Source organism: Bos taurus, chromosome 2 (genome assembly GCF_002263795.3).
Source record: "Bos taurus isolate L1 Dominette 01449 registration number 42190680 breed Hereford chromosome 2, ARS-UCD2.0, whole genome shotgun sequence".
NCBI lineage: Eukaryota > Metazoa > Chordata > Mammalia > Artiodactyla > Bovidae > Bos > Bos taurus.
The window spans coordinates 56,346,366-56,814,584 of NC_037329.1; the positions used below are offsets into that span (position 1 = coordinate 56,346,366).

Below are 468,219 nucleotides of genomic sequence, written 5' to 3' on the forward strand. Positions count from 1 at the left end.
ATTAGAAAGCTAGAACTCAAAATTGAGCCTTCAACCTTTATAACGCAAAGTTTTAGATTTACTGAAAAACTAAGAAGATATTATGGGGAGTTCTTTTTTATCTCATACTAGTAATGAGATATATGTTGTAAGTAATGAACCATAGTTGGTTCATCAGTTCAGTTTAGTTCAGTCGCTCAGTCGTGTCTGACTCTTTGCAACCCCATGATTTGCAGCACGCCAGGCCTCCCTGTCCATCACCAACTCCTGGAGTTCACTCAAACTCATATCCATTGAGTCGATGATGCCATCCAGCCATCTCATCCTCTGTCGTCCCCTTCTCCTCCTGCCCCCAATCCCTCCCAGCATCAGAGTCTTTTCCAATGAGTCAACTCTTCGCATGAGGTGGCCAAAGTCCTTCAGAATGGACTGGCTGGATCTCCTTGCAGTCCAAGGGACTCTCAAGAGTCTTCTCCAACACCACAGTTCAAAAGCATCAATTCTTCGGCGCTCAGCCTTCTTCACAGTCCAACTCTCACATCCATACATGACCACAGGAAAAACCATAGCCTTGACTAGACTTGGTTCATACTGATATATTATTATTAACTAAATTCTAGTTTGTTTAGCTTTCTCTCAGTTTATCATACCGTATTTTTTTTTCCATTGTAAAATTTTATTTGAGATGCCACATTACATGTAGTTGTCATATTTCTTTAGGCCCCTCTTTGCTGTGGCAGTTTCCCAGAGTTTCTTTGCTTCTGATGACCTAAAAGATTTTGAGGTATACTGGTCAGGTATTTTGTAGAATGTCCCTCAAATGGGATTTGTCCAATGTCTTTTTTTTCTCATGGGAAAACTGGAGTTATTAACTGGTAGGAAGACCACAGATGTAAAGTGGCATTTTCATTACATCATATCAAGCCAATATGCTATCAACATGATTTATGACTATTAATTTTATTTTTGATTACTTGGCTAGAGCACTATTTGTCTTCTCCACTTTAAAATTACTTAAAATTTATTTTTTCATTACCTACACTATGGATGAAAGTCATATGCACAGTTTACTACTACAAAGTAAAGAGTTATGCTCCCTCTCTTTGAAGGAATATTCATGTATCAGTAAATTATTATTAGTTCTTTTTGTGGAATAGTTATCTCTTTCCCCTAATTATCCATTATTCAGTTAATTATAATAGCTAATTTGTTAAGAACTAAACAAATTATAAACTAAAGAACTAAAGAGCCTCTTAATGAAAGTGAAAGAGGAGAGTGAAAAAGTTGGCTCAACATTCAGAAAACTAAGATCATGGCATCGGGTCCCATCACTACAGTGCAAATAGATGGAGAAACAGTGGAAACAGTGGCCGACTTTATTTTGGGGGGGGCTCCAAAATCACTGCAGATGGTGACTGCAGCCATGAAATAAAAAGTCGTGTACTCCTAGGAAGAAAAGTTATGACCAATCAAGACAGCATATTAAAAAGAAGAGATATTACTTTGCCAACAAAGGTCCATCTAGTCAAGGCTACTGTTTTTCCAGTAGTCATGCATGGATGTGAGAGTTGGACTATAAAGAAAGCTGAGCACCAAAGAATTGATGCTTTTGAACTGCGGTGTTAAAGACTCTTGAGAGTCCCTTGGTCTGCAAGGAGATCCAACCAGTCCATCCTAAAGGGTGTTCATTGGAAGGACTGATGCTGAAGCTGAAACTCCAGTACTTTGGCCACCTGATGCAAAGAACTGACTCAATGGAAAAGACCCTGATGCTGGGAAAGATTGAAGGTGAGAGGAGAAGGGGACAACAGAGGATGAGATGGTTGGATGGCATCACCAACTCAATGTACATGAGTTGGAGTAAACTCCTGGAGTTGGTGATGGACAGGGAGGCCTTGTGTGCTGCAGTCTGGGGTCACAGAGTCAGACACAACTAAGTGACTGAACTGAACTGAACTGAATTTGTTAAGGTTTATTTTTTTATTGTATTGAGAATTTCTCCCTCTATTCCTAATTTGCTGAGAGTTTTTAATCAGGAATGGGTGTTGTATTTTATCAAGTGCTTTTTCTGCCTGAATGGATATGATTATGATTTCTTTTATTAGTCAGTTGATATGGTGGATTACATTATTTTGAAACATTGAACCAGCCTTTCATGCTGGAATAAATCCCTCTCTATTTTTATACATTGTTGGATTTGACTTCCTTGCATTTTTTGAGGATTTTTGCAGTTGTGTTCATGAGAAATATTGGTCTGCACTTTTCCTTTTTTGTAATGTCTTTTTCTGATTTTGGTATTAGGGAAATGCTAGCCTTATAGACTATGTTACCAGTAGACTTTATTCTCCCTGCTTCTGTTTTCTGGAAGAGATTGTAGAGAATTTCTCTCATTTTGCTCTTCAGTGTTTGGTAGAATTCACCAGTGAAAATATCTGGGTCTGGTGCTTTCAATTTTGGAAGATTATTGTTGATTCAATTTCTTTAACAGATTACTGATTTTTCCCTTGTGTGAGTTTTAGTAGTTTGTGGTATTCAAGAAATGCTCCCATGTCATCTACTTTATCAAATTTGAGGGCATAGACATTCATATGTTCATAGTATTTATTGATTATCTCTTGAATATCTCTGGAAACAATAGTAACGGCTCCTCTCTTGATGTTAGGAATTTGTACTAGATCCCTGTATTTAAATAAACATACTAGAGGTTTATAAATTTTATCTATCTTTTCAGAGTTTGTTGATTTTCTCTATTGCTTTCCTATTTTTCAATTTCATTGACTTCTCTAATTTTTATTATTTCTTTTCTTTTGCTTTTCCCAGGTTTAAATTATTCTTTTTCTAGATCCCTAAAATAAGAGCTTATATTATTGATTTTAGATTTTTACTTTCTAACATGCATTTAAAGCAAAAATTTCTCTCTAAACATATGATTTATTGCATCCCATTATTTTGATAAGTTGAATTTTATTTAGTTGCAACTATTTGCAAATTTCTCTTAAATCTTTTTGATCTGTGTGTTATTTAGTGATGTGTTGTGCAATTTCCAAATACTGCATTTGAATATTTGTATTTCTCAATTCCTTTCTATTATTGATTTCTAGTCTAATTCTGTTTTGGTCTAATAACATATGTTGCATGATTTCTATTCTCATAAATGTGTTAGTGCATTTTATGGTCAAGAATGTGGTCAACCTTAATAAATGTTCTGTGTGAGACCTTAAGAAGAATGTGGATTCTGCTGCTGTAGAATGAGGTATCCTATAAACATCAATTAGATCAAATGAATGATGGTATGGTTTCAGGTCAACTACATCCTTATAGATTTTATGCCAACTTGATCACTGAGAGGCTCTGAAATCATCAGCTATATTAGTGGATTTGTGTATTTCTCCTTGCAGTTCTTTCAGTGTTTGCCTCGTGTATTTTGATCTTCTCTGATTATATTGCATATACATTGATATGTCTTCTTGGAGAATTGATCCATTCATCACTCTGTAAGGACCTTCTTTATCCCTGATAATGTTATTTTTTGTTGTTGTTGTTCTAAACTCTGTGTTGTCTGAAATTAATGTAGGTACTTCACCTTTCTTTTGATTAATTCTAACATGGTATATCTTTCTCCATCCCTTTACAATTAATCTGTGTCTTTATATTTGAAGTGAGTTTCTTACTCACTCATATAGTTTTATTTTTTAAATCCACTCTGATAATCTTTATCATTTACTTGGTATATTTAAACCATTCACATTTAAGGTGATTATTGATATAGTTTGTTTAAAATTTATGTTTCTAACTGTCATCTCTTTGTGTACAGTTGTTTATTTTTTTCTCCTGGTTTTCTGCCTTCTCTGGTTTTAATGGAGCATTTTATTTTCTTTTAACTTGCAATGTATATTTAACACCAAGTAAATCCATTTTTTCACTAGAGGTTTTAGCTTATTAATCATTATTATTGTAAATTGCCCATCTAATTATTCTGAAATCTGTCATGTATTATTCTGTTTCTGTTGCATGCATTTTTGCAGATTTTGTTTTTCTTTGCCTTTTAGCATGGCTTGCAAATTTTTGAGACCAAGTAATAGCAAGTGAAGTGAACAGTCCTATAGTCTTTAGGTTTTATATTTAATCTTGCAAAGAGTCAGGCTGTGTTTATTGTTTGCTGTTACTTTAGGTATCTTTAGGCTTCTGTTTCCTCTAGCATCCTTGCTTTCATCTTTTTCCCTTTCAGTTTTCTCTAAAAACTCCTTTTTAAATAGAATCTAAGCCTTGTAGTTTTTACCCATCCTGCAACCTCCAGGTTAGATAAGACAGGACAGTAACTTCCCTTCCCCCATACAGAATAAGGCTCTTGTAAAATTCTTTCTCTTGTGGAGTGGGTATTTGAAAATTCTCTGAGTATACTTTTAAGTGGTTATTTTTCTTCTTCCCCTGCCAGAAACATGAGCTTTTTTTTTTTTTTTTTATTAATGATTCTTCAGTATGAGATGGTGGAGTTCCTAGAAGTAAAACCTGCAGAGGTGTTGAGATCCCTTAAGACTGGATTGGAGAAGCCTCTCATTCCTATTTTAATTTACACTCCAACAATTCATTAAAATTACTTAAGTTCTCCTAAATGTTTATGGCTCCAGTGGCTTGTGTTCTTGGTAAGCTGACCTCAGCTGTGATTATCTGTATTTTCCTTTCTTTCCAGATTTCAGATTGATGGTTTGCCTTGTGACCTCTTTTTTCTGATTGGTGCAAGAAAAGTTGTTGATTTTCAGTTTGTTTAGCTCTTTTCTTACTGTAAAGAAGAAAAGGTTATCTTTCAAGCTCTTTATCTCTTGAAGCTGAAATAGAAGTCTGAGCTTTTACTCTTAATCACTGTGCTCTCCTCCAATGGCTCAAAAACTTTATCATGCATCAGTATCTCCTGGAGGACTTGTTAAAACTGAGATTACTGTGCACAACTCCCAAAGTATCTAATTAAGTAGGTCTATGGTAGTACTTGAGAATTTGCTTTCCTAGAAGTTCCTAGTTAATGCTGATGCTACTGGTCCATGGACTGCACTTTGAGAACTACTCTTTACTATTTTAGTGTCTGACCTTAATTTATTTGTAATCATGAGAGTCGCATAATGAAGAAAGTGAATGGTCTAATCAACCTGCTTCTTGAGTTTGACTATGTTGTCATTACTGTATTGAAATCACCCCTATGTCTCTGTTATCCTTGTCACAGTACTAATTATTGTGATTTTTGCTGAACAAGAAAGGGTTTTAGCACTATCAGTGCTTCTTTCTATATACTTCTTTGATGAATTTTTGTAATGTAAAAATATTCATTGTGAAATAATCAGCATCTCCAGGAAGGTTTTGTAGTAAGTTCGGATCCTATTTCAGAGAAGTAATATGACATGTAAAATTTCTTTTTGGATTCAAATGTACACATCAATATTGATGTGTACATTTTATATATAGTTTGAATTTTTTTTTTAATTTAGGATATGATAGAAGTTTTGTCTTACATCTGCATCTGTGGACAAGTTCATTATTCAGACAATTACATAGTACTCCATTGTGTGAGCAAGCTATATTTAATTAACATTTTTTTAATGTATGGACTTTAATCCATTTAGAATACTTCTTTGTTACCAAAATTATAGCACTTGACCTTTGTATACACAAGTCTTTCTGTTCCTACTGGCTTTGTTGCTGTATACTGCTGCTGCTGCGTCGCTTCAGTTGTATCCGACTCTGTGCGACCCCATAGACGGCAGCCCACCACGCTCCCCTGTCCCTGGGATTCTCCAGGCAAGAACACTGGAGTGGGTTGCCATTTCCTTCTCCAATGCATGAAAGTGAAAAGTGAAAGTGAAGTCGTTCAGTCGTATCCGACTCTTAGCGACCCCATGGATGGCAGCCTACCAGGCTCCTCCATCCATGGGATTTTCCAGGCAAGAGTACTGGAGTGGGGTGCCACTGCCTTCTCCGTTGTTGTTGTATAAATTCCTAAAAGTAGAATTTTTGAGTCAGAAGTCATATGCACTTATCTTTACTAAATAACAATATAAATGATGGTTTGAGAATACCACCTGTTCTCCATTATTAGCCTACGATGTGATAAAGTTTTTTGAACTTTGCAAATCTGGAGATTTATTATAAATGCAGCCTAAGTACTTGGATAAGCCTGAAGATTTATACTTTACTGTTTCCTGTGTTCTACTTTTCTCTCTCTCCTCTCTCTCTCTCTTCCCATCCTTTCCCAGATTTTCTCTCTCCCTCTCATCTAGATGCCATATGAAATGTTAAGCTTTGTTGTGAAGGTCACAATTTTTTGTCTGATCTTTTCTAGCAACCTGTGCCACACTATTTTAGAGAGAACACTTAATGGGAAGTGCTTACAAATGATTTGGTGCCTCTGTCTCCTATGCTAAGGCCAATGCTTTGTTTTCACTGCATAAAACTGTTCAGTTTGGGACCCTCTCCACTTCCTAAAAGACATAAAATGATGTCTCTCAGTTAAATTTCAGGATGCAGGCAGAAAGCCTACTTAATCAAATTTATTTTTCCTTCCCCCTTTTGCCATCTAGCTCCAGTCTGATCTCCTGTCTATCTTATATAACTTTGATGAAAGTGGCAAAAATTGTCTTATACACAAACATTTCATGACACATTTCCCATAATCGAGAGCAAGTTTAGCAGGCGGTTTGCCTTCCATGTGTCTACAATTAATTAAACTGGAAAACGTGTGCCTGTGGTATTTGAGTTCCTGCCCCTCACAGCCTGACTGCCTTTACTAAGCCAGTGTCACATTTTTTTATTGAAGCACCTCTGGTCCAAAACAGCGACTGGATCTGCAGCTTTAACGTCCATACAACTGACTGGCAGTAGGAACTTTTTTTCCTTGGAGTTATGGGATACATTGAACCCCTTGGGGTGCTGTAAGATGATCTAGTTCCACTTTTTCTTGAAGATCTGTGTAGTTGGCTGTTTTTCAGATGCACCATAGCACTTAAAAGTAGAAACCAGATCAAGAATTAAATTCATACCTATGCCCTTTTTAAAATCATGTTTTTCGTAGTTGCCTCATTGATTTGTAGAAAACCCTTTGCATATGATATTAGTCTTTTGTCAAATATTCAAACACACACATATATATTTCCTTAATATGTTATCTTTTCATTATCTTTATTTACTCTTTTCTTCCACGTGCTGTGCTTAGTCGCTCAGGTGTGTCCTACTCTTTGTGACCCATGGACTCTAGCCAGCCAGGCTCCTCTATACATGGGGATTCTCCAGGCAAGAATACTAGAGTAGGTTGCCATGCCCTCCTCCAGCTTTTTTCCATACAGAAGTTTTAAATATTTAGGTCCAAAAATTTGCTAAAATTCTTTCATGGATTCTAGTTTTTTCATCAGATTTAGAAAAAAAAAATTCTAATATCTGCAATTAACTTCAAAATATCTTCCCTGACTTTAAAAAAAATGTATTTATTTACCTTTAATAGGTTTATTTTTAAAGTTGTTTCATGATCACTGAAAAATTAAGCAAAATGTACAGAAATTTCCATAAATATCCTCCCTTCTCTCCATATATACATAAAACTGCCCCTACTCTCAATATCCCACACCAGAATGATATATTTGTTACAATCAATGAACCTACTTTGGTATGTCATTATCATCCAAAGTCTATAGCTTACATTAAGATTCACACTTGGTATTATTCATTCTATTATTTGCAACAAGTGCAGCATCATACAGAATAGTTCACTGCCATAAAAATCTTCTGGGTTTTGTCCATTTATCCCTCCTTCTTCTGTTACCTCCTCTTTCAACAACTGATCTTGTTATTTTTTTTATAGTTTTTTTTTTCTTTCCAGAATATCATATAGTTGGAATCATGGAATACGTAGCCTTTTCTGATTGGTTTCTTTCACTTAGAATATGTAGTTAAGCTTCCTCTATTTTTATTTTCATGGCATGTTACTCCCTTCTTTTTTAACACCAAATGTTATTCCATTGTCTGAATGCCACAGTTGATTTATTCACCTACTGAAGGATATATTGGTTACTTCTAGTTTTGGCAATTATGGCTAAAGCTGCTACAGACCTCCATGCACAGGTTTTTGTGTAGACATATGTTTTGACCTCCTTTGAGTAAATACAAAATACTATAATTACTGGATCATATAGTAAGAGTGTGCATAATTTTGTAAGACACTGCCATCGTGCTGTTTGGAGTGGCTGTACAATATTGCCACCAGCGAGGATCAGGAGTTCTTATTGCTCTACACTGACATCAGCATTTGGTGTTGTCAGTGGTTTAAATAGCTTTTCTAATGGTGTGCATTGTTTTATGGCTTTACTAATAGGTGTGTAGTGTTGTTGTAAATACACATTTCCTTATGGCATATGATGTTGAATACATTTTCCTATGCTATTTGCCATATGTGTATATTCTTTGGTGAGGTGCTTATGCAGGTACTATGCCTATTTTTAAAGTAAACCTACTTTCTTACCATTTAAGAGTTCTGTATGTATTTTGGATAACAATCCAAAGATCAGATGTATCTTTGGCAAATATTTTATCCCAGTGTGTGGCTTGTCTTCTGCTGACGCTGTCTTTTGCAGAGCAGAAGGTTTTAATTTTAATGAAATTTAGTTATATCAACTGTTTCTTTCATGGATTATGCCTTTGGTGTTTTCCACTACTTCTAAAAAGTATTTTAGTTTTCTTGTTGTTTCTATTGTATCTAGTTTAGAAATATATCAAGTAACTGATTTTCCCCCTACTAATTATATTGATTAAAAATTAAAGCATTAGTATCTGACTTGGGTTATTACATAGTCAACTCAGTTGTTTTCACCCTTTTCCAAAGCAGTCAGGTTGTTAAAACATAGACAAAACAGCTGCTAACACTTCAGTTCAAAACCTTCCAAAGATTTTTCATCTTCTACCTACACGGTTCTGCAGGTGTTCCCTTCAGTCTCATATGCTAATACTTTTCCTCAGTTTTCTCTTATTCTGTGAATACCTCAAAAATTCTGATTTCAGGATGTTGCCATTTCAGGGCTGTTTCTTCCTTCTAGAATGTTCTTACCTTGATGTAGTTCAGTCACTCAGTCGTGTTTGATTCCTTGTGACCCCATGTACTGCAGCTCGCCAGACTTCCCTATCCTTCACCATCTCGGGCAGCTTACTCAAACTCAAGTCCATTGAGTCAGATGCCATCAAACCATCACATCCTCTGCCATACCCTTCTCCTGCCTAAATCTTTCCCAGCATTAGGGTCTTTCATGAGTCAGCTCTTTGCATCAGGTGACCAAAGTATTGGAGCTTCAGCTTCAGCATCAGTCCTTCCAATGAATACTCAGCATTGATTTCCTTTCAGATTGACTGGCTTGATCTTTTTGCAGTTCAAAGGACTCTCAAGAGTCTTCTCCAAAACCACAACTCAAAAGCATCAATTCTTCAGCATTCAGTCTTCTTCATGGTCTAACTCTCACATCCATACATGACTACTAGAAAAACCAGTAGCTTTGACCAGAGAGACCTTTCTGGGAAAGTAGTGTTTCTGCTTTTTAATGTGCTATGTAGGTTGTTCATAATTTTTCTTCCAAGGAGCAAGCATCTTCTAATTTCATGGCTGTAGTCACCATCTGCAGTGATTTTAGAGCCCCCAAAATAAAGTCTGCCACTGTTTCCACTGTTTCCCCATCTACTTGCCAAAAAATGATGGGACTGGATGCCATGATCTTAGTTTTATGAACGGTGAGCTTTAAGCCAACTTTTTCACTCTCCTCTTTCACTTTCAAGAGGCTCTTTAGTTCCTCTTCACTTTCTACCATAAGGGTGGTGTCATCTGCATATCTGAAGTTATTGATATTTCTCCTGGCAATCTTGTTTCCAGCTTGTGCTTCCTCCAGCCCGACATTTCACATGATGTATTCGGCATTTACATTAAATAAGCAGGGTGACAATATACAGCCTTGATGTACTCCTTTCCCAATTTGGAACCAGTCTGTTGTTTCATGTTCCATTTTAACTATTCCTTCTTGACTTTCATACAGATTTCTCAGGAGACAGGAATGGTGGTCTTGTATTCCTGTCTCTTTAAAATTTTTCCACAATTTTTGTGATCTACATAGTCAAATGCTTTAGCATAGTCAATAAAGCAGAAGTAGATGTTTTTCTGGAATTCTTTTGCTTCTTCTATGATCCAATGGATGTTGGCAATTTGATCTCTGCTTCCTGTACCTTTTCTAAATCCAGCTTGAACATCTGATATTTCTTGGTTCCCATACTGTTGAAGCCTGGCTTGGAGGATTTTGAGCATTACTTTGCTAGCATGGGAAATGAGTGCAATTGTGTGGTATTTTGAACATTCTTTGGCATTGCCCTTCTTTGGGATTGGAATGAAAACTGACCTTTTCCAGTCCTGTGGCCACCATTAAGTTTCCAAATTTGTCAGCATACTGAATGCAGCACTTTCACAGCATCATCTTTTAGGACTTGAAATAGCTCAGCTGGAATTCCATCACCTCCACTAGCTTTGTTTGTGTTGATGCTTCCTAAGGTGCACTTGACTTTGCATTCCAAATGTCTGTCTGTAGTTGAGTAATCACACCATTGTGGTTATCTGGGTCATGACTATCTTTTTTGCATAGTTCTTCTGTTTATTCTTACATCTTATTCTTAATATCATTTGCTTCTGTTAGCTCCATACCATTTCTGCCCTTTATTGTGCCCATCTTTATATGAATTATCCCTTAGTATCTCTAATTTTCTTGAAGAGGTCTCTAGTATTTCCCATATATTGTTTTCCTCTATTTCTTTGCATTGTTCACTTAGGAATGCTTTCTTATCTCTCCTTGCTATTCTTTGGAACTCTGCATTCAGATGGATATATCTTACCAAGAAATCACAATTTGTTCCATCTCTCTTTTAGATGACTTCCTAAAACATGCCTTCTCTGATCATCCCATCTAAAAGAGTAAACTTTGAAACCAGTATTTCATAGTACTTTTTATCACCAACACAGTACATATTTGTTTGCTTATTGTTCCTCTCCTCCATATGGATTAGAAACCCCTCTTGTTAACTGCTATAGCCCAGTCTATTTAAGGGTTAAGTGTATAACTGGTTAAGTACAAAACTCCTCTGAGGATTTTTTCTACCTCATAACCATCCTAAAGGGTATTATCTGGAGTAGGGATGGGAGTGTGATGAAAGAGGTTTACTAAATAAATCATAGTTGAGGGATGGCATCCTATTTGATGATAAAAAGGTATTTGCTAAATGCCAAGTCCCAATAGTAGGAAGAAGTGGTGTCACTGCAGTTGCAAGTCAATGTTAACTGATAATGTTTAATTTTTAAAATGCAGGGAGTGGGGTGCATCAATAAGTTTCAGAATTCAGAGGAAAAGTGTTAATAACTTGCTTGGTCCATACAGCTTGCTTGCCTTGGGTTAGACCTACAGACTTAAACCTCGTCGACAGTGATCCCTATCAAATTTAGCATATATTTTCCTGAGACTGAGAAAATAAAGTAGCACCTGAGATTTAGTCTTTTTTGAGTAATTATAAATTACATTTGTAATGGGTTCAATTATAACTAAGTTCAATTGGCTGAGTATTGCATTATTGTATTTCCAACATAGTTTTCAGAACCATAGTGCATTGCCAAGCAGTTTGGACATATGCTATTTTCCAAACTTTTTAAAAAATATTTTTAATAACATTTCCTAACACTATACACAAAAGTAAGCTCAAAATAGATTGAAGACCTATATGTAAAGCCAGACACTATAAAAATCTTATAGGAAAACATAGGCAGAATATTCTTTGACATAGTCATAGCAACAGCCTTTTTGACCCACTGCCTAGATTAATGGAAAAATAAGCAAGTGGGACCTAATTAAAAGCTTTTACACAGATATGCAAGACAAAAAGACAACTCTCAGAATGGGAGAAAAAATTTTCAAGCAAAGAAACTGACAAAGGATTAATATCCCAAATATACAAGCAGCTCATGCAGCTCACTGTCAAAAAAACAAACAACCCAACCAAAAAATTGATAGAAATCCTAAATGGATATTTAGCCAAAGAAGACATACAGATTGCCAACAAACACATGAAAAAATCCTCACCATTGCTCACTATTCAGTTCAGTTCAGTTCAGTTGCTCAGTCGTGTCCGACTCTTTGCGACCCCATGAATCGCAGCATGCCAGGCCTCCCTGTCCATCACCAACTCCCAGAGTTCACTCAGACTCACGTCCATTGAGTCGGTGATGCCATCCAGCCATCTCATCCTCTGGCGTCCCCTTCTCCTCCTGCCCCCAACCCCTCCCAGCATCAGAGTCTTTTCCAATGAGTCAACTCTTCGCATAAAGTAGCCAAAGTACTGGAGTTTCAGCTTTAGCATCATTCCTTCCAAAGAAATCCCAGGGCTGATTTCCTTCAGAATGGGCTGGTTGAATCTCTTTGCAGTCCAAGGGACTCTCAAGAGTCTTCTCCAACACCACAGTTCAAAAGCATCAATTCTTTGGCGCTCAGCCTTCTTCACAGTCCAACTCTCACATCCATACATGACCACTGGAAAAACCATAGCCTTGACTAGACGGACCTTTGTTGGCAAAGTAATGTCTCTGCTTTTCAATATGCTATCTAGGTTGGTCACTATTAGAGAAATGCAAATCAAAACTACAGTGAGGTATCATGGCCATCATTGAAAAATCTACAACAATAAATGCTAGAGGGCATGCGGAGAAAGGGGAACACTCTTACACTGTTATGGGAGTGCAAATTGATACAACCACTGTGGAAAACAGTATGGAATTTCCTTAAAAACTAAAAATAAAACTACCATATGACCCAGAAATCCCACTACTGGGCATATACTCTGAGAAAATCATAATTCTAAAACACACATGTCTTTATTTTCTTGGGCTCCAAAATCACTACAGATGGTGACTGCAGCTATGAAATTATAAGACATTTGCTCCTTGGAAGAAAAGGCATGACAAACCTAGACAACATATTAAAAAGCAGAGAAATCACTTTGCTGACAAAGGTCCATATGGTAAAAGCTGTGGTTTTTCCAGTAGTCATGTACAGATGTGAGAGTTGAACCATAAAAAAGTGTGAAAGTGAAAATGAAGTTGCTCAGTTGTTTCTGACTCTCTGTGACCCCATGCACTATAGCCTGCCAGGCCACTACATCCATGGGATTTTTCAGGCAAGAGTACTGGAGTGGGTTGCCATTTCCTTTTCCAGAGGATCTTCCTGACCCAGAGATTGAACCCAGGTCTACTGCATTACAGACAGACTCTTTACCATCTGAGCCTCATTGCTGGTTAGCTCAGTTGGTTAGAGCATGGTGCTAATCATGCCAAGATTGTGGGTTTGATCCCCATATGGGCTGGAGGAATTTTTCTTCCTTACCACTCAAGGTGGTTACACATTTGTACCCTAGACTTATAACTCAGGTTGCTTTAAAAAAAAAAATCTAAAAACTCTGAGGACTGAAGAATTAAAGCTTTCAAACTGTGGTCCTGGAGAAGATTTGTGAGAGTCCCTTAGACAGTCAGGAGATCAAACCAGTCAACCCTAAAGGAAATCAGTCCTGAATGTTCATTGAAAGGACTGATGTTAAGGCTGAAACTCCAATACTTTGGCCACTTGATGCAAAGAGCCAATTCATTGGAAAAGACCCTGATGCTGGGAAAGATTGAGGGCAGGAGGAGAAGTGGGTGACAGAGGATGAGATGGTTAGATGGCATCATTGACTCAGTGGATATGAATTTGAACAAACTCCAGGAGATAGTGAAGGACAGGGTAGCCTGACCTTAAACATTGGTTTAGTAATACCGTGTCTAATTCCCTGTTTCTACCTTTTATGCAACTTGAGCTAAGGCTTTATTTTTCAAATATATAGATTTTCCTAGAGTGAAAGCTTTTCATGTCTCATTTATCCATTTCTGATTTCTGAGGATTTGATTACTGATGCCTTAAAATCAGAAGAGAAGCATTTTGAAATACTTTCAAAGATATAGTTAATAATTGAGGATAGTTATTTTAAATGTATGCAGTGGTTAACATGTTCTCATAGTTAAGGTACTCTTTGAAAAATGATTCCCTTTTAGGGGCATTATCAAATACAGAACTGATTAAGCAATCAAACTCTGTTCTAGTTTCAGAGCAAAATGTTAGCCATTCTGCTATTCATTCTATCTTTTATTACACCTCATTATTGCCTCTTTAGATTCTTTCTTTCTGTTCCGAATGATTTCCTGCCTTATGGCCATCTAAGGAACATAGTGGAAGGGTAAAGAATTAATTAAAGTTCTAATGGTGCAATTAGTAGTAAGTGTGAACTGTTAAAGCATTTTCTCAGATGTTTTATAGCTTGTGAGACATCATCTTCACCTCAGCCGATGAACACTGACCACCTGTTATCTATTACCATAATATTGGACAAGCAGACTGACAGAAAGCAATCTGGTCTCCAGTGATTGGACCACTGAAGCAATTGACAGGCAGTTTCCACAAAGGTAAACTGTGAAAGTTAAATGAGATGGTAAATAGAAACTCAGGCAGGTGTTTAATGGAGAAACCATTAAAACAACCCAGAAGTTGTAAAATGAATGTATTGTTTATGCATGTTTTATAGTATTCAGTTTGTTTCAGTATTTGAAGACAGTGACTTTAAAACCAATATCCTATGTCATACATTCGTAATTACCTATATGAGCTGATAACTCGAGTCAAGAAGCATGCTGTACTCAGTGAAGAAAGTCTGTTGCAAAAGAAGTTTGTTGGCCCTCAACCAGTTTAATTTAAAATGTAAAAGTTGTTGGTTATGCTTTACACAAAATAGAAGTTTTCTCTTAAATTTGATGAAGTAAATACACTTATAGAGAAAATAAGTTAACTCAGAAAGGAAAGCATGAATTAGCAGATTTCTTTGAATTAAGGGCTATTCATTGCTATCACATCTTACAGGATTTCTTCTGGGTGCTGAATAGCACTGAACTTCTAATATGCCTTCTTCAATTATTGATTTGTTGCTTGTCTGTTCTCTTGGAAAGTCAGATGAAGATCAGTGTGACAGTATTTATAGGCTGCATCTCATCTGAGGGATGTAATCTGTCTTCGTTAAGTTCAGTAAAAGTGATAGATGGCATTTGGCAGTGTAATGATGTGATCACTGTACCAGCGCCTCTCTAAATCATAAGCTGTTGCTTTCTGTTGTGTAGATATTTAATCAGTTATACACCCCATTACTGATTTAATTCAGAATGTCAGTAGCAGGTGAATAATGTGCATATTTGTATATTAATATCATATTGTATTAATGCTCCCTTCATTTAAGTGTGCTATTCATTTGAAAATCATAAACTGTTGCTTCATGGGTCGAATAAATTTAATCGAGATGTTAGGCATCTAACACCTTCAGTGTTAATTCGGTGTGTCGGTAAAAGAGTGTGTTCCTTTATATCTCTGTTCATGCTTTCTTGACAGAACGGATTATTTCATGACATCAGTATACTTGCTATGAGTGATAAAAAATTCTATTAATGTATACCCAATAAATGAGCTTTAATTTTAAGATTACAATAGAGGAGTAGAGCTCTAAGAAAATAGTTCTAGAGCACTATTTTAATATAGAAAGTAGAAAACCAGCAACTGTTTAATGGTGATATACTATCAAAACCACACCAGAAGTTCATCAATATTCCTATTACTTTCACTAAATTTTGTGTTAATTTTAGACTGTAGGATGAATTTTATATTAAGAAATCTGGTTAACAATATTGAAATGAATTTAGGGGATGAACCATCTGAATAACTACTATTTATATTTCACATTTCTGCTCTCAAATATATTGTTTATATGTTACAATACAGACTAAATATTTTTAAAAATTGTCTTTTTTAGGAAAACTTCATGGCATCACTATCTTTTGAAGACCTTTATACTAACTTTATAGAATAACATGTTTATTCTAGCACTTAAAAACTTAGAATAAACATCCATAGAAAAACTTGAACACTTTTTCCAATGAAGTTTCATGACTCCACATAATTGAGAGGAAAATAAATTAATTTATAAGCAGACCAATACATATTCTCTCAACATTACTTTCTTCTAGACATATAAGCCAAGTAGATATTTGTGACATTTTTCTAAAGGGAGCTCCAAGTCTTCTGGGAACTTCCTCTAGGAAGTATGTAGTACAGTTAAGCAGTTGTGCATAAATGATACTGACTGATAGACTAAAAACATTTCAGCTTAATCTCATTGAACTTTAGAGCCTTCATTCTCCTGTCTTTCACTCTTAAACAACTCAATAGCTGTCATTTTTTATGTCATCAAGTTCTGATTGACTTAGAGTGGACAAACAGCCTTGTACTAACGTGACAAGCTATATTCCTAAATTAATCAATTCATTATCTTCTCAAAATGTTGACTCTTAACCCTCAGAGTGAATATGATTTACTGTGATGACTCAAATTTCAAAAATCAAAGTGGAAGAAAGAACAAAAGACAAATAAAGAAAAGAAGAAAGAAAATAAGCAAACTTCTGACTGCAACAGCCTGAAGGATTTTAATACATACATGAGGAATACATAATGTTAAAAATGACTATTTTAAAGACATGAAGTTATTTAACCAATCCATCAATCTATCATATGTGTTTATTTGGCACTTTTTTGGTCATAAGAAGCTTCTGCATTTTCATTTATTTCAAAGACTTAAATACCATCTTCATTTTGTCTGTAAATCTGTAATCCTAAAAGTGATAGAAAGATAGAGTGTTATTTTGTTTTACTTATAATGTATTGAAAACCTCTGTATTGCCATAATAATGTCAACATTTATTTCTGTAATACTTCTTTGTAACAAACTGTAAAAGTTACATAGGAATCATCTCATGTATCTTCATTACATGCTTAAAGTTGTTAGGAAACTGCTGATTATTAACTCCATTTTATAAATAAAAAACAACGCTATATGATAGGTCCCTCCTGGTCACTCAGTCAGTCAACAACACCCAAAGAATGGAAAGTTAGTTTTCAGTCTTTGCTCAGGAACCCAGCAGCCCTGAAGTTCACATGGGGTTTTCAGCACTACAGAACTTTGGCCATCCTATTACTTTTTATATCCATCTTTACTATTTCTGTGATTATTTCTTGCAAAGAAAACCCAAATAGGCTTGTATATATGTGTGTACATTACATACCTTCTTGAGTTGTACCTTCTATCTGGTGTCGTTTGCATCAATAGGAGACAGAAGCAAATGAAAACTTTACTCATAGATCAAAGCATGGAGAGGTGTGAGCTTCTGCTCTAGAGTCCAGGCTCTTCCCCAGAAGGCTGCGCTTTCTCGTCATCGGAAAGGGGACAGAATTCTCGCCAGATGGGTACAGCTGTGCTGCTCAGGCTCCAGTTAGCAATGTGGGTTGCAGTTTCTGCACAAAGCCCAATACCACCATCCTGACTTGGGGTGCTGTAAGAGCTGCCATAAGAGGTGTCGCGAAGGACTCCTCTGCACATAGCCCAGACCGCCCACTGTCAGTGCAGCAGTTTCACACGAGGAACTCTGGTCTGCAGTGTCAGGTGTGAGCTTTCTCCACGTGGCACCCTAGGAGCAATGAAGCTAGATGAAGCACAAGAAAAAAAAAAGAGGTTAGACTTTATTTTCTTGTTCGGATTCTATGTTTATCTCCTGGGAATTTTTAATGGGCTTTGCCAGTGACATATTATATGTATATATACACACATGCTTGCCTGTGAGTGCGTGCTCAGTCATGTCCGACTCTTCGCGACCCCATGGACTGTAGCCTCCCAGGCTCCTCTGTCCATGGAATTTTTCCAGGCAAGAATATTGGAGTAGGTTGCCATTTCCTATTCTAAGGGATCTTCTCAACCCAGGGATTGAACCGAGTCTCTTGTGTCTCCTGCATTGGCAAGCAAATTCTTTACCAACTGCGCCACCTGATATAGACACATACATACTATTAGATTCTAAATCTTTGTCAATAAATGATCGTCAAATTACATAAACAATCCACACTCAATTACACTAAAATATTCAATTTTAGTTACTTAAGGTGAGAACTGATTTCTGGGATGTACAGGAATAAGAGGCCACATATGTCCAAGTGACCTTATATGCCCAGTTTCATTGGAATAGTGGTTTACTATTGGATAATCTTATTACAAACAAAAAATAATTACCTCTTCTTCAGCATTTCCATATCATTTTAGATTTTAATTTCATTATGGTCTTTAAGCTCCAGTCCCCAGTACTAACTCAAAATAATAGGATGGTCGTTTCAGCCCAGTTGGAGAGGACTATCTTCTCAACAGCTTCCCATTACCCTACCCATTCCTCTGTACTCCTAACCTCAAGCTCATCAACAAGAAAACAAGCTTTCACAACTTTGTTTTGAAAATCTTCTGCTTTGGCAGTGATTTTTAAGTTATACACCTTAAGTTATTCTGTCCTGAATATTATTAAGGCTCTTCTTCTTATTCTTTCTCTTTTGCTTTTCCACCTTGTTCTGGCATGAAACAAATAAATTTTTCCTTTGATTTCTATAAGTCATACCTTTATTTCCTACTTATTTTCTCAACTCTTACTGTCTAAAAGAGTGGTAAAGGTTTATTAGATTTTTCAGTTGTATATTTTCCATGTCATATTTTTTTTTAAATTTTCATTCAAAAGCTATGAAGTTTGCTGTATTTATTACATCCTGCCTGCAATGCAGGAGATGTGGGAGATTCAGGAGATATGAGTTCCATCCCTGGGACAGGAAGATGCCCTGGAGGAGAAAATGGCAACCCATTCCAGTGGGTTGCCTGGCAGGAAACAGTCCAAAGTGTCACAAAAACTTGGACATGACTGAGTGACTGAGCATGCATGCAGGCTATGTATGCAAAAAAAAAAAAAAAAAGGAGCAAAATATTCATTTTTTACATTACACCATCATTTTTTTTCATTGAGAGATTTGATAATTGTGACACAGTCCCAAATCATTAAATGTCATCCTCATTGCTTTGGAACTGACTTTATTATTTTTTTTAATTTTTATTTTTAAAAATTTTTATTATTATTATTTTTTTAAATTTTATTTCACTTTTAAACTTTACAACATTGCATTGGTTCCGCCATACACCAAAATGAATCCGCCACAGGCACACACGTGCCTCCCCCCCACCACACCATCCCCCTGGGTCGTCCCAGTGCACCAGCCCCAAGCATCCAGCATCGTGCATCGAACCTGGACTGGCAACTCGTTTCATATATGATATTATACATATTTCAATGCCATTCCCCCAAATCATCTCACCCTCTCCCTCTCCCACAGAGTCCAAAAGACTGTTCTATACATCAGTGTCTCTTTTGCTGTCTCGTATATGGGGTTATTGTTACCATCTTTCTAAATTCCACATATATGCGTTAGTATACTGTATTGGTGTTTTTCTTTCTGGCTTACTTCACTGTGTATAATAGGCTCCAGTGGAACTGACTTTAAAAACAAACAGACAAGCAAACTTATTTTCCCTATCTTTATAGGGATTTATATCTTTATAGGTGATTACTTACCCTTTAAAATATTTTTCTTCCTTAAACTCTTTTTCTTAAGCAATATATCCATATGTGCAATAAACATTTGTGCATAAATATTTTTGTATCTCTCTGACTTACCACTGAATAGTAAATAATGGTGATGATAAATGAATGTTAAACAAGAAATTTGTTAAATGCTAAAAATTTGAAAGCTCAAATAAGAAAAAAAATTAACACAGGATATTTTTAAAAGGTTAAAAGGCAATAACTTGATTTTCAGTTCAGTTCAGTTCAGTTAGTTGCTCAGTCATGTCCGACTCTTTGCAACCCCATGGACTGCAGCACGCCTGGCCTCCCTGTCCATCACCAGCTCCAGGAGTTCACCCAAACTCATGTCCATTGAGTTGGTCATGCCATCCAACCCTCTCATCCTCTGTTGTCCCCTTCTCCTCCCGCCTTCAATCTTTCACAACATCAGGGTTTTTCAAATGAGTCAGTTCTTCGCATCCCGTGGTCAAAGTATTAGAGTTTCAGCTTCAGTATCAGTCCCTCCAATGAATATTCAGGACTGATTTCCTTTAGGATGGACTGGTTGGATCTCCTTGAGTGTCCAAGGGACACTCAAGAGTCTTCTCCAAAACCACAGTTCAAAACCATCAATTCATCGGCGCTCAACTTTCTTTATAGTCCAACTCTCACATTCATACATGACTACCGGATAAATAATATCCTTGACTAGACAGACCTTTGTTGGCAATGTAATGTCTCTGCTTTTTACTATGCTGTCTAGTTTGGTCATAACTTTCCTTCCAAGGAGCAAGATTCTTTTAATTCCATAGCTGCAGTCACCATCTGCAGTGATTTTGGAGCCCCAAAATAAAGTCTGCCAGTGTTTCCACTGTTTCCCCATCTATTTGCTATGAAGTGATGAGACCAGATGCCATGATCTTAGTTTTCTGAATGTGGAATTTTAAGCCAACTTTTTCACTCTCCTCTTTCACTTTCATCAAGAGGGTATTTAGTTCTTGATTTCAGCTTGTGCTTCATCCAGCCCAGTGTTTCTCATGATGTACTCTGCATATAAGTTAAATAAGCAGGATGACAATATACAATCTTGACGTACTCGTTTCCTGATTTGGAACCAGTCTGTTGTTCCATGTCCAGTTCTAACTGTTGCTTCCTTATCTACATACAGATTTCTCAAGAGGCAGGTCAGGTGGTCTGGTATTTCCAACTCTTTAAGAATTTTCCAGAGCTTGTTGTGAGATGAATGCAATTGTGTGGTAGTTTGAGCATTCTTTAGCATTCACTTTCTTTGGGATTCGAATGAAAACTGATTTCCAGTCCTGTGGCCACTGCTGAGTTTTCCAAATTTGTTGGCATAATGAGTGCTGCACTTTCACAACATCATCTTATAGGATTTGAAATAGTCAACTCGAATTCCATCACCACCTCTAGCTTGGTTCATAGTGATGCTTCCATGATTTTAGCTCCTGGGATTTCTTAAGCTTGTCATGCACTTATATTCTACACTGCATACCTATGTATGTTTGTGTTTTTTCCTCTATTTGAAAAATTTTAAAAAAAGTCTTCAATAAGTTTAAAAATATTTCTTCTTGGTAAGACTTCGGAGGATCATCTGTTTAGTTAAAGAAAACAGTAAATATCTCAGTAATGGTAGATTTTTTTCCAAGGGAGAACTTATGTTTTAAATTTTTATGAAAAATAATCATAATTATTTTCTTGGCAATATGAATGTTAACTATTATCTTATCTGAGTAGAAAGCAATTTACTTGTTTTGAAAATGTGTTTGCTAAGGCTGAATACTGCTGATTATCTGAACATATAGTCTTACATGCAATTTTAATTTTTCCTGGATCTGTTGAAGTATAAAGAGAAACATGAAGTAGAAAGAGAAATGATCAGAAAGAAGAGACCCTAGTATCAAAGTCACATCTTATGTTCTGTTGTAGAAAACAATTGGTCATTGAGAAATATATACTGACCTCTCTGAATCACATTGACACACTGATTTTTTGTTTCCATAATGGACCTATTTAAAACTAGATTGGTGGTTAATTGTCTTATTTTTATTATAATATAGCAAAGCCCTCCCCAAGTTTCTGTTTTGTTTAATCACCTTTTACTTGAAATGTAGATATCTGTGTGGTATTCTTCAAAGTAATGTGCCACTTAAAATGCCCACCATCTGCATTTTGTTATTTTGAGAGTTTGAGGTAAGAAATATAAAATATCAATATTTGGGCAGTCAGACTGAAAGGACAGGGTGGTCCTTAGATTAAATAATGTAAACTCTTAAAATAGTAACAAGCATATAGTAAGTGTTAAGTAAATGCTATCAATAGCTACTAATTAGGTATTTTATAAGCTTTGGGACTGCTGAGTCCCAAAAGTGTTCTTCTGTGACACAGATTAGCTAGCATGTGAATTCTCAATATGCACTTCATAAATTTGAGCTCTATTTTAATTTGAGTGAAATAAATGGAAGGTAGTGTTGCTACTTCCTTCAGTTTTCACAAAGTAATTTAATAGGGCAGTTGGCTTTCAGGGCTTATAATCATTGAAGAAGAATGAAAGAAATGAAAGTTCAGGATACAGTATACTTAAATTGATAGAGGATAAAGTCATTCGACATATTTCATAAACTATTAAGGATGAAATTTTGGTTTCTGAAAAGTTTAATAAAGCTCGTTAAAATAATGTTGTGCCAGAAAAATTGTTAAAATATAAGTCAGGTAACAAATACATTTTTGTAGCAGTTTATTTCTTAATATTCATAATTCATAACTGATTCATTTATAAATGAAAAATAGCTTTAAAAATTAACATGAAAAATGTGAAACCTCATTAAATCATTCTTTAAATGCTTTGATGGAATTCCAGTTGAGCTATTTCAAATCCTGAAAGATGATGTTGTGAAAGTGCTGCACTCAATATGCCAGAAAATTTGGAAAACTCAGCAGTGGACACAGGACTGGAAAAGGTCAGTTTTCATTCCAATCCCAAAGAAAGGCAATGCCAGAGAATGCCCGAACTACTGCACAATTGCACTTATCTCACACACTAGTAAAGTAATGCTCAAAATTCTCCAAGCCAGGCTTCAGCAATACGTGAACCGTGAACTTCCTGATGTTCAAGCTGGTTTTAGAAAAGGCAGAGGAACCAGAGACCAAATTGCCAACATCCTCTGGATCATCAAAAAAGCAAGAGAGTTCCAGAAAAGCATCTATTTCTGCTTTATTGACTATGCCAAAGCCTTTGACTGTGTGGATCACAAGAAACTGTGGAAAATTCTGAAAGAGATGGGAATACCAGACCACCTGACCTGCCTCTTGAGAAATCTGTATGCAGGTCAGGAAGCAACAGTTAGAACTGGACATGGAACAGCAGACTGGTTCCAAATAGGAAAAGGAGTACATCAAGGCTGTACATTGGCACCCTGCGTATATAACTTCTATGCAGAGTACATCATGAGAAACGCTGAGCTGGAAGAAGCACAAGCTGGAATTAAGATTGCTGGGAGAAATATCAATAACCTCAGATATGCAGATGACACCACTCTTATGGCAGAAAGTGAAGAGGAACTCAAAAGCCTCTTGATGAAAGTGAAAGTGGAGAGTGAAAAAGTTGGCTTCAAGCTCAACATTCAGAAAACGAAGATCATGGCATGTGGTCCCATCACTTCATGGGAAATAGATGGGGAAACAGTGGAAACAGTGTCAGACTTTATTTTTTTGAACTCCAAAAAAACTGCAGATGGTAACTGAAGCCATGAAATTAAAATATACTTACTCCTTGGAAGAAAAGTTATGACCAACCTAGATAGCATATTGAAAAGCAGAGACATTACTTTGCCAACAAAGATCAATCTAGTCAAGGCTATGATTTTTCCTGTGGTCATGTATGGATGTGAGAGTTGGACTGTGAAGAAAGCTGAGTGCTGAAGAATTGATGGTTTTGAACTGTGGTGTTGGAAAAGATTCTTGAGAGTCCCTTGGACTGCAAGGAGTTCCAACCAGTCCATTCTGAAGGAGATTAGCCCTGGGATTTCTTTGGAAGGAATGATGCTAAAGCTGAAACTCCAGTACTTTGGCCACCTCATGCGAAGAGTTGACTCATTGGAAAAGACTCTGATACTGGGAGGGATTGGGGGCAGGAGGAGATGGGGAAGACAGAGGATGAGATGGCTGGATGGCATCACTGACTTGATGGACGTGAGTCTGAGTGAACTCTGGGAGTTGGTGATGGACAGGGAGGCCTGGCGTACTGCGATTTGGGGTCGCAAAGAGTCGGACATGACTGAGCGACTGAACTGAATGATTAATTATTAGGTTTCAGTTTGTGCAGTCCCTGTTGTTTATTCCTTGACTAAATTTACAATTTGGAAATGGAATTTTATCATTAAAGAATAATTTTTGAATAATAAACAGTGTCTGTCTAGCAACTGTAGATTGAACAAGAGATTATTTAAACTGAGAGTAGTGAAACATGAATATCTTTTATGATATAGTTTTTAAATTATGTATGGAATCCATTTTCTTTTTTTAATTAATTTATTTTAATTGAAGGTTAATTATTTCACAGTATTGTAATGGTTTTTGCCATACATTGACATGTATCAGACATGGCTATACATGTGTTCCGCCTCCTGAACCCCCTCCCATCTCCCTCCCCGTTCTATCCCTCTGGGTCATCCCAGTGCACCAGCCCTGAGCACCCTGCCTCACGCATCGAACCTGAACTGGCGATCTATTTCACATATGATAATCTACATGTTTTAGTGCTATTCTCTCACATCAACCCACCCTCACCTTCTCCCACAGAGTCCAAAAGTCTGTTCTTTACATCTGTGTCTCTTTTGCTGTCGCACATATAGGATCAGCATTACCATCTTTCTAAATTCCATATATATGTATTAATATGCTGTATTGGTGTTTTTCTTTCTGGCTTACTTCACTCTGTATAATAGGCTCCAGTTTCATCCACCTCATTAGAACTGATTCAAATATGTTCTTTTTAATGGCTGAGTAATATTCCATTGTGTATATGTACCACAGCTTTCTTATCCATTTGTCTGCTGCGGGCATCTAGGTTGCTACAACTAAGACAATATAGAGCCTATTTCTGTATGCTAAGGGGTCAACCCCAGAAAGACAGTGCTTATACAAGTAAATAAGGTATCACTGAGGTGCTAAAAACATGGTTCGGGAAATAGGAGTAAATGCTATTAGTATTCAGTTTAATAAATATGAAAATAGAAGTATAGGCAAAGTATTATTGTGTATGAAAAAGTAAGAAGAGATGAGAGAAGAGCCTAATATGAGCAAGGCATTTTGAGATGGTATCTTCTTGAGGACACTTTCTCAATTTTGGTGATTGGAGGACTAGGAAAAAGACATTAATGATATATATTTTATTTTACTTTGATTTCCTAGAGAAATATTTCATTCAAAAATGTATATGTAGCATCCTTTTAAAAATATATTTAATGATAAAAAGAACATAATCTAAATCAATAATCATAACCCAGACATGCCATAATTTCCTAGAATAGCTTTAGGTTCTTTCCCAGAACTCTCCTTGAGGCCATATGCCTAGTAAGGTTTCCAGTGAGGAAGTCTACATAAGTGAATATTTTATCAGGGATTTAGTGGGAAGATGCAAAAGAGGAATTTTACCACACAGGAAATTCCCAATTAGATCTTAATGTCTCCTTCCTCAAATTTCTCTCTTTAGCTATCACCTCATAACATTTTCTTCTCTTCTATTACAGCACTGAAAAGTCTACTTTATCTTCTTAACCAATTAAGCAATAAGACCATACACTGATCTTATTATCAACAAAGAAAAACAAAACAAACAATAAAAAAAAACCGATATTCAGACAATCTATTTTAACCTCAAACATTCTCAAGACAGCTCTTTAGAGCTTTCTATAACTGGTTTATCTAGATGTTTAACTATAATAGAAATATTTCTTTTGAGGGACAAATAATACTACTAAAATAAAAAAAAATGTACTCCATAAAGACAGCAAGCACTCTATATCTCCTAAATTTTCTTCTAAATATATAGAAAGAAGTATATAGAAATAGCAATAGAAATATGGAGCAAAGATGACAAAGCTGGGCACTAGTTAAGTGGTAAGGCAGCTTTTAATTAGTATTACACTATCACAATAAGTTGGAGAAGGAAATGATAGCCCACTCCAGTACTCCTCCTGCCTGGACAATTCCATGGATGGAGGAGCCTGGTAGGCTACAGTTCATGGGGTTGCAAAGAATTGGACATGACTGAGTGACTTCACTTTCTTTCTATCTATTGTTCCTTTTGGAGAAGCAAATGGCAACCCACTCCAGTGTTCTTGCCTGAAGAATCCCATGGACAGAGTGGCCTGGTGGGCTACAGTCTATGGGGTTGCAAAGAGTCAGACACGACTAAGCAACTAACACACACACACACACACATTGCAATAAGGAAGAGGGTCCAACATGACCTGAACTCAACTATGGTTTGTACATAGGTGATTGAGTCATTTAAAGGGGCAATAACAGAATAAGGAGTGGTGCAAAGAGGAGAAGGGAAAAGAAAAATTATAAACGATAGGCCAGTGCAAATCTAATGAGGGTCGCTGTGTCTGCTATTTGACAGTTATCAAAGTTAGAATTCTGTTCTCCCATGTAGACTGGGAGACAGAGCTCCTATCATTCCTTAAGATTACATTTCAAAAGAAGAGCTTTCAGATCCTTGAAAATGTAATGTATATACATCTACACTTTTGGATTATAGATGTGTGTACATTAAAAGAGATAGAGGAAAGAACTATGATTGTAAGCTCTTTGTAGTAAATGCTCTAAGGAAGTGATCAGAGACCTATCAGCAAATGTTGGCTGGAACAAACAGCAGATTCTATTGGCAGCTTTGAGTTTTCTCACATGGGGTCTTTATGGGGGCTTAGGGTCATCCTAGGGATGATGCTTTGTGATGTTAGAAAATAGATTTGTTATTATTGTTGTTTAGTCACTAAGTCACGTCCAACTCTCTTGTAACCTCATGGACAGTAGCCTACCAGGATTCTCTGTCCATGGAATTTCTCAGGCAAGAACAATGGAGTGAGTTACTATGTCCTTCTCCAGGGGACCTTCCTGACCCAGAGATTGAACTTACATCTCCTGCATTGGCAGGCAGATTCTTTACCACTGACCCACCAGGGAAGCCCTAAGTAGGTTAGTATTTATTTGATTTTGTAATGTAGAAGGCAAAGGTGTGAATAAACCCATTTGTGCTGAGACTTTGTCATTTCTATAGGCCATGACTGAAGATCAATCCAGAAGACAGCTTAGAAAAATGTGGCTAGGCAAGAATCTTTGTCAGAGGTCATCATGCAGATGGATGTTTATAGTTGAAGTCATGGCCATCTTATATTCACTAAGAGTCTTGGGGAACACTCACAATGGGGAATAAGAGGATGGAATAGTAATTAATATATATATAGAGAGACAAGGGTATATACAGTCATGAAAGTCAAGCAAGGAGAGAATTATGGGAAGAAATATAAAAAGAATGAGACACTGTGAAGAATGGATTTTAAATCACCAGGGCATCCCTAACAAGTGTCAAGAAGAGCAAAAGGCCAAGCTAAAGTTAGACTGGATGAACTTGGCCCATGATTCTGTCCTTTCCTCCAACAGTTGTCCATTTCTTAAAAAGAAGTACAGTGTTGGAGGAATTATGATGAGATGTTCAGAAAGGCATAAAAGTTGAGGCCAGTAATAGAGATATCATTAAAGAGATTGACTGCTTTGTCCAGTTTTAGGTAAAGCCAGCTGTCACAGTCTGTGTACCATAATTAGTTATATAATGAAAGACAGATTTTGTGCTCAAACTTTGAGGTACATATAATTATTAACTTCAGTTTTAATGAACATGCTGAGAAATAAGAAAGTAACAGATGAAAGAGAATGAGAAACAAACTGAAATCCAGAGTTGGTGTTGATATGTGACTTGAGCAGAGAAAGTCCATAACAGTTGAGAAATGCTGAGGATAAAAAAAGTTCTGATAGATAATTTTAGGTTACTAAAAATGGTAAAGATGGAGATGAAAGGGGGAATAGAGTGTTTTAATACTTTGTTCAGTGATAAATATAGAAACTAATGCTGGTGAGAAATAGACATTTTAAAAATAGGTTGCATAGACTCAAATTATTATCTTTAGGGAGTAGGTGGTAAATTGAAGAAATTTTAACATGAATGCCTTTGTAACTGAAGTGAATGTGGTGATGTAAGCTTATTCAAAAAAGCACATGTATCTCTCTGAATTTTTATACTTGAAAATCTATACCACATAATTTAGCAACTAATGAATAACATGTTAGTGGAAAAAAAGGATATTTTCTTCTAGGCACTCTAGAGGGATTTTAGAGTCCCTCTTTTTGTGTATCTCCTTCTTTATAGGACTAGATACATAATAAATACGCAAGAAATAATTGTATGAGTGCTCAGTCATGTCCAACACTTTACGGCCCTTTGGACTACAGCCTGCCAGGCTCCTCTGTCCATGGGACTTTTCAGGCAAGAATACTGGAGTGGGTTGCCATTTCCTACTCCAGGGGATTTTTCCCCACCCACTGGCTGAACCCACATCTCATGTGCCTCCTAGTCCCAATAAGTAATTCCCTTTATTATAATCACTTGCTATTAGGGTATTTCCAGGAAAGTTAACATTTTTTAATTCTGCTTTAAATATTAGTCAAGTGTGCTTATGATTATACACTTTCCACTCCATTTAAATATTTTAAAGACAATTTTAATTACTTAAACCATGTTTCAATGGGGAATATTTTATTATGTGAGCCTTTGTTTTTCTTACTGATTTTTTTTTAGTTGGAAGTTTTATTCTTACATACAGTATTATAATATTGTGTGGACATATAATATACAGTATTTTATGCAATAAATGTATTATATGTTTAGAACAAACATAAAATTCTTAATGTAGCACATGTGCTTTACACAATGGAGTATTACTCAGCCATTAAAAAGAATACATTTGAATCAGTTCTAATGAGGTGGATGAAACTGGAGCCTATTATACAGAGTGAAGTAAGCCAGAAAGAAAAACACCAATACAGTATACTAACGCATATATATGGAATTTAGAAAGATGGTAACAATAACCCTGTGTACGAGACAGCAAAAGAGACACTGATGTATAGAACAGTCTTATGGACTCTGTGGGAGAGGGAGAGGGTGGGAAGATTTGGGAGAATGGCACTGAAACATGTAAAATATCATGTAAGAAACGAGTTGCCAGTCCAGGTTCGATGCCCGATACTGGATGCTTGGGGCTAGTGCACTGGGACGACCCAGAGGGATGGTATGGGGAGGGAGGATGAGGAGGGTTCAGGATGGGGAACACATGTATACCTGTGGCGGATTCATTTTGATATTTGGCAAAACTAATTCAATTTTGTAAAGTTTAAAAATAAAATAAAATTGTAGTTGGAAAAAAAAATTAAAAAATCAGAGAATAGTCTTCATTTACTTCAACAAATTTCCTAATACCTTGTCATTTTAGTTTAATATCAAAATACTTTTGTTATTTCCTACAGAACAAATGTTTTTCTCCTGTCTTAATTTCCTTTCTAATTGTAGTACTAATTTCCATCATTTTCCTTTGCAAAACCTGACCGTAAAGAATCAAGCTTTTTTTTTTATGATCCTCGTCATCGGAAATAGTCTTGCTTTATTTTCCTGCTTCATTAATTGACCATTGGGAAAAAAAATCACCTCTATTTATATCTCTACTTCCTTCCATATTTCTCTCTGTCCTCTCACATTATGTTACCAAAATTTAATATTTTCTAGTATTTAAATTTTCATATCCCCACCACTTTTCCACCTAAAAGTGAAAATCACTCAGTCGTGTCCGAGTCTTTGTGACCCCATGGACTGTACATGGAATTTTCCAAGTCAGAATAATGGAGTGGGTAGCCTTTCCTCTTCTCCAGTGGATCTTCCCACCCAGGGATCAAACCAGGCTCTCCTGCATTGCAGGTAGATTCTTTACTGACTAAGCTATCAGGGAAGCTGTTTCTACCTATAAGGTTATCAAACATTTGCATTATCATCCTACCAGTAATAGTAAGACTCAAAGATACAGTAAGTGGTTTAAATAGCTGAACGTATGCTAAGGGATGAGGAATAAACAAACTAGAGCCACATTTCTTATATATATATATATATATATATATATATATATATATATATAAATGTAGATTGTAGCCTCTTGGAGTTCAAAATCCATTCCTATAATAGCTAATATTTTTAGTATTATCCTTATGGGAAAATGGGATGGTAATTTATCCCACAGAGAATCAGCATTGTTAAGTATAATTGTCTGCAGCCTTGTGAAGAACAATGCAATAATAATAATATTGCCAACATATATTATGTCCTTGTGCTAGACACTGTTTTAAACACTTTACCCATGTTAATTCATATGATTATCCCAAATGTCTTACTAATTTAATACTATTATTATTATCATATTACAGAAGAGGAAAGGAAAATACAGAAAAGATAAATAAATTGTCCATGGTAGAGTCATAGAGCCTATAAAGTGATAGTACAGGAATTCAAAGCCATTATCTGAATACAGGGTTTGTGCTCTTAATTATTACCCTCTATGCTTTTCCAATATTCTAGGCCTTAAAAAATAAATTAAAAATTAAGTATATAAAATTAAAGCATAATTATACAGACACTGACTTCAGTGTATTAATGTGGTAGAAATTCATATCGGTTTATTCCACAAATAATTTTAGTTATTTGTTCTATGCTTGAAATTGCTTATTGTGGGGGATACTACTGAGAACAAGCCAGTCATACTCACTGCCTTCACTCTAGCAAGGTGATAGGCAAAAAGAACACAAATAGCAAACAGTATTCCAGTAGATTATGAAAGAAAGAAAAGGCAAAGAAAGGAAATCTATAAGCATGTAGATGGAATTTAATTCCATGGGAATAGGTCAAATAACAGAGAGTAGAAAAGAAAGACATGAAGACCGTAGATAATATCTACATTTAGAGGTTGGTTGGAGGGGTTGCTAGCAAAGGATACTGGAAAGGAGATGCCAGTGAGATATGAGAAAAGCAGGAGGGAATCTGCCCCTCTCCCTCCACCCTGCCCCCCTCAAAAAAGAAAAAAAAACAATGTTTGAAAAGATATCAAGAGGAAAGAGGAGAGGGAGAAGCTGCTAAGTATCTTGGTAAGATGAAGAGAATGTGCATAGGATTTAACAACCAAGAAATTGTATGCTATATTGAAAAGAGTAATTTCAGTGTAACTCTTAAAATAGAAGCCAGATGATGTAATAAAGTGTAAGCCTTTATGTAGGAGAGAGCAGAGAAAACAAAATGACCAATATTCTTGAGATGAGGAGAGAGAGAAGACAGCATAAGCCAGAGCATAAGTAGTGGATTTCCTCTCTGTAGGGAGACAGGTCGGAAAAGGCAATGGCACCCCACTCCAGTACTCTTGCCTAGAAAATCCCATGCATGGAGGAGCTTTGTAGGCTTTATAGGCTTTGTAGGCTTTATAGGCTCTATGACTCTACCATGGACAATTTATTTATCTTTTCTGTATTTTCCTTTCCTCTTCTGTAATATAATAATAATAGTAGGCTGTAGTCCATGGGGTCGATAAGAGTCAGACACGACTGAGCGACTTCACTTTCACTTTTCACTTTCCTGCATTGGAGAAGGAAATGGCAACCCACTCCAGTGTTCTTGCCTGGAGAATCCCAGGGAGTGGGGAGCCTCGTGGGCTGCTGTCTATGGGGTCTCACAGAGTGGGACACGACTGAAGCGACTTAGCAGCAGCATCAGTAAGACAGATACTTGTCCCAATGGGAGGAGACAAGATACAGTGTAGAGAGATTTGTAGCTTTGATGGAAAGCTAAGGGATATGTTTCTATGAATGTTAACGTTAAAAACTGCTCTAGAAATATTGCAGATAATTTAATTGATTCCAAAGTCTTTTTTTTTCCATCCAACCTTATGTTTTTGTCAAAGAATAGACAGTATACTTAAAATATTAACAATGGAGTGACTCATAAGTAAAAAATATATGTATAAAATAAGAGGATTATTATGAAATTGATCCCTTAAATTTGTTCATTTGATAATACAAATTAATTTACACTCATAAATAGTTAATGTCATCATGCAATCTATAATTATAATGCTTAACATTTCTGAAAGATTAGTCTCTTAATTTGTTAATCTCATTACTTTTTCTTGGATTCCTAATAACAATAGCTCTAAAATATAAAGGTAAATTTAAATTATTCTATAAAGAATTTCATCCTTTAATTAAAATTGAAAAGATATTCCTTCAAAAAGACATGCTGCTTTGTATCTTGCTTAGTTGTTCTATAACCCTCCCCCCAAAAAATAAAGACTACTTCAACTTTTCTAAAGGGGACAAGCTGTTATATATGAAATGCTTTTAAAAGGAAAATATAATAATATATTGTAAAGCATTAATCATTAATTAGTAAATTATCCTCTGAAGAGTATTATTTATGAGATAGTTTAAACCAATAACACCTGGAAAACACCTTAAACCAAGGAAATACATATCTAATAATGGACTTTGAAAAACTTGAAACTATAGCTGGGTCTTAGTTCAGGTAAGAAGATCTTCCTAATTTCTCTGATATTATATGAAGAAATTATTGTCTATCCTAAATGTTTGTAAGTGAATTGTTTAGAAGCTGAGATTGTTTAACAGTGCATGAATTCAATAAGGGAAATGACTGATCTTATCCAGATACCTGAGAGTGAGCAGATACATCTCTTTCTCAAGAAAGTTCTGGTTACTGATTTGGCTCAGTGACTTACCTCATTTTCTCACAAAATAAATGAGGATGAGTTCCTGGTCATTTTGCAATTTGTTGTTGTTCAGTCATTAATTTGAATCTGACTCTTTACCATCCGATGAACTACAGCATGCCAGGCTTCCCTGTCCTTCACTATCTTCCAGAGTATATTCAAACTCATGTCCGTCAAGTCGGTGATGCCATACAACTGTCTCATCCTCTGTCACCCACTTCTCCTTCTGCCCTCAATCTTTCCCAGCATCAGGGTCTTTTCCAATGAGTTGGCTCTTTGCATCAGGTGGCCAAAGATTTAGAGCTGCTTCAGCATCAGTCCTTCCAATGAATATTCAGGGTTGATTTCTTTTAGGATTGACTGGTTTGATCCCCTTGCTGTCCAAGGGACTCTCCAGAGTCCTCTCCAGTACCACAGTTCAAAAGCATCAATTCTTTGGTGCCCAGCCTTCTTTATGGTCCAACTCTTGAATGTGTACATGCCTACTGGAGAAACCATGCATTTGACTATATGGACCTTTTTAAGCAAAGTGTTGTATCTGCTTTCTAAGATGCTGTCTAGGTTTGTCATAGCTTTTCTTCCGAGGAGCAAGTGTCTTTCAATTTCATCACTGCAGTCACCATCCACAGTGATTATGGAGCCCAAGAAAATAAAATCTACCACTGTTTCCATTGTTTCCCCATCTATTTTCCATAAAGTGATGGAATTGGCTACTGTGATCTTAGTTTTTTAAATGTTGAATATTAAGTTGGCTTTTTCACTCTTCTCTTTCACATTCATCAAGAGGCTCTCTAGTTCTTCTTTGTTTTCTGCCATTAGGGTAGTATCATCTGCTATCTGAGGTTGTTGATATTTCTCCCAGAAATCTTGAGTCCATATTGTGATTCATCAAGTCTGTAACTTTACAATTACATTTCTCAAAGAAAGGCCATACAAATCAAATCTCCTAACTTTGCCATGGAGGATGAAGTATGGTATAACAGGATTTTAGAAACCATGGGGTTCATGCCCTTCCCTGGGAGCCCTTGGCATACCAATTTTAGCTTCATTTAGATTGGGGCAGAGCTTATTACCAATTACTCCTGAGGAATTTGTTACAAAATTGGTTGCTTGAACCCATGCCAGGTCCTAGCCCAGGCCAAGACCCTTTGTTTCTGTTGGAAAGATCCTTTTTTTGTTCAAATTTGAACAGCCAGTCACAGAACTAATGCTGAGACTAGAACAGCACGTCTACCCCAATGGTCAGGAATGGAGAATTGGGAACTTTGCAAATCAACTTCTCTATTCAATTTGGGCTGAGACACCATGTGTATAAGGGAATCTAGGTAAAAGAGAGGGAACTAGAAAGAGAAGGAGGAATATTCATGACTCATCTAAGAACAGGGATATGGTTTGTATTAGTACATGCAACTGAGCAAGACTCCTTTTCAATCCTTGTTTGATCTTTTCCTGTTGTCATGGCAAATGTCATGATGCTGGTGGATGTCATTAGCATGCTAATGTATTACAGTGAGCATATAATGAGGCTCAAGGTCTACTAGAAGTCAAATCTTGCCATTTAGGGGTTAACTGGTTATAATCAGTCCTTGTTTTTCTCTTCACACTTCCCTCTGAAACTAAGGTAAGAGCAATTGGTTTCTATTTGAGGGAGGGGCAAGGGGTATATTTCTGGAGCAACAGCCTTGGTGACAGAATGACACAACTATAATTACCCATATGTTCAATTTTTTAATCTCGTATATTGATATTTCTTGGCTTACATTAGTGGTGACACAAGATAGAGGCATTTGTTGAGACCTGTCTGAATCAATACTATTTTCAGCTGAGTCTGGAATTGAGGTTGAAATTCAGACTTTGAATGTTTTTTAATCAGAAAATAAATAAATAAAGAGTAAGATTAAGGGAAAAAATACGCTTTTGCTTAAAAGCTTCAAGTTGTTTCAATTTGCTTCCCAACCCTTTGGGCAAATTGTTTCTTTGTTCTGGGAACACCAAGTAAATAAGCCTATTCTGTTATGCAATGTAAAGCTAAGACTCTCCTTTAAATGTGGAAATATTTGAGGTACTCTGGTTCCAAGGAATTAACCTTTGAGATGATAGTAAAGTGTCTTTGTTAAAGGTAAATTAAAACAAAAAAAAAAGTCTTCCAAACAGTTTGCTATATTTTGGTGGGGGGAGGTATTTTTTTAAGGAGGTAAAGAGAACAAAAGAGATGCGTGTATAGATTTATTCTTCTTTGAAATCCTTGGAATGTGTTGGATATCCCCTTGCTAGATGGGTGAGGACCTGAAGTTAACAGATCCACATTCATGAAAGGTAGCTTTACTGCAATACTTTGGACAAAAGAAGAGTCAAATTCAGATTGTCAGGTGATGTAGTTTTACAGACATGTTTGTTGCAGGAAGGGGCACTCCTTCTAGGGCCTGAGAGTGGGCTCTTGTCTAACAGTTGGAAATGAATTGCCCAAAGAGACACACTTGCTGACAAAGCAAAATCCTTTACTAGGAAGTGGTGCCTGGGTAGAGAGCAGGCAGGTAAGGGGACCCAGGAGGACTGCTCTGCCATGTGGCTCACAGTCTTGGGTTTTATGGTAATAGGTGAGCTTCCAGTTATCCCTGGCCAATCATCTTGCTTGTGCCCATATTTAGTCTGACTCAGTCCTTCCTGGTAGCTTGTATATTTCTCAGCCAAGGTAAGTTGCAGCATGAAGTTTTCTGGGAGGTTGAAAAGTGAAAGTATTAGTCGCTCAACTGTGTCCAACTCTTTAAGACCCCATGGACTGTAGCCCACCAGGCTCCTCTGTCCATGGAATTCTCCAGGCAAGAATATTGGAGTGAGTAGTCATTCCCTTCTCCAGGTTATCTTCCCAACAAAGGGATCAAACCTGGGTCTCTTGTATTGCAGGCAGATTCTTTACTACCTGAGCCACCAGATCTGGAAAGTTGGCAGAAGATATGGACTGGCATCTCCTCCCTCCTTTTGACCCCTACTGAATTCTTCTGAATGACGGTAGCTTGTTAGTTCAGAGTTCTTTATCAGGACCTCTTGGTGTAAGATAACTCATTCAAGCAGTCATTATGTCTGGACAGGGCAGGTGGTTTTGGTCAGTGGTTCTCTGAACATGTTCATTCACTGGGACTCACATCATTAGCGGCTACACAGATTGACATCTTCTTTTTCTATTACGTGTCTAGCTACTCTGTATATAATAGAACTATTGATTTTGGTTTGTTTATTTATTGTCTGTCATCTTACTGAACTCTTAATAACCCTCAGCAGATTCTGTTTTTCAAGTGTTTAATTACCAAAAAAAAAACAAACTTTCCAGTAGAACTATTTGTTTAAATTTTTAGACTATAATATTGTTTAAATTTTTAGACTATAATGTAGATATTTAATTTGCTTAGTTTTTAGTAAATTTGGCTGGTAAAAAAAATTGAGCATTTTAACAGTTAAAAAATTTAAGGACATAAAAATTTATGTCATAGTCTACAGGTAAAAGCTATTTCTGCAATTAAGGTTGATCAGGGTTAACATGCCACATATTTGGCAGCCTGTACTGAGCCAATCTGAATGGATATTGGTTTGTTCAGGTCATGCATTGGCTGGTATCCTTTATTGGTACATGTCAGTCCTGGTGTATAATTTATTAATGGCCTTAAATAACCTGAGGAGATTTTTTTTAAAAACCTATATCTAAAAGATATTTTAGACAATAATTTTATTGCTTTAATAATTAATATAATTTAATTTATACAAATCAATGTAAAATAAAAACTGAAAATGACTGTCTCCAAACTTAGAGGGGTTGCAAATCTAATTTATAATCTGCAGTGTGCATAGAGCTCTATGGCAATCCATTCATCAGTACACTAGTTAGAAAAGGAAAAATAATCCATGTAGTTAAACATTTGTATCCATCAACTGGTTGACATTGGGCTGTTTCTGTCTTTGGCTATTATGAACAAAGCTGCAGTGAATATTTGTGTGTATGTAGATATATGTTTTCATTTCTGTTGGATAGACCAGGCAGTGGAATTGCTAGGTTATGTGATAACTATATGTTTAAAATTTTGAAAACTGCCAAACTTTTCCAAAGCAGCTCTGCTGAATTGTGTTCTCACCTGTAATGCATGAGGGTTCCAACTTATTCTCTCAGGAGTCTTCTCCAACACCACAGTTCAAAAGTATCAATTCTTCAGCACTCAGCTTTCTTTACAGTCCAACTCTCACATCCATGCATGACTACTGGAAAAATCATAGCTTTGACTAGATGACTTTTGTTGGCAAGGTAATATCTCTGCTTTTTAATATGCTGTCTAGGCTGATCATAAATTTTCTTTCAAAGAGTGTCTTTTAATTTCATGGCTGCAGTCACCATCTGCAGTGATTTTGAGCCCAAGAAAATAGTCTGTCACTCTTTCCATTGTTTCTCCATCTATTTGCCATGAAGTGATGGGACCAAATCCCACGATCTTAGTTTTCTGAATGTTGAGTTTTAAGCCAACTTTTTTACTCTCCTCTTTCACTTTCATCAAGAGGCTCCTCTGTTCCTCTTCACTTTCTGCCATAAGGGTGGTGTCATCTGCATACCTGAGGTTATTGAAAAATTTCCTGGCAACCTTCATTCCAGCTTGAGCGTCATCCAGCCTGGCATCTCTCATGATGTATTACACATATAATTAAATAAGCAGGGTGACAGTAGATAGCCTTGATGTACTAATTTCCCAATTTGGAACCAGTCTTTTGTTCCATGTCCCATTCTAACTGTTGCTTCTTGACCTGCATACAGATGTTTCAGGAGGCAGGTAAGGTGGTCTGGTATTCCCAGCTCCTTAAGAATTTCCATTTATTGTTATCCACACAATAAAAGGCTTTGGTGTAGGCAATAAAACAGAAGTAGATGTTTTGGGGGTTGGCTTCTTACTTCTTTTTTTTTTTTTAAGAAGTGACAATTTTATTATAGTGTTCCTAAATGTATCGTTACTTTATTTTTTTATTTTTTATTTTTTTTATTTTTAATTTTTTTCTAATTTTATTTTATTTTTAAACTTTACATAATTGTATTAGTTTTGCCAAATATCAAAATGAATCCGCCACAGGTATACATGTGTTCCCCATCCTGAACCCTCCTCCCTCCTCCCTCCCCATACCATCCCTCTGGGTCGTCCCAGTGCACTAGCCCCAAGCATCCAGTATCGTGCATCGAACCTGGACTGGCAACTCGTTTCTTACATGATATTTTACATGTTTCAATGCCATTCTCCCAAATCTTCCCACCCTCTCCCTCTCCCACAGAGTCCATAAGACTGTTCTATACATCAGTGTCTCTTTTGCTGTCTCGTACACCGGGTTATTGTTACCATCTTTCTAAATTCCATATATATGCGTTAGTATACTGTATTTATGTTTTTCCTTCTGGCTTACTTCACTCTGGAAGTTGTCTTTGGAAGTACCCACGTTTTTAAAGTTGATGAAGTCCATCCAACTCATCGATATTTCTTTTGTCATTTGTGCATTTGGTATCATGTCTGAGAAGGCTTTGCCTAACCCATGTTTATGCAGATGCACTCTTCTATTTTATTCTAAGAATTCTGTAGTTTACTTTCTCTATTTAGGTCTAAGATAAAACATTTTGAATTGGTGTGAGGACATTACTTTTCTGCATGTGGATATATAATCATTGTAAAGCATTTATTGATAATATTTTTTTTTCCTCATTGAGTTTATCTGGTATCTTTTTCAAAATCAGTTAACCAGAAATTAAGGTTTTATTTCTGGGCTATTGATTCTATTTCATTGATGTATATGCCTACACTGTCTTGCTTATTGTAACTTTGTAGCAAATTTAAACTTAGAAATTTGACTCCTCTAACTTTGCTTTTCTTTTTCAAGATTCTTTTGGCTATTTTAGGCCCCTTGGATTTTCACATGCACATTAGGATCAGTTTGTTGATTTCTGGGAAAGATCCACCTGGGATTTTAATAGGAATTAACACTGAGTCTGTAGATTTATTTGGACACTATTGCCGTCTTATCAATATTAAGTCTTCCAATCATTAACATGAGTTGCTTTTCCATCTTTTTTATTTTAATTTCTTTCAATGATGTTTTTTAGTTTTTCATGTACAAGTTTTAAGATTATAAACTTTTGCTAAAATTATTTCTAAGTTAATCTTCCTGTCATAATTTCTATTATTTTAAATGCTATCATAAATGAAATTGCTTCTGAATTTTAGTTTTTGATTATTTTATTGCTATTATATAGAAAATGCAACTGATATTTTAGTTTGTACCCTGCAACCTGGTTGAATGTTTTCTTATAATTCTATTAGTTTTTAGTAAATTTCTCAAGGTTTTGTATATATAAGAATATATCATCTGAAAATTGAGATGGCTTTACTTGTTTTCCAATCTGGATGATCTCCCTCTCTTTCTATATTTTATTTTTTTTTAATTAAAATAATTTTCCTAATTACCCTGAGTGAATTTTCAATACAGTGCTGAATAGAGGGGCAAGAATAGACCATCTTATCTTGCTCCTAGTATTAGAGGGTAAACTTTCATTTTATTTTATTTATTATTTTTAATATAAATTTATGTATTTTAATTGGAGGTTAATTACTTAACAATATTGTATTGGTTCTGCCATACATCAACATGAATCCACCACACGTATACATGTGCTCCCCATCCTGAACCCACCTCCCTCCCCGTACCATCCCTCTGGGTCATCTCAGTGCACCAGCTCAAAGAAGCATCCTGTATCCTGCATTAAACCTGGACTGGCAATTCATTTCATATATGATATTATACATGTTTCAATGCCATTCTCCCAAATCATCCCACCCTCTCCCTCTCCCACATAGTCCAAAAGACTGTTCTATACATCTGTGTCTCTTTTGCTGTCTCACATACAGGGTTATCATTACCATCTTTCTAAATTCCATATATATGTGTTAGTATACTGTATAGGTGTTTTTCTTTCTGGCTTACTTCACTCTGTATAATAGGCTCCAGTTTCATCATGGCTAAGAAAGGTATAGCTTTGTTGTATTCTGTTTTGTTTTTGTTTTGTTTTTTCAATAGAATGATTTTTTTTAATCAGTTTGAGGAAATATCCCTAGTCTGCTGAATATTTTAATGATGAAATTGTTTTGGATTTTTTCAAATAAACCTGTAACAGCCATATCAAATAAATGACTTATTATAATAAGGGAAACAATACAGCTGAAGAGCTATAGGTCCTAAAAGACAAAGAAAGGTAGTTATAAGAGGATTTTTAGGAATGTACAGAGTTTATGCAAAATTTAAGTAATGTTTTGTTAGGCTTAAAGTAAAACACATGTGTACTCTGTTTAGAGTTCAATATCAGATCTGAATTGTGAACTGGACCCAGAATCCTGTTTCTCTGGAAACTACATAGTTAAGGCAGACATGAAATGTTGTGTATAGAAGCTTTTTATCTGAAGCTCTGTACCTAGGTTGGAAATCAAGCCTGCTTTTCTGTATCTGTAGATGCTCCAGACAAGACTGAGAAGTTTCATACTACTAAAGTCATTTCCACCAACAAACTTTCTACTATTCTTTGGCTTTAGAAGATAAGTCAGACAAAAAGAGAATGCTATTCTTTCAACAAGGGAGGCCTTTACAGTACGGCCTTGGGATAAATATTTTCCTGTTACTTTGCGACAGGATTTATCTGTGAACGTTATTCCAGCCAGATGACTAGCAATGTTTTGTCCACATGGCTCCCTCCCGAGACATACATCACTGCCTTTCCCATTTAGACTCTTATCCTGACTTCACAATGCAGTACAGGAGAGAGGAGCTCTTGTCTCTTCTTTAATGGTGATGAGATGGAGGTGTGTTCTCTATGCAGTCCTTGACCAGCTGCCAAAATAGCACTATAATTGTTATTTTCTTAATTACGCATATTCTATATCTTTGAGTCTCAACTCTGTAGTCTACATCCTTAAAGTAACTCTATACTGATTTACTCTGTTCAATATTTCAGGAATGGTTGATTGAATAGATAGACATTTTGCTTTAGGTTTCAAACTACATAATTATCTGCCAATGAATGATGTAAAGTACTTATTTTACCAATTCAACTGATTCAGGAACTTTAGCTTCATACACACACACACACACAACACATACATGTATCAAATGATACCCACATTGTATTCATTTCAGTTCAGTTCAGCTGTCAGTCATGTACGATGTTTGAAACCCCACAGACTGCAGCATGCCAGGTTTCCCTGTCCATCACCAACTTCTGGACCTTACTCAAACTTGTGTCCATTGAGTTGGTGATGCCATCCATCTATCTCATCCTCTGTCGTCCTCTTCTCCTCCTGCCTTCAATATTTCCCAGCATCAGGGTCCTTTCCAATGAGTCAGTTCTTTGCATCAGGTGGCCAAAGGTTTGGAGTTTCAGCTTCAGCATCAGTCCTTCCAATGAATATTCAGGACTGATTACCTTTAGGAAGGACTGGTTGGATCTCCTTCCTGTCCAAGATACTCCCAAGAGTTTTCTCTAACACCACAGTTCAAAATCATCAATCCTTCTGTGCTCAGTTTTCTTTACAGTCCAACACTCACATCCATGCATGACTACTGGAAAACCCATAGCTTTGATTAGATGGACCTTTGTTGGCAAAGTAATGTCTCTGCTTTTTAATGTTTGTCTAGTTTGGTCATAACGTTTTTAAAATTTTAATTTATTTATTTTAATTGGAGGCTAATTACTTTACATTATTGTATTGGTTTTGCCATACATCAGCATGAATCCACCACGGGTATACACGTGTTCCCCATCCTGAACCCCCCTCCCACCGCCCTCCCTGTGCCATTTCTCTGGCTCATCCCAGTGCACCAGTCCCAAGCATCCTGTATTGAACCTGGACTGGCAATTCGTTTCTTATATGATATTATACATGTTTCAGTGTCATTCTCCCAAATCATCCCACCCTCTCCTTCTCCCACAGAGTCCAAAAGACTGTTCTATACATCAGTGTCTCTTTTGCTGTCTTGCATACAGGGTTATCATTACCATCTTTCTAAATTCCATATATATGCGTTAGTATACTGTATTGGTATTTTACTTTCTGGCTTACTTCACTCTGTATAATAGGCTCCAGTTTCATCTGCCTCATTAGAACTGATTCAAATGTATTCTTTTTAATGGCTGAGTAATACTCCATTGTGTATATGTACCACTGCTTTCTTATCCATTCATCTGCTGATGGGCATCTAGGTTGCTTCCATGTCCTGGCTATTATAAACAGTGCTGCGATGAACATTGAGGTACACGTGTCTCTTTCCCTTCTGGTTTCCTCAGTGTGTATGCCCAGCAGTGGGATTGCTGGATCATAAGGCAGTTCTATTTCCAGTTTTTTAAGGAATCTCCACACTGTTCTCCATAGTGGCTGTACTAGTTTGCATTCCCACCAACAGTGTAAGAGGGATCCCTTTTCTCCACACCCTCTCCAGCATTTATTGCTTATAGACTTTTGGATCACAGTCATTCTGACTGGCGTGAAATGGTACATCATTGTGGTTTTGATTTGTATTTCTCTAAAATAATAGCAAATGAAGCAACTGACAAAAATAAAACTAATAACTAAACAAAAATATAGCAACAACTAATCTCAAAAATATACAAGCAACTCCTGCAGCTCAATTCCAGAAAAATAAACGACCCAATCAAAAAATGGGCCAAAGAACTAAATAGACATTTCTCCAAAGAAGACATACAGATGGCTAACAAACACATGAAAAGATGCTCAACATCACTCATTATCAGAGAAATGCAAATCAAAACCACAATGGTCATAACTTTTGTTCCAAGGAGCAAATGTCTTTTAATTTCATGGCTGCTGTCACCATCTCCAGTAGTTTTGGAGCCCAAGAAAATAAAGTCGGTCACTCTTTCCATTGTTTCCCCATCCGTTTGCCATGAAGTGATGGGACCAGATGCCATGATCTTAGTTTTCTGAATGTGAGCTTTAAGCCAACTTTTTCACTCTCCTCTTTCACTTTCATCAAGAGGCTCTTTAGTTCTTCTTCACTTACTGCCATAAGAGTGGTGTCATCTGCATATCTGAGGTTATTGATATTTCTCCCTGCAATCTTGATTCCAGCTTGTGCTTCATCTAGCACAGCATTTCTCATGATGTACTCTGCATATAAGTTAAATAAGCAGGGTGACAATATACAGCCTTAATGTAGTCCTTTCCCTATTTGGAACCAGTATGTTGTTCCGTGTCCAGTTCTAACTGTTGCTTCTTGACCTGCATACAGTTTCTCAGGAGGCAGGTCAGGTGGTCTGGTATTCCCATCTTTTTAAGAATTTCCCACAATTTGTTATGATCTACACAGTCAAAGGCTTTGGCCTAGTCAATAAAGCAGAAGTAAATGCTTTTCTTGAACTCTGTTGCTTCTTTGATGATTCACTGGACGTTGGCAATTTGATCTCTGGTTCCTCTGCCTTTTTTAAATCCAGCTTGAACATCCTGAAGTTCATGGTTCACATACTGTTGAAGCCTAGCTTGGAGAATTTTGAGTATTACTTAGGATGTAAGATGAGAGCAATTGTGCAGTAGATTGAGCATTTTTTGGCATTGCGTTTCTTTGTGACTGGAATGAAAACTGATCTTTTCCAGTCCTGTGGCCATGGAGGAGTTCTCCAAATTTACTGGCATGTTAAGTACAGCACTTTCAAAGCATCATCTTTTAGGATTTGAAATAGCTCAACTGGAAATCCATCACCTCCACTAGCTTTGTTCATAGAGAAGCTTCTTAAGGCCCACTTGACTACACATTCCAGGATGTCTGGCTCTAGCTGAATGATCACACCATTGTAATTATCTGGGTTGTGAAAATCTTTTTTTGTACAGTTCTTCTGTGTATTCTTGCCACCTCTTCTGAATATCTTCTGCTTCTGTTAGGTCCATACCATTTCTGTCCTTTACTGTGCCCATCTTTGCATGAAATTTTCCCTTGGAATATAATTTTCTTGAAGAGGTCTGTAGTCTTTCCCATTCTATTGTTTTCCCCTATTTCTTTACATTGTTCACAGAGGAAGGCTTTCTTATCTATCCTTGCTATTCTTTGGAACTCTGCATTCAAATGTGTATATCTTTCCTTTTCTCCTTTGCCTTTTGCTTCTCTTCTTTTTCACAGCTATTTGTAAGGCATCCTTAGAGAACCATTTTGCCTCTTTGAATTTCTTTTTTTGGGGGTGGTCTTGATCAATGCCTTCATACAATGTCAGGAACCTCCTTCCATAGTTCTTTAGGCACTCTGTCTATCAGATCTAATCGCTTGAATCTATTTGTCACTTCCACTGTATAATCGTAAGGGACTTGATTTAGGTCATACCTGACTGGTCTGATGGTCTTTCCAATAGATGTTAACATCTTTTATGTTATCTCAAGTAAGATATTTTCATGATTTTCAATTTAATATTCTCATGGATAATATACATATATGCTGCTGCTGCTAAGTCTCTTCAGTCGTGTCCAACTCTGTGAGACCCCATAGATGGGAGCCCACCAGGCTCCCCCATCCCTGGGATTCTCCAAGCAAGAACACTGGAGTGGGTTGCCATTCCCTCCTCCAATGCATGAAAGTGAAAAGTGAAAGTGAAGTCACTCAGTCATGTCTGACTCAGCGACCCCATGGACTGCAGCCTACCAGGCTCCTCTGTCCATGGGATTTTCCAGGCAAGAGTACTGGAGTGGGGTGCCATTGCCTTCTCCAATATACATACATATATATATATATATATATATATATATATATAAATATATATATATATATATAAATATACATACTCATGCACACACACGCACATGCACACACACACGCACACACATATAGGGCTTTACCACTGAGTGGTAAAGAATTAGCTTGCAATGTAGGAGACTTGCAGGAGATGTAGGTTTGATCCCTGGGTTGAGAAGATCCCCTGAGGAAGGAAATGGCGACCTACTCCAGTATTCTTGGCTAGAAATTCCCATGGACAGAGAAACCAGGCAGGCTACAGTCCATGGGGTTGCAAAGAGTCAGACATGACGGAGGAACAAACAACAACAATACATTTTCAGATGTTTTCCCTTATGGGTTATTATAAAATATTAAATATAGTTCCCTGTTCTATACAGTAGGTCTTTGTAGGTGTTCTAATTGATATATAGTGGTGTGTGGTTTATGTCTTTATTTGACTACTTACTAATGACAAATATAATTTTTGTAGGGAGTCAAATATTTTTCTAAGTAACAAATATTTTAAAGTGTGGCACCAGATATGATTAAGTGTACTGTCAGGTTGTCATATATTGCAAACAATAAAGCAAAAGATATTGTACCTGGACAGTGAGATATATTACACACTCTAGTAACCCTGGAATTATATCAGCTATAGAAAAGAACATCTGCTTCATCTCAATGGTAATACCAAGTGGTTTCCTCCTAATTTGGCAAGAAAAAGTGTCCATGAAGAAGATCCATCAAAGTCAGTAGAAGGGAAAGATAGAGAATGAGGATGGATTAATGATTCTGATTTGCTTGGATTTTTTTTTCAAAGCTATGCCACTCCTCATTCTATTTGCAGGTGATAGAGTGGAATGTTGTTTGTAATACTAATAGAGTTAGCTTCATTTCTGAAGTGATATGAAAGTACTAAAAATACAGTGGAATAGATGGTTTATTAATTAATAATCAAAATACTGTTAAACATTATCAACCTCCCACCTAGTCACCTCAAATAGGAATACATATCATTCATATAAGCAAAGCTTAACAGATGTTATTATGATTGTGTTTTACAATTTTTCTTCCATCATCTTTGACCTAGGTTTCCATACTAATCATCCACATTAATTTCTTATAAGTGGTTTTGTTGACTGTGTGATAGGTTATTCGTGGTAAATTACTGCTGATACAATTCACCCAGAGTCAGACAAGTTGAAACTAATGAATCATTTGTTTGGTTCCAGCTTGAGGTACACTGAGGATAAGCGATAGCTGCTATAAATCCATCTCTAAATAGTGCCGCTGACAGATACAGGCTTATGGAAGCACACACATCTGTGATAAAAATCTTGCTTCAATACTTTTAGTTCTGTGAACATAGATTTCTGTTTTCTTCTTAGGGGAAGAATAACAATAAAACTAATATCACAGGGTAGATTTACACATAAAGGGATATATGCAAAACAATTACACAATTCCTAACTGGAAGACAGTGCCCCATAAGTGGCAGATATTAATTCTATTATTAGTGGACTTTTTGTTTCATGTAGGAAAAGAATCAAATAACAAAATTTTAATGGCATTATGAAATCTAGTTTGAAAGGCTTTAATATTGTTTTTCTCTCCCTCTAAATCCTTTTGACTATCAAAGTAAACATTTACCCATCTCAAATCTAAAAACAGCCCTTTTCATCCATATATTCTCAGAAAAGCCAAATAATTCTTTTCAGATTCCTTAAGAGAAAAGCTATAAAAAGACTCTGCCTGTTATAATGTTAATTTCTTAGCATGACTACCAAAATTAAATGTATATGTATTCTCTCTTAAATATGCTAAGAATACTAACTCTGAGAAAAACAATAATGAAAAACTTAATAATTTGGTTATATCAGAGAAGGCAATGGCACCCCACTCCAGTACTCTTGCCTGGAAAATCCCGTGGGTGGAGGAGACTGGTAAGCTGCAGTCCTTGGGTCGCAATGAGTCGGACACGACTGAGCGACTTCACTTTCACTTTTAATTTTCATGCATTGGAGAAGGAAATGGCAACCCAGTCCAGTGTTCTTGCCTGGAGAATCCCAGGGATGAGGGAGCCTTGTGGGCTGCCGTCTATGGGGTCGCACAGAGTTGGACACGACTGAAGCGACTTAGCAGCAGCAGCAGCAAAGGTATATTCAAACACTTCTATGAAAAGTAAAACAACCACCCTACATTATCCTGTGATTAGAAAAGCAATTTTAAAAAATAATTACTCTTGTTTCTCATATTGTCACGTATAAGTATTAGACTATGTGTACTATCATTTATCTTTTTCTGCCTATATGAAAGCATGCTTTAGCTGGCAATTAACTTTATTTTCTTTGGTTTTTACATCACATTAGTTGAATAGGATAAAAAAATACATTGCATTAACTTACTAAAACATTCTCTACCACTGCTTGATAATCACAAGTATTGAATTGGATTTTGTTTTTTTGATACTTCATTGTAGCTTTTGATATTGTTTTTCCTTGATGTCTCCAAATATGGTATCAAGAGAAAACTCATTATTATTGCATGTTAATAGTATCTCTGACATATGATTTTCAAGAGCATCATTAAATTGTTGCAAAAAATTGATTATTAAGACATGAAAATAAAAGATTTTCAAAAGCATCATTAAATTGTTGCAAAAAATTGATTATTAAGACATGAAAATAAAAGACATGAAAATAAAAATAAAAAATAAAAGACCAGATTCCTAAATAAAAGACAATTACTTAATTAAGTTTTTTTTTTTTTTTTTTGATGAGGGTATTCAATCTTTAACATCATGTTTTTGTATAAACTTCTCTATGAGCAGTTCATAACTTAGATTTACTGTGTGTAATCAGCTGTCGTTGTAGGCATCATGATTATGATATCTTTATTTTGGAGCATTTGTGAAGAAATGACTGATAAGATAACACAGATATAGTTTATATTTTGCTTCCCAGGTGATGCGAGTGGTAAAGAACCTGCCTGCCATTGCAGGGGACATAAGAGGAGTAGATTCAATCCCCAGGTCGGGAAGATCCCCTGGAGGAGGGCACAGAAACCCGCTCCAGTTTTCTTGCCTGGAGAATCCCATAGACAGAGGAGCCTGGAGGGCTATGGTCCATGGGTTCGCAAAGAGTTAGACACGACTGAAGCCACTTAGCACACACACAGCACACACACACACATACACACACACAGAGACAAGCTCGCGCACGTGCATAGTGTATATTGTACATGCTTTTTTCTGTTCAGAAACCAAAATTTTTGCAGATAAAAGTGTAAATTTATTCTTTTTCTTTTCCCCATCAGATGTGGGTTCTGTTGAGGGCCTTGCCTATCACAGAGCCTGGGACACCCTGTACTGGACCAGCTCGACTACCTCATCCATCACCAGGCACACAGTGGACCAGACTCGGCCAGGAGCATTTGACAGGGAAGCGGTCATTGCCATGTCGGAAGATGACCATCCTCATGTGCTAGCCCTCGATGAATGCCAAAAGTAAGAAATTTCTATTTCTTTAATATAAGTCAAAACCTTATAATTAGCTTTAAAAATAAATATTTCGTCTGAAGTTCTCTTTTCATAATTCATAAAATTATTGTTTATGAGAGCATTGGAAATGTGAATGATTGAAACCTGGACTCTTTAAAGGCTAGGCATCATTTCTATGAGAGGTCAGTAAAAGCAAAATTAAAGGATGAAAGGGAAAATAGAGTCAATACTGTGATAGAATAAGTATATGAAAAAGACATTAATGCATCACTGATTGAAATGATAAATTTGAAAAAGAAAAAAGACTATTAAAAAGCATTAAAACCTAAAAGGTGTTTCTATAATTCAATTAAGTAATTTTAACAACTGGAGATCACTCCAATTGAAATCAGAGGAAGTAAAAATAAACCTTTGTGTGCAGCTTTATTTTCAACATTAGATACCTGACAATAGTCAAGTGATCTACATTGGTATGATACATTGTGTAAGCATTTATAATACTTATGAAGAATTCATAGCAAGAAAAATTGCTCAGGCTATAATATAAAATGTATAAAAAAACAAATTATAAAAAAAGTCATGTTTTGGATGATGCTATTAAGAAAGAATTATATGAAAACTGAAGAACAAAGGTTAGGTTAAGTAGAAGACAAATATGCCTATAGAGTTGCACTCTTTTACAATATGATAGGAATATTTGCTAACTACTAGAAAATCTTTTTATTCTTAAATGAAACAAGGGCACAGACATCAATCTGGTTTCACTGAGCAGAAATAGAAAACTTATTTCAGGTGTGTTGAATAAAAATGGAAGAATAAAAAACACTGGCCCTGATCACCTAAGAGATGAAAAGACTATACGAATTACTATCTTATAGAACTAGAGATGAGAATTGACTTACTTAGTTAAACATACTTAACTTGAAAATTAAAACTCTAAAGGTTGAGAGATGCAGGTGAAAACGAGGTTGCCTGCTTACACAGGTTTGGTTACTTAGCTGAGATGGACACAGGCCTTCAGATATGTAGGCAGAGCTGGTTCTGCTTTTACCACTGCCGTATCACTATACAGTTGGTTGTTGCGTCAGCTACATTGATCCTAAGAGTCCACCCGAAGAATCTTAGGACAATAATAATTACCCTAAAGTTTATCAAAGGAATCTATAAGACAATTTTCAAACAAACATGAGGGAGGTCACTGATGATATTATACATGATTAACTTTAAGTGATAAATGCTTTACCCTATAATTACTTCTTACAGAGGCTAAAATTATACTTTCCTCTTGCATTAGATAAAGTGAAAATTATAATTAAACACACCAAAATATTTTAATTGGAAAATTATATGTAATTAATGTTTAAAGTATAAAAATATTTTATCATTAAGCATATTAATGACATCTATGAGTCACTTTTATATGTCTGTTGATTAACAGAAATCTTCAAATCAATTTCTAGATGAAGGACTACTTGAGTTCAAAACTTGACTCAATAACTATAGTACTCAAGCTCTCTGGCCTCTTTTTTCTCATCTTTGAAATGAAACGTGAAATTAAAGGAGTAATAATTCCTTGGAAATTCTATAATTCTAAAGCTCACAATCTATAAAATTATTGAAAATAAATTGTTTACTATCTCATATTATTTGCATAACTTTTTAACTAATTTTTTTTTTTAAAGTCACAGGATATGGTTAAAACTATTCCATGATTTAAGAAAGTGGAATGTCATGTGTTTTTTATTTTTCATAAATTTACTGATTCATAGTACAAACTACTTTCACATTTAAGAGTCACACGACTGAGCAAATGTACAACAACAGCAACAATCCTTAGAACACTTTAACGTTCCATAGAATAGATTAAAATGCTTTGAAGTATTTTAATAAAGAGCATAGAGGACCCAGTTTTCCTTAATTTGTGGCAGTTATTTTTTAGATTAGATAGAAGAAGTTCAGTTTAGTTCAGTTGCTCAGTTGTGTCCGAATATTTGTGACCCTACGGACTGCAGCATGTCAGGCCTCCCTATCCATCACCAACTCCTGGAGTTTACTCAAACACATGCCCATTGAGTCGGTGATACCATCCAACCATTTCATCCTCTGTCGTCCCCTTCTCCTCCTGCCTTCAATCTTTCCCAGCATCAGGGTCTTTTCTAATGAGTCAGTTCTTCATATCAGATGACCAAAGTATTGGAGTTTCAGCTTCAGCACCAGTCCTTCCCATGAATATTCAGGACTGATTTCCTTTAGGATGGAATGGTTGGATCGCCTTGCAGTCCAAGGGACTCTCAAGAGTTTTCTCCAACACCACAGTTCAAAAGCATAAATTTTTAGGCACTCAGCTTTCTTTAAACTCCAACTCTCACATCCATACATGGCTACTGGAAAAACCATAGCCTTGACTAGATGGACCTTTGTTGGCAAAGTAATGTCTCTGCTTATTAACATGCTATCTAGGTTGATCATAGCTTTTCTTCCAAGAAGTAAGGGTCTTTTAATTTCATGGCTTCAGTCACCATCTGCGGTGATTTTGGAGCCCCCTAAAATAAAGTCTGTCACTGTTTCAACTTTTTCCCCACTGATTTGCCATGAAGTGATGGGACAAGATATCATGATCTTAGTTTTCTGAACTAAGGAATCAGCGAACTAAAATGGACTGGAATAGTGAATTTAACTCAGATGATCATTATAGCTACTACTGTGGGCAGGAATCCCTTAGAAGAAATGGAGTAATGATTATATTCAACAAAAACATCCAAAATGCACTACTTTGATGCAATCTCAAAAATGACAAAATAATCTCTGTTTGTTTCCAAGGCAAACCATTCAATATCACAGTAATCCAAGTCTATGACCCGACCACTAATGCTGAAGAAGCTGAAGTTGAATGGTTCTATGAAGACCTACAAGACCTTCTAGAACTAACAGCCAAAAAGATGTCTTGTTCATTATAGAGGACCGGAATGCAAAAAGTAGAAAGTCAAGTATTACCCGGAGTAACAGGCAAATTTGGCCTTGGGGTAAAGAATGAAGCAGGGGAAAGGCTAATAGAGTTTTGCCTAGAAAACATATTGGTCATAGCAAATACCCTCTTCCAACAACACAAGAGAAGACTCTACATATGATCATTACCAGATAGTCAATACAGAAATCAGATTGATTATATTTGTTGAAGCCAAAGATGCAGAAGCTATATACAGTCAGCAAAAATAAGACCGGGAGCTGACTATGGCTCAAATCATGATCGCTTTTTGCCAAATTCAGACTTAAATTGAAGAAAGTAGTGAAAACCACTAGACCGTTCAGGTATGACCTAAATCAAATCCCTTACCATTATACAGTGGAAGTGACAAATAGATTCAAGGGATTAGATCTGATAGACAGAGTCCCTGAACAGCTGTCGATGGAGGTCCCTGACATTGTACAGAAGGCAGGGATCAATACCATCCCAAGAAGAAGAAATGCAAAAAGGCAAAATGGTTGTCTGAGGAGGCCTTACAAATAGCTGTGAAAATAAGAGAAGTGAAAATAAAAGGAGAAAAAACAAAACATACTCATTTGAATGCAGAGTTCCAAAGAATAGCAAGGATAGATAAGAAAGCCTCCTTCTGTGATCAATGTAAAGAAATAGAGGAAAACAACAGAATGGGAAAGACTAGAGATCTCTTCAAGAAAATTAGAGATACCAAGGGAAAATTTCATGCATGATCGGCACAGTAAAGGACAGAAATGGTATGGACCTAAGAGAAGCAGAAGATATTAAGAAGAGCTTGCAAAAATACACAGAAGAACTATACAAAAAAAGATCTTCATGACCCAGATAATCACAATGGTGTGATCACTCACCTAGAGCTGGACATGCTGGAATGTTAAGTCAGGTGGGCCTTAGGAAGCATCACTAGGAAGAAAGCTAGTGGAGGTGATGGAATTCCAGTTGAGCTATTTCAAATCCTAAAAGATGATGCTGTGAAAGTGCTGCACTCAACATGCTAGCAAATTTGGAGAACTTGGCAGTGGCCACAGGCCTAGAGAAGGTCAGCTTTCATCCCAATGATAAAGAATCGAAATGCCAAAAAATGCTCAAACTATTGCACACTTGCACTCATCTCACATTGTAAAGTAATGCTCAAAATTCTCCATACCAGGCTTCAACAATACATGAACCATGAATTTCCAGATGTTCAAGCTGAATTTAGAAACAGCAGAGGAACCAGAGATCAAATTACCAACATCTGTTGAATTATCAAAAAAGCAAGAGAATTCCAGAAAAGCATCTACTTCTGCTTTATTGACTATGCCAAAGCTTTTGACTGTGTGGATCATAACAAATTATGGGAAATTTTTAAAGAGATGGGAATACCAGATCACCTGACCTGCCTCCTGAGACATCTGTATGCAAGTCAAGAAGCAACAGTTAGAACTGGCATGGAACAACAGGTTGGTTCCAAATAGGGAAAGGAGTACGTCAAGCCTGTATATTGTCACCCTGCTGATTTAAGTTATATGCAGAGTACATCATGAGAAATGCTAGGCTGAATGAAGCACTAGCTGGAATCAAGATTGCTGGGAGAAATATCAGTAACCTCAGATATGCAAATGACACCATCCTTATGGCAGAAAGTGAAGAAGAACTAAAAAGCCTCTTGATGAAAGTGAAAGAGGAGAGTGAAAAAGTTGGCTTAAAACTCAACATTCAGAAAACTAAGAAAGAAGAAAAGTTTTTCTTTTTGTAAAGTTGTGTATTGTCCAATAATACCCAAAATTAAATGTTGAATAATTAGTTTGGCTATTACCTTGTCTTTACAGGATATACATAGGGATGATACATGCTATCTTGTTATAAATATGAAATATTTTCAAATAGCTTCTCTTTGTAAATATTTATTAAACATACTTTCTAAAAATGTTAAGTGGCCTGCCTGTCTCTCTCTTTCCCATCTTCTTTTCTCCCTTCCTCCTTTTCTTCCTGGCTTCTCCCCGACCCTCCCTTCCTTCCTTCCTCCCTTCCTTCCTTCTTTCCTCTCTCTTTCCTTCTCTTCCTGATGCCTTCCATTCTTGCCTGCCTTCCTTCAGTTCAAAAACTGATCTTCAAATAAACTCTTAGGTATAGTCTTAAAGGGAGAGAAAGAAGAGCTGATGAAATAAAATAGGCCTTGGAGACTAGCACCCTACAGCCTCTCTGCTCTTCCGGTAACCTTTAAGTGCCAACAGAATCCTTGGCCTTCCTCAGAGAATAGTTTGACAAATACTGATTTAAAATATTCTGTTAAGACTGTAAGTAACAAATCTTACCTTTAAGGATTGAGAGTAACCCCTGTAATTCTAGTAACAGCATTATAATATACAGAAAAATCACCCTGACAGAGGAGGGAGAAAAAAGCCATTAAAGAAATACAGGAGTTTACTAATTGTGTCTTTCTAAAACATATACAGAGAGGAATCCAGAATTAAAAAAAAACAAAACCTAGGACTACCCTGGTGGCTCAGTGGTAAAGAATCTACCTACCAGTGCAGGAGACACAGGTTCAATCCCTGGTCTTGGATTTCTATAAAGCAACCAAGCCTGTGTGCCACAACTACTGAGCCAGTGCTTCAGAGCCTGAGCCACAACTATTGAGCCCATGTGCTGAACCCCGGAAGCCCAGGTTCTCTAAAGCCAGTGTCCATGACCAGACAAGCCACCAAAGTATGAAGCCCATGCAATACAACTAGAGAGTAGCCCCTACTCACCACAACTAGAGAAAAAGGCTGTGCAGCAACGAAGACCCAGCCCAGCCAGTATACAAATATTAAAAAAAGAAAATCCAGAAAGAGAGAGCGATTTTTACTTTTACCAACTGAAGAAGAGAAATATTGCTGGGTTAAGAATGATATTCAAAATTATAACACAGGATTTCCTGAAACATGATAATAATAAATCAGAGTATATTTGCAGTTCATAAGAAATTTAAGATAACTATTTTTCTTTGATTCAAATAAATCTTTACTGTGTATCAAACTGATTCAATTGAATTAAATTGCTATTTGAGAGATAATTATTTTTCAAAAATAGTTTCCAGGTCATTTAAGAAACTGGAAAAATATGCAAATATAATATACATATCTCTCCTTATTATTAGACTTCCTCAAGGGTCAGAAACTATGAGACAATTTTGCTTTATTTTAAATAGTTTGACATTGCCATGTTTCTTCTAATATTGTTAATGACTGGTAAAAAATTTAACCTATTATCACAATTTTCATTTTAATTAGTTTAATGTTTTGGACCAACTGGAATGAACAGCATCCAAGTATCATGAGATCAACTCTTACTGGGAAAAATGCTCAAGTGGTGGTCAGTACAGACATACTCACTCCAAATGGACTCACAATTGATCACCGTGCAGAGAAGCTGTATTTCTCAGACGGCAGCCTAGGAAAAATTGAAAGATGTGAATATGATGGATCCCAGAGACATGTAAGTAAACTTAGAATTTCCTGATTATAGATTTGAAAAATGATACATTTGAAATATATGTGCTTTATACTTGCTAAAGTATGCATGTTAAGAGGTTTTAAAATGGCTAATTATTCGAACCAACCAAATTGGATAATCTATTCAGTGAAAAGTGAAACTGCTGATAATATTTTGAAAATTTTAAGTGCATTCACTACCACAGAGACAGTCCAAATTGTAAAATTTCTTCTGGAGAAATAATAACTGATTTTCTTATAGTTATTAATTGAACTGGTATTGTTAGAGTGATTTGTATAAACTTCATTGTTATTTATAATTTTTTAATTATGAAATGAAATTGATTAGTTGTCCTAGGATAAAAGAACATTGCAAAATAATGAGATTATCTTCTGTATTTGGGCCCTCAAACCAACCTCAGAAGCTTTGAAGAGAGAAGAATGGAGTTCTCTTCATTGTCAGGCTCATTCTCAGTCACATTTTTCTGAAATCCAAGTAAATATTAATGGGAGAATCTTTATGCTGCCACTGGAGAACATTTACAGAAGATATTTAGAGCGTGTAGGATGGTGAAAGTTCAGCACCATTACCTTATGTTATGAAGACAGTAGCCCTTGGCAACTGAAAAAATGAGTTCAGAAGGGTAGATCTGGGTGTACCTGGAGGAATCTACCACAGCATCTCTGCACCATGCACCAGTGCATGCTTGAATGACAATGATCCTAAGGCTCTTTGCTTTTTCTTGAAGGGCCGGATAGTAAATATTTGGAGCTTCATGGACCATATTGTCTCTTATCACAACTACAGTGCCTTATAGTGAATATGTAATGAATAGCTGTGAGGAATTGATGCTTTTGAACTGTGGTGTTGGAGAAGACTCTTGAGAGTCCCTTGGACTGCAAGGAGATCCAACCAGTCCATTCTGAAGGAGATCAGCCCTGGGATTTCTTTGGAAGAAATGATGCTAAAGCTGAAACTGCAGTACTTTGGCCACCTCACGTGAAGAGTTGACTCATTGGAAAAGACTCTGAGGCTGGGAGGGATTGGAGGCAGGAGGAGAAGGAGACAACAGAGGATGAGATGGCTGGATGGCATCACTGACTCAATGGACGTGAGTCTGAGTGAACTCTGGGAGTTGGTGATGGACAGGGAGGCCTGGCGTGCTGTGATTCATGGGGTCACGAAGAGTTGGACACGACTGAGTGACTGAACTGAACTGAACTGAGCTGGGACAGTATTTCAATAAAACTTTATTTATAAAAACAGGCAACCAAACAACAGGCCATATTTGCTAACACCTAATCTGTACCATTAAGTATGCTGTTTAATTCAATTGAAAATATATCTGTACATATATATCTATATATTCAGATCAGTCACTCAGTAATGTGTGACTTCTCCTCCTGCCCCCAATCCCTCCCAGCATCAGAGTCTTTTCCAATGAGTCAACTCTTTGCATGAGGTGGCCAAAGTACTGGAATTTCAGCTTTAGCATCATTCCTTCCAAAGAAATCCCAGGGCTGATCTCCTTCAGAATGGACTGGTTGGATCTCCTTGCAGTCCAAGGGATTCTCAAGAATCTTCTCCAACACCACAGTTCAAAAGCATCAATTCTTTGGTGCTCAGCCTTCTTCACAGTCCAACTCCCACATCCATACATGACCCCTGGAAAAACCATAGCCTTGACTAGACAAACCTTTGTTGGCAAAGTGATGTCTCTGCTTTTCAATATGCTATCTAGGTTGGTCATAACTTTCCTTCCAAGGAGTAAGCGTCTTTTAATTTCATGGCTGCAGTCACCATCTGTAGTGATTTTGGAGCCCAGAAAAATAAAGTCTGATACTGTTTCCCCATCTATTTCCCATGAAGTGATGGGACCAGATGCCATGATCTTCATTTTCTGAAGGTTGAGCTTTAAGCCAACTTTTTCACTCTCCACTTTCACTTTCATCAAGAGGCTTTTTAGTTCCTCTTCACTTTCTGCCATAAGGGTGGTGTCATCTGCATACCTGAGGTTTTTGATATTTCTCCCAGCAATATTGATTCCAGCTTGTGTTTCTTCCAGTCCAGCATTTCTCATGATGTATTCTGCATATAAGTTAAATAAACAGGGTACAATATACAGCCTTGACTAACTCCTTTTCCTATTTGGAACCAGTCTGTTGTTCCATGTCCAGTTCTAACTGTTGCTTCCTGACCTGCATACAGATTTCTCAAGAGGCAGATCAGGTGGTCTGGTATTCCTGTCTCCTTCAGAATTTTTCACAGTTTATTGTGATCCACACAGCCAAAGGCTTTGCCATAGTCAATAAAGCAAAAATAGATGTTTTTCTGGAACTCTCTTGCTTTTTGTATGATCCAGCGGATGTTGGCAATTTGATCTCTGGCTCCTCTGCCTTTTCTAAAACCAGCTTGAACATCAGGAAGTTCACGGTTCACATATTGCTGAAGCCTGGCTTGGAGAATTTTGAGCATTACTTTACTAGCATGTGAGATGAGTGCAATTGTGCGGTAGTTTGAGCATTCTTTGGCATTGCCATTCTTTGGGATTGGAATGAAAACTGACCTTTTCCAGTCCTGTGTCCACTGCTGAGTTTTCCAAATTTGCTGGCATATTGAGTGCAGTTCTTTCACAGCATCATCTTTCAGGATTTGGAATAGCTCAACTGGAATTCTATCACCTCCACTAGCTTTGTTCGTAGTGATGCTTTCTAAGGCCCACTTGACTTCACATTCCAGGATGTCTGGCTCTAGGTGAGTGATTACACCATTGTGATTATCTGGGTAGTGAAGCTCTTTTTTGTACAGTTCTTCTGTGTATTCTTGCCATCTCTTCTTAATATCTTCTTCTACTGTTAGGTCCATACCATTTCTGTCCTTTATATTATATAATACGTATAGATCTATATCATATACATATATATTAAATATATATGCATTATATTATATAGACAAATATAAATATTTGTCTGAGGACAACTAAATAAATTTATGTATATGTACATATAATAACTTCCCTGGTGGCCCAGACAGTAAAGTGTCTGCCTACAATGCAGAAGACCTGGGGTTTGATCCCTGGGTCGGGAAGATCCCCTGGAGAAGGAAATGGCAACCCACTCCAGTACTCTTGCCTGGAAAATCCCACGGACAGAGGATCCTGGTAGGCTACAGTTCATGGGGTTCAAAGAGTCAGACACGACTGACAGACTTCACTTTACTTCACTTCACATATAACATACATATATTGCCTATGAGTATACAAATAGATGTGTGTGTATGTGCATGTATAGGTGTGTAAGTCTCTTGAAGAAAGAAGTGCATTAAGTTCTAGTATAGGGACTTCGTTAGAGTAGCAGAGACATAGGAAAGTTGAATGCTTAAGGAACACTGAAATTATCAGCTAAAACCTGATGAGTTCAGTTTGTGCTAAAGGCCATCAGTTCAGTTCAGTCACTCTGTCATGTCCAACTTTTTGCAACCCCATGAACTGCAGCATGCCAGGCTTCCTTCACCAACTCCTGCAGTTTGCTCAAACTCATGTCCATAGTGTTGGTTGCCGGGCTCCAGCCCCGGCTGATCCAGGGTATTCGAAGGAGAGACGGCATAGGCGATCTATTTATCTAAATATTTATCAAAGATATAAAGAGTAATAGAATGAGGATAGCTCAGTGAGGAAATTCAGTGGAGAAAAGAGGCTGAGTAACTTGGTTTACGCGGGAGCCCAATAAAACTTCAAGACAAGAAGTTTGCACCACTTACGTAGGCCGCAGGCATCCTTGCGTTCTCCCGAAGGAGAAGAGACACTGAGGCCTCCCCGATCGGATCTTAGAAGCCCAGGCATAATTAGTAAGCATGGTGGGTTCCGCGCTCCAGATGGAGACTCAGCCAGAGTGAGAGAGAGAGCGACATGGGGAGACCAAGTTTCGGTGAACAAGGCCCGCACTTTATTTTCCAAAGTAGTTTTTATACCTTAAGTTATGCATAGAGGATAATGGGGGAAGGGGTAGAGTCATGCAGTAAGCCAGGCTTTCTTTCTGCAAACTTATCATATGCAAAAGTTTCGGTGATTTGCATCATCTTCTGGCCCGGAGGCCTGTTAACATTTTAAGAAACTTATTTTTCTCTAAAGGTGATTATTCTAAAGTCAGGCACCAGCCTCCAAAAAGCATTGGACAAAGCTGCATTCCTATAGGACAAAGGTGAGGTGGGCTCAATCAAGAAAAGAATTAACTCAAGGGTCCAAGGTTACAAACATTGAGGCTACTACTTACATTTCTATACACCCATTATATCAATCAATACACTGCCAAGGACACAGTAGGTAAGGAGTATGGAGACTTAGCAGCAAACGTTGGCCCAATAAGTGAAAAACTCTTCACCAATACAATTTCTAATCAATCTTTTAACTACTCAAAAGAATCTGTGTTTAGACAGTTTAGAACATCTCCTGCCTCTCACAGTTGGGAGGCTCTGAACAATCACATGTGGCCGGAAAAACCTATTCAGGCAGGCTAGAGGATTGCCAAAGGAGTTTGTAGGTTGAAACACTGTCACACCCAGGAATTATTAACTGGAGCTGTAAGCTAACTCTTTTTTCAGAGAGAGGTAGTGGGGGACAGCCCCCCGTAAAGTCAGAGGTGTAGGTGAAAGCACAAAGCAGAAAGTAGGCAGACTCTGGTTTTGGGGATAGATGCTCAAGAATTTCCAGGGGGACTCCTGAGGCTCGATCCCGCCTTTGCGTATGCCGAGCCTCCTTCCTCATGACCTTTGCCACGGACGGAGTGCCTCACGCTGGCTCCTGGCAGTGATAGAATTCTAGTTGAGCTATTCCAGATCCTGAAAGATGATGCTGTGGAAAGTGCTGCACTCAATATGCAATATGCCGGCTCCCGGCAGTTGGTGATGCCAGAAGGCAATAATTCTGAAAAAAAATTGAAGAATTCTATGCTTAAATCCTTGGTCTGACTTTTCCAACTAAAGGTTGTGTGCCTTTAGGCATATTACTTAGTCTTTATAAATTTTCTTTTTCTTTTTTTTTCTGATACATAAATTTTCTTCCTAATTCTCAGGGTTATTATGAGAATGTAATATAAAAGTTTGTCTCAGAATACATCAAAGAAATCCTAAATGAACTTAGTGGGTTAATGCTTTTGAAAAGATAGGTGAATTATTATCCTGAATATGGTATAATTTTCTATTATGGCCCAATACAGAAAATACTTCTATAACACCTCATCATAACTTTTAGTCTCCTTTCACTTATTTTTTATATACCTGGTTTTCTTTTCCCCTCCTCAGTCTCTTATTATGTGTGGCAATTATAGCTACACTAGGTGGTCCAGCAATCCAATAGTTCTAATCTAATTTAAAGAATTTTTTGGCCATTAAAAAATATGCATATGCATAGTTATGATTCCAACTTTCCATTTCTCATCTCTATCCAAACCAGAATAGTTTATGGCTGACTGTAGTAAAAAATAATGTACTGTATATTTATTTGTATTATATAAGTTGCTAAGAAAAGAAGAAAAAGAAAGTGAACTCGCTTAGTCATGTCTGACTCTTTGCAACAGCATGGATTGTAGCCCACCAGGCTCCTTCATCTAGTGGATTCTCAAGGCAAGAATACTGGAGTAGGTTGCCATTGAAGTTGCTGAGAGTATATTTTAAAGCTTTTACCAACAACAACAACAAAAAAAATTTTAACTATGTGAGGTGATAGATATATTAACTAACTTTATTATAGTTGGTTGGGCTTGAAAATTGGAGGAAAAAACTATTTCAAAGTTTATTACCTTCTTACATGCATCTCACTATTTTACTGGTTATCCAGATTCTATCACCAGTGTTCATCATGGTTACATTGAATTTACCACTAATCCATCCTTGTGATATCCACTGTTTCTTATATTTAAATCATGATTTTACAACTAGAGTTTTGTTATTTGTTCCTGAATTTCATTTCTAAATTTACCTAAATCTCTGAATACTTACTACACTTTTGCCTATCTTTGTGACCACTCAGCTGTTTATGTAATTTATTACAAATATAACTATAAAATTTTGAGACTGAGAGTATAACTGAGGATCTGGGTCATCTCCTACTGTCTTTAGAAAAGTATAAATATGTAACTTGCCTTATGTTTCAAGATGTTAAAAAGGGATATTTCCTAAGGAAGAAAAAATTACAACTTATTCTGAAATAAAATTCTACAGATATGCTATAATATTTTAGAAGTCCTGGAAGCTTTAAAAATTCTTCTTTCATCTGATAATTGTTGAACAAGTAGACCAGTTTGTCTAATACACTATCCATTCACTTCTCAGTTTTATATTATTAATTGTATGTACAAAAGTGTGAACAATATCAATTATTAATTTGATTTGTACCTGTCCATTTTAGTTGAAGTCTTAGAAATCAAAGAGTATTTTTTGGTTGCAGATTTCTTTTTAAATCCTCACAGAAGCTAAGAGTTCCTTATTTGAAAAATGTGCATGTGACTAGTTCACTCATTCTAATTTTCAGTTCAGTACATCTCTCTGTGCCAGGCACTTCTATGCATATTTGTGTGTTTTTCCTACTGTGTCTGTTCTTCGTTCCTATATCACTTCCCTCAGGCAACAATACTATTGTAATTGATTATATATATATATATATATATATATATATATATATATCAATTCAAGTGTGTGTGTGTGTGTGTGTATATATATATATATATATATATATATATATATATATATATTCCCTGATGGGTCAGTGATAAAGAATCTGCCAGGAAACCTGGGTTCAATCCCTGCCAGGAGACCTGGGTTCAATCCCTGAGTCAGGAGGATCCCCTGGAGAAGGAAATGGCAACCCACTCCAGTATTCTTGCCTGGAAAATCCCATGGACAGAAGAGCTTGGTGGGCTACAGTCCATGGCATTGCAGAAGCAGTCAGACATGAGTTAGTGATTCAACAATAACAATATACATACACTATATATATTTTAAATGGATCAGATAACTAGCATAATGGGGCTTCCCAGGTGGCGCTGGTGGTAAAGGACCCACCTACCAAAAGAAGGCATAAGAGACTTGGCTTCCATCGATCCCTGTGTCAGGAAGATCCCCTGGAGGAGGACATGACACTCCAATAGTCTTGCCTGGGAAATCCACGGGCAGAGGAGCCTGGTAGGCTACAATCCATCAGGTTGCACAGAGTTGGATACGACTGAAGCATCTTAGCATGCACGCATGCAACCAACATAACGGATTTCGTTTTTACATTTTAGAATGCATTATAGAAAGCACTGCAAAAATGTGTGATAATGTAAAATCATAGAGTCAAAAGTGTAATGTTTAGGAAGCAGAAAATATAGGAGGTTAAAATAGCCTATGAAAGACTATGCCAAGAAACGTAAGAAGAGATATAAAACATTGTTCAATTTATGAAGTCAAATTGTGCTGAGACAATGTAATATAAAGATGACCAGAGAAACAATAATTTCATAAAGAAACATTTCCTCCCATAGTTGTGTATTTCCTAGCTCTGAATAACGCAAAAGTGAGTGGAGAGCAGTTACTGAAACAGAGATCAAATATCCCCAGGGGAATTGACAGAGTGGAATTAACCTGCACATTACAACCTGAAATATTTGAGAGTACATCTTTTTTAATGAAAAGGAAGCAAGCAATCTATTAAGTTAATTGATAAAGTTTGGAAAGATGACTGTATATCTGGGCATTTTGAGTCTACAAACTCAGTACAGTGCCATTGCTGTCGCACAATATATTTAAAGAGCCTGTCTTCTCTTGAATCAACTGTGAGTGAGTGAAGCCACTCAGTCGTGTCCAACTCTTTGCGACCCCATGGATTGTAGCCCATCAGGCTTCTCCGTCCATGGGATTCTCCAGGCAAGAATACTGGAGTGGGTTGCCATTTCCTTCTCCAGAAGCTATGGTTTAAACATAGTCTGATAGGCTTAATTCCTGCATTACAACTTAAAACCTTTAAATGCTCTTCTACATTCTTTAGAATGGAACACTCTGTGTAGCTTTACTCTTATCCAGGATTTTTTTTTTTTTTTTTTTAGCATGGTGTGCCATGGGCTTAAGTGTTTGTAGTCAGTCCTCTCTGACTCTTTGCGATCCCCTGAATTGTGTAGCCTACCAGGCTCCTCCATTCATGAGATTTTCCAGCCAGGAATACTGGAGTGGGTTGACATTTCCTTCTCCAGGGCATCTTTCCAACCCAGGGATCGAACCCAGGTCTCCCCTGTTGCAGGAAGATTCCTTACCATCTGAGCCACCAGAGAATCCAATCCAAGAGTTTGTAGGTATTCGAAAAAATACTGATAAGCTATTTACAGTCACTTAATTTATTATGAACAGTATGAAAAGACAAAATGATAGGATACTGAAAGGGGAATTACTCAGGTTGGTAGGTGCCCAATATGCTACTGGAGATCAGTGGAAAAATAACTCCAGAAAGAATGAAGGGATGGAGCCAAAGCAAAAACAATACCCAGTTGTGGATGTGACTGGTGATAGAAGCAAGGTCCAATGCTGTAAAGAGCAATATTGCATAGGAACCTGGAATGTCAGGTCCATGAATCAAGGCAAATTGGAAGTGGTCAAACAGGAGATGGCAAGAGTGAATGTCGACATTCTAGGAATCAGTGAACTAAAATGAACTGAAATGGGTAAATTTAACTCAGATGACCATTATATCTACCACTGTGGGCAGGAATCCCTTCGAAGAAATGGAGTAGCCACAATGGTCAACAAAAGAGTCCAAAATGCAGTGCTTGGATGCAATCTCAAAAACGACAGAATGATCTCTGTTCATTTCCAAAGCAAACCATTCAATATCATGGTAATCCAAGCCTATGCCCCAACCACTAACACTGAAGAAGCTGAAGTTGAATGGTTCTATGAAGACCTACAAGACCTTTTAGAACTAACACCCAAAAAAGATGTCCTTTTCATTATAGGGGACTGGAATGCAAAAGTAGGAAGTCAAGAAACACCTGGAGTAACAGGCAAATTTAGCCTTGGAGTATGGAATGAAGCAGGGCAGAGGCTAATAGATTTTTGCCAAAAGAATGCACTGGTCATAGCAAATACCCTTTTCCAACAAAACAAGAGAAGACTCTACACATGGACATCACCAGATGCTCAACACCGAAATCAGATTGATTATATTCTTTGCAGCCAAAGACGGAGAAGCTATATACAGGCAGCAGAAACAAGACCGGGAGCTGACTGTGGCTCAGATCATGAACTCCTTATTGCCAAATTCAGACTTAAATTGAAGAAAGTGGGGAAAACCATTAGACCATTCAGGTATGACCTAAATCAAATCCCTTATGATTATACAGTGAAAGTGAGAAATAGATTTAAGGGACTAGATCTGATAGATAGAGTGCCTGATGAACTATGGATGGAGGTTGGTGACATTGTACAGGAGACAGGGATCAAGACCATCCTCAAGAAAAAGAAATGCAGAAAAGCAAATGGCTGTCTGAGGAGGTCTTAAAAATAGCTGTGAAAAGAAGAGAAGCGAAAAGCAAAGGAGAAAAGGAAAGATATAAGCATCTGAATGCAGAGTTCCAAAGAATACCAAGGAGAGATAAGAAAGCCTTCCTCAGCAATCAATGCAAAGAAATAGAGAAAAAAAAACAGAATGGGAAAGACTAGAGATCTCTTCAAGAAAATTAGAGATACCAGGGGAACATTTCATGCAAAGATGGGCTCGATAAAGGACAGAAATGGTATGGACCTCACCAAAGCAGAAGATATTAAGAAGAGGTGGCAAGAATACACAGAAGAACTGTACAAAAAAGAGCTTCACGATCTAGATAATCACGATGGTGTGATCACTCATCTAGAGCCAGACATCTTGGAATGTGAAGTCAAGCGGGCCTTAAGAAGTATCAATAGGAACAAAGCTAGTGGAGGTGATGGAACAGTTGAGCTATTCCAAATCCTGAAAGATGATGCTGTGAAAGTGCTGCACTCAATATGCCAGCAAATTTGGAAAACTCAGCAGTGGCCACAGGACTGGAAAAATTCAGTTTTCATTCCAATAACAAAGACAGGCAATGCCAAAGAATACTCAAACTACTGCACAATTACAGTCATCTCACACGCTAGTAAAGTAACGCTCAAAATTCTCCAAGCAAGTTTTCAGCAGTACGTGAACCATGAACTTCTAGATGTTCAAGCTGGTTTTAAAAAAGGCAGAGGAAGCATAGATCAAATTGCCAACATCAGTTGGATCATCAAAAAAGCAAGAGAGTTCCAGAAAAACATCTATTTCTGCTTTATTGACTATGCCAAAACCTTTGACTGTGTGGATCACAGTAAACTGTGGAAAATTCTTCAAAAGATGGGAATACCAGATCACCTGACCTGCCTCTTGAGAAATTTGTATGCAGGTCAGGAAGCAACAGTTAGAACTGGACATGGAACAACAGATTGGTTCCAAATAGGAAAAGGAGTACATCAAGGCTGTATATTGTCACCCTGGTTATTTAACTTATATGAAGAATACATCATGAGAAATGCTGGACTGGAGGAAACACAAGCTGGAAGCAAGATTGCCGTGAGAAATATCAATAACCTCAGATATGCAGATGACACTACCTTTATGGTAGAAAGTGAAGAGGAACTAAAAAGCCTCTTGATGAAAGTGAAAGAGGAGAGTGAAAAAGTTGGCTTAAAGCTCAACATTCAGAAAACTAAGATCATGGCATCTGGTCTCATCACTTCATGGAAAATAGATGGGGAAACAGTGCAAACAATGTCAGACTTTATTTTTCTGGGCTCCAAAATCACTGCAGATGGTGACTGCGGCCATGAAATTAAAAGATGCTTACTCCTTGGAAGGAACGTTATGACCAACCTAGATAGCATATTCAAAAGCAGAGACATTCCTTTGCCAACAAAGGTCCGTCTAGTCAAGGCTATGGTTTTTCCAGTGGTCATGTGAGGATGTGAGAGTTGGACTGTGAAGAAAGCTGAGCACCAAAGAATTGATGCTTTTGAACTGTGGTGTTGGAGAAGACTCTTGAGAGTCCCTTGGACTACAAGGAGCTCCAACCAGTCCGTCCTAAAAGAGATCAGTCCTGGGTGTTCATTTGAAGGAGTGATGTTAAAGCTGAAACTCCAGTACTTTGGCCTCCTCATGCGAAGAGTTGACTCATTGGAAAAGACTCTGATGTTCGGAGGGATTGGGGACTGGAGGAGAAGGGGACAACAGAGAATGAGATGGCTGGATGGCATCACCGACTTGATGGACATGAGTTTGAGTGAACTCCGGGAGTTGGTGATGAACGGGAGGCCTGGCGTGCTGTGATTTATGGGGTCGCAAAGAGTTGGACATGACTGAGTTACTGAACTGAACTGAACTGAATTTATTATAGGAATATATAGATCTCATTACTAATCAGTAGATTAAGGAAAGAGATCCTTCAAACATCAAAAGAGAAATTGGAAAAACTGTGTTTTTAAAAGTACTTTTTACTTTTTTGTTATATTTATGTGATAATATTTAGCTAAACAAATTCATTTAGCTATACAAATTCAAAATCGAGTTAGATTTTAATTTTCTGTTTTATTTTGGAGTGAGGTCATAAGAAAATACAAGTACACACAGTTTAAGTGTGACCTATATTGATAAAAATATAATGATTGGCTATTTTCTTTGAATTTTAAAAGCATGTTAACATGTATGGTGGTCCTACCTGCAAATTTTGTTGAGGGGAGCATTCTCTATTTAGCAATACACAATTGAATGCTGCTGTTATTAGGGGGAAAACATATCATAATTTCATTCTATTTCACTTTTATTTCTATTCTATATCTGCTGCTCCAGTAGATAAAACAATAACTAATGTTGACAGGGGCTAAGACAGCTTGATTATAACCTTTCTCCCTGGTGTTACCCTGTAAGTGTTAATCATTTCTTGGAAGGCAGCTGTACCTGAGTGACACAAACCCTTCCAGAAGAGATGTTGTTTATGTTCCTAGAAATTGCAATTGCTGATGTTTCTTACTTTTGACATTCTTTTAGAAAGTTTGTCCAGAGTTTTTGTTTGTTTGTTTGTTTAGAGTATATTCCCAGGCAGAAATACTAAGTCCTAAGACCTATCCTTAGAATGAAAAGAATGCAGGATAATCTATCTTCTAGATAAACACACTTTGAAAATGAACTTTTTTGACTGGAAAGGAAAAGAAGTTTTTCCTTCTGACACAGGGAATGCAGGTGTTTGTTTATTTGTTTGTTTGTTTTTAATTAGTCAATTAAAAGTAAGATCAAGCACAAGAATATTTGATGTCCTATTTTTATGGCACCAAATTCTTTATTTCTCCTTATAGAATCAGTTATTTCATACCATAAATGAATCAAGAAATAAATATGTCTACCTATTATCAATCTATTATCTATCTATATCTTCTACCCAGTCTATAAATGCCTATCCTATCCACTTGTTTTGATAATATAGTTTTATGCTGAACTGTGAAACTTAGGCAGTAGGTTTTGATGCCCAGAAAAGTGAGTTTTCTGACAACATGCTAAGTTTAAATTATTTAGCTAAGTCAAAGCCATACTATCACCAAAGAAAAGGCATTGCAATTTCAATATTTTTAAATGTAAAACATTTTAATTTAACAATTTGAATGTTTGACTATACCTGTGGCAGATTCATTTTGATATTTGGCAAAACTAGTACAATTATGTAAAGTTTAAAAATAAAATAAAATTTAAAAAAATCAATGTCAGGATAAACAGTTACTAAAAATTTCAGTAAACTGGAAATTTTTCCACCATTAGCTGGAATAATCCAGTATTATTCCACAGATTAGGAAACTGATGCCCCAAAAGGCTACACTGGTGTTTAACATTCTTCTGTCCAATACTGAATGCCAGTCATAGTTCCGAACTCTTTATTAGAGTCAATGTCCTTTAATTTTATTTTTTTTCATTTTTTAAATTTTTTGGCTGAGCTGTGTGTCATGAGATATCTTAGTTCCCTGACCAGGGGGCCAGGAATGGTACTGCAGTGGAAGTTCAGAGTCTTAACCACAGGACAGCCAGGGAAGTCCCCCAATGTGGTGCTTACCCCCGCGCTGCCTTTTTTTTTTTTTTTCCCGTTAAAAACAAATGTTCTATAGCATTCCCATTCCTATCTATTATGAAGTGAAATTTTGTAATATATATAGGTAGATCACTTTTTAAAAGCCAAATTAAGATCCATGCTGTGCTTAGTCACTCAATTGTGTCTGACGCTTTGCAGCCCCGTGGACTATAGCCAGCCAGGCTCCTCTGTCCACTGGTTTCTCCAGGCAAGAATACTGGAGTGGGTTGCCATGCCCTCCTCCAGAGGATCTTCCTAACCCAGGGATCAAACCCAGGTCTCCCACATTGCAGGCGGATTTTTACAGTCTGAGCCACCAGAGAAACCCAAGAATACTGGAGTGGGTAGCCTATTCCTTCTCCAGCGGATCTTCCAGACCCAGGAATCAAACTGTGGTTTCCTGCATTGCAGGTGGATTCTTTACCAGCTGAGCTACCAGAGAAGCCCAAATTAATATCTAAGTAAATATAAATAAATCTAAAGTAATTCATAATAAAAATAGGACATATTTCAATATTTAAATATGCAAAAGTCAGAGAAAAAATGAGGAAATGATCAAGATCTTTTCACTAGTGAAGAACCACCATGAATGTGACAGCTGTGAAGGCAGACTCATATTAGGGGTGTTGTATTGGATACTCAAACACTTAGGAGCTGCATTGCCTTCGGTGGTATGATTTTCAAAACTGGTAATGCATTTGAAGCCATCCCTCAATTTACATGGATTGTGACTGCCCCCATCCTGCACCACTAAGATGGCAAATTGTTTTAAATGAGACATGAAGAGAAATCTCCTGACAGCAAGCGACCTTTCAACTCTAATGTCTCAAACACATGGGGTGCTGGGCCTATCAACAGCTAAATGAGCCATAGTCAAGAAGGAGAGTGTGTGTTTATTAGTGAAAGCATTCTGTGGAGTTGAATTCTAACAGATGAGCCAATGGAATATAAGGAAATGACTATATCTGTCATCTGCTATTAGTATATAATAAGCATGCAATCAAGTATATTACAAACGAGTCCACTGACTATTGAATCCTGTAGGGATTCTAAAAACTCACTCAGATGTTTATTGCCTGATGTGTCTTTGAATTCAAGAGACACCTTTCAATATGCAGGTTATTACACCCAGTACTATCTTTAATATGTTTCAAGTGTCTCTGAATATTAATAGTTACTCAAATTACAATCTCAACAACTTTTTAATATTTAAATAAGATTACTTTATAATGTTTAAGAATGGTAAGTGGTTAAATAGACATACAAAAATAAAAAATAACACAATAGAATTGTATACATCTACAAAAAATGATAACATAAAATATAGCTATTTCATGGGAGAGTATTATGAAGTGAAAAACAGGTTTTTACAAGTTCACACTAGATGTTTTAATATTTTCCTGATTTGTGCTTTGATGAGTGACTTTTCCATTGAACCTGGAATTTTTATTGTTTTATTGTGTGAAATTCGGCATCTTATTTAAAACTTTTGCCTTAACTGGCTTTCTCTGATGTCATTCTGGTAGAGGAAAGTAAGGGCTCTTGCTCTGTGGAAGTCAAAGGCTAAGTTCCTCATATAGCCTTTTTAGACACTTGGCAGGATGGGCATATGAGCTCCTGCTCCCCATCAGGTCTCCACTGTCACCACTGTGGAGGTGGCCTCATTACCTCTGGATTACTTGAAAATCCTGATTCTCCACTGTGCTTCCTTTGACATCACTATGGAGGGGAGGGAGAGGGGACACCATTACTATGGGTGGGAGTCCAGACTTCCCACTAGGCCTTTGCTGTTGTGGGTAGGATGGGTCACAGTCTGCTTAACTGTTTGTTTCTATGTGGCATTTGCCTAGAGTAGAGCAATTACTGTCTAAAAGTTTTCTGCCTTATGAGTTAAAATCTTTTCCTGGTCTTTTGGCTTTAAAAATCTTTCCAGGTTTTTGTTTTTCCTTTTTGTTCATTTTGGCATTCTTGGGTTGCCATTTATTCAGTTCCAAGTCTGAGGTATATGAAACAAAAATAAGAGCCAGGGAACTCACCGCCATGTTGGCCTTTGGTCCCAAGATCAATAGCTGAGTTACCTTCTCTAATTTCAGTCTTCTTACGTTTTTTTTATATATGCTTTCCAGCTTTTTAGTTGTATTTAGTGAGAGTAATCAAGAAAACGTCTCCTTCATCTTGCCAGAAGCAGAAATCAGTATGCTTATAGATTTTTGGAAATTCAGAATAGAAAAAAGGATATGCTTTATATATATTGTTTTATAAAATATTTTAAAGTATATTAATATAAGCTATGCTTTACAAATCTCAAAAACAGCAAAATGTTTATCTGTGTATTGACAGTGGCTTTAAATGTGATAAGATTTATTTTAGCACACATGGTGTGACATGATTTACTAGAACCCAAAGATACTGAAGGGCTTCACAGGTGGTAAAGGATTCACTTGCCAATTCAGGAGACTCAAGAGACACAGGTTCAATCTCTGTGTCAGGAGTATCCCCTGGAGTAGGAAATGGCAACCCACTCCAGTATTCTTACCTGGAGAATTCCATGGACAGAGGAGACTTGCAGACTATTATCCATGGGGTCACAAAGAGTCAGACATGACTGAGTGACTGAACACACAAAGACATCGAAACCCTGCCCTCCACGTGAGAAACACAAAGTTTGTGAAAATAAAAATGATGGATTGTGTTGTCTAAATTTTATCATCTCTAACTGTACAATGCGTACACATTACCACTGAGTGAATACAATAAAGTGCATATGATGATATGACATTGCCAAATACAGTTGGCCAAGTGAGAATAAGAAGGGAGCGAAAAAAAAAAAATCTGAAATTGATGTTAAATTGTTTCTGATTCCTGACTCTGGTTATAACGAGTTGTGTGATCTCCAGCAACTGAGTGTGTCTTTTTCAATCTCAGCTCATTATGTAAATGAGCTAGGTTCAAAATTTTCTTCCAACTTTAACATTTTACGACCCTACCATTGGGTATGTTTAATAAACTTAGGGTATCTTCTTGTTCTTTTTGTGCCTGAGTTTTTTCTGTAAAATAAGACTAATAGTTTATGCCTCATAGGATGTATTTTTGAAGGGCTACTTTTTATTGTATGCAACCTAGAGAAGGAAATGGCAACCCACTCCAGTATTCTTGCTAGCAGAATTCCATGGACAGAGGAGCCTAACAGGCTACAGTTTTTGGGATTGCAAGAGTCGGACACGACTTAGAGCTATTTTTCTTTCTTTTTATTTTTCTTTCTTGTTACCTGATGATAGTCAACAAATATTAAATCTTATAAAATTCCCCTTGAATAATAAAAATTTAAAAATAAACAAAATCAATAATTGTGTAATGATTGTCACTACACACATATGCATTTATATGAGCATTAATTACAGAAATTGCAATAAATCATAACTGCCTCATTGCCTCTTTTATAGGATTACTAGCATCTGAAGACTAGAATTTGTTTGGAGATCTTTGTATCTCCAAAAGTAAGTAGCCTGAAGTCTGGTACATTGCTGTATTCAGCAAATATTTCCTGATCCATTGAGGAAATGGATAAATAAACTGAAAGAAAAATTATAAAAATGTTTCTCTGAATTAAATGAAAAACAACTTTAAAAAATAGATGAAAATCAAAACTTATCAATTTTGAAAGGCTCAACCATCCAGAGTAATTTTCTGGAATCTGTACAACTGATATGCCTGTTTGGTAAGGTAAGAATGTTATTGCAGTAAGGTTAATGGTGTTCATTTTTTAATATACTCCCTTTGATTTAAATCCACATACATTTCAGTGATGGTTCAGCTTGGTTAATCGTGTAAATGAATGTATTACTGAAGCTGGACTCTCTAAGAAGAGAGGAGAATAATGGTCAGTATCCAGGGCAACTAGTGTATTCACCCAGAAAATAACTGGTGTCCCTTCAGCATGTGATACTGATAATGATGGATTGATTGAGTATTTCTTGGAAGCTTTCAATTTGTTAGGCATTAGAAAGAATTTTGGAAAGCAGCCACCTCTCCTACCTTCCTCATTGTAAAAATTTAAATACAGAGATGAAAAGAACAGATAGCTAAGGAAAGCCACCCTGCATACACACATATGAGTGTGTTTATCTATCCATATCTCTATTTTAAATATCTATGTGTGTGTGTGCCAGGTGCTGAGTATTGTCCAGCTTTTTATGATCCCATGGACTGTATCCCGCCAGACTGCTCTGTCCATGGAATTTTCCTGGCAAAGGAAAAAAAAATTTCCTGGAATGAGTTGCCATTTCCTGTGACTCATGTGTCTCCAGCATCTTAGGATTCTTCACCTGCTAAAGCCATCGGGGAAGCAATCTATACATATAAATGAGCAAAATTCTTCCATATTATCCTTGTTAACTGAACAGAGGGACAAGCATATAAGAAAGTTCCAAACATATTTTATTTGGTGAAATAAATAAGTAGATATGAGAAAAAGTAAGAGATTTAAAACGTTATATTTAAGTTCAGGAAATTCTGAAATAACTTACATATATTTTACTCTTTTCTGAATTCCTGATTAAATTTTCAGAACTCTCTCAGTTCAGTCAGTTCAGTCGGTCAGTTGTGTCCGACTCTTTGCAACTACAGCACACCAGGCCTCCCTGTCCAACACCAACTCCAGGAGTTTACTCAAACTCATGTCCATTGAGTCAGTGATGCCACCCAACCGTCTCATCCTATGTCGTACCCTTCTACTCAGGCCCTCAATCTTTCCCAGCATCAGGGTTTTTCCAAATGAGTCAGTTCTTCACATCAGGTGGCCAGCTTCAGCATCAGTCCTTCCAATGAATATTCAGGAGTGATTTCCTTTAGGATGGACGGATTAGATCTCCTTGAGTCTAGGGACTCTCAACAGTCTTTGCCCATACCACAGTTCAAGAGCATCGATTCTTTGGAGGGCAGCATTTTTATAGTCCAACTCACACACCCATACATGGCTACTGGAAAAACCATAGCTTTGACTAGATGGAATTTTGTTAATAAACTAAGGTCTCTGCTTTTTAATATGATGTCTCAGTTCAGTTCAGTCGCTCAGTAGTGTCTGACTCTTAGCGACCCCATGAAGCGCAGCACACCAGGCCTCCCTGTCCATCACCAACTCCCGGAGTTCACTCAAACTCATGTCCATTGAGTCGGTAATGCTATCCAGCCATTCCATCCTCTGTTGTCCCCTTCTCCTCCTGCCCCTAATCCCTCTGAACATCAGAGTCTTTTCTAATCAGTTAACTCTTGGCATGAGATGGCCAAAGTATTGAAGTTTCAGCTTCAGCATCACTCCTTCAAATGAACACCCAGGACTGATCTCCTTTAAGATGGACTGGTTGGATCTCCTTGCAGTCCAAGGGACTCTCAAGAGTCTTCTCCAACACCACAGTTCAAAAGCATCAATTCTTTGGTGCTCAGCTTTCTTCACAGTCCAACTCTCACACCCATACATGACCACTGGAAAAACCATAGCCTTGACTAGATGGACCTTTGTTGGCAAAGTAATATCTCTGCTTTTCAATATGCTATCTAGGATGGTCATAACTTTCTTTCCAAGGAGTGTCTTTTAATTTCATGGCTGCAGTCACCATCTGTAGTGATTTTGGAGCCCAGAAAAATAAAGTCTGACACTGTTTCTACTGTTTCCCCATCTATTTCCCATGAAGTGATGAGACCAGATGCCATGATCTTAAGTTTTCTGAATGTTGAGCTTTAAGCCAACTTTTTCACTCTCCTCTTTCACTTTCATCAAGAGGCTTTTTAGTTCCTCTTCACTTTCTGCCATAAAGGTAGTGTCATCTGCATATCTGAGGTTATTGATATTTCTCCTGGCAATCTTGCTTCCAGCTTGTGCTTCCTCCAGCCCAGCGTTGCTCATGATGTACTCTGAATAGAAGTTTAATAAGCAGGGAGACAACAGACAGCCCTGAGGTACTCCTTTTCCTATTTGGAACCAGTCTGTTGTTCCATGTCCAGTTCTAACTGTTGCTTCCTGACCTGCATATAGGTTTCTTAAAAGGCAGGTCAGGTGGTCTGGTATTCCCATCTCCTTCAGAATTTTCCACAGTTTACTGTGATCCACACAGTCAAAGGCTTTGGCATAGTCAATAAAGCAGGAATAGATGTTTTTTTATGTAACTCTCTTGCTTTTTTGATGATCCAGAAGATGTCGGCAATTTGATCTCTGGTTCCTCTGCCTTTTCTAAAACCAGCTTGAACATCTGGAAGTTCATGGTTCATGTATTGCTGAAGCCTGGCTTGGAGAATTTTGAGCATTACTTTACTAGTGTGTGAGATGAATGCAATTGTGCTGTAGTTTGACAATTTTTTGGCATTGCCTGTCTTTGTTATTGGAATGAAAACTGACCTTTTCCAGTCCTGTGGCCCCTGCTGAGTTTCCCAAATTTGGTAGCATGTTAAGTGCAGCACTTTCACAGCATCATCTTTCAGGATTTGAAATAGCTCAACTGGAATTCCATCACCTCCACTAGCTTTGTTCTTAGTGATGCTTCCTAAGGTCCACTTGACTTCGCATTCCAGGATTTCTGGCTCTAGGTGTGTGATCACAGTATCGTGATTATCTGGGTCGTGCATATCTTTTTTGTATGGTTCTGTGTTTTCTTGTCACCTTTCTGAATGTCTTCTGCTTCTGCTAGGTCCATACCATTTCTGACCTTTATGTGCTTAGTTTTGCATGAAAAGTTGCCTTGGTATCTCTACTTTTCTTGAAGAGGTCGCTAGTCTTTCCCATTCTATTGTTTTCCTCTATTTCTTTGCACTGATCACTAAGGAAGGCTTTCTTATCTCTCCTTGCTATTTTTTTGGAACTCTGTATTCAAATGGTGTATCTTGCCGTTTTTCCTTTGCCTTTCACTTCTCTTCTATTCTCAGCTATTTGTAAGGCCTCATCAGACAACCATTTTGCTTTTTTGCAATTCTTCTTCTTGGGATGGTCTTGATCCTTGCCTCCTGTACAGTGTCAGTGACCTCCATCCATAGTTCTTCAGGCACTCTGTCTATCAGATCTAATCCCTTGAATCTATTTGTCACTTCCACTGTATAATCATTAGGGATTTGATTTAGGTCATACCTGAATTGTCTAGTGGTTTTCCCTCCATTCTTCAGTTTAAGTCTGAATTTGGCAATAAGGAGTTCCTGATCTTAGCCACAGTCAGCTCCTGGTCTTGTTTTTGCTGACTATATAGAGCTTCTCCATCTTTGGCTGCAAAGAATATAATCAACCTGATTTCGGTATTTACTATCTGGTGATGTCCATATGTAGAATCTTCTCTTGTGTTGTTGGAAGAAGGTGTTGGAAGAGTTGTTCTCTAGCTGATTTTAATGTGTTTCTTATTAAAGTTTCACATGCACAAATACCAACATGAATTTATCTAAGCTTGAGACAATATCTTGAATTTTCTTTCCATGTTTGGCTCTTGAATGCATTTAGAATGCTAACATACTAGTTGAAACTATTTAACTATTTAAAAAATGATTTAAACTAGTTTATAATAAAAGCTCATGTATCAAACTGTAAATAAACAGCAAAAGCATAAATTTATTCCTGAGCTTCCCAGCAGCCAAAATATTAAGGGCAACCTATTAAGTTATGCAGTACTTTGATTTAGTAGAAGGAAACAAAATTGTTTAGCAAAGAAAATAGATGTTTCCCTGTGGCCCTAAGTTTTAAATGGTTATTGTAATGAAATCTTTCATTTATATGAGGAGCTTTGAAAATATATACAAGCTAATGAAAATTAAAATGCTAAATAATTTCTACTGGCATATATGAAAAATCATCAAAATAAATATGGTTGGCCATCAACATATAAAATGCATTTAATAATCTTCAATTAGGTTGTTCAGTTACAAAAAGGGCAAGCTAATATTTAAAACTAAGTGAAGTTAGTAAGATGAATGAGCTGAGTTATTGTGTAATTATTAAAGATCAAGAAATAATAAAGAAAAATAGAGGGGATATGTAAACAATGTTGACTAAAGGTATATCTTGCTGCTGCTGCTGCTAAGTTGCTTCATTCGTGTCCGACTCTGTGCCACCCCAGAGACGGCAGCCCACCAGGCTTCCCCGTCCTTGGGATTCTCCAGGCAAGAACACTGGAGTGGGTTGCCATTTCCTTCTCCAATGCATGAAAGTGAAAAGTGAAAGTGAAGTCATTCAGTCGTGTCCAACCCTTAGCGACCCCATGGACTGCAGCCTACCAGGCTCCTCCGTCCATGGGATTTTCCAGGCAAAAGTACTGGAGTGGGGTGCCATTGCCTTCTCCAAAAGGTATATCTTAGAGAGAAGTAAAACTAAACAGTTATTCATATGAAAGGAGGAACTGTTAAAAACAAGCAGAACTGTAGATTCTTAGGCTTGTTTTTCCACCAGGATTCAAAACAGAATGCTATAGCCACTGATGTAGCTGCTACAAATGTGTATAGTCAATAGTTTATCCTGCCAAACTAATAATTTCTAGACAATTAGGGGAAAAGTGTCCAAGTATTTTTCTCCAGACTCAGGCACTGGAGCTGAGCACAGTGAGGAAAGATGAGTAGATCACTTCATGTGGCTCTGACTACCTTGAAAAGCTGAGCATATTCAGCTGACCTGAACTACAACTTCTGGGGCTGCTGAATGAAAGGAACATTAAAGGGCTTATTAGCTGAATAAAAAATAAACACCCCAGAGTAGCATGACCTGGGGTGAAAGAAAAGAGCATACAAACCTTAATTTGTTAGGGGTGTTCAAAGAAGCAAAACAATTTCTTAATGGGAAAATATATAGCAGAATCTCCTGGGGAGCTTTTGTGTAATACAATACATGAGCTCTGCCCTCCACTCCAGTACAATTAAATTAGAATTCCTAGAAGAGGCATGGATCTTAATGTTAGTTTCCAGTTGATTTTTATGCATAGTCAAAATTGAGACTTATCATAATCAGTCAGCTCAGTTACTCAGTTATGTCCAACTCTTTGCAACCACATGGACTGCAGCAATCCAGGCTTCCCTGTCCATCACCAACTCCAGGAGCTTACTCAAACTCATTTCCACTGAGTTGGTGATACTATCCAACCATCTCACTCTCTGTTGTCCCCTTTTCCTCTTGCCTTCAATCTTTCCCAGCATCAGGGTCTTTTCAAATGGGTCAGTTCTTCACATCAGGTGGCCAAAGTATTGGAACTTCAGCATCAGTCCTTCCAATAAATATTCAGGACTGATTTCCTTTAGGATTGAGTGGTTTGATCTCCTTGGAGTCCAAGGGACTCTCAAGAGTCTTCTCTGACACCACAGTTCAAAAGCATCAATTCTTCCATGCTCAACTTTCTTTATGGACTTTTAGAAATATAAAGGAGAGTTTATTCAAGGTGTAATTGAATATATACTAAATGAGAACATCTATATGTCCATATTTATATCTATATATTTTAAATCCTAGTTTGGGTCTCCTCTCCTGATTCTGAATTTCTGGAAGAGTTACCATAGGAATTATCCCAATTTTTGTCTTCATAGTACCTAGCATATGCATGCGTGCTAAGTCACTTCAGTCATGTCTGACTCTTTGTGACCCTATGGACTGTAGCCCTGGAGAAGGAAATGGCTACCCACTCCAGTGTTCTTGCCTGGAGAATCCCATGGATGGAGAAGCCTGGTAGGCTGCAGTCCATGGGGTCGCACAGAGTCGGACATGACTGAAGCAACTGTAGCCCAACAGGCTCCTCTCTCTGTGGGATTCTCCAGGAAAGAACACTGGAGTGGGTTGTCATGCCCTACTCCAGGGGATCTTCCTGACTCAGGGATCAAACACAAATATCTTACGTCTCCTGCATTGGTAGGTGGGTGCTTTACCACTGGCACCACCTAGGAAGCTCAGTGCCTAGTACATTTTCCTCTAAATACTGGACTCTTATCATTGTTATCAAGTGGTACACAGAAAAAGCATTGATTTAATGACAGAGTGTGAAAAACCATTCCTTTATTAATGTTTTTTTTTCAATCCTCTAACTTTGAAAGAAAGATTAAGCGTATTGTTATACATATTTAATGTCCCTATGATACTGTTACTGAGGAAGATGGAGAGAGAGACAGAAACCGAGAGAAAGGGAAGAGAACGCAAACTAAAATTTGATGGATAATAGTATTTATTTGTGATTTGATAGCATTATTTCTTTGTAAATACTTTTAGATTTGCAGTCTATTATTTCTAACTCATATTTTATTTCCCTTTATGCTGATGAGTCAATTTAGAGAAAAATTCAAAATAAATGATAGTAGAAGTTGTATTCAGGAAAGGAAAAAAAATGTGAAAATATTTTCCTCAGTTCAGATTTGTTAAAAAACAGACCTTGAGGCAAGAGTTTATATTCTGATTCCTTATTAGATATGCAATCCCAATTGCGTAGGAGGAGTAATGAGGCAAGAGGAGAATTGACTAATAAGAAGAGAGAATATGTATGAAGAAATGTGCAACAAAAGTTATGACCAACCTTGATAGCATATTAAAAAGCAGAGACATTACTTTGCCAACAAAGGTCCATCTAGTCAAGGCTATGGTTTATCCAGTGGTCATGTATGGGTGTGAGAGTTGGACTGTGAAGAAAGCTGAGCACCAAAGAATTGATGCTTTTGAACTGTGGTGTTGGAGAAGACTCTTGAGAGTCCTTTGGACTGCAAGGAGATCCAACCAGTCCATCCTAAAGGAGATCAGCCCTGGGATTTCTTTGGAGGGAATGATGCTAAAGCTGAAACTCCAGTACTTTGGCCACCTCTTGCAAAGAGTTGACTCATTGGAAAAGACTCTGATGCTGGGAGGGATTGGGGGCAAGAGGAGAAGGGGATGACAGAGGATGAGATGGCTGGATGGCATCACCGACTTGATGCAAATGAGTTTGGGTAAACTCTGGGAGTTGGTGATGGACAGGGATGCCTGGTGTGCTGAGCTTCATGGGATCGCAAAGAGTCAGACACAACTGAGCAACTGAACTGAACTGAACTGTGCAACAACACTGACTGCTTCTTAGTGTCAGTTACAATGGATTTCTTCTTCTCCTGAGACCATCTTCAGAGAGATCACATAGTCTATTGCAATTTAGGATAGACCATTGGTAAGTAGTGTCAAAGAAACAAGAAAATACATCTCCTGACCCTTTTTTCTTGGTCAAAGATTTGCCCCATGGGTCATTAATTTCCCAGTATATCATAATGTACTCTGCATAGAAGTTAAATAAGCAGGGTGACAATATATAGCATTGACATACTCCTTTTCCTATTTGGAACCAGTCTGTTGTTCCATGTCCAGTTCTAACTGTTGCTTCCTGACCTGCATATAGGTTTTTCAAGAGGCAGGTCAGGTGGTCTGGTATTTCCATCTCTTTCAGAATTTTAGGCTTTGGCATAGTCATTAAGCAGAAATAAATGTTTTTCTGGAGCTCTCTTGCTTTTTCGATGATCCAGTGGATGTTGGCAATTTGATCTCTGCTTCCTCTGCCTTTTCTAAAACCAGCTTGAACATCTGGAAGTTCACAGTTCACATATTGCTGAAGCCTGACTTGGAGAATTTTGAGCATTACTTTACTAGCGTGTGAGATGAGTGCAATTGTGTGGTAGTTTGAACATTCTTTGGGATTGCCTTTCTTTGGCATTGGAATGAAAACTGACCTTTTCCAGTCCTGTGCCCACTGCTGAGAAATGTTGGGCTGGAAAAAGCACAAGCTGGAATCAAGATTGCTGGGAGAAATATCAATCAGATATGCAGATGACACCACCCTTATGGCAGAAAGCGAAGAGGAACTAAAGAGCCTCTTGATGAAAGTGAAAGAGGAGAGTGAAAATGTTGGCTTAAATCTCAACATTCAGAAAACGAAGATCATGGCATCTGGTCCCATCACTTCATGGGCAGTAGATGGAGAAACAGTGGAAACAGTGTCAGACTTTATTTTTTGGGGCTCCAAAATCACTGCAGATGGTGATTTGCAGCCATGAAATTAAAAGATGCTTACTCCTTGGAAGGAAAGTTATGACCAACCTAGATAGCATATTCAAAAGCAGAGACATTACTTTGCCAACAAATGTGCATCTAGTCAAGGCAATGGTTTTTCCAGTGGTCATGTATGGATGTGAGGGTTGGACTGTGAAGAAAGCTGAGCACCAAAGAATTGATGCTTTTGAACTGTGGTGTTGGAGAATACTCTTGAGAGTCCCTTGGACTGCAAGGAGATCCAAACAGTCCATTCTAAAGGAGATCAGTCTTGAGTGTTCATTGGAAGGTCTGATGCTAAAGCTGAAACTCCAATACTTTGACCACCTCATGTGATGATCATTGGAAAAGACTCTGATGCTGGGAGGGATTGGGGGCAAGAGGAGAAGGGGACGACATAGAATGAGATGGCTCGATGGCATCACCAACTCTATGGACATGATTTTCAGTGAACTCCAGGAGTTGGTGATGGACAGGGAGGCCTGGTTTGCTGCAATTCATGGGGTTGCAAAGAGTCGGAAATGACTGAGAGACTGAACTGAACTGACTGATCCTAGGGAGTGGTCATGAAGTGAGGGTGCTCTGCCAGTATGAAGTTGTTTATCACAACAATGTTGCTGTTCAGTCACTAAGTTATATCTGATTCTTTGTGACCTCATGATCTTCAGCACACCAGTCTTCTCTGTCCTTCACTATTTCTTGGAGTTTGCTCAAACTCATGTCCATCTGTCAATGATTTATCACACTAAGTATAGCCAAAAAAAAGGGTCTCCCTTCATAGCTCAGTCAGTAGAAACTTGCCTACAAAACAGGAGACTCAGGTTATATTCCGGGGTCGGAAGATCACCTGGAGAAGGAAATGACAACCCACTCCAGCATTCTTGCCTGGAGAATCCTGTGGACAGAGGAGTCTAGCAGTCCATGGGGTTGCAAGAGCTGGACACAACTTAGTGACTAAACCACCTAGCCAGAAATAAAGAAAAGAAAAGAAAGGAAAAATGAAAAAAAAATCACAAATTCTAGAGCCAGATGAGAATATCTGAGATGTTAAGTAAGACTTGTTGAATACAACAGCATTCAAATGCCTAAAGACTTGGGAATTTTGCCCTGACAAGGAGTGTTCATTCAGGACCAGGGACAGTGTCACGGCGCTTTATTCTGAGCCTTGAAAAACCGAAATTTTATATGAAGATTACTCTTGTGTGTTTGAATTGTTTCATAAAAGGTTTTTAAATAATAGCTGCAATTTAGTGGCTGCCTAATTGTTTTAGTCTTCATTTGACATAATTATCACCAAACCATCTATCGTTATTTGTTTTGACAGTAAAGTAGTTGAGGCACTGAAAAGTTAGCTAATCTGAGGTCAGAAATTAAATCACATTCATAAGACACAAAGGTCCAAATTCTTTCATCTGCAATGTATCATCTTACAATCCATGATCTTTCCAAAAATGAATGTCCTTGTAAATTTGCTACCTTTTTTAAGAACAGTCTTGCCATCAGGGAAGAATTACCACTTTTAAGTGGTTTTAAATGTATTGATCTTATTCTTAAGACTGGAAGATACACAGAACTAGGATTGGGGGAATATGTTACTTAATAGACAAGTGCTTCTCGAATTTTAATATGAATTCAAATCAACTAGTAATCTTATTAAAGTGCAGATTCTGATTTATTTAGGTCTTGTTTGGAACCAGAACTCATATATTCCTTAGATGTTTACAAGTTTTCAGTAGCAAAGGTGTAAACGTTATTATTGACAAAATGTTTTATTGAATTATAGGCTATCTGTACTAGTAATACAAGTAGTGAGGCAATCCACAAATATTATGTGACAGAGTTACTCTAAATATATTTAAAATTTTTAATCCTAAAACTCCTACAAGGGGAAGGAAATAGCAGCATCAGTATCAGACCAGAAGAAGTTAAGGGGTTGCCATGGAGAAATGGTGTACTGAACAAAGCTCCTCTGCTTTAAGCACAGTGAGGCCAAACAAACCAAAACATCAGAGGTTTGAAGCAGAGAAAGGTTTATTGCAGAGCCAAGCAAGGAGATAAGTGGCTCATGCTCAAAACCCCAAAACTGTTTGATGGTTTTGGCGGAGAAGGTTTTATAGGCAAACGTTGGGGTGAGGGCTGCAGAGTATGTGACTTTCTTCTGATTTGTTGATGGTAAAACACGGTGTGCTCTAGGAATCTTGTGCTCAGCCAAAAGTTGTCATTCTCCACTTGGGTGGGGTCTTAGTTATGCAGAAAAGCTCAAAGATATTGTATATTCCTTGAGGAGGCACCAGCACCCTGCCAAGGTTTTGCCATTGTTTCTTGTTCTTTGTTTCTGCATTCTCTCCCTTCCCTGATTTACAACTCAAGAGTTCCCTTTGGAACTCAGGGAAGGTGGTGGAAGCTGAATGAAAATCATTTCCTACAGAGGAAACAGAGGAAAACAAAGGAAACAGGAAGACTTTGTACCCAGGAGCCCCACAAGGTCCTGAGTGGTTTCAAAGGGGAGCAGAAAGTTTGGCTACAAATACCCTTGTGTTGTCAAACAGCCCAACTTTATGATGAGAGATTTAGTGACTGAAATAAATTTTACCTAGATCAATAACTTTATTGAATGAAAGGAAGACATTTAATTATCAATAATTACCATAGAAAAGGGCTTCCCAGGTACCCAGCAGTAAAGAATCCACCTGCCAATGCAGGAGATATAAGAGATGGGTTCAATCCCTGGGTTGGGAAGATCCCTTGGAGTAGGAAGTGGCAGCCCACTCCAGTATGCTTGCCTGGAGAATCCCATGGACAGAGGAGCCTGGTGGGCTACAGTTCATGGGGTTGCAAAGAGTCAGACACTACTGAACAACTGAGCCACATCATGCCACCATTATAAAAAGCAAGTCATAAGAATATTAAGAATATAAGAATGTTACCTTGGTTTACATGTCTGAAGCCATTCAGAAAATTAGGCAAATATTTTTTCAATTCTGACTTCTGGTCCTCCTACTCTGTGTTCTTATATCAAATTTAAATAGGGGAAGTAAATAAAAGCAGCACTGCAAGGTTCATGTCCATAACTCAACTCCTGGAGGCCTTAACCTGCCGATATATTGCTGCAATAAATTACACAAGTGGTGTGTTTCTTTTGATTAATTACTGCAATAGATCATGAGAGTGATGACTGACATAGACCTGTGTCCCATAGATAGCTGGACTTCATGATATTTTCTTTCTTTTTCTTCATTTTTCAAGTGCTTAGTTTGGAAAGTAAGAAAGAAAACCAATGACAAATGCAGGGAGATGTTTCTGAAGCAGCTTTCCCTATAGACTTTTGAAGTAGTAGCTTTTAAGTTAAGAAGTCCCAGTGCTCTTATTTCTAGTTCCCCTCAAAAGGCTGTTTAAACAAAAAGATTTTTAAAAAAATATGAACTCATGTGAGCCAGGTTTTCTGAAATCAAGCTGTAGGATTTTTTTTTTTTTTGATGGTAAATACACAGTGACAAACTTCATCTTCAATTCCTTATTCTTTCTCTAAGCAATTATGAGCTATCATGGAAATTGGAATTACAGACATTAAAATCAAAGTAATTACCTAATAGGCTGCTATACAGCTACTTTGAAAAGGAAAGCATTTATTCTCTTGTGAGTGAGTCCAATTATTTTCTCAAACTTAGAATTTTTGCTGAGGTGTAAATTCTCTCTTTACTTTCATGGTTGAAACTAAGCTTTATCATGGATCCTTGTGGTCATCTGGTTTCTCTGGAATTTGTATCCATCTGGAGAGCTGTGCGAAATGCACGCTATTATTTGATTAGAAGAATTTCTTTGTCCCGACTGAACTGAACTGAACTGAATCAACATTTAAGAATACCAGTCTTTAGTCAAGTACTGTGAAGGTTCTGAGATGTTACTCCACTTGCAGAGTTATATACATTATATGTGTGAATTTTGCAGAAATACAAGACATTGAATCAAGGAAAATAGTTATTTATTGTCACTTACAACCAGATCAATAACCAGACTAAAAATAAAGAATTGGTCCTGTCTGAACTGGCAGCAAAACAATGAGAGCTGATAAAATCTTTCAAAGTGGGTGGCAAGTTACAGCCCATAAATGGGGAATGGAGAACAGTGATTTTTGTTCATTTATAAATGCACAGAGAAAGTCATCACCTTTCCCTCCCAGCAAGAGTGGGGAAAAAACAAAAATTTTACTCCTTTGAGATTGGGTGGAAAGATTCATGGGATGTCATTCTAACCTTTTAAAGTGTAAATACCTATTTTCAAGGACCAGGTAAAACCTGAAAGTCTCCAACCTTTAAGACCCAGAAATGTCACAAAATGTTGGAATGTGTCCCTTTTGGCATTTAGAGATTGTGGTCAAGTCTTTCTCATACCTTGCAGCTTAATACAGGGACATGGTCAAGCTGCTATTTGGCCCTCTTGGGGAGATAAATTGCATTATCCTTTCAGATCACATAAATTAGCTAGAAAACAGCTACTAATCTAATTTTTGTGATATGTGAAAAGTATAGTGTTTCTGGGGAAAGTGAAAGCAAATACTCTATGTTGTTTGCACTTCAGCATCTCAGGAGGCTAGGGCTTTTGGCAGGAACACAGATAAATCCAAGGAGTTCTATTTTCCCACAAAGTCATAGAATGCAATTTTCTCATCTACTTTTAATATTCTCCTTTGCCTTTTCTTCTCCCCTTCTTGTCTCCTTGACACCATCAGACTCTACCCTCCACTTAAAAAAAAAAAATTCTGTTCTCTTGCCAAAGTAAAGCAGTAAACAAAACAGATAAAAATGTTTTCCCTTTTAAGAAATTATATTCTAGTGGAAAGCAGACATTAAGTAAGACAATTACATAAATATTTGATGTTAGGCAGTGATAAATACTTAGCAAAAAATCATCTTGGGAAAAAGAGATTGATAATTTGAGAGCATGATTGGGGAAGATTTCACTTTGAGAATAAATGAAGTAAATTCTTCCAGGAATTTAGACAGCTAGCTAGCCAAAGGATATTTGGTGGAAAGTCATTCTAGGCAGAAAGAACTACAAGTGCAAAGACCTTGAGGAGGGATTATAGCTGGTAAGAGGAGGCCTGGCTAGCTGGAGTAAGAGTGAAAGAGGAGAGCAATAAAAGAATTTATTTCCTATTCAACATTCATATTCCTTGTCAGTTTCACATAGCACTTTGCATGATACCATGTTGAATGACCAATATCAACACATTAGTTGCGTTAGAATTGATTCAACTCATCTGCCCTCACCTGAAGAATTTTTAGTGGTGTAGATGAGAATAGAACTGAAGAAAAACTGTGAGGATCTTGGCTGAGATAGAGTAGACTTCTATGGAGAAAAATTTAAACTACATAATTACGCTCTGTCAACTTGTGTTTTCCTTCATAACAACTTAGTCCCTAAAACTAGTTCTTTTCTTTTTTTTGCTTTACTCACCAAATTATTATGTTCACTGCTAATTTTAAGTGATCAAATAAGAGATTGGGCATATTCTTCATGAACATTTGAGCTGGATGACTCTCCACTTTTTTAAAGTTTAAAGTCATCATTTTTCTTATTGATGAATTTTTATGATTAAATATTTAAGTATCATTTAATTTGAGTAAAATTATATAAGATTAAACCTTCTTTATAAAATGATTAAATCATATTTATTTATCTATTAAGATTTTGTATATTTAAGATTTTTTAAATTGATATAATTATGTTCACTGTATCATTTTTTTCCTAATACAAATATCTAAAAATTTGAAGGGTAAGAATTCATTTAGATCAAAATCTTGAAAATAAGGAATAAAATGCATAAAGTAAATGTGGACTTTTAGCAAATCCTAAAGTTTATATTGGACAAAGTACAACACAAATACAAGATGTCATCATAAGAATGTTACAAAAATATGACATTATAAGGCTCATTACCTTGAGAGACAGCACTGGAAATGTAAACTAATCCAAAAATTTAAGCAAATGGATCAATGCCAAGAGCATCTGATTTCTTAACAGCAGTGTACTCAGCTCAGTTTTCAAAATTGCTATCTCAAGAAATCTCTATTTTTTTCAGCAGCAAATCTCTGTTAATCACAGGCTGAGTAGATTGATACATGGAACTGAACTTGTGTGGTAAGTTCAGTTGTGTGTGACATCATTTGTCCATTCAATACTAATTGCACTGAAATATTATTCAAAACAAAGAATTTTTACATTGAAGAAGAGAACTGCAATAAGTTTAATTAAAAAAAAATTCCTGAGTTAATAAATTAGGGAGAATATGTAGACTAGAAAAAGCAAGTAAACTAATAGAATCCTGTAAGAAAGAAAAGAGAGGCTTCAATGTGCTTAGTTCTGGAAGCAAAAGAATGAGATGAGTAAATAGTATAATTGAGGTTCAACTATTGAAGAAAATACCTGGCTAAAACTGAACTGGGTTAAACCACAGCCAGTCCCCACAGGTATAGACCATGTTTAGGATAATATTTTCCAGGAATGAGAAATTTTCCTCTACCCTTCTAGATTATTCTGACTCATCTAGGAATGAAATTGACATGAAACTGTTTAACAGAAGAAAATTTAAAAAAAAGTTTAAAAACATATATATGAGAGACCCAGGAAAATTAATTCACTAAGCTGGTTTAAACCCTCATCTTAAAATTCATCTTCAGCTAAAGGCAAAAATAAATAAATAAATAAAAGTATGTTACGGATAGTGGTTTGAGAATTTAAAGGGGAGAAAGGTAATTGAGTTGGAGATGGAAAAGCAAATATTTGGTAAACAGATATATGCTGGGCTGGGCAAAGACAATGGGACAAAGAGAGGAATTTTTAACAGACAAACTTTGCTGGGTCCCTCCCTGTCTACATACCTAGTTCAAACTATTTTATCTATGGTGATAACTCTCAGCTCCCTTCCTAGAATAGGTCCTCTATCTACATTCTTTAGGAAGTTAGGGAGAAGGTCAAAGAGTTTTCCTGAATCTTTCACATTTTCAGTTCAAAATAATTCACTTGCCACAGAGATATTTTGGGGTGGCAAATTTTGCTCCCCTGCAACGTTATAATGAAAAATGTCACAAACAGTTGAAATGAACAATAGTTAGAGATGGAATGAGTATTAGCTAATTTTCCTGAGGAATTCGGGTGTAGAAAGTAGGAAGTGTGTATTTAGCAGGAAATGGATCATCTTAGAAGTTGATCTTAGAATATAAATGGTGATAAAATTGTTTTGGAAAAGTGACCTCAAGATTGATTGGAATACAGTCTTGTGTCTTTTAATGGCATGGTTGCCGCTGCTGCTGCTACTGAGTCGCTTCAGTCGTGTCCGACTCTGTGCGACCCCAGAGATGGCAGCCCACCAGGCTCCCCCGTCCCTAGGATTCTCCAGGCGAGAACGCTGGAGTGGGTTGCTATTTCCTTCTCCAATGCATGAAAGTGAAAAGTGAAAGTGAAGTCACTCAGTCATGTCCGACTCTCCGTGACCCATGGACTGCAGCCCACCAGGCTCCTCCATCCATGGGATTTTCCAGGCAAGAGTACTGGAGTGGGGTGCCATCGCCTTCTCCAAATGGCATGGTTACACTTCATGAATTTACACTCATAACAGTCTGAGTCACCACCATCTTAAAATGGAATACCTCCTTCTTATAACACTTTCTGGATTGGCTTGCATTGCTAGCATTTGTGTTAGTCGGCTTCCTTATTTCCTTTCTCTGATTCATATCTTCACAAAGAAAGTCAAAGAGTAGAAAAGAAAGGCTTTGAAGTTTATATCTCAGCTATAACAACACAAATGCTCAAGTGGCCACAAACATGGGCCCAGGGGCTTTTAAATCCCAGAGGCATTTCCCTGGGACATCTGCAGCATCAAAAAATATGGGGACTTAAGAGAAGTTTTCACTTACTATTGGTTTAGCAGAGAGACATCTTTTCAAAGGATCAAGAGCACCAAAATCAAAAGCCTTGTTCGTGCAATCCTTCCCCTCATGTCACCTTGCTTTGCTAAACCTACTCTGATTCTTTTTAGCCTTTTTCTTGGGTTAAAATCCTTTTCCTTTACTATTTCCCTTGCTTTCTTAATGAAATGCACACAGAGTATTGAAAGTAATCAATAATGAAATACTTGGAACTAAAAATAAGATAGCTTAAATATGAGATATCATAGCATGAATAACATACATGAAGTTAATCTCTTGGAAAACAAGCCTTACGTGAATCAATAATACAGCATACACAAAAAATTAATTTACTTAAATTAATTATGTCTATATGGACTGCCCATGTCTGAGAAATTAGGAAGACCTCATAAGGCTCTATAAAGAGAATTTAATTTAGGTAATATAGCTAGCTGTTAGAGCTAGACATGCTCCTAGAGATTATCCAGACAAGTCCTCTCATGTCAGAGATTCAAAATTTGCTCATAGCTGTGGAACTAATTCACACCTTTACTCCTCAGAATCTCTATAGAGTTTAGAACTTTCTTTTACTTCATTACAGAACCAGAAATTTTCTGTGTTATAAAAGCACCCCATGGTCAAATACAGGACTTGTCCATCCATAGTAAACATCAGGACTAAAGTGAAAAGCCAAGTTAGAAAGTGTCAATATGATAATTTGCCAGAAATATTTAGAGAAACTATTTTATGTACAAGTTACCATCTAGACATTTTCTATGAGTACTGAATGTTTCCTTTTTATTATGTACTACATCTAAAACCTCATAAAGTATCCATTGAGAAATATTGCTTATTTCAGTTATACTGAATACTTGCTTATTCAGTTATACTAAAGCCACCAGTTAGTTATCCAAATTCTGTTAAAGGGAGAAGGTTTTATTATCTAGCATGAATGTCAGGAAGTGACTTATATCCTGAATACTTCAGAGTATGTCCTTGAACAATTGTAAATGCTTATTTTTTGTCATCTCTCTGGCAGCTGCCAAATTGTAATGCTTACTTATTCAACATAAATTAACTAAAATGAATCCTTGTGGAAAAACATAATACCTGCCTGGTACAAGGGAGCTGATTATATTGCCTTCATTTACACAGAACTTAATCATAATTCAATGACACCCTCTCATTACTAAGTTATACGTATTTTTTTGAGCAAATGGAAAAACTATAACTTTGTGCAGGTGTTCATACCATTTATACCATATTGAGTACAGTGGTCAAAGTGCTGCTACTAGCTCATAGAAATTACCAAATAAGGTTTCAATAATTAACTGAAGTGCAAAAACACATTGAAGATATATGAAGGCTGCCTCTATGAACAGTGTCTCCAAACCTATCTTTAATATGGATTTACTGAATAGCTTACAATACATGGCAAATGACAGTAAAATAAACAATTACTTGAAGCAATGTTGTTTCAGAACAGAACATGGCATTTCATAGAATATTTACATGTTATGTTTATTTTTAAATCCTTAATTAAATCAATTACAGGGAAATAAATGCAAAGTGTCACAGTTGGAAATGTAGATAAATACATATTAACATGTAGAGAGAGTGAAGCATTGAATTTTAAATTAAGTACAAAAGATGGAAATCATTCCCTTCATCCCCACGTTTTTCTCTGTTTTATTACAAAAGTTCTCATTTTCAGACCATAAGAGGCATTAGTAGTTAAAGCTATTTTAAAATGTGCAGCTTAAGTAATTATTTTTACCCTAATCTGTCTTTAAGCAAAATACTTCCAAGTGTGACAATTTGTTAGCCCGAAACCCTCTTGGTTGAAATGCCTGTTTGAAAAATCACAGGAGTGAGAACTATTCAATTGTGTAATCATTTTAACAGCTGCTGCTGCTAAGTCACTTCAGTCGTGTCCGACTCTGTGCGACCCCATAGACGGCAGCCCACCAGGCTCCCCTGTCCCTGGGATTCTCCAGGCAGTAACACTGGAGTGGGTTGCCATTTCCTTCTCCAATTTTAACAGCAGAAGCTGGTTATTCTGACAGCCTTTCAACCATCAACTGAATACTTGGAAGCAGCTGATGTAGTGATTTCATGTAGATTCTGTTTTGTTTTGTTTTGCAAAAGACAACTTTGCCAGGATTGGGAGATAGGCCTCTTAATCTCTGTCCTTTCTTCTGTGGAGTGACCTTCATTAAATTTAAAAGTATCCAATCTGGAACAGAACAAGAACCTAGCTGTTTTTATAATTTTTGTTTAGAAGTCTCCTCAGTCTTCATTATTTTACTCTCACATAGCCTAAATTATGCTGTGGGTCATAGTATAGTTATTAAAAATTCCAATTCAGAAAAAAATGATATAATTATATCATTTATATTATATACATTTATAAATTTATCATTTAATTTATACATATTTATATATAATTAAAAGTGTAAATAAAAGAGAATTGAATATGCATATACACAACAAATAATTATAAGAAAATGGAGTATGTCTGCCATGATTTTCTGACTACTGTTACTTCACTTAGAATCTGGGGTGAAAAAAAAAAAACTGTTCTCTTCTTGGTGCCTTAGTTTTTCCTCTGAAAACTAAAACACACATAGAATGTGTTTATTATTTATTATTACAATTATGTATTATTATTACTCAAAGAGTAATCATATCATTTTATATTGTATTAAAGTACACCAATGTTTCTTGAAATATGCACTTTTAAAAAATATATAACTAGGTCTTTCAGGATGGCAGTGTTTCTCAAACATTTACAATTACTAGTTGTTAATTTAGACTGATCTTTCTTACACTGCAGTCCAGGTTCCATTTGAAATAATTCTGAACTTGTATGACAGACAATACTCTCAGAATATTTATTTTAGCTTATGATTACTAGAGAGGGAAAGGAGCGGGGATAAATTGGTAGATTGAGATTGACATATACATACTGCTAAATATAAAATAGATAACTAATAAGGACCTACTGTATGCCACTGAGAACTCTTTTCAATATTCTATAATGACCTCTGTGGGAAAATAATGTAAAAAGAAGTGGATATGTGTGTGTGTGTGTGTGTGTATATATATATATATATATATATATATATATATATAAAACATTCAATTTGCTGTAAGTAAAAACTAACACAACATTTTAAATCAATTATAGTTCAATTTTTTAATTAAATTAAATTTAAAAATGTTAAAAATAAACTATGATTTGGTCTGCTTTCTTTTTATTTTTAATTAGAGTATGTTCATGGCAAGAAATACCTATAATTCTGCATGTATTTATATATCCATCATTAAAAATTTTAGTTTAAATGAGGAAGAGCCACTGATTTTATTTGAGCCACTGACTAGAATAAAATTATCTCAGTTTTTATGTTGTAGAAGTTAAGTATTTCATAAGTCAACAAGGTCTTCTTTAATATGAAGCAGTTTTCATTGACTTTTGTTCTCCTAGCATGGAATACAAATCATTATACTGACTAGCTGAATATTCATATTTTTAGTATTTCCACATTGAAGTTTGTACACAGGGCTTCCCCGGTGGTGCTAGTGGTAAAGAAATTAGCATGTCTCCCTGCTAATTCAGGAGACATGAGGCATATCTTCGATTCCTGGATCGGGAAGATCCCCTAGAGAAGGCATGACAACCCACTCCAGTATGCTTGCCTGGTGAATCCCCATGGACAAAGAAGTCTGGCGGGCTATAGTTCATAGGGTCACAAAGAGTCAGACATGACTGAAATGACTTAGCACACATGCACACACAAAGTGGTATAGAAAACAAACGATAACGTGTCTGAAAATTCCTCCTGTAACAGTTGGAAATGGCATATGTATGACTTATTTGATTAAAACAGTATTAAATTCTAAGAGAAATCACAGCAGTCAAGCATGCTTTATGTGTAAAGTGACATATATTGCTGAAGGATTACTAATTTATTCCCAGGTTGCAATAAAAGTTTAGAGAAAACTTTGAATGTTTTAGGCTCATTACAAATTGGTACAATAGAAAATCTTAACTCATAAGAATCAAAAGATATAAGAAGAGTTTTTGTTGCAATGTGATATATGTTCATGTACTCATTTAGGCTCCATTACCTAAATCCAATTGTGCTTTAAATTTGCTTTTTCTTTGAATAAAGAAATTTATTTCTTTATTAATCATTTAATCTTTATTAATTAGTTTACTCTTTAATTAATAATTATTATTAATAATAATAAATTAATTATTTAATCTTTATTAATTAATTAATGCTCTTTAGCAAATACAGAATAAGTTAACTCTTATGTTACTGACTCATTGATACAACATCCAAAACAGCTTTCTCTCTGTTGGTATGTTATCCGCTCCACTTTCCTCCAAAATTTTATACTTCTATTACTAATGAAGAAGCATCAGAGTGTTACTCCTATATCAGAAAACAACAAACCATAGGCTTTGGGCTGTCCAAACCTTTCTTCTTTCTCACTCTTTCTGTTTTTTGATAAATTGTGGATGAAGTATGTACTTTGATTTAAAATAATTTGCCCTGGATTAAGATATAATAAATGGTCACAACAGTTTCCAACTTGGATTGCTTTGTTTTGAATGTAATCCAGATACAACCATCAAAGAAAGCATCACTGTTAACATTAAAACACCACTGAAACTGGTGGCCTCCCATAAAAGTGGCTGCCCATAAAAAGCAGGCCTGATGAATCAATTTTCTCATAAAATCTTTTTGATAAAATTATGCTATTTTCTGAGTAATACCCTTTTCAGCAGGTTTCAATTGACATGGTGACACCAGTAGACAGGAGACTGGTTGCATCACTAAGAAGACGCTACCCTATTCCTCAAAGTGGAGCTGCGCGATTGTGGACTTTCAGAACAGTGTTGCTTTTCAGATTAGTTTTGTCATCTAAAATAATATTTTGTTGGAAAAGTTTAAAAGATGATAATGAGAGATGAAAAGAAAAAGTATTTACATAGCCTGACCTCATTAAGTAATTGCTGAATAAAAAAGGTAAAAGATTACTTCTTGGAATCCTTTACTATTTACAGCCTCTTGGTGACTCCACCTATTCCCCTGGTAATTATCTTTGGAGTCTTTATCTGTCATCTTACATCTGTGTGTGTGTGTATGCATGTGCATATCTGCGCACTCATGTGTATGTGTAGTAATATTTAACGAGTCATGGAATGGATATAGGATGGACTGATTGGATCTCCTTGCAGTCCAAGTCTCAATAGTCTTCTCCAACACCACAGTTCAAAAAGCATCAAATCTTCAGTGCTCAGCTTTCTTTATAGTCCAACTCTCACATCCATGCATGACTACTGGAAAAACCATAGCTTTGACTAGACAGACATTTTTGGCAAAGTAATGTCTCTGCTTTTCAATTGCTATCTAGGTTGGTCATCACATTTTTTTACATGGAACAAGCATCTTTCAATTCCATAGCCACAGTCACTATATGCAGTGATTGGAGCCCAAGAAAATAAAGTCTGTCACTCTTTCCAGAGTTTCCCCATCTATTTTCCATAAAGTGATGGGACCAGATGCCATGATCTTAGTTTTCTGAATGTTGAGTTTTAAGCCAGCTTTTTCACTCTCCATTTTCACTTTCATCAAATTTACGCAGCTTACTTGATGTTTAACCTTTAAGAAATCACTTAGTGTGTTAGTAACTCAGTTGTGTCCGACTCTTTGCGACCCCATGGACTTTAGCCCGCCAGCCTCCTCTGTCCATGGAATTCTCCAGGCAAGAATGCTGGGGTTGCCATTCCTTTCTCCAAGAAATCACTTAAATTCTTTGAAATCTGCTGGCATTAAAAATAGTGTTATTTTATGGGGTAGTTAAAGGATAACACAAATTTAAGTTACTTCTCTTACATTTTTATTTATTTATTTTACTTTTTAAAATAACAATCTCAAAAGGCTATGAAAAATAGACGTAATAGTATAGTGTGTCCTACCTATTGGTTTCTTAGCTTCAACAATTCTCACTTAGGATAAGTTTTATTTCTTAAATACATGCTTCTACTCTATGGATTATTTTGAAACAAATCTTAGCCATTAAAACATTCTATATGTATTTTAGTATATAAATGATAGGAAATTATATTTTGTTTTTATATACAAAATAACATTATTGTACCTTAAAAATAATACTTCTTTTTTATCAAATTACCCAAATTGCAATTTTTTGGAATAATCAATGGAATTGAATTTTAATTTACATTCAGTAAAGTCACTTAATGTAAGTATGCAATTTGATGACTTTTGAAAAATATATAGGGTCATATAATTACCATCACAATCAAGATATATAGCATATCTCTGCACTCCACAAATTTTCCTCATGCATTTTTACTGTCTAGGATGTATGGTAGGTACATATTTAATTTTTAGGAAACAAAGAGCTTTCCAAACTGATTGTACATCATCTTACTGTCCTGCCAGCACTTTATGAAAGTTCTATTCTCACCACCATTGGAGTGAATATTAGTGTCCCTTTGTGGTTTTAATTTGCATTTTCCTATTATAATATTGTTCAGCATCTTTTCATGTTGTTACTAACCACATGTCTATCTTCTTTGTGAAATATTTGTTAAAGTCTTTTACTGATTTTTATGTATTTGTATTTTTTGCCTTCTTATGATGAAGTCCTGGGCTTTAAAATTTACTTTGGGTTCTAGTACTTTCCCTGATAATTATGATGTGTAGATTTTCTCCTAGTCTGTGGTTTGCCTTTTTTTTTTAATTATATATTTGAAGGCAAAATGTGTTAATTGTGAAGAATTTCAATTTATCAATTATTTCTTTTATTGTTCACACTTTTTATATTTATCAAAGAAATTTTTGCCCATCTCAAGGTCAAAATGGTATTGCTTTGTTTTTTCCAGAGGTTTTATAATTTAGGGGAAAACTATTCAGATTTTTGCCACTATGTATTAAGATACCTTGTAAATTGTTCATTGATTCCTTAATCAGTTTAAGGAAATTACCTTCTGTTTCTAATTTGTTGATTGTTTTATCATGAATGGGTGTTGATTTTTGTCAAATTTGATACTAATTGATTTTTTAATATGAAAGCAACATGACATTCATGAGAATAACCAAGCTTGACCATCATTGTCACTGTTTATACATGAAATTACATTTGCATTGCTATTTTATTTTGTTTGTTTAAAATATTTTCATTGATCTGAATAAGAAATACTGACCTGTAGATATTTTTTTTTCTTATAATACTTTTGTTGTATTTAGGTGTAGGTTTACTCTAGTCTCATGAAATGAGATGAAAAGTGTTTCTTCTTCCTTTCTTTTCTGAGAAAGTTTGTGTAGGTGTTCTTTCTTTCTTGCCTCTATGAGAGAATTCACCATTGGAATGAATTATCTGGGTCTGGAGGTCTTCCTCCCTCCCTTTCTTCCTCTTTCTTTCCTTTCTTTCTGTACACACGCACTCCTATATATATGTGTATATATATATATATCCATTACTCCAGTTTCATTTTTTAAATGCCTACCCTTTCCTCATGGATTTAATTTTGTACTTTTGTCAAAAATTATGTATATATCATGAATAGGCTATTTGGGGTTCCGTTCTGTCCATAAAAATTTTAGAATCAGTTTGATATTTCCGACAAACTCCCTTGCTGGAGTTTTGATTTGGATTTCAATATATTTATAGACAAACTATGTGAGAATTGATATCTTAATAGTAATGAATCTTGTGATTAATAAATATGGTATATTTTGACTTATTAAGGTCTTCTTTAATTCTCTCATTAATGTTTGTCAGTTTTCAGTATATAGATCTTATACATATTTTGTTAAATATATTTTAAGTATTTCATATTTATTATTATAGATATAATTTTTAAATTTTGAAGTAATTTTAGACTTACAAAAAAGTTAAAAATAATATAGAGCTCAATTATATCCTTTACCAATAACAAAATTCTTACCAAAATACAATTGTGATTTATATAAAATATTAATTGATATACAGATATTTTTCACATTTTTTACGTTGTACAACTGACATCTATTTTGTAACCAGGTTACAATCCTGGAATATACATTGCAATTGGTTGTTATGTTTCCTTATTTGCCTTTAATCTGAGATCGTGCCCTAACTGTATTTTCTCTTTTTTTACAAATACTTTTAATAAGTATTGTTCCATTTTCTTTAGGATATCCCTCAATTTTGGTTCTGAAGGATACTTCATCATAGTTAAATTCTGGTTAAAATTTTTGGGAGAAAAGCTACAATTGTGATGTTTTCTTCTTTCAACAGTATTATATCAAGGTGAACATCACATTGATATGTCTTATTAATGGTTATATTAACTTGATAATCATTTGGTTTGATCACTCAGATAACTTGACAGACATCTATACTCTTTTTCCCCCTTATGAAATTAATAAGCAGCTGATGGAAATAAGCAGTCTTTGAATTTTAATATTCATTTATGTATCCCTTAGCTATGCATCTCCAGTCCCATTCGCCCATTCCTAGGCAACCATGAATCCACTTACTCTCTTTATAGATTTGTCTATCCTGGATATCTACTATAAATAGCATCATACAATATGTGATCCTCTGTGACTAGCTCCTTTAACTAGCATGTTTTCAGTATTCATTAATATTATATCGTACAACATTTCTTTTCATTGCTGAACAATATTCCATTGTATAGAAGTATCGCATTTTGTTTATCCATTCATCAGTTATCAGTTGATGGATGTTGGGGTTGTTTCCACTCTTTGGCTGTTATGAATAGTGTTGCAATGAATATTCATGTGCAAATTTTAGTGTGGAAATATATTTTCATTTCTCTATACCAATAGTGGACTTGATGTGTCACATAGAAACTGTTTAACAATTTGAAGTATTGTTAGACTGTTTTCTAAAGTGGTTGTACCATTTTACATTCTCACAACTAGTGTATGAGGGTTCATTTCTCTACATCCTTGCCAATAATTGTTATTATTTGTTTTTTGATTATATTCAACTGAATAGGTTTGAGGTAATATCTCATTCTGGTTTTAATCTGCATTTCCCTGTAGGTCAATCAATTCATTCTTTCATTCAACAGATATTATTGATTGTCTAATATGTACAAAATGCTGATCTAACTGGTTAGCATTTATCAGTGAACAAAATAGATAAAGATACCCACTTTCAGAAAGCTTATATTCCAGCAGGAGAAGACAGATAGCAAGTAGTAAACCTAAGTACAAAGTAGAAAAGCATCAGTTCAGTTAAGTTCAGTCACTCAGTCATGTCCGAGTCTTTGCAACACTATGGACTGCAAAACGCCAGACTGCCCTGTCCATCACCAACTCCGGGAACTTGCTCAAACTCATGTCCATCGAGTCAGTGATGCCATCCAACCATCTCGTTCTCTGTTGTCCCCTTCTCCTCCTGCCTTCAATAGAGTAGCATAGGGGAATTGGATGTGACATAGCAGAGGTATACAGGTTATAGTAACAAACTCAAGATAAACCTCTCTCATTGAAAAAGTGATATTTGAGCTAATTCTTGAAGGAATGAGCTTGTTTGCCATGTGGATATTTTGGAAGCAGAGTCTCTCAGGCATAGACAACAGCCACTGTGAAGACTTTGTGAGACTTAATGACTTTGTGAGACACATATGTGAGACGTAATTGAGAGTCTGCTGTAGCTAAAACAGAGAGAATGGGTGAGCATGAAGGTGATTCAGTACAGTTCAGTCGCTCAGTCGTGTCAGACTCTTTGCAACCCCATGAATTGCAGCACTCCAGGCCTCCCTGTCCATCACCAACTCCCGGAGTTCACTCAAACTTACGTCCATCGAGTCAGTGATGCCATCCAGCCATCTCATCCTCTGCTGTCCCCTTTTCCTCCTGCCCCCAATCCCTCCCAGCATCAGAGTCTTTTCCAATGAGTCAACTCTTCGCATGAGGTGGCCAAAGTACTGGAGTTTCAGCTTTAGCATCATTCCTTCCAAACAAATCCCAGGGCTGATCTCCTTTAGAATGGACTGGTTGGATCTCCTTGCAGTACAAGGGACTCTCAAGAGTCTTCTCCAACAACACAGTTCAAAAGCATCAATTCTTTGGTTCAGCTTTCTTCACAGTCCAACTCTCACATCCATACATGACCACTGGAAAAACCATAGTCTTGACTAGATGGACCTTTGTTGGCAAAATAATGTCTTTGCTTTTGAATCTAGGTTGGTCATAACTTTCCTTCCAAGGAGTAAGCATCCGTAGCTGATAATATTAGAGAGGTAAAGGGGCCAGGTCTTATTTCTGCTTTATTGACTATGCCAAAGCCTTTGGCTGTGTGGATCACAATAAACTGTGGAAAAATCTGAAAGACATGGGAATACCAGACCACCTGACCTGCCTCTTGAGAAACCTATATGCAGGTTAGGAAGCAACAGTTAGAACTGGCCACGGAACAATAGACTGGTTTCAAATAAGAAAAGGAGTATGTTAAGGCTGTATATTGTCACCCTGCTTATTTAACTTCTATGCAGAGTACATCATGAGAAATGCTGGGCTGGATGAAGCACAAGCTGGAATCAAGATTGCCGGGAGAAATATCAATAACCTCAGATATGCAGATGACACCACCCTTATGGCAGAAAGTGAAGAGGAACTCAAAAGCCTCTTGATGAAAGTGAAAGAGGAGAGTGAAAAAGTTGGCTTAAAGCTCAGCATTCAGAAAACGAAGATCATGGCATCTGGTCCCATCACTTCATGGGAAATAGATGATGAAACAGCAGAAACAGTGTCAGACTTTATTTTTTTGGGCTCCAAAATCACTGTAGATGATGACTGCAGCCATGAAATTAAAAGATTCTTACTCCTTGGAAGAAAGTTATGACCAAGCACTGGGATGACCCATAGGGATGGTATGGGGAGGGAGGAGGGAGGAGGGTTCAGGATGGGTAACATATGTACACCTGTGGCAGATTCTTTTGATATGGCAAAACCAATACAATACTGTAAAGTTAAATAAAATAAAAATAAATAAAAGCAGAGACATTACTTTGCCAACAAAGGTCCGTCTAGTCAACTCTATGGTTTTTCCTGTGGTCATGTATGGATGTGAGAGTTGGACTGTGAAGAAAGCTGAGTGCTGAAGAATTGATGCTTTTAAACTGTGGTGTTGGAGAAGACTCTTGAGAGTCCCTTGGACTGCAAGGAGATCCAACCAGTCCGTTCTGATGGACATCAGCCTGGAATTTCTTTGGAGGGAATGATGCTGAAGCTGAAACTCCAGTACTTTGGCCATCTCATGCGAAGAGTTGACTCATTGGAAAAGACTCTGATGCTGGGAGGAATTGGGGGAAGGAGAAGAAGGGGATGACAGGATGAGATGGCTGGATGGCATCACTGACTTTATGGACGTGAGTCTGAATGAACTCCGGAAGTTGGTGATGCACAGGGAGGCCTGGCATGCTGCGATTCATGGGGTCATAAAGAGTCTGACAGGATACAGGAAGTGTTAAGTTGTAGTCACATAATCACATACATTGAAAAATATATATTCATGCAAACAAATAATCATCCTTTTATGCAGGATAACTTTTAACTTCTTACAATGTAGCATTTAAAATAATATTTAAATTTTGTTTGATAGTAGGTATTTATTTGAAAAATTAAGACTAGTAATTCAGTATGGACAGTTTTATTTAGACAATGACCTAGAGAGTAATACTGTCAAATGCATGATATAATCCTGAGAAGATGATGTCTATCATTCTTCAGTAAGACATGTTGGTAATACCATTTTATAAAGAAAAGAGTTTATCTTTCTGTACATAACAAAGTACAAAGTTGAATTCAAAGTTCATATAAAGGTATACTAAAAACAGAAAAGGAATAAATAAATACAAATGTGGGAAGAAAAAAACAAAAATATAGAGGGAAATGTCTTTTTAATCACTTATTGATTGATTTGATCAATTTGATCAATGATCAATCATTGAATGTTAAATATGTTCTATTCTACTTATCTATGCATAAAAATCTATTTATATATAGATTTGAAAAAAAAATGTTCTTATGATAGCCCCTGATGAGTGTTGTAATGAATGTGTGTTGAAACTGTCTGAATATGCTGAAGAAGCCATATTGCTTCAGGCAGCTGGGAAGGGATTCCCAAAAGAAATAACTCTTGAATTGGGTCTCACAATGAAAGGATTTGGAAGGAATTCAAAGCAGAAGGAACTAACTAAAAAATATACTATTTTTTTAAAAGTTTATTCTTTATGGATACAAATCAGTTTATGAGTCCCAAACTGTGATGTGAAAGTCGCTTAGTCATGTATGACTCTTTGTGACCCTGTGGACTATACAATTCATGGAATTCTCCAGGACAGAATACTGGAGTGGATAGCCTTTCCCTTCTCCAGGGGATTTTCCTAACCCAGGGATCGAATCCAGGTCTCCAAAATTGCAGGCAGATTCTTTACCAGTTGAGCCACAAGGTAAGCCCAAAAACTGTCTGCTGCTGCTGCTGCTAAGTCGCTTTAGTCGTGTCCGACCCTGTGCGACCCCATAGATGGCTGCCCATCAGGCCCCGCCATCCCTGGGATTCTCCAGGCAAGAACACTGGAGTGGGTTGCCATTTCCTCCTCCAATGCATGAAAGTAAAAAGTGAAAGTGAAGTCGCTCAGTCATGTCCGACTCTTAGCGACCCCATGGACAGCAGCCTACCAGGCTCCTCTGTCCAATGGGATTTTCCAGGCAAGAGTACTGGAGTGGGTTGCCACTGCCTTCTCCAAAAAAACTGTCTAAATATATCTAAATCAGAATTTTGGATAAACTGTAATTTCAGTAACTATAATCATATATGAAGGCAAGATAATCAAGACTTGCTCAAAGTCCATTTAGCATTGGCTGTAACACTTCAGGAACATCACAATTTTTTGTTTTTGTTTTTTCCTCATTAGTCTATTGAGTGATCTAAGAGAATATATTATCCATCCTGTTTCTTTGGGAAGGGAGCTGAGTCATTGCCTTTTACTATCATATTTTACAGAGTAAGAGTCCCAGGAAGCCAAAAGCCTATTCAAGGAAAAATAATGAGTCTCATAATAGGGTTCTTTCTACTACTTCTCTCAAGCATATCTACCAGATCTTTTCTCCATTCTCCTCCATTGTTCTCTTCCCCCTAAAGACTTAGCTATGTAGTCAAATGGCTCCCTGTCCTCTGGGTTTTGGTTGAGTGTGATCAATAGAGAGATCAGAAAGAGAGAGTATAAAATCAAAATAATTCATTCTCTAATCTCTCTCTGAAGAGTCCGCCCCTCTAAAAAAGGCTGGTAATTCTTCTCACACAATAAGTAGCCTTTTAGATGATTGCTGTGAATGCTGTTCTTTTCAAATTTGGTTGGACACTAATGACATTTAAACATTTTATATTTGTCCTGCAAACATACACAGACAAGTTAAATATAGATGTCTATCCGTAAGCTAAATATTTCTCAGTTTCAAGTTGCTCATTTACCTCATCGCCGTTTTTTCCCAGGCTAAAAAACAGCAATTGTTTCTTTGCAATCTGTAACACTTTGTCATGCCTGACTATGGTGGGGGCCAAGTTGTCATATCTCATAATGATCATTTATGATCTTGTCAGTGAGGTAATCGGATGGGATATTTGGAAAGCTTCCTGTTTGCTTGGCTTTTAAATTGTTTGATTTAATATTTATCATCTGGGTATTGGAAATATGTTGTCTGGCTTATAAAACTGAATTTTTTTTATTCCTTGATTAGTTCAAGCACTTCTACCAATAAAATCCCAGTAAAGTTTCAAGATAGGAAAAGGCATATTTTAGTCTCTAAATTCCCAACACATAGCTTTAAGTCAATTGCAGTTGTGGATTACCAATTTACTTGTCCACGTATGAGGACACACATGAGATTAAGTGATAGTGTCAAGAAGTACATTATCTGAATTGATATTATTATTTTGAAACATGAACCTGTTTATAGGTTCAAGGTTAAAGTACCTGAAAATAATGTCATAATGGTGTACTGCCACATAACATGGTAGCATGTGATTTATGATGACAAAGCTTCTATGTTGTAAATAAAAATGCTGATTAAGCTTGCAAGGTACAGTATTTAAGAAATTATAATAAAAATGTTTAACACAGAGATGAGAAAGCATAATTTGTGGATTTCACTTCTCTTTTCCACATGGAACTCTCACCAGTGAAATGTCTAAAGTCAGCTCAATTCTTAGTGGAAACTATTGTACTCTGAAAGTAACATGCATAATTATAGACTAATTGAATGTTTTTTCCCCTTTCTCTGTGTCAGCAGAAGTAAAGAAGTAAACTACTAAGCTCAATCAGTATGAAAACTTACAAAGTTACCATATACCAAATTACTTTTGGTAGCAACCAAAAAAAAACACTTTCATTGTGATAAGAATAACTATTCCTATCCATAAAAAATAACTTTTAATTTATGTTTTCATTCTTAATGATTTAGCAGTGTTTACTATTTTGTTCATGTAAAATATGATGCTGAATAGAAAAAGGGATTGAGGAAATTGCTGCAGTCCCTAACTTAAGGAGCATATACGTAATAATAAGAGCAGTATATATACATATACATCTGATAATATCAAATAGTTTCTCCTATCTCTTTAACCAAGTTAGATTTTATATATACAAGTTAATTCAGATCTTAGTTGCTTTGGGTCTGAAATAGGCTCAAATCATTGAGTAAATATGTGGCTTTGGGCTTATTTCATAAACTTATTAAGCTTCAATCCTCATCAATAAAATATGAACTGAAATAGTAATCACCACATAAGTTAGTTTGAGATTAAATTTGGTATGATGCATACAATACATGCATATCCTATATATCGTAAGCATTCAGGAAGTGTTAACTCTTCATAAGAGTTAACTACCATTGTTTGAAAAAAAATGGTAAAAGGATGAATGAATGGTGAGTGACGAAAACCCTTGTGAGTTCTGATAAAAAGTTTAATAGAGAATCATTAGCTTGCAATTATTTCCCTAATATTTGTATTCTTCATCTTTCTCGCTCAAAATATCAAAAGTATTATGCTTTGTCTGGACAAATGCAGTTGATCTAAGCTCGTCTCCCTGAAACTCTTTTTGCTCTTATCTAATCTACTGTCTCAGAGAAGGCAATGGCACCCCACTCCAGTACTCTTGCCTGGAAAATCCCATGGACGGAGGAGCCTGGTGGGCTGCAGTCCATGGGGTCACTAAGAGTTGGACACGACTGAGCAACTTCACCTTCACTTTTCACTTTCATGCACTGGAGAAGGAAATGGCAACCCACTCCAGTGTTCTTGCCTGGAGAATCCCAGGGACAGAGGAGCCTAGTGGGCTGCCATCTATGGGGTCGCACAGAGTTGGACACGACTGAAGCGACTTAGCAGCAGCAATCTACTGTCTACACCAGAGGCAGAATAATCTTTAAACTACAAAGCAATAATGACATTGGTATGCTTGAAAATTAATAATTTACTACTACTTTCAGAACACACTCACGACCTTGGCCTATAGGAAGGAAGGCCCTACATATTTGCCCTTCTGTCCCTTCTCACCAGGCTCCTCATTGGCTCTTCTTCCCAGATGTCTGAGTGATAATCATGCTCACTTAACCTCTTCTCCTTTTCTCAGCACTTCCTCTTCCCCCTTCCTCTCAGCTTTTGCACCATGCATCCCCACTGTCAAAAGCTTTGCCTTCTCTTTTCATCCCACTACCTATTCATCCTTACTTCTCTCAGGAAAATCTTCCCAGGTAGCGCAATATAGAAGTTATCATTTTCTAGTTATATTTCTATCATAACTTGTAATCTTTCCTTTATTTTGTTGATTTAAAAATATTTATTGAAGTTTAAGTAGATATAAATCTTAAAACCTGACTCTTCAAAAAGGAACAAAGTAAAGCAGTCTTATTTGGCTACTGTTTCTATACCAAGCTTCCCAGGTGGCACTAATGGTAAAGTACCTGCCTGCCAATACAGGAGACAGCCAGGTCAATCTCTGGGTGAGGAAGATCCCCTGGAGGAGAAAATGGCAACCCACTTCAATACTCTTGCCTGGAGAATCCCATTGACAGAGGGGCCTGGTGAGCTACAGTCCATGGGGTTACAAAGAGTTGGACTTGACTGAAGTGACTTAGAACTTGTGCACCTTATAACAAAGTACCATTGACTGGGTGATTTAAACAACAGGTGTTCATTTCTCATGGTTCCGGCTGAGGAATCTGAGCTGAGCATGCCAGCATGTTTGGGTTCAAGTGACAACCTTCCTCCTGGCTTGCAGTGGCTCCTTTCTTGCTGCATGTCCTCCCATGAAGAACAAGAGAGATCTTTCCTTCTTCCAATAAGTGCACGGATCCCATCACAGGGCCCTTGCCCTCATGACTTCATCTAACTTAATTACCTCCCAAAGGTTTCACCTACAAGTATCACATGGTGGGTTACAAGGTTAAGATTTCAACATATGAATTTCAGTACTACACAAACATTCAGTTCATAACATTATTTTAGGTGATCTTTTATACTTCTGAAATATTAACTATGGAGTAACATGTTATTCCCAAAGAAATGCAAATGAGGAATGTTAAATTAAACTTTTACATTTGCTAAGAATCATAAGTCTTTTCAGATTTGCTATAGGGTAAAAACTCTGGAGGAGGGCATGGCAACCCACTCCAGTATTCTTGCCTAGAGAATTCCCATGGACAGAGGAGCCTGGTGGGCTACAGTCCATAGAGTCAGATGTGACTGAATGACTAAGCACAGCACAGCACACAGGGTAAAAAGTCCATTTTAACATTAGTTTTCCATGTTCTGTATTTGTGTGTGTGTGTGTGTGTGTGTGTTTGGAGGGGTGAAACCACTATTATACAGCAGTGTGTCTTTCACTTAGATCACTAAAATTGTTCTGAGCACAGAGCACAGAAGAACATTATAGAATTCTCTTGTCCCTTTGTAAAATAAAGGGTTCTAATATGTGACAGATCAAGAAAGACATCTTTTTATCATCTTTAAAAGAAATAAATTTTGGATATAGTTGCTTTTTTTAAATTAAACTTTTAAAATTGATTTTACTTAATCTCAACAAACTTTAGATAGCTCATGTGTCTGTCAATTTGTAAATATAAATACATATATATATTTAATCCAAAATGATAAATAATTAGATTTGTGTGGTAAGATTATTATTTATTTTATTTTTGTGCTTTTCTCTGTTTTATAATTCTTGCTTTTTAAAGTGAATTCCCAAACAGCAGCCTCAGCAACACTTGGAAGTTTGTTAGAAATGAAGAATCTGAGGTTCCAATCTTAATTTAGTGAATCAGAATATGAGTTTTAACAAATCTCAAAGTGAATTGTATGTACATTTCCACTTGAGAAACATTGTCCTATAGAATAAAAATTACTTGTATAATCAGAATAAAAATGAATTGTTTCTATAAGAGAGTAATTGTCAGTTAAGAATGGATGAGGGAAAATTTTGGAAATTAGGAAGGTGACATTGTTAATTATCTCATACTAATTTAGAGTTTGATATAGGATGGAGTAGTGAAAGAGGACTATTTTTTTAAATTATCACATTCTCAGGATTATCAGTTTTCTTAAAATCACATCAATTTTAGTGGTTAGTAAATGGTTTAACCCTAAGAATGTTTTAATTCCTAAGAAGGCAATATGTGGCACTACGAAGGGTATTTGTTTCTTAAGGATCATTCCCATGTAGTCATCATTCATGTGAAAGTTCCTTTATAATTTATTTATTTTTTCTGATTACTGGAAAAGTAATATATCCAGGTCTCTGTTTAACATATTTAATATCTCAAGGCCAAAGAATCTAATTTATTTGTTTATTTCTACAAAAATATTCCTATTGAGTTTTCTTAGCTTGATTTTTATATAAAAATAACTATTTTATAATAGACCTGGAGGCACAAATTACAAAAGTTACTATTTAAACTTATCTATGACAGGTAAATTAGACAAATATAATATATATAGCAATATAAGATGGAGAAGGCAATGGCACCCCACTCCAGTACTCTTGCCTTGAAACTCCCATGGACGGAGGAGCCTGGTAGGCTGCAGTCCATGGGGTCACAAAGAGTCAGACACGACTGAGCGACTTCACTTTCACTTTTCACTTTCATGCATTGGAGAAGGAAATGGCAACCCACTCCAGCATTCTTGCCTGGAGAATCCCAAGGACGGAGGAGGCTGCCGTCTATGGGGTCACACAGAGTCGGACACGACTGAAGCGACTTAGCAGCAGCAATATAAGATAGTCAAAACATTTCTGCATATATCCTTATAACAGCCCTGTGAAATTGTTGAAACATGTTTTAATCACCTCCATAATAAAGATGAAAAAGCTACATTTTTTTTTTTTTTTAAGTAAAGCATCTTCCCCAAATCCACTCTGCTCAAGAATGATCATGCTTCCATTTGTATGTGGGCCTAATGAGCCCTTCCCATTATAACACAATGATTTCCAAAATAGAGATAATTGAGTAAATTCTGTATCTGTGAATTGGATGTTGATTATCAAGCCCTCCTGATTGTGATGTTGAAAAGCAAAAAGCCAATTCCTTTATTCAAAATATGCTCCAACATCACCATTTATGTATTTTGTCCACAATAAGGAGACAAAAATTTCTTCTAAATGAAACCAAGCAAAATAATCTATATCAATGCCTTGAAAGGTATTCTTTGAACTTTTTGCTGTCTTAGAGGCAAATTATTATAGACTTCACTTCTTTAAGGCTTAGCGTCCTTTCTTTCCTTCTTCTTTTGCATGTTTACTATTCAGTTACTAAAATTATATCTCATCTCCTTGCTAGAAGAGAAAATTCATATTGGTTTCTCTCTTCTAGAAATCTGAGTACTTCATTTACCTAAGAGGTATGCTTAAATTTTAAACCATCCCTTAGATCATTCACTGATTTTCCAGAGTTCAGAGGAGCTATTTGGATAGGTTCCTTATGGATTAGATTAAGAAGCAAAAGTTAAGAAAAAACGACTAGACAACAAATATGTCTATTTTCTGATTTGTCCTTCTAAATGCTGTTGCAGTCATATATACTTAATGTTATTTCTGAAAATACTCTTTAAAAATTTCTGGCCTTTATTTAAAAAAATTCAGATATGATTTACATACATTAAAATTTAAAAATTTAAATTGTAAAAATCTTCACACACATATGCGTGCACATAATCTGTGAGTCATCATCACATCAAGATAATGAACATATTAATAAGTTCTACAGATTTTGTTATTTCCCTTTTTAATCCTTTTGTTCCCACTCTACTCCTTCCCACTCTATCACCAGAAAGTGTTGTTGTTGTTATTGTTTTGTTGTTGTTACTACAGATTATTTCTCATTTTGTAGAAGTTTATATGAATGGCAGCATATACTTTATACTCCCTTTTGTCTCGCTTCTTTCACTCAGCATGATTATTTTGAAATTTATGCACAGTGTGACATACATCAATAATTCATCCTTTTTATTTCTCAGTAGTATTACATTGAATGTGTTAAGGAAAAATAGTATATATGACACTTGTCAAAATGGTAAATGAGACTTTATTCAGAACTATCAGGATAGATATAGAGATTACTACAGTGGGGTTTTGCAGTAGAAGACAGACTGAGCTCAACTATAAATAGAAGGAAAAGTAGACATTTATAGCCAGGAAGCAAACAGGCCATCAGTGGATGGACAATTACTAAGAGGAAATGTCAGAGGTAAGGGAAAATTCTGGCTAAAGTGACCTAACATGATTCTTGGTGAAGAGAGACTTAGGTGATAAGAATTTGATCCCCAATCTGAATGTTTTTTATTTTGTTTTCTTGCCTAATTATACAGGCTATTAACCCTAGGATAATGTTTGGTAGAAATAGTATGAATGATTATTCCTGTCTCATTCCTAGTTTTATTTCCATTCCTAGTTCCAGTCTGAGTTTCTGTCAGGAATGGATGCTAGATCCAACCAATAAATTCTCTGCTTTCATTGAGATATTCCTAGGGGATTTCTTATTTTGCCTGTTAATGTGATAAATTATACTGATAGGCTTTAAAAATGCTAACTAAACCTGTATTCCTTGGAAAACCTCACTGCATCATTCAGTTCAGTTCAGTCGCTCAGTCATGTCCGACTGTTTGCGACCCCATGAATTGCAGCACACCAGGCCTCCCTGTCCATCACCAACTCCCAGAGTTCACTCAAACTCATGTCCATCGAGTCAGTGATGCCATCCAGCCATCTCATCCTCTGTCATCCCCTTCTCCTCCTGCCCCCAATCCCTCCCAGCAACAGAGTCTTTTCCAATGAGTCAACTCTTTGCATGAGGTGGCCAAAGTATTGGAGTTTCAGCTTTAGCATCATTCCTTCCAAAGAACACCCAGGACTGATCTCCTTTAGAAAGGACTGGTTGGATCTCCTTACAGTCCAAGGGTCTCTCAAGAGTCTTCTCCAACACCACAGTTCAAAAGCATCAATTCTTTGGCGCTCAGCTTTCTTCACAGTCCAACTCTCGCATCCATACATGACCACTGGAAAAACCATAGTCTTGACTAGACGGACCTTTGTTGGCAAAGTAATGTCTCTGCTTTTCAATATGCTATCTAGGTTGATCATAACTTTTCTTCCAAGGAGTTAAGCGTCTTTTAATTTCATGGCTGCAGTCACCATCTGCAGTGATTTTGGAGCCCCCCAAAATAAAGTCTGACACTATTTCTAGTGTTTCCCCTTTCCCATGAGGTGATGGGGCCAGATGCCGTGATCTTCGTTTTCTGAATGTTGAGCTTTAAGCCAACTTTTTCACTCTCCTCTTTCACTTTCATCAAGAGGCTTTTGAGTTTCTCTTCACTTTCTGCCATAAGGGTGGTGTCATCTGCATATCTGAGTTTATTGATATTTCTCCTGGCAATCTTGATTCCAACTGTGCTTCTTCCAGCCCAGTGTTTCTCATGATGTACTCTGCATATAAGTTAAATAAGCAGGGTGACAGTATATAGCCTTACATACTCCTTTTTCTATTTGGAACCAGTCTGTTGTTCCATGTCCAGTTCTAACTGTTGCTTCATTATGTATTACTAATATTGTTGATCTCAAAAAGCTATCTTTTAGTTTCATTGATTTTCCCCTAATTTTTTATTTCCTATTTCCTATTTATTGTACTCTCTTCCAACTTTTATTTAATTTAGTAAATGTGATTCTTGGACCCATGTAAATTTTGGAAACTCTTTTCTCTAATCCTTTTGAATGCCTCATGCACATGTGAGGTGTTTATTCATTTCAGTTCAGTTCAGTCACTCAGTTATGTCTGGTTCTTTGCAACCCAATGGACTGCAGTATGCCAGGCTTCCATGAGTTTGAGCAAGCTCCAATTCCTGGAGCTTACTCAAACTCATGTACATCGAGTAGGTGATGTTGTCCAACCATCTGTCATCCCCTACTCCTCCTGCCTTCAATCTTTCTCAGCATCAGGGTCTTTTCCGGTGAGTCAGTTCTTCACATCAAGTTGCCAAAATATTGGAGTTTCAGCTTCAGCATCAAGTCCTTCCAATGAATATTCAGGACTGATTTCCTTTAGGATCAACTGGTTGGATCTCCTTGCAGTCCAAGGGACTCTCAAGGGTCTTCTCCACACCACAGTTCAAAACATCAATTCTTTGGCATTCAGCCTTCTTTATGGTCCAACTCTCCCGTCTATAAATGACTACTGGAAAAACCATAGCATTGACCATATGGACAAAGTAATGTCATTAGCAAAGTAATGTCTGTGCTTTTTAATATGCTATCTAGGTTGGTTATAGCTTTCCTTTCAAGGAGCAAGCATCTTAGTTTCATGACTGCTGTCACCATCTACAGTGATTTTGGAGACCAAGAAAATAAAATCTGTCATGTTTCCAAAGTTTCCCCATCCATTTGCCATGAAGTGATGGGACCAGATGCCATGATCTTAGTTTTCTCAATGTTGAATTTTAAGCCAACTTTTTCATTCTCCTCTTTCACTTTCATCAAAAGGCTCTTTAGTTCTTCTTCACTTTCTTCCATAAAGGTGGTGTTATCTGTATATCTGAGGTTATTGATATTTCTCCCAGCAATCTTGATTCCAGCTTGTGCTTCATCTAGCCCAGTATTTTGCATGATGTACTCTGCATATAAGTTAAATAAACAGGATGACAATATACAGCCTTGATGTACTCATTTTCCAATTTGGAACTAATCTGTTGTTCCATGTCCAGTTCTAACTGTTGCTTCTTGACCTGCATTCAGATGACTTGCCTACTTTCTCAGGAGGAAAGTCATGTGTTCCGATATTTCCATCTCTTTATGAAGTTTCCACACTTTGTTGTGATCCACTCAGTCAAAGGCTTTGACATAGTCAATAAAGCAGAAGCAGATGCTTTTCTGGGACTCTCTTGCTTTTATTATGATCCAGTGGATGTTGGCAATTTGATCTCTGCTTCATCTGCCTTTTCTAAATCCAGCCTGAACATCTGGAATTTCATGGTTCATGTACCATTGAAGTCTGGCTTGGAGAATTTTGAGCATTACTTTTGCTAGCATGTGAGATGAGTGTAATTGTGTGGTAGTTTGAGGATTCTTTGGCATTACCTTTCTTTGTGGTTGGAATGAAAACTGATTTTTTCAAGTCCTGTGGCCACTGCTAAGTTTTTCAAATTTGCTGGCAAATTGAGTGTAACATTTTAACAGCCTCGTCATTTAGGATTTGAAATAGCTCAACTGGAATTCCACCACCTCCACTAGCTGTGTTCCTAGTGATGCTTCCTAATGCCCACTTAACTTCACACTCCCTCTGCACGGTGTCACTGTTGGTCACTATCTCAGGCTATAAACTCTGGAGGTTATGGGACTCACGTGGTTAGTTCCTGTTACACAGGAATCACTGTCATTTCTTACCTGATATCCAATTTGTTGAAAAGCCTTGTTTTATATATTTTGGTTAGTTTTTTAGTTGTTTTATTGGGAAGGGAAATCTAGTCCCTTTTACTTCATCTTCGTCTGAGTGAAACTTGTTGGTCTTTACTTTTAAATTTTTATTTCTAATGCGTGGATAACCTGTTAAATCCATTTGTGTTGTCTAAAGGAATAACCTGGATCAAATTGTATTGTGTATTTTGTATATAGTTCTGAAAGCTTAATGAGTATTTACTACATATCTAATGATTTCTTAATAAAAATATTTGATAGTAATAACAGTTAATCTCATATTTTTGTCTTGATTTTGGTTTATAATACTAAAAGTACACATTTGCTTAAAGTGAATGACTACTAAATAGAAATATACTTCAAAATATTAAGTAAGCACATTACAAAAGGTAAGGATGGTTATGATATTTAAAATAAACCTTAATACAGTTAGTGAAATGTATTTTTATCTGATTATTTCAATTGATTAAAATAAATGAATAATATCTTTTTTGAGCAAAAACATATGCAGAAATTTTCATTTTTAAAAATATGATATTTTACTTTATTTTAGGTGATTGTCAAATCTGGGCCAGGAACTTTTCTCAGTCTGGCTGTATATGACAATTATATCTTCTGGTCAGATTGGGGAAGAAGAGCTATCCTGCGTTCTAACAAGTACACAGGAGGAGATACAAAAATTCTTCGTTCTGATATTCCACATCAACCAATGGGTATCATAGCTGTTGCTAATGACACCAATAGCTGTAAGTTACCATAGAAAGCAAATTTATTCCTTAATGATATAATCTCTCAAAAACATATATATGTGAAAAAAAACATATATATGTGTGTATATATATATATATAAGTATATATATATAAGTAATAGTTGGATTTTGTTTTCTTACTGTTTCTGGGGCTACTATTCATGCTTTGATCATTGAATATATTGAAATTGAACATTTTATGGAAATTTTGTAGTTCTTAATTTATCACCAGAGGAATGATTCACTTTTAATTATTAGTTTCTGGATATCTATTTCACACTTTCTCACTCCTCTTATTTTTGGTGATTCAAATCAAGTTGTTTTCAAGAAAATAATACTTGTTTTACAAGCTTTGCATCTGGCCTAAACTTTTTTTTTTTAATCACTGAAATACCTACAGAATTGCAGTTTGCAGTATTTATGTAGTTTCTGGAGGTACCAGTGTATTGAATGACAAATATGTTAGACAATGTAGAGATTTGTTACATATTTTTCAATGTACTTATTATTTGGAATCTTTAGATTTTCAAAAGCCCTGTATCTTCCTTGTTCATGAGATATTTTGAGAGATTGAGGTTGTCTGACAGTTCACTGCTAATCTATAGTAACACAGTACAGGAATTCATTATAAAATGTCACCAATAAAACCTCTTCATTGCAGGTGAACTTTCTCCATGTGCATTATTGAATGGAGGTTGCCATGACTTGTGCCTTTTAACTCCTAATGGCAGAGTGAATTGTTCCTGCAGAGGGGATCGAATATTGCTGGAAGACAACAGATGTGTGAGTAAGTAAAGAGAATTAAGATGTGATGGGACACATAACTGTTCAAAATGGCACACATGGACTTTGGAATTGTTTTAGCATATGTTTGACGTTGTACTCTTCTCCATTATTAGAGACCCTGTTGGCTTATCTCTCTATTCTAAGAAGAGCTGTTTACCATTCTACCTATAGCACCATGTGATAGGTAATAATAACCCGAAGAGTGATAAATGTTGTATCCTCTGATTATGGCTGGAAGATGTTGGGTAAACTGGAGAAATACCTATACACAATGATATCTGAAAACTTAGGAGTTATGATTTTAAGAATTCAATCAATAGCAAAATTAATTAAAGCCAAAATAAACCAGTGTACAGACAGTAGCTTAGTAGTGAACCCACTCACAGTTGGTCAGAGTATGTAAATGAGAAAGAATGTCTCACACAATTTATTTGTAGTCATTTCTGAACTGTTAATTAAAAATGTAACATTGCAGCCTTGTGTGATGTTTATACCTCCCAAAGGCATTACAATCTTTAATTAGTACCATTACAGTATATACTTATTAACAGCTAAGTTTCCCAAACTGTTTCTACTGTAAATAACGGTTCAAGTTTTCTAATATTGTCATGAAAATTATCCAGCAACATAAAAAGGGTTAATTTCTCTTTAACATCAAGACTAGTTGTGAGTAAGAAAGACAGGAGAGAAGCATTTTGGAAAACTAAAATTGGTAAACTCTTACGATGTGTTCAGTTTTTTTTTCTCCTCATCTGTATATTCATCTCATATCTTTCATCTTAGAAAATCAGTAGAGTTGGATATGTCTACATTATAAAAATAAGAATCATAAGCTGAAAGTATTTTTCAGTTACATCTTTTGTCTTCTTTCAGTCTTTGTATACCAGAAGGATCTTCTCTTTTGCCTGTTCTTATTTTAATACAAACAAGTGTTATTCTTGGATTCATGTACACTTGGAAACTTTTTTCTAATACAAACACTTTGACATAATTTTTTTAACCAGGAGAACTACTACACCTAATGCAAGAACATATACATATTTTCTCACTTTGTGTGTTGGCACATAATCCAAAAGGGCATTTCTTAGCAAAATAGTAAAAGACTTTAAGAATGTGCTGAGGCAAACAAGGGAGTGATGTATTTGGCCAGTAGACAGTTAATTTCAATAATTTGGGCCACAAATTCCAATGTTTTTTCATTACCTAACATTTCCCGGAATTTCTCAAGCAATTGCTTAAACTCTCCATTTCAGTTTGCCTTTGTGGTTTCAGCTGTAATTGTCTGGATCCGACGCCATCTGTAAGCCTGGAGTGTTAGCCATGCATTAGAATCACTCATGTTGCTTTCACAGGTCACTACAGGCCAATAGTAAACCAATGCCTCTAGTCAAAACAGCAAGGCTTATTTGTAGACAGTAGATTCCTGTCCTTGCAGCAAAATAGATTAAATACATCTGTCCCTACTAAGCCACCTGCGTCTCACTATTGATGAGAGGGGATGAATCAGACAGAAAACTGTAGTGTTAAAACAAGCACAGTTGTATTCACGTGGAACTGCAGAGTGATACTGGATTCTTCAGAGCTGACAAATCTTTACAGAAGTATCTTGTATCCATTGTGCATTCATATTGAAATTCTGTGGTCCAGCAGAGAGATTGAAAAGTAACTCTTGGCTTCTTCTTGTCAAATCTATCTTTGGGAAATGATGATGTTTCTGGAATATCGGGGTCCACATCTGAATTAGTTCACCCAGAGCAGTTTATGAATGTTAATGGCAACAAGGGTGAAAGGTTATTTACTAACATCTACTTGAGGGCAAAGGAGAGAAAACCATTTGTTATCATAACTCTTGAGAAAAAAGATTAGGCAATTTCATTTTACATGACATTGCTAACCTTATTAACACCCATAACAGAAATAAGAATAGCAAATATAATTAGATAAAGCAATTACCTTGTAAGAGAATGGAAGACAGCTGAACCACAGTTTTTGTTTCTAGAGAGAGGCAGAAAATACTCACTACTATTTCTTCAAATGAACATACCTAAATAAGAATTGTGCTCATACACTATTTGTTTTTTTGCATAATAAACCATATTTACTATAAATATTATCAACTTTTCCTCAAAGGTATGATGATTATAAAATCAAAATATGACATTTTCTATCATAGCAATTATTTTTCACTGGAAATGAGAAATTAAACAGTATGTGTTTAAAATAGACAAAACAAGTTAGGAATGCCAATGGACTCTCAGTAAATGGATGAATTTTATTCAGTTCATAATCTAAGGTGATTGTGGGCAGTAAGTCAGCACTCTTCTTAAAGATAATAATTCTTTAAACTGAGTGGTATTTTTAGACTCTTATTTTCTTGTTATTTCCTCTAACATGGCATTCTACCTTAGCTACTGACTAGTGAAATTAGACTGCACCAAGAAAAACAAAGTTAACTTTGGAGAAGGCTGCTATCATTTAAAAAGTTAAATTATAAGTCATTAATAGGTAGATAGAGAAAATATAAATATTCTGTAAAAATGGTTACATTCTAGGAATAATAAAGAAACAAAACACTGGGAACTTCAAAGAGTATTAGTGTCTGTTTAATCGAATATTCCTGAAATAAATCCTAAAAACTGATAGCAAATTATAAAGTTAAACTATATTTCCTGCATTAGTAGAGATAAATGAATTCTAATTACCTCCAACATAATTAATATGACTTACTTTCCCTGTATGGTTTTTCTACAAGCAGTAGATTGGGTGCTGTGCTGTGCTAAGTTGCTTCAGTTGTGTCAGACTCTTTGCAACCCTAAGGACTGTGGTAGCCCACCAGGCTCCTCTGTCTATGGGATTCTCCAGGCAAAAATACTGGAATGGGTGGCTGTGCTCTCCTCCAGGGGATCTTCCCGATCCAGGGATCTAACCTGCGTCTCTTACATCTTCTGCATTGGCAGACGGGTTCTTTACCACCAGCACCACCTGGGAAGCCCAATAGACTGAGTATACGCAAGCAGACAGCACAAAATGCAGCAGAAACCTTGTGTTCCAAAAGCTTGCTAGTAAATCAGTTGTTTAAGAATAAAAGTAAAGGAGTGGGATAGTTTGGGAGGTGGGAGGCAGGATCAAGAGGGACAGGACATATGTATGCCTAAGGCTGATTCATGTTGATGTATGGCAGAAACCAACAGAATATCATAAAGCAATTATCCTCAATTAAAAATAAATAAATTTTTGAAAAATGTCTATTTTCCCCAAGAGAGATCATTCTAAAACAGAGGTCACATATTGGCATTCCAGGGATGAAATCTAGCTGTAGAAAAGCTTCTTTGTACTCATGGCTGTTTTGTACTCACAAGTTGGTCAAATCACAAAAAACTCGGACTTTAAATTTCTTACAAGAATCCTGGCACTTAGAAGTGGGACAATAGGGCAGTGGTTAACTGGAGCCCATAAGCATCTGCTGCATGTGCTTTTCAGTTTATCTTGGTCTTCTACCAGCACCCCCTACAGACTTTCAAGGAGTAGGTACTGATCACATGTGGCAGGAAGAGACGGTCTTCTCCCTGGTACCTCTCACAATGTAAATAGCACAAGAGGCTCTGTCTATTCTATAGAGAATAATTTCAGCAACTCTAGTACTTCTGAGTGATAGAAATTGTTAAAGAGATTTTTTTCAGCAGGTAGTTGGAGAGGAAGGACATTTGGAGGTGAGACTTCAGTGAAATGAATCAATTCAAGGCATCCAAGATGAGAATTCTATATGCTGAAAAATTTCAGTGTATGGAAGAATATATGAGATTTGAATAACAAAATACAAAAACACTATCAGTATGTACAGAGCTTATTTAACTGGCTCTTCTTAAACATTTATTTTTAGGATAAAGTGCTAAGCAAGATGCATAAATATAGTCACCCAAATTTAAGCCCCTCCTTCTTTCCACACGTGTACAGTCACCAAATAGTTAACAAAATCCACAAGCATACTTTATTTTTTTTTTAATTGAAATGAATCTGCCACAGGTATACATGTGTTCCCCATCCTGAACCCTCCTCCCTCCTCCCTCCTCCCTCCCCATACCATACTTTAAACACAAAGATAAAGTTAGGCAACTTATGAACATTTGCAAAGCGAGCTTGAAAACAACACAATAAAAGCGTCCCTCTTAATTTTTTTTGTAAAGGAATTCCATAAACAATTGCCCTTTATTAATTTTTATATAAGCAAATTTGTATTTTTATGATTAAGATTAAAGGAAACAATTGTTATGACATCAAAAATGTTTGTTATTATACGAAATATTGACCTTTTTTCCTTTCAGCTAAAAATTCTTCCTGCAATATTTATTCAGAATTTGAGTGTGGAAATGGAGAATGTATTGATTATCAGCTCACCTGTGATGGCATTCCTCATTGTAAGGATAAATCAGATGAAAAACTGCTCTACTGTGGTAAGTTTTCAGTGTGTGATTTTCTCATTTCAGAGATAAGTTTGCAATTATTTTTATAGTTTTTGGTATGAATGTCTCCATTTGGTTTGTATGTATGATTTTCTTACTGCCTCTCATTAACATGTAGATTAACAATTGATTTGGCTTGTTCTTATTCAAATTGGGCACCTTATTTCCTACCCAAATACACATGATATTAATTGAAGAATTTCCTCATAGTTTCCATGCTTGAAGTATAAATTTAAATACACAGGAGCCTGTTTTTGAGCTCCATATTTATTCTTCATTAGCAAAGGTTTTAGGCTTACATTTAAAGATGTCAGAAGTATTAGTTATTGGCTGGATATTGCAGGTTTAACCTGCAGCAAAAGTCCACCATCAGTCAATGGTATATTGTTGTATTGATATCAAGGTCTTATTCATTCTAAATAATTTTGCTTCTCGGATTATCCCAGGGCTATTGCCCTTAGGTACAAATGCTGATTGCTTTAGCCCTGGTGTCCATTAAGTATGGAATTCCACCTGTTGTGCCTCTGTAGGTGACAGCAAATGATAGTCAACCTTTCCCTCTCCCATAGAAATATAAACTGGCTTTTGGACTCTATAGTAAGCAACTGTTACTTGCCTTCATTTCAACAATGTTGTTCCTGAAAGCATGCATCTATGCAATCATTAATAGTTGAGGTAGAATTGATCTAGAATATTTCTAAAGTAGTCTGATTTATTCTTATGCTGTATAGTATTGGTATTATATGCTCTTCAAAATTTAGGTATCTATATCTGGAATTGTATTTGGCTTCTGTATTTCTCTTTTGTTTTATTTCTTGTCAAAGAAAGTTAAAACAAGAGTAAGGTGGATTTGGGGAAATTCACAGGAAGTTTTGTCACTCTTTTATATTGCAGAGTAAACATCCTTGGCTAAAATGATAGTTAAATGTAATTTGTCTGTAATCAACATGTAACTAAATCTTAGGGAATTTACCTCAAATAATGTGTTTACCAAAATCAATAGCTATGTCCTGTACATCATGAAAATAAAGCATATAAAAATGTGATAATAATTACATTTTATGTGATACTAATATATTATGAATTGGCTTGAAAATATATTTCACATTATTTTTATCTTCTTAGAAGGCAGATAATATTTGTCTGAAAAGGGGCTAGCAAGCTTTTTCTGTAAAGGGTATGCTGCTATTTTGTGATTTTGTGGGTCATATATGCTTTTGTCACATATTCTAGTGTTTTAAACAATCTTTTACAAATGTAAAAATCATTATTAGTTCCAGAGCCAGATAAAATCAGGTTCACATGCTGCATTTGGCCTGTGGACTATAGTTTGACAATTTCAGACATAGATTCCAGATTTTAGAATCACATTTGAGTTTAAATGTTTGTTCCCAAATCTTTTAGTTTGTGACTAGTATGAGGAAAGGCCATTACTTTTCTTATATTTTAGTTTCTCACTACAAATCTTCCCTGGTGGCTCAGCTGGTAAAGATTCCGCCTGCAATGTGGGAGACCTGGGTTTGATCCCTGGGTCAGGAAGATCCCCTGGCAGAAGGCTTGGCAACCCACTCCAGTATTCTTATGTGGAGAATCTACATGGACAGAGGAGCGTGGAGGGCTACATTCCATGGGGTTGCAGAGTCAGACATGACTGAGCACCTAAGCACAACACAGCACACTACAAGCACCTAGCTGGAATGGTGGTTGGGAACATTAAATAAACGTATGTGTATTTACATATGCTCAATACAGAGCCTGGCACAAAAGAAGCTTTCAGTAAATGGCAGCTATTATTATTGTGAGTGGTACCTTCTGCCCCAAATCAGAAAATGTCAGGAGATTCTGATTAAGGTAAACAGATTTCAGAAGGCAATTATTCTTCTGCTTTGAAAATTCTAATAGATCCTTTAAGATGATTTTTAAGAGAAATTTATGGATAAATAGGTGACTCTTGAATTCACTGATTCAGGAATAAATGTTTTGTTTGACTCTTCTTTTTCTTGATTTAAAATACTTGTGGGGTGCAAAGGAGATAGGGGATAGGTGTTGGAGTGCCTTTGTTACTTTTGAGGTAGAGATTCATTGAATATGTGATACAAGTTTATTTCTGTCCTACCTGACAGAAATCCTAGAAGCAATAAAGTGGGTATAATTTGGCGAGACCTCCAAGTGTGAATCATTGAAGTTAAAATAGTCAAAGAGAGTTTTTTCATAGATATTCTAATCCAGAACTTGAATGCCACACAGCATCTGTTCTTTAGATCCACAATCCGGTTATTGTGAATGAGATCTTACCTGTAATCTTCTTTTTGTAAAAATATTTCTATAAGCCCTCCAAGTATGTGTTTTCACTTTTCCATGTAAGAAAACAGAAGTTGTCGAAGAGGTTTCAAGCCCTGCTACAATCGCCGTTGTGTTCCTCACAGCAAGTTATGTGATGGTGAAAATGATTGTGGAGACAACTCTGATGAATTAGACTGTAAAGGTAAACACATGTCACATCAGCCTAGGAATATTATCATGCTAAGTGTTCCCCAAACTCTTCTACAGTGTATTCCTGAGAGTTCTGGAGTTTCACCTTTTTGATATATAACCCTGACTAGCATCTACGGACCATGCTTTGGTCAATGCTGTTGAAGAGAGTTATTAGAGTCAATTGAAAATTGATGACTATTTTTCTGTCTCTGGTTTCTATTTCTTTCTTTGCTCACTTCAAGATTCTTTTTCACCTTTTCAGTTCAACCTCCCTATTTGGGACATTTCTACCAGAAAGTATAATATTGAATTTATTGCTCCAAAATGTTCCCCTTCATTCCTTAATCCTACCTCCTACATGTGATCTCTTCATTTTCCTACCTATTGGAAAGGAAACCTTGGTATTCTTCTTTATTCCTCCTTCCACCATGCTTTATTAACCACATGCCCAATCATCAGCAAATCTTCCAATTCTTTGAAATATATTCCCTTTCAGCCTATTTTGAGCCTAGCTTAACAGAGTAAGCTTAACAGCCTTTTATTTGGTCTCCTTTTGGAAGTCAATTGGAACGATTGCTACTCTTTCCAATCAATTGAATGTTTAGTCATGCTAACACAATTTAACATTTTACATGTTAAATTTAAAATTTTACCATGGAACACATCAGCAGCCACACTACCTGGAATAGAACCCCAGCCCTATCACTAACTGTGAAACTTTGGATAAGGTACTTAACCAACTGGTGCCTCAGTTTTCCAAATTATAAGAAAAGAGACAATAGTTAAATAAGTGTATCAGTATTAGAACAGAACTTGGCATATAGTAAATGCTATGTAAAGATTTAGTTTTTTTTTTTAATTACTCCTCAGGTAAAGAATCCCAATGTTTGCAGAATAAGTGACAAGTTTTTAGTCTGACATTTATGGTATCCTAAAATCTGGAATCAACAGATCTTTCCAAACCAATTTCCCATTAAAAATCTTTCCATTTATTGAAAATACTTTATTGGGTGAAATTCTTTAAGAATAGAGACATAAAATTTGTAAGTTCTGTGTGTGCCCTCAATTTAGATCAAACTCTACAATAGTCATTTAAATAGGTAAAGATGCATATGAGGTGCCATGATTGCACTATTAAGAATTTTTTTTTTTTAACTTGGAGGTAACCTGAAAGGCTTCATAGACTAATGTCAAAGTCTAAAACAGTGGAATGGTTTCAAAACAAGAGAATTCCAAGTGGAGGGACCAATATTGAAAAGTGAAAGTAATTTGATGATTAGAGCCAGATTGCATATTGGGGAGTGTCAACAAAAATGAATTGACTTAGAAGGAACTGGGATATGATGGTGTTTTCTGGTGTCATGTTATAGAACATGAACTTTATCTTGTAGTCACCAGAAAGGAAAAAAAAAAGAGGAAAAAAACTGATTTTTAGAATTAAAACTATAATACTGAGAACAGAAGGACAAAATAGAAGGCTGTTACAGCAGTGAAAGCTAGGAATAAAGAGGAAAAAGACAGATATAACAGAATTTTAAGTGGTAGCATAACAGGTATTTTGGGGTAAGAAACATGGTAATAGAAGATAAGCATGTGTTGGTGGGGGCGAGAGGGGATGTTCCCAGGTGGTGCTAGTGGTAAAGAAACCACTTGCCAATGCAGGAGACATAAGAGACTCGAGTTCAATCTCTGGGTTGGGAAAAGCCCTTGGAGGAGGGCATGGCAAACCACTCCCGTATTTTTGTCTGAAGAATCCCATGGACAGAGGAACGTGGTGGGCTATAGTCCATGCAAAGGGTTGGACATGATTGAAGCATATTGGCACGTGTGTGTGTGTGTGTGTGTGTGTGTGTGTGTGTGTGTGTTGCCAGCTTTTAAAATATTATTTGTTTTCATTAATTTTTAAATTTATTTTTGCGTGCCCTTTGTTGTGTGAAACAGGGATAAGATAGTAAGAATGGTCCACATTCTGACGTTGGGGTACCTATAGACATTCAAATGGAACTGTTCAAAGGTTATATATATAAGCAGAGATATGGAGCTCAGTAGGTTTAGATCAGAAAAACTGATCTTGGATTTCTTAAAGAGAGAGAACTCAAAGGAGGTATGAAATAGAAGTTGTTTTATGAGAATGCATCAAAATGACCTATTGAAATTAAAATTGAAGATACTAATAAAGAAATGAAACATATACCACAAGAGTAATAAAATGAGCTTCATAAGAAATTTTTTTTTTTAAAGAAAGGAGGATAAGTTAGTGTTACAGAGAAGGCAAGAGGGCAGGCATAGACTGGAAAGTCCACTATACTTGGCAAATAGATAATAATTTCTTGGTTACCTTCAAGAGTCAGTTCAGTGGAATGGGAAGGAAATACCAGATCGCACTGGATTGAGACAAATATGAATGGTGAAAGAGTAAAGACAGTGAATTCAGATTATTTTTTAAAAAGGTTGGTGGTAGAGAAAAGATGTATGAAGTACAGTTGTAATGAGAAAACTATAAAATGTTAAGGAAGAAGATAGAATGTGTACAAATTATTTTGTAGCTGATAAAGGATTGAGAAGTTACTCTGTTGTCTTAGAGTATATGATCTTGGCCAAACGCTTGAGAAGCTTACCATCTAAGTTGATGTAGTTTAGAAAGAGCCAAGAACATTTGAAAGTTAACTGTGGTTTTGTATTATCTATAAAAGACTAAAATTGATAAATTGTAATAAGACATTGGTAGTTAGTGGAGAGAAACAGAAAAGCATTTGGAAGAAAGAACAGGAAAGTAGAAAGAAACCCCCAAAACAGATATGTTCTATTAGTTATTATGCAAGGTGGAAAGACTATCATGAAAATAGTAAGCTGGGATAAAAATTAAAAGATAAATCTAGAATATGAAGGAACTGAATAATAGATACAGAGAGTAGATTTCAATATAAATTTCCATGGCAAAAGAAGTCATGTAAATTTAATAAGTTACTGTGGATTTTCTTGGAAAATAGTTTCTTTTAAAAAACAGTAAGCAAATTAGTGCATTTGGGTTTATGAAATATAATACCCAGTACATGGTGGGTGTTTATTAAACTCTTATGTGGCTGGTTGAAACCATAAGTCTTCTAAAAGTATAGATAGGTTTCATTTTGCTTAATGATATCAGTATCAGCTGAATAACAATATAAATAATTCAAAATTTTATTTCCCCCTTTTTAATCTAAACTCTTAGTTTCTGTGTTATAACTATCTCCGCCATATACTTGTAGACAGAACTACCATATTTGAGATTCAAGTTTTTGTCAAAACTTTTATTTTGTGATAATAATAGTGTAGTGATCATGACAATTGGATATCTTGTGAAGCAATAACAACAAAATTGTATGCCTTGAACTTCTTCCTATATAATGTAGCACATTTGAAACTACACATGCTCAAGGAGATGCTGTGTTACATACTATAAGTTAACAAATTTAAGTAAATGGTCTAGCTTCTGTAGGATAAACAAATGGGTAGCTTTTTAGATGAAAGCTTACTTATTATATTTTCATCTTTTAGATTTGATTTTCCTCTCATATTAAGATTGTTCTCACGGTATTCTTTCATGCCATAGGGAAAATACTAACTTGGGTACTTATTCTATAAGCCAGTTTCTTATAAAGCATTAATTCAGATGTATGTCCATCAAACACATGGACACTTAGAGCATGTAAAAGGTCATGAAGGAAAAGGAACATAAATAGTCTTAGAAAGAATGAAAAAAGAATTATTTCTCTAGTCACTCCCTTTTTCTATAATCATTGCCACTTGGGGACACAGTGGTTTGTTGTATGTATATATGAACACACACACAAATCTTGTTACTGTTTAATGTAAATAAAGTAAAAAATAACAAAATTTAAGTGGTACAATAAAATATCAATAAATATAGAGAGATTTTAATAGGCTTTGGAGAAAAGTTATGGTAGAATCATCTGAAGTACTATTACAGTTCTGTTTGTTTAATTTAGATGTTAATAGCAAATAACATGTTTTTAATGGCATATAGTCAAAGAATCTATTTGTGGAAATATTGTAAGGAATTATTTTTTATTTCTTGTCTTTGGAAGCAAAGTGAAAACCCAAATCCTCATCAATCTTTTATTACTGCCTCTTTGTAAAATTCCTTTCATAACTGAGAGCTTTAGACATCAAGCTGTCTGGTGGGGATCTGAGGAGTTGTTCAGAAAGTTTGTTATTCTTCATTCTTCTTCTGTTTGAGTGAATAGATTTGTGGAGATTGCATTATATCCCTCCTTCGCTTCCTGTTAAGATGAATATATTCCCTCTGAAAAGAACTTCCTTGGGCCACCTGAACACCTTTAGGTGGACTGGAGAAATAAGCACTTCTAAGGCAACCTAGAGGAGAGGAAGCTGGTGTTTTTTTTCTGTTTTCCCCAAATTCATAGTAAAACTTTGAAGATTCCACAAACAACAAGCTAAGGAAAAGGATAAGCCTACCTGGAGGAGAAATCATTCTTTCTGGGTTCACATACCCTTGGAACCTAAGCAGTATAAGAAATAAAAGATGTGGTTCGAAAGTAAACAGAAGAGATGTGGCAGTGCATTTAATATATTTTTTCCTTGTCAGTTTCCCTTTGCTACAGGTTGGGTAAGGGAGTTGGAAAAACAGTGAGTTAGCTTAGTTATAAGAATCATCCTAAGAACCAGGGAAAGACTGATCAATTTTATATCTTTGCTATCAAATTAAAGATTTTAACTAACATGGAGCGAAGGAAGTGGATTAATTAGGAGAATTAAGAAAGTGTATGAAGGAAAGAAAGTGTATTCTTCTACTTTCTCTCTTGCTACTACTTTTGATCCAGTGTTCGTCAGATCTTCCTTCATAGTGTCTCATTGCTATTCCTGGTGTCACTCACAATTTGTAGGCTTTATTATTATTTTTTTTTTTGGCACATCTAGAGGAAAAATTATAGTATTTCTCACTCAGTTTACCTTTATTTGGACTACATTATTTTCTCTTCTCTTTTTCTCCAGGACTTTTAGCCTGGAAAAAAGTTGTCAGAAACTTGTCATATTCACTTGACAAATTAAAGATCCCATTATCTTTTTCCCTCAAACTCACCCTAGGATGAAACAAATTTCAGTATTTGATTGACCAAAACAACATAGAAGGGAATATGACAGAGGGAATAGAAAGGAAGAGGTTTTGGCACAAGAAGATTTTGCTTACTAATTAAGTGATGTTTTCTCTATTACCATGGATTTCTCCTGTTTTACAACTCTCCTTTCTTGTCTACAAGTGCTGGAGATGTTGATCCCCACAACCACCTTGCTCCTGCTGTTTATGGAATTGTGTAACTACTTAATATTCCCGATTCCAATACCACTTATCACCCTACATAATCCTCTGGCTGTTCCCAAACTCTAAATCAAGTCATGGAATCTATGGAGATAAGATGAGGAGTGAAGACACAACTGGTTCCTATTTGCACATCTCACACACTCAAATATGCTCTCCTAGCCCTCCCCACCAAGATTCATTAGCCCTAGTTTTCATTGCAAAAATGGGAGAAAAAGTATTTCATCCTTTCTCCAGTTCTCCTGACACCCCCCCCAACACTTCATTTTTCCCCTACCTTTCTCTTAAATACCATTTTCTAACCACTCTTCTCAACTTTAAAGATATGGTTTCTTTTCATCTAGTTAGATCAGAGTCCCTCTGTTTATTTTTTCCTCTTCCCAGAATTCTATCCAAGACCCATGTTCTAATTGCTCCATGTTTCCACTCATTTCATTAGCCATTTTTTACACTCACTTCCACCTGAGAGCACCCAACACTACTTTTGAAACTCCATTACCGTGAAATCCCTGAAACTCCAATCCTCTTAACTGTCTGAAATGCCATCGCCCTATTCATGGAGTCATGACTTGCCCTCTTCTCTCTATCTGCCACCAATATCCCACTCAGGTGGATTCCATGAAATGTACACAGATTATCTGTGGAAGTTTGGAGGGAGATGGAGATGGTGGAATGGACTGTGATTGTCCCAGTACATCAGCATTAGGATTTCTAGCATCCCAAACTCTAACTGCAAGTATAGATAAAATTTAAAGTGCATTGTGCAATAAATCTTTGTAAACTTGATTAGGAATATTACCACTATCCAGAATATTGTTTCACAGAGAAATAAATTCTGAAATATAGTGTTTATAAGGAATTTTTTGGAACACAACCTCTTAATAGGAGACTGCTGAAAGACAGCAAAGTCAGAAGCAAAATGTATATACTCATCATGATTATTTTCTAAATTATGTATTTCATTAACTATTTCCATAGAAAAATATTGTACTGAAAAGCAATAGAAAAGAATATGGTTTATTTAGCATAAAAGAAAAATATCTATTTTTCCTCTTTGAAACAGTGTGTTTATCTCAACTTATAATGGCATTATCTTTTCACATGATAAGATGTTATTTTTAATGAAGAAAACAGTGAAGCAATTATAATTGCAAATTGTAAATAAAACATTTATTCTAATCATCATTTAAACGTAAATAAGGATACAATTGCAAGATACAATTAAATATAAGAGCAGTGCATTTTGAAATACAAATGACATACATACCCTTGAGTAAAATTTGCATATTTTAAGATAGCATTTTAACCATTTACAATTGATATAATTTATATTTATAATTAAATAGGCTCTTTAGAGTATCAACACTAGTAAAAATGGCATAATCAAAGAGCCCTTCAGGTTGTTCATTAACATAATCAACCTGTGGAAATTTGAATTTGGAATAAAATTCTCACCTAAGTTAATCTAACACATAAAGCAAGCCATGCACCTGTTCACAACATATTGCTGGAAAACATTATATGGTAATGAATGTGTAAGCAAAGTAGAAAGGAATATATGATTAAGAATAAGCAATTCTGTACAAAGGATATATAATGATGGTAGCATATCAAAACTGGTTTTCATCTAAGCATAGCAGGGAATTGGAAAGCCTTACTTTCCAATAACAGAAACAAGTCATACCACATTTATATGTTCCTTGGCGTGAGGCATCCGTGTTTCCTATACCAAATGTTAGTGATGTGGCATATAAAGGAAGATAACATAGTACGATGACTTTCTAGCAGTGCTAAACTATTTCATCTTTGAGTAATAAAGAAAACACTCAGTGATTTCCTCCTCAGTCTCTCTCTCTGTCCATCTCTTTTTATCATAGTAGGAAACATTCCATTTCTTAGCAAACAAGTTAGGATTTCTCTGTATACACTCAGGCATTTGCTTAGAGTCATAACCTTGTACTTTTGAAGCTGAAAAGAAAGAGCATTTCATCAGCATTTATTTATTTATTTTTTGTTGGTTTGTTAGCTTAGTTTTGAAATGGAATAATCAGGTAGAATAAGGCACAGGCCTCTGCTTTCATGGAGCTTACAATTTAATTGGGGGAAAGATATCCAAGCAGGCAATTGCAATGCAGTATCATAAGTATCACAACATAGGGAAGAACTGTGTGACAGGGGAGAATATCTGAGGCATCTAACCCAAGCTTGGGATTGGGAATCACGGGTCAAGTTCAACTGCCCAGAGTTTGAAAAGCAAAACCAAACAAAATATAAGAATTAAAGCACTCAAAACGTTAAAAGCAAGAAATCATTATCTAGTTTACCTATCCATTTACTTATTTATCTATTTTTCTAGTTTCAACCTGTGCTGCTGTTGAGTTCCGCTGTACAGATGGGATGTGCATCCCGAGATCAGCACGATGCAACCAGAACATAGACTGCGCAGATGCTTCAGATGAAAAGAACTGCAGTAAGATATTCCATTACCTTTTGTTTGTGCATGCCTGTGCACCTTTGACATTTCACTGAACAGTGTCCAACTCCTCACTGAACCTTGTCCAGAATTGATATGCAATTAACCCCTGTGGTGTAGGATAATTGCATATTTACTTCTTCAAATGAGGTTAGCATTTCTTGTTTCTGTGACCTACATAAAAGGCTCATAATCTTTGCAGATGAGGTGTTTCTCATTTTTCTGTTTACCTCCTTATAGATAATACAGACTGTACATATTTCTATAAACTTGGAGTGAAAACCACAGGGTTCATAAGATGCAATTCTACCTCACTGTGTGTTCTGCCAGCCTGGATATGCGATGGGTCTAATGACTGTGGAGACTACTCAGATGAATTAAAATGCCCAGGTAATTCTAGAAAGAACAACAGTCTTTGCCTTGAAGATATATGTTGTATAGCACAAACTTACTAAATTTCATTCTTGATATTCAGTGGTTAAGATGAAAACAAATGTTGTAGACTAAATTAAAAATGATTATCCAGTTCTAAACATACCACTTTATACTTTTATGGAATGATACTCAAGAAATCTGTTCTATATTTGGATCAGTTTCCTTTTTCAAGTTCATTTCTTTGTTAATCCTTTTAACATTGGTGATAACATTTTAAAACGTGTAATTTATAAAGCTTTCATAGAAGCAGTATATACTGAGAGAAGCTATCAATAGACTAAAAGAGGGAGACTGTTTCTCACTACCTGCTTTACTTGTATTATGCTTGTATTGTCATACTAGGCTATTGGTGCAGCTGTATAATCTTTCAGCATAGTAATATGGGTAACAGTTATCATTACTGCATAAAGGTCAGGATGGTATACTGGTATCTATTAGCCATCTTTACCTATACAAGCAGTGTCATATGCAGTCTTAGGAAATTGCCTTCCATGAGAAGCTTATGAACTTGTTTCTTTCCAACTATTTGAGGAAACAAATTTTTAAAATGTATAATAGTATCAGAAAGACAGATGGTAAATTACTAACTGAAAGTAGATATGCTTGCAGGATTCTACTACATGTCTTCTCATCCTGCTATTTCCTTCTCCTACCCCTGCTGCTACACTCACTTTTCCCACATTTTGTTGATGTGTAATATTTTTTGAAATATTTTAAGATATGATATTCATAGGTATTCCACACACATATTTGTTTGTTATCCACAAGTGCACACACACAGTCTACTATAAAGAATTGATATTCTTAATAGTACATAATCTATCAATTAATTGGGCAATGACAGATCCCTTTCTCCTCCCATGGTCATCAGTGTGTAACACTCTGTGATGTTCCTTCTGGGTTTGAAGACTTGCTATGTCCTAGGAGGAACTAGAGAACTTCACGGGAGGCACTGAACTGCAGCTCACTGCAAATCCTCTACAATTTTAAATAAAATTTTATTCTTCATTATGTATGTGTGTGTGTGTTAGTTGCTAAGTCGTGCCCGACTGTTTGCAACCCCATAGACTGTAGCCACCAGGCTCCTCTGTTCATGGGATTCTCCAGGCAAGAATACTGCAGTGGGTAGCCTTCCCTTCTCCAGGGGATCTTGCCAACCCAGGGATCGAACTTGGGTCTCCCACATTGCAGGCAGATTCTTTATCTAATCTGAGCCATCAGGGGACTCTCTCAAAAGTGATTTTTCATCTTTAATTAGATCTACAAAGTTGGTGTTAAAAAAATAAAATGGAGATAATTTTTGTATCTTAAAATAGTCATGCATTACTGTACTGATATTAACAAGTATACTCTAATAGTGAGTCAGTCACTCTAAAATTATGTAAACCTGAAGGTGCAAGGAGACCAATGATATCCAGTAAAGAGAAAAATCTAGTATTTTGTATGTGCTTTTGGAGGTCATAATAATACAATACCCCATAGTCTGAAAAATATATAATATACAGAATAATTTTATATACAAATACTTTTTAGTCTCATGATAATTTTTAAGGTAGAACAATTTCAGAGATTCTATTGCAACTTGTTTTTCTTCCTTAAAATAGAAAGTGAAAGTGTTAGTCTCTTGGTCTTGTCTAACTCTTTGCAATCCCATGGACTGTAGCCCACCAGACTCCTCTGTCCATGGAATTCTCCAGGCAAGAATACTAGAATGGGTTGCCATTCCCTTTTCCAGGGTAACTTTTCAACCCAGGGATTGAACCCAGGTCTCCTGCATTGCAAGTAGATTCTTTGGTATTTGAACCATCAGGGAAGCCCCAAAAGGTGATATGGTCAGTCCTGGGAAGTTGGTAGGGAGCAGAGGCACAAGAAGAGGAAAGACTTCCCTGACCAGAATCAAATCAGGGCCCTGATGGTGAGAGCACCAAATCCTAACCACTAGACCACCAGGGAGAAGCTAAAATAGAGTACGCTTATATAAATCTTGTCAAAGTATATGTCCTCTTCAACTGTTGAACATAAAGTTTATACTTGCTCAGCAAAAACCTACTAATAATTTTGTAATTATTTTTTTCTGAGTATGGAATTAAAATATTTTCCACATAAAATGATACTTTGGCCTTAGGTTTACTTATTTTATAGTCATCTCAATTGTTTTATTTTACTTTTGTTAACTCTACATTATTTGTATTTAAACACTTGCTCCATTAATATCCTTCTTCTGATCCAGGATCCAATTCTAGATGGGATTTGTTATCATGTCTCCCTGATTTCCTCTATTCCATATTCTTAATTTCTCCTTGGTTTTCATGATCTGGACATTCTTAATGACATTGAAACATGTAAAATATCATGTAATAAATGAGTTGCCAGTCCAGGTTCGATGCACGATACTGGATGCTTGGGGCTAGTGCACTGGGACGATCCAGAGGGATGGTATGGGGAGGGAGGAGGGAGGAGGGTTCAGGATGGGGAACACATGTATACCTGTGGCGGATTCATTTTGATATTTGGCAAAACTAATACAATTATGTAAAGTTTAAAAATAAAATTAAAAATTAATTAAAAAAATAAAATAAAATGTTTTATCTGGAAAAATAAATAAATAAATAAATAAATATTCTCCTGATATGAAAATGTCAATATAAAATTTATTGTCAACTAAAAGTTATTCCTATTAAACACTTAAGAAAGCAAAAAAAAAAAAAAAAAGAACATCTCAGCTCTTTTTTATTTAAGTTTTCTTGTTATTTATCTCTTCCAGTTCAAGGAATATTACTGTTTTGATATCTATCTGCATTGCAGAAGTCTAAGATTTATTTATTTGACATTTAATTTATTTACTTGTCTGTAATTTATTTGACACTGCATTCTATATTTTATCACAGTTCAAAACAAACACAAATGTGAAGAAAATTATTTTGGTTGTCCTAGTGGAAGATGCATTTTGAATACCTGGGTATGTGATGGTCAGAAAGATTGTGAGGATGGACTTGATGAATTCCACTGTGGTGAGACATTATATCTTCCTTTACTTTTATAAACCATATTATCATTTATATACTGATGTTACCTTACATAGGGATTTTACACAAAATATTGCTAAACAGTTTTAACATCAATTTTTATTTTTATGAAATAACATAAATGGTAAAAATTAAAACAGAACAGAAAAAATTTATAATGGAGAATAATAATCTCCCATCAAACCTTCTCTTTTAACCTTTCTGTTTTTGCTAGTGGATACCTCCATCAATCTAAATGATATATTTATACCTTAATTTCCTGACTTATTTGCTTTAGATGCTAATATATTTACTTTCTGCTGTGAAAAATAAGGATTTAATTCACACAACCCATTATATTCTTCCTACCTGTTATTGACTATTATTATCCTAAATGTTTCCATTCATTACATGTATAGGTTTAAATAGTATACTAAAACTTGCATTTCTTCAAAAAATCTCTCCCCATCCACCTCCTAATTTCTGTTTGTGTACATTTCATTTCACTTGGCAAGGTAAGAAAATATTTAAATTTTTTTGTTAATTTATGAGATTTATGATATCCAGGCCAATTTTTTTAAAAGCATATAATTCTCTATTTTCATTTAGCTCAAATAACATACACCAGGGTGAACAGACAAGGATTAAAAATGGTTGTCTAAGAAAAGTCAAATTCCCATAAAAGTAAATATCATCACAAAATGTGAAAGTGCATTTTGTTTGATTATATTAGAGCCAGATTTTGAACAAGATTAATGGAGAACTTTAAATAGTTTATATAGATTCATGATTTCTGGAACAGAAGCTATTATACATTTGTATCTTCTTTAATATTTTTTCTGGTTTCGGCTTTTCTGAATGTCTCTCTTTTCACAGCTCATGTATGTAAATATTTTAAATAAAAATGCAAAGTTTTAAATAAGTTTATAAGATAAACATCAAATTTTATTTTATAGTCATTTATATTTTAATGTACTAATTCAGTAGAATTTTATTCTTGGGTGTTTGCTGGTGATAAATGAACTGAGGATAAAGGAAGGAGAGCAGTCACAAACTTTGTAAATAAATTAAGTATATTATCATAAATGTATAATTTCATAATAAAATACCAGCCACCATGCCAATGAATCTGTATGTTATTAGTCAGACTTAAGTGTTCCCAAGGGAGAGAAACAAAAACATCAAAGTTTTAAGTATGTATAGTATGTTAAGTATGTACAGATAGAAAACTGACAGCTTATCATAGAGCTAAAACCCCCTGAGTCACATGACTTTTAAAAACAAATGTGTATGGTGGTGAGTTCACCATATTTGTGACATTGCCTAGGATGTAATTTTTTTTTTCTCCAACTGTTCAATAACAGACTAAAAGTTAGAAGAATACCACACCTGGACTCTTTTTCTTTTTTTGTACCCTACATGTTAGAAAACAACAGGAATACATTTAGGAAGAGTGACTAGCATATTGACTAACTTGGAGTCATATCCTATGAGATTATGTTGAAGAAACAATGTTGTATGACCTGAATAACTCAGAGGGAATATGCAAGCCATTGTCAAAATTTTATTGTACTGTCATGGAGAAGGCAATAGCACCCCATTCCAGTACTCTTGCCTGGAAAATCCCATGGACAGAGGAGCCTGGAAGGCTGCAGTCCACAGGGTCGCTAAGAGTCAGACAGGACTGAGCAGCTTCACTTTCACTTTTCACTTTCATGCACTGGAGAAGGAAATGGCAACCCACTCCAGTGTTCTTGCCTGGAGAATCCCAGGGATGGGGGAGCCTGGTGGGCTGCCGTCTATGGGGTCGCACAGAGTCGGACACAACTGAAGTGATTTAGCAGCAGCAGCAGCAGCATAGAAAAGAGGAAAGTGGCTTCTTTTATTTGGGATGACTGGTTTTAGTGAAGTCTAAAGAAGACTTTCCTCACTATCAGATCTTTCCTAAGATCGTCTCTAAAGATTCATTTTTTCTTTTGCACCTGAAACAAACCTTCTTGTGTATTTTTTAGATGCCTCTTGTTCTTGGAACCAATTTGCATGTTCCACAGAAAAATGTATATCTAAACACTGGATTTGTGATGGAGAGGATGATTGTGAAGATGGATTAGATGAAAGTGATAGCATTTGTGGTGAGTTGTCTCCTTTGTGTTCTTATCCAATTCTTAGGAGTATAATACATATGCTCTGTCATTTTAGAATATGCAGAGAACTTTCTTTTCTACTCTGTTAAACTTAATATGAAGTTTATATGTATATACATTTCAATGTAACTGTTTTCATTATTTTTATAACAACTTATTAATCTATATTTCATATATATATATATATATATACACACAATTACTATTATGGTTTTAGGATTTTTTCCTGAATATCGACACATGATTGTATTTCTAGTCTTCAGTGACTTCTTCCAAATAAATCACTATGATTGGGATTACTCGGATAAAATGACTGAAAACTTTTTCATTGTTTTTGATAGGTATTGCTAAGTTCCCCTCCAAGTTTATTATACTTGCTTATATTGTCATAAGCCACACAGGCTGTGTGTATGTGTATTATAGTAATCACTATTGCTGAATTGTTTTAAATGGAAAGTAAGGAAACAGGCTATTGTATGTGATTTTAAAATGTACTTTAAAATTCAGCTATATATGATCAAAGTTATACTGTCAAATGTCTATGTTTACTATCCATCAACTATATTTTCTACAAAGTCGTGTGATTTCTTTTGACTAATCACAGATATTTAACAAATAATTTAAAATAAATGAATAAATGAATTTCTTAAGAAGTAGAAAAAGGAAGCAACCTAACCTTTATAAATTTATTATAATTGACCAGGCCTTCTACTAAATTATTCATATGTCTGTTTTTCTATCTTTCTGATCTGTTTCCACATGTGTGTTTGTACCTATAGCTTTATATTATTTGCCTATTATATCCTATTTCATAACTATTACCACCCTCATTTTACAGTGATAAGGACCTGAGTCAGAATAAGGCTTAATTATGAAGTAAAGTGTACTTAACACGTTTTTAAAATTTTCGGGATTTGTGGCCTCTATTTAGGTCACCATCATGGAAACATGAATATAAGATTAATAATGTTCACACTAAAATCAAGTTCTTTATATGTAACATAAAATTGGAGATATCCTTGGAAAGTAGACAATTTATTTTCCTATATTAACCCACCTAAAATCTACTTTTTATTTACAAAACTAAAACAATTTAGTTATGGAACAGATAAAGATAAATGTAGAAAGATTACTATCAAAGACCTCTAAAAGCAAAAAGAAATCAGTAATCTGATGACTGACCAATCTATTTTATGTACTTTGTTTCTCTTTGCTATTAAATATTTCTATTAAAACATTAATTGAAGTATAGTTGATTTAAAACATTGTGTTAGTTTCAGGTTTATAGCAAAGTGAATCGGTTATACATATGCTTATATCCACTCTTTTTTTTTTTTTTTTAGATTCTTTCCCACATAGGACATTGCAGAGTATTGAGTAGAGTTCTTTGTTTAATTTTAACTACCAACTTCCAACAGGTTAAGCGTATTTTCAGTATCTAAAATTATCTCGCTTTTGACCCTTTGTATAATTCTACATTAAATGGCTCCCTTGATATTGCTATGCTTTCTAAGTGGACACAGCATACTAGAACTGGTAAAGATTCTAAAGTGACACAGAGTTGAATTCTCCTGCATCTGCATTTTCCAGCAGTGTAATCATGGACTGGTCCATTTTATTCCTTATTCCTCCAATTTCTTTCTTATTAAATGGTTACAAGACATTTACTTTATACAATTATCATGATCATCTGACATGGCCAATGGTTAATATCTAATGAATTTATTCCCATTCTCTTTTGTTCTTAATTTATTCCCATTCTCTTTCATTTCTGCTCCCTCCCTTATTTTTCAGAATAGTGTTGTTGTGTCAGTGTTTATCAATGTCCTGATAAGTTTTTTTGGTTTTTTTTTAAAGGATTTAATGATAATGGACATGTTTACCTGTCACCAAAACACCCAGGCTATTAAATATATACACAGGCTGCATTTTATATACTACCAAGCTGTTGTAGCATAAAAATTACTGCTTTAAACCAAGCATTAGTCAATGAATAAACTTAATATTTTAGAATTGGAAAGGAACTTTATAAATAACTTATCTGAGTGGTTTTCAACCTTTAGTGTACAAAAACACCTATTCAGAGGTTGTTAAAATAAATAGATTCTTAATCCTCACTTCAAAATATTCTAATGTAGACATATTCTTTCTTCATAAGCATATAGTGGTTCTGACTTGGGATTTGAGGATTCAGTTTGAAAATCATAGTCTAGTTAACCTCTGTCATATAATAGATGAAGAAAGAAAAACTCACCGAGGTTGATAAATTTGCCAAGGTCACTCAGTGAATCAGTGATTGCAGAACTAGAACCAGAATTCATATTTCTAAAATATGTACAAAATTGGATAGTTTCTAAAATACTTACTAAAACAGATATAAAAACAATCAAATATTATATCTGAGTAAGTACATAGGGGCTTCCCTGGTGGCACTAGTTGTAAAGAATCCATCTGCCAGTACAGGACACATCAGAGATGCAAGTATAATTCCTGGGTCAGGAAGATCCCCTGGAGAAGGAAATGGCAACCCACTCCAGTATTCTAGCCTGGAGAATCCCATGATCAGAGGAACATAATGGGCTATAGTCCATGGGGTCACAAAAGGGTCAAACACGACTGAAGCATCTTAGCATAGCACAGCACAGGTACACAAAGTGGATCTGGTAGAATTCCTTCTACTGTCTTCCTTCCCCCTCGGGATTCATTTCCCTGTGAATGGCAATGTGTCTCCAGATGAAAATGTAACTATGGAAGGAAGCCATGAGTTTTTTCTTTGGCTCATTTTCTTTCTAATTGACCATGATATTTTGGAATGCTCTTAACACAGAATCTGTTGAACCACTTTCAAGGGAGCCAGAAAATTAGCTGCAAATAGCTTTGTGCCATTTTATAGTTTTAGATATCTTAGTAATTATCTAGTCATACCCCTCAATTTAGAGTGAAACTCAGACACTAGTCTTCAAGGTCATACAGAATTAAAGTTCTCAACACTTAAATCAATGCTATATTTATTATACGTACATTGAAAATAAATTGAAGTGATAATAAGAAAGCAGAAAAGGAGTTTTAAATGCATCAAAACTTCCTTAGCAGAAAGAATGAATTTTTTTTTACATCTCTAGCTAAATAATAAAAATATTATGGAAATTAAAGCACTAATTGAGAATCTAATACTGAAAGTGACACTGTATTTATGACTAGCTTAAAAAATAGATAAAAAGGAGGAATGATGTGAAAATAACTTTGTAAGGAAAGAATTTTATTATAGAAAGCACTAAAGATATAATAGGTAGCAGGTAAATTCATTTTTAAATTGAAGCTACATTTGTTTAATAGATTTTCTTTATAATTTCTTCCAGTAATAGATATCATACTAAATCTCACTCTGTTAGCACTGATCCTCAATCAGATAAGCAAATCTGAATTACCTGGGGGACTTTTCAACATTCACTTGCCATCCTGTCTTCCTAATTTAAATGTATATCAGGAATGGGCATGTTTATGTTGCAAAGATCAGCAGGGGGTTTCAATTTGTCACCCTGCTGTCTTCCCATATTGAAAACATTGCATTGAAAGCAGTTTCTTCTCATAACAACTCTATGACTGAGAAATAAGATGGTAATTGATAATCCAAATGAAGTAGCTTTAAATGTTTAGAAACAACTGTCTTTCAGCAATCTAGGCAGTCATATTTTCTTCCTGGAGATACTAGTAGTTTTTAAAATAATTCTTACAACTTATTTTTTTGAACCTTTTCGATTTGGTCACATGAAAGTGAAATTAAAGAGAAGTTAGATTTGGGAGACATGTTACTGATTCACTCAATATATATTTTATATACATAACAAATAAACCATTCAATATGTACAACTGTACTTGGGGTTAGGTAAATATCAAGAGAATGAATCATTTCCTAATTTTATTTGATTATTCTATACCCATAGAAGGAAAAGCAAAGAGCCAACCCCTGAGGCCTTTTGAACGTAGAGTAAACAGCATTTTTTTGTGTGGAAACTGATTAAAAAAAATACATTTGAAAACATCATGCAATTAAAAGGATGTTGAATCAACAGAGTGAAGAAAAGATAGATTCTGTTTATTAAGTGTGTAAAACAAAGGGTACATGCGGACATTCATCCTTTTCAATGACACAGGTGGGGAGTAACAATAATTACCTTACTGGTTAAGAGAAGGTGCTTAGGAATCAAAAAGGTTTTGGCCTCCCAGCTCACCACAGGACCCTTTATGCAACTTGAGACTTCCTGCAAGCTGTCAGCTTCTCGGAGCCTCCGTTTCCTTTTACATGAAGTGAAACTAATAATAGTTCTACCATTGTAGGTGATTGTGAGGACTAAATAAGTTAATATGCTAAGTGCTTAGCATATATTAAGTGATAAAAATGCTATTATTATTATTATCCTTATCGGTTCAGTCCTTCTGAAACTTTATCTCAATTTATTGAAAATTCTATGACACTTTTAGGCTTTTTACATTTTACATGGAGAAAATACTATTATTATTTTCTGCCATATAGCTTTTATTTTATTTTATTTTTCTACCATATACCTTTAAGAAATAAAATTCTTGCTATTGGGAAGGAATGGTCTTCTCAGGTAACATAGTGGTAAAGAATCCACCTACCAATGCAGAAGACCCAGGAGAAGCAGGTTTGACTCCTGGGTCAGGAAGATTCCCTGAAAGAGGAAATGGCATCCCATTCCAGTATTCTTGCTGGGAGAATTCCATGGACAGAGGAGCCTGGTGAGCTACAGTCCATGGTGTAGCAATGGGTTGGACACAACTTAGCAACTAAACCACCACTGCCATTGAGAAGGAATGCATTCTGAGTGGAAACTATCCATAGGGGAAGGATAATACGTGGTGATTCCCAAAACTACAGTTTCTTCCTTGTCAGTGACATTCTTCTTCTTCTCTTCTCATCTTTTGGAAATATAAATGATATATTTTTTTCAGTGGACCTGCTATGATCCTAATGGCATTTTTTTTGGTGGTTTTCAGGTACCATCACCTGTGCAGCTGACATGTTCAGCTGCCAGGGCTCCCGTGCCTGTGTGCCCCGACACTGGCTGTGTGATGGTGAAAGGGACTGTCCAAATGGAAGTGATGAACTCTCCACAGCAGGCTGTGGTATGAACATGCACGGGGCTGTCTATGAAAGAATGCTGTTGCAGCATCCTCAGATACTTACTTCTGTAGTACTCACCATATCACCCTTTCTCTCACTTTCCCAACCCCTGGACTCATAGGTAGTATCGGATTTAATCAGGTGGGATGTTGTCAATCATAGTAGTTCAGCAACCCCTCACACCGCTGTTCAGAGTGTTTCCAACATGCACAGTGGGATTACACATTTTAAAATCATTTTGATGAGTGAAAAATTTTCACTTCATTTCTGCGATACTGTAACCACCCTACGTATATTTGTGTGGTGGGGTTGTTACTTTCTTTTTAGTATCTTCCGCGACCCTGTACTCCCCTTGAAGGCTTTTAGATTGCCCATTACAGATACTCTGTAAATGGCTGCTGTGATCCTAAATAACTACTGACCAGAAGGTCAGTAAACACCTATTAGTCCTACAGATAGGATATTAACCCTTAGGTCAGGTAAAAATAGTATGGATATAGCTGAATGAAGCTAGGGGATCAGAGGAACAGCTTTGGAGGCCAGACAATTTACTAAGTTTCTGACTCTAGGTCACTTCAAGAAATTTTCAGGGAATTACTCAGTAGTAAAAATTTAGATAAATTCCTTTGCGTGATCAAGAGAATGAAGGGCCTGGATGTTTGAATGCAGATCCCAAGGTCACCACATAGGGGATATGTTGAGCAGAGCAACGTATTAGGAAGAGTGCTATGGACTCTGCTTATTAAAATGAAGTCTGCTGGTCATCTCTCAGATGACCTACCTTCAGGTCTTTAAAACTGTATTTGAAGCTGTAATGTAATAATATGTATAAATGGGTGCATGCATATGGGGTATAGTTAAAGCTGAAAAGGAAAAGGAAGACTTTGAGGCAGGCTTAAATGTGCACAGAACTCATACTATTGTAGAATAAATCACTTTGATCTTCAAATTGATATGTGTCTGTAAAGGTCAATGGGGCCATTGAGGGCTACATAATAAAGGATTAGGCATCAATTCAAGGATCCATATAGTCCTTGTATACTGTTGCTATTGTAGCAAGTTAATACTCTGGGAGGCATATTAACACTTTTGGGCCACATGGGTGTTATTAACTAAATTATGTTAAAATATAACAAATTGTACTCAAGTGACCTGAAAGCATTAATGCCAAATAAGTCTCTGTTGCTTAGCATTTTAAAGAATAATTCATATATTAGAATTGGCATAATTCACTTGAGTTATATAAGCTGTCACACAGTTCAAAGTTACAATAGTGGTTAGTAAATGAGTTTTACTTTGATTATAATGAGCAGTTTTTAACTCTGCTTTTATGTGGCTTCTGTACCATTTTTGAAAATACATTTGTTGAAAATGTCATACTTGATTAAATTCAAATAATTCTTTTTATTTCACCTGCTAATATCTCTTTTCAGTCATTACTGAGTTTTGAAAGCAGAGAGGTTTTCCTTTTTTCATGTAGTCTGGGCCAGATTTGGGATCGGGAGTTGATAAGCATATAAAAGAATAATTATAATACCTTAAGTGTCAGAATGACACATACAAAAGATACTAGATCATCACAAATAAATATTGTGTAAAAAAGCCTAGAAGTCTTGTAGAAGGATTTCAAAGAAAAGCAATAACATTATCTGAATTGTGAAGAACATAGAGAAGAACGAGGAGTGTTGAAGGTAGAGGAAAGTGCCAGTTAAGACATGAAGGGGACAGATTGGAAGGCCTCTACATTTTTTCAAGTGCCCATTATACTTCAATTATTTTGGTAGGTGTTTTTATTTACATTATTGAATTTCCATAGTATTTTAGTAAAGTGCCTTTGGAGATCTGCCAAAAATAATTGTGTAGATTGAGAATTGTAAGAGCATCTATTGAATATCTAAAATGAACTGATCTGCTTCATATACCTTATCTAGTTCTTACAAGAAATTTATCAGGTAAATTTTATTATCCTCATTAAGCAGATAAAGAAACATATGTAGCAAGAAGGTAAATATTAATAGCTTTACTTAGGATAAAAATTTAAGGTGCTAAACACTTTTTTGCAAAGTCTTATTTTTTCCAGTGTACCATAATTAAAAAGATTGTTTTTTCACTTAAAACATAAAATATAATTGGCCTACATATTGTGTTAATTTTAGGTGTGCAACATATTGATTTAATGTATTTATATCTTATTGCAAAATGGTTACCACAATGAACTTAGTTAACATCCATCATATATCAGAGTCTTAACATTTGAAATACTGCAAACCTTGAGTCAGATCCTAGCATTTACCCTTTACATGTAAGAAAGGTAACTAAAAATAGTTAAATGATCAAACCTCTATGATGCTATGCGTCTACTGTTAAAGCTCATTTTCTCTCTACAAGCCAGTATCTTTTGGACTTCTACTCAAGTTTTATTGCACATTTTAAGTAATCATTTTCCTCACTGGTTAGGGCCCTTGATAGAGAATACTTTTTTGGATCAGTATTCCAAAAGGATCAATGTTCCATTTCATGGATCAATATTCCTTATTTGGTGTGGTACTTATGGTTGGGCTCATCTCGCTATAGATCTTAACCTATTTCAACATCTACTCTAGAAGTCACCCCAAAGTTGTATTTTCCTCTTAAAAAGTAACTTCCTTAGCCTCTTTGATTTTCTTTTCACTTCCATCATGAGCATTAGCACTTGGTGGTCTTTTCATGTCCATTTTTCACAAAGAAGCAAGGTTTTTATCACCTTGCTAACATTACTGCAGCCATGAGGAGAGGAAAAAAAAATATCCAACAACATTGTTAGAGTTGAGTGATTTTTTTTTTTATCACATATGAACCTTTAAATTCATCCTTCAGCAAACTCACAAATTGCTAAATGTTCTGAAATTTCAAGGTCAATCTAGAATTGTTGAGCATTTTAACACTGAAATTTAGAATTATATATATTTATATTCATACATTAGAATACTACTTATATCAAAATATGCATGTTAATATATTTTATTAATTTATCTGATACACTGAATGTTTAGCTAACATTCCTTTTTAAAAAGACCAGGAATTACTGAGTGTACTGAGTATGACAACATACATTCCCCAAACTCTTAATGTAGGAAAAGATGAAGTAAGTGCTCATTTAAATTATTTTTCTCTGATGTCTTCCTTAGCTCCCAATAATACATGTGATGAAAATGCTTTCATGTGCCATAATAAAGTGTGCATTCCCAAGCAATTTGTTTGTGACCACGATGATGACTGTGGAGATGGTTCTGATGAGTCATTGCAGTGTGGTAAGTATATATGAACTCTTCATGGACAAGATTCTCAGGCTGAATACCAGTCTTTAACAAAAACAAATAAATGCATTTCTTAATGTCACTAAGGACATGCAAATTTGGTAATATAGACCTACTGCATATAGCCTCTTTAAACTCTACCAAAATTACACATGTATTTGAAAATTTTACCTATGGTTGTAGTGTTCTTACAAGAACCATACTGGAAAATGTTTATAAAAACATCTTTCAATTTCAGAACTTTGTGAAGTATCTTGTACTTTAAAAACAATATATGGCTGGCTAGTTCAGTCTTATAGCCAAATAAAATATTTTAGTGAGAAAAAAAGAATACAATTCACATAGCTACCAGAAAATATACATATTTAACATTTTTCTTTTATCTGTTTGCATATGTTTATATTTGTTAAAAATTAATATTGTTATTTTGAAATTTATCTTGTCACATATATTTATCTAATTATCATGTGTTTATAATGTGTATATGAACACATATATAACTTCTGTGATAAAATTAGTATATTAAAAATTTCCAGGTGAAATTGAAATGTTATGTAAACCTAGTACTTTTGTAAAATATTTAAATGTATGCATGAATAAATACAAAATGAAAATCCATGGAATAAATCCACATATACCTATGAAAGGCAATAATTTAGTTTCCTTCCTATGTCCTGCTTATCCAATAGCTATAACCTTGGCTTTTGATATAAACTTCCTTGAGATCAGTGGATATCAGTTTTTATATCAATTCACCATTAAGTCATGGATTCAATGTGATATTTTAAAAGCTAACTCGTAACTCAAGATGTAAATCTGATGCTAGAGTTATATCTGATTGAATATATTTCTCAGCTAGACATTATGCTTGGTTCATATGGAAATGAATGAGACAGAAATCTCACTAGAAAAAAAAAATTATAGATGAACAGGAAAATCAAGAGTACAATATAGAACAATAACATTCATAGTCATATGGGAATAATAACAATCACAATACATAAAGTCAGAGATGAAAAAATAATTTTGGGGGCAGTAAAGAACAGAGACAGGGAGTGTTAGTCAGTGGAAATCATATTTAGATGCTACAGAACATGACATAGTGGTTAAAAATATGGACCCTAGAGCCAAATGGCCTGGGTCCAATCCTGATTCTGCCAGTTACTAACTGTGTGACCTTGGAAAAATGACTTTTATCTCCCTGCACTTCAATTTCTTTATCTGCAGAAATATATATAGTAACATTATTTAGTTCTTAGGACCATTAAGAGAATTAAATCATTAATATTTGTAAAGTACATAAAACAGTTCCAAACACAGTAAATCCTATATATGTTTACAAAAACTATAAATTGACATGGTTGTGGAATAGCAATTAGTCTTTGGTGAGGTCAGTTGGCGTTAGAAGTTTTAGATTCTAAAAAGTCTCAAATACAATGTTAAAGAATTTGTATTTAATTATTTTGCCTCACTTGGCAAGCACACATTTTAAAAACAGGGGAATGTCACAGTTAAATTTGAACTTTAGAACCATCCTTTTCAGCAGAGTGGATGAAACAGTGCTATGAGGGAGAGGTACCATAAAGAGTTATGATAATTAGCACTGTGATTTTGAACTAAGGCAGAAATGATGGAATGGAAAATGGAGAATTGGGTCAGAATTCATTTACAGTTACAGATGGAGGGTAAAGTACAATTTCTATCTTGGATGACTAGGAGGATGGCATTGATATTAATGAGTTTTAGAATGAAGTTAGGAGGCAGTTTTGCTGATGCAGGAGAAGAAGGATGTATCAAATAATTAATTTTGGACATTTTGAATATGCAGTGTTACTCAGATAATCACATGAAGCTATACAGTGAGTACTTGAAATTTTACTTCTAGATTATGATCAGGACAAATAATATTACCCTAGTGACCATCAACATAAGGGTGATATTCAAAAATACGACAAAGAATGAGAATACCCATCATTGTAGAAATGAAAAGGGGAAAACCCTAGACTGAAGGTTGAAATAAGGGCTTCTTCTCTAACAATTTAGGGTATAACAGGAGAAAACTTCATACAGAAAGAGGGGGGAAAGGAAATAGCAAAAGCAAAATTAGAAGTCTGAGAGAGTGTATTATGAATATTAAGTCAGAAAACTATTTCCAAGGTAGAACAGACAATACCTTTAAGCACTGCAGAAAGATGAAGCAGATAGGAGCCAGAGACACATAAATTTACCAACTATCACTTGAAATCTATTAGCTCTAAGAGGAATTTCAGAGTGTAGAAGTTGCAGAAATGAGACATTAATAATGAAAGTTGAACTGGAGATAAGTAAGTGAAAGTAAGATTGAGTAGGGACTGGACTGAGCAGGGAAGAAGGGTCATTGTTGTTGAGAGTTGTATAAATAGATTTTTATTATTATTGGACTGGAAGACACTTGAACATAGGTATTGCATAAAGAAGAGGAGCAAGTGAAGGAGAAGGAGGAAAGAAATACTAGAGAATCAGAGGGTTTTTTAGAACTATCTAGTTTTGCCATGCAGTATAATAAACATTTTAAGTAAATAATTATTATTGAATCATTTTTTTTCTGTTGAAATTTTATTTTTAAGCCATAAAAATCTTATTTTCTCACTTCAGAAGTAAAATGTTTGCCCACATTTACCAGAAAGTTTGCAAAAGAAATGACTTTTTTTTAATTGCTTACAAACTCAGGAAGAAATCAAATCTGAAGCTTCATAATATTTAAAATCAAATGAGTTTTACTTATAAACAGACATAGATATGAACATTAACAACTGATGGATTGATACTATGATTTGAGTAAAGCCTTTTAATGCCTCTAACAATCAATATGTAGGATAATTACAATAGTTTTCTGCTTATTACTATATGAATTGGCTTTTAATTTTCTCATTTTAACAATTTCTTTACACTTTCAGGGCTTCTTCCCAAACATAAACATGACATTATAGCTTCTGAAAATTATCATTATAATCCAGAGTCAGTTCATCCATATGTTCTAGTATTCTACCTAACCAAGTTCAGTCTTGAAAATAATTTATAATAGCTTTGATTTTGTTTTCCATTCTAAGGAAAATCTTTAGGGTATAGACAATAAGTAAACAGAGATTATATACTCATTATAAATTTTGTTATGTGTGTGTATATATGTGTATATATGTGTGTATATATATATATATATACACACCCATGTTGCATATGTATTTTGTTATGTGTGTGTGTGTATATATATATATATATATATATATATATACATTTTGTTAGCAATATGTATTTTTTTCCCTTAGGTCAAAACAAAATAGGAGTGCCTTGTTTCCAGCTCTTTTTCTGGTCTTTAATCCTATTTTTCCAACCACAAATATCTCTTGCAATTATTACAACTGCCCTATAAAGAAAAAGGAAATATCTCCCATAAGATGCCTGGGTAACACATGGTTAATTTGGTTCAGTGCACATTATGAATGAAGTTTTAATAAATATCTGTTATGTGAAGTAAAATGTTTCTTTGCCTGCAGGGTACCGACAATGCAATGCAGAAGAGTTTAGCTGTGCTGATGGGCGATGTCTCTTAAATACTCAGTGGCAGTGTGATGGAGATTTTGACTGTACAGACCATTCTGATGAGGCACCTATAAACCCAAAGTGTAAAAGTGCAGGTACAGAATGTGTACAATACTATGCTTATTCCAAAATTGATTTTTTAAGGCAATACTGTGACTCATTTTTAGGTTCATGAGGTATTCACTGAGAGAAAATGCAATTAATTATGTGATACTTCTACTGACACCATGCAATAGAAGCATCCTGGTAATCCACCTTGTTTTGGAGTTAGTTTTAGAAATGTGAGTCTGTGCCACAGATATGCATCCATCATCCTGTTGCTTTAAAAAAGTCATTTTTCTTAATACATTATTTAATGTGAAGATAATTTCCATGTATGGACCTATTTGGTTACTTTCCATGTATGGACCTTTTAAATAGAACATTTAATCAAAAAGGTTGAGATTTACTGAGATAAAGTCAGTATTATTCAAACTTAGGCAAAATGAAATAAATTGCATATCATTTGAACAGAAAATAGATATGTAGCCAAACTTGGTCTATTTTTCACTTTACCATTCCAAAGATTGAATACCTAGTTATAAATTTTAGAATAAACCCAATTACTTTTTTTTCTCACATAGTTTACATGTTAATAGGCATTCTTGTATCATGTATTATAATGAGTAATGTTTAAATCATCAGGTTTTGAATAGCTGCAAAACCTGAACTCCTTTCCATAGCTATATTTGAAACAACTATTATTCACCACAAGCGTCTTTTTATGCCCAGATTTTAAAATGTCAATGTTATATTTCCAGGAAAAAAAAAGGAATTTAGGAATATCTACCTATTCCAGACTCTTAATTTTCAGTGAAATGCAATTTCTCAGAGACCTATGACTTGAGGAAAATGTCAAGCTATCATTACACTTTTGAACTCATTCTTCACAATATAAATTAAGACAGAAATACTCCATTAATTTTGCTATTGATGCTTATTTTGATTGCTAATTTTCAATATAAAGCTATATTTGCAGTGTTTTGAACATGAAACTGTTTGCCCTTGATTTTCTTTGTATATACAATATTACACTGAATATAAAGCACTTTATATATACCTATATTTACTATAATTTTTGTCTAACAAGTTATCATATTTGTGAATGTTTTCAGCAATTGCAGTATAAAACAATGGCATGCCCTTTATGTTCCATTTGTTTTATTTTCTTTTTCCAGAACAGTCATGCAACAGTTCATTTTTTATGTGCAAAAATGGCAGGTGCATTCCCAGTGGAGCTCTTTGTGACAATAAGGATGACTGTGGTGATGGCTCAGATGAGAGGAATTGCCATATAAATGAGTGTTTGAGTAAGAAGGTCAGTGGATGTTCTCAAGATTGTCAGGACCTTCCTGTCAGTTATAAGGTAGGTACTCATCAAAAATAGAAAATCATGTGATAGGTTAGAATTTGAGATAATAAAAATTATTTAATTCAATATAGCTGTAAGACTGCAAGTGATTAGATTATTGTGAGTTAAAAGTATTTAAATGGAGAGTTTCTATACAAGTGAACCATAATAATAGTGTGGTATATAAATAGAATATAATCATGAAGACAAAAAATTCAAAGTGTTCAGCTTTCTAAATAAATGGTAATCATAAAGAAAAAAATGTAAGTATAGAAAGGTCAGTGTTTGAGAAAGATACTGCTGTTAATAGCTGGGTAAATATGCATACTGCTCTCTGAAATTCCTATTTCTTCCCTCATTTTCCCTCTCATACATCTTTGAAGTAGAATGGGCTGATCATTTATATTTTATCACAACACAGGAGAATGCAATATTTTTTTCAAATAAACAGGAAGAAAAAAACAGAGTACATGAATTATTAGGACTGAGTGCAGGTACACTAAAAGATAAATCATGTCTAATATCCTAATTGCTTTTTGTTGGTACCACTTTCCTGAAGAAGGTGATTCACTGACAAATTGACTGACAGAAATAGCTTTAGAAAACATCTCTATTTTAGTATGTTGAAATGGAGGATGCATACAAACTAAATCTTTAAGTGGTATTTTAGGTTAAAATCAATTATGTAAATATGGGAAAACCTCAGTAAAAGCAATTCAGTTGGAAATTAGTGATTTTAACTGGACAATAGCTCTGTATGAATCAGCAAAAGAACATGGCTTCAGTGAAACACAGAGGCCACCTAATCTAGTTAGGAGTAGTACAGATATCAGTAGAATTTTGTTCTACTGAATTCTGTGATGATCAGGACATACCTGGGGTACTATGCACATCTAGGGACATGACACTTTAAGAGGAATTTTGACAAATTTTACTGTATCCACATTTGTGCATCCAGTGGCATCAGGGGTCTGGAAAACACACCTTTGGAAGAAATTGCACCAAGAGCAAAATGGCTATTCAGCTGTATTTAAATATATGAAATTCTACCCTGCTGTATTCAAAACGGATATCCAACAAGAACCTATTATATAGCACCTAGAACTCTGCTCAATGTCACCTGCCAGCCTGGATGGGAGGAGAGGTTTGAAGGAGAAGGGATACATGTATATGTATGGCTGAGTCCCTTTGCCATTCACCTGAAAGTATCACAACATTGTTAATTGGCTATACTCTTACACAAAATAAAAATTTTAAAGTTTGAAAAATAATTTTGAAAGAGTCAAATAAATAAAAATGGCATTAATAAATACATAAATATATGAAGTACTAGAATAGGGAGCATATCTTGTCTGAGTTGTTTCAAAGGTTGGAATTAGGAGTTGGGAAACAGAGTCTGTTCAATATAAGGAAGATGTTTTGAACATCAAAACTCTTTATATTGGAAGGAGTTGTCACCTTTCTTATGTCTAAGTGTTTCATCTGGGCCTAAGTGACTTTCTTTAAAAGATGCGAGAAAAAAAAAAAAGTATATTACAAAGATGCTTGGGCTTTTAACTGCCAGCCTTGACATTCTATGACAGTCAGTTCTATCTAATGGTAAATTCAGCCAAACAACCATTCTGTCATTTATAATATCTGAATTTCTGTTATTATGACTAACTTAATTAACTACTTTGGTCACTGTATATGGATATAACCTAAAAAGTATAATAATCATTTCCCCTGTGTTAAAATAGAGATGAAAAGTAAAATACTAAGAAAGTTATGTTTATTTTTAAAGTTTTTAGACCCAATACTGTATTAAGAAGAATTATTTCAAATTGTAAGACTTACACAACTGAAGCAACTAACCACCCATGCATGTAAGACTTAAAACACAAATGCACAGACTCATCACACTATACTGTAGGTAGAAGGAAGCAAGACAGATGAGCCAGGACAGCTCCTAATGAGCTGAGTAGGTACCAGATAATTAATTTTGGTAGTACATATTTTGAAACCTGATGAAGCAGAAAAAATATTATTGGTGATTTATGTTTCAATGCAGAAATATTTCCCCCCAAATCAGGAAATGTGTTATAAAATTATAAGAGGCAATGGCTATAATTTTGTCATGTTATAAATAATAATCCATTTCTATCATATATTATGTATATCCATTCACTCATCTATTTAAATGCCTAAACTTAAATTTCAAAGTAGATTTATTTGTTTTTAATCTATCATAACAATATTGTGATAAAATTAAAAAAATATAGAATATGAAATGGTCACCCTTTGACATAACATTAAAAGTAAGGATTAGTATTTTTTAATGGCTACATGTAAAGAGTGCTGACTTCTTAAAGATTCCATATGTGGAAAACTACTTTTGGTAGAAATAGTTCTTACCCAGAAAATCATGTTAAATTACACTATTTTAATTACTTTATAAGATTCCTCACACTGAAATAATTGTTTATTGATACCTTTAAAATATCAGTATTTTCTGTTTGACTTCTCTGGAGTCATAGAATGAAGTGAGAATCTGAGTTAAAATAGACATACTAATTATTTTAAAAGTCAGTATATATAATACCTGATAAAATTGCTATGTATATGCTCTCTAATATAAACACATGTCAAAACTAATGTAATGGATAAAATAAAACATCTACTGAGGGAAGCAAAACCAGTTAAAAAATGAGAGGTAGGAGGGAGGTTCAAGAGGGAGGGCCATATATATGGTTATGATTCATCCATGTTGATGTATGGCAGAAACCAACACAATATCATAATTATCTTTCAATTTAAAATAAATAGATTAATAAAAAACGAAAATAACTGAGAATAATGAATAAGAAACTTAAATATTCAAAGAAAATATTTTATATATTGTGTTATATATATGTATATACATGCATATATATATATAATATTTATGGTATATCCTGGAAAAGGGAATGGCTACCCACTCCAGTATTCTTGCCTAAAGAATCCCATGAGCAAAAAGGTATGGTGGGCTAAAGTCCATGAGTCACAAAGAGTCAGACACAACTGAGCAACTAAGAATAATCACACTTTTATGTTATATATGAAAATTTAATATGTATCTGTTATATGTTATATTTCTGAATATTAATTTATAGGAGATTGAACAAAAATCTTAATTACAAAATAATTCTCTATTTTGGAGAAAAAATGTTAGCTGATGGATTTCTCTTTTTTCAGAGAATGGGGAAAACTCTACAGTAAACTATTTCTCTTTACAGTATCAGCAAAACAAGACAAATCCTACTGCAAATTATCCAATAAAATGAAAATTGCTTATAAAAGCAAAATTTATACCTTCTGGACTGTGAATAACTTGCACATTTGCTGTAAAACAAATAACAATCGATCCAACTATTCAAAAGGGAATAATAACACTTAACTAAAAAAGCAAGAATCTTATTTTGATGGAAGGGTAACTTACCATGAGAAAATAAATGTACTTTAGGGAGATAAATGAATTTTAATGTATACAAGATAATCAATATTTTCAAATATCACTTAAAAATCTGCAAAGAAATTTTTCTGAATGTTATAGGAAAACTTTGGACAGCTATATTTGTTTCTAGTAATATGTTTCTCTAAAAAATTAATATAAATAAAACAATCAGAAATAGTTCTTAATTATGAGGAATATTAACTTGACATTGAATATATGTCTCACTTTCATAAAGACTATATTTTTAAATGAAAGTGAAACATTTTGAAACCATTCTTTTTTAACTAAATATAGATGAATCTTTCATCTTTTATCTTTGTGGACAAAAATGATTATTATTAATTTTTCATTCAATTTATGAAAGTTATGTTAGTAGGATTTCTCTTAAATGCCTTTTAATTATTTGGGGGTAAAAATGATTTTGGTAAAACAAGGTTAATGGACCTTTAGAGAAAAGCACTGAAACACGTATATTATCATATGTGAAACAGATCACCAGTCCAGTTTCCGATGCATGAGACAGGGTTCTCAGGGTTGGTGCACTGGGATGACCCTGAAGGATGGGATGGGGAGGGAGTTGGGAGAGGGGTTCAGGATGGGGAACACATGTACACCCATGGCTGATTCATGTCAGTGTATGGCAAAAACCACAACAATGTTGTAAAGTAATTAGCCTCCAATTAAAATAAATAATTTAAAAAAATCTCTTTCACACTTAAAAAAACTTGCTGTTAAATATAGTTTAACTTGTTTATAGAAATGCCCACCCATTACACTTGATAACTTTTACAAATTTTACCTTCAAGAAATTAATTTTCCATAAATATGTTTTTATCAAACCAGCTAGTTAGTGTGGTAGTTCTATAACCTGACATTAGCCATTCAAAGTAGTTTCCCCAAACCCTGTTAGAATCGGGACACTTATTTGTTTCTTTATACAATACTCTTTTGAGAGGAATGTAATGCATTCTATAACACGTCCTTTCACTTTTCCTTAAGTGCCCCTTGAATTCAGCTCTATCCTGTGTCTGCCTATGTGTCTTCTGGCTTCCATATGATCACATGATCTAATTTTCAATTGTTTCAGTGATATCTTTTTGCAGCCTGTCAATTGCCTTTTGAAAATTTTGTTGTTGTTGTTGTTTTTTAATTTTATTTTATTTTTAAACTTTACAATATTGTGTTAGTTCTGCCAAATATCGAAATGAATCCGCCACAGGTATACATGTGTTCCCCATACTGAACCCTCCTCCCTCCTCCCTCCCCATACTCTCCCTCTGGGTCGTCCCAGTGCACCAGCCCCAAGCATCCAGTATCATGCTTCGAACCTGGACTGGCGACTCGTTTCATACATGATATTATACATGCTTCAATGCCATTCTCCCAAATCTTCCCACCCTCTCCCTCTCCCATAGAGTCCATAAGACATTGTGTAAAATATACAACTTAGAATTTACCATTTTAACTATTTGTAATTATATTTCAGTGACATTTAGCATCTCTCTCTCACACACACAGTCTCTTTTGTATTTTGGACATAGCATAAGCACCAATTCCCCTGACTTCCTTATCTGGTGGTAGGATGAGTCTTCTCAAGGAAAGTAATACTGTCAAAAGCTATGATCTGATGAGGAGAATTTGGGAAATTATGTTGTGGCTTTTGCTTTGATTTGCTGGCTTGCTAATGGATTCTGGAGATTACAAAATAAATCCTCTGTAATGGTTTAGAATTATTAGATAAATATTGGTATAAATATTGAAGATAAAAGTGCCAAGGAAGTAAAGAGATTCATTTTTATGTAAAAGGACTTGGAAACATTATTCATTTATCTTTTGAGCACTTTCAGGTGAAGCTAATGGTCCTTCTCCACACAATGAACACCATTTTTTGTACTTCGAAATTCTACCCTTCAATTATTTGTTTGATGATTATTTAATAATAAGCACACATGTCTCTCTCTAATATTTTGCAAATAGATACATAGGTTCAAATGTTTGTAATGAATACTAGCTTTTCTTAACAATTTAGAGTTCCGACTTCATGTTCCTATTCGGTACTCACAGGTTCCTTTATTCAAAGGCTATATAGGATAGTCTTAAGGTTAATATGATCATAATCGTATGACCAATTATAAGTTAATTTTGTGTAATTATAATTCCCATATGCTACCTGGCAGGTGCTGAATATACAACTGAAAGACCAATCATAACCCCTCATTATTTTCAGGAATGCAAAGACGTACATTGCATGACATTGTACTGAGAACTGATATGCCAGTTAGTAAGTATCACATAAGAGGGTTGTATAGAACATGATAGAGATACCAAGAAAAAATATCTGATGATGCACATTGATTTAATTTTAGTGGAGAGACTGTTAATTTTATTATTTCTCCAGGCAACAACATGTTTGATAAAGGAATCAGACCCTGCCAATAGATAGTAAATAAGCCTTAATATTTGTTAAAAATTACAGCAAGAGCAAGCTCTCCAACTGGCTTTATCTACACAATTTCATCCTTGTGCATCTAGGTTTCTCATGGGTTAACTGATAATAGTGTCTACATCATAGATTTCTGTAAGACTCTAATGAAATTAAACATATGTGACAGTATTAGTAACCTTTAGAGCTCCATATAATGCTTAATCCTTATGGTTGTTAAAACAGCCTTCTAAAAATTCAATATAATGCAAAAAAAGAAAAAGAAACAGGAATTTGATGATTTAGTTTTTCCTTGCCATTCTCTAGCCACCATGGCTTGCTGATTAACGCCAGTTAACTTTTGTAATCTTGTCAACCTCAGAAGGTCAAATGAAGATATTAGGGAGAATGCTTTTTAAACATAAGCTGTACACCATATATGTAATTCTGATTAATGTTTAATTGCTGCAGGATAGAAAAACTTGGCATTGTCTATTCTTCAATGATTTTCTTGCTTGAATCATGCTAAATGGACATCCAATAGGAAGAGACAATGACAATGGTATAAATTGATTATGCTCATTTTTCATTCTCCAGTGCAAATGCTGGCCTGGATTTCAACTGAAGGATGATGGTAAAACATGTGTAGACATTGACGAATGCTCTTTGGGCTTTCCGTGTAGCCAGCAATGCATCAATACATATGGAACCTACAAGTGCCTCTGTACAGATGGATATGAAATACAACCTGCTAATCCAAATGGCTGCAAGTCACTCTCAGGTATTGAATTGAACTTGTCCACTGATCCAGCCCCAGTTATACGTATGAATCCTCGATTGCATAGCTATTCTTATGGAATTCATTCCTCCTTGATGTTGCTAATAAGTCAAAATTCTCCTCTACTTACCTTGATTGAGAATCCATCGCTCTGATTTTGTGTGTTGTCCACACACTGCTCGGTTTGTAATACCATTACAGTTTGGTCTTGTGAATTATTAAGTGTTTTGTAGATTGTGAGAACAAGTAAAAAACTAGCACTGCTTTCTGCTGTATAACAAGCTCTTGGGAGCAGGTTTGGCCAAAACTATTAAAGAACCTGTTGTGACAGTGTCCTAATAATTTTTTTTCTTCTCCCTATACCACACACCTTCATATATGTGTGCCAAGGAGAAAACACGTAAATAAGAATAATAATAACAGTTATAATGATGAAAACAGTAGAAATAAGTCATCCATGTAAGACTATGTGAATTCTTCCCATGATTAGACAAGTATTATTAAACTTATGTTTATTTCCAGTAGTGTGTTAAACTTAGTAAGGCTGAAAATTCAATAAAACATGTCCTATAACTTAAAACAAATTATGATTCATCAGGGGATAAAACCATGCTCATTAAAATGATGCAAAATAGTATATAATAATAACCTAAAAAGGGCAAAAAATGGTGTTAACTTGTCTCTATTCCTCTTGCTTTGATAATGAGTATAATGAATCAAATAGCATTGCCAGTTTCTCATATACATTTATGTTGATGACATTTAAAGCAATAGATGTTTTCTCATCCACTTTTATCAAATAAATAACAGGATAGAAATTAAAATGTTAAGTTTTTAACTGATTACAATTTTGCACACATGGAGAAAACAATAACTCCTTTAAATTTTTCATTCCACTCTTACTTATTCTTGGAGTATTCACCTCTGAAGCAATTTGCATATTATTTGAAGCCCATTGTTTTATTTGCCAGGATACCATTTTTTAATTTTTTTTTTGCCAGCTCACTGCTTACTATATTATCATTTACTGTATTATTACTACAGTAGTATTATTAATAGTTAACATTTCCATCACTTCACATAATTACCATTTCTTTTTTGTGGTTAAAACATTTGGGATCTTAGCAAATTTCAAGTCTTCAGTTCAGTTCAATCGCTCAGTCATGTCTGACTCTTTGCGACCCCATGAATCGCAGCACGCCAGGCCTCCCTGTCCATCACTAACTCCCAGAGTTTACTCAAACTCATGTCCATCGAGTCAGTGATGCCGTCCAGCCATCTCATCCTCTGTCGTCCCCTTCTCCTCCTGCCTCCAATCTCTCCCAGCATCAGTCTTTTCCAATGAGTCAACTTCGCATGAGGTGGCCAAAGTATTGGAGTTTCAGTTCAGCATCAGTCCTTCCAGTGAACACCCAGGACTGATCTCCTTTAGGATGGACTGGTTGGATCTCCTTGCAGTCCAAGGGACTCTTAAGACTCTTCTCCAACACCACAGTTCAAAAGCATCAATTCTTCGGCACTCAGCTTTCTTCACAGTCCAACTCTCACATCCATACATGACCACTGGAAAAACCATAGCCTTGACTAGACGGACCTTTGTTGGCAAAGTAATGTCTCTGCTTTTGAATATACTATCTAGGTTGGTCATAACTTTTCTTCCAAGGAGTAAGCATCAATTTCATGGCTGCAATCACCATCTGCAGTGATTTTGGAGCCCAAAAAAATAAAGTCTGACACTGTTTCCACTGTTTCCCCATCTATTTCCCATGAAGTGATGGGACCAGATGCCATGATCTTCGTTTTCTGAGTGTTGAGCTTTAAGCCAACTTTTTCACTCTCCTCTTTCACTTTCATCAAGAGGCTTTTTAGTTCCTCTTCACTTTCTGCCATAAAGTCCTCATAAAATTAAAGTGGTTACCTTTTTCATTGTTTTTTCTAATATATGCTGATATTAAATTTGCTCACCAGGGACTAAGTATATAAAGCATTTTAGAAACAAAGATGTTTAAAATGAGTTTTATCTTTATATAAACGAATCATGGTTAGATTATTCTTATTGTATTTCCTAGATTCTAGAACAAATAAGATATTAAAGCATGTTGAACAAATAAGAAGGATATAGACTCCTACTTAAAAGAAGCCCCCAGGCACATGGAAAAAGTTCATATAGGCAGTGAAACTCTTGGAAGTTATTCTGAGAGCATAAGCCAGTTATATGGTTATCAGGAAGGAATTTTCAGATTTATTCTGACCTAGAGAATTCCATTTGGACTATGTAATCCATGGGGTCTCAAAGAGTCGGATGCGACTGAGTGACTTTCACTTTTCAGTAGTAGGAATGTTTAGCTGTACTACAGATTTCTAAGGTGAAGATTATACTTCTCAGAATTTCATTTAAAAATAAGATTTTGTCCCCCTCCATCACCCCTTTCCCCCAGTAACCATAGGTTTGTTTTCTACATTTGTGCCTCTACTTCTGTTTTGTCACTAAGTTCATTTGTATCATATGAGAAATTAGGTTTGACATATACACTACTATGTGCTACTACAAGAAAAAAACAGATAACTAATAAGGACCTACTGTACAGCACAGGAAGCTCTACTCAATATTCTGTATTGACCTATATAGGAAAAGAATCTTTTAAAGAATGGATATATGTATATGTATGTGTGTGTGTATATGTATATATATATATATATATATATATATATATAACTGATTCACTTTGCTGTATACCTGAAACTAAGACAACATTGTAAATCAACTGTATTCCAATTTAAAAAGAATGACAAAAAGCAAGATTTTAGCAGTATTTTCCACTAATTTCAAATAAATTAGATAATTTAATATTCAAGAAACTTGAGGGAAAGAGAGGGATTTGGAATTGTCTAGATTTTCTGTACTGCACAGGTATCTGCTTTCTTTTCATAGTATTATCAACAGAGGTGCTCAGTATGAATTTTTTAACCATTAATTTACAGAGGGCACTGCATTTGAAGTTGCACTGCTAGAGTAACTAAACTGAAACTAAGCCAAGTTGAAAACCAAAACTACTAAAAGTCTAACATGTTTTTTGTCTTGGTATTTAGATGAAGAGCCTTTTCTAATTCTTGCTGATCATCATGAGATAAGGAAAATTAGCACCGATGGCTCCAACTACACACTTTTAAAACAGGTATGACATTTCCATGATAATCTGCTAATATTTAATATGGTCACTCCAGATATAGTTAGAGCTGTAGCAATACCTCATAATCAGAACTTTTGAAGCATGTATGCCTATAAGATTACCATAAACTTTGTTTTGTTTGAATTGTCCGAGTCTTCCAACTTGTAATATCACACCATATCAAGGAAAGTATAAGATGCAAAATATAATTAATGCAAGGAAAAAACTATCTTAAAATATCTAAAATACTGTCTTAAGAATAGCTAGAGAAGGTGTAAAATTCTTTTTTAAGATATTTTGTGCATTAACCAAGTTGCCCCCCACCCCATCCATGAGATTTAAAAATAAACATCTTTTCCAGAACTTTAAGTTTCTGTTCATAGAACTAAGGACTAACATGGGACTGATGATTCCTAGCCTTTAAAATTTGGAATTAGCAAAGGAGTAAAAGTATGACTGTAATCCAGTTGTGGTTTAAAGGTTATGAGAAGCATATATTTAGCCTTACCGTGGTCATCCCTCAACCCATCTACTTCGAGAATCTGAACTGCTAATCTGTTGTGATGCTTAAGTTCCATTGTCAGTGTTTATACGTACTATTTGGGATGAAAAGGAATGATTTTCACTTATGACAGAATAGAAATGTTAATTGCTTACCTCAACCTTTTTGTTTTTCCCTCTCAATCTACAGTGAAAATAACATAAAATCAAATCACTGAACTAGACTGGTTATTACATGGGCTAGAGAAATCATAGTTAATTTTAGCCTATCTTTAATTGTCAGGAAAAGTAGCTTCTTTGGAATGATTGGGCTTGTATCTGTCCTGCTGCAAGCTTGTCTTTGCCCCAAAATGTGCAGTAGTGACACGATTATGTGATAGCACTGTCTAGAACAAGTGTGCCCAAAATAAGGATGTTTCATGTTCTCATAGTATGTTTATGCCTGCATGAGGCATTAGATGATAAAGGTCATCCATGTATGGATTTTTCAACAACATAAAGAATGCTTAACTAAATATATTTTTTTCACTCTCTCATGGGTACCTCCATTCCTATTGTTAGAGTTTCATCCATACTGCTTAGGAATTTAGTCTTACTTTAAGTGCAAATATTTGTTAGCAAGTGTGATGTTGGCTATTCCAAAAAGAGTTTGATTTGCCAGCTTCTCTCTAAGTCACAGATTGAAAATGAAATTTTCACATGAAAATCCAGATTTCTGGCTATTCATGAAAAAATAGGACAGTGTAGCATTGCTGGGCTCACATCCCTGAACAGGCACAATCCCAGGTGGGTGGCAGCTGCCACTTTGATATAAAACCCATGCTCTCAATTCACCAGTGTCCTCAAACTTTCTGTGTGCTTACATGTATACTTGTCTTATTCAGGAATGTATTTGAGGTTTAGACTCTTGCTCTTGAGTTTGGAGGATGCCACCAATATCCACAGTATTGCACTGCCTCTTGTCTCTAATTCTGCACCTTAAGAGATTGAGTAAAATATACAATATTTTTGTGTTTTTTATAAAAACTAAAATATATTTAAAATATAAGCATTAGATAACCATTTCTTTAAGAGACGAGTAATATCCATAGGTATTAAGTTTACATAACTGCTTTAAACTGGCATTGTTTTTATTTCCCCAATGTTTTCTACATTATTTAACTTACTTCTTCTGCACGCTCAATTGCTTCAGTTATGTCCCACTCTCTGTGACTCTATGAACTGGAGCCTGCCAGGCCCTCTGTCCATGGGACTCTCTAGGCAAGAATACTGGAGTGGGTGGCCATACCCTCCTCCAGGCGATCTTTCGAACCCAGGGATCAAACCCTCATCTCCTGCATTGTAGTTGGATTTTTTACCACTGAGCCACCATAACATTTTAAGCTTATATCAAGCTTAAAAAATATTGAAAATTATCTTTTTATCTTAAGAGTATATCCCCACACCCTCTGTAAGCATGTCTATACCTTAGAAGTTAGGTGTACAAACTATTGAATTTCTTGTGTTGTCTCTGGAATTGACATGTATCTTGTATTGACATGTTTATATTTTCTGTTTACAGTATTTTTGCTTGTTTTCAGCATTTCCTCTTTTTAGACTCTCTCTCAAAGGGAGAAAAGTTCTCTTTTTAGAATATTCTATTTATAAGCTTAGATGAAAACCACAAATTTAACTAATACAGTAAAAGTATTTATTGTCATCATGAAAGAACTGTAAAAGAGCTTCAGTGGCAGCTCCTTACTTTATTATCCAACCCTGTTACTTGAGACATTTCTGCTGCTATCTTTTTTTATATATATATTTTTTATCTTTTTCATATTTTGGCTAATATATTATCAGAGATTGTTCTTAATGGATCAAAATGATTTTTTCTCTGTGCATTATCTATATCCATCTTGTACAACCAAACCATTTTAATGCACACATTCTTTTAGTGTTTAACTTACTGGTGATAAAATATTAGACTGTTGCCAACCAGAGATCAAATTCCCAACATCCGCTGGATCATCGAAAATGCAAGAGATTTCCAGAAAAATATCTATTTCTGCTTTATTGGCTATGCTAAAGTTTTGACTGCGTGGATCACAATAAACTGTGGAAAATTCTGAAAGAGATGGGAATACCAGACCACCTGACCTGCCTCTTGAGAAACCTGCATGCAGGTCAGGAAGCAACAGTTCGAACCGGACATGGAACAACAGACTGGTTCCAAATAGGAAAAGGAGTACATCAAGGCTGTATATTGTCACCCTGCTTATTTAACTTATATGCAGAGTACATCATGAGAAATGCTGGGCTGGAAGAAGCACAAGCTGGAATCAAGATTGCTGGAAGAAATATCAATAACCTCAGATATGCAGATGATACCACCCTTATGGCAGAAAATGAAGAACTAGAGCCTCTTGATGAAAGTGAAAGAGGAGAGTGAAAAAGTTGGCTTAAAGCTCAACATTCAGAAAACTAAGATCATGGCATCTGGTCCCATCACTTCATGGCAAATAGATGGGGAAACAGTGAAAACAGTGGCTGACTTTATTTTTGGGGGTGCCAAAATCACTGCAGATGGTGATTGTAGCCATGAAATTAAAAGACGCTTACTTCTTGGAAGGAAAGTTTGACCAACCCAGACAGTATATTAAAAAGCAGAGACATTGCTTTGTCAACAAACGTCCGTCGAGTCAAGGCTATGGTTTTTCCAGTAGTCATGTATGGGTGTTAGAGTTGGACTATAAAGAAAGCTGAGTGCTGAAGAATTGATGTTTTAGAACTTTGGCATTGGAGAAGACTCTTGAGAGTCCCTTGGATGGCAAGCAGATCCAACCAGTCCACCCTAAAGGAGATCAGTCCTGGGTGTTCACTGGAAGGACTAATGTTGAAGTTGAAGCTCCAATACTTAGGCCACCTTATCCAAAGAGCTGACTCTTTTGAAAAGACCCTGATGCTGGGGAAGATTGAGGGCAGGAGGAGAAGGGGACAAGAGAGGACGAGATGGTTCGATGGCATCACCGACTCAATGGACATGAGTTTTGGTAGACTCAGGAGCTGGTGATGGACAGGGAGGCCTGGCGTGTTGCAGTTCATGGGATAGCAAAGAGTCGGACATGACTGAGTGACTGAACTGAACTGAACTGAATCACTAGTACTTAAGGCGGTATGAATTTCAGACAATTAGTGTAGTTTATGGAAATGAAGAGGGTATGAGGAAGATAAAGAAATCCATGCGGACCCTGGACACCTGTGTCTTTGCAGAGCATTTGTTAGTGGTGACCACTGAGGAAGGATGTAATGACCCAAGAAATTAAAAACAAGCTTTAAAGTTTTGACTGTGGGTTGCTTGAAATATACCATTTTTGTTAGGAAATTTGTTTTTAACCACAATTTCATCATAGCATTATAGAAAGTTTCAAGGAGTTCTAGAGAGTAAAACCATTTTTTTTTCCTCAAAGATTTTTCTACATATGTAGACTGAAGTAGAAAATATCAGTAATTGGCTCTCTTCACTTGTTCCCAGTCAAAATAAATCAAAGGACAACATCCTTGCCTTAATTATTTGGAAATTTTGTGCATAGTTAATTAGGAAGAATAATTTACTATAATACCTTAAATTTTACTCTAATACCTTAATTTTATTGAATATAATAAAGAGAACAAGTTCTCTTTATTGTATTAGTAGCAATCTCATGAAGCTTTATAGCATAAAATTATAACAACTGGTAGAACATTTTTACCCTATATATTTTAAAATGCAGTTGTAGCTAAGATAGCTATAACTTAAATTCATACAACACATTTAAAAAATGTACATGGATTTTAGAAATGAAAATTAATCAAGTAGCTTTCCAATATGTTATCCAATTCAATTCTAGCAGTGCCTTTAATTCCAGTAAAATTGTATAAAGAAACAAAACATAATTTTCTAAATTAATCATCTTGAATCAAAGGGTACAAATCTTCAACCACAGAAATAAAAGAAGCAAGTAGGATTTTGATGAAACCAATTTTCAGCTCTGAAACCACGGGATGACTGTAGCTTTTTGACATTATTTTGACCATGCCCTTGACTGTTTTAATGTTCCTTGCATATGATTCTGCAAAAAGAGTTTTGCACTGTTTTCTGTAGAGATTAAGAATAAAGCTGTAGGAAAATAACTAGTTTGTCTTGATAGATATATCAGAATTCTAAGCTTCAATACCTCTGCATCCAAGGATTTAATTTATTATAGTTGACTTGCTAAATTTGGAACTGGATTTTCATTATCTAAATTGATTATTGTAAAGAATGGAATAGGGTAATTCTGCCAAGATTGGAGATTGTGGGTAAATCTTTGCTAAAGTGAGAAACAAGTTTCTGTCCATATCTTTCTTAAAGAGCTCTAATTTACCTATCTGCATTGCCAGTCCATCACAAAACCCTAACCCATACCTTATTCTTTTAATGAAAAGTGCTTTTGAACAGAAAGAAGATCATAGATTACTATTGAATTTATTAAGTGCTCTACAGAACTTGGAATATATTCAATTTATGATTTAGAATCTTGATTGATTTTGCATAGATAACTTCTTAGATTGAAGGCTTATGTGTATTTAGTTAGGGAGTCCTCCAAATTTTAGTGTGCAAATGAATATTTAATGAATCTTTTGAATCTGAGACTGAATGTTAGTTGCATTTTTTTAGCATTTATAATCATTATTCTTGATTAGTGATGCCATCTGAAAGAAGTATATATTTGTATTTATTCATCTGGGCATAGTGGGTTTAGGCTATTTAGGGTTAACTTTATAATCTGGAACTGAAAAAAAGATTGCTTCTTTTAGGACAAATGAAAGCATAAGATATGAGCCTATGATTTTCAACACCATCATGCTGAGAATTTAGCCTGACTATGAGAAGAAAAAAATCAGTTTTTGCCAGAACCTGCTCTGAGTTCCATACATAGGTGATTTTTAGTCTTGGAGGTCACTGGAAAGAAGTAAAATCTGAATAGCAAAAATTTAGCCTTTGCCAGAGTTTTATTAATGGAGAAGGCAATGGCACCCCACTCAGGTACTCTTGCCTGGAAAATCCCATGAGCGGAGGAGCCTGGTAGGCTGCAGTCCATGGGGTTGCAAAGAGCCGGACATGACTGAGCGACTTCATTTTCACTTTTCACTTTCATGTACTGGAGAAGGAAATGGCAACCCACTCCAGTATTCTTGCCTGGAGAATCCCAGGGACGGGGAAGCCTAGTGGGCTGCCATCTATGGGGGTCGCACAGAGTCGGACATGACTGAAGCGACTTAGCAGAAACAACAGCAGCAGAGTTTTATTAAAAAGTGTGTATCTCTGATGCAGTGTTGTTATAAAATTATGAATTTTGAGAATAAATGTGGAAACTGAACTCAGATTTAGGAATTAACCACCCTTCCCCAAGGACTTCCCAAGCGGCTCAAGTGGGAATCCACCTGCCAATTCAAGAGTCACAGGAGATGCAGGTTCAATCGCTGGTCAGGCAGATCTCCTGGAGGAGGAAATGGCAACTGACTCCAGTACTCTAACCAGAATAATTCTGTGAACAGAGAAGCCCGATGGGCTACCGTCCATGGGGTCGAAAAGAGTTGGACACACTGAGCAACTGAGCACACATCCTTTCCCAAATTAATCAAAGCAAACCACAGGAAAACAAAACAAAACAGCAGCAACAAAAAACAATTGCCTTGGAGATGCTAATCCTTACCTACAGGATTATAAATACTCATAAGCGACCCCTAAACCAATTTGTGACTTTAATGACAACTTCAGAGTAAATATTTATGTAAAAATCTTACATCAGATATAAAGATAAGGCAAATATCTCTGGGGCTTTCCCAAATGTCTGTGATGTCAACTCATTTTAATATATAAGAGTTTATATATTAATAAATTAATATTCAACCCTCAAAGTGAGTTAACACAATTGCAATCTTGATTCAAGTTTTGTTAGCTCATTGGGATGCTAAATCTATGAGCCTTAACAATAGGTCAGAATTAAACCAACCCCTGGGCAATCATTTGTACGCCTCAACAGCTGAGAAGATTCTCAGATCCTAGTGAACAATCCTCAAATCAAATCAGTGAAACAGTGAAACTGCCAAAGGAGCTGTGTTATCCAAAATCCATCAGCTGAATTCACATTCAATTTTGTTATCTGCTAAAAAATGCACTAACTGTGAGTCTGAAAGGAAGGATTTCCTCACATTTCTACCATGTGGAATAAAAAGATGTTAACCAAGTTCCTCTTTGGTTAAATATTCACTAAAGTTTTAACTTTTAAATTCGAATATGGCACTGTATTGCCTAACAGGCTGCTTGAAGCATGAGAAAAACAGAGACTGTTAGTATGTTGTTGAACCAAAGGCTGTTAGGGAAAGTAAACTTTGAAAATCTTTTCTGACTTTCATCAGATATCTATCAAAATCTTATCTTAAATTATTGGGGATTGTCTACCTTTTCAATTTAGATGTATACTCATAATAGCATCAAATTAATATTAACCTAAAATGAAAATCTTTTCCTTTTTCTCTCTAAAAGAAATTTTTCCCATATTATTGACTATTTACTTAAACTGTTTTCTTTAAACACTCCAATATTTTTCCTATTTGGAAATATGCTCACATAAACTATGGAACATCTTATGTGTATGATATAGAGAAAATGTAAACATATGATGCTTTTACAAAGAATTGGTCACAGACTTTTTTTTATTGTAAAACTGTAACTATTTAGATTCAAAGGGAAATATTGATTCTTATGAATTCCTAAAATATTGTAAGAAGATTTCTCTTAACTATTATTCAAATATATTCTTTTTTATTTTTAGGGATTAAACAATGTTATTGGTATAGACTTTGATTACAGAGAAGAATTTATCTATTGGATTGATTCCAGTCGACCGAATGGCAGTCGCATAAATAGAATGTGTTTAAATGGAAGTGATATTAAGGTATCTAGATATTACAATGATGAGATAATTCAATATTGTATTGGTATGGTTAAATTGAATAGAAAATGTTATTTGATGGTAATGACATGACTCATAGAATGTATTAGGTTGGTTTGAATTTCACATTTGTACAGTGTGTTAACATATACTTTAAATATGAAATTGGAGATTCTTATCCATGTTTCATTATAACATGATTGCTATAAGATAAAAATCAAATTGAGTAAATGAATCTGAAAACTTATATTCACAACCATATATAATGTGAGGAATACTTTCAGCTTGAATGATTAGTGCCTGAGATTTAATTGTGTTGATTTATATGAAAGAAAATGTTGAGTTAGAGAATTTGTAATTGAAAAAAATAATTATTAGAATGTAGATTGAAATTATAGCACTATTATTTTGCTATAGAAGGGAATAGTTGAATACATTTGTGTAAAATCATGAATGCTTTGAGTGGAGAACATCAAAATTAAACACGTCACATTCTAGATGTGAACTACTCTACTTGACACCATTTCTATGCTAATTTGGGTTTTAAAATAAAATCATTTGCACTGTATATATGTAGTAAAATATATTAAAAGAAGTTCAAATTCAAGTAGATTGAACCCTTCTATTACTTAAAAATATTTGAAGCCATTTATAATATTGTATATAGAGCTTTGGTGGAAGCAATTAATTTTTAAAATATTAATGAAATCTTGAAATTATATATATACTTATATATATGTACACACACATATATATAATACCAAAATAATCAGTAGGTTGCATAATTCAGAATAAATGTTATTGGTTTTTTTAATACAGCATATTTGTGCATACATAGCCTATATCCTTATTATATTTGACATAGGTTGCAACTGAACACAACTGTTGAATGAATACATTTCTACTTCCCTTTCGTTAGGTTAAATACTTAATGTATATTTTTGCTTATATTCTTTCTTTCTTTGTAATAGGTAGTTTAAGTAGGGCAAAGACAGTTGGGGGAGTGTTGAATTAATTGATATCTCCCCAAGAACCTGTTATTAATAGATGATATCAATTATTTTTCGTGCTAGTATAGGTGTGCCTCTACCTGTAATAGAATTTTTGCTCCAAATTTTGAGAGAATAAGTAAACTGTAATGAAAATATAATAAACAACTGTGTAGCCATCCAACAACTTTCTATTTTGGTGTTTCTTTCATTAAACCTTTATGGAATTTCTAGGGGCCTGATTACATATTGAGTAATCTCACAAACAAGTAATTTTATTAGGTAAATTGTTCTATATGTTGTGCTTATCTAAATTCCTTTTCAGTGTTTAAATACAATTATGTATCTCTAAAAAAATCAAGAAGTAATTGCTTTGTTCTTATTCTAGGCATTTAAAATGTTAACTTTTTAAATTCTTATTTTGTTAGGTAGTGCATAACACAGCCGTCCCCAATGCACTTGCTGTCGATTGGATTGGAAAAAACCTCTATTGGTCTGACACAGAAAAAAGGATCATTGAAGTATCCAAACTTAATGGCTTATACCCTACTATACTTGTTAGCAAAAGGCTGAAGTTTCCCAGGGACCTGTCTTTAGATCCTCGTGCTGGGTTTGTAACAAACATTGAAAATCTTAAAGCTTAAGACTGTGGATTATGTTCAATATGGTAAATCCTGGTCTGTAGACTTTAACCTGGGAACCAATGAAAAGTGTAAATGTGTAGAAGTTTTAACTGGGAAATCAAAAATACAAATCTGACTATCACAGAGAAAGAGAAAATTAAGATGATGGAATTTTAGAGCAAGTATTTTTTAAGGTTTTAAACACAGCTTTTCTAACAAACCAATAAGTGTATGAAATGAATAAAACACAGTTTTATCCAATTATAATGCCTTTAAATCTTGGAGGAAAGAGAAGCAAAGATAAACTCTTAGATACTGTTTTACAGCATTTGTAGTAGTCAAGAATGGAGGTATTGCAATTCCTGAACAACTTTACAGCAGGAGACATAAGTAGTATCTATGAATAATAAATAGCAGGGCATTATCCACGCATTCATAGGGGAAAAGCGTAGTGGGAATATCAGGGAAGAATGATATTAGTGTTGGATTTTATTTGCATTTCTTTGTGAGAATGAAGAACAAGTCATCATAAGGATCAAGGACAGCTGGCTGGAGAATTTAGATAAGGGATGAACACACATTGAAGTGTCAAAGCTGCTTGCTAAAGTTCTATATTTTATGACCATTATCATTTACTTTCAATTATGTTATTTTGGTAGGTAGAGAACGCATATCATTCTCTTTTTTTAACACTATAATTTGAGTGATTACATACTCCAAAATGATCTCTGTAGAAGTTCAACCTATTGAACATGTTTTTAAAGTAACAAATTTAGAGAAAATTTGCTTTTTAAAAATATCACACATTTGCAATAAACAAGTATTATACTAACTCTAGTGCTCTGAATTTTCTGCTGTCTTAATTAATTTCCCATTAAATAGTTCACCAAATCACTGCTTTTACCATATGCAATAATTAAATTTTACTTCTTGCTAATATAATGTATCTCTATTTTACTGTCTCATGTTTATAATTAACAAAGTGATCATATTATAATGTGCATGGAACTTAATTTTAAATATTAATTTGGGTAAAAGCAATACTTAATGGGGAAGACTTGTACTGTAAATACTACAAATTGTTTCCAAGGTAGTGGTGCAAGTTTTAACTTTTCACTATATAATTATGTGGACTATTTTGTTACCTTTTAAAATATTTTCTTAAAAAAAATAAATAAAATAAAATATTTTCTTTACCATAGTAACAAAAGAGTATCAATTCTATTTTAAATGAAACAGAGTCACAATGGAGTCTGATTCTATAGATAGTACAAGAAATAATGGTCAGATACTGTTTGGCTATCATCATCATTCATTCAAAAGAATATGTATATTTGAGTCATTTGGTATTTTATCAGAAGATATTTTAGTTTGTCCATTGTCCTTTTCTTCAAATCAGTATGTCTGTCTTAGCTCTCATCTCATAATTTTCAAGATGCTTTATTTTCCAAATAAAAGAAGCATTATTTGTTAATAACAGTAAAAGAAGCATTATTTGTTAATAACAGTATTTTGAAATTTCCTATTTATAAAGCAAAATGTATCCTACCCTAGTGAACACATCTGAATCTAGCATTAAGGTTTATTTCTCCCAGGTGGGAGTTATTAACCCATAAACTGATGCAGTCTGAACTTATCATCAATATAAACCTGCCAAAAGTGTCAATTAAGATGATAAAATATTAAACTATTGCAGATATTATGAAAGACTCCTTTGATTCCATTTTAAATAATATTTGAGGTATGATATGGAATCCGATTATAACCCAAGAAACAGAAAAATCAGGTATTTTTATGAAATGATTAAAGCCGTATAACAACAGATAAACAGATTCTAACAAATAAAATTTAATGACACCTTTTTATTCATACTGTTTTCCTGGTTCCCCAGAGTGAGACAATAGGGCAACTTGGATTTTAGTTTATATGAGATGAGCTTCAGGATGGAAATGCCATAGCTGTATAAATTATTATACAATCTTGCTCCAAAAATGACAGCTTAAATTCTGAGTATTCAGTAAAGGTGGAATTTAACTTTTCTATGTCTGATTGCTATCATAATTTGCATATGTTTTGAATATACCAATACTACTACTACCCCTGTTTTCTTGAGAAGTGTAATCTCTGTTCCAATATTTAGTGAAGAATAGAGCAAGGATTGTTTAGGGAAGATAAAGATCATTGGAATGTCTAATCTAATAAAGCATCTATAAACATTTAAAAGGTAGCTTGGGGATACTTTCTTATAATGGTAGCACGTCAATGGTATCATTTTGGATATGTTGGTTAGTAAGAATGGAAAAGAAAATAGATCATCTTTCTGGTTATTATGTTAAAATTCAGCTGAAATCCAATTATCCCAGTTATTCTATTATTGATTGGGAATCAGTGTACTAATTTAATCATAAATTTGGGGTGATTAATATCATATATATTTAGTATTTATAAACAATAATTTATACAGAAGAGATATAGATGCATTTTAAAGTAGAATATAAAATATAAAACTGTAATATAAAATATAAAACAATAACTATGCTTGTTATTGTTATTGTTCAGTCACTCAGTAATGTCCAACTCTTTGCAACTCCATGGACTGCAGCACTTCAGGCTTCCCTCTCCTTCACCATCTCCCAGAGCTTATTAAAACTCATGTCCATTGAATCAGTGATGCCATCCAACCATCTCATCCTCTGTTGTCCCCTTCTCCTGCTGCCTTCAATCTTTCCCAGCATCAGGGTCTTTTCTAATGAGTCAGTTCTTCCCATCAAGTGGCCAAAGTATTGGAGTTTCAGCTTCAGCATCAGTCCTTCCAATGAATATTCAGGACTGATCTACTTTAGGATGGACTGGTTTGATTTCCTTGCAGTCCAAGGGACTCTCAAGCCTCTTCTTCAACACCACAGTTCAAAAGCATCAATTCTTCAATGCTCAGCCTTCTTCATGATCCAACTCTCACATCCATGCATGACTACTGGAAAAGCCATAGCTTTGACTAGACAGACCTTGGCTATGACGGCATAGTAATGTCTCTGCTTTTTAATATACTGTTAAATTTGTCATAGTTTTTCTTCCAAGGAGCAAGTGTCTTAAAAATTTCGTGGCTGTAGTAACCATCTGCAGTGATTTTGGAGCCCAGGAAAATAAAGTCTGTCATTGTTTCCCCATCTATTTGCCATGAAATAATGGGACCAAATGCCATGATCTTTTTTTTTTTTTTTTTTTGAATGCTGAGTTTTAAGCCAGCTTTTTCACTCTCCTCTTTCACTTTCATCAAGAGGCTCTTTAGTTCCTCTTCACTTTTTGCCATAATGGTGGTGTCATCTTCATATCTGAAGTTATTGATATTTCTTCCCACAATCTTGATTCCAGCTGTGCTTCATCCAGCCCAGTATTACTTATGTTGTATACTGTATATAAATTAAATAAGCAGGGTGACAATACAGCCTTGACGTACTCCTTTCTCAGTTTGCAACCAGTCCGTTATTCCATGCCTGCTTCTAACTGTTGCTTCTTGACCTGCATACAGGTTTCTCAGGAAGCAGGTAAGGTGGTCTGGTATTCCCATCTCTTTAAGAATTTTCCACAGTTTGTTGAGATCCACACAGTCAAAGGCTTTGGCACAGTCAATAAAACAGAAGTAGATTTTTTTTTCTGCAATTTTCTTGCTTTTTCTATGATTCAATGAATTTTGGCAATTTGATCTCTGGTTCTTCTGCTTCCTCTGCCTTTTCTAAATTTGGGCTTGAACATCTGGAAGTTTCGGTTTACTTACTGTTGAAATCTGGCTTGGAGAATTTTAATCGTTACCTTTCTAGCACGTGAAATGAGTGCAATTGTGTGGTAGTTTTAACATTCTTTGGCATTGCCTTTCTTTGGGATTAGAATGAGCATACTTTTATCTTTAAAATGTCACTTCAACATAACAAAAATTCATTGTCATAGACATTAAATTGAAGTATGTTATGACTGGTTAACAGAAAATAAATCCATCTGCTCATTCATTTATTCAACTCATATTTCTCCAGAGTACATCTGTCACTCTTCTAGGTTTTGTATAAAAATAAAAGATACAACCCCTGTTTCAAAGTACTGGTTCAGTTAGTAGGCAGATGAGCAAATAATTATCATACAATGCAGTACCTCTAAAGTCAAGAAAACAGAACATGTGTCTGTCTCAACTGGAATCAGTGAGATTTTCCTGGACAAGACTAGTGAAGTATGAATTAGCCAGATTATGTGATCCACTTCAGAGCAGGACGCAATTCAGGCAAAAAGAAGTTTTATGGAAAAGTAAAGACATATAGGACAGCATGGCATATCCAAAGAGTTGAAAAAAACTCATACAAAGGGAGAAAATTAACTATATATAATTGTGGAACTTTGATACCAGTTTATAGAGTAAAAAGGAGCTAGGGATAAATCAAAATGTAATGCAACACAACGACAGCAATGAAACAAACCTTACAAGACTTGTGGCTTGGGCAAGGCAGGTAAACAGAAAAATGACTTCCTCAGAATAGGAGGAACATAGGAAAAGGGGCGGATATAAGAAAGTGCGGTGACCTATTGGGAGTTGGAGTTCCAAATAATAATAATGATAATGATAATGATGATCACTACCACTTCTATAGTATTTTACAAATTAGAAAAATCTGTCTTTGTTATATCACTTTAGATGCTTATATTGCTTTCTCAGAATCTCTGAAAAAGACATGATTGTCTTTATTATTATATTTTTAGTACAAATAAGAACAGATTTCCCTGGTGGCTCAGAGAGTAAAGTATCTGTCCGCAATGTGAGAGACCTGAGTTTGATTCCTGGGTTGGTAATTTCCCCGAGAGAAGGAAATGGTTTACCCCCTCCAGTATTCTTGCCTGGAGAATTCCATAGACAGAGGAACCTTGTGGGCTACAGTCCATAGGGTCACAAAGAGTTGGACATAACTGAGCAACGAACACACACACTCACAAAGAATATTCAGCCAAAATGACTAAGTGATTTTCTCAGGATCATCTAGGTAGTATGATATTAAACTAGGAATTTAATTCAGTTTCCAAGATTTGGTCAGCTCTTTTCTCTATTGCATCACATTAGAGTTTACAGTAACAAAATTACCTTGAGCCATGAACAGCTTTTCCAAGAGTCATCCAAACAAGGCATAGAGAACAAAAATTTTTCCTATTTTGACAATTTGCCTTCTTACAGAATTTAAATTACTATAGATAGTATGAGTTATTTGAGAAATTAAAGAAACTGCATAATAATTACAAGCATGCCTAATTTTTAAATTGGACTTCCCAGGTGGTTCAGTGGTAGAGAATCTGCCTGCCAATACAGGAGATGTCAGAGACCCGGGTTAAACCCCAGGATAGGGAAGATCCCCTGGAGGAGAAAATGGCAACCCACTCCAGTTTTTCTGCATGGAGAATCCCATGGACAGAGGAGCCTGGCAGGCAATAGAACATGCAGTGGCAAACAGTCAGACATGATGAGCACAAATGAGCTTTCACAAGCACAGGATTTACTGTGCATCTCTCTTTATGGGTGGTCAACTTCTGATGGCTTAATTTCATTACCTTTTCCATACTTAAGCCTCATTACTATACATTTAAGCTTCTCAGTAAGTCTGTACTAGACATTCTTGTCATTTTACATCTAAAATGCAACCTATTAAATATTATCCAAGTATAAAATTTATTGTAAATAATTAGAGTTGAAAAACAAAATATGCTTCAAAATGCTTTTCTCTGTGAGGAGAAATTATTGTTATTATCCCTTTTGAATATATAAGTAAATCCAGGCTTGGGGTAGTTAACTAGAGTGCTCAATTCACATGGGTATACCTGATATTTGAACTCAATAATCTGTTTCTAGGATTTTTATTTTTTGGTTTTGTTTTAAGACTCTACATAATGTTGATTAGAAAAAAAAATGACAAAACAACATTATTCATGGAATAAGAATTTTATCTGAAATATGAAAATGCTTTTTATTTTTTAATAGTGTCTTAATAGAACTTTTATTTATTTTATTTTATTTTTTAACTTTACAATATTGTATTGGTTTTGCCATATATCAAAATGAATCCGCCACAGGTATACATGTGTTTCCCATTCTGAACCCTCCTCCCTCCTCCCTCCCCATACCATCCCTCTAGGTCGACCTAAAAATGCTTTTTTAAAAAAGTTAGTCTGTAAATCTTGAGACCTGAGCCCTTGTTCTGGCTATCACTATTGTAACAGACTAGGACAAAGCTCATAATATTTTACAGTTTCAATTTATAATGAAGTGAATAATGAAGTGAAGGCCTGAAGCTATGTGATCTTCAAGACCTGTTGTAGCATTAAAATCTTTAAATTATACTTTATTCTAAATTCTGAAAGAGGAGAAAGATCATTGCTATCAAGAAATTTGTAAAGTCGTTTTGAAGATAAGATTTATGCTCAAAGAGCTACTAGTGGGAATAAGATTTTCCATGTCATTTTCCATTTAGGTAAAATTGTTGTTCCTTCATTGGCACCTCCATGATAAAAATCTTTCATCATAATATTCTTTAAATCTTTGATTTAATATTCACCTCTATTGTATTCATTGAGAGATCTTTGATAGCAAAATTATATGTTTACCTCTGTGTTCTCAGTGCTAAGTTATGTTTGATATATTATGACCTCAGTGAATCACTTTTTCAAGACACATTTTTCAATCCACTTAAGAATGGCTTGGGGATTTATCAGAGATGCCCCACCAACTGATTTATTGAGTTAGATTCTCTGATCTGAAGCACAAGAACCTGTGTCATTACTGCTTTGTGGGTTCCTATGTGCATGATATATGTGTTGTTCAATTATACAGATGATAAAGAAATTCTGTAGACCAGAAAGAGCTAAAGCAGAGTTTCATAAAGTTTGTTTCCTGCAACCTGCTCTAGGAAAATAAATGGTATTACCCAAAACTATGTGCTAAAAAAGGATATCATAGCTCTATCTTAGACAATCATTATATGTATACCATATTAACAGCTATGAGAAGTCCTATAATTAAAAAGAGGATGCTTACTTTGCTTAACAAAACCATTTTTCAAATATATAATTTTATAACATACCCTGAAAAATGTGAACTGACACAAATCAGAGAAAAATTTGTGGAGAACAGAGGAGACAATATAAGTTATGTCTGAATGAAAATATCTATATAATTGAAGAGACAGGAGCAAGGCAGATGATATGATGAAAGCACAGAAGTGAAAATTATAGGACTATAAATTCTCCAAGTAGAGCTCAGTTCACACATTTCAAAGTGGAAAGTCATCTGTAGAAGTCTGTTTGTGTCTCATAATGAAAAATTTGAATATCAAGGAGAGAATTTCAAGCCTCAAACTCTTACTGAACTTTCTGAGGGTAATGTAAGAGCTGTTGGACTCCATAAAATATGTTCTTCCTCTTCTTTCCGATATCTTGGTTCAAGATGGTGATATTATTAGCCAAATTAAAAGTTCAGAATACAAACAAAAATTTAGATTTGCTATTACACAGAGGTCAGATTATTTGAAATTCATAATTTACTATGTTGTTGCTGTTATTTGGTTGCTAAATCATGTCCAACTCTTTTTGACCCCCTGGACTATAGCCCACAGTACTTCTCAGTCCATGGAATTTCCCAAGCAAGAATGCTGGAGTGATTTACCATTTCCTTCACCAGGGGACTTTCCCAACCAAGGGATCAAACCTGTGTCTCCTGACAGGTGGATTCTTTACCACTGCTTCACCAGGGAAACCCCATAATTTAATGACCTCAAAAACTTTATATTCATCTCCAAAAATTTGTAATACTTTTTTGACAGCATTTAATGGAGAAAATTATTTTTCACTTTTGTAATTCCCTTAATTTTATATGATTTTAATTAATTTAAAGAATCACAATTATCTTGTGGCTACCACATTGAACAATGAACATCTAAGAAAGTACAATCTACTCCTCCATAATTCATTTTGAATTTTTCATAGGTAAAACAAAAGAAAAAAATACATCTAGGTTGTTTTATTCCTCTAACATTATAGATGCATTTTGAAAGTTTACATCTTTCATTTTGGGCATCTGTAATTTGTTAACAGTTCCTGAAATGTTATATACATGACATGCTTAAAATTGCTAAAGGAAACATGCTTAAAATTATCTGGATATTTCAAAGTATACTACATATTTTTTACAAAATCATAGCAAAAGTTTGCACTAGAGTATGCTTTTGCAAACTGCAATTTAGAGAGATACAAGAATTAATTTGGGAATAGCTGAGTAAATAAGAGAAATACTGTATGGTGTTTTATTCCCTGAGTGATTGTGAATAATATGCCTGCTGATTTTCTTTTCTAGGTATTTGTATTGGATTGACTGCTGTGAGTACCCTCACATTGGCCGTGTTGGAATGGATGGAACCAATCAGAGTGTTGTCATAGAAACCAAGATTTCTAGACCTATGGCACTAACAATAGATTATGTCAACCATAGACTCTATTGGGCTGATGAAAATCATATCGAGTTTAGCAACATGGATGGATCTCACAGACACAAAGGTTAGTCCAGTAGCACAAATGACTCAGTATTTCACCAGTTCATAAAATACTCATTTAGGAAAAAAAAAAAAAAATATATATATATATATATAGTTTTTATATACTTTTATATATATATATATATACTTTTTTATATACTTTCATTTCTTAATTTAATATTACATTATTATATTCCTTTGTGACAATGTTGGTAAATAAGAACTAGATCTGTTTATTCAGAACTTGTATAATCATGCATAAAAATCATTAACATCGTCAATGTTTTCTCTAATTGCATTTTTCTAAATAGTTTTTATAGCAAGTAGATGATACTTTTATAAGTTAATATATACATATATCCCAATGGAATTGAAGCAGAAGAATAGTTGTTTGTAAAAATAAGGTTATTATTACAATCTGGTAGGTTTTTTTTTAAAAAAATACTAAGTTAAAATAAAACTTTTTAAAGACAGTGAAACAGTATTATTTACTTTATGAAACAGATTACATACATGACTAAATTTATTGTTATTTAATGAACAACAGCAACAAAAAGTAATATTAAAAATAGCTTTCAAGTTAGAATAACATTTAAGAAATTATTAGAATACGAAAAAATATGAAATAACACATATACTTTATTTTTCCACTTTTTATAACTCTGAGTAGATTATAAGACTCTAAACATAAAACAAATGAAGGAAGCAATTTGATATGAGGGGAATTAGGGATGGGCAAAAGGTCTTAGAGGAAAAAATATCTGAGGATAAAGGAATTAAGAGCAGAGGAGAAGGACATAATACAAAAGAACAGTATCAGATGAGGATGACACAAATTCAACAGAAACCACAAACAATTCAAATGAACAACTCAAAATATTTTAGATGCAGATGGCTCTTTATAGATTAAATTTTCCCCACAATGAAGAGTAATCTCTTTAATATCTAGTGACGTAATGTCACCTTTGTTATTAGATGTTTTCATCTTAAGATATCTTGTAAAGTAAGTACAAGTGCAACCCCATAGACTGCAGCCCACCAGACTCCTCTGTCCATGGGGATTCTCCAAACAAGACCACTGGAGTGGATAGCTATGCCCTCTTCCAGGGCATCTTCCCAACCCAGGGATCAAACCCAGGTCTCCTGCATTGCAGGTGATTTCTTTACCAGCTGAACCACCAGGGAAGCTAATTTTCAGTGGGAGATTCCAAGCAAAGCCTATACATTTGTATGGCTTCTCTTAAGAGACTGATTTCTTCTCTGGCAGTAAGCTTAGATCAAAGCATCTGGAAGAAGAAAAGAGATGAGCTGTTAAGAAAGAGAGGATTTTTTATAATTTAATACTGTCAGATGAGGCTCTGCAAATTTATGCCTGTGTGGAGAAGGATGAAGCAACCAAGTTTTAAAAAAGAAAACTTTTTAAGTTGGAAGAGGCAAGTGGAATTAGGGGATTAAGAAGTACAAACTCCTATGTATAAAATAAAATATCTACAAAGATATAGTTTATAGCACAGGGAATATAGCCAATATTTTATAACAACTTTAAAAGCATAATCTATAAAATATTGAATCACTCTGTTGTATACCTGAACCAAATATAATATTGTGAATCAATTATACCATATAAAAAACAAATTTATAAAATAAATAGTAAAGGAGATTTACATCACTGAAATCACATCACTTCATAATTCTGCCCAAGTTATTTTTCAGTTGTTGTTTAAGCAAATATGTTCTTCTAACTAAACGTACTAACAGAAAGTGCTTAGAGGTGCTTTTTTAAGTGTGGAACATTGAAGTATGACAAGTGTAGTTGGATGAGTCACTTATTGAGGTGTTGGCATTCCAATTACAGAGATAAAGAAACTCATCAAGATGCAATTGGAATGAAGAGTTATTTAAAGATCACTTTAGGGTTTTAATTACAGCAAAAATAATGTTGACAAATCAAAATTACATTTAGCATTCAGCAGTTATATCTCCTCTGAAGAATCAATAATGAAATGTTCTGCAACATTCATAGATGATATAATTGAAAGTTTTATTGCAGCAATCAGTGATTTCCCCACATAACCATTTTTGGCATGTATATAAAGCACTAAGTTGTTATAAATGTAGTTCTCTGTGCTAAAATTTCAATGTACAATAAAATTTAAACACTTTTTGTTTAGATAGGTGAGTATTTAAAATATATTCTAGCATCAAATATTTGCCTATTTTTATTTGAGACTTTTATTTGAATAACAAAAACTGTAGTTAAATTATCTATTAGAAACTGTTGATTCTATCCCTGTCCCATTATTTTAAAATTATGTCAGATATGTTTATAATTAATGCTTTGAAAACTCGAAACAAATGTGTGTAAATGAAGTATCTTTCAGTCATAGTCTTGTGATGGCTTTGGTAGATGGACATATATAGTAAGAAGTGAAACTAAATTTACTAAAGAGTGAAATATTTGACTGAAAGATATTCAGATATGATTATATTAACATTTAAAAATTTGACTTTTGAAAATCCCTTGAGGCTCTAGGTGGGGAGAAAAGGAAAGTAAAAGTAGTTGCTGTCTTCAGAAATATTTCCTCCTGAAGGCTTTCTCAGAAAAACTAATGAAAAATTCATTAAGTGTCTTATTAGGCATCTGCCAATATCTAAATGCAAGCCAATAGTTATGTGGTAGTTACTAACAAGCTACTAATTGTAGACAGCCTTAATTATGCCATCTCCACAGCCAATGAAAAAACGTCAATCATTTACAGTGTTTGTAAAGAGGAATAGGATTTTTCAACTCCTTGAATTTGTCCCCTAAAGACATCAGAAACACTGTGATTTTCTATTTGTATATTTAGAGTTGGAAAATGAGACTTTTATAACAAGAATAACTTTTGTGTTAGGCTGGTCACTGACCTCTCTTCTCTCTTAACCAGACTAGTATTATCGCTCCCATTTATTCTTTTTATTAAAAGTACAGCCGGAGCTCATCAAAGAATGGGATACATCAGTTATATCAAAGTAATCTTAGCATAAAAAGGGTGTATACAAATTTCATAATTATTATTTTTTATAAGTCAAATTTGAATAATGGAGAAAAACTAAACCATGAATGTCACTTTAGAGTTTAGAAGGTTTTCCCTCCAAAACATATCCTGGTTTAAACCATACAGTATTTTCATAAATAAAGCATCATTGTATTATTATTTATCCAGCCTAAGAATTTCTGAAAGTTCTGCATTCTGTGCCCTAATTGATAGATCAGATTACCTCCAGGAGACATGTGACTTGCAGTTTGCTTAAGAATCTACATCCAGTTTTCTCTGCCACCTCTTCTAACCCAACCCACCTTCTTAACAAGTCCAAACACTAAGTAATAATTTATTTTTTTAAGGAGAGAATTTGCTATCCTGGGAACATTTAAGTGCAGTCTTAGTCCCATGAATCTTTCCCTAATTTTGTGTGGATTATTCTATTGGTTTTTACTTCAATAATTACATAATAAAATGATATAATAATACTGTAGAATAGTATGCATACTACTGGATAATTGAGACAGTTTATTTTAAATCAAATTTTCATTGTTCGTTTTTTAAATTTCTCTGATTTTTTTTGTTGTTGTTGTTAGATCTGCCCATTCATTCATTCAACAAACATTTACAATTGTCTCTTTCCATGCCATGTATTATTTCAGACCCTGGAGTTACAAAGATGAATAAGTCCCTGTCTTCAAAGTACCCGTTTAGTTGTTGGGGGTGGGGAGACTGATATGCAGATAATAACATATATCAGGTTGGGATTAGAGGTATATGTATAATATTGCCAAAATTCAGGCTGGAGTAAGGAAGTGTTTGGTGAAGTGATGGGATCTTTGAAAAGTCTCAAAGATGGAGGACAAGCTCTCCATATGGGGAAATGTAGGGAGGATTAATCACACAGAGGGAACAGCATGTGCAAAGATATAATAGAGTTTTGAAGCAGCATGGGGTTTACATAATTTGTAAACTAGAAGTCATATAAGAAAAAAATAATGACACTAGATGAATAAGGGCAAATTGCTGCCAGATTGTGACAGGCCTTGTATGCTAGGTAATTTGGAATTTATCCTTTAGGTCATAGTGAGCCATTGATGGCATTTAGTTGATAGAATGCCATTATTAGATTTGACAACCACATGGAAAATGAAAGACCCTGGAAGGGCAACCAATTTAGAGGCTGTTAAAATATTTTAGAGAACATATTTGAAGTGATTAGAGCTGTGGGAATGGGGATAAAGTGTTGCATTCAGTAGTTATTTAGCAGAATAAGGAGGACAGATCTGAGAAATTAAAATAGCAAAAATATTGGTGGTTGAGTTGCAAACATAAAATGATGATTTGTATTTTTATATACTTAACCAGGGTGAAATAACTTACAGTTTGAAAACTTATTAATTTCACATATATTTCTACATTTTTTAAAGAAATAAAAGGCACCAAACTAAGCATACTTAGAGATTCTTCTTAAAAAGCCCTGACTTAATGAGAGGTACATTTAGTTAACAGAAGGGTCAACATCAAAGAAATTCTGACAATTTACCTAGAAGAAATAGTGCAAAAGAATGAATCTCTCTCCTCCTACTATCCCTTGATATATAAAATATGTCCAGTGAGAAACTTGCCAATTTCAGTGTTTTCCAGATTGAAATGCTGTTTTTAAGTTTAAATCTGTCTTTATACAAAAATAGAGTGATTCTAAATATATTCTAATCACAGTGATTCTAAATAATAATATCATTCTTATAGTCTATTCTTACATTCTTATCATTCTTACATTCTATATTTTGGGGACTGATTTCTCACCACTCCCAAACCATAATCCTCCCCTGAGAATTTTAGGCTTTGACACTTGATAAGAAGTTCTAAACCTTTATTGGAGCACAAATCTTTGGGTTTGAGTCTCAAACTGGAGTTTGAGTTTCAAACTGGAGAAGAAAAACCCTTAGTAACCTTTAAATGTTGGAGAACCTAAGGATGTGGGTGGGTTGGGGTGGTATCCACTGCTAGAAAACTTTTTCATCCTAAAATGTGTGTGTTGCTTCACTGGGTCTCAGTTGCCTCATGCATAGAAATAAGGGTATTGGGGGAAATGGCATCAAAGGAGAATTCCAGAACTAAAGTTCTAAGCCTCGAGTTAGGTGGATCACTTTAGAATTTTTGCCAAATTCTAAAGTTTTAATTTCAGGTTAGTCTTCAATTTAACCCAGACAGGGGTTGAAAATCTTAAAAATCATATGTATTTCCTTAATTAAAATATCAAATTGCCTATCCAATACTTAGTTTTCTCTGAGTGTTACTGCAAAAGTTATTAACATCTTTTAAAGTTGTTATTTATGACCTTATGAAATTGATAAGAGAGGAGAATACTTATGTTCTTGATAATGATGTTGTGTTAGATGTTTTGCATGTACTATTATTACTATCATTGTTGATTTTCCGTGGAAATTTTCTTGACTTACTACTGTTGTTCCAAGACCTGGAACCAACCCCTTATAAACTCATACTTTACCAGAAGCCTACCGTGTTCAAGAAACTGCTTGATGTAACAACACATGCTTTTTTAGTCATTCCATCAAGTGAGCACTGTGTCATTAAAGTCATTTTGCAGCAAAGAAATAGGTTTACAGAGATTAAGTAATTTGTCCAAAGTCAAAGAGCTTGTCCCTAGAATTTGAACCCAGATCTAACTGGTTCCAAAACCTCTCACACAGGTCCCCCTTGTCTTTGAAAAGTTGGCTGATGGATTTGTTGTCTGCTTGCTATAGTTTCTAATAGCAACAGTTACAGCATAAATGCACTGTTACACAAATAAAAGTATATCCATACTTGAATTTTTTCAGATTGATGTACAAAGTAGACATAGATAGTTACAAAACATTTGAGCAATTAGTAAACAAAAACTTAAGCCATCAGAACATTATTATTCTAAATGAAATTATATATCTTATTAAATCTAATTTTTGTATATTTATTTAGAGAGGTGAAGAAAGCAGTCATATTGTTAATAAGGTACACCTTGCTTTACATAGGGACATTTTGATTTTACTGTTTGCTCTTTCCAAACTAACTGGGAAAACTTCTAAATCTTATTTGAAAATTTATGTTATACAATTCTGAAATTTGAACACAGCAAAGATCTTTTGTCATTAATATTATGTGTTGAAAGAATAGCTTTCTCTGAATAAAATGTCTATAAAATAGGTTACAAATATCTTCTGAGAAAAATGTCAGTCTTCACTCTGCTCATCTTCGTGTTAGAGATTCTGTTTCTCATTTAATAAAAAGAAAATGAAATACCAGAAAATTACATTTAGATAACAATTTCATTCTGCCTGCTTTTATCAAAGAACATAGATTCAGAGTTAGTTTTCCTCATTTTGTGTGAGTTGCCATTGAACTTGAGATAGAGAGGTATTTTCTTGACAAAAAGATTGAAAATACTGTGTAAACAGTAATAACAAAAGGGTGAGCTAAAAGAAACATTGTTGACCTTGAGTTTAAAAATTATTTGTTCTAGTAATTTTTTTCAGAATATTCTTCTTTGGGTCACTAAATGATTTAACCTTGTGTTAAATCAGTTGGCCATGTACATTTTTAATCCAGCATACTGAAAGAAACGTACAGTCATAACTACTAATTTCTCAGAAGAGTAATCATTGGTTATGATTCTAAACTACAGTTTATCACTGAATTGTCTTTTATTTTGTGGAAAAATTGTTTAAAATTCATGTGATTATGTTGACAATAATAGTTTCTGTACTCCTAGACCTGAATCCTCATGTTGTAGGGTCAGTATTGTAGTCCAACTCTTTTGCTTGGTTATTGTTCTGGGAATCTAGTTTGTGTTTTGAGGGGGCAGTTCTATGTTTGGACTTAAAAATCTGAATCCTAACCCATGCAGCGATCATCTAATCAATGTTGGGAAAATAATCCAGATCTCAGCATGCTACTGGTGAAATAGTGAAAGTCTATTTAAAAGGTTTTTTTCTGAGGGGGGAAAAACACTGAAAAAGACAAAGGGAGTATTTTGTGCTTATATATCCTGCAACTCTGTAGCTGTTGCACTTAGGTTTTCAGAAAATGTAAATATTCATTGAAGCCAACTGAAAAAAGGCAGAGAATCTAATAAACATCATCATCCAATTTTACAATATTCTAGAATGTTTCTTTCTCGGTAAGATATTGCATAGTACTTTTGAAAAAAAGTTCCCTATCATTCACAGTCCATTACAAACAGTTGACTTCACAGGCTATTTTATGCCAACGGTGTTGATGTGCTGCTGTTTACAATACAATAAAAGTTAATGGAAGGGAGCAAAATGCAATTCAGTTACTATAGAAATGTTCCTGAACCAGTAAAATAAATTGAAATTAACTGCCATTTCTAAAAAGTCTTAGAGTTTCAGTGTCAATCATGTCTTTTACTTTTGTTTCTTAAATAGAACATGTTACATTAAATTGTGTATATGTTTAAATAGATTATTAGTTTGCAAATGTCACATATATTCCATATACTATTTTAAAATATGTCAAGTATTACCATAATATGACTTTTTCAGCCACTTCCAACAGCGTTATCTATCCCAACTGTGACATGGTACAGCCTTGGGGATTAGTAAATTTAGTTTTGGTTAGGTTACTCTCTAATCTAGGCAAGTTGCTTTGCCAAACTAGGTTCAAAGTTCTTATCCATAAAACACAACCAGTCAGTGATCTTCTAATATTTCTTAAAGGAATTGACTGAGGTTGGAACTGGGACAGAGGAGGTCTGTTCTACCAATTAGTTCACTTATCCCTAGTTATTCCTAGAACTACTAGATCACACTTGAAAATGCTTGTAATACATTACATTCTCCTCTGTTTTTATTCTAGAAGCATATTCATAATTGTAGGAATGTGTGAAGACCAGATACTACATTCACGCAAATGACTTTACCTGATAATCTGTCCCAAAGGCAAAGTGCTTTTCAAAGACTTCAGCTTTTATTAGGACTCTCAAACAAAAACATTCCTAACGCATACATATGTGGAATGTCATAACTTATATTTGCTCTGAAAATACATTTCCAAGTATCTATAAAGTTTTGTATCACCAGTAGAAAAGTCCAGAGAGTTTCAAAGTGACTGGAATATATCTTTATGAAGTGCATATAGCAGTGTTTACATCAGAGATTGGAAAGCAGTGTCATCATCAAGAGAAAGTATTTATAGGCACAGTCCAGTTTTCAAAATAAATGAGCTATAATTTATGTTGCATGCTGATACATTCTCACATTTATTAACAAAATGCCCTTTTTATAAATTAAATATTAAAGTGGCCATCTGAAAGGTGAAAGGTGCAAGTTGCTCAGTCGTGTCCAACTCTTTGCAGCCCCATGAACTGTAGCCCTCCAGGCTTCTCAGCCCATGGAATTTTCCAGGCAGAAATACTGGAGGGGTTGCCATTTCCTCTTCCAAAACATCTTCCTGACCCAGAGATCAAAGCCATGTCTCTTGTGTCTCCTAAATTGACAGGCAGACTCTTTATCACTAGCATCCCCTGGGAAGCACATATATAAGCTTATATCATGAATAATTTAAAAACATATAAGTAAGAGACAAGTGAGGCCAGTACTGTGCCCACCTGATGCAAAAAGCTGACTCATTGGAAAAGACATTGATGCTGGGAAAAATTGGAGGCAAAATAAGAAGAGGGTGTCAGAGGATGAGATGGTTAGACAGCATCACCGACTCAATGGATATGTACTTGAGCAAACTCCAGGAGACGGAGGACAAGGAAGACTGGCTGGCTACAATCCATGGGGTCACAAAGAGTTGGACACAATTTAGTAACTGAACAACAAGTGAGGAAGGGAAAAGGATTAAATTATATTAAGCTAAATATTCCTAATCTATGTAGAAAGTATATATTATTTGAGGCGATGAGTAGACAAAAGGAGGCAAGGAATTCTGGAAAAGGATAGGCAAACAATGCCTTCTGCCTTTTAATAATGGCTTTAATTTAAGGAAGGGCTCTAAGTAATTTCTATAATTTACCACCATATATTACATTTATTTAAAAAGTTTATAGATGTAAGGGTCCCACTGTAAACTACTGCATTAAAGAGGAACACATAACTTTTATTTGGACATTTAATCAGTATTCAAAATCAGCCACATATAATAGACACCCTGGTAGAATTAGCTCATATCTGCTATGTTATGACATATGCTGAATGGAAGAACTTTAGTTTTACTCCTCTTCAGGGCCTCAGTGATGGATGAACTTATTGAAAGATGCTATTTTTGTTGGAAAAAAGAAATTTTGAACATTTTGTCATCATATTTGTTAATGTTGATTATTCTTAGTGTTTCTACCATTTTTTAATGCATTTCTTCATTTTTAACAATGGATTATGGATGCATTTGCCTGAATTTTTTTTTTTTAAGTATTGTTTCCATTATGTATGGTTGTATTAAAGAGTAGCCAAATGTTCAAATGTTCATGGAGCAAATGTTAACTGGAACATTTTGTAGCCTGTTGTAGATGGTTCTGAGGAAATAATTATTTTTAAAAAATCTTCTGCAAGATAATAACACTGAAGTGGATGCATAATTACTAAAAAAGAACGAATGTCCTAGACCCAAAGGGTGCATAAAGCATACTGTTTTTGATGGGACATTTGTAACTAAAGCTACTGATTCAGCAGCAGTCATTGTCTGGAAATTAGTATACGGTGGCCATTTTGCACTCCACCCACTCCCCTCCATTACTCTTCATAAACTAAAAACTATTATTCACCCATATACTCACCACAGTCATGAATCTTCCACTTTCTTTGACATGTTAAACCAGTTTCTTCCATCTTCTAATTTCATCATCTGTTTATCAGCCTACACTCCTTCTGTAGCCCTTGATTCATCTCACCTCATTTTTTGAATGGTAATTGTTTTTTTGTTTGTTTGTTTGTTTAATTTCTTCCTTTTTGGTTTTCATGTTCTACTTTTTAAATTCATGCTCTGACTTCTCTACATCCTGTATTGCACATTATCCTTTTAGAAAGAAGTTGGGGAAATTGTTAGTGTCAAGGTCTCAGAAAAGAGGATTGGTGAAGATCCTGATCTTCACTTCTGAGTCAGCCTATTTCAGTCAAGCTAAATTCTGAAGGAGATCAGCCCTGGGATTTCTTTGGAGGGAATGATGCTGAAGCTGAAACTCCAGTACTTTGGCCACCTCATGCAAAGAGTTGACTCATTGGAGAAGACTCTGATGCTGGGAGGGATTGAGGGCAGGAGGAGAAGGGGATGACAGAGGATGAGATGGCTGGATGGCATCACTGACTCGATGGACGTGAGTCTGAGTGAACTCTGGGAGTTGGTGATGGGCAGGGAGGCCTGACATGCTGCGAATCATGGGGTCGCAAAGAGTCGGACATGACTGAGCGACTGAACTGAACTGAACTGAAATAGCTTGTATAGTACTGCATGGAAAATGGCTATCACTGAGGGTTTTCATTCAGGAAGAGATATGCAAGATGGAAAAAAAAAAAAAAACTATTGGAAGCATTACCTGGAGGGAGTTCTAGTCTCTCTACCTTTGTATCTTTTCCATGCTCCGTGTGCTAGAAAGATGACTTCTGTGGAGTGCATCACCCCGGCTCTTTTACCATTCAGCCTCATTGGATTTAAACCATGGGAAGAATTGACAGGAGATTAAAGAGTGGAAGAAGAAAGAAGCCAGAGTATTCATTAATCCCCTTTCCCTCCATGCCCAACCACAGTGGTTTAGCAGGGGCTGAGCTCCTCCACCACTTGTCCTCTGCCATTGGTGCACATGTGCCTAGATGCTTTAGTTATGTCTGACTTTTTGTAGGCCCATTGCCTGCCAGTCTATGGACTGTAGTCCACTAGGCTGCTCTGCCCGTGAGGTTCTCCAGGCAAGATTACTGGAGTGGGTTGCCATGCCCTCTCCCAGGTCTTCTCTGGGTAGGTGGCTCTTTTACCCTCACTACAGTTTTAACCAGCTTCTGGTAACAGATTTAGGAAAGGTCTTAATCTATCATCAGTTCCTTAGCCACACTTCTGTAAATTGTATTGAGAAAATAATATAATCCCTTGTACAAAGACGGACTTCATTCAATTAAAGTCTTCTCAATTATCATTAAAAAATGTGTTCCCTGTTTACTATAGGAAACTTGGCTGACACAAAAAGACTGGAAGAGTTTAAATGTAATGAGAGGAGTTAGACTAATTTTGTTATGTTTCAAGTGTGAAGAAATGTGCAATGGCACCAAAGTTAAGAAAAATGGAAAGTCTTAAAATATATTAAAAATCAAAACATGATATAATTTAACATAAATATTTTATTTGATATGTTTATTGATTTTAAAGTTTTATGACATTAGGCTTCCAAACTGTAAGTATAGCATGAGGGTCAGGTTGACTTTATCAGATCATTGAGGTTTTCCAAACAATACATAAATTCTTATAACCAAAAGAAAAAATCATCATTCAAGTTACTCTGTAATTTTAATTCTTTCATAAAAATAACTATATAATTTGGTGGTTACATTCTATGAATTTTTTTCTTCTTTTAAAAATATTTATAATAGTTTTTAAATTAAAAAAGTAAAATTTGCTCTGTATAATATTTTAAAATATCACTTATATCCTTGAAGTAAATCTTAGAGAAAAAATAAGAAAAAACATACAGCAGTAGTAAAATTTCTATTTAAGTACTAACTATAATTTCTATTTAAGATCAAAACTTGTTGTTGTTATTCAGTCACTAAGTCATGTCCAACTCTTTGTGACCCCATGGACTGCAGCATGCCTGGTTTCCCTGTCCTTCACTATCTCCCAGAGTCTACTCAAGTCCATTGAGTTGTTGATGCCATCCAACCATCTCCCCTGTCTCGTCCCCTTCTCTTGTCCTCAATTTTTCCCAGCATCGGGGTCTTTTCCAGTGAGCTGGCTTTTCGCATCAAGTGGTCAAAGTGTTGGAGCTTCAGCTTCAGCATAAGTCCTTCCAATGAATATTCAAGGTTGATCTGAGTCTGCCGTTATTCCAATGCAATATCTTACCCCAAACACCAACTATGAGATTTTAAACCAACCAAAGATGAGTTTTGTATTATTGGTTCATTTTGTTCTTAAGTATTTAAACTAGGTTAGTCCAAAATATAAAATTAGATTGGTATTATCCAGGAATGCGATTATTTAGCATGATAAATAATATTCAAAAAAATGAATAATAATAATCAAGAGTATTGTAATAGCGTACCTCTAACTGTGAGGCAACAGATAAGCTGAAAGCATATTCTGTACTTTCAATTTTTCTGTTTATTGTAATCACTAGGAACCTAATCAGGATTGCATCCAGCTAGACTAACAGGGAAAAACTCCACAAAAGAATATTTCCTTATTTTTTGCCAAATATCAAATTCTTTCTTCTGATACATGTAGTATATGAAATAAAAATTAGGAGCCTAGTGCTTGAGTGGAATGCTGGAACAGTACAATAAATAATGCTGTTACACAGAACAGAGGTCTCACTACAGAAAGCAGCTTTAAAATAGTTTTCAAATATATAATAAGTACCTGTTAAACTGCAGCCCACACAACACTTCTGTTTTTTCTGTCTTTTGTATGTCTGCTGAATACCTGTAAAATGAAAGTTTCTTTGCATTTATTTTTTGCATCTTTCTTTTAATTAAACAAAGGCAGTCTTATGTTTGAAAGGGGGGCATATTATTTTTCTCTTGAAAAGGATAACCATTATCATTTTGAGAAAACATTGACTACTTTTTTCATAAAATCAATGATATCTTAGTAAGAATTTGTTTGTTAAATGTTTCCCTCACAACATCATATTTCATAAATATATATATATAATTTTGTCAGCTCTGCTAACTACCAAATTACATTGCAAGACATCTTTTTGTTGCTCTGTATTATGTATATGTATATAAAATACATATATGTATATACTATGCAAATATATTGTGGGCTTCCCTGGTGGTTCAGATGGTAAAGAGCTTGCCTGCAATGCATGAGACCTGGGTTCAATCACTGGGTCAGGAGATTCCCTGGAGAAGGGAATCACTACCCACTACAGTATTCTTTTGTGCAGAATTCCATGGACAGAGGAGCCTGGTGGGCTGCAGTCCCGGGGTACGCAAAGAGTGAGACACAACTGAGCGACTAACACACACTTGCATATATATTACAGATATGTTATAGACTTACACACATATATATGTATACATGTACATACGTATCTATAAGGTAAAAATAAGTAAATAGAGATACAACCCAAAATAAGCAATTTTACTTTTCTCATTCTAAATCAGGAATGTTTCTCATAACAAAATATATAAAGCTCAGAATACCTTATTAACTCCCAGTGTAGTCTGAACTCTTCATGAATTGATGGAAAAATAAGCATAGCATTCATTCATTTATGCTTATCATTTATCAGTTAATAGGAATTTTTTCACAGAAACTTTGTCAAATAACTCTTGTGAAGAAATTTTAGGTTCTAAATAAGAAATGAAGGCATACTGCCAAGTTATGAGCCAAACCCTGGAAAACGCAATATGTAAAGGGTTTTGTTTGTTTTGCTCTCTTTTGTTTTTCTTAATTTTTATTGGCATTGTTTGTGGTATTAGGGAACACATCACTGTGTCTTAGTGGCTTGGTGGAGCCACTATATTGCTACAGAGGTGTGAGACTAGATTTCATTGTTGATGTTTTTACTTCATTTATTTTCTCTAGAAGAGAGACTCTGATGGCTGTGTTTGATGCTTGTGGTTTGGGAAATAAGCATGTATACCCAATGAATTGGAGAAGGCAATGGCAGCCCACTCCAGTACTCTTGCCTGGAAAATCCCATGGACGGAGGAGCCTGGTAGGCTTCAGTCCACGGAGTCGCAAAGAGTCAGACACAACTGAACGAATTCACTTTTACTTTTCACTTTCATGCATTGGAGAAGAAAATGGTAACCTACTCCAGTGTTGTTTCCTGGAGAATCCCAGGGACGGCAGAGTCTGGTGGGTTGCCGTCTATGGGGTCGCACAGAGTCAGACACGGCTGAAGTGACTTAGCAGGAGCAACCCAATGAATAGGCCTGAAGTGAGCTTTTAAAGCCACTAGTGACAGTCCTATTCTTTGTCAATATCACACAAGGAATTGAATCAAACAGATGGTCACTGGTCAAATGGACTACTTTTCTTCACTGTCACCTGACTTTTCTATGTGCTTTGCACATTCAGCTATATGCCATTCTTCTCTGAAATAAGAGTTCATCTTTCTGTTCTCTATTTACTTATATGACTATCTGATAACAGGGTTTCTGGTGGGCAGTCACTGCATACTTAGAGGTAGCAAACTTGCCCTTACCTTAAATTGTCCCATGTCTGAAAATGATAGTAATGGAACTGATTTCAAGTAATTAAATAAAAATGATTTTCACATGGAGCTTAAGAAATTAGTCCCATTGTTTTAAATGCTTGTGTTGGTTTTCTAAGGCTGCCATAGCCTTGGAGGATTAAACCATAAACGTGTATTTTCTCATAGTTCTGGAGATTGGAAGTCCCAGATCAAGATGTTGTGGCAGGCTCAGTTTCTCCTGAGGCCTCTGCCTTTGGCTTGTGTGAGTTAACTGTCTTCTTGCTGGGCCTTCACGTGGCCTTTTCTCAGTATGTGCACATCCGGTGTTGCTCTCTTCTTATAAAGACACTGTTATATTGAATTAAGGTCCCACTCATAGGATCTTCATTTAGCCTCACTTACTTCTTTAAAGGCCCTATCTTTAAATACAGGGATATTGAGGTCTAGGGTTTCAACATATGAATTTTGAGAGGACACAATCCAGTTCATAACCATATTTACCTCACTCAGATGGCTTTCTCTAAGTCATGGCTAGTAACTAAAGTGGCAAAGAACTCAGAAGCCTGCAAATCTGAATTAGATTCAAATACCAACATCTTCATTTACTAGTTTCCGCCCCCCCCCCCCATCCTTTCTGGTCAAATTACTTGTTTTCCAGATTTTATCTTAGCTTTTTTTAATCTTAAAGTGAGGTCAACTATTTCATGATGGAGCTGTTTTGAGTATTAAATGAATAGGTGTACAAAGTTGGTATCTTTCTACAAGGTTTCTCAGTCTCAGAACTATCGATGCTTGGGCCTGATCTTCCTTCTGGGACTAGAATTGCCTCCTCTACTCATTGAGAACCAGAGGCCTATTTTCTGGCACCCATGGGCTGAATAAATGTGAGCTTTAGTTACTTATTGAATACTTCAACAGACTATGCTACTTTTGAGATGCTAAAAGACAAGTTCCTACAATAAGTTCACTTTTGTATAGAAATTAATCAAATCTCTGGTGGACTGAGATTGCTATAAAGTGGTGATTAACTTTTGTATCCCTAATTAATGATGTAATTACTTTCTTGTCATCTAAGGAAATCTGAGTTGAATATTTCTGAGACTTTCATTTTTTCTGAAAATGTTTATATTTTGGAAAATTTCAAGCAAACACATTTATTGAAAGATTGTTTTGATGATCACATATCACCAAGAGTCATCCAATTATTAACATTTTTCCATATTTGTTTATCTTTCTGAAATGAACTTATATAACTGAAGGGGGAGAATGGGCATAGCTTATATAAATGACTCAGACATAATTCATTTTGGTAAAATGTCCTACTGTTCATCTTTCTTTATCCAATTTTACTTATCACTGTGGCAATGGGTTCCATGTCTGGGAGTTACATGGATAATTCACTTTGAGTTTCTGATCAAAGTGTGCACATCTGAATTTTTCTTAATTTTTTTACATCCTTCATATGCACAGTCTGTTCTGAGATGGATTTCTGACTAGACACTGCATTATTTATAGTAGTCAGTGAGTCTTATTTCTTTTGTTTCTACATTTTCTTAGTCATAGTGAATTCTCCGATCATATTTGGTCCACCTGAGTAAAAATAGCAAATTATTAGATCAAAATGGCTGCTTCTAGTTAATAATATAAATTTACCCAGCATTTAAAAAGTATTACTATAAACCTCCCTGGAAAAAGTGAATTATATTTTAAGTTCTTTAGTTTTTCAGTGACTTGAATATCAAACATTAATTCTATCATTAAAATCTAATCTAAACATATTACCTAGATAGTACCCTTTTTCATTAATGAACACTTTGCAGGATTTCTAAAAGTAGATCTGAAAATTTATCTTGAGAAATATTTTGGAATGTTTGTGCAAATTAGGCAATTTCCATTTTCTTTATTTATTGTTTTTTAAAAAAAGAATTGAAGAAACCTCTATCACATTTTAAAACGATTTAACTCCAAACCACCAAACAAATTTATTGCATCTTATTTACCTGATAGGACCCTGGAATCTTCTGAGTGAAAAATTTACTTTTGTGATGCTCAATCTACTATTGACATTTAAACCCAGTTGTGTCATGAACATATAACTATAAAACAATTTTAATCTGCAACTATACAGGTTTATGATAGTTAAATCTGCATGATACATTGTCATTTGTCGCATTTATATTTCTCCATCCTGATCCTGGCTTATTTTGCAAGTAAAAATAGTCATAAAACCTCAGTGACTAAAATGGTTAATAGTAGTCTCGTAGTCACTCTGTCTCCAGGTAGATAGATGTTTCATCCTGGATATATACTTTAGTCCATTTAAAAGTGTCAGAAGCAGTACAGTGACCTGTGGATTTAAGGAGGATTTTAGTTAAAAACAACTGGATGGAGATATACATATATATAGTTTTTAAATGTTGGATGTTATTTGTTTCTGGTGAAGCAGTCTTTACCTTTAAGCGAGACTGAACTCATTTTTCTTCCCAGTGGTTGGACCAATCTAAACCTGAGCAAAGCAACTTCCTGCACTAGATCCTGCATTCTCTTAACTGGTAATAAAGAACCTTGCTGGCCTGACAGGTTGTCACAGCAATTATTCACATGAAGTTCTGTCGCAGTTGTATCTGTCAGCCCATGTAGTATTGAATATTTTAACTGGCAGTCTTCCAAGACTGAACATTAATCTTACCATCTCCTATTACAGTCCCTAATCAAGATATTCCAGGGGTGATTGCACTAACATTGTTTGAAGACTACATCTACTGGACTGATGGGAAAACCAAGTCACTCAGCCGTGCCCATAAAACCTCGGGAGCAGACAGACTCTCACTGATTAACTCATGGCATGCCATCACAGATATCCAGGTGTATCATTCTTATAGACAACCTGATGGTAATTATTCTTTCCATGATTTCCATAAATGCATCAACATCTTTTAGTAACATTCCATTTTTGTTTCCTTTAGGGTTAAGAGTAAATTTATTTTTGAGAAAGATTATTAGATTTCATTGCGTAGAATAATTGTATAGAATGAATTCATCTGATATCAAAAGCTGCTGTTAAGGGATATGGTTTCAAGATCAATAAAACTGCAAGGAATGTTGATTTGTTGAAATCATATTAAGCTAAATGACATGAGTACATATAGCTGGAGAAATGAATACTGCATTATTGAAATCATATATTTATAAAATGGTTATAGGATTCCAGTTTCTTGAGTGCTAGGTGAAAGAAACTATATTTAAGTAGTTCTGGGGATCCAAAAATGAGAAATGTATCAAGCATATGTCTAGTAGGAATTTTATCAGGCCATATGGAATAAAGTTTTGATTATTTTGCTGAAAACATAAATTTGGCTTGGAAAAGAGAGCTACTGTACTCTCAGATATAGATCATCATTTCATTATTTTATTTTACATTTATATTTCTAATCCTATGTATACAATCATCCAAAATACTTCCAGTCTCTGTTTATTTTTCTGATGGACACTTTTTTCCTACTAAGATACTCACTATAGTAGAAATGCATTTTTAAAATTATTTAATGGTAAAATAATGTCATAGGATAATGAGTAGAATTTGTAGCAAAATAAAATTATATTTATAATATTGATGAGTTCTTGATTATGACATTCTATTCAAATACATGTTATGAAGCTCAAATGTCTTATTTCTAATTGCATATTATGTTATTAATCTTGATTATCATGTTTTTTTTTTTTGTTTCTTTCTTACTTGTAGTCTTCAAACACCTCTGTACGATAAATAATGGAGGTTGCAGTCATCTGTGCCTTTTAGCCCCTGGAAAGAGTCACACCTGCGCATGTCCCACCAACTTCTATCTTGCAGCTGATAACAGGACTTGCTTATCCAACTGCACAGCCAGTCAGGTGAGTGGACTTCTAGAAATTAGTTCATGGCCTGTATGAGCAAATTGTTATAAAGTTTCTGCCTGAGTTTTGTTTACTTAAACCATTTTTGAAACATCATTTTTTTTGGTTTGGTATAACATCAGATAAATATTTCATACATTATAGAGAGGGCCACAGAGTAAGGGAAAAACAATTTGATGCATATTGTTAAAATGGGACTTTAGGAAATACAAATAGGGTTCAATTGGAAGACAAAACAAACATGGAGACCATTCTTACACTGACCTACATAGAATAACTATGCAAATCATGAGTGAATATAGGAGAATGTCCACTCACAGCAGAATCATCAGAAGAGATTTGACCTATTCCAAGATGCCAGGGTGATTGAGACATACGGTTAAGGATAAGAAAACAAAATTCCTAGGTAACCTGTTCTCTATCACCATCTCTACCCCTGTCTCATTCCACAGAGTTAAGTGGTATGGAAAAGATAGTTTTTATAGTATTTTCTAGATATTTTTATTTAAAAATTATATGATCTAAATAATTTCCTTCTGAAATCTTTCTCTTCAAAATGTAATAATTTTCAGTATATTTCAGAAGTTATGTTTTCTACTTAATGGCAGTTACATAGACTTAGCTGTTTTACTTCCAAAATTTGAAGAAAAGTCGTATGACATTATAACATTTGATTTTAATATTTGAGTAACTATCTTGTTTAAGATAAAATTGTCAAAAAAAATCATGTGATTTCCTTTTAAGAGTGACTAAATTTATTCTTAGGATTCTGTCTTTTGCATGTGTTTGTTTTCCAATTCTAGCAGTGGCAGTGACATTATGGCAAAAGACTGAATTTCTCTTAGGGTGTGTCTATTTTCAAAGAGAGAAGCTAATCCTAGCTCAACCTGCCTCTTAAGTTATGACTATGAGGATCACCCATTAAAGAACTACACAAGAGAAAAGATCGAACCTCTCAGCAATATGTAGAGTGGTTAAGGGGGCAGACTCTGAAGCCAGACTCAATATGATGATAACCCTGACTGCTTTAAGTAAGCTGAATTATTTAATACCTTGGCTTTGATACTTAACTTCTTGAAGACTCAGGTTTTTCATCTTCTAAATGGGAATGATGATATTTCCAGGCATGTGTTATAAAGATTACATGGGAAAAGTAAGTGTTGTTGTTCTTACCTTAGCCCTACAGTGCAACTGGATTATACTTGAGTATGTGTGCAGTTAGTGTGAGCTGCCATCAGGAGGGTCTGATGTCTAGTTGAAAACATATGTCACAGTCTCTGTTTTATTTGCAAAAAGGGTCACTTTAATTATAATCTTATATAAGCAAAGTTCAATACTTTTATAAAACTAGAAATTTGTCACAATGAGAGATAAAATAAGCAACCTAGAGGTAAAATATGAGAGAAGTCATATCTTTAAAGAAAAAAATTATAAGTTTTGTTAATTTTGCTTAATTTAGACACATTTTCAGTTTAACGTCTGGATTCTTCTGAAATAACCTCTATTCTCTTGATTTGGAGCTGATCAGAGTCCCTCTATTGAGGCCCAACACTGAGGTTGTAGGTGACTTAGGAATGACGCCTGTCTAAGCCACTTACAATGTAGTGAGCCTTCTTACCCAGCTGAAAATAAAGCCAAAGGATGCTTGACACACAGATGAAAATCTTCAACAGCAAAACATATGTAGTAAAACCTGAGCTTTGCTATAGTCAGAAAAGGAGTAAGATGTTTCAAATTCAGTTCAGTTCAGTCGCTCAACCGTGTCCGACTCTTTGTGACTCCATGGACTGCAGCACCCCAGGCTTCCCTGTCCATCACAAACTCCTGGAGCTTGATCAAACTCGTGTCCATTGAGGTGGTGACATTCAAATTACTAAGATAGTAAAGCCTAGAATTATATATACTCAATGGCAAAAAGTCTGATTAGTCAGTTCAATGAAAACATAAATGAACCTAGAAAAGTATTATTCATATAACTAAATTACTTCTCAATTTGGCATCAGTCGTTATATGACTGAAATATTTATAATTTTTCAAATACTCCCAATAGAGTTTTCCATGAATTAAAAAAAAAAAAAAAAAACTATAGCAAGGCAGAACAGTGACAACAGAACATCATGGATCTGATATCTTTGTTTTCAGTACTTCCTGAATAAAACAGTTATCACTTTGCTTCATTTTTAAGAAAAAAGTTAATGAAGAGTAACATTTCAGCTGCACTGTCAATGAGTGGCTGTCCCTATAAGTCTTGTGGTTTACACAGTCATTTTATCATTGATTCTTTTCTGATATAAAGGGAGGAAAACAAGATATACTGTATACTTCTTGCATAAAAATCAATTCATAAAAACACCATATTTAGTGAGGTAGATTTTCAAATGAAGCAGATAATTTGTGTACTTCAGAATCATATCTTTAAGCATTTTGATATGTATCTTACTAAGGGATTTTTATTTGTCATCATTGAGTGGCTGCAGCCAATTACACATGCCCAAGTATCATTGATTTAAAAAAATAAAATAGGTAAATCACACCATTAAGAATTCTGTTAGGATTGAAAATGAACATATGAAAATCTGATAAAAAAATCAAAATTAGGTCCCATTCTTCTAGTATAAATCACTTTAAATATTATATTTAAATCTTTTTAATTAGAACATTTTTAATAAATTTAAATGAATTTACTTATTTTTAGTGGAGACAGTTCCTATTTTGAGTAAATTTCACTACATGCAGTAATTACATTTTATCCATGTATCCATTTTAGTAGGAACATTTAGATTTTTTATAGCTTATTCTTGTGCATAATTGGTATTCTGCAATTTATTTTATGAAGATATTAGTCTTGAAGAGCATTTGCCATGAAGAATGTTTTGTATTTATATTTATCATTTATCTTTTTAAAGTAACTATATTTAAATATGAAAAAAAAACACCCAGACACAAAATAGAAGAAATCTTCCTCTGAGACTAATGAATAAAATGATGTAGTTTAGCATAAGAAATAATAAAATATATTTTAGCCTAGCCTTCCCTTAACTCAAAACCTTTTTATGTCCTTATTAAAAATGAAGTGGCGAGCATAATCATCATGTTGTACATCATTCCAACAGTGGATGTTTATTTAAACCAGAAATATTTAGTAAAATTAAAAAATGCATTTAAGTATTTTTTAAATCTTGATTAGAGGGGCTTGAAATATACTCAGGAGACTTGAAATCATCTTACTAATGTACTTTGATATACTGCAATGACTGGAAATGTTTACTGTTCACGGCAATTGGTTTTGGAGTTAGCCTTATATCTCCAGCAGTCATTATGTATAATAGTAACATTCTTCCTCTGGTAGTTTATGAAAACCACAAGAAACATGACCACAGGCTAAGTAAATATGGGAAACTCAGTTGAACTGGGAGATTTTCGCTTGAATTCAGTGCTCTGTTCTCTCTTATATTGCCACTGGGTGGGGGCGACTTACTCTTTTATTAATATATATTAATAATATATGTATGTGTGTGGTAATCACTCAGTTGTGTCTAACTCTTTGCCATCCCATGGACTATAGCCAATCAGGCTCCTCTGTCCACAGGATTCTCCAGGCAAGAATACAGGAGTGGACTGCCATTCCCCTTTCAAAGGGATCTTCCCAATCTAGGGATTGAACCCAGGTCTCTTGCATTGCAAGTAGATTCTTTACATATATATATATATATATATATATATATATATATATATATATATGCTTCAGCTCCAGAATATCCAGACAGTTTCAGTAAAGGCTTGCATCAAATTCTGCCTTATTTAAAGATAGTAACAGTATTTAAAATGAGCAAACTTTAGCTTGGTAATCCATTTTCATTAGAGAAAATTGAACCTAGCTTATATATTTCTGTGTTACAAATCTGTCTGGCATGCAACATGCTAAGATAAATGCCACCTTACTTTAGTTACTCACATGGGAATTACAATAGAATTTGTTTTCTTTTTGAAAAGGAATAAATTTTAGAAAATATCTTAATGTTTTCAAATTTCAGAAGAAGGAAAAATCTGAAGTGCTAGAATAAATCTACTAAGTGTATTGACTTTTTTCATGGCAACTATTTATGATGCATGTACTTTCTATATGGAAAATGTGATTTTCTTTAGTTCCCTCTATCTTATGAGTATATACTGTAACTGAATATTGCTGACAAAAGGACAAGGTTACGGTCTGAGATCACTAAGGAATAAATTGGCTGAGTTTTCTTGGTCACTGTGTATAGTTGGCCAGTGAGAAGTTAATAGGAACAACGTTTCAAATTAATTAAATTTGCTAAATTAAATTAGTTAAATTAATTCAAATTAGCAAAATGAATTCAACTCAATACCTCTTCCTGACATCTCTGATGATTTTTAGCCATATTCAGTGTTCAGTAAACTTTTTCTGTAGAGGGTCAGAAAATAGCTATTTTAGGCTTTGTGAATCACATGGTCACTGTAGGAGCTACTAAACTGTTGTAGTGGTGAAAAGGATCCATAGACAATATGTAAATTCATGAACATGTCTGTGTTCAGGAAATCTCAGGAGGTTTTCTTGAACAGAGTGCTGTCCTCACTGGTCATTTTGCTCTTGGTGTACGATTACTCCTATGGTGGAATGCTCTAAGACTACTACATTCATGTTTGCAGCAGGAAGGTAGGCTAGGCTGCTGTGTCCTGGTGAGTTTTTAAAATATCCATTATATATGAGTTGAGTTCTATAATCTTTATTTTTTCTTTTTCTCAAAGTTTCGCTGCAAAACTGATAAATGTATTCCGTTCTGGTGGAAATGTGACACCGTGGATGACTGTGGTGATGGATCTGATGAACCAGACGACTGCCGTGAGTACACTGGCCGATGTAGGAATTTAGAATTTAGAGCTTAAATTCCCCCACCTGGAAAACAGAAGCAAGATCATAAGTTTTGGCTTCTGATAGTTTTGCAAACTTGGAATAGAAAGGTTTTATATGTTGCCAGTTAAAAATACAGCAAAAATTCTGGCATTATCTTGTGTATGTCTCTGATCACTATTACATTTACAGTGACACCTCAGCAATTTGTGTTGGTGTTCACTTTCTTGATTTTTTTTTACTTGTGGAATAACTAAACTCTTCATGTAATGATCAACAAAGGAAAAATCATCATGATTTTGACTTGATATATCATTAAGTTAGAAACAAAAATGGGCAGGTTTTCAGCATGCCACTCAATGACTGAAATCTTGCTTTTAAAGGCTACAGCCCTTCAACTTTCCTGTCAGTATTAAAAATACTGAAAAGTCTGTAAAAGTCAGATTTTTCCAGTATAAGTCATTAGTTGGCTCTTAGGCAATTTATAGTGCTCTCAATAGTTGCCTTAAAGTGGCTATCAATTATATCTTGACATTTGGCTTGGTTAAGTGAAGTGAAGTCGTTCAGTCGTGTCTGACTCTTTGCAACCCCATGGACTGTAGCCTACCAGGCTTCTCTGTCCGTGGGATTTTCCAGGCAAGAGTACTGGAGTGGGTTGCCATTTCCTTATCCAGGGGATCTTCCCGACCCAGGAATGGAACCCAGGTCTCCCTCATTGCAAGCAGATGTTTTACACTCTGAGCCACCAGGGAAGCTCCTGGCTTGGTTAGGTGCTTTTTGTTTATTTATATCTATCTTTGGTAACCATCCAAAGGACAACCTTATTAAGCTTGTCGCTGCCGGTGGGGGCCAGATCCTTATTAGAAAGCCCAAGCCAGACAGTGATGTGACTCAAACCATCAATACAGTCGCGTACCATGCCAAACCTGATTCTGATCAGCACTTCTGCACACAGTGTATCATCTATGAGGACTTGTCTAATCATCACCCAGAAAGGGTTAGGCAGGGCAAAGTCTGGATGACTCCTTCCAGCTGGTTTATAGATTGTGTGATGTCCTTTGAGTTGCTCCCTCTTGACAACTGAACTCTCACAGTGTGATACCTTAGTGATTGCACTGTTTTCATCAGCCACATTTTTACAAATAGGTAGACTCATTCATTGGAGAAGGTGGTGGCACCCCACTCCAGTACTCTTGCCTGGAAAATCCCATGGAAAGAGGGGCCTGGTAGGCTGCAGTCCATGGGGTCGCAAAGAGTCGGACACGACTGAGCGACTTCCCTTTCCCTTGGTAACCTAAGATAGACAATCAAGAGACTTTTTAATAAAGTCTCTTAATAGACTTTTTATTAAAAGACTTTTTAATAAAGTCTTTTAAAAACTTTTATTTTTAAAATAAAACCTTTTAACAGACAATCAGGAGACTTTTCCTTGATAGCCTTTTATAGTTCACTCCACAGGCCACTCTAATACTGACCTGTCAAGTTGAAGATGCTTGCAGTCAATCATGATAATTCGCTCAGCATCTCAGTGGATTGTTGCCATGATTTGGACTTGACAGTTGAATTCAAGATCAACATCCCTGCACTAAAGAAAGACAATGCATTGTCTTAGTGAAAGCTAGATATTTTCTGATATAGAACTCACCAGCAAATAATTTGAAAACTGTTTTGAAGTTCAGACCTCTAGATGTTTACTTAAATGAGCTATATTACATCTCTCTGGTCACTACCAAGTGTATCAAACATTTGAAGATTTTGTCATATATTTCATTTATGTGTGGGCAAGCAGTAATAATATTTTTAGTGAGAAGGAAAAAAGCATAAAATAATATATTCAATGAGAAGGAAAAAAGTCATTGTTTTTCTATTATTATTTTTCTTTTTCTGAAAAGTTAATTACCCTTTGATTTTTTAAAATATAGCTTTTGTTTTCACTATGATGGACAACATATGAAGAGAAGTATCTATGAGGCATAGGTACACAATTATGTATGAATCACTTTCTTAAGTTATTGAATTAAAAAGAATCAAGAATCAAGGAATAAGAAATTATGGTTGAGATTGAGATTTACATATTGAAATGTATTAATGTTCTCACAATAAAGTAAACTCTCCTGTGTTATAGTAAAATAAATACAACTTATTTTTGTAATTTGCAGAAATACACAATTATTAGTTAGTTTAGTTCTCATATTAAGGTGACCTTTCCAGGCCAGTTTTACTGAAGTGTTTTTTAAAGAATTATCCCATAATGACCTGCAGATTAAATCAATAGCACCCCTTCTGAAATATTTACAACTTCTGAACTCTTATTTTAATCCTGACTGAGATTTCATGTTGTAGACATACTGATATGAAAAATAAACTACATATTTAGTATAACAAACTTTTTATATTTATCCACTTTCAGAATATTTGGTGAACAAATATAACTTTAATGTCTTTCAAGAGGAACTGAAGAGACATCTAGTATCTAAGAGTCTCTGTATGATCCTTACCCTGGTTAAATACCAATACTACGTTTTTATTGGTGATATTATCTCTCTGATCTTTTAGTAAATGATCTATTACTTAGAGTTGACAGGTTAACAGCACAGAACATCTGTAGGCATGACACTTTATTTTGAGAGCCATGGTGGGATGGAAAATGATATACATGAGTCTGTGGCATGCTTATTAATAGGATTCATTTCTGAGTAGCTGCATTATCAAAATTTGCAGATATTAAGAACCACTGACAATACTGATAATTTCACCTGAAAAAGCAGAGAAACTTGATTACAGGTTCACATACTTTCAAACTTCAATAATATTATTTATGTAAATGAAGTTGAAGTGAGGCATCAAGAATTCTCTGGCATCATAAGTTTGTAGTTATACATCCTATAGTAGTCCAAAATATCAAGGATCATTCTAAAGACCAATTTAAAGGTCACATAGGCTTCTCAGTTATTTAACAGACAGTGAAACTCCTTTAAGAGTTAAACCCAACTTATGGAAAGGTTTTGGACAGCCTCATTTATAATGGGCAAGATAATTGTGAGACTGAAGAAGATGGAAAGGACTGTCATAAATTACTTCAAAATGTTCTGTCTTGTCTTACTTATGGCTATGAACTGAAATTTGTCTAAAAATTGCTATCATACACCAAAAAGTTATAAAATAAAGAAAAATACAACAGCAATTATGGGCAAATAAATATTTAAGGAATTCATATATGAAGCAACAGGAAATAGAGGAAATGCACGTTTAGAGAAAATTAAGCATCACCCAGTTTAAACATTAGTGTGATTAATTAATAAATGTTGTAAACTGAAGGTAAATGACTTCCCACACTTTAAGAACTTGCTTCTATGGAAGCCATGCATATATTAAGAGATTTTTTTAATGTTAAGAAGAATTTAATTATTTACAATGGCATAATTTATTTTCCAAAGAAAGTTCTAAATATAATTTATGAACATTTGATTGACTGATTTGAACTAATAAACAGCATATTATTAATCTCAAAGTCAGTGATTATTAACATACATAAAGATTATCAGTCAAAAGATAAGTGTTTATTGTAAAGCAACATAGTCTGTGAGAAGACTTCAGAGTCAGATATGGATTTAAACTTCACCTCTGGCACTTGAAACTTGTATATTCTTGGGTGAATTATTAGTATCTTGAGACTTACTTCCCTCATTTATAGAATGAACATGGTGATGTCAGGATGAGAAAGTGTCAGGATGAGAAAGACACTCAGCCATGTCCAACTCTTTGCAACCCATGGACTGTAGCCTGCCAGGGTTCTCTGTCCATGGGATTTCCTAGGCAAGAATACTGGAGTGGGTAGCCATCTGCTTCTCCTGGGGATCTTCCCAAACCAGGGATCAAACCCGGATCTCCAGCATTGCAGGCAGATTCCTTGTCTGAGCTACTAGGGTAATGCCAAGGTGACAAGGTTATGATGAAATTCAATTAGTAACTGTATGTGAGAAAGATCCTAGCCCAGTGCCTCACACAAACTAGATATTCAGTAGTTCCTACTTTGTTGTTGTTCTTGCTTATATAAAACCAAAGAATATAGCAAAAACTGCTTTATCCTTTAGAAGATGTTTATTATAAAAACATATGTATTATATATAAAAATCTTTACTAGTTATATTGTTCTTTACTAGTTATATCTTATAGTTATAAACAATATATTTATAAGTATTAGTAAGATTATAAGAATAAATATCAACCATTCTTATTTAAAATATGTAGTTACAGAAAGCATTTGCTTTAAATAATGCTAGGGAATATGTATTGAGGACAGATGTTCCTCTGTTAACACATTATAGGCAGTAAAGCAATCAAAGAGAAGTAATTTTTTTAAGGGATATTGAAATAACTTTTAAAAATTTTACAGTAAATTATGTTCTGCCACTTAACCTCCTAATACCATGTCTTTGAAATGAAGAGATATTTAAATGTTTTTCAATAACATATATATATTTACATTTATATGTTGTTAATATCTTTGTTCTTACTGTTAGTTTATAAAATGCAATCTGGAGGCCACCTGAGTTGATCAAAGCTTAACTGCCCTTCTGAATCTGATAGCTATTTGGCTATGAGACAGTCATATTGTGCTGTAGGATATGTATAATATAGTAATATAATATATATATATATATGTATGTATATATATTATGGATCGATCTATCTATCTATCTAGATTTTCTGTTGAATGCCAGAAAAGCTCTGTTATAAGACTCATGAGCTAAGGTTGTCATTCCATGATACCTGTTATGTTTCCTCTTGTAGCCGAATTTAAATGTCAGCCTGGCCGATTTCAGTGTGGAACTGGGCTCTGTGCTCTGCCTGCTTTCATCTGTGATGGAGAGAATGACTGTGGGGATAATTCTGATGAACTCAACTGTGGTAGGTGATTATATTCATAGCTACTGAACATAAATTGAAATCTTAACTGATTATGTTTGCACCGGTTTAAATTCAGATACAGACTTTAACGCACATTTTTCATTCTTTTTATCTTCTAGACACACATGTCTGCCTCTCAGGTCAGTTCAAGTGTACCAAGAACCAGAAATGCATCCCAGTAAACCTCAGATGTAATGGGCAAGATGACTGTGGGGATGAGGAAGATGAAAAGGACTGTCGTAAGTCACCTCTAATTGCTCTGTCTTATGTCTTTCAACTGAAATTGCTCTAAAAATTACTATTGTTCATCATAAATATATACTGTGTAGAAAATATAACTGCAATGATGGGAAAATAATTCCACATAGATATCTATAGGGATGGATTATTTAAGAAATGCTATATAAAACCAAATAGAAAGTTTAAATGGGTGGATCTTTACTAAAAAGCTACCTGGAAATTATGACAAACACAAAGAAACATGCATTCATCCACATCATCCTTAAGAGAAGCAACAAAAACAAATTATCAGTGATTATAGTGTTTTTTTAAAAATGATATTTTACCTTATTAAGTAGCTACATGTAATTTTCTTCTGTTGATTTAATTAGTTACTTGAAATCAACACCATTTTTATTAGAGATTGCTTTTTTCCTAGTAATAACATACTGAGTGTATGAAAAGAAACAAAAATCTGGGCAAAATATCTGAACAAAATTACTTATTAGAAACTAAATAATGCTCCTCCTAAAATATCTTAACGTGGTACTTCAAAAAACAATAGTAAAATATTTTTACTTCTGTTCACCTCTTATTTCAATATCTCATGAAAAATAAATAATCATAAAATGGAAGGCAGAACAGTTTACATCATATGCATATGTGCCCATAGGCAGGCAGGCATGGACACATGGACACACAGGATCTGAACCATAGGGCAGCTGTCAAGTTCAAGCTTTCAGCAGAACTGCTGTCAACATTTCTGTCTTGCTGAAGTTTTATTTTATTCCTCTAAAACTTTTATCAGTAAATAATGTTCAGTCATCCAGCAATTTGATTAAGATGGTGCATTCAGAATAAAGTCAGTGCCAGTTCTTTATGGTCAGCCATTCTAGGAGCGGATCTATTAAACTGACGAAGATTTGTGAAGCAGTTTATAGTTTCAGTCAGATGTTCGCCTCATCTCTCAAAACCTCAGCACAACTAGAGGTTTTAATAAATTCTATGCTTTTTATTCTCTCATTCACTAATATCTTCTGATTTATGTCTTCCTATTTATAAAAATGTGTGTAAATTCTTAAATTTATCTGAAAAAACATATTTTGAAAAAACCTGAATTATTTTTTAAATTTAGTTTCAAGGTATTTAATCAAGGGTAGGGTGATTTTGAAAACTCTTATTTTTATCAAATGCATCATTGAAGAAATATGTTTTATTTATTTCTACTGGATTAGATAAAGGAATACATTGCAGATAATTAAAAGTTAAAACTTATCACCGTCAGGGGCTTATTAATTAAGAGAAGATACATTTTCAATTGATTAACTTAAAATTTATTTATTTTTTAAAAAATTAAAACATCTATTCTTGTCAAAGCTGCATTTTAATAGATGCTTTCCTTTTAAGCTGAAAACAGCTGTTCTCCAGACTACTTCCAGTGTAAAACCACAAAACATTGCATTTCCAAGCTGTGGGTTTGTGATGAGGATCCGGACTGTGCAGACGCATCAGATGAGGCTAACTGTGGTGAGTGTTTTGTGACCACGGATCTTACTTACTGTATTTATCTCATCATCTGAAATGACCAGAGTGAGGCAAATTTGAACACAATTCTGGATACAACTATGGTATCAAAGAGTCCCTAAAAGTTTTATCCCTGGGTTCTCAGGGTCAGTAACCTCAGGTTAGCCATTTTCTAAAAAGCATGGAGGGTTAAGGCAGAAGGGTAAGTATTGTTTTAGCATCAATCAAAACTTTCTTAAAAGGTAGATCTAAAAGGTAAGATAGAACTATCATCTTATGTTAGCATGCTGCTGTTGCTGCTGCTAAGTCGCTTCAGTCGTGTTCGACTCTGTGTGACCCCATAGACGGCAGCACACCCCGTCCCCGGGATTCTCCAGGCATATGCACATGCTATTAGCATTTAATGAATAGAAACAATAAAACTATTTTCTTATTGTTCTGTTGCTGCCGCTGCTAAGTCACTTCAGTCGTGTCCAACTCTGTGCAACCCCATAAATGGCAGCCCACCAGGCTCCCCTGTCCCTGGGATTCTCCAGGCAAGAACACTGGAGTGGGTTGCCATTTCCTTCTCCAATGCATGAAAGTGAAAAGTGAAAGTGAAGTCGCTCAGTCGTGTCCGACTCCTAGCGACCCCATGGCCTGCAGCCCACCAGGCTCCTCCGTCCATGGGATTTTCCAGGCAAGAGTACTGGAGTGGGGTGCCATTGCCTTCCTCGTCTTCTTGTTCTAGACTTCACTTTCCTCCTTAAATGTCATATAATTGTCCTTTTATCCAATGATTATTGTTCATTCTTAAACATGGTCGGGTGGGGGGAAGAAAAAAGACAATAAAAGCATTTTCTTGTTTCAGTAGGTGACAGCAATCACTTAAGATAGCATGTTTCTGAAACATTAATATTTTCACTTAAAGTCAGTTGTTTTATTTACAATTTATTATTTCTTATTAACATTGCAGAAATAAATATGTATTCATTTTATTTAAAGCATTTTATTCTATCTTGAAAATGTGAAACAGAAAATGAAAGTTATTGTTATGTGTAACTCATTTTTATCAACATCTAGTAAATATTAATTGAGGCTAATCACTTTAGGTGAATCCAAAAAACTTTGCATTTTGAGGGAGACAAAAAAGCATTTAATATAGTAATTGAATAGAAAAGACAAATTTTGTCTAAACTAAAGAAAGAGCTTCCAGGCTTCTAAGATAAAAGTGTCTTAAATGTATCGTCTAGATCCCACCTTACTCTTTCACTCTTCTGGGAGAAATCAACATAATGAAAAACCTTTAGGTTCTTTGAAGTTTCATTATATTGAAAAAAACTCATGAGCTGCATGGATAATCACAAGCAATATTGTATCTTTAAGAGTTGTTGTTGTTGTTGTTTAATATTGTCTCCTGTGTCTTCAGGACATGCAACCACTGTGGCTTATTCATTTTATAGTATCATAAAACCACCATTCATCACTTATGTGGAATTGGTCTTCCTAATCAATTCACATGGCCTCAAACTACATCCATCACCAGTTTGTCTATAACAGTTATCAATTTTGCAGACTACTGTGCAGACTAGTTTACATTACTGGCTATTTTACTCTGTTGTATTTTGTATTTTTGTTTACCAAACGAACATGAAATAGTGACTTATATTACCTATCTGAATAATTTACTGAGTGAATTTTTTAAAATTTTATTCTTGTTCCTCACTTTGATGTGATTTAACTGTTTTGGAACAGTATAGTATTCAAACTGATAATTATTAATCATCATCATAATGCCTATTATTTATGTGATGTCCATCGTATGGCCCAAGAAATGTGTTCAGAGCTTTGCAGTGATTACTTCATTTAAAGTCTTTATTATCCCTATTTAATGGATGAGAAAAATGAGAGCCAGAGGTAACTTGCTTCAAATTGCAGAGCTAACAAATGGTAGACAGGGAACTTGAATGCAAAGTTATTTTACATGAAAGCATCTGCTCTATGAACATAGCATGAATCCACCTCATTTTTTCTATATAAAGAAAAAGATATTTAAATATTTTCTGTTATAAATTTATATAGAATTCTCCTAGCCACAATTATTGCTTTAAGTTCTAGACCAGTATAAAAATACTTGCATACACACAGGAAGAAGAAGATAGATTGAAGAAGGATTACCATTTAATTTGTCTTAAACCCACTCTAAAATGTTATTGTGGACAGGTGCTATTTTAATTAAAAGAAACTTCATCATATTTTAGCAGGGCATTTGTCAATCCTTATTTTACAAGGAGCTAAAAGACCAAATTTTCCCTTCTTTTGTCTTCAATACATATAGAAAGGCAATGTGTTTTTACTAATTCTGTTAACACCCTGGTGGGATAGTTCATTTTTGATGCTTTATTGAGTCAGAAAGAAATGTATCACTCCTTAAAGATTAACCCTATCATGCCAAGGCCTTTTTATTTGAATTTGAGTTACATGTTTCTTGTGGGAGAGAATGCACCTTGCCTCTAAGTAGGGATGAGCTTCACTATTGCATATCAAGTGGCCTAGCAGAATGAATCATAGGCTTGCAATAAGTGCCATTAAGGAAATGTTGCAACACCTCCATATGCAACCAGTTTTTATTGCAATTGCTTTCTGTATTTTCTTAGCCCTGTGCTTAGTTTAGGGGGAGATTCTATTTCACTCTTGAAGATCACCTAGCCCTTACATCTTATTTTTCAACACCAATATTTGTATTTATCTATAGTTTTATATCTAATTGGCTTCTGTCCGTTCCAAAGTTCCAGTATTATAGTTTGTTCTAACTTGACCTAAATTAAACAGTTTGGATTTTTTTGCTTTTAACTGTAAATAAGAATAGTATAGAAGCACACATACAAGTAAACAATGTATACATGTTAAATAGGGAAATAAATAACCAGTAATGTATAAATATTTTAAAAATTATTTGGCTTTTAGTATATTTACCAAAATACTACATATCTATTGAATTCAACCCAGTGTAATTTTTGAGATCTTGAGTACTTGCAAATTTAACAACTAATATTCAATATGTATAAAAATTATATGGTAATCATTTCTATATTAGCATAAACAGATTTTGAATCGCTTTGAATACATGTAGATTCAATATATTAATAGTTTAAGAGTCTTTTCCAGTACACTAGTCATGGTGAGATTTTAAATTTAAAAATTAAATTAACTATATAGTTTCCCATCTTGTACACCTAGTTTTTGAGATGGTTAAATTTAAATCCATGAAAGCTACATTTGGCACATTTGGATTTAAAATTAAAAATATTTTTTAAGTGTATTTCTGTGTAAAGATAGATTTATATATATATTACCTTCACAGTCATAGCAAACGCAGTGGGTCCATCTTATCCTCAGGTTCCACACTAGCAGATATGGAGGGCTGACTGTCCTAAGCCATTTTGTATGAGGGACAGATACCATGGATTTTGGTATCTGTAGGGTTACTAATCCCTTTTGGGTACCAAGGGAATATTGTAGTGGTAACTTTATTCTGTGAGTTGCTAATAGTTATAAAATTACTTCTTTTTGCCCTAAGTTATTTATTCTTTCCTCACTCTATGCCCAAAGGTAAACAAATCTTTTAAAATAAGTGTGTAGATATACACACTTTTACTAGACTCTTGGAAGGCTATTTCACTGTGTATTACAACATTAGATCAATGCCACATTTGAAACCCTGACCACAACAAGTGGATTATTCCAATTGTGGCAGTGCTGGGGTTTTCATTCGGAATCTTAGTTTCAAACTTCCTCCACCTCCTGCCTGCCATTTTCCCTTTAAGTACAGATTTCGGGATTTGACAGATCTGTACTAGATTCATACTTCTGCTCTGTCATCTGAGTTGAAACGTTTGTACAATTTGACTCTGATAAGATGATATCAAAATATGTCTTTCCATTATGTTCTATCTTCCTGATCTATAGTTTAGAATCTGTGTTTCCTAGAACCCTAGGAAACAGTTTTCTGTGTGAGATTTCCTGGTCAATTCTGTACTCACCACTCCACTCTCTGGAATCAGCTCTTTGTGCTGGCACTTGCCTTTCCTACTTTCTTCTCTTGTCTCCTACATCTTTTTACCTTACTTAAAATTCTGTGTCATCAAAGAGAGTCTTGCTTTCACGTTGGTTCAGAGTCCTTTGCTGCATTTGAGCCATCTTGATATAAAACCAACCTGCTGCTTGGTTAATTATATTTATTAATGAATTTGTTATAATCACACTAGCTGGGGCTTGTGAGAGGAATTTGGCTTTCCCATAGTAGCCTTGTACTTTCCACAGCCTGGATTTCGAACATGACACTGAACACACTCAAACTAAAAGACAGAATTTGTCAGTGCTTGCTTTTATTTTCCCTTTAATGTTTGTTGAGGAAATTTGAATAAGGTCCTCATGCTGTGAGAATAAAGAAAAAAAAAAAGACATTTTAAGTTAAAGAAAGTACATGTTAAATTATAAGCTATTCCAAACATACAGACTTGTACAAAAAGTTATACAGTTATATACCATGTACCATTTTTAATACATTTTAACATTTGGCCTAAGCTGTCTCTTAAAACATCCAAATCCCACAATAACAACTTATGCCCATCTCTATACTTCCCCTTTCCCTTCCTCCCCTTGTCCTGAAGTAGTCATATATCATTTGCATGTATTTTAAAAAATTTACCATGTTAGTATTCATTTATTAATATGTACCTAATAGTTTATAGTATTGAAGGACTGATGTTGAAGCTGAAACTCCAATACTTTGGCCACCTGATGCGGAGAGCTGACTCATTTGAAAAGACCCTGATGCTGGGAATGATTGAGGACCAGAGGAGAAGGGGATGACAGAGGATGAGATGGTTGGATGTCATCACTGACTCAATGGACATGGGTTTGGGTAAACTCCGGGAGTTGGTGATAGACAGGGGGGCCTGGCGTGCTGCAGTTCATGGGGTCGCAAAGAGTTTGACACGACTCAGGGACTGAACTGAACTGAACTGAAAAGTTTATAAAAGAGGGTATTACACTTTCTATATTAATTTGAGGCTTAAGGTATTGTAGTAGTATAGTGTGTTCATGTGAATAATATATTTCCATATAAAGATAATTTCTACATATTTCAATTATTACAGATTTGTTGGCAAATAAAGTACAAAAGTGGAGAAGGAAATGGCAACCCACTCCAGTATTCTTGCCTAGAGAATTCCATGGACAGAGAAGCCTGATGGGCTGCTGCCCAGAGGGTCGTACAGAGTCGGACACGACTGAAGCAACTTAGCATGCATGCATGCATTGGAGAAAGAAATGGCAACCCACTCCAGTATTCTTGCCTGGAGAATCTCAGGGACAGAGGAACCTGGTGGGCTACCGTCTATGGGGTTGCACAGAGTCGACATGACTGAATCAACTTAGCAGCAGCACCAACAGCAGCAAAGTACAAAAAACTTTATTCAAACTGTGCTATAAACCCCTCAAAGTTTCAGTTCTCTTCACAGTTGCTCTAATTGTCACCTTGCATGAAAGTTCATTAAAAGCAGATGTGACAGGGCCTAGAGGCAGGAAGCTGTTAATCCTATAGGCAATATTAGACTAAATGTTATACTTAGGATGGAGGACTGGGAATGAGACTGAAGAGGAAAGCTCTGATACTGATGATTGTAGTAAAAAAAAGTCATGGTATTTGAGTTTAGTGACTTGGGAATTTAGTTATTTTCAAACTTTTTATTAATTCTACTTAGAATAACATTTAGTAAATGTTAGTTCCATGATTTCAAGATCATCTAGGGGGAAATACCTTTGTTCACATATGCAAGAAAGGATGATACACTAAGTTCTGTCTCTTGGGAAACAATCCACACTTATATGTTAATATGTTTGGTTAAGACATCTGTTACTGTTTTAATTCATGTTTCCTGAATTTAAATATAGGTTACAAATTTATGTATTCTGATTAGTAACAAATGATCTGAATATCATCCAGTGCCTCTACCGTGCTAGTGGCTGTGACTTTTGTGCGAGGGGTGGGATGAGGGGGTTGATTGCCAAAGCAGGCTGATGGGAGACTGATTTTAAATTTTCAGATATGTAGCATTATGATATCTCTTAGTTATTTGGAAGGGTGGACTTTGAATGTTTATGTTAGCAGGTCGTGAGGAGAAAGGCCTCTAATCCTCATATTCTCTGGGACCCCTTTTGGTCTCTGCTACCTGATGAGTTCTTCTACTGTAACTAACTCATGCTGTGGAGTGCTGGTCTCTCTACTCTTTGCTTAAGTGTGTGTGTGCTCAGTCACTAAGTTGTGGCCGACTCTTTGCAACCTCATATACTGTAGCCCGCCAGGCTCCTGTCCTTGGCATTGCCTAAGTGTGGGTTCGGCTATTTTTCTCTATGACTCCATTCTTGGGTGAGCTACAACCTCATAAATTTCTGCTGTATATAAAAACTCTTGACCTAAGATCTTCTCAGACACACATGATCCTGCAAATCTCCAGGTCATGTCAGGAGCCAGGGAGACTACCTCATGCTTATCTATTTAGCTATTACCACTTTTTCATTTTATTTTTATTATTTTTAATTGGAGGATAGTTGCTTTACAGTGTCGTATTGGTTTCTGCCATACAGCATCACAAATCACTGTAACTATATACATATATATGTATGTATACCTTCCCTCTTGAGCCTCCCTCCCACCCTGATCCCCATCCCACTGCTCTAGGTCATCACAGAATACCAGGCTGGGGTCCCTGGGTTATACAGAGCTTTCCACTAGCTATCTATTGTACAATCAGCAGTGATGTATATACACCCAATTTTAATGTCATTAAATCAGCCCTTCCTGAGTTTTGTTGACTGTGTTATACACTTGATGCTAGATGTTTCTCCTCAAAGCTTGGCATCTCCCAAAGATAAAAATGGTGCTTCCAATAGAGCCCTTGAGGAAGAGCCTGTCTGCAGGAATGGGGCCAGGAAATTGTCTTCTAGCTTTTGTACAAATAAATGAATGAATTACATGTGAATCATTAAATAGTCTAAGTGGAACACATTTAGTCTTTTTTTTATGAACTATCTGCAGTAATTTTTATGCACTGATTGTCTCTGAAACAAAAGAATGTGAAACTATTTGGTGATGCTTTATTATTTTCCTCTCAATAAGAGGAAGCTGTAAGATTTAATTTTTATTGCAGAAAGCTAGAAAGGAGTCCATACAATAAGTCAGGAGACCTACCAAATATTCCAGACTCTGAATTGATCTGAAATAAAAGCAAGGAGACCTAAAATAGCTTTTTGTTAGTAAGGCTACAGTTGAATTTGTAAAGGAGAGGAACTACAGGTTTATTTTAATATCTGGGTTGAAACAGTCAATTTTTTTTAAAGAAACTGAATCACAAATTTAGCATTCTGTGATATTTTTGCTTGAAAAAGTTCATCTTTATCATACTGCTCCCCTTATCCTTGACCAACTACATTTGACTTAAATAACACACATACACACACACAAACCCTAGTTGCAGATGTACAGCAGTACATAGGAAGTATTAGGTGCTTTCTTAAAAAATAAATATGAAATGCAGAACTTTAAAAATTTGCCTCCTTTTACTACCTTTAAAACAAAAAATATGTACTTCTTTCAGTTTGTAAAGTTCTGTTCTCATATGCTTTGGGCTGGCAATTTCCAAAGAGAATATTCTATTATTTTTATTTTCAGTCAGTATTTAGTTTTGTTTTCTACCATGTGTATTTGTTAAATGCTGTACTCTGCCCTCAGTCGTGTCAGACTCTTTGCAACAGCATGGGCTGTAGCCCACCAGGCTCCTCTGTCCATGAATTTTCTAGGCAAGAATACTGGAGTAGGTTGCTATTTTTCTCCCCTAGAAGATCAAACCTTCCTTGCCAGGTTTGATCCCAGGCAAGGATCAAACCTACTTCTCCTGAATCTCCTGTCTTGGCAGGAAGATTCTTTACAATTAAGCCACTTGGGAAGTCTATATCTGATTACACTATACATAAATGAATGTGTGTGTGTTGTGTTAGTTGCTCAGTCATATCCGATTCTTTGTGACCCCATAGACTGTAGACCCCCACAGGCTCCTCTGTCCATGGAATTCTCCAGGCAACAATACTTGAGTGGGTTGCCATTCCCTTCTTCAGGGGATCTACTGCACAATTGCACTCATCTCACACGTTAGTAAAGTAATACTCAAAATTTTCCAAGCCAGTCCTCAGCAATAAGTGAACCGAGAACTTCCAGATGTTCACGCTGGTTTTAGAAAAGGCAGAGGAACCAGGGACCAAATTGCCAACATAGGATGGATCATCGAAAAAGCAAGAGAGTTCCAGAAAATCATCTATTTCTGCTTTATTGACTATGCCAAAGCCTTTGACTGTGTGGATCACAATAAACTGTGGAAAATTCTGAAAGGTGTGAGAATACCAGACCACCTGACCTGCCTCTTGAGAAATCTTTATGCAGGTCAGGAAGCAGCAGTTAGAACTGGACGTGGAACAATGGACTGGTTTCAAATCAAGAACGGAGTACGTCAAGGCTATATATTGTCACTCTGCTTATGTAACTTATATGCAGAGTACATCATGAGAAATGCTGGGCTGGAAGAAGCACAAGCTAGGATCAAGATTGCCGGGAGAAATACCAATAACCTCAGATATGCAGATAACACCACCCTTATGGCAGAAAATGTAGAAGAACTAAAGGGCCTCTTGAAAGTGAAAGAGGAGAGTGAAAATGTTGACTTAAAGCTCCACATTTAGAAAACTAAGATCATAGCATCTGGTCCCATCAACATCCTACTTATACACTGCTTAAACCATTTGGTGCATGATCCACAGCTTGCCAGCCATGCCATGCATGTCACACATTTGAAAATATTGTCCTCCTCTTGATTAACTGATAATATGAAGTTCAAAATGTTGAGATTAAGCACAGTGTGAAATACCTTTACTTGCATGATGAAAGTTTTGAAAATATTGTAAGAGTATTATTAGCATGAGTTAAATAGATTGTATGATTATTGAGAAGAGAATATTTGCTCATGCTAATGAGCAAATACTCTTAGAATTCTCTCAAAAAATTTTCACTGTGTAGAAGTGAGGGTTATTTAAGTTGTGCTTTGCTTTCAGTTTTTTTTGAAATTCAGTATAAGAAAGTATTTTTTCTTATTTTGTGAAATTTTGTAATTAACCACTGGGCATGAACCATCCAGATTCTTTTTTGGAAGATACTGTTAAGTCTTGGCACAGGATGCTGTATTTGTTGGCACTGAAACAAATGAAAGAAATGAACATACTAAAATCTCTGGGTTGGAATACTTAACACAAAAGTAATTACATGTGACTCTATTGACTAAAGGTATGACTATTATTAAAAAACTATCAGGTGTGGGGGAAGATTGGCAGAGCCAATCTTGAATTCCAGAGCTTTTTTGTGTGCTTTTTAGCTTTCACAGCTGGAATTTACTACTTCCTTATAGTATAAAATTATTCATCCACCAGTTTCTTTTTTTTTTAGCATCTTACTGGCAGATGGAAAGTTTTCACTAACCATGTTGCTGAATTAACATGAAATGCATTTCTAAAACACAGTAAAGGATGGAGCTGAATATGTCAAGTCCACTCTGTTTCATCTAGAGTGCATATATTGTTATGATAATCATAGAATCTTTGAAGGAAAAGGATCATTAGAGGTCATCTGGTTTTCACCTATTTTAATAGGGCCATGTCTATCATCTCTAATGATACAAACAAAAACATTTATTTTTGTCTAGGTAAAATCCTCATACTACAAATTAAGCCTTTTTTTTTTCTTTTAAAAATATTTTCAATGGAAATATTGAGTAACCACATACTATTTAAAGTCCTTTGTTTAAGTGTTTGCAAAGTAATTTTTACATCTTTCTTCTGGTCTATTAGTTTCATTTTCTTTAATCCCTCTGCTTTGTGTTCTATTTTTGCATTCTGATAATCAGCTGTATAGCTCTCTCCTAAAACCTTTAAAAATTCTCTGGTTTGTTTATGATCTATGAAACAGAATGCAGCATTTTTAGTTATATAACTGCTGAGTATCTCCCATTCTCCATTACTGTATGCTCACTTGTGTATTCTAATATAGTGTTTGATTAAAAGCAATTACAACTACAACATTCATATTGTTTATCTGTGACTAACTTACATGATTACCAGCTTTGGAGATTTCACCTTCTACCAGCTTTCACTGTGATGTATTTATGAGCTGCTTCTATGTTGTTGCATTTTTAAAGGTTCTAATGAAGTCGACTATCTATCTTGCCAAATTCTAAATTTTGAGAGTAGGAGCCATATATCATCTATCCCCTAAAATATCCAGTACATAGTACAGAATCTAGCATGGATAAGTATTTGAGAAATGAGTGATGGAAGGAAATTTTTTTTTAAATATAAGTTTTGATTTGGACTTCCCTGGTGGCTCAGATGGTAAAACATCTGCCTACAATGCAGGAGACTCAGGTTCAATCCCTGGGTCGGGAAGATCCCCTGGAGAAGGAAATGGCAACCCACTCCAGTATTCTTCCCTGTAAAATCCCATGGACGGAGAAGCCTGGTAGGCTATAGTCCACAGGGTCACAAAGATTTTATTTGGTTTAGCCAGATATAATACCTTTCTCCATTAAACCTGAGCTTTTGGAGCTTAGTTTTCTTTCTTTGTATATATATATATATTTTTTTTCATTTTGTATTTGTGTAGAAACTGCTTTTCCTCCTGTGCAATCCAATATTTCAGGCTTTACTAGTACACAAAACTGACTAACATTGTAAGGAAATTTCAATATATAGAAAAATTGACATATTCTGTCAAAGTTATACCATGAGATGTCCCTCCCCACCTATAGGAAGGTAAACATGTTACGGCAGTACCACCAGGCAGCTTTGCAAAAAGAGAGCCACAGTTCTGGGATTACTAGAAACAGAGCACCATTCTTGATTTCAGTATTCATGAACTGAGTAGATTTCTTCAGGCCTCTACCATTTCCTCATTATAAACAGATATAATATTTTTTGTCCTTAGAAATCTAATGAGAGTGTTAAAATAAATAAAAATATGAGAGTACCTAATCAATGTATAAGTACATAATAGAACCTCAGCAAATAATTTTTGTCCCTTTTTTCAACACATCATGCTAGATATCTAGTATTGATATAGGCTAAAACAATTACACAGTCTGTAATGGAGACAGAAGGGAACAAATACACTACTATGAAATTTTCTAACACATGAAAAAATGGTTCTGTGAAATCTTGTATTTCTTGTCATGCTGTGTTGCTCTGTCATGTCCAGCTCTTTGCTACCCCATAGACTATGGCCCATCAGACTCCTCTGTCCATGGAATTTTTCAGGCAAGAATACTGGAGTGGGTTGCCATTTCCTCCTCCAGGGGATCTTTCCTACCTAAGGATAGAACCCACGTCTTCGGTGTCTCCTGTATTGCCAGGTGGATTCTTTACCACTGAGCCACCTCTCTGCATTTCTTGTCAGAAAAGAGGAAAACAATAAAATATTGAATTAATAATAGAAAGTTTGTGACTTTAGATAATAATGAAAAGTGAAAGTGTTAGTAACTCAGTCGTGTCTGACTCTGTGATCCCATATACTGTAGCCCACCAGGCTCCACCGTCCAGGCAGTACTAGAGTGGGTAGTCATTCCCTTCTCCAGGAGATCTTTCTAACCTGAGTCTCCTTCATTGTAGGCAGATTCTTTACTGTCTGAGCCTCCAGGGAATGCTCAATGTAATAATAAATGTTAAATAGCACATGGCTAGTATGAAACTTCAGGTATATGTTACAGGGTATCCAGGAAGCCTTAGAATCACAGTTCTGTATATACCTTACACATTCCTGTGAATCTTGTTTGGTTTAAAAGCTTTTTCAAAATGTAATTGGCATACAATAAAGTGTATACATTTAAAATGTACAGTTTGATAGGTTTTACAGTTTTATTTGAATAGGTGATTAAATCGTCACCACATTCAAGATAATGAACATATTTATCACTCCTAGAAATGTATTTCCTTTTGCAATTGTCTCCCTCACATGTCTTTCTGCATCCCTGTCTCCGCAGATAACAGCTTACCTGCTTTCAGTCACTGTAGATTAGTGTGTATTTAGATAAAACGGGAGTCATACAGTCTGTATTCATTTTGTCTGGCTTATTTAACTCAGCTAAATTATTTTGGGGTTATCCTTTTATGTGGCTCATTGTATCAAGTGTTCATTCCTGTATCTTGCTGTGAAGAATTATAATTATGAATATACCCCAATATTTTCAATCTGTTTATCCATTTATGATCACTTGGGTTGATTCAAAGAGATTTTTTTCATTGAAATATTGCTGATATACAATATTATATGCTACAACTATACTCAATAGTAGTTCACAATTTAAAGGTTATATTCTATTTATAGTTATTATAAAATATTTGCTATATCTGTCATGATATAACATATATTTTGTAGCTAATTTAATATCTAATAATTTGTGTAGCTCTTAATTCCTTGAATCAAGTTTTCAGCTCAGTTCAGTTCAATTTAGTCGCTCAGTCGTGTCTGACTCTTTGCGACCCCATGAATTGCAGCGCACCAGGCCTCCCTGTCCATCACCAACTCCCGGAGTTCACTCAGACTCACGTCCATCGAGTCAGTGATGCCATCCAGCCATCTCATCCTCTGTCGTCCCCTTCTCCTCCTGCCCCCAATCCCTCCCAGCATCAGAGTCTTTTCCAATGAGTCAACTCTTCGCATGAGGTGGCCAAAGTACTGGAGTTTCAGCTTCAGCATTATTCCTTCCAAAGAAATCCCAGGGCTGATCTTCAGAATGGACTGGTTGGATCTCCTTGCAGTCCAAGGGACTCTCAAGAGTCTTCTCCAACACCACAGTTCAAAAGCATCAATTCTTCGGCGCTCAGCCTTCTTCACAGTCCAACTCTCACATCCATACTTGACCACTGGAAAAACCATAGCTTGACTAGACGAACCCTTGTTGGCAAAGTAATATCTCTGCTTTTCAATATGCTATCTAGGCTGGTCATAACTTTTCTTCCAAGGAGTAAGCGTCTTTTAATTTCATGGCTGCAGTCATCATCTGCAGTGATTTTGGAGCCCAAAAAAATGAAGTCTCACACTGTTTCCACTGTTTCCCCATCTATTTCTCATGAAGTGATGGGACCAGATGCCATGATCTTCGTTTTCTGAATGTTGAGTTTTAAGCCAACTTTTTCACTCTCCTCTTTCACCTTCATCAAGAGGCTTTTTAGTTCGTCTTCATTTTCTGCCATAAGGATGGTGTCATCTGCATATCTGAGGTTATTGATATTTCTCCTGGCAATCTTGATTCCAGCTTGTGCTTCTTCCAGCCCAGCGTTTCTCATGATGTACTCTGCATAGAAGTTAAATCATCAGGGTGAGAATATACAGCCTTGACGTACTCCTTTTCCTATTTGGAACCAGTCTGTTGTTCCATGTCCAGTTCTAACTGTTGCTTCCTGACCTGCATACATGTTTCTCAAGAGGCAGGTCAGGTGGTATGGTATTCCCACCTCTTAGAATTTTCCACAGTTTATTGTGATCCACACAGTCAAAGGCTTTGGCATACTCAATAAAGCTGAAATAGATGTTTTTCTGAAACTCTCTTTCTTTTTTGATGATCCAGAGGATATTGACAATTTGGTCTCTGGTTCCTCTGCCTTTTCTAAAACCAGCTTGAACATCTGGAAGTTCACGGGTCACATATTGCTGAAGCCTGGCTTGGAGAATTTTGAGAATTTCTTTTCTTTTTTTTTTTTTAATTTTATTTTATTTTTTAACTTTACATAATTGTATTAGTTTTTCTTTACTAGCATGTGAGAGGAGTGTAATTGTGTGGTAGTTTGAGCATTCTTTGGCATTGCCTGTCTTTGGGATTGGAATGAATTAAGTTTTAGACTATTGCAAATTAAGCTGCTATGAACTTTCATGTATTAGTCTTTTCTCTAGATCACATGATAAAGTGTATGCTTAACTTTAAAAAAAAATATCAAACTCTTTTCCAAAATGGTTGTACCATTTTACATTTCCCTTGCAGTACTGGAGAATTCCAGTTCCTCCACATCCTTGCCAATACTTCTAAATTTTAATCATTCTAATATGGCAACCAACTCCAGTATTCTTGCCTAGAAAATCCTATGGACAAAGAAGTCTGGAGGGTTACAGTCCATAGGGTTGTAAAGAATTGGACATGACCAAGCGACTGAGCACAATAGATATGTAATGGAGTCTCACTGTGATTTTAATTTGTATTTCATTAATAATTAATACTATTGAATAGTATTTTGTATGCTTATTTGCTGTCCATATATCCTCCTTGGATATACCTGAAGTATGTATTCAAATAATTTTCCCATTTTTATTGAAATATTTGCTTTTGCATTGTTGAATTTTGCATGTTCTTATACATTCTAGATGCAAGTTGTTTTTTGGATAAATGCTTCGCAAACATTTTCTCACAATCCTTGCCTTGTCTTTTCATTCTGTTCTTCTCACTTTAGGTTCAGTTTGCTCTTTTTGTGCTAGTTAATTATTGTGGAAGCTGAGGTCACTGATTCTAAAACTTTCTTCATTATAATATAGGTGTTTCATTATTTCAAAGTTCACCAAAATACTGTCTTAGTAGCATCTCATACATCTTTTAGTTTTACATCTTTTATTGTTCATGGTTTGGTCAATTTTGGTAGAGATTCCATGTGCCTTTGAAAAGAATGTATATTTTGCTCTTGTTGGATCTCTATTTCCTTGCATGTGTGTGTGTGTGCGCTAAGTCGCTTCAGTCATGTCCAACTCTGTGACCCAACTGACTGTTGACCACCAGACTCCCCTGTCCATGAGATTCTCCAGTCAATAAAAATGGAATGGGTTGTCATTTCCCCCTCCCAGGGATTGTCCCAACCCAGGGATGGAAACTACATCTCCTGTGTCTCCTGCATTGGCAGGAGGAATCTTTAACACTGAGCCACCCAAGAAGCCCATATATTTCCTTAGATCAAGTTGATTAATAATGCTGTTTAGGTCTTCTATCCTTACGCACTTTTTGTGCACAATTCTCTTATTTATTGCAAGAAGCATAATAAAATTTCTGACTTATGGTCCATTTTTCTTTGCCAATCTACCCCATTTTGCTTTATATATTTTGAAATTTTATTACTAGTGCTTTTGAATTGTCATGTTTCTCTTGATGAACTGACCCATTTGTAACAGGAAATAAACTTTATCCCTAGTAAGATTCTGTGAAAACTACTTGGTCTTTTATTTATTATTAACATGGTATATCTTCCTTTATTCTTTTCATTTCAGTCTCTCAGTCATGTCCAACTCTTTGTGACCCCATGAACTGCAGCACGCCAGGCCTCCCTGTCCATCACCAACTCCTGGAGTCCACCCAAACCCATGTCCATTGAGTCAGTGATGCCATCCAACCATGTCATCCTCTGTCGTCCCCTTCTCCTCCTGCCCTCAGTATTTCCCAGCATCAGGGTCTTTTCAAATGAGTCAGCTCTTTGAATCAGATGGACAAAGTATTGGAGTTTTGGCTTCAAAATCAGTCCTACCAATGAATACCCAGGATTGATCTCCTTTAGGATGGACTGGTTGGATCTCCTTGCAGTCCAAGAGACTCTCAAGAGTCTTCTCCAGCACACAATTCTAAAGCATCAATTCTTTGGTGCTCAGCCTTCTTTACGGTCCAACTCTCACATCATCTGACTATATAGACCTTTGTTGACAAAGTGATATCTTTGCTAGGTTTAATGTCTGTGCGTAGGTTTGTCATACCGTTCCTTCCAAGGAATCAGCATCTTTTAATTTCATGGCTACAGTCACCATCTGCAGTGATCTTGGAGCCCAAGAAAATTAAATATGTCACTGCTTCAAGTTTTTCCCCTTCTATTTGCCATGGAGTGATGGGACTACATGCCATGATCTTCTTGTTATTTTTATTGTTATTGTTTTAATGTTGAGTTTAAGACCAGTTTTTTCACTCTCCTCTTTCACCATCACAAGAGGCTCTTTAGTTCCTTTTCACGCTCTGCCATTAAAGTGATAACACCTGCATATCTGAGGTTGTTGATATTTCTCCCAGCAATCTTGATTCCAAATTGTAATTCGTCCAGCCTGGCATTTCACATGATGTATTCTGCAGAGTGTGAGCTGCAGATACTGTCCCTATAATATTTCAGATGGTTCTTTTGCTAACATCTAGCAGTTTCCTTATACGCATATGCTGATTGGTATTCTACTATATACATAAGGAAGACCCTCTGTAAATCTTCAGGGTTCACATTCTGTGTTGTATTTTCTTCCCCATTACTGTCCTGAGAACTGCGTGATCCCTTGGACTCTCTGCTCAGTGCTGTCAACTCATGGAACCCACTGGGTTTTCCCTACATTTCCCTTTCTCATCTTGCAGCCTGAAAATTCTGTCAAGACAATAAGATCTGGCATTGTCAGAGCTTATCTCATTTGCTTCTTTTCACTCAGAGATCACTGTACTTTGTTGCCTGATGTCAAATGTCTTGATAACCATTGTTCGTATATATATATATATATATATATATATATATATATATATACACACACAATTTCTTTGACAAATTTTCAATGCTCTGCTTTATTTGCCCTCCTGTGACATTTCTACTTTAATGTCCCATTAAGTCATAATCTATTCTTTTAATCACAGTTTATTTCTCCAGGTCTTAGTTCTAGTACTAGTTCTAGATGTTTAGTTCTAGTACTACCATATATCCAGAGAAGTTAACATAAGTAATGATTTCTGTTTGAATATAGTTCTAGACAGACAGAATTCTTACCATACAGTTACTTTATTCTAATACAACTTCATTTTGCCTTATACAGTCTATAAGGAGTGCACTTTTGTTTATCAGGTGTATGTAAACAAAGAGAGAGAGGTGGTGAAATTTCTTATAATTTTATTGCAGTTTTAAATAGATAAGTAGGTAGCTAAATAGATAAGCAGTTTTCAGAAGGGTTTGGGGAAATATTTAGAAAGGAAAGTACAGATGAGGAGCTGACTATAGCACACACATTTTAGATTCTCTAGGGTAATAACTTTTATAGAAATATGTCAATCATGACTCTGTACTCAGGATAAATTATAAAGCTTGTAGGTAAGACTGCATCACCAGTGAGTTAGGCATTTTCTCCTTCATTTACATGACTTCTGAGGATGAATACCCTATACTCTGTCTTTTTGCCCTATATTTAGTGCCCAGAAATGTCTCCCTGAGTAACAATGATGTGAAATATCTTTGAGTTGTTAAGCACATCTGCATTGTATGTATTTTGGTCCAGAGACAAGGTCAGATGAGATGAGTTATTTCAAAATCTGAAAATTTATCTATGTGAGGAAGATACTAAGAGTGGTAGTTCTTCACACAAAAGGAGACAAATTCAGCCCTGTGCATGGCCCAACAATCCCATGGGCCATTCAGGGCCAATGAATCAGTGTTTAGGGTGAAATTCAGCCAAACCTGAATCTGCAACTATTATAACTGGACCAAGGCCTACTACCATAATTTATATTCTCAATGCAGCTGCTGCCTCCATCCCTTAAAGACTAGAGGAAAGTTTGGTGAAAAAGTGGGAGCCAGTATCTGGGGAAATGTGAACAGAGGCAGAATTTCAGCTTCTATGAGGGGTCCTAGGCAAGGCTTCAAGAAAGAAGGCAGAGACACTTTAGTAAGTGAGAAATGGAAGCATCCTCCTTCTGTTCTTGGGTGAGAATGCATTCTTTTTCCATGCAGGCATTGCTTCACCCAGGGCACATTTTTATTACACATGTCACTGCTCCATGCAGTTGACATTCTGAAAATGTTGATTATTTATGTTATTTAAACTGGTCAAAATGAATGATAAGGTTAATCTTATTTTCTTTTATTTTACTTTTATTATGTTAGGCTTTGGGCCAGGAATTGAACTGTGGAAATCAAAGAGGAAGCTGAAACTAAATCTATTTGATTCAAATGTCTTTTGGAATTAAAAGCAATATATTCCAAGTCTTGAATACAGAAATGATGTTGATTTCTACAGTTAATATAAAAGAAAGATGGCCTTTGGAGAGTACTTCAGGAAAAGTATTAGCTATCTTTTTAATGGATTGAAAAAAACTAACTAGATTTTAAATCCCATTAGAGATGGGATTCTTTTTTTATCAATAAACAGACAACACCATTGCAAACTTTCTGAAAAGGATCAACTTAATTATGTGCCAAGACTTCCTGCTGAGATGGAGATATTTTGCTTAACGTGGAACAAATAGTTCTACAAATGACACCATAAGGAGCATGGTCCTGGAATATCTGCAAAAGAGAATCCAAATGTCTTTTTCCTTCAGAATTATTTCGTAATGGCATTCACAATTCAATTTTAAAACGACAAATTTTCTTATTTAGAGAATTTTAGTTTAGAGTAAAAATGAGTTCCTTTGGCTTTCTAGCCACATGTCAGAGAAAGGTAAGATTGTTCTAGTACCTTCCTAGGGAAGTGCTACATTTTAGCAGGGAATATCAGAGGTTCACAGTGACAGATTTCGTATTGGAAACCTCAGTTCAGATCTGTCTCTAAGGGGATTTTCTCTTAAGCAAACATTCTAACACTGGCAGAAAAAGGAAAACCAGTGATAATATATCTGGAGTATATCAGGAATTTAAGGCAGAAGATAAAAAATAAGATGACTTTACTTTTTTCTTTGGCTTCAGAATACAATCTTGGGGATATCAACCCAATATTTTAGGTCCAGTATGATAGCATTTGTGTTTCTGTTTGTGTGTTTAAGTGTATTAAATTTTTCTTTCTTTAAAGCTAAAATAATTAAACTATTCTACATTATTGTACTGCCTGCCGATAACATCTCTAGGGCTTCTTTTAAAACTCACTTTTTATTTGTTTTCATTTTTTACTTATTTAAAAATTATTTTTTACAGTATTTACAGAATATATTAAAAAAAAAAAAAAACCTCACAATTCCTAATACTCAATTCTTTGAAAGGAATGATGCTAAAGCTGAAACTCCAGTAGTTTGGCCACCTCATGTGAAGAGTTGACTCATTGGAAAAGACTCTGATGCTGGGAGGGATTGGGGGCAGGAGGAGAAGGGGACAACAGAGGATGAGATGGCTGGATGGCATCACTGACTCGATGAACGTGAGTCTGAGTGAACTCCGGGAGTTGGTGACGGACAGGGAGGCCTGGCGTGCTGCGATTCATGGGGCTGCAAAGAGTCAGACACGACTGAGCGACTGAACTGAACTGAACTGAACTGAAGATGTAAGACAACATATTTTCAGGACTTTAAATATCCTGCCATCACTCTTTAAGGATGCCTTTATAAATGCTTTTGAATATGTAGATATCACTCTAGTAGTATGATAGAATATAAAGATCAGTAAATAATTTGGCCTCATGATTTTCTGACTATTAATAATGTTAAGTGTATTAACCACCATTTGCTTCAGTTTTATGTATAAAATAAGAAATATCTATCATAAAGTTATTAAGAAGATTAAGTAAGTTTACCTTCTCAAAATGATTTATAACATATTTGACACATATATGTTTCTTTAAAATTTCGCTCCTCCTGAAAGCAATACTTTTTTTCTGACATTGAGCCAATAGAGCATTTATGCTAATATAGAAATATGAAGAGGGATACTCTGTTTTTATCTAGCAGATTTAGATTATATTTTATATATTTATTGAGATATATTTGGATATATATTTTCACATATATATATGTTAATTATTTACATATATATTTTTATTTTAATTTGTTCAGATGAGCAAAAGCCCATTTATGAGTGTGAAAGAAAAGGGGGGGTTCTATATAAAGTCATTTTAAGGTCAAACATTGTGAATGACTCAGAAGTTGTCTATAATCAACGTAATTAGACTTGGAAAGTACAGAAATCATTGATAAACTTTGAGAATTAATTTTTCTTTGATGGATTTTGGGAAGGATTTACAGTTAAAATCCTTTCTGGAGAAGAGAAATTTCCCTTTTGATGCATTTGTCCCTTTTGGAGTCTACTGTTTTACTTTAATTTTGTAATAAGATTTAGAGATTAGTGGAAGGGCAATATTGAAGGAAGATCTTTGCTAAGTATTGAGCTAAAAGAGGATGAGGGTTTGGCTACTGAGGATATCCAAAGGTAACCAAAAACTAGCGACAGAGGTTTGTGAGATACTGATACTTAAGTTTTCCTAAATTTATTCTTTTGTACCCCCAGTCTCTTTACCTATATTCAAATTTGTTTATTTATTGAGTTTTGAACAAATAGTCTTGATTGACTAGTGGGATTCGTTTCTGGCCATTATTTATAAAGATAGAAAATTAGAAACTGGGGCAACAGGAAGAAATGATGAGATAATTAAAGTTAACTGAGGCCCTGTGTGTGTATGTGTGTGCATGCACGTGCTCAGTTATGTCCTTCTCTTTGTGACCCCGTGGACTATAGCCCATCAGGGTCTTCTGTCCTTGGAATTTTCCAGCCAAGAATTCTGGATTTGGTTGCCAAATATTTCCTACTCCAGGGTATCTTCCTGACCCAGGCTCGAACCCATGTTTCCTATATCTCCTGTGTTGGAGGTGGATTCTTTGCCTGCTAAGCCATTGGAGAAGACCAACTGAGGTCTAAGATGAGTCAATCATTTTTTTTGTAGTCCTTAGAGAAATCTTTAAATTAGGTAGAATCGATAATATTATTCTAATTGTTATTGTTATTTATCAGATGATGAAACAAAGTCAGAAAGGTAAGGTCAAACAAATGAATTGGTAAGCATGGGTTTGGAGACAATTCTCCCTAGGTCAGGGAAAATCATATTTCCATACCAACTACTAGTGTGACTGTATACTGTCACACTACAAGGCTGTATATTGTCACCCTGCTTATTTAACTTATATGCAGAGCACACCATGAGAAACACTGGGCTGGAGGAAGCACAAGCTGGAATCAAGATTGCCAGGAGAAATATCAGCAACCTCAGATATTCAGATGACAACACCCTTATGGCAGAAAGTGAAGAAGAACTAAGGAGCCTCTTGATGAGAGTGAAAAAGTTGGCTTAAAACTCAACATTCATAAAACTAAGATCATGACATCTGATCCCATCACTTCATGGCAAATAGATGGGGAAACAGTGACAGACTTTATTTTGGGGGGCTCCAAAATCACTGCAAATGGTGACTGTAGCCATGAAGTTAAAAGATGCTTGCTCCTTGAAAGAAAAGTTATGACCAACCTAGACAGCTTATTAAAAAGCAGAGACACTGCATTGCCACCAAAGTTCTGTCTAGTCACGGCTATGGTTTTTCCAGTAGTCATGTATGGATATAAGAGTTGAACTATAAAGAAAGCTGAGCACTGAAGAATTGATGCTTTTGAACTATGGTTTTGGAGAAGACTCTTGAGAGTCCGTTGGACTGCAAGGAGATCCAAACCTGTCAATTCTAAAGGAAATCAGTCCTGAATATACATTGGAAGGACTGATGCTGAAGCTGAAACTCCAATACTTTGGCCACCTGATGCGAAGAACTGACTCATTTGAAAAGACCCTGACACTGGGAAAGATTGAGGGGAGGAGGAGAAGGGGATGACAGAGGATGAGATGGTTGGATGATATCACCGACTCGATGGACATGAGTTTGTGTAAACTCTGGGATTTGGTGATGGACAGGGAGTCCTGGCGTGCTGCGGTCAAAGGGATCACAAAGATTCGGACATGACTGAGTGACTCAGCTGACTGACTGGACTAGTGTGACTTAGGGAAGTGACATAAGTTCTCTGAGGCTGTTCCTACACCCTAAATGTAGAAGTTTAGATATGATTATTTATAATATTCCTTCCCCTCAAATAGCATCTTTAACATGCGTAAATAACAAAAATCCAAATATGTTCCACATAATAATACCAATGGAGTATAATCATATTTTTTAAAATTAGCCACCTAAATTGTTTACATTTTTTTAATGATCAGTTTTTATTAAAGTTCATTTCTATACCTAAAAGGAGAGAAACTATATAACACAAAGAATGCATTCATAACTAAGCAGGATATCAGTTTACTGTTAACTGAAACTGTTTTAAAAGTTTATATTAAAATAATGAATTCAACAAATTTTTTTCTCATATAGATATAGAAACTTTATAGAAATTTGATGTACGTATTATATTTATTTATTAAACACTTTTCATCTAGATACAAGAAATTTTGTTCAGGTCTCTTTGGTGGAACAAAATTTGACTCATTGTTGCTGAGTTATCAGTTTATTTATTAGCACTGTAAGCCAAGAAAATCTCAGTTTTCTATGTACCTGTGTTTACCTTTAACTCAGATTTAATGTTCTACAAAACAAAATGGTTGATAAATTTCTTTAATTCATAGACCTACAAACCTAAGTTTTCTTAACTCTTTCAAATATTCTTCAGTTTGAATAGAGTAAGAAATTTTTCTCTTTACTTCTTCCAGGAAATTTAACTCGTTTCTCCTTCCGCCATATTCCTTCTTCTCCTCTTCACCTTCTATCTCTTCATAATGGTTCTTTCCTTTCAGCTTCTCTTTGCAGCTCATTCCTTCTTTATTTTCTTCCCAATACTAATAAGATGTCAATCAATAAATATAGTTCAGCTCAGTTCAGTTCATTTGCTCAGTCATGTCCAACTCTCTGTGATCCCATGGACTGCAACACACCAGGCTTCCCTGTTCATCACCAACTCCCAGAGATTACACAAACTCATGTCTGTCAGGTCAGTGATACCATCCAACCATCTCATCCTCTGACGTCCACTTCTCCTGCCACCTTCAATCTTTCCCAGCATCAAGGTCTTTTCAAATGAGTCAGTTCTTCACATAAAGTGGCCAAAGAATTGGAGTTTCAGCTTCAACATCAGTCCTTCCAATGAACACCCAGGACTGATCTCCTTTAGAATGGACTGATTGGATCTCCTTGCAGGTCAAGGGAAACTCAAGAGTCTTCTCTAACACCACAGTTCAAAAGCATCAATTCTTCAGTGCTCAGCTTTCTTTATAGTCCAACTCTCACATCCATATATGACTACTGGAAAAACCATAGCCTTGACTAGATGGACCTTTGTTGGCAAAGTAATGTTTCTGCTTTTTACTATGCTGTCTAGGTTGGTCATAACTTTCCTGCCAACGAGTACGTGTCTTTTAATTTCATGGCAACAGTCACCATCTGCAGTGATTTTGTAGCCCTAAAAAATAAAGTCAGCCATTGTTTCCACTGTTTCCCCATCTATTTGCCATGAAGTGATGGGACTGGATGCCATGATCTTAGTTTTCTGAAAGTTGAGCTTTAAGCCAACTTTTTCACTCTCTTCTTTCACTTTCATCAAGAGTCTCTTTAGTTTTTCTTCACTGTCCGCCATAAAGGTGATGGCATCTGTATATCTGAGGTTATTGATATTTCTCCCAGCAATCTTGATTCCAGCTTGTGCTTCATCCAGCCCAGCCTTTCTCATGATATACTCTGCATATAAGTTAAATAAGCAGGGTGACAATGTACAGCCTTGACATACTCCTTTTCCTATTTGGATTAATTCTGTTGTTCCATGTCCGGTAGTCATTATAAATATCTTTCCCTACTCAAATATGTTACCTAGATGATTGAATTCTGAATCTCTTCTACCTTCATTAGGAGTGATACGCATATTCCTTTTACCAAAAGGAAAATCTTTATCTAATATTGGTGGGGAAAAAAACACAGAATTCCAGTGATTAAGCATCTGTCTACCTGTATAATTTTGGTGAAAATTCTGATGACTTTTTTCCTACCCATTGTTCAGTTGAATGTTTATCACATAACAGTGCTCTTAAGCTGGCTTGAAACACAACATTAAAAACCTAAGCTCATGGCATCTTGTTTCATCACTTCACTTCAGGGCAAATAGAAGGGGAAAAAGTGGAACCAGGAACAGATTTTATTTTCTTGGGCTACAAAATCATTCAGTGACTGCAACCATGAAATTAAATGACACTTGATCCTTGGAAGTAAAGCTATGACAAACCAAGACATCATATTAAAAAGCAGAGATGCCACATTGTCAACAAAGGTCCATATAGTCAAAGCTATGCTTTTTCCAGCAGTCATGTATGTATCTGAGAGTTGGACCATACAGAAAGCTGAGCACCAAAGAATTGATATATTTGAGCTGTGGTTCTAGAGAAGACTGTTGAGAGTCCCTTGGACAACAAGGAGATCCAACCAGTCAATCCTAAAGGAAATCAACCCTGAATATTCACTGGAAGTTGAAGCTGCGATACTTTGGTCACCTAATGCAAAGAGCTGACTCATTAAAAAAGACCCTGATGCTGGGAAAAATTGAAGGCAAAATAAGTAGAGGGTGGCAGAGGATGAGATGGTTAGATAGCACCGTGGACTCAATGAACATGAATTTGAGCAAACTCTGGCAGTTAGTGGAGGACAGAGGAGCTTGGTGTGCTATAGTCCATGGGTTGAAAAAAATTGAACATGACTTAACTACTGAACAACAATGTGCTCTAAATGGGCAATAATAAAGAATAATTACCACAGTCACAAATTCCAAAAATTACTAAATTCCAAAAATCAGAAGCTTGATCTGTGTAATGATATATCATGGTCAGCAGTTACTGGAGCCATGAAATTAAAAGTTGCTTGCTCCTTGGAAGAAAAGTTATGACAAACCTAAACAGTGTATTAAAAAGTAAAGACATTACTTTGCCAACAAAGGTCCATCTAGTCAAAGCTATAGTTTTTCCAGTATTCGTGTATGGATATGAGAGTTGGACAATAAAGAAAGCTGGACACTGAAGAATTCATGCTTTTGAACTGTGTTGTTGGAGAAGACTCTTGAGAGTCCCTTGGACTGCAAGAAGAGCCAACCAGTCTGTCCAAAAGGAAATCAGTCCTGAATATTCATTGGAAGGACTGATGCTGAAGCTGCAACTCCAATACTTTGGCCACCTGATGCGAATAGCTGACTCACTGAAAAGACCCTGATGCTGGGAAAGATTAAGGATGGGAGGAGAAGGCGACACCAGAAGGTTAGTTGGTTATATGGCATTACCAACTCGATGGACATGACTTTGAATGGACTCTGGGAGTTGCTAATGGACAGGGAGGCCTGGCGTGCTGCAGTCCATGGGGTCACAAAGAGTCAGACAAGACTGAGTGACTGAACTGAACTGAACTTGGCTTATTTTTCTTTTGATAAGTTTCTTTTGCAAGAGAAACATGTCAGTTCCCTGGGGAAAGAAAATCAGTTGTAGACCCAGAACACCTAAATGTTATTATAAGAATCCTGTTGAGTCAACAGTAGCACCTAAAGTATATAATATAGGATAGTTGTGTTAAACTACAAGTACTTTTCATCTTCCCTTGTGGCTCAGCTGGTAAAGAATATGCCTGCAATGCGGGAGACCTGGGTTTGATCCCTGGGTTGGGAAGATCCCCTAGAAAAGGGAAAAGCTACTTACTCCAGTATTCTGGCCTGGAGAATTTCATGGACTGTATAGCCTATGGGGTCCCAAAGAGTCGTACATGACTGAACGACTTTCACTTTCACAAGTACTTTCAAAAAGGGGCTTCCCAGGTGGCGCTAGTGGTAAAGAATCCCCCTGACAATGAAGGGGATTAAGAGATGTGGGTTCACTCCCTGAGCGGGGAAGATACCCTGGAGGAAGACATGGCAACCCACTCCAGTATTCTTGCCTGTAGAATCCAATGGACAGAGAAACTTGGCAGGCTATGATCCGTGGGTCGCAAAGAGTCAAACACAACTGAAGTGACTTAGAAGCACACACACATTGTCAAGAGGTCTCTAATTCACGTGTATGTTTCTGTGTGTGTGTGTATAAGTGTGTGTTTGTATGTGTGTTTTACTCTTTAAAATACTTGGAAAAAACTGCCCTAAAGGAATAATTCTGGATTTATAGCAAGCACATAACATCTAAACAAGGGGTGATTTCACATAGTACACAGAGTAATTGTTGTTGTTTAGCTGCTAAGTTGTGTCAGACTCTTTGTGACTCCATGGAGTCACATGCCAGGCTTCCTTATCCTTCACTATCTCCTGGAGTTTGCTCAGCCTCATGTCCATTGAGTCGGTGATGCTAATTACACAAAATAATTTTGTATCTTACAAAGATTTAAAATATAGACACCAGCATATCAGATCATGATATCAATAATCTGTGGCTCATGGTGAAGGTTAATATTAGCAAGTTAAGCCATTTAAACATGTATTAAATGATACATGTAATAGATGATATCGTATAGATGATACTGGAAAATGGTAAATTAGTGAATGTGGTAGGTGAATGGATACATTGGAAACCATGTCTCTAATGAATCAAACCAACCCCCAAGTCAGTGGGTTCCTCTTGCTTCCCCTTCTGGTTAGTAGCTATTCCCAGTCAGAGGTTTTAACCTTGTCCTGTAAAAATACTTGTAGTTCGTCTCCACTGTGGATAATAATTTGATTAATTTGATGATATATCCCATCATGGATATATGTTTTATAGTGATGATTCTTTTCTTTCTTAGATTTAATAAAGTGTAATATAAAGAGCAATTCTGATTCTTCACTGTTTATAGTGACACATCAGAACTTGATGGACTATTTGGGTGAGCTAAATTAATGCAGGTTTAATGATGATTCATGTTTTCCATTGAGATACTTTGCTTTCTGCATGGGTCTAATGTCTGAATTAAAATGTGAATTTTATTTGAATTCCTTTATTTAAATCCCCATATTAAATTCAGCCCAAGCACTGTGTTTTGTGTTTTTTGTTTGTTTTTGCATTTCTTTTCATAACCTGTTGTCTCTCTGAGAAATATGTATCTGGAAGCAGATGCAGTATTAATATAGAAGGCAAGCAGGCTTATTAAAAGGTGAATAAAGCCATCTAACATGGAAGTGCACTATTAAGGTTTTTAAAGACATTTGGGAGTAAGCCAAGTAAACAATCATGTACTGTAAGCAGAATCTTAAAAAACAAATCAATACCTTGCTGACTAGGCAGCCAATGAGGAATGATGAGATAAAGGCTGATATGATCATTTACTGATACATAGCACCTGGTTGAACTGTAAGTCAAGTAAGGGACACATTCTGCACTGAGAGAGAGAGAGAGAGACAGACCCCCATATTTTTTTTAATAAGCCAAATTGTTTTCCTCAAATTAGAATGTATGCCAAATTATTTTTTTTAAGTTCACACAGTTCAGAAATAACAAATCCTTTCACTGAAGACTTTGAATTTTTTATCCATATTTATCTCTGAGTATAAATTACACTCCTTACATGAATATAATATTTTTCCCTCTGAGGTTAGACCTTCTACAGCTACAGGGTTTTATAAAGGCAACTGTGTTTTCCTTGAGTTCACTTTAGCCCAACTTTTGACATGTATGCAATTTTAGTCATTTAGTCCATAAAACTAAGATTTTGGTATAAAGTGGCGAAAGAAGGAAGCAGTAGAGAACTTTTCTTGAAGGGATTATTTCAGTATGGTTTATAGTATAGGTATTAATGAGATTATATGAATTCAAGACCTGGTTTTGCAGTTTAAGAGCTGTGGGCTTTGGGAGAAGTCATTTATTATAATGTGAGGTTTAGTATTCTCAGCTATTCAATATACATTCCTTTCTGAGTTGCTCAGTGGATCACATGAATCAAGCTTAGCCTTGAACTTAGAGAAAACACTCAACAGATACTAGGTGCTATTGTTTTCAAACTAAAACATAAAGTTCTAACTGGTATCTGAAAGTACTCAGTTTTAAAAGATTGCTCATAACAATATTTACTTAGAAATCTTTTTGTATAACCAAATTTTGATGTACCAACCACAATGAAATAAAAAATGCCAGTGCTATAAAAAAGGAAATACAATTCTGGTTGAAATGATAAACCTATTTGGTATTTTTATGCAGTAAATCTAGTCAGTAAATCAAATTATTGACCTCTAGTCAATAAATCTTGTCCCTAGATGCATTTCATTCTGTAGGAGTCACAGTTTTCTTTCAGAGATGAATTTGGCTTGTTTTTACCTAGCATACCTTTATCAGTGTATGCTACCGTGCTAGCTTTGTAAGTATAGCACAAAAGCTGAGAAAAAGGTAATTATCCAGAATATATGCAGACCAAAGAATCCATCATGGTGTTTCTAAGATTGGGGTTTCTGTATTGCTATAACCATTTAGCAGTCATTCAAATTTCTGTCTTTATTTTGGCATAAATGTTAAAATGTACTTGAAATTCATTTGCCAAAAAGAAATGGCCAAATATAGATGTTCTCTTCCAAGGAATAGAGACAAGAGAAGTTCTGTACAAAGCCTTGATTAGTGTCAGTGCCCATCTGCACCAATGGACCATCTTCCTGATCTCTCCCAGCACTCTTGCTGAAGTTGACCTGTTTCCTCTCCTTCAGCCACCTTCATCTCCCTGTTTTCTTGGTCTTTCCAGGCCTGCTTATTCTTTCAGGTCCTATTTCTTCCTGGGATGTAACATGGTTCAATCCTTTTCTCTTTGCCAATTTTGAAAGTCACTTTATGTTAAAATATCTTTTTTTTTTTTAAGTATTTATTTATTTGGCTGTGCTAATAGAATCTTTAGTTGCAGCGTGTGGGATCTAGTTCCCTGACCAAGGATTGAACCCTGGTCCCCTGTAATGGGAGTGTAGAGTCTTAGCCACTGGACCGACAGAGAAATCCCAAGGTCACTTTCTTAATATAACATTTGCAGACTATCATTTGAAATCCCCGCTTCCACACACATTCTATATTCTCTTCTCTGTTTCTCACTATAGCACTCTTTACCCTCCAGTCAACGTTTTGTTGTTGTTGTTGTTATTATTGTTTTTTCTTTCTAGTCTTAAATTACCACTTGGCCATTAGTATATAAATTCAATGAGGGTAGGGATTTATGCCAGTTTTCTTCATTAATATAAATACTATGAGCTCAGAACAGTGCCAAGTACATGATAAGCATTAATTCATGTTTGTTGACTAAATGACAACATATATCATCACCCCTTCCCTGGTGGATCAGAAGGTAAATAATCCACCTGCAATGTGGGAGGCCTGGGTTTGATCCCTGGGTTGGGAAGATCCCCTGGAGGAGGGCAAGGCAACCCAATTCAGTATTCTTGCCGAGAGAAATCCACATGGACAGAGAAGCCTGGCAGGCTACAGTCAATGGGGTCACAAAGAGTTAGACACGATTAAGCACAGCACAGTACATCCTTTCTTAAGTTGAGTTTTCCTAGAATTAGAACTTGCATTCACAAGATTTTGAATATAAGTGGTTTATTGGGGAAATGATTCCACAAATCAGTAATGATGATCAGTTAACCAAGGAAGGGAAGGGGGAATAGAAAGTATATTATTGAGCAATTTATTGCAGGAACGAGATCCATTCTACAAGGAAATTCTTTGAGATAGTTTAGAATAATCAGTTACCCTAAACAAAGGAGAGAGCTGAGATTTTTATTCACCAGATCCTGTCGGTCATTTGTTTAAACAGCTCCAAGGAAGAGAAGGGTATAAGTGCCCTAAAAAGCACTTCCAGATCAGGGCCAAGCAGAGCCCCACATGCTTGTAGTTAGAAGCCACTGGCTGAACAGGGAGCTCTGCTATGCTCTGTGATGAAATACAGGGTGGGATGTAGGGGTGTGATGTAGGGGTAGATGGGAGGTAGGTTCAAGAGGGAGGGGATATATGTATACATATAGCTGATTCACCTCATTGTGCAACAGAAGCACAATGCTGTAGAAATTCCAGTGTTTTTTTTGTGTGTTTTTTTTTTTAAAGAAAGTCATTGGCTTAGCATAGGCAGGGGTGATGAGTACCAAAGATTGTAGATGGGGCACTGACACCATGCATTTCAAAAACCCATACACCAAAAAAGACTTCATTACTTTGGGGTTCAAGAATCTGAGGATATCCCTCCATTTGAGGGACCCTGAATAGCTCAACGTGTTGTTTCTCTTCTGTTCCCACCATGAATTTACAACAAAACCTTTGTTTTCAGTTTATATCAGATATAAATGTTCATTAAATTCATTTTAAAGGAAAAAAAATTGAAAGATGGGGATCTTAAAGATTGTCTAAGTATGTAAGGGGCAAGAGAGCATCCTACCATATATCCCCATAATTAGGTTAGAGTCTAAGACTGACAACCATTGATCACTCTCATCTGGCACAACTATATCTACTTCCTCTTTTTATGCTTTTCCAGTAACTTCCTTACAGCTGTTATTTGAGTCCTTAAAAATAGAGTCTAGGCTGTTATCATGACTTTCCATTATCTTCTCTATTGAAATGATTTTTCATATGAAAATAAAAGATGATATGACAATAAAGACTTTAGGTAGGCTAGCATAAAGTGAAATTGGCCACTAGACAATGCTATTGCTAAAACATGCTTCTTTTCACACACCCTTTCCTCCACACAAAAAGCAGTATTTCTCCTAAGCATTGTGAATGATATAAACTGTGACTTTAAGGTTTTAGGGTACTGGAGATAAAATAAAAGAAAACTGTGTTTTAGATGCATACTAGAACAAGCTCCCCTCACTTCACCCCCTTAAGTTTACAATATGAGTTTCTAAATTAAAAAACAAGTCACAAATTCTTGTCAGGTGTGATAGATGGCATTACAGAATGTAATATGATAATTTCTAAAACTGCGTAATGTGCATTCAAAAATTTTTTGCTGAAAATTACATACATTGCATTAAAATGCAATTTTTAAAATGCTATGATTGGAGCTTCTAGAGAGCTAGCTTATTATAGATTCACCTCTTTATAAAGAAAATATGTCATTGTTAATTTGTTTTACTTAAAAGCCTTTATCTTCTCTACCTGGAAGACTAATGTAAAAGTTTTAAAAAATCAAAAATTCAAAAGCAAAACAGAACTAAGAGAATCCCACTGGGACAAGCTACAGCTGGCATTGTTATTCTCAACTGCTGGTGCATTCACATATTATTTCCACTTCCCCTAGAAGAACAGGTTGTGCATGTAAGTGCTCATTGAGGAATATTACCCTGATTGATGAGAAGTAACATGAAATTAATTTTCAGATCTACCAGACACTTTACAATGCAAGGCAACCTGCACCTTTCTAGATAATCAATATCACTAAATGCTATAATCACGTTTGTCATGTAGAGAATATGCTCAAAAAACATTTACCAATTCCCATTTTCATGGAAGCCTGAGTTTGCAAATTGTTTTTAAATAGAGCCTAATTCTGAGACTTCTTGTAGAATGAGACTGCATTTCCCAAGTAATTATAAGCCAATGAAATACTTTGGAAATTATGTAAATCATCACATACAGAAAAGAATATTACTATTAGGAGTCCATACTATTTCTAAGGAAAATATAGTATGGTATTTATATCAGTTAGGACTCTTGTCTGTAAATAACAGAAATTCAGCACAAACCAGTGGGGACATAAATTTTCTGCCTCAGTTTCAAGGAGTGGATAGAGTTGACTTCAGGCACAATTTGGATTTAAGAATTCACATAGTCATCAGAGGCTTATCTTTTCCTCCAGTTTTGAACTATTACTTACTTTGACTTCTTAGATGGGTGTATTCTACATGGTTTTTAAATGACCCATGGCAACTTGAGGTTATAATACTTGCAATCATGAAAGAGATGAAATCCTCTCCCTTTCAGCAGCCATGGAGATCACCTCAAATGATTTTAATTGGTTTCGTTTACTTATTGACAGAGACTCCTAAATTGCCTATCAATCTACCCATTTTTATTTCCCCTTTAAAAACAGAAGCCTAAGTCTTTTGTTGATGCATTGTTATTCAGAGTAAGTCATCACATTTCCCATCTCCCACTGAAGCTAGATATTGTCATGTGACTAAGCTCTGACCTTTGAAATGTAACCAGAAGTCTTGGGTGGGACTTTCAGGATGAATATTTTGGGGGAGTTTTCTTAAAAAGCCTTCTTGTTTTGCCCTTCTGTCCTCTTTCAGGCCTGCAGTGTAATGACTCAAGCACTAGTAGTCATCTTGGGCCATGAAGTGACTAAGAAAAATGGTAGCCGTTACTTAGGATGGTGGAGCAGAATGATAGAAATCTGTGTTCCTCAGGATACTATCTAGCCACCATACAATCCCTGCACTGCCCTCCTTCATACTTCTTTAATATTAAAAGAGAATAATCATCTATTAGGTTTAAGTTATAAAATAAATGTTTTTAAACATCAGTAACATGTTATTTTTGCAGACTAATTGTGTTCTAAGGGAAGAGTCCACCTTGGGTCACAGATCTTCCCTTTATGACAGAGGAGGCAGTGGTCCATGAATAATAGCTTCACCAGTGGTGGATATAGTAATTTCAAAACGACAAAAAATGCCAATAATAATGTTATATATCTACTATGTTTACGTCAACGAAAAAGTTATGGGTCAGTAAACTCTCCCTACTATAGAACATAAGGAAGAGTCAACTTGCATCATCACTGTTGAGGAACTCATAACCAGCCAATGAGCTTTAGAATATTTGCTAGCAGCATATATAGGTATATTCATTTCTATATGATGCTAATAGAGACTTGGAGGCAGATTTAGATTAAGAGATCAAAACTGTATCCGTTCAGTTCAGTTCAGTCGCTCAATTGTGTCCGACTCTTTGCAGCCCCATGAATCGCAGCACACCAGGCCTCCCTGTCCATCATCAACTCCCGGAGTTTACTCAGACTCACCTCCATCGAGTCAGTGATGCCATCCAGCCATCTCATCCTCTGTCGTCCCCTTCTCCTCCTGCCCCCAATCCCTTCCAGCATCAGAGTCTTTTCCAATGAGTCAACTCTTCGCATGAGGTGGCCAAAGTACTGGAGTCTCAGCTTTAGCATCATTCCTTCCAAAGAAATCCCAGGGCTGATCTCCTTCAGAATAGTCTGGTTGGATCTCCTTGCAGTCCAAGGGACTCTCAAGAGTCTTCTCCAACACCACAGTTCAAAAGCATTGATTCTTCGGTGCTCAGCTTTCTTCATAGTCCAACTCTCGCATCCATACATCACCACAGGAAAAACCATAACCTTGACTAGACGGACCTTTGTTGGCAAAGTAATGTCTCTGCTTTTCAATATGCTATCTAGGTTGGTCATAACTTTTCTTCCAAGGAGTAAGCATCTTTTAATTTCATGGCTGCAGTCACCATCTGCAGTGATTCTGGAGCCCCAAAAAATAAAGTCTGACACTGTTTCCACTGTTTCCCCATCTATTTCCCATGAAGTGATGGGACCAGATGCCATGATCTTCGTTTTCTGAAGGTTGAGCTTTAAGCCAACTTTTTCACTTTTCTCTTTCACTTTCATCAAGAGGCTTTTTAGTTCCTCTTCACTTTCTGCCATAAGGGTCTTATACAAACTGTATAAGGTTTATTTAAAGAAAGAACATAATGATGTCTATATAAACAGGTTATGTTTTGATAACCAACAGTTATCCTGACCCCAGTAGTAGACAAGATTTTCTATCAGTAGAAAAGAAAGTGCGAACTCCAATTCTAACCCCATACTTCTAACTCTATGATGTTAGAGTCAGGAGGAGGAAACAAGGAGCTTCCATGATGGAGGCTGAGTTTCATTGTTATCATAATTCTTTTTGCTTCAGTGTTTCTGTGACTACATTACTTTTTTGTAACAAGAATCATTGCATATTACCCAGCTGCCTGTAATCATTATGTTTTCTGAACTGGAAGATAGATAGTGATGATTACAGAATATTAACATGATCAACAAAAACTCCGTATTTCAATATTTCAATTTTTAATATGAAGACAAGTTTGTCAATTCGTTTTTCTTAATGATATCTTCTAGAGAATAAAAAAGTTTAATTTTGGTTAAGTTCGATTTGCCAATTTTTTTGATTATTGTTTTATGTGTTCTAAGAAATCAGAGAAGGGCATGGCAACTCACTCAAGTATTCTTGCCTGGAGAATCCCATGGACAGAGGAGCCTGGAGGGCCCTAGTCCATGGGGGCCCAAAAAGTTGGACATGACTGAAGCGACCTAGTAAGCAAGCAATCTTTGCCTACTCCAAGATTATGAAAATATTTTCCAATATTCTAGAAGCTTTATATTACACTTACAATCAACTGAGATTCATTTTTGTGTATGGGTATGGTGGGTTGAGATTTATCTTTTTCATATAGATAGCCACTTATTTCAGTAATAGTTGCTAAAAAAGAGTTTCCTCTTCCCATTAAATTGATTTAGAGCCTTTGTTGAAAATCAGTTAACTGTATGTGTAGACTTATATTTCTAGTTTCATTTTGTTTAATACTCTCTTGATACTGTAACTTTAAACTTAAAATCAGGTACTGTAAATACTCTAGCTTTGTTCTTTTTTCAGTATTGTTTGATTGTTCTAGATCCTTTGCATTCAAATATAAATTTAGGATAATCAATTTCTTAAGAATAATTAGATTAGGATAACTTAACCCTTCAAAAGTAACTTGCTGGAATTTTAGTAAGGGTTTTATTAATTCTGTATATTCATTTAGAGAAAGCTATAGTAATTTGAGTTTTCTAGTCCATGAATATAGATATCACTGCATTTTCTTGGACATATTAACTTTCTCTCAGCAATGCTGTATGGTTTTCAGTATGGTCTTGCACAAATTTTGCTAGCTTTATTCCTGGGTATTTGTTGTTTCATTGATACCATTGTAAAAGTTTAATTTTCTGTTATTGTGGATATATAGATATATAATAGACATATACAATGATGTTGTATCCTGTGCCCTTCCTATTAGGTAGTTAGACATTAGCAACAAGGAAGTGACAGAGATGAAAGAAACAAGAGGGGGATAATTCAGCTAAGCACCAACTATCGGAGGACCCTCGCTTGGGGGACAACCAGTTAGGCCGCAACCATCTGGAGACCCTCCTCTGACTTCACCCAGAACCTGTGAAACTCTGGTTGGTTGGTGAGCAACTTATCCTGATAAAGAGGGAGCACAGTATCATAAGAGAAGGCCCTGGGCATTGCATGCCCTGTCTAGACAGGCATGTAACTTCTAGTAAACTCAGACTTAATATATACCAACATTATAATAAAATCTAGCCCATACACACTCCCAAGATGGGTTTTTCTTAGTGAACCGAGGATAGGGACATGAGCAGTAATGAGTGAGTTACAGATATCAGGGCAGTCAATCAAATAGCTGTTCCCCGTCTTTCACCCATGATTACGTTCCACCTCCTCATAGAACAACTTATAAACAAGCTGAAGCCTGTATGCATGTGTGTTTAAGTCACATCAGTCCTGTCTGACTCTGGAACTCTATGAACTGCAGCCCACCAGGCTCCTCTGTCCATGGTATTCTCCAAGCAAAAATACTGAAGTGGGTTGCCATGCTCTCCTCCAGGGGATCATCCTGACCCAGGAATGGAACCTCCATCTCTTATGTCTCCTGCATTTGCAGGAGGGTTCTTTACCACTAGTGCCACCTGGGAAGCCCCTAAGCCTTATAGGTGGGCTGGTTTTACTTTCCAGAAACATCCCCACTCTCTCTCTGTGAGTATATCTATGCTTTAATAAACTTTGCCTTTGAGCTTAAGCTTGAAGTGGTAGTTTGCAAATTTTTGCTTCTATTGCAAGGTCCGAGATTGCTGGCCGGGGACTCCAGTTGACTTCCTCTGTTGAAACTCTCTATCTGACACATCGCATGGTAACATTCCAAATTCAGTTATTAATTCAGCAGTTTATAGCTTCCTTTGGCTTCCTTTTGGTATAAGGAGAAAACTAAATCTATCTTTCACCCCTGTTTCTCAGTCCACGTCCTCAGTTCTTATTCCACAAGGCATCACAGAACCAGATTCTTTTCTCTCTTTTGAGAAATAGGCAGTGCACATATAAAGAAGCCCCATATAGTATATATTACAAACAGTTTTATCTTTTGATGGTCCCTCACTCCACCTTTCTGGGAGGATCCAATTTGTTTCTGAGTATCTACAATTCATATGAAAATGTATTAAACAAAGAAAAGTTTTCAAATACTATATTTGTTTTCTCTAAATTTATAATATCAAAAAATGAAAACATTGTTCCATTTCTATTCAACAATATGAATGAATAGAAAACTCTACATATTGTGAGTATTTTTCTGGAGTATTACAATTTGGAATTATATATGTTCTGTTCTACAATTGGTTTTGAGGTTCAGTGATTTTCAGTATTGGCTGCTCATTGGAATCATTCAGCTTGCTTTAATAAAAATACTGATATGTGGGTTCCACCCCAGAGAATCTGATTTTATTGATATGGAGATGGACTGGGCAGAGGGATTTTTTAACATTCCCTTGGTGACTTTAATATGTAGCCAATTCAAGAACTGCTGTTTATACCTATATAGTTTATATTTGTAATGTTTATAAACAGTGTCATGGATCAAAAAGTTAAATAGCTTGGAAACATAAAATTCAAATAACCTTACATAAGGCAATTAACATTTTCATGTGACTCTTTCTGCAATGTCCCAAATGGAAACCTTAGCAATGAACTGTAATGAACTTATTATTGTAACTTGTAAGTGTAAGTCTCTTTTCAAACACAAAATATGATACAGTTTAGGGGAGAAAACTTAAAAACCCATTGTATTGATACTCAGTCCTGATTGTTAACTTTTTGTAATCATGGAGAATTGCCTGTGTACAATGTAATACTAAGTTAAATAGTCTATTTCTCTGATCCAGATTGCTTTCTTATATTCTTCTATTCTAAAAATTTAAACAATATTTTAAATAATGCAAGCAACACATGGCAAGGAATAAATAAAACTACTGTTACCTATAGTATTAGTTTTAGAGGAGTTTGTTTTAATTTCCAAAATGAAGTAACTATCTAAATAGTTCAGTGAACTCAGGGAGTTGGTGATGGACAGGGAGGCCTGGCGTGCTGAGATTCAGGGGGTTGCAAAGAGTCGGATATGACTGAGCAACTGATCTGATCTGATCTGATCTGATCGGATACAATATCTTCAAGGGTTATTTAAATTCCAATATCCTAACATGTTGCTTGATTGAGATGTGCATAATGCTACATTAGAACTTTTGTAAATTTTAGACCAATTTTTGAATCTGAAGTTAGGTATAGAGCACAGGCAAAAAGGATATATTATGAAACACTGTACTCAACACAGTGACACAGTTAAATTCTGAGTAATCATTACCAGACAGGCAGGTATGTAGGCAGAATGGAAGAGGGGGAGGGAAATATTATCTCTCCCTCTCTCTCTATCTGTATGCATATATTTATTCAGTTCAGTTCAGTTCAGTCGCTCAGTCGTGTCTGACTCTTCACGACCCCATGAACTGCAGCACACCAGGCCTCCCTGTCCATCACAAACTCCCGGAGTTCACTCAGACTCATGTCCATCAAGTCAGTGATGCCATCCAGCCATCTCATCCTCTGTCGTCCCCTTCTCCTCCTGCCCCCAATCCCTCCCAGCATCAGAGTCTTTATCTAATACACATATATTAGTAAAACAGTGCATTTGAGGTCTATCATGAGAATTTCTACAAAAATGCAAAATGTTTCTGGAGAAGGATTGGATAAAAATTCCTCCTTTGCCATCTAAGACCTTTGTAAAATTGGAGAAATCAGTTAAATTCTTAAGATTTATGTCTCATTTACTTAAATGCATGTAATGATACTTCCTAGGAATGTTATGAAGATTGAGTGTGATCATGTTTATGAAAATCCTTACCCAGCAGGTGGCCTGGATCTTCAATATATGATCATTTCCTGATTTTCTTAATTAAACCTAAATCACTTTTGTTTTCATAATATTATTTAAATCTGAATTTTTTAAAATGCAATTTGCAGTAAAGAGTAGCAATGGCCACCAAATAGCTTCTCCTCTCCCTTAGTAAATTTATTTTACCAATCTCAATCATTTTAACACTTCACTATCCATCTCTAACATGGCTGTGGAAAAAAAGAGTTGATCTAAGTCTGTGAAAGGAAAATCTTAAATTGTGCATTGACATCAATACTCTTATTATTTTATGTACTTGAATTTATATCATCTTGATGCTTTGACCTTCCTAACTCAGTGTGTTTCATAGAAAGATGATATTATCACTTAGAGAATGTGTTAGAATTCTAGATGTACTCAATCACAATTTCCATTTTAGCAAAATTCCCAATAATTAATATATACACACATTACAGTTTAAGAAGCAATGGAGTAGATTATAAACAGTTGGATATTAGTCATGAAAATTTTTAAATATCTGATCTAAACTTTGCATAAATTCTTATTATGTAAATTTTTATTCTGGATCCAATGGACACAGTTAGATTTTTTGTAAAGAGCAAATCAGGAGTCAATGCACACTTTTCTTTTTTTTAATTGGCTGTGTCATTTAGTGGTAGTGAAAATGCATCAAGTTCTTAAACTTCTAAGAATATCTGCCTTAGCATTTGTAAAGTGAAGGGCTAGTTAATACATTTCCTGATACTCAGTGGGGTTATTTAGAGGTTCAGATACGCTGGCACTTTAACAATTTGTAAGGTCTTTACTTAGGCACTATTGTAATCTATACATTTAGATCAGCTGACCATAGGTAAATTTTGAATAAGAACTTCTAAAGAAGGAAGACAAGATGGCAACCACACAGTTTGGTTAATAACTATTTCTTTATGGCTGCTACTTTATAGCAAAAATAGAAGATGGCTTAGAGGAGTATCTTAAAGAAGGATAGTTTTCAATAATCTTGATCTTTATTTTTATTGACTGATTTGTGTTGAGTGGATGGTCCAGTCAGTTGCTTTGTAATTAGCTCACAATGAAATATTAGTCAGAATTTGCCTTCAATTTTTCCTAGGAATGCTTCTCAGTTAAGAACTGACTTGAGGTCCTAAGAAATGTCATGTCCCCTGGATTCACACAGCAGTGAGGACACAATGAGGGATATCTTTATGGAAGCCAACAATGCAAATTCTGGTTCTTTCCATTACAGATAAAAAGACTTGTGGTCCTCATGAATTCCAGTGTAAAAACAACAACTGTATTCCAGATCATTGGCGGTGTGATAGCCAAAATGACTGCAGTGATAATTCAGATGAAGAAAACTGTAGTAAGTAACTCTTGCTTGAGAATGTTGCAAGCTTGACAGCCTATTCAATAAGCAGGATAGCAATTTTTAGTTTAGTTAAGATATGAATTTGAACCTGTCTTGCAGCTCACATTTTTATACATATATTCACATTTGAACAAGAATATTCAGACTAAATTGACCTGAATCTCAAATGGTAGAATTATTGAAATGACTCATCCTGGGAGTTATTTTCCTACAGTTATCAGAATTGCTATGAAAGTATCATGAGGTTTAATGCAACCCGTTAGTATGCAATGAAAGAAACCCTTGACGCAAGTTCATAGAAAGAGCTGAATGATGTGGAGACACAAAACATATCATTCTTTAACCGATGGTATTCATTTTATTTCAGTCTCAGACCCATTTACACTACAAATTCACCCATGAGCATCTTTCAGTGAAATATCATTTATTCTCTCTGGAGTGGTGAACACCATATGTATTCAGGATGCTTTTCTCTGAAAATAGAATAAAGCAATTTTCATCATCTGCCTTCTGCATTTTTATGTAATAAGTTTAAAAAACATTAATTAGCCAGCAATTTTATTTTCTACAAAGCATGACAGTATGTAAAATTGTGACAGTATCCATCTTCTAGCATTCATTTCTGAGTGTATTTCTTACCAGCACTTTCTTACAGGGCTGTTTAAACAAAAAGGCAATATAATCATGTTCAAAGTAAGACAATAATCAAATTCCATTATTAAATATTAACATTCTTCTACTTCCCAAAAGAGTTTTATGATAACAATAATATCTACTTTATACATTGGATTTAGAGCATTCATTTCCCATGATGCAGGAGACAAAATAGGAACTGTTATATTAAAGTGTTGGGATATATTATATAAAAGCATACAATTAGTGGAATCACAGCCTTAATAAACCACTTGGATATTCAGTTTGCAAAATATCAGCTAATGGTTTGAGTCACTTTCAAAAGTTAATCTGACCAGTATTTGAGGATCAGGGACCTTAAGTATGCAATCTCTGGATAATTATGATTATGAAATACTTTGAATATAGAAACCTTTATTACTCCATCTTCATATAAATATCTCCCAACTGTTATACTCTTTAGAAAGGTAAAGTGCATTGCAGAGATTTATTAGATTGTTCTAGATTTCTTTAATCTTTAATTAAAAAAAAAAATTATATAGCAGTTCTCAGATTCTGTCCAGTGATTAAAATAAAGATCTAATGGTGGTAAGACTAGAGGAGTGATTTCAAAAAAGAAACAATTATGTATGTACTTCTTATTTACTTTAATTTCATTTCAGAGCTTAAATTAACATATTAACTACTCAGCTTAGTTTTGGAAAATTTAGTGTTAATTATCAATGTAAGTTTGGCTTCCCTGATAGCTCAGTTGGTAAAGAATCCACCTGCAATGCAGGAGACCCTAGTTCGATTTCTGGGTCGGGAAGATCCTCTGGGGAACAGATAGGTTACCCACTCCAGTATTCTTGGACTTCCCTTGTGGCATAGCTGGTAAAGAGTCTGCCTGCAGTGTGGGAGACCTGGCTTCAATCCTTGGGTTAGGAAGATACCCTGGAGAATGGAAAGGCTACCCACTCTAGTATTCTGGCCTGGAGAATTCCATGGACTGTAGAGTCCATGGGGTCACAAAGAGTCTGACACTACTGAGTGACTTTCACTTTCATAAATAATATACCTGAAAGGAAGCATCTGTGACTAAAGGATATTGAAAACAAGAGAAGGAAGTGGAAAGGTAACATGGAGACTCACATCTTGGAAGACCCTTTATTCAAGTGGTTATTTAAATGGTGTGAGAAGTTAGGTTGCTGTTTTAATGAGACAGGAAGGAGAAGAATGAAGAGCAGAGATAGCTGGTTTCTCCTGGGGTTTCCTAAGTGGCCAAATATCATTTTGGTGACATCTCCTAAAAGTCATCTTTTGATGCAAGAAAGCTAGGAGAAGGAACAATTGCATCTCACTTGTCACCATGGAAACTTAGTGATAAATTACTGTAGTCACAGAGCCCTTAAGAAAAAGCAAGGAAATAGACTGCAGTATCAAGCATTGCAGTATAAAATACCCAATTATGTGTGGATCTCTTTTAGTTCCTACTAAGACAAGCAATATTGATGAATTTGGCAAGAAAAAGTGGCAGTGAACGAGAATGAAGCATATTATAGTTGTGACATGGAAGAATAGAAGGTGTATACAGGATAAACGTCAGAGTAGATAGCATGTTAAACATGGAAGAATGTTTAAGTGTAAGGATCAAGGGCTGTAGATCATTAGGTGGTGTTTGAATATACCATCTTGACTAAGCCAGAAAAATGGGAAGATTTAAGCATTGAAAATGCCACCAGTTCTACATAGACAGAAGCTGAGTCTCTGAAAAATAAGAAAACACAGTATATCTATAGGGAGCACCAAGAGATTAGTCCTGTAGAAGTCAGCCTTAGAAAAATATACTGTTGCTGTATTAAAATGCTTTCAAAATATTTCCAATGTCTTATTATATATTGAAACTATTAAAATAATATGTATATAACTACAACAAAACTATTATCATTATATACACATGATATATGTATTGTAATTATGACTACATATTACATACATGTCATAATTTTATATATAGTTATATATAGATGACAACAGTATGCTCGAGAGGGCAGTGGTATCATGTTTTCTAAATGTCATTAGTCAAAGATACGCCTTTTAATCCACATTTGTCATTTATTGTTAGCCTTTATTAAGTACTGAAACATACCAGAGATAGTCAGTCTTACACAATAGCAACATGTTTTTTTTTTAAAGGCCCACATGCTATTATGCAAAATTCACTCACATTTGATTGTCTCATTTATTTATCATATGTATCTGAATTCCTATTTAAATGTCTGAAGATCGTTGAAGAAGTAGAACAATGTCCCATGATCTGCACAGTGCCTGACACATATTTATAATATTAGCAATTTACTATAAAATTTGCTTTTGGGCCTCTTTGTTTATGAATCTCTTATAATGAATTAACTTTTTAAATTGAGTTGGAAATATTCCAGGCATAGATATGGAAAGAGTTGGAATAGCAGCAGAGCAATTAACTGCCAGCTATGTTTTAGTTTAATATGCCTTCTAATTTTTTACATCTACATAGGATAATTAGCCCATTGTCATTTCATCATCTGATGATGATCATTTCCCTTGTTAAGTGTTCAGCAGGGACATTTTACTTCAGCAATGATTTCTGCTCTTAAAAATAAGAAAATTTCATTGTTATTGAAGTCATTTAGTAATCTGGGGCAAAGGTTTGGAAATATTTTTAAAACCTCAACATCTGTACTATTTTCATCAGCAACAAATATATATGGTATGTCTGCCATCCAAGTAATTGATGTACAAAATAAAATTATTTCATAACTTTGCATTATTAAAAAGTAACTGGCACTCCAATGGATTTTAAAGTACCAAATAATTTGATCAACTAGATATAGGTTTATGTAGAGACAAGCTGCATCTGCCTTATTTGAATTTCTAGTACTTTCACACTGAATTTATATCAGAAGATTATTTGTATAGCATGACAGTTATACTAATTGTATTCTAAAAATTCTCCTCAGATGCTCACACTCACACTGATATAATTTTTGAACTTATCACCAAGAGTTTATGATAATATACTGAGTAGAGAAATTGGAGCCTGGAAGCTTTTATTCTCTGCCACTAACTCTATGGCTTTGAAAGTTGCTTTTATTTTCTGACTATAGCTTCTTAGATTTTGTGAAGTCGTCTCCTATAGTTCCTTTCAGTTCCGAGGCAGGATGTTTATGCCTTCACTACTATCAAAGGGGGTGACCAGTTTATACAATGCCCCTATTTTTTATCCTTATTATAGAATCCAGATCAGCCTTCTGAAACATGCTCTGTAAAGGCTTCTTGGCTGTCAGTCTAGCTTGTTTAGATGAGATTTATGAAAAACCTGGTTAATCCTTCATGTATTGGATTCCCTATCTCCTTTGATCTCAGGAACAGGTAATATCAGACCAAGGTAGTGTAGGAAGAACATTTTAGAAATATTAGGGAAAATGCCACATTCAAATTTTCTTTCCAAACGGGTTATGGTCCAGGTGTAGTCATTTTTTGGTTCTTTTCCACAAGAAAAATGCTATTGTGCCAAGTTCTAAAAATTCATTCTTTACTTTATCCCAAAAAGATTAAAGGCAAAGTAAACGATAAGAGAATACAATAACTTAGGATCTTCTCTGATAACAAAATTGCATTTTCCCCAAGAGAGAATTTATTTTTGAGAGAACTAGTGGGAAAAGATTCTAAGGCATTTAGGTGAGAGTTAGAAACACATTAGCTATCCCATTCCTTGATGACATTTGTGTATATATAAATAATTCAGGATTATTTTTTCTGGCTTTTTTATTTTAAACATGGTAGCACATACAGAATTTCCATTTGTACTGAAAAATGCTTTTCTAAGCAAGTCTCTCAGTTCTTTTACTCTCCTATTGGAACAGAATAATTAAAAATGTTAAAGCAAGTCTCTATAGATCAAATATTCTGTGGATTTGTTGGGCAAATACCTTGATCTACTGGCTATACAATTTTATTTATAACCTTGAACTAACAACATCCAGCCCTGCCCATAGCAGAGTGTGTAAAAGCCTGTGAGGCCATTGCTATTTAGCACATGATAAACACACTTGTTCTTAATTAGAATAAAAGCAAATGAGAATATTAAAGGAAGAATTATCATATTTCAATACCCTCAAATCATGAAATTAAAGATTGTACTGCTATTTTTTAAATATCTAAATATAATACATTTTAAAGGCACTGTCTGCTTGGTATTTAATATCCAATGTTATTCACCATTATTCAAAAATTGAGCATCTATTTATTTATTTATTTAATAGAATTTATTTTCCCTGAGAATAAAACCACGTGTTTCTGCAAATGGAAGGAGAGTGAAACAGATTCAGCATGGGTGGATACAAAGAGGAAAAGGGTTTTCTTTTATTACTGTAAAGTCGACATTGCTAGCTGTGTGCCTTGGACAATTAACTTGACTTTTCAAGGGCTTTAATGTCAATCCCTGTAATATGTGAACACTTATTACTTCCTCAGTAGTATGGGAGGCAATGATACGGCTTTGCAGTAAAAATATAGATCCCGGTGTCAGGTTATCTAGATTCAAGTTTAATACTAGCTCTTTTACCTGCTGGGTGATTTGGAGTAAGTTTTTTCCTCTCTCTGCTTCAATTTACTCATCTAAAAAAGGGTCCAACAATAATATCTAACTTATGTCATTCCCTTCTCCGGGGGATCTTCCTGACCCTGGGGTCGAACCCAGGTCTCCTTCTTGCGTGCAGAGTCTTTAACCGTCTGAGCCACCAGAGAAGCCCACCTATCTTATAGAATTGTTAACATTAACTGGTGAGCTAATTCAACTATTTGGCATTATCTTCACCTAGTGCTTAGCAGCAAACAAAATATCAGTAGCTGGTTCAGTTCAGTTCAGTGCAGTCACTCAGTCATGTCCCACTCTTTGTGACCCCATGGACTGCAGCACGCCAAGCCTCCCTGTCCATCACCATCTCCCGGAGTTTACGCAAACTCATGCCCATTGAGTTGGTGATGCCGTCCAACCATCTCGTCCTCTGTCATCCCCTTCTCCTCCTGTCCTTAATCTTTCCCAGCATCAGGGTGTTTTCAAATGAGTCAGCTCTTCACAACAAGTGGCCAAAGTATTGGAGTTTCAGCTTCATCATCAGTCCTTCCAATGAACATTCAGTAGCTGGTATTTTTGTATTATTGTTATAGTTATCAATATTACTATTAATTAAGTTGTTTTTAAAATTAAAGTGTCATATATACGAATATAGTACAAAGACTAAAAGAGAAACTGTTCTTGTCATGCTGTCTAAACAAAGGAGTATTTAAAAATGAGGGAGACCCTCCACTTAGTGGCTCTTTTTCTTTCTATTGATAAGCATCTTATCTTATTCATAGCCAGAAGTTCACATTTTTAAAATAAAGACCCAGAACAGAACAAAATGTTCGATACATATTACATTTTTCAAAGTTCTTCCAGTGTTCTCAGAAGGGATATTTATATAGAAATGTAAGAGCCTTCATGATATCAAACATTCATATGTTACCCTATAGTGAGAACCCGAGTGATTGCCTAGAGTGATATTTAAATACTGGCTGAATTATGCACAATCTTTATGTAGAAATTATGCTTCATATGAATATTCTTTAAATTTTATTTCTGTTGCCAATTTCTGTTTTACCTGAACAAGAATATTATTGTGTGTGAAACAGGACCGTTGTAAATACAGTTAATGAGAGGGGTAAGGAGGGTCTCTCATCATGCCAGATATCAGTTCTGTTTAGAGAATCAAAACCAAGCAAGAGGTGACGGTCAGCAGTTATACTGATTACTTGTTAGGGAAAATTTCTGCACTCCTGCTTTATTGTCCAGATGAAACATATCCTGCACAGGAGTTGAGCCAAATAACAAGTCACAATATTTGGCTTAGGTCCTATATGGAACATGGTGAAGCATAATTAAATTAACAGTTAGCAAATTATCTGAAATGGCAGGTAAATGAGGTTAAGGCATAAGCAAATAACTGCATAAATAAATAGGCAGTTTTCAAAAAAGAATCTCCTTCAATCATGTCCAATAATATCTCCACATATCCTTTTAGTTCTAGGAGCTCTGAATTTTCCAGGGACAGAATTGAAGAATTAGAAAGTCATTAGAATACATAATAAAAAGTCATGAACCAAAGTTTAGACTCTTCAGTTAATAAATAGTCCTGTGTACCCATAGAGAGTAACAAAATGTCTTACATCCTTTAAGTAAATGCATAATATGATTTAGAATTTCAACTGGAAAAATTGTTGTTTTACTTTAATACGTAGATTTTTATGCCTTGTCTTTTACTTTGCTACTGGATTTTCATTAAACAGTAAGCTATTTATCTTTTGCATTTTTTTCAATTTGTATCTAATGCCACTTTCTATTCATGACTTCAAAAATAAATGTGAAAAATCATTATATTATATACCACAGATGCTTCATGAAATGTTTCTCTTTTTTTTTTATAAACAATTTATTGGTTCTGCCTGGCTAACTTCTTTTTTCTCAATGCTACCTCACGTGGTATGTCATATAAATTTTAGAATGAAGTTGCATGTAATAGAATAAACTTGTGCTATTTTTCTGTCCCCAGAGCCACAGACCTGTACACTGAAAGATTTTCTCTGTGCCAACGGGGACTGTGTTTCTTCAAGGTTTTGGTGTGATGGAGATTTTGATTGTGCAGATGGCTCGGATGAGGTAGGCGTTTTTGAGAAATCAAACAAAAAATAAAGTGGTTCCTTAAAATTTCATTCATAATTATTATTCCATTCAATGAGTGTGACAGGGACAGCTCTGAATGCACTTTGCTTCTGACACACTAAGATATGTATTATATCTATGCTCTGTGCTGCACACATCCAGCACAGGGAATAGCTCTTGTGCTACTATTGACAGTTAATTTTATAGTCTGTTTTACCTCAAGTAGTGAATGGCTGGATTGGGAATAAGATGTTTGGAAACCCTATTCCCTATAGCTGATGCCTTTGCCATCTGTGAATTTGTTCGTAAATTTGCTGCAGTATTTATAGTCAGGACTAATATTTTTATGCATTTTAAACAGTTTGTTCTCCCCAGACTCCTTCTTCAGTAGATATAGTCTTACAGACTTAGATGTGGGTCATCAATTTTTATGAAACTGCAGATTTAGCTTTGCTTAGATGATGACTCACAATCCATTTATAATAAGTTCTATGTACACACAGTTAAGAAGTTTAGAATTTCTCTGGATAATTCTGTAATCTCAGGTTGTGCTAACATTATATAAACCTTCACACAATTTATCATTTATGCATCTGTGTATTGGGGTTTCAGATATTAATTACTCCATGATGCTTTAAAAAATAATACATGACACACAGTAATAGTCACTTTACATGGTTTTCTCAGTTAGTGATTTTTCATGTTACTATCAGGAATGCAGCACTTGTACAATCAAGTCCAGCCACAGAAGGGAAAATGAGGTCTCTGGTCCTCAGTGGCCACCATGGCTCCTCCTGACGCACAATGACTGCCTAGACTTCTGCTACTCTGATTGACACGAATATGTACTCAGCTTCAAAAAGGGCCTCCCACTGACTATTGACTTGGGAAGAATCTTCCCAGGTGCTCTGGAGATTTCTGTGTTTCAAGTTCAGCTTCCTCCAGTATCCACTGATTACCTGCCTCTTCAGAAGACCCTGAAGGTCTCTACTAGTTATAGAATCCACACAAACCAGATATTCCCCAACCTTCAGGGAGTCTTATCAAGATTGGACAATTCTTCCCCATTCTCTCACTATTTTGGAAAAGTCCCCCTAATCATGTACAAGTCTAGATTTTGAAACCTAATGCACTTTATTTCTCACCTGAAGGTCTGAAACCTTAAAACTTGAGGCTGCAAAGGTCTCTTAGGAGAAGGTGAAAAATATTACTTCAGTTGATGGGGCTAGTCACAAAACAAGTCAAACAAAATTTTAAAAAATCCACAGAGAAGTTAAAGTCTTACAATTCCCAGCTACATATTTACTTAGTATCTATATTTATTCAGAATTTTATTAAATGTTTCACAATCAGGAAAACATATTTCATATAAATTCTTCCATACCATTAAAATATTTTGTCTTTGTTTTCTTTAAAAATATATATATATTCCAACAGCACCATGTAATTGTGAAACATCAAAAGGTGGGGATATATTACTGAAGGCTTGTGATTTCATCTTGCATGTTTTTCACTAGATGTCCAACATACATAAACAAAATTAAACACTTCTTTTTTCTAAATGTTATTCATGTGAAAGTAGACATCCTTATCCATGCTGTTTCTCTCATGCTATAGGTTAATGGATGCAATTCTTGGTGGCTGAATATATCTCCACTATCCATATATTTTTATGCTAATATCCCTAGGGAATGAAATTAACTCTCTTAAAGGTAGTCTTTCTCTACATTTATGGACTTTTGATACTGTCTATATGTAATTAAGTGGCTAACATTACAGGCAGTTGATTTCTGTTTCCATTATAAAATCTGGAATGATGGGTTGCATTGTCAACAAAAAAAAGTGAGCTGAACAGATGGCTAGAAAGCATAATTACATACAGGGTATTCTTATACTGGGAACAAAAGAGAAAATTGTAAGGATTACTTTTTGTATGAATGTTAACTGAATTACTTTCTTAATTTTCAGCCAAAACATTAAATCAAAAACTTGGATCAATGTAATTGTGTATCAGGTTAGTGGCAAACACAGAGAAGAACTATTTAAAGTGAATTTAGAATATATTTGACTTCTGTGTCCAGCATAACATATTGTAAGAACCAAAAGAAATGCAAAAGAATCTTAAATTATATTCATACATGTGTTTTTTAAATAACATTGGTTTTGCTAATTTGAAATTTGTGTCTTAGAGAGTACAGTAGTTCCAATGTAAAATTATTTTAAAATTACTAACACTCAAAATTTTTAAGTAAAATAAAGGAGATGTGAACGTAGAAAAAATGCAAGTAAATAAAAACCCTGTAATTAAATTCAAAAGTATCAGCTTGAGATCTTGATTTATTTTTCTGTTTTTAAAAATATGTTTTTAGCTCTGCCACTGAAAAATCCTAAAACCAATGACATCCCAGCTTTAAAGACTATCTCTAGCATTCATATCATGACCTCTAACTACATTACCCAATTAACAGAATCAAAACTCCGTTGAGAAATGTTTAATTCTAGATCTGTGAATGGAAATTGACAAAATGAGCCACTAACATCTTGTAAAGCCAGAAAACAAGACTATTGGGATAGTGTCCAAAATACATAGGAGCAAAATTGCAGGGTTTTCTACATACAAAAGGGACAATTTGAGCCTTAGAAAGAAAATAAAAAATGACTGTAATGTATTGAAATATAATAATGTATACAAATATATGAGTTGATAATAATATTTAAACAAAATCTCAATTGTTACTTTGGAGGTTTCTAAGTAACTTTATTAGTATTTACTTAGCCAAATTCAGAATGTGAGACATTCTATAGAGCAAATGACCTGTTTTTCCCAAGTAGTAAATGGCATTCAAAAAAGAGTTATACATTAAAAGAAACTCAAATCAAATTCAATGTATAGGTTCTTTTAGATTTTTCATTTATCAAACAGTATTTTTCTACAGTTGAGAAAATTAGGAAATTTTTAAAGTGGATTGGGAATAACTTTAAAAATTTTCTATTAATACCATCATAGTATTAATTTTCTGAAGCTATTGTCATTATGTTAAAGTTCAAAATATAAATAAACTGGGAGAGAGGCTTATGAAACATGAATAGCTAAGTGTGGATAATTGTTAAATATGCATGATGAGCACATGGGTTTTATTATTCTGTTCTCTCTGTTTTCCTGTGTGTTTTAAGATGTCTAAGATAATGATTAAAAACCCCACAAATATAGACACAGACACATGCATCAACTATATGCAGTATATTATAAATTAAACTCTTCTGAAGGTAGAAAAAAACATCTAGAAGTATTACCTTCTGTGTTATTGTCAATACAAATAGAACAGTCACTGATTATTGAGCTCCTTTACTTGAATTAGCCCTATTGCTGAGAAAAACATTAATTAATTCTACAAAATATACTGAGCAGTTATTATAATCATTGCATGATATTAGGTTCTTGATTCATAGACAATATTTCTATCCTGTGTATATGTGCGGGTACATATATGCTGTTGCTTTACTCACGTCTGGCTCTTTGTAACTCTATGGACTATAGCCAGCCAGGCTCCTCTGTTCATAGAATTCTCCAGGCAAGAATACTGGAGTGGGTTGCCATAAATTACAAAATATTTTAATATATATTCCTCATTTTCTACATTTGCTACTTCATTCATTCGATCATCTATCCAGCAAATTTTAATGGAATACTTACTTCTTAAATGTCCCAGGTACAGTAATGGACATGGAAAAGGAAAGTGGTGAACAAAATCTGAAATTACTTCCTCATGACTAGTACATGGGCTATTTTTCCAATGTCATTCACCATTACATAGCTCACCCCTTGGATACATCATGGTTCTATTTATCCTTATGTGTGAAAAATCTTTTCTTAGTTTCATTCTGTTTAAAATTCCTCTGTGAAGTCTTTCTTAAAACCCTTATGAACTCATGTTTTTGAAGCATATTCATTTATTTTGACAGTATATTTTATTGAAATTGTTGGTTAAAATGCTGGTCTTCTATTAGTCTATGAGTTTACATGGTCCCATCACTTCATGGGAAATAGATGGGGAAACAGTGGAAACAGTGTCAGACTTTATTTTGGGGGCTCCAAAATCACTGCAGATGGTGATTGCAGCCATGAAATTAAAAGACGCTTACTCCTTGGAAGGAAAATTATGACCAACCTAGATAGCATATTTAAAAGCAGAGACATTACCTTGCCAACAAAGGTCCATCTAGTCAAGGCTATGGTTTTTCCAGTGGTCATGTATGGATGTGAGAGTTTGGACTGTGAAGAAAGCTGAGAGCCGAAGACTTGATGCTTTTGAACTGTGGTGTTGGAGAAGACTCTTGAGAGTCCCTTGGTCTGCAAGGAGGTCTCCTGGGTGCTCATTGGAAGGACTGATGTTGAAGCTGAAACTCCAGTACTTTGGCCACCTCATGTGAAGAGTTGACTCATTGGAAAAGACCTTAATGCTGGGAAGTATTGGGGGCAGGAGAAGAAGGGGACGACAGAGGATGAGATGGCTGGATGGCATCACTGACTCAATGGACATGGATTTGGGTCCATTGGTGTCCGGGAGTTGGTGATGGATAGGGAGGCTTGGTGTGCTGCGATTCATGGGGTCTCAAAGAGTCGGACACAACTCAGTGACTGAACTGAACTGAACTGAATTTACCAAATACAGGGAGGAATCATCCTTTTCTTTACGTTATTATTTAAGAAACTCTTGCAGGACACTCAGGTTCAATCCCTGGGTTGGAAGACCACCTGGAGAAGGAAATGGCAACCCACTCCAGAATTCTTGCCTGGAGAATCCCATGGACAGGGGAGCCTAACAGGCTACAATCAGGGAAGCCTGACAGGCTACAGTCCATGCAGTCACAAAGAGTCTGACATCACAGTGAGTAACACTTAGCCAGTTTTACCAACATTATTATTTAAGAAACTCTAGTAAATGGTAAATCTTCAATACTTGGGAAAAGAAGTGGGGAAGGAAAGAAGAAAATCAGTTATATAGCAGGCAGTCTAATTAAACTGTCATCAGCAAAGACAAAACTATAGGAATTCAGAAAATAAGCTCTTATTTCTTACATGGGATGAAACTGAGAAAAAGCAGGGAGTAACAGTTCATATGCTTCATTCACTGGAAGTTTCACAAGCTGTAAGAGTGCTGCACCTTTTGTGAAAAGAACAGACAAGTAAATCTCGGCAACAATAGAAACTGCTAAACAACAGAAAAATATCATCTCAGCAAGACATTTCACTGGAGCATCCCATTTCAACCAGAGTGGTCAGACCCAAGGAAAGTGAATTTCTAATTTCCCTTTCATTGATCTCATATAAAGAACTGAAAGGCCCCCAAAGGCATCACTACTATCTTGTTTGATTTCCAAATAAAATCTGGATGCTAGCTAGCCAAAAATGACAATTCTGGCAGTTCATTTCACAGTTCTCTAAGAACAAATAGCAGAAGAATGGAAAAGGAATATGAACAGCAAAGTATGAAAGAACAAGGACAGAGGGAGAAAAGTGGGGATAGGGGAAAGAAATAACACAGGGGAAGTTTTGTTGATGCAAGACAGAATTACCCTAGGATTTTTTCTTGTTTCACATTAATCTTTTCACCCCATTCCCAAGGAACTGGCTATACTGATTAGAAATATCTTTTAGCCTTTTTATTTCCCCACAATCATCATTGTCACTTCAGTTCAGTCCCTCGGTTATGTCCAACTCTTTGTGACCCCATGGGCTGCAGCATGCCTGGCTTCCCTGTCCATCACCAGCTCCCAGAGCTTGCTCAAACTCATGTCCATTGAGTCGGTGATGCCATCCAGCCATCTCATCCTCTGTCGTCCCTTTCTCCTCCTGCCTTCAATCTTTCCCAGCATCAGGGTCTTTTCCAATGAGTCAGTTCTTCACATCAAAGTAATGGAGCTTTGGCATCAGTGCTTCCAATGAATAGTCAACATTGATTTCCTTTAGGATTGACTGGTTGGATCTCCCTGTAGTCCAAGGGACTCTCAAGAGTCTTCTCCAGCATCACAGGTCTAAAGCATCAATTCTTCGGCTCTTAGCTTTCTTTATGGTCCAACTCTCACATCCATGCATGACTACTGGAAAAACCATAGCTTTGACTAGATGGACTTTTGTTGGCAAAGTAATGTCTCTGCTTTTTAATATGCTGTCTAGGTTGGTCATAGATTTTCTTCCAAGGAGCAAGTGTCTTTTAATTTCATGGCTGCAGTCACCATCTGCAATGATTTTGGACCCCAAGAAAATAAAGTCTGTCATTCTTTCCATCGTTTCCCCATCTATTTTCAAGAAGTGGTGGGACTGGATGCCATGATCTTCTTTTTTTGAATGTTGAGTTTTAAACCAGCTTTTTCAACCTTCTCTTTCATCTTCATCAAGAGGCTCTCTAGTTCCTCTTTGCTTTCTGCCGTAAGGGTGGTTTCATCTGCATATCTGAGGTTATTAACATTACTCATTGTCATTTATAGCTATTAAAATTGCATTACCCCATAACTGTCTGTTTGGAGTATGATCCACTCAGAGCAACTTTATTACTTGATGAAGCCGTGGGATATATGTTCTTTTTATATTTCTCTGTTTTATTATGACTAATAGAGACAAATGAAACTGGAAAATGATTATAATGTTTTATAGTGATGAGCTTAAGTGTGACCATCTGAGATTCTTGTATGTGTTTTTTGGGGTTGAAGACATTTATCTAAAACTTTAATTTTAATTATGTTTGTGTTGTTTTTGTCAGAGAAATTGTGAAACAAGTTGTTCCAAAGATCAATTCCAGTGTTCCAATGGTCAGTGTATATCAGCAAAATGGAAATGTGATGGCCATGAAGATTGTAAATATGGAGAAGATGAGAAAAACTGTGAGCCAGGTAAAATGCTTGAGACAATATTTCATTTAAGTAATGTTTTAACTCAGAATTTAAATTTCAGCAAAGATATGTATAAAACAGTGGCAAATAATGCACATTTTGCTGTTTTTAAGAAATAATCTGAAATATCTGTAGATAAATTAATTGGTGTGCCTTTTGTATGTTTTGAAAGTGTTTTATTAGACGAGATTGATATTATTTCCAGATACAAGCATTACTCCCTTAAATTTGATTTTCTGATCACTATATTTTTCTATATCATTTGGAGTTGTTTTTCCAAGATAGTGGAATGAAAAAGGTTGAAACTATAAGTGTGATAAAAGTCAGGTTTCAATTCCAGAAATTAAGATTATTAAATAGAATATAGAAGGTGTATTATTTCTTTTACATCTTGGTCCAAAATAAAAATTAAGATTCAAAATAAGAGTATAGGGGGAAAAATACCCAGTTCATATATTGCTATTCCTTAAACATCACTTTAAATATATATATATATATATATATATATATATATATATATATATAGTTAGTTAGTTAGCTTTTATACTTGGGAATTTTAATAGCATTATTCTATAGGAAAAAATACTGGGGAAGATCACTTTGTAATATATTATACACACACACACATGTATATGGTTGTAATAGTTTCATAGTGTAATAATTATTTTGAGGGACTAAGGCAGAACTGCAGATACCTCACACACACTTTACTAATAGCCCAGGATCATGCCCATGGTCCACGTTGCTAACTGTTCACATCTTTGTTCTTACTGAATTCAGACATAGTCCCAGACTCATTAATACAGATCCCTAGGCAACCACTGCCAATTAAAAGGAATTAAAACCTAAGGGAAAAGCTTTTTAGCATCCCAGGACACAGCAATTTAAACCACAAAGCCATTACGTAAGTATATTTGGCTACCTAGTGATCTAATACAAGGCCAAGAATCCCAGAATTTGAATGCAGGCTTAACAAACGAAGCCCCTCGACATGGAAAGGTATCATCATTCCTGTGTTAATTAATTACATAAGGTATTGGCTATAACTTATTTATCTACAATTTAAAATATTTCCATGTCATAAAAGAATTGCTTCAAATTTTACAGACTCCGCTAATTATACATATGTTCATATTTAAAACCCCAAGTTAAAAAAAAAAAAGACTTCTTAAAACTTATATAAATATGATATTTTTTTCAAAATAGCCAAATAGATACCATGGGGTCTATGAGACCATGCCAAGATTTTCACTTTTAGCTTTATACAATGCATATATTAATAATATCCTCAAAGTTTACTAAATCCTATTACAATTTTGAAAATAATTTGAGGCTTTTGTATTTTAAATAGATTCAAAATTATAAGAGAATATATTTAACTCTTCAACAATCAAAGTAATAGAAGTTATAGAGAGGTTCCCCCCACCCCCTCGGCCCTTTTTTCTTTAGTGAGTTGAATACTTATGAACAGACCATTACATCATGAGGTATATTTAATACAGTACAAAAATATTGTAAAGCTCATTTTAAGTCAGTGTTTAATATCAGATGTTGAATATAATTCAGTATAAACTATTTTCATTGCTATCTATAATTTTCATATGCTTATTTATGCTTTTATCTATCAACATTCATTCTGTTCACTAAATCTAAATCTCAACTTTATTATACTCAGCTTCTCCTACTTGCTCGTCAAGTGAATATATATGTGCCAGTGGGGGATGCATTTCAGCATCTTTGAAATGCAATGGAGAATATGACTGTGCTGATGGTTCAGATGAGGTAAAATCTATCTTTTGATTAAAATCTCTGAATTATGTGAATTAGATTTGAGAAAGCAAATGTAATAAGCAATAGAGAGACAGAATCTTGATTCTTAGCACTGTCTAAAATGTCAAGACGAGAACATTGAATACAGTAATTCCAGCAAATGCCTGAATCTTCATGCTGCCCATAGACCAAACTGTATTGTCCTTCGCAAAGGCAATATTCATTAATTAAAAATAAAACGAAGCCCACACAGCATAATAAATCTCCAGTATTGTCAGTTGCATGTTTACTTTGCTTGTGACTATATCATTATCAGTAGTTAAAACTGCAGCCCCCATTTGTATTTGAACAGATGGACTGTGTGACTGAGTGTAAGGAAGATCAGTTTCGATGCAGAAATAAAGCCCACTGTATTCCAATTAGATGGCTTTGTGATGGAATTCATGACTGTGTGGATGGCAGTGACGAAGAGAACTGTGACAGAGGTAAGGTACTATTGCATATGTGTGTCTACAAATAAGAGGATGGCAGTTAAGATGCTGTGCAGAATATTTACATCATGTGCTAAAGGCAGCAGATAAGATAATTAAAATGATTCTCCTTTTCTAGTTTCATTACATAATGGCAGTGATGGTTTAGTCTCTAAGTCGTGTCTGACTCTTGCGACCCTATGTACTGTAGCCAAGCTCCTCAGGCCATGGGATTTCCCAGGCAAGAATACTGGCGTGGGTAACCATTTTCTTCTTCTGGGGATCTGCCTGACCCAAGGATCAAACCTCCGCCTCCTGCATTGCAAGCGAATTCTTTATTGACTGACCCACCAGGAAACCCTCTCAACACATAATACAGTGCTCTGAATAAGCAAAATCTGGATCATTTTCAGACAAGAATATAAATCCATTTTCATATAACAAACACAACTAAAATACAAGTGTTTTTTGAGTATCTATTATGAGTATGACATTGGACTAGATGTTGGATCAGGGATGGAAATGTGAGAAGAGGTCAGGGAACATAGCCCCTATAGCCATTCCTACCGAAGTATTTTCTGGGCACGTTTTTCTCCCACATTGCTTGCCTTGTTTCTGAAAGAATAGAAACAACATATGGTGTATTATATCACACATGCTAATATGCTAGATCATAGATAGGTTGTAGGTTGGGCCCCAAATTTGTTTCCTGCCATATGGTTGAGAAAACGACCTACATTGAAGTCTGGAAGAAACTTGATTTTATAGCATCATTCTTTTCTAGTTATGTGAAAATATTTCCTGACATATAACTTTTTAGTTGCAAATCACCACATTAAATTATTGCTATTTTTCTGTTAATAAGAGGAAAGCAAAGAAATTGTAGGGTGAATCTTAAAATGGCCATGAATTATAGCATTCTTATTAATTTCATAATGTTAGATATATTAATTAACACAATTTATTTTTACTTATAAGATCCTCTAAACTTTACATTTTAGAATATTTGAAACATCAACAGAGATGATGTTAGTATTGATATATGTTGTAAAGCGTTTGAACAAGCACTCTGTTTATAAAGTTTAAATGGATCTAAAATATTTACTCCTGTAAATATCTAATCAGTCAAGGAAAAATATCTTCTACCTTCTTTAATATTAGATCAAACCTTTATGATTTACTACATTTCTATTCCAAATCTTATAAAGTATTATTATATCAGCAGAAGAAACCCTAGTTCTTATTTGGAATCTGAAGTGCATTATAGAAAATCATAAAAGATTAAACTTCCATAATAGCCGTTTCTACTTTTGCTTACGTTCTCACACTTGCTGTCTGTAATTGGTTACTCTGGAGAAAGCAAACTTTGTGAACATTCTGGGACCAAAAACTCATAGTGGAGGACTTTAAGTCCAAGATTAAATTTCTTATAATTTAGTATTTTATCATTAATAAATTCCATCCCCTCAGCTTCAGTCACTCACCAGTCTTGTTCTTCTCATTTTTCCTATGTAGGCTTATTGGTGACCCAGTTGGTCACCAATACATCCTACTCACTGCTGCCATGTTCATCTTATGTAAGTGTAACTCTGGTTATGTCAATCTTCACTCAAAGCTCTTCTTGGTTAGATACAAATATCATAACCTGGCAGTCAGGGTTATAAGAGAATGATCCCATTTCACCTTCTGTATCATTTGACTGAATTTCCCTGTTGGAATATGTTTCTGTACAAACAAAATGTGGAAATACATTCCAGGCAGTGGGATCATTATGTTCAAAGTCACAGAGGTGAGGGAAACTTGATCCATTTTGGAGCCACAAGTAATTGAAAAGTCATGCTGTGGAACTTAGTTTTAATATTATGCATATTGAGGCATTTTCCAAGGCTTTTGAGGAGTTTTCTAATATTAAAAAAGGAAAGGGTGATAAGATTTGAACTATGTAATAGCAAAGAGAATTGACTGAGATGATGGGGAGCAAGAAATCTTGTTTCTTATTTTATCTCCATGGAAGTTTCTGTATTCATGTTTTAATACTATCAAGCCCAGCCCCAGTTCTCCAAGAACTGTAGAAATACCTAGAGAGTGAATCTGTACCTGGGAGGGTACGGAGTTGGGGACAATTCTGTTAGAATTTAATTACTTTTTAAATATTGGATTTCATACAAATGTGTTTAAACAAAGAATTCTAGGTTAAAAATCAAATATTAAAGTAAAACATTAAACATAGCTTTTGAAATCTGGGATAACTTTCAATTTTAAAATGGCTCAATTAAATGTTTAAACTTACTGACTAAAAAACAGAGCTGAGGACTTTGAATTAAACCATTTAGAAATATGTCAAATTTTCTCTCCCCTCTCTATGGCTGCGTGTAACATTTCCTGGATTCCTTGCTCCCAGGTAATTAAATTTCAGTGAAATATCTTGGTGGTTTGATCCTATATGGATATGACCAAGTTCAAATTTCTAGCATTTGATTGCTTCCAGGAATTGGTTTAAGTATTGGATAAAAGCACTTCAAGACATTGAAGAAATAAAATGCCAGAATATGCATCTCTTCTGTTACATGTTACTTCCATTCATCTTAAATATGGACACATGAGCTAACAGAGGCTAAGTGTTGAGGGGTTGAAGGTAAGAGAGCTACAGGATAAACATGGAGCATTTACCTTGTGAATCAATTTTACTGGTTTACTTTAAAAGGAAAGAAACCCCTAATATTATGGAATCACTGTCAAGGTTCATGATTCACATTTTGAGATGGATTCTTTTATTAATGCAATACCTAACTTTTGATAATTTTTTAAAAATTAATATTTGATCAGCTAATGTAAGTCAAAATGCAGACGATCCTTTAAAAGGACACACTGTCTATGTAGCAACAACTCCAAAGTATTTTTGGGCAGTTTGATACCTTTTATATCTGAAGTAGCCTTAACCAGAAAAGTCAAAATCTAAAACTGACAAAGTGATATGTTAAGACTTCAAAATGATAAATAATTTTTAACAAAATTGGACTCAAACTAATAAACTTAAAATCTGTAAGCAAATACAATTGAACTATTAGTTTAACAAAAACACAATATTTATGAGATGCTGCCTCTCTTCATTGGTGATTTATTTTTAATTATAAAATTTCCAGCAGATCTTTGCTTCAAGCCCTTGATATTTGAAATAGTTGGATACCTGATGAGGGAAGTAACACTTGCTTCTAGGGTTGTAAGAATCTCAGCTTTACAAAATGCATCTCTTCATGAAACTAACTTCTCTAATTGGTGATCAAAATGTAAAATTTAATACAGTACTAATATCTCACTGACATGTATACATGTTTCTGAGTAATATTTTTACAATAAAACATAGATTCATAAGCAAAGAAATAAATAAATAAAAGCAGCATTCACATTTGTAAAGGTAGAACATGTTACCCCAAGGAAATTTGGTGTTTGTATTGGCCTGAGCTTTCAAACTTTACACTTTATACCAATTTTGATGGAAAAGATAGTCTTTTTAGCAATTATTAGCTTCTAATTATAGAAGCTATCAAATTTCATCATACATTTAAGCTTATCTCAACCCTAATTAAGATGAGAACCCTTGATTCTTATTTTCTGTGATGATATATTTGTCCAGATTTCTATGAAATTGCCAAGAGCTCAATTAAATTTAGACATAGGTTATTGTTAATTACAATGCTTGTTTCTATTTTTCTAATAACCTCCTATTGAGCTGATCAAGAACATGACTAGGAAACTGGAATTTTAATCCAATTAATCTCTTTAAATTATGCCTATTTTAAATTGTTTATGTGTGCTTCCTGCCATTTCACAATAGGCTTTTTAAGTTAGGATATCTTGGAACCCCTTGATGCGTTTTTTTAAAATGCAAATTGTTCCTAGTACAATGGGAAGCCTTTAGTAAATTATCATAAAACCTTTGCCTTTGTGTTATAATTATGATTTCATATGTATTTCTCTTCTTCTTAATAAAAATAGTGCAATGTCTGACACTCTTATGGGGACAATTATAATGTTATCTAATTCAAAACCTTTGGGAACTCATATTTTTCCTTTTAACAAAACTGGTGTGCTACCAATCTTTTTTTTTTTTTTTTTTTTGAATAATCAAAGGATGTTCACAAATTCTGTTTGAATTTCATCCATTTTAGAATGGAAAATGTGATGTCATTAGAATCTTTATTCCGAAAGAATACAACTCTATTTCATATCCTGTGAATTTTGATACTGAATTAAGCCAACACTTACCTCATACTGCTATTCATGTGTTTAATACTAAAGACTGTTCTTGCTATCTTTTTTGTCTGTTTTCAGACACTTATTAAATGACAATATGTTTTCTTGTGTTGATTTTGATGATTGAGATTATTTTAAGGTTTAGGGCATTTTAAAGCTGAACATTTGGAGCAAAATGGCAACCTACTCCAGTATTCTTGTCAAGAAAATACCATGGACAGAGGAACCTGGAAGGCTACAGTCCATAGGGTCTCAAAAAGTCAGACATGTCTGACTTTTCTGAGCATGTATAGTTGAACGTTGCAAGTGTTTGTAAGAAAGGGGCATCCCAATGCCAGATATTGAACTGTCAGAAGACTCATGGTGAAATTCATCATTCTGGACTCACTAAGGACTTGAATCTATCTGTATCTTAGAGTTTGTTAGTGCTCAAGGATGTCACTGTGAGCTGTACCAGTTCTGTCAAGTATTTTGTAGGAAAACTTAGAACAGTTATGATTGAGAGCATTATAAATTCTTGGTCTCAGCTTGAACTATCACTCAAGATTCTAAGCATTCTACCTATATATTTTTAATCATCTCTCTCTACCATTAATCCTACCAGGTTTTTAAAAAGTTGATATTCTTTCTCACATTCTACTTCACAGCAGCAGTAAAAATCATGAGTTTATTTTAACATCTGGACACAAAATTAATTAAGCTACCGATTTTTATGCCTAGCCCTTCTTCTTTTCTCTTAAAATAGATTTGTCTCATCTCCAGTCTAAGGATAGTCCTTTTACTTGTTTTAGATCTCAAATCCTTCACACTTTCTTGATTCTCAGAGAACTTATATGAATTACCTTTTCTCTCTGCTATATCCTCAACCTTACTTTATTTGCTGAATTCTTCTCAGAAGCATTTATATACCTGTTCCGATATCTGTTTTACTTCATTCAAGCAATCAAGCTGTCTGACTTACCCAACTTCTTCTTTTCTTCCTTCCCTTTAAGGCCAAACTTCAGAACTATTACCTCTTTATATATGATAACCAACTACAAACATTTCTTTAACCCACCAGCACTTCACTAAATCTACTGTCTTAGCATTATTTATATGTGCTAACTATTACCTTCTTGTTTGAACAGTTTTCAGATATTTCTCCAACCACTATGGCTACTTCTCAGTCTTTTTTGTAGGTTTTGCTTTATTCATTTAATCTTTCAATGCAAATTTCCTCTGTGTTATCTTCTAAATTTCAAGTAACATCTATATTCTGATCATTCTCAACTATGCATTTACAGGTCAGAAACCTTTCCTGTATTTTGGACACGTTTATCCACTAGCCTGTTAAATATCACCAAATCCTTGCCTTACCAGTAACTTAAATGGATTATGTCATTATTTCCACTAATACTGATCCAAATGCTATGCTCTTTTATTTATTGAACAATGCCAGCACTCACCAAATGGTCCGAATAAACCAAAAATTGAGTCCTGTGTTTGACTACTCATCTCCCTCTACCCCTCATCAAGTTTGTCATCAGGTCCTGAGGATTCTACCTCCTGAAGAGTTCTCAAATATATCAACAACTACTCTAAATCAAGTTACCATCAGTTCTTTTCTGATTGACTGCAAGCCTTCTTCAAACTGGTCTTTTTTCTTGTCTTAGCTTTACTCTCCCTGTTTTCATGTTTAAACTTTCCACACTGTAGCTAAGGTTGTCATTCTAAAACCCAAATCTGATTTTGTCCCCATTTCCTAAAGTACATCTTTGCTACTGAAAGTGAATTACTAGAGATTTGTGTGCAAGTCAAAGCTCAAAAGAATAAGAGCTTATTGACCCTAACAAGCTTAGGGTTATTATTCTCTCTAAAGTACATCCACAAGATGAACAATACTTCTTTCTTGGACTTTTCTAGGCTTGCAAGGATGAGCAGTATCACTCTGCAGCTCTATGTTTTAATAAACAAACATATCCATTTTTAACATGTCAACATCTTCAACCATCAAATCTTGTCAATATGGAAGCACTATTTCTTATGTTATATATGAAATTTAAGTTGGCAGTATAAGTCTCTGAAGGCAATCATTTATCTTCATTTTACATTCCCATCAAATTTCTTTGTGTTGTTTCCCCAGGTACTCTTTGAAAGTATGATCTTATAAATCCTAATCATACCTCTTTTGTAACATATGAAGATGTTAAGCTCCATAGAAATTAATACACTTTTCCAAAGCAAAACAAAGCAAGTTCTTAACTCCCTAACCATTGCTGTTTCTGCTATATATTGCTGTGTATCTAGACATATATAACTTAAGTTTATTTGTACTCTGTGTTCTTTACCTGTGGTAGATGTATTCAATTTAAAGTTCAAATGTCCTTGTATTCTTGCTGCTTTCTATTTAATTTTTAAAAGAGCAAGAATGCAAGTATTTTAAAAATGCTCACAAAGGAGTTCCCTGGAGGCCCAGTAATTAAGACTGTGAGTTTTCAAAGCAGGGGGTATGGGTTCAATCTCTGGTCTGGTCAAGGAATTAAGATCCCATATGTCATGTGGTACAGCCAAAAAATTAAAAATTAAATTGAAAGTAAAGATATATTCTTTAAAATAAATTAAAAATGCTCGTAAGAGTATTCTATAGTACAGTGTTTATAAGAATAGCTAGTTCCCTGGTGGCTCAGATGTTAAATAATCTGCCTGCAATGCAGGAGACCTGGGTTCAGTCCTTGGGTTGGGAAGATCCCCTAGAGGAGGTCATGGCAACCCACTCCAGTATTCTTGCCTGGACAATCCCCATGAACAGAAGAGCATGGTAGGCTACAGTTCCTGGGTTGCAGAGTCATACACAACTGAGTGACTAAGCACACACCACAGTATTCCACCACATCACCAACTTCTGCATGCATGGATGCATTATAAGTTGCTTCAGTCGTGCCTGACTCTTTGTGACCCTATGGACTGTGGCCCGCCAGGTTCCTCTGTCTCTGGGGTTCTCAGGCAAGAATATTGAAGTGGGTCCCCCTGCCCTCCTCCAGAAGAGCTTCCCGACCCAGGGATCAAACCCACCAACTTCTAATTGTTATGAAATTAGTAGTTTCTCTATGACTATAAAAATGTTTTACTGGTTTTTCTGGTTTAAATGATTCAGTTTGTCAGTTTTCAGATACAAATGAATTATTAAATTACTTTAAAAGTAACTTTTCTTCCCAGAAGAGCATAATTTTTGGTAACGAAAATTAGTGCTATTTAAAACCTAAGTTTCTTTACACTCAATAATGTAGAAATGATGTGAAATGGAAGGAAATTTATATTGAAGAAAACTTTATTCTAGTGACTTCTCTGGTGGTCCAATGACTAAGACTCAATGCTCCCATTGCAGGGGGCCCAGGTTCGATCCCTGGTCAAGGAACTAGATTCCACACACTGCAACTAAGACACAGCACAGCCAAACAAAAAACAAGTAATATTTTTTTTTTAAAGAAAACTTCATTCTATCATCTTATTCTCAATATTCTGTAAAGAAAATATGATACATGTGAGGGTAATATCAAATGCTTTGAAAAGTTGACAGTGAATACTATTTTTAAAAAGCTTGGACGTATAATATTTTACAGGAAAAAAATCAGGAAGAGAGAAACTTTTACTGTGCTAAGAATTAGAGGAATATGTGTTTTGCTGACTGGAATTAATTATGCTGTATATCTGTCTTTTGTTTTCAAATGAAGGAGGAAATATATGTAGAGCAGATGAGTTCCTTTGCAACAATTCACTTTGCAAACTACATTTCTGGGTGTGTGATGGAGAAGACGACTGTGGAGACAACTCTGATGAAGCCCCTGACATGTGTGGTATGGCATTTCCCATGGCTCTAGATTGTACTCTGCTCCCCTGATGTAGTGCGCCAGCATGATTCAATGATATGGTGCAAATTCTGCCATCCCCGGGTTAGGTAGATAACGTGTAACCACAGATACAGCTTTTGCTCAAATAATAACCCTCCTCAGAGTTTACGACTTTGAGAGCCCTCTTAAATCTGAACTTGCACATGTCAACACTACTCAAAAGACGGATTATGGACTGTCTAGGAGGATTTAGAGTAGTTCACCTTTTGAATTGAGTAAGGTTCATATAAAGACTTAAGCTTTATACTCAATTGATGTTTTAGGTTAAAACAATTTTTTTGACAAATAAATATGGAAAAAAATGTGCATAATAAAATCACATACTTTCACAAATCGCCCACTACTGAGACTGGTTATTCAGAGAAGGGAGATAAATATGCATAGAGATATACAGATATTATCTATCTATTTATCTGTACCTATCTATGGCAACCTAATCCAATATTCTTGCCTGGAGAACCCCATGAAAAGAAGAGCCTGGCAGACTTAAATCCATAGGGTTACAAAGAGTCAGACACAACTGAAGAGATAGCACACGTGCACGCACACAGACACAGACACACACACACACACACACACACACACACACACACACATCTATCTTTCTATCTATCTATATCTATCTATCTATCTGGGGGCTTCCCAGGTGGCTTAGATGGTAAAGAATCTGCCTGCATTATGGGAGACCAGGGTTCGATCCCTGGGTCAGGAAGATCCCTTGAAAAAGCAAATGGATACCCATTCCAATATTCTTCTCTGGGGAATTGCATGGATGCAGGAGCCTGGCAAGCTACAGTTCTTAGGGTCACAAAGAGTCAGATGTGACTGAGCAACTAACTCTTTCACATTTATCTATTTACTTATCAATCATCTATCTGTCTTGTTAAAAGAGTTAGGCAGGTAACTACATTTAGGAGTTATTTAACATTTAAATGAAAAATCTTAAAATTTATTTCTAATTCAAATTCAAGTTACTTCTGACTGACATTTGTCACAAGCATAATTATGCAACCAACAACTCTAAATGCATAGCTTTAGATCACCAAATTAAACAATTTTATGTATTTGGTAAATATTGTCATTCTTAATGTCATTGTTTGTTTCTAGTCAACATAAAAAGGAAATTTAACTTTTAGTTTGAAGAAAAATGCTACTACTTTGGATATAAATATAAATATCCACATAAGGTGAATTAAAGAAAATATAGCATAAATATGTGTACTTAGATGTATATATATATATACTTATATTCCGTGTTCTATTTGGTAAATCAAGCTAAACTAATTTTTTATAGATGTTGATATTGACTCAGTTGAATAAAAAGCTCAAAAACAAAGAGGTGGCTTTACTTTAAACATGTTTTAAAACTTGAAAAAGATAGTGTTTGGAGAATTGTTCTCTACAGGTACTCCTGATAAGTAATGTAACTAAATTTCACTTTCAGTTCTTCCGCATAATATTACAGAGTGAATTCTAGAGAATCACCAGAGATAGTATTATTTCTGAATCATAATACTTGAAAATATTTTAAGTGTTTTACTTGAATTTTTTTTCAAATTTAAAAATATTTCAGATTTTACCAATACAAGCCAAAAAACTATTATTTTTAATAAAATATATTTTTTCCCTCTATTCTGTATTCCATTTCAGCACAAAACTAGTGAGTAGAATAGGATTTGTTTGGAAACTAATTAACCATGTGGGGCTCCAGATCACACCCCGCAGATCCATTTCCAGGGCCAGGAAGTGATTCTAAAGGACATGCTGCACAGCTGTTGGAAAACTTGTAAAATACATCCAGCTTAATTCTGTGAATGTTTTTGCATTCTCCTCAATCATAAGTATCAACATTGAGTCAAGTTTTTATGTGATGGAGACTGTACTAAGTAATTGGGATAAAAACAGAATATGGTTTCTTTGACAAGGAGATCAATTTCTGGTTCTAAAATAATAATTTCCAGGTATTATATTTCAAGCAATAGTAGAATTAAATAAAGATAAAACATAGAGGGATAAAATGAACTCTGCCTGAAAGAGAATGAAAAGAGGTAGACTAAAATACACCATAGGTATAGAGAACAGTGTGGGGGAAAGTATCATTCATTCATTTAATAGCTGTTAATCTAGAGATAGGCTTATTCCCTGGTGGCTCAGAGGTTAAAGCATCTGCCTGCAATTCAGGAGACATGGGTTTGATCCCTGGGTCAGGAAGATCCCCTGGAGAAGGAAATGGCAACCCACTCCAGTATTCTTGCCTGGAGAATCCCATGGACTGAGGAGCCTGGTAGGCTACAGTCCACAGGGTTGCAAAGAGTCAGACACGACTGAGCAACTTCACTTCACTTCACTTCACTTCAAACTAGAGATAATGATTATTTTTGGTGATATAATGATAAGAGAAACAGATATGGACCCTACTTCACAGAGCTGAGAATCTAGTGGAAGAGGAATATTAATGATCACAAAATACATAGTTATAAACTATGCTTTATGTGCTGAAAGAAGTATAATAAATTATACAAATAAAGAATTTTGGAGTTTTAGTCTATATAGGATTTTATTCAGTCTCACTTTTTGAGAAGTAACATTGAGTTTGAGTCTGAGAGATTTATAGCTGCCAAGTTGGTGAAAGGGATGGAGTGGGAATGGATGACACAGTATTTTAGGCAAAAGAAACAAGATGTAGAAAGGCGCTGAGATAGAGCAAACCACAATTTACTAGAGGAGTTGAAAGATATGTGTGCTTGGAGAATACAGAGCATGCTAGATAGTGGACAAAACGGAACTAACAGGAGAGATACTTGAAACCTTGTGAGTCTGGGGAGGGATTTTTAGATTTAGCTTGAAACCAAATGAAAATATTATAGAGTTTTAAGTAGAGGAGGCATAGAGTCATATTTCTATTTCACAGATATTAGATAGAGGCAAGAATAGTTAAGACAATTGCAGAACTCAAGGCAAGCTATGCTGGTAGCTTGGATTAAGATAATGACAGCACATGATGGCAAAGTATACACAATTTGATTGTGATTTAAAAAGCAAAATGAACTGGATTAAATAATGGGTTGGACATAGGAAGAGAAAGAGAGAGGAAGTTGGCAAGTGTAATTTATAGGCTGTTTTTGCTTGTACATTTGAATAGCTGGGAAACACAGGATAAGGAAATTTTGCATGTAAAGATTAGAAGTCTGGCTTGGATGTACTTGAGGAGACATTAAGTACAGATCACAAGGAGATGCTACATGTTTGGTTCTAGAGCTTAAAGAGCTGGTCTAGAAATGTAAATGTGAGGGTCAGCAGAAAATGTAGTAGTAAATTCTATGGAATTTGTAAGATTCAGGCAGAGAGGGAGTAAAACATAAAAGAAAGGAATTAAGATAGAATATCAAGGGCCACCAAACATCTAAATAAATATGAGTAGCCAGAAGAGACTCAGGTGAGTAATAACAAGATGATTAGAAAAAAAAATGAAGTATGACAAGAAAAATACCAAGGTAATAAAATGTTACAAGAAAGATGAAATGGTTCCTGAGGAGGCAGGGAAAATTGAGTTTCAGAGCAAGTTAAAGCAATCCATTTTATATAAGGGTAATGACCCCTTGACCCACTCCAGTGTTCTTGCCTGGAGAATCCCAGGGACAGCGGGGCCTGGTGGGCTGCCGTCTATGGGGTCGCACAGAGTCGGACACGACTGAAGCGACTTAGCAGCAGCAGCAGCAGCAGTGACCCCTTGAAGAGCTGAATCATTGGAAAAGACCCTGATGCTGGGAAAGATTGAACGCCAAAGGGAGAAGGGGACAATAGAGGATGTGATGGTTAGAAGCATTACCAACCCAGTGAATATGAATCTGAGCAAACTTCAGGACATAGTGAAGGACAGGGAAGCCTGGGGCACTTCAGTCCATGGGGTAGCAAAAACTTGGACACGACTTAACAATTGAACAACAACAAAAGTGACCCCTTGAAATTAGTTGATAGACTATATGTATATGCAGGTGATGGACTGATATTTAATGATATGATAATTTTTATCTTTTTATTTCCATTTATCTGTTTATAATAAGGGAGCATGTTCATATAATGTGAAAGGTTGGTGTGGTAGGGAGACTTGAAAGGAACATAGATTTGAATCATTATTGATTCAAAGGGTATGAATGACATTATGTATAAAAAATATAAATATAGATATAAATGAGTGATTTCCAAGTAGTGTTCAGGGCCTATCTGGCATTGATAAATATTCATGTTTGTGATAGCAGTCAGCATTGCAGTATGATTATCTACAACATTCCTAGGCTTCCCAAATGCACACATTGGGATAGCAGATGGCTTCATTTACCTAAGTTTAGGGATTCTGTTAGATAATTAAGAAGGATAAAAGCAAAAGTGCCAGAGAATGCAGATCATTTAGACTAAGTATTAGTACTTAGAAAAATGTCCAAAATATAATAGGTTATCAATATCAAATAAGTAAATTAAGAAATAGAATATGGTACATTTAAATGACTACTACATGTTATAGAATGTAAATTACCCCTCAGTAAAGCTATTAAAATCATAAAAACAAATAGAATTTGGAATCTAATGTCAGCAGAAAGGGAAATAAAAAGAAAAAAGGCATTGGTGAATAGGCAAGAGTTAGGCATATCAAGGGACTAATGTTTCAGGTAAGACTGAAAAAGTGTCCTTAATGAGACTGGTTGAATTAAGAAGTTGGATAATTGAAGACTGTGGTCTGAATTTGGATCATTAAAATCTGTGGCTTTGTAAATGAAGCAATTGGAAATAACACCTTGAGCTATATCAGTAAATGTCTCTTATCTGCAAGCAACAGGAACTGTCATTGGTTGAATTAAGATACATTTGTCAAAGTCCACCCATGTGCACAACATTCTAGAAGAATGGGTGCCTAGCTGGATTAAAGTAAAAGAATATGTGGTATAAAAAATTCAGGAAGCTAAGAGGTGCATTTATTGGCTGGTTTTCTCATACGGATTTTGATGTCCCCTAGGAGGCTGGAATAATTTGGATAGAGAGAAAGAACTGTGAGGAAAGGTGCTACAAACTCAGTGAATTGGAAGGGGGTGATGTTTATAAGACTGATGAGAAAATAATGCAAGGAAAAAAAACATAACCAAATGCATGGACCTCAAAATAACAGTTTTTGGTTTTAGTTTATTTTTTAAAAACGAATGTGAATATATAGTAGCAGAATTCTGGAAGCTATAGCAGAAAACTATGAGATAATGTGAGATTTGAGCAATTTTACAATAGCAGTTTAAGGGGCTCTGCAGGGCTGGAGAAACCATACATTCAGAGGCCTGTGTGCAGTTGATAACAGACCAGTTACATGCCTTATGAAGGTAGTCAGGAGAGAGATCTGTAGGTTTGCTTCTCCACATTCTGATACCATGAGCTAATGGGAGCAAGGTTTAGGGGGTCTTAGTATGCTAATGCATTTCCCAACTGCCTATAGTGCAGGAGATGCCAGAGATATGGGTTCAATTCCTGAGTTGGGAAGGTCCCCTGGAGGAGTGCATGGCTACCCACTGCAGTATGCTTGCCTGGAGAATCCCATGGACAGAGGAGCCTGGTGGGCTACAGTCCATAGGTCGCAGAGTTGAATGCGACTGACAACAGTAAGCAAAGAGACATTCCTAAAAAACCTGCAGGGGAGGAATTCTGCTTAGAATGTGAACCAAATTTTAATTAAAGCAAGAAAGTCAGGCAAAAAAGGAATGTGGCATATTTAAGGAGCTAATAAAGTGGTATTGCTAGAATCCTGAGTGACAAGGGATGAGTCTGTAGGAGTGGCATGGACAAGATAATTAGTCTATTATGCCACATAAAATACCATACATTTTATTCTGGAAGTAACAAATAACTATGAAAGAAATGATCAGATTGCTGTTCTGGTAGCTTTGGGAGGATTTTAGGTTGAAAAATGAAATAGACATTAAGGATTCTACTGCAGTCATCTCTGTAAGAAAGAGTGAAGAGCTGAGCTACTGGAGTTGTAACTGGTGTGCATGGAGATGAGCGGGCAAATTTGGGGACAATTCCAACTGCACTTGTTGACTAATAACAGTTGAAAATAATGGGAAGGTGCATTTAGGATAATCCCAAACTTGTGCCTATAATGTGCCACTAACTGAACTATGGAAATAAGACAGTTTGTCTGAGGAGACAGAGGTCAAGGGAAGATAATGAAGAATTGAGTTTTGAACTTGTTGAATTTTAAATTCCCCAGGGAACATACTATAATTAATTATGAGATGCTAAAATTAAATAGCAAATTGAAAGTCTCCAGAGGATAGTGTCAAGTAAATCTATGAGACTGAATGAGACTATCTAAGCAGAGAATTCCAGAGTGAGAATATGAGGAGACCAGCCAGCAATAGGAGCCTGGATTATCCTACATGTGAGGAAGAGAAGACATTAAAGATGCTTCATACTTTAGCGGTAGAAGTCTTCAGATTCTCTAGTAATGAAAAGGACATGTGTAAACTTCCCTGGATTTCATTGCTTCTTTAAATCACACACCCACCCACACATACACACACACACACACACACACACACATACACACACACAACATGAATAAATAAGATCACCTTATGTGCCTTAAATACATAGCTACCTGTTTGTTCAAGGAGACAGAGATTGAGAAACACAGCTCTAGTGTTATTGGGATTTTTTTTTTCCCCTGAATGACCTATTTTCAGTTTTGGATATGTAACATATGCTTGCTCAAGCTCTATTCTGTGTGAAATTGCTCTTTCAGATAACTGTGCCTGCCATGTTGTATAAAATGTGGGCATAAATTAATTTGGTACACTAGAGAAACTCAGCTAAGGCATTTGTAAATAAGACCGTGAAGTTTGACTCTTTTTCTTACTTCATTCAGCATTTCAGCTGTGCACTCTCTTCTGTAATTAATATAAATAACTCGGATCATAACTTCTATTATCACACATTTTTCTAATAGCTGCATGTAAGCAATTCCCACAATAAGAGATATTCCAAAAAGCTAGATCATGGATTTGAAAAGGAAAAAAATAAAAAGACGACAAAAGAAAGATGGTTCTTCATAAGTTAGTGTACCCAAAGGAGCTGCTTTTTTTTCTTCTTTTCAGACAAATTTCTTTGCCCACCCACAAGACCTCACAGATGCAGAAATAACAGAATATGCCTGCAGCCTGAGCAAATGTGCAATGGGATCGATGACTGTGGGGACAACTCAGATGAAGATCCCTGTGGTGGTAAATCCATTTAGTGCAAAATAATTGATTCCATGTGAGCTACAGATAATACAATGATTAGGGCTCAAGAAATTTTAAAAAATATATATTTTCATGTGGCATGTCTGATGGTAGATTATCAGGCACTAGATTTTCTGACAGTATGTGAAGATAATCCACTTAGATTTCATATGCATAATAGAGCTGTGCAACTGAATATCTCCAAGTCTGTAAATCTCCACTGGTTATAGGTATTTTATTCTAGAAAGTACTGCATGAGAGAAACAACATAGTGGTTTAAAATATTCTGTTAAACAACTTCTTGGGGTGGGGGTGTTTATATAGATTGTGTATGTGTGTATACAGTCCCCTTTACACAATTCAGAAATTAAAATTTCAAAACCTAAATGCCTTACTAAAATATTCAGCAAAATCATTTGGTGACAGAACCTGACTTGACGTGACCTGAGGTAGTTTATATTACTTTAAAAAAGAATCTCATTTTTGGTAAATATTCAAACATTTTCATGTGGAAATATAGTTATTTACTATAGGGCAAATATAGTGTTATATTTCTAAGGTTCAAAAATTTCAGAATTTTTTTCATTTAGCCCCAAGAGCTTCAAATAAAGGATTATGGATCCATGTTTTTCATAGCATTTAGTAAAAATCTTAAAACTGTTATAGACTCAGTAAATTTGTTTGATTCTGTGAAACACTGATCATTTTTTTAATAACTCTATAGGTAAGCTTACATATAAAGCAAGACCTTGTAAAAAAGATGAGTTTGCTTGCAGTAATAAAAAATGTATCCCTGTGGATCTCCAGTGTGATCAACTTGATGACTGTGGAGATGGTTCAGATGAACAAGGCTGCAGAATAAGTGAGTTTGTTTCCTGTTAAAGTGCAGTGACATGCGAGTTTAATTTTTGCTTCAACATGCCTAAAATTTTCTTTATTGCTGTGAGAAAAGATTGCTCTTCAAAACATGCTTAAGTAATACTTTTTTAAAAAAAGACTTACAGTCTTATGGACTCTGTGGGAGAGGGAGAGGGTGGGAAGATTTGGGAGAATGACATTGTAACATGTAAAATATCATGTAAGAAACGAGTTGCCAGTCCAGGTTCGATGCACGATACTGGATGCTTGGGGCTGGTGCACTGGGACGACCCAGAGGGATGGTATGGGGAGGGAGGAGGGAGGAGGGTTCAGGATGGGGAACACATGTATACCTGTGGTGGATTCATTTTGATGTTTGGCAAAACTAATACAATTATGTAAAGTTTAAAAATAAAATAAAATTAAAACCAAAAAAAAATAAAATAATAAAAAAAAAAAAGAAAAAAAAAAAAAAAAAAAGACTTTTCCAAAGTCACCTTAGAATATCATTTAAATTAATAACAGAAAGTATGAGGTAGGCAAGGCTGATTTTGCCTTCAGCTGTTAAAGCTGAAGCTGGAAACTCAGTATCCGAATACAGACTCTGATATCATCAAAGAAATCTGTATTCCTTATTATTTACAAAATATAAATATAGTAGTTTTTGAATTTTATGGTTATATTAGGTTGAATGATGATAAACATTTTAATAATATATTCAATGCTTTAAAAACTCACTCCATTGCTGAGTCATTCTCAAAGAAGATATTATTATTTTATTATTAGAGTGTTATGATACTTGAGTCATGAGATCTTGATTATTAATAATTTTGTGTTTTATGTTTGATATCTGATTTTTCATATTGAGAAAAATAATTAAGCTTGTGACCCTAAATTCTGATTGCTTATAAAAGTCACAAAAGAGTTCCAACTCTTGAGTCTTTTATTGTTTCTCATTTGTATGTAAGTTGTTCTCCAATGGTTGATGAAGCAGTATCCACCAGGGTATGGCCATATATATCTTAATCATGGTATAATTACACTGGTGTATCTTCATTAATGGGGCTTCACTGGTGTCTCAACTGGTAAAGAACCTTCAGCTGGTAAAGCCTGCCAAAGCAGGAGATGCAAGACTTGCAGATTCAATCCCTGGGTCAGGAAAATCCCCTGAAGAAGGAAATGGCACCCCACTCTAGTATTCTTGCTGGATGATCCCTTGGACAGAGGAGCCTGGTGGGCTACAGTTCATGGGATTGCAAAGAGTCAGACATGACTGAGTGTACATGCACAGCTTAATTAATTGCAAAATATCCAAGAATCAGTGGGATTTAGTAATAGTTATAATTCTTATAATTAAGGTTCTCATATTTCTCAGTAATTGAATTTGCTTAAGTAGAATATAGATCATTCAATATTACCCCTATAATATTCCATCTCCCTTATTTGTACTCTAAAATGTTTTCCTGAATTGCAGGTAAAGCAATGAAGTTGCAAATACCCTGCTAGAAACTGCAAATAACACATAATCTGTCCTAAATTGTATTGCAACCCATGTCCATCAGAGCATAATACACACTCAAATGCTGCTCCCTGTATATGTTTAAGAACTGATGATTTAACCTCTTGCTTGAATAACATGGTAGCACTCTTGACCAAGTTGCTGAATACTAAGTTTAAGTTAACAATAGATGCCTACATCTCTAGGTAGCTTCCAGGAAATATTTTCATTCTTAGAGAAGAATGTGATTCTTCTACATTAAAATGATCTCATGGTAAAGATAGCCTGTCATTAGAACCATTGACATGAAAACCTTTTGGAAAGTAGTATAGCTTAATAACAGCTATAAATATCAGCTGCTGGTAGCTTGGTCTAAATTCAGTGTAAATTATTTTGGTTTTTATCGGCTTCTATTCCTTTATAAGAAATGAAGGCTTATATGGAGAGAAGATCATGACTTTATAAATTCACAAATAATAATATGTGGAATAAAAAGGGTTTCAATAAATGTAATTTTAAATTAAGAAAAATAGTAAACTCCCATTTCAGGAATTAGAATTATATTAGTTTTGATCATATTTTTAAATCCTAGCTCCCAGTGAGTATACCTGTGAAGATAATGTGAACCCATGTGGAGATGATGCATATTGTAATCAAATAAAAACATCTGTTTTCTGCCGCTGTAAGCCTGGATTTCAGAGAAACATGAAAAACAGACAGTGTGAAGGTATAGTACATTTCCTCAACAGCTTGCTCTTAAGTCTTTAGGTTATGAAAGACTCCCAGGGCTGCTAGATTGTGAGATGACAGAGGACTGATTTTCATCTGAATGGTACCTATCTGTGGGATACCATTTTACTTACGAGAGTGAAAGTCCCTGGGGTCAAGAGCCTGTTTGTATTGCTAAGCTAACCGTTGCTGAGGCTTATAAAGCCTTTTCTATAGCAGATTCAGACCTGAAGGAATTTCAATTGTATTGCTACAATTCTGTTTTGAAATGCAAATAACGAAATTGCTTGTTCAGAAGCTATTGAAGAATTAGCAGCAATTCATGAAAGAATATGTTTATGATGACCCATTTTTCTTAAGTTATGGCATTTGCAATACTGCAATAGGTAATTTGCTTTTACAGAACGGTGGGTTTTTATCCTAACACAATGTCCTAAACAGTGCTTTATATTATTATCAAGAGTGTCTCCTAAAATTCAAAGACAAGATTTAAATAAATCTCTGTCAACTTACTTGTGATCATTTAAAAATTGAGCATTCAGGGGAGCAGGAACCTCATAGTAAGTTCTATCTAAATATAGTTTACACTAGGGCTTTACTGCCACGAAATACAGACCTAAATGCACTTTCTGCCAGTTTCTCCACTAAAATTGGTACTATAATTAGAGCCAAACCTAAAGTGTCTAAGTCTGGTTTATGCAGGGCAAATTCAAGTTGTAAAATGTTTTCACCTCTCTGCTTTCTTCTCTATTGTCACCTTGTGTTATTCTTGGGTAAATAAAAGTGATTTTACATTGTGTCAATCAAAATGGAATTTTAAAAATTAATTGCACTCATCCATAGAGGAAATACTTGTAGTTATGTCATATATATGTCATGTATGTATATTTATATGTCACATTTGTACATTTAAGTTGTATATGTGTTTGGATTATTCATGACATTTTATCTCTTTATTAACAGGGAACGCTGAAAACTGGCAACTTAAATTTCTCTATTTTAATAAAAAAGTGAATTATTTCTCAAAACTAGATTATTTCTTCATTCCTAGACACTTTATGTCAAAACACATACTTAAACCTGTTCAAGATTTTACTTTCATATAACATTAATTTTCAAATGCTTATTTTTGAATAGTAGGCTCTGTTTACTGTATATACTAAGTTTAGAAAATGTATTCTTGAAATTTTCTTCATTTTGAGTAACATGCCATGGCAAATATGTCCTGCAAGCTACATTCATTTTAAATCACTGTGAATCCAGTATTTTTGTTGTGTAAATGAGTAACTTCTGAACTCTAATAAAATTTGTATCTTCATGTAATAAATGAAGTTTTGATAGTAGACAAAAGCAGTTTGACTTGGTATAGAGAAGGGAAGAGAGAATACCTTGATTTGTAATCCAAGGAATTTAAATTTTTGTGTCCTTACTATAGGTAGCTGAAAAAAGCACAAGAAATCACTATTTGACTTTAAAGCCAAAGCACTTTGAATAAAATACCTATAAGGAAGAAAAATTTGAGAGGACAATAATCAAGAAATAGAAATAGATTAATACTGGTTGTATGTCAGGCACTATTCTGGGTACTAGACATGTGTGAGATTCACCCATTGTCTTCAAAAGCTCTCCACATTGTCTGCTTACGGAGATGAGGAGGAAATGGTGACTCTGGCCAATACAAGGCCATGTGAGGGAACTAAAAGTTTTATCCAATCATGCAGATTTTTGCTTATTTTGATTTTCTCTCAAAGAGAAACCACAGTAACAAATAACTCCCTGTTCAAAGTTACAGATGCCAAAACAAAAAATATTGTAAAACTTTTTTAACTGTTAAAAGATTTATTGCAATAATACAATAAAAGTTTAGAAAACATTTATTTGTATGACTCAAACTGGTTTGGAAGTCACAGAGCATTGGGGAATCCTTGCAATGTGACACCTCAAGGAGATTCTTTTAACAGCATGCCATCAAACATTCTTCCCCATATTATCAATGCACCACTCCTTATTGTAATACTTTTTTGATGACTGAGAACTGGTACTATGTATTTTAGTTACCCCTGGTATACCATTTGTTAACAAGTAAATACAGTTTTCACTCTTTACCCTGTATTGCAATTAAATGCAGAATTGCACTCCTGAGAGTGCTTAGGTTCACCTTGGGCAGTGTCAGAGTAGAGACCTGAGAATCAGGAAGTCTGAGTTTAAGCCTTGGCACTGTTATTTACAAATGTCACTGGGAAAGTCCTTATCTCTACAATTGAGGTTTTAAAACTCTGCTGAGTGCTAAACAAGAGATAATTACTACCGCTGTGTTTATCCTTAAATTCCTCTGATTCAAGAGAAGGATTTATCTCACAGATTTATTAGGGCAACTATAATTGATTAGGGGGGCGGAGGAATTCTGCTGTTTGAAAGCAGCAGTAGACTTAAAGAAAAAGAAATTAGGTGATTTTAGAAATTAGAAATTTCTTAAAAGAAATTTTAAGAATCACCTTAAAATTTTAAACTTTGGGGCATGTGCTAAGCCATTGACTATTGCCTAAGATTTATTTATTATTTATAATTTATATATATATTCATTTTTATACAAGTATTCAGGATTTTTATTGTTTGTTTGCTTTTTTATTGGCCCTTCTTATTACATTGTCACTTTCTATTATGAAGCCAGAAGTGTATTATCTATATCTTCATTCTTTGTCATGAATTGTCCAAAATGCTGGCAATAAAACAATGAATAAATACTAATTTATGACTTCAGTCAAGTAGCGGATATGAATATGTTACCACATATATGAAATATAGCGTGAGAATGGCATAAGAGGGAAATCCCAAGGTTGCAAAAAGTGGAGAATCTATGAGATGGATAATCATTACCATTTATTGATGGAAATAAAGGAAGGCTTCACTTCAGGTGAATCTTGAGAGATAAGTAGAAATTCACTATGTAGAATGAGCATGGGTACTATAGGACAAAAGAATAGCATATGACATGTCCAAATGTATGGAGGTAGGTAATCAGAAACACCAACACACGTTTATTTGAGTCAATGAAAATACTAGGGAAGTTTGAAATGAATATTTCAATATGTTAAGTGGATTAACAAGCAATGCACAATTAATGAGTCATTATAGTGAAAATATTGAGAAAAAAATATGGTTATGGCCAGAAAATATCACAGAGTAATGTAAGAGTTTGAAAAGACAATGAAAGACATAGGAATAAGAAGTTGAATCACACAAAATAAATTTTTCTTTGTTGAAATGAGAAAAGAATGAAAGTACTAATTGGGGATATGATGATGCTATTTTGAGCTCTTCTTTTCTAGACCTTAATGAATGTTTGGTATTTGGCACGTGTTCCCACCAATGTATAAATACAGAAGGATCATATAAATGTGTGTGTCACCAGAATTTTCAAGAAAGAAATAACACCTGCATAGCAAAAGGTAAAGATGAATAACCATGATTTTATATGTTTTTATAATTTCTGTATAAACATGGGGAAAAATGTTATATATTGCATTTTAACAATGGCTTAATGCCTGACAATATAAAATAAATTTCTTGTTAAGACTGGTAAATTTGGCCAATTTGTTTATTATCATGGTTAATTGATATGGGAAGGTTTATAGACATGACTGTCAAATACTTGGCTACTATTAAAATCACATTTGTGTTTGAAACAATTTGTCAGAAGAGGGTAGAACTTCAAAAGCCAGTGTGATAGAATATGAAATGCCTTCCTTTATGGCCTGCTCTCAGTATACCCAAGGAAATATTGCACCACTGGGATGAAAATAACAGGTTAAATTAAAAGTTAGCATTATAAGGAGAATGGAATTTTGAATAAGAACTTAAAGGTTTTAAAATAAAATTATGTTTTAAAATCCAGACCTCCTCTACTTAAGAATATCACTTTAAAAAAAATTAAATGACAGGTATGGCTTTCTTCAATGTGGATTTTAATGCACTTATGTTTTTACTAAATAATATTATAATTTAAATATTGTTAACTACAGGGCATGATTAACAATGTTAATAAGACAGTTACTAGAAGAGGAAAACAACCTGATATACTGAATCAAGCAAGGATGGCTATGGAGTTAGACTCATATTTGAATCCAGCATTGATTCCCTCTGATTGTGTGGCCTCAGGGAAGTTATTAAACTCTCAGAGCCTCAGTTCTTCATCTATAAAAATGGGAGGCCAAATCCTTACTTTCCATGTTGTTGGAAGAGGAGATAAATTGTCAAAGGCTTGATGCAGCTCCTATCACATGGTAAACATCCCCTAAGGGAGAGCTGTTGAGCCTATAGAGTTGAACCACAACTTGTGTATTAGTATTGTTTTTTTTTTTTTTTTAATTTGGAATTCAGTTTTTCTTTATGGTTTCATTAATATTTTAATTAATATTTTCAGGAGTCACCTTAGGGTTTTCTTATCTGTGTATGCACATGACATCAATATCATTTTGTATGTGTCAAAACTTCAGGCTACGTGGTTCCAGTTAGCAAGATTCCAGAAAATATTGAGATTATGGCAATAAATACTGATATCTTTGTATAATAAAATAAGAGAACAGTTGAGATATATGATTATTAGAAGAAGACTCTTCATCTCATAATTTTTTATTTGTTAGCCAAAGGTAATGGTCACTTAAGTGCATAAACTAAATACTCAGAAATGCCTAAGGCTCAGGAGTACAAAATATGGTATCTGAATGTTCAGATGCAAAGCATTGAAACATATTGTGACCTACCGAACATAAATCCCTCTTCATAAAAAAGGTGTCTACTAAAACTTTCCAGCCACAAGGTAAGCTTTGACTGAAGAAAACATATATTAATAACTCTTAGAAATGTTACTTAAGTGTGTTTTATACATAAGTCATGAAGACTAAATGATGGTATAAAGCTGGTTTAATTTTATGGAGCAAGAAACTGTGTTAAGAATAACAATTCAAGACAATTTAAAAGTACATTTGTTGCTTTTACATTAGTTGAAATTTACTTTATTTTTGTATTTTATTATAATAATCTCCAGGCTCTGAAGATCAAGTTCTCTACATTGCTAATGACACTGATATCCTGGGTTTTATATATCCATTCAACTACAGTGGCGATCATCAACAAATTTCTCATATTGAACATAATTCAAGAATAACAGGGATGGATGTATATTATCAGAGAGATATGATTATTTGGAGTACTCAGTTTAATCCAGGCGGAATTTTCTACAAAAGAATCCCTGGAAGAGAAAAAAGGCAAGCAAACAGTGGCTTGATTGTAAGTAAATATTTGAATATTTGAAGGCTCATGGCTCATATCTCCCCCTATTTTTTTCCTGTTTTTTTTTTTAATTTGTCAATCACAATATTTGACTGTAAGTTAATTAATGATTCCTCCCAATATTCTCCCTATACAGAAATAAAAATATCCCTACTCATTTATTCTCATAGCTGAATATACTTCATTTTAATTGCATGATTTTATGTTTTTCTTTAATATATTTTCTGTAGTTATATAAGAATGGAAATTAATAGTACCTAAAATTTCTAGAAATTTAATATTTTATAGTATTTAATAAATTATGAACATGAGGTTTTGTTTTTCATCATGAGATAGTATCATGAGATAGAAACCATCACTTCATTTTTACATTAGAAAATCAACTCAAATATATACAGGGTAAATTGTTTCATTTTTAACAATATCAGAAATCTGTTTATCTTCTAGGGAAAGAGATCAACTCAATAGTGTAATCATATCTTCTGACTCCTAATAACTATATTTCAGAGAACATCCAAAATAGAGCAATGTTTTTTGCTGGTATATGACAGACACATTGATTATCATGGTTATTCCTTTAGAGAAAAATAAGCTAAAACATTTGTTTAGAGTTATAGTTTTAGGTTATCTTTTTTGTTTTAGGTCATGTCAATTTATTGTGGATTTTATGTTTTGAGGTAACCTGGAAAGAATAACAGATAAACTACTTATTTTTAGAGAGCCCTAGCCCATTCCTATACAACCAAAAAGTCAAGTGTGGTATCTACCATAGATTTGAACTCCATAAATATCATTCGATGTAAATCTGAAACACTATTTTTTTATTAGTAGTAGGTGACAATAAGCTGGTTTTAAAAGAAGCTATATTATTAGCTTTTAAATTCAGGTCAGATTAACTGTGAGTAAAAATACATCCATATCAAAGTGATTTCTTTAACTCCTCCTTTTACAAACCCAGTGTTATAAGACAGCTTCTCTGGTGCCTCAGATGGTAAATAATCTTCCTGCGATGTAGGAACCCCAGGTTCGATCCACAAGTTGGGAAGATCCCCTGGAGAAGGGAATGGCTACCCACTCTAGTATTCTTACCAGGAAAGTCCCATGGCTAGAGGAGCCTGGCCAGCTACAGTCTGTGGGGTTGCACAGAGTCTGACATAACTGAATGACTAACATGAAGGTCTATTAAGTGTTCAGTTCAGTTCAGTTCAGTCGCTCAGTCGTGTCCGACTCTTTGCGACTCCATGAATTGCAGTAGGCCAGGACTCCCTGTCCATCACCAACTCCCGGAGTTCACTCAGACTCACGTCCATCGAGTCAGTGATGCCATCCAGCCATCTCATCCTCTGTCGTCCCCTTCTCCTCCTGCCCCCAATCCCTCCCAGCATCAGAGTCTTTTCCAATGAGTCAACTCTTCGCATGAGGTGGCCAAAGTACTGGAGTTTCAGCTTTAGTATCATTCCCTCCAAAGAAATCCCAGGGCTGATCTCCTTCAGAATGGACTGGTTGGATCTCCTTGCAGTCCAAGGATTCTCAAGAGTTTTCTCCAACACCACAGTTCAAAAGCATCAATTCTTCAGTGCTCAGCCTTCTTCACAGTCCAACTCTCACATCCATACATGACCACTGGAAAAACCATAGCCTTGACTAGACGGACCTTTGTTGGCAAAGTAATGTCTCTGCTTTTGAATATGTTATCTAGGTTGGTCATAACTTTCCTTCCGAGGAGTAAGTGTCTTTTAATTTCATGGCTGCAATCATCATCTGCAGTGATTTTGGAGCCTAAAAAAATAAAGTCTGACACTTAGTCAAGGATAAAGCCAAAACTTTCACTGGATGACTCTACTCTCCATCACCCATATACAATCTTCCTATTAGAATGAAAGACTGGCACAGTCTTGATTATCTTTAGTTTTCTTTATCTAAAACAGAAGTTTGCTTTGCAAAAACATTGGTCCTGTCGAATAATTTTATGTATTAATGAAATGATAATGAAGTATTATGAAGTTATATTACCCAGGGCTTAATCATGTTCATATTCTTTGCCAGCCTCTTAGTTTCTCTATCTTCACCATTTAATAAGGTTTCTAGGGAGGAATACACACACATACACACATACATACTGTATGTTAGTATTAATAGTTCTTGGCACATAATAAGCACTGTATTTCATTTCATTTCAGTTCAGTCATTCAGTCCTGTCCAACTCTTTGCAGCCCCATGGACTGCAGTACACCAGGCTTCCCTGTCCATCACCTACTCCTGGAGGTTTCTTAAACTCCTGTCTATCAAGTCAGTGATGCTATTCAACCATCTCATTCTCTGAGGTCTCTTTCTTCTCCCACTTTCAATCTTTCCTAGCATCAGGGTTTTTCCAATGAGTCAGTTCTTCACATCAGGTGGCCAAAGTGTTGGAGTTTCATCTTCAGCATCAGTACTTCCAATGAATATTCAAAACTGATCTCCTTTAGGATGGACTGGTTGGATCTCTTTGCAGTTCAAAGGACTCTCAAGAGTCTTCTCCAACACCACAGTTCAAAAGCATCAATTCTTTGGCACTCACCTTTCTTTATAGTCCAACTCTACTGGAAAAACCATAGATTTGACTAGATGGACTTTGGTTGGCAAACTAATATCTCTGCTTTTTAATATGCTGCCTAGGAAAAAGGAAGACTATGCATAAAAAACACTTGACAAAATTCAAAACCCATTCATGATAAAAAAAAATTCAATGAAATAGAAATTTCCTCAATACAAAAAAAAAAAAATATATATATATATATATATATATATATATATATATGCTGCCTAGGTTGATCATAGATTCTCTTCCAAGAAGCAAGCGTCTTTTAATTTCATGGCTACAGTCACCATCTGCAGTGATTTTGGAGCTCAAAAGTATAAAGTCTGTCACTGTTTTCATTGTTTCTCCATCTATTTGCCATTAAGTGATGGGACCAGATGCCATGGTCTTTGTATTCTGAATGTTGAGTTTTAAGCCAACTTTTTCACTGTCCTCTTTCACTTTCATCAAGAGGCTCTTTAGTTCTTCTTCACTTTCTGCCATAAGGGTGGTGTCATCTGCATATCTGAGGTTATTGGTATTTCTCCTGGCAATCTTGATTCCAGCTTGTGCTTCTTCCAGCCCAGCATTTCTCATGATGTACTCTGCATATAAGTTAAATAAGCAGGCTGACAGTATACAGCTTTGACATACTCCTTTCACCATTTGGAAACAGTCTATTGTTCCATGTCCAGTTCTAACTGTTGCTTTTTGACCTGCATACAGATTTCTCAGAAGGCAGATCAGTCTGGTATTCCCATATCTTTCAGAATTTTCCACACTTTAATGTGATCCACAGTCACAGGCTTTGGCATAGTCAATAAAGCAGAAGTAGATGTTTTTCTGGAACTCTCTTGCTTTTTTAATGATCCAGTGGATATTGGCAATTTGATCTCTGGTCCCTCTGCCTTTTCTAAATCCATCTTGAATATTTGGAAGCTCATGGTTCACATACTGTTGAAGCCTGGCTTGAAGAATTTTGAGCTTTACTTTGCTAGCATGTGAGATGAGTGCAATTGAGCGGTAGTTTGAACATTCTTTGGCATTGCCTTTCTTTGGAATTGGAATAAAAGCTGATCTTTTCCAGTTCTGTGGCAATTGGTAAGTTTTCCAAATTTTCTGGCATATAGAGTGTAACACTTTCATAGCATCATCTTTTAAGATTTGAAATAGCTCAACTGGAATTCCATCACCTCCACTAGCTTTGTTCATAGTGAAGCTTCTTAAGGCCCACTTGACTTTGTATTCCAGGATGTCTGGCTCTAGGTGAGTGATTACACCATCGTGGTTATCTCGGTCATGAAGATCTTCTTTGTATAGGTCTTTGGTGTATTGTTGCCACCTCTTAATATCTTCTGCTTCTGTTACGTCCATAACATTTCTGTCCTTTATTGTGTCCATTTTGCATGAAATGCTCCCTTGGTATCTCTAATTTTCTTGAAGAGATCTCTAGTCTTTTCCATTCTGTTGTTTTTGTCTATTTCTTTGCATTGATCACTGAGGAAGGCTTTCTTATCTCTCCTTGCTATTCTTTGGAACTCTGCATTCAAATGGGTATATCTTTCATTTTCTCCTTTGCTTTTAGCATCTCTTATTTTCTCAGCTATTTTTAAGGCCTCCTCAGACAACCATTTTGCCTTTCTGCATTTCTTTTTTGGGGCATGGTCTTGATCACCGCCTCCTATACAATGTATGGATTAACAGAATGATATAATGACAGTGATGAGTTGACGATGGCAGTGATGTTGATGATAACTGGCAAAATGTTCTTCCCTACAATGAATAATCTCACATTAAAAATTAATTGCAAATTATTCTTTTCTGAATTTGATAGTTGCTAAAAATATATCTTCATTTTGTATATAACTAGCAGTGAAAATGATTTGATTTTTTTTATATTTGTCCTTGGAGGGATGGATAAACACAATCAGTAACCTCCAGTTTCAGTTCAGTTCAGTCGTTCAGTCGTGTCGGACTATTTGCGACCCCATGAACCACAGCACGCCAGGCCTCCCTGTCCATCACCAACTCCCAGAGTCTACCCAAACCCATGTCATCCAAAATCAGTCCTACCAATGAACACCCAGGACTGATCTCCTTTAGGATGGACTGGTTGGATCTCCTTGCAGTCCAAGGGGCTCTCAAGAGTCTTCTCCAACACCACAGTTCAAAAGCATCAATTCTTTGGTGCTCAGCCTTCTTCACAGTCCAACTCTCACATCCATACATGACCACTGGAAAAACAATAGCCTTGACTAGATGGACCTTTGTTGGCAAAGTAATGTCTCTGCTTTTCAATATGCTATCTAGGTTGGTCAAAATTTTCCTTCCAAGGAGTAAGCGTCTTTTAATTTCATGGCTGCAATCATCATCTGCAGTGATTTTGGAGCCCAGAAAAATAAAGTCAGCCATTGTTTCCACTGTTTCCCCATCCATTTGCCATGAAGTGATGGGACCGGATGCCATGATCTTAGTTTTCTGAATGTTGAGCTTTAAACCAACTTTTTCACTCTCCTCCTTCACTTTCATCAAGAGGCTCTTTAGTTCTTCCACACTTTCTGCCATAAGGGTGGTGTCATCTGCATATCTGAGGTTATTGATATTTCTCCCCGCAATCTTGATTCCAGCTTGTGTTTCCTCCAGCCCAGTGTTTCTCATGATGTACTCTGCATATAAGTTAAATAATCAGAGTGACAATATACAGCCCTGATGTACTCCTTTTCTTGTTTGGAACCAGTCTGTTGTTCCATGTCCAGTTCTAACTTTCACTTCCTGACCTGCATACAGATTTCTCAAGAGTCAGGTTAGGTGGTCTGGTATTCCCATCTCTTTCAGAATTTTCCACAGTTTATTGTGATCCACACAGTCAAAGGCTTTGGCATAGTCAATAAAGCAGAAATAGATGTTTTTCTGGAACTCTCTTGCTTTTTCGATGATCCAGCAGATGTTGGCAATTTGATCTCTGGTTCCTATGCCTTTTCTAAAACCAGCTTGAACATGTGGAGATTCATGGTTCATGTATTGCTGAAGCCTGGCTTGGAGAATTTTGAGCATTACTTTACTGGCTTTTGACATGAGTGCAATTGTGTGGTATTTTGAGCATTCTTTAGCTTCGTGGTGGCTCAGAGGTTAAAGCGACTGCCTGCAATGCGGGAGACCAAGGTTCGATCCCTGGGTCGGGAAGATCCCCTGGAGAAGGAAATGACAACCAACTCCAGTATTCCTGCCTGGAGAATCCCATGGAGAGAGGAGACTGGTAGGCTACAGTCCATGGGGTCGCAAAGAGTCAAACAGGACTGAGTGACTGAGCAACTGGTTGTTTAAAAAAAAAAAAAAATTAGTAAAACCAGTAACCTCCAGTCACTGTTTATTGTAAGTCAGGAGTGAAACTTACTTGATAGCTAATTTTTTATTTTTATACCATCAAGAACACAAATGTATAAATTTTACTTGTATATTATATTTGCAAATTTTAACCTTTATATATTTTACATTTTTTATAATTTTATTAATGTGGTACGGAGTCTTTCACCATCAGTGCAAAGTTATTTATTTGCCTTTTTCTAAAAGGATTTGAAGCAGCTTCATTATTATTTTATTGGTAGTAATTAGATGTATCATGTAATCTATTCTTGCCATTTGTTTCTCTGTTATTAGAACTACCCATGAGTAACAGTATTCACTAGGAAGAAAAGTGAATAGTAGAATGGTACATTTTCTAAAATCCCATTATGACTAACTAAACGTCATGCTTATAAGGTTGGAATATCTGAGCCATGCGTTTTAGCACCATGTTCCAAATCATTAAGCATTCCATATAAATTCTTACCAGTGCATTATGTGTGTGTATATATATCCTTAAGGCTACACTGATAAGGGTAATTATTCAATTTTGATTCCTAAACTACCTTGTAACCCTGATATCTCAATATTATAAATATGAAATAAATCCATTCTCACCACCTTAATTTAATGATCAGTGTGTGTTCTAGAATGATTAGATGGCTTATCTATGGCCATGCAACAAAAACATGACAAATTTTAGACTTAACTTTAAATACCTGCTACATCTCCATTCATCTGAAAACTAAGTAGTGTTTTGAAGTAGAAAATTTCTAAAGTCCCTTCCAATAGTAAATATGTGTGGTTTAAAATAAAACATGTGACATAGTTTATGTTTATCCAGCTATTACCTAGACAATTTGTATGTATTTCTCCGAAATCCATGTTGTATATAAAGAATTGATTTTTACCCCCATGAATTTCCCTGCAATGTATGATACTTGCTCTTTTAACAGTCACCACATAGTCATCCATTAGTTTAATGAAGTGTAAGTAAGTGTTAGTTGTTCATCGTGTCCAACCCTTAGTGATCCCATGGATTATAGCCCACCAGGCTCCTATGTCCATGAAATTCTCCAGGCAAGAATACTGGAGTGGGTTATGATTTCCTGCAGTCTATTTCATCTTCTAAGTTTTGGCACAAATACTACTTACCTGAGAATTCCCCACTCCTCAGAAAATGAAACTTAAAGTTTTTCCCTGAGCTGAATATGGTCCATTGATTTCTATCTCTGAATCAATAGGTGAAAGAAAGAATATGCAAATCAAACTATGGACACTGTAGTTATTACTCCATTATCAGTGGCTTCCCATGTGGATTACTAGTAAAGAATCCACCTGCCAATACAGAAGATGCAGGCTGGGAAGATCCCCTGGAGTAGAAAATGGCAACCCACTCCAGTATTCTTGTCTGGAAAATTCCTTTAACAGAGAAGCCTGGTGGGCTATAGTCTGTGGGGTCACAAAGAGCCTTACATGAGAGCACATGTTCAGTCGCAGGAGTGATCCATGTGATGACAGGATATCTTGAAGGTATATTCAAAGCTACAGAAAAAATTGGAATATTTTTTATTTCAGGAAAGGGCAGAAAATGTGTTGTATCAGAAATCAGAAAAATATTGCTCAGGCAACTAAATGTTAACTGAAGTCCATTCTAAAGGAAAATAATTTTTAACATGATCTTTTTTAGAAATCATGAAGGGAATTCTCTTCTGTAGTCTGTGAAAATGGTTGGAATAGCAATTAGGATTGCAAATTTAAAATTCAGATGCAGACTAAGTTATTTATAGATAGAAATGCCTATGATTTTCTAACCCCCTGAGCTATACAAAATGGATAGATTTTTTTTCTTTAAGAAAATTAAATAATTTAAAACTTAAAAGACTGACATGATTCAATCTGTATGTAAAGCATAATGAGATTTCTGAATTTGAATTTTAGTAGTCAGAAGAGGATACGATAGCATTATTCAACAATTGTACATACTTTCTGGCAATTTATTATTTCTAGTATGAAATGCGAGATACATGATAGCAAGCACTATAAAGTAGGTCAGTGCTTGAAAATGCAAATAACTTGAACTCTCCACATTAGATTTTACCATTAAAGAGCTGTATTCCTGAGCAAAACAAATGGTTCATCTGATCTACCTGGTTTTGAGAAGTGAATATGAGATACCATGCTTGGCATATTCCCCATTATGCAAAAGAAATTGTTCAGAATAAATATAATTGTATTCATTAATACTCATACCCTTTTCTCAAAAAGTTGATTAGAACCATTTTTCCTGAAAAACTTTAACAAAATATTCAATTAAGTTTTCTTTAATAGGTTTCAGTTTCTAATTGGAGTCCTAGCTTTAAATCTCCTACCCAATATATGGGTCTGTGTGTACATCTCACACACATACACACATGCATACATAAATTTATTAGTATTCCTATGTAACCACGGGCTTCCCTGGTTCTTCAGCAGTAAAGAATCCTTCTGCCAATGCATGAGACACAGGTTTGATCCCTGGGTTGGGAAGATACCCTAGAAGGAAAGGCCAACCCTCTCCAGCATTCTTGTCTAGGAAATACCATGGACAGAAGAGCCCAGAGGGCTACTGTCCATGGGGTTGCAAAGAGTCAGATATGACTTAGCAACTAAACAACAACAACAGTGTACCCAGACATAAATGTGTGTACATAAATTTTAGCAAAAACTTCAAAGTCTTGTTTTAGGACATTTGGGTAGTGGTAAAAGTTGATAGTTTTTTTTTTTTTTTTTTCTTTCTTCAGTATTATAAATTTACGTGCATGCCTGCTAAGTCATTTCAGTTGTGTCTGGCTCTTTGCAGCCCCATGAACTGTAGGCCACCAGGCTCCCTCTGTCCATGGGATTCTCCAGGCAAGAACACTGTAGTGAGTTGTTATGCCCCGCTCCAGGTGATCTTCCCAACCCAGGGGTCGAATCAGAGTCTCTAATGTCTCCAGCATTGGCAGGCAGGTTGTTTACCACTAACACCTCCTGGGAAGCCCATTATAAATTTAAGACACCATTAAAATCTAAATTGAAACTAAATTGAAATATAATTGCTTGGCTAGAATACTTTTAAAACCATCAGAGTTTATTCGAATCAGTCAACAACTAAAATAATTTATTATGATTACCTTGGAAGAGATCTGAATCTATCAGCTATTATGTTACTATCATTCTGTGGCTTGATTGTTGTTGATTAATAAGACAGGCATTCAATAATACATACTGATTAGAATTGATGGTTCTAAAATAGTTGTGATCAATTGTCAAAATTTTACTGAACATAAATCTTTTATGACCATATAAAATTATGCAATTAATAATACTAAGTTATTGATCAGATTGCATAGCATCTTAAGGTGACCAATCAAGTTGTATTCATTCATACCCAAAGCATTATTTGGGCATCCCAGGTGGCCCTATTGGTTAAGGACCTGCCTGCCAATGCAGGAGAAATAAGAGACATAGGTTCTATCCCTGGGTCAGGAAGATACCTTGGAGAATGGCATGGCAACCCACTCAAGTATTATTGTCCAGAGAATTCCATAGACAGAGGAGCCTGGTGGGCTATAGTCCATAGAGTCACAAAGAGTTGGCCATGCCTGAAGCATGCATGCAAAGCATTATTAGAGAGTTTTGTTTGTTAGGTTTGGTGATGGGTTCTTGGAATATGATAAAGATAGCAGAATCTTGTCCTCATGAAGTTTATATTCTGTGGAACAAAGACAAAATCAACTAAACTAAAACATACATGCTGCTGCTAAGTCGCTTTACACATGTCTGACTTTATGCGATCCCAGAGACGGCAGCCCATCAGGCTCCCCCGTCTCTGGGATTCTCCAGGCAAGAACACTGGAGTAGGTTGCCATTTCCTTCTCCAATGCATGAAAGTGAAAAGTGAAAGTGAAGTCACTCAGTCGTGTCCAACTCTTAGCAAACCCATGGACTTTAGCCCACCAGGCTCCTCCGTCCATGGGATTTTCCAGGCAAGAGTACTGGAGTGTGTTGCCATTGCCTTCTCCAAACACATAAATAAATACAAAAAATCCAATTTTTGAAAGGTGTATTTGGGGAAGTAAAAAAATGGACTTGGAGATAAAAACTTGAATGATATAGGTTTGAGTAAGATGATTAATAAAGGCACATTTGAAAAGAGGAGATTTGAGCTAAGACCTAGGAAATGAGAAGGAAGTAATGCCATCTTACTTATATCTAAGACAACTCTTTTATTTTTTCTGTGGATAATGGATTTGGTGGGAGAAAAGACTATAACAGAAAGAGGCCACATAGAAGGGCTATGCTCCCATAGAAATGGTGGTATGTTGCTCTATTATAGTCTCAATAAAGTGAAAGGTAGTGAGTAGAATCTTGAGGAAAAAAATGTTTGCAAATGGAATGAATGTGAAAAATGAGGAGAGAAAGGATTCCAGACTGACATCTGGTTCCCTGGATTGTATAATTTGAAGGATACTGAAAATGGACTGCAAGGAGGTCCAACCAGTCCATCCTAAAGGAGATCAGTCCTGGGTGTTCATTGGAAGGACTGATGCTAAAGCTGAAACTCTAATACTTTGGCCACCTCATGCGAAGAGCTGACTCATTGGAAAAGACTCTGATGCTGGGAGGGATTGGGGGCAGGAGGAGAAGGGGAAGACAGAGGATGAGATGGCAGGATGGCATCACCAACTCTATGGTCATGAGTTTGAGTAGACTCCAGGAGTTGGTGATGAACAGGGAGGCCTAGTGTGCTGCAATTCATGGGGTGGCAAAGAGTTGTACATGACTGAGCAATTGAACTGAACTGAACTGAACTGAAAATGGAAAACTGTGGGTTTGGTTTTAGTTATGCTAAGTCCAGTAAGAGATCCAATGAGAATGTTAGGTTGGCAGTGATGTAGTCAAAGCTTTATCTTAGATCTCTGGACTGGAATTGCATTAAGGAATAGAAAAATTGAGGGGATATCTAAAACCATCAAACCAGGTTAGATTACCAGGGGAAATTAAGAAGGAACTGGAACCAAGCTCGGAGACTAGATTAAAACTATGGCAAGGACCAGCCAATGCATTAGGATAAAACAAGAGAATGTAGAATCACAGAAACTAAGAGAAAAAGAAAAGTGTTTTGAAAAGGAAGTTTTGGTTATATTTCTAGCATACTGCTGAAAGATCAAGTAAAGGAAAACAAAGGAGTATTCAAACAAATCTGAAAACAGAAATTCATCAAGGACCTTGAAAAATGCTTAGAGTCATGGAGGGAGAGGCATCATCAGAGAGCATTCAGTAGTTCTACATCAGTGGTTCTCCACTGGGGATGATCTTTCACCCCAGAGGACATTTGGTAATGTCTGAAGACAGTTTTGATTCTCAGTGTTGTGGACTGCTGCTGGCATCAAGTGAGTAGAGGCCAGGGAGAATGCTTAACACCCTACAATGAATAAATTAGTTCCGCATAGCAAGGAATTATTCTGACCAAAACACCAATAGTGCCAGAGTTGAGAAATCTTTTTCTACATAGTAACAGTAAGAGTCTGTCCAGTTAACCTTTAAGTAGCTCTTTTTGTTTGTTACTTCATTTGATGTAATAATAACTAGTACAAAATAGTTCTGAGATGAATCACCAGTGTAATTACTCTTTTATTGTTCTCTCCTTTTCCTCACCTTTCAGTATCTTTGGCTAGATCCTTTTCTCCTTTCCTTTTAATATTGGAATGCCCCAGGCTCTGACCATGATCCTCTTATTTCTATCTTCCTCACTTCCTAATAGAGTTCATGGTTTAACATAAAATCACATGCTAAAAATTTCCTAATTGATATCAGGCTCTATCTAACTGCTTGCTTTTCCATTTGGATGTTAAAAAAAAAAAAAATCTCCAGAGTAGCTGCTGCTGCTGCTGCTAAGTCGCTTAAGTCCTGTCCGACTTTGTGCGACCCCATAGACAGCAGCCCACCAGGCTTCCCTGTCCCTGAGATTCTCCAAGCAAGAACACTGGAGTGGGTTGCCGTTTCCTTCTCCATGCATGAAAGTGAAAAGTGAAAGTGAAGTCACTCAGTCGTGTCCGACTCTTAGCGACCCCATGGACTGCAGCCTACCAGGCTCCTCCATCCATAGGATTTTCCAGGCAAGAGTACTGGAGTGGGGTGCCATTGCCTTCTCTGGTGGCATGCATGCCTAAAAATAAACTTCTCATATGATCCACAAAATCTGCTTCCCCAATGTAATTTAATGGCAACTCAGTTTTTTAGGTGCTCAAAGTGAAAATCTTAGAGGCATTGCTGGCCCCTCTTCTTCTTCCATAACTCCAAAATCAGACAATATTATTGAATGTACCTTCAAAGTATGTCTAGGAGCTGATTACCATAATATCAGCTTGACTGCAAGGATCTAGTTTTGAACCACCTTCACCTTTCTTCTGAATGAATGCAATACCCTCCTAATTGATCTCTTTGCTATCTTTATGACTCACAAAACAATAACTACAATGCTCTGTATAAAGCGTAAGTCACATCATATCTTCAATTAAAAATGTCCAATGGTTTTCCATTAAAAAGACTGAAATTCTTCTACCATCTCTTAAGGATTTGAAAGATTTGGTCTCCTGTTACTTCTCTGATTATCTTCCACTACTTTCCCCTTTACTCACTCTTCTCCAGGGAAGCTCTGCTATTTCTCAAACCGATCACTACCTACTAAAGTAAGGCCTTTCCTAAAAGGGTCTTTTGCCCTAAAATGCCTTTCAGCCAGATATCCGACATGATTCAATTCCTGAACTCCTTCAAGTCTTTGTTTAAATGTCGTCTGAATGCATAACTTACTGATAATTGCAATCTATTATCCCATTCCCATCCTGGGATCCTCAATGCCCTGCTCTTTTGCATTTCCATAGTACGTTTTTACTGCCACATAATTTATTCATTTATTATATTTATAACCTATTATCTGTCTCACCTCGCTATAAATAAATATCCAGAAGCAGTGGCAGTTTTCTTTTTTCCTATTCTACTACTATAATACTAGAACTTAGAACAAGACCTGTTATGAAGTAGATACACCTTTTAAATTAGAAGCAATAAATTAATTGAAAATATTGGGGATACATGACAATAGCATATCAATCTTGAAAGTTATCCTTTACAAGTTATGCTTCTCATCCGTGGTATTACTTTTGTTTCACAAAAGCCTAGATTAAAATTTCACAATCTTTCCTCTAGAGTCCATTGAATAAACCTTGTCTGAGTTTCTGGTATCCCCTTAGTCCCCAGTCCCAAGCCGTTCATTATACCACAGACAAAATAATCTTATAATAAAACCTCAGCATCATATCTCCCTCCTTAAATCTTTCCATTGAAAAATCATGGTCTTACAAACCTCTCTATGATGTTTAGCCTCATCTCCCAACATACCCCTCCCACCTTCTCCCATAAGAGTATGCATATACCCTCAAAAACACATTTTTTTCCAGCCATAAATAGATTATGTTTCACTTACAATAATGCAACTTAACTTCACAATCTTTCTTGTTGTTCAGTCCAAAAGTTGTGTCCAAGTCTTTGGAACCCCATGAACTCATCATGCCAGGCTTCTCTGTCCTTCACTATCTCTCACAGTTTGCTCAAATTCATGTCCACTGAGTCACTGATGCTATCCAACCATCAGTCTTTCTCAGCATCAGGGTCTTTTCTAATGAGTCAGCTCTACCTGTCAGGTGGCCAAAGGATTGGGGTTTTAGCTTCAGCATCAGTCTTTCTAGTGAATATTCAGGGTTAATTTCCTTTAGGATTGACTTGCAACCAAGGAACTCTGAAAAGTCTTCTCTAGCACCACAATTGAAAAACATCAATTCTTTGGTTCTCAGCCTTCATTATGGTCCAACTCTCACATCCATACATGACTACTGGAAAAGCCATAGCTTTGACAAGATGGACCTTTGCTGGCAAAGCGATGTCTCTACTTTTTAGTACGCTATCTAGGTTTGTCATAATTTTCCTTCCAAGGAGTGAGCATATTTTAATTCCATGGCTGCATTTACTGTCTGCTGAAATTTTGGAGCTCAAGAAAATAAAATATGTCACTCTTTTCCCCCTTCTATTTGCCATGAAGTGATGGAACCAGATGCCATCCATGATCTTCATTTTTTGAATGTTCAGTTTTAAACCAGCTTTTTCAACCTCCACTTTTACCTTCATCAAGAGGCTCTTTAGTTCCTCTTCACTCTCTGCCACTAGAGTGCTATCATCTGCATATCTGAGCTTGTTGATATTTCTCCCAATAGTCTTGATTCCAGCTTGAACTTCAACTAGCCTGGCATTTCACAAGATGTACTCGGCATATAAGTTAAATAAGCATGATGACAATATTCAGCCTTGTTGTACTCCTTTCCCAACTTTGAATAGTCTGTTATTCCATTTCTGATTATAACTGTTGTTTCTTGACCTGCATACAGGTTTCTCAGGAGACAGGTAAGGTGGACTGTTATTCCCATCAGTTCAGTTAAGTTCAGTTCAGTTCAGTCGCTCAGTCACGTCCGACTCTTTGCGACCCCATGAATGGCAGCACGCCAGGCCTCCCTGTCCATCACCAACTCCCGGAGTTCACTCAGACTCACATCCATCGAGTCAGTGATGCCATCCAGCCATCTTATCCTCTGTCATCCCCTTCTCCTCCTGCCCCCAGTCCCTCACAGCTTCAGGGTCTTTTCCAATGAGTCAACTCTTCACATGAGGTGGCCAAAGTATTGGAGTTTCAGCTTCAGCATCAGTCCTTCCAAAGAACACCCAGGACTGATGTCCTTTAGGATGGCCTGGTTGGATCTCCTTGCATTCCAAGGGACTCTCAAGAGTCTTCTCCAACACCGCAGTTCAAAAGCATCAATATTAAAGTTAGAATCTACTTTCAAAAGACTTAAAAAAAAAACAAAACTTTAAGTACTCAACCTACCATTTTGCAGCCTGTTCTTTCAGATAGCTCTAATTTTCATCTCAGCTGTTGTGCTTGTTTAAATTGTAACTATCAGAAAAAAAAATTAACTATCATAAGGCACCTTGTCTTCTTAATTTCAGGTTACTCATATAGGGAGATGATGTCAAAATTGCCCCCATAAGTACCAACAAATTTTTTTGCTTACTGACTAATGCATAAAATTCATACATAGCAGGAGAAGGCAATGGCAACCCACTCCAGTACTCTTGCCTGGCAAATCCCATGGACAGAGGAGCCTGGTAGGGTGCAGTCCATGGGGTCGCTAGGAGTCGGACACAACTAAGCGACTTCACTTTCACTTTTCACTTTCATGCATTGGAGAAGGAAATGGCAACCCACTCCAGTACTCTTGCCTGGAGGATCCCAGGAATGGCAGAGCATGATGGGCTGTCGTCTGTGGGGTTGCACAGAGTCAGACAGGACTGAAGCGACTTAGCATGGTGGCTCAGACAGTGAAGCGTCTGTCTGCAATGCAGGAGACCCGGGTTCGATCCCTGGGTTGGGAAGATCCCCTGGAGAAGGAAATGGCAGCCCACTCCAGTATTCTTGCCTGGAAAATCCCAAGGATGGCGGAGCCTGGTAGGCTACTGTCCATGGGGTCGCAAAGAGTCGAAGACAACTGAACGACTTCACTTCACTTCACTTCAAGGTTTATACAGAATGGATAAGGTTTTAAACTGTTATGTAATGTAGTGTTTAGAAGTTAAACACTTTCACAGATCATCTGACCCAAAGCCTTTATTTTTATATGCCACATAATTTATGGGCTTTCTTGGTGACTCAGATAGTAAAGAATCCACCTGCAATGCAGGAGACTCAGGTTCAATCCCTGGGTCAGAAAGATTCCCTGGAGAAGGAAATGGCAACCCACCCCAGTGTTCTTGCCTGGAGAATTCTATGGACAGTGGAGCCTGGTGGGGTACAGTCCATGGGGTCACAAAGAGTCAGACATGACTGAGTGACTAACACCTTCACTTTCACTTTCATCATTTATGGAGAAACTAGGACTAGTTCTTAAACCAACTTTCTGATTCCAAATATGTTATTTTCTAGGTTCCATAATATCTTTTGTTTAGCTGGTAGTCCAAGTGAAAGTTTTGACTGAGTTTTGATATTTATGGTAGGTAGGTGGTAGATCATAACAAATAAGTTTAAAGAACACTGAGTATGTTTTAAAAATGATAAATCACATACAATATTCACCCTGATATCCAAAGATAGATTTGTTACTTTCTGGATACTGTCTGAGAATTATGTACTTTTATTTGGTTTCCTTTTCCTATAACAGAGCTTATGCCAGGTTGATGTGGTCCTAGTGTAAACCCTTGTGGCTCAGCTGGTAAAGAATCTGCCTGCAATGTGAGAGACCTGGGTTCGATCCCTGGGTTGGGAAGATCCCCTGGAGAAGGGAAAAGCTTCCCACTCCAGTACTCTGTCCTGAAGAATTCCATGGACTGTATAGTCCATCAGTTTGCAAACAGTCGGACACGACTGAGCAATTTTCACTTTCATTTTCACTTTAGATAAATACTACAAATTGTAGTAAAATTATTAAAATTGAAATAATCTTTTAAATTAAGCCTTATAAATATTCAGATTGAAATGATCTTTTCTTAAGAATAGATTGCTGATAGAAGCAGAAGTTTCATCCCTGAAGTGGTTTTAGAATTCATATATATTCTAGCTCTTAAATATAACTTTTTTGGGTTTTGGGAGAAGGGTTTCTCCATTGCTGTATGAGCTTGATTTAAATAACAATTATCTAGGTATTGCAGACTATTACTAAGCTGTGAAATTTAGTAATGTTCAGAATTTGTGTAGTCCTTTATTATTGGGCTTCCCTGGTAGCTCAGCAGGTAAGAATATGCCTGCAATGCAGGAGGACCCGGTTTGATTCCTGGGTAAGGAAGATCCCTTGGAGAAGGGATAGGCTACCCACTCCAGTATTCTTGGGCATCCCTGGTGGCTCAGATGGTAAAGAATCTGCCTGCAATGTGGTATTGACTAATTTATGAGAATTTAATCTGATTCACATTTTGTGAACCAAAAACATAAATAATCTTATCATGACAGATGGATACCCCCATCCCCATCCCAGCACACACCCAAATTATTTACAGTGTTGTTATATCTGTGTTTTACTAGCATTGCATCAGGGGATAATTAACTTTACCAAAATGGACTGAATTTTCTTATATGTACACAAAAATGAAAAAATCAGAAACAAATGAAATATGTGGCAACTTCAATCTATCCTTGTGTTAACTATATTTTCTCAAATTATATTGCTAACTATAGGAATTTTGTTTTAAAAAAGACAGTATTTCCACAGTTCAAATGTTTGAATTCTCCTTTTATAGATTTTCCTCTTTCCTCGATTTAAAACAAATGTCTTAGTGACTTATATTTTTAGTTTACTGAAGCTGGCACTGTGACAGATACCTTACAATCTGCAGCTGTAAAGGATTAGTAGTTTAAAGCAGTAACCTCTAATTGTGTTACAATCAAGCTGCCAATTTTTTTGGCAAGATTTAAGCATTTCATTCATTCAACTAATATATCTCTATAAAGAAGAATGCCTCAGGACTCAAAACTTTGGCTGTGTATTTAGAGAGCTTATTAGGAAAGAAATCATTTGTCTGGAGAAAGCCATCAAAATGTGTCTTCTACTTTGTGCAAAAAAATGAGAAATGCCTTTTGTTGTCTGGGTAACCACATGCCTCTGCAATCTCTTAAACACGACATATTGCATTAGTGCCTCTAGTTCATTGGTCTTTCTGTCTAGAGTGGGAGCCAAAGAGGCAAATTAGAGTTTCATATTCTCTTCATGCTTCCAATCTGATGTGTTTGGTTGTTTTTCAATCTCTTTTGAGACAAATGGCGTAACCATCCTGTTTTTGTTATTCATTTCAGTCTCCAATCTAGGCCAAGAACCTCAGTTTACTTTTCCTGTGTTTTCCCACTTTTTGTGTTTACCTGATTGATTTTGAACTTCTCCATAAGACCCACCAGCAATTTGCCCTCCACCTTTCAACCAGCATTCATTCAATATGAGGTTCCCTTTTAGATGACTAACATAATCCTCCCTATTGGGCTTCCCTGATAGTTCAGTTGGTAAAGAATCTGCCTGCAATGCAGGAGACCCCAGTTTAATTCCTGGGTCAGGAAGATCCCCTGGAGAAGGACTCCAGTATTCTTTGATTTTCCTTGTGGCTCAGTTGGTAAAGAATCCATCCACCTGCAATGTGGGAGACTTGGGTTCAATCTCTGGGTTGGGAGGATCCCCTGAAGAAGGGAAAGGCTATCCACTCTAGCACTCTGGCCTGGAGAATTCCATGGACTGTATAATCCATGGGGTCGCAAAGAGTCTGACACAACTGAGCGACTTTCACTTTCACTTTAAATGCAATCCTGGTCAAGCCATGAGCAATAGAAAGGGATTATTTCTTCCTTTCTTTTTTTTTTTTTTTTGGATTATTTATTTCTATAGAACTCACTATAAAGATGATTTCCTAATTTGGCCACGGTTTCCCTAACAATAAGACCATCTTATTTCTGTCTTCTTGTTCATCTTTTGTTCAGTCTTGCTCTTTTCAGTGTTGAGAATCACTGAGCATTCAGTATGTTATGAGTCATTAAGGATGAATACCTAGTAACATCTTCACCTGGTTGCCATAATTCCCTGAGAATCATCTTGTCACTGATGATTCATGACTTTAGGTTGAATTTATTGGGTGTGACCATCCTTTACTCCATATTCTAACTACCTTAGTTGATATGGGAATGACATTAGAGATTCCTTGATCAAGGAACCAGAGAATAACTATATGTATTTAAATGGCTCTATAACTCATCAGTATCTCTTGTGCTCAGCATTTAAAAGTAACATTTATTCTAGTAATGTGACCTAAATTCTATATATCCTCTTAGAATTCACCATTAATAGAATTTTCTCCAGCCAGCTTTTCTGAAAAGTATCACAAAATCAGACTTCTGAATGTTCCATGATCATTAGGAATTTGAGATTTTAACTGTTAGCAGAAGAGGAATATAAATATAGAATGGAAAGATAACCAGCTCTTTTTTGAGCATGAGTGAAACAAAATGAAAATATTAAATTTAAAAAGAGGTACTTTGCATAAAATATGTCCTATTTAGCAAGGATACCACTAGGACAGAAAAATCATATAGTATACTAACATTTTATAAAGGCAAATTTGAGCTTCCCTGTTGGCTCAGTCAATAAAGAATCTGCCTGCAATGCAGGAGACTCAGGTTCTATCCCTGGGTTGGGAAGATCCGCTGGAGAAGGAAATGAGAAGCCACTCCAGTATTTGTGCCTGGGAAATCTCATGGACAGAGGATCCTCATGGTCTATAATCCATGGAGTCTCAAGAGTAGGACACAACTTAGCAACTAAACCAGCAACCACCACCAAAGGCAAAATAGGGTATTCTTCTATGTTCGTGCTGTACAAGTACATGGTAAAAGATTGCTCCAGTGGTATTAAAAAAGATAAATATGCTCCAAGAGGCTTCATACAGTTCATAATGGTTATTTTCTCCTATTGTCTCTCATGTTTATAAATTTAAGATTTACATTGACATGTCCATACCATTCGTTGATAAATTTACTTTTAAATACTGCCAAATCAGAAGCAGCAATTACATTTAAGTTAAATGATACTGAAACACTTGAAAATTATTTTGTGGTTTGGCTAGGATAAATCTTTATATTTTACCCGTTTATAAATATTATTTGTATGGAGTGTTTAGATAATGTTGTATTTCAGAGTACTTTTCATTTAACTTTAGGTAGCTATGAGATATCACTGGGTAGATGGGTAGTATTTAAAATTAGAGTAGAGAAATAAGGTACTGTAATATTTCAAAAGTTTAGTTTTTAAGTCAATCAGTTAAAAGACTAATAATAAAGGCCATTAGAAATTTCTAAAGGTTCTGTGTTTAATTTGAGCCATATTTTCCTTCCTTATGATCTCAGTAATCACAAAGCAGATGGCAACTTGCAATTTTTATTTCTTGGCATCTCATGTACTTTTTGAGAAGTTCAGTCTGTTTGTTTTTAACCCAAGCACAATTTAACAAAATGTGTTCACTAGTAAAACACAGAAAAAACAGTCATCTGTTAAAAACCCACATTTCCACTTGTTACCAGGTCTTAACGATGCTTTTACACATTGATGACATGTCTAGTTATAATCACCTTCAAATAATTGTTTCTAGTCTTGATATAATACCCCTGAGAATTCCTTCTCACTTTTGGCTATGCACAATAAACCTGAGCATGTCAAATTAATTATTACACTAGCTTCAGCTCAAAGTGATCAAGTTAATTGAAGGGCACACAGCATACGTTATTTTCCTTGCTGTCTATTCCCAATGAACTCTTTTACCTTTGTCTCACAATAATTCAGTAATATAGTATTACACAGAAAATCCAAGCTAGCAGATTTAATATAAATGACAGAGTTTGTAACTTTCCTCGAAAGACGTTTTAATATAGCATCTCTCTAAATGTGCCTATTTGTATTAACATTCTTTTTCGATTTTAAATCAAATTATATATGGTAAGGATGCAGAGCAACTGTAACTTTATTAAATTGCTGAAAAGAGTGCATATTGGTAGAGATGCTTTGAAAGAAAATTCTAACCCTATCTATTCAAGCAAACATATGTATACCTTAAGCTTCAATAGTTCTATTTCTTATTAAATATTCAATAAAATGAGAGTTCATGTCCACCAAAAGATACATACAGGAATATTCATCATTTGTATTGTAATGGCCTAAAATTATTAACAAACAAAATATATATTACCAGTAAAATGGTAAACAAATTGATATTATTCATGAAATTAAATATTATCCAGAAATAAAAACAATTAAACTGACATACACAACAGTATGGATACATGGACATGATGTTGAATCAAAATCAGGCATTGAAGAGTACGATGATATTTATGTGGATTTGTTTAAACTGATCTATGACATTAGACATTATTATTATGCTTATTCTAAGAGAAATACTAACTGGTAGACATCATAAATGAACCTTCTACAGTTCTGGAAATATTGTAACAGGGTGGTAGTTAAACAGGGGCAGTTCAGTTTAGTTCATTCAGTCCCACAGTCGTGTCCGACTCTTTGAGACCCCATGAATCACAGCATGCCAGGCTTCCCTGTCCATCACCAACTCCTGGAGTTCACCCAAACCCACGTCCATCGAGTCGGTGATGCCATCCAGCCATCTCATCCTCTGTCTTCCCTTCTCCTCCTGCCCCCAATCCCTCCCAGCATCAGAGTCTTTTCCAATGAGTCAACTCTTCGCATGAGGTGGCCAAAGTATTGGAGTTTCAGCTTTAGCACCATTCCTTCCAAAGAAATCCCAGGGCTGATCTCCTTCAGAATGGACTGGTTGGATCTCCTTGCAATCCCAGGGATTCTCAAGAGTCTTCTCCAACACCACAGTTCAAAAGCATCAATTCTTCGGCACTCAGCCTTCTTCACAGTCCAACTCTCACATCCATACATGACCACAGGAAAAACCATAGCCTTGACTAGACGGACCTTGGTTGGCAAAGTAATGTATCTGCTTTTGAATATGCTATCTAGGTTTGTCATAACTTTCCTTCCAAGGAGTAAGCGTCTTTTAATTTCATGGCTGCAATTCACCATCTGCAGTGATTTTGGAGCCCAAAAAGTAAAGTCTGACACTGTTTCCCCATCTATTTCCCATGAAGTGATGGGACTGGATGCCATGATCTTCGTTTTCTGAATGTTGAGCTTTAAGCCAACTTTTTCACTCTCCTCTTTCACTTTCATCAAGAGGCTTTTTAGTTCCTCTTCACTTTCTGCCATAAGGGTGGTATCATAAACAGGGGCAGTGATAGGTAAAATTCCAATGAACTATATACTTAGGACTTGTGAAATTATATACCTATTAAAAGTAAGAATAAAATATGTTTAAAAATCTATATTATAATTAATACCTGATCATATTTGATTCCCAAATAATCTCAATATATAGATATAGAAAACTCCACCAATTTGCTTTTGCAAATACTGTGGTTTGTTGTTTTGTTTTCTTTTAGTGTCCTGAATTTAGAAGGCCCAGGGACATTGCAGTTGACTGGGTTGCTGGAAATATTTATTGGACCGACCATTCTCGAATGCACTGGTTCAGTTATTACACTACTCACTGGACCAGTTTGAGGTACTCTATCAACGTAGGGCAGCTGAGTGGCCCCAACTGTACCAGACTCTTAACAAATATGGCTGGAGAACCCTATGCCATTGCTGTAAATCCTAAAAGAGGGTAGGTTAATAACATGGTTATTGATGTTTCTTGATATGACTATCCATTTTTAGAGATTGTCCCACCTGTTTTCTATAGTGTTGTTTTTGGATAAGTGTTCAACATAGAGTCACAAGACTTGTGAAAATCCCTCTACTCCTTCTGTAAAAAAGAATGTTCTTTTCATACCAAATGGTGGTGAAAAATTTGTGTTTTTCTCTGAACAGTTGTATAAATGTACTTTATACATTTAGTGTCTGTATATGTTGTATATACATTCAGATTAATGAAACTGATGTGAAAAGTGTAACCACTATTGTTAATCTAAAACTAATTTTTTGAGATGTTATATATAATGTTTAACCATTTTAAGTGTAGAGTATTAGTGATTTTGGCTATTTCTGGTAATAAAAAATGAAAGCATATGTATAAACAGACTTTAAAAATGTAATACAAATATGTCCTTTATTTTACTTGATTTGTTTTTATTTTTTATTATTTTATTTTTCATTTATGAGCAGTGGCCAAAAAGAAATAGGGAAATGTTAAATAAAATTCCTAATCATCCATAAAGTGGACCATTAGATCCTGAGTAAAAAGAAGCAATTGTTTACTTAATAGAATTAAGCAGTGTGGTATCTTCTAAGTTAGAAAATTATTTCTGTTTGAGGAAATAGTTACTTTATCGTAAAAGAAAACATACTGTTGTATAAACCATAGTAAAATGAATTCTGTCACAATAAGAAGATGGTTTCAAGTGTTAGGATATTCTTCTTCTAAAGAAATTTTCAAAATTGAGCTTTGGGAATCAAGTGAACTACATTTTATCCTGTTAAACAGTAACTCTAAAATTTTAGTAGGAAATATGGGCTTCCCTTGTAGCTCAGTTGGTAAAGAATCTGCCTGCAATGCAGGAAACCTGGGATTGATTCCTGGATCAGTAAGATCCCCTGGGGAAGGAAATGGCACCCACCTCAGTATTCTTGCCTGGAGAATGCCATGGATAGAGGAGCCTGGTGGTCTACAGTTCATGGGATTGCAAAAAATCAGACACAACTGAGAGACTAACACTAGTGTGAGTGAGTGAGTGAAAGTCGCTCAGTCGTATCCGATGCTTTGCAACCCCGTTGACTATACAGTCCATGGAATTCTCCAGGCCAGAATACTGGAGTGGGTAGCCTTTCCCTTCTCCAGGAAGTTTCCCAACCCAGGGATTGAACCCAGGTCTCCTGCATTGTAGGGGGATTCTTTACCAGCTGAGCTATCAGGGACTAGTGCATGACTATTTAAAACCTTGATTCCACAGCCCTCTCTTGGAGGTCTTTACTCTGCATATTTAGAGTTAGTCCCTTTATCAGGGACTCTAAGGTGATTCAAATGCACAGGATCTTTTCAGATCTTGTTTGGGGCTATGCCAGCATTGTCACCAGGCTAATCAACTTGACCTATCTCTTCAGGATGATGTACTGGACTGTTGTTGGGGACCACTCCCACATAGAAGAGGCGGCCATGGATGGTACACTGAGAAGAATTTTAGTACAAAAGAATTTACAGAGACCTACAGGTATGACATGTATCCCATACTGTCTAAAATATGAAATAGCAGGGTGAGACAAATTAAGAGAGTAGCATTGACATCTATACATTACCGTGTGTAAAATAGATAACTAGTGGGAAGCTGCTGCACAGCACAGGGAGCTCAGCTCGGTGTTCTGTGATGACCGAGAGTGGTGGGATGGGAGAGGTGGAAGGAGTGATCAAGAAGGAGAGAATATGTGTGTATATATATATATAGCTGATTCATGTTGTTGTACAGCAGAAAGTAACAAAACATTGTAAAGCAATTATACTCCAATAATATAAAATGACATGAAATACTAAGCTAAATATTACAATGTTGCCATGCTTTCTGGTTCCATTTGGCAATGTAGTCATTTTTGAAAGCAGACAAAATAATTTATAGCATGATTTTATAAAAGTCATTAACATTGCCTGTCATAGTTTTCCAACTTGAAACTCAGGTTCTTATCATACTTTTGGTGATATTATGGGGATGTTATTTGAAAATTACCTAAGTTATAAGGCTATCAGGACTTCACCTGCATGAAATTTTGACAGTTTATAGCACTGTATTAGGATGTTTTTACAGCTATATGTTAATGATATTGGGAGAGATGGTAAACTGCTAGAGGATGAGAGACTAAATGGACAGAGAGATGGTAATATGCACATAATTTTTGTGAAAGAGAGGTATGAAAGACATTCACAGCTTCTTTCAATCTAGCTTAAATCTCCTTTCCAGCACGTCATCTAAATCACCAGTCCACACTCTGTACTTCCCAGACTGCTTCAGAACTCAGCTTTTTTTTTTTTTGCATTCCTATTCTTTCTCCCACGCCTTTTTCCTCTCACATCCCTCTTGTACAGTACCCTTCCAACTTCTATGAACTTAGCTGAATCTTACCAATCATTTTTGCTCTTTTTTTTCTAATTTTTTTGGCCTCATGGCATATGGAAGCTTGGTTCCCCGCTGTGCTGTGCTCAGTCACTAAATTGCATGAGGCTCTTTGTGATTCCATGGACTGTCGCACACCAGACTTCTCTGCCCATGGAATTTTCCTGGCAAGAATACTGGAGTGGGTTGCCATTTCCTTCTCCAGAGGATCTTCCCCAACCAGGGATCAAGCCTGCGTCTCTTATGTCTCCTGCATTGGCAGGCTGATTCTTTACCACTGAGCCACCTGGGAAGCGCCTTAGTTCCCCAACCAGGGATCAAACCCACAGCCCCTGCATTGTAAGCACCAAATTTTAACCACCAGACCACCAGGGAAGTCCCTGAATTTTATCAGTCTTGTAAGGTCTAAATTTAGTCCTTCCTCAATAAAACATTTTCACAATGTAGAAGCCTCAGAGATTTTTGCTCCCTTCCCACTCACCCACTACATCTGCATCAGAAGGACAGCATACATTTTCTATAGCACATGTTATTTAACAGTGAGGCTTTGCAGTCCCTTTCACAGTAGAAACTTTATATTTGGTGTGTGTATATGTATATATTTACTTTCAATGTACCTACTGCCTTTTCCTCCAAATAGATTGTTTTTACCCATACAGAAGGTAGGAACGCTTGGGATTGAGTTAATTTATATAGATGTGTCTCTTGTCAGTGATTTAACAAACACTAATTAAAGACTCACCTGGTGGCAGAAATTGTTCCAAATGCTGAAGAAATAGTTCCTGCCCTTGTTGAGAGAATTCCGATTCTCGTGAAACTGACCTTCCTATATAGGATAGAACATGTAGGATACATCAGGTCAGATGTATGTAAAAAAAAAATATGGGGAAAAAAAAACATGAGGGATGCCTAGTTTGAGAGAGTACTATTTTAGTTATGATTATCAGAGACGTCATCTCTAGAAAGGTGATATATGAGAAGATAACTGAATAAAGATAGAGAGCAAGCTATGTGATTATGTGAGGAAAGAGCTGTCCAAGCAGAAAGAGTGTAAGTCATGAGTTAGGAATGAATCTAGCAAGTGAGGAAAACAGCAGTGATGTTAGGACAGTGGGCCCTCCATATCCATGGTGGGTTGAATTTGCTGAAGCTGCTGATTCCGAGGGCTGAGTGTAATATGCCATTTTATGTAAAAGACTTGAGCATCAGTGGGTTCTGGTACCCACAGAGGATCCTATAACCAATGTCCTGTGGATACCATGGGATGATTGTATGCCTTGAAGCATATGAGCAACTGGAGACTGAGCATATAAGCTTATCCTCATGTGCTCATATTCTCATGAGCGTGTGCTCCACATGAGCATATGGAGAACAGGATAAGTGGGAATGACAAGCTGACCAGAGGCAGATCATCTAGGACCTGAAACACTCTGATAAGGATTAGATTCTGTTCTGGCTTTAAGGGGGGACATTTGAGGATATTGAGGAAAGTGGCATAATCTGTTCAAACACAATTTTAAAGAACTTTTTTACTTTTGACTAATTTTAGACTTATATAAAATTCAGACAGTTGATTAAAAAAAAAATGTCTGATTTAACATCTTACATAGTCATAGTAAAGGCTTCCCTAATAGTTCACTTGGTAAAGAATCCACCTGCAATGCAGGAGACCCCAGTTTGATTTCTGGATCGGGAAGATTCGTTAGAGAAGGGATAGGCTACCCACTCCACAGTATTCTTGGGTTTCCCTTGTGGTTTAGCTGGTAAAGAATCTGCCTGCAATGAGGGAGACCTGGGTTTGATCCCTGGGTTGGGAAGATCTCCTGGAGAAGGGAAAGGCTACCCACTCCAGTATTCTGGCCTGAAGACTGTATAGTCCATGGGGTCAGACATGATTGAGTGACTTTCACTTACTTTCACTTTCATAATCATAGTATGAGTGAGCGAGTGAGTGAAGTCGCTCAGTCATGTCCGACTCTTTGCGACCCCCTGGACTATAGCCTACCAGGCTCCTCTGTACGTGGGATTCTCCAGGCAAGGATACTGAAGTGGGTTGCCATTTCCTTCTCCAGGAAGTCATAGGTATAGTATACATGACATTATTTTCATTTTAAAGTATGACTCAGGAAGCAATGTACAGAATTGCCAGTCTGAGATCCTTAGGAGGGAGCCTGAGACAGGGGTTCTTGGGAAGTTTGTTTATGAAGGGAATGCTATTCCCTGGTTATCATGTGTTGCAGTTGTAGACATGGCCAACCTAAATCAATGAGATGGAGGTGTGTGTGTGTGTGTGTATGTGTGTTTGTACTCAGTCGTTCTGCTCTTTGCAGCCACATGGAGTGTAGCACACCATGCTCCTCTATCCATGAAATTTTTCTGGCAAAAATACTAGAGTGGAGTGCCATTTCCTAATCCAGGGAATCTTCCTGACCCAGGAATCGAACCCATGTCTCTTGCATCTCCTGCATTGGTAGGCAGATTTTTTTTATAACTAGCACCACCTCGGAAATCCTCAGATGAAGCTATCTCAGATTATTGGAAGTTTTAGTTCTGGAGCTCAAAGCAGAACTAGACACTTGGTTTGGGGAATTAGCAACAGAAAGTTGATAACTGAAACTTGCTGGAGTTGTTAAGAGGGATGCTGCTGCTGCTGCTGCTAAGTCACTTCAGTTGTGTCCGACTCTGTGCGACCCCATAGACGGCAGCCCATCAGGCTCCCCCATCCCTGGGATTCTCCAGGCAAGAACACTGGAGTGGGTTGCCATTGCCTTCTCCAATGCATGAAAGTGAAAAGTGAAAGTGAAGTCGCTCAGTCGCGTCTGACTGTGAAACAAAGAAGATTCCTAGTGCAGAAAGGGCAGAAATGTATGAGATGGTTATGTTTAGAAGAGTTAAGGTCAAAAGTGCAGACAACAGAGGTGTTTGAGCAATAGGAGCAAAGCAACAGAATTCAGTGTCACAGTAGTTGACAGAAAAGTTTCAAAAGGAAGATAATATACCCAATTGGACATAGCATAGTGCCTTACACATAATAAATACAGAGTAGTAGAAAGAGTCTTAGCCTTGAATTTAATTGGCTTGTGTTAAAATTGAGCAACCTGTATAAACTTTGAGCACTGAAGTCCTCACTTGTAAATTGCATATGACAATATTTACCTTATGGATAATTGATATAATTCATTTAAATCAGATATTAAAACCAATGTAAATTAATTGGTATAATTTCTTGAATATCTAAGAGGCTAAGAATAACTATAGGAATAATAAACCATGTATTAATACTAAAACCTTACATTTGTATCTTATATAAGATATAAGATATATCCACCATAACTCACTCCTCCAGGGGATCTTCCAACCCAGGGATTGAACTCAGGTCTCCCACATTGCAGGTGGATTCTTTACTGTTTGAGCCACCAGGGAAGCCCATAACTCCTGAATATTAATTAAAAAAAAATTTTATCCATGTTTATATATATCATTTAGTATACTTTGTTGACTAGTATTCTCATTTTATATGTTCAAATTCTAAAAGATTTTTAAAAATCCATATGCTACATGTAAAATCTATTGCTGTATCTATTGAGCACTTGCTTATTGAATTTCCTAGTATTGGAAATGCTAGTCTTGTATTATTAGGGAGGATTTTATTCCATCAAGGAGAAATATCTCTGACTATTATCTTTTCATCTGTCTTAAATTTATAGTGATTAATAACTCTTCAGTAATGCAAGCCAAATGTTACTGATATACAAATAAATAAAAAATAATATCAGAATATTTTTAGGAAATAATAGATAATTTAGATTTCATAAATAACATAATGCTAGAAAGTAACAAGGGAAAGTTGGTGATCATTCGGTATATATATACACACATACACATATATATATATACACATTATATTAATATGCTAGAGAAAATGTGCACTTATCCAAATATATTTTATAAGATTTCCTTCCATACAAGTACATTAATTGCTTATGGTTCCTTAGAAACATCATAGGTTTATGTATACCTATATTATCTCTTTTCTTGGTGTATGTTTGTAAATATTTGCCCTGACTCCAAAGTTATGAAACTGAAATCAGTAACTATAATAATACCTCTTTTTCTCTCCAAGTGTAATGTCTTATTATTTACATCTAGGGTTAACAGAAAACGCGATTTTTCCTTTACACAGACATGAAGACTATGTGCACTAGGATACAGTGCATTTGGTTACGCTCTGTACTCAATAGAGTGTAAGTGATACTAGTATCATGAACAGCAGTAGGAGTAGAAATAAACGTCTCTATCCCTTTAACTCCTGTGCATTTAAAGATTAGAATTGTACTATCTGATTGTATAGGCACACCACCCAGGTAGCCCTGTGTTTATTCACCACCAGCACTGCCATTGCTTACTTTCCAAAATCAAAAGAATACCTCAATTCTCTGGGCGTCGAAAGCACTGCTTATCTCCATACTTGGTTCTCAATCACCTATTGCTTTAATGATATATAATCATTGACTCGTTAATGCTTTAATGTATAATCTATGTGCCCAACAAGATCATAAATAGCTTAAACCAACACCATTATGAATATTCTTGATATATCCCCTGTGGAATATTACCTATAATTAGTATATGTTTAGTCACTGAGTCTTGTCCAAATCTTTGTGACTCCATGGATTGCAGCATGTCAGACTCCCCTGTCCATCACCAACTCCCAGAGATTACTCAAAATCATATCCATCAAATTGGTGATGCCATCCAATGATCTCATCCTCTGTCATCCCCTTCTCCTCCCACCTTCAATCTTTCCCAGCATCAGGGTCTTTTCTAATGAGTCAGTTGTTTGAATCAAGTGGCCAGAGTATTGGAGTTTCAGCTTCAGCATCAGTCCGTCCAATGAATATTCAGGACTGACTTCCTTTAGGATTGACTGGTTGGATCTCTTTGCAGTCCAAGGGATTCTCAAAAGTCTTTTCAAGCACCACAGTTCAAAAGCATCAAATCTTTGGTGCTCAACTTTCTTTATAGTCCAAATCTCACATCCATACATGACTACTGGAAAAACCATAGCTTTGACTAGATGGACCTTTGTTGGCAAAGTAAAATCTCTGCTTTTTTACATGCTGTCTAGGTTGGTCATAGCTTTTCCAAGGAGCAAGTGTCTTTTAATTTCATGGCTGAAGTTCCCATCCACAGTGATTTTGGGGCCTCAAAAAATAAAGTCTCTCATTGTTTCCATCGTTTCCCCATCTATTTGTCATGAAGTGATGGGACTGGATGTCATGAAGTGATGGGACTGGATGCCATGATCTTCGTTTTCTGAATGTTGAGTTTTAAGCCAACTTTTTCACTCTCCTCTTTCACTTTCATCAGGAGGCTCTTTTGTTCTTCTTCACTTTCTGCCATAAGGGTGATGTCATCTGCATATCTGAGGTTATGATATTTCTCCCAGCAATCTTGATTCCAGCTTGTGCTTCATCGGGCCCAGCATTTCACATGAGCATATAAGTTAAATAAGCAGGGTGACAGTATATAGCCTTGACGTACTCTGTTCCCAATTTGGAACCAGTCTTTTGTTTCATGTCCAGTTTTAACTGTTGCTTCTTGACCTGTGTGCAGATTTCAGAAGGCAGATCAGGTGGTCGGGTATTTCCATCTCTTGAAGAATTTTCCACAATTTGTTGTGATCCACACAGTCAAAGGCTTTGGTGTAGTCAATAAATCAGAAGTAGATGTTTTTCTGGAACTCTTTTGCTTTTTTGATGATCCAACGGATGCTGGCAATTTGATCTCTGGTTCCTCTGACTTTTCTAAATCCAGCTTGAACATCTGGAAGCTCACGGTTCACGTACTGTTGAAACCTGGGTTGGAGAATTTTGAGTATTAATTTGCTAGTGTGTGAGATGAGTGCAATTGAGTGGTAGTTTGAACATTCTTTGGCATTGCCTTTCTTTGGGACTGGAGTAAAAACTGACCTTTTTCAGTCTTGTGGCCACTGCTGAGTTTGCCAAATTTGCTGGCATATTAAGTGCAGCACTTTCACAGCATCATCTTTTAAGATTTGAAATAGCTCAGTTGGAATTCCATCACCTCCACTAGCTTTGTAGTGATGCTTTCTAAGACCTGCTTGACTTCACATTCCAGGATGTCTGGCTCTAGGTGAGTAATCACACCATTGTGGTTTTCTAGAGGTAAGCCATGAAGGTCTTTTTAGTTTAGTTGTATTCTTGCCACCTCTTCTCAATATCTTCTGCTTCTGTTAGGTCCATAAAATTTCTGTCCTTTTTTGTGTCCATCTTTGCATGACAAGTTCCCTTTGTATCTCTAATTTTCTTGAAGAAATCTCTAGTCTTTCCCATGCTAATATTTTCCTCTATTTCTTTGCATTGATCACTGAGGAATGCTTTCTTATCTCTCCTTGCTATTCTTTGGAACTCTGCATTCAAATGGGTATATCTATCTTTTTTCTCCTTTGCCCTTCACCTCTCTTCTTTTTTTCAGATATTTGTAAGGCCTCCTCAGACAACCATTCTGCCTTTTTGCATTTCTTTTTCTTGGGGATGATCTTGATCACCGCCTCCTGTACAATGTCAGGAAGCCCCATCTGTAGTTCTTCAGGCATTCTGCCTATCAAATCTAATCCCTTGAATCTATTCCTCACTTCCACTCTACAATTGTAAGGGATTTGCTTTAGGTCATACCTGAATGGTCTAGTGGTTTTCCCCAATTTCTTTACTTTCAGTCTGAATTTGGCAATAAGAAGTTCATGATCTAAGCCACAGTCAGCTCCTGGTCTTGTCTTTGCTGACTGTATAGAGCTTCTCCATCTTTGGCTGGAAAGAATATGATCAATCTGATTTGGTTTTGACCATCTGGTGATGTCCATGTGTAGAGTCTTTTCTTGTGTTGTTGGAAAAGGGTGTTTGTTATAACCAGTGCATTCTCTTGGCAAAACTCTGTTAGCCTTTGACCTGTTTTGTTTTATACCCCAAGGTTAAATTTGCCTGTTACTCCAGGTAGCTCTTGACTTCCTACTTTTGCATTCCTCCTATAAAGACGAGGACAACTTTTTTGGGTATTATTTCTAGAAGGTCTTGTAGGCCTTCATAGAACCGTTCAACTTCAGCTTCTTCAGCATTACTGGTCGGGGAATAGACTTGGATTATTGTGATATTGAATGGTTTGCCTTGGAAATGAACAGAGATCATTCTGTCATTTTTGAGATCGCATGCAAGTACTGCATTTTTGACTTTTATTGAGTAGGATGGCTACTTTATTTCTTCTAAGGGATTCTTGCCCACAGTAGTAGATATAGTGTTCATCTGAGTTACATTCACCAATTCCAGTCCATTTTAGTTCATTGATTCCTAAAACGATGTCGATGTTCACTCTTGCCATCTTCTGTTTGATTACTTCCAATTTGCCTTGATTCGTAGACCTAACATTCCAGGTTCCTATGCAATATTGCTCTTTATAGCATCAGGCTTTACTTCCATCACCCATCACATCCACAACTGTATGTTGTTTGTGCTTTGGCTCCGTCTCTTCATTTTTTCTGGAGCTATTTCTCCATTCTTCTCAAGTAGCATATTGGGCACCTACTGACATGGGGAGTTCCTCTTTCAGTGTCATTCCTTTTTTCATTTTCGTACTGTTCATGGGATTCTCAAGGCAAGAATACTGAAGTGGTTTGCCATTCCCTTCTCCAGTGGACCATGTTTTGTCAGGACTATCCACCAAGACCCGTCCATCTTGGGTGGCTCTACATGGCATGGCTCATAGTTTCACTAAGCTAGACAGGGCTGTGGTCCATGTGATCAGTTTGGTTAGTTTTCTGTGATTGTGGTTTTCATTCCCTCTGCCCTCTGATGGATAAGGATAAGAGGCTTATGGAGGCTTCCTGATGGGAGAATGACTGGGGGAAACTGGGTCTTGTTCTTATGGGCAGGGCCATGCTCAGTAAAACTTTAATCCAATTTTCTATTGGCGGGTGGGGCTGTCTTCCATCCTTGTTATTTGACCTGAGGCCAAACTATGGTGGAGGTAATGAAGACAATGGTGACCTCCTGCAAAAGGCGCCATGCATGTACTGCTTCACTCATTGCCCCTGACCCCTCAGCAGAGCACTGTCAACCCATGCCTCTGCCAGAGACTCCTAGACACTCATGGGCAAGTCGGGGTCAGCCTCTTATGGGGTCATTGCTCCTTTCTCCTGGGTTCTGGTACACACAAAGTTTTGTTTGTGCCCTCCAAGAGCCTGTTTCCCCAGTTCTATGTAAGTTCTAGTGGCTCTATGGTGGGGTTAATGGCGACCTCCTCCAAGAGGGCTGATGCCATACCCAGGTCTGCTGCACCCAGAGCCCCTGGCCCTGCAGCGGCTCACTGCTGAACTGCACCTTTGCAGGAGACATTCAAACACAGTTCTAGCTTAGTCTCTGTGGGGTCTCAGGGTCCTGGTACACAAGGTTTGAGCCCTCTGAGAGTCTCTGGTGGTTAACGGGTTTGATTCTAATTGTGATTTCTCTCCTCCTACCATCTTGTTGGAGTTTCTCCTTTGCGCTTGGACTTGGGGTATCTTTTTTGGTGGGATCTAACATTCTCCAACTGATGGTTTTTCAGCAGTGAATTGTAGTTTTGGAGTTCTTGCAGGAGAAGATAAGTACATATCCTTCTGCTCCGCCGTCTTACACCACTCTCCTCAAGACTAACTATGTGTTGAATGAGTGAAGATATGAATGCATACCATTTTTAATACTCTAATCTATGTTATGGTATTAAGTTCTCTTTTCACAAATGTTTTAGGCCCAATATTAAATGCAAGAAGCATAACCTATATTCTGATTCAGTCAACTGTGTGGTGGGTGAGTAGGATGTACCATGAGAGTAGGAACATGATCTGTTTCAATCTTTGTTACATACTAGGACCTGACAGTGTGTGGTGCAAGGGAGGTACCTTACAAATATGTATTAATTAATTTCTTTTAAAAATGAATGCTTTTCATTTTTCCCTCCAAGAGAAGGGCATGTAAAATTACATGAGTTTGGTTTAATACCATATTATTTGATATACAAAAGCTTATTTATGTTACTTTTAGATCCTCTTAGATTGTGGCAGTTTCTGACTAAACAGAAAAATAAAGAAGTACATACTGGTCTGGTACAGTCATAATTATTTGATGCACTCAGCAAATTCTTTGTCCTTGGCCAACAAAAGATCTCTAATTAAATGAGATAGATTAAAAATTTAAGGACTATTGTTCAATTCCTTGACACATTATCTTGCTAACACTCATAAATAACTGTGTGTATGTGTGTGTGTGTGTCTGTGTGTGTATATATATATATATATATATATATATATATCAGTTCAGTTCACTTGCTCAGTCATGTCTGACTCTTTGCGACCCCATGAATCACAGCATGCCAGGCCATCCTGTCTATCACTAACTCCCAGAGTTCACTCAAACTCATGTCCATCGAGTCAGTGATGCCATCCAGCCATCTCATCCTCTGTCGTCCCCTTCTCCTCCTGCCTCCAACCCCCCCAACCCCCAGCATCAGACTCTTTTCCAATGAGTCAAATCTTCACATGAGGTGGCCAAAGTGTTAGAGTTTCAGCTTCAACATCAGTCCTTCCAAAGAACACCTAGGACTGATCTCCTTTAGAATGGACTGGTTGGACTTCCTTGAAGTCCATGGGACTCTCAAGAGTCTTCTACAACACCACAGTTCAAAAACATCAAGTCTTTGGAGCTCAGCTTTCTTCACAGTCCAACTCTCACATCCATACATGACCACTGGAAAAACTATAGCCTTGACTAGACGGACCTTTGTTGGCAAAGTAATGTCTCTGCTTTTTAATGTGCTATCTAGGTTGGTCATAACTTTCCTTCCAAGGAGTAAGCATCTTTTATTTCATGGCTGCATTCACCATCTACACTGATTTTGGAGCCCCATGAAACAAAGTCTACCACTGTTTCCACTGTTTCCCCATCTATTTCCCATGAAGTGATGGGACTAGATGCCATGATCTTCGTTTTTTGAATGTTGAGCTTTAAACCAACTTTTTCATTCTCCTCTTTCACTTTCATCAAGAGGCTTTTGAGTTCCTCTTCACTTTCTGCCATAAGAGTGGTGTCATCTGCATATCTGAGGTTATTGATATTTCTCCTGGCAATCTTGATTCCAGCTTGTGTTTCTTCCAGCCCAGCATTTCTCATGATGTACTCTGCATAGACGTTAAATAAACAGGGTGACAATATACAGCCTTGATGTACTCCTTTTCCTATTTGGAACCAGTCTGTTGTTCCATGTCCAGTTCTTACTGTTGCTTCCTGACCTGCCTATAGGTTTCTCAAGAGGCAGATCAGGTGGTCTGGTATTCCCATCTCTTTCAGAATTTTCCACAGTTTATTGTGATCCACATAGTCAAAGGCTTTGGCATAGTCAATAAAGCAGAAATGGATGTTTTTCTGGAACTCTCTTGCTTTTTCGATGATCCAGCAGATGTTGGCAATTTGATCTCTGGTTCATTTGCCTTTTCTAAAACCAGCTTGAACATCTAGAAGTTCATGTATTGCTGAAGCCTGGCTTGGAGAATTTTGAACATCACTTTACTAGCATGTGAGATGAGTGCAATTGTGCGGTAGTTTGACCATTCTTTGGCATTGCCTTTCTTTAGGATTGGAATGATATGTATGTGGGAGAAACCGAGTGGCTCAGTGGTGAAGAATCTGCCTACCAAGTAGGAGATGCAGGTTCAATCCCTGGGTTGGGAAGATCTTATGGAGAAGGGATCTTCAGCACACTCCAATATTCTTGCCTGGGAAATCCCATAGACAAAGGAGCCTTGTGAGCTATAATCCCGGTGTCACAAAGAGTCTGACAGGACCTAGTACCTGAGCACAAAAACTCACACAGAAGCACATATATGTGTAAAAATAACTTTAACATAGACTAATATCCAAAATGTTTTATAGGTAACCTCTCTCAGAAATTACTTAAAAATTTTTTTAAAATAAATTAGACATAGTGGTAAATATCTTTAGCTTCTTTTTGGACCCCTTTTATCACCTCTTAAATCAAGAATAGGGTATTGCACACTTGCTTGTTATTACTACCTTACAAATCTCAACTTTGCTATAACATGAAAGCTACATAATCTCTTTCTCCCTTTCTGAAAACATAATTTATTTCTCTTCTCCAGGTCTTCTTTATTAAATATCACATTGGTATTATGGCCAGTTCTCATAGGATTTTGTTTCTGCCATTTTCCATCTTCTTTTTAGACCACAGTGGAAATAAGGGAACTAGTAGGAGGATCTTGGAAAAATTTAAAGTTAAAAGTTAGATTAAAAAATCCCTAAAATGTAAACTTAGTCTTGATATCATGGAAGATGTTAAAAAAAAATGATTAGAGCCATTATCATGTGCTCCTAAAACTTATCAGGACTTTTTTTTTTTATAAGACTTTCAAATTGTCTTTCTATTATGCTCAATTAGAACAAGTAGACATTTTATTTTAAATTTTATGTACTTTCACTGACTTGGTTCCAAATATTCACCATTCCCAGTTCAGATAAGAATGACTTTCCTGGAAATTTATTTTTTTCCCCACTTTATTTTTGCTTCTTTATTAAAGACAAAAAAGATGTAATATTTTAAAGATATAGAAATGGACTTGTTCTTTCATATAAACTTGACTTACCTCTGTAACAAAAAGTTAGTTTACTTCTTCTTTAACTTTTTAATTTAAAAGACTGTCTCTTTTATTAAATGCTTAGGGAGAAATCAAAGTCATTGATTTGTGGATTTCAGTTCAGTTCAGTTCAGTCATTCAGTCTTGTCTGACTTTTTGCGACCCCATGAATCACAGCACATCAGGCCTCCCTGTCCATCACCAACTCCTGGAGTTCACTGAGACTCACGTCCATCGAGTCAGTGATGCCATCCAGCCATCTCATCCTCTGTTGTCCCTTTCTCCTCCTGCCCCCAATCCCTCCCAGCATCAGAGTCTTTTCCAATGAGTCAACTCTTCGCATCAGGTGGCCAAAGTACTGGAGTTTCAGATTTAGCATCATTCTTTCTGAAGAGATCCCAGGGCTGATCTCCTTCAGAATGGACTGGTTGGATCTCCTTGATTTAGGGGAATATAAATCCCACTCATCTAAAAGCTTGTGGTAAAATTTTTGCTTAGATGTAATTTCATCCAAAATAGTACAGTATGGGACTATAGCTGTATGTGTCTTAAGCCTAGACTAATACTGCAATGTATGACACATTTGAAAAAATTTTACTGCTGTTGAATCTGAAAAAACAATATTGGTAATTAAATTAGATTAATACCTATTGTTTTCTTCATTTCTATGATTAGCAAATTTAATATTTAAATGTAAAGATCAATTTGGTTGAGAACAACTTTTTTTTTTTAATCTACCACTTTATTGTATAACACTGGTGGAAGGAAAAGAAAAGCATTTTAAATCTTTTGTAGACAATGATTTTGAAGTAGAATGGTGGCAGCAAGAAGTTTGGATCATTTTATGTTTCACGTTACTCATAATTACACATGAAAAAGCTAAGACCTAATATCCACCATAAGTCCAAATAGCAGATTAATCATTGAGCAGAAACTAGTAAAACATGGGCCACTTGTTTTAATTGGTAAGTCATTTCTTAGAGGTTGATTGGACATAGAACATTTTTATATTACACTTGAGAAATATTTTTATTTAGTTTAATTATATTTGGGATAGACTCATACATTACTGAAAAATTATTTCCAAATGATTTTCACCATGATATGTTTTCATTTTGATTGTTAAATTATGATCCATCTACAAGAAAGAACAATTAGTGTAAACTCAAAAATACTTTTCACTCAGTTGCCTTGCCTTTAAGATGGCATTCAATTTCCTCAATTTTTTTTTCATTGAATGATCTCATTCAGAAAGCTTTTTAGCATGCAGATGTCAAAGGTAATTTGACTGCCTTGTAGTTTCAAAGTGTGTCGTATGTCATATCTATAGTCTAGCTACGTTGTAAAAATTGAATATCTACAGCAACAAAGATTTATTATAGAATTCATATGTTATGGGTCTTACTTTTCTAAACTGAAGGAAGTTTACCTAAGGAATTCTATGCGTTGATGATATTTGTGCAACAAGACACTGACTAGATCCCAATTATATTATGAAATAAAAAATTGAATAAATAGAAAAACATTATTTTTTACTGCATGTCATTTTAGTCCAGTGGTATTCATTAACAGATACTGATAAAAAGAGATACATGACAGTCTCAGAGCAAATTAATGATTAGAGTAAAAAATTAGAGTGAAAAATGTAAGTACAACGAGAAACTTAATTAAGGAATTTACTATTCATTATTCTCTATTGTAAACATCATATCTTTAGTCAATTTAAACTTCAGCATGCACACAGGTGTCTCATAACACTATAGACCAACTCAAGGTGGTGAAAATATCTTATGATTAAGCTCATGAACCTTTTATTTTCTGCAAAATGCACCTTCATGAAAAGATTCAAAATATAGCTAATTACCTGGAATTATTTGAAACAATGGTTGGATAAATGGTTTAAATGATGAATTAATTCTGTGTGTACTATAAAGATTAAAAAAAAAAAGTCACAAGAAAGTCTTCTAGAAAACAACCATAATTAAGAAACCAGTAAGCGTAGAAGGGAGGGGTATTTAGGATGGCTTTTCCTACATGAAGTAAAAATATTCCCTGCTACACTGTATTACATAAATTCTGTGTAATTTATTAACACATATTTCAGATAGAGATTAAGTTATTTCATTTTTTTCTGATTTTTGCACTATCATGATATAGACTAGGTAATTTCTAAGCTGTTTAAAACAAATTTTCAATTATAACAATACATTAAAGAGAAGAAACATAATTTTAAATAATCTCAAATGTATTGCTGTCATTTGTCTGTGCGTGTTGATTTTACAGGTCTGGCTGTGGATCATTTCAGTGAACGGATATACTGGGCTGATCTTGAACTCTCTGTTATTGGCAGCGTTCTGTACGATGGTTCTGATTCTGTAGTCTCTGTGACCAGCAAACAAGGTTTGTGAAGTGCTTTAGTTTCTGCCTTTAATTACCACTGAGCATATTAAATAATGAAACATAGATACAATTATGAAAGCCTTACATTCTATATTTCCTCAATTTATGTCTCTTTTCAACTTACTGTGTAGTTTTGTGTGTGTGTTTGCATGGATACTCAGTCATGTCCAACTCTTTATGACCCCACAGACTGTAGCCTACCAGGCTTCTTTGTCCATGGGATTCCCAGGCAATAATATTAAAGAGGGTTGCCATTTCTTCCTTCTGGGGATCTTCCCCATTCAGGAATCAAGCTCATGTCTCCTGCATCTCCTGCATTGGCAGGTAGATTCTTTACCACCTGGGAATCTCATTTCAACTTGTAGCTCTTAATATTCATCGCAATTTTCATTCCTACTACTAAGAATAACAAAGAGGCCACACCAGAAGAACTTCTTGACTCCAGGACAAATGTGATGCATTGCTACTGGATTCAGAAAATATTCATTCTGTTTGTTGCTTCTGTGGATGTTCTTTTCTGAGCAGAAGACTTCGAGTAGTCAAGATTAGTGCCTGGGAACACTAATTTTTATTTCAAATTACAGTGATAAGTAGGAAATGAGTTACTTTATAGTAAAACATCATAGTAACATTTATTAGTATAGGTAATTGATAGGGACACTCTCATCCATGTGAAAAGCAATGTGTAAAAATTGAGAGTGTACTTCTTCTATAAATGACTGAAGAATCTACTGGTGCTCTTCTTTCATAGCACCCTTTTTATCTCCATCTCTATGTCTATCTTCTGTTTTTCACTCTCATTTTTTACTCCCTTCTGTGACTCACACTTTCCTTGCCAGGGAATCTCAGTTCTTTCTGCTTAATTTATTTCCCTTCATTTTCTCTTTCTCTTTCTTACCAAAACCCCTTAGCTATTTACCACAATTTGTTCACAACTTATACTTGAAGTTTTATATTTGCATACTAATTTACAAGTAAGTAAATAAGTTTTACTTACTGCTTTGCTTCCAGTTTTTTTTTTTTTTCTTTCTTTCTTAAGCAAAAGCAGAGAAGCTGCTAGAAGAATAATTGCATTGAATTTTCACTGTGCCCTTACTAGAAGAGTGTGTTTTTTGTTTAATAACACTAAATGGAAAAAAAAAAATTCAACATTCATGTAATTGATTACAAAAATTAACCCATTTTAGCTCAAATGTATATTTTACTATTTCAAGAAACAATAAAGAAAAATACATATTAAAAGGCATTTTATGTTTTACGACATTTAGATTATAAGTAAAATATAAATGTTGCTATTTCACTTTTTATAAATTTCAGTACCAAAGTTATATATTTTTATTTAAAAATCTCTAAAAATCCATTTTGTAAAGTGTGAGAAATTATTATTACTGTTATTCTCAGCCACACTAATTGTATATATGATTGACATTCACCAATTTGTTTTCTTTATACTATTTCTAAAATAGACAATAGAATGTCAGATTTAGGGGGATTATTTTACTATTCAAAACCAATTTATGATAGATAAAATTAATGTTCAGACAATTAATTTGACCATTAATTTTATACAGTGGTGGTGACAAATAGATTCAAGGGATTATATCTGCTAGACAGAATGCCTGAAAACTATGGACAGAAGTTCATAACACCATACAAGAGGCAGTAACCAAAACCAACCCCAAGAAAAAGAAATGCAAGAAGGCAAAGTGGTTGTCTGAGGAGGCCTTACAAATGGCTGAGAAAAGCAAAGAAGTAAAAGGCAAAGGAGAAGAGGAAAGATATACCCAACTGAATGCAGGGTTCCAGAGAAGAGCAAGGAGAGACAAGAAAGTCTTCTTAAGTAAACAATCCAAGGAAATGGAGGAAAACTACAGAATGGGAAATACTAGGGATCTCTTCAAGAAAATTGGAGATACCTAGGGACCATTTTATGCAAAGACTGGCACAATAAAACACAGAAATGGTAGGAACTTAATGAAGCAAAAGAGATTAAGAAGAGGTGGCAAGAATACACAAGAACTGTACAGAAAGATTCTTGATGACCTAGATAAACATGATGGTGTGTGTGGTCACTCAACAAGAGCCAGACAGCCTAGAGTGTGAAGTCAACTTTGCTATAGGAAGCATCTTTACTAATAAAGCTAGTGGAATGGAATTCCAGTTAGGTGATGGAATTCCAGCTGAGCTACTTCAAATCCTAAAAGATGATACTGTTAAATTGCTGCACTTTAAAATCAGCAATTGGAAGACTCATCAGTGGCCACAGAATTGGAAAAGATCAGTTTTCAATCCAATCCCAAAGAAAGGCAATGCCAAAGAATGTTCAAACTAGTATACAATTGCACTCATTTCATATGCTAGCAAGGTAATCTTCAAAATCCTTCATGCCAAACTTCAACAGTGTGTGAACCATGAAATTCCAGATGTTCAAGCTGGATTTAGAAAAGGCAGGGGAACCACAGATCAAATTGCCAACATCCACTGGATCATAGAAAAAGCAAGCTGCTGCTGCTGCGAAGTCACGTCAGTCATGTCCGACTCTGTGCGACCCCCATAGACGGCAGCCCACCAGGCTCCACCGTCCCTGGGATTCTCCAGGCAAGAGTACTGGAGTGGGGTGCCATTGCCTTTTCGAGAAAAAGCAAGAGAGTTCCATAAAAACATCCACTTCTGCTTCATTGACTATGCTAAAGTTTTTGATTGTGTGGATCAAAACAAACTATGGAAAATTCTTCAAGAAATGGGAATACCTGATCACCTTGCCTGTTTACTGAGAAACCTGTATGCAGGCCAAAAAGCAACAGTTAGAACCAGGCATGAAACAATGGACTGGTTCCAAAGGGGGAAAGGAGTAGGTCAAGGCTGTATATTGTCACCCTGCTTATTTAACTTTTATTCAGAGTACATCATGTGAAATGCCAGCTGAATGAATCACAAACTGAAATAAAGATTGCCAGAAGAAATATAATTGACCTCAGATATGTAGATAACACTACGTTAATAACAGAAAGAAAAAAGGAACTAAAGAGCTTCTTGATAGAGATTAAAGAGGAGGGTTGAAAAGCTGGCTTAAAACTCAAAATTTAAAATACTATGATCATGGCATCCAGTCCTATCACTTCATGGCAAATGGAGAGAAAGTGGGAGAGGTGACAGACTGTATTTTCTTGGGCTCCAAAATCACTGCAGACAGTGACTGCAGCCATGAAATTTAGACTTCCTGCTTGGAAGAAAATCTATGACAAACCTAGACAGCATATTAAAAAGCAGTGGCATCACTTGGTCTATAAAGGTCCAGATAGTCAAAGCTATGGTTTTTCCGTTATCATGTATGAATGTGAGTGTTGGACCAGAAAAAAGGCTGAGTGCTGAAGAATTGATACTTTTGAATTGTGGTGCTGAAAAAGACTCTTCAGAGTCCCTTGGTCAGTAAGGAGATCAAGCCAGTTAATCCTTAAAGAAATCAATCCTGAATATTCATTAGAAGGACTGATGCTGAAGCTGAAGCTCCAATACTTTGGCCACCTGATGCAGAGAGCTGATTCACTGGAAAAGACCCTGATGCTGGGAAAGTTTGAGGGCAGGAGAAGAAGCAGGGGGACAGAGGATGAGATGGTTGGATGACATCACTTACTCAATAGACACAAGTTTGAGCAAACTCCAGGAGATAGTGAAGGACAGGGAAGTCTAGTGTGCTGCAGTCCACGGGGTCACAAAGAGTAGGACACAACTGAGCAGCTGAAATACGAGAAAATGAGACTTTTGTGAACTGTTTTTGTGCAGTGGTTATCAATGTTATGTAAGCTTTATGTTTGTTTGCAAACTGTACAACAGAAAAGATTACTCTGTATTAATAAGCCCCCCAGGAAATGCTTTGTGATGGTAAAATTGATTAAAGTGATGATGGAAATGTTTGGTGTGTTCTTAGTGATAAGTTTAATATCTCACATTTTTACTGCTAATAAATCAGTCATCAATTTTATAGCTAATATTAAAAATATTCTAATTCTGAAAGTTTTTATGAACGGGAATAAGATTTTTGATACGATCTTTGATAAGTTTAGTTTTCTTAAGACTGACTGACTGACTTTACATTTGCAACTTTTATAACTTCACTTTTAAAAAATTCTAGGTTTGTTACATCCACATAGGATTGATGTCTTTGAAGATTATATATATGGAGCAGGTCCTAAAAATGGTGTGTTTCGAGTACAAAAATTTGGCCATGGTTCAGTAGAGTACCTAGCTCTAAATGTTGACAAAACAAAAGGTGTTTTGATTTCTCATCGCTATAAACAACTAGATTGTAAGTATAATATTTTATACTATTTTCTATCTTGGCAAAGTTACTTTCTTATGATTCTCAAAATAAAGAATTTTTAAATTCAAAACTCTTTTCGTGGCTTAACTCCAGTAAGTTAAGTCACTTTAATTTTGATTGCACCAGACTTTTCAAATTATCAAAGGCAAGATATAAATAATGCAAAAGTTTCTATTTCCGCTATAACAGATATGAAAATTTCAGGATTTGGTTGTGTTTTCTTGGAATTAGAATAAATTTGTTATAAAAATTTCTCTCATACTATGTTTTTCTTTCTAAATTCTTAATAAAACCTGATATGTCTATAGTTAAACCATGCAAGTAAGGAAATTTATCATTAGCCTTTTCACTCACTGATAACCAAGTAACAATTATAGATCTAACATTTCATCTTTAAAGGTATCTGAGGATATTGTTCCCAAGAATTATATTTTCTCTGATTGTTTATGATTTTTACTGCTACTTTCTCTCCTAAAAAGAGAGAAATATTTGACATTGGTATCTTGAAAGATATGTTTCAAGCACAGCCATAAAAATATTGAAGAGCAAAGAAATAAAATGTAGCTGAAATTCAAGTGATCTGAGTTTATGTATCAGTTCACCCTTCAAAATATTGTTTAAGATTTACTTCTATTAATAATTATCCCTTATGGTGAATAAAAAGGATTTAATTTCATTCAGTATGATCTGGAAAGGAAAGAATTGTATCAAATGAGTTCTGGAATCAGGTTAAAACAACATATACTTCGCTAAAACCTTCTTCTATTCACACTTTTGCTGCTCTTTACCAATGATCTGACACATATCGTTCCAAGGTTAATATGAGGACATCACCCTCTCAACCTCTAGTTCTGTCTGATTCGTATTCATGGTCAAATATTCCCACCTTCATAAAAAATCTATAAAGTCTGCCCTAAGTATAATAGGTACTTGAGTAGTGGTTCTTACACAATGAAAGTGACTTTCATAGTCACCATTTCACTTTCTTAATGTCATTTCTGTTTCATTCTAAGGACAGATTCTGTACAGAAAGCCACAAAGCAGCTGTTGCTATAGAGGATACTGATTGGATAGAAATTTAGACAAAAATAAATGTGGTACCCATTTATCCATGCACACATCTGATGGAAAGGAAACCACATAGACATGTTTTCTAGAGAGAAAAAACCATGTTTTGTTTGTGTTCTAACAGACAACTACATATAGATTGTAAGCCTTTGTAAATATCAGAGGGAGTTGTTTATGTCTGTTAAACAGGTCTTGAAACTATTTAAAATGAGAATTAGATCCCCAAGACTTCAGTTGGCTTGACTTTTACAATAGTCCTAAACTGTACTTCTGTGTCTCAGATCAACTCTTTTGCCAAAGGAAAAGTGACAAATTATGTGTTTGATTTTCCTCTCCCTCATGGAAAATGTAAATTAAGATACATTTTCTATTAATAATAGATGCTGGGTTGTTTTTATTTAGTCACTAAATCATGTCTGACTCTTTTGTGACCCCATGGAGGCATGCAACCCCCTAGGCTCCTCTGTCCATGGGATTTCCCAGGCAACAATGCTGGAGTGGGTTGCCATTTCCTTCTCCAGGGGATCTTCCCGACCCAGAGATCAAATCCGAATGTCCTGCATTGGCAGGCGGATTCTTTATCACTGAGCCAGCAGGGAAACCCTTAGACATTAGTTAGTAATTTCTTTTCATCTATAAAGGAGTACTGGAATATTGAAATAATATACTCCTGGTAAAAAAAAAATTGATGTTATTTCTTTTCAACATTGCTAATTCATCATCTAACCTTGTTGAATTTTATGTTTTTGAAACCTATTGTATTTATAATTATGTTCTTTTTTTGTTTTGTTTTGATCAGTACCCAATCCATGCTCGGATCTAGCATGTGAATTCCTCTGTTTACTGAATCCTTCTGGGGCCACTTGTGCATGCCCAGAAGGAAAATATTTGATTAATGGTACCTGCAATGATGACAGCTTGTTGGGTAGGTAAACTTCATTATTCTGTAAATAATGAATTACTGTGTAGAATAAATGTTCACAACTACTGAAAGTGAGCAGAATTAGCTACTCAGTAATCACTGATATCATTTCCATGATATCACTGGTTCGTGAGTGCCTATATAAGCTATTATTTTCTCTGATAATGACTTCCTATTAGTTGATTGTACATTTATTACAAAGCTGCATTGAGCACCTACCATGCATGAAAGAGTAAATTAAGAGACCTTTTTATATAGCTCTTGTATCAGTTAAGATAATGATATTTCTGAGGGTACCATTCAGCTGTTAGTTTAAACCAAACTACCAAATCCATTTATCCATTTAGTAACTTTATATTTAACAACTTCTGTGTGCCAACACTTATTTAGAAACTAAGACTTAGTTTCCTCTGTAAAGTCTGATTAATAATAAATACTACTACTCTTATTAATAATAAATATAATAAACATTTTGAGAACTTATGAGCAAATATAGCATTAATTTAGAAACCAAGAACTAAGTTAGAAGCAAACTGCAAATGTTTCAGTTTATGCTTTAGAAGGTACCAGTTGGAACAAACATTTAAAACCTGAAACATTATTTCAGATGCTGGAGTGTATTAAATAGCAAAACATAAAAAATCAAAACCAAAAATAGTGTGTTGAAAAGGGTGGGGGAAGAATTGTCTCTGGGATATCCAGACAGACTTCAATAGTTTATTCATATTCAAGACATTAGCCATAATGGGAAAAAATGCTAAGAAAAAAGAAAATCAACACATTGATTTTATGTCACAGACAAAAGCACAATGCTCCATAATCACTTGCAGGTCACAGCAAACGTTTTTCCGATGAGACACACACTTAGGATCTCTTCATAGCAGGGCTTCCTACCTGTTGCATTAATGTTTCTCTGTTAGAATGAACTCTGTGTGTGAACACAGAATCTTTGTTCTCTGTCAGCATCTCTATGCCCATACCATTGTCTCCTTGTTCTCTGATGAGCGTTATATGCCATCTAAACACTTTTGCATTTCCTAAGGCACTCAGTGTCTAGAACTGTCATAGCTTTTTTATTTAGTATATATTTTAAAGTACTGAATATCCATAGCTGAAGATCTTCCAAAGATGAAATGATGAATGTCACAAACACCAATAAATAGATCTTTATGGGAATGGTGATATAAGCTACAGAGGAGACAAAGTTCAAACTGTTAGGAAAAATTTGATGATTATCCAATTAGAGATAAGATTAGAATTTCCTATAGAATATGACCTTAGAATAAGATCTGCAAAGACAGATTAGATTTAGGTTAGGTAGGAATGAATGAAGAGGACATTGAAACAGAAGAAACTGTCTGAAAACTCACGAAACCATTGAATGTAAAGAAAATAACGAGTCATTTATTCCAGTTAGTATGTCTGATGTGCAAAGTCTGCTGTTGGATGGTAGGTTGGAACATGCTTAATGGAAAGCTAAATGTGAATCTTGATTGGTCTTTTGGAAGAGTATTTTAGTGCCAGTCATTGAAAAGGGATGTTCTCCCTAGTATTAGGAGGAACCCTTCCTCCTTACCATTTCTCCCGGTCAGAGTTTGCATGATCTCAATTGTGATGACAGAATAATAGAATTATATGCACATGTTCAAACATTATCTGGTGCATTTTTCACTCACTACTCTGACACAGTCATGCAGGTGAACTGTGTATGGCCACGAGTTCTACTTCAGTTCAGTTCAGTTGCTCAGTTGTGTCTGACTCTTTGTGACCCCATGAACTGCTGCATGCCAGGCTTCCCTGTCCATCACCAACTCTCGAAGCTTGCTCAAACTCATGTCCATCCAGTTGGAAATGCCATCCAATCAACTCATCCTCTGTCATCCCCTTCTCCTCCTGCCCTCAATCTTTCCCAACATCAGGGTCTTTTCAAACGAGTCAGCTCTTCACAACACGTGGCCAAAGTATTGCAGTTTCAGCTTCAACATCAGTCCTTCCAATGAACACCAAGGACTGATCTCATTTAGGAAGGACTGGTTGGATCTCCTTGCAGTCCAAGGGACTCTCAAGAGTCTTCTCCAACATTAGAGTTCAGAAGCATCAATTCTTTGGCAATTGGCTTTCTTTATAGTCCAATTCTCACATAATTGCAAGACTCCTGGAAAAGCCATAGCTTTGACTAGATGGACATTTGTTGGCAAAATAATGTTTCTGCTTTTTAATACACTGTCTAGGTTGGTCATAGCTTTTCTCCCAAAGAGCAAATGTCTTTTAATTTCATGGCTGCAGTCACGATCTGCAGTGATTTTGGGGCCCCCCAAAATAAAGTCTCTCACTGTTTCCATTGATTCCCCACCTATTTGTGAGTTCTACATAACATCTCGGAAACAGATTCTTCAAAATGTCAACAACTCCTTCCTTGTAGACGATGTACCACATTTTCACTAGTTCCAGACAACCATAAGCAGTGTTCTCAAAGAGCCTCCTGTGCACTGTCTACTTACACTGCTGTTGGGGTGGGAAAGACTCCTGGGAGAGAGATTTGTACTCTGCGTGGAAGCACACAACTTATGCTACTAGTGTGACGTTTACATTGATTTGGGTGTTAGAAGTTTTTTGTTTGTTTTTTTTTAAATTACCAAGTTGCAGACAGCTTTTGTTGTTTCTCTTTTATAAATAAATAAGACTGTCTCTTCTATATAACCTCCCTTTTGCCCCTTTACTTAATCTGAATGTCCTTGTAGTTGTTTAGTCACTAAGTCATGTCTGACTCTTTTGTGACTCCATGGACTGTAGTCCCCCAGGCTCCTCTGTCCACAGAATTCTCCAAGAAGAATACGAGAGTGAGTTGCCATATCCTTCTTGAGTACATCTTCCCAACCCAGGGATCAAATCTGCATCTCCGACTTGGCAGGCAGAGTGAGCCTGCCTCACTCTGAGAGCCACTGAGCCATGTGGGAAACCAATAATACAAAAAATTAATTCAATAATCCAAAATCAACAAATACATAGGAAGACACTCAAAATTCTCCAAGCTAGGCTCCAACAATACGTGAACCATGAACTTCCAGATGTTCAAGCTGGTTTTAGAAAAGGTAGAGGAACCAGAGATCAAATTGCCAACATTTGCTGGATCATTGAAAAAGCAAGAGAGTTCCAGAAAAACATCTACTTCTGCTTCATTGATTTTGCCAAAGCCTTTGACTGTGTGGATCACAAAAACTGTGGAAAATTCTGAAAGAGATGGGAATACCAGACCACCTGACCTGCCTCTTGAGAAATCTGTATGCAGGTCAGGAAGCAACAGTTAGAACTGGACATGGAACAACAGACTGGTTCCAAATAGGAAAAGGAGTACGTCAAGGCTGTATATTGTCACCCTGTTTATTTAACTTCTATGCAGAGTACATCATGAGAAACCCTGGGCTGGAGGAAGCACAAGCTGGAATCAAAATTGCTGGGAGAAGTATCAATAACCTCAGATATGCAGATGAAAAATTGAAGTATGGAGAGGTTCAATTGACTGTCTAACAATACTTAATAATGGTAGTACTCTAAGGTGGACCTAGGCATTCCACAGTCTTCATCATCATAATGCACTCTAGTGCCTCCAATCCACCCAAAGTATCCATGTCCAGAGTAATTGGAAAATACTAGAAATAACCTGCAGAAAGTGCCCAGCACAATGCCTTGCAAAAAGCAGACATACAGCACTCTAATATAAACCTGTCATGAAGGTCGCAAAAAAAATTAAGTAATTTTTTTTTGGTAAAGAATCTGCCTGTAGTGCAGGAGACTCAGGTTCAATCCCTGGTTCAGAAAGATGCCCTGGAAAGGGCATGGTGATCCACCACAGCATTCTTGTCTAGATAATTCCATGGACACAGGAGCTTGGTGGGCTACAGTCCATGGGTTCACAAACCGGCAGACATGACTGAGTGACTAACACTTTCACTTTTCACTTCCCAAGTTTTAAATGAGGAAGCATTTTATCTAAATACACACTTAACCAAAATCTTAAACTCTTTTAGAAATTTTAGTTTTATGTTTTCAACCCGACCTGAAAGGCATGATTACAGAAAACACCTCAACATTTATTTTGTAATTAAAAAAAAATCTTATATATTAAATAATGCAAGTGTTAAAATTATTCACATTGGCTTTTATATATATAAGCTGTGGTAATGGATGACTTGGAACACTTTGGTTAAGTATATAAATAAATGGAGTTTAGAATTATTGATTAGTATAGATAAAAGCCAATTAATTTTTCCTGACATTTGATATAGCTAACTTTTTCAGCTCTTTATAATTGCTTGCCTTTCTTTAGCTGCTATTGTTAAATGATGAGCACACTGAGTATTTTTAATCTTCATGTAGGAAATTTGAAATTCAAATGTTACCCATTCTTGGAGAAGTATTCAGTTACTCTTCCCTACAGTTGATTATAATTGCTGGAGCTTGGCTTCTGGGGGCAATTTAGATATTGACAAAAGCAGCTTCCATTTTCATTATAGAACTATTACAGTTAGGTTTTGAAAGACTGTAACTCCACTTTCATTTCAACAGGCAGTGTTATATGTTTAAATTTCTGGTGCCTAATGAGGCACATTATAGAAATGCACATATCCTACCATGTAGAGATTCTGAATATATATGTGTTTTGCATAGACCATCCATCAGTGAAACTGCGCTCTCCCATAGTAATCCTAGGTGTGATCATAATACCTTTAATAGTTATCTTCACTATTCACATTCACAACTCCACTTAGGATGTTTCATGCTAAAAGAGTTAGAAATGTTTCGGTAAATTTTATTCTAAGTAAATGTTATTCCCACTCCAGATCTTTCTTGAGAGTTTGATGTCTATATTCAACCCTTGCTAGAGATTCCCACTTCATTTAAATAGGTATTTCCAATTTAATACATTCAGAGATAAAACACTTTAGGTCCTATTGCCCCTTAGTTTGAAACTAAAGGATTATCTTAGTTTTTCCTTTCCCTCTGATGTGATTTTTATCTTCTAGTTATTTTTAGAATGTGTCTACTTTTATCTATCCTACATTATTTTAAAGCCATCATCTTATCCAGCCTGGACAATTTAAACAGAATCCTAATAGTCCCCGTGCTTTCAGTTTAACCACATCATTACACTCATTCTTAGACATTCTAGACTTTTCAAAGACTTAACACTACTTTTGAGGAAAAGTCCAACATCCAAGAATCTCCTGTGACACACTGCTTATCTCTTCAAATTCACTTGTCTTTCAATTCCTTCCTTCACACTCTGTAATCCAGTCCAGTCTTAGTAACTTTCACTGAGTCCTTCCAATGCTCACCTTCTGGCTTTCATAGATTCCATTCCATGTGAGCTGGATTCTCAGTGCACCTCATCTGCACTCAGAACATAATGCTCACTAAGATTGTCACTTGGTAATTTACCAAATGAGTGCCTCAATTTCCTGTTGAAATTTAGCAATACATCTTGTAGACCCAGATTGCAGGTCTCCATCCTTGAACTATTCCAGTATGGTTAGAACTCAGACTCTCAATTGTGTGTATGTGTATGGTATTTACTTATGTACCTCAAAATTTACAAAGCTCTATAATTTTACTCTTACTTTCAAGTGTCTTATTTAATATTCACAACAAATCTATGAGTTAAGTTGTACATGTGTCATTAAGGCTACCTTAAAGTAGAAATAACTAAGGCTTGGAGTGTTTAACTTATGTATAGTAAGGATCAGATCAGATCAGATCAGATCAGTCGCTCAGTCGTGTCCGACTCTTTGCGACCCCATGAATCGCAGCACGCCAGGCCTCGCTGTCCATCGCCAACTCCCGGAGTTCACTCAGACTCATGTCCATCGAGTCAGTGATGCCATCCAGCCATCTCATCCTCTGTCATCCCCTTCTCCTCTTGCCCCCAATCCCTCCCAGCATCAGAGTCTTTTCCAATGAGTCAACTCTTTGCATCAGGTGGCCAAAGTACTGGAGTTTCAGCTTTAGCATTATTCCTTCCAAAGAAATCCCAGGGCTGATCTCCTTCAGAATGGACTGGTTGGATCTCCTTGCAGTCCAAGGGACTCTCAAGAGTCTTCTCCAACACCACAGTTCAAAAGCATCAATTCTTCGGCGCTCAGCCTTCTTCACAGTCCAACTCTCACATCCATACATGACCACAGGAAAAACCATAGCCTTGACTAGACGGACCTTTGTTGGCGAAGTAATGTCTCTGCTTTTGAATATGCTATCTAGGTTGGTCAGAACTTTCCTTCCAAGGAGTAAGCGTCTTTTAAATTCATGGCTGCAGTCAACCATCTGCAGTGATTCTACAGCCCAGAAAAATAAAGTCTGACACTGTTTCCACTGTTTCCCAATCTATTTCCCATGAAGTGGTGGGACCAGAAACCATGATCTTCGTTTTTGAATGTTGAGCTTTAAGCCAACTTTTTCACTCTCCACTTTCACTTTCATCAAGAGGCTTTTGAGTTCCTCTTCACTTTCTGCCATAAGGGTGGTGTCATCTGCATATCTAAGGCTATTGATATTTCTCCCAGCAATCTTGATTCCAGCTTGTGCTTCTTCCAGCCCAGCGTTTCTCATGATATACTCTGCATAGAAGTTAAATAAGCAAGGTGACAATATACAGCCTTGACATACTCCTTTTCCAATTTGGAACCAGTCTGTTGTTCCATGTCCAGTTCTAACTGTTGCTTCCTGACCTGCATACAAATTTCTCAAGAGGCAGGTCAGGTGGTCTGGTATTCCCATCTCTTTCAGAATTTTCCAGTTTATTGTGATCCACACAGTCAAAGGCTTTGGCATAGTCAATAAAGCAGAAATAGATGTTTTTCTGGAACTCTCTTGCTTTTTCCATGATCCAGCGGATGTTGGAAATTTGATCTCTGGTTCCTCTGCCTTTTCTAAAACCAGCTTGAACTTCAGGAAGCTCACGGTTCACATATTGCTGAAGCCTGGCTTGGAGAATTTTAAGCATTACTTTACTAGTGTGTGAGATGAGTGCAATTGTGTGGTAGTTTGGGCATTCTTTGGCATTGCCTTTCTTTGGGATTGGAATGAAAACTGACCTTTTCCAGTCCTGTGGCCACTGCTGAGTTTTCCAAATTTGCTGGCATATTGAGTGCAGCATTTTCACAGCATCATCTTTCAGGATTTGGAATAGCTCAACTGGAATTCTATCACCTCCACTAGCTTTGTTCGTAGTGATGCTTTCTAAGGCCCGCTTGACTTCATATTCCAGGATGTCTGGCTCTAGGTCAGTGATCACACCATCGTGATTATCTGGGTCGTGAAGATATTTTTTGTACAGTTCTTCTGTGTATTCTTGCCATCTCTTCTTAATATCTTCTGCTTCTGTTAGGTCCATACCGTTTCTGTCCTTTATCGAGCCCATCTTTGCATGAAATGTTCCTTTGGTATCTCTGATTTTCTTGAAGAGATCTCTAGTCTTTCCCATTCTGTTGTTTTCCTCTATTTCTTTGCATTGATCACTGAAGAAGGCTTTCTTATCTCTTCTTGCTATACTTTAGAACTCTGCATTCAGATGTTTATATCTTTCCTTTTCTCCTTTGCTTTTCGCTTCTCTTCTTTTCACGGCTATTTGTAAGGCTTCCCCAGACAGCCATTTTGCTTTTTTGCATTTCTCTTCCATGGGGGTGGTCTTGATCCCTGTCTCCTATACAATGTCATGAACCTCATTCCATAGTTCATCAGGCACTCTATCTATCAGATCTAGGCCCTTAAATCTATTTCTCACTTCCACTGTATAATCATAAGGGATTTGATTTAGGTCATACCTGAATGGTCTAGTGGTTTTCCCTACTTTCTTCAATTTAAGTCTGAATTTTGCAATAAGGAGTTCATGGTCTGAGCCACAGTCAGTTCCTGGTCTTGTTTTTGCTGACTGTATAGAGCTTCTTCATCTTTGGCTGCAAAGAATATAATCAATCTGATTTCGGTGTTGACCATCTGGTGATGTCCATGTATAGAGTTTTCTCTTGTGTTGTTGAAAGAGGGTGTTTGTTATGACCAATACATTTTCTTGGCAAAAGTCTATTAGTCTTTGCCCTGCTTCATTCCGTATTCCAAGGCTAAATTTGCCTGTTACTCCAGGTGTTTCTTGACTTCCTACTTTTGCATTCCAGTCCCCTATAATGAAAAGGAGCAGAACTAGGACCTAAAACCAAATCTTACTATATCAGTTGTCACTTTGTTTATACCACGTATATATATAGTGCCTCATGAGAGAGTACTTCATATTACAAATGCAAAATTTAGTAATGCCAACCTGAAGCCTCCCTACTTGAAAAAGTATTGGAAGCTGTTTTGCAATGCCAAAAATATCAGAATTTGTTTGACACTGCTGATTGTCTCTATTTATGACAGTAGTTATGATACTTGAATTGTTGTCATTTAATGTCACTAAGGCTCTTTAAGATGTTCTTGTGATTATTGCAGTCATATATTCAAGCTGCTGCTATGTCTAGGTCAGTGTATCTTGGGTAAAGAATATAAGCTGTTTTGACTTCATACAAAATAAGAATGACTTTAGAAAAAGATATTTTCTGGATAGACTGCTTCTTAAATTATTGTTAATTGTCTTTGTTCCATTGGGCATTGTGCCCTGGTCTACATAGAGCAGTATTTCTAATGGAGAAAGAGCCATGTCTATACATACAGAAAAAATCCAGAAAATGATTCCAAACCAATCTTTATCATAAATCAGATTCATCATATTTTTAAAACTAATTCTGTGACCTCAAGGAATGATCATCATTTCCTTTTCAAAGCCAAAATGTATTATGTAGGCAAATTATGCCTAATCAGTTTATATATGGAAATAGATGTTTCTGACACTTATCACCGCCTTCTATCAAATCTAAGTAACTTTTTGTTTTGTGTGTTTGTAAATATAAGTATGTACATCAAAGAGTATTTTTTCATTTAAATGTTTCCCTATACTATAAATTATATATATATATGTATTTGTTTATTTCTATATGAGCACTATACTATATATATTATATGTATGGCTATATATACTATAATATTTAGCTTACATATTTCAGTTTGGCTTAATATCAGACATTCCTTGAAAAATAAGCCATATTTCCCCATACTGTGAAAAAACACTTATTGGTTGGAAAATATTTTATTTTTAGAAAGTTTCAGTTAGTTTTATTGTTTAATATTTTAACAAATATAAAAAATGGTAAATAGCGCTTTAAGCCTGAGAAAGAATAAAAGTTAATTGAACACTTGTGTTCACCTTCAACAATAGTTGAAATCTGATTCTCTATTTTCAGATAGTATTTTGTTTCTTCTACTTTTATATTAGGTGTATTTAGTTTTGGAATTTTATGAAAAAAAAAAGTCAAGTCTTAGTATTTAATTTTTATTTGAATTTTTCTTACTCTACCATCTACTGAATGGCATGCTAATTTGTACATTTCTTCTTATAACCAGATGATTCATGCAAATTGACTTGTGAAAATGGAGGAAGATGCATTTTAAATGAGAAGGGTGATTTGAGGTGTCACTGTTGGCCTAGTTATTCAGGAGAAAGATGTGAAATCAACCACTGTAGCAACTACTGTCAAAATGGAGGAACTTGTATGCCATCAGTTCTGGGTAAATAATTGAATGGTATTGTATGTGCAAATAATGTGCAATTTTCCTTACATGTGAAAAATATATAGAAAATACTTAATGTTGAATTATAATGAATATCATTCCCAGTGTCTTAATAACAAATATAAAAATTAAGTCTAATAATTAATTCAAAATAATCAGTGGCAATTGTTCTAAATTGAGTATATCAAAGTTCAAGTCACAAAAATTAATAATAATAATGAACACTATCTTGTGTTAAATGCTTATCATTGACAGGGCTCAGGGCTTATAGATATTCTGACTCTGGCTTAAAATGATGAGGCAAAATCAGTTTTACAAGCCTTATCTTTTTGACTACAAAATATATATATTTATAATCCAAGTTTGCCTAATGTTAAAACTCATGTCATTAAAAATTAGATTTATTTGAAATATATACATACTATATCAGTATATCTTATAGTATCAAAAATTCCATCTAAAATCAAAACTACTCTGTTGATATTACAATCTAGCATATTCAAAACATGTTGCTTTGGAAATATCAGGTTACTACATATTTGGATATAAAAGAGATTCTTATTAATTTATGCTATAACTGTGCTTGGAAAAAGTGTTTTCTACAGCTCATAAGTGAACGTTAACATATATTTCTCTACTGACTTGTATTACATTTAAAATATGTTCCTACTGGGAAAAGAATCAACCCTAATGCATAATAAAAATATACTTTTCAAATCCCAATATTAGTGCAAAGGAGATTGTGCAACAATTAGAATGCAATCTATGCACATTCAGTTCTTCTACAATAAGTGCAGATTTAGATAGTCAGATGGAAAATCAATTCATATGTTCTTCACACCCACTACATGGTTAATTTTCATCATACTTGAATTTCTCGCTGCTTCTATTGCTTGTTATTCTTTGTGGTATTTAGAATAACGATAACTGAAAGAGCCACATGAAGAAGTATTTTCAATGGCATTCAGGAGCAGCAAGCCATTTTCTGACTTACATTCTCAGAGTAAAAACATTTCTATTTCTTTAATAGTTTTATGCTTATAAATATTTTTGATATGATTAATTGATAATTAAGATAATTTTAACTACTTATTAGAATTCTAAACAAGAATTCATCAGGTTGATTAAATTAAAAAAGGCATTAGGAGTCTTACTACATATATTCATTCTGCCTGAGGGGGAGCCAGTCCACAAAGTATATTCTATTGCCATTGGAAAAGCTGTGTACTGAGACCTTCAATGAATATGCAAATGAAAATCTATTGAATATGAGGTAAGAGGGTGTGACCTGTAATTATATTTTACAACACACATACTGCTTGGCTTTAGGGAAGATGCTTTTTTATGCAAATGAGGTGTTTAGAGTTATTTAGCTCTTAATTTTCTCATTAAGATAATCTTTGGGTTGCGACCAGATGAGTTTCTTATATTTATCTTTGGAAATATTTAAGCCAACGAAAGGGTTTGACACTCCAAACTATGGCTACCTATTCAACCTGAGATGGATCCAAAGAGAAAAGTCTCTTTGAAACGTTGAACTTGCTATCCTGACTTGAGCTATATAAGGGCTTCCCTGAATCTACCTGCAGTGGAGGAGATGGAGAAAGGAAGGGCCACCCACTCCAGTATTCTTGCCTGGAGAATTCCATGGACAGAGGAGCCTGGTGGGCTACAGTCCACAAGGTCACAAAGAGTCGGATACAACTGAGTGGCTAATACTGTACTGTTCTGTGAGCTATATATAAATACAGCACAACTTACAATGTTTCATTCAAATCATTTGTCCAGACCTTGCTGCATTCTTAAATCCACAATATATCAAGTTTATCTATTCATTTATCTGGAACCCATACATTATTAAGTTTAATATTCAGTGTATTAGATCTTGACTTATCTAGAAAGTACATTCAGAAAAAATATATGTTTCTAATTAATAATGCAAATGAGTTCTCATATGAATTCAACTTGATATATAGCCATGTAGTTATTGTCTTATAGCAACAAATAATAATAATATGATAGTTAATTAAGTCTTTTACAATGCATTTATCACTTTTAAAAATGTGGTTTTGTAAAACATTGTTTGGTATTATGGACTGTAGAACCTCATTATCTCCACACAAGTGTTAATTTGTAAAACAAATCCCAGTGGGCAGTTCATGGATTTATTCATTGTTGGTTTACTTACAGTTAAGCCTTTGGCAAATTCCTATGTGGACACTATATATCTAGGGTTTGGGGCAGCCTTAATTAAAATTTATAAGTTTATGACAGTTGTATATAACTATAATAATTGAACAAAGGAAATGTCACCAGTTAATTAAAGGCACACATCTGAGAGGCATAATTAAAATTCTGCATGTAGAAATGAGTTTTTCCTCATTCCTTAAGGTTTTTGTAATGAAGAAAACTAAAACTAAAAATATATGAGTTGTATCCATATAGGAAGGTACTACAAAATGAAATAGATTGACATTGACTATATGAACAAAGGTCCATGTAGTTCATTTCTGTGACCTGCTCATAGGAAGATACATTTAAGATAAAGTTTGCCTTGGCAGAGCAATGGAAAATAGAGTAAAGCATTGACTTATTCAGTCATTTTTTTATGGAAAATAGAGAATAATTTATGAAATTATATTTTCAACACTGCTACAGGAGGGTATTTATATTATGTGCACAATTAATCTTCATGTTTATGAATATTAATTCTCTAAGATATGTTCACACTATGTGATATTTTCTTACTGTTACAGGTCTGTTATTTAGATTTTGAGTGTTTATATCAAAATGAATAAACGTTTTCTACACAGTCAATTTAGACGAATAGAGCAAGAAATTTTGTAAATTTGGGGCAATATTCTCAAATAGTCCCACTCATAAAAGTTTAGAATTATGCCTAAAGGGAGGCAATTCTAATTTGGAAAATGTGAAAATGTATAAAATTGGCTAGATGAAGAGGTAATTGTGCAATTTTCTATGGTAAGAAATACATTGGTATTGAGCTATTTAAATGAATTCAACAAGAAGAATGCAGAGGCCCTCTTTGTGGTGCTCTCTGTCACCACATCTATATACTTTAGGAATGAAAATTTTATTCCCAAGAATGAAGCTGGAGGAAGGAAGTCTCCACTGAGGAAAGAAAAATTAAATGAAAGTCTTACTGCAATAGGAAGGGCCCTTACAGTAGACAAGTAGATGGAGATAAATTTCTATCCCATTCATTCAAGATCTTTCTGTCCAGGTCAATGCCCCAAATTTGATGGTAACGTATATGACTGTCATCAATTATGATCAAGTTTGATGGCCCTAAAAGTATTTGCTTAAAGGCAAATTAAGCTAGGAACTTGTGAACACCCTTCAAACATTGTGAAACTGATAATGAAACTATATCCCAATATATCTCAAGTCACCTATGTACCTGGGATGTGAAGTACACAATCACTTGATTGATATCTTGATAAAGGTTGAACATACATATAAACCGTCCTTTGTTTTTCTTTCACTTTTTATTTAAACAAGAGCTGTTTTTAATTTAAATTAAGTTTGATGTTCTAACTCCCTTAACATATTAAATAGATACTGATTATATTTAGAAAGTTCTAAGAGCTGGATATTTGGTCCTATTTGCTTTTTAAGAACCCAAGAGAATAAGTTGAAAGTATAAAACTGAAAAAATAAAATAGTGCATATAGTTTAACAAATAAGTGACATAGGAATATGCAGCTTTAAATAAATAATGTCACTTTTAGACACATGTTCCAAAGATTACATAATAAAAAGCAAAATATCTGGAAGTGAAAATGTTCATAAAATAATTTTGGAGATAAAAACCTGAATACAAGTAGTTAATATATAAAATATAGCATATCTAAAAGATGAATGATATATGATAAAAACACCATAACTGAAAACTATATAATAATAAAGAAAAATAGAGAAAAATCACATTGTATTATAAAATTTAAAAGCACAAGAAAAAAGCTTGTTTATCTAATATAGAAAAAAAACACATACACAATAGGTCCTTCATTACACTTCTGTTGTTTTCTAAATGTTCCACCATGCTTTCTTTTTAGAATCAGACAATACTTATTAAAAATTAAAATAACACTAGTTATGATCATTGTCAGGATAATGATAATTTATATAGGCAAATATATATATGTAGGGTTGCTTACTAAGTGCCATGCACTGTATTTGGTCCTTGAATTTTTATAACAGACCTATGAGAGAATGAAAGTAGGGTTCTCTCTAATTATGCATCTGGCTGTGTAAGTCAAATTTACTGGTTCATTTGGACCATATGGTGAGAGCAACACTAAACTATTTAGTGTCAGAAGGCTTGAGTCGGCTTACTTGTATTCATGGAAAAGACAAAAATGTTTCAATCTCATTTCCACAATGCTCGCTGAGAATGAACTTTCCAGAAGTATAAATAGATTGTGACCTACAATTTGAAACATGTCAGAATATATTAAGTAGTAACTGGGAGGGAGCTCAATAAAGCCCAGTTCTTTCTTTTCCTTGTCAGGCTTTGCTGCATAGTTCTCTGTAACCTTTGTGATACTTAAGTAACCCGACAGCTATAGTCAACTTCCTAAAATTATGTATAAATGGGCACTCACTTTCAGTCCAAGAAAACATTATATTAAGTGGAAAATAGAATGTCAAACCTCTTTATCAAAAAGACTAGTGATTTTTTAAAGCATTCAAAACTTTTATTACTTGAATCTAACTGGAAGTGAAGACAGATTTCACAAAGGAGAGTAGTCTTGGGGGTTAGAGGTTAGGAGATAGGCTTTCTGATTACATTGCAGTAAGTAACTGAATAATGCTATGGTGATTTATCTCTCAGCTTATTATTTTATTCTGTGGGAAGAAATAAGAATGTAGCTTTTGCCCAAATAGTAAAGACTTTGTGAGTAAAGAATAGGTACCTTTTACATAGTACTTTCAGAGAAGAACATTGAATGTAAATATGTTTCAATATGTTCTGCAGCTTAAATGTCAATGTCAATGAAATGCTTTTATTGCTCAGACAGAATGTGTATGTCAAACTAAATAATGACTGTATACATAGAAGACTAGTCAGGTATAAAACATAACCAGGGACAAAAATTTATAAGCACAAGATCAAATTAAATAGGGTAAGCAGTGTGGTTCACATAGGCAAATAAGTATGAATGAAGTAAATTGCTTAAAAAAGAACCAACCAATGATGTTCACTAGCAGTTATCTACCTATCAAAAATAACAAGTACAGTCATAGTCTCTTAAGAAATTCACATTTAATCACTTTCGCCAAAATTCCTTCATGGCAATCAATCACACATTTTTTTTCTTAAACATATATATTTTTTAATTTTTTATTGAAGTATAACTAATTTATAATGTTGTGTTAGTTTCGGCTATACAACAAAGTCATTCAGATATATGTATATTCTTTTCCCTTATAGGTTACTACCAAATATTTAGTAAAACACATATTTTCAAATGGTGAGTTTAAGTAGAAAAAAAGGGTTATAATTTATTTGTCCAATAGTGAGCAGAAAGGTTATTTTGCCTACTAAAATCATATAATATCAATTAAATCAAACTGATGAATAACATTTTTATAACCAACTTAAAAACTGTTTGTTTAATAAGGCTAGCTTTTAAAGACACACAGAATTACACAAAGTTATTGAAAAATATACCTTAATAATACATATAGCTTAATAATAGTCAAATGAAAATACATGCTTTTAGAAACATAATTTTTAGTCAAGCTACCCAGCAAATTTTGCTCTAAAATTACTAAGTATGTGGTAATGCTATATTGAATATACATTCAATAAGTATACCATTTTGAAAATTTTACAAACATAATTATTGTCATGTTTACTATAGTGGCTACTGTAACTGAATTATTAATTCAAATGTCAAGGATTCTTGTAAATTCCTAAATTGTAGTTTTACTTAAATTGAAACACTTCATGTGGCATATTTTAGATGTAAGCTAGTGAGTGTGATTAAATAAGAAAACTAATTTTGAGAATCTAGATTATTTCAGAGTTAGTTCCCTAAGACATTATCTATGATCACTGAAAATCATCAGCATTGTCTCTGCTCATATCAGACAAATTACTGTGAGTATATAATTAAAGATAGTGTACATTTAAAGATTCATTTATCTAGATGTAAATCATAACCATGTCATATAAAGTCAATGGGTCATTTAACAGGGATTACTAATAAATTTTTCAGAGAAGGCAATGGCACCCCACTCCAGTACTCTTGCCTGGAAAATCCCATGGATGGAGGAGCCTGGTAGGCTGCAGTCCATGAGGTCCTAGGAGTCGGACACGACTGAGCGACTTCACTTTCACTTTTCACTTTCATGCATTGGAGAGGGAAAGAGCAACCCACTCCAGTATTCTTGCCTGGAGAATTTCAGGGACGGGGGAGCCTGGTGGGCTGCAGTCTATCGGGTCGCACAGAGTCGGACACGACTGAAGCGACTTAGCAGCAGCAGCAGCAGCAGCAGGGAAACAACTGGAGAAGGCAATGGCACCCCACTCCAGTACTCTTGCCTGGAAAATCCCCTGGACGGAGGAGCCTGGTGGGCTGTAGTCCATGGGGTGGCTAAGAGTTGGACGAGACTAAGCGACTTCACTTTCACTTTCACTAATAAATTTTTATAAAACTTATGTAATTACTTATCCATATAATAGAGAAGATTTCATTGTTGTTATTATATTAAAATTTGCTATGTTGAATTGATGTATATAGATCTACAGGTAGATCACCTGTAGACATTTTTTGTTCAAAAGAATGAATATGGAAAAATTTGCATCAGGAATCCGTATGGAGTTTCTTAACAAAGGCAAGTATAGTACTAATAGTAACGGCAAAACCAAATACTACTATTACTGTTAATAATAAATCTACCAATTTTTGAGTACTTGTTATGTGGCAGGTATTTTGCCAAGTGTTTTACCAGCACATGGTAGGCATTGCTCACATTTTATAAAATGAGATGCAGAATGAGATCCAGTGAGGAAATCTAAATTTTCCAAAGCTGCATAATTAATAAATAGCTAACAAGGCTTCTTTCTTAGGTCTACCTGACATTAAAAAAAAAGGAATTTAACTTTATTACAAATTTATATAATTGCTATTAAATATTCTTACAAAGGGCTTCCCTGGTGACAGATGGTAAATAATCTGCCTGCAATGTGGAAGACTTGGGTTTAATACCAGGGTTGGGAAGATACCCTGGAGAAGGGATTGGCTACCCACTCCAATATACTTACCTGGAGAATTCCATGGACAGAGGAGCCTGTTGGGCGGCAGTCCGTAAGGTTGCAGAGTCAGACATGACTGAGCAACTAACACTGTACTGTATTCTTATGAAATATTTTAGAACCAACCATTTCTATTGAGACTGTGATTTTTGCTATATAAGGGCCATGCAAGAACAATTAAATTTAAACAACTCTCTGAAATTCCAAGGTATTTCCATTTTTTCTTTTGAGCATTATCATATTTAGTTGTACTGATGGATATTGGTTAATAATATTTACCATTGATTATAGGCAATGGCACCCCACTCCGGTACTCTTGCCTGGAAAATCCCATGGATGGAGGAGCCTGGTGGGCTGCAGTCCATGGGGTCGCGAAGAGTCGGACATGACTGAGTGACTTCACTTTCACTTTTCACTTTTATGCACTAGAGAAGGAAATGGCAACCCACTCCAGTGTTCTTGCCTGGAGAATCCCAGGGACGGGGGAGCCTGGTGGGCTGCCGTCTGTGGGGTTGCACAGAGTCGTACATGACTGAAGCGACTTAGCAGCAGCAGCACCGGCAGCACCAGCAGCATAGTGGTTGTAGTAGATATAATGGTCATCTCAGTTAAATTCACCCATTCCAGTCCATTTCAGTTCGCTGATTCCTAGAATGTCGACGTTCACTCTTGCCATCTCCTGTTTGACCACTTCCAATTTGCCTTGATTCATGGACCTGACATTCCAGGTTCCTATGCAATATTGCTCTTTATAGCATCAGACCTTGCTTCTATCACCAGTCACATCCACAGCTGGGTATTCTTTTTGCTTTGGCTCCATCCCTTCATTCTTTCTGGAGTTATTTCTCCACTGATCTCCAGTAGCATATTGGGTACCTACTGACCTGGGGAGTTCCTCTTTCAGTATCCTATCATTTTGCCTTTTCATACTGTTCATGGGATTCTCAAGGCAAGAATACTGAAGTGGTTTGCCATTCCCTTCTCCAGTGGACCACATTCTGTCAGCCCTCTCCACCATGACCCGCCTGTCTTGGGTGGCCCCACGGGCATGGCTTAGTTTCACTGAGTTAGACAAGGCTGTGTTCCTAGTGTGATTAGATTGACTAATTTTCTGTGATTATGGTTTCAGTGTGTCTGCCGTCTGATGCTGTCTTGCACACCTACCATCTTACTTGGGTTTCTCTTACCTTTGACGTGGGGTATCTCTTCATGGCTACTCCAGCAAAGTGCAGCCGCTGCTCCTTACCTTGTACAAGGTACCGGTATCTCCTCACCGCCGCCCCTCCTGACCTTGAACGTGGAATAGCTCCTCTAGGCCCTCCTGTGCCCGCGAAGCCACAGCTCCTTGGACGTGGGGTTGCTCCTCCCGGCCACTGCCTCTGGCCTCTGTTGAGGGGTAGCTCCTCCCGGCTGCCACCCCTGACCTCAGACGTGGGGTAGCTCCTCTCGCCATTCCTGCACCATCACAGCCTGGCACTCTCGGCCGCTGCCCCTGACCTCGGATGTAGGGTAACTCCTCTTGGCCACCGCCCCTCAGGCATGGGGTCCTCCCGGCTTCTGCCCCTGACCTCAGACGTGGGGTAGCTCATCCCGGTTGTGCTCCGTATATCTACTACTGTGGGCAGGAATCCCTTAGAAGAAATGGAGTAGCCATCATGGTCAACAAGAGTCCAAAATGCAGTACTTGGATGCAATCTCAAAAACAACAGAATGATCTCTGTTTGTTTCCAAGGCAAACCATTCAATATCACAGTAATCCAAGTCTATGCCCCAACCAGTAATGCTGAAGAAGCTGAAGTTGATGGTTCTATGAAGACCTACAAGACCTTTTAGGACTAATACCCACAAAAGATGTCCTCTTTATTATAGGGGACTGGAAAGCAAAAGTAGGAAGTCAAGAAACACCTTGAGTAACAGGCAAATTTGGCCTTGGAATATGGAATGAAGCAGGGAAAAGACTAATAGAGTTTTGCCAAGAAAATGCACTGGTCATAGCAAACACCCTCTTCCAACAACACAAGAGAAGACTCTACACATGGGCATCACTAGGTGGTCGACACCAAAATCAGATTGATTGTATTCTTTGCAGCCAAAGATGGAGAAGCTCTATACAGTCAGCAAAAAGAAGACCGGGAACTGACTGTGGCTCACATCATGAACTCCTTAATGCCAAATTCAGACTTAAATTGAAGAAAGTAGGGAAAACCACTAGACCATTCAGGTATGACCTAAATCAAATCCCTTATGATTATACAGTGGAAGTGAGAAATAGATTTAAGGGACTAGATCTGATAGAGTGCCTGATGAACTATGGATGGAGATTTGTGACATTGTACAGGAGACAGGGATCAAGACCCCCCATGGAAAAGAAATGCAAAAAAGCAAAATGGCTGTCTGAGGAGGCCTTGCAAATAGCTGTGAAAAAGAAGTGAAAAGCAAAGGGCAAAAGAAAAGACATAAGCGTCTGAATGCAGAGTTCCAAAGAATAGCAAGAAGAGATAAGAAAGCCTTCCTCTGCGATCAATGCAAAGAAATAGAGGAAAACAACAGAATGCAAAAGACTAGAGATCTCTTCAAGAAAATTAGAGAAACCAAGGGAACATTTCATGCAAAGATGGGCTCAATAAAGGACAGAAATGGTATGGACCTAACAGAAGCAGAAGATATTAAGAAGAAGTGGCAGGAATACACAGAAGAACTGTACAAAAAAGATCTTCAGGACCAAGATAATCACGATGGTGTGATCACTCACCTAGAGCCAGACATCCTGGAATGTGAAGTCAAGTGGGCCTTAGAAAGCATCACTGTGAATAAAGCTAGTGGAGGTGATGGAATTCCAGTTGAGCTATTCCAAATCCTGAAAGATGATGCTGTGAAAGTGCTGCGCTCAATATGCCAGCAAATATAGAAAACTCAGCAGTTGCCACAGGACTGGAAAAGGTCAGTTTTCATTCCAATCCCAAAGAAAGACAATGCCAAAGAATGCTCAAAGTGCCACACAATTGCACTCATCTCACACACTAGTAAAGTAACGCTCAAAATTCTCCAAGCCAGGCTTCAGCGATACGTGAACCATGAACTTCCAGTTGTTCAAGCTGGTTTTAGAAAAGGCAGAGGAACCAGAGATCAAATTGCCAAAATCTGCTGGATCATGGAAAAAGCAAGAGAGTGCCAGAAAAACATCTATTTCTGCTTTACTGACTATACAAACACCTTTAACTGTGTGGATCACAATAAACTGTGGAAAATTCTGAAAGAGATGGGAATACCAGACCACCTGACCTGCCTCTTGAGAAATCTATAGGCAGGTCAGGAAGCAACAGTTAGAACTGGATGTGGAACAACAGACTGGTTCCAAATAGGAAAAGGAGTTCGTCAAGGCTGTATATTGTCACCTTGCTTATTTAACTTATATGCAGAGTACATCATGAGAAACGCTGGGCTAGAAGAAGCACAAGCTGGAATCAAGATTGCCAGGAGAAATATCAATAACCTCAGATATGCAGATGACACCACCCTTATGGCAGAAAGTGAAGGGGAACTAAAATGCCTCTTGATGAAAGTGAAAGTGGAGAGTGAAAAAGTTGGCTTAAAGCTCAACATTCAAAAAACGAAGATCATGGCATCTAGTCCCATCACTTCATGGCAAATAGATGGGGAAACAGTGTCAGACTTTATTTTTCTGGGCTCCAAAATCATTACAGATGATGACTGCAGCCATGAAATTAAAAGAAGCTTACTCCTTGGAAGGAAAGTTATGACCAACCTAGATAGCATATTGAAAAGCAGAGACATTACTTTGCCAACAAAGGTTCATCTAGTCAAGGCTATGGTTTTTCCTGTGGTCACGTATGGAAGTGAGAGTTGGACTGTGAAGAAGGCTGAGCGCCGAAGAACTGATGCTTTTGAACTGTGGTGTTGGAGAAGACACTGGAGAGTCCCTTGGACTGCAAGGAGATCCAACCAGTCCATCCTAAAGGAGATCAGCCCTGGGATTTCTTTGGAAGGAATGATGCTAAAGCTGAAACTCCAGTACTTTGGCCACCTCATGTGAAGAGTTGACTCATTGGAAAAGACTCTGATGCTGGGAGGGATTGGGGGCAGGAGGAGAAGGGGACGACAGAGGATGAGATGGCTGGATGGCATCACTGACTCTATGGACATGAGTCTGAGTGAGGTCCAGGAGTTGGTGATGGACAGGGAGGCCTGGCGTCCTGCGATTAGTGCGGTTGCAAAGAGTGAGACATGACTGAGTGACTGAACTGAACTGGACTGAACTGGACTGAACTGAACTGATTGTGGTTGTAGTTCTGTATTTACCATATTTGACATAAGTTATTACCGGTACCTAGTTCGATTTCTATTTTTTTATTAATTTATGTTGTATGAAAAGTTGGTGCAGCAGTTTTAAGATATAAACAACGAGGGGCTTCCCTGGTGGTCGATAATTAAGACTTCACCTTCCAATGCAGGGGCGCTGGTTTGATCCCTGGTCAAGAGGCTAGAATCCCACACACCTCATGGCCAAAAAACTGAAACATAAAACAGAAGTAATACTGCAACAAACTCAATAAAGACTAAAAATGGTCCACATCAGAAAGAAATCCTCTAGAAATGTATAAGCTTTCATTTATTTATAAACAAAGCAGCATAACTACATAGTTATTGTTGTTGTTAAGTCACCAAGTCATGTCTGACTTTTGCAACCCCATGGACTGTAGTCTGCCAGGCTCCTCTCTCCATGGGGTTTCCCATGCAAGAATACTGGAGTGGGTTGGTGTTCCCTTCTCCAGGGGACCTTCCTGATCCAGAGATCAAACCTGCATCTCCTGCATTGGCAGGCAGATTCTTTACTACTGAGCTACCAGGGAAGACCAGTGCAACTCCATTAACCTCTATGTATTGTATGTGTGCATCTAGAAAGACACTTTGTCAACATATAGTATGGACCTGAATGTGGCACTGGTAAAGCCTCTAGTCTAGTGAAATCATGTGTGTGCCACTGAGGACAATGTTTATAAGAAGAATTTTCTCTCTTACCGAGTCATGGGAGGAATAGATTAACCTATTGAACAGCTAGGGATATCCTTGCAGGGACATAAAACAGAGTGAAAATGGAAGTCTTGGAAATTTAAGGAGAATGAACCCAAAGTTAGCAAATCAATACCAAGATATTCAGATAGAAAGATGATTATCCCAGCTGTGAAACTGAGTAATATCACCAGAAAGAGGCTTGGACAAATATTTTTTGTTAGACAGGAAAAGAACATAAATGCAATTATTACAGAGCAGTCAGAAAAATATATAGAGAGAAATCAACAATGCTAGTGTCTTAGAAGCCAAGTAGAGAGAAAATTTTCAAGTGTAGGTATTAATAAATGTAAAATTATGGAGAAAATTTGAGGAGGAGGATGATTGAGAAGAAATCAGTGGATTTAGCGATCAAGAGATTAAAGGGTAGCTTTGCAAGGGTACATCAATATACAATAAAGACAACACCAACATTAACTTCTCCATTCCTAACCCTTTCTTACCAAGAAGGAATCAGAAATGATTGTATAAGGGACACTTAGATATTGAGAGATCTGGCCTCTCTTCAGCGAGAACAAAGAGATGCAACAGGTTAAGTGTATTAAAAAGTAAAACTACAAACCAAGTGAAGGATTGGAGTGACTTTATGATTGAATATTTTATTTGTCATATATTGGTAGAGTTGGAAGCAGTAAGTGTAGGTTCTTTTGAAAAAAGCTCGAGAGTGTACCAATATTTGAGGTTATACAAGTATTAAGTTTGCTTTTGTTTGTGCTGTGTGTGTGTGTTCTTTCTTTTAATGCGTAGGATTAAACACGTTTGGACGGAAAAAAGAGAGGACTCATTCATCAATGTTTGAAAAATGTAGAGTGTGAGATAAAGTTGGTGTGGAATTCCTGTTTTACCCCATCACTGCCATACAAAGATATTCACATTTAATTGTATCTGAAATGAATAATGGAGACACAGTGTGTAATCTAAGGAAAATTTCAGAATGATTTTGCTAAAATGTGTACAGTGTCTTTGTAGATGGGGCCACTGAGTAAGTCATACCTGTAAGCAGTGAATGTCAGAAGGAATAACAATATTCAGAGCTAAAATGCAACTGAGTGCCTTATGTACCTGGCACAGGGGTATTTCTCACTTTTTCTCTCTGATTCTGCACAACAACCTCATGAAGCAGGTACTATAATTAGCCCCATTACACATGAGGAAATAAACAGAGCTGGTATTTGCCCATGGTTCCACACCAGTGACTGGCACAGATAGTCTATGAATCCAGGCAGTCTGACAGCATACACAATTAAAGTCTGAGCTAAGAATGCTGTAGAAACTAGCCTGATTAGAGCCAGGAAGCTCTTCCTCCCACTTCTTCCTCAGGTCAGTTGTTGCTCTTTCTGATTGAAAATAAGTTTTAAAGCAGGCTGTCAACTCCCCAACTCCCCATGTATCACTGCTATAAATCTCTATTGATACCTTAGTCATTGTAACAGGACTGTTTCCTTTTCAAATGTCAGAATCTAATTAAGCTACCTAAAAAAACTTTATAAAATGAACCCAGTGCAACTAGTTAGTTAGGGTGTACCCAGAGAAGTTCTTGGAAATATTAGATGGAGCCCATTATAAAATTCTGCAACAGATGGTTCATTTCCCAACAGCAAACAAAAGATCTGCTATATCACCACACTGTTTCAAGTTAGAGAATATTCTCCTGAATATGAAGATTTATACTTGTCAAAAATAAATCTTCTCTTCAAAGGAAGAGGAAGAGGAGCTTTTTGAAAATAAGTCAGATAGATTTTAAATGATGTGAAGCATATGCTAGGTGGGGGACAACCTGGTCACTCTGCCCTTGTTTCAAAACAGCTGTAGATGAGATGAAAGCATGGTGTCATTTCTCTGAGTAACTGGAACAGAGGAATTTTCAAGTGCCTTAGCAGATTGGGTTTATTTCTTTCAAACTTCTATCATTTTACAATATTTTTTTCACTCCCAGTTAAAAAAAAAAAAACTAGAAAGTAAGTTAGAAAAACATAAATCTACAATGTCTAAGTCCTATTTTCATATGGGACTTTTTCTGATTGCTCTAATGCATTTTGATTTCTCCTGTACTTTCTGTGCTTCCCTGGTGGCTCAGGCAGTAAATAATCTGCATGCAATGCAGGACACCCATGTTTGATCCCTGGGTTGGGAAGATCCTTTGGAGAAGGGAATGCCAACCCACTCCAGTATTCATGCCTGGGAAATCCCAGGAATGGAGGGGTCTGGTGGGCTATGGTCCTTGGGGTTGCGAAGAGTCAGACACGACTGAGCAACTAACACTTTGACTTTGACTTTTCACATGCTTTCTGTACTGTTGGTTTCACATTTAACTCATGATTATTTGTGTTCCTGAGTATATGTTCTGCTTCTCTGTAAGTCATCCATTGGTCCCTGTTGATGTAGAGTTATTACCTCTTTTATTCAAGTCTTTCATTTTCCTTAGTGATGGTGTTCTAACAATCCTCTGCCCTCTTCATCTTCTACCACTATTTATTCTCGTTTGTGTCTCTTACTTTTTACCCACCATTGTTCCAATGAAGATAGCTTGTCTGTATGTAAGCAACAGCTGGAAAATTCACTATTTTTACAAGAAAATATTTGGCTAAAATTTTTTAAACTGTTTTCTGGCAATAAATAAATATGAGGTTGCTCAGCTTTATTATGTATATCATTTACCTTGATTCTCAACCTTTTAATAGGCATTTATCTGCCACCAAACTAAAAACATGTAAATAAGTTTTAAAGCAATGGTATCCACTGTAAAAATGTATATAACTTTCTTCATTGAGAAGCAATACCTTCTAGCATTTATAAATATGTAGAGTCTTTCAAAAGTAAAATAAATAAATTGTGGACCTTCAATTCAAAGTCCAAATGTGGACTTTCATTCATTTTATTTTATTCATTTTAAGAATAATGGTTTTCAAATATATATATATATGTAGAATTGTCCTTCAATATAGAATCTATGGCAACAGCAAAAAAAAAAAAACTGTTATCAGTTTTCACACTTAGCCCTCGTCTTCATGCATTTTACTGACCATTTTCATTATGTTGCTTGTCAATAATGGCGAAAGAGGAGATGGTTGGATATTCTCTGATACTAGACAATGGAATGACATTTTCTGAATCATAGTTATTTGAGATCTATAATTGAATTTCCTTTTTGTTCCCTTTTATGTTGTGTGTTAATATTTTTACAGCCTCTAAACTTTGTTCTGCCCCCATTACAAATAGCAGCCTTTCATTTCGCTTTGTTTTCCTTCACCTCTCCTATAGAGCTAGCCCTGGACTTCATTTTCTACTCAGTTCTTGACAGTCCAGGCATTTAGAGAGATTTTCTTTGCTGTATCAGTTAATTGTGTTATGCTCTAAACACTTGAAAGGACTATTTACCTTTCATTATGATGTAAGTTCCCATAGAACAAATAAAGTAAGATATCCAAAGAAGGTCTGTCAGATTTGCTAGTGTGTGCTGTTAACATTAGATTTCTTAACTCATCTTAGTGGACTGCAAATGATAGTCTTTAACTATGAATAAAGATATAAAATGAAATAAAATAGGGTTCAGTAAGTGCTTATAAACTAAAGGTGAAAAGTGAAAGTGAAGTCGCTCAGTCACGTCTGACTCTTTGCGACCCCATGGACTACCAGGTTCCTTCGTCCATGGGATTTTCCAGGCAAGAGTACTGGAGTGGGTTGCCATTTCCTTCTCCAAGGGATCTTCCCAACCCAGGGATCGAACCCAGGTATCCTGCATTGCAGGCAGATGCTTTACCGTCTGAGCCAATATATGTATTTATTATATCAAATAAAATAACTAATGTTTATAAATCTTATTATAGATGATATGGCCACTTTAAATTTATTAAAATATTTCTTTATAATAAACTTAAGCTCATATTTTATGTAGATATAGCAATGATTAGTACATTATGATTGAACACTGGGAAATATGATTGTCTCTATTTCATATTTTAATGACCAAAAGAATCTGCATTACCACATAAGTAGGACAAAAATAATTTAAAAAGCAAAATGACATTATACAAATGAACTTACTTATAAAACAGAGACTCACAGACTTAGAAAATGAACTTATGGTTGCTGGGGGAAAGGGATAGTTAGGGACTTTGGGAAGGTCATTACACACTGCTATATTTGAAATGTATGAACAAGCACCTATGGTATAACAACAAGGACCTGTGGTATGGAATAACTCTGCTCAATGTTGTGTGCCCACCTGGATAGGAGAGGAGTTTGGGGGAGAATGGATGCATGTATATATATGGCTGAGTTCCTTCACTCTTCATCTGAAACTATACCACAACATTGTTTGGCTATACCCCAATACAAAATGAAAACTTTAAATTATTTTTAAAAAGTAAAATGGACATGAGAAGTACAAAAGAATAAGATAAGCACTTCAAAGCATAAAATACACATATGCATATAGAATTATTCATAAAATGAGCTCTGATCATTTTACCTGATATGAACTTGAATTCGCTGGAACATGGGAAAGCTAGGGCCCAAAGAGGTCATTTTACTGTATAAAGTCACAGAATAAGTAGTAGACAAATTTTGCCCAGAATACTGACTTACTGATTCTTACCTAGCAAGGATTCCATGTCAGTAAACAATTCTGTCAACTCATTTTTTTTTCATCATTATTATTTTTTTCAATAGGGAGACCCACGTGCAGCTGTGCACTGGGGTTCACTGGACCAAACTGTGGTAAGACAGTCTGTGAGGACTTTTGTCAAAACGGAGGGACCTGCAGTGTTACTGCTGGGAATCAGCCTTATTGCCACTGCCAGCCTGAACACACGGGAGACAGATGTCAGTACTGTAAGTAAAAACAACACCCGTGAGGCAGTATGACAACATGCTGTAAGGTGTTCATTAAGTCATCTCATCACCTCGATTTCAGCCACCCCCTAATTTTCAGGTCCCCCCGACCCCCGTCACCCCAAATACAGTCATTCTGTTCATTATTCCTCACCCATCTCTTATTTTAAACATTCCATTTCTTCTTTTTTTAGCTTAGATTCCACGGTCCATCATTATAATTATTTGCTCCATCCTCCCCACTCTTTTGCTTTCCTAGTAAACCATAATCATTGCTAAATCCAATTCTTATCTGTCCTGAACTGGCTCCCTACGCTGAATGCAACTGGAAAAAAAAAAAAATAGACTGCTCTAACTGGAATTTTTGTAGCTAATATCATATGGGCACTTACTATGGTTTCTCCTGTATTTCATGAATCCATTCACCCTTCTAGATGTTTATGTCGCATCTTCTCTTTTCCTCTCAAACCCCCAATACCTGTGCCCTAACTTTATTCCCAGCCTAGGAGCTTCCTTCCTATTTCATTGCTTAGGTGGTGCAGTTGTAAACAATCCTTCTGCCAATGCAGGAGACTCAAGAGTGTGGGTTCCATCTCTGAGTTGGGAAGATCTCCTGGAGTAGGAAATGGCAAACTGCTCCAGTATTCTTGCCTGGAAAATTCCATGGACAGAGGAACCTGATGGGCTACAGTCCACGGCGTCACAAAGAGTCTTACACAACTGAGTGACTGTACGCACATATAGAGACACACACAAAATGGCCCCAAGCTCCCACCATCATATCCCTCAAACTACTTTGTCCTATGCTACACCTTCTGTTTTCTTTCTTATGACTAGGGGCCCCTACTGTGTCCAATGCTATCCTGTCCATTCCTACCTTAGATACCTCTTAACTGTTCATTGTTGTTTAGTGACTAAGTCATGACCAACTCTTTGTGACCCCATGGACTGTAGCACACCAGGCTTCCCTGTCCTTCACTGTCTCCCACAGTTTGCTCACTCATCTCCATTGAGTCAATTATGCCATCCAAACATCTCATCCTGTCACCCCCTTCTCCTCCAGCTCTCAATCTTTCCCAGCATCAGGGTGTTTTCCAATGAGTTGACTCTTCACATCAGGTGGTCAAAGTATTGGAGTTTCAGCTCAACATCAGTCCTTCTAATGAATATTCAGGGTTAATTTCCTTTAAAATTGATCAAACCGATCTCCTTGTTGCCCAAAGGATTCTCAAGAGTCTTCTCCAGCACCACAATTTGAAGGCATCGGTTCTTTGGCACTCAGCCTTCTGTATGGTTCAATTCTCATATCCATACATGACTACTGGTAAAAAACATAGCTTTGACTAAACAGACCTCTGTCAGTGAAGTGATGTCTCTGCATTTTAGTATGCTATCTAGGTTTGTCATAGCTTTTTTCCCCAAGGAGCAAGCGTCTTTTAATTTCATGGCTGCAGTCACTGTCTGCAGTAATTTTGGAGCCCAAGAAAATAAATTCTGTTACTATTTCAACTTTTTCCCCACATATCTGCCATGAAGTGATAGGACCAGATGCTATCATCTTAGTTTTTGGAATGTTGTGTTTTAAGCCAGCTTTTTGACTCTCCTCTTTCACCCTCATCAAGAGCCACCACCCTTTCACTTTCTGCCATTAGAGTGGTGTCATGACAACAGAATGGGAAAGACTAGGGATCTCTTCAGGAAAATCAGAGATACCAAAGGAACATTTCATGCGAAGATAGGCTCGATAAAGGACAGAAATGGTATGGACCTAACAGAAGCAGAAGATACTAAGAAGAGATGGCAAGAATACACAGAAGAACTGTACAAAAAAGATCTTCACGACCCAGATTATCACAGTGGTGTGATCACTGACATAGAGCCAGACATCCTGGAATGTGAAGTCAAGTGGGCCTTAGAAAGCATCACTACGAACAAAGCTAGTGGAGGTGATGGAATTCCAGTTGAGCTATTCCAAATCCTGAAAGATGATGCTGTGAAAGTGCTGCACTCAATATGCCAGCAAATTTGGAAAACTCAGCGGTGGCCACAGGACTGGAAAAGGTCAGTTTTCATTCCAATCCCAAAGAAAGACAATGCCAAAGAATGCTCAAACTACCGCACAATTGCACTCATCTCACACGCTAGTAAAGTAATGCTCAAAATTCTCCAAGCCAGGCTTCAGCAATATGTGAACCGTGAACTTCCTGATGTTCATGCTGGTTTTAGAAAAGGCAGAGGAACCAGAGATCAAATTGCCAACATCCACTGGATCATGGAAAAAGCAAGACAGTGCCAGAAAAGCATCTATTTCTGCTTTATTGACTATGCCAAAGCCTTTGACTGTGTGGATCACAATAAACTGTGGAAAATTCTGAAAAAGATGGGAATACCAGACCACTTGATCTGCCTCTTGAGAAATTTGTATGCAGGTCAGGAAGCAACAGTTAAAACTGGACATGGAACAACAGACTGGTTCCAAATAGGAAAAGGAGTTCGTCAAGGCTGTATATTGTCACCCTGTTTATTTAACTTATATGCAGAGTACATCATGAGAAACGCTAGGCTGGAAGAAACACAAGCTGGAATCAAGATTGCTGGGAGAAATATCAATAACCTCAGATATGCAGATGACACCACCCTTATGGCAGAAAGTGAAGAGGAACTCAAAAGCCTCTTGATGAAAGTGAAAGTGGAGAGTGAAAAAGTTGGCTTAAACCTCAACATTCAGAAAACGAAGATCATGGCATCTGGTCCCACCACTTCATGGGAAATAGATGGGGAAACAGTGGAAATAGTGTCAGACTTTATTTTTCTGGGCTCCAAAATCATTACAGATGGTGACTGCAGCCATGAAATTAAAAGACGCTTACTCCTTGGAAGGAAAGTTATGACCAATCTAGATAGCATATTCAAAAGCAGAGACATTACTTTGCCAACAAAGGTTCATCTAGTCAAGGCTATGGTTTTTCCTGTGGTCATGTATGGATGTGAGAGTTGGACTGTGAAGAAGGCTGAGCGCTGAAGAATTGATGCTTTTGAACTGTGGTGTTGAAGAAGACTCTTGAGAGTCCCTTGAACTGCAAGGAGATCCAACCAGTCCATTCTGAAGGAGATCAGCCCTGGGATTTCTTTGGAAGGAATGGTGCTAAAGCTGAAACTCCAATACTTTGGCCACCTCATGCGAAGAGTTGACTCATTGGAAAAGACTCTGATGCTGGGAGGGATTGGGGGTAAGAGGAGTAGGGGATGACAGCAGATGAGATGGCTGGATGGCATCACCGACTCGATGGAAGTGAATCTGAGTGAAGTCCGGGAGTTGGTGATGGACAGGGAGGCCTGGTGTACTGTGATTCATGGGGTCGCGAAGAGTTGGACATGACTGAGCAACTGATCTGATCTGATCTGATCTGCATATCTGAGATTGTTGATATTTCCCCAAGCAATCTTGATTCCAGCTTGTGATTCACCCAGTCCAGCATTTCTCATGATGTACTCTGCATACAAGTTAAATAAGCATGATGACTATGTACAGCCTTGGCGTACTCCTTACCCAATTTTGAACCAGTACTCATAGACACATCTTGTACAACTGTCCCTCTTTCCTTTGCTTTATCAATATTTTTTCACTGCCTAATCCTTTCTTTAAAAACTCCTTTGTGCTCACATCCCTTTCTAGATACAACTTTATTTCTCTGCTCATTGTTTGTTTTTCTAATTCAAATATAGTTGTTCTATAATATGATATTAATTTCACATGTACAGCATAATGATTCAGTAATTTTTAGAATATATGCCATTAAAATTTATTATAAAATAATGGTATAACTACCTGTGCTGTATAAGGTATCCTTGTGGCTTGTGTATTTTATACATAGTAGCTTATATCTCTTAATCTCAGACCCCTATCATGCCCCTTCCCCCTTTCCTGTCCTCACTGGTAACTGCCAGTGTGTTTTCTATATCCATGAGTCTGTTTGTTATACGCATTTATTTGTTTTATTCTTTAGATTCCACGTACAAATGATATCAGACAGTATTTGTCCTTCTCTGTCTTACATCACTAAAAGTAATATTCTCTAGGTTCATCCATATTGCTGCAAATGGCAGAATATCATTGTTTTTCTTATCTAGCATTCCACTGTATATATACCTTTTCTTTATTCTTCTATTGATGGACACTTGGGTTGCTTCCATATCTTGTCTGTTATAAATAGTGCTGCTGTGGACATTGGGGTGCGTATATATTTTTAAATTAACACTTGTATCTTTTTTTCTAGATATATACCCAGTCTAGAATTGCTGGATCATATGGCAGTGCTAATTTTAGTTTTTGGAGGAAACTTCACACTGTTTTCCATTGTGGCTGCACCTATTTACGTTCTCACCAACAGTGTAGGAAGGCTCCTTTTTATCCATGTCCTTTCCAACTTTTGCTATTTGTAGACTTTTTGGTGATAGTTATTCTGACAGGTGTGAGGTAATAACTCATTGTCTTGATATACATGTCTCTAGTACTTAGTGGTGATCAGCATCTTTTTGTGTTAGCCTTCTGTGTGTCTTTTTGGAAAAATTTCTTTTCAGATTTTCAGCTCATTTTTCAATCAGGTTGTTTGGTTTTTTAACATTGAGTTGTATGAGCATTTATATATGTTCAACATAAACTAACTGATCATATCATTTGCAAATATTTTCTCCCTTCAGTAGGTTGTCTTTTCATTTTGTCAGTGGTTTCCTCTGTTTTGCAGAAGCTTTTAAGTTTAATTAGGTCCCATTTGTTTATTTTGTTTTATTGCTTTTTTTTTTTTTTTTTGCCTTAGGACAGATCCAAAAAACATTCCTACAATTTAGGTCAAAGAGTAGTCCTATGGTTTCAGGCTTTATATTTAGATCTTTAAACCATTTTGAGTTTATTTTTACATATGGTATGTGGCAGTGTTCTAATTTCATTGTTTTTCATGTAGCAATCCAGCATTTTCACCACCACTTATTGAAGAGACTATCTTTTTTCCATGTATGTTCTCGCCTCATTTATGGTAAATTAACTGTAAATGCTTGGATTATTTCTGGGCCCTCCTTTCTTTTCCATTGATTTTTGTGCCATTGTGCCAATACTGCACTGTTTTGATTACTGTAGTTTGAAATATAGTCTGAAGACTGTAAAGGTTACATCTCCAGCCTTGTCGCTCCATGCCTTCCCCAATCAGGATTGCTTTGGTCATTTGGGTTCATTTGTGGTCCTGTATAAATGTTAAGGGGATCAAATCAGTCCATCCTAAAGGAAATCAGTCCTGAATATTCATTTGAAAGGGCTGATGCTGAAACTCCAATATTTTGGCCACCTGATGCAAAGAACTAACTCATTGGAAAAGACCCTGATGCTGGGGAAGATTGAAGGCTGAAGGACAAGGGGACGACAGAGGATGAGATGGTTAGATGGAATCACTGACTCGAAGGACATGAAGTTGAGCAGGTTCTGGGAGTTGGTGATGGATAGGGATGCCTAGCATGCTGCGGTTCATGTGGTCACAAAGAGTCAGACACAACTGAGCAACTGAACTGACTGATAAATATTAGGATTATTTGTTCTAGTTCTATGATAAATATGGTAGGTATTTTGATAGGTATTGCATTATGTCTGTAAATAGCTTTGAGAAGTCTGGCTATTCTAACAATATTAATTATTCCAATCCAAGAGCATGGATGTCTTTGCATTTCTTATGTCATCTTCAGTTTCCTTAAATGATGTTTTAGTTTTCAAAATATAGGTCTTTCACCTCCTTAGCTATGTTTATTTTTAGATATTTTATTTTTTGATGAGATTGTAAACAGGATTTTATTTGTTTGCTCTTTGATATTCCATTGTTAGTGTATAGAAAAGCAACAGATTTCTGTATATTAATTTGTGTCCTTTATTAGTTCTAATAGTTTTGGGTGAAGGCTTTTGGATTGCCTACGTAGAGTATCATGTTGTCTGCAGTGACAGCTTTACCCCTTCCCTTCTGATTTGGATATCTTTTATTTATTTTTCTTGTAAAATCGCTATAGATAGAACTTCTAATACTATGCTAAATAAAAGTAGTGAAAGCAGGCGTCATTTTCAGTTCTTGAATTTAGAGGAAATGCTTTCACTATTGAGTGTGATGTTAACTGTGGCTTTGACATACATGGCCTTTATTATGTTGAGATATGCTCTCTCATCATTATGATGAGAGTTTTTTTTTTTTTTAATAATGAATGGATGCTGAATTTTTTCAGTGCTTTTTCTTTGTCAATTGAGATTATCATGTAATATTTTTCTTTAGTTTTGTGGTATATCAAATTGATCAATTTGTAAATATTGAACAATGCTTGTACCTCTGGAATAAATCCATCATGACAGGCTAATATTTTATTGAGGATTTTTGCATCAACATTCATCGAAGATCATGGCTTTTTATTTACTTATTTAATTTTTTGGTCTTGTCCATGTCTGGTTTTAATATTAAGGTAATGATGACCTCATAGATGAATGTGGAAGCAGTGAGTCCTCAGTTATTTGGAAAAACGTGAGAGGTATGTATATTACCTCTTCCTTATATGGCCTGTGAACATATAATTATGGAATTTTAAGAATTTTTATTATTATAAATTCAATTTACTACTAGTGATCATTCCTTTCAAATTATCTGTTTCTTCTTAATTAAATTTTGGTTGCTGGTTTGTTTCTAAAAAATTGTCCATTTCTTCTAGATTGTCCAATTCGTTGGCATATAACTGTAATATTCTCTTAAGATTTTTTGTTATCTTTGTGTTATCAGTTGTCATTCCTCCTCTTTCATTTCTGATTTTGAGTCCTCTATCTTTTCTTCTTGGTGAGCTTGGATAAAGGTTTATTGATTTTGTTCATATTTATCAAAAAGCCAGTTCATGGTTTCACTGATTTTTTTCAACTGGGTTTCTTATTTTGATCTCTATTTCATTTGTTTACCCTCTGATCTTTATCATTTCCTCTCTGATAGCTTTAGGGGCATTTCAGGATATATGACTGTTTGTCTCTTGTTGCCTTTAGAATTATCTTTTTAACTTGTGACACTGAATTATATGTCTTAGTGTAGGTCTCTTTGGGTTCATCTTATTTGGGACCCTGTGCTTCCTATATTTAGATATCTGTTTCCTTCTTCAGGTTTTGTAGGTTTTCAGCCATAATTTCCTCTAATACATTTTCAATCATTTTCACTCTTCTCCTTCTGGAATCCGTATAATGCAGACGTTGGTGTGCTTAACCTTATCATAGAGATCTCTTAAACTGTTTTCATTTTTTTTAATTTATTTTTCTTTTTGCTGTTTTGACTGTGTGATGTCCAATATTCTATTTCCAGAGAACTTATATTCTTTTCTGTTACTTACTCTACTATTCATTTCTTCTACTGCATTTTTATTTCTATTATTGAATTGTTCATTTCTGATTGGATATTTTATATACTTTTGTATTCCTTGTGAAATTTTTTACTGTATTCATCTATTATTTTCCTTATTCAGTTAACATTCTTATTACTAATATTTTGAATTATTCATCTGGTAAACTGTTTATTTCTGTCTCATTAGTTTTTTTCAGGATTTTTCTCTTGTTCTTTCAATTGAGAATAGTTCCTTCCTTTTTCATTTTGCTTAACTTTCTCTTCCTCTGTGAGTTATGTGGAACAGATGCCTTCTTGAGGGCATTCTTATGTGGAAACATTCCTGCACAGGCTGTGTGTGCTCAGTGTCTTTGGTGGGAGAGCAGGATTTGTCTTGTATGCAAGTCATGTCTTTCCTCAGGTTCTGCTGGCAGCTATCACCTTAGTAGGAGCTCAGACTAGAGATGGAGGGGCTTCATCTGAAGCTGAGTGTGAGGCAAGTCTTTCCATTGATCAATGGACATATTGGCCCTATCAGGGATCCATTCCAATCCCAAGGTACTGAAGGAAAAGCTAGGAGGGTCATCCCCAAAGTACCTCAATTTTATTTACATGTGTGTTTTCCCCCTCTTCTTGGACTGGGACCCTCTCCCCAGAGTCAGGTAGCCTCAAAGCATGAGGGTCAAACATGGGCTCTCAGTTCATGTCTCAGACAGAGGTTTGAGCTGTCTCTAATGCTCTGCCTGAGGTATCAGCAGTTATTTCCCTTATTGGGCTCAGATGCAGCCTTAGGTATGAGTTGCATTTGTCCCTGACAGCCAATCATTCCTGAAAACTAAAAAATATAGTCATAATCTGAAAATAGAGAGTTATTTTATTTGGTGGGAATATTTAGGACTCTGAACCCAAGAGACAGCATCTCAGTAGCTCTGAGAAAACTGCCCCAAGGAAGTGGGATGGGGAGTCAGGCTATATTCAAGTTTATAACAAAGGGAGCAGGCAGTCTGAACATCAAAGATCAAATATCAAATTAAGAAATTTAACATTGCGTGTATGGGAAGATGCAAGCCTCTGCACTCATTGAATTCATTCCTTTCATATGCATCTCAGATATATGGGGCCAAATCCTGTCTCCTTGTTTACCTTAAGGAGTGGCAGATGACTGCTTCTTGCATTCCCCCAGCTCGTCAGCAATCACCATGGTGGGTGGTGGCATCTGCTGGATCGCGATTTTGGGAGCCCTCATTCACATTTGGAGGCCAGGGAATGCTGATAGCTGTGACATTTCTCATTTGTTGATATGGCAGGAGATATTTTCATTTCATACTCCCCATCACCTCCATTGTCCCTGGCCTATTGTAGAATTGTACTGTAGGGCAGTTGGGGTTTGCATGGACTCTCTGCATATGTGGGATATGGGCAGTGAAGGAGTAGTCACTCTTAGAGACCTGGGTGGCTTCTGATGCACCACTTGAGTAAGCTTCAACAGTGGCCATGGCTGCCCCATCTGGTCTCTGATCTGGGACCTGTCACCTCTGTTCCTATAGTTGAGTTTTCTCCCCAGTTGTGACAGCTTCAGATCCAGTTCTGCCCTGTGACTTGCAGCATGCAGGCCTGGAGCGTGCACAGAGGCAGTAACAAAGCCAGCCAGCAGCCAGGAGGCTTCAATCTGCCCTTTCCGCTCTTTCCTGGGGGTAAGCCGATATGCATGCTCTTCTTAAGAGCAGTGATTCCCATGGCCTGTTAGTGTCAGGGGTCTTCCAACCAGCCAAGGGGGCTTATCTCCTCTGCATAGGACCCAAGCACGTTCTGAGCATGCTGAATGATGTTCAAGCAATGCCAACTAAGATCCTACATAACACAAACCCTACCTACTATCCAAGCTGTTTTTGCACCCTTTCCTTTATTCAAGTAAAATCACATGGATTATTCTTCTCCATGGGTCAGCTTCCCTGGCTTTGTCACTTTCTCATGTTGACTTTCTCATCCTTTGAAATGCAATTTATCTTCACCCTCATCTCTCAATGCTAAATCCTATCTATCACTTTTTGTCCAGCTCAAAAATCATTTATTTTTTGAAGTTGTTCATAACCACCCTCAAGTTGAACTAATCTCTCTCTTCTAAATTTTCAAGACTGCTCCTTTATTTCTCTTTTTAGCTCTGTTCATTTTCACTTGTCTGGGTTCACTTATCTGAGGCCACACCCAACAGTGGTGTTTGTTTAATAAACAAATATTGATATATAATCATACACAAGTAAATGAGAGAAGTTTGGAGGCAAGTTTATAAAAGAATAATCCATTTAATGCACAAAAGCTACATTTAATCAGAGTACAATTGAAATGGGAAACTGAGTTCTGTTCTCAGAGCCAAAGAATGAACTTCGCAAACTCACAAACACTCAAACAGGCAGAGTTTATTTTTAGAGGATAGAGATACAAAGCTTTCAGCAAAGACACTGAGAGGGGGTGAAGTGCCCCAAAAGGTGGGATTACAGCAGTTTATATTTTTACTAGTATTGATCTGTACATCTGTGGTTGGTTTGTGACTTTAATATATGTCATTTTTGACCAATCAGTTTGAAGATTACAGTCCCTCATTTGACATCTTTATGGCTTTTTTTATCCCCAGTTTTTAAGTTTTCTCTGACATTGAGTCATCTGCCTATGACCCTTTTCCTTGTCCCCAGGCAATTGTCAAAGAACCAGATGTATATTTAAGAGTTAACGGTCCCCCTAGTGTTCTTGATAATCTGGACAGGAGTTAATGATTGTCTCATCCTGGGTCTGAGTGTTTTATGACTTACCAGACCAGGGAGGCATTCTTCTGAATGCCTGGAAATTGGAACAAAGAGTTTAGTTTTCCATTAAAGAAGTGTGAAGCTTACTTGAGAAGGAAAAAAATCGAAATAAAAAAAAATAAATAAATAAAGGAACCAAGGTTTCAGAGTCCTATACTGTCTAACAATATCTGCCTCACAGTCATCTGGTATTTTTGTGTGGAGCTGTCTCCCAGTTCCCAATTGGTCCATCATCATAGAACACCAGTCTTTTTTTTTTTTTTTTTTTTTTAAGTTGAAGCATCAATATACTTGACTTTTTTTTTTTAACCAAGTTTAAAAAATACTATGTGGCCATCTTTATAAGGATTTGTATTCTTGAAAAGAATAAATTCAGTTAGCTTATATTTTAATTGGCAACTTAATAGAATCAAAGTCTGAGGTAACCTGATGCATTATAAAAGGCAGCATTAAAGTTTTATTATCACTATTAGCAGTCATAGCACTTCTCACATTTTACAGCAAAGCACTTATTAAAATTAACCAATTAATCCTTAGGCAGAGGTTAAATAACTTGCTCAAGGTCCCAGAGAAGTAATATCACAGTCAGAATTGGACCCCAGGATTTGTTGATCAAAATATCAACAAACATCCATGCAGTTTGTTGATGCTGGGTTTTGGCAGCAAAATAAGTCTGTGGACAGTGTCATCAAAATGAGAAATCCAACAGTTGACAAAAGCATAATAAATTTAGGAGCTATTAGATGTGAGTAGACAAGGTTCAATGGACCTGGTGTTCTGTCAAAACTGTATCTTGCATATGCAAAATCTTCTCTCTATGAATGAAGAAGTGACAGAATGGTTCATTACAGTGCCTAATTAAAGGTCCATTAGTGGGAGGTAAAAACATCATTTCTTAGTTGTGCTGAGTAAAAGCATTTCACAACCCTAATGGCAATATAAAATCCTGAGGTCTGAAGTGCAAATTAATTTTAACACCAGCGCCCAGGGAGGAGAAACATAGATAAATAATGGCAAAAGTAAAATGAAGTATTCTTTTAGTCAAGCAAATATAGCTCCAATTCATGCAGTTCTGGAGCAAAGATTTCTAGTGTACTTCAAAAAAATAATAAGCATGACATTTTTCATTTAAATCTGGATGTTAACTATGAGGTCAACAATATTTGAGGTTATTTATAATTAAACAGTAATGATATTAGGGCAACGGAGCCAATGAGGATCAACTCAATCAATGTCTAAGTGCCAGGTATTCAAATCAAACGGCAATCTGTTTGTCATTTCAATGATGTTTTCAAAGTCCTCTAGGACCTGCCAGAAAAGTCATTATAATTTCAATTAGAACTCAGTTTATTAAAAATATACCTGTATGATTTACTCCCACTGATTCCAGTAAGTACAAACATAAGCAGCATCTCAAATTTATAAAATTTGGAATATCTGACAATAATCCAAAATCATCTATTGTAACTGGTATTAGAACCATAGTCTATCAAGTAACTTATAAAAGTCATGAACTATACTTTTGAACCTACCATATGTGAAACGCATGGAATTATTTTTACCACTTTCCTTTCAGAGCAATTTTATACCGTTAGTCAGCTAGTCAGTGAACATGTTTTGGTGTTTACAGTGAACCTATCACTATGTTAGACATGGAAGAAACAGAGATGTCAATATATTTCTTGCTGTCAAAGGACTTACAATCTAATGTGTGATTATGAAAAAGAAACAATAATTTTAGTGAGCAGTTCAAGGAAACAGAAAGACCAAAACTCAAGAAGTAACACAGAATTTAGCCAATAGAAAAGATTTCTTGAAGGAATTATCACCTAAGGTAAGACCAGAAGAAACAAAAACTAACCAGTTGAAGAGACAATGCAGGCTGAGGAACAGCATTTGCAAAGGCCCAGAAGGGAAAGCCTTTTGAAATTTACTTTTTCTTTTGCTATTTGATTTTACCAGGGGAGGGCTGGCAGGAGAAATAACAATTATTGAACATATATAATGTATTGATTACAGAGATATATGTTGTAATACATAATTTTATCTGATATATGAATATCTGATTTTATGGCAAATGCTCATACAGCACTGTAAGGTTAGTATTTTTAGTCCAACTTTACAAATGCCAAGAATTGAGATGAAGCCATTCTCCCTAATCTGCCAGGTTAGAGAACATAGGAACCACAGTTTATAGCCTCGCAGGTCTGACTCCATGAGGCTGTTGGTGTATTTACTTGTCATTTAATAGCTTGTCCACTCTCTTGCATCTTTTTAGACTCACTAGGAGAACCCTCAAAGCTCAGGTGGCAAATGGCTCAACGTAGGCTTTTCATGTTTCTACTCCATTGAAGAGAGGTGTTAATAGTTATTTCAATCTTGACTTGATTAAGACTATGGCAGGTCCAGGCTGAAGAGACCAAAAGGGGTGGACTTTCATAATGGCCAGAAAAATAGAATAAAAACTTTTCTTTTCAATTAGTATGAAAGACAATAAGAACTGACCCTTGAACTCTAAGAAAGAACCATGACTTAAGAGTGAATTATCAATTAGGACTAACTAGTTCCTAATATTCAAGTATTCCATTTTTTTAGAATACTCACACCTAGAGTATGAAAGCATGTCAGAACCCTGTCCACTGATTCTTTTTCTCTTGGTGAGAAAATGAGCATTGTTTTCATTCAGGCCCTCATCATCTCTTGCTTGGATTATTACAACATATTCCCTCATGCACTTTTCTTCCAACCTTAGGAGTCTGTTCATTGTATCTAAAATGTGCCCCGTTTGAGTGTACCTCTTTTTCTTTACACATGGTATTCTTAATATCTACCAAGTCTAACTCCCTGGATTTGTCTTCTTAACTTCCCTTTGCTCTAGGACATTCAGCACTTCTCTGTTCACTTTCACTCTGTATTAATATCATCATTCATATTCTCAACTCTCTATCCCAGTAGAATATGAAACAGGCCTTGGTATTTTGCATATCTCATCAATCTTGGGAATTAACTCACTGTCTAGACTTAGTAGATCAAGTATTTGTCAAGTATGTGTCAAGTATGTTAGTAGTCAAGTATGTGAGTGAATGTAAACCAAATAGAAGGGTTCTGTTTCCAGCCTGTTTGGCTTAGTTATTTTCTGTCCTTTGACAAGATTCCACTTAAAAGGCAGAGCCAGAGTTCTGGGCCACCTTCACTTACTAGCTCATTAAGATCCACTTTCCTTTCAGAGCAATTTGAAAATGCTTAATTATGAAAATGAACTATTATTACAAAACTTACTCATCAGGGATTGCCCCTAAAAAATCAGATACATCATAAGTATAGGACACTCTGCAAAATAGAAAGTTACTTAGTTCAGAATAGAATTGAAATATCAATGCAAAGTTCAAGTAGCTAAATTCGAATTTTCAGATCTGCATTACTATTCGAAGATCCATGACTAAATCTATGACAATGAGAATCTAATTTTCAGATAGAGAAAGTAATTTGGACTTTATTTATTGGTTTTAAGAACTCAGAAAATCTATATTGTAATGATCTGTGGGCAAGATTTCCTTGCAAATGAGTAATATAAATAAGAAACATAGTGCTAGAAACAGCTTGGTGTGGAGATGATAACATAATAAGTGGCACAGTGCTTATTTAAATGAATACTTGAAAACTCAGGTCACTTTTATGATAATTTCCAGACTATGAATGACTATTAATCTAGAATTTTTTCAACTTCAGATGTCAGTGTTTCTTAAATTGAAAGGCACTATTGGTTTCTAATAGAGTTTTGCCAAGAAAATGCACTAGTCATAACAAACATCCTCTTCCAACAACACAAGAGAAGACTCTATACATGGACATCTCCAGATGGTCAACACCGAAATCGGATTGCTTATATTCTTTGCAGCCAAAGATGGAGAAGCTCTATACAGTCAGCAAAAACAAGACCAGGAGCTGACTGTGGCTCAGACCATGAACTCCTTATTGCAAAATTCAGATTTAAATTGAAGAAAGTAGGGAAAACCATTAGACCATTCAGGTATGACCTAAATCAAATTCCTTATGATTATACAGTGGAAGTGAGAAATAGATTTAAGGGCCTAGATCTGATAGACAGAGTGCCTGATGAACTATGGAACGAGGTATGTGACATTGTACAGGAGACAGGGATCAAGACCACCCCCATGGAAAAGAAATGCAAAAAGCAAAATGGCTGTCTGGGGAGGCCTTACAAATAGCTGTGAAAAGAAGAGAAGCGAAAAGCAAAGGAGAAAAGGAAAGATATAAACATCTGAATGCATAGTTCCAAAGAATAGCAAGAAGAGATAAGAAAGCCTTCTTCAGTGATCAATGAAAAGAAATAGAGGAAAACAACAGAATGCAAAAGACTAGAGATCTCTTCAAGAAAATCAGAGATACCAAAGGAACATTTCATGCAAAGATGGGCTTGATAAAGGACAGAAATGGTATGGACCTACCAGAAGCAGAAGATATTAAGAAGAGATGGCAAGAATACACAGAAGAACCGTACAAAAAAGATCTTCACGACCCAGATAATCACGATGGTGTGATCACTGACCTAGAGCCAGACATCCTGGAATGGGAAGTCAAGCGGGCCTTAGAAAGCATCACTATGAACAAAGCTAGTGGAGGTGATGGAATTCCAGTTGAGCTATTCCAAATCCTGAAAGATGATGCTGTGAAAGTGCTGCACCCAATATGCCAGCAAATTTGGAAAACTCAGCAGTGGCCACAGGACTGGAAAAGGTCCGTTTTCATTCCAAACCCAAAGAAAGGCAATGCCAAAGAATGTTCGAACTATTGCACAATTGCACTCATCTCACATGCTAGTAAAGTAATGCTCAAAATTCTCCAAGCCAGGCTTCACAATATGTGAACCGTGAACTTCCTGATGTTCAAGCTGGTTTTAGAAAAGGCAGAGGAACCAGAGATCAAATTGCCAACATCCGCTGGATCATCAAAAAAGCAAGAGAGTTCCAGAAAAGCATCTATTTCTGCTTTATTGACTATGCCAAAGCCTTTGACTGTGTGGATCACAATAAACTGTGGAAAATTCTGAAAAAGATGGGAATACCAGACCACCTGATCTGCCTCTTGAGAAATTTGTATGCAGGTCAGGAAGCAACAGTTAGAACTGGACATGGAACAACAGACTGGTTCCAAATACGAAAAGGAGTTTGTCAAGGCTGTATATTGTCACCTTGCTTATTTAACTTCTATGCAGAGTACATCATGAGAAACGCTGGGCTGGAAGAAGCACAAGCTGGAATCAAGATTGCCAGGAGAAATATCAGTAACCTCAGATATGCAGATGACACCATCCTTATGGTAGAAAATGAAGAGGAACTAAAAAGCCTCTTGATGAAGGTGAAAGAGGAGAGTGAAAAAGTTGACTTAAAGCTCAACATTCAGAAAACGAAGATCATGGCATCTGGTCCCACCACTTCATGGGAAATAGATGGGGAAACAGTGGAAACAGTGTCAGACTTTATTTTTCTGGGCTCCAAAACCACTACAGATGGTGACTGCAGCCATGAAATTAAAAGACACTTTCTCCTTGGAAGGAAAGTTATGACCAACCTAGATAGCATATTCATAAGCAGCATGCCAGTCCTCCCTGTCCAACACCAACTCCCAGAGCTCACTGAGACTCACATCCATTGAGTCAGTGATGTCATCCAGCCATCTCATCCTCTGTCGTCCCCTTCTCCTCTTGCCCCCAATCCCTCCCAGCATCAGAGTCTTTTCCAATGAGTCAACTCTTCGCATGAGGTGGCCAAAGTACTGGAGTTTCAGCTTTAGCATCATTCCTTCCAAAGAAATCCCAGGGCTGATGTCCTTCAGAATGGACTGGTTGGATCTCCTTGCAGTCCAAGGGACTCTCAAGAGTCTTCTCCAACACCACAGTTCAAAAACATCAATTCTTCGGCGCTCAGCCTTCTTCACAGTCCAACTCTCACATCCATACGTGACCACAGGAAAAACCATAGCCTTGACTGGACAGACCTTTGTTAGTGAAGTAATGTCTCTGCTTTTGAATGTGCTATCTAGGTTGGTCATAACTTTCCTTCCAAGGAGTAAGTGTCTTTAATTTCATGGCTGCAGTCACCATCTACTCAGTTGTGTCCAACTCTTTATTACACCATGGACTGAAGCACACCAGCCCTCCCTGTCCATCACCAACTTCCAGAGTCTACTCAGACTCATGTCCATCGAGTCAGTGATGCCGTCCAACCATCTCATCCTTTGTCGTCCTCTTTTCCTCCCATATTCAATCTTTCCCTCCCATATTCAATCTTTCCCAGCATCAGTATCTTTTCCAATAAGTCAGTTTTTCACATCAGGTGGTCAAATATTGGAGTTTCAGCTTCAACATCATTCCTTCCAATGAATATTCAGGACTGATTTCTTTTAGGATGGACTGGTTGGATCTTCCTGCAATCCAAGGGAATCTCAAGAGTCTTATCCAACACCACAGTTCAAAAGCATCCATTCTTTGGTACTCAGCTTTCTTTATAGTCCACTCTCACATCCATACATGACTACTGGAAAAAATGTAGCTTTGACTAGACGATCCTTTGTTGGCAAAGTAATGTTTCTACTTTTTAATATGATATCTAGGTTTGTAATAACTTTTTTTCTAAGCAGCAACTGTGTTTTAATTCATGGCTGTAGTCACTGTCTGCAGTGATTTTAGAGCCCCCAAAAATAAAGTCTGCTGCTGTTTCCACTTTTTCCCCATCTACTTGCCAAAAAATGATGGGACTGGATGCCATGATCTTAGTTTTATGAATGGTGAGCTTTAAGCCAAATTTTTCACTCTCTTTCGCTTTCACCGAGAGGCTATTTAGTTCTTCACTTTCTGCCATAAGGGTGGTGTCATCTGCATATCTGAGGTTACTGATATTTCTCCTGGCAATCTTGATTCCAACTGGTGCTTCATCCAGCCCAGCGTTTCTCATAATGTACTCTGCATATAAGTTAAATAAGCAGGGTGACGATATATAGCCTTGATGTACTCCTTTCCTGATTTGGAACCAGTCTGTCATTCCATGTTTGGTTCTAACTGTTGCTTCCTGATCTGCATGCAGATTTCTCAAGAGGCAGGTCAAATGGTGTGGTATTCCCATCTCTTTCAGAATTTTCCAGTTTGTTGTTATCCACACAGTCAAAGGCATAGTCAATAAAGCAGACATAGATTTTTTCTGGAACTCTCTTGCTTTTTTGATGATCCACTGGATGTTGGCAATTGATCTCTGGTTCCTCTGCCTTTTCTAAACCAGCTTGAACATCTGGAAGTTCACAGTTCATGTATTGTTGAAGCCTGGCTGGGAGAATTTTGAGCATCACTTTACTGGCGTGTGAGATGAGTGCAATTGTACAGTAGTTTGAACATTCTTTGGCATTGTCTTTCTTTGGGACGGAATGAAAACTGACCTTTTCCTGTCCTGTGGCCACCACTGAGTTTTCCAAATTTGCTGGCATATTGAGTGCAGTACTTTCACAACATCACATTTTAGGTTTTGAAATAGCTCAATTGGAGTTCCATCACCTCCACTAGTTTTGTTTATAGTGATGCTTCCTAAGGCCCACCTGACTTTGCATTCCAGGATCTCTAGCTCTAGATTGATGATCACACCATCATGATTATCTTGGTCATGAAGAACTTTTTTGTATAGTTCATCTGTGTAATCTTGCCATCTCTTCTTAATATCTTCTGCTTTCGTTAGGTTCATAACATTTCTGTCCTTTATTGTGCCCGTCTTTGCATGAAATGTTCCCCTCTTTAATTTTCTTAAAGAAATCTCTAATCTTCCCCATTCTATTGTTTTCCTCTATTTCTATGCACTGATCACTGAGGAAGTCTTTCTTATTTCTCCTCTTTATTCTTTGGAACTGTGCATTTAAATGTTAGGTATATCTTTCTTTTTCTCCTGTGCTTTTCGCTTCTCTCCTTTTCACAGCTATTTGTAAGGCTTCCTCACATAGCCGTTTTGCTTTTTTGCATTTTTCTTGGGGATGGTCTTGATCCCTGTCTCTTGTACAATGTCATGAATCTCTGTCCATAGTTGATCAGGCACTCATCAGATCTAATCCCTTAAATCTATTTCTCACTTCCACTGTATATTTATAAGGGATTTGATTTAGGTCATACTTGAATGCTCTAGTGGTTTTCCCTACTTTCTTCAATTTGGCAATAAGGAGTTCATGATCTGAGCCACAGTCAGCTCCCTGTCTTGTTTTTGCTGACTGTATAGAGCTTCTCTATCTTTGGCTGAAAAGAATATATTCAGTCTGATTTTAGTGTTGACCATCTGGTGATGTCCATGTGTAGAGTCTTCTCTTGTGTTTTTGGAAGAGGCTGTTTGCTATGATCAGTGCACTCTTTTGGCAAAACTCTCTTAACCTTTGCCCTGCTTCATTCTGTACTCCAAGGACAAATTTGCCTGTTACTCCAGGTGTTTCTTGACTTCCTACTTTTTCAGTCCAGTCCCATATAATGAAAAGGACATCTTTTTGGGGTGTTAATTCTAGAAGGTCTTGTAGGCCTTCATAGAACAATTCAACTTCAGCTTCTTCAGTATTACTAGTCGGGGCATAGCTTTGGATTACCATGCTTTGAATGGTTTGCCTTGGAAATGAACAGAGATCATTCTGTCATTTTTGAGATTGCATCCAAGTACTGCATTTTGAAGTCTTTTGTTGACTATGATGGCTACTCCAATTCCTCTAAGGGATTCTTGCCCACAGTAGTAGATATAATGGTCATCTGAGTTATATTCACCCATCTCAGTCCATTTTAGTTCACTGATTCCTAAAATGTCGATGTTCACTGTTGCCATCTCCTGTTTGACCACTTCCAATTTGCCTTGATTCATGGACCTAACTTTCCAAGTTCCTATGTAATATTGCTGTTTACAGCATCGGACCTTGCTTCCATCACCAGCCACATCCACAACTGGTGTTGTTTTTGCTTTGGCTCTGTCTCTTCATTCTTTCTGGAGTTATTTCTCCACTCTTCTCCAGTAGCACATTGGGCACCTACCAACCTGGGGAGTTCATCTTTCAGTTTCCTATCTTTTAGCCTTTTTGTACTGTTCATGGGGTTCTCAATGCAAGAATACTGAATTGGTTTGCCATTCCCTTCTCCAGTGGACCACATTTTGTCAGAACTCTCCACCATGACTCGTCTGTCTTGGGTGGCCCTGCATGGCATGGCTGATAGTTTCATTGAGTTAGACAAGGCTGTGGTCCATGTGATTAGATTGGTTAGTTTCCTGTGATTGTGGTTTTCATTCTGTCTGCCCTCTGATGGAGAAGTTATCCTTATGGATCTATTAACACAATAGATACTATTAATACAATTGCTGTTGTTTAGTTGCTAAGTCGTGTCCAATTCTTTATGACCCCATAGACTGTAGGCCACCAGGCTTCTCTGTCCATGAGATTTCCCAATGCAAGAGTACTGGAGTGGATTGCCATTTCCTTCTCCAAAGGATCTTCATAACCCAGGAACTGAATCTGCATCTCCTGCCTTGCAGGTGGATGCTTTACCAATGATTGTAGATGTTAATAAATTTCATCAGACTGAAATAAATTGAACCATCATATTATTCAATGTCATGGTAAAGAAAGTAGGGTAAAACATGGTAAATGCTTTGCTTATTGTGAAAAATTACTACCTATATGTTTGTTTGGGGCTTCCCTTGTGGCTCAGCTGGTAAAGAATCTGCCTGCAATGCAGGAGACCTGGGTTAGAAACCTGGGTCAGGAAGATCCCCTGGAGAATGGAAAGGCTACCCACTCCAGTGTTCTGGACTAGAAAAGTCCGTGGGCTATGTAGTCCATGGGGTTGCAAAGAGATGGAAATGACTGAGTGAACTTCACTCACTCCTTCTACTTTTAAGTCATCTCATACTATTCACTTGAATGGTTTTGAGTTACCATCATCCAGTGTTGAGAAGGCAGATGAGTGCTGCCTAGAGAAGCTACCCCTAGCCCGAGGGCAGGGGCGGCTAGGGGAGCTACCCGGCATCAGAGGTAAGGAGCAGCAGCTGCGCTTTGCTGGAGCAGCCGTGAAGAGAGACCCCATGGTAGACACTGAGAGAGGGGATCAGAGGGCAGACAGACTGTAACTACAATCACAGACAACTAGCCAATCTGATCACAAGGACCACAGCCTTGTCTAACTCAATGAAACTATGAGCCATGCCAGTGTGGGGCCACCCAAGACAGCTGGGTCATGGTGGAGAGGTCTGACAGAATGTGGTCCACTGGAGAAGGGAATGGTAAACCACTTCAGTATTCTTGCCTTGAGAAACCCATGAATAGTATGAAAAAGCAAAAAGATAGGACACTAAAGATGAACTCCGCAGGTTGGTAGGTGCCCAGTATGCTACTGGCAATCAGTGGAGAAATAACTCCAGAAAGAATGAAAGGATGGAACCAAAGCAAAAGCAACATCTAGTAGTGAATGGGACAGGGGATGGAAGTAGTGTTCAATGCTATAAAGAGCAATGTTGCATCGGAACCCGGAATGTTAGGTCCATGAATCAAGACAAATTAGAAGTGGTCAAACAGGAGATGACAGGAGTGAACATTGATTTTCTAGGAATCAGCGAACTAAAATGTATTGGAATGGGTGAATTTAACTCAGATGACCATTATGTCTACTACTGTGGGCAGGAATCTCTTAGAAGAAATGGAGTAGCCATCATAGTCAACAAAAGAGTCCAAAATGCTGTACTTGGATGCAATCTCAAAAATGACAGAATTATCTCTGGTCGTTTCCAAGGCAAACTGTTCAATATCACAGTAATCCAAGTCTATGCCCCGACCAATAATAGTGAAGAAGCTGCACTTGAACAGTTCTATGAAGACCTACAAGACCTTCTAGAACTAACACCCAAAAAAAGATGTCCATTTCATTATAGGGGACTGGGATGCAAAAGTGGGAAGTCAAGAAACACCTGGAGTAACAGGCAAATTTGGCCTTGGAATACGGAATGAAGCAGGGCAAAGACTAATAGAGTTCTAGGAAGAGAATGCATTGGTCATAGCAAATACCCTCTTCCAAAAACACAAGAGAAGACTCTACATATGGACATCACTAGGTGGTCAACTCCAAAATCAGATTGATTATATTCTTTGCAGCCAAAGATGGAGAAGCTCTATACAGTCGGCAAAAACAAGACAGGGAGCTGACTGTGGCTCAGATCATGAACTCCTTAATGCCAAATTCAGACTGAAATTGAAGAAAGTGGACAAACCCCTAAACCATTCATGTATGATGTAAATAAAATCCCTTATGACTATACAGTGGAAGTGAGAAATAGATTTAAAGGACTAGATCTGATAGACGGAGTGCCTGATGAACTATGGAGGGAGATTCATGACATTGTACAGCAGACAGGAATCAAGACCATCCCCAAGAAAAAGAAATGCAAAAAAGCAAAATGGCTGTCTGGGGAGGCCTTACAAATAGCTGTAAAAAGGAGAGAAGTGAAAAGCAAAGGAGAAAAGGAAAGATATACCCATTTGAATACAGAGTTCCAAAGAATAGCAAGGAGAGATAAGGAAGCCTTCCTCAGCAATCAATGCAAAGAAATAGAGGAAAACAATAGAATGGGAAAGACTAGAGATCTCTTCAAGGAAATTAGAGGTACCAAGGGAATATTTCATGGAAAGATGGGCTCAATAAAGGACAGAAATGGTAGGGACCTAACAGAAGCAGAAGATATTAAGAAGAAGTGGCAAGAATACACAGAAGAATTGTACAAAAAAGATCTTCATGACCCAGATAATCACGATGGTGTGATCACTCACCTAGAGCCAGACATCCTGGAATGTGATGTCACATGGGCCTTAGGAAGCATCACTACGAACAAAGCTAGTGGAGGTGCTGGAATACCAGTTGAGCTATTTAAATTCCTGAAAGATGATGCTGTGAAAGTGCTGCACTCAATATGCCAGCATATATGGAAAACTCAGCAATGGCCACAGGACTGGAAAAGGTCAGTTTTCATTCCAATCCCAAAGAAAGGCAATGCCAAAGAATGCTCAAACTATGGCACAATTGTACTCATCTCACACGCTAGTAAAGTAATGCTCAAAATTCTCCATGCCTGGCTTCAGCACTATGTGAACCATGAACTTCCAGATGTTCGAGCTGTTTTTAGAAAAGGCAGAGGAACCAGAGATCAGATTGCCAATATCTGCTGGATCATGGAAAAAGCAAGAGAGTTCCAGAAAAACGTCTATTTCTGCTTCACTGACTATGCCAAAGCCTTTACTGTGTGGATCACAATAAACTGTGGAAAATTCTGAAAGAGATGGGAATCCCAGACCACCTGACCTGCCTCTTGAGAAACCTATATGCAGGTCAGGAAGCAACAGTTAGAACTGGACGTGGAACAACCGACCAGTTCCAAATAGGGAAAGGAGTACGTCAAGGCTGTATAATGTCACCCTGCTTATTTAACATATATGCAGAGTACATATTGAGAAACGCTGGGTGGAAGAAGCACAAACTGGAATCAAGATTGCCAGGAAAAATATCAACAACTTCAGATATACAGATGACACCACCCTTATGGCAGAAAGTAAAGAGGCACTAAAAAGCCTCTTGATGAAATTGAAAGAGGAGAGTGAAAATTTTGGCTTAAATCTCAACATTCAGAAAACTAAGATCATGGCCTCTGGTCCCATCACTTCATGGCAAATGGATGGGGAAACAGTGGCTGATTTTATTTTTCTGGGCTCCAAAATCACTGCAGATGGTGACTGCAGCCATGAAATTAAAAGACGCTTACTCCTTGGAAGGAAAGTTATGACCAACCTAGATAGCATATTCAAAAGCAGAGACATTACTTTGCCAACAAATGTCCATCTAGTCAAGGCTATGGTTTTTCCAGTAGTCATTTATGGATGTGAGAGTTGGACTCTGAAGAAAGCTGAGCGCTGAAGAATTGATGCTTTTGAACTGTGGTGTTGTAGAAGACTCTTGAGAGTCCCTCGGACTGCAAGGAGATCCACCAGTCCATCCTAAAGGAGATCAGTCCTGGATGTTCATTGGAAAGACTGATGTTGAAGCTGAAACTCCAACACTTTGCCAACCTGATGTGAAGAGCTTACTTATTTGAAAAAACCTGGATGCTGGGAAAGATTGAGGGCAGGAGGAGAAGGGGGCAACAGAGGATGAGATGGTTGGATGGCATCGCTGACTCGATGCACATGGATTTGGGTGTACTCTAGGAATTGGTGATGGACAGGGAGGCCTGGCTTTCTGTGATTCATGGGGTTGCAAAGAGTCAGACACAACTGAGTGACTGAACTGAACTGAACTGATGACTGTATTTAGCTACTGTCTGCAAGTCAGCTTGCTTTCCAGTCTCAAATGATTCACTCCCACTTTATATTACTTGCTCAAAGCTTCTGTAGCTGGATTGCTTTAAAAATAGAGAAATATTTAACCCAGAACATCCTTTATAAACAAAAGCTGTTTAGATTTTACTTGAAAACAAAACACTGCTGTGAGTTTTATGAGTGAATTTTTGATTATTGCTAAAATTATTGACTCCATCTTTATTTATTTACTTATTTATTTATTTATGGCTGTGCTGGGTCTTTGTTGCTGCCAGCTTATCTCTAGCCACAGCAAGCCCGGGCTACTTTCTATGTGGTGCATAGGCTTCTCATTGCAGTGGCTTCTCTTGTGGAGCATGGGCTCTAAGGTACACTGGGCTTCAGTAGTTATGGCATGTGGACTTGGTAGTTGAGGCTCTGGCACTTGAGAGCACAGGCTGAATAGCTGTGGCACATGGATTTAGTTGCTCCATGGCATGTGAAAGCTTCCTGGATCAGGGATCAAGCCCTTGTCTCCTGCATTGGCAGGCAGATTCTTTACCACTGAGTCACCAGGGAAACCCCAATCATTGTTAATGTGCATTTTGAAACAGCAGCCTGTTGAAAATTTAAATACTGGCACTTTTAAAATCCCACCCCATATGTCTCACTCAAATCAAAGTTTTTTTTTTTTTAAATCATCTTGCTGAATTTTACATTTTCTTTTACCTGGATACTTAGAGATGGCACTATTTGCTCAGGATAGATCTTACTCTTTAAATTTTTGCAGTTTTCTCTATAAAATATTTGGGATATATTTCTATTATTAGTAATACATTAGAAAATGCTAATTTTCCTAGGCATGCTTTCCTGATGAAAATTTATCAGCTCTAATCAGAGTTTTGCCCACATTTTTCCCTAGTGAATGTTTAATTGGCATACCTGGATTCAATGTTTGCCTACTTTATTAAATTCAGTTCTGAAATCAGAAGATATATTTAGGACTAGGCTGTAAGTTTAATTATTAAAATACCTCTGGCTGTGTAAAACACTGGAGGAATGTGAAAAAGAACATTCTAGTAGTTTTAAATTTGCTTTTGTTTCTTAATATAATACTTTAAAGAAAACAATCATAAAATTCTAAGCAAATTATACAAGTTACTTTACCTTTTTGCTCCTAAACCATGATAGGTAAAAAACTGACTTCATGGAAAAAAGGCCACCATCACTTTTGTTAACATTTTAAGAATCTGAAAACCTTTCTAGAAAACCTTTCAAATATTATCATCCTAAATTAGCTAATTAAATATCAATAAATGCTGACACTTGGGAATGTCTTACTTTGTGATTTCTTGACTGTTATTTTGGTTTCAAATTTGTCTGGACTAGCTCAGAGCTGATCCTGCCTGATATTGAATATATCACATGGATAAGTAAGTGTTCCCTTCAGGTAGGAGTCTAGTGCTGTACACCGATTACCAACGGCGAGAGAAGCACCTATTCACTGGGTTGGGGTGGGAGACTGAGACTGACACGTGAAATGTGAATATTTGGATGAGGCATAGGCACCCAGATTGAGTTTCTGAACTCTATAATTTTGCAGATCTGATGGCATCAGGAAACTCTCCTGGGCTTGCCCCGACATCATCCATTAGCATTCCAACAGGTGGTTAGACCCTCAGATATCTATGTAGATGGAGGCTTGTTCAGTTTTAGACACATGTAAAGAAAAGAAAACATCAAAGGTTTTCAAAATTACTTTGTGTATTTTTTTTCCTGAGTGTGAGTAATTGAATAAGAAAAATAAGAGTTTATTCTCTTGTTTATTCTCTAGTTTATTCTCTTACTTGGGCTTGAATTTTAGTTCTCTTACTTTTTCTTGTGTCATCTTTGGCAAGTTGCTTAACCTATCTGTGCCTCAGTGTGATGACCTATAAAATGAGGATAATACCATGTTATCAGACTAAATACCAGACTAAAACAAACACATGTGCCTGGCATGTAGAAAACAACTAAAAATGAGCATTTATTATCATTGTAATTGTCATTTCCATAATTTTGCTCAAAATAGGCTCTCATTGGCCTTTTTGGAATCAAGGGCATTCTTGAGGATGGATGGCTGAGGAGGAAATCATGACACAGTCTCAGGAGTGTTTAGAAATACTGACTGTTCGTAGATGACTAACGGGCATTTTGGAGAAGTTAGTCAGGTAACTCAGATGAGGTCACATTGTTAGCCAGAGGAAGGGCTGAATTTACCCTCCAAGTCCTTCATATTTTGGTCTTGATTTCATTTCTTCTTTCTTTTCATTATATCACTGTAGTGGAAGTATTCATCAGAAGTTTACAAAATACCATTATTGGTTCTTCCTGAAATTTTTCTGCCTTTTATACATATGTGGAAGCAACTACAAACCTCCCCATGGGGAAAATATTAGCCAAATTCATGCAATCTACTGCTCCTGGGACACAATTATACAATGGTGAATTTGGAGTGTGCATTGCACTAAAACTGGAACTCAGTTAATAGAATGCCTGGGTTGTGAAAGTAATTCCATCTTACTTTTAATTTATTATGTGTATGTGAATGTGTATGGTCCTAAATTATCAAATACTTATTTAAATTATGAATCTTAAAGCCAATTCACAGAACACTTTTTGAAAGGTCAGATAAAAATTCAGTGATGTAAGACAATTGATGTACATACGTTGTATAATTTAGTCTCTCCTGTATAGCCATCCTGTATTACCAATTAAAGACTCTCCAGATTCCCCATTATTCTTATTGAGTATCTTCAGCTCCTGTTTAGGTGATATATTTTGATTTGGTTTTCCTCTCTTTAAATAAATTTCACACTTCACTAACTATTACAATGTGAATAGCCCAGGTGCAAATATGAGTTAATAGCTAAATGGTTTTGGCAATTACTTTCCAATAGAAAGAAATATTTGGGAAAGAAGTTAAATGCAGCTAGAAATTTTAGAGGCATCTGGCTCTCCTTGAATATTCATAAACCTGTATATATACTCACACATGCATATATTTTATGCAGTCTATTAAGATATTGTAAAAGTATTAAAGGAAGAAGTATCTCATGTTTCTGGTTGCTTAAAAAGGAAAGAGAAAAAGAGAAAGAGTGCAATAATGATCTCCCTTGAAAATTATTCCATTTCTATTGCAGAAAATAGCCATTCTCTTATCCTTCAGTTACTATCTACCTAATTACCATGTGAATACTCTGTAATTGTATATCCACCGTTGTCCTTTAGATTGCATGATTGTGTTTGGTTCTACAATGCACTTCTTAGTATAATTATCCTACAGAGGTTATAACAATTTTTATATTGTGAATATAAAGTGCTATTGTATAATTTCATGGTAATCTCTACTTTCTTAGCACAGATTAATTACATTTCATTATTTCCCCTTCTTACTATATGCAGAAATCTCAATTGCTATGCCATTCAGGTCAGTAAAATGATCAAAACTTATGAGCTGGAATGTTCCAAACTAAGGAAGATTTCATTGGCAGTAATTTATGTAGGCTGTTGCCACAGTAGACATTATTCAGATCAGTCTTAGTGGCTTTTTAATTCCTGTTGTAACCTCACAGTTGGGTTGTCAGATCTCTGAGAGCTAGTGTCCTGTCTTGTATTTCTGGATTTTTCTCACAGCTCTCAACATACACTTAGTCACATACATGTCCTCAGTAAATAATCAATTACACATCACCACTTCCATTTTATCAACATGGTGTTCAAAATTAGATCAATTATATTGTCCCACATGCTTTTCTTTCCATAAATTCCAGACTGCTGCTGTTAAATACATAAAGGCCAATCTGAGTAGACTCTTATCTTCAACCTTTAATCTTCAGCTCCTTCCCTATTTTATCCCCTTGAACAAAATGTCTCTTGTCAGCTGTATTTTCTTTGAACCTTTCTTCTTTTAGTTTATCACACTTTTTTTTTTTTTTTTTTACTTTCTCTCAGTTCCAATCACTATTAAGCTAAACACAAAATTCGAAGGAATAAAAGATGTTTGTTTTGGTAACCAAAGTATACGTGTGTGTGTGTGTGAGTGCATGTGTGTCTATGTGTCAGAAACTAGAAGACGATCCCTTTGTGTGAACCAACTACCAACATTCCCAACTCTTTTATTCTTTGGGAGGAATTAAGCTTTTTATTTAGATTTGTCTACTGATTCATAATCAGTAACATTTCACTTAAAACTGAAATATAAAAAAAAATGGGGAAGGCTACGAAACTTCTGTAATAAATAATTGGCAGAATGATAAATGAATCATTAATACAAATACTAATATATTTTAGTTAAGAAAATGAGTATCTATCTTATAAAAAGATTACTTTCAAAGTGTTTTTAAAGTATTTTTAATGTTTAAAGTGGTTAGCTGTATAAGGTAAGCAATTTCAGTGCTCTGGGATAAAAAAAAAATGTTTTTCCAGTTACAGTTTAACTTCTCTCTGTTTCTGAGCTTATCAAGAAAGACTCTTTAGAACTAAAATGAACAATTGCATACCATAGGAGCCTTCTCATATAATATTCTTCTTTATACTTTGTTAAATTTCTGCTGGATTGGGAAGTGCTAAAGAAGTATTCCTTTTAGCAAACAAATAACTGAAGAGATAGAATTTAAATATGAGTGGTGCCAGTGGTAAGGAATCTGCCTGCTAATGCACAGGACACAAGAGACAGGGGTTGATCCCTGCATCGGGAAGATCCCCTGGAGGAGGAAATGGCAACACACTCTAGTATTCTTGCCCAGGAAATCCCATGGACAGAGAAACTTCGAAGTCTACAGTCCATGGGGGCACAAAGAGTTGGACACAAATGAGTGACTGAACACCATGTAGTAATTATTTGAGAGTATATAGAGATATGGGCTTCCTAGTCATTGTTATTAGTTCAGCTAATAAAGAATCCACCCGCAATGTAGGAGACCCCAGTTTGATTCCTGGGTTGGGAAGATCCCTTGGAGAAGGGATGGACTACCCACTCCAATATTCTTGGGCTTCCCTTGTGGCTCAGCTGGTCAAGAATCCACCTGAAATGCGGGAGACCTGAGTTTGCTCCCTGGGTCAGGAAGATGCCCTGGAGAAGGGAATGGCTACCCACTCCAGTATTCTGGCCTGGAGAATTCCATGGGCTGTATAGTCCATGGGGAGGCAAAAAGTTGGACAAAACTGAGCGACTTTCACTGACTTTCACTTTCAGAGATAGGACACTGATAAAAATACAACATATATTTCTGCAAGCTTTACACAGATGCTTGTAATTCAAAGTGGATTATGACTGAAAAGAGAATGACAAATTATGTAGCTTTCCTATGACCTATTATGCATTCCTATCATGATATTGAGACAATTACCGAGAACATGAACTTTGGTTGAGTCACCCAATTTGGAAATAGAGAGCACCATCAGATGTTTTAAACTATTTCCTGGGCTTACATATATCATGTTATGATTAAACTTGAAATAACAGAGTTTTTGAAGGAATTATTTTGACTTCCAACTTACAAGCACCCAATGCTTGTGTGATAATTTAAATACGACTTGCTGAAGTCTCCTATCAAGTAAGGTCTACTTTCTCCTGTATTCAGAAATCTGGAGTTGGAGTTGAGTAAACAGGGAAGACTTTAAGAGAGAGAGAAAGGAAGGGAGGGAGAAAGAGAGAATGGGAGGGAGGAAGGAAGAAAGAAAGAGAGAGGTTCGAAGAAGGGGAGAACACAAGGAAGAGTGAAAGAGGAAGGAAGAAAGGGGAGAGAATGTACATTCAAAGTGTTGGACCCTACAGTGCTAACAGGCAGAAAACCATCCAGCAGACATGTAATTCAACATCTTCTACATGCTCCACATCCTAAGCCTAATAATGGGAGATAGAAAGCTTTCATAGGAAGATATTAGGAAGCAACTCTGGCCGGGCTAGAATATAGTGAGCAAATCTCTGTCCTTAAACTTCAATTTTGCCTAGAGTGCTAAACACACAAACTGGGAAAAAATGAAATGTCTTCCATTTGAATATCCGTAGAGAAAGGGTTCTGAGTCTAAAATTATTTCTGCCTTTTTTAGAGGGAAAACGTGGCATGGCTTAACAGTATGCAATTTGTAATTATTTAACTGTATATTCTAACACCTGTTTACAATTTTATCTTAAGCAAACATTTTTTTTTTTTTACATTCTTTAGGTTACATTTTTAGGCCATGAGGCCAGTCAGAGCATTGAATACTGTGCAGCTGACGTGCTTCAAAATATTTTAAAAACATTAGAGAATGGAGAGTTTCCTTTAAAACATAAAAAACAAACTATGAATTCCTTTTAAAAATATTATCCTTAAAGAGAAAATCTATTAGCCTAGTTAGCAAACTAATCAGAATTTATAAAATATTCTTATTGTAGCTTATATGCCATTAGATTTAAAAAGAAATCTTTCTGTGGAAGCATAATATACATAGAAATGTTTAAAATCACAAGTATCCAATTCAATAAATTATCTCCAGGTGTACACATCAGTGTAAACCAACGTTCAGGTCAAGAATGACATTATTATTATCTCAAGTGCTCCCTGGTGTTCTTCATCACTATCCCTTTCTTTCTCTTCAAAATAACTCCTTTTTGATACTTAAAACCACAGATTAGTTTTGCCTTTTGAACTTTACATAAATAAAACCATACTATGTGTATTTCCTGTCCATTGTTTTCCTCATTATTATTTTCGTGAGATTCTTGCACGTTGTTGCTTATAACTAATGTTTTCATTTTTCATTTATCTATTTCCATATATTCTTCTTATAATGGATATTTAGATTATTTTTTAGCTTTTGCCTATTTCTAAAAAGGTTTTTGGGCATATTATGGACATGTTTTGTGCACTCGTACGTGCTTTTCTCTTGCATATACAGTATATTAAGAGTAAAAAGGCTAGGTCATAAAGTGTGGGTATGTTCAAATTTGGGGCTTCCCTGGTGGCTCAGCAGTAAAGAATCCACCTGAAAAGCAGGAGACGGGGGTTCAATCCCTGGGTTGGGAAAGATTCCCTGGAGGAGGGCATGGCAACTGAGTCAGAGGCAACTGAACACAGCGCACACACAGCATGCTCAAATTTAATTGTTGTTTAGTTGCTAAGTTGTGTCTGACTCTTTGAGACCCCATGGACTGTAACCTGCCAGGCTCCTCTGTCTATGGGATTTCCCAGGCAAGAATACAGGTGGCCATTTCCTTCTCCAGGGGATCTGCCCAACCCAGGGATCAAACCTGTGACTCTTACTTGGCAGGCAGATTCTTGACCACTGAACCACAAGGGAACCGCTCAAATTTAGTATAATTGATACTGTCAATTATTTCCCGTATCAATTGAACCAATTTATATTCCCACTACTAGCGCTATGAGAGTTTTTGCCTTTAGTCATCAATTTGGTGGAAGTGCAAAGGTATTTCTTTGATGTATGAATTTGTATTTCCTTGAATACTAATAAGTTCCGTATATTCTCACATCTTTATGTTCTCAGTCTAAACCAGATTTAATTTATTATCCACAATTACTTTTAATCAGTAAATTGTAGGTAAGTTTTTAACTTTGGCCTTTAGCACCTTAAAGTGCTAAATACATGCAAGATAAGTGTAAGCAGACTGTTACTTGCTACAGTATGGTATAAGGCAATCATCAACCCTCAGGATGTTAACTCAACTTTTCCTAGCTTCTTAGGTCTTCTCAATGAAGTGATTTTAAAAACAACGTGGTTCAAAATTTTAGGTTAAAATTACATTTTAATTAGGGCTCCCAAAGTTAGTCAAGAAATAAGCTATTTCAATCAAATCAAATCTATTTACAACTTAGACAACTTGCTACTCAGTAAAATTATTTTCAGATTTCTTACATTCCCTAGTTTCCAAATTCTGTTTAGTCATCTGATCTGATGGGTTTCACCCAGGCCTCAAATCTGATCTAGAATTTAGAATTCAGGAGTGGGGGTAGTGGATGAAAGGAAAAGAAACTGGAATCTGCATTTGCAAGTCAGTCACCTACATGATTCTGATGAATTATCCATTGTGAAAAAAACCTCATAATATGAAGATCTTGGAAAGATACATCAGCTGTTTTCTATATCCCATCAGAAAAAATGAACCAGGACCAATGGATGAAATTAAAGCAATTAGAGACAATATTAAAAGAGTTCTCTGTCGATAAGTTGTATCTAGCAAACTGACTAAGGAAAATTGCTCTTTAGAGATTTCTGCATAGCAGATGGTATTAGATGATTATATAGGCTACTGTTAATACATTCTTCACAAATATTAAAAAAAAAACAAACAGAATTTGTGTTGTGTGCATTATCTACCTGCCAAGCCTAGAACAACTACAAATAGACATCATAATGGACAGACATTAACATTGACTTAATTTTTAGATCTTTAAGTCTCTCACCCTTTGAAAGTGCTTCTTTTCTTAAACATAGCCAAGACCCTTAGTAATAAACTTAAGCTTTGAATCTCAATGAGGGTACTTGGCATAATGCAACAGCAAGCATAAGAATGCTTGAAATAAATTTCCATAAATATGAAGCAAGCCTGTCAATAAATTTAATTTCTGTCTGATTTAATAAAAGGCTAGATAAATATACAAGCATAAAAGTTATAAATTATTTTTTAACTTTTTTTACCCACAACAATCATCTTATAGCAGATTAAAGTTTATAAATTGTGATTTTTACATCATCTAATCACACTTAATATTGCTTCACAATTAGATAACTATAAGGAAATTGCAACTTCAAACACTATGTCTGTGATCAATTCAGTAAGTTCTTCTGCTTAAGATTACTTGTATTAATACTATAAATTTCAATATTGTGAATGTGGTAAATTAAAAAATAATGATGTGTCAATATACATATAGACTTGTTTGTTTTTCAGAAGACTGAGGCAAAACGTCTAATTGCAAAGTCAATGTTGTTCTTATTAAATGGTCTTTTTATTACTGATGTTCAAGAGATATGGAAATATTTGAAGAAGTCTTCCTTTGTAGTTGAGAAAATTGTCTGAAGTGCTCAGTAGGAAACATTTTACAAAGCAAAGGGTTCAGACTGCATGGAGGTTTTCCCTCTGACTGATGAGACTCCAGGTTCTCACCTGGGAGAAGGAAATGGCCTAGACTTCTGTTATCACTTTCTACCCATGTGGATCTGTTAGTCTTCCGGTCCACGTTTCTACTGGGGCTCCATGAGAGGCACAACTTCTATCTGCTTACCTGCTCAGGTGTTTGGAAATACTGGCTGTTCTGGCTCATGTGGTGGTGGTGATGGTTTAGTCTCTAAGTCGTGTCTGACTTTTGCTGACCCCATGGACTGTAGCCCACCAGGCTCCTCTGTCCATAGGATTCTCCAGGCAAGAGTACTGGAGTGGGTTGTCATCCTCCTCCAGGGGATCTTCCTTACCCTGGTATTGAATCTGGGTCTCCTGGCTCATGTAGAGAGAGGCGTATTTCCACTCCACCAAAGGCTATCGAAGGACTTAAGAATCCCATACTTACTCTGTTCTTCAGATGAAAAGAGATGTAAGGAGGAACAGAGATAGATGACATCTAAAGAAATCTTGAGGATTTATGTTCATTCCAGAATAACAGAAATATTGCTTCTTAGAAGGAAAGCTGAGGAAACTTGAGAACTTAAATTTTAAAATTCAGGACTAATAGAGTTTGTCAATTAGTATTATATCAATATAACTAATATTACATCTATTATGTCAATATAATATATCAATACAATTTATATTGATATAGTATATCAATATAACTCTTAGCAAGATGAAATGATGGCAAACTCAGGCAAAAAGAGGAATCAATGGTATTCTTAAAGAAATCTGGTTACATGCAATTACAAGTTGCTCTTGTAAATTAATCTACTTATCCAATGACCATTTTAAAATATTAAGTAAAATGGTAACATTTATTGTGACTCAGGAAAAAATATCTTGTAGGATTTCCATGGTGGTCCAGACTCTACGCTTCCCGTGCAAGGAATGTGGGTTCAACCCCTGATTGTAGAAATTCCACAGTGTGGGGAAAAAAAATAAAGAAAAATACTTTGTAACACAATTTTATTTCTATACTGTTCATTCTTTCTAGATGTGTGTCATCACTACTGTGTGAATTCTGAATCCTGTACCATTGGAGATGATGGAAGTGTGGAATGTGTCTGTCCAATACGCTATGAAGGATCAAAGTGTGAAATTGACAAATGTATAAGGTGCCATGGGGGACATTGCATTATAAATAAAGACAGTGAAGATATATCTTGCAAGTAAGTAGAGAGCTAACTTAATTTAAAAAAGCATTTGAACCCAAAAGAACATAACATTCTGGCAAAAAATGAGAACATTATAAATTATTGTTTTTTAATTAATTTTTTAATTGGAGGATAATTGCTGTACAGAATTTTGCTGTTCTCCATCAAACATAAACATGAATCAGAAATTCAATATGGCAAGTGTTCCATTATCTCTTTCTTTTTTTTTTTTTCTTCCTACAAAGTGAGTTCAATTCATTTTGATTAAACCAAAATTTATTCAAAAAGTGTTAACGTACTTCTGGGAAACATGAACACTTATCATGAAATAATATGGTCAGATCATTCCCTGTATAGAATATTCCTAATAGCAAGCAAGCACAAGTGAAATGCAACATACCTTCAAAAAGCTTATGTAATACTTCTAAATTAGAATAGCTTGGACTTTTGTCTCATCATTATTATCAGCAATGAGTATTTGCCTTTCTGATTTTACAAAGTGATCCTCTGGGAAAGGAACAAAAGACCTGTCGAATGGAAACAAAATTTAATTTTTTTATCTGACTTTGAAAATTATGGTTTAAAATAAGTAGAAGAAATGATGCTTCCTAGGAAGCCACTACAATTAAGACATCCAATTACATTTTTGTAACACTGCCTTTGCTCTTTGGCTTTGAGATTAAGTGAATGGAAGACAGAACTTTGCAGCTAAAGAGTGGCATTCAGTTTCTGTCATGAAACAGATTTATGCCACAGAGGTTAGAGATCAATTCTCACTCTGAACTTCTTTTCACAACCTTTTAAAAGAAGGGCGTATAAATGATTGGGCTCTGTCATTTGCCCTCTGTGTGTGTGTTAGTCACTCAGTCATGTCCGCCTCTTTTTGACCCCATGGACTGTAGCCCACCAGGCTCCTCTATACATGGGATTCTCCAGGCAAGAATACTGGAGTGGGTTGCCATTTCCTTCTGCAATCATTTGCCCTAGGACTATAATAAATGAGAATATGTGATAGAAAAACACACCTTCAAATGTTCATGCCACAGCTTCCACCAAGACAGCCTCTGCGAGGGTGCCAGCCCTGAGTTATGTTACTCTGACAAACAAGGTCCAATAAAATTTTATTACAGACATCATCATTTTTTTCTTTTTTATTTACTCTCATTTTAGAATTAATCAATGTATGCTTTGTTATCATTATAAATGACATTTACTCAAGCCTTCAAATTGGGTCATTGGAAAGTACATTATTTTTCAACTAAAGTCATTGAAAAATATGACTAATTATAATACATGCCTTTGATAAGTACATAAAAGTAAAATACATCTTTATTTAAACTATCAAAATCATGTTTGCTCATTAAATTCATCAGTTCTTTGTGATGAAACTTGAGCATGGCAGAACTTGATTTCAGTTAGTGAGCATACATCTTTCTTTATGTCTAGTGTACCATGTCAGGAATGCCCTGTAGAATCTTCTTTACAACCCCATTTCATTCACCCAGGAAATTGTAGACTATCGTGTAAGAAAGGCTGAGAGGCATAGTTTCCAACCCAGTTTATCTTGGAGAAGCACACGCATAAACACATACTGTTTCTATCACATAGGTCAGTTCCATGTGAGGAAGGAAGGGTTGGATTCTTAGGACCCTCACTATTGCCTACTGTACAGACAATATTGGCTTAACCAAGTTAGAAACACTGGAACGCATAACCTGAATATACTTTTGAGGTTCCACATTACAGTTCCTGACTTAAATATCTTTTTGGAAAACTATTTGTAAGAATGGATAAATAACAGTTGCTAGCAGTGAGTTGGAGAAGGAAATGGCAACCCACTCCAGTATTCTTACCTAGAGAATCCCAGGGATAGAGGAGCCTAGTAGGCTGCCGTCTATGGGGTCGCACAGAGACTTAGCAGCAGCAGCAGCAGCAGTGAGTAGATAGTGAAAGTTTAAAAATAGGAGTATATTATTTGATTTACCAGATAGGCTATAACAACATATGAACATGACAATGCAAATACGACTCCTTGTGTATCTTGAAACATTAGATAAGTTTGTTTTTATTTCTATGATACTTTTCATGCTAGCATTAAATAAAGCTTATAGCAATGTTGGGATTTCTATTTCATGGGTAAAGAACTGATACTAAAAATCACAATGGAGTTAAACTTTTTATTTAAATAAGAAAAATTCAAGCTGCATGTGTATTTGTGATTCCAAATACTGATGTGTTCCTAATGCGAAGCCTACAAGCTGTCAACTACAGTAGAAAATAGATACTCTGTCAAATATAATGAGTATAATCTTTAGAACTAATTGTGTATTTTTTCTCTCTTCCTTAGTAAATACTGATGAAGAAATGCTTGATCATAATTTTGAATAACCTAAATTATACCACTCTGATGTCAAATTGTTATGAGAATTCTTTCTGATTAATGGACAACTGCTAATTACAAATTGTGCGTGCACGGGTGCATGCGTGTAACATTCTAGGAAATTAAATTATAATGAAAACTACATTAAAACATAAGCTGTACTATTTGATGTCCTACAATGATTTGGATAACTTATATTTCACATTTGAATTATCTACAAAATTCTGTCTTAAGTTTAGGATTCAAAGAAAACCTTCAGAAGGAGAACAGGGAAACATCTTTTACAATTCTTGGAAGCAGAAGTTTAAATGCAATCAATAAACAGAATATTTTCTCTTTTAAATTATGATGTTTGGTATATAGTTATCTTTTTGTGGAAAATTCTTTAATGTATAGTGAGCTAATTTTTCTCTTTGATGTTGTCCCTTTGATTGAACATGAAACTATAACTTTCTGTTCTTTGATTTTCAAGGAGGCTGGGCATGGAGAGCAAGGAAAAGTCTCCCAGCTCCATTTAACATATCAGACACCAATGCCATTAAATATGTACTTGCCTCACTTTGCTTCCATATTCAAATGCCTGTATAAATCATAAAGAATGTGATACTCTTTGTTAAATCTTTGAAACTTTAACCATCGCCTTCTTCCCCACATTTGTTTCCACTTTCACATATCTCCACTTCCCATCTAGAACATAATTGACTTACTGCTTCTGTTCATCTTGAAAAGAACTGTGATATTTAAATCCATGTTCTTTTTAAAAAATATTTAAATCAAATTCCTGGGAAAGTATAAGCAGTTCAGTACATTTCCAGCAACCCTACCACCTACACTAGGTCAAATAAATATACAAATAATAAATAAACTGTAAGATAGTCAATCAATTATTGCAAATATCTAACCCATCATTGGGCTTCCCTGGTAGCTCAGCTGGTAAAGAATTGGCCTGCAATGCAAGAGACCCCTGTTCGATTCCTTGGGTCAGAAAGGTCTCCTGGAGAAGGGATAGGCTACCCAGTCCAGTGTTCTTGGGCTTGTCTTGTGGCTCAGACAATAAAGAATCTGTCTGCAATGCAGGAGACCTGGGTTCGATCCCTGGGTTGGGAAAATCCCTGGAAGAAGGCATGGCAACCCTCTCCAGTATTCTTGCCTAGAGAATCCCCATGAACAGAGGAGACTGGCGTGCTACAGTCCACGGAGTCGCAAAGAGTAGAATGTTACTGAGCAGCTAAGCACTCAACCCATCACTGGGCATTACCCTTTGATAGATGTGCTGCAGTAGGTGTCTGTCATGGAGAGAAGCAAAGTGATCAGTCAATGATATTTCAGCCTGATTTCTTTATTGAGGTTATGTCCAGATTTATTGTGATACCATTGATTACTTCATAGCAATTAGTGCTAACATCGTCTCATAACCAGAGTATTGACATGATCTGTTAGCCAAGGCTGTTACTTCCACACTTCTCATGGAAGAGGTTTCCTCAATAATTTGGAATGTCAATGCACTTTACTCTGTTCCCCCAACAATTTTCAATGTCCAATCTAATAGTATTTATTTAAAAATGCAACATGACAAGTGAGAAATTTCTGTACTTTTTCTATTGTTATACTTTTTCTTTTCCATGTAGCAGTAGGCACAGTTTTTTATTCTTATCTCAGACAGGCAATGTACTATAAATTAGAATCATTTCCAAAATGTTTCCAAGAAAGCCTACCTCATTACTTTGTTGCCATATTGCATATTGTTCCTATAACGTTACTGTTTATTTTTGCAATGAATTTTTACCTTTTTTCCTTTAGCATAAATAGAGTTTGACATTAATTACAGTACATATTCAGGGATAAACAGCGGTAAAAGTGACTACAGGATAGTTCTATACATTCAGGCACAATGTGGAGTCTGAAACTCATAATAGTTCTTTGGACCAAACTTTTCAGTTTAGAAGGGATAGCTGAAGCATTTGCTTCCAGAGTATTTGATAATGTGGTTTATAAATAACAAAAAAAGTCACCAAATTCAAGTAGCATGAAAAGGAAATAAGATACTGATATCTCCCTAAAGTGTAAATGACAGATCCTAGAGTATATTTTTCACACCTGTATCTAACTATAATATGTTTTATAGTTAAAAAAAATGGGTTGAAAATTTGAAAATTACCAAAAGAAAAATTTTATGTCATCATTCTATTAAAAAAAAAAATCTTTGCCTCCAGCAAGTCTTTCTGTAAACCTTTTAGCCAGCTGCTTCATTACTCTTCTATGATGAATATCCTCATCTATAGAGAATTTGTGTGAGCTTTCAACAATAATAATGCCAATAACAATGAGGGTTTTTTTTTTTTCTCTGTTGCTGCAGCTGCACTAATGGAAAGATTGCCTCTAGCTGCCAGCTATGTGATGGTTACTGTTACAATGGTGGCACGTGCCAGCTGGACCCAGAGACAAATGTACCTGTGTGTTTGTGAGTATTTTATAATGCTGTGGGCATTTTATGATATGACTTTAGATGTGCATGGAATCTCTGCTCTATTGTTCTCCGTTCTTGGGGTAACATTTTAAATGAATGTTTCATGAACATCTTTGATCAAGTATTGTTCCTCATTGGTTTATGTACTACAGAACTTTCCCCTTCATTAATTTGCTATTGATTTCATAAAGAAGAGATCATTCACTCCTTAGCATCATACCTATTTCAAAGATTCAGAGATCTTTGAACTTGGAAATGCCTGTAAAAATGCTTCTACTTTAATTGATCTTATTTAGATATGTGAAACCCAGACATAATCATATTTATAAATGCTTGGGTACTTAGGGCCACTCTTTTCCAAGTACATAAGGTGTCTTTTCAAAAGTATAGTATTATTTGATATTTGTGTCAGATTTAGAGTGTTGTATTATGTAAACCTATTAAGCCCTTGTCTCTTTTGAAATACATTACATTGAATCTGGGTTTCTAAATCTTTGGAAAGTATTATAGATTCTCTACTCCTGAGAAAATCTGGAACTTAACATTTTTTCTTTCAAACACTTGATTATCCAGAGTGGAAAACTTGAAATAAGCCTATTCAGCTTATGTCACTTCTATTTTGAATTTATCACTGCTTAACCAGAAGGATGATGCCCACATAGGATTCACGTCTGCATTCTGTTCCCCTCACTGTCAAGAGTAGACTGTGATGAGTGTGTATGAGAAAGAAGTGAGCATACCTAAGAAAAACTGTGTTAATATGTTACTATTAATATCTCTGTATGAAATAAATTTGAAATATATTTGGAAAAAAAAGTCAGACACTTGATTTAGCTGTATTTTACTGAAATTCTGCAGATGCTCTGTGGGGTTTAAAAGTCAGCGCTGTGACCAGAAAGAGAACCCCTGTGATCACTACTGTCAGAATGAGGGGATTTGCACTTTAACTGCGTTTAATGAGCCGAGATGCAAGTAGGTTTAACCTTCCATTTACCGCTAAGCTTTGTGTGACATCATTTCAGGCCGCAGTCCGTTGGTTTAAATCATGAACATCCACATGCATTTCACAGTGTATACTTAATCTTGGGGCTCATCTGTGTCATACATACTTAACCTTTGCTTTGCTCATGTATGCACCGTGGTCAGCTAGTGTCTAGAAAAATAATGGAGGGAATGAAAATACTTGTGGAACTGTCTCATAAAAATATATTTGCTAGAATAGTGGCTTTTTATTAGACAAGGACAGAGCAGGTGTTTCTAGACTCTATTACTATACTAGATGCTATATTTTGAAAAGTGGCTTTTATTTAGTAACTTTTTATTTCAAGTACAGATGACGTACATTGTTTTGGTTCTTAACAAATACATTCATTTCCTCTGAGAAATTTCAGGGACTGCATTTTGGGTAACTATGAACCTTATTACAGTGCAAGTTATTTTTGCATCTTGCATTGAGCTTTAGAGATGAACCATATCTGACATCCTCCTTAATATCCCGTGTAAACAGAAGTCCTGATTGGCAACCCCCAATAACAGCATATGGCAGTGTCTCAGAGGAGAAAGCAATGGCAACCCACTCTAGTACTCTTGCCTGGAAAATCCCATGGGTGGAGGAGCCTGGTAGGCTGCAGACCATGGGGTCATGAAGAGTCGGACACAACTGATTGACTTCACTTTCATGCATTGGAGAAGGAAATGGCAACCCACTCCAGTGTTCTTACCTGGAGAATCCCAGGGATGGGGGAGCTTGGTGGGCTGCCATCTATGGGGTCGAACAGAGTCGGACACGACTGAAGTGACTTAGCAGCAGCAGCAGCAGAGTACTTAGTGGTAGTTTTAAGGCACATGGTATTAAAATTTAGATGTTTCATTTTCAAAACTCTATAATTTTTTTCATAGTCATCCATTTTGTTATTCAAGTAAATGTCCTTTTTTACACAATAATTGAAAAAAATGGGAAGTGATTAAAATAATCATATAGGAAAATATTTTTTTCTTTTTCTGGAAGATATTTGAATGTGTTAAACAAATATTCATTCCTACATAAAATGCAATCAGAAATATCCCTTTAAATATTAGTCTATATAAACCTCCATGAAAAAAACTGATTCACTTTTTCATTCATACTCAGGTTTAGTGTCTTGTGCAACTGAAGACAGAGAGGAGATACCTTTTTAGTATTACCTCGGTCCTGCCTCCACCTAAGTTCCTCCAGTTATTCAGCAAATGTTGATAAGACCCTGAAAGTGTGCTAAATCTTAGACAAATGAAAGTGAATGAAATTTATCTTGAACATCAAACAGCCCACTAATTGGTGGTTTAGAAATTCATAAGAAACTAATTAACCTATGATAGTGTAGGTGAGAACAGAGGAAGGAAAAAAAAAAAAAAAGAGGGCAGTGGAGTTTTAACAGGGCACGCGATTTGTTTAGAATGGGAGATAGGAATACACGGAAGGCTTTACAGAGAGGGCAACCTCCTGTTGTCCACGTAGTTCAGGTGGTTGAGAGGTTGGGAAAAACATCCTGAAAATAAAAATTAACATAAACAGAGACAAGGACGTGAGACTTAGTGGCCACTCTAGGGAACTATGAGTGGATTAATACAGCTAGAATGAAAGGTAACTGTAGAATTGGGGAGGGGATGAGGAGATAAAGCAGAAACATAAATTGTGCTCAGTCGCTCAGTCCTGTCTGACTCTGTGGTCTGTAGACTGCCTTTTGCGACCCTGTGGACTATGGCCGCCAGTCTCCTCTGTCCTCAAGATTTTCCAGGCAAGAATATTGCAGTGGGGTGCCATTTCCTACTCCAGGGGATCCTCCTGACCCAGGAATCGAACCTGTATCCCCTTTGTCTCCTGCATCGACAGACGGATTCTTTACCCTAGTGCCATTGGAACCTGATTTATGCCAAAGTTAGAGGATTCCATAGGATGCTGAAAAGAATGTGTAGCCAAAGTGATCTGAGGCAGAGCTGAGGAGTTTGCTGTTAAAAGTGACTTAGTGGCATGTGGAAGAAAGCCCTGGAGTTCAGCTGCAGGGATCCCACACCAAAAGGTTGGTGGTGGGGGGCAATATTTCAGGTGAAAAATGGTGGATCCATGGATAGTTCAGAGTTAGTAAATCCAGGGAGATCCTTGGCCAAACATTGGTCTATGTACTTATAATACTTCATTTTAAGGACCCAGGCAATACCTGCTCTGGGGCCCAGTCTTTGTATGTCTTGTCCCTTTCTCACAATTCTCAGGCAAAGTGTACATGACCTTTCAGCACCCCTGCTCCATCAATAGGTCTCAGGAAATTACCTATCTAGCGAATGCCTTGTATCAACACCAGAGTAAATATCTCTGGTGGGCATAATAGCCCATTTTAACGTTCTCCTTCACTTTTCACTCTTCCTATGTATCATCAGAGACACTGGACCTTTTAAGATATAATCAGCTTCTGATAAACTCAGCCAGGAAATATATGTTAATTGGAGAGGTTACATATTTGTGTATCTTCATTTTTATCTGCTTTGGACTTAATTGAAATTTTGTCTGTGTTGTGATTTTCTACACCTTAAAATTTATTTTGATGGTACAAGTAATGCTTACTGAATTCCTCAAACTACTTAAGGCATGAAAAGAAGCATAGAAGAGATGATATTCTGTTATTCATTCATTAATCCATTCAACAAATATGTATTGATAACCTATGATGAGTGAGACCCTGTGTAAAATTAGAAGAATTAATAACAGCTAAAACTGGATTAGTAAACACCTCATTGGTTCTAAAGTCCATGCCCTGGTTAAAACTCTTATTCTGTACTGCTTTCTTTGTGCTGATTAACTCCAATAAGGTTTTTATTTTTGAAGAACATGAAATTCATTTTGGGTAGATGAGTGGATTTTCAAAAGTTAAAATACCATTTGACAATTGTTATAAAAGACATATGACTGAAGGTTTGTGGAAAAACAGCTGAACAGAGATCAGTTAATGATGACTAGTGGGAGAGAGAATGGCTTAACAGATGAAGTGATATTTTAACAGTATTTTGAAAAAATGTTTAGTAATTTTATGGGGGGAAATGGCTGAAAACCTTTCTTGAAAGAGGAATAGCACAGTCAGAGAGTAGGTCTGCAAATAAAAAGTGAAGGTTGTTGAGATTAGAACACAGCAATATGGTATAATGGGTAGGGGGAGAATACTAATGAGAGGTTTGTGGGCCGGATTGTGAGGTATATTTTATGCATGATGTAAGAGTGGGTTTATAGAAAGAAGACTGGAAGATTAAGGATGGAATTCTAGGAGACAACAGTGTTTTATTCTGTGTTATGGAAGAATCAACAAATGTAAATGAGAAGAAATAGAATATGGAGAGAGCTTGTCAAAGAGTAGGTACCTCCAAGTCAAAGGAACGGAGGGTGTCCAAGAATATCAACTCCAGACACTTCAAAGAGGATAAGAATTCTATGTGATTTACTGAATTTTGCAAGTAGATGGTCATTATGAGAGATGTTTTGCAAGTGCTATTTGGTTGAAAACAGACTATAAATGGGAAAGTGAAAGGAAAGAGAATAGAAAAAAAATGTAGTTTCCTTTCTGAATCCTTGACAGTGTATTAAATGAACGAAAAACATGGTAATTTCAAGGGGAAGGGGGATCTAAGGGAAAATATTTTTATGACAAAGAAAATGTAACTATTCAAGAAGATCTTTCACTATTTATTAAAGCCTATTGTTAAGGAACTATGAAGGATAGATTATTCAGATTTTATACTCATTTTTCCTAGAGGTGAAATTTGTAGAATATGGAAAATTTCCTAGTTACACTGAAGTATTTATAATTCATTTGGTACTAAAATATAAATAAATAAAAATAAATTTAGTATAAAGTGTCTGTGCTCATATAAAAATTCTCCATCTAAGACAATATTAAGCCTTCCAGACATCTTTCTAGTGGTTGAGTTTCCTCATAAGAGGAAATTTTTGGAAGCACAGATTTTAGCTTCAGATTTCAATTGGTAGTGGTCATATATCTTTATTGAAAAGCCAGTATGTATTATTTCACTTAAAAGCCTTTACAGGAAACAGAAATTGCTTAAAGAGGTAAGATGGTGGTTTTATTGGTGCTACATTATTATTATTATTATTTGTAGAAGGAAAGCTTTTAATTGTACAGAAGTTATACTTTTCTGGAAAATCTATAAAGCATTCAGATCTATGAGGTTGACAGTTTTTTATACATAGAAATTTTATTACCTTATCTTTCAATTTAAGAAATAGATTTGTTCTTTGAAAGCCTTCACTTTTGTCTCTTAATGGCTATTTTCACTTATTACTATGTGTGAAGAAAAAGAAAACCCCAAAGAAAAGCCTAGGAAAAAAAATGAAAACCTAATGCTTTTTTTAAGGTTTATTTGGAGAGACTGTTGACATTAATTAAAGTAGATATATTGAGCAATGTTAAAGCCAATTTTTTAAAAAATGAATAGGTATTATTTTGAAAGCAATGTATTGTTAAACAAATTTTGCTGTGAGATGTAGAAATTATTAATTCTGTGAACTCAATAGCAAGTTAATTATGTTTTCCTTCTTCTTAAATTTCTCCCTAGGATCAGACTTTTATTTATATTGACTTGAAGTTATTTTTAAAGCATAGACCAGCCGCCACAGGACTATTTCCCAGAAACACCCACAGCACATTTCACCCTCTAGTAGCCACCCTGCCTCTATCACTGCAGACGCAGATGCATATAACAACCTTGCCACACAGCCATGGGACCATTCCAACCTAAATGTCTTTGCTTACATAGCTCACAAAATTTCTCTCATGCCTTTTTCCACTTCAATTGAATCACCTCATTGATCTCAAGTTAAGATTACCCTTTGTATATATGTAGTAAATATTAGTTGACTTAGACATAACTGAGTTTTTTTAAGAGAAAAATTAAATATTCAGGGTTTACCAGAAAAAATGAATAAATATATATCATACGTTACATATGTTATATATTGATGTATATGTACATGGAGAGAGAGACATTTATTATATGAATTGACTAATCCAGTTATGGAGGCCAAGAATCCCAGAATCTACCGTCTATAAGCTAGAGATCAGGGAACTCTGGTGGTATAAATAAGTCCAAATCTGAAGGCCTAAGAACCTTGGAATTGATAGTATACATCCAGTCCAAGTCCAAAGAATCAAAAATCAGGAGCATGGATATGCAAGGACAGGAAATGATGGATGTCCCAGCTCAAACAGAAAAAGCAAACTTCCCCTTCTTCTGCCTTTTTGTTCTATACAGACCCTCCAGCGGGGTCACAATTAAATGTTTGTGTTTAATTTTTCTCTGTGATTTTATAATCTATTTCCTGATACTTTAATGTACCAGAGTATATCAGGGCATATATGTAGCTTACTACTACTACTACTACTAAGTCACTTCAGTCGTGTCCGACTCTGTGCGACCCCAGAGACGGCAGCCCACCAGGCTCCCTGCCCCTGGGATTCTCCAGGCAAGAACACTGGAGTGGGTTGCCATTTCCTTCTCCAATGCATGAAACTGAAAAGTGAAAGTAAAGTCGCTCAGTCATGTCCGACTCTTAGCAACCCCATGGACTGCAGCCTACCACGCTCCTCTGTCCATGGGATTTTCCAGGCAAGAGTACTGGAGTGGGGTGCCGTTGCCTTCCCCAATATGTAGCTTACTGGTGCCTAACTTTTCCACCTATTTCTTATTATGAACACCTAGTTTAGGAGAGCCACAGTCTATAAGAACCAGAGTCCCAAGTGTCCGTCCCTTGATTTCTCCTCATCTTGCCTTTTTAAATAACAAAAATACTGGCAATCATTTTTGCTATATTAATTCATCAGCAAATTTGTATTAAACACTTACTATATCCCAGAACTGGACATGGAACAACAGACTAGTTCCAAATAGGAAAAGGAGTACGTCAAGGCTGTATATTGTCACCCTGCTTATTTAACTTATATGCAGAGTATATCATGAGAAACGCTGGGCTGGAAGAAGCACAAGCTAGAATCAAGATTGCTGGGAAAAATATCAATAACCTCAGATATGCAGATGACACCACTCTTATGGCAGAAAGTGAAGAGGAACTAAAGAGCCTCTTGATGAAAGTGAAAGAGGAGAGTGAAAAAGTTGGCTTAAAGCTCAACATTCAGAAAACGAAGATCATGGCATCTGGTGCCATCACTTCATGGGAAATTTGATGGGGAAACAGTGGAAACAGTGTCAGACTTTATTTTTGGGGGCCCCCAAATCACTGCAGATGGTGATTGCAGCCATGAAATTAAAAGACACTTACTCCTTGAAAGGAAAGTTATGACCAACCTAGATAGTATATTCAAAAGCAGAGACATTTCTTTGTCAACAAAGGTCTGTCTAGTCAAGGCTATGGTTTTTCCAGTAGTCATGTATGGATGTGAGAGTTGGACTGTGAAGAAAGCTGAGCACTGAAGAATTGATGCTTTTGAACTGTGTTGTTGGAGAGGACTCTTGAGAGTCCCTTGGACTGCAAGGAGATCCAACCAGTCCATGCTAAAGGAGATCAGTCCTGGGTGTTCTTTGGAAGGACTGATGCTAAAGCTGAAACTCCAATACTTTGGCCACCTTATGCGAAGAGTTAACTCATTGGAAAAGACTCTGATGCTGGGAGGGATTGGGGGCAGGAGGAGAAGGGGACGACAGAGGATGAGATGGCTGGATGGCATCACTGACTCGATGGACATGAGTTTGGGTAAAATCCGGGAGTTGGTGATGGACAGGGAGGCCTGGCGTGCTGTGATTCATGGGGTCACAAAGAATCGGACATGACTGAGGAACTGAACTGAACTGAACTGATGTCTCAGAAAACAACCTAGGCACTGAAGGTTATATCAGTGAACGAAACAGACTAAAATATTTGACTAGTGAAGCTAAAAGATGAATGATTACTGTTATTGGTGGAACTTGGGAAATATTTACTTTCTAAAAATAAGTTTCTGTGTAATTCACATTCTTTTTCAAAAGAATAAGAAAAAGCCAAGTTTAAAATCATGTTTGTCAGCCAAAAAGGGAGAACCAAAAACGTCTAACTTTCATATTACACTGCCTTTGAAGTCATATCAATTCAGGTGCACACTGTTTTGAAAATAATGGTATGGCAGAATTTCAAGACATTTCTCATAAAATATGTTATTGCTTTTTGCCCATAGGAGGACTAATTCTCCATGTGGTTAAAAACAATTTAGCACTGTTAGTTGTTATGTTTTACTTCTTCATTTCAAGCAGAAGCTAAAAATAACCTGTGATGAGCCTGAGCATTTTCCCCAGTCTATTACTATTTCCCTTTGTTTCTGTTTGTTTGTTTTGGTTTGGTGAGATTTATTTGGGCATCATTTCTCTCTCTCTCTCTTTTTTTCTTGAGAAACATAGTTTTCCATGCAATTATCTCCTTTCTCTGATCATCTGCATGTGTGTGGTTACATTTTTCATAATATGATAGTCCATATTTTATGGTTAGAATTGAATTGACTTCTCATCTTTCTTTAGTCTTTGGACATGGAACATATTTCTTTGAAACTGACTTGGGAACTGCTTGTTCTACTCTCTGCCCCTCTAAATGTATATGTCTGTTTCTCTCTGGCAGATTGTAAATTTTTTCAAGTAAGAAGTTGTATTTGAAGCTACATAGCTAGCATGCATTCTGTGTGTAATATGTGTTAACTAATGTTGCTAAAATATACTGTCCTAGTGCCTGTATTGTATTATGAGATCTGACAGCGTATAATATGAGCAACTTCCTGTCATCACTGTAATACCACATCTTACTTCCTTGATACATTTTCAAAAACTGCAAGAGTCAGAAAAAAAGAGTTCATGATTTTTGGTTCTCCTTTTCATCTTTATGATATCTTCTAAAACTATTATACCACTCTTTATTATAAACTGTTTCCCGAGTGTTCTGGAACTGAGGTTAAATATCTCTCTACAAAAGAAACCAAATAGGCTTAATTTACCTATCTTAACTTATTAGAACTTAATTGTACTCATTTTTGTTCTCTCTTCTCCTTGCTTTTTGTTTGTTGTTTTTACTCTGTTTTTTTCTGTCAAAAAAGAAAGAAAAAAAGAAAAGAAAAGAATGAAAGAGACAAAAGTAAGGTATAGCCCCTGCCCTTCAAGGACTCCTATCTATTTGAGCAAAGAGATGAGGCAGGAAAGAATATGGTGGGAACTCTGGGGATGTGAGTGGTGTAAGATAAGTGGTGCTTCTGGAGGAGTGTTGGACAATGATGTTATACACGGAAATAGTTCTGAGGCACATAGGCTGTCTAGCTAAAATTTGAAATGTATTCATAAGCAGTAGGGGAACACTAACAGCATTTGACATAGAAATGTTCTCAGTCATGTGAGTATTTTCAAAAGGTTATGATGACACAGTTGTTGTTGTTCTGTTGCTCAGTTGTATGAAACTCTGTGTGACCCCATGGATTGCAGCAAGCCAGGCCTCCCTGTCCTTCATTATCTCCTGGAGTTTGCTCAAACTCATGTCCATTGAGATGATGATGCCATCCAACCATTTCATTTTCCTTCTTCTCCTCCTGATGTCAGGTGATGACATGGTACTCTGCTAGAATAAGAAGCAATGCATTTAAAAATCAGATTTTAAAATGAATCCCAATTTGCAAAGGATAGGAAGACAATTATTTAATTAAAAACATGGCATTTTAGAAGTGATTTGTTGGTGAACAGGGCACAAAAAAGAGCCAAGAGATAGAAAACCTTGCATCTCAAGATTGCAGTTTGTTTTGTTGGTTTTACTTTTCTTCTCTTTGACTCATTTGTATCTTAATAGGGAAATACTGATCCTATACTTACTACAGTTATTTTAAGGATTAAAAATGTAATACCAATTAAAAAAAAAAACCAGAATATTGTTTTCAACACAGTACTTTTTAAAAAAATAGAATCATAAAACTGCTGAAACAGATCATATAATATGATCAGAGCTTGGTGTTATTTGGACTTTTGGGACTTTGGAAGCAAAAAATAAAGTGTGAGGCTCTTAAAAAGTGCTCATTATTAAAAATAAGCAAAACATGGCATAAATAAATAATTAGAAATGCTATGATAGTAATAGCAATAGTGACTAAAAAGGAAACTACATAAATAAAGTCCAGCTCGAGTCCCATGAGGGACAAGAGAGAAGGATAGGGCAGCAGGTCCACCCTTGAACACCTCAGAAAATACACAGGAACTAGCTTTCAAAACATTTTCAAAATAGATTTTAAAAACGCAGAAGGATGCAAAATTAATATACAAGTACCGAAGGGAATTCATTAAGAGAATGATGTGAAAATTAGGCATTTTGTCTTTTTTTTTTTTTTGGTTTTTTAATTGTTCCATCTAATTATTTGCTTAAAAGTTTCACATTGTTTTCTAGGTCCTTAGGGTGAGAAATACATAAGGAAATGTACAGGTCCTAGAGAAACCTTTGTTGGAGTTTAAGGGAAGGAGATAATGATTTCTATTTCTGTCACACATTTTTAAAAGGTAGGAATCATTCTTCTACATTACAACAACTAAATAAGGCCCTGGTTTCTCAAACTGCTGGCTTTTCTGAAAGGAGAGGACAGGGTTTAGTCTTCTCTAGCTCTGCTGTCCGACTGGGCAACACCCCTCCTTGCGGATGAGCGACCCAGTGGCCTCATAGAGAATATCTGAGATGAGCCCAAGGAAGTTGTCAGAAGTGATTTCAAACAGATCACAACTTTTCAGCAGGGCTTTTGAGCAATTCAGATTTAGCAGCCTGTGCTGTCCACGTTTCAAGAGTTAGGTCACCACCTCACGTCCCTTATTTGTTTTCTGCCCCTTGGCATATTGCCAAAGCTCAAAATGTGAAATGTGCATGTCTTTTGGAAAAGTAAAGGCCAAGAAAATCTATCACATCAATATCTATCCTTTATTATTCCAGGTAACAAGTTATAGCTTGTTCTAGTTTTTGCCATGCTAATCATGTCATGGGGGAAGAAAAAAAATGCAGATACCATGTTTTTCTATAAAAATTCAAAGTCCAGTTTGTGCTTTGAGAGTACAGGTGGCATGCCTAACAGAAAACAATCATTACATATTATACATTGGACAACTATTGTTATGAAGCCTTGATGTAGTCACATTATTCTCCCTTGATTCCGGAACATGTTCTTGACCTTTAATATAATCATTCAGTTCAGTTCAGTCGCTCAGTCGTGTCCGACTCTTTGTGACCCCATGAATCCAGCATGCCAGGCCTCCCTGTCCATCAGCAACTCCCGGAGTTCATCATGTGCATTGAGTTGGTGATGCCATCCAGCCATCTCATCCTCTGTCTTCCCCTTCTCTTCCTGCCCCCAATCCCTCCAGCATCAGAGTCTTTTCCAATGAGTCAACTCTTCGCATGAGGTGGCCAGACTACTGGAGTTTCAGCTTTAGCATCATTCCCTCCAAAGAACACCCAGGACTGATCTCCTTTACAATGGACTGGTTGGATCTCCTTGCAGCCCAGGGGACACTCAAGAGTCTTCTTCAACACATTTCAAAAGCATAAGTTCTTCGATGTTTAGCTTTCTTCACAGTCCAGCTCTCAAATCCATACATGACCACTGGAAAAACCATAGCCTTGACTAAATGGACCTTTGTTGGCAAAGCAACATCTCTGCTTTTCAAAATGCTATCTAGATTGGTCATAGCTTTCCTTCCAAGGAGTAAGCATCTTTTAATTTCATGGCTACAGTCAACATCTGCAGTGATTTTGGAGTCCAAAAAAATAAACTCTGACACTGTTTTCAGTGTTTCCCCATCTATTTTCCATGAAGTGATGGGACCAGATGCCATGATCTTAGTTTTCTGAGTGTTGAGCTTTAAGCCAACTTTTTCACTCTCCACTTTCACTTTCATCAAGAGGCTCTTTAGTTCCTCTTCACTTTCTGCCATAAGGGTGGTGTCGTGTGCATATCTGAGGTTATTGATATTTTTCCTGGCAATCTTGATTCCAGCTTGTGTTTCTTCCAGACCAGCATTGCTCATGATGTACTCTGCATAGAAGTTAAATAAGCAGGGTGACAATATACAGCCTTGGCGTACTCCTTTTCCTATTTGGAACCAGTCTGTTGTTCCATGTCCAGTTCTAACTGTTGCTTCCTGACCTGCATACAAATTTCTCAAGAGGCAGGTCATGTGGTCTGGTATTCCCACCTCTTTTAGAATTTTCCACAGTTTATTGTGATCCACACAGTCAAAGGCTTTGGCATAGTCAGTAAAGCAGAAATAGGTGTTTCTCTGGAACTCTCTTGCTTTTTCCATGATCCAGCAGATGTTGGCAATTTGATCTCTGGTTCCTCTGCCTTTTCTAAAACCAGCTTGAACATTTGGAATTTCATGGTTCACGTATTGCTGAAGGCTGGCTTGGAGAATTTTGAGCATTATTTTACTAGTGTGTGAGATGAATGCAATTGTGCAGTAGTTTGGGCATTTTTTGGCATTGCTTTTCTTTGGGATTGGAATGAAAACTGACCTTTTCCAGTCCTGTGGCCACTGCTGAGTTCTCCAAATTTTCTGGCATATTGAGTGCAGGGCTTTCACAGCATCATCTTTCAGGAATTTAAATAGCTCAACTGGAAATCCATCACCTCCACTAGCTTTGTTCATAGTGATACTTCCTAATGCCCACTTGACTTTTCATTCCAGGATGTCACTCTAGGTGAGTGATCACACCATTTTGATTATCTTGGTTGTGAACCTCTTTTTTGTACAGTTCTTCTGTGTATTCTTGCCGCCTCTTCTTAATATCTTCTGCTTCAGTTAGGTCCATACATTTCTGTCCTTTATCAAGCCCATCTTTGAATGAAATTTTCCCTTTGTATCTCTAATTTTCTTGAAGAGATCTCTAGTCTTTCCCATTCTGTTGTTTCCTCTATTTCTTTGCATTGATCACTGAGAAAGGCTTTCTTATCTCTCCTTGCTATTCTTTGGAACTCTGCATTCAGATGCTTATACCTTTCCTTTTGTCCTTTGCTTTTCACTTCTCTTCTTTTCACAGCTATTTGTAAGGCCTCCCCAGACAGCCATTTCGCTTTTTTGCCTTTCTTTTCCATGGGGATGGTCTTGGTCCCTGTCTCCTGTACAATGTCACGAACCTCCATCCGTATATCATCAGGCACTCTATCAGATCTAATCCCTTAAATCTGTTTCTCACTTCCACTGTATAATCATAAGGAATTTGATTTAGGTCATGCCTGAATGGTCTAGTTGTTTTCCCTACTTTCTTCAATTTAAGTCTGAATTTGGCAATAAGGAGTTCATGATCTGAGCCACAGTCAGCTCCTGGTCTTTTTGCTGACTGTATAGAGCTTATCCATCTTTGGCTGGAAAGAATATAATCAATCTGATTTTGGTGTTGACCATCTGGTGATGTCCATGTGTAGAGTCTTCTCTTATGTTGTTGGAAGAGAGTGTTTGCTATGACCAGTGCGTTCTCTTGGCAAAACTCTATTCATTACATCAGATTAACCAAAGAAGCCAAATACAGTATAACTCCATAGTACTTTAATTGGTGTAGTTGTTACCTCTTTAACAATCCAAATTATTTTTCTCACTCTTATTAGACTGCATTCTCCAGATTTTACTGCTATGAAAAAGCAAAAATTTCAGATGCTTTTAACAGTAACAGTTTATTTCCTGCTCAAGTTCCACCCAGCATGCATGCATGCTCTTGCTTCAGTCATGTCTGACTCTTTGTGATCTTATGAAACTGTAGCCCACCAGGCTCCATGGAATTCTTCAGGCAAGAATACTGGAGTGGGTTGCCATGTCCTTCTCCAGGGGATCTCCAACCCAGGGATTAAACCCACATCTCTTACATCTACCTGCATTGGCAGGCGGGTTCTTTACCACTAGCTCCACTTTGGAAGCCATGGAACAAGTGAAAAAAAACAATTAATAAACCTCCAACCTAGTACTTAATAATTCCAAACTAACCCTATACAATTTCAAGAAAATTATTAGATGAATATAGATTAACCAGCAACATTGATTAAAGAGTAAAAAAAAAAAAATGAAAAATTTGTTATATTATCATCAGTTAGGAAAATATTTTCTGCTTTTTCATACTGGAAGACTAGCAGAAGAAAACCACTTTGTTAAAAGTATATAGAAATTTTAGCCTCACACTTTTTCCTTTGGATAGAAAAACAAAAATTATATTTATACTGATGTGTCATGTGTAATTTTTAAATTTAGTATTCATGATATTATTTATCATTTGAATTAAATTATCTTAATGTGTAAATTTTATCTACATTGTATCATTTAATTTTTCAGGAAACCAGATTTTTTTTTACTTTTATGATATTCAAATTGTCTTGCAAAAAGAAAAACTAAAAGAATGAAAGAAAGAAGGAGAGAAAAAATGGAACAAAGGAAAGATGGAAGAAGAAAAAAAAATTGAGGTAGTAAAAGGAAAACATACAATATAAAAATAAAACATAAAATCAGAAAGGAAGTGGATTTAAATGGAAAACAAAGTTGAAGCATTAGAGGCTAGATGTGTGGGAAATGTGCAACAAAAGTGGTGGTATTACTCTCCCCTTTTTTATAAACTAACAAACTGAAGTGGGTGAATTACTAGAAGATATATCCTTTGTGAGGAGGGTAGATTAGATTACAACACAGTTCTAATTCCAAAACTCACACATGTCATTTGTGTCACACCATGCCAGCACTTTTAGACAATTATTTAAATGAATCAATTAAATTAAATCACATTTAATTACATATTTGTTCAATTTTTATGTAAGGTTTCCATGTCAATTTGCCCATTTCGAATTTTTGTCATGGGGAGAAAATCAATAGTTCTTAGTTGGCTGCATCTTGGGACAAGAATAGAAGTGTCACACAATTTACAAATTGAATAAGTAAAAATTTTACATGCCCAAGCTGCTAAAATGTGATAATCTAATTTTATAAAAGGAAAAATTAATGAATAGCTGAAGGAAGGGAGAAAAGAAAGAAGGGAAGGAGAGAGGGAAGGAGGAAGGAAGAAGGGAATAAAATATCTGCCTATTACTGTGATTGTTAAATGTTAAGTGTTTCTCATAGTGGAATAATATTCCTTTTAATGAGAAATGACTGATAACTAGCTGCAGGCACGTTCTTATGAATGGAACTATGTAGTCCTCATAGAATGGGATATGACACATGTATGTGTATTAATATGAGTTCAGCCATACATCCTCCATGCCTTCATGCATTCATTCATTCATTCATTTTGTCAAACACAAACATATTGATTAACTAGCCATACATACTGATGATGTGCTAGACACTGCTCAAGAAATGAAGAAATATAAAAATGAATACTAAATGATCCCTACTTTTAAGTAGTCACAGTCTAGCATAGTCACCAGCAAATGCATACTTAGATATTTATTAATGCATGTATAATAGAAAAACACAAAAACAGAATGTACTATATTTATGATTGTATGTTGATCAAATCTATAAAGATATTTATAACTTCCCCCAAATGACAATTCTTCATAATGAATGATACTGCCATACTATGCTATAGCATTTTAGATTTATTGAAGATGTATATCTAAACTTATTGAACCAATTTTTAGACTACTGCCTGTAATAAACTTTCTCACCTCGAGTCAGGAAACTCATATAACACTTGAATTAGAAAGAAATTCTAATGTGTGTGAATGTTTATCTTTTGTAATCAGGCTTCAGATGCTTCTGTTTGCAACATGTTCTTGTAAATGATAAAAATATCTGATGAGTATATTACAACTAATTAACGTTTATGCAGCATAGACAAATTTGCTAATTCATACTGGCACTTGATTTTAACAAGTCATTCTCAGTTGTTTTCATTGTCTCTATTTGATTGTTTTGTTTTAAAAAACCACAAAAAATTTTAAGTTTTTGAAATGCAGATCTATGATTTTGAGGACGGCTGATGGATGGTAATTGGGAAGTTGATATCAATACTAATACCATACAATGTACCTTTATCAATTAAAAATGTTTGGCTCTAGAAAACTTTAGTGTTACTTTTTTTGATGGGTATGTAAAAGTCTTATAACAAAGGCTATAACTATAACTTAAGTACTAAAGAGGAGGTGACTATTTTTATATTAAAATTATTTTCCAATGATTTGGAGTATAAATTAAAGTGACTAACATAAATAGCTCAGCACATGTGCACTTTTGTTGCTGTTGTTGCTCAGTAACTAAGATATGTCTAACTATTTGCGACCCCATGGACTGCATCACACCAGGCTATCCTGTCATTCATTATTTCCCAAGGTTTCCTCAAATTCATGACCATTGAGCAATGATGCTATCTGTCTCATCCTCTACCACCCTCTCCTTCTTTTGCCTAAATCTTTCCCAGCATCAGGGTCTTTTCCCATGAGTTGGTTCTCAACATCAGGTGGCCAAAATATTGGAGCTTCAGTTTCAGAATCATGCTGCCAAATAATATTCAGGTTGATTTCCTTTACAATTGACTAGTTTCATCCAAAGGACACTCAAGAGTCTTCTTTAGCAACACAATTCAAAAGCATCTATTCTACAGTGCTCAGCCTTCTTTTTGGTCCAGCTTTCACATACATACATCAGTTAAGTTCAGTCGTTCAGTTGTGTCCAAATGTTTGCGATCCCATGGACTGCAGTACACCAGGCCTCCCTGTCCAGCAACAACACCCAGAGCCTATTCAAACTCATGTCGATCATGTCAGTGATGCCTTCCAACAATCTCATCCTCTGTTATCCCCTTCTCCTCCTGCCTTCAATCTTTCCCAGTATCAGGGTCTTTTCCAATTAGTCAGTTCTTCCCATCAGGTGGCCAAAGTATTGGAGTTTCAGCTTCAGCATCAGTCTTTCCAAAGAATATTCAGGACTATTTTCTTTTAGGATTGACTGGTTGGATCTTCTTGCAGTCCAAGGGACTCTCAAGAGTCTTCTCCAACACCACAGATCAAAAATATCAGTTCTTTGGCATTCAGCTTTCTTTATAGTCTAACTCTCACATCCATACATGACTACTGGAAAAAACCTAGCTTTAACTAGATGGACCTTTGTGGGAAAGTAATGTCTCTGCTTTTTTAATACGCTGTCTAGGTTGGTCATAACTTTTCTTCCAAGGACAAAGCGTCTTTTAATTTCATGGCTGCAGTCCCCATTTACAGTGATTTTGAAGCCCCAAAAATAAAGTCTCTATCTGATTCTTTTGTTTCCCCATCTATTTGCCATGAAGTGGTGGGAATGGATACCATGGTCTTAGTTTTCTGAATGATGGATTTTAAGCCAACTTTTTCACTCTCCTCTTTCACTTTCATCAAGAGGCTCTTTCTGCCATAAGGGTGGTGTCATCTGCATATCTGAGGTTATTGATATTTCTCCCAGTAATCTTGATTCCAGCTTGTGCTTCATCCAGCCCAGAATTCCCCATGATGTACTCTGCATATAAGTTAAATAAGCAGGGTGACAATATACAGCCTTGACGTACTCCTTTCCCAATTTGGAACCAGTCTATTGTTCCATGTCCAGTTCTAACTGTTGCTTCCTGACCTGCATACAGATTTCTCAGGAGGTAGGTCATGGGGTCTGGTATTCCCATCTCTTTAAGAATTTTCCACAGTTTATTGTGATCCACACAGTCAAAGGTTTGGCATAGTCAGTAAAAAAAAGGAGATATTTTACTGGAACTCTCTTGCTTTTTCAATGATCCAACGGATGTTGGCAATTTGATCATTCTTTTAGTTCCTCTGCCTTTTCAAAATCCACCTTGAACATCTGGAAGTTCACGGTTCACATATTGCTGAAGCCTGGCTTGGAGAATTTTGAGCATTACTTTACTAGCGTGTGAGATGAGTGCAATTGTGCGGTAGTTTGATCATTCTTTGGCATTGCCTTTCTTTGGGATTGGAATGAAAACTGACCTTTTCCAGTCCTGTGGCCACTGCTGAGTTTTCCAAATTTGCTGGCATATTGAGTGCAGCACTTTCACAGCATCACCTTTTAGGATTTGAAGTAGCTCAAGTGGAATTCCATCACCTCCACTAACTTTGTTCGTAGTGATGCTTCCTAAGGCCCACTTGACTTCACATTCCAGGATGTCTAGTTCTAGTTAACTGACCACACCATCCTGGTTATCTGGGTCATTAAGATCTTTTTTGTATATTTCTTCTGTGTATTCTTGCCACCTCCTCTTAATATCTTCTGCTTCTGTTAGGTCCAACCATTTTTGTCCTTTATTTTGCATGAAATATTCCCTTGTATCTTTAATTTTCTTGAAGAGATATCTAGTCTTTTCCACTCTTTTGTTTTCCTCTATTTCTTTGCATTGATCACTGAGGAAGGCTTTCTTCTCTCTCCTTGCTATTCTTTGGAACTCTGCATTCAAATGGATATATCTATATTTTTCTCCTTTGCCTTTCACTCTCTTCTTTCTCAGCCATTTGTAAGGCCTCCTCTAACAACCATTTTGCCTTTTTATATTTCTTTTTCTTGGGGATGGTCTTGATCACTGCTTCCTGGACAATGTCATGAACCTCCTTCCATAGTTCTTTAGGCACTCTATCAGATCTAATCCCTTGAATCTATTTGTTACTTCCACTGTATAATCATAAGGGATTTGATTTAAGTCATACCTGAATGGTCTGGTGGTTTTCCCTACTTCCTTCAATTTAAGTCTGAATTTGGCAATAAGGAATTCTTTATTTGAGCCACAGTCAGCTCCCAGTATTGTTTTTGCTGACTGTAAAGAACTTCTGCATCTTTATATGATCAATCTGATTTCAGTACTGATGATCTGATGATATCCATGTGTAGAGTCTTTTCTTGTGTTGTTGGAAGAGGGTGTTTGCTATGAGCAGTGTGTTCTCTAGCAAAACTCTGTTAGCCTTTGACCTGCTCTGTTTTGTACTCCAAGGCCAAATTTGCCTGTTACTTCATGTAGCTCTTAACTACATTTGCATTCCAGTCCACTAAAATGAAGTAGACCTCTTTTGGGTGTGTTAGTTCTAGAAGGTCTGATCGGTCTTCATAGTACTGTTCAACCTCAGCTTCTTCAGCATTACTTTTGGGGGCATGTACTTGGATTACTATGATATTGAATGGTTTGCCTTGGAAATGAACAGAGATCAATCTGTCATTTTGAGATCGCATCCAAGTACTGCATTTTGGACTCTGTTGTTGACTATGATGGTTACTCCGTTTCTTCTAAGGGATTCTTGCCCACAGTAGTAGATATAATGGTCATCTAAGTTAAATTCCACATTCCAGTCCATTTTAGTTCACTGATTCCTAAAATGATGTCGATGTTTACTCTTGCCTTCTTCTGTTTGATTACTTCCAATTTGCCTTGATTCATGTACCTAACATTCCAGGTTCCTATGCAATATTGCTCTTTACAGCATCAGACTTTACTTCCATCATCCATCACATCCATAACTGGGTGTTGTTTTTTCTTTGGCTCTGTCTCTTCATTCATTCTGGAGCTATTTCTCCACTCTTCTCTAGTAACATATCAGGCACCTACTGACCTGCAGAGTTCATCTATCACTGTCATTCCTTTTTGCATTTTCATACTGTTCATGGGGTTTTCAAGGCAAGAATACTGAAGTAGTTTGCCATTCCCATCTCCAGTGGACCATGTTTTGTCAGAACGGTCCACCATTAACCATCCATCTTGGGTGGCTGTACATGGCATAGCTCATAGTTTCACTGAGCTAGACAAGGTTGTGGTCCATGTGATCAGTTTGGTTAGTTTTCTGTGATATGTGGTTTTCATTTTGTCTGCCCTCTGGTGGATAAGGATAAGAGGCTTATGAAAGCTTCCTGATGGGAGAGATTGACTGAGAGGGAAACTGGGTCTTGTTCTGATGGGCAGGGCCATGCTCAATAAATCTTTAATCCATTTTTCTGTTGATGGGAGGGGCTGTGTTCCATCCCTGTTGTTTGACTGAGGCCAAACTATGGTGGAGGTAATGAAGACAATGGGGACTTCCTTCAAAAGGCCCCATGCATGCAGTACTGCACTCAGTGCTTCCAGCCCTGAAGCAGGCCACCTCCAACCCATGCCTCTGCTGGAGACTCCTGGACACTCATGGGCATGTCTGGGTCAGTTTCTTATGGGGACACTGCTCCTTTCCCCTGGGTCCTGGTGCTCACAAGGTTTTGTTTGTGGCCTCCAAGAGTCTATTTCCCCAGTCCTGTGTAAGTTTTGGTGGTTCTATGGTGGAGTTAATGGTGACTTCCTCCCAGAGGGCTTTTGCCACACCCAGGTCTGCTGCACGCAGAGCCCCTGCAGCAGGCCACTGATCACCTGTACCTTCACAGGAGACACTCAGACACTGTTCTGGCTCCGTCTCTGTGGGTTGGGCGTGCATTTTGTGCCCTTCCTAGGTCTGAGCAGCTCAGGTGACCAGGTGCTTGGCAAGTGCACTGTCCCAGGTGGGCCAGGCATCTTAATCACTTCCCTGGTCCTGGCCACTTGGTTTCCCAGGTGTGCTGCAAGAGCACCAATTCATTTGTGCCGTATGTCTCCTCTGGAGAGCTGATCTCAGGCTATGACCCTACTGGCAGATGTTAACCATCCAGGATCTCAGGAAGACATACATAGTCTTGAAAAAACATAGTTTTGACTCTGTGTACCTTTGTCAGCCAAGTGATGTCTCTGCTTTTCAATGCGCTGTCTAGATTTGTTGTAACTTTCCTTCCAAGGAACAAGCGTCTAATTTCATGGCCACAGTCACTGTCTTCAGTAATTTTGAAGCACAAGAAAATAAAATCTGTCACTGCTTCAACTTTTTTTCCTTTCTATTTCCATGAACATGGGACCAGGACTAGATGCCATCTTCTTATTTTTTAATGTTGAGTTTCAAGTCAACTTTTTCACTTTCCTCTTTCACCCTCATCAAGAGGCTCTTAGTTCTTCCTCACTTTCTCCCATTAGGGTGCTATTATCTGCATATCTGAGGTTGTTTTGTATTTCTCCCAGCAATCTTTATTCTAGCTTGTGATTCAGCTCATTCAGTGTTTCACATGATATATTCTGCCTATAAGTTAAATAAGCAGGGGGATAATATACAGCCTTGTCATACCCCTTTCCTAATTTTGAACCAGTGAGTTGTTCCATGTCCAGTTCTAACTGATGTTTCTTGACTCACATATGGGTTTCTCAGGAGACAGGTAAGGTGGTTGGGTACTCCCGTCTCTTTAAAAATTTTCCACTGTTTGTTGTGATTCACAGAGTCAAAGGCTGTAGCATAATCTATGAAGCAGAAGTAGATTATTTTATTGGAATCACCTTGCTTTCTCTATGATCCAGCAAATGCTGGCAATTTGATCTATGGTTTCTCTGTCTCTTCAAAGCCCATCTTGTACATGTGGAGGTTCACATATTGTTGAATACTTGTTGAAAGGATTTTGAGTATAACCTTGCTAGCATGTGAAATTAGCACAATTGTCCAGTAATGTGAACATTCTTTGGCACTGTCCTTCTTTGGGATTGAAATAAAAACTGATATTTTTCAGTTTTGTGGCCACTGATGAGTTTTCCAAATTTGCTGATATATAAAGTGCAGCGACATCTTTTAAGATTTTAAATAGCTCAGCTGGAATTTCATCATCTCCACAAGCTTGTTCATAGTAATGCTTTCTAAGGCCATTTGACTTCACACTCCAAGATGTCCAGCTCTATGTGGGTGACCATACCATCATGGTTATCCAGGTCATTAAGACCTTTTTTGTATAGTTTTTCTGTGTTCTTGTCACTTTTTCTTAATTTATTCTGCTTCTATTAGGTCCTCTGGAGAAGGAAATGGCAACCCATTCCAGTATTCTTGCCTGGAAAATCCCATGGATAGAGGAACCTGGTAGACTACAGTCCATGGGGTTGCAAAGAATCAGACACGACTGAGCGACTTCACTTTCTTTCTTTCTTTATTAGGCCTTCACAGTTTCTGTCTTTTATCATGCCCATCCTTGCATGAAATGCTTCCTTGATCTCTCCAGTTCTCTTAAAGAGAACTCTAGTCTTTCCCATTCTATTGTTTTCCTCTTTTCTTTGCTTTGTTCATTTAAGAAGGGCTCTTTATCTCTCTTTGCTATTCTCTGGAACTCTGCATTCAGTCGACTATATCTTTCTCATTCTCACTTGCCTTTTTCTTTTATTCTTTCCTCAGCTATTTGTAAAGCATCTTCAGACAACCACTTTGGCTTCTTGCGTTTCTTTTTCTTTGAGATGGTTTTAGTCACTGCCTCTTGTACAATGTTATGAAACTCAGTCCATAGTTCTTTAGGTGCTCTGTCTACCAGATCTAATCCCTTGAATCTATTTGTCACCTCCACTGTGTAATCATAAGGGATTTGATTTAGGTCTTATCTGAATGGCCTAATAGTTTTCCCTACTTTCTTCCATTTAAACCTGAATTTTGCAATAAGGAGTCCATGATCTGAGCCAGAGTCAGCTCCTAGTTTTGTTTTTTCTGATTGTACAGTACACTTGCCTGGAATATCCCATGGATGGAGGAGCCTGGTAGGCTGCAGTCCATGGGGTCGCTAACAGTCGGATACGACCAAGCGACTTCACTTTCACTTTTCATTTTCATGCATTGGAGAAGGAAATGGCAACCCACTCTAGTGTTCTTGCCTGGAGAATCCCAGGGATGGGGGAGCCTGGTGGGCTGCCGTCTATGGGGTCGCACAGAGTCGGACACGACTGAAGTGACTTAGCAGCAGCAGCAGCAGAGCTTCTCCATTTTCAGCTGCAAAGAACAGAATCAATCTGATATCAGTGTTAACCATCTGGTGATGTCCATGTCTCCATAACCATCTGGTGATGTCTCTTAGGTTGTTGGAAAAGAGTGTTTGCTAAGACCAGTGTGTTCTCTGGACAAAACTCTGTTAGGCTTTCCCATGGTTTATTTTATATTCCAAGGCCAAACTTGCCTATTATTCTGGGTAACTTTTGATTTCATATTTTTTCATTCAAATCCCCTATTATGAAAAGGCCATCTATTTTTGACGTTAGTTTTAGAAGGTCTTGTAGGTCTTCAAAGAACCAGTCAACTTCAGCTTCTTCAGCATCAGTGGTTGGGGAATAGACTTGGATTGCTGTGATGTTGAATGGTTTGCCTTGGAAACGAACTAAGTTCTCCATTTTGGATTCTTTTGTTGACTATGAGGCTACTCCATTTCTTCCAAGGGATTCTTGCCCACAGTTGTAGATATAATGGTCATCTGAATTAAATTTGCCCATTCCCATCTATTTCAAATCACTGAATGCTAAGATGTTGATGTTTACTCTTGCCATCTCCTGTTTGACCATATCCAATTTACTTTCATTCATGAAATTTCAAACAATGGTGTGGAAAAAGACTCTTGAGAGTCCCTTGGACAGCAAGGAGATCAAATCAGTCAATCCTAAAGGAAATAAACCCTAAATATTCATTGAAACAACTGATGCTGAAGCTGAAGCTCCAATACCTGGGCCACCTGATGCAAAGAGATGACTCATTGGAAAAGACCTTGATGCTAGGAAAGATTGAGGGCAGGAGGAGAAGGGGGTGACAGAGAATGAGATGGTTGGATAGCATCATCTAAGGACATCAGTTTGAGCGAAGTCCAAGAAATAGGGAAGGACAGAGAAGCCTGGCATGCTGCACACCATGGATCTCAAAGAGTTGGACAAGACTGAACAACTGAAAAAAAACAACAACAACTTGGACCTAACATTCCAGGTTCCTTGCAATACTGTTCTTTACAACATCAGACTTTACTTTCACCACCAGACACATCCACAACTGAGTGTCCTTTCCACTTCGGCCCAGTGCCTCATTATTTTTGGAACTGTTAGTAATTTCTCTTCGTTCTTCCCCAGTATCATATTGAACACTTTCTGACCTGGGGAGACTCATTTTTCAGTGTCATATCTTTTTGCATTTTCATACCAGTCATGGGTTCTCCTGACAAGCATACTGGAGTGGTTTTTGCCATTTCCTCATCCAGTGGACCATGTTTTGTCAGAACTCTTCACTATGACCTTCCATCTTGGGTAGCCCTGCATGAAAAGGCTCATAGCTTCATTGAGTTACCAAAATCTCATTCACCATGACAAGACTGTGATCCATGAAGGGGATATGTGCTCTCCAACTGAAAATAATTTTTTTTCTATAGAATCAGAGCTCTATATTTCACTTATAAACACATTCACATTCCAAAACTTTGTATTAACTCTTTCTGGTATCCTTATCATTGCCCCAAACTTGTGTAGGGTTAATTGTCACCCTGCTTATTTAACTTATATGCAGAGTACATCATGAGAAACGCTGGGCTGGAAGAAGCACAAGCTGGAATCAAGATTGCCAGGAGAAATATCAATAACCTCAGATATGCAGATAACACCACCCTTATGGCAGAAAGTGAAGAGGAACTCAAAAGCCTCTTGATGAAAGTGAAAGAGGAGAGTGAAAAAGTTGGCTTAAGGCTCAACATTCAGAAAACGAAGATCATGGCATCTGGTCCCATCACTTCATGGGAATTAGATGGGGAAACAGTGGAAACAGTGTCAGACTTTATTTTTTGGGGCTCCAAAATCACTGCAGATGGTGACTGCAGCCATGAAATTAAAAGACACTTACTCCTTGGAAGGAAAGTTCTGACCAACCTAGATAGCATATTCAAAAGCAGAGACATTACTTTGCCAACAAAGGTCCATCTAGTCAAGCTATGGTTCTTCCAGTGGTCATGTATGGATGTGAGAGTTGGACTGTGAAGAAAGCTGAGTGCTGAAGAATTGATGCTTTTGAACTGTGTTGTTGGAGAAAACTCTTGAGAGTCCCTTGGACTGCAAGGAGATCCAACCAGTCCATCCTAAAGGAGATCAGTCCCGGGTGTTCTTTGGAAGGACTGATGCTAAAGCTGAAACTCCAATACTTTGGCCACCTCACGCGAAGAGTTGACTCATTGGAAAAGACTCTGATGCTGGGAGGGATTGGGGGCAGGAGGAGAAGGGGACGACAGAGGATGAGATGGCTGGATGGCATCACCAACTCGATGGACATGAGTTTGGGTAAAATCCGGGAGTTGGTGATGGACAGGGAGGCCTGGACTGCTGCAATTCATGGGGTTGCAAAGAATGGAACATGACTGAGCAACTGAACTGAACTGAATATGCCTTGAACAATACTTAATGACTGCAGATGAATATGTCAAATATCCCCACCATAATTTGTTTCAGATTTTACCATACTGCACCACAGAAACCCTAAGAACTATGAAGGATACTCATTAAGTTTTCAAAAAAAAATTTTTTTTTGTTTACTCTTATTTGGATAAGGCAATGGCACCCCACTCCAGTACTCTCGCCTGGAAAATCCCACGGACCGAAGAGCCTGGTAGGCTGCAGTCCATGGGGTGGGTAAGAGTCGGGCATGACTGAGAGACTTCACTTTCACTTTTCACTTTCGTGCATTGGAGAAGGAAATGGCAACCCACTCCAGTGTCCTTGCCTGGAGAATCCCAGGGACGGGGGAGCCTGGTGGGCTGCCATCTATGGGGTTGCACAGAGTCAGACACGACTGAAGTGACTTAGCAGCAGCAGCAGCAGCATTTGGTGCTAAAACATAAGATATTCAAGTGGCAATTTACTGTATCTGCACTAAGCATAGAGATTTTCATCCCCATCCCACCACCCCTGCAACCACTCCTCCCGCAGTGACTTGGTATGTTTTTAATCCAATTTTGGTATTGGTTATTCATTTTGGCATCATGTAGATACAACTTTCCACTGGCATTACAGAATACATTGTTTTTCTTCCCACCTTTAGCTAGGGAGTTATAACCACTGTTTCCAATATAATATACTATATGTATGTCTTCAATTATATCCGCCCTCGGGTTAGCCAGAGGCCAGAGGTGGCACCGCGGGATGGGTCAGTCAGAGACACACACAAGACCCAGCACACAGGCCCCAAGTGGGTGGCTCCGCAGCAAGGGCCGAATCGGCCGCTAGGTGGCAGTCCAAAGGCCTAGAGCCCTGCGCTCATCCAGAGGCTCAAAGTCCTCAGCGACAGACACCGCAGGAGACCTATTAGCATACACCTTACTACATAATACTAAAATTTTGACTGGTCCTTTTCCTTTTTATTTGATGCAAGTAGAAATCATCTATTCACTCTATAAAAAACACACATTATGCCTTCCAGATCTGCTTTTAATAAATTTTCATGTAGAATATAAGTAAAAGTTTTCCTTTACTAGAAATTTTGTTCTTTCTTTAATATTTATTGAATCATAATTTTACACTTCAGTGGCCATTTCTGCTCAAGTGGCATGCACAGAATTTTGTGGTCAAACATTTCTAACTTAAGACCAGCCATTCTTGACATACTTCCTTTTATGGATAATTTATTGGCAAACTAGATTTTATCTTTTCTATTTCTCCTTATTTCTTAAAATAAATCACTTTAAATAATCCACTTTGTTAATTTTTATTTCTTTCATGGCCACTTCTTCAACTGAAATTCCTCATTAATTTTTACTTTTCCTAAAATAATTGTTGGTCAGAGTTTATTGAATATCTCATTATTATTTTACTTCATAACATTAACTCTTCTCAGAAATCAAGAATTCTTTCTGACCAAATGTCCATAAGATTAAAGTAAAATTTGCTTTGTCTTACTAATTGTATCCATACCAAGTAACACAATGATTTAATGTAATATTTTAAAACTAGGCATTTTAATGTATAATTATGGAGTTGAATCAAGTATAGTTATTAGAGCAAACATAAATTTAAGATACTACCTTAAGCTTTTTGAAGAAAGCAAAGCAGGGTAATGCATAGCTATTTCTGTGTAAAAAATGACAGTGTCATTTTGATAGAGAATAGTACTGAATACATAGAAATTATAGTACAGAACACTGAGCTGAGCTTCTTGTGCTTTGTATACACACGACAGTGTATATGTCATCATGGTCTCATGACCTAGAAGGACGGGATGGTGGTAGGGTGGTGGGTGGTACAAGAGGGAGAGGTTTATGTATGCATATGGCTCATTCACTTCACTGTAGAGTAGAAACTAACACAACAATGTAAAGCAATTATATTCCAATAAAATGCAAAAAAAAAAAAAAGAAAGAAATTGTAATACAAGCCAAAATATATTTCAAATGAATGAAATATAGAGTAAATTGTTATGGAAGTTCACAATCGCATCAAGTAATGATATAGATGAATTTATAATTGATGAATCTTGGATCTTACATAGTTATTTTGGAGCCAATGCAACAATGTGAAGTTGGTATTAGGAAGAATATTAACACTATTCAATGATATGTCCCTCCCTGTCACTGCCAGAAAGAGACATTACTGACCACAGTAGTGAGCTAATGTGGTAATTCTAACAATTGTACTACTCAAAAAATGCATTGATTCTCTTTTTGTTCAGATAATATTTCTACTTTCTTATTAAGGGACTGATACTCTGGTGGCAGGAAAGAGTAAGGAACAGCACTTTTCCTACTTCTGTGTTAGAATTAGAAGGATCATGAAAACTCCACATTTTATTTCTACTGTTTATGAGCTATGATTTTTCAGGAAAATCATTTGAACACACTTCTTCATTACATAAGATGAATAATTAAAATTCATGGGTTATTATAGAAGCTGAACAAGGATATTTTTCATATGAAAATACTTATCCTAGAACCTGGCACAAAATTTAGCAAATATTAATTGAACTTTATTCAAATTTTACATTAAAGATAGGATGGGAAATTTTTGAAGCATGTTAAAAATTAGAAATCTTTATGTATATATGAAATAATTTTATCTCAGAATATTGTAGAACAATAATGGATGAAAAAATGTTTAAAAGTCAAGTTAACAAACTGGTCAATTAATAAAAAAAGTATCCTTTCCAAATGCAGTAAAACATATTGCACTTTACACCATTACTGTCTGCAAGAAGAAGGGACATAAAAGGTGCTGGGGTCTATATAGAGTGTAAAGATTTAAAGTCAGGAATGTCACACAAATGCATTCATGTTTGTGCACCAAAAGAATGAAATTTACAGAATTAATCAGAAAAAAATTTGCAAGTGACTTTTAATTTTTGAATTTTTATCACTGTATGAAAATATTGTTTTATAAATATGATGCACAAATGCAATCACAGTTTTAATTTTTATTGAGTGAGATTTGTGGAGCACCAAAACGTGCATAGGAATATGCACAAGTTTTCTAAAGCTTCTTTAATCCTTTTGTGCCATATTTTTTCCCTATGTGTAGAAAGAAAAGGCTATATTAAAAGATTTTTCTTTCTGAATGTCTCCATCATCATGGTTAATAATGGCAGCCTAGCATATAAGAGGAGAAATTCAATTTCAAATTGCTTTAAGGTTCAGCTTTGAATTTCACTTTAGTCAGAAGAGTTGTGTGACCTTTAAATTTGATGAAAAGAGGAAGAAGATATTAATCTTATTATTTTATTTTGAAGTCTTCCCAAAGTAGGTGACTCTAGACCACATTTCCACAAAATGACATGAGTAGTCCACATATTGATCATCGTTACAGTGAAAGACAATACCTAAGATTTTAATATACTTTCAGTATTTTATATCTGATTTCAATTCTTTTTGTAAAATCACTCTACTACTTCAGAGCTCTTATTATTTCAAACAGTTTAACTATGTATCTTGTATTTATGTTTTATTGTAAAAACTGTTCTTTTTTAAAGATAACATTTTCCCTTATATATGCAAAATTTATTTTGATAGCCTGAAAATATTCATTGTGTATAATATAGTAATAGATGCTACATTATAGCCTTTACACAAAGGCAAAATTCTCCCTATTATAGAAAATTACAATTCAAATATAGAATATTGTAAGTATACAATTAGGGGCTTCCTAGGTACTTCAGTGGTAAACAATCCACCTGGCCATGCAAGAGATTTGGGGTTGATCTCTGGGTTGGGAAGATCCCCTGGAGAAGGAAATGGCAACCCACTCCAGAATTCTTTTTTTTTTTTTTTCTTTTTTTTGGGGGCTGGAGACTGAGTTCAATCACCAGTGATCCACAATTCAATCAATTGTGCCTTTGTAATGAAGCTTCCACAAAAACTCAAAAGAACAGGATTCAGAGAGCTTCCTTGTTGGCAAACACATGGAAGTCTGAGAAGAGTGATGTTCTCGGAAAGGGCATGAAGGCTTTCCCCATACCTTGTCCTATGCATCTATTCCATCTGGCTGCTCCTGAGTTATGTCCTTTTATTTGTTGCTTAGTCTCTCAGTTGTGTCCACCTCTTTGCAACTCCATGGACTGTAGCCTGTCAGGCTCCTCTGTCCATGGGATTTTCCAGGCAAGAATACTGGAGTGGGTTGCCATTTCTTTCTCCAGGGCACTCCAGAATTCTTGCCTGGGAAATCCCGTAGACAGAAGAGCCTGGTGAGCTATGGTCCATGGGGTTGCCAAAAGCCAAACAGGACTTAGTGACTTAACGACAGACTATATCTGGAGAATCCCTTGGACAGAGGAGCATGGCAGGCTATGGTCCATAGTATCCCAAAGAGTTAGACACAACTGAAGCAACTTAGCACTATACAATAATTGCACACACTGTTAAAGAACACAATAAGTTAACTGTTCACGCATTTCATATACTAGCTTTCAGATAAGAATTAGTTATCCAAAAAAAAGCCGCTCAGTTACTTTCAGGTAGTGTTAAAAACTTCTATCATTTAACCTTTTGAACAGTCTTGCTGGGCATGCGTATTATTATTCCTATCCTATTTTTTTAAATGATTGAACAGTATTTGATATAAGAACAAATATTTCCTAGAATGTGATTTATGAATTACTTGCATCAGGCTCAATTTGTTAAAATGCAGATTTCTGGCCACAACTCCAGGCTGCTTAATGAAAAGCTCTGGTATATGGGCCTCCAGAATTTCAACTTTCATTTTTCAGTTTGATAATCATTAGTCTAACATGTAACATAGAGGAAAGAATCTGATTAGGGAAACGACATAACAATAAACAGTCTTTCTTTTTAATGTCACTGGCCTTGGAGAGAAGGGGAGAAATCGAAAAGACTGTTAAATCAATATCCCTATACCAGGCAGCCACTGACTTTAAAAAACTGTGAGTGGAATATCTTCATACTATAATGTGAAAGGGATAAATGATTGTTCAAATAAATAAGAATCTATCTGACTTTATATCTACCTATACATTCATGATCCAACAATACTTTCATGAATTTTAGATTTCATGAATCTAAAATTCATGAAAGTACTTAAAAAGTTAAATAATTCAGAGTGGTATAGTGATCACACATAAAAAGAAACTGATTTTCATTGTTTTACAGTAAAGGGCACTGGGGGGAAATGTAGAATAAATTTAAAAGGAATGATAAACATGTTATGGTGCTAGAGAAAAAAAAAAATGATTTATTTGGAGGGCCATGAAAGACTAACTCAAAGATTATTATCCAAAGATGAATAGTAAAAAACAGTGTGTTGCAATAGAACAGGTTAAAGAAGACTAGGGCACAGACTACAGAGAGACAGATGCCAGAAATTATTATAGTCAGCATGATTATGCAAATAATTCAGTGGGAATCTGACAGGAAATTTTGATGATCCACATACATTTCAGTTCTTAAATGATCTGCCATTAATGGCTTTGATTATTGTAGTCTACTTAGAGAATTAAGATTTATGAATTTCTATAAAGATGGTAAAAATACTCGATCTTAAATCAGTCATTGGAAGAAATTGTGGAACAGCAAATGCCTAACATAATTTTTCAAGGTAGGCAACAAGAATAATGACTTCTATTTGATTTAATATCTCAAAAAAGATTATTTTTTAAGACCGGAACAAATGTAGATGAATGGAACATATTTTATCTTTGGCCATAAAACATTATTTTATAAGGAGTATAGGGGAAATTGCCAGGTGATCATCAGTTGCCTGAGAAACTGAATTGCTAAAATTAATTATTTCTCCAGCACAGTCTTTGAGACTTATTTCCAGTATGTAACAAAGAAAATATTCCTTGAAAATTAAGAATCTAACTGTACTTCCTCAAAACAGAAGAGAGGAGCATCATGACCACTAGCAAGCAATATAATTTATCTAACATAAATAATGGGTGCCAAGCTATGGATAAAATAGAAAATTAATCAAATATTGTTAACAAATACCAGCTGTACTATTTAAATAATTTCAAAATTTGGAATAAAACATTACAGCATTATTATCCTCTTTGTTTAAAAATCCCTCACTTCCCTTTTGGAGTTCTAAAGACATATTTTTAATAATTTTCTAAAATACATAAAACACATGATGTTATATCAGAACATCTGATCAATTAGCATTTACTCCAGTTCCTAAGCAATTCCATTTTCTTTCTTCTAAGCATCTCAGTGTAATGATGAGCCCTGGAGGTTCTTATCTCTAGTAACATAAAATGTACCTCAGATCATTTCTCTTATTTAACTTGAACCCTGATTTAGATTGCTGTTGTAATTGCTGTTTCTTAATCAGCAGAGGTAATGTAAGGAGCAAATTTTGATATTTTAATCAATATTTCAACATGATAGCACAAAATATCTTTGTATACATCACTTGTATAACAAAATTACCAAATAATCAGTATTATTTTTTTCAACGGAGCATGGAAAATATCTTCAGTGGTCAATCAGAAAGATTCAACAAATGTAAAATGACATAAAACAAAAACAAATTTTGCAATGATTAGAATTCATTCTAGCAACATGTTTGCAAAATCTGCCTAAACATCTCTGCCTAATTATCTTTGGACTGTATAAAGAATTAGAAACTGAAGAACTGGAACGATTTTCTAAATCATTCATCCATAGAAACACAACTAAGGAAGAAAAGGAATGACTTTTTAAAACCAATGATTTTATTGGTTTTTCACTTGATTATACTTATTTGAAATATGCTCATTTCATTACCTGACTTCATAATATAGACAGAGTCAGAACTGGCCTTAAATTTATTTATCTATTTTAATGATTTATTGGTAATATAGTATATAATAAATATATGTGAAATATGTTAATTTTTATAAAAGTTCTGAATAAAACATTTGGATAATGCATGAAAAGATGACAAAATAATAATTGTAATGATATTAATTTTCATTTAAATCATGTTCCATATGTAATATAATTAATCAAATAACTATATTCTTGAATAGTAGCATTATTGTCAATTATTCTGATTTTGAATAATTCCTTTCATGAAACAAAATAATGCTTTTGTGAAAAAAAATTTTTTATAAATTGAATTTGTCAGTATGATGATTTTATGAGCTCTTGCCTGTGTTTTAGGACACCCAATACTGTCTTCACAAATACTACATAAAATTCACGTGGCATCATAGAAGCCTAGTTCCGAAACAGATTCAGCTATCTGAATTGGCTATGACAGAATTGGCAGAGACCTAGAAATTGCAGTCATTTGGTTTGGCCACCATGCCCAAAGAGATCTACTTGGAATGACTCTGGAATCTATTATTTTGTTGTGTACAACTATTCTTGATATGGTGGTATTTGACAATCATTTTAAATAAGAACCAAAGCCAATTTAAATGGTTTCTCTATGGATTTCCTCTGACAGATGCACAGAGGCATCTGTGTTAGCCAGCAGACCTTATTCAAACATAGCTAAAACCATTCCAGCATTCATTTTGATGCAATCAGCTAATTATATGGTTATGATTTATGTTTAAATGAAGAATTTTAATCAGATCTATTATTTTAATCCTCTGTTAAACTTCCCATCATAATGTCAAGGTTCCTGTATGGGCAAGACAAATTCTCTGAATGAAAATTTCAGCATATTCTCTTGATTTCATGGTAATAGAATTATGATCTTACATGGGAAAGTACTATATTTCCTTATCTTTGATTTAGAAGAGTAAAAATTCTGCAGTCTGAACTATGAGACAGATGACCACTTACTCTTTGGTAATTAGTTACACTTTGGAGTTAGAAGCAGCAAAAGTAAATTACAGAAATTTAATAAACAAGGATTTGCTTGACAGGCAAGCTCCATTTTTATAGTAGCATAATTTTCAGTATTTCTCAAATTAATCTCAATTTTTAATTAAAATTTCAGTTTTGTTACAAAATCTGCCAAATTTAAGTTTAACATATAATAAAGAAAAATGAATGTAAACTTTAAAAGAAAGTATTTTAACAAGTGAAGTCCAATGGAAGTTACTCTCAGCATACTGACAATATGTGGGAAATAAGCAGAAATCTCTATTAAGTATTCATGAACTATGATAGTTGGTTTCTCTTTCATTTCATTTGCTTGAAGTCACCACATTAGCAGACTTGTGAGTTTTGTTACTCATTGATTTGTTTTGTGTTGTTTTTATCTTTCCAGGTGCTCCACCAACTGGTCAGGCACACAGTGTGAGAGGCCAGCCCCAAAGAGCAGCAAGTCTGACCATATCAGCACAAGTAAGCTTCTCAGATTAATATCTTTGGTGTCTCACATAGAATAGAAATCATTGTTTTCTTCTTACACCACCCATCTTTCTTCTTACCCATCAACTGAGGGAACTGAGTCTTGGAAAACCTGCTTCATGGAATTTTGCCAAAGACCCACTTCAATCCAGGTGATTTTTGAAAGATGAAGCACTGAGCTCCTACCTAGTGACAGGATCAATCATTAGGTACTCTTTCAGGTTCTGAGGGTTCATCTCAAACTTTGGCAGTTGTCAGAACACACACCTGCAAACCTAGCATGAGCTTTTCTTAGGAAATGTGTCAGCTGCAAAAGATGCAAATATCACAGTAGATGTGAGAATGCTGCAGGAAAAAAAATAATTTCATGTTTTAATTAAAATGTATTATTCTTGAAGTGCATTTCAAAGTGTTGTGGAAAAACAAACTTAACCAGTTAGTCCCAAAGTGATAAAGTATGTTAACAAGCAATTTTTAATAAGGATCCTAGTTGCTTTACTGCTTCCTTATCTTTAAAGTACTGGTTTTGAAGTATAGTAAAATATAGTTCAGTATTTTGCAAGTTTTTTTGTGTGTGTAGCTGTAGCCTTAGGACATGTCTCTGATATGAAGATTCATCTATATCAACATTTTGTGTCTCCACAGACACATTGGAAGACAGTGTGTGTGTTGGAAGGCATTCTGTGTCTTTCAATATCTTTAAATGATTTTATAAAGATTTTCAAAATAAAACTCTGAAAGAAAAATTTCTCAGTTCACACATATTAGCACTAATGAGTGAGAAAGTTTTGAGAAATCTGTAATAACTATCAAGTAAGTAAATATATTCTTGAAGAGAAAAAAACAGTATCTCTGGTTTATGAAGACTTAGTAATTTTTTCTAGTACTTCACTGCTGGTATTGTGCACATGAAAATAAAATACTATGGAATTTGTGAAAAAGGAAAGATATTATCAAATTCAAAAGTGTATGATTTTTGTGGTTATATGGCAGAAACCAACATAACATTGTAAATCAATTTTCCTCTGATCAAGGAATAATTTTTTTAAAAACAGTATATGATTTTGTACCTTAGACAAAGGTTCCCAGTGTTTGCTGATTTACTTGTCTGTTGTACCTGTCCCCAAATAATTTATCATTGCTTGAAATTCTTCCAATGACACTATCCAAAGTTCCACCACTTAGAGATTAACTCGGGCTAATAGGGATGACTATCTTTGAAAAATGACAATTAGGCCTAGAACAAATAACCTTAGAACTGAGTACAGAACAAATAACCTTAGAACTGAGTACTTTAATTTGGAGATGTGAGGTAAGTGATTCCAGTCAAGGAACATGTGGGGTTAATTACCTTAGCATTTGTGTGTTGTCTTAAGAAAGGGAAGGGAGAAGAACTTAGCAAAGATATGGACATGTAATTATAGGAATAGGGCACCAGGATTTGATGAATGGGTTCATAAAATATAGTAGAGGTGTAAAAATATACCTTGCCTAATTTAATATTTCAAAAGAAAAGCAAAAGAAAAAAATACTCTTATCTATCTCTCTTCCAGGATCATACTAACATTATTACCAATAATTCTTGGGAAATACCAATGTATATGATTTTGTGAACTAGTTATAAGACTCAGTCATCATCAAAAGCATTTTTTAGTGAAAAGAAATGCATTTGATGTACCAAGCTATAGAACACACTGAGGTAATAAACTGATAATTAATGGAGATATAGTATTTTAGCCTTTTATGGTAATTTCTCAATTATGTACGATGAATAAAAAATATTCTTTTAGAGAGGTAAAACAATTTTAAATATTGATAAAACTCTGAAAGGAAACAGAGTAGAATGTCAATTGAATTTTCAGTTTATATATAAGGTCCATCTGCAAGGGAGAAGTTTGGGTGCTGGAAGATGATCTTGAGGGGTGTGCCAGTTGTATTTGTTGAAAGGTGATGTCTTCAACCACTTGTATCAGTAACAAGCTCCCGTATAAGAAAAATGTCTCCAATTACATGCAGCAGCTCTAAAACGGGGACCATCACATGGAAGGAGGCGTGTCGAGTAGTGGTAACCCCTTTTTCAAGGATTCTGATGCTCATTCTTCCATCACTGATTTAAAGTCATTAAATTTAATGGAGGTATCAAGGCACATTGAAAGGACTATTAGCTATGCAAATGTCAAATTATCTCAGGTTTGAGCGAAGTTGACCAAATAATGACTCTATTAAAAGGTACTTATCGTCAGACATTTGTGCTGAGAGAAACTTGCCTCAGTAACTTTGAAAAGAGAGGAAAGGTAGTTAAGCCAATCTTTCCTAAGGTAGGAGGGCTATTTTTATTCTGTCAGGTAAGCTCCAGTGGTTTTTGAATTGTTGTCAAATGTTCCCCGAACCTGGGCAGAAGTCATCTGTTTTATGGATGGATGTTTTAGGAACATGTCCTCAAACCTGCACTTCTACTCACAGTGAAGCATTCTATAATCGTTGGGCCTTGGTGCCATCAGGAATATACTGCCTCTGTCAGCCTCACTTGCGTCAGCTGGCACGGAGATTTACCTTTCTAATTGATGAACAACTTTCTTAATCAACTCTGAGTAGTCATACTGAGGTTTTCTAGCCCTTGCTGTTTGAAGTGTCTAAAGATCAGCCTGTGGAATTAAGCAGATCTAATATTCTAGAACCTCGCTTAAGTTCTACTTGAAAAAGTTAGTCTGAAAATTCTGATTTGGAAGAGTTTTAAATTAAGGATGATTAAATATTTTTATATACTCCTATTTTAAACTTACCTGAAGTTTTAAAGGAGTGGATACTCAACGTTTGGATTAAGCTATTCATATCTGCTACGATTAAGGAGGATAAACATACCCACAGCATTTGTCGGGCAATACAGTGATGCTGTATTTTATTGTAGTGACAAGGAATGTGTGATATCTGTTAGGGAGTTATACGTAGCTTCTGTTTTCCTACTTTATCTTTTTTAAACCATGATATTTCAAAAAATATGGATTATACCAGAGAATTATAAACGTGCAAATATAGAGATAAAAATGCTACAAAATCATGCATTTGTCCTAATTCTCCCAAAGCAAGTATTTATTGAGCCTCTACTAAGTGTCAAGTAATGTCTAGATCCTAAAGCTGAATCAGTGCATACAACAAACAGTGCCTCTTCTCATGAAGCTGAGAGGGGCTAGAGAGCAGAGAGCAGGGGAGGATTAATTTAAAAAGAAAGCAAGGAAATAAGTAAACTTTTGGAAAATAAATGTGAGTCTTGATTGGACCTATTAAGGAAGTAAAAAAGGCACAGAAATAGAGACTATCAGAAGAGAACTGATATCAAGAGTGATTTCTCTGGGATGGTGATATTTAAATTGACTTGAATGATTAAAAAGGGGAGGAGAGACTAAGGGTATTTCAAACAATAGGAGTATCAGATACAAGAATCCTGGAGGGATTGAAAGAAGACCAGTGTCCTGGCACAAAGGGGACAAGAGTGAGAATGGTGCTAAGTGAGGATGGTTATGAAAGACCAAATGATAAGCATCCTCCTGGAAATCCCTGGAAGGATAAAATAAGTTTGGAACATGATTTTTTTTATGATTTTTAAAATTATATTTTATCAAAATGGTTAATAAATAGCAGTCTAGTTATTATATATTTACATACACATATACACTCACATTTATGCATATACGTAAACACAAACTTGAGATCTGAATATATAGCAGCAAGTCAAAAGAGGTCATTGTAATGGTATAATTTATGCTTATATTTTTCTACTATAAGTTCAACCAATAAATAAAAGATTCTTTTCTTTAACCTTCATGAAGCCTTCTGGTTTCCATCCTAACCTCTTGAAACAGCTGTCTTGTTTGTGAGATACTTCTTTTTGATCTCTTCTAGTTAATTCATTTATTACTCCATACACTCTGCTTGGCAATCCATAATTCTTTGACCTCAGTTTTCAACTCTTTGCCAATTACTCCCAAATTTCTGTCTTCAATCCTGATTTCTCTCCTGAGTTTGAGACATGTATACCACTGCACAATTGTTGTATCCATATCAATGTCATCTCTGTCTATATCTGTATATCTATATTCTACAGGAAACTGATGTTCAGTGTTTCCCAAAATAATCTCATTCCCTTCCCCAATCAGCCGGCCATTTTAATGCACCTTATTTTGCCTTCCTGTCTACACAGCTGGCCACAGAAATTTACCCAAGCAACACTTAGGAGTCACTCTTAACCTTCCTTCTAAATTGACTTCAACAATCTATTCAATAGATGTTACTTCCTAAATTTTCTTCAACATTATCAGCTTGAACATTCCTTCCTAACATCCCTTTGCTTCTCTCTTCAGTCACAGCTCCCTCCAACACCCTCCACTCTACTCTCCAGTCAGGCTGTTCTTTAATCTTTTCTCCTCCAGGTCTTCACATTTCTCTCCCTAGATTAATTCAGTATCTCCTCCTCCACTCGACCTGCATTCTCTTTCATGGGAATAAAGAGGACTTCCATCAGGTTTCAGAGACATACCAACCCTCCTCTTCTATCCCAGATCTAGTTGGCTCCTCTATGTTTGCAGAGCTGCATACTTTCACTAGGCTAGTGCATATCACTGTGAATAAACCCATGTGTTTGTCATCTTCCAGTATACATCAAACAACATGAGAGGAGGGACATTTCTATCCCCACTGCGAAGTATAGTAAGTGTTGTGTGTGTGGGACATAGCAACACTTAAAAATATATTTGCTAATTGAGAACCAAATGGACAGTCCCTATGATATCTTAGGCACTGTGCTATCTACAAAACCTAGATAGATAGCTTATGCCCCCAAATTACAAATGAACTACTCTCTACAATATGTTGTGAAAAGTGAAAAATAGAGTTATGCATGGAGTGATACAGCAATATGTATTTTGAATTAGTCAGTAAACATGTATGAGCACTTTCTGTATAGTAGACACACTTCTATTTACATTACTGTGATGCATATGTTAATGATAACACTCATTTTATTAATGTGTAAACTCGGACAAAGATAAAAAATTGGCCCCAGCATATGTACTAGTGAGATGAGATTTGAACAGAGGTAGCCTGGATACACAATCTGCTATCTCAATTGTGATGCTGTACTTCCTCTCCCATGGAAGATGTTTCTTCTTGGCATAGCAATTTGATAATATAGTTCTTTCAAATGGAAAAGCGTTACATAATGGGGCCTCAGAACAACTTTGCAAAGAAAGACTGGCTCTATTTTCTTTTTTTAAATTAATCTATTTATTTTAATTGGAGGCTAATTACTTTACAATATTGTAGTGGTTTTTGCCATACATAGACATGAATCATTTTCTATAAGAAAATTGTTGAGATTTCCTCTTCACCCAGTAAGTACAGAGTGTACTTTTAAAAAAAATCTGTTTAGAACAGTCCACCAACAATATACTGTTAAAAAAATCACCTGTAATAGACCTTGATTGTTATATGTTACAATATGATATTTACTGCCATGTACATTGCTTGGAAAAAATACTTCTTTTGATAAATACCTATATAATATTCTAAAAATATATGTAGTTTCCAGTTGTTTCCATGCATATAAACTATTTTACAAAAAAAAAAAAAGAGAAAAACTTGCCAAATTGCTACCCTGCATTATTTATCTACTATATTGAAGATTATCACAGTTACCTTGATAGGTTATATGAACATATTAGAACAGTAGGCTGTTAAACAGAGTGCTTGTAATGTAAAGGACTGGAAGCCATCTGTCATGGGGAAAAGAAAAACGAAGGTCTTTTAATCTTTTTTTTCTAGCATGCATAATTAACAGCATTTCTACCTAATAGGAATAAAAGAAACTATGTAGAACAAGTAAAATCTAAGTATCTAAATAATTTGCAATTGCTTGGAGGAGAGAGTAACTTTATGTACCTTAAAACCAATATTGGTATTTTAAACCTACAAATTTACCACAAATTTTAGCAGAAAAAAAAAAAAAGATAAAGTGAGGATATTTATAAAGCCATGATTAATTAAGTCAATTTATGAAGAAACCAAGCTGCTCACTGGTATTTAAAATTTGTGAACAAATGTTAATTACTATCCAAGGTGCCAGATTCTCTACTTCTATTAAATACTAATAATTGCACGTGCATATAGTTCATTTTCCCCAGTCCAAGAAGGTAATAAAATATCAACCTCACTCAATTATATAGTGCTGGTAGCAACATAAAAAAAGAAAAGAAAATGAGTATTACATTTCAGAAACTGACTAAAGAAAGAAAGCCATATTTTTCCTTACATGAAAGAGAGAGTTAGTTATTTGATTATTTCAGACAAGCTGTTTTTGAAGTTTCAAATTGAAAGATTATCTTATATATGTCCTTTCTTTAATAAAGAATTTTTGGTATTTTAGTAACTGATCTCAAATGCTGGGAAAGATTGAAGGTGGGAGGAGAAAGGGATGACAGAGGATCAGATGATTGGATGGTATCGCTAACTTAATGGACATGAGTTTGAGTAAACTCCGGGAGTTGGTGATGGACAGGGAGGCTTGGCGTGCTGCAGTCCATGGGGTCGCAAAGAGTTGGCCACGATTGAGAGACTGAACTGAACTGAACTGAAGCAGCTGTTTATTGTGCTTAATATCACCATTAATTTTTTATCATAGTACATGTATATGCAGAGGACAATTCATATATTTAATAACTCTTAATGTTTTATTCCTGAACCATTCAAGATCCTCACATTAAAATTTAACTAGTTTGGGTATTGCTTTGTTTCTCATTTTAGACAATGATTAAGCTCATTTGGCAGTTTCAGTCAGATGCTTTTCCCAAATAAGCAAAGGCTTTATCTTATGGGTACTAGATATTTGTCTGTTGGAAATGTGGGTATTGGGTACTTGATAGAGCTACTTAATACTCTCCTGTTATTAGGCAATGCTTGCATTCTGTTTTCTTCCTGCCTAAGTGACATATGACCCTAGGTGTATCTTACTATGGATCACATCAGTGGCAAAGAGGTATTGTCTTCTTTAGGAAAAAAACAAAAAAGATTGCTTTTCTTGCCAAAAAAACTAAGACCCACTTTCTATGACCACTTTTGAAAATCTATTCCATAGAACTTTTACTCCATTTTGAAAATGAGTGATACAACCTAAGCTCATTCTTATAAATGTATGGGAAAAAAGGGAAAGTAGACATTTACAACATAAGCCAAGCCCCCAGATACGGTTTGTTGAAACTGTTCTGGAACTACAATTTGAGAAAGAATCCTCTTTGTTCCCCTACTTTGTAGAATCAAGCTAAAAGCCGTATGTGGTAGGTCTTCATGTCTCTATTTTTATGGGTGGAGAGCATGAGCCTCAAATTTTAAATAACTTTTCTAAGGTTTCAATTCAGGTAAGTTGTGAAACTATTATTTAGGCTGCTGCTGCTAAGTCGCTTCAGTTGTGTCCGCACTCTGTGCGACCCCATAGATGGCAGCCCACCAGGCTCTGCCGTCCCTGGGATTCTCCAGGCAAGAATACTGGAGTGGGTTGCCTTTTCCTTCTCCAGTGTCCATCCAAATCCGACACTGTTGCCCCTTTTGCTTTCCCAGGCTGCCATCTAACTTGGCCATGTACTTATGGCCAGATATTTATACCTAAAGGAGAAAAAAAAAACAACTAATGATGGAAATATAGCCAGGCAAATTGCAGAAATGTGTATTCAGTCAGAGTTTATTTATTTATATCTTTGCAAATAGATGTCTGGTGAGAACAAGACTCAGACTGACAAAGAAGTCAGTATTTCTAACCTCAGGTATTTAATTATAACATATAAATAAAAGATATCTAAAGAAATGTTTCCAGTAGTTCAAATATTTAATAGGAAAAATGACTTTGCAGTAAAGTAGTGATGAACTAGGAATATAGACATTTGGCCTAAGCTTTATTGTTATTATGTCAATGGTCAAATGATTTGATGTAATAAAGTGTTGTTATGTCCATCTTGACTTCATTTTGTGTGTTGATCTGTTCATTCATTTCTTTTTCCAGGAAGCATAGCCATCATTGTGCCTCTCGTCCTCTTGGTGACTTTGATAACCACCTTGGTAATTGGTTTAGTGCTTTGTAAAAGAAAAAGAAGGTAAGAGGCAGTATTCTAGACTAACAGTAAATAAATTACATAAGTAGTTATAGAAACAGTGCTTTTTAAAAACTTCTTAAAATGTGATTTACTTATTCCAACTGCATAATTCTGTGTTTTCTGAGCCATTTTATCCTTCTTTCATTTTAAGCAATTATAATTCAAACAAACTTTCTCTTATATTATATTGCTAGAATGGTTACATTTATTGTATATATTCTAACAAAAATTACAAGGGAATATATTAAACTTTCAATAGAATTTTACATTTTGTTAGTTTTTCCTTCAAATAGCAAAAACCTCTTAAGAACATTTTATAATATTAATGTGTTAGATTATCAATGTCAATAGAATGATAATGATTATGTATTATATGTCACAAATTGTGTATTTCATTCATAAATTATACATTTGTTGATTTTATATATTTCAATTTATATGAATGCACAATTAAAAAGATCTTTAAGCAGTGAGTTGTCTGTGGGGTGATTATCTGGAACCTAGAGTTTGTAAGTCAGTTTTTGCATTATGTAAAGGAATTTTAGCCCCATGACTTGGGGATTGAAAACAATTTCAAAATTTCTTTGTAACTGTTTTTTATGAATGTTTTTCAGGAACAAAAGGGGAAAAGTAGAAAGTAAAAGAGTAATTAATTATATTCAGTTTCAACTAATGTAGTATTAGCTATTTACAACGAATGTTCCAAGTGCGTTTTTTATTGGTAAATCTAAATAATTTGGGAAAATGATGTATTACAGTAAGAATTTTTTGTCCCTCTGTGAATCAATGACTGTCATTTATTTTCAATGTATTTTATGTATGAGTGTTCCACCAGTTCTATAAAAATGTCATTAAATCTGCAAATACAGTAGTTTCATACACCATGTTGTGATATTTAGACAACTCATATAATGTTCACATTTTATAGGACAAAAACTATAAGAAGACAGCCTATTATTAATGGAGGAATAAATGTAGAAATCGGCAATCCATCTTATAATATGTATGAGGTCGACCATGATCACAATGATGGAGGTCTTTTAGATCCTGGCTTTATGGTAGATCCAGCAAAGGTAAAGTTTTAAGATGATGGACTATGAGCACTAATATTATTGAGTTATTTCTCTATAATATGGTTCTGATTTTCATCACTATTTCTTTTATCTGAAGTTAGATTAAAGAACTAGGATTTATTGAATGTTATAGTCTCTTCTAAAGAAAAAATAAAATTATGGACTGCATTCACCTGAAGCATGAAGTCAATGTAACATATTTTAGAAAATATATATTCACTTAATTTACAAGCATAGATGTCTTAGTCAAATGTACTAAGGTGCTGGCACATCTAAATATAAGCCTGGTGAAATTAAATTTTATTAAAATTTATTTTTTTAATTTACTTTAAAAAAAAAAAAAAAAGTACAGCATTTCATTGCCAAAATAAGTACTTCATTTCCAGTAATGTTTCACTGATGAGTCCACTAAGCTATGTCCTTGGATTTGTTTATAATCATATCACTTTTAAACAATATTTTTCTACCTGTTATAACATTTTACTTATTGGTTTGAGACTTATCTGTGATATTTATATCCTAAAAACCCACAGTCTTTTTTAAAAATTTCTGTTAGTACTGAATGCTCAATTTGGAAGTTTTTATAAAAAAATAGATAAATGATACAACATCTAGGTAAACTTGCAAAGATTTACTTCACTTTATTATCCAAACATTTTGCATGATAATTATAGAATATTTTACTATGAATTAAGAGCATCAGTTTGCTAATATGGAATGATATTCTAAGCTTATTTATTCATTAATTAAATGGTTCTTTACATTCTAATATATTAAAGGTGTTATGTCCAAAATGCACCTTTATATTAAATAATTATATTAACCACATGGCTCTGTACTCATAGCAACAGCTGTTCCCAAAGAAATTGAAAAGGTCTCTTCCATTCAATCTACTCTGAATACATGGCCAGACTTTCTAAGCCCAAAACTGGTGATCTGAAATTGAAGTATTCATTTCTATGAAAAGAAATCAATCATTATTTATAGAAAAAAATGTTATCCTATCAGAAGATGTTGTAAATGTTTTCTTCATTAGAAATAATTTTCAGTTACTATAAATTATTAATTCAGTTACTAACTCCTACATTTGAACTTTGTCATGAAATAAATTCTCATAACCTAAGTTTCAGTGTTTTCTATTGAAACTAAAAGCTATACATGCTGTCCATACTGTTGTTTGATAATTTTTTTATAAAGGAGAAAGAGATCTTAATCAATAGACTTCTCATATTCTAATAATTTTTTCTTAGGAACAAAATACATTACCTGTAAATATAATATGGGCTGATGAGGATATATCTCATGCACTGCTATGAACAGGAGAGTTCTCATTTTCCCCATCATTTTACTTCTACTGATAGAATTAAGCCAATTTTTGATACTTAAAGGGAATAGCTTTTTAATATTCCATTTATTTTTTAATGTTTACTCTAGGAAGATAAAAGTATGCTTCAGGGCCCCTCGAGTATATTTTAATATATTTAGCAAATAACATTCAATAAATATTTATTTACCAATTTTCTGACTGACTGACCAAAATTTCATTAAATGTGACTTAGATGGCTGATTCTATTAGAATTTATTCTAGAAGTTGGCTCTAATGTTTGAAATAGAAATATGAATTGTTACCTAAGAAGTAACTGTAGAAAATATGTTTATAGGTATAGACAATTTTGAAAAGTGGATGACCACACCAAAGCAACCTTAATGATGAAATGTTTTTCATAGATTTTCCATTTGTTACAGTTGTTTGATATATTCATGATGTAATCAAATACAAACTTGATGACATGTAAAGACTTTTGTAGAATGTATCTGTTATTTTCAAAAATGGATAAATTTCTCCCTCAATGGTACCTTACAAATGAATTGAAATAATTAATAAATTTTATTTTTAAAAAGGTTTGTCTATAGAGACATTCACAGAATACTTTGAAAAGCTCAGAAAAGAGGAACTGGTATCTATTGATTTTATACACAAACTCATCTCAGTCCTTACTTAGATTGTTTTTAATATCATCTAAGTGAGAATTTGTGGGGAAATAAAGAGACGATATTGACCTGAGTTTATGTTTAAAATCTTTTTCCTTAGATATTTGTCCATGTTTCAAACTTTATGATGATTCATTGTTAAGAGTTGATAGATTTTTAAAAATATGTATGTTCATTAAAATCCCTCAACTTTTAATCTAGCTTTTTTATTTCCTTTTTGGCCACTAATAAGTATTCTGTGATGAATATGAGTGTACCAGATTGACTTTTTCTGCCCTTAGACCCCAAAAAACTCTAAAACCATTGTTCTTGCATGGAGTTTAGTGAGCCAAAAAATTAATTTTCTTTAAACTAGAAAGTCAGATTTCTCAAAAAAAAAAAAAAATTCATTTTTATATCTCACATTTTAAATTTCATCTGTATTTTCTAAAAATATAGAAGTCATGCACCTTTAATTAGAGCCAGTCAGATATTTGAGTGTCCGGAAGGGGCTCCTATCAGAACTTTTCAAACAGAAAACTTAAGTGAGGGAGGCTGATGCATTTTTCACAGGGCTCTTAGCAAATATATGCTTTTTGGGGAGGGAGAATGAAGTTAAATAAATGGAAATGGGTGTAGGTTTCTAGGTACATGTTATAAGTAAGCTAGACTAAGAGAAATGTCTACTGTAAAGTATGGATCTAATATTAATAGATGTTTCATAAATTATTGAATCTACCATAAATATACTGTTGATGCCCCAGGGCTGAAGAACATAGCTTATGTTATTTTTATGACTTAACATGAGTTTGTGTCAATGAAAATAGTTCCATGATATTAGATCAGAAACTAAAATTCTCTGTTTACACACAGGCCAGGTACATAGGGGGAGGGTCCAGTGTTTTCAAGCTTCCACACACAGCGCCGCCCATCTACCTAAACTCTGATTTGAAAGGACCACTAACTGCTGGGGTGAGAGAAAACTCATTACTCCATATCCATTCCATCACAGAATGCCTCACAGTCAAAAATGATTACTAGACCTAGATAGGGACTTAGCTTTAATGATTTTTAATTAACAAAAGGTTTCAAAACTGCATTAAACTTGGGAGTTTATGTGTCCTGCTTATGCAAGATTACATGCGAAAAAAACGTTATCATTTTAGGCAAGCTATTCAGTAGAAATATCTCTTCTCCAAAATTTGAAAATGTTAAAGCTCCGTAACAATAAACATGAGCATTTGCTATTCTTAGAATAGAAATCTCTAGCCAGAAATGTAAACTGAAGAGTTTACATTTAAATTTATGTTTGGCTTTATTTTCTATTAAGATGCTTCGTTTAGTATCTGCAAATATGGTGTCCTTTTAAATAAAAATACACTACAAAATGTGGCATCATATGGAGACATTAGAAATGGTGTATGAAACCATTCTTAAAAACTTTTTATGTAACTGGTTTCTAGAGAAAAGGGCTTTGTCTAAAGTTTGTTGTTGTTTAGTCACTAAGTCATGTCCAATTCTTTTGCGTCCCCATGGACTGCAAGACTCCTCTGTCTATGGGATTTCCCAGGCAAGAATATTGGAGTGGGTTGCCATTCCTTTCTCCGAGTGATCTTCCTGACCCATAAATCAAACCCCACGTCTCCTGCATTGCAGGCAGATTCTTTACCATTAAACCACCAGGGAAGTCCTGTCTAAAATTGCGTGGTTCATATTAGACAGGAGAGGGATTAAAGACGATATTAAGATTCTTAGGATTGAATGTTCTCACCCTTGTACCTCTCTCTCATCAGCTGTTTTTCATTCTCATTTTTTATCATGTTTGTCTCATTTGCATGGATCAAAAAATGTAATACTTCTTTATTATGATAAAGGTTTAACATTCTGTTTTATAAAGACAAAATTTTAAAATGCAACTATGTAACAATCTTGGGTTAAGTTCATAAGACAATTTGGTTTAATGTTTCCTGCTTTTATATAAAGTTGCAGTCAATATACCTTTAATGAAGATTTCTTTAGGCTTTCAGTATGTCAGAGCTCCCCTTAGGTTCACAAGTTACCTGAGAAACACACAATTATGTTTTTATCTAATACATACTAAAGTTGATGAAAGCATATAAACAGAATTTAAATTATATTTATATAATTATTATTTAGTAAGTTAAGTACAGTGCATATACATGTTAACATGAAAAGATATCATTGAAGATAAATTAAGGTAGTCAAAACAGGTAATAAAAACATTTTTTTTTTTCTTCAGCCAACAAATTACTCCAATCCGGTATATGCGAAATTGTATATGGATGGGCAAAACTGTCGAAACTCCTTAGGAAGTGTCGATGAAAGGAAAGAACTGCTTCCAAAGAAAATAGAAATTGGAATCAGAGAAACGGTGGCATAATCGGAGATACCTTTTATATGCTGTACAAATGTATAAAATATAAGGATTACTTTTGTATGTTCCAACAGTATTCTACTTGTTTTGGCATCAGCATTACCTCTTCCTTTATCTTTTTTCTGGTCAATTGTTTTCTGAGTTTTCTGGGTTTTATTTTTTGCTGATGACTCTTGATTGACCATTTGTATGGTATTTTTATGAAAAAGAACTGCACTACAGTACAATTTACAACAATGCTGCTGATGACACACCTTTGAATTTGTTAAAATTAAAAACAACATATTCCTTTGTAGTGTGAATATAAGCAATCTATTTTATATGAACTTCTTTGGTTCTACTTAATCAACAAAGAGAATCTCTGCACATTTTCATTATATGGTCTGAAAGCTGTAATACAATATCAGTTAATTTTCTGTTTCAGTTTATGGAAGAGCGATTGAATAGTCAACTCTCTTCTTTGTGCCCTTTAAGACTGATTCAGACTGCTGAAAATATATAGCTCTCACAAGTTCCACATCACCAGCTTTGAAATTAGTCTTAGGTTGCCAAGTGATAGATGAGAATTTTGAGGAAAAAAAAAAAAAACTTTAAGAATTTATAAAACTAATAATTTGCATGAACACATATGACTACATTTTCCAAAATTTAGTGGACTCTATTGTGATATACTAAAAGTATACACCCTATAAAAATAGTTATATTTAGGTATATAACATAGCAAAAATATAATTGAAAGTGGAAAGATCACACTTGCTATGGGATAAGACGTTTTGTTTTCCCTTGGTCCTGAGGTCAATAACCAGCCTAGAACACAACAGGGCATCAAGCACTCATGTCTTAGGAATTTCCTCCCAGTCACATGCATTTTGTGGAGGATTGACCCAACCCCTTAACACACAGAACACTAAAGAATACAAGATAAGCACACAAATTGGTGACACAATTTCAATTATGTGAATGCATTCTATTTGTGAGGCCAAAAGGAATAAGCAAGGCAGCCGTTATGGTGTAAAGTAATCAGTAGATATTTTCCATATACAATATGACTGGTCTATGATCTGCCCTATCCAAAATATGTTCTTAAAGGACTTTCCAAGTTATGAAAGAACAATCATCTGCCCATTATCAAAGGTGGAGAGTATACATGCTGACCAGTTACTCTGATTTCTCTGGTTATGCAAAACACATGGATCCCATTCACTTGTCTGTTTTCAAATCTCAATGGAAACAAGTACGATTTATTTAAGTTGTATAAAAAAAAAGTATAGCATTTTTATACAAATATCTTTAAAGGCACAAAAGATTTATTCACAAGGTATGGAGGGCTTTTTGTTCCTCTGATAGACATGACTGACTTTTAGCTGTCATAATGTATTAACAGATGAAATATGTTTGTGGCTGTTCTTTATCCCTTTGTACAAGCATTAAAAAAAAAACAAAAAACTGCTGTTTTATAAAGAGACTTTTTGTTGTACTATGTGCATGCATACTACCTATTTCTAAACTTTGCCATATTGAGGCCTTTATAAACTATTGATTTATGTAATACTAGTGCAATTTTGCTCGAACGATGTTATGCATATCATAAATTTTTCCAGGTTCTTGTTTAAGTACATTTTTTAAATTGAACAGTATTTTTCATTTTGGTTATAATAGTCATTTTGCCTATGTTTCTACAATGAAGTGTTAAATACTTTATAAAAAATTGTTGACTGACTTATTTAAATGAAATTCTACATATTTAAGTGCTTGTGTTGGGTAGTTTTTAAAAAGAAAATTCTTGTCTTTACAGAGTTTAATTTTCTTAGGAAGCTATTTTAGTCAACATGAGATGTAATTTTTGTTGTATCTTTAGAACATACTCTCTGGGGTAGCACTGATTTCATTGCATCGTTTTTCAAATCACAATAGAGAAGGCATTTCTCTTATTGAAGTGGAAATATTCTCTTATGAAGTGGAAACATGTCCCTTACTTTTTCCTTTTCCCTGATACACATGGCTTGTCAGAGACTCCATGTTGCAGTAGAAAGATTGGTTATATACACAGTAATGTGACAATTGTTTTGAAATAAGCCAAAGTTCTTCCTGTTTCTCATTCTCAAAATAGGTACTTTATAGAAAACTTCAGTTCCACTAGATGCTGTGTAGACATTATTTTCTAAATGGAATGATTACTAGAGTAGCTACTCGGAGTATTTGACTAGAGATGACAGTGTAGGAGGGTCTGATTGAATAGAACTATCATTGAGCTTCATTATCTGATGGGATCTTCATATATAAGAGCTTTATGACTGCAAATGAAATTATTGTTTGAAAGAGAAGAACCCACATATTGAAATGACTTCAATACAACTAACATTAGTATTAACTATCTAGCAAATCCTATGCAATATACAACACACCAACTTATACCTGGCATCTATGACCTATTTTCTGTCTAGCACACTAATTAAAGCTATATCAAGAGAACTCAGGATGTGCTTTTTAACCCTTAGATCCCACCTACATTGTCATAGCCCTTATTTTGCAGTGTGTTTCGCCATACCAGGCTGGTTCAAGCAAGTCCATTGTGAAGGCCACAGTATTTCTAGTTGCCATTACTTTGCATTCAATCTTTACAGAACAAAGATATTGGCAAAAGTTTTTTTTTCTATAACTTTAACTCTTTCTATTTCAATTATCTATTATCTATTTCTATTTCAAAAACTCATGTAAATGCTAGAAGTTCAGTTCAGGTCAGTCGCTCAGTCGTGTCTAACTCTTTGCGACCCCATGGACTGTAGCACGCCAGGCTTCCCTGTCCTTCACCAACACCCAGAGATTATTCAAACTCATGTCCATCGAGCTGGTGATGCTATCCAATCATCTCATCCTCTGCTGTCCCCTTCTCCTCCTGCCTTCAATCTTTCCCAGCATCAGTAACTTTTCCAATGAGTCAGTTCTTCGCATCAGGTGGCCAAAGTATTAGAGCTTTAGCTTCAGCATTAGTCCTGCCTGTGAATATTCAGGACTGATTTCCTTTAGGATGGACTGGGTGGATCTCATTGCAGTCCAAGAGACTCTCAAGGGTATTTTCCAACACCACATTTCAAAAACATCAATTCTTTGGCGCTCAGCTTTCTTTATGGCCCAACTCTCACATCTGTACATGACTACTGTAAAAACCATAGCTTTGATTAGATGACCTTTGTTGGCAAAGTAATGTCTCTGCTTTTGAATATGCTGTCAAGGTTAGTCATAGCTTTTCTTCCATGGAGCAAGCATCTTTTAATTTCATGGCTGAAGTCATCATCTGCAATGGTTTTGGAGCCCAAAAAATAAAGTCTCTCACTGTTTCCTATCTATTTGTCATGAAGTGTTGGTACTGGATGCCATGACTTTTGATTTTTGAATGTTTAGTTTTAAGCCAACTTTTTCACCCTCTTCTTTCACTTTCATCAAGAAGCTCTTCAGTTCTTCTTCACTTTCTACCATAATGGTGGTGTCATCTGCATATCTGAGGTTATTGATATTTCTCCCAGCAATCTTGATTCCAGCTTGTGCTTCATCCAGCCCAGTTTTTCTCATGATGTACTCTGTATATAAGTTAAATCAGCAGGGTGACAATATACAGCCTTGATGAACTCCTTTCCCGATTTGGAACCAGTCTATTGTCCCGTGTCCAGCTCTAACTATTGCTTCTTGACCTGCATATAGATTTCTCAGGATGCAGGTCAGGTGGTCTGATATTCCCATCTTTTCAAGAATTTTCCACAGTTTCTTGTGATCCATGCAGTCAAAGGCTTTGGCATAGTCAGAAAAGAGGAAGTAGATGTTTTTCTGGAAATTCTCTCACTTTTTCGATGATCCAACGAATGCTGGCGATTTGATCTCTGGTTCCTCTGCCTTTTCTAAATCCAGCTTGAATATTTGGAAGTTCACGGTTCATGTGCTGTTGAAGCCTGGCTAGGAGAATTTTGAGCACTCCTTTGCTAGTGTGTGAGATGAGTGCAATTGTGTGGTAGTTTGAACATTCTTTGGCATTGCCTTTCTTTGGGATTGGAATGAAAACTGACCTTTTCCAGTCCTGTGGCCACTGCTGAGTTTTCCAAATTTGCTGGCATGTTGAGTGTAGCACTTTCACAGCATCATCTTTTAGGATTTGAAATAGCTCAACTGGAATTCCATCACCTACACTAGCTTTGGAGTGATGCTTCCTAAGGCCCACTTGACTTCACATTCCAGGATGTCTGGCTCCTGGATGCTAGAAAGTGAGGGATATAATTCTCTACAGTAACAAAATACTTCCTGAAGTATCCCTTTAGGTGTCGATGGGACAGTTTGTCTAAAAATGAATGCCTCCTGGTAAATTAGTCTTCCCACCTGAATGTCTTTCCATCCAAAGGAGAGATTTTAAATCCTTTGACATTTTGAGCCAAATACCAGCAGCAGCAGCAGTCCTTTGTCGTCCTTTATAGAGTAAAATACTTAACAGTATCTCTGTCTCCTATACAGTCATCACTACTAACTAGCACCACCCAAGTTTGCAGCAATCAAAATGTCTGCAGACAAAGCCAAATGTCTCCTGGGTAACAATATTGCTCTTGTTAAAAAATGTCAATTTAGGACTCTGTTTTTTCTTCCACTATTAAATGACTCGGTCAACTGAGTCAAAAAAAAAATCAAAAAAAGGCCCCTCATCATCAAAATCATAGCATTACCAAGTTTTGACTTTAATTCTTTAATGTCGATGATGCATGAGTTATAGTTACAGAAATTTGTTATTAAGAAAGTGCCTATGTAGTTTTAAAAACTCATTACTAAGGGGAAAAGGTTCATTTAGAAACTTGTGTGGTTTTGCATAAACTGGGCCATCTTCATTTATGTAAATGTGTTTTATTTGTGGCCTTTTTGATGTCATTGATGATTATGTGTTATTTTGGTTTGTTTTGATTATATGCTTATTTTGTTGTATCTTGAGATTGAGACCAGCTTGCACTTTTCATCTAGGAATATTTCTTTCCATTTTTATGATGACATATGAATAAGTTCAACACTCAGTGTACATTATGGCTATTATAAATGAACTATAATATGCAAAATGCCACAGTTCCCAAATCCCTAATAGGGAAAATTGGTAAATGTAATGAAGGAAATATAAAAAATATATATATTGTTAACTTTTCTTTATCCTCTCCTATCTTCATATCTTCAAACAGATAGAAAATCTTCCTCTCTATGAATACTACTATTTACAGTTTCAAATTTTTCATGTAGTTTTACTTAAAAGATTAAAATATAAGATAATTAAAATACTGCTGAGTGAGCAAAATATAGCTAACCAGTTTTTTCAACTTATGCCTCATTCCAATTATCATTAGTTTATTTAACAATGGCTCTCTCAACGTTAAATGATTTAATGTAGTTTAGAGTCATTATTCAAATAGATTCTCTTGAATTGTTACTTGTAAGAAAAGAAGAGACTCAAACACTTCTTTATGAGATGACTACTGACTAACAGAACACAAAAATTATTTTTCCGTGTATTTTGAATATGAGAAAACCAACAATAGAAAGAGCCAAAAAATGGTTTATTTTTCAAGACTACTACTAAATCTACTGCTAACTTAGTATATCCAGAAAATTAACCTCTCTAGCAAAGATAAAGATAATTGAAAATATTCAGAAGTAGTTTTATTCTGAAAAACATGTAGTTTTTTATTTTATCAAAAAGACCCATATCGAAAGGCTAATATCAAAAGGCCCAGGGACATATACTTCATGCCATAAGATGCATGTATCTAGTCTAGAAAAAGAAGAATAAATGAAATAAGTTCTCTGGTTTAACTTTTCTCTTGTAGATATTGCACTTAACTGGCTGCAATATATTCTGAAAAAAATAGTTTCTAGTGAATCCCATCATTTTTTGTATCCAAAGTCATCAAAAACCAAAAGAAAAATTGTTTCTAAAGATGGTCTATTTGATAAATTCTATGCTTAGATGTATTCATTCTCTCTGATGGATAGTCTGCCCCTTTAGCACAGGGTTTTTATATCAGTGAACTTAAGAAATGCAATTCTGAGACTTCAGTCATTTATTCATTCCAAGTTAATTTTTCAGCTGTAGTTTCTTTTGCAGTTTTAATACATAAATTATGAACCTCCTGATAGAAGGTGATTTCTAGCTTATTTATGCTGTAGTGTTTTGGAGAACAAATAACATAACTCTTCTAGATTTTCAAAATGTAATGCCAATTGTGAAAACCAAATGCATCTTATTTAGGAGAGTAATATACAAATTAATAAGTGAGAAATGATTTTTCTACACAGAATAAACTGTGAATATATAGTTTAGAATAAAATTTAGAAGTTTGAAAAAAGGTTTTCTATGGAGATACTTAAAAAACAATACACAGAGTCTAACTTTAGAATGACTTGATTGATTTGATATATTCATTTCTCAATGAATAATGTCAAAAGTTAGATAGAAAATAACTGGACAGTGAGATTTCAAACAGGAGTAACCTCCATTCCCATGGTCTACAAGAGTCAATGATATGTTTGTGGAAATCTATATAAACACATAAAAACAACAACATGCAAACATATATGTACACACACATACACTCAGATATTCTCACACGCTGGCTTTGATGTCCAATTAATTCTAAAGATGGCATTTCTCTTCTATGTTACCTAAATTTTAATCATGTTTATCTTCCTGGCTTGTAATTACAAAAATTATTACACTTATCCACAGTGGTAATTAATTCCTGGTTTCTTATTATTTAAAATCAAATCATCATCTCTCTCCTTATTTGCTTATTTTCTTCTATCCAAAGTGACCTTACTGAAAGCCAATATTCATCTTTCACTATTTTGTCATTACCTGTATTGCCTATTTTATTGTAAACAAAAATAGTCCTTTTAAGAAACAGAAAATAAATGTAAAGAAGAAATAGAAATTATTAGAAATTTTAAAAACTAGAGAGAACCAGTTATGTTTTAAGAGAATTTTATTAATTTGCTTTAAATCATGCTTAAATTTAGTTTTTCTATCTTGCTTTAAAAATATAACATTATAACATTAAAACATTTGGTTTTATGTCTTTCTTTCACTTTGATTTAGTTACTCTTTTATATTCAATTTCTTGCTTATTCTATGGAAACTCTATTGATTGGTTTTATTTTTCTCCTTTGAAAATTATTTTATATTTATAATTTGTTCTACTAGTAAACTCTTTAAACTTAAAAAATACTCTATATAATTAAATATAGAATTTTAAAATGCCTTTTTTTCTCTTTAAATTGAGGAATTTAACAATCTTAGACTCTTCTGACTCACCCTTGTGTTGATATAGTTTGTGGTTTTATGAAGAAAGTATTTTAACTGAAATTTAAAAAGTACTATTTTTATATGTTTTGTTTTCTGTCCATCAACTATTTGGAATATTTTCAACTATTTTTACATTTAATATTATTCTCTTTAAAATTAAACACTTCATTACTGTATCATTCTTCCATCCTTAATTTTCTTTGACTGAAGTTTTATTGATATATTTCATGAAGCATCCCTAATGAAAAGCCTTAATAAGTGGTATATTTGCTGAACTTTTGCATATATATAAACGTCTCTCTAAGGCCTTCAAATACCAGTGTCAATTCAACTGGATATACATTTTGGAGATTTTTCTTTTTTTCAAAAGTTAGGTTGAACTGACACCACTGCTTCCTGGTATTTTCTTTCTCCCCAGCCTTTAAGAAAACAAAGCAAAAACTAATTATAGTTAAAATACATTATCAAATATGCACGTATATTTTTGTTTATTTTGTCTATCTACTACAATTACTTTCAGCTGAGATTAGTTTCTTCAAGATGTTTTTATCACTTCTTTCCAAAGTGGTTTTTTTTTTTTTTTTTTTTTGATACAGAGACTTGCCTATGGTTCTTAGATTAAATTTTCTTTAAATCTTTATATTTTTCTTTACCACAGAAAATAATGCCAATATTTTTTCTCTTTTTCTCCATTTATTCTTGAAGAGATTTTCAAGTTTCTGGCTTAGATTCCTGTGTTACTTTTTCCCCTACAGACTCAATCTCTTCTTCACATGTTCATATGTGTGCATGCATGCATGAGCCTCAGGGATCGGTCCTTACTTACCTTGCTCAACTTCCATTTTAATTTAGATTTTTATTGTTCCTGTTTAGTGTATTTTCTTCTCATGGGTTTCCACTGAAGTATCACAGTATCTGTTTCCTGTTTCCTACTCATTATATCAACTAGTTTTTCAAAGTTTTTGTTTTGCAACAACCTGTTAATCTAGAGAATGATGTTTCTGCATCCTTGTCCTATGGAATTTTTAAAAGCATAATCCAAGGTGCTTTTTATTTTTTATTTGCCATTCACTAAATTTTAATTAAGGAGAAAACACTCTACTTCCAGTACTTCCCAGCAGACAGGATATATAATATTTATTGTCCACTCTTCCCATCAGTTTTATGCCTCTTAAGTATCTTTCTTAGGTCTGTAACTTTTGGTCTATTTCTCCATCATATACCCTAGAGGGTCTTTTCTAAGAATCAGTCTGATTAGTCTCATTCTCATATCAATATATCTTTTGCTGTTGTTGCTAATATGTGTCTGACTCTTTTGTGACCCCAGAGACAGTAGCCCACCAGGCTTCTCTATCCATGGCATTCCCAGGCAAGAATACTGGAGTAGGTTGCCATCTCCTTCTCCAGGGGATCTTCCTGACCTAGGAATTGAAACTGTATCCCCTGCATTGGCAGGTGGGTTTTTCACCACTGAGCCAACAGGGAAGTCCCAGTATACTTAAAAAAAAAAGAAAGTGCAGAAGCATGTCAATGCTCCTGTTTGCTATATTATGGGGATTCTTCCTGTAATCCATACCCTGCTGCACCTCCAAATACCCGATCCTATGTTGTGATACAAAGTTCCATGAATTCATTAGGAGAGCACCAGGCTTCGACAGTACTCCAGAACCCCTTCTCTTTCTGGAAAGCAGTGCTACAGGTCTGGCCTATTTTCTAGCAGCATCACTCTTTGAAATAATGTAGAAGCGTGGACAGGGGAAGTGCTCTGACCACCTCAAGAAGGATGGCTGTCCACTTCATTTTCTAACACAGATCTCAAGCCTTTCATCTTGACGCTGAGAATGGGGAAAACACTTTTCTAATTATTTTTATGCAAAGACAGTTTCACCAGAGAAATTATTGGTTGACTACCAATGGTTTTGTTTGTTACATACCTCTATTTCAGCTAAAAACTCTCCATGGTTTATGTATCACTGATTTTGAATATTTTTGGATATTCTGAGCTATTTTAGAGACGATTACAAATGACTGAGCCAAAGGCTTCTTGTCAGATGCCTTTTTAAACTGCTAGTTTCCTCCTTAACTCTTAATCAATCTGGGTGCAATATCTGGGAATATCACTTCCTCTCTCCTATCCACAGTCATGTCTCCAATCCTTCAAACTCATCCACAGATAAGTAGCCCTCTTTCTTTTCCCCAGATGTTGTCCTTTAATGGTGCACTGGATGCGTGCATGCTCAGTCATGTCTGATTCTTGTGACCACATGTATTTTAGCTCCCCAGGCTCCTCTGTCCAGGGGATGCTTCAGGCAAGAATATGGAGTAGGTAGCCATTCCCTCCTCCAGGGGATCTTCCCAACCCAGGATTGAACCTTCCTCTCTGCATTGCCAGGCAGATTCTTTATTGCTTAGCCAGTGGGGAAGTCCTAGCATTAGACACCTCTTCCTACCACACAGCCTCACTTTTCACCTCTAATATAGCTGCTGCACTTAGCTTTGCAGGAGCACAGCCTGAGAACTTGGCTCAGCTCTGTTTAGTCTCTCTGTGGATTATTATTATTATTATTTGCCGCCTGAACAAATTACCATAGGGTTATCCCCTTAAGACAGCACACATATCATCTTACAATTTGGTAGGTCAGAAGTCCATGTTACCTTGATTGGATTCACTGCTCCAGGTTTCACAAGGCTGGCATCAAGGTGTTGATGACCAGAGCTCTTATCACAGGCTCTGAGAAGGAAGTGCTCCTGAGTTCCTGCAGGCTGAATGCAGAATCCAGCTCTTTGTAGTTGTAGAACTGAGTTTCTAGTTACCTCAATGGCTGTCAGCTAGGGTCCATAAGCTAAGGTCCATTAGGGTCTTTAGCTCCTAGAGGTATCTCTGTGGTCTTAGAATGTGGGCCCCTGCATTCCAAAACCATAATTCATATCTCCCTCATGCTTGCAATATCCCTGAGCTATTCTTCTATGGGTCTGCTCTGCCTCCAGCTAGAGAAATTTTGTGTTTAAGGGCTAATGTGATTAGTTGGACCAACATGGATAATACCGTATAGGATAATCTCCTTATTTTAAGGTTCATAACCTTAATTATATCTCAAAGTCCTTTTTGCCGTGTAAGCTAACATATTCCTGGATTCCCAGGATTAAGTCAGAGGTCTCTTAATGGTGACATTATTTGACCTGTGAAATCCTCTTGGTTTCTTCCCTGCCGCACCTCTGAGACAGTGCACAACAACTAGCTCCAGATATCATTGCTAAATGTTTGATTCTCTTGTGTTCTTCCCTGCTGTTCCAACATCTTCATGTACCAATCTTTAATGATCTCGTCCTGTATCACTGAGGTCTCAAAAAATTCATACTCAAGCTACACACTTAATTGACCTTGATTATTTGTCTGAAGACAAATGATATGTGAGTAGACTGTGGGAAAGACAAGGACATCAACAGGAACCCAGCTGGCACTCAGCAATGTGAAACCTGGAGAGGCCCATGGCTGTGCTGTGGGAAGGTGTTAATATACCAGGGAGCAACCATTAATCAATAAAAATAACCCAATTTCACCTCTTAGTTAATTTATGCTTCACTCTTCCTGTCTTTTTTGAAGGTCTCTGAGAAACAAGCCCAAGTTTCCCATAGCAGTGATCAATTTTATAATACCTGTTTGTATGGATTTTCTACTATTCCCAGTTTCCTATAACTATTCTCAAAATCACTGCCCAATATAAGTTGCTTGTGTAAAGCCCCTGTCTCAGGCTCTGCTTTGGGAAATACAAAGTGATCTTTCAAAGTAAAGTGCCAGGAAATAATTCTAAAACAGATTTACCTACCAGTCAGATATACTAAGGGCTCTATTGCTGAGGATAAGTGAGGTAATGATTATCCTGACATGCAATAACATGACAGGTTCTAAGTCTCACTGGTGCTAACTGTGATGAGTCACAGGTAGAAGGTGTAGCTTCACAGGCTTACCCCAGTAGCCCTGGACAATATAGAGACAATGGTAACTATAAGGATTATACTGTTGGCTAATTTGTCTTAAAAAGACAATAATAGAATCAGATTAGCCAACAATCAACTCAAAGCCCCCTGCTGTAGGTCAGAGGGCCAAGTTAGAGGCAGTTAAAGGGATCACTACCTCCTAAAGCTTAAGGAAGATTACATTGAAAATTACACCTGAATTTCATTTTGCATGAATAAGAACTACAAAGGAGGTACCCTGGCATATACTTGACTTGTCTCACAGCTTAAGGTCAGAGCAACTTTGGAAGGTGATATTTGAGTGGAGAAGTGTGAAAATGTCAAACCTCCAAGTTGTTCTGAATCATCCAGACCAAGAGATGAGCATCTGCCCATCTGCTAAAGGAAAACAGCCCACCTTTGCCTGGAGGCTCCCGAAGACCTCGCCTGAAACAGATGTCTTGGGAGGTCATCCTTGTTCTCCCCACAGATCGCTCCCATCTCTTTGTCTTTATAACAGTAATCAGGTTCCACCAGCTCCAGCAGGGAAACAGTCTCTCCTCCGGAAGGAAGTGGAAGACCTAGTTATTAAGAAAGGGAATGTTTTCAAGAGTAGATCATGAAGATGTTGAATCATCTGAGAAGAATATGAAGGAAGAATGTAGCATCATGGTAACAGCATCTGGATGCACAGTCCTAATTAGTGCTGTGCCTGTGAGTGCTTAGTCGCTTCAGTCATGTCTGACCCTTTCAACCCTATGGATTGTAGCTCACCTGGCTCCTCTGTCAACTGGGTTCTCCAGGCAAGAATACTGGAGTGGGTTGCCATGCCATCCTCCAGGGTATTTTCCCAACCCAGGGATTGAACCCACATCTCTTATGTCTCCTGCATTAGCAGACGGGTTCTTTACTACCTGGGAAGCCCTGTGTGCATGTGCATGCATGCCTGCTCAGGCACTTCAGTCTTATCCAAATCTAAATCATGGAGGAAATGATTGTTGTTGCTGTTTAGTCACTCCATCACGTCCGACTCTTTTTGACCTCATGGACTTCTGCACAACAGGCCTTCCTGTCCTACACCATATCGTGGAATTTGCTCAAACTCATATCCATTGAATTGGTGATGCCACCCAACCATCTCATCCTCTGGCATCCCCTTCTGCTCCTGCCTTCACTCTTTCTTAGAATCAGGGTCTTTTTGGCTCTTCACATGAGGTGGCCAAAGGTTTGGAGTTTCAGCTTCAGCATCAGCCCTTCCAATGAAAATTCAGGTTTGATTTCCTTTAAGATTGACTGGTTCAATCTTCTCGTAATCCAAGGGACTCTCAAGAGTGTTCTCCAACAACACAATTTGAAAACATCAATTCTTTGGTGCTCAGTTCTGTTTAGTTCAGTAGCTCAGTCGTGTCCGACTCTTGGCGACCCCATGAATCGCAGCATGCCAGGCCTCCCTGTCCATCACCAAATCCCAGAGTTCACTCAGACTCACATCCATTGAGTCAGTGATGCCATCCAGCCATCTCATCCTCTGTTGTCCCCTTCTCCTCCCAGCATCCTCTGTCATCCCAATCCCTCCCAGCATGAGTCTTTTCCAATGAGTCAACTCTTCGCATGAGGTGGCCAAAGTACTGAAGTTTCAGCTTTAACATCATTCCTTCCAAAGAAATCCCAGGGTTGATCTCCTTCAGAATGGACTGGTTGGATCTCCTTGCAATCCAAGGGACTCTCAAGAGTCTTCTCCAAAACCACAGTTCAAAGGTATCAATTCTTCGGCGCTCAGCCTTCTTCACAGTCCAACTCTCACATCCATACATGACCACAGGAAAAACCACAGCCTTATCTAGATGGACCTATGTTGGCAAAGTAATGTCTCTGCTTTTCAATATGCTATCTAGGTTGGTCATAACTTTTCTTCCAAGGAGTAAGCATCTTTTAATTTCATGGCTGCAGTCACCATCTGCAGTGATTTTGGAGCCCCCCAAAATAAAGTCTGACACTGTTTCCACTATTTCCCCATCTATTTGCCATAAAGTGATGGGACCAGATGCCATGATCTTTGTCTTTTGAATATTGAGTCTTAAGCCAGCTTTTTCACTGTTCTCTTTCATCTTCATCATGAGGTGCTTTAGTTCCTCATCTCTTTCTGCCATATGGGTGGTGCCATCTGCATATCTGAGGTTATTGATATTTCTCCCAGCAATCTTAATTCCAGCTTGTGCTTCATTCAGTCTGGAATTTCACATGTTATACTCTGCATATAAGTTAAATAAGCATAATGACAATATACAGCTCCTTTCCCAATTTTTAACCAGTCCGTTGTTCCATGTTCAATTCTAACTGTTGCTTTTCTCAGGAGACAGGTAAGGTGGTCTGGTATCCCATCTATTTAAGAATTTTCCATAGTTTTTTGTGATCTGCACAGTAAAAGGCTTTAGTGTAGTCACTGAAGCAGAAGCAAGAAATGATGGCCCTTAATAATGGATGGTCCTTAATAAATGAAAAAGGGAGGCTGGAACTGTCTTAACAGAGTACTTGAAGTCAGAAGGCTCAAGGATGTAGGTGGGAATGTAAGAGCGATATACTGCATGTCAGCACCTAATGTATGGATCAATCACTTTTCCTGGAAAATCCAAGAGAACACTCTCTTCACAAAGGTTAATAAAAGATTCTCTGGTGGAGGGAAATTTAAGAACTTTAGTAGGCTGGGTTTGATGGTAGAAGATATTTTGTAAAACTGGGCTTTCTAGTGTCAGTGGGATAATAGGATTTCAGAATAAAAGTGGCAGGACTTATCTAAAAGAGGGAAGGCAGAAATATTTACTGCTATGAACAGCGAGTTTGAAATGGCAACCTGGGTGCCTTGGGTCTGTGGCAATGGTGATAGGCCATAGATTTTTCTGGTAGCAAAACAGGTGAGCAGCCAACTAGAGTGTTACTTGATGATACAACCAGAGAAATTTAGAGATTTACATCCTCTACAACAATGGACAAAAATCATGATTCCTGAGATATGGTTTCCTAAACCTAAGCCAATTCATAGACCCTGAACTCAATAATTGAAAGTGAAACCAAACACCCTTGAGGAAGGATAAATATTCCTTCAATCTGTCTCCAAATGGTGCTGTGCCAATTACTGGACTTAAACTCACACTGGAAAAAGGCAATAGTCAAAAATTTTGAATGTTGTTGAATATAGTATCCAAACTGATGAGAATAAGAGGTACCATAAATATTACCATGCCCCTTGGAGACTTGGAGGGAGCCTGTGGAGGTCAAGTAATGAGTAAAGTTCTGGTCCAGGTTTATCTAATAATGGATCTAGTAAATTCAAGGATGTCCCCAGGAGCCATTTCCTGGCCCATCTATATGCAACTGGGGTGCATTTTCTGAGCACCTGGCCAAACTCTGACATGCACATGCTGATTTGTGGAGGAACAGTGAGTTATGATAAAGATTGAATGTGGAAGCTCCTGAAACTGCTTTATCTTCAAGTCAAAAGAGTAAAACAGAAGCAGTAATGTGTTCCCTGAAGAATTTCAAAGATTACGGCCCCAGTTAAAGATCTAAAGCAGTGGTCCCTAAATTTTTTGGCACCAGGAACCAATTTTTCCAGGGACTGGGTGGGAGGGGGGGTAGTTCTGGATGATTCAAGAGCACTACATTTATTGTGCACTTTATTTCTTTTATTGTCACATAAGCTCCAGCCCAGATCATCAGGCATTAGATCCTGGAGGTTGGAGACTCATGATTTAAAGGATATGGTGGTGCTGTTTCCTATCTTAAGCCATTAGTCAAAAATAAATAAATGAGTGAATCTATTTGGCAGATGACAATGGACTACTATAAACTTAACTAAGTTGCAACCCAACTACATCCTTTGCCAGATACGATTATCTTTGCAGGGATATGTTAATGCAGACTATGGCACTGAGTGTGCACCTACTGACCTGGAGCTTTCGTGCTCAGTCACCTCTGACTTTGCGAAGCTATGGGCTGCAGCGCACTAGGTTCCTCTCTCCATGGGATTTTCCCAGCAAAAATACTAGAGTCTGTTGCCATTTCCTCCTCCAGGGAATCTTCCCAACCCAGGGACTGAATTCAAGGTCTCTGGGTCTCTTGAATTGCCGGCACATTCTTTACTGCTGAGTCACCAGAGAAGCCCCTATGCTGATCTGGTAGATGCATTTTTTTTTTTTTTTTTCTCAATTCCCAGTAGAAGAAGTTTCAAACTTTGTCTTTTATGCATGAAGAACAATATACATTCATTACTGATCTCAGAACTACGTTCACCCTTGTTCAGGAAACTTGATGTTCATCTCACATTTTGCCGTGGCATGGGGAGGATCACTGTATGTTTAGCAAATAAAAACTTCATAGAATAATAAACTATTTATAGTTTTAGGAATTAAATTATTTGCAAGGCTGATGTTATTATACACAACTTGGGAATGCTATAACTCTAGGTATAAGGCAAAAATTAGAAATTAAATAGCTTTGCCTAAGTGCTTTCATTTTAAATAATTGAACACAAAGGTATATGAGATAGTCAAAACACTGCCTCCATTCTACATTCCATTTGTTTTCTGTAGAATCCTCAAAGCTTGAATTATTTGCCTTTTTTTCAAAAATATAATTTCTGTTCAAATTTGATTAAGATATAATCATGCCTACAGAGTTCTCACCTGCCTGCTTAATGATTGTTAAAATGACAAACTTTATTTAGCTTAAAAACTGCAATAGAAAACACAAATCTTGTTGAATATTTATCTTACCATCATTATTACTTCAGCATGATGCCTGCACATCTACTTAAATACTTCTTTTTGGCCTATATTAGAATGTAAAATGAACTCTGAATCCCGTGCTTGTAAGTGGATGTATATAAATATTTGAAATGAATGTCTTCAATGCACTTTGCAAGACAAGATCCTGACCCTTGATTCCCAATTAATTAGCACAAAGAAAGAAAATCCAGACAAACAGTCTCCCTATTTATTTGATAGCTAATTAAAATGCATACTTGGTGGAAGTCACTTGACTCTCAATTATGATTAAGTATACAAGGTTATCAGAATACTGCAAGCAGAAAGTTGAAAGTAATCTTGCTCTATTAGAGTGAACATATCGGGAATGGCTCTGTGTGGTAAGGAAAGGTTGCATGTAGCATAGCTAGCTATGTTGTTCAGTGACTGAACATACAGGGCACCCACAATGAGGTCACCAGGGATCCGAGGATCCCATCAGCTGTAGCAGGCTCAAAGTTAGAATCTAGTGAACTGATAACATTATTTGTGGACTGCATCAAATATCAACTAGAACAGTCTAAGAGTTAAAAAAAAAAAAAAATAGCTGTCAAGATTTGCCTGTTGCTCTAATGGTGTTGGGTTAATTTTGTTATAAAATTAATGAGGCACTTAAAATGAAGAGATTTATGATATCTTGGCGCACTTCTAATTGAGTTAACCCAACAGATCAGCTTACAAGTCATACAAATCCAAGAAAAAATGATTAATAAGGTGCCCAAATTGTGTCCTCCCTTTTTGACTGAAATCTTCAATAGGCTATTAACATAATTACCTCATTTTTACTTCAATTATTGTCATTTTAAACCAGATGACTGTGTTTTTCATGAACAGCAAGCTAGATTGTTTCCTTAAATTAACCTATGAGCAAAAGCTTTATTGAACCTTAGAATAAAAACTTTTTCTCTCCTCTTTCTCTCTTTCTCTCCTCCTCTCTCTCTCTCTATGTATATGTATATATACATAACATAGTCACCTTACTTATTTAGTTCCTATTCTTTAGTGGGATATTTTTATTTAACCTCACTAATTGAGTTCTCACTGTTGAATTCTTAAAAGGCATTCATGCATTAAGTCATATACTGGAGAGACATTGATAAAAAGCCTAACCTAAAATGGTAAGTATCCTGCATATTTCAGTGGTATTATTATGACAGCCATGAAGAACAACAATGCCACTATGTTCCCTCTGCTTTAGAGCTTTTTGGTGACAACCTGAAGACTGTAACAAGCACTGGTTACATGTGGGTCACTTATTACACACAAAAATCACTTTCATGCAACAGATTTTGACATGCCAGTCTCCTGTTATAAACCTTTTGGCTGATGAGACATAGTTACTGCTGTGTCCAGTTCATGGATTGGCAAGAGGGAAGTGCCCAATTCAATTCATCTTCTTGTGCAGATTTCAACAAGAAGCTACATTTGGTTTTGTATAATTGAAACAAGAGAAAAGTATTTGACAAGTGATATTTAACATTTAAGGAGATGTGTGCTCTGCATTTCGAAACCCTGTATGAAAAGATGAAGAATTGTAGACTTTAAACCCTTATCATTGACAGGATTATTAATTAAGTCAATAGAATCTGTTGACCATTAAGGACAAATCCCTTGCTTTCTCTATCATTTTGAATTACATATTCAAGTAACTATGATTAATAAAGATAACATGATTAATAGAATCTTTTCTAAAACTTGCTAACTGAAGAAACTGAATCTTAAATCTACCTTTTTTTTGCATTTTATAAGATATATCTAAAAAGTATGCAATATAAATTAAATTAAAACTTTTATTTCACCTAAGTTTGAGGATAAAATGGATCTAAAGTCATGGATCATCAGTTCAGTGATTCTTTGAAATCCTAGTTTTGTCTCTGACTATAGCAAAGTGTCTCAAGGACAAACATAGCAGTTGCTTGCCCTAAAGTCAACCTCAAACCATCAGAGCTGTGTGCAAATGGTGTAACACAAAGCATTTGATGGCAATTTTAGCCTTTTGGGGGGTACACATGTTTTATCTATAAAAACTCCCAGAGTTACTCATTTCATGGTTTTCCTTTCGCTATACATGGCAACATATATGTTACTATTTTGAACATGAGTAAATTGTGTAGCTAGCTTAAATGGCTATTTTCAAGAATCCAGGGAACTATTTTAAGAATTTAGTATTTCCGTGAATTCAGGACCACATTAGAAGGATAATGTTTCAGACTACAGAAGTCATGTTCAATTTCTCTAATTCATCTCCTTACACTGAAAGGAAGCTTAACTTAAAATGATTCGCAAAAGAGATAGGTAATACCTTAGGCTCTTATCAAGAAGTTGTGCATGTAGAGATACTTTCTTCATGCACTTTTCAAGTAATATCTGTGCTGAAAATTTCTATTTTCTTTATAGGATGGTCTGATATTTCTTACAATATATTCTAGTTCAAATGTTATAAAATCTTCATGGATTATAAATCCTTTCAGATTTCTTTATTTTCTTAGAAGATATCCAAAATGCAGTACAACATTATTGTGGTTTTTCAAGAAGCTTAATAAATCCCAGAATACTTCATGTTGATATTAAAATCACAGATATGTCCAGTTATTTTAGGCAAATTAAAACAGATGCATCAGTGAAAATATCTGATTCCCTGAAAGCTACATGAAGAATACCTGTATATATAAAACCTAACATATGCTGGAAATTAATAAAGACTGCCAAATATGTGCAAATATGATTGGTCAGATGGATGGATGGATGAGTAAATAGCCCTTCCAGATATAAAGAAAGGAGGAGAAAAATCTTTGTTATTTGGAAACAGTGTAGTTTAAGATTTCCTAAATCATATTCCAATCATGTATATTAAATAGATCACATCATAAAAGTCATAATTTTTTTCCTGCTCTGTGCAAAATATATATATATATATATATACATATATATATTATAGATAGAGAGAGATTGGAGAAGAACAAGGTTAAAAATGTCAGAGTCTATCAAACTGAAAGATGACACACTGATAGCATCATTTCTAGTGAAAATTCAATTTTTATGAACAACAAAAAAAGAGACAATCCTGACTCTAATCAGTTCTTGTGAATTTCAGAATTTAATCTGAATATCTGCTTTCTACATTTCTCCATTTTCACTAGCTTTTCCTCCTCTTTGATGGCTGCCTACTATACTACTATCATCACTGCAAAGGACATTCACACTCACTCTATTTTATTCAAGACGCTATCAATATTTTGTGGTAGTATCTCACTCAATATCCATGCACTTATAGTATCTCTATGTTGGGTTTTCTGTCATTTACTCTATCAGGATAGTCACATGTTCATATACTGGAAAAAAAAAAAGAATAGAAAAGGGAAGAAGTTTAAGTCTATGCTATGAAATATCATCTACATGTGAAGGTGGAATTTGGGAACAAGAATGAAGATTTGGATTATCATTGTGTCAATAGTCAATTAACGTAACCCCTCCAAGCTCCTAATGTAAAACCCTGGAGGAGCTACATCAGGAGAGTAAGCTCAGCATCTGGTCATCAGGGCTGAAACAGGAAAGTCCCATAAGGAGACTGAGCCGAGTCAGGGAAGGTGAACGTGGAAGGTCGCCTCTTCTTTATTCAGAGCAATTGAAAAAAATAATTGAATATGAGTACCCTGAGTGGTAGGCCACACCCAGGCAACGTTATAGCTCCTCCTGTTTAGTACAGTGAAGCAGAAGCAATGGTGAGCCCGATTGAGTCTAGGTCTTAGGAGGCAGTGCACATTGCTGTTTGCTTTCTTGGCACCCTGCTCAGCTTCCATGTAATCACATGACTGGACTTGATGAGAAGTGGGAGACCATGTAGATAAGAGAGAAGTCACTAGCTGAGGCTCCCTAGACCAGACAGACTGATGGATCCTTAAACCAGTCTACCCAGAATTGACCAGAACTACCCAGCTGAGCCCAATTTAAAGTGACATCCTACAGAATCCGGAGCTCAATACATGGCTGGTGTAAAAAGATCCAAAGTGGTAAGATGGCTTGTAACAGAGAAAAAGTTCACTGATACGCCCAGTGATACCCGGAATGTCTAAAAAATGTCACTAGCTGCATAATTATTGCCAGTCACATTAGGTTCAAGCAGGATGCCTGTCCCATGATGATCTTACTCTGCAGCTAGTGGTGAAAGAATGTGGAAGACAGAAAATCTGGTCCTTTTCCTTTCATGTCCACACTACTAATAAGTAAGTAAAGATATCTTCCTTAATACTTTAATTAATAGTATCCTAGATACACAATTCAACCAGTATATGTAAATATCTTGTACAACACACACATACACACACACACACACACACACACAAACACACACACTGTGGAGTTTTCAGAATCTATCTAGCTTAGAGCCATCAGCAATATACCTCAATTAATATGGCTCCCTCTCCACTGACTATGCATGTGTGCACATGTGCTCAGTCACTCAGTCATGTACAACTCTTTGTGATCCCATGGAACATAACCCACCAGGCTCCTCTGTCCACGGGATTATCATGGTAAGAGTACTGGAGTGGTGCCATTTCCTCCTCTAGGAGATCTTCCTGGCCCAGGGATGGAATCTGTATCCCCTGCAGCCCCTGCATAGGCAGGCAGATTCTTTACCACTGAGTCACCTGGTAAGACCCTCTAAACTGGCTATGACATAGTTATATTGAAAATTTAACCAATTCATGTTAGCCAGTATCATGAAAAAGGTAAAAATATTATGGTTTAAAGTGTTAATGACTAGAGGTGATCACTGATTCAGTTCAGTCGCTCAGTCACATCTGACTCTTTATGACTCCATGGACTGTGACATACCAGGCTTCCCCATCCATCACCAACTCCAGGAGCCTGCTCAAACTCATGTCCATCGAGTCAGTTTGAGTCAGTGATGCCACCCAACCATCTCATCCTCTGCTGCCCCCTTCTCCTCCTGCCTTCAATCTTTCCCAGCATCAGGGTCTTTTCCAATGAGTCAGTTCTTCCCATCAAGTAGCCAAAGTATTGGAGCTTAAGCTTCAGTATAAGTCCTTCCAGTGAATATTTAGGACTAATTTCCTTCAGGATTGACTGGTTTGATCTCCTTACTGTCCAAGGGACTCTCAAGAGTCTTCTCTAACACCACAGTTCAAAAGCATCAATTCTTTTTTTTTTTTTTCTTGTGAAACACAGTTTATAAGGCATGATGCTTTGTTTGTTTGTTTTTTAATTTATTATTTTTTTAAATATTATTTTTTAATTTTATTTTATTTTTAAACTTTACAATATTGTATTGGTTTTGCCAAATATCGAAATGAATCCACCACAGGTATACATGTGTTCCCCATCCTGAACCCTCCTCCCTCTTCCCTCCCCATACCATCCCTCTGGGTCGTCCCAGTGCACCAGCCCCGAGCATCCAGTGTCGTGCATCGAACCTGGACTGGCAACTCATTTCATACATTATAGTATACATGTTTCAATGCCATTCTCCCAAATCTTCCCACCCTCTCCCTCTCCCACAGAGTGCATAAGACTGTTCTATACATCAGTGTCTCTTTTGCTGTCTCGTATACAGGGTTATTGTTACCACCTTTCTAAAGCATCAATTCTTTGGTGCTCAGCTTTCTTTATGGCCCAACTCTCACATCCATACATGATCACTGGAAAAACCATGGCTTTGACTGACTATAGAGACATTCGTTGGCAAAGTAATGTCCCTGCTTTTTAATGCGCTGTCATAGCTTTTCTTCCAAGGAGCAAGTGTCTTTTAATTCCATGGCTGAAGTCATCATCTGTGGTAAATTTTGGAACCCAAGAAAATAAGGTCAAAGTCTGTCACTGCTTCCATTGTTTCCCCATCTAATTGCCATGAAGTGATGAGACCAGATGCCATGATATTTTTCTTTTTTGAATATTGAGTTTTAAGACAGCTTTTTCACTTTCCTCTTTCACTTTCATCAAGAAGCTCTTTAGTTCCCCTTCACTTTCTGCCATAAGGGTGGTGTCAACTGCATATCTGAGGTTATTGATATTTCTCCTGGTGATCAGTGATTACTGCATAGAAATAAAAGGAGAGTGAAGTGATCCTGGAAGCACTGATAAAATCTCTCCAGGGGAAAAAATGTGAAAAAAATATTTAAGACAGAGGAATTATTGAAACCTATAGCACACACTTAAGATATGGCAGAGGGAGAAAGGAAGATTTCATGAATGAGGATTGTTGGAAAACACAAAATAATTGAGGAGGCTAGGAATGGAATGTCTCAGGTGTCAAAATGAATTTTTGGTACCTGACTTCAAATTTGTATCTGAATTATGCAAAAATAAAGTGCTCTTATAAGTTTTTGAATAGGCAAAGTATATGACCAGCTCTTTTAAAAATGAATCATGTGACAGATATAAAATAGATTTCAGGAGTTGGAGATGGAATGAGGTATTGCACAGGTCCAGTGTAGAGTTAATGGACTAGAGTAATAGCCACATAACGGGAGGAAGAGAATCTGAAGGGCTCAGTGAATAATGCAACATAGAGTTTTGGTGACTCTAAACATTTAAATTATGGTTCAGAATACATTGGTATACTACAGACAGAAATACGAAACTAGAATCAAGAATTGATAAAGGATAATTTTTCATTTTGGTTTCAAATTGGATGATTTATTATTCTGAAAAGAATGTCAGATAATGGCAGGAATGGCGATACTAAATCTTAAGAGATAAGTTGATGCTTAAATAATGTTTCTGGTGATGGTATTTTACTTGCTAAATCATGTCCAATTCCTGCGACCCCATGGACTGCAGTCTACTAGGCTCCTCTGTCCATGGGATTTCCCAGGCAAGAATACTGGAGTGGGTTGCCATTTCCTTCTCCAAAATACTGTTTCTAATGTTTAGTTATTTCAAGATAGACTAAAGTTATTTGAAAATGTATTAATTGGGAAGCAACCTTTGGGGAAAGTAAAAAAAAAAATGAGAGAGAAAGAAAATAATGTCTTTGCAAAATTCACTTCATAACTATGAATTTTAATTTGCTTGGTTTTTGTTTTACTTTTTGGCAAGAAATCAAAGAAAGAGCCATATAGGAGGAAGTATGAAAATGTGGCAAATTTAAAACTGAACATCTGCATACTATAGAAAGGAAAATGAGAGCAAAATTTGACAAACGTTTCTTTTAGCTCAGGATTTATTATGAGGTGTTTGCAAATTACCTCTCCAATTTTGAATATAAATTACAGAAAAACTAATGCACATTTGTTATTGTATGGCTTGTGTCATCTTATAACTTGGATCCTGCAGCTTATTAACTTTTCATTCTTATAGAAGCCAATTCAAAGAAGAAAACGATGCCTGAAAAAAGAAATGCCATATATAAAAAGCATACTTGGTGCTTTGGCTAGAGGTGGGTGGATAATAACGACAGAGGAACTGGCTGATTTTTAAGTAGAATTCTTTGTTGTACTATAAAATAATTGTGGATATAATATGTATTTATACATCTATATACTTTGTAAGAAGCCATGCTTATCTCTAGTAAATAATTGAGAAAATAGCTTTATATTGACAGAAAGGAAAATGGAATAAAAAATGTAAAGGGAAAAAGCAGTTTTTTCCTGCACTCTTTTGAATATACTGTTAAAGCCAAACGACTTGGAAAAAAATAAATCATAGGCTGATGTACGCTATCCAGTTACATCAGAAAACTACACAGTGAAGTGTTAAGCTGGAAAAAAAATTAGTGTCTAAATGTTCCTCTTGTAAACAGAATTTAATTAATATGAATATATTAATATAGGAATATGAATATTCTTACTCTTAAATCTTTATTATCTTGATCAGTGCCCTAAAAACACTAAAATGATAGTTTCTTGATAGTATGCATTAGGAAAAGAAGGAAAAAAAAAATCTGACCATCCTCAGAGCTCCAACTTGGAATGTCACCAGAATATCAGAGATGTTTATTTCAGATGTCTCACTTTAAAAAATAAAATACCAGAGTGTTGAAACTAGGGAAAAAAGTTAAAAAGTCTCTGTCCAAAGAGGATACATTTTATTATCTTTGAGTTTGTTAACTGTGGGTGGTGTTCATGCAGTTTGCGGGTGGCTTTGTGTTTGGTAAATGGGATGAAACTACTCCACAGGGTTGATTCATTCATATAGTTACTTACTAAACAGGTACTGTGGGGTCCACTATAGTTATTTTGGAGAAAATACGGGCATACTCCCTGGGCTTCCCAGGTGGCACTACTGGTAAAAAACCCACCTGCTTGTGCAGGAGACATAAGAGATGTGGGTTCAATCTCTGGACTGGGAAGATCCCCTGAATAGGAAATGGCAACCCACTCCAGTATCTTGCCTGGAGAACCCCATGGAGAGAGAAGCCTAGTGAGCTACAGTCCATGGGATGGCGCAGAGTCAGACAGGACTGATGTGACTTAGCACACACATGCACATACTTTCAAGAAAGTAGCCATAAAGACAATGCTCCAAAAAGAAAAGAAAAGAAAAGAAATCGCTATTATAAACTGTAATAAACACCATGGATAATATAAACGACATATATGATAGAGACTTATAGAGAAAAGGGTTGGGAGGTCTATATTTAAGGCACGGTGATTTGAGAATGTTTCACTGAGTAGGTAATACTTACCCTGAAACCTGGAAAATAAAAAGGAACTACAAGACAATTAATGGGAAAAAGTCCAGGCAGAATGAACAGCTTGCCTAAGGATCATGAAGTAAGAATAAATTTAATATGCTGAAGACAGGAGAGGAAGTCGGAATGCCTGGAATAAGAAGAGTTAAAGGAGATCTAAAATAAGCTCAGAGAGGGGCCAGATCTATTGTCTGTATTAGTCACCAGTCTACTATTGCTACATAATGAATAACCTCAGGAATATTGCTGGCAAAAAATACTGAATATTTATTTTTCACTAATAAATAATAGTTCAGCTGAAGAGTCTCTGCTTCAGGCTGGCAGTGATGGATGATCTGCTCCTGTGTCTATCTGAAATATATTCTTCTCATAGCACAAGAGGGAAATCCATCCTTAAGTACATTTTAAGCCTTTTGTGTATGTAATGATACCATAATCTTGGTCATAACAACTCAGATGGCAAGCCCAGAGGCAAGCAGCAGAAAAGAACTTTGCTAAGAGGAACTTCAAAGATACACTGCAAAGGGCCAACAACATCTCACAAACCATTGTAAAATATATAACATAACCTGTTGTGTTTATATATATGAGGAACTCAAGATATGGTCTAAGACATTCAAAATGGGAAAAGATCAGATCAGATCAGTCACTCAGTCGTGTCTGACTCTTTGTGACCCCATGAATCGCAGCACGCCAGGCCTCCGTGTCCATCACCAACTCCTGGAGTTCACTCAGACTCACATCCATCGAGTTAGTGATGCCATCCAGCCATCTCATCCTCTGTCGTCCCCTTCTCCTTCTGCACCCAATCCCTCCCAGCATCAGAGTCTTTTCCAATGAGTCAACTCTTCGCATGAGGTGGCCAAAGTACTGGAGTTTCAGCTTTAGCATCATTCCTTCCAAAGAAATTCCAGGGCTGATCTCCATCAGAATGGACTGGTTGGATCTCCTTGCAGTCCAAGGGACTCTCTAGAGTCTTCTCCAACACCACAGTTCAAAAGCATCAATTCTTGGGCGCTCAGCCTTCTTCACAGTCCAACTCTCACATCCATGCATGACCACTGGAAAAACCATAGTCTTGACTAGACGAACCTTTGTTGGCAAAGTAATGTCTCTGCTTTTGAATATGCTGTCTAGGTTGGTCATAACTTTCCTTCCAAGGAGTAAGTGTCTTTTAATTTCACGGCTGCAGTCACCATCTGCAGTGATTCTACAGCCCAGAAAAATAAAGTCTGACACTGTTTCCACTGTTTCCCCATCTATATCCCATGAAGTGATGGGACCAAATGTCAAGATCTTAGTTTTCTGAATGCTGAGCTTTAAGCCAACTTTTTCACTCTCCACTTTCACTTTCATCAAGAGGCTTTTGAGTTCCTCTTCACTTTCTGCCATAACGGTGGTGTCATCTGCATATCTAAGGTTATTGATATTTCTCCCAGCAATCTTGATTCCAGCTTGTGCTTCTTCCAGTCCAGCATTTCTCATGATGTACTCTGCATATAAGTTAAATAAGCAGGGTGACAATATACAGCCTTGACGTACTCCTTTTCCTATTTGGAACCAGTCTGTTGTCCCATGTCCAGTTCTAACTGTTGCTTCCTGACCTGCATACAAATTTCTCAAGAGGCAGGTCATGTGGTCTGGTATTCCCATCTATTTCAGAATTTTCCACAATTTATTGTGATCCATGCAGTCAAAGGCTTTGGCATAGTCAATAAAGCAGAAATAGATGCTTTTCTGGAACTCTCTTGCTTTTTCCATTATCCAGCAGATGTTGGCAATTTGATCTATGGTTCCTCTGCCTTTTCTAAAACCAGCTTGAACATCTGGAAGTTCACAGTTCACATATTGCTGAAGCCTGGCTTGGAGAATTTTGAACATTACTTTACTAGCGTGTGAGATGACTGCAATTGTGTGGTAGTTTGAGCATTCTTTGGCATTGCCTTTCTTTGGGATTGGAATGAAAACTGACCTTTTCCAGCCCTGTGGCCACTGCTGAGTTTTCCAAATTTGCTGGCATATTGAGTGCAGCACTTTCACAGCATCATCTTTCACGATTTGGAATAGCTCAACTGGAATTCCATCATCTCCACTAGCTTTGTTCGTAGTGATGCTTTCTAAGGCCCACTTGACTTCACATTCCAGGATGTCTGGCTCTAGGTCAGTGATCATACCATCATGATTATCTGGATCGTGAAGATCTTTTTTGTACAGTTCTTCTGTGTATTCTTGCCATCTCTTCTTAATATCTTCTGCTTCTAGTAGGTCCATGTCATTTCTGTCCTTTATCGAGCCCATCTTTGCATGAAATGTTCCTTTGGTATCTCTGATTTTCTTGAAGAGATCCCTAGTCTTTCCCATTCTGTTGTTTTCCTCTATTTCTTTGTATTGATCACTGAAGAAGGCTTTCTTATCTCTTCTTGCTATTCTTTGGAACTCTGCATTCAGATGCTTATATCTTTCCTTTTCTCCTTTGCTTTTCGCTTCTCTTCTTTTCACAGCTACATGTAAGGCCTCCCCAGACAGCCATTTTGCTTTTTTTCATTTCTTTTCCATGGGGATAGTCTTGATCCGTGTCTCCTGTACAATGTCATGAACCTCCCTCCATAGTTCATCAGGCACTCTATCTATCAAATATAGGCCCTTAAATCTATTTCTCTCTTCCACTGTATAATCATAAGGGATTTGATGTAGGTCATACCTGAATGGTCTAGTGGTTTTCCCTATTTTCTTCAATTTAAGTCTGAATTTTGCAATAAGGAGTTCATGGTCTGAGCCACAGTCAGCTCCTGGTCTTGTTTTTGCTGACTGTATAGAGCTTCTCCATCTTTGGCTGCAAAGAATATAATCAATCTGATTTTGGTGTTGACCATCTGGTGATGTCCATGTATAGAGTCTTCTCTTGTGTTGTTGGAAGAGGGTGTTTGTTATGACCAGTGCATTTTCTTGGCAAAACTCTATTAGTCTTTGCCCTGCTTCATTCCGTATTCCAATGCCAAATTTGCCTGTTACTCCAGGTGTTTCTTGACTTCCTACTTTTGCATTCCAGTCCCCTATAATGAAAAGGACATCTTTTTTGGGTGTTAGTTCTAAAAGGTCTTGTAGGTCTTCATAGAACCATTCAACTTCAGCTTCTTCAGCATTACTGGTTGGGGCATAGACTTGGATTACTGTGATATTGAAATGGGGAAAATGTAATGTAAAATATTAGTAGCATTGGGTGGTACATTCCACTACCATGAAGAAATGCTTGGGGTCTGGTTCAGTCATCTACATAGATTTCATCAAGCAAAAACAAATTTCAGCAGCCACTGAGAGTATAACAGTTATTTATATACAAACCTTAGCTATCTAACATGATCTCATTTCTTAATTATTAACCTTCTGGCAAGTATCCTTTCTTCTTTTTCTCCTTTCCCTCCTTCTTGTTGTCTTTCATCTACTTT

The 468,219-nt window shown here is 35.9% G+C and overlaps 1 protein-coding gene across 1 annotated transcript; it reads left to right on the top strand.

The window, feature by feature from the left end:
• Window positions 1-126,121: 126,121 nt before the first annotated feature.
• Window positions 126,122-441,974, top strand: LRP1B (LDL receptor related protein 1B). Its single transcript, XM_059878468.1, has 45 exons — window positions 126,122-126,521; window positions 126,765-126,914; window positions 129,848-129,970; window positions 131,977-132,096; window positions 137,128-137,256; window positions 140,422-140,544; window positions 144,084-144,224; window positions 145,347-145,534; window positions 152,011-152,194; window positions 155,282-155,367; window positions 162,699-162,821; window positions 164,236-164,417; window positions 172,805-173,004; window positions 190,087-190,275; window positions 191,125-191,273; window positions 196,044-196,137; window positions 200,941-201,057; window positions 201,177-201,296; window positions 202,684-202,803; window positions 241,896-242,012; window positions 249,263-249,369; window positions 256,134-256,263; window positions 257,939-258,045; window positions 258,386-258,518; window positions 266,468-266,590; window positions 273,781-273,906; window positions 274,631-274,768; window positions 276,855-276,989; window positions 280,321-280,440; window positions 282,039-282,280; window positions 304,300-304,523; window positions 305,960-306,066; window positions 320,936-321,052; window positions 325,185-325,358; window positions 327,241-327,366; window positions 336,850-337,014; window positions 354,068-354,229; window positions 387,908-388,082; window positions 392,804-392,908; window positions 393,773-393,886; window positions 426,387-426,463; window positions 434,514-434,604; window positions 435,533-435,677; window positions 438,522-438,620; window positions 439,909-441,974. The coding sequence occupies exons 1-45, from the start codon at window positions 126,449-126,451 to the stop codon at window positions 440,047-440,049; spliced, it is 6,111 nt and encodes a 2,036-aa protein (XP_059734451.1). The 5' UTR covers window positions 126,122-126,448; the 3' UTR covers window positions 440,050-441,974.
• The last annotated feature ends 26,245 nt before the right edge of the window (window positions 441,975-468,219 follow it).

Bases quoted from the DNA above. Each gene is read 5' to 3' on its own strand.
- LRP1B (XM_059878468.1), top strand. From the start codon at position 126,449: ATGTGCATCCCGAGATCAGCACGATGCAACCAGAACATAGACTGCGCA. The intron at 191,274-196,043 runs GTGAGTGGACTT...TTTTTCTCAAAG, and splicing joins CCAACTGCACAGCCAGTCAG to TTTCGCTGCAAAACTGATAA. The intron at 388,083-392,803 runs GTAAGTAGAGAG...CTGTTGCTGCAG, and splicing joins AGTGAAGATATATCTTGCAA to CTGCACTAATGGAAAGATTG.